The following is a 445816-nucleotide window of genomic DNA, read 5'->3' on the forward strand; positions in this document are numbered from 1 at the left end:
TGTTCAACTCTTCAGATCCTACATAAAACAAATGCACAAGGTGATGCAACGCACAAGGTCACACATGCACACAAGGTAGCACATTAGACTAAGTTCAATTATGGTGGCTGGAGGCCCTGGTGCGCCATTCTCTCTCTCTCTCTCTCTCTCTCTCTCTCTCTCTCTCTCTCTCAATTTCGCAAATTAAAAGAAAAAGACCAGTCTGTTGGGCTTGCCCCAAATTTTTTTTTAAAAATGATTGTATAATGAGACCTTTTTTAAGATTAAAAATGAAATATAAAGGAACATACTTTATCCAAAGAATACTCCAATACACATTTTTCTAATTTTTCCATGGTTTACTTTTTGAGTACATGCCTAGCAATGTCAAAAAGGCTTAAATGCACTGGGACTGGTGGAGCAGCCTGTAATCCCAGCTAAACTGCAGGCAGAAGGACCACAATTTCAAAGTCTGCCTGAGCTACAGAGTGAGTTCAAGACTAGTCGGGGCAATTTAGCAAGCTTCTGTTTCAAAAGAAAATGAAAAGGAGGGGGGGTATAATTTAGTAGTAGTGTCTTTTTTTTTTAAAGCATACAAAAGGCCCTAGATTCTATTCTGATTACTAGGAAAAAGAGGAAAGAAAGAGAGAGAGAGAGAAAGAAAGAAAGAAAGAAAAGAAGGAAGGAAGGAAGGAAGGAAGGAAGGAAGGAAGGAAGGAAGGAAGGAAGGAAGAAAGAAGGAAAGAAAGAGTAGGAAGGAAGGGAGGGGAAGGAAGGGGAAGGAAGGGAAGAAGGAAAGGAAGGGAGGAAGGAAGGAAGGAAGGAAGGAAGGAAGGAAGGAAGGAAGGAAGGAAGGAAGGAAGGAAGAAAGAAGGAAAGAAAGAGTAGGAAGGAAGGGAGGGGAAGGAAGGGGAAGGAAGGGAAGAAGGAAAGGAAGGGAGGAAGGAAGGAAGGAAGGAAGGAAGGAAGGAAGGAAGAAAGAAAGAAAGAAAGAAAGAAAGAAAGAAAGAAAGAAAGAAAGAAAGAAGGAAAGAAGGAAAGAAAGAGTAGGAAGGAAGGGAGGGGAAGGAAGGGGAAGGAAGGGAAGAAGGAAAGGAAGGGAGGAAGGAAGGAAGGAAGGAAGGAAGGAAGGAAGGAAGGAAGGAAGGAAGGAAGGAAAAAAGAAAGAAAGGCGGGCTAAATGTCCACCTATTCCAAAGTGAGGCCTGCCTTTGATTCAAGTTAACACAGCTCCAGGAAGTTTCACTTAAAATTGCATATTTGATTTTTCTGTTACTCTTAAGGAAGTATAGAGAATTTCTTATTACATTTTGGTTATCAGAATAAATAAGGGTATCCCCCATGCAGTGCCAAATGAAAGGCCTCTGTACACTCTGGCAAAAAAAGATATACATATATGTGTATGTGTACACATATGTAGATATGTATGTATTCGAACCTGAAAGATTTGTTTGCTATGCCCCACTTAGGGTGGTGGATAAGGTAATGTAAGACAGGAAGTGGAAATAATTGCTAAACAGCTTTCCTATGTGTGAATTTCTTTCATGTTTAGGAGATATATGATGGGAGCACCCTAAGGAGAAGTTGGAGGTCATGATAACATGTGCTGACATGATGTTTCTTTTGCTACCCAATTGGAGTAACTGGGCCAAATAATTTCAGAGAAGACCCAGAATCCAGTGTCCAACTTCTATGAAGAGGTCATGGTGGACCCAGAGACACAAAAAGAGACCCAGCAGACTTCTGGTCAAGATGGCATCCACGTAACCATGCCTTACCTTTCAGGGAAGGAAAGATGGACTCAGAACCTGAGAAGAGAATCAGCCATTGCACTTCAACAGGGCCCCAGCTGAGACCATAGAGTATTTGGGGAAAGGAGCAAGAGTGCTGCTTTCTTGGTGAACCTGTTACCAGCACAAGGGTGAAGGAGATAGACACAGAGAACACTCAACTCCTACCAAACCAGATATCCAGAGACACAGAGGCTCCCAAAACCTCATCACTGAGGTAGACCTAAAACTAACCCAACATAGCTCAGGTAAATTCATGGAAGAGGGGACAGAAGGATTGTTAGAGCTACATGTTGGGACATTATACACAGAGACATTGCCTCTTACCCATAACTGATGGCTACCCCAACAATGCACCATGCAAAATCCCCAACAAGGAAGGTCCCTGTGGAGAGGGGAGGACAGGCTAATGATGGTACCAACATGGCTATATACATACTGAGTATGTATATGTCTAATAAATAAAAGGAAAAAAAATGAGAGGGAGAGAGAGAGACTCCGCAAAGGCAGAACTAGAACCTTGTGTCAGTATCAAGCCAAGAGTCACCAGAAGGTTGCACTAAAGATCAGCGTGTTCTCCCCTGAAACGTTTGAGTTTTATGCTATTCTTTTGGATCTGTAGCCTTTAGAACTATAAAATAATAAATTTATATTTCTATTGTTTTTTAAGCTGTGTGGTGTGTAATATTTTGTTACAGTAGCCCCAGGAAACTAACACAAAACTCTTATTTTAGATGAGTCAACCCAAGTCTTTCTCTGGCAAAAAAAAAAAAAAAAAATCCCAGAGATATTCATTAACCCACAAAACTTTCAATGTAGTACTCCCAGGGTATGCTTAAATGTCTCAGCTCTGTTTGGGGAGGAATACCTCAGTTTCAGCCAATCCACAACTATTCATCTTCTGTGTAGACATCACTCCCTAAGTGCACCATGGTGCTAGGAGTTTTAGGGAAGCAAAAGAGATTTAAGATTTATTACTTGTTTGATGAAAGGCACATGGCAGAACAAGACAGGAACAAGACAAGACAATGTACAATCAAAGTGAGAACAAATGGGCTCTCAAAGGGGAAAACAAGGGGAAATTGTGGTTAGAAACATGCTCAGAGTCAGGTATGGTGGTGCACACCTTTAATACCAGCACTCGGGAGGCAGAGGTAGGAGGATCACCATGAGTTTGAGGCCACCCTGAGACTACATAGTGAATTCCAGGTCAGCCTGGACTAAGATGAAGTCCTACCTTGAAAAACCAGAAAAAAAGAAAGAAATATACTCAGAGTAGGAATGTGCGTTGTCATACATTGTGAGAAAGGAGCAGGGAGAGGATTAAGAGTGAAAATACTAACAGCAATATTCCACTATACATGGCCTAACCTAAGCAGCACCATTACTCTACTTGCTCTAATTAACCCTTATAGAATATCCCATCCAGCAGCAGTAGAGTTCGCATTCTTTCCCTACTCACATGGAGCATTTACCAAGACAGATTACATTCTTGGTCATGAATCACATTGTAATAAATTTAAATGAACATCAATAGCAATACAAAACATTTCTCAGGCCACAGTAGAATTTAGTTAGAAATCAATAATAGAAATGCAATTCAAAAATTCCAAACTAGGGCTGGAGAGATGGCTTAGCGGTCAAGCACTTGCCTGTGAAGCCTAAGGACCCCAGTTTGAGGCTCAATTCCTCAGGACCCACGTTAGCCAGATGCACAAGGGGGTGCATGTGTCTGGAGTTCATTTGCAGTGGCTGGAAGCCCTGGCACGCCCATTCTCTCTCTATCTGTCTCTCTCTCCCTCTCTCTCTGTCACTCTCAAATAAGTAAATAAAAATGAACAAAATATATTTTAAAAAATTCCAAACTATTCACAGGTTTAAAAAACATACTTCTAAATAATAAATCTCAAGAATTTTTAAATGTTTGGAAAAAAATAAAAGGGAAAGTACAACTTACTGAAAGATATGGAATGCAGCAGAAGCAGTGCTTAGGATGAAATCCATAGAACTAAATGTATATATTAGAAAAATGTCAAAACATTTCACCTGGGCTCTTTGCAAGGATATGGGGCGAATTTGCAACAAAGTAGCCGCTGCAGTTGACACCGTTCAGTCTTCAGCTCCACGATGCTTCCCTTGGCCAGAAATGCACTAAGTCATCCCCAAGTTTAAAGCATTCAGCAAACAATGGCAAGACAGGTCCATCAGAAAAGGGCACCTGATTTCCATGACAAATATGGTAATGCTATATTAGCAAGTGGATCCATCTTCTGTATTACTGTATGGACATATACAGCAACACAAGTTGGAACAGAATGGAACTTGTCACCTGTTGGCAGAGATACCCCAAAGGAATGGAGAGATCAATAATCATAGCAGCTGGTGTAATAGCAAATTGTTTCAAAATCTACCCATGATTGGTGCCAAGTAAAAGCACCATGTATTGAGGAAAATAATTATGACTTGCTGAAAAAAAATAAAATACCTTTGAAACCTAAAAAAAAAAAAAAAAAAAAAAAAAAAATTTCATCTGAAGAAACTATAGAAAGAAGAGCTGTTCCATTGCAAGCATATTATAAGAAAAGTTTAAAAATTCACTTTTCAGATCAATGACACCAAAACAAGAAAATACAAAAAAAAAAATCCCAAAAGCTTGTTCCTTGAAATCACATTAATATATTTTTCTAGCTAAATATATGAGTGACTTATCGCTGTGACAAAACACTTGATAAAAGCAACATAAGGAAGAGTTGTGTGGACTCACAATTCCAGGGTGCTATCTATTACGGTAGGAGTGTAAATTGGCTGGGCACACCGAATCCTCAGTGAGGAAGCAGAGGGTTGAATGAATAAGGAAGGCGCTCTATTTCCTTTTTCCTTTGTGTACAGTCCTGGACCCCTCTCAAGGAATTTCACTACCTACATTAAGGGTTAGTCTGTTCCTCTCTAGTATCTTGACAGACTGGCTCAAAGGGGAGCCTTACTAATACTGTAGGCTTCTTAGTCCAATCAAAGGAATTAAATAAATGATCAAGATTAACCATTACATTTAGCTAATCAGCATGCCTTTAATCACAACACTCAGGAGGGCTAAAATAGCCTGAGACTACATAGTAAATACCAGGTCAGCCTGAGCTAGAGCAAGACCCTACCTCGAAAAAGCAAAGAAAAAAACAGATAAACAAATTACCAATATCTGAAGTGAGTCATCAGTACTAATCCATGGATACTTAAAAGACAATAACAATAAGAAGCTACTAACAATTCAGTGTCTATGTACTTGGTAACTAAAGTGATTTAATCAATTCTTTGAATGACACAAACTGTTAAACCTAACACCAGTAAAAATAGTCAACCTTAATAATCTTATATCTACTAGAGAGATTAAATTTATGGTACCTTTTTGTGTTTTCCCAAAGCACAAAAAAAAAAAAAAATAGAAAGCACAAGGATCATATAATTTCACTAATAAGTTTATCAAATATTAAGGGAAATGCAATACCAATTCTCTATCATTGTTTCCAGGAAAGATAAATAGATTTCTTCTTAAGTAACTTCTATGACCTATGAGATCACAACTAACCTAATACTAAATCCAGATAAAAGTTTACATATAAGAAAAAAGAAGTTTGCATATAAGAAAAATAAACACATCATACCAAAATGTCTTAATGTAAGTACACAAATCTTCAACAGAATATGAGCAAATCAAATTTAGCAATGAATTAAAAGTTACAATATATACAAGAGCTGGAATATCTTCAAAGTGTAAAACACCTTCCAAACTCAAAAATCAATCAATAAATCTACTACATCCAAAGGAAACAGAAGAAAATCATATGGTGCAAATTAATGCATAAATAATGTTTTACAAACCTCAATATATTTGTTGATGATTAAAACAAAAACAAGCTCTTTTAGCTGGTCATGGTGGCACACACCTTTAATTCCAGCACTCTGGTGGCAAAGGTAGAAGGATCCCTGTAAGTTCAAGGCCACCCTGAGAATACATAGTGAATTCCAGGTCAGCCTGGGCTAGGGTGGAACCCTACCTCAAAAAGAAAGAAAAACACTCTTTAGCCAAACAGTAATAGAGTGAAGAGCATCTACAGAAGACCTCTTACTAGCTTTGTCTTTGGTGCTGAGGAACCGGATACAAACAAGGCAAGGGTTCTCTTTCTCACTGCTATATAGCCAGTGAATCTGTCAGGCAACAGAAATACCCGCTATAGACATTGGAAAAGAAGAAATAAAACAACTTTGTCTGTAGATGTCATGACTTTGTATGTACATAATTCTAAAGATTCTGCCAGAATGCTCTTGGAACTAATGAGCACAGCCAAGTCACTGAAAAGCAGACAGCCTGCAAGGAATAGACCTTGGAGAAATCCAGGACTAAAGATAACAACTGCCATGAAGCTGGCACCTCCAGAAGCCATGGCAAAGGTGGGCAACACGACTCTTCTCTCCATAAGCTAGCTACTGATGCCAGGGATATCCAGAATTGAGTTGTCATATCTCATGCCTGCTTTTCCTTGCAGCCTCCAGTGATATTGGTGGAGGCTTTGAGAGTGCTATACTACTTAGTACAATGTTCATTAGAACCAAAGACTGCTTTATACAGAACATGAATCAGTTTAATAACTTACTGGCCATCATGATTATCAAGAGGACATGGGAGAAGTATTAGCTGAGACAGAAAGAACATAAGCTAAGGAGGTGGCTCAGTGATTAAAAGCACTAGCTGTGCAATTCCGACTCCTGCCTGGAGTTTGGATCTCCAGAACCACCTAAAGCCTGATTTAAGTAGCTCATGGGTCTGTAATCCTAATGTTGACATTAAAAGGTGGTCAGAAGAATCCTGAAGTCCATAGGCTAGCTGGCATTCACAGGAGCAGAAAACAAGAGTCCCTGTCTCAGAAAGTTGAGAAAGGAAGACTGACAGACACTTTTGACCTCCAAACACACACTGTGACATACATATGCACCACCCAAGAAAAGAAAAAAGAAGGGTTGGAGAGATGACTTAATAGTTAAGGAACATGCCTGTGAAGCCTAAGGACCCAGGTTCAATTCTCCAGGTCTCACATAAAGCCAGATGCACGTGGTGGCTCATGCATCTGGAGTTCGTTTGCAGTGGCTAGAGGCCCTGGCATGCCCATTCTCACTTTCTCTATCTCTCTCTCTCCCTCTTAGTGTCTCTAATAAATAAATAAATAATAAAACATTTAAGAAAAAAGAAGAAAAAGAAAAGGAAGGAAGGAAACAGGACTGTTCTGGTGTTCAATTTCAATTATAGCATTGTGGAGATTGCCTATTTCTAATAATTAACATATTGTCATAATTTCACAGAGACACTTAGAAACTCATCAAAAAGTCCTCTGGCTTCTGATGTCACATCCCTGAGTATATGATTTGCTGAGTGCAGAGCTGCAGCCTTGGCAGAATGAACTGTAGCTCTGCAGGTACAGTGGATGAGTCCTGTTCTAATGACCATGATGGATTCATGCCGCTACCTTTATTTCTAAGATTTCTCCTTAGAAGCCCAAGTTAAAATATGCCACCCATTTTATTATGCTTTAAGAAGCAGTGTTTCAGAAAGTCATGTCTCAGTCTGTCAATTAAAAGACTGCAAATGACTACTTTGACACAGTTAAATAGAAACTTTTCAATGGAGCTCATTGTTGTTAAATGTTAAATGTAAGTGATTTCTTCATTTCCACTAACCACGCTCATAGAGGGAATTTTTGGCCTTACACATCATTTGTCTAAAGTAGAATCACACTATACTTCATCACATTCAAGAAGCTCACTGAGACAGCACCAAATCCAAGTGTCAGACTTGTGTTTCCGGAAGCTCCATAAACATAACTTCTTACACAGTGAAACACCATGTCGCCCCTCCAGGACCTAGACATGAACATGTAAATAGGCACTTACCCTCAATTTTGTTAAAATCATGGTAGAACATTGCCTGATTTCACTAATATTGACTTACTATTACAATCAAAACTGGACCATTACACATAATAGTTGCAGTACTTGGGAGGCAGGTGGAGGTAGGAGGATCACGACTTTGATGACAGCCCAGGAAATATAATGATTTTAAGTCTAGGTTGAGCTACATGAGACCCTGTCTCAAAAAAAAAAAAATTTTTTTTTCTTTTTTTTTTTTATTTATTTATTTGAGAGCGACAGACACAGAGAGAAAGACAGATACAAGGAGAGAGAATGGGGCACGCCAGGGCTTCCAGCCTCTGCAAACGAACTCCAGACACGTGCGCCCCCTTGTGCATCTGGCTAACGTGGGACCTGGGGAACCGAGCCTTGAACCGGGGTCCTTAGGCTTCACAGGCAAGCGCTTAACCGCTAAGCCATCTCTCCAGCTCTTTTTTTTCTTTTAAATCCACACCTGGGTATGTTGTTCAGTGGTAGAGTACTTGCCTAGAATAAATAACCAAAGCACCAAGTTTGGTCCTCAGTACTGGACAAAAACAAAAATGATTCATGAATACCACCAATTTCACAGAGACACTTAGAAAGTCTACATGATCATATTAAATTGGTTGATTTAATTATGATTATGTAGCAGGGTATGAAAGATGACATTTGCATCAATGTAAATGTGTAAGAGCCATTTTTTTCCCATTCTGTTTTGTTTGTAGTACTAGCGATGGAAATCAATGCTTTGTAATGATAGGTGTGGTGGTTTGATTCAGGTGTCCCCCATAAACTTAGGTGTTCTGAATGCTAGGTTCCCAGCTGATGGATATTTGGGAATTAATGCCTCCTGGAGGGAGTGTATTGTTGGGGGCGGGCTTATGGGCTTTATAGCCAGTTTCCCTGTGCCAGTGATTGGCACACCCTCCTGTTGCTGTAGTCCACCTTATGTTGGCCAGGGGGTGATGTCCACCCTCTGCTCATGCCATCGTTTTTCCCTGCCATCGAGGAGCTTCCCCTCGAGCCTGTAAGCCAAAATAAATCTCTTTTTCCCAGAAGCTGCTCTTGGTTGGGTGATTTCTACCAGCAATGCGAACCGGACTGCAACAGTAAAGTGGTACTGAGGAGTGGGGTTGCTGCTAGACACCTGACTATGTGGTTTCAGCCTTTTGGAGCTGATTTTCAAGAGGAATGTGGAAGGAGTTGAAACCTTGGCCTAAGAGATGCCTTGCAGTGCTAAGCTGCTCTTGGTTGGGTGATTTCTACCAGCAATGCGAACCGGACTGCAACAATAGGCAAACACTTCCACTGAGTCCTGTCTCCTAAGATCCATTCTCAATCAAGTGTTATGTATCTTAATGGAATAGTGTGTGTGTGTGTGTGTGTGTGTGTGTGTGTGTGTGTGAAAGAGAGAGAGAGAGAGAGAGAGAGAGAGAGAGAGAGAGGGAGAGGGAGAGAGAGAGAGAGAGAAAAGAAGAGAGAGCACGCATGTGTCTTTACCCAGTAGGACTTATCTATGTGAACTCAGTATAATATATAATGGCCAGGTGAAATTTGATGTAATCAGGTAGGAAGTACCTCCTGTCATGGAACCAGTGCCATGAAAAACTGCTGGCTGAAACTTCAGGAAGAATGGAATGTTTGCATGCCTGCTACAGACAAAACACTGAATACTTTCTAGTATTTAACATGGATGTTTGAAAACCTGTTTATTTCAAACAATATTTCCAGACAGCTGTTGGAAAGGAGAAAACACTGTTAAAATATGTGCACACATGTATCCACTCCAAATATAAATCCATTTAAATTCCTTATGGATAGCTATCCAAAATGGATTGTCTCCAAGCAGAATACGTGGTTACTTTTATTTTAATGTAATAACAACATCATAAATCTTGGCTGACAAGCAGCTGTTGGTCTTTTTTTAATCCATTAGATATTGTGTTTGAATTTTCCATAAGAAGTATTGAATACAGATTCTTAATGATGGGATTTTCCAGGTTATTTATCACCATTACTAATGAACATAAAGTCACTTCAAGAACAAATCCTTTTAGCATTCATCTCTTATTTATTACTGATGGTTTCTAGGCTGATAATGAAATATAAATATATGAATATCTAAGAACAATTTAATTTATTTGCCTGTTTCTTAGCTTTACTGTGAGTTCTTTAAAATGTAACTTAACATTAAATTCCTATAAAGATAACTTTGATCTGATGATGTTATTGAAACACTTTTGAAATAAGAGATTCTTCTTCCTGCACTACTCAATACTGACGCAGTGAAGACTTTTAAAATGCAGTTGCTAATAAAGGTCTGAGAATAAAGGCCTCTACGCCCGTATAGCACACATGGGATCCCATCCCGTGAATGACATCTCAAATTAAATAAATAAATAAACACATTTTAAAATAAATACAACTGCTAAAACACAAGAGGAAAAGTCATCATAGGCTTGACAGGTGCTCCTGTCAGAAATCCCTTTGTGGAAGAGCGGTCTGTTTATGGCAGAACAGCGGGAAAAGCAAGTGAAGACTTCTTCTGAAGTTGAATTCACTGGCTTTGTAGTGTAGTATTTCTAGTCTCCATGCAGGGACATTGGCCCTTCCTCTGCCAGCCTAAAGCTTTGCAGGCTGGCTGAAACAGAATCCACACACAGTGCAAAGTCTTTTGGCTATTTTAGTAATGTTGGCACACATATTTGAAATCAGAATATAATTGATATTTAAGTTATATGGCATTGGCTGTATAATTTATTATAAATAAATTTTAACCAGGTTTCAATTTTGTTTCAGTTTTCTTATGAAGGGTATCTTTAACATGTCCAATATGGAGTTGCCATTTAGATATAAAGCGAATGAGCTAAACAGCCCCTTTATTGATGTTGCTCTGAGAAATACAGAGGCATCTGCATCTTGTGAATTGGATAAACAAGGGCTTTTGTTGACGTTGTCAAGTGAGTTGAAGTACTCAAGCAGAGCTCATTAAGATGGGGGAACACTGATTTTCTAAAATGGATTGCGCATTAAGCCTTTTCCAATCTCATATTTGTACAGAAACGAGCACTTGTCAATAGAAAGGGACTATTTTATAATATTCCTCACATAATGTTCCTACTTGGAAGAGCTAATGACCTACATGCTGATCCAGGTCTGCCTCAGAAGGGCTCTGAGGATTTAGGCATCAAAAGTTTCTAACCCCATATTCCGTGCCTGGGAATGAGGGTGCAAATTAGATCAACCCTAAAAGTGCTCCTAAGTCTCCTGGATGGCGGGTAGGCACAAAGCAGACAGAGTGATCCTGGATTTTCTTCATGAGAACAAGCAGATGATATTTCCATGGACCTGCTATTTAGAACTAAATGCTCAGAGGTCAGTCAAGATGTCAAATAAAATTTAAAGAAAATTTCCGGGGGAGCAGAGGGGTGGCAGATAAGAGAAGGATTTTCTGTGCTGAGAATCATGCATTTTCTTGACAAGAATAAAATTTTTTTGCCTTTATTCACTGGTGAAGAATATATACACACATATATGTGTATACACACATACACACACACATTTGTAGAACTCAAAATAGAGTCAGCTAAAATGCTGATATGCCGAAATCTAGGCTTTTATTCAAGCCCCTGCACCAAAGCCCTTTAATGTAGTCATGCTGCTGGAAGCCCATGATGAACTAATTGGGATATAATGCCCTATGAAGAATTAAAATTTATCTCATGTTGGAAAAAAATTAGCCTAATAAATTTTTCTATTCTCTAGAGAAGTACAACCCTAATTGAACCTTCTCTTTTTGTGCAATGGGTAATTATGGAAACGTATAGTGGTGTCATAGAACACAGTCATCAAAGGTCATGTGGACTCATAGCCCACAGCTCCATGGTGAATGCAGCAATCTGACTGAGGAGGGCCTCAGTGGAGTGGGGCAGGGAGGAGGGAAATGATGATGCCAACATATGTTTCCATACAAAGCTTCTACTTAATAAAAATGTATGAAATAAAATAAAAAGGTCACGTGGACATGTTTGTCGTGTGGATTCTTGAAGGACTTCATGGATAAACAACCACCTAAGACTGCAACTCCATGTACACAGCCATCGACACACCCACAGAGTACCTGCCTCAAAGCAAAGCTCCATTTCAGACAATTAAAGAAAATCTTAGCCTTTATTACTGTGATTGCTTCTATTGTGATCACTTTTGACAGAAACTTTTACATATAGTTAGTTCTTTCTTCAGAATAGTCTATATAAAGTGATGCTTAAATAATTCTTTAATTTCATTTTGACCTCCTTTAGGTCTCTTTTTCAAGAAGGAACTGTTTTGAGTTTGTTTTTTTTTTTTTTTTGAAATGATATCTTCCAGTCTGGAGAGAAGGATCAGTGGTAACATCATTGCCCAAAGCCCATGCAAAATTCCTGGTATGGTAGCATACATCTATAATACTAGTGCTGGGAAGGCAGAGACAGGAGAATCCTTGGAGTTTGCTATATTGGCTGAATGGTAAACCTCAGGTTTAGTGAGAATCTCTATCTCAAAATAGAAGGAGTTAAGACATTGAGGAAGGCACCCAACATTGACTTCTGATCTTCATGTAGACCCACAGTAACACACACACCACAATGGCAATACCCAGAAAGTAATGATATCTCCCCATGACTAAAAATTGAACACATTCTATCATTTTCTCCTCAACTAAACTAGCTTGGATAAAAATATTAAGTCCAAAAATTCAGATGTTATTTATCGTGTTTTGATGTTTCCATAGGAAGAGATAAATTTTTACTTAAAAAATCAGCTCTGGGGCTGGAGAGGTGGTTAAGGCACTTCCCTGTGAAGCCTAAGGACCCAGGTTCGACTCTCCAGATCCCATATAAGCCAGAGGCACAAAGGTGAGGCAAGCTCAAGGTCACACATGCCCACTAGGTGGCACAGGCATCTGGAGTTCGATTGCAGTGGCTGAGGCCCTAGTGTGCTAATTTTCTCTAAATAAATAAATAAAAATTTTAAAAATATTCAGCTCTTGAAACTGAAGATTCTAGTTGTCAGAGTTGCAACAACCCTGAAAGTGAATTTACCTGAATCATGTACTTGTTGCTAGAATCTTGCTCAACCTTAACCCTCCCTTAAGCACCCATCCTTCACTATTGTAGCCAAATCAAAGGAAGTGAGAAGCAGGAACACAGGACAGGGCCAAATAAGAGGTAAAAATAGCATTGACAGCTTTAAGAACCACCAGTTTTCAAAGTGAGCCAGAGGACAGAGCAAAGCTAGACTTTCAAGCAGAAACAGCACATCATTCCAGTCAGCTTCATGCAGAACTGTGGAGCACAGGCAGCCATGACTGGTGACTTAATGTTGGTTATGTCTCAGATGAGCACAGGGCTATGGTAGGCCCATCTGGTCAATTATGCTTAATATATGTATGTAATAAATATTCTCCTATGTCCTTTAACATAGTAGAATGCTTTTCTAAAGATGACCTACATGTGTGTCCTGGGATCAAAATGTGTTCTAGCTAAAAATTATTTTATTATGTTTATGTTATGATGAGTGATTATTTTAAAAAATGATATTATCTGGCTCATTAGGTAACACATATCACAAATATAATAGGCTGTCTATATATTTATGTAGGTTACTTTAAAGATGAGAAGAATATGTTACTAGTGTAGTCTCTAAGGCAAGATTTCTCAACCTTGACATTTGGCACCAAAAGATTCATCATTGTGGGAGCTGTCCCTTTTGCAGGGTGTTCAATAGCATCCAGGATCTTCACCCACCAAACAACTTTGGCATCTCCACTCTCAGTTATAACACCAGAAATATCTCAAAATAAGAACAAATGTCCTCTAAGAAAAATAATTGCTGGTGGAGAACCAGTTTAATGATACAAACCATAGGTTTGGTAAGGAGCAACACTGGTATATTAGTTCAGCAAAATTTAAAGAATAAAATGCAGTAATTAATGTGGCCTTGGCAAAGCAACCTTACTTCCTTCTCATTGTGTGACTTTAAAGAATAATTTTTTTTCAAATTTCTCTTCTTCCTGCTATTACTATTGTAGATAGATTGCTTTTACTTGAATAAATCTGTTATGATTTCTAAAGTTCCCAACATTGTTAAGGAGAAAAGGGATGTCAATAGCAACTGAAAGTATTACACAAGAGATAATAATATTTAACAGTTTGAAATTTAAATTGTCTTTGGATTTGAGAGGGAAAAAATATGTAGGATATCCAGGCACACATGCCCAGAAATGCATGTGCAGTGTTCCAAAAGTCAACATTCTACAGCTATTTAGATTACTTCTGTCTGTGTCGGTGGTAAGCTCCCCTGGAACATAGCCTCTTTACTCTGGACAGCCTGAGATTCACCCACAGCTGAGAATAATAATTTGGCAGTTTTGGACTGAATCCCTCCTCTTGTTTGTGTCTGTGCTTCCTTGCATTTGAGAGAAGTAGAATTTAATTTCACATGGTGACAACATTTAGGAACCTAAAGGAAGCCAGGTTTACCACTTATTTTTGCTTGTTTTGTATTTTTTTTTTCAGTCAAGGGAGCTACTGGTTGTTCCTAGATACTAGCATTAGCAATTTTTCCAAAGAAATAAAATTAATTTTGCATATAAATGTTCCTGATAATAAATACATTGAAAATGTTGTGTGTATAACTAATATGAACAAGTTCAAACACCCTTCTCTTTTCAGCACAAAGCAGAAACAACAATATTCCTAGAAAGTGCTAGACCTGCCTTCCTCCAGGAAAGAGAAAGCTTGAGTCTATCTGCACATGGGCAGAAGTCCAGGGCTACTCCCTGCTTTGTTCAAAGATGACTTCTGGCTAGGCCTGGTGGCACACACCTTTAATCCCAGCACTCCGGAGGCAGAGGTAGAAGGATTGATGAGAGTTCAAGGCCACCTTGAGACTACAGAGTAAATTCCATGTCAGCCTGAGCTAGAACGAGACCCTGCCTCAAAAACAAAAAAATGACTTCTGCGTACTACATAAAGACGTGGTCTTGCCTTCTTTTCAGAATGATAGATCCCCTAACTTTATGGTTCTCTGTATGTGCTTTCTTGGTTGAGACTTGCTGGTTTGATGAAGATTCTGTGGTTAGATTACACTTACAAGCCACAGATCAAGAGCAAGAACTTTTCAGGTTCCACAAAGTCTGCTCTTGTGCAAACAAGAGTTGAAGATGAATTCCTCTATTTCAAGCCATGTACACAACATATGAAGAAATGCAATGCCTGCTCACAGTGTAATATGTAACTTTTCTCTCAAAGACAGACAGGTGGCTCATTTCAGACAGGAATTTTTAACCAAAAGCCAACAAAGGGAATTCAAGTACTTAGGCAAGAACAGGCTATCCACTAGGTGAAATGACAAGAACTTAAAATCTCTTGTGAAAAGCTATTTTTAATTCTAAATCTTCACATATGGAACTATCTATAGCCCATGTAAATATTGCATACTTTATAAAAGCATTTTCTTTTTATAAGTGTGTATTAATTGTACAAAATGCCAGGTTTCATTGTAACATTTTTATTAAGATTTTTATTATTATTTATTTTACACAAAGAGGGAGGGAGAGAGAAAGTGAGAATGGGCGAGCCAGGGCCTCTAGTCACTACAAATGAACTCTAGACACATGCACCATCATGTGTGGGACCTTGAGAATAGAACCAGGGTCACAAGCCTATGACTAATGAAGTTCATAAGCAATGGGGGGAGACTATAAATGTTTGGCTAAGTGGATATATTATGCCCACCAATTTTCCCACTAAATACTATGAGTGGAGGTAGTTTGTTTTGAAGCAGAGTCTCACTCTAGCCTAGGCTGACCTAGAACTCACTTTGTAGCTCAGGTTGGCCTTGAACTCAAAGCTACTATCCTTTTATGTCAGCAACCTGAATGCTGGCACTAAAGGTGTGTGCCACCTCACTTGGATGCTTATGTTTATGCCCATTTATTAGTGCTGCTCTCACCTTTGGCTAGAGAACCTTCTCTTTTCAGATTTCAGTGACCACTGGAGAGACTAAAAACTCATCATAGTGCTGAGAAAAGACAGTGCAATGTTAAGCACTAAGTGAGACATCCTGTCACATCCTCCAAGGTTCTGGTACCATTGTGGAAGAAGTGTCAGAAAGAATGTAACAGAGAGAGGAAGTGGGAGTGATTTGAAATACTGTCATCCAGATACAATGTGATGGTGGCATTCATGACCTCATAGTGGCCAATGCTACCTACTCAGTACCTGCATAATAAAAGGAAAAATGATGACATCAAAAAAGAAGATTGACCAATTGAAAAGAAGAAGGGATTCAGTGGATGGAGGACAGCAGAAGGAAAAAAGGGAAGGTGGTGGTAGGGTTATGTGATCATGATGTATTTTCTATAAGTATGGATCTTGTCAATAAAAATTAGAAAGTTATTTATAAAAGCATTATTCATAATTGCCCAAATGTAGAAAAATCAAGATGTCCCTTCAATGGGTGAAAACTAAATTATAGCCATTCAATGGGGTTTTTACTAAAAATAAGTGAGGGGCTGGAGAAATGGCTCAGTGGATTAAGAAGTTTGCTTACAAAGCCTTACAGCCTGATTTTGATTCCCCATATCCATGTAAAGCCAAATATACAAAGTGATACATGCATCTGGGGTTCATTTGCAGTGGCAAAAGGCCCTGGTGTGCCCAATCTCTCTTTCTCTTAAGTAAGTAAATATATCTACATATATATTATAAAACTTTAACATAAATTTTTATATCATTTATTGGGGAAAACTACAAAAATTATAAATATATATTTATATAAATATTTACATATATAACATATATAATACAAATATATTATATATAAGCTGTCAGGCCATGGAAATATGCAGAATTTTATACGAATATTATTAAATTTTAAAAAGGTCATTTAAAAAGACCTTACTGAATGACTCTAACTGTTACAGTATGGAAGATACAAAAGCATAAAGACAATAAAAAGACTAGTGTGGGGCCGGAGGGATATCTTAGAGGTACCTTACCAGTCCAGAATGGCTTTCAGGCCAGAGTAGAATATAGGAAAAAGAATGTGATAATCTAAGAATGTGATAATCTAGCTCCCATCCAAGAAAAAAAAATAGTCTAATGCTTATGCACCAACCCTATCCTTCTTTTTTTAAGGTTCCAGGGCTTTCTTGGTAGGTATGACAGGGGCCCTTTAGGCAGATTGAACCATCCCAACGCCTATCCCTTGTCTGTATTATTGAATGACTTCCAGTCAGTCAGGTCTCATGCAGTTTCCAGAGCCCAGTGAAAATGCCAACTGTTTGGAGTCAGCAGTCTTTGGAAGCATGTCATTATTCAAGCATCTCTGGGTTTGTCACATGGGATAGTACGCCTCTGACATTCACACCTGTCAACATGGAATTTGAACTAAATATACATGGAGGCAGATACAAATGCACCCAGCACAGTGAAATACTGATTTTCCACGCAGCTCAGGGAGGGACAGGAGAAGGTTTTCATTCAGAGCCTGAAGACTCTGCTAGCTGGAATTCTTTGTGTTTCCTCTTCCTCACAAAAGAATGAGCATATGCTCTCCCGCCCCCCCCCCCTCTTCGTGGGAACAGCTCTGTTTGATGTTACAGTGACGGAGTGCACAGGACACATTCCGGCCCCGTTTGGAATCATTCCCTCCCCCCTCTTTCTTGAGGCTTGCATTCTTTGACTCCTGCTACACTTCATACCTGCATTTCCCACTGCTTCCTTTCCAGCATTTTTGCCCATCCTCTCCTTCCTTGAATGAGTACACAGGCTACCCTCATTCTTTTCTCCTCTGGCCTCCCTTCACCCTGAGCAACTGACTATTCAATTAAGACTTTTAGTGACAACCAGATGAACCAGGAGCTCTTAAATACTTATCTCCAGTACAGATTGCTATTGTAGACTGGGTTCTGTCATATATTAGCACTTCAGTTGAATTTCCCATTAGCACCTCAGTTTTTCCCATGTTTGAAGGGATCTTCCCTCAAGCTGACCTCTGTCCTTAGCTCAGTAAAATGCACTATTAACACCTTAGGTGCTTATGCTAAAAATCCTAGACTTATATTTACTTTCAGTTTCCTTACTTTTGTCATTTTCATCCACAGAGTAGCACTTTGGGAGAGGGGACAGCTTTCATGGAGAAAAAGATTGTTAATTCTTTTTAATTAACTATATCTTGTTTTTGTTTTATTTCTTAATTTCATAATTAATTTTAATAGTAATCCTTTTACTAACGAAGTAATAAATGGTCATGTTAAAAACTAAACCATATAAATATGACTAATAAAAAAAGCTAAAACGTAAGTATATAAAGTGAAAAGTAAGATTTTTCTCCCAATTAAGTTCACCATATTCAGCTACCTACAGAAAATATTTTTTTGATTTTATTTATTTTATTGAGAATGAGAGAAAGAGGCAAATAGACAAAAAGAGAATGGGTGCACCAGGGCCTTCACTCACTGCAAACAAATTCTAGATGCATGCTCCACCTTGTGCATCTGGCTTGCATAGGTCCTGGGGAATCAAACCTGGGTCCTTTGGATTTGCAAGTAAACACCTCAACCACTAAGCCATCTCTCCAGCTCTACAGAAATTAATTTGAATAGCTCTGTGTCTCTCCTCCTAGAAGTTTACTATAAATTTTATCCAAATAAATTTTGAACGAGTATATTCTATCTATTACATCACTGTGCCTAAAGGCAGAGTTGTGGCAAAGGAGATTCTGTGGCTTTCTTTCAGGAGATTACAGACCAGAAGAAGAATAAGATAACAATCAAGAAAACATCAAAAATAAACAAACCACTATAGGTAAATGAAAGCCAAAAATAAAGAGACTGATGGAATTGAAAATATGCATTAAATATTCAAATTGTTTTTACCTACTATCATGGCCATCCTTCTGGCAATACATGTGTCTAACTCATTATCCTTAATTGCTGGGTAATATTCCTGTCATGGTTACAATGTAAATCAAGCAACAATGTAAATCAAGCAATCCTTTTGATTGACATCCCAATAGTCAAATGTTTTCTACTTCAAAGAATGCTAAAATAGCTTTGTTATGTCTTGTCATCATGCTTTGAGTTATTCAGCCATGGACTGACATATCCACTACAAATTCTATCCTCAAGTCTTCTAGTTTGCCTAGAGCAGAGTGTACCAACTACAATCATTTACTCTGTGGGTCATTCAATCTTTCCTTAGCATCTGAGTAATTCACAGTTTCATCTACCTGTGAGGTTCCCCATATTTCTTAAATATTGTTGTTCTATTTTTATTTTCTTTCTACTTTGTGGGTTTAGTTTACATTGTTTCAGGTCTTCCCTTCTGAATAAATAGCCAATTGTACTGGGCTTTGTAGCCCTGGGATTGTGATTCCAGCTACTTGGGAGACTATGACAAAAAGATTGCCAGTTCTAGACCTGCTTAGGCTAAAGTGTGAGCTCAAGGCCGGTGTCAGTAACCTAATGATACTCTTTCACAGAATAAATAATGAAAGAAAGGCTGAGCTGATAGCTCAGTGGATCAGCACTTGCAAGGCCTAGATTCATTTCCCATCCCCTGCCATATCAACTAAATCATCATATATTAATTTCTTAAATTTTATTTTATGTATTTCTGAACTATGCACTTGCTGATTTTTAAAAATACTATTGTAACAAATACTTTGTAGTTTGAATGCCTTAATTGTATGGCAAGTTGTGATTTCTGATAAGGCCAGTTCTTTTATTGTGATTTTTGTATTCTGTTAGCTTCAAGAGTTTCCTAATAGTTTATTATGCCAGTCAGCATACAAAATGATCTATTGGTATACATGTAGGTTATTTTCTGTTCAAATTTCTTATTACAAATTCCTAGATCATAATTTTTCTTCATTTAATGTGACTCTATGTGGCACTAGAAGAAAGGCAAAGACATTAATGTGTCTAGTATAGAGGACGAGCCCCCCACACTCAGTTCAGCATGTGCTTCCTCAGAATTAACACCATAGCTCTGCAGTGTTGTTAACAGGTTGCCAAACCCACAAATATCAGGTGTCTACTCTGTAAACAGTTTATACCACCTACTGATTTGATTGTCATTCAGATTTCTGACACTTAGGACCTTAAAGTTTAAACTGATTAATCTCCTGAATTTATTTTGCTAGTGGTAATTCTTGCCCATGCTGCCAAATATCCCATAAGTCTTTTTCTCCCTCCTTCTCCAACACTATTCCACTGAAGCCTTCTTTCTTTCCAATTAATTCTTCTAGTTTGATATCATTTTTTTCCTCTCTTCCATCATTAACAACATGATAATGAGCCCAATATTATACATGGGTCTTGCACAGGTAAATGACAGTGCTGTGAAGTCACTAATGCAACCACAACTTCGCATCTAGAAGACAGTATTCCAAAGCACTCCTCCCCATCCTTTGTCTCTTACATTCTTTCTACCACTTCTTCTGCTATGGTCCCTGAGCCTTGGAAGGCATGATAGAGATGTTTCATTTAATAATAAGTACCCAGCTATCATTTCTCAGTACTTTGATGAGTACTGAGTCACCCCAATAATCATTGTCATCTGAAGAAACAAGTTTTTAACCAAAAGTGATTAGCACTAACATATGGGCATAAACATAAATATTTAGAGGGAAATTTGGTCAGCACAATATATCCACTTAACCAGGGCTAAATGTATGTATTAATTCCCCTCTACGGCTTATGACTTTCCTAGTCATAGAATTTGACTAGGTTTTCAGTACCAGGCATGAATTTCCTCCCATAGAGTGAACCTAAGTGGGTTCCTCACATAACAGACATGCCACTATTGCACAAGTAGGCTGTGCAGTTTTGCAGCTTGCACCTGGTTAAGACTTTTGAAGACTCTTCTCCCCAAGCAGGCTGCATAGCACTTTCTGCATTATGACAGCTAGTCAGCATGAAGGGAGGGTCCAGCTTAGTTCTTGTTTGATTCCCCGTACCCTGCACCGGAGACATGTGGCGTCCCTAAAGTCTTCACACGGCAGTCTCAGAAGTTGGCTGAAGTGGTGATTACCTGCAGTCTCAGCAGTTGGGACCCAGAGGCAGGAGGATCCCATGTTTGTGGCCAACCTGAGCTATACAATAGGACCCTGTTTCAAACAAGCCTCAGAGACATAAGGTAGTCAGCTTGGGTAATCTGTTTCTAATATCAAGGACAAAATATGGCTTTTTCTTCAAAATCCTTGTGTGGGATTGACTCACTGAAGCAAGGTGCAGCTGACAATGTCTTCTCATGTAGTAGTAGATTCCAATATATATATATATATATATATATATATATATATATATATATATATATATTCATTCCAATTAATGTATATTAACATATATTCCAATTAATATATACATATTTTTATATATTCCAATTTTCTGGCAGACTTAGCCTTTGTGCTGACATTCCCCAGAGTGTATGCCTGCCATTGTCACACATCAGCAAAAGGCAATCCAGTACATTTTTCTAAGGACCATTCATTCTAGGATTTGATCAAATGCCTCAATTCTGTCCTTGAACTAGATGCAGACACTCAAGCTCAGTTATCTTCTCTGTGAGTGCTGCTTCTGTTTCGCCCTGTAGGACTCTGCTGTCTCTACCATCCTGAGCAATGAGGGGCTTCCACCAATCATGCTGGCTCTTTTTATCATACTGCATTGTTGCCTAGCTCTCTCTTCCCTAGACACTATTTAAGTGAAGACATGAAAGTCTTCTTTGCTCTCCTTATTGTCCATTGTCCTTGGAACATGGAAGGCACAAAAGAATCACTTGAGAAAGGAGAAAAGTGACCTGATGTCAACAGATATGCATTGTTTATAGAGAAGAAAGCAGTCTATGAGAAATTGAAAAATATTGTCTAGCAATGAAATTAAATGTTTGAATTTGTTTAGGTTAAGAGAGAGGTTTCTGTTGCTTCCTTTATAGAAGTGGATTGGGTCATGGTAGAGCAGGAAGCATAAGCAAGTGAAAAGCATAACTAAAACATTTAATAAAGGAGCTATTACAGGTGCTGGCAGTGTTGTAGGACTGGAGTCCTGGGAGGGATTAGATCTCTATAAAGATCAGGAGACTTCCTAGCTCCAGAACTCCAACTTCCAGTCCTGGTTCAAATTATCAAAGAGTTGAAAAGTGCAAACACAGAGAAGAATATGTTATGAGGACCTATTAACAACAGGGTGAAAATAGGAGAACAGAACAAAAACGCAGAAAAGAGAAATTCCTCCCCTCCCAGCACTGGAATTAGGGAAGAATTTCCTGCACTTGGAAACAGAAGTCTCTGGAGAAAGGTCTCTCACACAGGCTCAGGTCCATTTATATGAATCAGGCATCAAACTAGAATGAGCCTCATCAGCATGCGCAGGTGTGTAGGAAGAAGCCTGACTGGTTGGCAGACCCAGAAGGAACACTGGTTTAGGAAGGGTCCACCCTTCAGTGCTAAGACCATGAAATTGAAAAAGAAATAGGAAGCTCTTTCTGCTTATAGCCGTCTTGGATAAGATTGAATAAGATTGGGGTTCTAGTCTTGCCAGGGCAGGCAATGTGGTAGTCATGTTCCTGTGAGCCTGTTCCTAGCTGACAACTTATTGGAGAAAGATATATTGCCCCTCATCCACATCTGTAGGGTTTCTGAAAACTAACAGGATGGTGAAGAACCCTGTGGATAGCAAGAGTTCTGAGCCCTAGGGAGAAAAGGCTGGAAAAAAGACCAAGGAGAGTAATTACCCCAAACAAGGAGAGTACATGTGGGAGAAGGGACTTGAACAAGAGCATTGCCACAAGGTCAACAAAAGCCAGACAGGAGCTGGGCTTGGGGGTTGCACACCTTTAACCCCAGCACTTGGGAGGCACAGGTAGGAGGATTTCCGAGAGTTCAAGGCCAGCCTGAGACTGCATAGTGAATTCCAAGGTCACCCTGGGCTAGAGCAAGACTCTACCTGGAGGGGGGCGGGAAGCCAGGCGGGAGAGAGCCGGGGAATGAGTGTCCTCAGCTCCCTCAGTCAGCACTTCCTGTTGGCTGAGCCTTGAGGAGTCAAGAGTGCAAAGAGAGGGGAGGGGCAGTCACTCAGGGTGGGGGTGTAGGAAGACAAACAGAGGATATTTTCTTTCACCATAAGGACTTACTTAAAAATTCCATATTAGAACTCCATATTGAATGTCAGGGAAAGACATGGGAAGAGATTTCATCCAGCAATCAGAAAAGGTCTGAATAAAGAAGATAGGGGAGAAAAGGCCTAAATCTCTTTAAAAGATATATAAAATCTTCAGGAATTCACATGACTATAAACCATCATTTGAGATTCAGATAACCTTAAAATATTTCTGTGTTCCCTTTTTATTTTGTTTTTGTTTTCTTCAGGGTTTTTCTGAGTCTCACATTGGTTCTCCCAGTTTTGTTTTTTTTTTTTAATTTTGTTTTGTTTTGTTTTTGTTTTCAAAGGAAGGGTCTATTCACTATGGAGTCTCAGGGTGGCCTCAAACTCATGGTAATCCTCCTACCTCTGCCTCCCAAGTGCTGAGATTAAAGGCGTGCACCACCACACCCGGCTTGGTTCTTCCAGTTTTGAAGAATACACTCCTGAGTAAATGAACATTAAAATAAGCCCACTCATTCTATGAGGCCTGCCCAACAGGAAAGACTTGATGCCTGGAACAGAAAACCTAGTCAAAAGCCCATGGCTGTAAAGGCCATAGGTCCTACCAGAAAAGCTACTAGTGATATTTGGTTAATTAGATAAATTATACCCATCAAATCACCGTCTAAATATTTATGCTTATGCCCATGCATTAGTGCTACTCTCACATTTGATCAGAGAATCTTTGCCATTGGCAGTTACATCTGGGGAGACTCAAAACTCATCAAAGGGCTGAGAATAAATGACTGTTGAGTGCTCACTGCTAAATGAAATGTCTCTATCACACCCTCTAAGGCTCAGAGAACATTTCAGAAGAGGAGAGCATGAAGAATGTGAAAGCCAGAGGATGGAAAGGAGTACTTTGAAATTCTGTCTTCCAAACATGAAGTGGTATGGTCACTGATTTCATGACTTCACCGTGACTGTCATTGCTTGTATAAGTCCTGCACAACATTGGGCACATCACCCTTCCATTGTGGCTAGTGAAAAAGAGAGATAAAAAGACAATGAATAGAAGAGGGACTAGTTGGAAAGAACAAGTATGAAGGAAGGAGACAAAAGATGGTAATGTGATTGGATTGTGATCAAAATACATTCTGTACATGTATGAAAATTGTCAGTAATACAAAGTTGAAAAAATAAGTGCTGGGATCCGGGTGTGGTGGCACACACCTTTAATCCCAGCACTTGGGAGGCAGAATAGGAGGATTGTCGTGAGTTTGAGGCCATTCTGAGACTACAGAGTTAATTCCAGGTCAGCCTGGCCTTGAGCGAGATCCTTACCTTGAAAAAAAACAAAAGCAAAACAAAACAAAAAAAGGGGGGAGACTAGAGAGTTGGCTCAGTGGTTAAAGGTGCTGAGAGCCTGGGTTTGATTACCAGTACCTACATCAAGCCAGATGTACAAAGCAGTGCGTGCATCTGAGTTCATTTGCAGTAACAAGAGGCCCTGGGGCGCCCATTCTCCTCTCTTCTCTTCTCTTCTTTCTTTCTTTTCCTCTTTTCTCCTTGCAAATAAGTAAAATATGTTCAAAAGTTTTTAAAAATAAAAAAAGATCCATCCTAAATGTAGCAGGCTAGTTAACGTGTGTTTTCATAGTCATTTGATAAACACCTGTTATTTTCATTTTTGTGCAGATTTCTTTGTGTATTTCAGACCAAAACTTATTTTTCACCTGACAAGAACATTTTGACAAAGACCCCTAAATCCCAGGTACTGTGCTTCCAATGGTTTTTGGATAAAATGTGCCCATCCACCTCCCTTCAGCATGAGTAAGGCTTATTTTGACAGCAATATTACCTCCGCTGAGCACTTGCTGATGGTTGAGCTGACCTGGTTTATGGCTTCCTGTTTCAGGCTTCTAGAAAGCCAGTTTATTTCTTCCTTAAGATTCCAGTATTTCTTGGGCTTTACTTTAATCCGCATATAAATGTCATGTCACCTCCTGCATTCCTTTAGGGAAGGACACAGCGCGATTAGAGGAGCTCACTTTAAGACTTCATAAAGATGTCTCAGAAGACCCCATAGTGAATATCCAGTCAGGTGGTTGGATAACTGATCAAGTCAGTATTACCAGACACCAAAAATAGCTTCCTTGTGTCATGCTCAACTGCAGCAAACTAACAAATAGCCCACCATGCGTCAGTCTTCACAGCCCTGGCACTGTCACGTTCACTCTGTCATTTAATCTTCCCAGCAGCTCTTTGAACTGGATATTATAATCCCCAATTTACAGCTGGCAAATCTGAGACCCAGAGACATATGTGAGTTGCCTATAGCCCACTTAGAGGAGAAGCAAAGTCTTCGTGGCCCTGGAGTCAGGCTAGTGAGAAATTCCAGATTTGAACCTCTTGATCTTCCTTCCTTGTTTTGGTAAAAGTGTCATGCATATGTAAAGTAATAGCTTTATCTTTAGTTATTGGATGCACTGATAGCCAATAGTATAGGAATAAAAGTTAAGGAAACCAATTCTGTAAATCTTGCAACTAAAGCAGTCATGACTGGGTATGGAAAAATGGGACAAAAGTCTCCTAATTTTTAAGCAAAAGTCTCTTGTTCCCTTCTGTGGTTCATGTGACTTTATCACTAAAGGAAGGCAGACCACTACCCATGAGTGCAAGCTCTTTGGCTTGGTACCTTCTTCTCTACCACTTCCTGAACTTGGTTTGTTCTGTTTGTTTGTGTAAAAATAGCTCTGCAGTAAGCCGGTCTTTCAGCTGTGAAATATATGAGTGGAAAAGACTACACAGACATTATATGTATGGATATTACTATGCCCACTAAAATGTAAATTTATGGGAGGAAGAGATATTTGTTTCTTGTGCATCTGGAGTAGGTTTATCACAATACTAATGCATACCTTTTTAACTAAGTATGAAAGGCATTAATTTTCCTTTCTCCTCCTCGGAAAATCTTCCATTAATTTGAAACTGTATCCACTTCTTAAATGACTCTCAGTGAGTCCTAACTTTGGAAAATGGCTCTGTGTGGTAAACACAGTGTCTGACACTGGCAGAGATGTAGAAGGAGTTGCTTGATTTGCATAAGTCTTAGCCTCCATCTCAGTCACAGAGGAAGGAGAAGGTGCTGGGAGTGCAGAGCAGGCCCACGAGAGCTCAACAACCATGGCTGCTTCTTCCCCATCCATCTACCCCTCTCCAGCATAATGCCCAGAGCCAAGTCACCACACACAGAGATATTTGTTGAGTCAATAAAGAATGACAATCCAGGGCTGGAGAGATGGCTTAGTGGTTAAGTGCTTGCCTGTGAAGCCTAAGGACCCCGGTTCGAGGCTCGGTTCCCCAGGTCCCACGTTAGCCAGATGCACAGGGGGCGCACGCGTCTGGAGTTCGTTTGCAGAGGCTGGAAGCCCTGGCGCGCCCATTCTCTCTCTCTCCCTCTATCTGTCTTTCTCTCTGTGTCTGTTGCTCTCAAATAAATAAATAAAAAATTTAAAAAAAAAAGAATGACAATCCAGAATCATAGTAATTTAACTCAGTGTTCATCACTGAGCATATGCTTGATAAATGCTGATTAAGTTGCATCGAGAATAATAATGCTCAAAGAGAGAATCACAGAATGCATTCCAAAACCAAGGCGGCATCCTTGTTGAATTGCCAGCTGTTTGGGATTATCCATGTGGCTTCTCCTGCTAGAGTACTAAATGGAGATCTTACTGCATCAGCAAACTTCCACTCTGAAGAGCCACTCGTTTCCATGGGGCTAGCTTGCTGCTTCACAGGTAAGCTGTGTTTAATTTTAAAACAAATGCCTCCCAGGATATCATATATTGTTCCATACTGCTCATAAATATAATCACAAGGCCCCTTTCCAAAGTAGCGTGTCAGTATTTACCAATCATCCCTGTATTATTCTAGTCTTCTTGCTTTCTTCCTTCTTTTTCTGATTCTGAATGTTATATAAAGATTTAAGTGTCTGAAGGCAAGAATTTTGACAGTACTGAAATGCCTAGAGAAGTTCAAAAATAATGTACCAACAGGCAGCTCAGGAGGACAGACACTTGACTTTTGTGTTGACATATATAGCTCATTTCCCTGGCTCTTGAGCTCTTAGAATTGTTTGGGGTTAGCATGACACAGCTTCTATCTGTGTAATAGATACCATTGTGCTTGCTAACATGTAAGGAGGGAAGTTCCCATCAGAATTAGAATGGCTTGACTTTTTTCCAATAAACATGACACTTACATGTTTTGTATTAGAACAAACTAGCCTATGACTACACGTACATGTGTGTAGTATATACATACACACATATAAAGAAAATTCATACATGGCAAATGTAGGATGATTAAAGGTTGTTAAAAGTCCTAAATTCAACATATAAAATTAAATTCTAGCCCTCTGCTTAATATAATGAAGCTGCCTTAAGACAAAAATTTGGGCCAAGTGTCGTGGTTCCCGCCTTTAATCCCAGCAGTTGGAAGGCAAAGGTAGGAGGATTGCTGTGAGTTTGAGTCCATCCTGGGACTACATAGTGAATTCCAGGTCAGTCTGGACTAGAATGAGACCCTACCTAGAAAATTCAAAAAAATAAATAAACAAAATTAAAAATGAAACAAATGCATGACAAATCCATTTTAAATAGGTAAGAAATTTCATTTGCTTTGCCTGTAAGATGACTCTCGTTGGGAAAATAAATTTCAAAATATTCAACAAGAAACTAGACATTTGTGAATAAAGCAACAAAACGGAATCAGGACAGATGCAGCCTATCAGGAAGGGGGTGTGTTGCCACTAATACAGATAGTACCAGTTAAGTTCAGGAGACTACTGTTTGCCTGAGAACATGGCGTTAACTTGATCTAGCTGCACAGAATCAGTTGAGTGTTAATGAATTAATCACTATATAAATAATAGTAACATATGAAATACTCAGGAAGTCCCATGAAAGCATATTCTGTTCAACAATAAGGAATATTTTATAACAAGCATAAAGAAATATAGCTTAAATGCTAAAATTTTAGTCTATTTTGTTGGTTAAACAGCCTGTTTCTCTAATGAACAAGCCAATTTTCTCCACTTTAAGTAAGTTTTAAAAGTCTCTCAGCTAAACCATTATACAAGCCTTTTGGTATGTTCTTTTGTATTTGAAATATCTCTTGCTTGAAATTAAATTCAGTCCTAAAATAGCAACTATATCATCCCCTAACCACTTCCCATCAGTAATAGCAAGCTCCAGAGATTAGAAAAGCAGCCTGCTTGTGTGAGGAACAAGAAGGCTAGGGATGACTTAAACACAGGACCGGAGTGTTGGTCAAGGAGCAGCAGTCCATGCACATGTGTAAGTAGTAACGCCAGGCAAAGCTGATACCTGACAGAAGGGAAGCCATTGACCTACACAGACTAAATCTAAGCCGAGCACAGATTTTGCCTTTCAACTGCAATTCTTAACAGGGCTGCGAAACACTGAAATCATTAACATTGATTTAACTCTCCCCAAAGTACAAGTGGAGGCTGGAAAATACAGAGACCACAAATGAGTTCTCTTCAGTGCTGAGTTATAGCAAGCGAGTGATTCTTCAGAGAAGCCACAGCCTATGCATGAGACAAAAATTCATCAGTTGTCGTGATTGACAGCTCCATTTGGTTGAGTTTGAAGGGGCAGGCCACAGGAGCCGAGCCTGACTCACCCCGCGGTGAGCTCAGGTTTGGGGTAGTGCTGTATAACTGCCTTCGGGTACTGTGTAGAGCCACTTCTCAGCTTTAGACCCCCTTGGCAAATGTCTTATGTTAGCAACAAAGGTTGTCCTCTGAGCCTCAGTGAGATTATTGTTTAAATGCACTCCATTTCCTTGGTAAAGCGTCTCTTAAGAGGCTAAATTTAGCCCTGTCACTCAGAAGAACAGGTGGTATGTGAGCGGACCAAAAAGGTCCTGTCCCATCATGCTTTCCCTCAAGAGAGCCAATCACCCGGGCCCGGAGCTGAGGATGTGGGGCTGTCAGCAGATCTGCAGAATATAAGGGCCGGCCAGACCCTGGCTCGGGAGCAGTCGCATTCCCACCTCGCCTCGGGTGTAGGGATTGCATAGAAAAACAAAACTGCACAGTCTTGACTGTGCGGTTTTGTTTTTGGGTTTAGAGGCTCACCATTCATGTCGGAGATGGTTGGAAAAACCAACTCCACATAGGACGTCGTTTCAGAAGCAACCTTGGGCTTAGTCCCACCCTTTTTAGGCACTCTTGAGCAATCAGGTGAGTAGCTTTCATAGCAGAGCTGCCTTCTCATTGGTTTCTAGCTGTTGGTTTTTTCTGGAGCAATTGATGTGTTTGGCTAGGTGTTTGTGTGAGTACTTGTTGCTCTTTCTGAGCCGCAATTTGAATCTGCTTGCTATGTTCGGTTTTAAAACGTGCGGTATTTTGTTATTTTTTTCTTTTAAGATCTAATGGTTAAGCCTACCAGCCCAGTCACTAATTCAAATTGTTTAAATGCACTTGGTATTCTAAGACATGGGGTCTGAAGTGGTGATAGAAGTGTTTGCTTCCTCTATAAAGCCTGCTGGGAATGCTCAAGGTTATATTCCTCAGTGATAAGTGAGGAGGACCAAGAATAGCTCTGATAAAACGCGTGTGGTATCAGCTACACCCCATGACTTTTTAAGGGAATCAACTGCTGGGGTATCAGTGGCAGGACAGTCACAGAACACTTGCTGGCTGTCACTCAATGCCGGAGAGTGGAGAGTTTATTTTGGGACCATGACATTTTAGACGCATACCTTCAGCCCCAGGCCTCAGAAAGGCAAGTGCTAGAGAAAAGAAACCCACCTAGACAATGGAGAGGCTATTAGGCCAATGAAGGCCACTTAGTGACAAGATTCTAGAAACCTGAAATGGTTCTATGTACTTTTTTTCTAACATACTCCTCCAAATCTCATTCTGTATTTTTAATTTAGCTATAAATCCAATTATATGATATAGTTTAGCTGTTAAAGTTAAAAGAGTAAGAATTAAAAGATATGTTTGTTTGTTTGTTTTCTAAGTTCCCTTCTTAGAATTAGATTCCACACTGTAAATGCCTCTCATAGATGCATGCATAGTGGTGCATTGTATATCTAAGAAGACAGGTATTTTTTTGAGAAGATGCACTAGTTTTGTAACAGGAAAAATTAGACAGAAAATTGGTTCATCCTAAAGATAATATACTACATGAAAGAGTTGGCATAAATGTCTGGATAGTATCTCAATTCTCCAAATATGAACTTTGTCCCAGAAAATGATGGTTTCACTTTCCTTTTAAGTGAAAAGTTAGAGTAAGGTACTGCTCTATAGTACAATCCTTGCTCTACAAGTTTTCAGGGAACAAAGAATTTTATGAAAAGCAATAATGAGGCAATTGACAATTCAGAAATTGCCTTTTTGTTTCAGAACAGTGGAAGGATCATGTTGGATAATTAAGTATTTATGATTCAGAAAAATTTTCACATAATCTTTGAAACTGACCAGCAAAATACTTTTTCCCACCTAACAAAAGACCTCACTGCACATTTTTATTCATTTCGTTGTTAAATATCTTACACAATGAAGCATAGGTCTTTTCGCTTCATCTAAACATTCCCCACCAGCCTTTCATTATTCGGTTTGTACACTTGTCTATATTAAGCCCTCAATCTAGAGATGGAGGGGATATGATGGAAAGTGGAGTTGTGCAGGGAAAGTGGGGGAGGGGAGGGAATTATCACGGTTTTTTGTCTTTAAGTATAGACATTGTCAATAAAAAATTAAAAACAAACAAAAAAGGACTCAATCTAGCAGTTTTATTTCAAATTTATCATAAATTTTTGCATACTAAATTTTATTTTTATGAATATCTACTTGGGCAGTAACATTAATTGCATAGTTACAATATATTAAAATGTTAAGAAATTGAAAGCACCCCTTACAAAAAAAAGTACAAAAAGCTTGTGTATTTGATAAAGACTTTACAATATTTTCCTTTGAGTCAAGGAATTGCAAAGTTGAAATGTTCAGTTTTGGTGATGATTTCATGTCATTGGACAATGCCAGAATCAGCCACTTTATGAACTGGTCTCTGAAATCCATTAGAGGAAGAAAATACGTTGAGTAATCTTCCACATTGAGTTGATGCAGGGATTCACTATAAGCTTGTCCACATCTTGTCTTTTTACTTGCCCTTCACTGCACCCACATCATTCCAGTTTTCCCATCAACTTAACCTGATTTTCCAGCTAGTAACATGGAATTCCCCTGTTTGACCACAAGGGGGAAGTTCTTGTTCTATGTGGCCAACCCCACTCCAATTTCAACTTCAACTCCCCTCTTAAACTTCCTACTTACTATGAGACTTCAATTCAGCTCAGAAAACCATCTGTTCAAGCCACAAAAATGAAAGTTGTCCATTGCTCTGGGTCAATAGAGTAATCTATTTGGATAAATTTATATCTCTGTCATCTACTCAGTAACTCCAGAGTGGCCCTCATAAGTGACATCCTCACTGCTATTTCTTTTTCTTTCCAGAGTGCCTAAAAAGATGACCACTCAAGCGCCGACGTTCACGCAGCCGTTACAAAGTGTTGTGGTACTGGAGGGTAGTACCGCAACCTTTGAGGCTCACGTCAGTGGTAAGCTTGCTTTTGCCTCTTCTCCAGTAAGAAACCTTTGTGGTAGGTCTTGAAGCCAAGCATAAACCCAGATTTCACTTTGTACAACTGGCACAACACTATGGATAGGTTGTTCTGAGGGCATATCATTCAGAAGATACTGACAAAAAAAAGTTTTATTCATTTTTATAGTATCACAAAGCAAAAATAATTAGCATTAGATTAAAATTTGCTGTCAGAATCCAGCAACAAAGTAGGACCAAATTTGGTCATTCTAAATTTGGGTTCAGCTGCAGTGGCTGCTTAGCAGACAAGAGGCCAGGCACGATTTTCCATTGTACGGAGACCTATTCAATCCTCATGCATGAAGACAGAGGCCAAGCTGCTGGCCAGGTAGTATGTACCCCTGGTTTCAGTTGTTTGATGTGGAAAATAGCAATCTACTCAGCCTTCCACAGCGCAGAAGTGTTCAGTGATGAGCTAACTCCTAATTATTTTCTTCTTTTTTAAAACTTTCATCATGATTAAGTAATTCTAGTGAATTAAGGACTTTCCCTTCACATTGAAATGACAAGAACCACTGTCTGCCACTCTAGCCTTTGTACTAATGGCTAATGTTTTTCTTAGATTTCTTTTCTACCTAGTTTTATTCTTCAGAATTCAGATTTTGGATGGTTCCAGAAAATGCATGATTCCTGAAACCTATCATCTTGTGGGGGAAAATAAGGATTGTCTATGAACTATATTGTAAATAACTTCAAAATTATTGAATCAATTTTGTCTCCTACAGTGCCATGTCTGGTGATGTAAGATTACATTGATCAAGTACACATTATGCTTGATCCTTAATTCAATGCACTTCTATGCTGCATTCATTACCCTCTTTGTTTCCTTAATTGTGTAGCTCATAATAAAGGTAGAAAACAAAATTTCTCTTTCATTTCTTTTTTCTATGTTATATATCAGTCCTTCATTACTGATCAACACTTTATTTTGTACTTCAGAAATGTCATATAAACACTCATGTTCTACTGTATGGTGACCTATTAAATTCTTCTCTTACATAATCACCTCTGACTTCCAAGGAATTGACTGGTTTATCCCTAAATCCTTGGTAACTTCTAAACTGAACAGAATACATATGGCATCTGTGGGAATTTGTCACTTTGTGGGGTAGTAGAAACTGGCTGCTTTATAGCTTCTCCATCCTTCTTATTATATGCCTAGAAATTCACTACTGAAAATATTTTATACCTATTACTTAGTCTCCTAAGGTGTTCACTGTCGTGGGAAATCTGCTAGTGGAAAGACAACAGTGAATTTTGCCATTATCTTCACCCCCGTGCTCACGGAGACAGGTCCAGAGCATTTATCCCAGGTGCAAAGTCAACACTCCCTGAACTTTACCTCTACCTGTGGACTATGCCGAGTTTTAATAAATTCTCAAGCCTGTAATGTAGTTCTTCACTGTGCTGCTTATGGTGCGTGAAGAATTTGGATTTTTTTTTTCCCCTGCAACTCTAACTTTTAACTGTGTTTTGAAAGACTAGGTGTGGCTTAGCAACTTAAGAGTAATGGTGTCTCTATGTTAGGGCATTTTTACTGCAGGCACAATTGCAAGTGGGGTGTTTGGGAAGAGTTTCCTTGGAGCTGCAGGGGAATGAGACTAGCAGAATTCCTCGACCCCTTTGCTGCTGTACCTCTTGTTATCTTCAAAGAGGACACTGGTCACTTTCTATTTCAGTTTCTTTGGCTCTCTTCTTTGAGAAGCTCCGTCATGATTTTAATGATGTCTATTCCATTGCATCAAACAGAGGGAGTGCAAGAGATGGAAATTCTGTTCTTCTGTGTGCTACTAGCTGAAGGACTTGGAAAAAAAATTTAAGCCTCTTTTGGCTTCAGTATCCCCACCTTCATAAAATGTTGGACCTTCTTAATAGCCTGAAAGTTCACTTTTCTGTCATGGTGTCAGTATCACTAAACAGCATTGCTGTCTGGCTAGCTTTGACAGGTTGGGAAAGGCCTTGAAGGACAAGAGAGAGCAGAGGACTTTGTGCTACCCAATAATGCAGAGATGCACTGTGCTTGCTCACTCTCCAGGTTTCCCAGTTCCTGAGGTGAGCTGGTTTCGGGATGGCCAGGTGATTTCCACTTCCACTCTGCCCGGCGTGCAGATCTCCTTTAGCGATGGCCGCGCTAGACTGATGATCCCCGCCGTGACTAAAGCCAACAGTGGACGATACTCCCTGAGAGCCACCAATGGATCTGGACAAGCAACTAGTACTGCTGAGCTTCTCGTGACAGGTAGGTTGGCTCAGAGGTTATCACCCATCCTAGGGAGGAGTCTAGGTATAGCTAAGAGCACAGGCAGAGACCAGATGGCTCCTGATGTAAGGAAGGCCAGCTAGAGACTAAATTTCCAACACAGTTGTTTTGCCAAATGGTACTGAATTCTCTGAAAATGCAGCAACAAGTGGCTGGGAATCAGGTTCTCTATACACATATCAAACATTCAAACCTTCCAAAGCATGCAAAGGAAATACTAAAAGTCATTTTTCTCAGAAAGCAGAAAGGCTTAGAGCCTTGTTCACAAGCCTGAGAGAAAGAAGACATTCCAGAAATCACCAGAAAGGCTCACACTCATAAGTATCTGGGTAATTCTGATGAAGGTGGTCCACAAACAAGGCATCTACTTAAAAAATGCACAAGAGAAAAGTAAAAGCTCATATTTCAAATGTATGAAACTTTTTCACCAGAAAGGTTACCAGTGATCATCTCTGTTGCTTTGTTCCACTCTTAATACCAAGAACACAGATGACTGAACATTAGTCTTGTATGAGATGCATAATGTCACAGGTTTAGCCAATAAACCACACCTTCATGGGTGTCTAATCGTACCATCACAATTGACCTGAACAGAAAGCACATTAGGAAACAGTGGGGTTAACATGAACATGGACACAGAAAAGGAAAAGGTATGGGCTGACAGTATCTCCTGCTGTTTATTACTCAGAACCCATCAGAGTTAGTTCCATTCATCCTGCATGATTCTCTCAGAAATGATTACCTCAAAACTTCATCAAAAATTCCTATTTCTAGGATGGAGAGATGGCTTAGTGGTTAAGCACTTGCCTGTGAAGCCTAAGGACCCTGGTTTGAGGCTCTATTCCCCAGGACCCACATTAGCCAGATGCACAAGGGGGCACACACGTCTGGAGTTCGTTTGCAGTGGCTGGAAACCCTGGCGCGCCCATTCTCTCTATATATATATCTGCCTCTTTCTCTGTCTTTCTGTTGCTCTCAGATAAATAAAAAATAAACAAAAAACTTCCTCTTTCTGGGGCTGGAGAGATAGCTTAGTGGTTAAGCGCTTGCCTGTGAAGCCTAAGAATTCCAGTTCTAGGCTCCCTTTCCCAGGACCCATGTTAGCCAGATGCACAAGGGGGCACATGCATCTGGAGTTCGTTTGCAGTGGCTGGAGGCCCTGGCGTGCCCATTCTCTCTCTCTCTCACTCTCCCTCTCTCTCTGTGTCTGTAACTCTCAAATAAATTTTTAAAAAGATGAACAAAAAAAAATTTTTTTTTAATTCCCCTTTCTGGGATGGGGAAATAGCTTAGCAGTTAAAGCACTTGCCTGTGAGGCCCAAAGACCTGGGTTTGATTCCCCAGGACCCATGTAAGTCAGATGCACAAGGGGGTGCATTCATTTGCAGTGGCCAGAGGCCCTGGTGTGCCCATTCTCTCTCTTGCTTTCTCTGCCTTTTCCTCTCTCAAATAAATAAATAAGATTTTTTTTTTTAAATTCCTCTTTCTGTAGTATAATTAATATGAAATTATGTCATTTTAGATACAAAGTAATATTTTGGTCACGTGAATACTGGTCTAGTTAGAAAAAAATTCTTTTTAATTTTCAAAATTTATTTGTACATATGGATGTGTATGGGTGGGCATGCGGGGTCTCTTGCCACACTGCAAGACAGTGCCCACCCAGCTGAATGTGGATGGCTGCGGAATTGAATCTGAGCCATCAAGCTTTACAAGTAAGCACCTTTAAGTACTAAGCCATCTTGCCAGCCCCCATTAAATTTTTTTTTCTTTTCAAGTTATTTTTATTAACAACTTCCATGATTATAAAAAATATCCCATGGTAATGTCCTCCTTCCCCCTAAAATTTAATGATTCTATAAGTTAGGGATGCACCTATTCTATCAACCATTGAAATGTGTTAAAGATTTTTTAAATTTTTATTCATTTGAGAAAGGGGAGAGAGATAGAGGGAGAGAGAGAGATAATGGGCATGTCAGGGCTTCCGGCCACTGCAAACGAACTCCAGATGCATGTGCCACCTTGTGCCTCTAGCTTAAGTGGGTCCTGGGAAAATGAAACTGGGTCTTTTAGCTTTGCAGGCAAGCGCCTTAACCACGAAGCTACCTTTCCAGCACCCACTGAAATTGTTAAATGCAACTTACTGAAGTATTCCGTTACCTTAACATATTAATATAGTGCAAGATGTGAGGTTAGGAAGCGCCAGAAAGTTTGTCTAGAAATGTTACAAGATCTAGAAATTTTAGAAAAAATAAATAAGTAGATAGATCGATGAATAAATAATAAATAAATGATGACTGACGTGGCAGCGTGCAACTGCTAAGCTAAAGAAAATACATTACTGAAACAGCTTCTGGGACGGAAGAGCTGGGTTCGAGGGCAGTCAGGGGTGTTGGCTGGGCTGCTTTGGGCTGTGACTGGCTGAGCATAATCCTTCCTTGGCCCCTTGCAGCGGAGACAGCACCACCCAACTTCGCCCAACGACTGCAGAGCATGACTGTGAGACAAGGAAGCCAAGTGCGACTCCAAGTGAGAGTGACCGGAATCCCTACACCAGTGGTGAAGTTCTACCGGGACGGAGCCGAAATCCAGAGCTCCCTTGATTTCCAAATTTCTCAAGAAGGCGACCTCTACAGCTTACTGATTGCGGAAGCGTACCCGGAAGACTCTGGGACCTACTCCGTAAATGCCACCAACAGTGTCGGAAGAGCTACTTCGACTGCCGAATTACTGGTTCAAGGCGGGTGCCCAGGCTGGGAAGGGGGCGGGGTCCGGGCCGGGGTTGGGGGCGGGGGAGGCCTGCATCTCCGAGCACGGGGGATGTGGGGTCAGGGATCCAGACGTCTCCCCTGGCTGGCAGTCCCGGGGATGTTGGGAGCTGATATCCAAGCTGTCTTTTCCACCCCGTGAGCAGAAACCCCGCTGAGATGCTAGGCAGGAGCACAGTATTGAAGCGGGTTCTAACCCCAAGGTAATGTACTGCAACGTAATGCAGTTCATTTGTACATTACTGGCAAATAATGCGATTTTTAAATGACTCTCAGTACGTTCTTATCTAATAGTGACCATTTTCTATTTTTAGATCTAATTTATATTCAGACGAATCTTAAGACTCCCTGCCGTTTCCTCATTTGGACATGCAGAGAGTCACACTGATTTTGTGGCCACAAAAAACAGAACCTCCTAGGTTGGGTCACGGCTTCCCCTCCTGAAATATTCCATCTCCTTTTCCACAGGTGAAGAAGTAGTGCCTGCTAAAAAGACAAAGACTATTGTTTCGACTGCTCAGATTTCGGAAACAAGACAAACCCGGATTGAAAAGGTATTTTCCTACAGACCCATGTCCCAGCCTAGCATGCAGGTGGTCCCTTCCCTGGCCCCTCCCCCTCACCACGGCCTCTGCTCTCGTTCTTTCCAGAAGATAGAAGCCCACTTTGACGCCAGGTCAATCGCAACAGTTGAGATGGTCTTTGATGGTGCCACTGGGCAGCAGCTGCCACACAAAACACCTCCCAGAATACCTCCTAAGCCCAAATCAAGGTCTCCAACACCACCATCCATCACTGCCAAGGCACAGTTGGCACGCCAGCAGTCCCCATCGCCAATAAGACACTCTCCCTCTCCTGTGAGACATGTGCGGGCACCTACCCCATCTCCAGTCAGGTAAGGCTCTTTCAAAGGGTCATTTGTTTAGGGCTGGAGAGATGAGTTAGTGGTTAAGGCACTTGCCCGTGAGGGTGGGGTGGTGCATGTGTCTGCAGACCGCTTCCAGTGGCTGAGGTACTGGCATGCCCATTCATTGTCTCTCTCTCTCTCTCTCTCTCATAAATAAATAAATAAAATATTTTTAAAAGGTCATTTTTAGTTTCATGCAATCAAAAATATAGCGTGTCGTGTAAGATGTTCCTGAATCTAATCTTCACATCCTCACTGTTCATGGTTGAACTGAAGACTTTATATAAACTTTAGTTCTAGTTCTTATTTATAGTCCATTTACCAAATATATGCTCTCAGAGGCCCCCTTTGAATGAAAAAACCAGGGAAGTGAGTAGAGGGCAGAGATAATTGACCTTAAAGGCAGCTAACCAGATGATTTGTTCAGTTTGTTTTAGGGCAGAATAGTAAGGGTCACTACCATATACGGATCACTACTTCTAGGTCAAACATTTGATTGGCACGCTTCATACATTATCTCATTAAATATGCAGAATCCTGAAGAACTGTTAATTTCAGTACTCTTGGTAAGTGGATAGAGCTAGTGAGCACAAGGTCTTAGTGGTGTCCTTAAATAAAGACAATTGGTCTAGAGAGATGGCTTAGTGGTTAAGCCACTTGCCTGCAAAGCCTAAGGTTCCAAGTTCGATTCTCCCGGTCCCATGTAAGCCAGATGCACAAGGTGGCACATGCATCTGGAGTTCTTTGCAGTGGCTAGATGCCCTGGCTCGCCCATTCTTTCTCTCTTTCTGTCACTAATAAATGAGTAAAATAAAAATAAAATAAGATAATCAGAATCAGAATGATCTCAAGGTGTGTTGTAAGGACCCAATGAGATAATTAGTCATAGGTGCCCTTTGAAAATTGAAAATAATTACAGATGCTCTTATGCCAGGTAATAAGTGTTTTAAGTGCTTTTTATACATTTGTGTTATGTTGCCTAGAAAATAAAATGAACTTCAATCCTTAGTTAAGATGCAGGTAGTTAGGAGGTAAAAACGTTATCAAGGCTCAGAAATTATGACAGCAAGTGTCAATTATCCACAATAGTTAAGACATTGGGATTTGGTTAAACATGATGGGGCTTTGAATATAATGAATTTAAAAAAATTATCAAAGGGCTAGAGAGATGGTTTAGTGGTTAAGGTGCTTGCCTGCGAAGGCTGAGGTCCCATGTTTGACTCCCCATATCCCATGTAAGCCAAACACACAAGGTGGCACACATGTCTAGACTTCGATTATAGTGGCTGGAGGTCCTGCCATGCCAATTCTCCCTCTCATAAAAAAAAAAAAGGGCAGTCTGTTGGGCTTGCCTCATGAAAAAAAATCATCAAAGTTTGATCAAACAAAAACAAAAATGGAGGGGTTTTTTGGTTCTTTGAGGTAGGGTCTTGCACTAGCCACGGCTGACCTGGATTTTACTATGTAGTCTCAGGCTGGCCTTGAACTCACAGTGATCCTCCTACCTCCACCTTCCTCCAGAGTGCTGAGATTAAAGGTATGTGCCACCACGCCCAGCTAAAACACGTGTTTTGATCAACTCAAATGAAGTGAAAATCACATAGACAAAGTTTCCCTGCTAAGAAAAAGAATTTAGAGTGGAATAATGAATTAGCTGACCTAAAAAAATCTAAATTTATGGTGACATTGCTATAATCAATAGAATATGATGGGGCTTCGTGTAGGAAGGCTTGCCTAGCATGTGTGAGAACCTGGATTTGATGTCCAACACTGAAAAAGATAATAAGGAAACTCACAAGAGAGTACAGAAAAAAATTTATGTATACAAGGGATTTATTTATTTTATAATCAAGAAAAAGGATATTTTGCTTAGTAAATAATAATGACCTAGTCAGCTGTCTCTCTGGAATTAAACAAGTATAGCCTCCTACCTTATGCGAGTCACAAAATAAATGCTACTTTGATTAAAGTGTTCAGTTTTACAATATGAAAAATATCATAATAATAAAATCTGAAAAATATAAATTTGAGGAAACATTTAAGGGGGAGAACTTTGAAAATTGACACATTCACCAGAAAAATGAAGCATACGTATAGCAAAAGCAAAGTCTTCGCTAGTTGAAACAGTACATTTATGAGAAAATATTTAAGGTGCCCTTTCTTTATCACTATCAGAATAGTATCATAATAAAGATGGAATGGCTACAATGTGAAAATATCAGTCCAGAAATCGTCAGTGGCCTGCATAACCATATGTTCATGCTGGTGACACCCTGTGAGCCAGCAAAATGCAAGCAAACGTGGCGGGCACCTTAACGGCGCTTGTGGGGAAGAATGGGTAACACAGGGAGCACAGGACGAGAGTTCCAGACATTACTTTCAAAGGGGGGGGATGACATGCAACCTGAAAAGGGGGGAAAGGCACCAACAATTATTTAATTCAAGAGGTGATATGAATGTCCTGTAAGGATATGAAAATGAAAGTAAATATCTTCCAAACTTAGTTGTTTTGGCCACTTTAAAAAAATTGATGATTTTGGCAAAGACTGATGTGAAACATTAAACAAAAAGCTGGGTTTTCAAAACATGTCTAGCAATCAAACAAGAAAATTGTCCAATCTCAGGCTAACCCCACTTTTGCATACCCACCATGAAACCAGACCCAGTCCAACATGATCTCTAGGGGAGATAACAACCTCACTAGGTTTTAAATCCAAGCCTGGGAGCAATTTAGAATGACAGACTTTTCCTGATCCCCTAAAGCCCTTGGACCACCTTAGCATTCTGAAAGTTCATTAGTAACCATCCAATTCCTTAGCCCCCAAAGTTTGCTTTCAAATTATTAGAAAATACAAATGCCTATTTGTATAGAAAATAATGGTTATCCCTGATAGACTACTTCCTAAAACGTCCCATAGCTTAATCTTGATTCTTGGTGTAGATGAGGCAAACAGACTTCAATGGATGAGGTACAATGAATCTAGCTGTGACTAAGTGATTATTTTTTCATTGTAAGTGCAGAAATAAGCACTTACCTATAATGACTCAAATTACATTGATTTTCACAGTTATGGGCTTACCTGTGCCCTGCTGTTAATCACTCATGTCATGCTAATCATGTCTGGAACTCTTTTTGAATTGAGTCCACTTTACTAGTACAGCGAAGAACAAAGCGGAAGAGAGCCTTGGAGGCACTTGTCTCCGCCTTCAGTTGATACAGAGCCTCCATTACTCTAACCCAGTCTTCGTTACACTCCCAAGGCAATTGTTTTCAGAATGGAAGCATGTTTGTTAGACCTTCCTTTCATTTGATTACCATTTCATTTTTCAAATGTAAATTGATTTCACACACACAAAAAACCCTTTTGCAAGAAAATGATTAAACCTTTCTTCATGAAGCAGGTTAATGTTACAATGTTCTGTTAAGTTATTCTCTGTATTTTGTAGAAAATATCACTATTCCTTGAGCTTAATTAGGCTAATTCTTTCATTTATGATTATGGAAACGAGACAGTGCCAGAATCCATTTATAAGCATTTTCCTTTATGCAGAATTGGTAAAAGACAATCATAAAGTACTACTGCCACCTAGAGGGAAAGAAAAAAAAAACAAATTGATTAAATATTTAAGTTTGAAAGAAAAAAAAAAGTCTGAAAATAGTTGACCTTTCCCCAGAATTGCTACTGTAGATAACTGTTGTTTTTGAGTTACTAATGTCAAAATTTAGGGCTCACCCTTCTGCTTATGCTTTCGGTTCTGTGGACACACCCAAAAATTAAACAATGAAAACTGTTTTGGAAGAAGCTACTTCATCAATTAAATCAAAAAACCAAGAATCATTAAATTCCAATTTACCCAATTCCACAGAAATTCTAAGGTACTTATAGGAAGCCCTTAGTACAGTACAATGTGGATGAATAATGTAAATAAATATATAGTAATTAACAAGAGTTGCCTACAAACACTTTGATGAGAGCAGCAGTTTCAACCTTCTTACACAGCCAGTACCCCAAAAACATTCTGTTAAAAGCTCAGCAAGAAAACCTCCACCTGGCCTAGAAACTCACAAGATATAGGCCCGGTGGAGACTGTGGGAAGAGCAAGGAAAGAGGGGAAGGAGGGAGGGGAAGGGAGAGAAACTTGGCTTTACGTAGCATTAGGTGACACAAGGATTTTGATTACAGAAACTTTTCCTCATGGGATGCCTAGTAGCTTATTAGAAACACACACCGCCCCGCACCAGACTTGGGAACACAGAGAAACAGGATTGCTGGCTTGCAATGTCATTTCTGTAGCTGTACACTAAAGAAACTTTTTCTGCTACCCCTCTCTCACGCTCCTCCATTTATTTTTATGTTTTTCAGTGTGAGATGAAGCAGGACACAAAATCCTTTAGCTTACTTAGATTCAAGTCTGATTCACATAGAGGGTTATGGCAAATATGACTAATACTGAAATTTAAAGCAAATTACTTTCAAGTGTGGTTTCTTTTTTCCCTCCTCTGAGCAGATTCTGGAGACACACATTTTTAAAACTCTGCCTTAAAGCACTTGCCAATTTTCATCCCGGTATTCAAACCCAATGATGCCTGTGGAGCTCCTGGCCTCCGCGTTCTGACCTCTGCCCTTTGGTTTTTCAGGTCTGTGTCTCCAGCAGGGAGGATCTCGACCTCCCCCATCAGATCTGTTAAGTCACCCTTGCTCATACGCAAGACAACCACGATGGCCACGGGCCCTGAGGTGCCTCCGCCTTGGAAGCAAGAGGGCTACGCAGCCTCCTCAACTGAGACTGAGATGAGAGAGACGATGATGACCAGCTCCACTCAGATCAGGAAAGAGGAGCGATGGGAGGGAAGATACGATGTCCAGGAACAAGTGACAGTCAGTGGCGCTGCACGTGCCTCCACCAGCGTGTCAGCCGGCGCTTCTCTGGCAGCCGGGGCTGTTGCCACTGGGACTAAAGAGGTACGGTCTGAACTGTTCGGTTTTCTTCGACTTCACCTTCTAGTCTCGATGACCCAATCTTGGGCATGAAATTCAGTCGGTGTAGGTTGTAGGGGAAAATGCCTAAGACCACAGAAAAGTAAAGAAACCCCCAAGGCCAGGTTTGGTTACCACGCTTTGTAAAAGCAGCTTTCATTGGATCGAAGACTGTAAGCTGTGAGATTTGCATGAATATCGGTTGGAATGGTGCAGGCTCTGCATCCCTTGGATGCTTGGGTAAGAATATATTGAGGTTATGCAGCTGACTTGCCATTGTGTGTTTTAATGCTTTTATATTAATTTGGGAGGATTAGCACACAAAGTAATGGGTTTCGTCGTGACTTCTCATTCTCGCCCTCCCCCTACCGTCCTCGTTCATGCCCACCCCCATCCAACTAGAGTCCTTTCCTCCCCCAGCTCCTACCCTCTTCTTTCTTATGACATATATTCCATAACCCAATTTGCCACCTTGCCACCATTGTGCCTCTGTATTTCCTCCAGACATAGCATTTTTTAATTTTTTTTATTTTTTTATTTTTTTATTTTTTTTAATTTTTATTAACATTTTTCATGATTATAAAATATATCCCATGGTAATTCCCTCCCTCCCCACCCCCACACTTTCCCGTTTGAAATTCCATTCTCCATCATATTACCTCCCCATTACAATCATTGTAATTACATATATACAATATCAACCTATTAAGTATCCTCCTCCCTTCCTTTCTCCACCCTTTATGTCTCCTTTTCAACTTACTGGCCTCTGCTACTAAGTATTTTCATTCTCACGCAGAAGCCCAGTCATCTGTAGCTAGGATCCACATATGAGAGAGAACATGTGGCGCTTGGCTTTCTGGGCCTGGGTTACCTAACTTAGTATAATAATTTCCAGGTCCCAGACATAGCATTTTTTAAAGTATTGTACTCACTTCTACTCTAGGTGAAACAAGAGACAGACAAGAGCGCAGCTGTTGCGACTGTTGTTGCTGCTGTTGACATGGCGCGAGTGAGAGAACCAGTTATCAGTGCTGTAGAGCAGACTGCTCAGAGGACAACCACGACTGCTGTGCGCATACAACCTGCTCAAGAACAGGTACGCGCCCGGCCGCCAGGGGGCGCGCGTGGAGCCCGGCGTCCTGGTGCACATTCACGCGAGGCTGTCCTGGCCCTTCTGGGTTGCGCTCTCAAATCCCTTGGTGTACCCGATGTCAGCATGACTCAGGCTTTTAGAACTGTCTGAGAAAGGCTTGGTCTGAAATACCAACCATGTTTAAGTGGTAAATATCACAAAAGCATAGAGGTCAGAAGAAATGCCCAGGATGTGTCAGGCAAGCAAAAGTTGACTACTGTGTCCAAGCCATCAGAGGACTCCTGGTGGCAGGTAGAGGGAGCCATGAAAGGGAAAAATAAACAGAGCCAGGTCTCCCTTGCTCCATGAGTCAGGCGCAGAAACTGCTAATTCCATAGCACACAGTAGATTTCTCTGAGCTGCTTCCATAGATGGTTGCTTTTACTTTCCGCAAAACAAGTGTGACCCTGGGTTTACAAATCTAAGATCAGGCCCCGCCTCATTTAAACAGACATTGTGCTAGTTTAAAATCACTCTAGCTTTCTTCCTTATCTCTCTGTGACAGTTAAGTCCTAATCCTGATATGTTACTGTAAGTTTCCAGACAAAGTACATTCAAAGTGTTTCCTTCCTTTCCTTTATGAAAACCAGGTAAGAAAGGAGGCAGAGAAGACTGCTGTAACCAAGGTAGTTGTTGCTGCCGATAGAGCCAAAGAACAGGAATTGAAGTCAAGAACCAGAGAAGTCATGGCCACTAAACAAGAGCAGACGCGCATAAGCCATGAGCAGGTAAAAAGGGCTTTGGATGTGCAATCCTGGGCCACCAGCCTATGTCACACTGATGACATCCTCACATGTCTTCTGTGTGTGTTCCTGGGTACTAAACATCAAAGTCCCAGACAGTTGCTATGTGTTCACACGGGACCGAGAAACAAGGGTTGTCTTCGGACATTTTTAACGATCACCTCCACTGATTGTAGTTGATTATGTGACTGTGGGAGGGAAAAGATGAAAGTAAAACCAAAAGGGAGAAACAGGGTAGGAACAGAGAAGAGTGGAAGAGAACTAAACACACTCTACAGACAGCTTAGCCACTGCTTCCTGCCTCCTTAGGGACTACGTGTTCAGTGTGAGATGGACAGTGTGGCCTTAATAGAGAAAATGACCAGAAGAGAGAAAAAGGCCAGTTCTGTGATTGGAGGCATTTCAGGACAGATTAGAGCAGATTTATTGATAGAGCTGTTGTCCAGGGGAAACAATTGAATTGGGTGTCAAGTCTTTTTCACCCTGAGAGCTTGCATTTCAGTAATGAGATATCTGAAGATGAGAAATAGGAAAAAGGGAGAATAATCCTATAGTGTACATACATACACCTTAGATAGAAGACGAGTAAGGATTGGAAAGAAAAAAAGGCGAAACCACCCCATACCCTATACACACACCCCTTAGACATTGGATGGATGGGGTGGGAAAGAGGCAAAGCCAGACTGCCCCATACCCTGTACACACACCCCTTAGACATTGGATGGATTTGGGGTGGAAAAGAGGCAAAGAGAGACTGCCCCATATCCTGAACACACACCCCTTAGAATCAGGTGGAAACACAACATCCTTTGGTGAGTAAGACTTTCAAAATATTTTGCCTAGGAAACATACCAAAATTTTCTTCCCTTTATGTCTAACTTTTAGAAAAGTCTTTTTGTTTTGTTTTGTTTTTGTTTTTCAAGGTAGGGTCTCACTATAGCTCAGGCTGACCTGGAATTCTCTATGTCAGGGTGGCCTTGAACTCACCATGATCCCCCTACCTCTGCTATCCAAGTGCTGGGATTAAAGGTGTGCGCCACCACGCATGGCTGAAAAGTAATTCTTGATGCTCCAATCCATCACAATATGTAGGAAATTTTGCAAAACAAAATATAATAGAAATGCAGATTATGAATTCTATATCTGATTTCTTATATGAGTTAAAAGGGTCAGTCAGGGTTACATTTAGTCCTTCTATTCTAGTATTCTGTAGCTAAGGTTACTTCAGATGGCATAAATAACATATAATTAAGTTGCCATATATCCATTTTTAAAAATCACATATTTAAAAAAAAATCACAACCCTCAAATAAAACAACATTCCTGACTGAATTCAATTTTTTCTGTAAAAGGACTTAATTTATGGTTTAGGCAGAGAAAGGCATAATCATATTAATTAAGATAGGATTATTTATTTTTATTTGCTGACACCTCCTAAAAAGAAACTTTTCTTCTTGGATTTCCATTTGTTGTGTTTTAGCAACATTGGGATGCCTCACTAGAGATCAGGAAACAATATGATTTTGTATTATGTCATTGATTGCAGATAAGAAAAGAAACAGAAAAAGCATTTGTACCAAAGGTAGTAATTTCCACAACCAAAGCCAAAGAACAAGAAACAAGAATTACTGGAGAAATTACTACAAAACAAGAACAAAAGCAAATAACTCAAGAAACAGTAAGTCTGATTTTGTAAATATGCTGTGTTTTCTGACAAATATGTCATTCAGGCCAGCATCATATGTCTTATAACTGACACTTCAGAACAGAATGTCTGTTGCCACTTCCTTTTTGTTGTTTCTCTGTCTTTTGTTGAAACTTCCACAATGAGAGGTCCATTCTCACTGTTCTACTTGGTATTCACGTGAAAAATCTAGGGGCTGCTGTCTACTAGAACAGACTGAGGACACATTCATGGGCTTTCTAAAAAGCCCATAAGCAGAAAGCAGACTTCACCTCTGTCTGCTGCCCAGTGATATGGTCAAATTTTCATGCATAGCCCGAAAGATTGTAATATTCAACCTTTATACAGCAACAAGGTAATGCCTGTGTACATCTTCCTACATGTGTGTGTGCACATGTGCATGCGTGCATGCACACACACACACACACACACACACACACACACACACACACCTTAGTCACATACACTCCAACTAAACAGAATGGATAAATGAGGAAATTTGGGACACTGGAGAAAACCACCTTTCTTTGCAACACTGCCTTTAGTTCTTGGGTGATAAACACTGAAGTAGACATGTGGGCTCTTCTTGTGCCCTTTTGATGTAACCAGAGTCCACTTTTCTCCCCTATGTGCCATCAAACTTTAAGGAAGAGGAACATTTATTTCAATTGTTTCTATCACTAGTATTCACCTCTCCTGACCACAAGCTCTTAGCCCATCCTAGAGCTGCTTTAAAAAAAAAAAAAATGGCTGAGAATGCTGTTCTCGTAAAAGGTTAACCAGAGCCAACAGGAAAACCAGTGGGTTTTCCTCACATAGGAGAGTCCCTAGTTATGAACTCAGAAGAGTCTGAAAATAAGAGTCCTGATCAGGGTATGTGAACCCCTATTGCCATGGCCACACTGCATATACTGAAGTTCAGGCAGCTTCTATTTTTTAGCCATGTGTCAGCACCTGCTGGGTGGGCTCCCTAGCCTGCCAGCAGGTGCCAAAGATGGCACCTTTTCAGTCTGGCACAAAGTGCTGAGGGACAGACGGACACAAGAGCCCTTCCACAGAAAAATCAACAGTAGGTTGTGAGCACACATTTAAATGTCTAACATATGAATGTGACATTTCTCCCTCGTTACTAAGCTTTTCTGTATTCTGAATGCGGTAAGGCCATTTTGCCATTTCCTTGGTGACTTTTGAAACTCAAACCTTGGTTTTACTCTACAAAATCAGGTAAGACAGGAAACTGAGAAAAGTGCTGCATCCATGGTAGTAGTTGCCACCACCAAGGCCACAAAACTAGAAACAGTCGTGGGAGTGCAAGAAGAAATTGCAGTACAAGCACAGGATCAAATGCGTGTCACTCATGAACAGGTGATGGCTTCCAGCGGATGTGAAAGTCACTCTCCCATCACATCACTTGCACGCCGCTTCCACTGTCATCATGTCTGTGCACCATCACCCCTTCACCTCATCCTCATCCTCATCCTCCACAAGTCCTCTGCCATCCATCCGGCTTTCACTGTCACTGCTCATTTCTAATTTTCAGGCTTTCATTGGATTGTTACTAATAATATACAGTTCACTTGAATATCTTCCTATGGAAGTAGACTCCAGCATACAAGTCAAAATTAACACTATTTATGGCTCTACCAGAACTTCCCATAGATTACAATAAGAATGGTGTAACAAAGAAAAATAGCATTTGCTGGTCTTTCTAATCACATTTTTTTAAATTTTAGCTTTATTATTTTGATATTTTTGCCAGTGAAAGAGTATAGATGATCAAAGCAACTCATATGATATACTTACACTTAATTAAAATATCTGTGAATAAGAAGACAAAAATGTGCCTTCTCTTTTAGTTGATTTGACCTGTTGTGCTTATTAGAGGCTCATGAAATTTAATGACATTTTTCTCACCTTTTTTAAACTGTCTGACCAGAAAATGAAGGGAACTAGGAAAACAGTGGTGCCTAAAGTCATAGTTGCCACGCCCAAGGTCAAAGAACAAGATTTAGTGTCAAGAACTAGAGAAGGCATCACTACCAAGAGAGATCAAGTCCAAATAACTCAGGAAAAGGTGAATACAGATACATGAGATGTGAAGTGTTTACTTTTGATTTCCAAATGTATCATTAACTATTACATGGTATGAATTATTAATTTGCACTTTCCACTTTTCAATTTGTAACTAAACCAAAACAGTAAATATAAAACTGGCTACCATTAATTTTTTCCTGCAGATTTGAGTTTTACCCACCTGTAACACTTGTAACTCATCTTATTCACCATTATTCTTTGCATGAAGATTCACAATGTAGTTAATATTTAAAAAGTGATGTAGGGAAGCATCTAGAGATTTTCCTGCAGCTAACATTTCTAAGTTCTGTGATTTTTGGCAATTATATGCAAACACCGTCACGTGAGAATTAATGACTCTTGTGTATTTCACCCTGAATAACTTCCTCTTGCATCCCCACCAGAAGGGGGGAAAAGGGTCATAGCATGTGTGTCTATAGCCCCACCCAACTCAATCTTTGATTTTACTGTAATAATCAGATGAGGAAGGAAGCCCAGAAAACTGCCTTGTCTACAATAGCAGTTGGTACTGCTAAGGCCACAGAACAAGAAACAATTCTGAGATCTAGAGAAGAGATGGCTACTAGACAAGAACAAATCCAAGTTTCCCATGGAAAGGTGATGATTGTCATTCCAGTGTGAGACCCCTGTCATAATGTATTAATACCAAATTCTTTGTGAAATACCCTACTGTAATACATTAATACTGAATCTATTGTGAAATCCCCTATTTTAATATATTAATGCCAAACCTCAATATTCTTATGTAGGAGATACCATTAACAAGATTTATTTTGTCATCTAATTTAGCAATTAGAATCTTAAAAAGTCAAATTATTTGTCATTAATAATATTACTACCTCTTTATCTGCCCACTTATTCTTTTTACTGTTGTTTTCAACATTTTGTTGTTAACATCTAGAAATCCACTACAAGTTGATGACTGAAATTGCTTGCAGGCTAATTTTAAGAGACTCAAGGGGCATTAAAAATAATTGTATAAGAAAATGCTGAACCTCATTGGAAAAGAGGTGTGTTTTGAGGAGTCAAAAATTCATATTATGCTTTTAAGCAAGAATTTATTTTTAGTAAATTACCTATAACTTTCTTCATGTGAATCTTCAACTATTTTTCTTCTTGTAAATATGAGATGAGAAAGAAATTGGAAAAATTACAGTGCCTTCCATCATAGCTCCCATTAAAACTAAGGAAGACACAGTAGTGAGATCTAGAGAAAAAAGTAGTGAAGCAAAACATTACACATACGCCATTTGCAGCTATGAAAATTTCATGAATGAAACTACTTCCCATAACTGTAATTGGTTGTAAATAGGCTATTTCCCTGTTTATTCTCTGTTGAAAATTAGCAATGAAATTTCTTTAGTTTCATTAGCATCATGGCCCATGACCTGTTTGTATCTTCCTCAGTACTGCTTTCTATCACAATGTCTCCTCTCTCTGTGTCCCCTCCCTTCCTCCTTCTCTCTCTCTCTCTCTCTCTCTCTCTCTCTCTCCATATATATATATATATATATATATATATATGCATATTTTTTTATCTGAAATCATGAGATAGAAGGAGGAAGTAAGAGAGAGAGATAATAGGAGTACCAGGATCTTTTGCCACTGCAAAGTAATTCCAGCTACAGGTGCCACATTGTGTATCTGGTTTTATGTGGACACTAGAGAATTGAACCCAGCATGGGGTGCTTTGCAAGCAAGTGCCTTTAACTGTTGAGCCATCTCCCAAGCCCCCATATGTTTTACATGAAGTTTCAGACTTCCACTAAAGGCTAATATTTAATGGCATATCAGCCTTTCAAGAGTCTCATAGATAACAGAAATTTTACCATGAAATATACTTCATGAATTAAAAAAAAAAATTCTACTAGGAGGTAAGAAAAACTACTCACATGCAATACTCGTTCATAGTTGTCCACCAAGCTGTATATGTATGGATTTGACATACATTAATTCAAGAAAAATAAGCATGTGTTCTGAACATAAAATAAGATTTGGGGCATAAGTTTTAAATTAGAAATAAGATTTGTTATTTCAGCTGTGTGAATATTAGTCAACTGACAATTTATTTGAGCCTGGGGTTTTTTATTATAAAATAAATAAAACTAAGACTTTACCTGATTACTTTGTCATACACTGCTTGAAAGGTGCAAATGAGATATTTGTAAATACAATTTCTCTACAAGCAAAGTCATGAATGTGCTTGTTATTTTCTGTGCTGAAGATGGACATTTAAAAATATCTATAAAGTTAAAATCAGCTAGTAGCCTATGTGATTTTTTTATTAATTAAAAACCAAGTAAATGAAAGAAAATTACCTCACCTAAGGCTCAAACATATTTTTTTCTTCCAAAATGCAATCTGAAAGAAGATGTATTTTGCACGTGGAGTTTTATGCCTCCTAGAAGAAAATATGGGATGAAACCTATGATTGCTAGAGAACCAATTCTATTATTTATTAGGCAGAGAGAGGGGGGGAGAGAAAGAGAGAGAATGGGCATGCAAGGGCTTCTAGCCACTGCAAACGAATTCCAGATGAACGCACCACCTTGTGCATCTGGCTTACAAGGGACCTGAAGACTTGAACCTGGGCCCTTGGGCTCCACAGGCAAGCCCTTGAACTGCTAAGCAATCTCTATAGCCCCTGATTTTATCTTTTAAAAGGCTTCTTTATGCCTCACATTTGAATCAGAGAATAATTTTTAAAGATAAGCAGGTAGCATACTTGAAACACATTTCAGATGCATATATTTATAGCATAAGTAAAGAAAGCTGGATGTTAATAAAACAGTACAACCTTACTTTTAAAATGCACTGGATGACCATGACTGTTTGATTTTTGTAGTATGCTGTTTCCAACCATTGCATATAATTGTAATATACAAGCTGCCTCAGTTCCATTCTTGCCTTTAAGAGGGACTCCTTTGCAAAGGGTGCTCTCCTTCATGCTAATCAAATTCATAGAAATAAGAAAATATTTGTTTCTTTCATTGCCTTAACTCCCAGCAAAAACTGAAGATAAATTGAACTTCAGTGTGAAAGGTTGTTCTCCTACCCAAATATCATAACCCCTTCATTTTAATCACAATATTTTCATTCTTGTGTTTTAAGGGAGATATTTTTCTCATAGATTAAACAAATGTTAGCCATAGTGAATCATAAGTAAATTCATGTGCATACTCTGTGATTGGGAGCGTTCATGTTATCTCACATTTGCATGCAACCTTGTCACTCTGTGTCAATTGATTTTTCTGGTGTGATGATGATGGTATTTGAGTGTGCTTTTATCATAGCTGTCACTGTGTCAACACCAGACTAAATGATCCACAAGATAATAGAAACAATCAATGAAGACAACCCGTTACAAAGTTCTTATTTCCCCATTTCTAATTGACTGTCTGGCTAGATAAATTGCCTAAAAACCTCAAAATGTCTGTATGATTTTTCACATATATGGTGTTGTTCTATGTTGTGTCTGTGTGATCCAATATCTAGTATAATTAAGCAGGTATATGAAGTATGTCTAAATAGATTTTTTATAATATAACAAATAAAGAAATATTAATTCCTACAAGATTTCTCAACATTTTAACATTGCTATATAGCACAAATACCATGTACCTATCTGGCCCTTAGGCGTTTGTTCTAAATAATATTGAGAAGATGTCCCAGGAGTGTGTGCCAGGGAGGAGATGTTCCTGCCTGACTTTGACATTACTGTGTATTAATTTGGGAAACCTTATCTCCAGGTGGGCGTTGGGAAAAGGGCTGAAGCTGTAGCAACAGTTGTTGCTGCAGTGGACCAGGCCCGTGTGAGAGAGCCCAGAGAGCCTGTGCATCTGGAAGAATCATATGCTCAGAAGACCACTTTAGAGTATGGATATAAGGAACAGATTTCTGCCACAAAGGTACCTGAGCATCCCCAGCGCCCAGCCTCTGAACCCCCCAAAACAGTCCCGAAAGCAGTCAAGCCTGTCGTGATTCAGGCTCCTTCTGAGACTCATATCAAAACTACTGACCAAATGGGAATGCATATATCATCACAGGTGAGTCTGGACTGACATCACGTCACACTGTTTGGTGGGGAGGCACAGCCTTAGCTGCTCTAGTCCGCTGCACCACAGTCGTATCACTGAGTTTCATTTTAATGCAGATCAAGGAAACTACAGATCTCACATCTGAAAGATTAGTCCATGTGGATAAACGCCCCCGCACAGCAAGCCCTCACTTTACCGTTTCAAAAATTACTGTTCCTAAGACAGAACATGGATATGAGGTAAGAAGATTCTGAGCATGATAAAGAAATGGTTAACTCTAGTAGAATGAGTATCTTGCTCATGATGTGGTGCATCTTTTGTGTAGGCCAGTTTGGGGCCACTTTAGATATCTGTCTGCATTCATATTGGACTCAGATGCACCTAGATTTGTGTTCTGAAACAGACCCAACGGTATGAGCCTAGAATCACAGGTGGTTATCCTTCACTTGTGAGGAGACAAAATCCACACAGCCTTTGGTTTGACATCTCAGAGACAGTGCAACCCAATTGTTTTGATTCTCATGGTTCTGATTTTGTACATTACACAGGATAGTGTTGTATATGCTGGGACATTTCAGAGTGACTTAACTGTGAATATATTTTTATAAGAAAGAAAGACATCAAGAAGTCATATATTTATATAACCCACATAGCAACATGGAGGGCAGCTGTCATGTACTGGTCAAAATAGATTAGGGTCCTACTTCTGATCCTTATTAGCTCTGTCATCAGGGGAAGGTCACCATGCAAGTAAATGTCACATGAAATTGACAGTACGCAATGCAGGTCAATATTAATTACTATTGTTCTTATTCTCAGAACTCAGAAACTGAACCCAAACCTCCTATATCCTCAAACAACCATAAGGAATGTACAATAATTCTATTTGGCTAGTCTTAAATTACTATTGAAACCAAGTAGCCATAGACAGCAACAGAATGAGAACAGTAAAGGATCCCCAAAAGTACTTTTCTACATGTCTGCTTTCACATTTCACACAGATTTGTGGCTAAAACTCAAATATCTTCTTGAAAAGTAATTTTTAGAATTTATCAAGTATTTTAATAAATCCACCTTTGGATTTCCCATTATCATGGCTTCATTGGGAGACCCAAGTAAAGAAAATTCACAATTTTTATGATTAATTGGGGGAAATAAAAGGTTCTTCAAAAAGGATATTTTTTATAATTTCCTAACTAACAGGAATGAAAAAAAAAAAAGGTTTTATAATTGGCTTGGACTTTTCATTGTCTCTAAGTGCAATAATGAGACTATTAGAAAATGGACCATAGGAGGACAGTCTGAAGCCCCGAAGCCTGGCCTGGTGGTACAGGCCTGTTACAGCAGCACGTGGGGAGGAAGTAGAATGAGGGTCAGCACTGAACCGCCAGGGGCAAGTGTGTCTGAATGATGGCTTACACCTTCCATCTCTTCCATTAGGCATCGATAGCTGGTAGTGCTATCGCCACATTACAGAAAGAGCTGTCCACCACAACTTCAGCTCAGAAGATCACCAAATCGGTGAAAGCTCCCACTGTGAAGCCCAGTGAGGCCAGAGTAAGGGCAGAGCCCACCCCATCACCACAGTTCCCCTTCGCTGACACACCAGATACTTACAAAAGTCAAGCTGGCATTGAGGTGAAAAAGGAGGTAGGGGTGAGCATCGCCGACAGCACATTCCGTGAAGAGCGCTTTGAAGTCCTGCACAGGCGTGAAGCTAAGGTGGGTCAGTGGGCAATGCCGTTTCCTGCCCACTGTCATGACTGTGCGCTATGCAGCAGCCAGCTGACATGGCCTCCCTCCTTCACTGTGCTCAGCGTTTATCGAGCATGCCTGCAGAAGGGTGGTTGTGCGATTCAGAATTTTATATATATATATATGGTTCTTTGTTTGAGGTAGGGTCTCACTCTAGCCCAGCCTATTCTGGAATTCAATATGTAGTCTCCATGTAAACTCATGGATCCTCCTACCTATGCATCCTGAGTACTGGGATTAAAGGCATGCAATAACATGCTCGGCTAGAAATATTTTTTAACTTCACATATACAAAAGTCATGGAATTTCCATTCATCTGCGGAGCATATTGTAACATCCTTTGTAAAATTCACAGGTAACGGAAACAGCAAGAGTGCCTGCTCCAGCTGAGGTTCCCGTTACTCCTCCCACGTTAGTCTCGGTGAGTAAAGCTATCAGTGTTGATTTAAGAATCCCCTTAATATGCAAAGATCACTTTCTCAAGCTTCTAAAATAATGGCATTAGAGAGTTTACTAATGCTCACTTTTACATCTTGCTCTGTTTGGCAAGGAGAAGGGGGATTCTGTACAGCAACCTTTATTCCTGCATTTCACAGATCTAATGAGCTCCCGGGGTGTGTAGGGCATTGTTTCAGGAGTGGTGGAGAAATAAAAGCCAATCAAACCCTCATTGAAGCCTTGGCTTTACTATTAGAGAAAATGAACACAAAATTAAAAATAAAAGATAGAAGTAACATGTACCTCAGTGGATGGAGAACCTCCAAGAGGGACATTGTCTAGCTTGGGACAGCATAGGAAAGTTTGGTCACATCAGCAGTGATGGCTGTTGAGGCTTCCACCATCACTGGCACTTGAACAAGCAAGGATATGCATGGACTTACCTGGTTATATGGTATTAATGTAATTTCACCCCTGAGACTTAGAAGTTCCTGGCATTAATTTCAAATCATGACTGTTCCAATCTCCAGGAGAAATTTTTTACTAACAGTTCTTGGAATTCTGATTCAAAGGCATTTCATGACTATGAAAATGTGTTAAATCCAAACTCATATTTGTTAAAAGAATTGAGATGATTAATGAATATGCAAACAATCTATTTTCTTTTTATTTTCTCTTCAGGGCTTAAAAAATGTGACTGTCATAGAAGGTGAATCTGTCACCTTGGAGTGCCACATTTCTGGATACCCATCCCCCAAAGTGACATGGTACAGAGAAGACTACCAAATCGAAAGTTCCATTGATTTCCAGATAACCTTCCAGAGTGGAATTGCTCGTCTTATGATTCGTGAAGCCTTTGCAGAAGACAGTGGGCGATTCACCTGCAGTGCTGTGAACGAGGCTGGAACCGTCAGCACATCCTGCTACCTGGCTGTGCAAGGTTAGTGGCTGCCCTTCCTGGTCTTAATGTCTCTGTCACTGCTCTCAGCAGCAGGCATACCTTTCCACAGAATGATTTCTGCACACTTATAATGCTGACCTTTGTGGGAGATGGGTAGATTATGGGGTTACCTCTCAGTGCTAACTAGGGTCACTAATAGAGCATGGATGGCTCACTTCAAAGAGAAACTTTTGTCTTCCAGTGTCAGAAGAGTTTGAAAAGGAAACAACTGTGACCGAGAAATTTGCCACAGAAGAGAAACGGTAAAACATTCTTTTACCAATTAGTTGCTATTGCAGTACAGTTTGGATGTGTTTTTCCTTTAGTAGCAACTCATTGCAACTCGGTAGCTAATAAGAATGTAATCCTCTTTCCAGCTTTGTTGAGTCCAGAGATGTGGTAATGATGGATACCAGCATCACAGAGGAACAGGCAGGGCCTGGAGAACCTGCTGCACCTTTCTTCATTACAAAGCCAGTGGTCCAGAAGCTGGTGGAAGGTGGGAGCATTGTATTTGAATGCCAGGTTGGTGGCAACCCAAAGCCCCATGTATACTGGAAAAAATCTGGCGTTCCTCTCACCACTGGATACAGGTACTTTGATAACTGAATCATAGAGTTTTCTGTGACTTATGAAATAGGGATATAAAGCCTAGAGAGAAAGAACTTACTTTTCCCACCAACCTCCAAATGCAGGCTCTCTCATGCTGTAGCCATCATCACAACATAGGTATTCTCATATTTTTATTCAGTTCAGGGAGCTTGCTTTTATTTAATTTTTTGTGGCACTAGGGATTAAATATATAGTGCCTTGTGCATACCTGACAACTGGTCTACCATTTAATTGTATCCCTAACCTTTATATAGAGTTTTGGTATGAAATAAAGCTTTGTAATAAAACCAGACAGAAGATACAGCTCATAATTCTAATTTAATTCATTAATAGTGTTAGTATAATAGAAATTTTACACACACTTCTAGAAAGTATTTGAAAGAACATTCAATAAAAAATACCATAATTTAAGTTGCGAAACAATAAAAGATTTCATATGATGAAGAAAGCTAGTTATGCATGAAAACCTATGCTAGGTACTTTATTTTTGCAACTGAATGAATCAAGGCATCTTGATTATCTGAATATGTGAGTGTCATATTTTAGTAATAGGACATGTTGTATATGAGAGACTGAATAGTAGACCATTTAGAATTTATAGTTCTAATTATTAATTTGCCCTTCAAATGAAATAATGAGCAAAATAATGCACAGAGAAAATGCCTACTATTTAAATGAATTCATCATCTGTCAGCATAAGCACTGAAGCCAATCTTTCCATATGTTATATCCTATTCTATGATTTTATTTTAAAGAAACTCTGAATAATATTGGCTTTTTAAATTTTTTAAATTTTTTTCCTGTTTTTGTTAGTTTTTGAGCTAGGGTCTCACTGTGTGGCCCAGACTGGTCTTGAGCTCTTAGGCTCAAGCAAACTTCAGGTTATCATATAGTGGGAACTATTGGTACACACTATTGGGTCATTCTCAATATTCTTTTTAAAATATTTACTTGCACATCAAGGGCCTCTGTAATCAAATGCCAGACACTTGCAACTTGCACTAGTTTTCTGTGTCTGGCTTACATGGACTGTTTGGGAGCTGAAGTCTGTGTCAATAGGCTTTGCAAACAAGCACCTTAATGGCTGAGCCATCTTCCCAACCCCTGAATAACTTTTTTTTCAAGGTAGGGTCTCACTCTAGCTCACTCTGTAGTCTCAGGGTGGCTTTGAACTCATTGTGATCCTCCTACGTCTGCCTCACAAGTGCTGGGATTAAAGGCATGTGCCACCATGCCCAGTCTGAATAATCTTTTAAAATAAAAAAATTTAACCTATTTGGTCCTTGTTACTCATGCCATGCATTTTCATAGTTTTCAACACTTTTTTGGTAGTGCTTCATTACATGATCCTAATTATTTAATTATATACCACAGACCCATGTGCAAATAAATTTAGCTCTTTTATCCTCAAAAGGGTTATTTATGACTTTTTTTTTTCATTTCCATAAGATACAAAGTGAGTCATAACAAGCAAACCGGTGAATGTAAACTGGTGATTTCAATGACTTTTGCTGATGATGCTGGAGAATACACTATTGTCGTTCGTAACAAGCATGGAGAAACTTCTGCGTCTGCCTCCTTACTTGAAGAAGGTTAGTGCACTTCTGTAATTCTGTGCACACTCTGTGAGCTAAGGTGCACCAGAGTAGCTGCATCTTTGTAGAGAAATCCACAACAGCGACCTACTTGTGTAGTTTGGCCCCCTTCCTTTTGCCTCAGTTGCATAGAAAATGCCTCAGATCACATGGTTTCAAACGCCAGACGAGGGCTCATCCATGAAGGGCCAAGCAGTACTTTCCATTTGGTGAAGATGGTTTCCTGCTCTCTGAAGATGCATGTATTCTAAACCCAGTTGTTTTCCAGGCCCAGGCAGGTAGGATGAATGAGCCCAAGGAAGACAGCGGCAAAGTGGGGTCAATGCCTTGCCTTGAGGGGACAGTACCTCCCTCCTGAGCGAGCATGTGCCAAGCTTACTGTTGCTGGAGCTAACAATATTTTAAAGAAAAGGTTGAAATCAGGGTTTTCACTGATCATAACTTGAGGAAGAAAGATTGTAGTACTAGTAAATACCAAACAAAAGGTATCCATGGGTCACCATTAATCTCTGTTAGCTTTTTACATATGCAATTAACTATTGCATATTCTGTGTCACTTAATATAGTCTACATCCCTTACAGGAAGCTACCTTTTTATCTGTCTGCACCTTCATAGGTACCACACAGAAAACCCACAGAGACAAATGGTTTAATAAAAGCCACTCCACAAATTGAGGAAGCACTCTAGAGTAGATCCCAAAGACTGAGAGATACTGTAAAATTCTCTTCAAAATGGTTTTACTTGGGCTGGAGAGATGGTATAGTAGCTAAAGCACATGCCTATGAAGCCTAAGGACCTGGTTCAATTCTCCAGGCCCTGGCATGCCAATTCCCCCTCTGTCCCTCCCTTCCTCTCCATCTCTCTGTCTGTCTCTAAATAAATAAATAAAAATTTAAAAATTTAAAAAAAATAGCTTTACTTGTTACTGAAAGTTTCATTTGAGATAAAAATCGAATGGATATTTATGGAACAATTTGATAGTAGAAATTTAGAAAAATCTAGACTTTGATTATCAACTTACCCTAGTGAAGGGCTTGCCTGAATGAGCAGGAGTCGGAATGCTTGGCAATACCCCATCCAAAAAAAACTGTCTTATGTTCTTACCTCATAGCTGATTATGAGTCACTGATGAAGTCCCAGCAAGAAATGCTTTATCAGACACAAATGACTACGTTTGTTCAAGAACCCAAAATTGGAGAAACAGCACCTGGATTTGGATACTCTGACTATGAAAAAGAGTATGAAAAAGAACAGGCTTTAATTAGGAAGAAAATGGCTAAAGATACTATAGTGGTCAGAACATTTGTAGAAGACCAAGTGAGTATAACAAGCTACTCCATTTTTGTTGAATATTTTTACCTTCAACTATTTGTGGTCCAAGTCTGACAAATTCTACCTGCAATTAAAAGATTATAAATTGCATATATGTAAGCTAAAAAAGATGGCTCAACAGCTGAAAGCAAAGCTTGCTAGCTCAGGTTTGATTCCCCAGTACTCACATAAAGCCATACACACAAAGGGGGACATGCATCCGAAATTCACTGGCAGCAGCAACAGACCCATTCTCTCTTCAATCTCTCCTCCATTTTTTTTCAATAATAAATAAAAATATTTTTCAAAAAGAAATTCATATATAAAATGAAACTATGACTTTAGAAATATAGACCATATTATATTCAAGAAAAGACAAATACTTGCATAATCAAGCCCATAATGTTAATCTCTCTCTTTGTCTCTCTCTCTCTCTCTTTCTCTCACATTCTCACATACTCTCCCTCTGTATGATGAATATTCCAGGTAATACTCTTAAGATGTCATAGTATTCACTGGTAAAGTTAATTTCTATGCAGATTAAAACCAAACCTGAACCAAGAAACCTTCTAGACTCTCCTCCCACTTAAAAATGCCAATGAATCCATAACTCTGAAGCTAATAGATATCCTTAAACAATTTCTATCAGTGAGGATTTATCTCTTTAACCAACCATCATGTTTTTGCTGCACAGGAATTTCATATTTCTTCTTTTGAAGAGAGACTTATTAAAGAAATTGAATACCGAATCATAAAGACTACACTAGAAGAACTTCTTGAAGAAGATGGCGAGGAAAAAATGGCAGTCGACATTTCTGAATCTGAAGCTATTGAATCAGGATTCGATATAAGAATCAAGAATTATAGAATTCTAGAGGGGATGGGTGTCACTTTTCATTGCAAAATGTCTGGGTACCCATTACCCAAGGTAAGATATAAGCATTTATGGACATGTGTCCCCATGCCATAATAAAGACACAAAGAAGCTGGTCATAACTATTGTATCCTAATGCTGAACTTGCTTGGCGTTCTTTGTAGATTGCATGGTATAAAGATGGAAAGCGCATCAGACATGGAGAGAGATATCAAATGGACTTTCTGCAAGATGGCAGAGCTAGTCTGCGTATACCGGTTGTCCTTCCAGAAGATGAAGGGATTTATACAGCATTTGCCAGCAATATTAAAGGAAATGCAATTTGCTCAGGGAAGCTATATGTAGAACCTGCTGCACCTCTTGGCGCTCCAACTTACATACCCACACCAGAACCAATGAGCAGAATCAGGTAAGACTTTTGTACTAATTAGAGCTGTGTAGGATTTGAATCGTTTCAAAACACCAGACATCCCAGTGGTGAATTGCTACCCTAAGGGTACAAATACAAAAGCAATACAAAATAAGAAATGCATTGAGTGTTGAGACAGTCCAGAAGCATTCCACTGGCTGTACTGACAATTGCCAGAAGTTTTTATATCTTGTTCCTATGTTAGATGAACAAAGAATTTTCACCAGTGTAGCACACTATTTTTCTAATATTAAATCTTATATAAAATATCTCTTGTTTATTTAATATTTAAATTAAGGAAGTTGGGCTGGAGAGATGGCTTAATGGTTAAGCGCTTGCCTATGAGGCCTAAGGAGCCCAGTTCGAGGCTCAATTCCCCAAGACCCACGTTAGCCAGATGCATAAGGGGGCGCACGCATCTGGAGTTCATTTGCAGTGGCTGGAGGCCCTGGTGCACCCATTCTTTCTCTTTCTCTGACTCTTTCTCTCTCTGTCTGTTGCTCTCAACTAAATAAATAAAAATAAACAAAAAAACTTAAATTAAGGAAGTTATTCTTAATTCCTATAGCAACCTCACAATATACTCATTGTTATTCTTGTTTTAAAACTGGGAACACTGAGGCTCTGGGAATCTTTAGAAATTGCATGACAGTGATGGTACCAGTATTCTAAATGCAAGCCAGTCTGGATGTAAAATTTGGCTTTGCTTTGTTTTGTTGGCAAATTAAATTTCTTCATTTTTGTCTTAGGTAAAAATCAGCATATTTTAGCTGGGCATGGTGGAGCAGGCCTTTAATCCCAGCACTTGGGAGGCAGAGCTAGGAGGATTGCCATGAGTTCAAGGCTACCCTGAGATACATAGTAAATTTCAGGTCAGCCGGAGCTAGAGTGAAACCCTATCTTGAAAAAAAAAAAAATTCAGCATATTATAATTTGTTTCATAGATTTATTCATTGATTTATTAAACCAACCAATATTTATTTTAAAATTTTGTGGGGGCTGGAGAGATGGCTTAGCAGTTAAGCACTTGCCTGTGAAGCCTAAGGACCCTGGTTTGAGGATCAATTCCCCAGTACCCACCTAAGCCAGATGCACAAGGTGACATGTACATCTGGAGTTCATTTGCAGTGGCTGGAGACCCTGGTGCACCTGGAGACCCTGGTGCACCCATTCTCTGTCTCTATTTATCTGCCTGTTTCTCTCTCTGTATGTCTGTCACTCTCAAATAAATAAAAAAAAATTTTTTTTAAAGTTTGATAGTTGGACTAGAAAGGTAAAATGACTACTTTGAGGTGATTATGAAAAAACGTGTTAAAGACAGTTTCAAGAATTTGAGTCTTGGAACATCAATGTGTTGAGATAAGGATATAGAACTAAGGATTAAGAAAAGAATATGGGGGAAAAAAGAGTCTTGGGCAGGAGACATGGCTGAACAGTTAAGGCACTTGCCTGCAAAGCCTAACAACCTGAGTTCAATTCCCCAGTACCCATGGAAACCTAGATGTACAAAGTGGTGCATGTATCTGGAGTTTGTTGGCAGTGGTTTGAGGCCCTGGCATGCCCATTCTCTCCCCCACACACCCCAATCTCTTTCTCTCTTTCCTCTTACAAATTAATTAATTAATTAATTTAAGAAAAAAAAACAGTATGGGGCTGGGAAGAGGTCTCAGTAGTTGAAAACTGACCTGACTTCAATCCCCAAGCCTTTTACATAAGCCAGACACAAAAACTGATTCAAAGGTCTGGCATTCATTTGCAGCAGTAATAGATCCTGGCAAACACACACACACACACACACACACACACTGCGCCATATGCAAATAAATAAAAATTTAATAAATATTTTGAGAAAGAAAAAAGAGTAGCTTTAGGGCAATAATATTATATTCTACTTTGGATTTCAGTGAGTTGAGGTACTCAGCAAAATCTGCTGAAAATTCTACAATAGTATTAACAAATAAGACAAAGAAGAAAGAGGTTTCTTTTACTGTGTGTGTGTGGTTTTTTTTTTATGAGTTTCATGGAACTATTCCATTTTCACTTTGCTATTTAGGTCTGTGTCTCCACGTTCAGTGAGCAGGTCTCCTATACGTATGTCCCCTGCGAGGATGTCCCCTGCGAGGATGTCCCCTGCGAGGATGTCCCCTGCGAGGATGTCTCCTGGACGTAGGCTGGAGGAAACAGATGAGTCACAACTGGAGAGACTGTATAAGCCAGTCTTTGTGTTAAAACCTGCTTCTTTCAAATGTTTAGAAGGACAAACTGCCAGATTTGATTTAAAGGTTGTGGGTAGACCCATGCCAGAAACATTCTGGTTTCATAATGGTAAGAATTAAATCATTTGCTCAAAAATTATAAACACAAAACAAGTTTGTGTGTGTACATCCAATAATCTTTTTTAAAAAATATTTAAAACCATGTTTCCAAATTTACTTAATTTATGACAGGCCAGCAAATTGTCAATGACTATACACATAAAGTCGTCATAAAAGAAGATGGGACCCAGTCACTGATTATTGTCCCTGCGTCACCCAGTGATTCTGGAGAATGGACTGTGGTTGCCCAAAATCGAGCAGGAAAATCTACAATTTCAGTGATGCTAAGCGTGGAAGGTAAAATGAAACAAGAGGTTTACTAAAATAGAAATAAACTGTGTGGGTTATAAACGTATTGTATAACGGTATTTCAAACTTAATGGCTTTTCTCTTTCAGCTGTGGAACATCAGATAAAACCAGCATTTGTGGAAAAACTTAAAAATGTCAACATTAAGGAAGGTTCCCATCTTGAAATGAAAGTCAAGGCTACGGGTAACCCCAACCCTGACATTGTGTGGCTGAAGAACAGTGACATCATTGTGCCTCACAAATACCCAAGAATCAGGTAATTTAGGGTATAAGTGACAAACTAAGCTTTTTATACAAATCCCGTAGCCAATGAAGCAGTACTATTTCTGTATGAATGATTTTCTTTTTCATGGCTTTGCAGGATTGAAGGAACCAGAGGAGAAGCTGCCCTTCGAATCGATTCCACTGTCAGCCAGGACTCTGCCTGGTACACTGCCACAGCTATCAACAAGGCTGGCCGAGACACAACACGGTGCAAAGTCAACGTTGAAGTTGAGTTTGCAGAGCCTGAACCAGAGAGGAAATTGATCATCCCACGAGGGACTTACCGAGCCAAGGAGATCGCAGCTCCCGAGCTGGAGCCCCTCCATTTGCGATATGGACAGGAGCAATGGGAAGAGGGTGACCTTTATGACAAAGAGAAACAACAGAAACCCTTTTTCAAAAAGAAACTCACTTCCTTAAGACTTAAGCGCTTTGGACCTGCCCACTTTGAATGCAGACTGACACCAATCGGCGACCCCACCATGGTGGTCGAATGGCTCCATGATGGAAAGCCACTGGAAGCAGCCAACAGACTCCGTATGATTAATGAGTTTGGGTACTGCAGCCTTGATTATGCAGTTGCATATTCCAGAGACAGTGGTGTCATCACTTGCAGAGCCACCAACAAATACGGAACAGACCATACATCCGCTACCCTGATCGTAAAAGACGAGAAAAGTCTGGTGGAAGAATCTCAGCTGCCGGAGGGGCGGAAAGGCTTACAGAGAATTGAAGAATTAGAGAGGATGGCTCATGAAGGTGCCCTTACAGGCGTAACAGTAGATCAGAAAGAAAAGCAAAAGCCAGACATCGTCTTGTTCCCAGAGCCTGTGAGAGTCCTCGAAGGGGAGACAGCTCGATTCCGCTGCCGAGTGACAGGCTACCCTCAGCCCAAGGTCAACTGGTACCTCAACGGACAGCTCATCCGCAAAAGCAAAAGGTTCAGGGTTCGCTATGATGGTATTCATTATCTAGACATCGTAGACTGCAAATCATATGACACAGGAGAAGTCAGGGTCACTGCTGAAAACCCTGAGGGTGTGACTGAGCACAAAGTGAAACTGGAGATCCAACAAAGAGAAGATTTCAGATCTGTCCTTAGGCGAGCTCCCGAACCGAGGCCTGAGTTTCACGTACATGAAGCGGGAAAACTTCAGTTTGAAGTGCAAAAGGTAGACAAGCCGGTGGACACCAGTGAAACCAAAGAAATTGTGAAGCTGAAAAGGGCTGAAAGAATTACCCACGAGAAGGTATCTGAAGAGTCAGAAGAGCTGCGCAGCAAGTTCAAGCGCAGGACAGAGGAGGGCTACTACGAGGCCATCACTGCCGTGGAGCTCAAGTCTCGGAAGAAGGATGAGTCCTATGAAGAGCTCCTCAAGAAGACAAAAGATGAACTTCTCCACTGGACGAGAGAGCTAACGGAAGAGGAGAAGAAAGCCCTCGCGGAAGAAGGCAGAATCACAATTCCAACTTTTAAGCCTGACAGAATTGAACTCAGCCCTAGTATGGAGGCCCCCAAGATCTTTGAAAAAATCCAAAGCCAGACAGTCGGCCAAGGATCTGATGCTCACTTCAGGGTACGAGTCGTGGGGAAACCAGACCCTGAATGTGAATGGTACAAAAACGGCGTGAAAATTGAACGCTCCGACCGAATCTACTGGTACTGGCCAGAAGACAATGTTTGCGAACTCGTCATCAGAGATGTGACTGCCGAGGACTCTGCCAGCATCATGGTCAAAGCCATCAACATAGCTGGGGAAACCTCCAGTCATGCTTTCTTACTTGTCCAAGGTACTTGGAAGCTATTTCATTTAGCAGTGCTATCCCTGAATGCCCACAAATTCCCCCTTGCTGCATTTTTTTCAATTTTACTTTTGCCATTACCCAAATTGTGAATAAATAGTGTCCTCTCTCTCCCTCTCTCTCTCCCCCCCCCCCCTCTCTCTCTCTTTTCTCTTTGTAGCCAAGCAATTGATCACTTTCACACAGGAATTACAAGATGTTGTTGCTAAGGAAAAAGACACCATGGCAACCTTTGAATGTGAAACTTCAGAACCGTTTGTCAAAGTGAAATGGTATAAAGATGGTGTGGAAATTCACTCGGGAGATAAATACAGGATGCACTCTGACCGAAAGGTTCATTTCCTCTCTGTGCTGACCGTCGACACATCTGATGCTGACGACTATAGCTGTGTGCTCGTGGAAGATGAAAATATCAAAACCACAGCAAAACTTAGTGTTGAAGGTAAGAACTAATGACTGCACTTTTTACTGGCATCTTAAAATCACATGCACTCTGTGATAAAATTTCATAGAAATAGTAATTTTGGGAATGAGGTATAAGCCTCATAGTGAGAGCCATCAATTTATATTCTTAATTAAGAATCTTGGCAGTTCAGATTTTTAAGGCAACATTATCTTCATGCTCTACTGTAAAATACTTTTCATTTGAGATGCACCTCTGTGCATCAAAAAATAATTTTAAAAAATGAAATAACTTTTTAATTGAAAATGTCTATGTCCACAAATAAGTAACTACTGAAACTATTCCAAAAAGTATGGGGTTGATAGGAGATATGCAAGACATTGTCTCAGTTCAAAGTCTAGTTGCCTAACTGTCCTAAGAAAATAATGTATTATTGTATTTCAGGCGCAGTTGTTGAGTTTGTGAAAGAACTTCAGGACATAGAAGTTCCAGAGTCATACTCAGGAGAGTTAGAGTGTATCGTATCCCCAGAAAATATAGAAGGAAAATGGTATCACAAAGGCGTGGAACTTAAATCCAATGGTAAATACTCAATCACGTCCCGCCGTGGGCGTCAGAACCTCACTGTCAAGGATGTGACTAAGGAGGACCAGGGAGAATACAGCTTTGTGGTGGATGGGAAGAAGACAGCATGCCGACTTAAGATGAAACGTAAGTCATCCCACCCCTGTGAGCCACAGTGGGCTGATGGCAGCATGGTTTGCTGATTAAAAAAAAAAAAAAAAAAAAAAAAGATGACATTCTTTTCTCCCCACCTTTCACAGCCCGCCCCATTGCTATTCTACAAGGACTTAGTGATCAAAAAGTCTGCGAGGGTGACATTGTCCAGCTTGAAGTCAAGGTCTCCTTAGAAAATGTAGAAGGCATCTGGATGAAAGATGGCCAGGAAGTGCCTCACAGTGACAGGGTTCACATTGTGATAGACAAACAGTCCCACATGCTGCTTATTGAAGACATGACGAAAGAAGATGCTGGAAACTACTCCTTCACCATTCCTTCCCTTGGACTCTCTACCAGTGGACGTGTCTCTGTTTATAGTGAGTGGCTTTATGCTTCTTCTTGTTTTTATTATATTTTTTATGGGCCAAGTAAGAAATTCAGGGTCCCATACATACTAAGCAAGCCGTTTACCACTGAGCTACATCTTCAATCCTTATCTTGTGTTCAATTGAAGCAAGTGAGGCAAATAAGTTAGAGAACTTTAATGAGCATATGTTGTAAACAAAATGCACATTCATGTCATTCTTTTGAATGTGTCGCTTGTGCAGGTGTTGATGTGATAACACCTCTTAAAGATGTCAACGTGATTGAAGGCACCAAGGCTGTACTTGAATGCAAGGTCTCAGTCCCTGATGTGACATCTGTTAAATGGTACCTAAATGATGAACAAATTAAGCCTGATGATCGTGTACAAGCCATTGTCAAGGGCACTAAGCAGAGACTCGTGATTAACCGAACTCACGCTTCCGATGAAGGACCCTACAAGCTGATGGTTGGCAGAGTTGAAACCAGCTGTAACCTTTCTGTAGAAAGTAAGAGATGTTCCATTGCATTCATCATTATTTGAAGCCTTTTACTTCCGCACCATGATAATAAGTAATAAATCATTTTGTTTTTCCTAGAAATTAAAATTATCCGAGGTCTTCGTGACCTGACTTGCACAGAAACTCAAAATGTAGTCTTTGAGGTTGAACTGTCCCATTCAGGCATTGATGTCTTGTGGAATTTTAAGGACACAGAAATCAAACCCAGCTCTAAATATAAAATTGAAGCTCATGGGAAAATATATAAACTAACAGTTCTAAATATGATGAAAGATGATGAAGGAGAGTATACATTCTATGCTGGAGAGAATATGACATCTGGAAAACTTACTGTGGCAGGTTTGTACATTTATCGTTCAATTTCAGTCCCCATGTGGATAAGGAGTTTTAATTTCAGGAACTGCTGTCCAAATCATGAAAATTCCCATCCATTTTCCAGTGTCATGCCTTTGCTTACACTGGCCTGTGTCTATACCAAGCTAGTGTGAGTGTCCACTCAATCCTACCTCAGATGCCACCTCCTTCATTAGGACTTTCCTTAATCTCCTCACATTGATAAATTAATTTCTTCCTCCAACCTTAGGATGCTTTTAGGTGTGACTCTTGTTCCCAGTTTCCTTTGCCCAGAACATCCACTCCTTCAACATGGACGTGCTTCTGTCTCATCTCTGTGGACTCCATGTTGTAGATGATCCATAAATGTTTCCTGAATTGAGCTTAACTTTGATTCTCTAAAGATTGGTTTCTTTTTAACTATTCTTTTCTTAAAACATTTTAATAGCTTATTTATAATTGTTTATTTGAGAGAGAGAAAGAATTGGCTCACCAGGGCCTCTAGCCACTGCAAATGAACTCCAGATACATGTGCCACCTTGTGCATCTGGCTTATGCGGGTCCTGGAGAATTAAACCTGGGTCCTTTGGCTTTTCAGGCAAATGCCTTAACCACTAAGCAATCTCTCCATCCCTATTTTTAAGTATTCATGCTTCAAACATTTTTCTCTTATTTCTTTCAAGTGTTTTATAGACTTAGCGAATATTTAAAAAATATAACTCAATGCATCTATGTATCTCTTACAATATGAAATAGAAATAAAAACCCTTTCATTCAGAAAAAACCTTTTCATTCAGAAATCCTTAGCTTTAGAAGAATGAAAATTATATACCAATTGTCAACAAATAAATAAATGTGATTATGATTAATTTTTTGGGTCATTACAATTTTAATTATTAATAAATTAAATTCTTTTGATAGAAGAGCAAGTCATATGGCTAAAAAAATGTTCTATTTTGTATGAAAATTTCATGGTTTATATTTTATCATATGAAATTTCCTCAGACATGTGGCCGTAAAAGATTTATAAAACAAAACAGCAGGTTTTACATTCTGATAAGTTTGATGTAAATATCATGTTTTTTAAAGTTATTAGTTCCTATGTAAGTTTATTCAACATTTTAAAATTACCTTCCATAGGCCATAACCCAACACAAAAAATGAAATGGATGTGTATTTTTCTTGAACAGTTAAGAACTTAGAGAAATAGATACTTAAAGAACTAAATAGTAAAGCAATTGTTATTTCCTCCAGTAGTGATGAGGGTTCAGCCAATGTTAAAACTTTATAGGACCTATGACATTAATTAACATAGTGACTTCATATACAAGAATCATAGTTAATGTTTCTTCTAAAAATAGTAATACAATTTGAGTATAACAGTTCATGCCTATAATCCCAGCACTTCAAAGGCAGAAGCAGAAAGACCACAGTGAGTTTGAGGCAAGCCAATGTTACTGAGTGAGGCACTGTCTCAAACCAAACAAAAAGAGGCTGAAGAGATGGTTCAGTGGTTAACGCACTTTCCTGCAGTACCTAATGACCTGGGTTCAATTCCCCAGTACACACATAAGTCAGATGAACAAAGTGGTGCGTGCATCTGGAGTTTATTTACAATGGCTAGAGGCCTAGGGTGCACCCATTCTATTCTCTCTCACTTTCTCCCTCTTTCTCTCACTCTCTGCTTGCAAATAAATAAAAAATAAATAAATAAAAATAATAATTTTTTAAAAAATTATAAAAACAAAAAGCACATAAAGGACTTTGATGTTTTGCTTAGCATTTTTTTCTCAAATATCAAGCACAGTTTTATGAAATAATCCTTAAAGGACCAAGTAACATGCTTTGACTAGAAAGAATTAGATTTAAGTCCATCCATGTGGCATATTGTGCATTATGAGTCTCAGAATTCTGTATTAAACAGTTGTTTTTCTTTGTGTCCTTTCCAATGTTTTCCTTGATTATTAGTTATGTTTAAAGTAAGGGATTCCTGTGGTTCTCTCTGTGTCTCTCTAACTCTCTGGCTCTAGCTCTACCTCTCTCTCTCTCTCTCCATATATATATATATATATATATATATATATGTATGTATGTATGTATGTATGTATGTATGTATGTATGTATGTATATGTATATATATATGTATATATGTATATGAGTAAAATAATATTATTGCATGCTCAAAATCATGGATTTAAATTTCATATCTATCCAAAGACTTCTTTATTCTGTAAATATTTTTTAAGTACTCACATGTGTACTTCTCTTGTTACAAAGGAGGGGCCATCTCCAAGCCACTCACAGACCAGACAGTAGCTGAATCCCAGGAAGCTATATTTGAATGTGAAGTTGCCAACCCAGATTCCGAAGGTGAATGGTTGAAGGATGGCAAACACCTGAGTCTGAGTAACAACATCAGAAGTGAATCTGATGGCCACAAAAGGAGACTTGTCATTGCTGCTGCCAAGTTGGAGGACATAGGAGAATATACCTTTAAGGTGGCCACTTCCAAAACATCTGCCAAACTGAAAGTTGAAGGTCAGTGTTAGAATTACAGGCTTATACTTTCCAAATAATATTACTTTAGCTCTTACCATTTTGAAAGTCAAACGGTATGATCATTTTGAGTGATATAATTCTTCACTTCCTAAAGTTATTATTAATTTTCTAAACACTTTCCTGAGCCTTTTACCAAAATTCCTTATTTTTAAAACCATTTCTTAGGGTCTAACAAACGGCTACATCAGATTGATTCCCTATTCCTCTTTCACCCTTTTCTAGTCTATTAAGCTACTAGTACTTGGATATGTGAACTTTATCTCAGTCAGGTATAGAAAAATCATTAGGCAATGTCCATGTCCAACTGGATCTCAGGTTTCCCTAAATCTCTGCATGCCTTTTAAAGTGAGGCATTGCATAACGATAAAAGTTTTGTTAACCATTCTCTCACAAGATGAATGGGCTCTGAGCATGCTGAGGACTTCGTTTGCTTTCTGTTCATTGCTGATATTTGCTAAAGAATTCATTCATTTATCTTCAGCTGTCAAAATTAAGAAGACTTTGAAGAACCTCACGGTGACAGAGACCCAGGATGCCGTCTTCACTGTTGAGCTCACACACCCTGACGTCAAAGGTGTCCAGTGGATAAAAAATGGAGTTGTACTCACTTCCAATGACAAGTATGACATCTCAGTAAAAGGAACACTTTACTCCCTGAGAATTAAAAACTGTGCCATTGCAGATGAGTCTGTCTATGGCTTCAAGCTTGGAAGGCTGGGAGCCAGTGCCAGGCTGCATGTGGAGAGTAAGTTGACTTATAAACATTTTCCAAGTAGCTGACTACTGGTTACCACTAAGTACATCACATTATTGAATTTCTCCAACTTTCCTCATTAGCTGTCAAGATCATTAAAAAGCCAAAGGACGTGACTGCCTTGGAAAATGCCACTGTTGCCTTTGAAGTCAGTGTTTCCCATGACACAGTTCCAGTCAAATGGTTCCATAAGAATGTGGAGATTAAGCCAAGCGACAAGCACCGGCTGGTATCGGAGAGGAAGGTACACAAGCTCATGCTGCAGAACATCTCCCCCTCTGATGCAGGGGAGTACACAGCCGTGGTGGGACAGCTGGAGTGCAAAGCAAAGTTGTTTGTGGAGAGTGAGTATCTGGGAGCCCCTCGAACATTTCCCTAGATGGTTTCTATTCATTCGCTTCTTTGTTCGGCTTAGTTGATTTTAAAGATAAAATAGATTAACTGAAGTGCCTTCTGATTTTTTTCTTAAGCATTACATATTACAAAAACCATGAAGAGCATCGAGGTACCTGAGACAAAAACTGCCTCCTTTGAGTGTGAGGTGTCTCACTTCAATGTCCCTTCCATGTGGCTGAAGAATGGTGTGGAAATTGAGATGAGTGAAAAGTTCAAGATAGTTGTGCAGGGAAAACTTCACCAACTGATCATCATGAATACCAGCACTGAGGACTCGGCAGAATACACATTTGTCTGTGGCAATGACCAAGTCAGTGCCACCCTGACAGTGACACGTAAGTAAAAACATATGTACTTGAACACACATGCACATATTCAGTAAACTTATTCTATATCCTACACTTTGGCTTCACAACCATTTATTTATTCAACAAAGTCCTTCATAGTACAGACACATAGAGCATGTTCATTCTGGGTTTGCATTAGCTTCTCCACAGCTGATGGAAGCATTGAAAGGTCACCTAGGAAAATGGTAACCAGGAGCGAGTGTAAAGAAAAGAGCAAGGGCTGGAGAGATGGCTTAGCAGTGAAGCGCTTGCCTGTGAAGCCTAAGGACCCCAGTTCAAGGCTCAACTCCCCAGGACCCACGTTAGCCAGATGCACAAGGGGGCGCACGTGTCTGGAGTTTGTTTGCAGTGGCTGGAGGCCCTGGCAGTCCATTCTCTCTCCCTCTCTCTATCTGCCTCTTTCTCTCTCTGTCTGTTGCTCTCAAATAAATAAATAAAAATAACAAAAAAAAATTGAAAAAAGAGAAGAGCAAGAAGAGGGGGAGGAGGAAGAAAGGACACACAGGACATGTAAACAGCAGTGGGGAGGATATTGAGAGAGAGGAGGGAGAAAAAGGAGGGTTAGGGAGAAAAGAGAGGGATGGGAATCTACTACACAAACTCATTTAAAAATGCAAGAATGGATGACAGCCAGAGCCTCAGAGGCCCCCAACACCTCAGCACTGAAGCAGACCAAAAATGAATCCAACATGGCTCAGGGAAATTTTGCGGAAGAGGGGGTGGAAAGAATGTCAGAGTCACATGTTGGGTCATGATTTGCCGAGACATTTATCATACCAATAACTGGGGGCTAACTCCACAATGCACGACCCATTTTCATTAACAAGGAGGGTCTAATGGGAGGGGGTAGATCACAGATGAGCCTAAATAATGGTACCAAACTGCCTGTATTTACTGAAAAGAAAACTAATAAATTAAATTTAAAAAAAAAAGAATGGATGACAGCTACATGTCTGTATGCTAATTGAAAAATTAAATTAAACTAAAAAGAGAAAAATCTAGAATGATCCTTCAGGGTCTATCACTTGATCCTTCTGCTCCTGTCTGTTTGCCTTGTCTTATGCATGAATGGCCTCAAAGTTGACTTCTCTAAATAATAATCACATTAGTACACAGACTAAAAACCATTCCAAGCTTCCATTCTGCTCTTGCTCTAGCACATATCCCCTTTACCTGAAATCAACATGGGTGCTTTTTCTTTCGCCCCTTGCAGCAATCATGATTACATCCATGCTGAAGGATATCAACGCTGAAGAAAAAGACACCATTACTTTTGAGGTGACAGTGAACTACGAAGGCATCTCTTACAAATGGTTAAAGAACGGTGTGGAAATCAAATCAACTGACAGGTGTCAGATGAGGACAAAGAAGCTGACCCACTCCCTGAACATCAGGAATGTGCACTTCGGAGATGCTGCCGACTACACCTTCGTGGCAGGAAAGGCGACGTCAACAGCCACTCTTTATGTGGAAGGTATGGTTTCATAGAGGTTGTATCTTGGGGAAAATGTCAAATATGTCACATGAAATGTTAGCCTATCAAATGATGAGTGAATAAGTAAAGTGGGGTATGTCTAAATAAGTGGGATAGTAGAGATAAAAAGGAAGTGCTAACATATGTTACAATGTGAATAGACATTGGAAACAATGCCAAGTAAAAGAAGCCAGCCACAAAGGACCATTTATATAGAATATCCCTGATGTACAAGTCTGTTGAGACATAGATCAAGTGTTGCCTGTCTTGGGAGGGATGTTCAGAAGCATCTGGAATGTGATGGCTAAGTGATGCCTAAGTTCTTTTTTCGGGAAAATGTTCAAAAACTGGGGTGGTGGTTGCACAAATCAACATATCCTGAAAGTCATTGAAAGGTATATCCTGAGTAGGTGAATTGTATAGTATTTGGATTCATTAACAATAGACCTATTAAAACGTTTACATGCTGTTTTCCAGCTCGTCACATAGAATTTAGGAAACACATTAAAGATATTAAAGTTCTTGAAAAGAAGAGAGCCATGTTTGAATGTGAAGTTTCTGAACCTGACATTACTGTCCAGTGGATGAAAGATGGCCAAGAATTGCAGATAGAAGACAGGTCATTATTTTGTCTGGCTATATTCCATTAATTTCAATTTTCCCTTGAATCATGTCCATTAAGTTCCTATTTCCGTTTATCCATAGGATAAAGATTCAGAAGGAGAAATATGTCCACCGTCTTCTGATCCCATCCACACGAATGTCTGATGCTGGGCAGTACACAGTGGTGGCAGGAGGCAACATGTCAACTGCTAACCTCTTTGTAGAGGGCAGGGACGTTCGCATCCGAAGTATCAAAAAGGAAGTCCAGGTATTGTCCATATACCGAACTCTTGGAGAAATCACCATTAGTCCTTAATCTAATCATATATATACTTTTAACATCTCTAATATTTTTAAAGATTGAAAGTAGCTTATTCCTACTGTTTAGATTTCTATGATGACAACAATTTAGTGAAGTTTCTACACAGGGAAAAAGTATGTCCTTAACAGCTTTCTAAATACTTACAGCAGCTGTAGAAACTTTGCCATATCATAAATGGCTACTTAACAAGCATTACTAATCAGAAAAGAACTAAAATTTAAATTGTGTTGTTCACACATCAATTACAATTAAGAAAGTTTAGAACATGGTGGTATGTTCTCAGGTTCTCTCTATGGAGAGGCAAGTGTATAGACATTTAGTGTCTGAGTCTAAGAGAAATCCCAGTCTGAGCAATGCTGGATTCAGGATGCTGAGGAAACACATTTTCCATCTTATACATTTACTTAGCTTCTCCTGTGGGTATCAATTGTTACAAATGAAAAAAAAATGGAAGAAATATGGTCCAAGAAATACATCTTGAGTACACCTCCATCATACTGTCAGAGAGAACCGTGCTTTACAGACCTTTGGACCACAGTGAAGAAGTCTTCACTGTGGATTCAAAAACCCTGGCTGTGTCTTCCCTCCCTTATTTTCATTCCAAATCTTGGTTTCCTCACTTTTACACTGAGAATAGTAATCTCTATGTAGCTCACAATGTCACAGTTCATATGCTATGACACCAGATTGAATAGTTACTTTAAAGAGCTCTATAAATAATTGAAACTCTCCCAAGGTAAATGCCATCATCTCATTAATTATTAAGAAATAAGCATTGAAAGATGAAATAATTGTCTCATTGGGTTCAACCTTTCTCATTAATGCAAGTACAAGTATGATTCCTTACAAAAATGTGGGTATCATTTGCCATGGTTATCCAATAAAAATCAAAAAGTGCTATAATCAGCTAACTTATAATGTCATGATCTGTCTTTCCTGATCTGCACAGTAGTAGAAACGGGTTAACCACAATAAGCCAGATTAGTTTTAAGTTTTCTTTTTATGTTGTTCCATCAACAGGTTATTGAAAAACAACGTGCTGTTGTTGAATTTGAGGTCAATGAAGACGATGTTGATGCTCACTGGTATAAAGATGGCATTGAAATCAATTTCCAAGTTCAAGAACGACACCAATATGTGGTGGAGAGAAGAATCCACCGGATGTTTATCTCAGAGACCAGGCATAGTGATGCAGGCGAATATACCTTTGTAGCTGGGAGGAATAGGAGTTCTGTCACTCTCTATGTCAATGGTATGTTGTTGGAGACTTTAACATAGTTGTGGATCCATCTGAAATAACGGTCTTTTAAGCCACTGTCACTCTCACAGATCCTGACTAATTCCTAAGGAATCTGTTATATCATCTGGATGCAGACCCATTTAGCTTCATATTATCCCCATAGAAAAAGAAGGGCAGAGGCTAAAAGAATTACTGAGATGTCCTCATTTCCAGGAAGCACCCCTAATGGCCACATCTTCATTTAGTTGATTGACACTAGTAAACAAATATCCACTATATGTCAATTTTAATATACTCTGGATGGGTTTCCAGATAGAGCATTAAGCTGCTTTAGTCCCTGCACTAACTGCTTAAAATAGCACTACTATACAAGCAGTAGTGACATTTTCAGCCTCTGGTTTAGAGACCCTGACACAAAGCACTAATAGGAGCCTACTACCATTACAAAGAGGGTGCCATTCAACCCCTGTTTTCCTAAGTAGAAACCATAGTTCTGCATTTGAGGCTGGCTGGTCAAGATCTGAGGCTGAGCATAGACACAGAGTAGATGGACCACCTCCCCACCATACTATCTCTGAACAAAATGCTCTGAAGTCAGATAGAGGGACGCTAGGGGTCATCTCAGCATTCTTAATAATGACACCTTTGCTTGAAGTCCCCAGTCCATAAAAGATCCAGTGGTCATAGTACCTATTTTTTTCCCGTCTATGTTAGTTGGAAACATGCAGGTCAGGTCTTCTATAGTGGTGCTAGACATCAGCCTCACACAGGTCTTTTCTTCTGTCCTCTGGTTTTTGTTATCTACCTAATTCCCATCATCCAACACTAACAATATACTACAATTATCATAACCATAAAGATGAATTTGTTACATCTAATTAAATTTAATTTTAATATGAAATAAATAATATTCAGTTAGTCATTCAACACTTACTGATTACATTTTGCCTGTAGCAGTGTATAATGAAATGATGGTGACATGTACACAATTACTTCTAAAATCAGCAAACCTTAATACCTCAATAGGACAAGCTCCCACACCACATGGTTCACCCAAATGACTATTTTTTTTTTTTTTTGAGATAAAGTCTCATTCTAGCCTAGACTGACCTAGGACTCACTATGTATGTCCAAGATGGTTTTGAACTCATGACAATCCTCTTAATTCAGCCTCCTGATTGTCGGGATTAAAGGCATGAGCCACCATGCCAACCTCCAAATGACTTAAAAATATCTGGGCCATGAAGTTCATTATTGAAATCTTTAGGAGTCCATTGCTGTGCTCCAAACATGAACAAGTGATCATATTCTACTGAAGTACTTTACTCTCAGCACCTCCCACAAAACATACAGAAATCTCCCTGAAGCAATTCAAATAAATGGAGGGGAAAATTCCTTCTTAGGATAAAGAGTATCCTGAGGAGGATGAAGCTATCACAAGTCATATTTTGCTTCTAGGCATGTAGACAACATGTGACATAGAGTTTGTCATGCTGTTCTCTCTTTTCACTTTTTCTCGGGTTGTTTTCTTTCATTTATCTTCTAGCTCCTGAACCTCCCCAAGTCCTGCAGGAGCTCCAGCCTGTCACCGTGCAGTCTGGCAAGCCTGCCCGCTTCTGTGCCGTCATATCCGGCAGACCACAGCCCAAAATTTCCTGGTACAAAGAGGAGCAGCTGCTTTCCACTGGCTTCAAGTGCAAATTTCTTCACGATGGGCAAGAGTATACGCTTCTGCTCATTGAAGCCTTCCCAGAGGATGCAGCTGTCTATACCTGTGAGGCCAAGAATGACTATGGAGTAGCCACAACCTCAGCCTCACTTTCAGTGGAAGGTAGGAGAGCCCTATGGCTACTTGCCTGAGAATGAAGGACCCAGCTTTGGAGCACGTTCTGGGTGCTGAAGTTACAGTTTGGAACTCATGATTATAGATCACTACCCAGCTCAGGAAATGAATTAAGATAAAGCTGTATGCTTCTCGTTGGGAGGTCTGTATGGTCACTGCGTCACAACAAATCCTGTGGTCTCTTTCCTTAGTTCCAGAAGTTGTGTCTCCGGATCAGGAGATGCCAGTCTATCCTCCTGCTATCATCACCCCACTTCAGGACACTGTCACTTCTGAGGGGCAGCCAGCCCGTTTTCAGTGCAGAGTTTCTGGAACAGGTAGGTATACGAGCAAAAGGAATTGGCTGGATTATCCAGAGAATGACGTGAGGGAAGTTTCCTCGTCTTTCTCTCATTTCCCCTATGAGACATCATGAATTATTTGAAGTTTAGTGGGTATTCAGGCAAAGATTTAATGGGATTATTAAATTAATAATTAGACCAGTGTTTTCATTACTGCTTTATGCCCTTTCAAGTACTTATGGTGGTATATTTTGTGTTTTATAACAATAAAACTTTTTTCTACAAATCTCCAAAAAGCATGTTTCACAAATCTTTAAAAAATGTCATGTTCCTTCATGATAAGAGCTACGTTTTTTTATCCCTTAATTGGGAAATCACAATGACAAAAACTAAAATTTTATGTCAAAACATAGCCGTGTGTGTGTGTGTGTGTGTGTGTGTGTATACATATATATATACATGCATGCATACATACATACATACATACATACATATAATGTCCAGTTACATGTGAAGCATTGCTAAGTCTATGGACAATGCTATGTGAAAGGTATATTCCTTTGAAAGGCAATTTTTTTTCCTGGGCACAAGTACAGGCTTTTTAAATGAGATTTGAATTAAGAATCCATTGTGTGACCTACAGCTAACCTGTGATTCCCCTGTTCTTTTTCCCTCATGAATATAGTGAGAATATTATTGTTTTCAACCTTAGAATGTGTATTTTACTTTTCTTTACTGTCTAGATCCTGGTGCCTACAGAATGGCATCTCCTAGAAGGGTGGCTCTTTGCCCTACAATAGTACCTAGAATAGGTACATAGTAGATAGTCAATAGATAATTGTTGATGAAAAGCTGCTAGATGACCCATCATTTGAGATTATTACCAGGATTAAGTTAGATAAGTTACTATCTATATAATGACCACCATGTAGCAATCATTAGATCAAATTCAGCTCAAAGCATCTGCTCATGTTCCTAACTGTGATCATGCTTCTCAAATACCACCAGCCCTTCCCCTTACCTGACTTGGAGAAGAATGAAATATGATATATTTGATTGTGGACTTACCTCAGATAGTGACACGATAAGTCAAAAGAATAAATGATTAACTTGTACCAAGTGAAAATCACCTACTCCCCACCCCTTTTCTCAGCTCTTGCATATCAACACCTGGGGAAATTCTCAAAGCTTCGAAGTGATTGTTTCATTCTGCTTCTTCCTTTAGTCTATAACCCAATCTCCACCTTGCCAAGAGCTATTTTCCTAAACAAATCAGTACTTCAATAGGGCTTCTGACCTAATGATTTCCTCCTATGAGGATGGAACTAGTAATCTAGAAACCAAATGGACCTGTTTCATTTTAGAGTATACTTAACACATGATGTGCGTACCTCACCTATAGACGTGACTGACACATAACACGTGATGTGTGTACCTCACCTATAGACGGGACTGACACATAACACGTGATGTGTGTACCTCACCTATAGACGTGACTGACACATAACACGTGATGTGTGTACCTCACCTATAGACGTGACTGACACATAACACGTGATGTGTGTACCTCACCTATAGACGGGACTGACACATAACGCGTGATGTGTGTACCTCACCTATAGACGGGACTGACACATAACGCGTGATGTGTGTACCTCACCTATAGACGGGACTGACACATAACACGTGACGTGTGTACCTCACCTATAGACATGACTGACACATAACACGTGACGTGTGTACCTCACCTATAGACGAGACTGAGGCTGAGCTCCGGGAGTTCACTTTGCAGAGCTGTAGAGAACAGTACTGGGTTGACAGTAAAAAGTCCATGTACTCGCTGTCTTTGATACACAGTATTTGAGAAAGACTAAATATCAGTAAACAGGAAATGATTTGATAATATCCCACTAATGCAATAAATAATACTAATACCAAATCCACTGACTCTACACTAAATAATTCATTGGATCTTTAGAGGAAATGTTTCATATAAATAGAAGTGTGTCTCACCCAAAGTATTAATAGATATCTTAACTGTGTGTGGCTAATTATCTTTAATCTATAGAGCATATTATATATAGTTTACATATAAGATAAGTTGAAGATGTTAAAAAGTACAACTTTTCTACAAAACTTGGGATGCAAAGAGAATTTTTCTTTCCTTTCTTCATGACTGATGTCATTTTAATGTCTGGATGAGCCCTTTACATTTGGAAGATCATGTGGTAACATTTGTACCCTTGTGGAGGTTTCAGTATCTTCTTATAGTCATGTTTTCTGATACTGCTTGGTAACAGGAAAATAAATTTATTGATGGTCTCTGGTGCCACCTACTGGTTTAATAGAAATTTGGAAAAGTAGAATTGTTTATTTTTAGTTTATATATTCTTCAGGGGATGAGGCTTGCAGAGTGACACCTAGGTGAAATGATAACAATTATTCTAATGATGAATTTGTTTATTTGAACACCCATTCAATTTGAACTTAATCAACATTTATTTTGGCCCTGCTATAGTGACATTAAACTAGGTGCTGTAGGTGATCAGACTGGGTTCTTGTGCTTCAGGAGCAAAACACATAGGCGAGCAGATGCGAGTATGTCCTAGACCCCAGGACCAAAGTAGTCAAGGTCATGGAAGATCACATACTCAGCATTCTCTGCCTGGGAGATGGTTGGAGAAAAAGGATGAACGAATTATGGTAAAAATAGGACAACACACAGCATCTTTCCAGGCAGAGAGAAAAGCACAAGTCACAGAAGTTTTTGAAAACATTTCATAGACTGGAAATGGGTGGTTCTTGTATAGTTGGAAAGTGCTATCAAGAAAGGAAATGAAGGTGAAGGCTAGATGCCAGCATTGGCTGGTTTGTACCCAGACTCAGTAGCTGAGGACATTAAGACTGAGGGCCGCTGAGGGATGGTTAAGCCTCTAGGCATCATGATCAGGTTTGACTCCAGAAAGTGTCATGATGGGGAAACGAAAGAACAGACAGATGTGGAAGGTTGACCTGGAGGGTCAGGGAAGAGAAGGGATAGATGAGGGTGCTCAAGAGATAATGCAGGGATGGGGGGAATGTTCGGGTGAGAGGTGAGAAATAGATGGGGAGAAAATGCACAGGTGAGAGGTGAGAAGTAGAGGGGAGGAGAAATGCACAGGTGAGAGGTGAGGAGTAGAGGGGGAGAAATGCCCAGGTGAGAGGTGAGGAGTAGAGGGGGACAAATGCCCAGGTGAGAGGTGAGGAGTAGAGGGGGACAAATGCCCAGGTGAGAGGTGAGGAGTAGAGGGGGAGAAATGCACAGGTGAGAGGTGAGGTGTAGAGGGGGAGAAATGCACAGGTGAGAAGTGAGGTGTAGAGGGTAGTAATGCACAGGTGAGAGGTGAGGAGTAGAGGGGGACAAATGCACAGGTGAGAGGTGAGGAGTGGAGGGGGAGAAATGCACAGGTGAGAGGTGAGGAGTAGAGGGGAGAAATGCACAGGTGAGAGGTGAGGAGTAGAGGGGGGAGAAATGCACAGGTGAGAGGTGAGGAGTAGAGAGGGAGAAATGCACAGGTGAGAGGTGAGGAGTAGAGGGGGAGAAATGCACAGGTGAGAGGTGAGGAGTAGAGAGGGAGAAATGCACAGGTGAGAGGTGAGGAGTAGAGGGGGAGAAATGCACTGGTGAGAGGTGAGGAGGAGAGAGGGAGAAATGCACAGGTGAGAGGTGAAGAGTAGAGGGGGAGAAATGCACAGGTGAGAGGTGAGGAGTAGAGGGGGAGAAATGCACAGGTGAGAGGTGAGGAGTAGAGAGGGAGAAATGCACAGGTGAGCGGTGAGGAGTAGAGGGGGAGTAATGCACAGGTGAGAGGTGAGGAGTAGAGGCTGAGAAATGCACAGGTGAGAGGTGAGGAGTAGAGGGGGAGAAATGCACAGGTGAGAGGTGAGGAGTAGAGGGGGAGAAATGCACTGGTGAGAGGTGAGGAGTAGAGAGGGAGAAATGCACAGGTGAGAGGTGAGGAGTAGAGGGGGGGAGAAATGAACAGGTGAGAGGTGAGGAGTAGAGAGGGAGAAATGCACAGGTGAGAGGTGAGGAGTAGAGGGGAGAAATGCACAGGTGAGAGGTGAGGAGTAGAGGGGGAGAAATGCACAGGTGAGAGGTGAGGAGTGGAGGGGGAGAAATGCACAGGTGAGAGGTGAGGAGTAGAGGGGGGGAGAAATGAACAGGTGAGAGGTGAGGAGCAGAAGGGGAGAAATGCCCAGGTGAGAGGTGAGGAGTCGAGGGGGAGAAATGCACAGGTGAGAGGTGAGGAGTAGAGGGAAGGGGTTGAAGCCAAATACCAACCCAGATAGTGGGCTTCCATCCCGAAGAGCCTAGTGCATTACCAGAAGTGTTACATTTTAGTTCGTTTGTTGTTGGCAATTCATACCAGTGACATTCATATGTGTTCTGGGGGAAAAAATGGCAAAAAGAATAAGCACAGAATCTATAGAGATTGCCTTACCCTTCATTCTTCCATTTCCACTAGCAATTAAACACCCACACCCACCCACCCCACCCCCACACACACACGCACACACACTATTTACTTGTGGAGTGACTGTTAAATGCCCTGTGACATTTGTCAATTAAACAACATGGCTGTATATTTTGCATATTATTTCATACACAGCCAATCTCCTTTGATGTTAGAAATCTTTACTCTCATGACTGATATGCCACTTACTTAATAAATCTTTTTCATGTGTATTGTATGACTTACCTCACAGCAACTTTATGCCATATTAAGAACATGAATTTTTTAATATTTTATTTTTATTTATTTATTTGACAGAGAAAGAGGGAGAGAAGGCAGCAGGGAATGGGTGCACCAGGGCCTCCTGCCACTGCAAACAAACTCCAGATGTGTGCGTCCCCTTGTGCATTTGGCTAATGTGGGTGCCTGGGAACCAAACTGGGTCCTTTGGTTTTGCAGGCAAATACCCTAACTGCAAAGCCATCCCTCTAGCCCGAGCACATGAACTTTTATGTATCCTATATTACAAAGAGAAAAGGAGTCCAGGGAGATCAAGTAACATGCCCAAAGTCACATAGGTAGAAAATTATAATGGCAGGATTCCATTTTATAAATCACCTTGTTACCTAAGTAACACAGAGATTTGTTTCTTTAAAAAGAAGCTTTTATCTCTAAACCACTACTATCGCTGGGAGGGAGGTAACATTAATAGATCAGAACTGGTTCCAAAATGCTAAGTGATTGGGCTATTGGAAGATCTTGCTGATGGCATTAAGATAAGGGAATGGTGTAGTGACCTTGCTTCAAAAAACAGTATGGCTTTGATTCTGAAAATTATAATAATTAACTAAGTTTACAGGATTCATTACCTTAAAGTATGACAAACTTAGTAATACTCATTTTTGATTTATTAGGCGGGCTCAAATTTTTGTATGGAAATAATTTAATGTGTATAAGATACCCAAATTCTATCAATTTTTCTTGCCCCCCCCCTCATTCTGAAAGCCATTATCTATAAAACTATTCTTGCCATATTTGCTGTCCTTTGGCACCTGCTCATTAGTAACAAAACCATAGAGACTTTTCTCTTCAGCTTTGAAATGTCCATGTTAGACTTTGTTGAATGTTGATCTTCTTGGACCTCCTTTTATTTAACTTTTCTGCTAATTGGAAGCAGGACTCTCACATCCTTCATAACAACTGCTTTGCAAACTATCTTTTTCTTAAGGTCACTGAATATGTCAAAATCATTGTTGTATTTACCTTCTAGCTTCTCAGATAAAACACCCAACCAGAAGCAGCATGTGGGAGGAAAGGGTTTATTTTGGCTTACAGTTTCAAGGAGAAGCTTCATGATGGCAGGGGAAAGATGGTAGAACAGAGGCTGGACATCCCCTCCTTGTCAACATCTGTTGGACAAAAGTAGCAAGAGAGGGAGCCAACAAACACTGTCAAGCTAGGGGCTATCCAGGTCCACCCCCAGCAACACATCTCCTCCAGCAAGGATCCATCTCCCAAATTGTCATCAGCTGGGGATCAAGCATAACACATAAGCTTATGGGGGACACCCGATCCAACCCACCACACTCATGTTCCTACTTCTGTGACATGGCATCCAAATGCTGGCAATGACCATAACTAAATTTTATGCTTTAACACATTATCACCAGTTCAACAATAGAACAGGCTGGATTTTTCTCGTGTTTCCTTCCTTAAGATGAAAAGTTGTTACGTAGTAACAGATGTAGTGTGCTAAAAAGAAAAATATATTTTTCTTAGGATAAAAATGAAATATAGTCTTCCTAATCAATATTATGCTTGCAGGTAAATGAAAAATACCCATTCATTTTTAAGAATTCAATATCTTTCTTCTTTTGTGATACAGATCTCAAAGTGTCATGGTATAGCAGAGACAAGAAAATCAAGCCGTCTCGGTTCTTCAGAATGACTCAGTTTGAAGACACCTTCCAGCTGGAAATTGCTGAAGCTTACCCAGAGGACGAAGGAACTTACACGTTTGTTGCTAGCAATGCTGTAGGCCAAGTGTCAAGCACCGCCAGCTTGAGGCTGGAAGGTAGAGTAAAGCACATTGCAGAACCCTGCTTAAGTACAGCTTTAATTTCACCATGCCAGTAACCCTTACTAAAGATTTCATGTCCATCAGGGTTGGTCCTGCCATTCTTTTAATTCAACTAATGACTTCCATGTTACATGAAATGCTTTTGCTTTTCTCTCTATGAATCATGGCCTCTTGTCTTCTTATTTTGCTGTTTTTTGTTTTTTTTTTTTTTTTTTGCTTTGTTTTGTTTTTCATTATAAAGTTTCATGATCGCATGCACCAGACTGGGAAGAAATATGTTGAAGAAATAGCTTAATTTGCTTCCTGACTTAGCTAGGATAGGCATCATGTTTTTAAAAGAAAATTTGAGAGGGGTGTGTTCCGTGGTATTGACACGGTGATGATTTCACAGGAGCTCCAGTACACAACAGTTCACCACCACTCAAAGCACCTGTGAGGGTTGAGGGACCCACTGAGATGGCAAAGCATTGTGGTAACTTAGGGCTCTTAAAGTATCATCAGAAATACTCCCTCAGTCCTGGGAGATACTAAATCAAAACAATATCAAAAAATAGCCTGGGGTTGTGTCTCAGTGGTAAGGAACTTGCATAGCATCCCCTAGGCCCTACCTTTGATCTGTTTGATCTATAGTACCACACACACACACACACACACACACACACAAATTAAATTACATTAAAAATTAAATAAAAAGAAAAGAAAACAAGGATAACAAGATTTTTATGCAGTCAGCTACTTTTTTTCTGAATGATTATAGTCTAGATAAAGTGCACATAAATACAAAAAGAATTGGAGAAGCCTGTTCTTTTTCTTGGTTTAAAGCATTATAATCCAATGCTATTCTTAATAAATAATAAATTTAAAGTGGTTTACAAAACATAGAGGATTGTTTTACAAGCAGAGAATGAAACAAAGGATAGGTAAGCCCCACGCTTCAGCTCACTCTGTTCTCCAGTCCCTTTGAGTCTCAGCTTGGAAACTGGATGTGGATTTGTGTGACTTGGATTCAGTGTGACATAGAAGGCTTTAGGACTGGACTCGATGTTAGCACATCAGTGAAATTTGTGATAGATCTATAGACAACTCCAAATGAGTTTGGGCTTAAGCAGGGGAAAGCATTAAAAACTGGCATGCTTCTTTTCAGGATTTAGCAAATTTGAAGAAGTCACAACAAACTCCCAATGGCATGTCTCTTCGTCAGTTTCACTTAAGAAGGAGGCCTTTGGCCAAAAGCCCATCTTCATCCAGCCTCTGTCAAGCCTCAGGGTGCGCAGCGGGGAGACAGTCAGATTTCATGCCAGGGTTTCTGGTATTCCCAAGCCAGAAATCCAGTGGTTTCATAACCACCAGCCAATTCTACCAACAAAAGATGTAGTTTTCCACTTTGAGGAGTCCACAGGCATGGCTTTAATGCTTATAGTTGATGCTTACCCAGAGCATGCTGGGCAGTACTCTTGCAAAGCAGCGAATAGTGCCGGGGAAGCCACTTGTGCCGCTGTCCTCGCAGTGACTGTGAAAGGTAACGCCCATCTTGCTTCAAGGACTTTGAGTGCTGTCAACCTGCCAGCCCCCACTGCTACTAACGACAGTCCCTGCTGTGTGCTCCCTTGCATACTGTGGTCACTTCAGAATTTACTAATAGACTAACACACCCAATAAGTCTCCCCAGGCCCTCAAGGATGAACTGACTTATTTACTTGAAATCCCACAAAGGTATATGTTCTGTGCAGTAGAAAACCAGTCCTTTTTGTTGTTGTTAATAACAACAAACTTTGCTTGGCTTCTTTCTATTTTTCTAAACAACAGTGCACTGTTGCATCACTAAAGAGTTCTTTTTTTGCCAAATATTCTTTTAAAGTATTTGATGGAGAGAGAATAAAGGGTGTTTCAGTGATATTTACCATATTAAAGAGAAAAACGGGTGGGGTGGATAAAAAGAGATTATATCATTCTGCATAAGTGTAAGACACAGAAGCAAGGAAGCAAAACAGACACTGTGTGGCATCTACGTAAGCCTTCATTTACCCTTGTCTCTAGACCACTAGCAACAGCATTCTTTTGTGTGATTTCCAGTTTCTAAAATTGCATTCGGCATGATGCTTCCAGGAGGCAATGACATATCTTTCATGTTCATCTTCCATGCCCTTTTATGTTTCTAACATGGACAAGTGATAATGCTTAGCTTTCTTTTCTTCCTCCCTTCCTTCCTTCCTTCCTTCCTTCCTTCCTTCCTTCCTTCCTTCCTTTCTTTCTTTTGAGAGAGAGAGAAGGAGAGAGAGAGAGAGAGAGAGAGAGAGAGGGAGAGACTGGGCATGCCAGGATCTTCAGTCTGCTGCAAACAAACTCCAAATGCATGCGCCCCCTTGTGGCACATGTGTAATATTGCATGCTTGCGTCACTGTGCGTCTGTCTACAGAGGAACCCAGAGATTTGGACATGAATTCTGAAGGCTTCTCAGGAAAGTACCTTAACCACTAAACAATCTCTGCAGCCCAGGAGCTCATTTTTTGATTTGTAGCTGTGACTTGCTTCATCTCATCCTCATTGCTTATATGCAGCCTGAGGTAGATTTGTCTGCAGTCTTGCACACTGAATCAAAGAGTATGATAATTACAATATCTCTAGCATTTTATTCAAAAATGCCTTATGAAAGTAGACTATGTCATTGGCCAAATTGCGCATGAGAATTTAACTCTTCAGCCTAGATTTTGGAAATTTCACCTTTAAATAGAGGATCAGGAAGGTCAAGGTTTATTTCATATATGCAGTTCTAATACCCTTTGGTAAATGTACCTAGAAAGTATTTCTAAGGTGAAAAGATTGTAATGTACCACTTTTTCACTGGCTGTTTATCATTGCACTGACACTGTGCTGAATTTAAATTTAGTTGCATTTGGGGGCTGGAGAGATTGCTTACCGGTTAAGGCATTTGCCTGCAAAGCCAAAGGACCCAGGTTCGATTCCCCAGGACCCACATGAACCAGATGCACAAGGGGGGCATGCGACTGGAATTTGTTTGCAGTGGCTGGAGGCCCTGGCGCATCCATTCTCTTCTTCTCTCTTTCTCTCTTTCTTTCTCTCTCTCTCTCTCTCTGTGTCTGTCTCTTTCTCTCTATCTCAAATAAATAAATAAGTCAAATATATTAAAAGTTTTAGCTGCATTCTTAGTAAGAGCTCTTCATAATTATTATTAGTGATGAATGAACTTACCATGCAAGTTATTTTCCTTTCTTCATAGTCTTGGAAGTTCCTGTTGCTTCTAGGAAAGCCAGGAAAACAGAAAATGGAGTACTCAAAATGAAGGAGTATTTGGTCTAAAATTAGTAATCTGTAGATATTTTTCAATAAATGATACTGCTTTTACAGCCTTAAAGTCTCCAAGAGTTGATGCATTTTCTCTTGTCAAGATCATTATTTTGGGGATTATTGTGCTTGAATCTTGACTTTGTCTAGAAGAGCACAAACAAGCTTGTCTGGGAGAAGTTAGGCTTTTCCCTCTTGCTCATTGTCTTACCTCTTACACAGTATTAGGATGAGAAAGGTTTGACATGCTAGAAGTTTGTGTCCTGTGTCTGTAGGCAAACTGGGTCCCATGAGAAGAAGCTAGTGGGTGAAGTTTAAGCATCTCTGCCATTTATGGAAAGCTGAAGGCTCAAGGTCTTCTCTCATCTTGGCCATATGATTGATGGGTGTTACAGATGAATGAACAGCTAATGTGTGCCCAGCCACCTCTGCAATGTTGAAATCATAGACCTCCTTCTTCCCAACTCAGAGAATTGGGTTCTTTAATTCATCTACTGCATCCACAACACCCACCCACCAAAAATGGATTCTTTTCTTTCTGAATCTGATATTTTGTTCCATAGCTAAGTCTACTTCCATATCCTACAAGGGGAGTATCTTATTCTATGAGGTAGATGAAGTAACCCCACCATCCAGAGCATTGACCCTCAATTTCACTGCAAGGACTGCTAGCATAGTAATCACATGGGACGATTCATTATCTAGAGGTGCTGTCTCCAAATCATGTAATAATGTCTCTGACAGTTTCTGCACAATGTGTAATTGGGAGCTGACTGTGCTATGATGGTAGGGGAAATGTGGCTTTTTCAACTCTCCTCCAAAAACTAACCCTGTACTCTAATATAGCCCTTTAATGTCATATTTGCCAAGTGGATTGGCCTGGGCATTTTTGTCTCAGGTACTCCCATGCCCTTGGTTCCAATTGATTATGTTACTAAAGTGTTCTTGAACAAGAGAATTTAAATATAAATAAATAAATATATATTATATGTATATAATATATATTAATATATATATGGAGAGAGAGACCTTTCTTATCTTGTACTTAAGGAAGTTAAAAGATAAGATTTTCCTAAGTATTTGAAGAGTGAAGGATCTGACACAGTTGTTGAATAGTTTAACATAAAAGCCAGTATTTATATGACCCTGTTTATTTTGGTCTAATAAGTTTATAGAGGCTGCACAGTTTATCCACTAAGATCAAGTAGGAATGGAAGCCTTCTGTGATGTGCAAACCAATAACAGGTGTATTATATATTATTTTTGAGACTAATAAGCTCCCTTTCCATCTCATCCTAATGACATTTCATCTTCTCTACATTCAGCATGTGTTGTTCTTACAATGACACATACTTTGTGCCTTTTCCTAACTTTTTTCTTATCTAGCAAAAGAATCATAAGCAAGAATAGTATCAAAAGTTACTCTTGGTTCAGATGCTAAAAGCATTGTAACACTCCAGCACAAACTAAAACAACATGTGAAATAAAGGGAATTATTGACGAAAATATCAAATTTGTCATTCACATCATAGCAAAGACCACATAGAACTGAGAAGAAGGGAGTCACATCCACTGACAGTGCCACATGGATCAGCCTTGCCCAGGGAACTGCCCCAGAGACCACAATGTTTAAAAGCTTCACATGTACCTTGTACAATAAAAGCAATTTAAAGCTGAGGAGTCCATGTTTCACTGATGTGTAATTTAATGTTTGAAAGGTCATTTGAGCCAAAGGAACTCTTACTAGTGAAAATGTCACATTCTGCAAGAAAAACTTAAAAGTTGCAAGCAATGAAATGCATGTTCCTAATTAATGTGATTTCACTCTTAGCAAGTGTTCAGTCAATAATAGGACATTTTTTAAAAGAATAATTTTATCCTAGTTTTTGAGTTACTCTTCTGAATGCATGAAAAGGCATGGAGAGTTGGAGGCCTGAAAGTGGATATATAATAGAGAAGCTAAAATAAAAATGTTTGGAATCTGTCTGTTGACCCTGACATGTACTTTATCAGCTCATTGATATGTTTGGCATGGATGTCTTGTGAATTTAGAGGATGCAGTTTTCTGTTTATACAACAAAGAAAATTTTAATCACATAAATCATGAATTAATGCAAAAAGTATGTGCAATTAATCACTAAAATCTCTTGGTGTTTTTCCTTTTTAGCCCCTGAATCCATTTTACATGAGAGGATTGAAGTGGACATGAAAGGTATTGTTATAATGAATGTGAGATAAAAATGGAAATTCTAAAGGATTAATAGGATCCTTGACACCTCCTTTCCCTTAGTCTCATTGAGAAAAGTGACATAGATTTCAAATATATCTCTTAGAGTATATATTACTATGTCGCATGCCTGGTTTAGTATGCTGATGGTTACATGCATTTCACAGTAATTTGTTGTATGGTAATTTAAAATCTTGTATTGAAACTTTATCAGCCATATCCAATTTCATGTTTTCAGCCACGTTCAATAGTGTGTGTTATAAACAGTTATCATCTTAATGCATGAAATCATGAAGAAGTTTGTTTTCAAAATCACAGTGAATTAAGTTGAACAGTAGACAATAACCTGTCATTTTTCAGAATGCAATGTCATGAATGAATTATGATTGAGATGCTACTTTGTTTAGGATGTGTGAAAACATTACATTCCCATTCTTGGTTTACACTACATGCACATGTATCATTTTAACATGGATATGCCTCTTACACTGGCTTGCAGATAGCTGTTTCATGTGACCCTTATTGCCTGCTTTATTTTGCATAACATTGTGGACTTTATGGCTGTATTAGTTCGAATAAACGCCTTCTCATTTTATTTTACCTAATTATGATTATAGTTCTTGTATATATTTTTAAATAGTCAATTCCCAAAAACTAATATTTAAACTACAATCAAAAGGATCAGAAAGGGCGTTTATTCCACTCTCTGCAAGTCAGGTAAGATGTTCCTCTTAGGCATCGAAACATAGTTTTCCTGCTCTCAAAATAAATATGCACAGGAATATGTTATTTTTGAAATGCATTTTTGCTTGTTCAAGAAGAAATTTCAACAGTTTGAAGAAAAGACCAGACAACGAACGATTTTCGTGTCAGAATCTTTTAAACAGAGCATGGTGTTGCGTTTATTCGAACAAATATGGTGAGTGAATTTTTTATGGATTTGTGAGAATCTGTAGCATGCACTTTCTTTCATTTTCTATTTTGCAAATTTCATTTATTTTCAACTTTTCCAAGTACTATGGAAATAGTAAAATACTTTATAATTCCATCTTTTCAGAATTCTTCTCTGAGGGGGAAGGCGAACATTCAGAAGTTGATACACGAGATGCCTTCTCAGATTCTGAAGACGTTGACCCCAGCTCCCTGAATGCGAAGAGATACGCAAGTAGACTATCATCCACAAGCTCCTGGCCTGAATATGTCAAGCCTTCTTTTACCCACAAGCTTATGTTTAAATATGTTTCAGAGGGTGAACCTGTTGTTTTTACATGCAGATTAATTGCCTGTCCAACTCCAGAGATGACTTGGTTTCACAATAATAGGCCCATCCCAACAGGTCTACGTCGGGTTATAAAAACGGAGAGTGATATACATCACCACTCTTCTAGTTTAGAGATAAAAAGAGTCCAAGACAGAGACTCTGGAAGTTATAGGATTTTGGCGGTTAATAGTGAAGGGTCTGCTGAATCCAGAACATCCTTGCTTGTTATCCAGAGAGGGCAAGATGAGAAATATTTAGAATTCCTGAAAAGGGCAGAACAGACATATGAAAACATGGAGGCTCTAGTTGAAAGGAAGGAAGACAGGATAAAGGTTGACCTGAGGTTCACTGGCTCTCCCTTTAACAAAAAGCAAGATATGGAACAAAAGGGCATGATGAGAACAATACACTTTCCTTCAGTAAGTCCTGGGAGGAAAACAGATCATGTATATGGTGAAGAATACTCAGAAAGTAAAGCAGACATGAGAGGATGGCTGAATGTAGGTGAAAGTTTCCTGGATGAAGAGACCAAAATGAAGTTGCATCGCTTACGGGAAGCTAAAAAAATACTAATGGAGAAAAAGAAGTCATGTCTTTTAGAAATGACATCTGAAGTAAGCTCAAGGACTCTCAGGGGTGAATATGAAGATAAAAATGTTCTGTTCTCTAGAGCGGAAATGAAGAGGAAGTATGTGTATGAGCTGGGTGAAGAGAGGGACAGGATAGATCAGCCATCTGAGAGTCTCATTGAAAATCCATACATCCTTCCTCATCAAATTGATCAAAATATAGAATCTGGAGGACTTTCGAAAAGCTTTCAAGAAACTGTGGAGGACAAAGTTCTTCAGACTGAAATTAGACCAAGCCAAAAAACATTTCTAGAAGAAGATCTACTAGAAGACTATTTAGATGATAGTTATCTGGTAAGTGAAAGCACAGAAGCTGGCAGACAGTTTGAAGAAGGGTTCGACAGTACTGCCATCAGAGAGCCACCTCGATATAGCTCTGATCAGCAAACATATGAATGCAAGAATGAGGAGATGTTTGAAGCTCCTGACAAGATGTCTCAAGTTCTTACATCAAACACCAGTGAATCTTTGGATATAGTTGTCAATGTTAAAGAAAGTGAAGAAATATGTAGTGAGAGAATAGCACATGATGATTGGAAAGAATTGCAACATTCAGTGAAGGCTGAGGAATTAAAAACTGAACAGGAGGAGAAAACAAGATCTTCTGAAAATTATTTCCAAAGACATCCACAACGTTGTCCACCTTCATTTCTTCAGGATATTGAATCTCAAGAAGTTTACGAAGGTGACAGTTGTAAATTTGTATGTCATTTTCAAGGTTATCCTCAACCCATAGTGACATGGTATAACAACGACATTCCAATCCCACGTCATCGGGGATTTGTCACTCATACTTTGGAAAACTATTCAACATTAACATTTCCTTCTGTTCATCCACAAAATGAAGGTTCTGTAACCTGTGTACTGTTTAACCAATATGGAACAGTCAAGACAACTGGTACACTTACAGTGAGAGCAAAACCTGGGTACGACATGCAGCCTCATAAAGTCCCAGTGTTCCATGACTATGCGGATGAGGAGGAGGAGCTGGCGCTGGCATTTGACCAAGTCAAAACTTCACATCCACCATGTGGTCAAGAGGGGCAAGGCCATCTCCATAGGTTAAAAACACACCCACCAGGTCTTCCTTCTGCAGACTTGGAACAGCTTTCCTTCCCAGTAGAAATTCAGATAACCTCAGCCACTCCAACCCCAGAACAGGACAAAGAATTAAGAGAAATGTTTCAGCTGGAACCTCCAGCAGCCCCTCGAGATCAAACTACTCAGTCACCCAAACACAAATTTATATTCTCCTCAGACATTACTAATGAGCCACCAAAAATGTTACAAGAACTGCCAAAGCATGCCGTGTGTAAGGAAGGGGACTCTATAATACTTGAATGCTTAATATTTGGTGAGCCTCCACCAGCTGTAACATGGTTTCAGAATGGAGTGCTCTTAAAGCAGAACCAGAAGTTCCAGTTTGAAAACATCAGTCATTGCTACAGATTATACATCAATACTGTGAATTGTCAAGATTCTGGAGAATATCAGTGTGTGGCTGAAAACAATTCAGGAATAGTTGAGAGTATTTTAGATCTAAATGTACAGCCTGTCACTTACAATGAATACAGTCAGTTGGAAAATGCTGGTAGAATGTATGAACAATACCACGAGGAGCAGCAAGCCCAAATTCAGGAAACTGTACAGGCACATTTTTATGATGTTTCTGCTGGTCCTTTTGCTACCCAGTCAAATAGAAAAGAGTATTCTGCAAGGGAATATTTTCCAAACTTTGAGACCACTGAGCAGATAGACCAGAAAGACAAGGTACACCACACAGACGATAGAGAAAAACTACCCAGCTTTATGCAGGGTGCTTTTAGATCCACAAAACTCAACAGGCCTCTTGGGATTGAACTCATTCAAGGCCAAGATGAAAGTAAAGAGGAATACAGAGATGAAAAATCAGAGCTGCACCAAACAGAGGGCACTATTTATCCATTTGTTGGTGCTTTTAGTGAAGGTAATATTAGGAGAGAAGCAAGAAGCGATTTTGGAAAACATGGATCAGAGTGGGAAAATGTGCAAAGTGAGTATGCATTGGATATCCACTCCAAGAGAACATCTAACACAGTTCATAGTTCAAAAGACTCACCCACCATTGTATATGAAGAACCCCATAGGAAGGAGAGGTACTACCCAGGAAAAAAGGTAAAGCATAAAATCATTGCATTTGAGAAGCTACAACATGTAGAAAAAGGAGTTCTAGAAAAAAGGCCTACCAAGAAATCATTTATTAACCCTCCTCAAAGGAAACCTGATGACATAGAGCTTTCATCCAAGCAAAAAGAATTAAGATCAAGTAATCGAAATGCAAATATGCATCAGGCAGAGAAAATATCTTCAAGCATAGAACCAGATTCATCTAACATTGTAATGAATTTGAAGCTGCTTTCCTCTCAAACTGACGAAGAATTAGAAATGCAAGAGAGGGAGCAGCTGAAAGAACCAGGTCCTATAGAAAAATCTGCATTTTCAGGAAACATTGAGCCTGAAGCACCTATTACATTTGACCTAAAGCAGTTTCACTCACAAATAGAAAATGCAGATGTAAAATTCCAAGACTTAGATAGTAGTCAACCAGAGAAAACATTTTTTAAAACCCAACATCCTACTGTGGAAATGACTAATACTGAGCAGCTTGTATTTGATCTAAAACAAATGTATTCTCATATCAAAGTTCCTGTCAAGGAGTCCCAGAGGCAAGAAACTGGGCAGCAGCAAGAAGCACATTATGAAGAGAAAGTCCCTATTCCTGAAATATTAAAACATGGACAGGAACAAAGCATTGCCACTTTCAAAACTGACCATTCACTTCACTCTTTTTCCGAAACAATCCATAGTGAATCACAGGCTTTATTTCAATCCTCTTCTGCAGATGTTGGAGGAAATAGTATTTCTGAGAAAAACAGTTGTCTAGAAAATGGAGATAGAAGTTTCATCTCACATTTGAAAAAAGCGGCAAGTGAAGAAAAGCTTTCAGAGGTTCATGAAATGGGAGAAGAAAGCACTTTGGGTTCCCAGTTGGCATCTAATGATGGGGTTCTGGGACTTAATAGAACTATGGAAGGCCAAAGAGGTGACGCTCCGGAAGCCGACTTGCCACACAGGCAGCTCTCTCTGAGCCAGTGCCTGCCATTCTTGCTGACAGGAGAACAAAAGAATCCAAATGAACAAATAAGTGAGAAAAGTGATGCCTCAGGGGAAGAAACCTATTATGAAGAAGTTCAAGTTCAAAATGAAACTTCTTTTTCTGCTACAGACGGAGAAAAGATAGAAGCTTGTTTTTCTGAATGCCTTCCTAAATTGGAGGAAGCTCGTATGACTGAAGAGATGGAACCTGAGCCCTCTCTAGCACAGTATTTACTTGCTGCTGGAAAGCATGAGGTGCCTGAGTGTAAAGACCCCAGACCCAAGGTACCACTTGTCCAGAGCACATCAGTCACATCCATGGAGGTAGAAGAAGTAACTTTCAGCACTGTCTATGAATATTACAACCAAAGGCAGGAATCTCTAGGCCGACCGTATTCTCCTGAATCTGATATTTCAATTGACGTGGGAAGTACAAGCAGTGAAGAAATCTCGGAGTTGGATCAGTTCTATACCCCACCATCATCTGTTGAACATTTCGAATCTCCAAAATCTCCTGATTTACATTTTAATTCGTCAGGTGTAGCTAAGCAATCCTTAGCAAATTCAAGAGAGGAGACTCTTGAGAGATATTCCACACCTTTAGAAGAAGATGCAGAAAGATACTCAACCCCCCCAGGGGAGGCTCTGGAAAGATACTCCACACCCCCAGGGGAGACTTTAGAAAGATACTCCACACCCCCAGGGGAGACTTTAGAAAGATACTCCACACCCCCAGGGGAGGCTCTGGAAAGATACTCCACACCCCCAGGGGAGGCTCTAGAAAGATACTCAACACCCCCAGGAGAGGTTCTAGAAAGATATTCTACACCCCCAGGTGACAGACTAAAGAAAGATTCTGTTCATACTAGAGGACCAATAAATCCTGCTAAGAATGTAAAAACGAACCTGTCAGAAGTAGAAAGGCAGGACAGTACACCAAATGAGCATTTCCATACGCCTACAGAAGACAGAAGTTCAGCTTACGAGCTGTGGCGCTCAGATTCATTTGGCACACCCGATGAAGCCGTTGAGCCCAAAGACAATGAAATGCCACCATCTTTTATTGAACCTCTGAGCAAAAGGAAGATATTTGAAAATACAACATTAGGCTTCATTGTTGAAGTTGAGGGCCTTCCTATCCCTGGAGTAAAATGGTATCGGAATAAATCCTTGCTAGAGCCAGATGAACGAATCAAAATGGAAAGAGTGGGTAATGTGTGCTCTTTGGAGATTTCTAACATTCAGAAAGGAGAAGGGGGAGAGTACATGTGCCATGCTGTGAACATCATAGGGGAGGCGAAGAGCATTGCAAAGGTGGATGTAGCGCCCCAAGGGGAAAGAGCTGTTGCGCTCCCACCACCAGTTACCCATCAGCATGTCATGGAGTTTGAGTTGGAAAACACCACTTCATCAAGAACCCCTTCTCCTCAGGAAATTGTCCTGGAAGTTGAGTTAAGTGAGAAAGATGTTCAAGAATTTGAGAAGCAAGTGAAAATCGTCACCACTCCTGAATTTACTCCTGATCATAAGAGCATGATTGTGAGTCTAGATGTTCTTCCATTGAATTTCGTAGATCCAAGTGTGGATCCAAGGGGGAAAGAAGACAAAGATATAACAATTGATTTAGAAGTATTTGAAATGCCTCCTCGATTTATAGCACCCATTTGTGATTTTAGAATTCCAGAAAATTCAGATGCGATGTTCAAATGTTCAGTCATAGGTATCCCTACTCCCGAAGTCAAATGGTACAAAGAATATATGTGTATTGAGCCAGATAATGAGAAATACGCGATTAGTGAGGAGAAGGGAAGTCACATACTTAAAATCCGAAACATCTGTCCTTCTGATTGTGCAACATACAGATGCAGAGCTATAAATAGTGCAGGAGAGGCCATCTGCAGGGGGTTCCTCACCATGGGAGACCCAGAAATGTTTTCAATGATATCACAGAAGAATAAAGTGATATTAAGTAGTCTGAAGGAGGAACTAGTCTTAAGGAGCAAGTATGCAGACAGCTTTTTTGAATTTCAGGTGATGGAAGGTGCTCCCAGGTTTATCAAAGGTATTTCCAACTGTCTTGCACTTGTAGGGACTGCAGCATATTTCCAGTGTTTAGTCCGTGGCTCTCCAAGACCCACGGTTTCCTGGTACAAAGATGGGATGTTGGTCCAAGGACCAAGGTTCAGTGCTGAGGAGAGTGGCATAGGCTTTCACAACCTATTTATAACAAATTTAGTGAAAAGTGATGAAGGTGAATACAGGTGCGTAGCTACAAACAACTCGGGGGTAGCTGAGAGCTGTGCAGGCCTCACATTAACTTCAACAACGCTTTAGGGCCTCACTCACTGTCAGAGTGTGAGATGAGATTTTCCAGTGTATCATAATAAACTTCCAAACATGACCATTCTATTTGAATCATGGCCCTGAAGACCCCTGGGCATAGATAGTTTCTCTGTGTAGAAATCTTCTCTTTGTAATCTGTGTAAATACCCCGTTGTTTGAACTGTGCAATTATCACTTGTGTCCGTCATGCTGTGTACACCACGAAGCACAATTAAATCTCTCCTTGGCTATCCAACTGTGTGTCCTTGTCCATTGCCATATTCCTCCTCACAGCGCATTTTAGCCAAGCACATTCTCTTTTATCAGATAAAGCAGAAGTGTAAACGTAGAATGAGCAGTCAAAGACCTTGTTGGATGACCACGCACATAAAAACTGGTAAGAGAAGCATCCCTCTGATCCCATCAGAAATCATAAAGGGAATTGTAAGCTGTTTGCACCCACTCTAACTTGGGGCAAAACAAACAATAAAAAACAGTATTGTCCAAATGAAAGCTAACTTTATAAACTCATGTGCCTTGTAATCTTTATATATGTGTGTGTATATATATGTGTGTGTGTGTGTATGTATATATAGATATATATGTATGTATGTATGTATGTATGTATTTATTATTATATGTATATATATTGTTTTATTTTATTTATTTATTTGAGAAAGAGAGAAAGAGGCAGAGAGAGAGAATGGGTGCAACAGGGCCTCCAGCCACTGCACATATGAACTTCAGACACATGCACCACCCTGTACATCTGGTCTACATAGATACTGGGGAATTGAACCTGGGTCCTTAGGCTTTGTAGGTAAATACCTTAACCATTAAGTCAGCCCTCTAACCCTAATCTTAATATATTAATTTTTCCTTTAAAATATTTTTATTATTAATATTCCTCTTCTTAAGTGGTTTAATTCTCATTGGACTTGGAGGAACCAATGTGCTCTCATTCTAAACACATTTCTAGATGTTTGCAGAATATGTAGATAATGACCTTTCTGCATTTGGAAATACTTTGTTTCCTCAGTTTTTGAGATGGCATCAAGTGTAAAATGCAGCATTAACTTAACACTGGTCTTGAGTGGATTACCAGGTTATAGTCACATGTATATATTAAACTATATTCCAATTTCAGAGTCTCTGAAAGTAGACTAAACAATGTGACTTTTTAAGAATTGAGAAAACATAATATTTGTGTTTCAGGTTGTATACATATGACAAGATATGTTTTTATTTAATTCTTACTGAATTTTATCCTTAAAACCAACTGGAAGTTCATAGTCATTCAAACTCCACTAAGATGTTTATACTTGTAAAGTGAAATTTAATTATGGTTTTCAAAATTGTAATGATAATAAATTTACAAACTCCTCAACCTTATGACCATGAACCTGTCTTCGCATATAAGACTTAGTAAATATGAAAAATAATTCAGCCTTCTTATCTAAAAATGAGAGGTTGAACTGAAAGCCTCAAAATTTACAGTCAATAAGATATTTTGTCACCCAAGTGGTAGATACCCTAAATATAAGTTAGAGTAAATTAGTTTTGCAACAGTTGAAAGTAAGAAGATTGTGAGTCTAATGCCCCTACATTCCTAAATTATTTGCCATTACCTAGTAGCTATATTCATTACTTTCATTAAGCAATATTTAAGAGTCATCATTTTATTAACCATATTAATTTCAATTTATTAAACATAAAGCATTACTTTAAATATAATTTTTCGGGCTGGAAAGATGGCTTAGCAGTTAAGCGCTTGCCTGTGAAGCCTAAGGACCCCAGTTCGAGGCTCGGTTCCCCAGGTCCCACGTTAGCCAGATGCACAAGGGGGCGCATGCGCCTGGAGTTCGTTTGCAGAGGCTGGAAGCCCTGGCGCGCCCATTCTCTTTCTCCCTCTATCCGTCTTTCTCTCTGTGTCTGTCGCTCTCAAATAAATAAATAAATAATGTTTAAATATATATATATATATATATATATATATAATTTTTCAAAACATTCATATATCTGATTAAAATTAAAATATTTCCTTCATCTGTTTTTTTATTTACAAGTGAGAATTCCCTCAGTATCCAAATCAAAAGCAATTAGGAGAAAGTGTAGAAAGCAGGACAGGTAGTCAGCAGTCCCGTCTCCTTCCATTTTGGAATATTCATCTATGCTTCAATCAGTGATAATAATTGATATATAGTGCAATATGTCACATCTTTCTTAAGTCTCTGAGTTAAAACTACTTCAGTAGACAGGGACTTAAGGATTCTTTCTGTTTTTAACCACATAATATATTTTAAACTACTTAAAAATTCATGTCATAACATACACAGCAAGCAAACTTGTCACATGTCATAAGCATGGTAACAGCTCAAAACCTGGTTCTCATAAAGAAAAAGAAAGCAAAAGATAGGAAGCAAGCAAGGAAGGAATGACAGGATGGAGGAAAGGGAGGGAGGGAGGGAGAGAGAGAAAATGTACTATTTTGTCAGATTTTTAAGAAGAGCTAAAAAGCATTTTTTTATTCACATAAAGAGCTTTCATTTTGTTCATTAAAATGCATTAGTCTCAAAAGCATTGATCTTGAGTGTATACTGAATAACAGTGAATTGAAGCAAATAAGCCTTGCCAACATGTGGCTTAATTATTAGTTGTAGACAATTAAGTAGATTTTTCTTATTTTCTGACTCAGTAACACATAACTTAATAGCCTGAGATAGTAAATCTCCTTGATAATCGATAAAGAGTTTTTGTGTTGTACATAGTTAGATTTAGATGTAATTGTGAGCCCCAGCTACTGCTGCCGCCTCTGTGCTATTAACTAATGCCCCTCATGTTTCAGCACATTTGAAGCCAATTTACTCCCTTTTATGGTTGATATAGCATGTTACAAAATAGAGGGAAACCTTTGAAAATATTTTAACATATTAGCAAGTGGAGGTTATTTAACCATATTCCCTTTCTTTCCCTTTTTGGGAACTCAAGAGAAAGGAAAGTTAATATAACTAACAAATTAAATGCTAAGTGGCCACTTTTAGGGTTTTAATTGAATGAAGTCAATCAATGGTGTAATAGTTGCAGTAATAAACAAGTGTAGGTCAGCACATGCTACAGACAAATTTTACTAGCGAGTGTGTTTCTAGCTGGTAGGTGTAAGTCATGTTTCCCGATATTTAGACACTAGGATAGAAAGAAATCAAGGCATGAAACTATCTCATGCAAAGGAAGTGAAATAAATTAATAAAAATAATAATAAAACTATGTCCCACATGCCAAGCTTATTTAGTGGAAAATCTAATTCCTTAACATCAAATTACCTGTCTTTCATCCTTTTATCCATGATACTATTTAAAGGTACTATTGTTATTCATTTGTTTCCTGTTCAATACTGTTGTAAAAGTTCTCCTTATAAAATAAACTATAATCACAAATTTAATATTGGAGTCATTTCCTCTTATTTCTGATCCCTTTATTATCTTTAGTAATGCCTTGTTGTTTTCCCTACTAATGTCTTATCATCCCTGTCCTGTAGTTATACACACAGATTCTGAGACAATCCTCTTGCCTCAGCTTCCTGTAGCTGGGCTTGCTGACCTACACCACCATAGCTGGTTAGCCCCGTATTTTTAAATAGTGGTGTCAGTTTAGGAGTAGTAATTAAAACATTGATATTTTGTTTGCAAACAATCAGTCTTTTACAATGAACATCATTTTTAAACTCAAGAAAATCCTCCCTAACCACTCCAGATCTTTATAGGAACTGATTTTAAGTAATTTTTGATTTTTTTAATTAAATATTTATGCAATATAACAGTTCTTCCAACTTTAGAGCTAGAATTACTTCACAAAGAAGATGCACAAGAACATCTTTCACATTTGTAAATAACTGAAATGGATTGAAATTTACATTTGTACAGTAGTAAAAATTTTCTATATGCTAAGAAAACTTTAGAAATGTATTTTTGATGAATTCACCTCTATTTTGATTCCAGTAAAAAGTGGAAGGCTGTAACTGATATCTAACTTAACTGCTATTTTTTGTTAAACAAAATTTTATGGTAACAAAATAACTTTTCTCCATACAGAGATTGCTAGTTTTCTGTCTGCTGAGGAAGAACTTCAAACCTATAGTTCTGATCTTCACTTATGTAACGTAAATGAAACACTTGAACTTTTATCTGAACCTCCAGTTGATTCCACTCAGTTTGATTCCAGAAAGGAAGGCAGCGTCCCAGTTTTCATCCAAAAAATGTCAAATGCTGAAATAAGCATCGGGGATGTAGCTAAGCTATCTGTCACTGTCATTGGCATTCCCAAGCCTAAAATTCAGTGGTTCTTTAATGGAGTAATGTTAACCCCGTCTGCTGACTACAAGTTTGTTTTTGATGGTGATAACCACAGCTTGATCATTCTGTTCACCAAATTTGAGAATGAGGGAGAATATACGTGTATGGCAAGCAATGAATATGGAAGGGCAACATGCAGTGCCTATCTAGAAGTAAATCCCAAAGGAGAAGCGTGCAAAGAGGCAGAAGCAGAATCAGCAGTAGAGGAACCTCTGCAAAAGCCCGAAGGTGCCTGTCCCCCTTGCTTTCTCAAGAAGTTAAAGCCAGTGTGCTGTGCCCCGGGGCTCCCTGCTGTCTTTGAGTATCAGGTATGTGGAGATCCTGCCCCTACTGTTGCGTGGTTCACAGAAAACAAGCGACTTAGCACCAACGTGGATTACACCATCATTCATAATCCTGATGGCTCTGGGACATTTATCGTCAATGACCCTCAGAGGGATGACAGTGGCCTCTATGTCTGTAAAGCAGAGAACATATGGGGTGAGTCCACTTGCACCACACAGCTACTTGTGCTGGTGGAAGAAACAGATGTGACGGATGCCCCCAGCCAAGCAGAATTTGCACCAGGAATTCCTGATGATTTCTCAGAAACATCTCTAAAGGAAGCATTCGGCAGGAAGCAGGAATTGATGGCTTCTGTCAGAGATTCCATTTCAAAGTCTGTTTGCATCACAGAAGAAGAGCTGCAGCTTTCTTATGAACATGGTGTTAAAATGAGTGTGCTGGGTACAGGCGTTACTCTGGGGGGTCAGCAGCTGCCATCCACAGCCAGCCTAGAGCAGGAAGTGCCCACATCTGAGAGCAGCCGGGAGCTTCCTTCCACTGATGGTACTTTTCATGTGCAGCCTGTCCAGTCTCCGGAAACCCTCCCCAAAGAAGACACCCAACCATCTCAAGAGCCTGAGAAAATCTTCCCAAGTGCCTTATCTGTGGGACAAATGAGTTTAGTCACAGTCAAGCCCTTAACAACCTCATTAGCTGAACCTGAAGGGAGTTATCCACAATCTTCCATGTCCTCTGTGGCTGAGGAAGCACTTCTACGAAAAGAAAAGGCAGTCTCAGGGATAGGGGAAGAGCCGAGAGCAATTCTGCAAAAGCATGAGACCCAGAACATCCTTGAGAGTCATAGCGTAGCTGAGGGACAGGTGGAGAGTTTCAAGGGGCCTGATGCTGTGAGCTCTGAGGTGAACTATGAGCCTCGCTTCCCTTTAGAACCCACATGCACAGAAGGCAGACTCTTGATGGAAAGTACAGATCAACTAGAAAGTGCGGGCTGGGAGTCTGCAGTCAGGACTGAGGAAGACAAGTCCTTGAGGTTCCCATTAGCACTTGACGAAAAGCAGGTCCTGCACAAGGAACACTCAGAGGACATGGCTGTGCCCTTGTCCCAAAGCCCTGAGTGTGTAACAGAGCCCGAGGCCATAAAGGAAGCGCAGCAGGTGCAGGAAGGTGACATTCTTTCCAAGGAAAGTTTGCTTCCTGCTATTACAGAAGAGCAGCGACTCAACCTGAAAACTCAGATCCGTAGGGCTTTGCAAGCTGCAGTGGCCAGTGAACAGACGAGTCTTTTCTCTGAGTGGCTAAGAAATATTGAAAAGGTGGAGGTCAGGGCCATAAACTTCACCCTAGAGCCCAAATGCATCTTGTGCACCTACCTTATTACTTCAGTAGAGTCACTAACAGAATTAACCATCACCATTGAAGACATTGACCCTCAAATGGCTAACCTGAAAACTGAACTTAAAAATGCCTTCTGCTCTATTATATGCGAGGAAATATATATCTTTACAGCAGAGAACCCTAGAATTCAGAGAGAAAATGCATTAGGTCTGCCAGAAGGAATGGGTTCTTTTTCAGATCTACAGAAAGTTGATGCAATCACCGAACCTGAAGTCGATTCTAAGCATCTTGTTGCCACAGAAGAGGTTAGCTGTTTGAGGGTGGAAAGCCAGGTCAAAGGTGTGGATACCACAACTGCCACCAATGAAGTTTCTCTGGCTACCACCTCTGATGAAACACAGGAGGAGACTTTGAAAGCAGCAGAGGAAAAGGAAGAAGCCTCCAAAAGTGGCACCCAAGATGCTAGTACAGTAAAGACACAAGAGTTGAGGGGTGCCTTAATTGAGAAGGGTTGCCCTGTCATACTCACACACTTAGTGGACACCATTTCCGAGGAAGGTGATACTGTGTACCTCACATCATCCATAACAAATGCTATGGAGGTGAGCTGGTATTTTGAAGGTGAACTGGTGCCTTCAAATAAAAAGTTCAAGTGTTTACAAGATCAGAACACCTACACCCTAGTAATCGACACAGTAAGTGCAGAAGACCACCAAGGAGAATATGTCTGTGAGGCCTCGAACAACAGTGGAAAAACAATAACTTCAGCAAAACTCACTGTAGGAAAAAGAGGTTGGATTTTTCAGGATTAAATGGATCAAGCTCTAATACCCACTGAGCTGTAATGATTTAGGTCTCATCACTGAATGTTCACTTATCTACCACTTCCAGAATGCAAGCTATTTAGAATAAAAATAAAACCACGGACGTAATCATGGTTATTAACTTGCAGTTTCTATTGCTGCTTTTGGATAGTACATTTCTCCTACTACTGGGTAGGATATTATTATATCTGCAATACTATTTATTCTTTAAATAAGGCATATCTTAATGCTTTATAATAATAAATATGGTTTTAGTTATTTTACATAAAAATGTTTTAATATGCCAAAAAGCTACCAGAAAGCATGTAAGCACTCTGTAATAACATCTATAAATGCAAAATAACCATGATTAGTTGTCCATTTGCATTTATTCCTACTTATTATTTGCAATTATTTCACTTCTGCCTCACTGTAGTTTTGGTAAATCATGTGTTTTCACCTTATGTTCAACACTCCTAGGAAGCATGGTATATTTAAATGATATATCATGTTGTAATGCATGCACACCCATAGCACCACTTCTTTTGCCTTCAGTGATCTTTCTCATTTCCGGGTCACTTGTCTTAAGCTGCTGATCTCCGGCTCACCAGTTTCAACTGTGTGACTTCATTAACAGCAACAAAAGTTAGAATTAAAAGAACAATGTGGGATTCCTGATAAGGAAGAAAACTAATGAGTTCTGCTTTGCTTTACAGCTGCCCCTGTGATCAAGAGGAGAATTGAATCCCTAGAAGTAGCTCTGGGCCACCTAGCCAAATTCACCTGTGAGATCCAAGGCGCCCCCAATGTCCGGTTCCAGTGGTTCAGAGCTGGCAGAGAAATCTATGAGAGTGACAAGTGTTCTATTAGATCTTCAAACTATGTCTCCAGCCTGGAAATCCTGAGAACCCAGGTTGTTGACTGTGGCGAGTACACCTGCAAAGCTTCTAATGAGTACGGCAGCGTCAGCTGTACAGCCACTCTGACCGTGACAGGTAAATGCCATGCACTGACCTGGATGTTGTCACCTCAGTTCATGTTATTGCTGATGTTGCTCTTTGTACAGGTGCAGAAGGTGGAGACACTGATAGCCACGATGGTATCATGGTGGCTAGGGACAATGGACCTGATGTGGGACAACATCATCTTTTATAATCACATAAGAAAACGTTCCTTATTAGTTGAGAACAATGCTGAGTCAGCCAATGAGCTCTGCCCTTCATATGAAACATTTCAAGACACTTTGGTGCTACTGAAAAAAAAAAATGATATCTTAGTGTATTTAGTGACTGAAAAACAAGTTAACAGTTAAGGACAGAACTACAACCAAAAAAAAAAAGTAGCATAAAAGAGAAAAAATAAGCAATTCCTAACATAAGTAGAGGTCTAGAACACGATTATAAATAAAAATAAATATCTGGCTTTAGACTTTATTTCTACTTTAAAAATTTAAGAACATTTTGTTTTCAATTTCCTAAATGCTACATAGGGTCACTTTTAACTAGTTAGTACTAATCAACTTCCCTTATTAGCAGGAAAAAAAAAAAAAAAAAAGCTATTCTCTCCCTCCAACTTCCCTTCTTCCATCCATCCCTACCCTCCTTCTTCATTCCATTCCTTCTTCTCTTTCTTTTTAATTCCCAAAAGAAAATGTGAGACTGAATTATAGCTTGAGGATCAGTAGTGGTAGGCACTGAGGAGGTGGGAGGGACTGTCCCCGTAGGGAGGGGCTCTCTCCTTGGGTGTTTCTTAATGAGAATGTCAAGGGGAAGGCCAAATGCAGACATAAAATGACAGGGTTCTCTGAAGCTTCTTATTTTTAGCTACCTGATTATACCACAGATTTCTGAGATTTTAAGGAACTAGCCCATGTTGACCCAGTCAGGCTGGCTTTTATTCTATAGTCAAAATGTCTTCATGAGACCAGCATTGTGTCATTATTCTCAATGACACAGATACTTCTGTATACAAATTAGGCCAGCACAGTCATGGAACTGAATCAAGGCTTCTGATAGTAAGAGGACAAGGCAAGAGGAAGATTTTTTTTTTTAAATTGGCTAGAGAGGTTCCTACAGCATTGTTTCAAAATAGAATAGAAATGGGAAATCACAGGAAGTAAATATTTGTACAAGTTTGAAATTAATTCGAAGTTACGCAATTTAAGGATTTTTCTGGCATGTAATATGAGGGTCAGAAAGATGTTTTGTAAAGTTTTACAACACCTTCAATCTTATCACTTAACATCCCTTCTCTTCAGCACAGTCGAACACATTTTCTTATCTTCCCTACAAGGTCTTCTAATTTGCAGAATTAAAGTATTAACAGAGTTTCTTATCAAATAATTCTAACTGCTAATTCACTGCTATAATAGACAGTTTCAGTAAGGTCGCTTCATAAAGAAGTTTTATTCTCTACTTTGCGAGAGACAATTAAAGTGAAGTCGCCCTCATTCAGAAAGGACACTTGATTCTTTTCCTTTGACAAATCTTTTGGTCTTATTAATGTGTTATTGAACTTTATCTTAATGATGTCTCACATCCATCTAATGATATAACTCATCTTTTGTCTGTCTTGGACTATAAAATTATAGTAAAAACTTTTGTGGGGGCTACATATAATGCTAATTTTTTTCTTTTGCAGAGGCGTATCCACCTACCTTTCTCTCTAGACCCAAGCCCCTTACAACTTTTGTGGGAAAGGCAGCCAAATTCCTCTGCACAGTGTCAGGAACTCCTGTGATCGAGACTATTTGGCAGAAAGATGGGACTGCCCTGTCGCCGTCCCCTAACTGCAGGATTACAGATGCAGAGAACAAACACAGTTTAGAACTCTTAAACCTTACCATTCAAGACAGGGGTACTTACTCTTGTAAGGCTTCCAACAAATTTGGAGCAGACATCTGCCAAGCAGAGTTGATGGTCATTGACAAACCCCATTTCATTAAAGAATTAGAGCCTGTGCAATCAGCCATCAATAAGAAAATCCACCTGGAGTGCCAGGTAGATGAGGACAGGAAAGTCACAGTCACATGGAGCAAAGATGGGCAAAAACTGCCCCCTGGGAAAGATCACAAGATCTATTTTGAAGATAAAATAGCATCCCTTGAGATTCCTCTGGCCAAACTAAAAGATTCTGGAACCTATGTGTGCACAGCTTCCAACGAGGCTGGGAGCAGTTCCACGTCAGCCACCGTCTCCGTCCGAGGTAAGAGTCCCAGGCAACCATCAGCCCCTTCCCTCTGAAGGGAGGTCCTCGGCATACTGGTCATTAAGGTAATCCCGTTCAGCAAGCCTGGGGTCTGGGGAAGGCCTGCCACTGTTTTCATTTTTTATTTTTTCAGTCTTCTTTAGAATTCACATTGGTTCTTTTAAAGTGTGGTCTGCCATTAACAAATCTTGCTTAAAATGTCTTCCAAGAACTCCAGGTATAGGTAATTCTTAGACATCATCTTTCATAAAATTACTCTTTGCATATAGTCGGTGTGCTTATTGTTTTTGCTTTGTTTTTAATAAAGAGATGGGAAAGTGTTTTAGATTGCCGTAAAGCTATTAACTGCACCACTGCTTTTTTCAAACTTTCATGATGATACCTTCTGTGTGGTATGTATTTTGTTCTGTGTCTGCTTTTCTTCAGTGGAATGAATGTTTCAGATACCTTCTCCATTTTCTCTTTTATATACGTCGTGTAGAGCCACCATCCTTTGTGAAGAAGGTGGATCCTTCTTACTTACTGCTCCCAGGCGAATCAGCACGCCTCCATTGCAAGCTGAAAGGCTCACCTGTGATCCAGGTCACATGGTTTAAAAATAACAAAGAACTTAGTGAAAGTAACACAGTCCGAATGTCATTTGTCAATTCCGAGGCTATCCTTGACATTACGGATGTGAAAGTTGAAGACAGTGGGACTTACTCATGTGAAGCGGTGAATGACGTGGGCAGTGACAGCTGTGGTACTGAAGTAGTTATCAAAGGTTTGTTTCCTGAGTTTTAGATCCATGTTTTTCTGAGAAAAGTTTGCCTTTTTAATTGTCTGTAACCCATGACTGACCCGATGCTTTCATACTTTTATAGAACCTCCTTCTTTCATCAAAACTCTTGAGCCGGCAGACATAGTGAGAGGAACAAACGCCCTGCTTCAGTGTGAAATTGCGGGCACGGGACCCTTTGAAATTAGCTGGTTCAAAGATAAGAAGCAAATTCGAAGTAGTAAAAAATACAGGTTGAGTTCTCAGAAGTCAATTGTGTCTCTGGAAATCTTTTCTTTCAATAGTGCAGATGTTGGTGAATATGAGTGTGTTGTTGCTAATGAAGTCGGAAAGTGTGGCTGCAGTGCGACACACTTGCTAAAAGGTTAGTTGTGAGAGCTTACGTCCTCTAGGAAATTACTCACCTGCCTATCCTAAGCCATGGGGAAAAAAAAAAAAAAAATGATACTTTCTCCTCTTCATCTGTCCTTTAAATTTTGTTTCATCTTGATTTGACTCGGAACAAAGTCAGTGGTTTTCACCCAATCTTTATCCTGATACCAGTAGAAATATTTTTATCTTATTATAAAGGAAAGCATATAGTAAGCCATTTATCTTCTATGTTTCTATCTTTTGAAAGTAACTGTTAATTCTTTAATTTTTCTTCTTTCTAATAAATCAATGCTATTTAATAGTAGTACTGGACAAGATAAATATAACCTAGATGAAATTCTTAAATATGGGGTTGGAGTGTGCGGAAATTGATGTTACATATGTTATTTCTTTAACTAGAACCACCAACCTTTGTCAAGAAAGTAGATGATTTTACCACCTTAGCGGGCCAAACTGTTACCTTACAAGCTGCCATTAGAGGGTCAGAACCCATTTCTGTCACATGGATGAAAGGCCAAGAAGTCATTAAAGAAGATGGCAAGATCAAGATGAGCTTTTCCAATGGTGTAGCGGTCTTGACGATTGCTGACGTTCAGACAGGTTTCAGTGGCAAATACACGTGCCTGGCTGAAAATGAAGCCGGAAGCCAAACCTCTGTTGGAGAATTAGTAGTGAAAGGTTCGTGTAGGGACATGTTGATTTTGAAGTGCCCTTTTCACTTAAAGTGAAACTCTAACTTATGCTTGGGAATCCTAACTGTTTAATACCATTGTAGAACCTGCCAAAATCATTGAGCGAGCAGAGCTGATCCAGGTGACAGCAGGGGACCCAGCCACGCTGGAGTACACAGTCGCAGGCACCCCAGAACTCAAGCCCAAATGGTACAAAGATGGGAGACCCTTGGTTGCCAGTAAAAAGTACCGAATCAGTTTTAAAAACAATGTTGCCCAACTCAAATTTTATTCGGCTGAACTGCACGACAGTGGTCAGTACACATTTGAGATTTCCAACGAGGTGGGCAGCAGTTCCTGTGAGACTACATTTACTGTACTAGGTTAGTATTTTCAGAAAACTGCGCCACATGCTTTTACACAAATGGTCAGAAACTGAACCACTTAGCACTCTCCTGTGCTGATCTTGTTTCCCTTCTTATGCCACGAACAGATCGAGACATCGCTCCATTTTTTACCAAACCCTTACGCAACGTGGACAGTGTCGTTAGCGGTACCTGCAGGCTAGACTGCAAAATCGCTGGCTCCCTCCCCATGCGGGTGTCCTGGTTTAAGGATGGTAAAGAAATCGCTGCTTCCGACAGATACCAAATAGCATTTGTGGAAGGCACGGCCTCTTTGGAGATCAGCAGAGTAGACATGAGCGACTCAGGGAATTTCACTTGTCGAGCCACAAATTCTGTGGGAAGCAAAGACAGCAGCGGAGCCCTGATTGTGCAAGGTTGGCTTGGGGCTTTCCAGTCCATTCTCACCCTACACAGTGCTCAAATTAAATCTTCTTCCCTTACGTCCCACCTCTTCTTGAAATTCTGTCTTCTTCCTCTTCTTTAGAACCACCCAGTTTTGTAACTAAGCCAGGGTCCAGAGATGTTCTGCCTGGCTCAGCGGTATGCCTGAAGAGCACTTTCCAAGGGTCTACTCCTCTCACCATCAAATGGTTTAAGGGTGAAAAGGAGTTGGTTTCTGGTGGAAGCTGCTACATTACCAAAGAAGCTTTAGAAAGTTCCCTGGAACTCTATGCAGTAAAAACGTCCGATTCAGGCACATACAAGTGCAAAATCAGCAACGTGGCTGGAGACGTGGAGTGCAGTGCAAACTTATTTGTGAAAGGTTTGCGCTCTTTTCTTGACATCATTGTGCAACCTTTTTCTACAAGTTCTTTCCTCTTGATCACACTTCTTAATAACCTCCTTCCTTCCACAGAACCTGCCACATTTGTTGAAAAGTTAGAACCATCGCAGCTGTTAAAGAAGGGAGATGCCACCCAACTAGCCTGCAGAGTAACTGGTACCCCTCCAATTAAAATAACATGGTTCGTAAATGACCGAGAGATTAAGGAGAGTGACAAACACAAAATGTCTTTTGTGGAGTCCACCGCGGTTCTCAGACTTACAGATATTGCCATTGAGGACAGTGGTGAATACATGTGTGAAGCTCAAAATGAGGCTGGCAGCGACCACTGCACTAGCATTGTGATAGTCAAAGGTTGGTGCTCCAGTTGGCCCAATGTTACCACTGGTGTGGCCCACAGCACGGAACCTTGCCCATTAACACAAGCCATTCTTTTCTACTATAGAGTCACCTTACTTTACCAAGGAGTTTAAGCCCATTGAAGTGCTGAAGGAGTATGACGTCATGCTGCTGGCTGAGGTGGCAGGCACACCTCCCTTTGAGATCACTTGGTTCAAAGACAACACAGTCCTGCGAAGTGGTAGAAAATATAAAACCTTCATCCAGGATCAGCTGGTTAGCCTGCAGATCCTTAAGTTTGTATCTGCAGATGCTGGTGAATACCAGTGTCGGGTGACCAACGAGGTGGGCAGCAGTACCTGCAGTGCCAGGGTGACTTTAAGAGGTTAGTGTTGCTTCAGGTGACAGATGGGCTCTTCTGCAGGTGCATTTCCTTTGTAAAAACAATCCGCTTTTGCTATCGACCTGGTCTTGATTGTGAATCCATTCTTCTGGTAGAACCCCCATCGTTTGTGAGGAAGATTGAAAGCACTAGCTCTCTCCGCGGAGGCACGGCCGCCTTCCAGGCCACACTGAAGGGCTCCTTGCCAATCACGGTGACTTGGTTAAAAGACAACGACGAGCTCACTGAAGATGATAATATAAGAATGACTTTTGAGAGCAATGTGGCCAGTCTCTACCTGAGTGGCATTGAAGTGAAGCATGATGGGAAATACGTCTGCCAGGCCAAAAATGATGCGGGAATACAGAGGTGTTCCGCATTACTTTCAGTCAAAGGTTGGTTCACAGAGGCTGTCTTGGGTTGGAGGAAGAAATGCAAGTGTAGGCCTTTTGGCAAGTACCACACAGCCCACATCTATCCCTTTGTTATCTGCAGAACCTGCAACAATCACCGAAGAGGCTGTATCCATAGATGTCACGCAAGGAGACCCAGCCACTTTGCAAGTTAAATTTTCAGGGACTAAAGAGATTACAGCCAAATGGTTCAAAGATGGCAAAGAACTGACCCTGGGTTCAAAATACAAAATCAGTGTCTCTGACACAGTCTCAATACTGAAGATTATTTCTACAGAAAAGAAGGATAGTGGAGAATATACTTTTGAGGTCCAAAATGATGTTGGGAGAAGCAGCTGCAAAGCTAGCATTAATGTATTAGGTTGGTATTGCTTCTGTATACAGAGGCACTGGGCATTCCTTTGCTAAAATACAGGGTGGGATGGAGCTTAGCAGCAGAGCACTTGACTAGCATGCAGAAGGTCTGGGGTACAATCCCCAACACCATGATGGAAGTGGGGTGAGAGAGAAAGATAAAAAGAAACCACAAATTGGTATATTAACCTAACTCTTCTCTTGCTTTTTTTTTTTAATTGGCTAGATCTTATTATACCTCCTTCATTCACCAAAAAGCTGAAGAAAATGGACAGTATTAAGGGATCTTTTATTGACTTAGAGTGTATAGTGGCTGGATCACATCCCATAAGTATCCAGTGGTTCAAAGATGACCAAGAAATAACAGCTAGTGACAAGTACAAATTCTCTTTTCACGACAACACTGCCTTCTTAGAAATCAGCCAGCTGGAAGGTGCAGACAGCGGCACATACACCTGTTCTGCCACCAATACGGCAGGGCACAACCAGTGCAGTGGTCATCTGACAGTCAAAGGTGGGCCCTGTTTCTCTCCACCTTTCAAAACTCTTCTGCCCTCCATTTCTCAATTCCTTCCTTCGCTGCTCAATTCTACAATAATTCTTCCTCTCTCCTTTTCCATGTTCTTTCACCCCAGAGCCCCCTTACTTCGTGGAAAAGCCACAGTCCCAAGACGTCAATCCCAGTACAAGGGTTCAATTGAAGGCGCTTGTGGGCGGCACCGCGCCCATGACAATAAAGTGGTTTAAAGATAACAAAGAGTTGCACTCTGGGGCAGCTCGCTCAGTTTGGAAGGATGACACCTCCACCATTCTAGAGCTCTTTTCAGCCAAAGCCGCCGACTCTGGGACCTACATTTGCCAGCTAAGCAATGACGTTGGCACAGCAACCAGTAAAGCCACCCTCTTTGTAAAAGGTCTGGTCTCTACATTTCTTCTGTTTCTTGCTTGTCTAGATATTCTTTGGAGAGGGAAGAGGCTTATTTAGCTCATTGAACATTGTTTTGAAAAAGGTTCATGACACTCTTTTCCCTCCCATCTTTAGAACCTCCTCAATTCATTAAAAAGCCCAGTCCAGTATTAGTGCTAAGGAACGGACAGTCAACAACATTTGAATGCCAAGTCACGGGCACTCCTGAAATTCGAGTTTCTTGGTACCTGGATGGGAATGAAATAACAGACCTTAGAAAATATGGCATTTCCTTCGTGGAAGGTTTAGCGACTTTCCAGATTTCTAATGCCAGAATAGAAAATAGCGGGACTTATGTCTGTGAGGCTCGGAATGATGCCGGCACAGCGAGCTGCAGCATTGAACTAAAAGTGAAAGGTTCGTTATGGAATCTGCTTTCCATTTTAGCTGGGGCTGCCTGTTGGGTCTCAAGGCTTCTCTTGAGTAAACTGCTCTCTGTCTCCCTTTCAACTCTGTAGAGCCCCCCACATTTATCAGGGAGCTGGAGCCTGCAGAAGTAGTGAAAGACAGCGATGTAGAGCTGGAGTGTGAGGTGATGGGCACATCTCCATTTGAAGTCACTTGGTTGAAGAATAACAAGGAAATCCGAAGTGGCAAAAAATATACACTGACTGAGAAAATGTTGGTGTTCTACCTACATATCACCAAGTGTGACCCTTCAGACATTGGCGACTACCAGTGCATTATATCCAACGAAGCTGGCAGCTGCTCGTGCAGTGCCCGCGTTGCCCTGAAAGGTCAGTTACATGCTCGGCACAGCTACTGAATCAGAAGAGGAATAACCCTTTCATGATGTGCTGATGAGTAGCTGATAAGTCGTGCTTTTTCTTTAAATGGTGTCTTGTTTAATCACAGAGCCACCATCGTTCATCAAGAAGATAGAAAATGTCACCACCGTCTTGAAGAGTTCCGCCACCTTTCAGAGTACCGTGGCAGGCTCACCCCCAATTTCCATCACATGGCTAAAAGATGATCAGATTCTTGATGCAAATGATAATGTCCATATGTCATTTGTGGATAATGTGGCCACACTTCAAGTGCGAAGTGTGGATAATGGACACAGTGGGAGATACACATGCCAAGCCAAGAATGAGTCAGGAGTTGAGAGGTGCTATGCTTTCCTGTTAGTACAAGGTTGGTGAGCTACTCTCCACTAATGGTAGTCTGCAGACATAGTTTCATAAACACACCTGACATCCAATGGAATTACCAATGTAACCCATGCACATGTCTTTCCTACTGCAGAGCCTGCTCAAATCATAGAGAAAGCTAAGTCAGTTGATGTTACTGAGAAAGACCCAGTGACCTTGGAGTGCGTCGTAGCTGGAACACCAGAACTCAAAGTGAAATGGCTTAAAGATGGGAAGCAAATTGTACCCAGTAGATATTTCTCAATGAGCTTTGAAAATAATGTGGCCAGTTTCAGGATCCAATCAGTCATGAAACAAGACAGTGGGCAGTACACTTTCAAGGTAGAAAATGACTTTGGAAGCAGCAGCTGTGACGCCTACCTGAGAGTGCTAGGTGTGTATCTTTGTCCCAGTTGGCTTCTCTTACTTATAACTATGCCCTTTGCAAACAAACAGCAACAGATTAATGGGTGTGTTTTGGTGTTTGCATTGGACAGATCAAGATATTCCTCCAACATTCACAAAAAAGTTAACCAAAATGGATAAAGTTCTGGGCTCTTCGATTCACATGGAATGCAAGGTTTCTGGCTCACTTCCCATTAGTGCTCAGTGGTTTAAAGATGGGAAAGAAATATCTACAAGTGCAAAATACAGACTTGCATGTCATGAGAATACTGTATCATTGGAAGTTAACAATCTGGACTTAGAAGACACTGCAAATTACACTTGCAAGGTGTCAAATGTGGCAGGAGATGATGCTTGCAGTGGAATCTTAACTGTGAAAGGTTAGAATTTCTTTACCTCTTCTTGATTTTTCTTTGTGGGTATTTTAAAACTTTATCACTCTTACCTTGTCTCCTTTGAGTCCCAGAAATATTTAGTTACTACCTCTTTTCATGAGTTGTTTTCTTATGTTTCCATAAAATTATCAAAACCATTCAACCACAGGGAATCTAACTAAACACATCTCTCTTAACAATCTCTAGAGCCACCTGGCTTCCTAGTGAAACCTGAGCGACAACAAGCCATACCTGACTCCACAGTGGAATTTAAGGCCATACTTAAAGGAACACCACCATTTAAAATAAAGTGGTTTAAGGACGACGTGGAACTTGCCTCAGGACCTAAATGTTTCCTTGGCTTGGAAGGGTCAACCAGCTTCTTAAATCTCTACTCAGTAGATGCTTCCAAGGCTGGACAATACACTTGCCAAGTTACCAATGATGTTGGTAGCGACTCTTGCACTACAGTGTTGCTTGTGACAGGTGTGCAAGTTTGATCTTGTTCGTCTTATGTTTCTGTCTGCTCCATGCTCCTGGTCTTTCTGTACTGTGTGATGATTGCAGCTTTCTAACACAGTAGACTATATTTCCAAGACCTTGGTCATTGTTTTTCTCTTTCCTATATATTAACTACCTAACTTAACTTTTGTTAATGATTTCGGTTCCCTCATAATCTCCTCTTTCCTCACTCTCTAGAACCACCAAAGTTCGTAAAGAAATTAGAAGCCTCCAAAATAGTGAAAGCGGGTGACTCTACAAGGCTGGAATGCAAGATAGCTGGATCTCCAGAAATCAGAGTTGTGTGGTACAGAAATGAACAGGAGCTCACAGCCAGTGATAAATACCAAATGACTTTCATAGACTCAGTGGCTGTCATCCAGATGAACAGTCTTGGTACTGAGGACAGTGGAGACTTCATCTGTGAGGCTCAGAATCCTGCGGGCAGCACAAGTTGCAGTACCAAGGTTATAGTAAAAGGTAGAGAGTCTCATCCTCATATTCTCATAAACTGAAATGCACCTTCTTCCTCCCTGCTATGTAGCTCCTGATCTTCACTGTTACCTGACTTTCCATTTCATATCATAGGCTGTTTCTTTAGCACAGAGTGATATACACATTTAGATATGACTTCTTTTTAATTTGTTTACCTGTAGGCAGTCAACTTGAGATACTTTTATTATCCAACATAATTCTTGTTACCTCAACATACTGGCCAAGCATCAAATTTGTTGTTACAATACACGTACAAAAGGAAATGGGAACTTTTAAACTAGTATTTTGCCTTTAATCCACTTACAAATATAGTAGAATCACCATATCATATCATATCATATCATTGTAAGAAAGATTAGCTATTTATATAATGTATAAGCAGAAGCAGGGTTTTTGTTTTGTTTTGTTTTCAAGTAGTGTCTCACTCTCGACCAGGCAGACCTGGAATTCACTCTGTAGTTCCAGGCTGACCTCAAACTCACAATGATCCTCTTACCTCTGCCTCCCAAGTGCTGGTATTAAAGGTGTGCACCACCATGCCCAGCCAGTTTTAAAAATCACATCTTAGAAAGGACAATAGGGGCTGGGGAAATGGCTCAGCAGTTCAAGGTACTTACCTGTAAAGCCTGCCAGCCTGGTTTCAATTCCTAAGAACTCACATAAAGCCAGACCCAAAGTGATACATGTATCTAGTGTTCATTTGCAACAGAATGAGATCCTGGTGTACACACATGCACACAAACACACTTTTTAAAAAGTTTTTCCTCTTTCCCAAAAATCAGTTGCTATATTTAAAAATACAACTACAATATGGTACAAGTAGTGCCAGTATTTATGATCATTCCAGTATGTCACCTAACTCATGTTTATCAAGGCAATTGTAACATCACCATCTGCTGTAATAGACGACTCAGATCACAGATGTTGTGACTGCCAGGTTTCTCAGTGTCTCAGTTAGAAAGCATAAACAGACATTTTCTCTGCCCATCTGGCTGACTATCTTAGGAAGGCTAATAGGCAAGTGCTACATGTCACTTACTTACCTGTAATAATATCTTAAACCTTTCTTATAACTTAAAAACAAATAAACAAAAACATTTTTTGGACTATCAAATTAAATAGCCCAATTCATGAGGCATTCCTTTTTTTTTTTTTTTTTTTTTACAGAACCACCTGTATTTAGTAGCTTCCCTCCTGTAGTAGAAACTCTTAAGAACACTGAGGTTAGTCTTGAATGTGAACTTTCGGGAACACCGCCATTTGAGGTGGTGTGGTACAAAGACAAGCGGCAACTCCGAAGTAGCAAGAAGTACAAGGTTGCCTCTAAACACTTCCATGCAAGTATTCACATTCTCAACGTGGAGTCTTCGGACATCGGAGAATACCACTGCAAAGCTCAGAACGAAGTGGGGAGCGACACTTGCATCTGTATGATAAAACTAAAAGGTAAGCAGACTCGCTGCACGCAGCAGAAACGTCCAGAGCATGCTAAACGCCCCTGTTCTCTCTCTCGCTCTTTGACAACATGAACATCCTTCTTAACAATCTCTATCCTATTCCTGTTCAGAACCACCAAGATTTGTTTCCAAACTGGGCAGCCTCACGGTGGTAGCTGGTGAGCCCGCAGAATTACAAGCATCCATTGAGGGTGCCCAGCCCATTTCTGTCCAGTGGCTTAAAGAGAAAGAAGAAATGATTAGAGAGAGTGAGAACATCCGAATTACATTTGTGGACAATGTTGCAACCCTGCAGTTTGCAAAAGTGGAGCCAGCAAATGCTGGGAAGTACATCTGCCAGGTCAAGAATGAAGGCGGAGTGAGGGAGAATATGGCCACGCTGACTGTTTTAGGTTGGTACCACGGTTCTCTGACAAAAACCAAGTGCTGGGATGACTTTCAGGCAGAGTCTCTTTTTATTATTTTTCTTCTAGAACTGTATCGAGTCTCTCCTATGTGGAAGGTTTAGGGGAAAGATCCAATTGACCTTTCAAACTTCCTTTTCTAGTCCTGTGATTTTAACAAAAACTAGCCAGGTGTTTATTACATATATAGTGCTTTTTAGACAAATACAATCCTGGCTGTCTTTTGTTTGTGAATGAAACAGTTGGAAGCCCAGCAAGATCTACAAAGAAATCTTCTTTCCAAAGTATTAGTGGTTAAAGCTGACAAGAATTCCAAAGATGAACATTTAAAGCAAAGATTTACACTCCCATCATTGAGCATATTAAATTTCAACTCAGCAATTATTAGGATGACAACCTTCTAAATGTTTTCTGTGGCACCTTAACATAAAGCAATAACACCAAGTAGTTTATTATAACAGGTATCCTCTTGCCAAAGTGCAAATCAAAACATATTGTGTGGTGTTCATGACCTAAGTTGTTTTGGAGCTGACTAATGCACCAACAAGCTATTTTTTTAAACAATGGCTGCTATAATTTGACATTGAATGCAATTGTGGAATTCCATTTTAAAGTCTATAGAGCCGGGCGTGGTGGCGCACGCCTTTAATCCCAGCACTCGGGAGGCAGAGGTAGGAGGATCGCCGTGAGTTCAAGGCCACCCTGAGACTACAGAGTTAATTCCAGGTCAGCCTGGACCACAGTGAGACCCTACCTCGAAAAACCAAAAAAATAAATAAATAAAGTCTATAGAGAATGGGCTGGAGAAATGGCTTAGCAGTTAAGGCATTTGCCTGCTAAGCCAAAGGACCCAGGTTCAATTTCCCAGGACCCATGTAAGCCAGATGAGCAAGGGGCACATGCATCTGGACTTCAGTTCAGTGGCTAGAGGCCCTGGCATGTGCATTCTCTCTCTGTCTGTCTTCTCTCTCTCTCTCTCTCTCTCTCTCTCTCTCTCTCTCTCTCTGTCTCTCTCTCTGTCTCTCTCTCTTTCTGCTTGCAAATATGTAAATTAAATTTAAATAAAGAAAGTCTGTATAGAAATTCAACATGTCAATGGAAGAAATAATCTTAGTGCATTTGATAGAAGAGACATAGTAAAGGTCCCGGACTTTCATGGATGTATGTCACATTGTATTTCAGAGCCTGCAGTCATTGTTGAGAAGGCAGGACCCATGACCGTGACAGTAGGAGAAACGTGCACCCTGGAGTGTAAGGTGGCGGGCACTCCGGAACTCTCAGTTGAGTGGTACAAGGATGGAAAACTATTGACTAGCAGCCAAAAACACAAATTTAGCTTCTACAACAAAACCTCTTCCTTAAAGATTCTCTCTGTGGAAAGGCAAGATGCAGGCACGTACACATTCCAGGTTCAAAACAACGTTGGGAAAAGCAGCTGCACTGCCACGGTTGAAGTGTCAGGTTAGTTCTGGCATTCCTTCTGGTTGCTTACATTTACCTAAGCAACCCTTCTTCCAGGGCTCTTATATTCTTTCAAAGCACTAAGCCCTTTGCTTTTGCTCACACAGACCGAATGGTCCCTCCCTCTTTCACTCGAAGGCTGAAGGATGCCGGTGGGGTCCTGGGCACTTCTTGCATCTTAGAATGCAAAGTAGCTGGATCATCTCCCATCTCTGTGGCCTGGTTTCATGAAAAAACTAAGATCGTCAGTGGCGCAAAGTACCAAACCGCATTCTCAGATAACGTGTGCACGCTGCAGCTGAATTCTCTGGACTCATCCGATACGGGGCATTATACATGCGTGGCTGCCAATGTCGCTGGCTCTGACGAATGTCGCGCACTGCTGACTGTTCAAGGTCAGTGTTGCAGTCAATTTCATCAGGAGGCTCTTCCCAATTCCTCTTTGAGTATATAATCCAGGGTGGCACACATTCAAAAGTGCTCTTGCTTCTTATGCCACATGGTAACTACATTCAAAGCTGACAGGCTCTTTTCATTGTCTTCTGTATGTATAGAACCACCCTCTTTCGTGAAAGAGCCTGAACCTCTGGAAGTACTTCCGGGCAAAAACATAACATTCACAAGCGTGATTAGAGGAACCCCTCCATTCAAGGTCGGCTGGTTCAGAGGTGCCAGAGAACTGGTGAAAGGAGACAGGTGCAACATCTATTTTGAAGACACTGTGGCAGAACTGGAATTGTTTAATACTGACATATCCCAGAGTGGGGAATACACCTGTGTGGTTTCTAACGCTGCTGGTCAGACATCCTGCACTACACGTCTCTTTGTGAAAGGTTAGACAAGAGCATTCGCTGCTCTTTTTATTCGGCATACATGGGCATCTTGGTGGTTGTGCTGTGTGTCTAACTGGTATGTCTTGTCACTTACCAGAGCCAGCCACATTTGTGAAGAAACTAAGCGATCACTCTGTGGAACCAGGGAAGGCCATCATTCTGGAAGGCACCTACACTGGAACACTTCCAATTTCTGTCACCTGGAAAAAAGACGGCATTGGCATCATTCCATCTGAGAGATGCAGCGTAGTCACCACAGAGAAAACGTGCATTCTAGAAATTCTGAACAGCACAAAAAGTGATGCGGGACACTACACTTGTGAGATTGAAAACGAGGCAGGAAGGGATGCTTGTGAAGCTCTGGTATCTACATTAGGTGTGTTGTCCCCTTCTCTCGTAAATGTTTTGCATTCAGCTTGCCTGCAGCACAGAGAGCTTGAGCCCCTGAAGTTCTGTTTGCTGATTGTGAGCCTTTCTTACACAGAGCCACCTTACTTTGTTACGGAACTGGAGCATCTGGAGGCATCCGTCGGAGACTCGGTATCTTTGCAATGCCAAGTTGCTGGAACACCAGAAATAACAGTGTCTTGGTTCAAAGGAGACACCAAGTTAAGGTCAACTCCAGAATACAGGACCTACTTTACAAACAATGTGGCCACACTGGTCTTTAACAAAGTGAACATCAATGACAGTGGAGAGTACACATGTGTAGCAGAAAACAGCATTGGAACTGCTGCCTGTAAGACTGTCTTCAGAATCCAAGGTGATTTGATTATAGATATTAAGAAATTTCTTAAGCCGGGCATGGTGGCGCATGCCTTTAATCCCAGCACTCGGGAGGCAGAGGTAGGAGGATCGCCATGAGTTCGAGGCCACCCTGAGACTCCTTAGTGAATTCCAGGTCAGCCTGGGCTACAGTGAGACCCTACCTCGAAAAATCAAAAAAAAAAAATTTCTTTTTTTTTTCTTTGTTTTAACTCTTTCAGCTTTGTAGGAATTTTCTCGCATTAGTTACTAACGCCTTGAGTGTGACTTGTCTTCCTATAGAGCGTCAACTCCCACCTTCCTTTGCAAGACAATTAAAGGACATTGAACAGACTGTCGGGTTACCTGTCACACTCACTTGCCGGCTAAATGGCTCTGCGCCCATCCAAGTGTGCTGGTACAGAGATGGAGTACTCGTAAGAGATGATGAGAATCTACAGACATCATTTGTTGACAATGTGGCCACTTTAAAAATATTGCAAACTGACTTGAGTCACTCTGGTCAGTATTCTTGCTCAGCCTCCAATCCACTCGGGACAGCATCTTCTACTGCTAGACTGACTGCCAGAGGTTTGTTCTCATGTCAATCATTCTCTTTGTAAACCATGACTTCTCATTTCACTGTGAAGATGGAAATAGTTGATTGGGGGAAAATCAAAAAGATATACAGTGCTTTTTCTTCTCATCTTGCAGAACCTAAGAAATCTCCCTTCTTTGACATCAAGCCAGTATCAATAGATGTTATTGCTGGAGAAAGTGCAGATTTTGAGTGTCATGTTACTGGAGCTCAACCAATGCGAATCACTTGGTCAAAAGACAACAAGGAAATCCGTCCTGGAGGAAACTATACAATCACATGTGTGGGCAATACTCCCCATCTGAGAATTCTTAAAGTGGGCAAAGGAGATTCTGGTCAATACACTTGTCAAGCAACTAATGATGTTGGCAAAGACATGTGCTCTGCTCAACTCAGTGTAAAAGGTATCATTACAAAGGTTTTTTGTTGGTTTTTTTTAACCAAGATTTGCTCTTTACTGTGTTTGCATTAGTCTTTTAAAAGTATCATTTAACTTATTGTTTTGGTATTTTAGATTGTTTTGAGATCTTACTCCATAGCCAGCTTGACCTAAGACCCATGGCAATCTTCCTGTCTCAGCATCTTGAGTGTTGAGTGTATAGGTGTGAATTACCACATCGGCTGTTCTTAGGTTTTCAGTGTTTGAGATAAACTAACTGGATCATTTATAATGTATGCATTCATATTGTAGGCAATTGTAACCAAAGGTCTGTCTTATCTTTATATTGGTTCTTAAGTTTGAATATTGTTTTATTGAACTATGGTAAATGTAGTCTCAACCATTCAGTCTTTCTTTTCATCCTTTCTTATTCTATAATATTCTAATTTATCATTACTAATTTTTTGTCAAATACATAAATAACTATATTAGCTGGTATATTTTAGTTTGTATGTCCAGACTAGCCATATCAACTAAATCCTCTACTAAAATATAAAAGATTACTTAATAGGAAGTGCCTTTACTTTGCTATGGAATCCACAGCAAGTATATTCTTAATAATAAACCTCTTGAAACGCAAAGCTATGATCTTCAGCTACAATGTAAGTGATTTGTACTGACCTTTTCCTTTGGTTTAATAGAGCCTCCAAAGTTTGTTAAGAAATTAGATGCTTCAAAAGTCGCAAAACAGGGAGAATCCATCCAACTGGAGTGTAAAATAAGTGGCTCCCCAGAAATCAAAGTCTTGTGGTTCCGAAACGACAGTGAACTGCATGAGAGCTGGAAATACAACATGTCATTCATTAATTCTGTGGCCCTGCTCACCATCAATGAAGCCAGTGCTGAGGACACCGGGGACTACATCTGTGAAGCTCACAATGGTGTCGGCGATGCCAGCTGCAGCACAGCCCTGACAGTTAAAGGTTAGATACCTGACCGCATCCTCCTTTCTTTCTGATCTGGCTTCCTTCTATGTGCCATTATAATATCCAAATGAAAAGACTTCTTAAGATTATTTCCTTCAACTCTTCCAACTACTTTTGATGAATTGTCACATCCTATGTCATCATTTAGTTAACCCAGTTGCTCTTAATGACCCTCAATTCATAGGAAATCTTTCTAGATTTTAGAAACTAGAAACATAGACCCTAAGAATGTCTTCCTCTTGAGTAAGCCATTGTCTTCATTGTTCTCCCTCCTTTCTTCTGGTAGCACCTCCTGTTTTCACGCAGAAGCCTCCTCCAGTGGGAGCCCTGAAAGGCTCTGATGTGGTCCTCCAGTGCGAAATTTCAGGAACTCCTCCATTTGAGGTGGTGTGGGTTAAAGATCGAAAGCAAGTTCGAAGCAGCAAGAAATTTAAAATCACTTCCAAAAATGTTGATACGAGTCTCCACATTCTTAACCTTGAGGCATCTGATGTAGGGGAATATCACTGCAGAGCCACTAACGAGGTGGGGAGTGACACGTGTGTTTGCACTGTCAAGTTCAAAGGTTTGTATACCTCTGCACATAACTACATGCCTCATTCTTTGATCTCTTCTTGCTTGACTAATAATTTACATGGCTGTGATTCTTAATTTTTTTCCCTTTCACCATAATTTTCTTTCATTAGAACCTCCACGATTTGTGAAAAAGCTAAGTGACATGTCAACCCTCATTGGGGACACTGTTGAGTTACGAGCTGTGGTGGAAGGCTTCCAGCCGATTTCTGTAGTCTGGCTCAAAGATAAAGAAGTCATCAGAGAGAGTGAAAACATTAGGATTTCCTTCGTTGATAACATTGCAACTCTCCAAGTGATTAGTCCAGATGCATCAAATACTGGAAAATACATATGCCAAATCAAAAATGATGCTGGAATGAGAGAATGTGCAGCAGTCCTGACTGTTATAGGTCAGTAGCACAGTGCAACCCATGGAAAAAAAACTCACTTGATAGGACTATTATCCAACAACACATATCGGCCGTGTTCCATTCAAAATGTGACTTGATTCTCAATGGAGTATTTTTTTGTTCTTGTTTTAGAACCAGCCAGGATCGTAGAGAAGCCAGAACCAATGACTGTAACAACTGGAAACCCTTTTGCATTAGAGTGCACAGTGGCTGGAACACCAGAACTTTCAGCCAAGTGGTTCAAAGATGGACGAGAGCTATCTGCAGACAGCAAACATCACATTACATTTGTCAAAAATGTGGCTTCTCTTAAAATCCCCTCTGCAGAAATGAGTGACAAGGGGTTATACAGCTTTGAAGTGCAAAACAGTGTCGGCAAAAGCAACTGCACTGTCTCTGTCCACGTTTCTGGTGAGTGAAACGGGATCCTGAGGCAGGTACTGGCTTCTCTGCCAGAGCTGTGTGTGAAATAAAGTTCCTCTCTGAGTGGAAACTGTCCTTCTCTCTGCAGACCGCATCGTCCCTCCTTCCTTCATCCGTAAGCTTAAGGACACGAGCACTGTCATTGGGGCCTCTGTTGTCCTGGAGTGCCGCGTGTCTGGCTCGGCCCCCATTTCAGTTGGCTGGTTTCAGGACGGAAGTGAGATCGTTAGTGGCCCCAGGTGTCAGACCAGCTTTTCAGAAAATGTCTGTACTTTGAGTCTAAGCTCACTGGAGCCCTCTGACACCGGCACCTACACGTGCGTGGCTGCCAACGTGGCAGGCTCGGATGAAAGTTCTGCGGTTCTGACTGTCCAAGGTCAGTACACAAGAATGCCCAGATGCGTCTCCAGACCGTCCACCTGCCTGCCTTGCCTGCGGTGCTTTTTTCTTCATTGTTGATCTTGTTGACCCTTTCTTTAGCTCAAACCTTCTCACTTGGATTTTTTTCCCCCTTCTTCATCTTCCTTCCCCTGGGATCTTTAGAACCACCTTCATTTGAACAAACTCCTGATTCTGTGGAAGTGTTGCCTGGAATGAGCCTGACCTTCACCAGTGTCATTAGAGGAACCCCTCCCTTCAAGGTCAAGTGGTTTAAGGGCAGCAGGGAACTGGTGTCAGGAGAGGCATGCACTATCTCCCTGGAAGACTTCGTCACCGAGCTGGAGCTGTCTGAGGTGGAGCCCTTGCAGAGTGGAGATTACTCCTGCCTCGTGAGCAACGATGCCGGCAGCGCTTCCTGTACCACCCACCTCTTTGTGAAAGGTCTGCTCTGTTCTCCGGCCCCTGCATCTTCTTGAAATTCTTCTAAGGCTTCATTTGAATGTATAACTTTGCCCTCGTGTTTTCTGCTTCCAGAACCCGCCACTTTTGTGAAAAGATTGGCTGATTGCAGCGTGGAAACAGGAAGCCCCATCGTTCTTGAGACCACTTTCACGGGCACACCTCCCATCTCAGTGAGCTGGTTGAAGAATGAATATCCTCTCTCACAATCCCAGAACTGTAGCATTACCATGACAGAAAAATCAACCATCCTGGAAATTCTCGACAGCACAGTGGAGGATTATGCACAGTATAGTTGTCTGATAGAAAATGAGGCTGGGCAAGATATCTGCGAAGCGCTTGTGTCTGTCTTAGGTGTGTTGGCTGTTACCTCTTTGTATCATTGTCTTATCTTTGAAAATGCTCTTTTAGTTAACATTACTGATTGCTTCCCAACCTTTGTGCCTTAGAACCACCTTATTTTATTGAGCCTCTGGAACATGTGGAAGCAGCCATTGGAGAACCTGCAACTTTACAGTGTAAAGTGGATGGAACCCCTGAAATCAGGATTTCTTGGTATAAAGAACACACAAAGCTACGATCGGCTCCTGCATATAAAATGCAATTCAAAAATAATGTTGCCTCCTTAGTCATCAACAAAGTGGATCATAGTGACGTGGGAGAGTACACGTGCAAGGCAGAAAACAGTGTGGGGGCCATCGCGTCTTCAGCTGTGATTGTCATCAAAGGTGAGGATGGTTTTGCTTGACAAGTCTTGCCATGTTGACAGATTCATTTTCTTTAAAACCATCAAAAGTTTAAAGGAAAGAGTTATGTTGTAGATGTTTTCTCTCTTGTAAGTAAGGATTACCTATAACTTCTTTACAGAACGCAAACTTCCACCTTCCTTTGCAAGAAAGCTGAAAGATGTTCACGAGACCCTTGGCTTCCCTGTTGCGTTCGAATGCCGCATCAATGGCTCTGAACCTCTGCAAGTGTCCTGGTACAAGGATGGGGTGCTTTTGAAAGATGATTCTAATTTGCAAACATCTTTTGTCCATAATGTAGCAACTCTTCAGATTTTACAAACTGACCAGAGTCATGTTGGTCAGTACAATTGCTCAGCTTCTAATCCCCTTGGGACTGCTTCATCCAGTGCCAAACTCATTCTCTCAGGTGAGTTGAGTAGCCATTCCTTCTTCACAAAGCCACTTCATTGCCTCTGGCCTCCAAGGGACGTGTGCTATTTAGTTTCCGTTCAATGTCTGGAAGCATGGAAACCAAAATCACCATGTTGGTCTTCATTCTTTACAGAGCACGAAGTGCCTCCTTTCTTTGATCTAAAGCCCGTATCAGTAGATCTTGCCCTTGGTGAAAGTGGTTCTTTCAAATGTCATGTCACTGGAACAGCTCCAATCAAAATCACTTGGGCCAAAGATAACAGAGAGATTCGCCCTGGAGGCAATTACAAGATGACTTTGGTTGAAAATACTGCCACTCTGACTGTTCTCAAAGTCGCCAAAGGTGACGCTGGCCAGTATACCTGCTACGCGAGCAATGCTGCTGGGAAAGACTCTTGTTCTGCTCAGCTGGGTGTACAAGGTACTTGTCAGAGTGAAGCCTGGGTGTGCAGGGTACTTAACAGAATGAAGCCTGGGTGTGCGAGGTACTTGTCAGAGTGAAGCTTGACATTTTCTGAGTCTTAAAGTGGAAGGGGGGGTGTATGCCTAAAAACCATGTTTAAGACCATAGTCTAGTAACTACAGATGATCTATGAGGGCTAGAGGTATAAGTCACTGGTAAAGTATTTGCCTAGGATGCCCAAGGTCCTGAGTTGGACTTCTAAAACCATAAAACGTAAAGAGAGAGAGAAACAGACAGGGAAAGAAGGAAGGAATGAAGGAAGGAGAGGAGAGGAGAAGCAAGGTAAGAAAAGGAGAGTAGAGGAAGTGATCAAATTGATCTAGATCAAGACTACTGAATGAGGACACATCTTTTCATTTGTTTAATATATATATAATTGAAAAACATACACTGAATATCGATTTTGGATTTTTTTTTTTTGAGGTAGGGTCTCCAGCCCAGGCAGACCTGGATTCATTCTATAGTCTCAGGGTGACCTCGAACTCAGTGGTCCTCCTACCTCATCCTCCCAAGTGGTAGGATTAAAGGTGTACACCACCACCACCAGCCTGCAAATCTATTTTTAAAGTCTGAATTGAGACTAGGGAGACTGTGAACAAAAAAAAAAATCATAGTACATAAAATATCATAGTTTGAAAGAAGCTATTACAGGACAAAAAAAGAAAATATCTGCAACTGACTATTTTTCATATTGCCCAGTAAAAGCATGAATTTATCTCCTTTAAGGCATATCATAAGCCCAAACTGCCAAATTCTGTAAGAATAATCCAGAGTAATTATGAGATCAACATCTTTATTTTACTTGCCCTGATTAATTAATAGTGGGAACCAAGGAACAAGGGAATGAGTATCTCCCCATCTTATGATATGGAAAGAAATCATGCCTTTCACAAGTGCTGTTGACAGAAATCAAATACCTACCTCAATGGATTATTGTTTAATCAACTAGATAATTTTTAAGGTTTCTCATAGCAGTGTCTTATAAACACCTTGGAATTTAAATAGAAATAGTTTTAGCAGCCCACTTGCTCTGACATATAGCTAATTATTTTTGCCTCCCTTTCTTGAATATCTTCCTTCAGTTAATAAAGAAAGCATTTCTCTCACTTCAAAAGGAAATTACTAATGTTAAAAGAATGTCTACAGCATGTAAGAGATAATTGTACTTTAAGGATGTTAATATATTTGACTTATTCTTCTCTGGCTCTCCATGTGCAAAACTGAGATCTTTGCAGCAGTGGGAAATAGCCACACTGTCTTCCCAAAGTCATGTATAAGCCTTACTTCTGAACTTGGTCCTAGAACAGAGATTTCTTGGTGTAGATGCTTATTAAACAGCAAGCATTTTAATGTAAGGATTTTCCAATTACATTCTGATGAACTGTTCTTCCGCAAACCACGTCAAATAAATCTGTCTTCTCCAGCCAAAGGCCTCTCTGACAGATTTCTGTTCTTCATGGCATCTGGTACATGCATCTTTTCTGACACTTACACTCTACTTTCCTCTTGGCTCCATAGAACCACCCAGGTTCATTAAGAAGCTAGAACCTTCACGAATTGTGAAACAGGATGAATATACAAGGTATGAATGCAAAATAGGCGGATCTCCAGAAATCAAGGTTTTATGGTACAAAGATGAGATTGAAATTCAAGAGAGCAGTAAATTCCGCATGTCGTTCGTGGACTCGGTGGCGGTGCTGGAAATGCACGACCTCAGCGTGGAGGACAGCGGAGACTACACTTGCGAGGCCCGCAACGCCGCGGGCAGCGCGAGCAGCAGCGCCTCGCTGAAGGTTAAAGGTCAGCATCTGTCTGCCTCTGCCATTCCTCCCTCTGTTGCCTGCATTCTCGGCTCGCCTCTCCAGCAGTGTTTGCAAATGGTTCGAGGATGTAAAAAAAAAAAAAAAATCACTGGGAGAGGTGTTTTCTCCCTTGATCTGATGCAGTGGAAAACTCATTCTTATGCTTAGCTACATGCTTGCAAGATCCATCCTAATCTTCTTTTTTTCCAATTCTAGAACCACCCATTTTCCGCAAAAAGCCTCACCCTGTTGAAACGCTAAAAGGAGCGGATGTTCATCTTGAATGTGAGCTTCAAGGAACTCCTCCCTTTCAAGTTTCTTGGCATAAAGACAAGAGAGAACTTAGGAGTGGCAAGAAGTACAAGATAATGTCTGAGCACTTCCTTACCAGCATCCACGTCCTGAGTGTCGATGGGGCAGACGTTGGGGAATATCAGTGTAAAGCCACAAACGATGTCGGGAGTGACACTTGTGTCAGTTCCATCACACTGAAAGGTTAGATCCAGCTCGTTCTCTTCTGATGGGCATTCCTTTCTGATTTTAATACTGCACTGCCCTCTTTAGTTATTGCCTAGGGTTTCATCACTAACTGTCTATTCTACTTTTCCCTTCTACGTCCTTTTAGAAAAAGATTTCATCTTCTTCTAACTCGTGCCAAATAACCCTGTAGACAAGTTGGCAAGAGGTTTAAGTTGAATTCATAAATCTAGATGAGACAAAACTTTCAGCTTTTTTCCCCTATTTAACACAAACTCTAGGGCTCCGTTGGTCCCATTCCACTTATTTCAGAAATAGAAATCACATTACCACTACTTTGATTCCTCACCTTCATAATGCAGAGAGAATCCTACCAGCCCCACACATTATGAAAGTGCATCTCATTTTGTTTCCTTTTCCTCAGCGCCACCACGGTTTGTGAAGAAGCTCAGTGACATTTCCACCATCATCGGGGAAGAGGTCCAGCTGCAGGTGACCACTGAAGGCGCTGAGCCAATTTCAGTGGTGTGGTTCAAAGACAAGGGGGAAATTGTCAGAGAAGGTGACAACGTATGGATCTCTTATTCAGAAAACATTGCAACCCTCCAGTTCTCAAGAGCAGAACCAGCCAATGCTGGAAAATACACCTGCCAGATCAAAAATGATGCTGGCATGCAGGAATGTGCTGCCACCCTCTCCGTTTTGGGTTAGTACACACATTATGCTCTCATGAATGCAAGGTGCACATGAGGATCTGGGTTTGCTGCAGTTCCTTCAACATTTTTAAAAGCCTGACATAGTCTCCATTTATTCCAGAGCCTGCATCAATTGTGGAAAAGCCAGAATCGATTAAAGTGACCTCAGGAGACACCTGCACCTTGGAGTGTACAGTATCCGGCACACCTGAACTCAGCACTAAGTGGTTTAAGGATGGGAAAGAGCTGACTAGTGACAGTAAATACAAAATAAGCTTCTTCAACAAAGTATGTGGCCTCAAGATCATCAACGTGGCACCCAGTGACAGTGGGGTATACAGTTTTGAGGTGCAAAACCCTGTTGGCAAAGACAGCTGCATGGCCTCTGTTCAAGTTTCAGGTTGGTTGGTCAGGCTCTTCACTCACCAGTGGGAAAATGTGGCCCCTGATTTTCATGGGTGGCAGGGGGAGCTCCATCTTCTACTGTGTAACATGATTTTTACAAACTCCAATGCAGCAAAATTAGAGGCACCACCTGAACAATTAGAAGAACATAATACTCTGAAGTTACAACCCTTTCTTTTGGAATGGTCTCCAAGGACATTTTAGGAATAAAAATAATTACATAAGGTTAATATGCTTTCCTAAATAACTTACCACACAGAGTTCCAATTACAACAACACTAAAACCCTTAGCAAGTCAGCTAACACATTCTCATGGATTCTCCAGGCATTAGATGATGATACAATCCCTTAGATTATGATACCTGGAGACTATTGAAAGAGCCCAACAGATATAGGGATGTCCTAATAAAAGATAACAATTAGGGCTAGGGAGATTGCTCAGTGGTTAAAGGCACTTGCTTGCAAGTCCTGCTGGCTTGGATTTAATTCCCTAAGACCCACATAAAACCAGATAGTCAAAAAGATGGCAATTCTCTGAGTTCTAATTGATGTCTCTTTCTTTCTTTCTTTTTTTGTGCTTTGCCCCCCCCCATCATATTCAGATCGAATTATTCCTCCTTCATTCACAAGAAAACTGAAAGATACTAATGGCCTGTCAGGTTCCTCAGTTGTGATGGAGTGCAAAGTCTACGGATCACCCCCAATCTCTGTCTCCTGGTTCCATGGAGGGAATGAGATCAGCAGTGGAAGGAAATACCAGACCACACTGACAGACAACACATGTGCCTTAACTGTGAACATGTTAGAGGACTCTGACGCTGGTGACTACACCTGTATAGCTACCAATGCTGCCGGCTCAGATGAGTGTAGTGCTCCTTTGACTGTGAGAGGTCAGTTCATAGTACATTGAGAGAAGCCACACTTCACACATGATCTAGCATTTTTTTCATCACAGTTCACAAGTATTAATTTCTTCCTGGTGTGTGTCTTTCTGTTTAGAACCACCATCTTTTGTGCAGAAACCTGATCCCATGGAAGTCTTAACTGGGACCAATGTAACTTTCACAAGCATCGTAAAAGGAACACCTCCTTTCAGCGTTAGCTGGTTCAAGGATAGCAGCGAGCTAGTGCCAGGAGCTAGATGTAATGTGTCTCTGGAAGACTCGGTGGCTGAACTGGAGTTGTTTGATGTAGATACATCCCAAAGCGGAGAATATACTTGCATAGTTAGTAACGAAGCTGGCAGGGCTTCTTGTACAACACACCTCTTCATAAAAGGTTGGTCTGCTGCTCTGTGCTTAGGCTACTAATGTGAGTACAGACGTCACATTGCTGTTTCTCTGTGTATATGTGTTTGATTTTGTATTTGCGATTTGTTTACTCCAGCCCCAGCCAAATTTGTGAAAAGACTCAATGATTACAGCATCGAGAAAGGAAAAGCCCTGATCCTAGAGGGCACGTTCTCTGGAACCCCTCCCATTGCAGTCACATGGAAGAAAAATGGTATAAATGTCACTCCTTCTCAGAGGTGTAATATCACCACAACGGAAAAGTCCGCCATCCTAGAAATTGCAAGCTGCGTGGTAGAGGATGCAGGACAATACAACTGCTACATTGAAAATGCTTCTGGAAAAGACTCCTGCTCAGCACAGATCCTCATACTAGGTTTGTCACAATTGCACATTCATCTCTGTGCCCAGGCAATGACTTTGATGCATCTCATTCATGACTGATTCTTTCTTTTGGCTACAGAACCACCATATTTTGTCAAGCAGTTGGAGCCTGTGAGGGTGACAGTTGGTGATTCTGCCTCTTTACAATGCCAGCTTGCTGGAACTCCTGAAATTGGGGTATCCTGGTATAAGGGAGATACAAAATTGCGAGCCACGACTACCTACAAGATGCATTTTAGGAACAACGTTGCCACGCTGGTTTTCAACCAGGTTGATAGCAGCGACAGTGGAGAGTACATCTGCAGAGCTGAAAACAGTGTGGGGGAAGTCTCCTCGTCAACGATCCTCACAGTGCAAGGTGCGGGCAGTGCAGCCACAGCGGACACACCGATGCTTCTGTCAAAAAACAGAGAATATCTGCCAAGGGCTCTCTTTTGGGAAAAACCCAAATTCTTTGTTGTTTTTTTTTTTTTTTTTTTGCTTTTGTTCAAGTAATTATATCTATAGCTAACAACATATTTTATTCTTTTCTTTCCCTGTTTCTCTCTCTGTCTCCATCCCAATTTTCCTTTCTTCCTTCTTGTCTTTCTTTTTTTCTCTTTGAGGGCCTTTCTGTATAGCTTTGATTGTCTGAAATTCACTATGTGGACTAGGCTGGTCTTGAATCTATGAGTAAATCCTCTTGCTTCTAACTCCCAAGTTCTGAGGTTATAGGCATACACCACTTTCCCCAGCTCCACCTCTGCTGTATACTTTGCACATAGGTGACTAAATGTTTACTTGGAAAGATCATGTCACCATTTGCCTCTGCAATTAAATCTTGAGGAAAAATAAATGACTGTATTTTTAACTTTCCACCCTATGTGTGTCTCATTCAGATTGCTAAGAGGCAGTGGTAAAGAGTAGCCCATGACTGGCAAAGATCATTTTCCTAACACTATCATTTATGTGCTCATCCTGTCACTTTAAAAAATTATCTCTACACTTGTAATGGCACATGTGTGTTTATTCTTAATTCAGAATGTTCCGTACATGAGAAAATACACAGCCAAATCTGCCCAGTCAAACCCTGTTCTCTGGAGTTTGGTACATGTTTTGACTTCTCTCATTCTGTATAAGAATAAATACAATTGAATTTCTCCCCCCCACCAAAAGAGTATCCCAGAGCCTTGCCTTGAGGGAATCAGTGTCTCTATTGCTTTTCTCCATCCCCAAGTTAGTTCAAGAACTGAGAATACTTCCTGATATTTTCATAGATATCTATATTCCTTTATGAGAAAAAAATATTAGTAAATATAAAATTTCCAGAATTTTTCATTGCTTTAATCCTATTTCCACAGAGCAAAAACTTCCACCATCATTCTCTCGGCAATTAAGAGATGTACAAGAAACAGTTGGATTGCCAGTGGTTTTTGAATGTACCATAAATGGATCAGAGCCTATCTCCATCTCCTGGTATAAAGATGGAAAGCCATTGAAAGACAGCTCCAATGTGCAAACATCATTTTTAGATAATATAGCCACTCTGAATATTTTTAAAACAGACAGGAGTCTTGCCGGCCAGTATTCTTGCACTGCTACAAACCCGATAGGCTCTGCTTCTTCTAGTGCCAAGCTCCTCCTCACAGGTTTGTGGATTCTATGACCTGCAGCTCAGTAATGCTTGCATTGGTAATGGCCCGCATCTAGAGCCTGAAACCTTGTCTCTGTGCTTCTTCTCTCAGAGGGAAGGAACCCACCCTTCTTTGACATCCCTCTGGCCCCTGTGAATGCTGTGGTGGGAGAAAGTGCTGACTTTGAGTGCCATGTCACTGGTACCCAGCCCATCAAGGTCAGCTGGGCCAAGGACAACAGAGAGATACGAAGCGGTGGGAACTACCAGATTAGCTACCTGGAAAACAGCGCCCACCTGACCATCCTCAAAGTGGACAAGGGAGACTCTGGACAATACACCTGCCAGGCTGTGAATGAAGTGGGGAAGGACTCCTGCACTGCCCAGCTTAATATAAAAGGTAGAGTTTATTTTGCATAGACTCCAGCAAAAGGTAATAGCATTTTAGAGTGTGCCCTATCAGATATAATATTGTGTGTTTATTATAATAGATAAATTATAAGATACCATATTAAAACAAATGGCATGAAAATGTCTAAGAGGAAATAAGTTCCTCTAAAGAAAAAGGGACTTTACTTAATCTTTATTTTTCTGGTACTTTCTATGTCCTCCTTAACAAAGACCAAACTTTCCTTTTTAGAAATGTCTTTCTTTTTTTTTTTCCTTTTGTTTTTTACAAATGTTTGTAAATGGCTATAAATTATTTTCAGTGTTCATCCCCTAAATCAGAGACTAAGATGAGCTCACCATCTAGCCCCTAAGCCAAAGAACAGCTTAGAATAAGCTTGTGGAAGGAAGCAAAAAAAAAAAAAAAATCACTTAAGAATATCAACTGCCATGCTGTATTCCTCTGGTTACCCTTCATTTTTTAACTAAAAATAGGACTTCTTATTTTTAGCCTCATGTTAACAACACACTTTTAGATTTCATTCTAAAGGTCCTTTTGATTTCTTACAGAGCGGCTCATCCCACCAAGTTTCACTAAGAAACTCTCAGAGACGGTAGAAGAAACGGAAGGAAATTCATTCAAACTGGAAGGGCGTGTGGCAGGTTCCCAGCCTATCACTGTAGCATGGTACAAAAATAACGTAGAGATGCATCCAACTTCCAACTGTGAGATCACATTCAAGAACAATGCGCTACTGCTGCAAGTCAAGAAGGCGAGCTTGGCTGACGCGGGCCTGTACACCTGCAAGGTGTCAAATGACGCAGGCTCCGCCCTGTGCACCTCCTCAATTGTCATCAAAGGTGAGTTGTCTTCTCACCTGTACCTGCTGAGTCTTGTTTCACAAACATCCATGTGCATTTCTCTGACAAGCATTGTAACATACTTGACCCAGCAGATTACTATAGACAAAAATGTCCATTGCTTAGCTGGAATGCCATCACTCCATACATGTTTACTAAGAATATATTCATGATTTAATTATTTGCATCCTTAAAGTGGAGGTCACATAATAAATGGACTAAAATGTCATATTTAGAAGTCATATCCCAAAAGTCTTCCAAGGAGTTAGGAGCCAAAGCTTATTATGTAATGTGTGGATAAGTAACATATTCTTATGGAGTGATTTGCTTTGAAAAGTTTTTTGAACTGTCACAAAATAATATCCTAGCTTTGCTTGATATAGTTTACTCAGACATTTTCTAAGTATATTTCTAAAATATTATGTTGGATATATATTACTCAAATCTTTTGGGCCCACAAATGAATATTAATACCAGAAAAAAATAGTATGATTTGCTCAAAAGGTGGGTAAAATATTTTGCAGACCATTATAAAAGATATACTTAAATATAAAGTTATTGGACTGGAGAGATGGCTCAGCAATTTAAGGTGCTTGCTTGCAAAATTGTTGTTTGAAGCAGAGAAACAGGATATTGCTTAAAGCGAGCATCTTTATGTGATTCTCTAGCCATGACATTAAAGATTCATCACAATCATTTCACAAGATGACTTCCTGGAGAAGCGTGGTCAAATGAGATGATCTAGTTGGCCATCTCAGAGTGTTCAAATAGTGAAACAATATCACTAACAGGTTAATATCACTAATAGGTCAACATTACTGAGTTGTGCTAACTTGAAATTCAATTTTTATCACTCATTTGTTATAAATTAAATGCATTTAGTTTCCACATATTTAGTAAAATTAAAAATATATTCCTGGCCTAGAGAGATGGCTTAGTGTTTAAGGTATTTGATGTTAAAGCTTAAGGACCCAAGTTTTATTCCCCAGTACCCATGTAAAGCCAGATGCACAAGGTGGTGCACGCATCTAGAGTTCATTTGCAATGGTTAGAGGCTCTTACATGTCCATTCTCTCTTTCTCAATCTCTCTCTCTCTCTCTCTCTTTCTCTCTCTCTCAGAAAATAAACAAAAGATTAAACAATATATTCTTAGCAGTTGTTTATACTCCTGAAGGCTTAACCATTGAGTCAATAAACTAGCATTCTGAGGCTGTTTATCTGTAGAGGAATAACAGATATCAGAAGATGTAGCTTTCATAATGTTCTTCTCTCTGTGCATCCCAGAATGACTGAATAGAGCACTCATACAACACCGTCACACACAGGCTGTCTGTCATATCACCACATTTTTATCTATGGTTTGCAAGTGAATGCTGAACTTCAACTCTTAACTCCTTTGGGCTAGAAATTTCAAATGCAACAGTAGCTGCATTTAATTGATTAAAAATGAAACCAGATCAAATCACAGATTCAGATTTGACTCTTTCCCAGAGGGTAATAGTCCTTGCTGGAGCAGAATTCCCCAATACATCTTCAGCTTTTAGGGTTCAGCAAAACTGCAGCTGTCTGTATGCTTAAGAGACAGAGCTGTGCCACGTGGCATAGCAGTCCCTAGTCACCGCCCGAGTGCTGCTTGCAGTCTTCATCAGGACAGATGCTGGGGTGGTTTGTGGGCAGCATGGCAGCTGCTCTTTGCTTGCTGTTTAAACTTTTATCTTTTTAAAAACATCCAACAAGTGTTAATGACTTTGATCAAAGAGGAATAAACACCAGCTCCTAATTCCACCCACAGCCCTCTGCTGTGCCCCTTTGAAGGGAAAGCTGTTTGGCCATTGCTTCTTCCTTTGTGGAACATAAGCTCATTTTGTCTTTATGTTCTCTGTCTTCCTCACGAAAATGCATTTGCAATTCCAGAGCCTAAGAAACCACCCGTGTTTGATCAGCACCTCACCCCTGTAACAGCGAGCGAAGGAGATTTCGTGCAGCTCAGCTGCCACGTGCAGGGATCGGAGCCCATTCGGATCCAGTGGCTGAGGGCTGGCAGGGAGGTAAAGCCTTCGGACAGATGCAGCTTCAGCTTTGCCGGCGGGACAGCTGTGCTGGAACTCAAGGAGGTGGCTAAGGCCGACTCGGGAGATTATGTGTGCAAAGCTTCCAACATGGCCGGAAGTGACACCTCCAAATCCAAAGTGACTATTAAAGGTACAGACATTGCACTAGTTTCATGCAGACAATGCCAACAAGGGCTCTTTCTTACAATTTAAATAAGAATGGAGGGGCTGGAGAGATGGCTTCATGGTTAAGGTGCTTGCCTGCAAAGTCAAAGGTTCCATTTCTCAGGACCCATGTAAACCAGATGCACAAGATGGCACATGTGTCTGGAGTTCATTTGCAGCAGCTAGAGCTAGCACGCTCATCCCCCCCCCAACACACACACCCTCTCTCTCTCTCACACACACACACACACACAAATAAATAAAGAAAATATTAAAAAGCTGACTGTTGGGCTGGAGAGATGGCTTAGCGGTTAAGCCCTTGCCTGTGAAGCCTAAGGACCCCGGTTCGAGGCTCAACTCCCCAGGACCCACGTTAGCCAGACGCACAAGGTGGCACATGCGTCTGGAGTTCGTTTGCAGTGGCTGGAGGCCCTGGCGTGCCCATTCTCTCTCCCTCTCTCTCTCTGTCTCTCTCAAATAAATAAACAAAAATTACCAAAAAAAATTAAAAAAAAAAAAAAGCTGACTGTTAGTTTTGGACATTAAAAAAATAAATAAATAAGGGGCTGGAGAGATGGCTTAGAGGTTAAGCGCTTGCCTGTGAAGCCTAAGGACCCTGGTTCAAGGCTCGGTTCCCCAGGTCCCACGTTAGCCAGATGCACAAGGGGGCGCACACGTCTGGAGTTCGTTTGCAGAGGCTGGAAGCCCTGGCGTGCCCGTTCTCTCTCTCCCTCTACCTGTCTTTCTCTCTGTGTCTGTCGCTCTCAAATAAATAAATAAAAATTAAAATAAATAAATAAATAAGAATGGAATGAGACTTGTAAAAATATCAATCACTCATCACTTGTGATTTTTAGCCACCCTAAAATTGAAATATTAGGTGAATTAATGGAAATAATTGCAATACAAAGCATTTTTTTGCCTTTTTTTTTTTTTTTTTTTTTTTTGAGGTAGTGTCTCTCTCTAGCTCAGGCTGACCTGGAATTCACTGTGTAGTCTCAGGGTGGCCTCAAACTCATGGCGGTCCTCCTACCTCTGCCTCCCGAGTGCTGGGATTAAAGGCGTGCACCACCACGCCCGACTTAATACAAAGCATTTTTTACCCACAGTTCACCAGCCTACTTCTTGAGCCTCTTCCAGCATATCCACGAAGATATATTTATAGTGCAGCTCCAAAAATGCTACGAGCTAACATGATATAAAGTACCTTGATACCATAGTCGAGAGAAAATCTATAAAATAAAGCCAAATCTACAAATATATGATTTGAAACTAGTAATATGATTATAGTTCAACAAATAAGACCCCTCAGTGAAATCAGGCTATGGAACTGCTTTATCTTGTGTAACCCATGTCTACTGAGTCTTGAGGTACATGATATTTCTGACCCTGCCAAGATCTTAAAGCTTATTTTACATAGTGGAATATCTATTATAGTTTTATAATCATTATGTTAACAAAGCACATCAACATGTTTTTCAGAAAAACCAGCCGCGGCTCCAGCAGCAAAGAAAGCAGCAGTGGATGGAAAACTCTTTTTCGTATCGGAACCTCAGAGTATCAGGGTGGTGGAAAGTAAGTGCTACGGGAAAAGGACTTGTTCCGCCATCATGTACCTTGCACCACTGATTCCAAATCAGAAGCATCAATTTAGGAAGATATATATAATTGTTGCATATAATTGTTTTCATTATTCCTTAGAAACCACAGCCACTTTCATTGCAAAAGTTGGGGGTGACCCAATCCCAAACGTGAAATGGACAAAGGGGAAGTGGAGACAACTGAACCAGGGAGGCCGCATCTTCATCCACCAAAAGGGCGACGAGGCGAAACTGGAGATTAGAGACACCACGAAAACGGATTCTGGACTGTACCGATGCGTTGCCTTTAACAAGCATGGGGAAATTGAAAGCAACGTCAACCTTCAGGTGGACGAAAGGAAGAAACAGGAGAAGATTGAAGGTGATCTGCGAGCAATGCTGAAAAAGTAAGTTCAAGAGAAACCCATGAATGATAATGAGTGATTCTCAAAGGGATCTAGCACTCAAGATGCATGAACTGTCCACTCCAAGATTCAGATTATTAAAAAACATAAGACACTTTAGCAGAAATAGCAAGCTAGTTTGCAACATTAGTGGTACATTGAATGTGTTTATGACCAACCATGAGTAAGTCAAAGAATGTGTTACATGTACATCTTAACCCTTGTCACAAAAGAAAACAACCTGTAGAGAAATCCAAAGGGTGTATGTGTCTAATTATGAAATTTTTGGTTCTACATATAATTTATTATGCTACAGATGGTTTTCTAGGTCACTTATTTTAAACATTTTCCATAATTACCAATAAACTCAAGACAACATTTTTAGCATAATTACTGAATTAATCAGCACTGAATTTCCACACATCTTTTGTACAACATGGTATTTACTCCTCATAAAAGTTTTTAGTTGCTTCTTTGTGTTATAATCTTTATTTTGGCTCTTTGTTAAGTTTACAGGCATGTTTCTATTACTCTTTCCTTTCTTAAACTGTTTACAAAATTTCTATACTCTGTAACAACAGTCTGATCTTAATCCATTTCATCTCCAGACTGACACCTTTTATTGTTTTAGTCAACATGGCAAAATTAACATTCCTTGAGTGAAAAACATGTATCTTTTTGAGAGGCAAAAAAAGATTAATGAGACTTATAATCTCTGAATAATGATAGACAATTCAAAATGAACAGAAGACACATGATTTGTATTTATGTCTTATTTCATTTAGGACTCCAGCATTAAAGAAGGGTGGGGAGGAAGAGGAAATTGATATCATGGAGCTTCTGAAAAATGTTGACCCTAAAGAATATGAGAAATATGCTCGTATGTACGGAATCACTGACTTCCGGGGTCTCCTTCAAGCCTTCGAGCTGCTGAAGCAAAGCCAGGAAGAAGAGACACACAGATTGGTATGATTCATTGAGTGCAGCTTCATCCCAAAATGCCCCACTCCAAACACCCAATGTGTGCAGACCACCCGAGTTCCTTCTGTCACCAGAACCCTAGATTTATAAGAGATGATTTATTATACCAGCATCAAGAACCAAAGTGAAATATAGTCATGCATCTTCTAATTCAAATTTTGTTCAATGCATAATACTGTTTTTTTCTCCCTCAGGAAATCGAGGAAATAGAGAAGTCAGAAAGGGATGAAAAGGAATTTGAGGAACTTGTATCATTTATTCAACAAAGGCTGACACAGACAGAGGTGAAATGAACTATGTTAATATTAAAATGAGCAAACTATTATTGAGAATTATAAAGAAAGAGGCAACTAACACATTTTAATTCTTTATTCTTACAGCCTGTTACCCTGATCAAGGATATTGAAAATCAGACAGTTCTGAAAGATAATGATGCTGTCTTCGAAATTGACATTAAGATTAATTATCCAGAAATCAAGCTCTCATGGTACAAAGGAACTGAGAAACTAGAACCCAGTGATAAATTTGAAATAAGCATTGATGGTGACCGGCATATACTCAGAGTCAGAAACTGTCAACTTAAAGATCAGGGCAATTATAGACTGGTCTGTGGTCCACATATTGCTAGTGCTAAGCTAACTGTCATCGGTGAGTTGGAAAAATAATAAAAACCTTATAATGTGAAATGAACTTTGAGCACATCTGCATGTGATACTGATCATGTTATTGTATCACACAGAGCCTGCTTGGGAACGGCATCTTCAGGACGTCACTTTAAAAGAAGGCCAGACTTGCACCATGACATGTCAGTTTTCTGTGCCAAATGTTAAATCTGAATGGTTCAGAAATGGCAGAATACTTAAGCCCCAAGGTAGAGTGAAAACCGAAGTAGAACACAAAGTCCATAAACTGACCATTGCAGACGTCCGAGCAGAAGACCAGGGTCAGTACTCCTGCAAACACGAAGGCCTGGAAACGTCAGCAGAGCTCAGAATTGAAGGTGGGTAAGAGACTGTGGGTAGACTTACTGGATGCCACAAAGGGCAGTGGCAAATGTAAGGTCCATGTAACTCCACCCTCAAATGAGGCCCAGAGCATTCCTAATTTCTCCTTTTCCAACACACATGATGTGTGTTGTGAATACATTTTCATTCTCATGTAAAAATTCATACAAATCAGGACTGGAGAGACAGCTCATTGATTAAAGCATGTGCCTGCAAAACCTAAAAACCTGGGTTCAGTTCCCTAGTATCCATATAAAGCCACATATACAAAGTGGCAGTAGCTAGAAGCCCTGGCATGCCCATTCTCATTCTCTCTCTCTCTCTCTTTCTCTCTCTCTCTCTCTCTCTCTCATAATAAATAAAAATTAACAAAATTTAAAAAGGAACTGGTTGTAGGTCAGTGTTTGCCTGCCAGACTCTGGATCAATCCCAGTACCATAAAAATTAAACTATCTTTCCCAAGTGTGGTGGCACACACTTGTTTGCTATAATTCAAAACCTTGGGAGTCTGAAGCAAGATTTCAAGAACAAGGCCAGCCTGGGCTACATAATGAGCCCTTGTCTAAAAAAAAAAAAAAAAAAAAAACAGATAGATAGATAGAGAGAGATTTAAACATGCAATAAGGCATACTGGAAGAGAGTGCTATCTATATAACCTAACTTTAATTCCCTTCGTTTAAAACAGCTGAACCAATTCAGTTTACAAAGCGCATTCAGAACATTGTGGTGAGCGAGCATCAGTCGGCTACCTTTGAGTGTGAAGTGTCCTTTGATGATGCCATAGTAACGTGGTACAAAGGGCCCACGGAACTGACTGAGAGCCAGAAATACAACTTCAGAAATGATGGTCGCTGCCATTATATGACCATTCACAATGTGACCCCAGACGACGAAGGTAACTTCCTGGGCAGCTTCCCAATGACTATATAATTTATTACCCTCCTGGTTATTTCTGCCTTTGGTTATGCTTACACTATGCAGTTGCGTGTGGAATGCACTTTTCCTGTAGAAAAGACAAGCACAAGTAAGCACATGCATACGTTTAACAGAAGAGCTGCATCGGAAATCTAACAGTGGGCAATCTTCCCTTCAGGTGTCTACTCAGTGATTGCTCGGCTGGAGCCCAGAGGAGAGGCGAGGAGCACAGCAGAGCTGTATTTAACAACCAAAGGTGAGGAGACACCGGAGGATTCCTCTTCCACGTCACAATCCTGAACACAGGTGGCCCAACCAGACAATTCCGAGTACAATAATGCTTTGTCTTGTTTTCCTCTAACAGAAATAAAACTTGAGCTGAAGCCTCCTGGTAAGATTTTTCTCTTTTAATAATTGCTGATAGTAAGCTCAGCCTAATATTATCAATACAGAAACCAAAGTAAAATGAATATGATTATTTCTTTTCTGTAAACTATGACTCAGTAAAATATGGTTAAACTTCATAAGATTGGGCAATTAGAGATAGTCAGTTAAATTAATGTTTAATATTTGAGATAGATAATGACTCTTAGGATCATGCCAGATGGTGTGGACATAGGAAGAAGAGTTTTAACAAGACGTGTGCAGTGTGTCTGCATACAAAATGCAAGTGCCTTTGTGTCTGTGTGTTTGATGGTGCTGTCCCCATGCCTAAAAAGGAAGAAATACGTGTGTTCAGTTCACCTATGCTTATCATTACATGTCCCTTTCCAGATATTCCCGACTCCAGAGTTCCAATCCCAACCATGCCTATCAGAGCAGTTCCCCCAGAAGGTAAGACACATGCCTGAACTTTGAGCAGCAAGCTCACATGTCATGATCTTCATTGGACACTTAAAAGCCAAAAGTAAAAGGGTACTTAAAATTACAACCACATGTGGGTGCCTCTCATTCTGACTCAAGAGTTCTTACCACCATTCCCCAGAGGTTTCTTTCAAGAAACTCATGAGAATGCCTTACTTCACAGTGAACAGGATATGTGTCACTGATCACATTCATTTTCTTCAGAAATCCCTCCTGCGGTTGCTCTTCCTATCCCTCTTTTGTTACCATCACCTGAAGAAAAGAAACCACCAGCAAAACGTATTGAAGGTATTACATGTCTTCCAACTAAATGTTAAGATATACATAAGTGCATGTCTGGCTAGAAAAAAGTTGCATAATATGGCATGCTTGCCCTCTTATGGTCAAAAAGTTGAATAGCCTCCAAGATATTAATTATTGCCTGTATTGGCTAAATAAATGGTAAGACATTTGCTTAAAACTTTGAATATCAGGCTGGAGAGGTGGCTTGGTGGTTAAATCATCAGATTAAATTAAATACCATGCTTAGTATTAAAATATTATAATGGAACAACTTACACATTAAAAACAGATTTGTTGCATATTTTCCTAACTACTATGTATAACTAATAACAAATAAAAATGTAAAACTAGTAATAAAATACTGACGATGACAGAAGAACAAATTCCTTGAGCATCTTATGGAAATATGCTATACTAGTTTATAATCAAATTTCAAATTGTGGGGGAGTTCCTCAATAATAATTTTACCTGCTTCTTGGAATTCACTATTTGCTACAAAAATATGGTTTGGAATATCTTTGACTTACTTGACTCTGGGGTTTTGTATTGCTTTGTTAGTTAAGGCACAAGATAGCCAATAGAGGCCCCTTATATGGGTGTGGTGGTGTACTGAACTTCTAGCACGTGGGAGGCAGAGGCAAAAAGACTGCTGCAAGTTCAAGGCCAGCCTGGTCTACACATTAAATTCCAGGCTATTCAGGGTAAACAGGGACTTCTGAGATCTCAACACTAAAGAAGACTTATAGCATGCCTTCCATGGCTCAGAGAACACTGCCGATAAGGGGATGGAATGAATGTTAGAGTGACAGGGTGCGAAGATGACTCTGAGGCACTGCCCACCCCCACAGAGACTGACTGATGCATTCATGACTCCACAGTGACTGCTGAGACTCACAGTGAATGGGGGCCAGAGAGAGGGAACAAAAGAGTATAATCTAATGGGATATCACCACTATACAACATGTTCATACCATAAAGTTATCAATACAAAAAGGGGGCTGGGCATGGTGGCACATGCCTTTAATTCCACCACTTGGAATGGAGGCAGAAGTTGGAGAATCACTGTGAGTTCAAGGCCAGCTTGGGACTACATAGTAAATTCCAGATCATTCTGGGCTACAGTGAGACCCTACCTGGTGGGGGGGGGGGGAAGAGCTCCTATGAGTACCAGGTAATTACCATCTCAAATATTAAATAGTTGAGAAACTGCAATATTGTAACCTAAAGGCTATTCACCTCAGACAACAGCTTGCCTTAGCTAGTACTAAGTTCAGAATTGTTAGAATTCTCTCAACATGGTCATGAAAACAATCTATATGTTCAAGTTGCTCATAACCAAGCCACACCTACTATAATAATTTCATGTAACATAATAGTTTTGTATGTCAAAAGTCACACTAGTTTTCACTTAACTAGCCACAGTAGTTTCTTATGACACACTAGTTTCCTAATATGTATGGAATTGAGATTAAATACTTGAGCTATTTTTTTCAGTTAGTTTAAGAGGAAATTCAGTATTTTAAATACTGTTTGAGTAATGCGCTCTCAACAAGAAAAGAGAAGCATTTTTATAATTTCTATGAACATATATAACTCTACCTGGGATAGCAGGTAGGAACAAGAATCAAAAGTCATGAAACTGCATCACATTGATATCCCTGTTACCAGAAATACTAATTTCTGTTAATAGTTTGTTGTTTGAGTGGTAATGGCTATCAGCATCCATTGCAAAAGTTGCAAAAGTTGTGAAGTCAATCACATTTAAAACCAATGGGTGTTACTTGTTGGTGTACGCAAGTAGTCAGAGTCAAGTATGGTTAGGCACTAGGATGGAGACACAAAAGCAAAGGTGAAAAATCCCCCACTCATATATCTCAGACAGGCTACTGGTTTTCCTCACCTACTTCTGACACCCTTGCTGTCCACACCCCAGTGAGACGTAGATGAAGAGGCAGGCATCCCTTTCCTATTTAGGCTATCATGAAGATTTACTCCCCATCTTCTGAAACTTTAATAACACTTATCAAGCATAAAAGTCAAGGTGAATAGAACATCATAGCAAGTATTCTTTCTCTCTCAAAAACCCCTTTTACATTCCATTCAAGATCTTTCTGAAGCAAATAATTTGCAATAATGTTCATATTGTTGTGCTACCATCAGCATCTGAAAACAATAAAGTATTTTAATAAAACCCTAGTTTCCTGAAAACATTACAGTGACTTACATCTGACATCTATTTTTAGTGACCAAAAAGGCTGTGAAGAAAGACACCAAAAAGGTTGTTGCAAAGCCCAAGGAAGAGGCACCACCGCCCCAAGGTATTGTGACCCATGGTTTTCTCTTGGCCAAATCCTCAACAGTGAGGGAAAAAGGGAGGCTAAGAGTGTGGAATCACAGCATGGTAAAGCTCCCTTCTCTCTCTCTCACCCTATAACTCCTGACTTCCTGTGCCCATACCTGTCCTTGGAACCCAGTGGCACAGCCAGAGAATTCTCGCGCCCTCCCTCTCTCCCTCTCTCTCTCTCTCTCTGATAATTCAAGAGACTTTGCTCTCTAGTCCCATCTCTACTCATGATCCAATTCTTTCCAAGAAGAGGTCAAGGGTTGGTGCTATAAGAGGCTGCTCCAGTCCAACTTAGGGTCCTGCCTGCTTTTCTTGATCCAAAAGTCAATAATTGCAGGAAAACTACAGAAATAATTTGAAACTAGAACATTTTTGAAGTAAGATTTCAAATCACTATTTGTTAATACAGCCTGGAAGATTTAGCGGGGAATATTTGGGTAGCTACTGTGAACAAATAGTTTTAGCCCCAGTGACTAAGATTAAAAGTACAGCAACCTCTTAATAGAGCAGGACACTTATCACTCAGATTTTTCTGAGCAGTTGTTTTGGAGTGTCATGTATTAAGAAGAAGTTCCAAGGTCTGTGGAGGTGACTCAGTAGGTTAAGGTGCCTGCTTGCAAAGCCTGCTGGACCAGGTTCAATTCCCCAGCCACCTATATAAAGCTGGCTGAGGCATTTGCCTGCAGTGTCAAGACACCCTGTTGCACACATGTACATACACACTACACACATTCACACACACACCTTTAAAAAAAAAAAAGAGCTGGATATGGTGGTGCACTCCTTTAATCCCAGCACTCAGGAGGCAGAGGTAGGAGGATCACAGTAAATTTGAGGCCATCCTGAGAAGACATAGTGAATTCCAGGTTAGCCTTGGCTAGAGTGAGACCCTACCTCAAAAAAAAAGAAAAGAAAAGAAAACATAGCTATTTCATGAACTTTATAGTTAATGCTGAAAAATTAAGATTATAATATTTTTTAGCAATGGACATGCTATCTATTCCCTTCATATTTCTTATGAAATTTAAATTCCTTTACATCAACCTAAACGGGAATTGAGCTTCAGCCTTTGTGCCTGCTTGTTAACCAGGCATGGCACAGTATTTGTGTGTATGTGTGTGTGTGTGTGTGTGTGTGTGTGTGTGTGTGTGTGTGTGTGCGCGCGCACAGGTGCACTCATGCTATGGCATGTGTGTGGAGGTCAGAGGATGGCCTTGGGGTTATGGTACTCTCCTTCCACCTTCTTTGACACAGACTCTCCCTGTTGTTTGTCTCTGGGAAAGCTAGACTAGCTGGCCTACAAAATTCAGGATTCTCCCGACTCCACCTCTCATTGCCACTGGGTATTGTGATTACAAGCACATGTGCCACTTAAAGTCCAGCTTCATGTGGCTACTGAGGACCCAAACTCTGGTCCACAGGCTTATGGAGCAAGTGCCTCAAACCACTGAGAAATCCAGCACAGCATTTCTATGACCTAGATTTGGAAATTACAAGAGCATTGTGATGATCCTGGAGGGGTGATACATTATAGCACTCATGCAGCCTGCAAACGACCTGCAATAAGGCTCAAGATGGTAGCTAGTAAGCAGTACGTGACCTCCAGTGGAGGGGAACCAAGGAGGGTGGTGGGGGGACATTATGATTATGGTACATTATATATATGTATGAAGGGTGCCAATCAAAAGCTGTAAATGATAACAGCAATAGTCTAAAACTAAACATGCATTTTGTGTTTTTGAAGTCCCCGAGGTTGCCAAGAAGCCCTTACCTCCTACTACCATGATTCCTGCCAAAGGTAAATAGAAAATATTATTATTAAGTGGCTTATTGTTTGTTCCTGAACTTTGCATTTCTGCCATTTATTACTTTTTAGTATTAATCTTCCAAGTAATTGTAAGCTGGTAGAAGGTCTTCAGCCATGTTTAAAAGGTACATTATAAATGATAGCTATTTCACATTGCTCCTAGCCCAGGAAAGAGAACCGAGGAAGATACGCATGTACTTCCATGCAGGGGATGCAGGCAAGAACCCAGTGAAGGCTAGATAGTAAAGGAGAAGGCTATCTCATGTGTTGACATTGTAACCAACACAAATATTAAGGATCACATAAATAAGGCCAACCTCAAAGGTATTTTAAAACTCTGCTACATAAAAGTAATTAATTGATTTGGTTTCATGATTTATATTTTGTCTTTAGTCCAACTAGCTAGCAAGTCATAGTTAAAAGTCAAAAATGTGGTTTCAGGGCTACAGGGATGGCTTAGCAGTTAAGGCATTTGCCTGCAAAGCTAAAGAACCCAGGTTTGATTCCACAGAACCCATGTGAGCCAGATGCACAGGTGGCACACGCCTCTGGAGTTCGTTTGCAGCAGGTGGAGGCCCTGGCGTGCCCATTCTCTCCCTTCTCATTCTCTTTCTCTGTCTCTTTCTCTCTAGCAGATAAATAGATAAATAAATATATTTTTAAATGTGGCTTCAAAAACAAATGTGTTTGCAGAAATAAATGTAAATAAAAATTAACTTTAGAAAGATTAAAGTTAAGCTTTACAAATTATCAAATCTGAAACTGCTCTATGAGAAGTAACTAGGATTTTTGCAAACTGGAGCTTTCATATAATAATGAAAGATACATTCATTGAATGTATACTTTTGATACTGGATTTAAAAAAACCTCAAATCAAGAGCAATGTGCATCTTAATACCCTGTCATGTTGTCTACTTAGTAAAAATCTACACAGAACCAATACACAGAAAACCATAACAGATTATCAATAGGATACTAACAGCTGAGATCCTTTATTTTTTTTACTTTATATTTTTTTTTATTACGTAGATTTTCCTTTAATAAAGCTATCCGATAGATGTAATTGATCTCTCTCTTTCAGCTTCTGAAATTATTGATGTATCCTCTAAAGCTGAAGAAGTAAAAATAACAACAATAACAAGAAAGAAAGAGGTTCAGAAAGAAAAAGAAGCTGTGTATGAGAGAAAACAAGCAATCTATGAGGAAAAGAAGGTTTACATCGAGCCCTGGGATGAGCCCTATGATGAACTGGAAGTGGAGCCATACACAGAGCCATCTGAAGAGCCCTATTATGAAGAACCAGATGAAGAGTATGAAGACGTCCAGGTGGAAGCTAAGAGGGAAGTTCACGAGGAATGGGAAGAAGACTTTGAAGAAGGGCAAGAATACTATGAAAGGGAAGAAGGTTATGATGAAGGGGAGGAGGAGTGGGAAGAAACTTACCAAGAAAGAAAAGTAATACAAGTTCAGAAGGAGATTCATGAAGGTATGTCTAAACGGGGTGGTTTTTCTCTTCACCTTTCCTCATATCATTTCATTTTCCATGCTAATGCCCTGATTTGCAATGAATTTTTAAAAAGATGAAATGAGCATTTTGATTTTTTTAATTTTTTTGTTTATTTTTACTTATTTGAGAGCGACAGAGAGAGAAAGAGGCAGATAGAGAGAGAGAATGGGCACGCCAGGGCCTCCAGCCACTGCAAACTGAACTCCAGATGCGTGCACCCCCTTGTGCATCTGGCTAACGTGGGTCCTGGGGAATCGAGCCTCAAACGGGGTCCACAGGCTTCACAGGCAAGCGCTTAACCACTAAGCCATCTCTCCAGCCTGAGCATTTTGATTTTTTAATGGTAGAAGTATTTAAAAACTTGATTCTCAGGCACCATTTGCTTCACTTATTATAGATAGATATAGATATAGATATAGAGATAGAGATAGAGATAGAGATAGAGATAGAGATAGAGATAGAGATAGAGATAGAGATATTCAAATATTTACTGCCTCGATTCCACTCAATTGTGCTTTGAAACTCAGCTCTGAGTCATGTCAGGAATATGCTACCCAATAGGACAGTTCCTTTTATGATTATATATTATTCTTAATCTATGTCATTTGCCATGAACACAACCTATTACAATTGAGTTATTTAAATATCCCTACTTATCTTATATTTTTATTAAAGAATTACATGAGAGAAAAGTTCCAGCAAAAGTGCCTGAAAAGAAAGCACCACCTCCCAAAGGTATGTACCTAGAAATATTTAAGTAAATCTGAGCATCAACACTATGATCACAGCTTGTTTGGCAAAGACACATGGGTCATAAGTTCAATCCAATAGACACAACTTCTTCTCTATGCTTTATTGCATCTATGAAATATTCCTTGAGAATCTTTACCCAAGTTCATTTAATTAGAAAATAAGATGATCAAAATAACTTTATGGTAAATTTAAAATAAATATAATCATAATAAAAATAGCCATGCCGAGGAACTTAAAATTTCAGATCACCAAATGTGTCTCTCTAAATAAATTACATATTTATAAACATATATACATATGAGTGCATGAAGAACATGATAGACAATTTTAGTAGAAATTCTAAAAGTACTGCAATTTCTTTACAATACTTTCAGTTGTAAAGAAGCCAGTAGTTGAAAAAATTGAAAAGACTTCTCGAAGAGTGGAGGAAGAAAAAGTTCAAGTCACCAAAGGTATACAATCCCATAAAGTGTCCCTAGTACAATGTTCACAAGTAATCTGTTTACCAATAGAGACTCACAAGTTAGTTACTTACATAGTCATCTAAACTAAGATATTTTTGAAATTTTCTACCAAGAAATATCCTTTACCATACAAATATATTTGTACATATTTTTAAAGTACCTGAAGTTTCCAAGAAGATCATCCCACAAAAACCTTCCCGGACTCCAGTGCAGGAAGAAATTATTGAAGTGAAAGGTATACATTTTTATCTTTCAGCTACATGTTTTAAACATTATTATTTATGGATATGTGTACATATATTGCTAAACAATTCAAAATCACCACAAAAATTCACATTAAATATAGTATACATTTAATGGTGAGATAAATATATATATCAAGTAAATTGCTCTCTCTATTTTGTATTTTCCTTTTGCTTAGAAGTTTTTAATTTTTAATTTAAATATTTTGTGTTTAATGAGCAGTCTCCTAACTTTCCTGTGCAATGTATTTCATTGCATATAATATGCCTCATCATCTAATTTCAATAAATTGACCTCAATGGATTTGAAAAAGGACTAGATTATGTGTGAAGAAGTTGTGTCTATTTGGTTCAGACTTAGTAATATTTGATGAAACTGCATGAGTTAGCTGTTTGTCTGGACAGCTCAAAACATGATTTATTTCCTTGTCAAAGCTGAATCTGTTCTTAATCTATCATACTAACCCACTCAGTCTGTGTGTAAATATTTGTATATAGTGTCATATCTCTGTATATCATCTGATGTCTCATCCTAGAAAAGAAAATACTAATATGGAATACTCTCTTTAAAGTACCAGCTGTGCATACAAAGAAGATGGTTGTCTCTGAAGAAAAGATGTTCTTTGCTTCCCACACAGAGGAGGAGGTGTCTGTCACAGGTATAATGGCTTGGGGGTCAAGAGATAGACTCTTAGGTGGGTTTGCATCCTTCTCGTCTAATTTGTGATGGTCTGTGCATTTCCATTTCTTTGTAACTCTCTGTCATCATTCTTACTTCAAGTGCATCTCTGTTTGCTTTGTATGCTTTGTAAATTATTATTACCATCCACAGAATGGTGGAACAGTATTAAAATGCATGTTTTTTTTTAAAGTCCCTGAGGTTCAAAAGAAAACAGTTACTGAAGAAAAAGTTCACGTTGCTGTTTCCAAAAAGATTGAGCCACCACCTAAAGGTATTAGTAAATTCATTCTTTTAAAGTTTAAACTGTTTTCAAATCAATTCCACAGTGAATAGCTGGCCATGTGAACATTAAATAACAGTTATCCACACAGCCAACTAAGCTAGAGCCACTTTGTACAGAGGACACAGTAGGAAAAGGGAAGACAAGAGGCAGGTGAAAGACTTAAGTCTAATGACCTTAATATTTGGAGATAATGTTCCAGGAACCAGCTCACCAAAGCCTTTGGTTATATTTTCACATATCTTCCCATCCAGTGGTTTAATACCATCATTATTTAAAAAAGAAACTTCTGCAAATGTACAATGAAATAAATTATATTAAAAGCATGTTACTACTCAAAACTTATAACTTTCTATTTAACTGTTTTACTGCCCTTGGCGTTTCTGTGGTGATTTGTATCTGTCGTCTGTGTTCTATGAAGGTGCTCTGCTGCACATCTCTTTCCAGCTCCACACACTGATGTAACATCAGTAGCCAGTGGCATTGTTTACAGCACCTCAGAAATCACCAGACACATCAACTGCTATAGACCAAGACTCTACCCTCTTCCTCCCAGCCAGATGATTATATACTTATAAAAAGCATTTAATACCATTTTATGTGATTGTGCTCATACAGCTGACATGAAGTTCCTAAAAGAACACATTGCTTCAAAGTTATCCTAGTGTCTTCATCCAAAGCTAGTCTGAGGAGCAGGCCCTGGCACCTCTGAAGCAGGGACTCTCCCACCTGCTCCTAAGAAAGAACAGGCTCGCACAGTTAAGGTGACAAATGGTTTCCCATGTTCTAAGTAGCCATTCATGTACCATGTAGCATGGTTTCTAGTGCAAAAATTTTCTTGCAGTCAATTGGTATAAAGGGGACATCACTATTCTTCTAGCCTTACAAGAATGTACATCTTGCCACAATACACAGTTTCTCAATTATATTTCTTTTAAAGTCCCTGAACCACCTAGAAAGCCGGTTCCAGAAGAAGTGGTCCCTGTTCCCATTCCTAAAAAAGTGGAACCCCCAGAAGCCAAAGGTAGAATAATATTTTTGGAACAATCATGCTTAGCTTCTGTCTTTTCTGTGTCTTCTCTGTGTGGCCTGTGTACCAACACAATTTAAGTGTAAACCATCTGTAATAGACTTGATTCTCTGTATGTTGTCTTTGTTAATGTTTGTGGTAATGAGCGGTACAAGTGCCAGTACTAGTGGTACATTCCCAAACATCCTAATCGGGCCTTTGCTTGACGTACTACGTGTAACGTCTCCATCTTGTTGGTGTGCTTAGCATTCCTTTCATTCGCAAGTAGAAGATATAAAATTACTTTGTAGTTCTTAAACTCTTTCTGTGATTTACACTTTAAGATAATCTTAAGTGTCTTAGAAGGAGACTAGAATATTCACCATTGTTTCCACAACAATATCTTTAAAGTTCCTGAGGTTCCCAAGAAACCTGTGCCAGAGGAGAAAAAGCCAGTTCCTGTACCCAAGAAGAAAGAACCTGTTCCCCCCCCGAAAGGTACATGGAGCTGACGATGGGCAGCCGGGTCACTCCGAAGGCCAGTCCTGCACTCTGCTTGGTCTTTATCTGTACCGTGCTGTCTTTCAGCCTTGTCTGGTGCTGTTCGTGTTTGCATCGCGCCACCTGTCTTCTTGTGGTATATATGTTTATGACTCAGTAATACCAGAAAGTTGTTATTTTTAAAATGAAAAACATCAAACCAATACTTAGAGTTTAATATTGTCTTGCTATTAAGAGAGAAATGAAGGGGCTGGAGAGAGGGCTTAGTGATTAAGCACTTGCCTATGAAGCCTAAGGATCCTGGTTAGAGGCTCGATTCCCCAGAGCCCACATTAGCCAGATGCACAAGGTGGTGCACATGTCTGGAGTTCATTTGCGGTGGCTGGAGGCCCTGGTGTGCCCATTCTCTCTCTCTCTCTCCCTCTTTCTCACTCTGTCTGTCACTTTCAAATAAATAAAAAAATTAAAAAAAGAAAGAAATGAAGGAAGGAAGGAAGGAAGGAAGGAAGGAAGGAAGGAAGGAAGGAAGGAAGGAAGGAAGGAAAGAATGATTGATGTGTAATACAATTTCTGCAGACATGTTTCCAGGGGAGAAGTCTCTGTGGTTCTCTTGTATGTTCCTTCTTCATGTAAACACTATGATGAGTCATAAAGAGATAGGGGCAGGAAGACACCTGGAGAGGTTTGGCAGAAGTGAACTTCAAGTAGAGATGAACACTGTACAAGGAACTACCACAACTCTTAAGTCACTATGATGAGTCTTCAGAAGTGGGGGAGAGAGACTTATGATATTTATTTTCAACATACTTCCTAGAGCATTAATTGAATTCCATTATTTCCATAAACGATCCAATTCTCTAATTAGCTAGTGAGGATACCTTCCATATACAGGGATGTTTTTTATTCCTGCAATGTGCTTCTGTGCTGTATGACAAATTCCTTGCTGTGGCTTGTGTATTTCTTTGGGAGACAGAAATGAAAGGCACTGCTTTACTTAGGCGATAAGGGTACATGGAACAGTATGGCCAGTTACTGAGAGCTTCAGGAGGAAATCAAAATCATCCATCTAACGAAAAACCAGATTTACTAAAATCTCACATTTTGAATAGTGTTCACTTTTGCCTGACCTCCCAATGTTTCTGTTTCCTTCCTGTGCCAGGTCTGCTTCTCTCTAAAACTTAAATCTTTTAGAATTCTAGGGCTGTTTTTCATGTTTAATCCAACAACTAAAAAAATACCTTTTTTATTACCTAACTGTCAAACACAAAGGTTATATGAGTCAAACCAATAATAATAACACTTATTTGATCACTGTGAAGGAGATACAGAGGCAGCTCTCATTTATTCATAAAAATAAATACACATAGTAACATGAACATACATACATACATATATATATATATATATATATATATATATATATATATATATATATATATATAGTCTGAACACAGTACATGACACACACATGTAAACGCAGACCTACATAATTATACCAGGCTATTACAAGTGAAGTGTAGGAGTGCATGGGTTCACAGAACCTGCAAATACCTTATGTAAAATTGGTATAATAAGTCCCAGTAGCATATACTGTTAAACTTTCAGACTTTAAGCTGGGGCTGTAGCTCAGTATTAGAACACTTATCTAGAATGCATGAGGCCCTAGGTTTAATTTCCAGTACTAGAAAAAAATCATGTTCTAATTAAAATGTTAGCATCATCAAGGCTTATACCAGACAATTATAACCATATTGGTTATATATTCTAAATTACAGTGCTTCTTAAGGAAAAGCACCTATACACATACATACATTTTGTATGACACAAAACTCCCTGAGGCTCTAAAAAAAACTGGCATGTGAACATCATATTCAGAGATCTGCTCTAAAGTGCTTTCTAAGCTTTGAATATGCAATAAGCAAAAATCAGAATGCAGAATGAGGACAAGGGCCGTATATATAGATTCAAGTTTTCTACATCTTTTTAGTTTTAGTCTAAAAGAGTTTTAAACTCATTGTCTTTATCCCATTTTTTCAAAACAAAGTAGAAAGAGATTTTCCTAAATACTGTATTCCCACTCTACATGTTGGTGGAACCACTGATTTGTTTTCATCAAATCATACCAATATAGAAGGCATGAATTCTATTCATGCCTCTGTTAGGTAACTCAATTTAATGGTTTAAATGCTACAGAAATGTTACTTTTGACGTTTTATGTCATGACCTTTGGAACAATATAGGCAGTTCAATTTTCGGCAGTGTTTTGCTGATACGCAGCTTGCAACAGTATTAATAAACTCTAGAGACATTTGTGGACATGCCTGTGCCCATTCATAGAAATGAAATGATGCCTGAACTAACATGCTATTTTAAAACTTTAAGTCCCAGAGGTGCCAAAGAAACCTGTCCCTGAAGAAAAGATTCCTGCTCCTGTGGAGAAGAAAAAGGAAGCACCCCCACCTAAAGGTAGGGTGACCGGCTGAGTGGCGAGGCCCAGTTCTTATGTCTTAAGTAAAACACATGTTGTGTTTATCTGTGGTTTGTTTAATTCAAGAATAAGTGTCTTAAATGTGTCTGTCTGCCTGTCTACTTTCTTTCAAAGTAACTATGTATTCACTACTTTGGAAGACATAAAGTCAATTCTAAAAATGTCTTTTCAAGTTCCTGAGGTACAGAAGAGAATTGTCACAGAAGAAAAAATAACCGTCGTTACTCAGAGAGAGGAATCCCCCCCAGCGGCAGGTACTTGATCGCCCCTCCATTACACAGCTGCGTCTTCCCTCCCAGCTTCTCCTCGTTGGGCCTGTTTGCTCTATGTTTCTTAGCTGCTTTCCCTTTATGAGGCTTTTTAAATGAAAACACTATTCTTTAAGTGCCAGAAATACCAAAGAAGAGAGTTCCTGAAGAAAAAAGAGCAGTTCCTCGGAAAGAGGAAGAAGTGCCTCCACCAAAAGGTATTGTCAGCCCATCTTCCGAGAGCCACCTTTCCACAGCAAAGGGCGCGCAGGCCGTGTGATCGGAGGGCCTGGCGGGTGTGTATCTGTGTTCTGTGCTGGGCTTCAGGGAGATCACGCTGAAGCTCTGAATGTGTGTCTTGTTTCCAAAGTGCCAGCTCCGCCTAAGAAAGCTGTCCCCGAGGAGAAAGTTCCCATACCAGTTCCTGTCCCTAAGAAAGCTCCTCCTCCCCGAGGTAGGGCAGCTCTTCGCAGGAATCTTTCAACGCGTGCATTCCTGCTGTCTGTCTGTCCGTCTGCTCCTGTACTCAGCCTTTGTCTTGCGCTGAGAGACGTGTGTGGGCCTGTTCCTGGGGTAACATAACTTCTTTCCCCACTTTGCTTGTCAAATCTGTGTTCTGTGCACCTTTTCCCAAACTCCAGAGACGGAGGGAATTGTTAAAATTCTTGATTCTGAAACTTCAACCTTCATGCTTTTATTTTTTAAAGCTGAAGTGTCTAAGAAAACTGTTGTAGAAGAAAAAAGATTTGCTGCCGAAGAAAAACTATCCATGGCAGTTCCTCAGAGAGTGGAAGTCATGCGGCATGAAGGTATAGAATCTGAAGTGAGGGAGAAAGGAGTGTGGGTTCCCTCAAAGTCTTCTCTTCCCACCTCCCCCCAACACACAAATGTTTACCTTAGAACTTGTCCTTGTCAGTTTCCTGTATGTTGGTATTGAAGTGTGTCTACCTGTCATAGCTTTCTGGAACTGTCTTTTGTGTCTACCTTGACCTTGAGTCATTCTTAAAAAGAGAATAGGGTACTGAAAACCCAATCATTTTAAAAGTGGCCACACTGAGACACTATTCAAATCTTTATCTCTTGGGCTTTACTATCCCCTCATCTTAAAGCAGCCACTGACTTCTTGTGGTGAGAACGTTCTGTATCCTAAGCTGATAGAAGGACCTTTATCCATGTATAGTGAACACATGACCATGACTGGTATTTCAGCACACTGAATTTAAGTGACATGTCTTTTAACCTATCTGCAGAGGAAGAATGGAGTTATTCTGAAGAAGAGGAAAGAGTATCTGTTTCAGTTTATAGACGAGAGGAAAGAGAAGAGGAGGAAGAGGAAGCCGAAATCATAGAATATGAAGGTAAACAATGGAAAAGCTAGAAATTTGCATATTGGGTTAGTGAAACATAACAGGAAGTGATGCAAATTCGTTTCTCATTTACTGGATCATTACTGGCCTCCTCTCAAAATAAAAGACTCAAGAATACTACACAAGAGGAATCCCCAGTGAATTTCTTTCCCACCTCTTCTTCCTTAGCTATGTGACAGGGACTCTTCATATACTGAAAATGTCAGTCTGATCACAGATGCTACATGGAGAAAACATTCATGTAGCATCTGTGATCAGACTGACTCATTATCCAGATGTTCCAACACCTACAATGGTCATTCCCTATCGTTTCCTTATTATTGAAAACCCAAACTTTACTTCATTGTGATACATTTTCAGTGTCCTGCTAAAAATCCAACATTCTAACAGATGCTATATTTTTTTTTAATTTTCAGTAGAAGTAGTAATGTAGCACTGGTTTTACAAAAATAGTAACAATTTAATAATTTAACTATTTCCTAATGAAAAATAAGTAGAATTGCAGTATGTTTATGTACTCCCAAGAACATCTCTGTATGATATCTCCATTTGGAAGGAAAGTTAATGGACTTCAAGATGCACAGACCTGATGGAATGGCTAAGAATAGGTTAGGATGTGACAGGATTCCCAAGAGAAAACCTACCAGAACTGTTGTCTTCCTGAAGGAGGCCATAGCAGTAGGCATAGACCAGAATCTGGTAGATTTGAAAAGGATCCCGTCCTTTTTAGAAATGTTTGAGAGAACAAAACAACATGTATACAAGGAAAGTTCTGATCATATACATCTTGGATAATGTCAGTCTTTGACAGTATGCTTTATAAATTTCTTTCAATATTCCAAACTCTAAGCAAGGGAGAATAAGATACTGGATGATATTCTTGTTTTCTAAGCTGGGGATGGTGACCCATTAGATTAATTTTCATTTTAAAGAACATATGTGTTTTTAACCTGATCTCTCTGTGCTGTAATTAACTTTATATGCATAAGCTCAAAATCACGTGACATCTGCTTCATCTTCTACCACAGCTACCCTGCAAAAATAGAGTGGGTGGGGGCATGAACTATCTTGCAATTCACTTGTAAATGCTTGGGTATATTTCTGCCCTCTAACTTTCAAATCTGAAGTATTAGATTTGTTTAATATTTTAGTTATTTATTTATTTGAGAGAGAGAGTTAGAGAGAGAGAGAGAGAATGGGTGTTCCAGGGCCTCTAGCCACTGCAAATGAACTCCAGACACATGCACCACTTTGTGCATCTGGCTTATGTGGGTTCTGGGGAATCAAACCTGGGTCCTTAGGATTCACAGGCAAGCAAGCACCTTAACGGTTAAGCCATCTCTCCAGCTCTAGATTATTTTTGAAACTTATCCTCATCTATCCTTGCACTCCTATTTGTTTAGCCACTACAACTACTGCTTGTCATGCACATGTCTTGTTATTCTGGTGAATCTAAGATTATCTTTATAGTAAACACTGAATTAATAAAACATTTTCAGTACTCTTTAATATGACATATGCTTTGATGAAAATATTCCTTGAGTATTTTAAAGGAATGATTGGGGATTCGACAGATGTTACACTTTTGATATGCTAATTACTCTTTGAAGTGATAAATTACAGCTAAACTTAAACACAAAAATCTCTACAATTTGTCTTCTTTGAAATTGATGTCATTAAAGTGATGGAGGAGCCTGAGGAGTATGTGGTGGAAGAAAAACTGCACTTTATCTCTAAGAAAGTGGAAGTTGAACCAGCCAAAGGTACTCAATTTAAATTAATTTTATCCCTACATGGTCTTGTCCTATTATTGATGTTATAGCTAATTATCATCCACATTACAAAGCTTAACCATTAGCATGACTCATAAAAAAATTCCTTACACTTTGTATTGAAAAGACATCTGGACATTCTCTACAAGTGTATTTCATAATCTTTTCAAGTGCCTGAGAAACATGAGAAGAAAATTATACCAAAACCAAAAGTTCCTGCTAAACCTGAGGAGCCTCCACCCAAAGGTACAATTTCTCTCAAAGAAGTGCAATGCATTTGTCTTACTAAATATAATAATGACTCTCATCATCATAACTGAGTCTTATCAGACCATTTGTCTCAGCATGTTTGTTGGGTTCCATTATTAAGGTTTGTGTATGTTGTGTGATCTTTGCAAAAAGTGAGTTCTCAACATAAAAACAATGACACTTGGCGTTCTGAAAATCAATATTCTTAATCTTTCTGAAGTTCCCGAGCCTGAGAAACCTGTGCCAGAAAAGAAAGTTCCTGCTCCAGTTCCTAAAAAAGAAAAGGTGCTACCAGCCAAAGGTATACTGGGCTTAACTTCACTCTTGAGTAACGTACCACTCCCTTTCTTTACCTTAAACTAATATAATCTTCAAATTTCATGATTTGCAAGAAAATGTGTGTGCCAGTTTTGTGCTTTTCACACTGTGTGTATGACCATATTGCCTGGTGTTTTTTTAAGTGCCAGAAGAGCCAAGGAAACCAGTTCCAGAGAAAAAGGTCCCTCCAAAAGTGGTGGAGATAGAAGAACCTCCCCCAACCAAAGGTAAACAGAACTCTCTCAACATAAAAAGTAAAATAAGAACCTGAAAGTCTTGTCATTCTTTCTTCCTGTGGCTACATCCCTTGGGTCAAAATTCTTACTTGTAGATTTTTGGTGTCTGTTGGTGACAGTGTTGTCTTATGGTCTCGTCTTTGGGTAGGGTGTTATTTATTTGTTGTGATGTTTGGTTCCATGCACCATATACATTCTTCTACTCTAAAATCACAGAACTTTCTGATATATATATGTAGATTATATATATATATACTTTTGCTCAGATGATATAGCATCCTAATCTTATCTTTTAAGTGGCTGAGAAGCACATGAAAATTACCCAGGAGGAAAAGGTTCTTGTTGCTGTAACTAAAAAAGAAGAGCCTCCAAGAGCGAGAGGTACAGCAGCCTTCCCACATGCACAAGGCTGTCCTTGTCTTACTCCCTTTATAAGTACACTGACTTCAGCAGGGAGGGAGTGGAGGTCCTTGTCTTCCTTGTAAAAGTAAATATTGTCCTGTGTCTGAAACAAAGTAAATGTCGTGTCATTTATGTTTGGGCTACTTCTATATGATGGCCATTTTGGGTCTTGAAAGAGGGAAACAACTCTTTTAAGTGAAATCTGTCTTTAAAGTGCCTGAGGAACCTAAGAAAGTTGTTCCAGAAGAAAAATTCCCAAAACTCAAACCTAGAAGAGAGGAAGAACCACCAGCAAAAGGTATACAGACTCTTTAGAGAATCTACATATTGAAACTAACCTGTTAATAATAGTACAATTAGAATCACTGGAGAAAAGAATTTAAACACATCGCATAAAGTAAGTAAAGTCAGTGAACTAGTTCATATCACTTCAAACTGAACATTCTTATTCCAGAAAGTACATATTTTCCTAAAACAATGTGAATCTCCCTCCAAAAATATGTGTAGTCTACTTCAAAATATATTCATTGCCTAGTATGTCTGTCTGTTACATACAGTAAACTTATTGGACTAAATGTTTGTTTCATGTGGCTATCTTTGATGAAACTTTTTTTTTTTTTTTTTTTTTTTTTTTTTGGTTTTTAGAGGTAGGGTTTCACTCTGGCCAAGGCTGACCTGGAATTAACTACGTAGTTTCAGGGTGGCCTTGAACCCAGGGTGATCCTCCTACCTCTGCCTCCCAAGTGCTGGGATAAAAGGTGTGCACTACCATGCCCAACAGAAACTTTATATCTTCAGTTTTATACATAATACCAATAGAACTTGAGAAAATATTTTAGAATTAAGGTGAAGATACAAATTATGCAGTACCAATTTCTTTCTAAGGGCCCTTAATTTGATAGCCATTGTTTCTGTTTGTCTTTTAATTCTCCTGTAAACACTAATTGATCTTCTTAAAGTTGTTCAACATCTTGGAGTAATTAAACAGCTTAGAGAAAAGTATTTTTATGGATATGAGGTCATATTTATTTTCATGTCTGTTTGATTTTCTTGCCATTTAGGGAAAAAGTTTGTAGGAGCTACATGTCTGTCTTTGCTCTTGTATCTTAGTATAAAATTTCTCTTAACCTATATATTTCCAGATCTTTGCAATTGACTTTTAATACTTACTCTTTTAAAGTGACTGCACTCAGGAAAAGAGCTGTCAAAGAAGAAAAGGTATCCATTGAAGTTCCAAAGAGAGAACTGCATCCCACTAAAGGTACATTTGCTTTGACTGGTAACAAAGCATGAAGCTGTATGCCTTTTTGCCTGATAGATCCCAGTTTGCTCCTATTCATTTCTGGTTTATTGTTGACCAAGGTCAAGGACTTGAACATTTGGAAGCAAAACTATGAATATACATTTCAGGATACTTTGACCGGCAAAGGTCCTCCCATAACCCTACATGAGACAAAGGAATAAAATCACAACATGCTATCACTACCACCCCTAAATGGGCTTTAAATAAATTGCTGCCTGTTGTCAATATTATTCTAGAAGTAACTGTAACTGAAGAGAAAAAATGGTCTTACACCCGAGAGGAAGAGACTGTGTCAGAACAGAGGGAAGAGGAATATGAAGAATATGAAGAATATGACGTTTACAAAGAACTTGAGGAGTATGAGCCTGCAGGTGGTCCCGAGCAGTACGAAGAGAGTGTGGAGCGGGAGTACGGACACTACGAAGCGTATGCGGAGCACGAGGAATACATCACAGGTCGGAGCGCAACCCCAGATCCACATTCACTATGCAGAGTCCCTTATCATGGAATAAAAACCAGGGCACTGGGCTGGAGAGATGACTTAGTGGTTAAGGCATTTGCCTGCAAAGCTAAAAGATCCAGGTTTGAGCCTCAAGGACCCACATAAGCCAGATACACAAGAGGGCACATTCATCTGGAGTTTGTTTTCAGTGGCTGGAGGCCCTGGTGCACCCATTTTCTCCCCCCCCCCCCCGTCCTTCTCCCTCTTTCTCTCTCAAATAGATAAATAAAAATATTTTAAAAGAACAGGGCCCCTAATGAGACTTGAAAAGAACATTGTTTCACTTGGAAAATTAAAATATTTTTTCTCAAATATTTTCTAGAAAAAAAAAAACTCTCCATAAATATTAAGGTTGTTCTTAGACTATCCTCAGGGTTCCCATCATCCAAATTTCACATTGACTGTTTTTAGAGTAAATACAAAGTGCTGTGTTTTTAACCCAGTGAAAGCCACCTCTGTAAGCATATAGCTTTGACTCCAAAGACTTTGTTTTACTCAAATAATAAATTTCTATTTGAATTATGAAGTGAATTACCTCAGGTTTTCATGTTTCTTAAACTAACTCTGCAAGGTTCAGCATAGTTTTACAGATGGCATTAAATACCGATGTTCAAGACAGAGGCATTTTAACTACCATTTGCCCATCTGAAGAGAAATGAAAATATGTCAGAGTAGTAGTTGCCTAATTAAGTAAACAGTAAGAAGGAAAGGGTAAAAACAAAAAAGGAAGAAAGAGTAATGTACACTTGCTTACGACTTCCAGAGCCTAGTCTACTGGGACTTCTAACTATCATATCTAGTGATTGCGATTGCACTATAGATAAAAGATCCATTCTTTTAATTGTTTAATTCCATATAAGAAGTATTTTGGATTTATGCTCCACAAAAACCTAAGATTAAATACATTATATATGTTTTTAAAGAACCCAAGAAGCCTCTTCCAGTAAAACCTGCCCAAGAAGAACCAGTCTCCATAAAACCAAAGGCCCCACCAGCAAAAGGTAGAGTGAGAATAACTCTGTTTCGAGACCTTTTCCTACCTTCATGTCTGTCCACTATGAGTGTATGCTGAAGTGGCAGTATGTCAGTCATGTGCTTGGGAATATCATGTTATGTATTGAATTTCTTAAAGTTTTGTTCTTACTCTTGAGAAACCCAGTTCAGGGTTTTAAAATCTCTTACTATTGCTATTTTAAAGTGCCGAAGAAAACAGTCCCTGAAGAAAAAGTACTTGCTCCCATTCCTAAGAAACTTAAACCTCTACCACCCAAAGGTACATTAGAGCAATAAATACCCCAAAACAACTGCATTGCCTTTGTCTGTAACCATGTCTATCTCATCTGTTACCATGTCTATGTCGTCTGTAACCATGTCTATCTCATCTGTTACCATGTCTATGTCGTCTGTAACCATGTCTATCTCATCTGTAATCATGTCTATCTCGTCTGTAACTATGTCTTACTATCTCATCTGTAACCATGTCTATCTCGTCTGTAACCATGTCTATCTCATCTGTAACCATGTCTATCTCATCTGTAACCATGTCTTACTATCTTGGCTGTTAGTCTTTAGATTGTCTGGTCTCAATTCTTCCACTGTCTGATTGTAAATATTTAGTCATTATATTTGTGGGGCTGGTTTTAATGCTCTTTACTAATTAATATCATTAAAGCACCTGAAGAACCAAAGAAAGTTGTTGAAGAAAAAATACATATTTCAATTACCAAACGTGAAAAACAGCAGGTGACTGAACCAACTGCTAAAGGTATAACAATTTCTTTTATAATGTCTTTATAACTATTTGTTATAATGTCTCTTGAAATTGATATGGCTATGCTTTGCCTCATTTTTCTATTTTATGTCTTTTAAATTAATTGTTATGAAGATGTCAGATGTAAAAAGAAAACCATAACTGTAGGATAGAAAGATAATATTACTTTTTTTAAGAGTTATTTCAAGAAATAGTTACAGCCTCATACAGAGGCTGTCTTGCCATATGGCTATTACATGAGTGAACTAGGTTACTTCAGTTCAGAATCAGTTATCATATGGGATATCCCTCATATGCTTAAACTAATGTAATGATATACCACCAAAATTTTCACCAAAATATGATAAATACTTATTATTCTAAAACTATTTGAATATCTTGAAGCTAATTTAATATCCACTTTTTCTGCTTTTGTACTTAGCAATGAATTACCCTCCTTGCAATATCAGAAAGTATATTTATCCAGAAGTAAATACAGCTATTTTTAAAAATTTATTTGAGAGTGACAGACAGAGAGAAAGGGGCAGATAGACAGACAGTGAGAGAGAGAATGGATGCGCCAGGGCCTCCAGCCACTGCAAACAAACTTCAGATGCGTGCACCCCTCGTGCATCTGGCTAACGTGGGTCCTGGAGAATAGAGCCTCGAACCGGGGTCCTTAGGCTTCACAGGGAAGCGTTGAACCGCTAAGCCATCTCTCCAGCCCAATACAGCATTTTTTAAAGTAATGTTCCTTATAAACAGAAGCATTTGGACACAAATGTCATTGTATATATGGGCTCTTATATTGCACACTTTCTTGAGTACTTCTGAGATTCACATTTTTATGAGATTCATAATCCTTTCTGTGGAAACTAGGAACTTTCTTTCATATGGAAAACTGTATATTGCATTAGAGACTGCTAGAGTTATTGTCTTTGCTTAAAGTACAACAAAGTTAATACTGGCTAGGGGGCCTGTTGGCTATAAAATTCCTTTATACTTAATATTTCAAGTGCCCACGAAGCTCAAGAGAGTTGTCCCAGAAGCAAAAGTGCCTGTCCCTAAGAAAGAAGTTGCACCTCCTGTCAGAGGTACCTAATACTGTTTGCTTCAATGTTAGTGTTTATCGTTGCTGTTGAGCTCATGTTCGGTTCTGTTTGTGAAGTGCTTTTGTGACAAGTGGGTCCATGTTCCTAAAATGTCTTCATTTTACTGAGCAATTGGGAAACATCCCACTTAAAGATAATGTCTTTAAAGTGCCTACAAAACAAGAACCAGAAGAGGTTGCCTTTGAAGAGGAGGTGGAAACCCACGTAGAGGAATATATTGTAGAGGAAGAGGAGGAGTACATTCATGAAGAGGAGCACGTTCACGAAGAAGAGTACATTCACGAAGAGGAGTACATTCACGAAGAGGAGTACATTCACGAAGAGGAACACGTTCATGAAGAGGAGTACGTTCACGAAGAGGAGGAGCTACCAGCCAGAGAAGAAGAGCTACCCGTGACACCAGTCAAAGGTAGATGACATCTCCTGCAAGGGGAGATGAGGCAGCATCTTTGCAGGTTGGGTTTCTGACTTGGTCAAGTTCTGGGGGTCAGCAGACATTTTTAGATGCTGAAATATACCTGTGGGTGCTTTTCACATTTTAAACCTTTCCTACAACATTGTCAAAAAATCTTAATAATGTCTTTAAAGTGCCAGAAGTGCCCAAGAAACCTGTTCCAGAAGAAAAGAAACCAGTGCTTGTTCCCAAAAAGAAGGAAGCACCACCGGCAAAAGGTAACACCAGCCCTAGAAGGATGGGTGTACGAGGTTCAGTCTGTCCTTTAACAGTCACTCTCCCGACTACAAAGTACACCTTTAAAGCGTGTGTGGTTCTGGGTTGCTAAAAACATTTCATGTGCTGTAAGTGGACAGACTGTTACTCGGAACTTAACAATAAACAATGTCTTTTAAGTGCCCGAGATTCCTAAGAAGCCAGAAGAGAAGGTTCCTGTGCCTATTCCTAAAAAAGAGAAGGCTCCACCAGCGAAAGGTACACGTCTTTAGCATCTATTAGTGCAGTAGTGCAGTAACTCACCCATGGGGTGGCATTTGGTGAGCCCCAGCAACCCTTTCCCCACCACAAGTCATGGTACTCATGCCAACACAGAACCACCCATCTGGCCATGGAAGCAGGTTCTCATGTACTTATCATTGAGTTTTGTCATTGGTGTATGAGTGTGGATTTTAATGCATGTGTTCTTCTCTTTAGAGGAAAGTTCATAGTGAAAAATACATCCCCAACAGCCAAATGGTCAGAGCCATCACTGGCTAGGCCTTTCATGTTGTCTTCATCAGTCCTCTCTATTTGTGACTTTTATCTTAAGTCTTGTGCTTTGCTGGCACTTTGTTTTGTGGCGATTGTCATTTTCATTCTTAAAGTGAAGTTGCTAAAATATCTGTGATCATTCCGTTAAGACCCTATGTTGCTGGTGTTGGTGAAAAATATGACACTAATCCTATCTGATATCCTTAAAGTTCCCGAAGTTCCCAAGAAGCCTGTCCCGGAGGAGAAAGTACCAGTACCTATCGCTAAAAAGGTGGAAGCTCCACCAGCCAAAGGTACTTGCAATGTCACAAAGTTTATGGAGTATTTGCATGAAAAGGAAAATTAGGTGGTTCAATATTGTGCTCTTTGGGGATTCAACTCTTCACACTCAATTCTTTATAAATGAAATAATTTATCTTAAAAGTGCAATGTTTCTTAGAAATTCTTTGTTATGCTTTTATTCCTTTATTGTAATCTTTTCAAAAAATGGGAGAGCTCAATGTTTTCAGGTTTTTAATTTTTTTTCCCTAAATTATTTCCTTCAAGTGCCAGAGGTCCCCAAGAAGCCTGTGCCTGAGAAGAAAGTTCCAGTTCCTGCTCCTAAGAAGGCAGAGGCTCCACCGGCCAAAGGTATGCCACTTGGTCTTGCAAAGTACCCCACACTAGTGTATATTCACACACAAGCTTCCTCCTAGTGTGACATGTTTGTTGACGTGTCGTGTTAAAGATATGTTCCATATTTTGTGATTTGTTATCATATCTATGGCTATCAAACATGACAAAAGAGCATCTTCTTAAAGACAAACAATATCTTTAAAGTGCCAGAGGTTCCCAAGAAGGTCATCCCAGAAGAAAAGAAGCCAGCACCTGTTCTGAAAAAAATGGAAGCTCCACCACCCACAGGTGCATTTCTAACAGCACTAGGGAAAGAGGGGAAAGTAACGGGTGTTACACGGCTGAGCCTTACTAATTACAACTGTTGGATGCTGTGTATGTTAATGATAGCTGATGTTCCATGATCAGAGTATTTGCTTTTCATGTTGTCCCACTGTCATGAGTATTTTACACAAAATGACACATGTGCAATCGAATAAATATTTTTAAAGTGCCAAAGAAAAGGGAAGCAGTCCCAGTTCCTGTAGCTATACCTCAGGAAGAGGAGGTTCCATTTGAGGAAGAAATTGTTCCTGAAGAGGAAGTTCTGCCTGAGGAAGAGGAAGTTCTGCCTGAGGAAGAGGAAGTTCTGCCTGAGGAAGAGGAAGTTCTACCTGAGGAAGAAGTTCCTCCTGAAGAGGAAGAATTTGCCCCCGAGGAAGAAATCTTGCCTAAAGAAGAAGTTCTTCCAGAAATTAAACCCAAGGTGCCTGCACCCAAACCAGGTAGAGCCATGCTTCTGGAATCAAGGCCTTTTTGTGTTAAATTCTGCCTTCCCATCTTTTGTTCATCTTTGACTTTATGTATAATACTTTATTATCTGTGTTGTCCTCAAAATCTTTAGAAATTCTCCAAACACATTCTTTTGTGATTGTGTCTACTTTGTGTGTCTGTCCAGCATAAATGATCTGCCTGTCTTCAATTTTCATGTGATAAAATATTGTTTATGGTCTTCTTCACATGTGTCTTTTTGTTGTACATACAGCATGTCTATGTTGGTTTTAATGTCTTAAATTGAAATGTTTTTAAGTGCCTCAAGTGCCAAAGAAAACTGTACCTGAGAAGAAAGCCCCTGTTCCTGTTCCCAAAAAAGTGGAACCTCCGCCACCTCCCAAAGGTACACTGCCCCAAAGTGAATGCACGTCCTTCATGCATAGCTTTACCAGATAGACTATGATTCAATGGGCTTCAGGAAAAGAAAAATTGTATTAAATGGACAGCCACATATTTACTTCTAAAAATATGTGAGACACTGGTATCTATTTATTTTCACTGGATGCTTTACACCTCATATTTATTTTAAAAAAAGAGATAAAAGAAAGTTCTTTCACTGTCACAAAAGTTCTACCTGACTTCATAGAATTTCTTTAAGCCAGAGTTTTTCATATAGATACTCTGCAAAACTAGATTACCTATAGGAAAAGCTTTGCCCCCAAAATTATAAGAATAAATATTCTTAAATTTCATCCTTTACTCACTTATATTAAGTACCTTTGTAATATGAGGCTGGAAAGTAAAACATTAATGTATTTCTCAAAACTCTAATAATTTTCATCTTCTAATACATATGCATAAATAGTAGCCTGCAGGGCTTAACTTCTTAGCCTTGGTTTCATGCCTTGCTATATTACTGAGACAGCCCTATAAACAAACTGAACTTCCGTTTCCTGTCCCATAACATAGGGGTGCTAATCTGAGTCCTACTGGGCTCAAATAACATGGTGAGAATAAAATAAAACAAAGTAGCTGGGCGTGGAGGACACAACTTTAATCCCAGCACTCAGGCAGTAGAAGTAAGAGGATCACTGTGAGTTTGAGGCCACCCTGAGATTGCAGAGTGAATTCCAGGTCAACCTGGGCTAGAGTGAAACCCTACCTCAAAAGAATAACAACAACAAAAAAAAAAAAAAAGTACGAAAGTATTCCACTGTTGAGTGAAAAAATTCAGATTTAACATATTAAATTATATCATAGAATAAAATCGATTTTATATGTTTGCCTCAAAGTACATTAATATTCTCTACAAAAGGCCATGACATCAATATTTAAAATAAGTGTAATTCTTCTGCAAGGCCATATAACCATAGAATATTATACATATGATGATTTAATATATTCCTTGTGACATCTAAACCAATGAAATGATAGCTGCCCTCAGACAGTCCCAGACTCCACATCACACACTGTGTGGGACTCCAAGTGATATTACCTCCCTCTCCTTTGTGACAATTGCATGTTGCTATCTTTGTGTAGACTTCTTGTTTTCTTTCCTTCTTATCCTTCAAAATAAATTCTTATCATGAAATGATGTCTTTAAAGTGCCTGAAGTCAAGAAGAAAGTGCCAGAGAAGAAAGTGGTTGTTCCCAAGAAAGAGGAGGCTCCTCCTGCTACAGGTACCTCTTCTCGAATGTCCTTGCTGCTCCCAAGACATTAGACACGTCACCCATCAAGTCAAAGCACCTTGTTCAGAAATCCTTGGTGTAACTTGTGTTATTGCTGTGTCTATTGTCTTTGTGTTTGTGAAACTGAAATTTAAAATATCTTTAAAGTTCCTGTGGTACTTAAGAAACCTGAACCAGAAAAGAAGGTGCCTCCTCCCAGCCTTAAGAAAGCAGCGGCTCCTGCCGCCAAAGGTATGCCGTCATTTGCTGCATCAAAGTTGAACACATCCACCAGGACGTTCAGCCTACATGTTTGCAGTCTGTAGTCTGTCCTTGATGCTCATTTCTGGTAACTGTTGCTCCCACAGTGCTATGTCATTGTTACGTTTCGTGTTGTTTTTGCCTTGTTTCTCTATGTGTAGCTAGTAATAAATAAATAAATAAAAAGACTAAAGTCATGTATCTGTCAAGAGCCAGAAGTGACTAAGAAAATTGTCCTGAATTACGTGTGACTCTTCCTAGAAAGGAAGAGGCTCCAACTGTAAAAGACAGACTCTCTCTTGAATGGACCCACAGACCTCTTTATTCTTCTGTCAGCTAATTCTGTGCAATGTCAATGTTTCTCCTTGTTTGTATGTCGTGATATTTACTCTCTTGTGTTAAAAATGGGAGGTTTGGTCTTGACATATTCTTCTTCCGTGCTTCCATTTTTAACTACCTAAAACAATCAATATCTTTTAAGTTCCTGAGGTACCTAAGAAAGTGGAAGAAAGACGCATCACTTCCCCCAAAGAAGAGGCAGTTCCACCAGCTGAAGGTAGATGACTTGCCTGGACCCAGCATGTCAAGGTCATCCTTGTGTCACATTATCTCACATTCGGAGGAGATACGTACATTTCACCCTAGAAAAGTCATCATATTCAGACCCTCATAGGAAGTATCACCTCATAGAAACTGAGAAGGTTTACTAATACCATTTTGTTCTCATGTATGCACCCTTAAAAGCCTGTTTGTAATGAATTTCAACAAAAACAAATGTTGAGGGGCAACTATTTTAATATAACTCGATTGTTACTGATGGAATAAGTTTAGCTCCCCCTCCCAAAAACACCAGATAAACCTGAGTGACTGATGTAGAAAAATCTGACTTGTAACTGGTAGTTTGACCCCAAACATGTCCACCTTTATTTACAAAAATAAATAAATAAGAAGAATAAAAAATACAACTGAATTTTCTGGGATCCTTTTCCAGTTCCAAATGCTGGGAATGGCCCAACTAATTTAGAAAACTCACTAGATTATTATTATTTTTTTAAGGATTAGTGAATTTTCATGAGTGTTTAGAAAACTAAGCAGGTTACAAATTATATCATTTTAGTATAACATTCAAGAGAATTATAAAAACTAATATGCAAAATAATCTTTTTAAAGTGCTGGAGGAGCCGGAAGAGCCTGTTCCAGAAGAGATCCCCGAGGAACCACCCAGCATAGAGGAGGTGGAGGAGGTGGCGCCCCCTAAAGGTATAGCAGCTTTCATAAGTTGGACAATCAAAAGTCTTGCTCAAAGTCTTTCTTGAAATTTGTCTAAAACTAACATTCATTAGTGTGCGATCCTTCTATCATGTCAGTGAAAACTGAAGAACACACTACTGGTACTTGAGGCTGTGTGTTCTGTTTCCTTTTTCTACTGCCTCTGCAGGGCGACCACAAGTTCTTTCACCTAAATGACAATCCATAGTTTTGCTTTCATTTTTGACATGGAAGGACAGTGTATTTGTGTGTTGAAAGTATTCACTTCTTAGAATTATTTTGAACCATTTGCTCCTCTAGATGCTGAAATCTTTTTCGTAACCGATGTTATAATTCTTACCAAATCTCTGCAGTCAAATGCCGACCACTAAGCTATACATCCTTCACACTCCTACAGTCCTGATCTATAGACAGCACTGTCATTTAGGTTGCTGATATCTTTTTGAATGAATCAATGTTTGTGGTGTATTGTTTCCATTTTGGTATGTGGGTGTTCTGTTTATTGCCTGTTATTTTTCAAAATGTCTGTAATGTCTTTTAAGTGCCTGAGGTGGTTAAGAAAGCAGTACCTGAAGCACCTACTCCAGTTCCTAAAAAAGTGGAGGCCCCACCTGCTAAAGGTATAGCAATTCCTGATTAAGACCTTCCAGTTCCCTCTAATTTCCTTTTCTTAAAAACACTATATCTTCTTTCACTTCTTTTTTTTTGTTTTGTTTTGTTTTGTTTTGTTTTGTTTTGTTTTGTTTTGTTTTGTTTTGCTTTGTTTTGTTTTGTTGAGATAGGGTCTCACTCTAGCCCAGGCTGACCTGGAGTTCACTGTGGAGTCTCAGGGTGGCCTTGAACTCAAGACAATCCTCCTACCTCTGCCTCCAGAGTGCTGGGATTAAAGGCGTGCGCCACCACGCCCGGCTTCTTTCACTTCTTTGTTATAGTCATTGAAATAGTAAACTAACTAATGAATGACAAGTGAAAATGTAACCGATTCCATTTCTTTAGTGTTTCTGGAATGAGAATGAATGATTTGTGTGTGTTCACATGCATGTAAATGTGCACACAGTAAGGATTATTCTAGTCTTTTATTTTAAATAACTTAAAACTCTGATGTAACAGTGTATCTCTCTATATCAATGCACATAACAATGAATCCCTCTTTCCTCCATAATAATCCTAGATTTTATCTCATTATGTGGGTAGAATTTTATTACACTTTATATTATTCACTATATTTAATGTGTTATAGAGAAAAACATGTTCTAGTAGTTGTATAATGACAATTTTCAAGAGCATCGTGTTTCCTTTGTCATATTTAACCTAAGAATTTAAGGAAATTAAAAATATTCTATTTCTCATTGCTTTCTAATTCAAGCAAAGCTCCAGACTCCACCAGCAGCAATTATTATAGTATACTGTCCCTACCACAAAACACTCCTCTGCAAACAAAGTAGTGTCCAACAGATCATGAGGCCTATATCATAATCTAAAGACTCTGCAAAGTTGATCATTTCAAAACATTCTTCATCAAATTAAAAATAGTATAACTAGGTCCAATGTTGGCAAGCTTTACTGTTAAAAAAAAAAAAAAACATAACACAAGGGCTGGAGTGATAGCTTAGTGGTTAAGGCACTTGCCTGCGAAACCTAAGAACTCATGTTTGAATCTCCAGGTCCCACATAAGCCAGGCACACAGTAATGCCAGCACAGAATGTTGCACATCTGTACAAGGGGACATGTGCACCTGGAGCTCTTTTGCAGCAGCTGAAGGCCCTGGTTCACCCATTATCTCTGTCTTCTCTCTCTCTCTCTCTCTCTCTCTCTCTCTCTCTCTCTCTCTCTCTCCCCCCCCTTCTCTCTCAAATAAGTTTAAAAAATTGCACAAGGTCTTTACAGACATATTTTAGCTTCTATAGGTACTGTCAGCACAGATAGCTAATTTGGAAGCATACCCTCATTACCTGTAAAATGTTTTCCAACAGCACAGAATGTCTTCTTAGATGCTTGGATGATTGCAATGTCACTCTTGTTTCCAACATGTGTGTGTGTGTGTTGTGTGTGTATTGATGTTGTTTGTTGAGCATACTTGGCTAACTGGAGCACCTAATATCTTTAAAGTGTCAAAGAAAATTCCTGAGGAAAAAGTTCCTGTCCCTGTCCAGAAAAAAGAGGCCCCACCAGCCAAAGGTACATCTTCTCTTTTGAACTTAAACTTCCCCTTTTTTTATCTTTCTTCATTGAGACATGCATGTCTTATGTCCCTATGCTTCGATGGTCTTTCGATGTCCATTGTCTGTTAAAAAAAAAAAAAAGCTTACTCTTGACAGTCTTACATATCAAAACTGTATCTTTAAAGTGCCTGAAGTACCAAAGAAAGTCCCAGAAAAGAAAGTTCCAGAAAAGAAAATCCCAGAAAAGAAAGTTCCTGTGCCTAAAAAGGAAGTTGTTCCACCTGCTAAAGGTATTTTTGGAAAGTTCTTTGAGTTTCTTCTATTTTTGCATGCAAACCTTCTTTTAGTCATTTTTCTTGCATTTTGAATTTGCATCTTTGTTTCTGTTGCATTTAAAAACAATGTTTCTTAAAGTCAATGTTCTTTCAGGGAGAACTACTTTTGAAGAAAAAGTATCCGTTGCCTACCAACACGAGGAGATAGTGAAAGAAAGGATAGAGTTAGAACTAGTGGAGGCACAAGTGGAAGAAGCTCTTGAGGAAGAAGAGTTTCATGAAGTTCAGGAATATTTTGAAGAAGAAGAATTCCATGAGGTAGAGGAATTCACCAAGGTGGAAGAACGCAGGCTTCAAGAAGAGCACAGGGTTGAAGAAGTCCATAGGGTGATCGAGTTTTTAGAGGCAGAAGAAGTATATGAAAAGCCCAGAGCTCCACCTAAAGGTATAGGGAATTCTGTAGCTTCTGTAAACTGTTCTGTCTTGCTGTGATTATCTGTTGAAAACACATGCCATATTTGGTTTGCAACATGGGGCTCTTAAGCACTACCATACGGTGTCTGTTACAAAGGTTGCTATCGCATAGAAATTAACCTCTAGAGTAGAATTTTCACAGACAAGAGAATAATACGTGATGCCTATGTGGCTGCATAGGTCACAGTTTGAATCTGTGAATTCTTTTTACAGCCTAACCATGAAGGCTACATGACTATTACAGGAACCAAAATAATTAACCATTGTTATCCATTGGGTAATAAATACCTCAGATCACTGAGGAATGTATACTTTCAAACAAAATAACCATGGCTTGGCTCACATTTCAGTTACCTGTGTACAGCCTGTAAATTACTTATCAAGAGCTTCTGCCATTTTATGGTATCTTCATAAGAGAAAGAGAATGTAAATATGAACTGCCTGTGATGGCACCAGCGTTCTAGTTAATTCTGAGGATAAGTCTCCATGTGCATGAGTTCTCTGCAATACTAGTCCAGGTCTTACATAAATGAATGCATGTGCAATGACAGAATGTATGTTTATGTAGTAAGCACACCATATAGATAATAGCAGAATCAAAGCATTCTTGAAATTAGGATGGTATAAATTCAAAACACATAAAAATCTTTTTGAGTCCTTGTGCATTAGCTTTAAGTAGAACTGCATAATATTTTGTGAAGTTATTCTAAACAAAGGCACTAATATCTTTGAAGGGCCTGAGATATCTGAGAAAATCATCCCTCCAAAAAAGCCACCCTTTAAAGTTGTTCCTCGCAAAGAGCCACCAGCTAAAGGTATTTTATTAGTGAGATAGTACTTACCTAAAATTATGTACATTAGCTCTTTTGTTGTCTTACTTGATGTTTTCTTCAGTGTTTTGTGTTTGTAAAATGCCTAAAACTAATATCTTTAAAATGTCTGAAAGTCAAACGGAAGATCTACCAAAAAAAAAAAAGTCACTGTGTTATGCCTACACCATCCAAACCAAAACTACTTAGTAATCAAAGGGTGAATTCAGGTAGCTTTTTTTTTGGTGGTATTTGGTTATGTTTTTGCTATGTTTACCTATTGGCAAACCTTTGGCATCCTATGTTTTTAATTGATGATATTAAATACAAATAGATCAAAATGTGTGGTGAAGATCCCTCCTTTGTTAATTTTTGTCAACTTCTTAAATTCCAGAGCAGAATATTTTTAATCAAATGATCTAAACATCTTTTCAAAGTCCATGTAATATACAAAAAGAGAAAGTACCAACCACACATTAAAATAAATTGTCCTTGTCCAGTTCTTACCACTCTACCACAGGGAACAGCCCCACCTTTTTGTTGCCATATTTGCTATCACCATTCAGCTCATCTTAAATATTTGTCCTGTATGTGATCAAGCAATGTCTATGTTTTACACTGGGGCAATGTTGTGCTTTGTGTATATATCTCTCATGTTCTGCTTGCTAAAGTCTTTGTGAATGTTTGATCAAAGTAAAGGAAACTATTATTACTATCTTTAAAGTGCCTGATGTGGCCAAGAAAACAACGGTAGAAGAAAAAGTGCGAGTTCCTGAAGAACCCAGAGCTCGACCAACTAAAGGTATTTGCTGTTGCTGACTCACCACTGCTCTTCTCACACGGTCCTTCAGCAATCTGGATCTCCCAACTTCTCTGCCAAGTACAACTCACCTTGTTAGCACTTTCCCAGAAGCACTGGAAACAAACATGTCCCCAATAACACATGGAATGTTGCCATCCCCAAGGAGCATACAATGTAGACTTAAAATTCTGGCATCCTTCTTGCTAGAAAACCCCCCTTGTAGTTTTGATATTTTATTCCCAATTAGAATAATCTTGCAAATAAGGCAAATAAATTATCTTTAAAGTGCCTGAAGCACCCAAGAAAACTGTTCCAGAAGTAAAAGTCCGCGAAGCTGCCCCTGAAAAACCTGAAACTCCATCACTTCCAGGTACACGCGACAAACCCTAGCCTGAGATAGCTCTGGGTAGATGTTCATTGTGTAAAGCAAGTGAATGTGCAGTTAAATCTTTGCATTCTGTATTTTCATATTCTTAATATCTTCTATTTCTTATTAATATACTAATATCTTTAAAGTTCCTGAAGTGCCAAAGAAAAGTGTTGAAGAAGAAAAATTACCAATCATTCTTCCCGAGGAGACAGAGATATACAGTGAGTGCAGAAAGCTTGGTGGTTCTCCCTTATTTGTGTTCCTAAGTCCACTGTGTCTGTCTAGTATCTTGAAAAGGCCCACATACAAAAATAATGAACTCAAATTAAGTAATATGAATGATTTCGAGCCTCAGACAGGAATCATTTCTTTACCAACTTAAGAAATCAATAGTCCTGAGCCAGGCATGGAGGCCCACACCTTTAATGTCAGCTAGTACTAGGGAGGCTAAAGTAGAAGGATCACCATGAGGTCAAGGCAGCCTGGACCACAGAGTAAGTTCCAGGTCAGCTTCGTTTAGAATGAAACTCTGCCTCAAAAGAAAAAGTAAATTAATAGTTCCATACTCATATCATCCAATCTTAGAAAAGTCATTTGTTTTATTGTTGTTGTTTATTTTTTTTAATTTATTTATTTGAGAGTGACAGAGAGAGGGAGGGAGGGAGGCAGGCAGAGAGCGAGAGAGAGAACGGGAGCGCCAGGGCTTCCAGCCACTGCAAACGAACTCCAGATGCATGAGCCCCTTGTGCATCTGGCTAATGTGGGTTCTGGGGAATTGAGCCTTGAACCGGGGTCCTTAGGCTTCACAGGCAAGCGCTTAACTGCTAAGCAACCTCTCCAGCCCCAAGTCATTTGTTTAATTAAACTCTCCTAACCTGTTTTGTGTACAAACGTCTTTTGTTTTAAATCAGTTTATTTTCTGAGGCAACCAATTAACTTACTTTAGTCCAGGATAATGTGTTAGTTGGATTTTGTAAAGTCAAAATACTCCTGCCTTATTTTATTACTTTTCATAATAATAATTAACAGTTTGACAATTCTACTATGATCATAAATTTACAAAATACTAAGCCCCAAAATAATCATCAAGACTTTATTTTTCTACAAGATTATTAATAAATAATTTGAATATTAAGCTAATCTAAATAGTAAAGTATTCTGAAAAGAAAACTTCTCAATACTTAATATGGTAAAGATATAAAGTAAAGTCGATATATTTATCTTTTATTTTTTCAATCTAAAAAAATCTCCTGACTAAAACTCATTTTGTTATACTAACTTAAGGTTTAAGTACATTATCACTTCCACCTTTAATACTTTTGTTACATTCAAAGTCAGTTACTGTTATCAAACAATATTCCTTCCTAAAAGCCACAGAAATTCTCTATGCTTGCATTTACCTTGTTCCCCAAACATTTTATCATTTTTATAGCCCACAAGTACTCTATCGCTGAGACCTAGCCCACAGTATTCTTTTCTGCTTTTGATCCCTAATGACTTTCACATTCATATTAAACTCTAAAAACAGAAATTAAATTTGATTTTAAAATATAAATAAGTATATGCCTAGAAAAGAGAAGAAATTACGTACATTTTCAATGGATCGTATATAGAAAGATGACCTTCCTGTTCTTTATGCACAAATTCATTAAATTTTACAGTAATAGGATTATTTTACCAGTAACTTTCTGCAGTCATAAATGAAAAGAAGTTATATAGCACTTCTCTGGCATATTCATAAATTTTGAAGTAAATACCTTTAGCCAGTGAGCAGTCACCCTAGCCCTCAATTTTGTTACCATGATTCTAAAGAATTCTGACAGTCTCTTACCATAAACCTTGAGGTGAGGTGTGTCCCCCATTTCATTCCAGTCACTAATCTGTCTACGTGCTACTCTTCATTTGGGTGATAAATGTGTATCTGTCATAATTTTCTTATTACTCTTCTTCATCTACCTTGAAACACCTCTAATTATGTAAATACTAATATCTTTAAAGTTTATGAAGCCTCTGAAGAAACGGTCATAGAAGAAAAAACACTTGTGACTTATCCTCAGAAGGCGAAAACCAGAGTAGCAAGAGGTATATAACATCAGTGATTCAACCTGAATGAAATTTGTGCGGGGGCTCACTTTAGAAGCACAATATTTTTCTTAACAATTTATACATATTACTGTACTCATATCTTTTAAGTGCCGGGGCCACCTCAGAAAGTTGTTCCAGAAGAGAAAACATACATGATTATTCCTAAAAAGAGAGAAACACCAGTCCCTAAAGGTATATTTCAACTGCTTCAAACTCAAATGAATGTCTTTGGCTTTAAGATTCAAAAATTACATGTTGCATAATTGGTTTTACAATTTCTAAGTGTAAACTTACTAATATCTTTAAAGAGCCTGTTATAACCAGAGAAGTGTATGAAGAGGAGGAGTTCTATGAAGCCTATTCTGAAGTTCGGGAACATTCTCTTGTCGAAGGTACAAATCTCTAGATATAAAAGTCTAAAGATGAAACCCTTCCTTGTTCTGTCTGCAAAGTGTTTAGTATTTTACATGTGCTCTCACAACCTCTAATGCTAAGATACTAATATCTTGAAGACATCTCAAAAGATGTCAAGACAAGGAAGCTATCTCTGACTTCCCCAAATGAGCCAAGACCCATTTAAATAACCTATAAAGATAAGAAAAAAAATCTCCAACTGAAAATACCTATTAACATACCTAACTTTGCTATATGTCATATCTTTGCTTTGTCTTAATTAAAACAATACTAATATCTTTAAAGACCTTGAAATCTTCAAGGACATGGTTCCAGAGAAACGAACTCCTATTGCCAAAAGAAGAAAAGCTCCAACAGGTACAAGATAGAAGAAAGTGAATTTCCTTATCCTTGTATATAGTGGTGTCTAACATATGTGAAAATACTAATATCTTCAAAACCCTGAGGGCATTGCCAAGGGAATCACTTCAGAAAAATGGATTTTCCCAAACACTTAACCACACACACACACACACACACACACACATGTATGTGTATATATATATATATATATATATATATATATATCCACAAAAAAGTGAACTTACTAATATTGATAGCACCTAAGGAGACCAAACAAAAATAATAACCTCTGATAACCAGCTTTTGATACTGCCACAATAAAAACTCATGCTGGGATCTCCCAGTCTGAGTCATTCCTATATGTAAAAACAGCACCCACGGCTACTCCTGTTAGAATTGAGCAGCTGTCCCTCTAAGGGCATCATGCATGCCACCATTCTTTTTTCAATCATTTTTTAAAAGTGCCTGTTTTAGGGAGGCACTAGGGAGCTGAGGAATAATAAATTAAACAGATGAGACTGACTCCTGTCCTCAGGCACTCATAGCTTCTTCAACTCTTGACATGCATAGGTAGCAATAGACTTACTTTTAGGTCACATCATGGGGTTATTGTCTCTACTGATCCTTTTAACCTCCAAGTCTAATACTAATATCTTCAAAGCACCAGAAGCTGTGCAGGAAGATGCTCCTGAAATGAAAGCATTTGAAGATGGTTCTCAGGAGCCAGAAATGCCACCAGTCAAAGGTACATGTCGCCTTCAAAAAGCTGTGGAAGAAATAATCCATCCTCTGCTCTCACGACAATGTTTTTCTAATACTGTTCCTATGAATAAACATACTAATATCTTTAAGTCACCTAAAATTCAGTTAGTTCCCTCTAGAAGGAAAATATTTGTCGTTATTCCTACCAAAACAACAAAAAAAGCTCCCATCAGGAATATTCCTTCAGCACCCATAGCCCTGTCTCTATCTCCATGGAAGGTTCCATGACACTCCCACCCCCATGCAGATACCAAGTCCACCAGTGCTCAAGTTCCTTATGTAAAAGGAAATAGTGTCTGCATATGACCCTTGCAACTCGTCCAGATACTTCAGATCTTTAGGGTACTAAGAATATCTAGTAGAAAGTCAATACTGTGCAATTCTTATACTACATTGTTTAGAGATTTATGACAAGGAAATAATCTATATATGTGCCCAGTACAAAAGTAATTATCTATTCACAGTTGGCCAAATGGCAGGTGCAGATGGATGACTGCACTTTATAGTGAGGGTATGAGAGGAATCACAGGACTCGCAATACAGGAGGAAGGCGCGCCCCTCTTCTCAAGGACTGACAAACCCCTTTAGATTAATTTAGTGGCAGAATAAGAGAGCAAGAGGAGGGAAGAAACTTCTAGAAAGCTACATGCTACCTTATTAGGGTTACTATTATCACAATCAATAACTCTAACTCTCACATGTTAAATACTAATATCTTTCAAGCACCTGACGCTCCCCCTGAAGTTATTACAAAGAAAACTCCGCAAATAAGAGAAGCACCCACCGTTAAAGGTACAAGCCACCAAGCCCTCATTCTCCAGAATTACCTCCAGTAGGTTTGAAGATGTTTTACTGTTCCTAGTGATTTTCTTAACACTAAATATAAAAATACTAATTTCTTGAAGTGTCGGATGCCTACCAAGAAACTGTCTCTGAAAAGAAAGCTCTTGGTGTTCATCACAAAGTACCCGAAGTTCCTTCAGAAGGTATATCCTACTGGAAACTTAAAGCTGGTGGGGAGGTTCCTGTCTATGTGTGTTTCCTGTGTGTCTTGATGCCTTTAACTCCTACATGTAAAAATATTAATATCTCTAAAGTACCCGAGGCTCCTAGAGAAGCTGTGGCCAAAAAGAAGAAGCATCCTCCCCAAGTACCTGAAGTGGTACCTATCAAAGGTACCATCTCAACTGTCCCTCTTCATGGGCTGGGTGGCGGGAGACAGGAAGGTTGGAAAACTCATGATGTGTGAGCATAACTCCTGTCTGCATGGGCTGCTTTGACTCAATGTAAACTTACTAATATCTTCAAAGTGCCTGAGGCTCCTGAAGAAGTGACCCCCAAAAAGAAAGTAGTAGAAGCTGCTGCCCCAGAGCCACAAGTGCCCCACATCACAGGTACATGTCAATCTTGATGAGCTCAGGGAAAAAAAGCTTTTTTTCTCTCAGTAAATGTTTGTGTGTACTGTTCTCTGTATGCCCTAAGTGTAAAAAAATTACTAATATCTTTTAAGTGCCTGAGGCTCCCAAAAAAGTTGTCCCTGAAAAGAAAGTGCCCGTGGTGCCTCCTAAAAAGCCAGAAGTTCAACCAGTCACAGGTACTTGTCACTGACCTGAGGTTTCATGAGATATAACTCTTCTACTCCTGAAAATATTTCAGTCTCTTAGTCTTCATAACTCCTAACTCTAATTTCACTAATCTCTTCTAAGTGACTGAGGCTCCCAAAGAGGTTGTCCCTGAAAAGAAAGTGCCTGTGATGCCTCCTAAAAAGCCAGAAGTCCCACCAGCCACAGGTACTTGTCACTGACCTGAGGTTTCATGAGATATAACTCTTCTACTCCTGAAAATATTTCAGTCTCTTAGTCTTCATAACTCCTAACTCTAATTTCACTAATCTCTTCTAAGTGACTGAGGCTCCCAAAGAGGTTGTCCCTGAAAGGAAAGTGCCCATGGTGCCTCCTAAAAAGCCAGAAGTTCAACCAGTCACAGGTACTTGTCACTGACCTGAGGTTTCATGAGATATAACTCTTCTACTCCTGAAAATATTTCAGTCTCTTAGTCTTCATAAATTCTAACTCTAATTTCACTAATCTCTTCTAAGTGACTGAGGCTCCCAAAGAGGTTGTCCCTGAAAAGAAAGTGCCCGTGGTGCCTCCTAAAAAGCCAGAAGTCCCACCAGCCACAGGTACTTGTCACTGACCTGAGGTTTCATGAGATATAACTCTTCTACTCCTGAAAATATTTCAGTCTCTTAGTCTTCATAACTCCTAACTCTAATTTCACTAATCTCTTCTAAGTGACTGAGGCTCCCAAAGAGGTTGTCCCTGAAAAGAAAGTGCCTGTGATGCCTCCTAAAAAGCCAGAAGTCCCACCAGCCACAGGTACTTGTCACTGACCTGAGGTTTCATAAGATCTAATTCTGCTCATGAAAATATCTTCTTAAGGATAATTTCACTAATCTCTTTTAAAGTGCCCGAGGCGCCCAAAAAGGTCATCCCTGAGAAGAAAGTGTCTGCAGCACCTCCTAAAAAGCCAGAAGCGCCTCCTGTTAAAGGTAGTCACCACAATGTCACTGTGCTTGGTACCGTCCATCCATTTGTCTTTACTCTGTCTCATCATGACAATACTAATATCTTTAAAGTGCCCGAGGTGCCAAAGGCAGCTGTCCCAGAAAAGAAGGTGCCTGAAGTGATTCCCCCCAAACCAGAAAGTCCTCCCCCAGAAGGTAATGTCAAAACAAACCAGGGACACAAATAACTACTACTTAAAGTAAAATATTTATATAGAGAGCATACTTATATATGTAATAGAATTCTAATGAAAAAAATGTCAGCAGCTATCTAAAATAACTGTTGCATGATTGTATACTACAGAAATTATTTTCACCCTTTTTAAACACAAATTAAAAATTGTTTTTGAAGTGCCTGAAGTGCCACCTAAAGAAGTCACCCCTGAAAAGAAAGTCCCCGTGGTTCCTCCCAAAAAGCCAGAAGCCCCGCCTGCCAAAGGTATGTATCCTTGCATGTTGTAGTCACCTGTTCCAGAGGGCTGGGGAGAGTGTGTTAGCGTGTCTGTCCACCAGTCTCATAAGTTGTATTTGCTTGGGTAAATATATCGTCAGTGTTCCCCTTTATAGTTCTAACCCAACAAAAAAAAAAAAAAAAAAGCCCACTAATATCTTCCAAGTTCCTGAAGCTTCTGAGGAAATTGTACCTGAAAACAAAGTGTCTGTAGCTGTGCCCCCCTAAAAAAACACCACCTGCGAAACATGACATTTCCCCCTCCTGCTTTATCGAGAAACATGTTTTGAACTCTTCACAATTATTGTAACATGTGCCGTCATCGTTCATAAACTCTAAAATTACTAATATCTTCCAAGTACCTGAGGCTACCCAAGAAGTTGTTCAGGAACAGAAAATTCCCAAGGCACGGCCCAAAAAGCCAGAAGCCCCGCATGGCACAGGTATAGGTGTGACCGTCATTCCTCAGAGGAAATACCTCTTCCATCCTTGAAAACAAATATCGCTCCTTGCTCAGTAACCTAAGTGTAAAACCACTAATATCTTTCAAGTGCCTGAAATACCTCAAGAAATTGTCCCCGAAAAGAAAGAGCCAGTGGCGCCTCCTAAAAAGCCAGAAGCCCTGCCTGCCACAGGTACTTGTCACCCAGAACTTACTCTTCAAGGAAAAAAAAATAATAATTAAATCTCATCTATTCTTGAAAATAAATGCGGCCCAGTGTTCTTCACTAACCTAACTGTAAACCTACTAATATCTTTCAAGTGCCTGAAGTCCCTCAAGATACTGTCCCTGAAAAGAAAAGACCAGCTGGGCCTCCTAAAAAGCCAGAAGCCCCGCCCACAGGTACTTGTCATGCAGACCTTATTCTCCAGAAAAAAATCTCTCTTCCATTCTTGGAAGCAAAGGTAGTTTATTGTTTAGTAACAAAAAGGTAAAGTTACTAATATCTTTCAAGTGCCTGAAGTTCCTCAAGAAATTGCTCCTGAGAAGAAAAGACCAGCTTTTCCTCCTAAAAAGCCGGAAGTCCCGCCTCCTACAGGTACTTGTGACCCAGAATTTACCCTTCAGAAAAGTATCTTCTGCTGAGCACGCTGGTGCACAACTTCAGCCCCAGCGTTCAGTGGGCCAAGGTAGGAGTTTGAGGCTAGCCTAAGACTACATAGTGAATTCCAGGTCAGCCCAAGCTAGAGCAAGACCCTCCCTCCAAAAACCAAAATAAATAAATAAATGCGTCTTCTGAAAAGCACAGTCTTATTCTTCATTAACCTAAGTATAAAAAATACTAATATCTTTTAAGTGCCTGAAGTTCCCCAAGAAATTGTCCCTGAGAAGAAAAAACCAGCTGCGCTTCCTAAAAAGCCAGAAGTCCCGCCTGCCACAGGTACTTGTCACCCAGACCCTGTTCTTCAGAAAAAGTAAAATCTGCAAATAGAGGCCATTGTTTTTCACTAACCTAAGTATAAAAATACTAATATCTTTCAAGTGCCTGAAGTCCGTCAAGATACTGTCCCTGAAAAGAAAAGACCAGTGTCGCCTCCTAAAGAGCCAGAAGCCCCGCCCACAGGTACTTGTCACCCAGTATTCTTCAGGAAAATGATCTCTTCCATTCTTGGAAACAAAGGTAGTTTAATGCTTAGCAACAGAAGGGTAAACTTACTAATATCTTTCAAGTGCCTGAAGTTCCCCAAGAAATGGTCCCTGAGAAGAAAAAACCAGCTGCGCTTCCTAAAAAGCTGGAAGTCCCGCCTCCCACAGGTACTTGTCACCCAGACCATGTTCTTCAGAAAAAGTAAAACCCACAAGTATAGACCATTGTTCTTCACTAACCTAAGGATAAAAATACTAATATCTTTCAAGTGCCTGAAGTTCCTCAAGAAATTGTCCCTGAGAAAAGAAAACCAGCTGCGCTTCCTAAAAAGCTGGAAGTCTCGCCTCCCACAGGTACTTGTCACCCCGACCATGTTCTTCAGAAAAAGTAAAATCAACAAATACAGGCCATTATTCTTCATTAACCTAAGTATTAAAAAATACTAATATCTTTCAAGTGCCTGAAGTTCCTCAAGAAATTGTCCCTGAGAAGAGAAAACCAGCTGCGCTTCCTAAAAAGCCAGAAGTCCCGCCTGCCACAGGTACTTGTCACCCAGACCGTATTCTTCAGAAAAAGTAAAATCAACAAATACAGGCCATTATTCTTCATTAACCTAAGTATTAAAAAATACTAATATCTTTCAAGTGCCTGAAGTTGCTCAAGAAATGGTTCCTGAGAAGAGAAAACCAGCTGCGCTTCCTAAAAAGGCAGAAGCCCCGCCTCCCACAGGTACTTGTCACCCAGACCGTATTCTTCAGAAAAAGTAAAATCAACAAATACAGGCCATTATTCTTCATTAACCTAAGTATTAAAAAATACTAATATCTTTCAAGTGCCTGAAGTTGCTCAAGAGATGGTTCCTGAGAAGAGAAAACCAGCTGCGCTTCCTAAAAAGGCAGAAGCCCCGCCTCCCACAGGTACTTGTCACCCAGACCGTATTTTACTAGAAAAATAACTCTTTCATACTGGGAAAGTTTTAGTTCTTTGCTTCTCCCTAACTTACATGCAAATCTACTAATATCTTCCAAGTGCCTGAAGCTGCAGAAGTTATCCCAGAAAAGACAGTTCCCATGGCCCCGCCCCAAACACCAGAAGCCCCACCATTAGCAGGTAAATATTGACCCCTTCATTAGTCTTCAGCAAAAAAAAGGGCCTTCTGCTCTTAGAGACATTGTAGTCCACTTACCTCACTGACCTAATGAAAAACTACTCATATCTTTTTAAGTGCCAGAAATCTCCCCAGAAATTGTCCCTGAAAAGAAAACAGTGGTGCCTCCTAAAAAATCAGAACTGCCACCTGTCACAGGTACTTAACATTGACATGAGGCTTCCTAAAGCCCAAGTCTTCCACTCTTGAAAGTATTTTGGCCTCCCAGTCTTTATGAGACCTAAGGGTAATTTCACTCATCTCTTTAAGTGCCCGAGGCTCCCAAAGAGGTTGTCCCTGAAAAGAAATTGCCCGTGGTGCCTCCTAAAAAGCCAGAAGTCCCACCTGTCACAGGTACTTGTCACTGACCCTGGGTTTCACAAGACCTAACTCTTGTCCTAGAACAGTGTCTATCTTAGTTGCTCTCATATATCCTAAATGCCATTTTACACTAATCTCTTTGAAGTGCCTGAGGTGCCCAAAGAAGTTCCTGAAAAGAAAGTGTCTTTGGTGCCTCCTAAAAAACCAGAAGTCCCACCTGTGAAAGGTATTTATTCCTAACTTTGGGCCTCTTAAGACCTTGCTCTTTTGCCCTCGAAAATACTAATAATAACCTTCCTAAACCCTAAATGTAATTTCACTAATCTCTTTGAAGTACCAGAGGCTCCCAAAGAAATTGTCCCTGAGAAGAAAGTGTCTGTGGCTCCACCTAAAAAGCCAGAAGCTCCGCCCGTTAAAGGTACTTGTAACTGACTGTAGGCCTCACAAGGTTTAAGTCTTCTCTCGAGAAATTTGTCCTTGCAGCTGTCATAAGTCTTAAGGATAATCCACTAATCTCTTTTAAGTGCCTGAAGCTCCGAAAGCCGTCCCTGAGAAGAAAGTGTCTGCGGCACCTCCTAAAAAGCCAGAAGCGCCTCCTGTTAAAGGTAGTCACCACAATATCACTGTGCTTGGTACCGTCCGTCCATTTGTCTTTACTCTGTCTCATCATGACAATACTAATATCTTTAAAGTGCCCGAGGTGCCAAAGGCAGCTATCCCAGAAAAGAAGGTGCCTCAAACTGTTCCCCTCAAACCGGAAAGTCCTCCCCCCGAAGGTAATAAACTTTTGAAATTTGTATCTTGAAAAAAGATAAAATGTGTCTGTGCTATGAAAATCTTCTTGCAAATTATGTTACATGTGTTAGTGAATTCTATCACTGAAAAGTCCTGATGTCTTTAAAGTATACGAGGAAGCCGAGGAGGAGATTGTCCCAGAAGAGCCGCCAGAGGAGGTGGTGGAAGAGACAGTGCCTGCCCCACCTCCAAAAGGTACTTACTTGGCAAGCTGCTAGGGCCCTCTGCCCATCTTTCCCCCCGGGGCCTCTCCATGCTGGGCTGGATATCTTTCTCATACAAATCTTCACTGCTTCTAAACCATGGACTCTAATATCTTTAGTGACGGTGCCACCTAAGAAGCCCATTCCTGAAAAGAAAGCACCTCCTGCCATTGCCAAGAAAGCAGAACCACCACCAGTGAAAGGTATTTTCACTGCTACTGCCTTCCTTCTGGCAGACACAACTTTAAAATACTATATTTCACCACAGTACTTAATGATTGCCTTGTCAATGAAACAGAGCTTATGAATTACTAATATCTTTTAAAGTGCCTGAGGTGCCCAAGGAAGTTCCTGAAAAGAAAGTGCCTGTCGTGGTTCCCAAAAAGCCAGAAGCCCCACCAGCTAAAGGTACATGTAGTGTCCCCTATTGGAAGGAGGTGGCAATGGTCTCCAACTCTTAGACACTGTTTTATTCTGTGAAAATGTGATGATGCTCACTGGCAATTGTTGATAATGTTGAAATACTAATATCTTTAAAGTTCCTGAAGTTCCGAAAGAAGTTGTTCCAGAAAAGAAAGTATCTGTTCCCAAAAAGCCAGAAGTCCCACCAGCTAAAGGTACATGTCACTAATGAGAGTCTATAGAAAAGTATACTATCTTGTCCCCAAAGTCACCTATTTTCAAAGTCTTTGTTTCCTGATCTTATCATATTCCCAACAACAAAACAGCAATTCTGGGGCTTCAGAATTTCTAAAAACCAGTGCATTTATGTCTAAATATTACAAGAGTTTACTACCACTGTTTTGCAGTGAGGCCTTTTGGAGGCCTCATTTCCACCACCCAGGTGATGATCCAAGGATAAATCACTAACTTTTTGAATCTTGTCCTGGATCTGTCCCTGAGGTATTTGAGCATGTGACAAAAATGTCTTGTGCTTCTTAACCACCCAGAAGTAAGACTAACTAATATCTTTAAAGTGCCAGAAGCACCCAAGAAAGCTGTGATAGAAGAGAAACCAGCTGTTCCTGCTCCCCAGAAGGCAGAGTCTCCTCCCCCAGAAGGTATAGATGAAGCCATAACTAATCTTACCACCTCTGACTCTTTATTAGTTTTAGGCTTTATTTCTTTTCTTTCCTAATTCCTTGTCTCCTGGTCATTTTATGTTTGTTGTCTTCATTATTGTAAATTAGCTTTGATCTCAAATGTACCTTCAGGTACCAGTCAGCAATTTCTACGTCATGAGCTTTGTTAGGACAGAGTGGGTTTCATTAAACAAAGCTTCTCTAATACACACATAAATAATATAACAAAGCTGAGTGTAAATTAAACAAAAGCACTTCCAAGCATTCAAACCAACACATGATTAGGTCAGAACAAATATGGTAGATTTCACCACAATAAAAATTAGAGAAGACATTAACTAAAACCAGGGAAGAAATCAAGATCATTTATTGCTTGGGTGCTTCACACATTCTAGATTGTTGTCTCACATGCTGAAATAACATTAATATCTTTAAAGTCTATGAAGAACCCGAGGAAATCCCTGCTGCAGAGGAAGAGCCAGTCCCTGTTGCAGAAGAGGAGGAACCAGAAGCTCCACCTCCCCCAGGTACAGGCAGATCCACGACACAGGAAAACATCATTTGATTTTCATGTGTATTACGTATCTTCATGCAAAATATAAGCTCTCCATGTCCTTGCTTGAAATTTGCCCACTGACATGAACAAACATTACTTCTACCCATAAAACTTTCATCTTCAGGAACATAACATACACCCCACAGATATATATGTGGGCCTTTGAAAACTTCATCACTAAATGTTTCTTTGTAATAATCTGACTCTAAAAGAAATTCCTATTCTTCAAGTGCCTGAAGAGCCCAAGAAGATTGTCCCAGAGAAGAAAGTTCCTGTCATCAAAAAACCAGAAGCTCCACCTCCTAAAGGTACTTATGTTGAAGTACAGACATGTTTATGACTTCTTGGTGTGTTGTCTAAAATTCACATTGTGTCCTTATTGTGTGTTATACCAAAGTGTGTGTTTGTGGTCTGCTCTTTGTATTTTATGGTATTGAACAGACTTGTAAAATTAAAAATGTTATATCTTACAATTTTATATTATTAAATGCTACTAATATCTTTATAAAGTACCTGAGATGCCAAAGAAAGTTGTCCCAGTGAAGAAGGTCCCTACTAAGAAGCCAGAACCACCAGAAGCCAAAGGTATTCTCATCATCACTGGCATCATAATTTTTCAGAGCTTATATATTAAAGTGGAACCCAATCAGCTGTCCTCTTTATTATGGCAACTGAGGGAAAAAGATATATACTGATTTGTTTCCACTAATTTTACCGCTGCCCCATTAATTACAGATTTCTTACTAACATCTTAAAATGTTTAAAATCCTCTTTTTAAAACAAAAACTAATATCTTCAAAGTGCCGGAAGTACCCAAGCTTGTTCCCGTAAAGAAAGAACCTGTGCCTGTTACCAAGAAACCAGACATTCTGCCAGAAAAAGGTACCTACCAAGAAGAAATATGATTTTCTCACCACTGAGCATTTTAATAACGCTTTTTAGAGCAAGGAAACACTAAATATGATATTATACTGAACCCCATTCCATAGAGAATGGGAAAAATTAATAAGGGCAAAGATTAAAATGAAACAGAACAAGGGGGAAAGATAAGAATGAGAGTCTAGTGTGGGGACATATTAAATGCTTATAGGTAGTAGGAAGGGGCATCTCTCATTCCCACATTCATTTAAATGTTACCATTAACAGGACACTGAGAAAGCCCACGACCTGATCTTGTCTTCAAGCAACTTAAATGTAGTGAAAGAATAGAAAGATATGACCACTCTAGTACAAATAGAAGGTGATAACAGTTCAAACTGAGTACAAAGGGCTACAGAAATGCAAAGGAAGCAAAAGTTCATTTTATGCAGAGATATCATGGGAAACCATAAGGAGAAATAGGTTTTTTTGTTTTTTTTTTATATTTTTGTTCATTTTTATTTGAGAGTGACAGAGAGAGTGTGAAAGAGGTACATTGAGAGACAGACACAGAGAGAATGGGTGCGCCAGGGCCTCCAGCCACTGCAAATGAACTCCAGACGCATACGCTCCCTTGTGCATCTGGCTAATGTGGGTCCTGGGGAGCCAAGCCTCGAACCAGGGTCCTTAGGCTTCACAGGCAAGCGCTTAACCGCTAAGCCATCTCTCCAGCCCGAGAAATAGTTTTAAGTTTTCATGGTTTTTCATATATATATGTTGGGGAAAATGGTATCCTAGGCAGAAAGGTGAAATATTAAAAGTCACAGAGACAACGGGATCTAGGAAGTTCAAGGACTGTCAGATAACCTCACTGTCAACAGTGTAGATTTGTTAACTAGCAAGAAATAATGCCAGATGTAAAGATAAGGATCATGCTTTAAAGTTCTTTGAATGCCAGTATAAGGCTTGTCTTTGCTATGTAGGCAAGAGCAATAGAAAGCATCAGAGGTTTTGAAGTAAGGGCACACAATGATACCCTTACTGTATCTATAGAAAGATCTTGGCAGCAGCTTCAACTACTGAAAGTCAGTGTTAATAGAAAGAGGAACTGATTAACTGATTAAGATTTGTATAAAACCAGTGATGTAAGAAATGGAAAAGGGGAGTAGATTTAAAAGAGATGGGGATTGAGATGACACCTAACTATCACCAATGCAATAGGGAAATTGCGGACAAGATAATTGTAATGATTCAAGTTAAATGGCCAAGAGAAAGGTTCATTGTTAATATAAGAAAAGATAGTTCCCAACACTCGGGAGGCAGAGGTAGGAGAATTGCTGTGAGTTCAAGGCCACCCTGAGACTACATAGTTAATTCCAGGTCAGCCTGAGCCAGAGTGAGGCCCTACCTCTAAAAACCAAAAAAAAAAAAAGAAAGAAAGAAAGAAAGAAAGAAAGAAAGAAAGAAAGAAAGAAAGAAAGAAAAGATAGTAAATATATTCTTCATTTTTCAGTATGGAAGTTGGGAGTGTGCCAAGAGATGCTCTAAAAGAACTGATATTACAGGAGTGATTAATTACTCTAAAATATAAAGTGATTATTTTTCAAGTATGAAAATTAGTTCAGTAGGGAACACCTCCACATAAAAATGAACAAATGAAGAAGGCTGGAAGTATTTATTTATAGAGCTATAGCACAGAAAGGGTGTTAAAACTCAGAAGCCATTTTCCCCATGAAGTTTTCTAAGATGCAGCTCTTTCCCTTGTATTCTTTGCTTGTTCTTTGAAAAATCTTGCACATCATCTAAGCTCTTAATGATAAGCAAAATTAATATCGTTAAAGTGCCTGAAGTGCCCAAGAAAATCTTCCCAGAAAAGAAAGTGAGTGTTCCCAAGCCTGAAGAGCCAGAAGTCCCACCTGTCCAAGGTACATGCTGCTCTTTAAATCTTGAGATGACACCATCTTCCTCACTCTGCTTAGTTATACAGGGGTCTTCATATTTTTCTATTTTCTGTCTTGTGAATTGATGTTATTGGTATCTTGAGTTCATCTAAATAATGTGTTACTGAGTGTAAGTTGTTAGGACGCAATTTAGCAGTTGCATTATCTATTTGGACTACAGCCTAATGTGTGATACTATCTTTTTTTTAAGTTGAAGAAACTATCGAGGAAATAGTGTATGAAGAAAAAGTATCCATAACCATTGGTAGAAAAGAGGCCCCCCCTGTTGAAGGTATTCACATACACAAATTTTTAATCATCTTAAAAGCTTGTTAGACATACAAAAGCACACATAGGGTGACATTCCTGCTTGAAATTATTTACAAAAGCATTTCAGCATGTTTAATTGCTTTTTTCCCAATAACTATACTTTTGAATTGGAAATTTTATTTTATTTATTCTTGATGGTTTTTAATAATTTTGAAAAACTTAGTTTACTGAAAGAAAGTTTGGATACTTGCCTAGAATCTTCAAGTAATTGCCCAGGCGCTGATCTTAAGTCATCTTATTTGCCATCAATATATATGGAATAAAACAGTTGTTAAAATAAAGTTCTGGTGTATGGAAATGAAGACCTTGAGGTTAGAGATGTAGCTCAGTGGTAACAGTGTTTGCCTAGCATGCCCAAAACCCTGAGTTTGGTCCTCAGCTCCACAATTAAGGAAATGGAGATCTTCCTTTTTTCTATGTGTGGCTTGGCATGAACTGTTTATTTTTGTTCTGAGACTGCATTCTTTGCATCTATGTGAAATTTGTAAGTCTGCATGAAGAACTTTGATACACTCTTATATCCTTTGTCAATATTCATCAAAGAACGTGAAATTGAAAAGTTTATGGCACCAAAAGAGCCAGAACCTGAACCTGAACCTGAGGCAGAACCTGAACCCGAACCTGAGCCTCAGGCTGAAGAAATACCAGTACAAGGTATTCAGTTACCTGGACTTACATCTTCATCATTCATAGTCTTCATCTTGAACTGTGTATGGTTTGTTCCTGCTGTTCTGTGTGGTTCATGGGTCTCTTTGCCTCTGTGTGTAAGAAATCCTCTGCTTTAAATGTGAATCTTGTTCTGTGTTTTCCATGTATTTGTACTCTTTGTATCATGTAAATGTGGCTAATATGTTTTTTGTTGTACTCATCAGTGGCTGGACTATGTATCTCATCACCTCTCTACAGTGTGGATGTTTTGTGCTGTATTGGACACCAATTCATGTTTTATGTTGGGTACTGACAATACATATCAAAATGGGAAATGTTTGACTTCATACATATTTGAAATTCTACCAAATATACTGTATGTCCAATTACTAACATAAACATATACTAACATTTCTGAAATACTCTTTCAAGAACCTGAACCTGAAAAGAAGGTTATTGAGAAACCAAAACTCAAACCAAGACCCCCAGCTCCTGCTCCTTCTCCACCTAAGGAAGACGTGAAGGAGAAAATATTCCAACTTAAAGGTATAAAATGCCACTTTCAAAGCCTTATTAACCTACTTTGAACTTCCATTCAGCTTATTGAAACTGTGCCTTCAAGAAATGCTTTGCTTCTGCAGTGTGTCCTTTCAGATATGGTTGCACTGTGAGATGTATTTCTCTGCTTGGAAATACTTCTCCTGGCCCAGATGCCCTGTGCTGCCTTACAAAGCCCTGCTTGCTAACCTGAATGTCAGACATTTCAATGTCAGCAGCAACCTTGGCACCTGGATGCAGGGGCTACCTTTTGTTTGCAAGTGGGGAGCAAGATAGCTTATTTCAAAGCCTGATTGCAATATATATCTTGGTCTCCTGCATGTGGAATGTCAGAATCTTTGCAAGATATTTTTAACACTGCAGCAATAAATTTATGTAAAAGCCAAGTCTTTGTTCTTAAAGAATTACATGGTTTTTTAAATATATATATATATTTTACACATATTACTTGTAGTGTTCTGTAGCTGGCAAATGCCCAAGTAACATGAAAAATGACCATGTGAACAACTTGTCATTGTCCTTCCCCTACCTCATATTTTCAACTTAATAGAAACACAGCTGTGTTCCATGTGGTTCATGGGGTACTAAAAGTGGTCTTGAATATGTTTGATATGCAGTATTTCTTCCCATGATTAAACTTCCTTCATTCTCTCTGTGTTTTCTATTTCCTTTGGATGGGATGGAAGCAGTGTTACTTAATTTCTTGAATCTCATAAACATGTTATTGGGTATTATAGTTGATATTACAAATATGTATAAAGCAAAATAGGCTAAAAATCTTAGTAAGTTATTTTCAAAATTGTTCTCTTATTTATAATGAAATTTCTCAACCCAAATGATTCAAATATAATCTTAGATAAGGATGTTTCTTAGACTTACTTCCATATGTAAAAAGCCAAAATCTTCTAGAATAACATACTACTTCTAGTAATTACTACTCTTGTCTCCCAGAAACCTTCTGGGTTTTAGGTCATGGGTAGAAAAATCAAACCCTTCTTAAATGTCACCTATCTATTGTCTGATACTTTATGAGGACACATTTCTTTGATATAAAATGTCTTTTACCTGTTAAAAATAAAAATTGTATTCTTTTTTCATCCAGTCTTAATTTGCAGTCCAACCTTGGGAAACTGCAATGGGTTTTCCTGGTTTCAATGTTTCTTGATGTGCTCCTTGCTGGCTGTTCTGGCTGTTACCAATGCTTTCTGATTATAAGCACAGCTTGGTTTTGACTCTTAGAGTAAAAGAAATTAGTTAATTGCTTCAAATTAAATATACAAATAATAAAAGTACGCTTTAAAATTCTTTAAAGCTGTTTCAAGGAAGAAAGTTCCAGAAAAACCCGAAGTTCCGGAAAAAGTGGAGCTTACACCACTGAAAGGTATTTCACAGCTGGACAATGCGCTCACATGTATTAACTCCTCATGTGACCCCTTAATCTTGCCATTGTCACAGAATGTCATCCCCACCACCTCTCTCTCTTCTTTTTCTTATGTTTTTTGTTTGTTTGTGTATATATATATATACATATATATTTTCCAAGGTAGGGTCTCAATCTACCCTGGGCTGACCTAGAATTCACTATGTAGTGTCAGGGTGGCCTTGAACTCACAGCAATCAGCCTACCTCTGCTTCCCAAGTGCTGGGATTAAAGGCATGTGCCACCACGCCCGGCCTCTCTCTTCTTTAATGGTCAGAGAATTTGAATCTTCTCATTCATTTCTTGTACTTCTGTCACTATTATGGTGCTCATGCGTGTTGGTTGCTTGTTGTGTCTCCCATCAATTTCATACATTACATGGATAGACATCATTACTCTTTGTCTCATTCCCATATGTCTACCTGCATGTTTAAGCTAAAAATATCAACCTGTACTAGTAGTTAGATGAAAATGATATCAGAACTTGTAAGTGAAAATACTGAATAGGAGTGTAAGCTTTGGGGTTTTGCCTAGGCAGTAGTGGTAAGCACTGCAGATCATATCATGCCTTCATGCTATACTAGTAAGTAATTTATAGGGATTCATGATGGTTCACCTGTTACTTTCTTCTCATTGACACAAAATACTATTTTAGGTGTATAGATCTCACACTTAAAGGAACAAGTACTACTGCAAGTCATTTTCCAAATGTTATTTCTTCGTCCTTTTCCCAACTAAAATTAGAACATAAAGAAAAATAAATAAATCACAAAAAAACTAGAAAATATTTATTCAAAATACACTTACTTTCCTAGCAAGTTTAGTGGGTAGCAGTGTTCTGTTTCAAAAATCTTAACACCTCTAGTTATAGAAACTAAATATGTTCTAGATCACCCTAAATTCCTGACTCATCAAGTGGAGATTATAAAATAACTTTGTGCCAGACTTGGTGGCACACGCCTTTAATCTTAGCACTCGGGAGGCAGAGGTAGGAGGAACACCATGTGTTCAAGACCACCCTGAGACTACATAGTTAATTCCAGGTCAGACTGGGCCAGAGTACCTCAAAAAACCAAAAATAAAAAATAAAAAGTAAATAATTTTGTCACAAATATTAATGAGCAAATAGTAATATTAAAATAGCCTATAGTAATATGTGATTATTTTAAAAACAGTAGCCACCATAGTGTGTTCTGAATCTGAGTCTCAAGCATAAATAAGATCTTAATAGTAAAATAATAATATTTTTAAATCCATAAATATAATTTCATCATGTCTATTTTATAAGGAATGGAAATCTATATTTTGCCATTTCATCTTATACTAATTGCATTGGTTCAATCAATGAAAATAGTTATAAATTGAGAATATTTTTAATCCAAAAATAGTATTGAAAGTCAGAACAATTTATCATGATTATAATGTTCAACTCAAATTTTACTTAAATATTTGATGTTATGAAACAATAATTTGAAATGAAATATGTATTTGACTTTTATATGTTCCAACTTTTGAAAACTTAAACCAGCTTCTCTTTATCACATTAATAACAATGAGCTGCAAATGTCTTGTTTAAGTACCAAATGGGAAATCTCATAGAAATATCAAAGAAATTCATATTTTATGTGATTGAACAGATGCGTTACATGATACAAATAAGTAAGTTTTAAATTAATTTTAAATTGATATCATTAGGGAGGTAAAATAGTTCAGTTATTAGTTTTGTTTGATTTTTATTTTCCTATTTTAAAAATTTTTATTTATTTATTCATGAGACAGACAGAGGGAAGAAGAGAGGGGGGTAGGGAGGAAATGGGTGTGCCAGGGCCTCTTGCTACTAAAAACAAACTCCAGATGCTTGTGCCACCTTGTGTGCCTGGCTTATATGGGTCCTGGGGAATCAAACCTGGCTCCTTAGGTTTTGCAGTCACTAAGGCACTAAGTCATCTCTCCAGCCCCTAATTTCCAATTTAAATCTATGTGGGAGATACAAATATAGACCTGAGCAAAAAAATTGACAAATTGGAGCAAAGAGGCTGTCAAGAATCCTTTTAATTCGATAACAGACTCATAAAGTTAAAATAGAGCAATACATCTTACACTCATCAAAATAAATATATTTGCAGTCATTGTAATTGAATTTTATAAAATTGTATAGGTGTTTGCAAGGGAAGAACTTAGGCTGTATTATTTGCTTTTGAATTTATATATGACAGAAATTGTTGCTTGATACACTATAGTTTAGTTAATTTAGGAAGAGACATTCTCATGTTGAAATTCCATTTTTATATGAATTCACTTCAAAATTTGAAATCATATTCTTTTAAGCACCTTCAGCTGAAAAGAAAGTTCGCAAATTACTTCCTGAACCTAAGCCTCAGCCAAAGGAAGAAGTTGTTCTGAAAAGTGGTACAGTATTCTTCTACTGTCGTGTCAGTTTTAAATATCTTGAAAAGTTGACTTGAATGTTCACAAAATATTTGTCTGTTGGTTTTCTTTAAGCTAGATTTTGTACAAAATTTGAAAGTAGTTCCATTAGCAATTAAAGATACTATCATTTCTGAGTCTTAAAAAAGAAGACAGAAATTTGTGAGCATTCAAAGTAGCTTGAAAGTTAAAAGGTTAACAGATGTAACTAAATAATATTCTAACAACAATGACCATGAGTGTCATTTTTCATAACCAAATTATATAGCAAAATACACTAAGCTTATTAAATACACAAAACTTTTTAAGCCTTTTCAATTTTAGTCTAACACAGGTTCACTACAACTATTAACATTTTTAAAAACCTGAAAATCTCTTTCCTACTAAATATTAAAGAATTAGAAACAAGATAATCAAATGAAGAATCAAACTCTAACATTGTATTCAAATAAACTACTTATTTCTAGGCTACATTTCTTTAACTATCTATACTTAATAAAACTTTCTACTTTCAATTTAAGTACTCCTTAATAAATGTTAATGTTGAATTATTTAAATTAGTTGCTATTTGAATATTCATTTTTATTTGATCCATTTCTGCCATAAGATTATCTCTGGATATAGTGTCTGTAGAGAGATAACACAGCTCTCAGTAAGATATGAATAAGCCTGACCAATGTTGACTTGGAGAGGGAACAAGGAATAGATGCATCTTTTGTATAAGTGCTGATTTCCACTGCATGTTTTTCATTTTCCTTGCTTTGTTCATTACTCATGTTCACTATTCATCAAGCTTATCATCCTCATTCATTTGTCTTGGTTTACATATAAACCTTTTTGTCTTTTAAGTTCTGAGAAAGAGACCCGAAGAAGAAGAGCCTAAAGTAGAACCTAAAAAAGTAGAGAAAGTTAAAAAACCAGAAGGTAGGAATCACAGTGACAATTTGTAAAATTATTTTTAGAAAGACGATCATTTAACAAAAGGTTTATCTTGTAAGCATAAATGTAGTCAAACATCTTCATATTTCATCTTTTCATAATGTGTGTTTCCCATTGTCTGCTTTGTTTAAATATATATCAGTAATTTCCAAACCCATGCATATATTTGCCATACTTTCTTATTATTACTACTTTACCACATAAGTTCTTCTAGTGGAAATGAATAGAATAATTTAGTTACCCACAAAATAAATTCATGGGCAAGTGTCAGCAAATGTTTCATAAAATCTGTAAACTTCTTAAGTGGGTTGACTTTTATCATCTGCCTATTATCAAAGAGTATAATGATTAAGACTATTGTAGAACTGATTCAGAAAGGGTGGCTATGTGGAATGGAGAGCAGGTTGACTGAGTAAAAGAAAGAAAAATAAATTGAAGGATACTAAGGGAAAATAGAAGTCAGCAGATAAAATATAAAGGTTTTAGAAAAGCTAATAGCAGAATTTATGAAAATAACTTTTTAATTTTAGATTTCAGATAACTGGATTTCTAAGTGTTCAAATATTAATACTCAAAAATCATCTTATTTTCCTAAAGTACCAGAACCACCTCCAAAAGCTGTGGAAGAGGTCAAAGCACCTCCAGAGCCCACACCAAGGGAAAAGAAAATCCCTGAACCCACAAAAGGTATGAACCTTCTGCACATCCATAGTTGTCTCTAGGAATACCTGCATTTCACATTAGATTGTCATTATACTGGCTTCTCGACTGAGCACATGAACTTCATCTGGCCAACACATGTACTTTTATTTTCTCTGGCATTTTATTTCTGTGACATTTGCTAATAATCACTTACTTGTTCAATAAATGACCAGAGAAAAAAGTGTTAACAAGTAATGCACTGAGTCACCAAAGCCAATGAAATCGCCTTACTAAATTTCTGAATATAATTTTAGAGCAAGCACTTGACTGGAGAACTACATTTGTATAAATTCTAATGTCTTCCATTTATGTTCAGTCTACACAATTCTAGCTTTGACTTTATGAAAAGCTCTCAAGGTACTGTAATAACCTCCTCATTTCTGTGGATCATTTCAGTGCCTGAAATTAAGCCAGCAATACCTCTCCCTGGACCTGAACCAAAGCCAAAGCCTGAGCCAGGTGAGCAAACTTAGCCTACAGGTACACAGCATACTCCGTGCTCTGCAGTCATGTGTAGTGAATATGAAAAACTACAAGTCGATGTGTGTCAAGTCACGTCTAAACACTTAAGTGATTAATATAGTGCTCTATGTAAAATCAGTTCTTCAAAGACTGCACCCTTACATCAGAAAAGGCAAATGAGCCCAGATATGGCTTTAGGAAGTGACAAATTGTTGCACTAAAACAGCCATCATCTCTCCACAGAAGTGAAAACAGTGAAGGCACCTCCTGTAGAGCCAGCGCCAACCCCCATCGCAGCCCCGGTGACAGTGCCTGTGGTTGGAAAGAAAGCAGGTATGATCCAGTAACTGTCTTTTTGCTAGTTTGTTTGTTTGGGTGGCTTAATAAATGCCTTCATGCTGGATTGAGAGTCAAACCCCATTACCTTGAAACACAGGCATCACTTAATCTCTAGGGGTTAGAAGAAACACTTTCCTCTTCATCTGGTACACTGTATCCACCTACTCTCTCACACAGTTGGTGCATAGTGGGTTTTAATTGCATTGTACATACCTGCCATACGTTATTGCTTTCATATGCTTTGGGGATTGGGTAAAATATATGTATTTAATGCTGATAAAACAGCACAAGGAGACAAATTCTGTAAGGACACACACACACACAGGAATACTATGGAACAAATTGTACCTTTGTATCCTATAGGAATCATTTCTCATTGTTTTGAAAACCTGAATACTGAGCTGTGAAAGTGTTTAGAATGGATTAACAACACTGTGAATGTACTTAATGCACTTGATTGTATAATTAAAAATGGCCAAAATGGTCATTTATGTAAGGTATATTTTACCACAGAAGAAAGCATCCATGAGGATTTCTATCAGCAACAATTTTCTTAAATGTACTAACTTAATGATAAAATGTACTAACTTAATGATAAAAACTATGGGACTTATTTATTGCTGAGATGATATTTTCAAAACCAAAGCTTATTAAAGTGTTAATATGACTCATTACCCAATTCATCCATTACAAGTTATTCAGTCTTTTTAAAATTGTTGTGTAAAATTATCCCAAAACATCTGGGTTTTGATTGTGTTTAATGGCATGAACAATATACTAAGATTTTTTTAATTAAACTACAGTTTCACTTTCAATATTTATTCTACATTTTACCACTCCTATTTCTGAGCTGAGTATTATTCTTACTTTCATTATATAATTTCAGTATGGTACTGTTAGTTCAGAAAAGGGCTAAATTCCTTAGTCTTCGAATTTGCAATTCTGCTCAATTCAGGTACAAAAAAAGGAAGACTTTTGGTAATTTTTAGCCCATTTCCCTTTTTCCTGTACTGATTCCTTATTGAAAAACAAAACAAAGAAGCTGATTTTCACATAAACAACACATACAAAATCATGAAAATTAATTAAAGCAAACAACACCCCTTTTCACAGGTTGATAGTAAGTCTTATAGACATGGAAAGCAAATATACTTGCAAAAAGCTTTTCATTTGGTTTTTGTTTTTGATGCTCAGGATTGAGCCCAGGGCCCCTTGCATGTCAGCAGGCATTCCTCCTCTGAGCTACAGTATCCCTGACCCCCAAAAGATTTTTTTATTCTAAATTTGTTGGCAATTTGGACTGATCACATCAATCTCAGAATATGCCTTCCTAGAAAATACCAAAGCATTCTCCATAGATATCAAGCAAACACAAACAATTTCTCTTTATGCTAGCATTTATAGAAAAGAACAAGATTCATCCCACGTAGTCGACTAGTAAGCATGAAATGAGTCTGAAAACCGTAAATGCCATGTCTTCTTTGTATTTCAGAAGCCAAACCAAAGGATGAAGCTGCGAAGCCAAAAGGTCCCATCAAAGGTCGGGTTCTTTTCCCTCCCACCTATCACTCAGTGAATTCCCAAGCTTTACATTCATGAGGAAACATTTTCAAAATGTGTAACAATCTTTCCTGTTTCTAATAGATTCTACTGAAACTAGTATGTCTTCTGATACTTCAAATAATCCACTTCTAATATTATCCAAGTAGATGGGAATATAACCTAGACTGTAGCATAATAAAGCTTCACTTTCTTAGATGTATTTACACATCACAGATAAGACAATAAACATTTACCAGTGTATTTCATATTCAGGATTAGAACTTTAAAAAATTTAAGTGACCTTATTATTCATGGATATTTTATGGTATCTCATTTCCTATCCAACCTTGCCTGACCTTTAGGTTACTGTTCTTGTCTTTGAATTGCTTTATGGATGTTTTATCCAGAAGGCAACCAACCCCATGCTTGGTGACTCCTGTGGAGATGCCAAACTAACTTTTTGTTTTACTTTGAAATAGGTGTAGCCAAAAAGACACCTTCACCCATAGAAGCTGAAAGGAAGAAGCTGAGACCAGGAAGTGGTGGGGAGAAGCCTCCTGATGAGGCCCCCTTCACCTACCAGCTGAAAGCTGTGCCACTGAAGTTCGTGAAAGAAATCAAAGACATCGTTCTGACAGAAGCAGAGTCTGTGGGCTCTTCAGCCATCTTTGAATGTCTGGTCTCCCCATCCACTGCCATCACAACCTGGATGAAGGATGGCAGCAACATCCGTGAGAGCCCGAAGCACAGGTTCATCGCAGACGGCAAAGACAGAAAGCTGCACATCATCGATGTCCAACTTTCTGATGCTGGCGAATACACCTGTGTTCTGCGCTTGGGAAATAAAGAAAAGACCTCCACAGCTAAACTGATCGTAGAAGGTGAGTCCTTGCCGGTCTTCTGAATGTGACTTATATTAAACTTAACCTCAGAGGCATTTTTTTTTTCTTTTTTGTGGCTTTCAACAAAACCTCTGGCATCTAAATTTTATCTCTTTCAAATTTTTGATTATTCTGAACTACATGCTTGCATTCTCCACAGAACTTCCTGTGCGTTTTGTAAAAACGCTGGAGGAGGAAGTCACAGTGGTCAAAGGACAGCCACTGTACCTGAGCTGTGAGTTAAACAAAGAGCGTGACGTGGTCTGGAGGAAGGATGGGAAGATTGTGGTGGAGAAACCTGGGCGAGTCGTGCCTGGCGTCATTGGCTTGATGCGGGCCCTGACCATCAACGATGCGGATGACACTGATGCCGGGACGTACACAGTTACCGTGGAGAACGCCAACAACCTGGAGTGCTCATCCTGTGTAAAAGTAGTAGGTGAGGACTTGGGAAGCCAAGGCAGGAGGATTGCTTCAAAACCTGAGTTTGAGATCAGTCTGGGCAAAAAAGTGAGATCCCAGCTCAAAAAACAAACAAAGGCACACACACACACACACACACACACACACACACACACACACACACACACAATGGTAGGCCAGTACTTTGCTAGCAACTTTTGTTCTGCTTATTATTACATTAACAAAATGGAAGCGGTCTGGAGAGATGGTTCAGCACTTAGAAGCACTTGTTAACAAAGCCTGAAGGCGAATGCAAGATGCACAAAGTGGCATGTGCATCTGGAGTTTGTTTGCAGTGGCAGGAGGCCCTGGTGTGCCCATTCTTCCCCTTCTCATTCTTCTCTCTCTGCTTGTAAAATATATATTTTAAAAAAATAGAACATGCCAGGCGTGGTGGCACACACCTTTAATCCCAGCACATGGGAGGCAGAGGTAGGAGTATCAGCATGAGTTCAAGGCCACCCTGAGAATACAAAGTAAATTCCAGGTCAGCCTGAGGTAGAGTGAGACCCTATCCTGGAAAAAAATAAAAAATAAAAACCAAAACAAAAAAGGAGGAACTTTGTTTCCCATAACATAGCAGACAGTTAGCACCTTACCTGAGAGGGGGGATATTAATACATCACATACTGGTTTGTGAATTCTTTGATTTCTGATGTTTACTAAGAGGTGTATTTATTCTTTGTCATTTTATTCTTAAACAGAAATCATTAGAGAGTGGCTGGTGAAACCTATTCGAGATCAGCATGTGAAACCCAAGGGGACAGCTGTTTTCACTTGTGACATAGCAAAGGACACACCAAACATCAAGTGGTTCAAAGGATATGATGAGATCCCCTTGGAACCAAATGAGAAGACTGAGATACTGAAAGATGGAAAGCACCTCATTCTCAAGGTTAAGAATGCGATGCCAGAAGATATTGATGAATACGCAGTGGAAATTGAAGGGAAAAGATACCCCGCGAAGCTGACACTTGGAGGTATAAAAACTTACCTGTTACTTTGGATGTACACTAGGCAAAATAGCACACCAAAAATGTGAAAGCAAAACATTGCTAGATTGTCTAAAGCATCATGTTACCTGCTCTCTGACCAATGCAGAACGTGAAGTTGAACTGCTTAAGCCAATAGAAGATGTCACCATCTACGAGAAAGAAAGTGCCAGCTTTGATGCAGAAATCTCTGAGGAAGATATACCTGGAGAGTGGAAGCTGAAGGGAGAACTTCTCAGGCCCTCACCTGTGAGTAATTTTCCCACCTTAACTTGTTTGTCATGTCCAATCGCTACATTTTGTGTGCAAATTTAATATTCAGTTCCATTTCATAATGAAATGAGGGAGGTGGAAAGATGGATCAAAAGTTAAGGCACTTGCCTACAAAGCCTATTGACCTGGGTTCAATTCCCCAGTACCCATGTAAACCAGATGCACAAAGTGGCACAAACATCTAGAGTTCTTTTATAGCAACTAGAGGCCCTTATGTGCCCACACACATACAGACACCCCCCCACTTCTATCTCTACCTCTCAGCTTGCAAACAAATAAATAAAGTATTTTAAAAATAGTTTTTTTAAAATGAAGTTAGGTTTCTAAAGTCTCAAAGAATGTGATCTGATGCATTATTTGTAGACAACATGGACAAATGTGATAAAGATTTATAACAGACAAGGCTTTGTTTACACTTATCAGTCGTGTTGTTTAAAAGTCTGTGGAAATCTGTATCTGTAATAGTTCCCCTCCAGAGAGTTTACCTCATACAAATATTGATTACAATTACTACTTTTGTCAGACTTGTGAGATCAAAGCCGAAGGTGGAAAACGGTTCTTAACTTTGCACAAAGTCAAACTGGACCAAGCTGGTGAAGTCCTCTACCAGGCGTGTAACGCAGTCACAACTGCCATTCTGACAGTCAAAGGTATGGGGGTCTTAGAGTGAGCCCCACCCCATTTCCAATCCCGCTGCATTCTGCAAAACCTAACTCTTGGTCAATGTTGGGTTTTCAGAAATCGAACTCGACTTTGCTGTGCCCCTGAAGGACGTCACTGTTCCAGAAAAGCGGCAGGCTCGGTTTGAATGTGTCTTGACCAGAGAGGCAAATGTCATATGGTCTAAAGGACCTGATATAATCAAGGCATCTGACAAATTTGATATTATTGCTGATGGAAAGAAACACATTCTTGTTATCAATGATTCTCAGTTTGATGACGAAGGGGTCTATACTGCTGAGGTAGAGGGCAAGAAGACCTCGGCACAGTTATTTGTGACAGGTAAGAACGCATGAGGGTCAAGGAGATGGTTCAGTGGGTAAGAGCACTTGCTGCACACGCATGAGAACAGAAGCGTGATCTCTATCACCCACCCAAGAAACCAGGTATGGCCATGCATGCCTGTAACCCTAGTCCTGAAAGGGACTGAGTCAGGTAAATCACTGGGTCTCACTGTTCAGCCAATTTACTGGAGAGAGAGGGGAAGACAAAAAAAGCAAGTTCTAGGTTCAGTGAAAGACTCTGACTTAAGGAACCAAAGTGGAAGAGCAATAGAAGGAAACGACCCCATGTCCTCTAGACTCATGCATGCAGTATGTGCACACACGTCTGCTCATACCAGCACATACACGCCACACACCACGCCACACACACACATGAATAAAAAAGACCTGTTGAAGCCTGACGACATCCAGGATGTAGCTATGCACAATATTAGTCTGAAGACAGGATGCCAAGCTGTAAGTGACCATCATTATTTTACTTTTACTTGTCACAAGAAAAGTACACAACATCCCTCCCCTCCAACAACAACCAAAAAAAAAAAAAAAATCTAAACTTTTAAGATGAAGATGAAGATCAAGAAAAGAACAAATGCCTTGTGAAACAGTGATATTTAACCTAAGCAGATCAGAGTAGCATTTCTCTGTAGGTAAGGCATCTTTCTGAGTCTATCACCCGTGCTTGCATTGTAGGTATAAGACTGAAGTTTATATCACCTCTTGAAGATCAAACAGTAAAGGAAGGTCAAACAGCAACTTTTGTTTGCGAGCTTTCTCATGAGAAGATGCATGTAGTCTGGTTCAAAAACGATGTCAAGCTCCACACAACCAGAACAGTACTCATGTCTTCTGAAGGCAAGACTCATAAACTGGAAATGAGAGAGGTGACTCTGGATGACATATCTCAGATTAAAGCGCAAGTGAAGAACCTGAGTTCTACAGCGAATCTGAAGGTCTTAGGTGAGTGACAGGGCCATTTCTTCACATGGGAGCAGTGGGGGGAGAGCACCCCATTCTAGCCCTGATGGTCTATAACAGACATGGGTTTCCACATGTTTCTGATGACGTGCTGAACGTCTCTGACAGAGGCCGATCCCTACTTCACTGTGAAACTACATGACAAGACTGGAGTTGAGAAGGACGAGATCATCCTGAAGTGTGAAGTCAGCAAAGATGTGCCAGTGAAGTGGCTCAAAGACGGTGAAGAGATCGTACCTTCACCCAAACACTCCATCAAGACAGATGGCCTGCGCCGCATCTTAAAGATCAAGAAGGCAGACATGAAGGACAAAGGCGAATACGTGTGTGACTGTGGCACGGACACCACCAAGGCCAATGTGACCGTTGAGGGTGAGTTCACGCAGACCTGCAGGAACCACCCCTGAAGCTGCAACGCATTCACTCACTCACACTGACAGAATGTTCTATCTTTCAGCTCGACTTATAAAAGTGGAAAAACCTCTGTATGGAGTGGAAGTGTTTGTTGGCGAAACAGCCCGCTTTGAAATAGAACTTTCTGAACCAGATGTTCATGGCCAGTGGAAGCTAAAAGGAGAACCTTTGACTGCTTCTCCTGTAAGTCCAAACAACTGGTTAGATGGGGAGAACATTTGAGTTACTTAGGTCCCTTCCCCGTCACCTTCCCCCACCAATAAAAAGTGAAATTTGATAACTTGTAGGACTGTCCATTCATGTAAAAAAAAAAAAATGTCCTTCCTTTTGTCTTCTGCTCCTCATTCTAAACAGGACTGTGAAATCATAGAAGATGGAAAGAAGCATGTCCTGGTTCTTTATAACTGTCAGCTGGGCATGACTGGGGAGGTTTCCTTCCAGGCCGCCAATGCTAAATCTGCAGCGAATCTGAAAGTTAAAGGTACGCTGAGCCTTTTTGGTATTTTCTGTCTAAGATTTTCCCATGATCCTTTGACCCGGCGATGGAAGCCCACTCTGCCTGATCCACACGGTCTTCTCTTTCAGAACTGCCGCTCATCTTCATCACACCACTCAGTGATGTGAAGGTCTTTGAGAAGGATGAGGCCAAATTTGAATGTGAAGTATCCAGGGAGCCCAAAACATTCCGTTGGCTGAAAGGAACCCAGGAAATCACAGGGGATGACAGATTTGAGCTCATCAAGGATGGCACCAGGCACTCATTGGTGATCAAGTCAGCTGCTTTTGAGGATGAAGCAAAATACATGTTTGAGGCTGAAGATAAACGCACAAGTGGCAAACTGATCATTGAAGGTAATGCCTTCTTTTCCAAGAGGCCATTGATGAAGTTCATTTTTGGCATTTATCTATGTATATCTATATGAAAGCGCTGACAATACTGAAGGTTTTTTTTCTTTCTTTCTTTCTTTCTTGATAGGAATCCGGCTCAAATTCCTTACTCCTCTCAAAGATGTCACAGCCAAAGAGAGGGAAAATGCTGTGTTTACTGTGGAGCTTTCCCATGACAACATCCCAGTGAGCTGGTTCAAGAATGACCAGCGACTGCACACCAGCAAGCGGGTCTCCATGCAAGATGAAGGGAAGACGCACTCCATCACCTTCAAAGACCTGTCCATTGATGACACCTCCCAAATTAGAGTGGAAGCCATGGGCATAAGTTCAGAAGCCAAACTCACTGTGCTGGGTAGGCATTTCTTAAAATTTAACTTTATTACATTTAATTCAACTGGAATGTAGGAGTATGTATGATGTAAAATTTTCTGATTGTCACACTGCATGAAAGTAGTCCATCTACTTAGGAAACTAACATATGATACCAGGCTTGTTTTTGAAACACTCTTGAATAAAAAAATGTGGAGATGTTCAGGTAGTCATAATTCTATGTTAGACACCCCCACCAAAAAAATAGGCAAAGTTAGAATTAAAACGCTTGATTCATGTTTAAAATAAGAATACATAGTGTGCTGGGTGTGGTGGCCTTTAATCCCAGCACTTGGGAGGTAGAGGTAGGAAGATCACCATAAGTTCGAGGCCATCCTGAGACTACATAGTGAATTCCAGGTCAGCCTGGGCTAGAGTGAGACCCTACCTTGTAAAACCAAAAAAAAAAAAAAAAAAAAAGAATACATAGTGCAAGCCAGACATGTTGGCTCGCACCTATAATCCCACAACTCAGGAGTCTGAGGTAGGAGAATCACCATGAGCTTGAGGCCAACCTGAGCTACAGAGTGAGTTACAGCTCAACCCATGATAGGGTAAGACCCTGCCTCAAAACACAGAAACAAAAAGAATACATACTTTTTCTTTATCAAGGCTTTTTTCAGAGAAGTGCTTCTCAAGTTTCTATGATAAAAGAATTTATCTTAATAAGTCTATTTGTTTTTGACCACTTAATATCAAGAAATTTTAATATTAAGCTTGATATAGATATAGATAATAGATAGACATAGATATTTTTATAGATATACATAGGCACTACTAATGGGAAATTGTTGATAGATTAAGAAAAACAATGTGACTCTGAAATCTAAAGACATAGATATTTTTATAGATATAGATAGACACTACTAATGGGAAATGGTTGATAGATTAAGAAAAACAATGTGACTCTGAAATCTAAAGACCTAATCATATTTGCTAAGAAATTTGAAATATGGGTAAATACTGAAAGAACACATAAAAAGTAAGCTGCATGATGTCTTTTAAATTGCTGTTAATAAAATATGTCAAAGAGAGACTCAGTTAATTTAGACCTTGGTAAATACCATGTACTGATTCTCTTCCTAATATTTAGATAACTTTTGAAAATGTTAAATGATTCAGGATTTGGTACAACCTTAAAGCACTCTCAGAACTCTGTGAGCTACCACTTAAATTCTCCAAGAATTTTCAGCTCTCAAGTTGTCTAATAAAACTTCTTCACTTATGTTTTACTTGCAGAGGGAGACCCATACTTTACAGGAAAGCTTCAAGATTACACAGGTGTGGAGAAGGATGAAGTGATTCTTCAGTGCGAAATCAGCAAAGCAGACGCACCAGTGAAATGGTTTAAAGATGGAAAGGAAATAAAGCCATCTAAAAATGCTATCATTAAGGCAGATGGCAAGAAACGCATGCTGATCCTAAAGAAAGCCTTGAAATCAGATATTGGCCAGTATACCTGTGACTGTGGGACAGATCAGACCTCCGGAAAACTTGACATTGAGGGTAAGGAAATTTCCGTGAGTCTCACTCTTAGAAGCCACGAGTTTATTTCTATCAGAGGCTAATTGCACATGCTGACCCTTCACTTTTCCAGATCGGGAGATTAAGCTGGTGCGACCCCTGTACAGTGTGGAGGTAATGGAGACTGAGACGGCCCGCTTTGAAACCGAAATCTCTGAAGACGATATCCATGCCAACTGGAAACTCAAGGGAGAGGCCCTGCTCCAAACACCTGTAAGGCTATTTCTGAACTTGTCAACACCAAGAGGAACAGTGTGAAATGGAAAAGGACAGGCAAAAAGTCAGAGTGCATCCAGGGCATTTAAAACATGCTATCAGGTTCTGTGCAAGGCCTGAAGCCAAAGAGAGATTTGGGGGTCTATGAATGGGCTCATAAGTAGCCTTTATGTCAAGCCTTGTCCAGTACAATATGTTAGATACATTCTTCTGGGCTACTAGTTCAGAATTATATAGATCAAAGTCTTTCCTAGAAAAGTCTCACCACTTATTTGTAGCACCCTTTTACTTTATGATACTCTTTCCTTGGGGGGGGGGATCACCAAAAAAATACTCACTATAGAATATTTTTCTCTTTTTTGGTACAGGATTGTGAAATTAAAGAAGAAGGCAAGATACACGTTCTTACTTTGCACAACTGCCGCCTGGACCAGACTGGTGGGGTAGACTTCCAAGCCGCCAATGTTAAGTCTAGCGCCCACCTCCGAGTTAAGCGTAAGTAGTATATATTTTTGCTGAATATTATAAACACTTACTTTTGCATAAAATGAATTTGCAGAATATGAATAAATTAGTTGGAATTAGAAAACACTATTACAGTACACAAAAGCTAGCTTTCTTATATATTTTTTGATATTCTAATACAAAAATAGCTCTGATCCTAAAGTTTTAACATTTCTATTGACTTTGCCACTTGAACCAAAAAAAAATAAATCAAGCAAGCCAGATTCTCCTGCTCTTGAAATCCTTTCATCCAAAATAGATAAACATACACTAAGAATTGGGGGTTAAGAATTCTTACAAACAGCATCCTGCAAGAGGCTATTCAACTGTAGCCCCACATAGAAAACCTGTGCTGTGTGGACATTTTGGGCTCAAGTGGGGAGGCAGGGAGCATTAGGCTCCCATTTTTGGAAGGTGCAAAGTGGTTGATGGACACGGACAGGCTAAGGGAATAAGGACCCCTTGGCCTCTTCCAATCAGAGCCTTGGTTATTTTGGAGGTCACATACCTTATGTAGCAAGAGGAACTTGATGCCTGGCTGAGAGACAGATGCAGCACAGATTTCCTGCTGACCTTGTACATCCCAAAGAGAGGGCTCCTACAAATACCCACTCTCCAGCCACCAGCTCTCCCCTTCTCAGCACCACCGGGCTCCAAGCACAGGGGAGTTCCAACAGTGGCTCTTTCCTGCTTGAGGAAAACAATCATGGAAACGAAGAACTGAATCTGTTTATTCCTGGGGAATTACAAAATGAATAATACAAAGCCTCTTCTTTCCTCCCGCAAAGCACGAGTAATTGGTCTTCTGAGGCCTCTAAAGGATGTCACGGTGACTGCAGGGGAAACAGCCACCTTTGACTGCGAGCTCTCTTATGAGGATATCCCAGTGGAATGGTATCTCAAGGGGAAGAAGCTTGAGCCTGGCGATAAGGTAAAAAGCAAGCTACTGGCTGTCTTGCCTTACCCTTCTTTTCCTCCTTGCAGTCACTCACATTTCCCTTAGTCTTTGCTTGGCCTAATGCCCACTCCACTACTTTTCCCTTGCTCCATTCATTAGCCTAATGAATAAAGTTCTAATAAAACTGTGAGGCAAACTTTTACTTTAAATGTATTTTAGGATGGACCTGATGATGACTCTTACTGCAATAGAAATAAAATGTAAAATGTGACCAATTTGTAGATTTTCCAGAGCAAAATGCAGATGATGGGGGAGGCAAATCTCTCATCAGCTATCAATGCTCACCTATTTGACGAGCCAGAATACAGAGACATGGTTCAGAAGGCTTTGTCCCTGGATGGTCTTCAGAGACACACATTGAGTTTGAAAACTAACTCCCTCCATGCTGTCTAGGGTTCTGCATAAAGGGGATTAAGAGAAGAAGACTGGAATTCCATTTCAGGCAGTTGATCCAGTAGTTGAGATAACTTCTGAGTAGCTTTGCTCCATGCATGTATCTCCAAGGCTATTTTTAAACCTCAAGTGCTTTGGGCTGTGCAAATTCTGGAATGCAAGTGGCCTATTTAAAGTGCAGCTGGTGGTACTGACAAGAAAGATGGGAACTGCAGTCACTCACATGTATAAATGAATAAACTTTAATGCATTTTAGTCAATAACCTGCTTCTGGGCTAATTTTCAGTAACATACCTTAGGCCAAATATTTTACCATTTAGTAAACACTGGCCCCAAATATACTTTGCTTTAATTGATCCATGTATTCTTCCCCCTCTAAGATAGTCACTGGGATGATTTGTGTTAGAGGCTGGTGGTACATAATGACCTTCCACTTCTCCACATCATGAAATTAAACTTAGCGCAGCCCCTGTACAGTATGGTGGTGGTGGTTAACATTTTCTTGATAATTCACCATTAATTTTGAATTGTTGAAATAAGTTATACAAAAAAAAAGCACAGCACATTTAGTTGTCCTATGACATTTCTATCCCCCAGTATTTCAGAAAGAATAGTGTGTATAAAGACTTTGCTACAAGTCAGACTTGGAAAACACAAGCAAACATAATTAAAGGGAGATTCAGCTTAACAGGTAAACACAAAGTTGACTATTAGAAGAAAATGCTTCTGCACAAATGCTCAAACAAAAAAAGAAACCCAAAACTCTAGCATTCTACCAAAGTGGCTAAAGGTAATTCAATAACAGGCATTTGGTAGATATGGTCGGCTGTCATAGAGACGATAATGAGCAGTTGGTTTCCTTTTTTACCCAGTAGAAAAGGCAGCAGTGCATTCCGCTGGCAGCCTGAGAAGCATTCACATACCAGAAGACTTTCCTTGAAATGAAGATGTCTAAGTATTAGCTGGATGGCATCTTCACCTTCAAGCTTATGGTTTTAGAATATACATTTTTCTTCTTCAGTGTGGTATAGTTAAATTCAGATCTTTTGATCAAAGTAAGAGCTTTTTACTTAAAAATCAGACTCAGTTCTAATGGGGAAAAACACACGTCATTTTAAATTATACTGCAGAATCTTACTCACATTTCTTTTACTAAAAAAATAAATAATTAAAATTTTTAAAAAACCTATTGTCACGCAAAGCTTTCCAAGGGCTAGAAAGGATCAATTGACTAGACATCTAGAGAGTCCCTGTATGCCTCCCTTGGCATAGGAATTTTAATCCTTTACTGTAACCTCCCAAAATACTTCATCCTTTTATACTTGATCTTACATTATTGAAATGTCTCTTCTCAGAAACAATTTAAGTACCAACTGTGAAGTAACACATTCATTTTAGTGCATTTTACAGATTACGTTTAAATTAAGTCCATTAAACAAACATTCTTATCAACTTAATTTCAAGCCTTCTACCTGCATGTTTTGCTAAATCTTTACCCTTCACAACTTCAACCAATCAAAATAAAAATAGCTTATAGAAATAGGAAATAGAACCAGGCGTGGTGGCTCATGCCTTTAATCCCAGCACTCAGGAGGCAGAGGCGGGAGGATGGCTGTGAGTTTGAGGCCACCCTGAGAGTACAAAGTGAATTCCAGGTCAGCCCGGGCTAGCTAAATCAAAAAACACAAATAAATAAATAATAAAATAAATAAGAAATAGGAAAAGAATATTTTAGAAATGAGTTACATTCTTATCCTTTTTAACCATCATTCCAAGAAAGAATAGCTAAGTCTTAAATGGTACTTGGTAATTTTGTATTTATCTTAATAGGTAGCCTATGATAGTACCTAATGTGTTTGTCTGCCCATTATAAATTGACATTTTTTAAGGATAGCCATTAATATCATCCTTGTATAGCCTACCATAAAATCTTGCAAATTCCTTTAGTTGGTTGCTTTTTATAAGATATCTATTACTTTGCTTTTTTGTGTCTTTTAACATAATCAAGATATTGACCACATCATATACATCCTATTACTGAGAACTATGTGCTAAACAATATAAGTGGTGGCAGTGGATATTATAGAGTCCTCCAAATAACTCAGTTGATGTGTGGTAATAGATATGCTAGTTGTGTATAAGTTAGAAACTGAGATTTTTTTTAATATCCAAAGTTGCAATTCAAACAATATTGAAACATTAAAAAGCAATTTTTTCTATTCAAGCACTATGTTCTAAGAAAACTAGTAGCTGTGTTACTAGGCCATCTTAATTACCCTTGCCTAGCTGTGTATTATTTTTTAGCTGTTCTCATTTAAGTCATTATGCAGATAGCCATGGCCTGCAGTTAATTGTGGAAAATACCTCTCAGTGAAACTTTATTCTTGATTCTTTCCTTTACTACCCACAAAATAAATAATTCCACTAGAAAATAAAGCTTACATAATTCTTAACTACTTAGTGCAAAACCAATCTTGGTGACATAGCAGGGATTTTTAGGAGCTCTAGATCACAGAACTGATACACTCTTAATCTTCTTGTCATTGCTTCTGGGATGACCGGCTCCATAACAGTCCACTGGTGTCTGAGTTCCCTGGTACTGATGCTCATGCACAGGCAAGAGGCGAATCAACATCCAAAGAACCTGATGTTGAACAAAAATAAGAAATCAATTTACTTTTACCATGGGTGCAATTTATTTAATTACTAAAATAAGTGGGAATGAAACTAAGAATTGTGAAAATTATTTTAATCACAAGTCTCATCTGTTTGCAAAATAAATGGGAAGAAGAGTTCTAGCTCACAGATATATAGCAAGTTCCCTATGTTTAGGATGTGAGATTTACTCTCAGAAGAAAGAAAAAGAAAATTTACTTCCAGATTACAGTGTCTAATCTTTTTCTTCGTTCCTTTTTAACTTTTCTAAACTCTTTCTTCCTGTGTACACACCCAGTAGCAGAATGGAAATGCATACATAATTATAATTGCATATAATTTCAAGGTCACAGATATAAGGAAATGTTAACCTAGACAGGTTCAATATAAAAAGTCACCTCATAATTATATAAGGGTAGCTACAAAAACCTAAACTTTTCCTAAGAGTTGAGCTATTGAAGTCACTTTTAAATGCATGCATGGTATATTTATGATTATAAAACAACATAGGTAGCTCTATTTAAACTGTTTACCTAACTGAATTAAGAGAGCCTATATTCCAGATGGTCATGTCACATATTCTTAAATACGCTTTTCTAAAAACCAACTAGGTGGTCACACGTTCAGAAGGAAGAGTTCATACACTTACTCTGAGAGATGTGAAGTTAGAAGATGCTGGCGAAGTCCAACTAACAGCCAAGGATTTCAAAACGCAAGCCAACCTCTTTGTGAAAGGTAATTGCAATGCTCAAATGCCTACTTAAAAAAAATTTTTTTTTGAAGCAAACCCAACAAACTGGCCTTTTTTTATACGAGGGAATGAGAGTGAGAGCGAGAGCAAGAGCGAGAAAGAGAGAGAGAGAGAGAGAGAATTGGCACACCAGTACCTCCAGCCACTACAGTCAAACTCCAGACACGTGTGCCATGTGCCCCCGCGTGCACATGTTCAACCTTACATGCTTATGTCACTTTGTGTGTCTGGCTTATGTGGGACCTGGAGAGTCAAACATGGGTCCTTGGGCTTTGAAGGCAAGCACCTTAACTGCTAAGCCATCTCTCTAGCCCTCAAATGCCTACTTTTAATTATTTTTATTCAATGACTACTGTAGATTAAAATCAAATACTAAAAGCCTAGTTTTACTTTTGTCATAACAAAATACTTTATAGGTTTTTTTTAAAATCAAAATTGACTAGAATTTAGTACCCTTTCTGTCTCCTCTTTTATTGCATATTTCATTAGGTCAAAACCAACTGGAAGAAGTATATCAAACAAGGTGCCCATCATCTTATTAACCAGTTATTTCCTTGACATTTCACAGTTCTTAAAAACAACTATCCTTGAAATCAAAGCATTTGGGAGACAAAGACAGGATAGCCATAAATTTATGGCCAGCCTGGTCTACATGGTGAATTCTAGGCCATCTAGAGCTACAAATAAGGCAGCAAAACTGGTTTTTCCTCTGTATGTACAAATGTTGATAAAACATCATTATTAAAGGAAAAATCCAAATGGAAAATACCCCTACAAATGAGCAAACTTAGAACGGACACAGCTCCGCAGATGCCAGAGGGAAGTTGAGGACGTGATGAAACTCCCGGAGAAGGGAAGGAGCAACCTCTGGCTAATGCGTATGATTCTTTCAGAACCCCCAGTTGAGTTCACTAAGCCCCTTGAGGACCAGACAGTCGAGGAGGAAGCCACTGCAGTCCTGGAGTGTGAAGTGTCCAGAGAGAACGCTAAAGTGAAATGGTTCAAAAATGGGACAGAGATCCTCAAAAGCAAGAAGTATGACATTGTCGCTGATGGCAGGGTCAGAAAACTTATTATACATGGCTGTACCCCAGAGGATATCAAAACATACACTTGTGATGCAAAAGACTTTAAGACTTCCTGTAACCTGAATGTTGTTCGTAAGTATTCTTATCAGGGACTTTTCATTTATAACTCTTTATAACTATACCCCAAACAAAAAGCACCTTTTGCATGTCCTTCTTGGCCTAACTATATTTCTTGGTAAGTCCTAGTATCCAAGCTGACCTAACCTGATGCTTCATGTGTTTCTTTTAAAATGTCCTTAAGTCTCTGGCCTTAAAAACGATATCAGTCAACTTTCACTATGCTTCTCTTCTCTTACTGAGTGGTGAGCAGATATGCTCTGTGTCTACATGGAGTGAGCTTACTATATGAATATAAATGGAATCACTAGAAAAAAAAACAGAGAAGTAGGTAACCCTGATTCTATTGAATGAGCTTTTAGTCTTGTGGAACACCTAGAATATGAACATGAAATTTATCTGAGTAGGAGCATGCTTGAAGTCTGCTGTAATATGATGAAACCATTCACATAATTCAACCTGTGACAATAAGAATGGATAAGAAGCTGAAGTGAGGCTTGGGTTCTTTGAGGCCTGGATTCTTTAAATGAAGCATTACCTCTTCGCCCAGTGAAAGCTAACACCTTTTTCTCAATCTGCCACATGTCACAGTCTGGCTAGCTCATTAGTTTCACTCTTCATTTATCCAGTGAGAACATCTTGCAGTGCGTATTCTTGTGTTATACTTATCTAGTTGAGTCCCGTTTGTCAACACTTAAAACCTAGTGGCCTTAATCATGCTGCCTACCTCTTGTTCTGTCTCACTCTTTCTATTCCGTGGTAATTCTACTTTAGCTTCAGTCAGAGTAGCTTCTTGGGGCTCTTTCTTTCTGTCATCATCTTCTTCCACTCCAAGAAGACTCCATAGCTTCAGGCCTGTCAGTCAGCATCAGTTCCAGAATCTCACAGATCAAGAAGGGTCAACTTGGAAAGGACTCATGAGGAGCTCTGAAAGAAGGAAGGTCAAGGAGGCAGCTCCCCAGTCCTGCCCAGCAGCTGAGTAAAGTCTGGAGATCAAGGAAACAGCACATGTAAAAACCCTGTCAGCTTCCCAGGCAAAACTCACTGCTTCTCGTGCTAACAACAGATGCTATATCTGATTCACTGTGACGTCTTTGAAGCTGAGTTTAGGGGGGAAAAAGGTGGATATGTGTGCACTTGTGCTCTCAGCCATAGAGGGAGCTGGCTGTAGAGCTTCCGGCTGCAGCATCACCCGATTCTACTTCCGCAGCCCTGTTGAGTAGGATAGTGCTCCTTTGTTCCTGGCATTTCCTATGACAAGCTATCTTTGTTGGCTCTGACAGAGAACCAGGAAATGAAGGTTTTTCTTTCAGTTGTCATTCAAAAGAACTGAGATAGCCCTTCTCCTAAAACTATGATGGAGATGCAGTAAGACAATTTTAGAGATGTGTGACAAAGCGAAGCACCACACAATTCCAAGTGATTTCAGTCATCTGCAGGCTAGTAGATGGAAAGCGAGAAAAAGAAAACAGGGAGAAAAAAATGAAATGCAGATGACTCACTTTTTCTTTTTTTTTATATATACCATAGCAATAACAGACTAAATTTTCAGAAACCTCATTTTGAATTCTGATGACATTCTCTTCCAGCTCCCCATGTGGAATTCTTAAGGCCACTCACAGATCTTCAAGTTAAAGAAAAAGAAATGGCTCGGTTCGAATGTGAAATTTCCAAGGAAAATGCTAAGGTCTGTGACTATGTAGCTGTTTTCTTGTAGTGCCACATAACTTTGTATTTATTTTTTGCTCTAACCAAATGGTAGAAAAGAAAAACTTAGTTTAACTTTTTTTCTCTAATCACCACTTCTGGATTAAAAAGTTAGTATTGGGCTGGAGAGATGGCTTAGCGGTTAAGTGCTTGCCTGTGAAGCCTAAGGACCCTGGTTCGAGGCTCGGTTCCCCAGGTCCCACGTTAGCCAGGTGCACAAGAGGGCGCACGTGTCTGGAGATCATTTGCAGAGGCTGGAAGCCCTGGCGCGCCCATTGTCTCTCTCTCCCTCTATCTGTTTTTCTCTCTGTGTCTGTTGCTCTAAAATAAATAAATTTTTAAAAAAAATTTTTTAAAGTTAGTGTTAAAGATGGGCTTGACTTAGTTATTCTCTTTTGAGCATTATTCATTTACTATCATTTGAAAAAATACTGAAATAACAGCAACAAGATTTTAAGTATTTTGAGCTATGCAGAATTTCTGTCATTTTATAATTTTAAAAATGCTCAAATAGCAGCAATTTCATACACCTCAACTAAATACTTCGGGTTGGCATTAACTACCATTGCCAAGTTCCTTCCTTCACTTTTCAGTCCATTTCCACATCAGAGGGAGCCCTTTGTCTTAAATCCTTATAATCATGCTATTTTAATATGTAGGCGTAGCATCACAGAAGCTCTCTTAACTTTGTTCTTATTTTATTTATTTATATTTCTAACCATCACCTTGGTCTTTCTCTCTACTATTAATCTTGTTGATTGCTTTCAGAAAAACTTAGGGTCATAGCTCGTGTTAGGAAAGTCCACACAAAGGAACAACATGGAAACTGATCAGAAAATCTATTTATCCTAAATGCAGGTTCAATGGTTTAAAGATGGTGCTGAAATTAAAAAGGGCAAAAAATATGACATCATATCTAAGGGAGCCGTTCGCATTCTTGTCATCAACAAATGTTTACTGAATGACGAAGCAGAGTATTCCTGTGAAGTACGGACAGCAAGAACTTCTGGCATGCTGACCGTCTTAGGTATGAGCGGACTCTCTCTTAAGTGTGTTAGTTAGGAAAAAGAATTTCTAGTTTTACTGAATTTTTTTATTGTTCCTGCAGAAGAAGAAGCTGTCTTTACCAAAAATCTTGCCAATCTTGAAGTTAGTGAAGGAGACACTATAAAACTGGTATGTGAAGTGTCCAAGCCTGGAGCAGAAGTGATTTGGTACAAAGGCGATGAAGAGATCATTGAAACAGGAAGATTTGAAATTCTTGCTGATGGAAGGAAGAGAATCCTGATCATTCAGAATGCCCAGCTTGACGATATTGGTAGCTACAACTGTCGACTCCCAAGTTCTCGCACTGAGGGCAAAGTCAAAGTGCATGGTATGACAGTCCCACGAGCAGCATTTCATTTGTTAATCATCTGTACTTACTATATTTAAAGTTCAGGTGCAAGAGTTTTCAGTGTCTCCTAACTTTTTCTTTCCAGAACTTGCTGCTGAATTTATCTCAAAACCTCAAAATCTTGAAATACTTGAAGGGGAAAAGGCTGAATTTGTCTGCACAATATCCAAGGAAAGCTTTGAAGTCCAATGGAAGAGAGACGACCAAACTCTTGAACCTGGAGATAAATATGACATTATTGCTGATGGCAAAAAGAGGGTCTTAGTTGTGAAAGATGCCACATTACAAGATATGGGCACCTACGTGGTCATGGTTGGGGCTGCTAGAGCAGCAGCCCACCTGACAGTAATTGGTAAGTTTGTTCTTGTCTTTGGAGGTTACTTTGGGTTTATTTTCCACTTTGGTCCTTCTTCATACTATAAAGTCTTGTTGATTGCTTTCAGAAAAACTCAGAATCATAGTTCCTCTCAAGGACACCCGTGTCAAGGAACAACAAGAAATTGTCTTCAACTGTGAAGTCAATACAGAAGGTGCCAAGGCCAAATGGTTCCGAAATGAAGAAGCTATATTTGATAGTTCAAAATACATCATTCTCCAAAAAGATCTGGTCTACACCCTCAGAATTAGAGATGCACGATTAGATGACCAAGCCAACTATAATGTGTCTCTGACTAACCACAGAGGTGAAAACGTTAAAAGTGCAGCTAACCTTATAGTAGAAGGTAAGTGAGTATAATGTTAGAGAACGTTCCATTGATTTATATTATGAAACAACTAAAACGAACTTTGTTTCTCCATGACAACAGAGGAAGATCTTAGGATTATCGAACCTCTTAAAGATATTGAAACAATGGAGAAGAAATCTGTCACATTCTGGTGCAAGGTGAATCGCCTCAATGTAACACTGAAGTGGACCAAAAATGGAGAAGAAGTGGCTTTTGACAATCGAATATCATACCGAATTGATAAGTACAAGCACTCTCTGATCATTAAAGACTGCGGCTTCCCAGATGAAGGCGAATATATCGTCACTGCTGGGCAAGACAAGTCTGCTGCCGAGCTGCTTATCATAGAAGCCCCAACAGAATTTGTGGAGCACTTGGAGGACCAGACAGTCACTGAGTTTGATGATGCTGTGTTCTCCTGCCAGCTCTCAAGAGAGAAAGCCAACGTCAAGTGGTACAGAAATGGGAGAGAAATCAAGGAAGGCAAAAAGTACGCAGAAAGCTTTTGATTTTTTGTTTCCATTTTCTGTGCGTGGTTCTCACAATTTAACAGTCACTGTGTGAGCTGATTATTCAATCTCTTCCTTAGATACAAATTTGAAAAAGATGGAAGCACACACAGACTCATTATAAAAGACTGCAGGCTGGATGATGAGTGTGAATATGCTTGTGGGGTAGAAGACAGGAAGTCTCGAGCTAGGCTTTTTGTAGAAGGTATGTATTAATTAAAAGAATATTCTAATATCAGTAAACAATTTTTTTAAAAAAAATACAAACTTTTAACATTTATTTTGTATTTTTTTTTTTCAGAAATCCCTGTTGAGATCATCAGGCCTCCTCAAGATATTCTCGAAGCCCCTGGTGCCGATGTTGTCTTTTTGGCTGAGCTCAACAAAGACAAGGTGGAGGTCCAATGGCTGAGAAATAACATGATTGTTGTCCAAGGTGACAAGCACCAGATGATGAGTGAAGGAAAGATACACAGACTACAGATTTGTGATATTAAGCCCCGTGACCAGGGTGAATATAGATTTATTGCCAAAGATAAAGAGGCCAGAGCCAAGCTTGAACTGGCTGGTAAGTTCCTTCCTTTTATATTACAGTTTCATAATACTATATGTTAGACATAGATTTCAGACTTAAATAATCCTTATGAAGTCTGTCATTTCTACTAAGCCCTATCCACATGTTACCTATCCTAATTTCTCTTACTACAAAGAAATGGACAGCATTCATCTTTACATGTCAGAACCTTGGATAGATTCTGGCCACAGTAGCTGTTCATTAATTCCTAGAATTAACATGCCACCCTAAGGCTTCCCAGACCCAAACACAATCCCTCACTCTTCTACTGCCCAACCCCTATGGACCTCTTAGATATTTTCTCATCCTGACCCAAGATATGCATATAGGTTGTCATTATTAAAAAGCCACTAGTAGACAGGTGTAGTAGAGCATGCGTTTAATCCCACTACTCAGGAGGCAGAGACAAGGGGATCGCTAAAAGTTTAGGTCAGCCTGGGCTAGATAAAGTGAGACCCTACCTCAATTAAGGGGAAAAAAGGGGCTGGAGAGATGACTTAGTGGTTAAGTGCTTACCTGTGAAGCCTAAGGACCCCGGTTTGAGGCTCAATTCCCCAGGATCCATGTAAGCCAGATGCACAAAGGTGCACTTGCATTGAGTTTGTTTGCAGTGGCTGGAGGCCCTGGTGCACCCAGGACCATTTGTTAACAAAGGCATTGTAAAGAAGCTGTGCAGTAGTTTGACTCCAGTATATAAACCAAATGCAATCACATCTACTCTTTCTCATTAGCCGCACCTAAAATCAAGACAGCTGACCAAGACCTTGTAGTCGATGCTGGCCAGCCTCTGACAATGGTGGTACCTTATGATGCCTATCCCAAAGCTGAAGCCGAGTGGTTTAAAGAAAATGAACCTTTATCTTCAAAAACTGTTGATACGACAGCTGAGCAAACTTCATTCAGAATTTCAGAAGCCAAGAAAGGAGACAAGGGGAGGTATAAAATTGTGCTTCAGAACAAGCACGGAAAAGCAGAAGGTTTCATCAATTTACAAGTCATCGGTAAGGCCTTGCGTCACTCAGACTTAGTTGCCACAGCATAGGTTAAAGGCAAAACACACTAACAGTTCTCTTCTGTGTGGATTTCAGATGTTCCTGGGCCAGTCCGTAACTTAGAAGTGACAGAAACCTTTGATGGTGAAGTGAGCCTCGCTTGGGAAGAACCACTCACAGATGGTGGAAGCAAAATCATAGGTTATGTTGTTGAAAGGCGTGACATCAGGAGAAAGACGTGGGTTCTAGTCACAGACCGTGCAGACAGCTGTGAGTTCACTGTCACGGGATTACAAAAAGGAGGCGTGGAATACCTATTCCGTGTGAGTGCACGAAACAGAGTTGGCACTGGCGAACCAGTAGAAACTGATAATCCTGTGGAGGCAAGGAGTAAATATGGTAAGAAGTGTTTAAGTAAACTGCAAACTAGCTTATCTCTTGTGTGGATCCACAGTATAACCCACATCCATGTTTTCTTCTTCTGTGGTAAAATCCAGATGTTCCAGGCCCTCCGTTGAATGTAGCCATCACTGATGTGAATAGATTTGGTGTCTCGCTGACATGGGAGCCGCCAGAATATGATGGTGGTGCTGAGATCACAAACTATGTTATTGAGTTGAGGGACAAGACTTCTATCAGGTGGGACACTGCCATGACTGTAAGAGCCGGAGACCTGTCTGCAACCGTCACTGATGTGGTGGAAGGTCAGGAGTACAGTTTCCGTGTCAGAGCCCAAAACCGAATTGGAGTTGGGAAACCAAGTGCGGCCACTCCGTTTGTCAAAGTTTCTGATCCAATTGGTAAGCCCATCGAAAATGGAAATAAACAGTGCATGAAATAAAAAATTAGAATGTTCAATAAAAATAGTTCAAATCAAACCAAAGTTAATAAAAAGTCAGGACAACAGAAAAATTAGTGTAAAACTATAGACACCCAGGCTGTGCCTACTTTTATCCAGTGATTTTAGAAAGCCTGTTATGTTAATAAGGTTGATAGACTTGATTGCCTCATATTCTAATGAATTGTCAACGCATTAAATTGTATTCTCCAATTCTTTCTTCCATTCTAGAGAGACCAAGTCCTCCTGTGAACCTAAACTCCTCAGAACAGACCCAGTCATCAGTTCAGCTCACATGGGAGCCTCCCCTGAAAGATGGAGGCAGCCCCATATTGGGCTACATAATTGAGCGATGTGAAGAAGGAAAAGATAATTGGATTCGTTGCAATATGAAACTTGTACCTGAGTTGAAATACAAGGTAAGAAATTTGCATCTAAAAATATTCTGTATATGACCACGGACCTAAATATATATGTTTGTTAACATATATTGATTTATAATTTCAGGTTACTGGACTACATAAAGGAAATAAATATTTATATAGAGTCTCAGCAGAAAATGCAGCTGGTGTTTCAGATCCATCTGAAATTCTTGGTCCTCTAACTGCTGATGATGCATTTGGTAAAGAGATATTTTACATTTAGATTTGAAAATAGCACATAGCTACTTTGGGAAAGCAGGGATATAAATATAGTATTAGAAACTCATTAATTTTTCTCTTTGGCAGTTGAACCAACAATGGATTTAAGTGCATTTAAAGATGGTCTGGAGATTATTGTCCCAAATCCTATCAAGATCCTGGTTCCCAGTACAGGCTACCCCAGACCAAAAGCAACCTGGGCCTTTGGGGATAAGGTGCTAGAGGAGGGGGACCGTGTGAAGATGAAGACCTTATCTGCCTATGCTGAACTCGTCATTTCCCCAAGTGAACGTCCAGACAAGGGCATCTACACGTTGACATTAGAAAATCCTGTAAAGTCAATTTCAGGAGAAATTGATGTCAATGTGATCGGTAAGGAAGGAAACTCCTGTTATTTGAGATGATTTGGCAATATTAAATTTTGGCTTAAACCATATTGACCTCCACTGCCTTTTGTTTGTTTTAGCTCGACCTGGTGCACCCAAAGAACTTAAATTTACTGACATAACTAGGGATTCTGTACATTTGACTTGGGAACCACCAGATGATGATGGAGGAAGTCCATTAACTGGTTATGTTATTGAAAAGCGAGAAGTCAGCCGGAAAACATGGACTAAAGTGAGTTTTGAGTAGCGATGCAGCAATTTCAGAAAAGAGAGTGAAGGAATGGCAGAGGGATGTGGTGGCAGGCAAATGGATATGTATAACAATACTTTCCTTTTTCTTCATGAAAAAGAATCAGAAACGTTTTAAAATTTAAGAAGTGCATTAAGGCTAACACTTCCTCAGGTGGTTTAACTAAGTTTTAGTATAATTGTCTCAGAATTTGTTTTCAGCTATGATTGTTTAAAACTTACCTATTCACCTGGTACCTGATGAATACCCAATATGCCCCTCTAAAGCCATAAGCATTTTAAGAAAAGTAGTTATTACTTGGTTTATCAGTTTTTTTCTCGCTCTACTGGATTACTTTAGTGGAACTGCCATCCACTTATTTTATACTAGCTAATATATATATAGTATAGTATATATATAGTATGTTATAGATTAATAGCATTGGCATACACACACACACATACACACACACACATTTGCAAGGCCAGGGATAGAACTGAGAGTCTTGTATGTGCTAAGCAATTCCACCAATGGGCTACACTCCCAGCCACTTGTTACTCTGATATAAAATTAAATTTCTAATAAATAAGGTAACATCTTTTAGTGTATACAAAGTATAAAACACAATTTTCATTATATTGGGGACCAAATATTATTTGTGTATCTTACTTTGTAATTTTTTCTAATATAACTTTTTTTCCTAATACAAAATTGATATGAGAATAATACTAAACATTCCACAATCTTAGAGAAAGCTGAACACAGTGGAACATGCCTGTAATTCAGCACCAGTAGGCTGATACAGGATTGAGAGTACAAAGCCAGCCTGGCTACATTGCATGATACAATCTCAAAAAAATTCAATAAAATCAGTATTATATCTCTACTCATGGTTGAAAATAATCTCTTGCCTTGGAGAAATTGTTTGTGAGAGATAACCAATTGATTGCATTTCTTTATCCCAGGTCATGGACTCTGTGACTGATCTAGAATTCACAGTTCCTGATCTTGTTCAGGGAAAAGAATATTTATTCAAAGTCTGTGCTTGTAACAAGTGTGGCCCCGGAGAACCTGCATATGTTGACGAACCTGTAAATATGTCTGCTCCTGCAAGTAAGCACATGCTTGATGATTGATTTCTTAGTCGTGTGTTACTGCTTTTGATTTTACATCTGGAGTTGAAGTTATGGGGAGAGGTACTGGTTGGCAATATGGAGACAATAACAGGTGGCCTAAGATAAACTTGCTCTTTAAAATGTTGTAGCTGTGCCTGATCCACCAGAGAATCTTAAATGGAGAGATAGATCTGCCAAGAGTATCTTCCTGACATGGGATCCACCTAAAAATGATGGCGGCTCACGCATCAAAGGATATATAGTTGAAAAGTGTCCACGTGGTTCTGATAAATGGGTTGCCTGTGGAGAACCTGTTGCAGATACAAAGTAAGTGCTTTGTTTTGTGTTGTCTTCATTTGGGGGGCACATGAGTTGAATTTGTGTCTACTCATTATAATGAGTTTTCCTTGGGCTAAATTAAATGTTAATTTTCTTCACTGCAAATTCTCCTGATATGCCAATCTGATGGGAAACCATGTTGCTGAGCAGACCCCTGCTCATGGTTTTCATTAGTCACAGTACTGAAGCAATCTATTGTGAATCTCAGAAAGGCAGTGCCTACACAGTGGAACAGACTATTTACATGACAGAAACACATGCTGTTTTCTTTTCTGACAGGATGGAAGTGACAGGACTTGAGGAAGGCAAGTGGTATGCCTACCGTGTGAAGGCACTGAACAGACAAGGTGCTAGCAAGCCAAGCAAACCCACAGAAGAAATCCAGGCTGTGGACACACAGGGTATTTACTACTTTTCATCTTGTCAGTCTGGCCTCTAACTTTACATCTGCTTGAACTTGCTAACAACACAAGTCATCCTTTCCATTTCAGAGGCTCCAGAAATCTTCCTAGATGTGAAGCTCCTTGCTGGTCTCACTGTGAAAGCTGGAACAAAGATTGAACTTCCTGCCACTATAACTGGAAAACCTGAACCCAAAATAACTTGGACAAAGGCTGATAAACTCCTGAAGCCAGACAACAGAATCACCATTGAAAATGTTCCAAAAAAATCCACAGTGACGATCACAGACAGTAAGCGGAGCGACACTGGCACGTACATCATCGAGGCTGTGAACGTCTGCGGTCGGGCCACTGCTGTGGTAGAAGTGAATGTCTTAGGTAAGGGAGGCTCCTGCTTTTAAAAAGATCAAATTCATTGCTACTCCTTTCTTGAACAAAGCATAATTGAGGACTTTTCTTTTCTTTCTGTGTAATGCCATCCACAGATAAACCGGGACCACCAGCTGCTTTTGACATCACAGATGTAACCAATGAGTCGTGCCTTCTGACATGGAACCCACCCCGAGATGACGGTGGCTCTAAGGTTACAAACTACGTTGTGGAGAGAAGAGCAGCTGACAGCGAAGTATGGCAGAAGCTCTCATCAACTGTCAAGGACACAAACTTCAAGGCTACCAAGTTAACACCCAATAAAGAGTACGTCTTCAGAGTTGCTGCAGAAAACATGTATGGTGTTGGTGAGCCAGTTCAGGCTGCTCCAATAATAGCCAAATATCAGTTTGGTAAGTTTTTCAATCCGCTGACAAAAAAAAAGAAAGGGAAAAAAAAAGAATATTTGTGTTAAACTTTAAGTATTACACTCAGGGTATATGATTCTCTTATATCATTTTCCTGTCTATAGATCCACCTGGGCCTCCCACTCGCCTAGAACCTTCAGACATCACTAAAGATGCAGTGACTCTCACATGGTGTGAGCCAGATGATGATGGCGGCAGCCCCATCACTGGATACTGGGTTGAAAGATTAGATCCTGATACTGATAAATGGGTTAGATGCAATAAGATGCCAGTAAAGGACACAACATATAGGTAAGCCGAGAATCTCCATCAAGTATTAAAATAACATTGTACTCAATTGATTATAGTATTCCCTTTGATCATATGATTATACATAAAATTTTAATCCACTTTACTTTTTGCCTATAATCACATAATTTTAAAATGATAAAACTTCCCCCCCAAGGATACATCTCTCAATTCCTGGGAGTTTGAAGGTGTTTGTTCTTCCAGTGCATTATGGTAACTGATCATTATTATAGAAATAATTAGAATATGGTATATAATTAGATTGATTATCTGATTAAATCTAAAGAATGTAACAGTTAAAAAGTTATTTTTAATTAATATTGAAGTATGTTTTATTAAGCTTCCAAATTGCTTTTCACAATTTAAATACATTAACCTCTTCATGTACAACATAGTTTACTGCTCCATACCATGATGTTACGTGTGTTCTTTGTTCCTCATTCAGGGTAAAAGGACTCACTAATAAGAAAAAGTACAGATTCCGTGTGCTGGCTGAAAATCTGGCTGGACCCGGAAAGCCAAGTAGATCAACTGAACCAATCTTAATAAAGGATCCCATAGGTATCATTCATATGATTTCCTGTGGTTATTTTGAGGCTTATATTAGCTTCCTTTGGACAAAACAAATAATGATTTCATTGGCTTGCAGATCCTCCATGGCCCCCTGGAAAACCAACTGTAAAAGATATAGGCAAAACATCATTAGTACTGAACTGGACCAAGCCAGAACACGATGGAGGGGCTAAGATTGAATCTTACGTCATTGAAATGCTAAAGACTGGAACAGATGACTGGGTCAGAGTCGCTGAAGGGGTTCCGACCACTCAGCATTTACTCACGGGGCTCATGGAAGGGCAGGAGTACTCCTTCCGCGTGAGAGCCGTGAACAAGGCTGGAGAGAGTGACCCCAGTGAGCCCAGCGACCCCGTGCTCTGCCGGGAAAAACTATGTAAGTCACTCTTTATGTCCGGGACACAGATTTCTAACACCTAAAGGGGAACTACAATCTGAGAAACACCTCATTATTGTTATTTCCTTCTTGCCGTACTATTTCCTTGTGACTTCTAGAGAACATTCAGTGAAGACCAAATATGGGGGGGGGGGATTTTTTTAATTGATTTTTATCCTTTCTTTTTCAGACCCCCCATCACCACCTCGTTGGCTTGAAGTTATTAACATCACTAAAAATACAGCTGACTTAAAATGGACAGTTCCTGAGAAGGACGGAGGATCACCCATCACCAACTACATTGTGGAGAAGAGAGACGTGCGGCGAAAAGGCTGGCAAACGGTGGATACCACGGTCAAGGAGACCAAGTGCACAGTGACCCCCCTGACGGAGGGCTCTTTGTACGTGTTCCGAGTTGCTGCTGAAAATGCCATAGGACAGAGTGACTACACGGAGATTGGGGATTCCGTCCTGGCCAAAGACACCTTTAGTATGCCGTCCAACTTCATCTTTGCAACATTTCTAACAGGTCATTGCCTTTTTTCCATGGGTTTTCCTAATCGTTGATTGCTTTGTTTTTTCAGCCACCCCTGGACCACCCTATGCCCTGACAGTGGTGGATGTGACAAAGCGACATGTTGACCTGAAGTGGGAACCACCTAAAAATGATGGTGGAAGGCCAATCCAGAGGTAAAAGTTGAACTAATTCATAGAGAATCACACACTTGGTTGTAAATCCTTAACTTTGGGTTTTTTTTTTTTTCATTAATGCTAATGAAATGTTTCTGTTGTTACAACAGATATATTATTGAGAAGAAAGAAAAGTTGGGTACCCGGTGGGTAAAAGCTGGAAAGACCTCAGGTCCTGACTGTAACTTTAGAGTCACTGATGTCATTGAAGGAACAGAGGTCCAGTTTCAGGTTCGGGCAGAAAATGAAGCTGGGGTTGGTCACCCCAGTGAACCCACGGAAATCATACCCATTGAGGATCCAACAAGTAAGTCATGCTGAGTATACAAAGGGTACTATCTAGAACATCATGAGGCTGTGGATATGAATGTTTCGCTTTGTTCTCAGGTCCCCCCTCACCACCCCTTGACCTGCATGTGACTGATGCCGGGAGAAAGCACATTGACATCGCTTGGAAGCCTCCGGAAAAAAATGGTGGAAGTCCTATTATAGGATACCATGTTGAAATGTGTCCAGTAGGCACTGAAAAATGGATGCGTGTTAATTCTCGCCCAATAAAAGACTTGAAGTTCAAGGTGGAAGAGGGTATTGTTCCTGACAAAGAATACGTTCTGAGAGTGAGAGCGGTCAATGCTGTCGGCGTCAGTGAGCCGTCTGAAATCTCCGAAAATGTGGTGGCCAAAGACCCAGACTGTAAGGAAATAGTGTCTTTTCCTGTTAATAAAATGGGTTTCATTCCTGAGCATTACATGTTGATGCATTTTTTTCCTTCTTTTGTATTATGTCTTATAGGCAAGCCAACAATTGATCTGGAGGCTCATGACATTGTTGTTATTGAAGGTGAAAAGTTAAGCATCCCTGTTTCCTTCAGAGCTGTCCCAGTTCCAACAGTTAGCTGGCATAAGGATGGCAAAGAAGTAAAAGCAAGTGACAGGTTAACAATGAAGAACGACCACATCTCCGCACACCTGGAAGTTCCCAAGAGTGCTCATGCAGATGCTGGAGTTTACACCATCACCGTGGAGAATAAGCTTGGCTCTGCAACTGCCTCAATCAATGTCAAAGTCATAGGTATCCATTCTTTAATGAAACACCAGGTGTTTTTCACATGTAGTAGAAATTAGTAAGCTTTCCGGTGGTCTGTTTGAAATTGCTTCAAGAAGTGGCATTTGTAAAGTGCATGTCCCTACAGATTCCTTAGCTTCATGAGATAGTTAATCTCTGATAGACTAAGTTACTCTTGTTTTAATTATTTGCATATGAAACACTAATTTAAATAAAATATAAAACATACATTAAGAATGTGTCAATAGCTGACAATTTATTTCTGAATTATATAAACTGTTTTTCCATATTCTTTTTCCTTCAGGGGCAGTAAAAGTCCCTGTCCTTTATGACAATCCCTAATAGTTTTATGGAAAGTACACAATTTTTGTTTGGCTTAAAAGCTCTTGAGCTCATGCTGATGTTTAGCAGTTTAGGGCCAAAGATGCTAAGAGTTTTATAATCTAAGGGACACTATATCACAAGAAAATTTATCCTTCCTAAAATGTAGATTGATCCAGGTAGAGAAAATTTGTACTTGAAATGCTGTTTTTTTCAGGTTTAGAATAATAATAATTATCCATCTTGTTTGTAATAGGTCTACCTGGTCCATGCAAAGATATTAAAGCAAGTGATATAACCAAGAGTTCTTGTAAGTTAACCTGGGAGCCTCCAGAATATGATGGTGGGAGCCCAATTCTTCATTATGTCCTGGAACGCCGAGAAGCTGGCAGAAGGACATACATACCAGTTATGTCTGGTGAAAACAAGCTGTCTTGGACAGTAAAGGATCTTATACCAAATGGTGAATACTTCTTCCGTGTGAAAGCAGTCAATAAGATTGGTGGAGGCGAATACATTGAACTGAAAAATCCCGTCATTGCTCAAGATCCAAAGCGTAAGTTTTAGCATAGTGGTACAATGGCTAGAAATCAATGTTCTGGGGGTTTTGTCTGTTTTAGGAAGGTGGTTTCCTCAATGTAACAGGCTTTTTTTTCTTGCTTCTCAGAACCCCCAGATCCACCTGTAGATGTCGAGGTTCATAATCCTACAGCAAAGGCAATGACTATTACATGGAAGCCACCTTTGTATGATGGAGGGAGCAAGATCATGGGTTACATCATAGAAAAGATCGCTAAAGGTGAAGACAGATGGAAGAGATGCAATGAACACCTGGTGCCAGTGCTGACCTACACAGCCAAAGGACTTGAGGAGGGAAAGGAATACCAATTCCGTGTGCGAGCAGAGAATGCCGCTGGGATTGGCGAGCCTTCTCGGGCCACTCCTCCAACCAAGGCTGTTGATCCTATTGGTATGCTTTGTGGTTGTTTTGTTTGTTTGTTTTTAATTGATGTTTCCACTTTGCCATTGCAAAATAAATAAGGGCCATGTTTTGTTAGCTATTTTGTTCAGAATTAAAAACAAGTATTATTTTTTAATCATTACAGATGCCCCGAAAGTCATTCTGAAGACAAGCCTAGAAGTGAGACGAGGTGATGAGATAGCACTGGATGCAACCATCTCTGGATCACCCTACCCAACCATCACGTGGATAAAGGATGAAAATGTCATTGTACCAGAGGAGATCAAGAAGCGACCAGCACCCCTTGTGAGGAAGAAGAAGGGGGAAGTTCAAGAAGAAGAGCCATTTTTCCTGCCTCTAACAGAACGCTTGAGTATCAACAATAGTAAGCAAGGAGAATCTCAACTGCGCATCCGTGATTCTCTCCGACCTGACCATGGCCAGTACATGATCAAAGTTGAAAATGACCACGGTGTGGCAAAAGCTCCTTGCACTGTCAGTGTGCTAGGTGAGTATTTAACACTATCCTTTCCAATGGGGGAAAAAAAAAAAATCTGTGTTAAGAGTTTTAGTGAAGCTGGGCATGGTGGTGCACACCTTTAATGCTAGCACTTGGGAGGCAGAGGTAGGAGGATTGCCATGAGTTCAAGGCCACCCTGAGACTCCATAGTGAATTCTAGGTCAGCCTGGACTACAGTTAAGACCCTACCTAAAAAAAAAGTTTTAGTGAAACATAGAGCTTGTGGGGCAGTTAAAAGAAAAAATAGCTTTAGCAAATAATTTTTAGTCATATTTTATCTCCAGAACATTCATAAGATTCAGAAAAGGCATTGACATTACTTGTTAGCTAGTATATATAAAGATACACAAATGCAGGAAGAAACCAGAAGTCACATAGAAGGGCCACACAAACAATTGTATATGCCATAGCAACTGTTTCTACACAAAATTTTAATAATTATTCTCCTTTGAAATATTAGATATACCAGGACCACCCATCAACTTTGTATTTGAAGATATTAGAAAGACCTCTGTCCTCTGTAAATGGGAACCACCCCTTGATGATGGTGGCAGTGAAATCATAAACTACACTTTGGAAAAGAAAGACAAGACCAAACCTGACTCAGAATGGATAATTATCACATCAACGCTTAGACAGTGCAAATACCCTGTAACAAAACTGATCGAAGGAAAAGAGTACCTCTTCCGTGTGAGAGCTGAAAATAGGTTTGGACCTGGACCACCTTGTGTTTCAAAGCCACTTTTAGCTAAGGATCCATTTGGTAAGGTTCCTTTTGCATCAAAAGTTGACCTTCTTAATGTATGTTTTGGCATACACATTGTCACAATTTTATATAACTGAATTTTTAATGCCATTTTAGGGAATTAATTCCAATGTGTTATTTTTATCAGAACCACCTGATGCACCTGATAAACCCATTGTAGAAGATGTTACCAGCAACAGTATGCTAGTGAAATGGAATGAACCAAAAGATAATGGAAGTCCCATCTTGGGTTACTGGCTTGAAAAACGTGAGGTTAATAGTACACATTGGTCTCGTGTCAACAAAACCCTGCTCAGTTCTTTGAAAACCAAAGTAGATGGCTTGTTAGAGGGACTCACCTATGTCTTCCGAGTATGTGCTGAAAACGCAGCTGGACCCGGCAAGTTCAGCCCACCTTCAGATCCCAAAACAGCACATGATCCAATCTGTAAGTAATGCCTTAAGAAGTAAGTATTCAAGAGTAAGCTAGAAGACACTTCTTAAACCTTCATTGAACCTGACCATTGTGTCTGGATTCCTTCCAGCTCCACCTGGACCACCTATCCCAAGAGTTACTGACACAAGCTCTACAACGATTGAACTGGCATGGGAACCCCCAGCTTTCAATGGTGGTGGGGAAATCATTGGCTACTTTGTTGATAAGCAGTTGGTTGGCACAAATGAATGGTCACGTTGCACAGAGAAGATGATCAAGGTCCGTGAGTTCACTGTCAAAGAAATTCGAGAGGGTGCAGATTACAAACTTCGGGTGAGTGCTGTCAACGCAGCAGGCGAGGGACCGCCTGGAGAAACGGAGCCAGTTACTGTAGCTGAACCACAAGGTACTTAAAAGTTATCTGAAACAAAAATAAGCATATTTCCTAAGCTGGGGGTGTGTTTTTATCTTTCTTGAGCTAACAAATGATTGTTCCCATTCAACAGAGCCTCCAGCTGTGGAACTGGATGTTTCTGTCAAGGGTGGAATACAAATAATGGCTGGGAAGACTCTGAGAATCCCCGCCGTGGTGACTGGCCGTCCTGTGCCAACAAGAGTGTGGACCAGAGAGGAAGGGGAGCTGGATAAGGAATGTGTTCTAATAGAGGATGTCGGAACCAAGTCTGAACTAATTATCAAGAATGCACAGAGAAAAGATCATGGCAGATATGTGATCACAGCTACTAATAGCTGTGGTTCCAAATTTGCAGCCGTCCGGGTAGAAGTTTTTGGTAAGGAATGTTACATGGATTTTCACAGGATTCTCTCCATGTGATATGATTATATTACACTGATTTTGTTTGGTTTCATTTTACAGATGTCCCTGGTCCAGTCCTTGACCTAAAACCTGTTGTAACAAACAGAAAGATGTGTCTGCTTAACTGGTCAGATCCAGCAGATGATGGAGGGAGTGAAATCACAGGATTTATTATTGAAAGAAAAGATGCCAAGATGCACACCTGGAGACAACCCATTGAGACCGAGAGATCCAAGTGTGACATCACAGGTCTCATCGAGGGACAAGAGTATAAGTTCCGTGTGATTGCCAAGAACAAGTTTGGCTGTGGCCCTCCAGTGGAAATAGGTCCAATTCTTGCAGTTGATCCACTAGGTAAGAGAAGGTTTTCATAGTTAACTAAATAAGTATTATTTTGATTATAGATATATCATTTCTTTGCTGAGCTTTATGGCTTCAAACTCCAACAGTCTCAAGATCTGGCACTAGTTAGAGAGTAATAAAACTAAATCAAATAACCACTAAACTTGAAAGATACCATATTTACTAATATTCCATGTAATTTTTGACTCCAAGCATATTAATCATGCAAAGGTTTGTATACTTAAAATTTTTATCTACTGAGTCTTAGTAGCAATCTAGAAATAATTTAGGTATGTTAAATCTTTCCAGTATAATACACTGGAGTGTTTTTTAATTTAACAATCTAGCAGTTATAGTTCATACTTACTGCCTTTCTAAAAAAAAATATGGGACAGGTAATTGCCTAGGATAAATGACTTACTTTTACTCTACTCTCACATAGTCTCCACAATGAAAGAATAGGGAGGTCCAAATCCAGAGTCATCATTCAATAGAAAAATAAATAGATGAACTCTCCAAAAACTCACATGAAACACCAAAATTGCACAGTTGGTAATGCATATTTGCTTTCCATTTAAGAAAGTAAGGCTCTGGAAACAATTGATTCCTCAAGAAATGATGCCAGGCATGGTGGCACATGCCTTTAATTCCAGCACTTGGGAGGCAAAAGTAGGAGGATTGAGTTCAAGGCAACCCTGAGAGTACAGAGTGAATTCCAGGTCAGCCTGAGCTAGAGTGAGACCCTACCTTGAAAACAAACAAAAAAAAAAAAAAAGACCACCCTAAAAAAATAAATAAATAACAGAATAATGAATTATATCCTCCACCAGTTATAGTCCCCTCAAAAAGCCAACTGTGGGAGGGGGGGATTACCATGGGATATCTTTTATAATCATGGAAGTTGTTAATAAAAACTTGAAGAAAAAAAAAGCCAACTGTGGTCAGATTGTGCCAGAAGCATCAAGATGGACTGGAAGTCCCCAGTTCCTAGTGCAGCTAGCATGGGTCAGCTTTAACTTCACCATTTAAATCTTTTACTCCTCAGGACATAAAAACCTCAGAAATACTGCATAAATTCTCTTCCCACTTATTATTTAACCAGTACTTGAGGCACTGTGACTCAAATGTGCTCAGAAACCACACCTACTGTCTGCTTAAAAAGAAACATTTTGCTCTCTGCTGACATCCAAAACAATACTTCACACACCTACTTTCCTATTTGTTAGGATTAGAAGCTTTGCACATGACACAGGTGATATGAAATGCTAACTATAAAGCATAGGTGATCATTGACTTATTTTTAATAATAATCTTGATGAAAATTTATTAGGGAAAAATGCTGTCTATTAAAAAAAAAAGGCTAAGGGCTAGGGAAATGGCTCAACAGGTAAAAGCATGAAAGCCAGAGAGGGCCAGAGACTGCCTGAGTTAGATCCCCAGAACCTGTGTAAAAGGCTGGGCATGCGTGCTGAAAATCCTAGTCCTATGGGGGTGAAGACCAGAGACTCACTGGGGTTCCCTGGGTAGCCAGCCTGACTGAAAGGGAAAAAAAATCAGCAATTCCAGGTTTAGTAGAAGACTCCCTCTCAAAGACGCATATGGATGAGTGATGGAGGAGGACACCTGAAGTTCTGTTCTGGCCTCTGCATACGTGCATGGAGGACATGCACATCTGTGTACACTCATGTGCACACACTACATATATACACTGCATGCACACACACTTGCCAAAAGAAAAAGAAAGAATAGCTAGAAATGTAGGGATAGACATGTTTAGGAAGGATTTTTAAAATGGATGCTAGCTAAGGCCAAACTGAAGTCTATTTCTTTTTTTCAATCTCTTTTTAATATTTATTTATTTATTCATTTATTTATTTATTTATGAGAGAGAGAGATAAAGGGAATGGGCATGCTAGGGTCTCTAGCCACTGTAAATGAATTCCAGATGCATGCACTACCATGTGTATCTAGCTTACATGGGATCTGGGAAATCAAACCTGGGCCTGCAGGCTTATAGGAAAGTGCCTTAACCACTAATCAATCTCTCCAGCCCCAGAAAGAAAGCCCTATTTCTGACACAAATACAAGTGAATCATTATTGCTTATGTGAGTGCTCATCCCATGATCATTATTTTCCCTTTCTTTTGGCTATAGGTCCCCCAACATCTCCTGAAAGGCTCACTTACACAGAAAGAACAAAGTCCACCATCACTCTTGACTGGAAAGAGCCCCGCAGTGACGGTGGCAGTCCCATCCAGGGATACATCATTGAAAAACGTCGTCACGATAAACCTGACTTTGAAAGAGTTAACAAACGACTCTGCCCAACTACATCATTTCTGGTTGAAAATCTTGATGAACACCAAATGTATGAGTTCCGTGTCAAAGCTGTCAATGATGTTGGTGAAAGCGAGCCATCTTTGCCTCTGAACGTAGTCATACAAGATGATGAAGGTATGGATTCTACATAATAGTATAGATTAGGTACTGTCTTATTCCTATGAATTGTGAGAACATTCTTATGACTTTTTTTCCCTCTTTCCCTTCACTTTGCAGTCCCTCCAACTATTAAATTGCGTCTTGCTGTTAGAGGAGACACTATTAAAGTTAAGGCAGGTGAGCCTGTTAACATCCCTGCAGATGTGACAGGTCTTCCAATGCCTAAGATTGAGTGGTCCAAGAATGACACTGTGATTGAAAAACCTACTGATGCGCTCAACATAACCAAGGAAGAAGTATCCCGAAGTGAGGCGAAGACTGAGCTCAGCATCCCCAAAGCAGTCCGGGATGACAAAGGCACTTACACAATTACTGCTTCTAATCGCCTTGGCTCCGTGTTCCGAAATGTTCACGTGGAAGTATATGGTAAGTGACTTGCTTCCTATTTCAAAAAGAAAGCCTCCTCCATCTGCTTAAGGCTAGCTTCTCAATATCAGCTACTGTTTCTTTCCAGACCGTCCATCTCCACCAAGAAATCTTGCTGTTACTGACATTAAAGCCGAGTCTTGCTATCTGACATGGGATGCCCCTCTAGACAATGGTGGCAGTGAGATCACCCATTATGTCATTGACAAGCGTGATGCAAGTAGGAAGAAGTCAGAATGGGAAGAAGTCACCAACACTGCTGTAGAGAGAAGATATGGGGTAAACTCTTCTAAATAGTTTCTTATACACATTAAGACATTAAGAGGACATGACTCTGACCTGACACTATCTCAGTATACCTTTAGAGTTTCGTGATTAAGCTCAAAACCACATATAAGAAGCAGCTGTTTACTACTATGGCATTTATCACCATGCACATAAGGCCACTTACTAAATAACATTGATATAGAGGCCTCTTTTCCTTGAAAAATCCACTAGGAGGTACAAAAAAATACATATTTTTATTGTTAAAGGGTTTCTCCTTTTCTCTATATTTCCCATGCTTTGGGTCTACACAGTTATTTCTTTTTATGGTGATCCCTCCTCATATAAGCTGAATTTTAAAATAAGTAAGCATCAACCTAAACCTGTGTATTCTGATTTTTCTATTTATCTAATTTCTAGATCTGGAAACTTATTCCCAATGGTCAGTATGAGTTCCGAGTTAGGGCGGTGAACAAATATGGAATCAGTGATGAGTGCAAGTCCGATAAAGTCGTGATTCAAGATCCTTATCGCCTTCCTGGACCTCCTGGAAAACCAAAAGTCTTGGAGCGCTCCAAAGGGTCTATGCTCGTGAGCTGGACGCCTCCTTTGGACAATGGTGGCTCTCCAATTACTGGCTACTGGCTGGAGAAGAGAGAGGAGGGTGGTAGCTACTGGTCACGTGTTAGCAGAGCACCAATAACCAAAGTAGGATTGAAAGGTGTGGAATTCAATGTTCCCCGCCTGATTGAAGGTGTGAAATACCAGTTCAGAGCCATGGCAATAAATGCTGCAGGAATTGGCCCTCCCAGTGAGCCATCAGATCCAGCTGTGGCCGGAGATCCCATCTGTAAGTACACTCTCTTGCTGGGACTCATTTCTAAAGGACAAAGTTACTAAATAGAGAAAGAATTCTGCTTTTCAATTTCTCCTATTATGCTCACTTCAGCAGCACATATGTTAAATTTCTCATATTTTATGTGTCATTTTTATGAAAACCATTCAACTATAAAGTATATATATATATGTATATGTATATGTACATACATATACATGCAAATGCATATATGAAATCATACAGACTTTAAGCTCATTTTGAATCACAACAATAAAGACCTGAACTATAAACTCCTCTCTTTTTTCATGATTTAAATAAGTCTCTATTTCATTAGCTACTGTGGAAATCATTTTCCCCACTATACACTCAAACCTGCTTGCTGAACCTCAACAAAAAGTAAAATGCTAAATATTTAGAGTAAAGACATAAAGTTCTCAAGCATTCTTTAAAGTCAAATAAAGAAAATTTTTTTCTGTATCAAATATAAGCAGAACAGTTCAAAAATTAAAATATTATTATCTTAATAGTTAAAGATACAGGAAATGTAATTGGTTATATTCTTGGTAGAACAGAAGCAAGTATTTGTTTAAAAGAGCTAAAATGTTCTCAAGTGTTACATGGAGCAAATATATATAATAAGGCAGGCATGCATTCATTCAGCAAAATAGTATTGTACATGAACTATGTTCAAGAATCTAGAGGGCTGGAGGGATGGCTTAGCGGTTAAGGTGTTTGCCTGCAGAGCCAAAGGACCCAGGTTTGCTTCCCCATGACCCATGTTCACCAGAAGCACAAGGGGGTGCACACTTCCGGAGTTCATTTTCCTGGCCCACCCATTCTCTCTCTCTCTATCTCTCTCTCTCTGTCTGTCTGTCTCTCTCTCTCTCTCTCTCTCTCTCTCTCTCTCTCTCTCTCTGTCTCTGTCTCTGTCAAATAAGTAAATTAATTTTAAAAAAGAATCTTTATGGAGCACAAAGAGAAGTCATGATTAAAAACACAAATAGAGGAAGTTTCCTCCATTGTGAAGCATACTCAGAAATGTAAATGATTGTGATTAGTGTAGATAAAAAAACATTAAGATGAGTTTGTGTTCAAAGGGTTACCAGCTAGTAAAAAGACATATTTGTTCATTTTCATATAGCAATAAATTCAGTTTTCAATAAAAATATACTATAGAAACTCTTCAGATTATATATTTTTAAAAAAAATCTCTTCAGAGGGATCACAAAAGTAAAATACCTTTGCACCAATCATGTACCAGTACCATGCAGCTAGAGATAATGGGTAATCCTTCTGTTCCCAAGGATTTGTTTGCTTTCTCTGCATTAATGCTAAATGAAAGTAGACTAGTTTTCTTAAACCTTTTAACATTTCCATTTTAATTTTTAAAATATTTTGTTTTTATTTATTTATTGAAGAGAAAGGCAGAGAGGTAGAGAAAGAATGGGCTCACAAGGGCCTCCAACCATGAAAACAAACTCCAGACACATGCGCCACCATGCGCATATGACTTATATGAGCACTGGGGAATCAAACCTGGGTCCTTAGGTTTCATAGGCAAGTGCTCACAAGAAATGCATAATTTTGTATTGCAAACAATTTCTTACAGTGTACAAAACGAACATTCTATTGCCGTCAAAAATCTGATGTTTGTTTTTTTGTTTGTTTGTTTGTTTGTTTATTAGTCCCACCAGGGCCACCCTCTTGTCCAGAGGTTAAAGATAAAACAAAGTCAAGCATCTCACTAGCATGGAAACCTCCAGCCAAAGATGGCGGCAGTCCCATCAAAGGATACATTGTAGAAATGCAGGAAGAAGGCACAACTGATTGGAAAAGAGTCAATGAACCTGACAAACTTCTGACAACCTGTGAATGTGTGGTACCTAACCTGAAGGAACTCAGGAAGTACAGGTTCAGAGTGAAAGCTGTCAATGAAGCTGGTGAGTCAGAACCAAGTGACACGACTGGAGAGATCCCTGCCACTGAAATTCAAGGTACTGACTAGTCCTTGTCCAGTTTATCAGAGCTGTTTGTGAAATTAATCGACTGTCTCTTTGAGAAATGTCAGCTCAATGCTTTTATATTATTCGTGGTATTACAGAGGTACCAGAGGTTTTCATTGACATCGGAGCACAGGACTGTCTGGTTTGTCAAGCTGGCACACAGATTAGAATCCCTGCTGTCATCAAGGGACGCCCAACACCAAAATCATCCTGGGAATTTGATGGAAAGGCAAAGAAGGCAATGAAGGTAAGAAAACTAATTTTCCCGTGTCTTCCACTGACTCACAAGAAGAATATTTAAAGTATACCTTTTCATTTTCCCCCAAATAGGATGGCATTCATGATATACCTGAAGATGCACAGGTAAAAATATAATTGAATTAGTTCACAATGTGGTTGAGTTCCGCAGTGCTGATTTCTTCAGTGTATGACTACTGCTTTCTTTGTGCAGCTGGAGACGGCTGAGAACTCATCAGTCATCATTATTCCCAACTGCACGCGAGCTCATTCAGGCAAATATAGCATCACAGCCAAGAACAAAGCAGGACAGAAGACCGCAAATTGCAGAGTTAAAGTCATGGGTAAGAAAGACTCTGATAGTGCTATGAAGTTTTAAAAGAAATCATGTGTTATTAATTATGTACTTTATTGTATGAACAAATATTCCCTCGGGTTATCCTCCCAGATCCCCTCTCTTGGCCCCCATTCCTCTGAGGACCCCCACTCAGTGCAGTTATTGGTAGTCACTGCGGGGTCTTGAATGGAGAAGTCAGTCTCTGTGGGATGGAGTAATGCCTCAGAATCTCCTTCCCACCCTGTGGCTCTGAATATTGTTTATCATATGGTTTGGATCCAACAGATGTACCTGGCCCACCCAAAGATTTGAAGGTCAGTGACATCACAAGGGGTAGTTGCCGACTGTCGTGGAAGATGCCAGATGATGACGGAGGAGACAGGATCAAAGGCTACGTCATTGAGAAGAAGACTATTGATGGAAAAGCCTGGACTAAAGTCAATCCAAACTGTGGAAGCACCTCCTTTGTGGTGCCTGACCTCATCTCTGAGCAGCAGTATTTCTTCCGTGTACGAGCAGAAAACCGTTTTGGTATCGGCCCACCTGTAGAAACCATCCAGAGAACGACGGCCCGAGATCCAATATGTATGTGTTAACACCTAAGTTTCAAATATCTTTTTAAGACTGAGTGATATTATGGTAAAACATGCTTAACGCTTCCTGTCACTGCTTTTACAGATCCTCCCGATCCTCCTATTAAACTCAAGATTGGCCTTATAACAAAGAACACAGTACATCTGTCATGGAAACCACCAAAGAATGATGGGGGCTCCCCTGTCACCCACTATATTGTTGAGTGTCTTCAATGGGACCCTACTGGGAAAAAGAAAGAAGCCTGGAGACAGTGCAATAAGCGTGATGTGGAAGATCTGGAATTTACTGTTGAAGACCTCGTGGAGGGTGGAGAATATGAATTCAGAGTCAAAGCTGTCAATGAGGCAGGAATCAGCAAACCTTCAGCCACTGTTGGTCCTGTAATTGTCAAAGACCAGACGTGTAAGTAATACACTTGCCAGAGAATTTCCTCTCAATGACTGCCTTCCTACATATTTAATAATACTTCACAATAGAGAAACAGCACATCTGTATATCAGGGACCTCCCATGGGCTGAGTATAGTTATGGGCACATTAATCAACTTCTTATTTCTCCAATGTGGGCAGAATTATCAAAATTACTTGCATATTACCTTTTCTCTATTTAAAGGAGAAGAAATTTACAACTTCCTTCATCTAATTTTATCCAAAGTCAAGTATTTTATTCATCAGAAATTAGTCCATTTTTCTGCATATTCCTCATAAAGGGCAGAGAGTAGCAGTAATCTTAGCAACTGCTGAGACCAATATATCTTTACCAATGTATCTGTGTTGCTCTACTTGAGAAAATTCAGATAAGTTCTAGTGGTGACCTAGTTGCCTAATGGATAAGGCACTAGCCTCCAGCTAAGTTCTAATAGATAAGATACATATGCAAAGCTGATCGTAATGATTAGTCTATTGTTACTGCTGTTCATTTGTTCTGTTCTCTCGTCTATAGTCCCTACCCTCTTTGCACACTCATACATTATTTGTGGAAAACAGAAAATTGCTTTGTTTCTACTAGCAGTTATATTTTTATAAGAGAATTTATATCATAGCCTCAGAGTGAGCAGTATAAATGACTTCACAACTCTGCAAAACATTAAAGAAAATATCATGACAGAACTCCCAGGCCTAAGCTGCTAGGATTTTTACTTTTTCTCTCAGCCCTTTCATTAGAATTTTCACATGTATAATGAAGCCAGGTAAGAGAATGACAATAGCTGACAGATAGCCACATGTAGATCCAATAAAAGATGATAACTATATGTAACCCTCCTCTAAACTTGTGTAACAGTGTGAAAGACAGACCCATGCTTCATGCCAACATGGTCTATAAAGTCTGGCTACAGTAGATACAGTCAGCCTTTATAATCACTATGAATTCCACAATCTAGCTTTCAGTGCTTTTTGCTGCTAATGATGTTCTTGTTCTTGTTGTTGTAAATCTAGGCCCACCATCAATTGAGCTAAAAGAATTCATGGAGGTTGAAGAAGGAACTGATGTTAACATTGTGGCCAAAATTAAAGGTGTGCCCTTTCCAACACTCACGTGGTTTAAAGCACCTCCGAAGAAGCCGGATAACAAAGAACCTGTTCTCTATGACACCCATGTCAACAAACTGGTGGTGGACGACACTTGCACCTTAGTTATTCCTCAGTCTCGCCGGAGTGATACTGGCTTATATTCTATCACAGCTGTAAATAATCTGGGACAAGCATCAAAGGAGATGAGACTGAATGTCCTTGGTAAAGTTGCATGGTTTAGTTAAAACTACACACTTTTTAGCCATAAACAATGTTTTACTTTAAAATCATTTAACTAATCAAATATTCTTTCCTTAAACCATTTCAGGGCGCCCTGGCCCTCCAGAAGGACCCATAAAGTTTGAATCGATTTCAGGAGATCAAATGACAATATCTTGGCTTCCACCTAAAGATGATGGTGGTTCTAAGATTACAAACTATGTCATTGAGAAAAGAGAAGCTAACAGGAAGACATGGGTTCGCGTCTCTAGTGAACCTAAAGAGTGCATGTACACAATCCCCAAGTTGCTGGACGGCCATCAGTATGTGTTCCGAGTCATGGCTCAGAATAAATATGGCATCGGAGAGCCACTTGACAGTGAGCCTGAAACAGCACGAAACCTCTTCTGTAAGTAGCATAGATTTTTGCATACAAAACCATTCTTTTATGTTTTTAGAGTAATTTCTCATAAATTAATGAGTGTGTGTGTGTGTGTGTGTGTGTGTGTTCACAGCTGTCCCTGGAGCACCAGATAAACCAACAGTCAGCAGTGTGACCCGAAACTCCATGACTGTCAACTGGGAAGAGCCAGAATATGATGGAGGCTCTCCTGTGACTGGATACTGGCTAGAAATGAAAGATACCACTTCAAAGAGATGGAAGAGGGTTAACCGAGATCCTATCAAAGCCATGACTTTGGGTGTTTCTTATAAAGTGACAGGTCTTATTGAAGGTTCTGACTATCAGTTCCGGGTATATGCAATCAATGCTGCTGGTGTGGGCCCAGCAAGTCCCCCCTCAGATCCAGTAACTGCTAGAGACCCAGTTGGTGAGCCTTAAAATCAAGCCTTTTTGGTTTTTAATCTCAATTTCTAAAAGTGCTATAGAAAAGTCAATACTAATGAATGTCGGTTCCTTCTAGCTCCTCCTGGCCCTCCATTTCCCAAAGTGACAGACTGGACTAAGTCATCTGTGGACCTAGAATGGTCCCCTCCATTAAAAGATGGTGGATCCAAAATAACTGGATACATTGTTGAATTTAAGGAAGAAGGAAAAGAAGAGTGGGAAAAGGTAGCTAAAATATCGTTTCAAGGAAATGTCCTATGAATAAAGTAAATGTAGTCAGTATTCTCAATTGCATTATTTTTCTGCCTATGTTTTTAGGTTAAAAATCTAAAGAATAATATATTCACAACTGATCATTCTCATTTTTGTTAATGTCAAACTACTTGGGTCAAGGAGTAGGAAGAGAGAAAGAGGTCCTATACTGTGTACCAAAAGCATTAGATAGGAAGGATAAAGTCTAATCTTCAATAGAAGGATGGTGACAGTTTTTAATACTGTATTACAGAATAATGCAAAAGAGTTTTAAAGTTCTCAAAATGAAGAAATGATAAACATTTAAGGAAATAGAAATGTTTATCACCCTGATTTGATCACTGTACATTATATACAAACACTAAATTATTATACTGAATCCCCACAAAGATGTACAAACATAATCTATCAGTTAAAAATAAAAATGAACAGAGGTGAAGTCACATTATGAATTTATTGTATGGCTATGAACCCTGAGAAGGTGGAACAAATGAACTACACAGGGTTTTCAATCACTCACCAATAGCTTTTAAACATAAGTCCTAGCAAGTTAATCTATTTTCAGCGATGCCCATAAAATTGACAATTTTATTAAAATAACAAGTTACAAATAAATAGTCTAATTATAAAATGTTCTTGATTCCTTGCCCTCTCCCCCCACCCTCAGGGTAAAGATAAAGAAGTAAGAGGAACTAAACTCGTTGTGACTGGATTGAAAGAAGGAGCACTTTACAAATTTAGAGTGAGAGCAGTCAACATTGCTGGCATTGGGGAGCCCGGAGAAGCCACAGATATTATTGAAATGAAGGACAGAATCGGTAATGACCAGCACTGCTATTACTTCTCAAACATCTGTGTGACATACTGAAAAATGGAAATCACATTTGCAATTTTCATTTGTTTCCCAGTTTCACCTGACCTTCAGCTGGATGCCAGCGTTCGAGACAGAATAGTGGTCCATGCTGGAGGAGTGATCCGAATCATTGCCTATGTATCCGGGAAGCCACCTCCAACTGTCACCTGGAGCATGAATGAAAGGGCCTTACCTCAAGAAGCCACTATTGAGACCACAGCCATTAGCTCGTCCCTGGTCATCAAGAACTGCCAGAGGAGCCATCAAGGTGTCTATTCTCTTCTTGCTAAAAACGAAGGCGGAGAGAGAAAGAAGACAATTATCGTCGATGTGTTAGGTAAACTTTTTCCATTTGTCCATGAAGCTTTTTAAATCAGCATTGCAGTTGCACCTACATCAAAGTTATACTGTAATAAAACTGCTATAAATGTTTGAAAATTAAGAAAAAACTCTCCATGACTGCCCATTTTAGAAAAATCCCTCTTTGATTTTTCATCCAGTGCTCACTCTCTATTATTGTACTCTTACTACACATGAAGTTTTTATATGCTACAGTTCACATCACGTACCACCACACAAACACCTGTTATGTGATCATTATATGGTCTTCACGGAAATATCTGTCTTTTAAATGTTCATGAATGTTTAAAAATTTGCCAGTGATAAGTATTTTCATGTCATGACATTCAATCTTATTCACTAATTACTATAATGATGCAAAAAAGAACACCTCTAAGGGACTCTATTCAAAATGAACATATATTTGATTATGAATATTTTATTTCCAGTCCCAAAATATACAGGCGAACTCTACAGGCTTTTTTTTTTTAATCCCATGACTTACTCAGCAAAGGAAGAAACCCCACTTAGAGCTCATGGGTAGGCATAGCCAACCTACAAATAGGCACAGCTTAAATATAATAATGGTCAGTCTTCTGTAAACTTAAGTGATAAGGATGGCATGAAGAAAGATACTTTATACAGCATAAAAGCCTCTAGGTTAATTTCAAATTCCTAAACTCTTTCACTCATAAACAGCTAGTATTTTGATTAGAGAACTGGTGAACCTCCACATTAAAATTCCAACTCTTCAAAGTTATTCTGAGATGAGGAGCTTTCTGTTCTTGCTGATTCACTAGTCTTTCAGAAGAAAACATCTTCCCTATTTCTCCCTTGGAACAGGATACAAAAGTGATGAAGCCCCTCTCTGTCCCTCTCCTGTAGTTCACACCCATCTCACAGCTTTTGCTTTTTAAAGTAATGTTATACTCCCTTCACCTTCTACTAAAATCATGACAGGAAATGGCTATCATAAACCTACTTCTGTTAAAAATATGATCGAGCTGGGTTTGTGCTGTGTGCCTCTACTGTCGCCTATTTGGGAGGCTGAGGAATAAGAACTGTGAGTTCAAGGCCAGTGTATGTCAAATTACATACATATGGTTGAATATAGATAGCAGGGTAGAAAAACTAACTTCATTAATAGACACAAAATCTTATTTTTGTCAGTACCACATTTTATCTCCATTTTTAAGAAATAAGACAGCACATATTGAGCAGCGTACTTCACTGAAAACAAATGGCTCTTTGCTCTTATTTCAGACGTGCCAGGACCTGTTGGAACCCCTTTCCTGCCTGACAACCTAACGAACGACTCCTGCAAACTGACATGGTTCTCCCCAGAAGACGACGGAGGCTCTCCAATCACCAACTATGTCATCGAGAAGCGGGAAGCTGACCGCAGAGCATGGACCCCAGTGACATACACAGTCACCCGGCAGAATGCTACTGTCCAAGGTCTTATTCAGGGAAAATCCTACTTTTTCCGAATTGCAGCTGAAAATAGTATTGGCATGGGCCCATTTGTTGAAACACAAGAAGCTCTTGTCATCAGGGATCCAATAAGTAAGTGCAATTGAAAACACATTTATGCTTAATCACTTCTTAGCTCATTTACTCTAAGACTATGGTGTATGTGTGTGCCATGCATGTCATTCACTTAATCATTATTAAGAAACTATTTAGTGTCAGATTTCATTGTATTTGAGTAGTGATTGTGAGATTGTAGGAGTGTGTATTGTTCATCAGTTTCCTTCCCTGTACTGGTTTTAAAAAATATTTTCCATACAATGGCATAAGTACAAACTGAATTATTTTCCTAACCCTAAAACTACTAATATTGGAGACCTTTCCCAATTGAATGTAAATGAAGCTCTATTTCCTCATCTATTAATTGAGAAAATTAGAATATTTGAGGTTCTGTATATTACTAATAGTTCTATGATGAGATAACTTTTGTTATTTATTAAAACATAGTTTAATTTTAAAATATAATCCTCAGAAAGGAGTATTTATTAATTCTACTACATTTTTAATATGACACTTTTTCACTATACTTATATTTGCAGCTGTACCAGAGCGTCCTGAAGACCTAGAAGTCAAGGAAGTTACTAAAAATACTGTGTCTTTGACTTGGAACCCACCTAAGTATGATGGTGGGTCAGAAATTATTAATTATGTCCTAGAAAGCCGACTTATTGGCACTGAGAAGTTCCACAGAGTTACAAATGACAACTTGCTTAGCAGAAAATACACAGTTAAAGGCTTAAAAGAAGGTGACACCTATGAGTATCGTGTCAGTGCTGTCAATATTGTTGGACAAGGCAAGCCATCATTTTGCACCAAGCCAATCACTTGCAAGGATGAGCTGGGTATGTGTCTACTACTGATTGGCCTTTGAAAACTTGTGCATTTGTAGAGCTGCCATAAGACATCATTAGAAATGACTCATATTTATAATTCTAAATTGTAGCTCCCCCAGTGCTTGACCTCGACTTCAGAGATAAGCTTACAGTCCGAGTGGGTGAAGCATTTGCCCTCACTGGCCGTTACTCAGGCAAACCAAAGCCTAAGGTCAGCTGGTTCAAAGACGAAGCTGACGTGCTAGAAGATGATCGCACTCAAATCAAGACCACGCCAACAACACTTGCTCTGGAGAAGACCAAGTCCAAACGTTCTGACTCTGGCAAATACTGTGTAGTTGTGGAGAACAGTACAGGCTCCAGGAAAGGTTTCTGTCAAGTTAATGTTGTTGGTAAGTACTATTTATCAAGCATGATAAAGATCTTTTCTTTTAAGAGCAGAAGTGAAAATAATGTTTTATAATGCCATTTTTTGTTGTTGTTCTGTAGATCGTCCTGGACCACCAATAGGACCTGTCACTTTTGATGAGGTGACCAAAGATTACATGGTGATCTCATGGAAACCACCTCTGGATGATGGAGGAAGTGAAATTACCAACTATATTATTGAGAAAAAGGAGTTGGGGAAAGACATTTGGATGCCTGTGACATCTGCTAGTGCTAAAACAACTTGCAAAGTTCCAAAACTGCTTGAAGGGAAAGATTATATCTTCCGGATACATGCTGAAAATCTGTATGGAATCAGTGATCCTCTGGTGTCTGATTCGATGAAAGCCAAAGATCGTTTCAGTATGTGTTGTGTTTCTTTTTGGTGGCTTGGTGCTTGATGTAATTAATAGGAAGAGCTGAACTTCTAACACGTTGCTAATATTTGTTATAGGGGTTCCTGATGCACCTGAAATGCCAGTTGTTACAGAAGTCACGAAAGACTCAGCGTTAGTAACCTGGAACAAGCCAAATGATGGAGGAAAGCCCATCACAAATTACATCTTGGAGAAGAGGGAAACTATGTCTAAACGATGGGTTAGAGTTACCAGAGAGCCGATCCATCCATACACGAAGTTTAGGGTTCCTGATCTCCTGGAAGGATGTCAATATGAATTCCGGGTTTCTGCAGAAAACGAAATTGGCATTGGTGATCCAAGCCCACCATCCAAACCAATCTTTGCTAGAGATCCAATTGGTATAGTATTGATGCATTCCTTCAGTTTTCATATTATCCAACTTTTTACAGCTATATTTTAACTTCTTTTTTTTCTTTTATTATGTAGCTAAACCCAGTCCACCTGTTAATCCTGAGGCAATAGATACAACATGTAATTCAGTTGATCTAACTTGGCAGCCACCACGTCATGATGGTGGGAGCAAGATACTGGGTTATATTGTGGAGTACCAAAAAGTTGGAGATGAAGATTGGAGAAGAGCCAATCACACTCCTGAGTCATGTCCTGAAACGAAATATAAAGTGAGTGGTCTTCGGGATGGCCAAACCTATAAGTTCCGAGTGTTGGCAGTCAACGAAGCTGGCGAATCAGACCCAGCTCATGTTCCAGAGCCTGTCCTAGTGAAGGACCGACTCGGTGAGTAAAATGCTTCCATCTGTATTTGCAAGGAAAATAGGTGTTTGGATATACATGCTTCATGAGAGGGTGAATTAGTGAATCCAATATGAAGCTACATCTTTCTATTCTAGAACCCCCCGAGCTGATTCTTGATGCCAACATGGCAAGAGAACAACACATTAAAGTTGGTGATACCCTAAGACTTAGTGCCGTCATCAAAGGAGTGCCATTCCCAAAGGTAACCTGGAAAAAAGAAGACAGAGAGGCACCAACTAAAGCACAAATTGATGTGACTCCAGTTGGAAGCAAGCTTGAAATTCGTAATGCTGCCCATGAAGATGGTGGAACTTATTCCTTAACAGTGGAGAATCCAGCTGGTTCAAAAACTGTCTCAGTGAAAGTGCTTGTATTAGGTAGGAACTTTAACATGTAATGCCATTAAAAAATTAACTCTACCATTTGTATTAAATCATTTATGCAATTATTTTCTTACACTTCACAGATAAACCTGGGCCGCCAAGAGATCTAGAAGTCAGTGAAATTAGGAAAGACTCTTGCTACCTTACTTGGAAGGAACCACTGGATGATGGTGGCTCTGTTGTGACAAATTACGTGGTTGAAAGGAAAGATGTGGCCACTGCCCAGTGGTCACCTCTTTCAACCACATCAAAGAAAAAGAGTCATATGGCTAAACATCTTAATGAAGGCAATCAGTATCTCTTCCGAGTAGCTGCTGAGAACCAGTATGGACGTGGTCCTTTTGTTGAAACACCTAAACCCATCAAGGCACTGGACCCTCTCCGTGAGTTGCTTTCTCTGTATATGGGACAATTGCCTGTATTTGTAACTACTACTTATTTATTATAATTTTTTTTAACAGATCCCCCAGGGCCACCCAAGGACCTACATCATGTAGATGTCGACAAAACCGAAGTCTCCCTCGTTTGGAATAAGCCAGACCGTGATGGTGGCTCTCCAATCACTGGGTATTTGGTAGAATATCAAGAAGAAGGAGCCCAGGACTGGATTAAGTTCAAGACTGTGAAAAACTTAGAGTGTGTTGTTACTGGGCTACAACAAGGGAAGACCTATCGATTCCGTGTAAAGGCTGAAAACATTGTAGGTCTTGGTCTCCCGGATACAACTATCCCTATAGAATGTCAAGAAAAACTAGGTAATGTTTGGATTGGCATTACCATTTTATTTCTTCAACTTACTCATACTGCAAAGCCCAAATCTAATTCCTTGTTTGTTTGTTTGTTTTCCAGTACCTCCATCTGTGGAACTAGATGTGAAATTAATTGAAGGCCTTGTGGTAAAAGCTGGGACTACCGTCAGATTCCCTGCCATCATAAGAGGTGTTCCTGTCCCCACTGCAAAGTGGACAACCGACATGAATGAGATTAACACGGATGAGCACTACACAGTTGAGACAGATGGCTTCTCATCCGTACTTACCATCAAGAACTGCTTGAGGAAAGACACTGGGGAATATCAACTCACAGTTTCCAATGCAGCTGGCACCAAAACAGTAGCTGTACATCTTACTGTCCTTGATGTCCCGGGTCCACCAACAGGTCCTATTCATATTCTAGACATTACCCCTGAATACATGACTATCTCATGGCAGCCCCCGAAGGATGATGGAGGAAGCCCTGTGATAAATTATATTGTTGAGAAACAAGACACAAGGAAAGGAACGTGGGGCGTTGTCTCTGCAGGAAGCAGTAAGCTGAAGCTGAAAATCCCACATCTCCAAAAGGGCTGTGAATATGTGTTCCGAGTCAAGGCAGAGAACAAGATGGGTGTTGGTCCTCCCCTTGACTCCATACCTACTGTGGCTAAACACAAGTTCAACCCTCCATCGCCTCCTGGTAAACCGGTGGTCACTGACATTACTGAAAACGCTGCAACAGTGTCATGGACCTTGCCAAAATCTGATGGTGGCAGTCCAATAACTGGTTACTATGTGGAACGTCGAGAAATAACTGGCAAATGGGTGAGGGTCAACAAAACGCCTATTGCTGACCTGAAGTTCAGAGTGACTGGACTCTATGAAGGAAACACATATGAGTTTAGGGTTTTTGCTGAAAATCTTGCAGGACTAAGCAATCCATCCCCAAGCTCTGATCCAATAAAAGCTTGCCGGCCTCTCAAACCACCTGGGCCGCCCATCAATCCTAAACTGAAAGACAAGAGCAAAGAATGGGCTGACTTGGTGTGGACAAAGCCTCTCAGTGATGGTGGTAGCCCCATTCTGGGTTATGTAGTGGAGTGTCAGAAACCTGGCACAGCACAGTGGAACAGGATCAATAAAGATGAACTCATCAGGCAGTGTGCCTTTAGGGTACCCGGGCTAATTGAAGGAAATGAGTACAGATTCCGCATAAAGGCAGCCAATATAGTGGGTGAGGGAGAGCCAAGAGAATTAGCAGAATCTGTGATTGCCAAGGACATCCTTCAGCCTCCAGAAGTAGAACTCGATGTCACTTGTCGCGACGTCATTACCGTCAGGGTGGGACAAACCATCCGCATTCTTGCTCGAGTCAAAGGCAGACCTGAGCCAGACATCACTTGGTCAAAGGAAGGCAAAGTACTAGTCAAAGAAAAGCGTGTGGATCTAATTCATGATCTGCCTCGTGTTGAATTACAGATCAAAGAAGCTGTTAGAGCTGATCATGGCAAATATATCATCTCGGCTAAAAATAGCAGTGGCCATGCCCAAGGCTCAGCCATTGTCAATGTCCTTGACAAACCCGGGCCTTGCCAGAACCTGAAGGTTAGCAATGTCACTAAAGAGAACTGTACAATTTCTTGGGAAAACCCACTAGATAATGGTGGCTCAGAAATAACCAATTTCATTGTAGAATATCGTAAACCAAACCAGAAAGGCTGGTCAATTGTTGCTTCAGATGTCACCAAGAGATTGATCAAGGCCAACCTTTTATCCAACAATGAATATTATTTCCGGGTTTGTGCAGAGAATAAAGTCGGTGTTGGGCCAACCATTGAAACAAAAACTCCAATTCTGGCTATTAACCCTATCGACAGGCCAGGTGAGCCTGAAAACCTTCATATTGCAGACAAAGGAAAGACATTTGTCTACCTAAAGTGGCGACGGCCTGATTACGATGGTGGCAGTCCAAATCTATCCTATCACGTTGAGAGGAGGCTGAAGGGCTCTGCTGACTGGGAACGTGTACACAAAGGAAGCATTAAGGAAACCCACTATATGGTTGACAAGTGTGTTGAAAACCAGATTTATGAGTTCAGAGTGCAAACAAAGAATGAGGGTGGAGAAAGTGATTGGGTGAGGACAGAGGAAGTTGTTGTGAAGGAAGACTTACAAAAACCAGTACTTGATCTGAAATTAAGTGGGGTGCTGACTGTCAAAGCAGGAGACACCATTAGACTCGAGGCAGGTGTGAGAGGCAAACCATTCCCAGAAGTTGCATGGACCAAGGACAAAGACGCTACAGATTTAACAAGATCACCCAGGGCCAAGATCGATACCAGTGGTGAAACATCGAAATTCTCTCTGACTAAGGCAAAGCGAAGTGATGGCGGCAAATATGTAATTACAGCAACGAACACAGCTGGCAGTTTTGTGGCCTATGCTACTGTCAATGTCTTAGATAAGCCCGGGCCTGTGAGAAACCTGAAAATTACTGATGTGTCCAGTGACAGATGTACTATCCGCTGGGACCCACCAGAAGATGATGGTGGCTGTGAAATCCAAAATTATATCCTAGAAAAATGTGAGAGCAAGCGCATGGTTTGGTCTACCTACTCTGCTAACGTCTTGACGCCCAGTGCTACAGTCACTCGTCTCATAGAAGGGAATGAATACATTTTCAGGGTCCGTGCTGAAAACAAAATAGGCACAGGACCTCCAACAGAAAGTAAACCAGTCATAGCAAAAACCAAATATGACAGACCTGGTCGCCCCGATCCCCCAGAAGTCACTAAAGTAAGCAAAGAAGAGATGACCGTGGTTTGGACCCCACCTGAATATGATGGTGGAAAGTCCATCACGGGATACTTTCTGGAGAAGAAAGAAAAGCACGGTGTACGCTGGGTCCCCGTTAACAAGAGTGCCATCCCTGAGAGACGCCTGAGAGTACAGAATCTCCTCCCAGGACATGAATATCAGTTCCGTGTCAAGGCAGAAAATGAAGTCGGGGTTGGAGAACCAAGCTTACCATCAAGACCAGTGGTGGCAAAAGACCCTATAGGTAGGATGTTCGTGCTGCTTTCCATATTCCACCAGTCCTTTTAGATTTATTTATTTATTTAACAGAGAGAGAGAAACAGAATGAGTGTGCCAGGACCTTGAGGCAACTGAACTCCAGCTGCATGCATCTAGCTTTATGTGGGTACTGGAGAATCAAACCTGAGCCAACAGGTTTTGCAAACAAGCAGGTGCTTTTAACCACTAAGCCATCTACCCACCCATATTCCAGTAATTCTTTTTTTATTTTATTTTATAATTAATATTTTATTCCATCACCCTGGCTCCTACTACCCTGGAGGCCGTCCTCTGTGGGCTAACTATATTCTTAAATTATTTATTTTTTACTTATTTGAGAGAGAGAGAGGCAGATACAGTGGGGAAGTTATTGTATTCTTTTTCATTTTTATTTTTATTTATTTATTTATTTTTGTTTTTTGAGGGAGGACCTCACTGTAGCCCAGGCTGGCCTGAAATTCACTATGTAGTCTCAGGGTGGCCTTGAACTCATGGCAGTCCTCCTACCTCTGCCTCCCAAGTGCTGGGATGAAAAGCGTGCACCACCATGCCAAGTTATTATATTCTTAATCACAAGTGTAGACATATCAGACAATAAAGTTAATCCATAATATTAAAAACTTAATTTAGACAATATTTCTCCAAATAGGCCTTTTAAGAAGTCACAAAAAATGTACATTGGTATATTCTAATTTTCATGAAAGAAAAGTAGGCGGTCCCAATAAGTGAACAATTAAATGACTTACTTTTTTGAGGTAGGATCTTGCTATCACCCAGGCTGACTTGGAACTCACTATGGAGTCCCAGGCTGGCCCCAAACTCATGGCAATCTTCCTACCTCTCACTCCTGAGTGCTGGGATTAAAGGCATGTGCCACCATGCCTGGCTCAAATGACTTACTTTTGATTAAAGATTGACTATATAAAGTTATGTACTCAAATATCACTAGAGGCAATCATATGTATATTTATTTTATATCATTTATTTTCAGAACCACCTGGTCCACCAACCAATTTCAAAGTGGTTGATACAACCAAAAATTCTATAACTCTTGGATGGGGAAAACCAGTCTATGATGGTGGTGCACCAATAATTGGATATGTTGTGGAAGTGAGACCAAAAATAGCAGACGCATCACCTGATGAGGGCTGGAAGAGGTGCAATGCTGCAGCTCAACTTGTGCGCATGGAATTCACAGTCACCAGCTTGGATGAAAACCAGGAATATGAGTTCAGGGTGTGTGCCCAAAATCAAGTTGGCATCGGGCGCCCTGCAGAACTAAAGGAAGCTATCAAACCTAAGGAAATCCTAGGTAAGGTGCCCTTTCAGTACGGGATTCACTCACACTTTGGTCCTCATATAATGTGCCCGTGCTCTGAAAAGTCAATGAATGACCTCAATGTCATTTTCAGAACCTCCGGAGATCGATTTGGATGCCAGCATGAGAAAACTGGTCGTAGTGAGAGCAGGATGCCCTATTCGACTATTTGCAATAGTGAGAGGGCGACCAGCCCCCAAAGTCACTTGGCGAAAAGTGGGTATTGATAATGTGGTCAGAAAAGGACAAGTGGATCTGGTTGACACCATGGCCTTCCTTGTCATTCCCAATTCTACCCGGGATGATTCAGGAAAATACTCTCTAACCCTTGTGAACCCGGCAGGAGAAAAGGCTGTGTTCGTGAATGTCAGAGTGCTGGGTGAGTTGTCCAAAGGCTTTTCCCTCCCTTTCCAGGAACAAATCTGTTAGTGAGAATGCTGACGAGATGCATTCTAATTCTGTGGTTCTTTACAGATACTCCTGGACCTGTGTCTGACTTAAAAGTTTCAGATGTCACTAAAACATCATGCCATGTGTCCTGGGCCCCTCCTGAAAATGATGGAGGAAGCCAAGTGACACACTATATTGTGGAGAAACGTGAGGTAGAAAGAAAAACATGGTCAATAGTCACTCCAGAGGTGAAGAAAACAAGCTTCAATGTAACCAATCTCGTCCCTGGGAATGAGTATTTCTTCAGAGTAACTGCTGTCAATGAATACGGCCCTGGAGTCCCAACAGACATCCCCAAACCAGTACTTGCATCAGATCCTCTGAGTAAGCAACCTCCTTCCTTCCTCCTTTCCACTCCAGCCTGCTTGTTGAGTAAGGTCAACATGTCAATACGGTTTTGATCTACTGCTGGAAGGGATCTGGTCTGTAGAAACCATAATACTGCAACAAATGTCTAACCCACTCAGAAAAGACTTTTTCAGTTACCCCATCTTACACTTTTTCTTTTCAACATCCTGGACTATAGATTTCATGCACATTAATGCAAATGACAGATGCATCTCTGTACTGTAACAAAGAGGATTCTAGGGTTTCGTAATTTTCTGAATTGTGCTTTTCTTCTAGGTGAGCCAGATCCCCCAAGAAAGCTAGAGGTGACAGAAATGACAAAGAACAGTGCAGCATTAGCCTGGTTACCTCCCCTGCGTGATGGGGGTGCAAAAATTGATGGCTATATCATTAGTTACCGAGAAGAAGACCAGCCTGCAGACCGCTGGACAGAGTACTCGGTGGTAAAAGATCTCAGCTTGGTTGTCACTGGCTTGAAGGAAGGAAAGAAATATAAATTCAGAGTGGTGGCCAGAAATGCTGTTGGGGTCAGCTTGCCACGAGAAGCCGAAGGGGTCTATGAGGCCAAAGAACAGCTGTGTAAGTAGCTGGTACAGCATTTACACCGTGTAATTGCAAGGCATACTTGGGTTCTCCTTCATCAGGAATCTGGTTCCAGAAAGATTCAAACAGTAGAAAACTGGTTTTCAAATATTTCGGCCCAAACATAATAAATAAGCTTCCAAGAATGACACGGTACACACACACACACACACAAAGAGAGAGAGAGAGAGAGAGAGAGAGAGAGAGGGAGAGATAAAAGAAGTTTCTTTTTTTACGAAAGTTTTTTTTTTTTTTCATTAATTTGAGAAAGAGAGAAAAAGAATATGGATGCACCAGGGCCTCTTGCCACTACAAACAGACTCCAAACACATAATCCACTTTATGCCTCTGGCTTTATGTGGTACTGGGGAACCAAACCTGGGTTGTTGGGCCTTGCAAACAAGTGTGTTTAACCACTAAGCCATCTCTCCATCCATAAAAGAAGTTCTTGAAACAATACCTGTCCTTGTATATGGTATGTCTGATATTTTCTATTATCCTTAATTTCTTTGAAAATATCGGCTATACTGAAAACATTAATTTGAACCCACTCATGGGTGGCAACACAATCTGAAAAACACTCAGAAAGTTCCCCACCAGAGAAAACATAACACTCTGCCATCCATTTAACATGTTTTTCTGTTTCCTTCAGTGCCACCAAAGATCCTTATGCCAGAGCAAATTACTATTAAAGCTGGGAAGAAACTGCGGATTGAAGCTCATGTTTATGGAAAGCCACACCCCACCTGTAAATGGAAAAAAGGAGAAGATGATGTTGTTACGTCCAGCCACCTGGCAGTGCACAAAGCAGACAATTCTTCAGTTCTGATCATCAAAGATGTTACCAGGAAAGACAGCGGATATTACAGCCTCACGGCAGAGAACAGCTCTGGGACAGACACTCAGAAAATCAAAGTCACAGTCATGGGTAGGTTAAGCATGACGCAAATAGCCACTGCCACATGGTGGATCAGAAACTTTATTTTCCATATGAAATCCATGTTCTTCAATTTCTTTCCTCCTCGTTCATGCAGATGCTCCTGGGCCCCCTCAGCCCCCATTTGACATTGCTGATATAGACGCCGATGCCTGCACCCTGTCCTGGCACATTCCTCTGGAGGATGGAGGCAGTAACATCACCAACTACATAGTGGAGAAGTGTGATGTGAGCCGTGGAGATTGGGTCACAGCTCTAGCCTCAGTCACAAAAACTTCCTGCAGGGTTGGAAAGCTAATCCCCGGCCAGGAGTATATCTTCCGGGTCCGTGCTGAAAACCGATTTGGCATTTCAGAGCCTCTTACATCTCCAAAGATGCTTGCTAAGTTCCCATTTGGTATGTGCTTTTCATGGAGGAAAAATAAATGTGTTTTCTTTGTAGGCTGTTACTTTAAAGCAGAAATTGACATTTTCCTATCTTCATCTCCAGGTGTTCCTAGCGAGCCAAAGAATGCCCGAGTCACTAAAGTCAACAAAGATTGCATATTTGTCGCATGGGACAGACCAGACAGTGATGGAGGGAGTCCCATTACTGGTTACCTGATTGAACGCAAAGAAAGAAACAGTTTGCTCTGGGTGAAAGCCAATGATACTGTTGTCCGGTCAACTGAATATCCTTGTGCCGGCCTTGTGGAAGGTCTGGAATATTCATTCAGAATCTATGCCCTAAACAAAGCTGGATCCAGCCCACCCAGCAAACCAACAGAATATGTAACTGCAAGGACGCCAGTTGGTAAGTAATCTTTTTTTTTTTTTTTTTTACTATTGTACAGGCTTATTTAAATCTGAACACCTCTGAAGATTAGTGCCTCCATTCAGAAATGAGTCCTAACCCTTACCAGGAAAATATACTACATCTTTCTTGTAAGCGTATCAAGGGCTCAGAGGATATGCTGATTATCAGCAGGAGGGTTATCCTGTTGAGCTTGTCACTTAGCAGCAGGGGTGATGATGTGGAGTGTAAACATCTGCTAGTAACATAAACATTGAGAATATCTCTTTGGGTTTTAGATCCTCCTGGGAAACCTGAAGTTATCGATGTCACCAAGAATTCTGCATCCCTCATCTGGGCTCGTCCCAAGCACGATGGAGGCAGCAAAATTATTGGCTACTTCGTAGAAGCTTGCAAACTTCCTGGGGATAAGTGGGTTCGGTGCAATACCACACCTCACCAGATTCCCCAGGAAGAGTACACAGCAACTGGCTTAGAAGAGAATGCGCAGTATCAATTTAGGGCAATTGCAAAGACTGCTGTGAACATCAGCCAGCCTTCAGAACCTTCCGACCCAGTGACGATCCTGGCAGAAAGTGGTAAGATTCCGATGCATAGTGTACAGATTCCAGCATTCAAGATGTTAATTTCTAAATCGCTAAATCTATTCCAGTGGGGGAAAGGGGAAAATGCAATGATACATACTTTGCTTTGTATTCAACACTGACAATTTTAGTTCTGAAGAATTTTCCAAACTAAAAACCAGGACACAAAGCTTTAAGGACTGTGTTTTCAATAGACTACCTTACTAAAAAAAAAAAAAAAAAAAATAGAAAACACACTAAAGTGATAGTAGCAAAAATTTAGGGATATTAGGATTACTAGAATTTACATTTTTCTTGATGCTTTCAGTATTCTCATGTTTCTATATTAAATTTGTTTTTACTTTTTTTGTTGTTGTTGCTGTTGTTTTTTCGAGGTAGGTTTTCAGTCTAGTCCAGGCTGAACTGGAATTCACTAGGTACTCCCAGGGTGGCCTCACACTCACCACAATTCTCCTACCCCTGCTTCCCAGGTGTTGAGATTAAAGTCATGTGCCACAACACCTGGCTTTTTATTTTTATAATGAATAAACAGCTTTGAAAACTCCTATTCCTGGTGGTTACAAGAGGCTAAGGGTAAGGGAGTTAGGAAGAGAAAGATGTCATTGAAAGAGAACAAAGTTTCACTGTGACAAGAGGAATACATTTCAGTGATCTACTGCAAAACATGGTACCTAAAGTTAATAATGAACTGTATATCTCAAAAATGGTAACAGAAAGCCAGGCATGGTGGCTCACACTTTTAATCCCAGCACTTGGAAGGCAGAGGTAGGAGGATCACCATGAGTTCAAGAACACCCTGAGACTACCTAGTGAATTCCAGGTTAACCTAAACTAGAGTGAGGCCTACCTCGAAAAATAAAAAAATTAAAAAAGGGTGATAGAGTAGATTTTAAGTGTTCCCTCTCTCTCTTTCTCTCATTCTCTCTCTCTCTCACACACACACACACAAATGCAAAGTAAATGACAGGTATATGAATTTACTTAATCATTCCACAATGCATAAATATGCCAAAATATCACATTGTACCCTATAAGTATATACATTCACCTTAAAATAAATAAGATAGGGGGGCTGAGGTTTTGTTCAATGGTAGAGCATGTACCTAATTACAGCGTGAGTTCTAGGTCAGTCTGGACTCCAGTAAAACTCTGTGTCAAGACAAAGAATAAAAGAATCATAATCTCCAGTATCACAAAAGTAAATAAGTAAAAAACAAAAGTCTGATTATTGGAAGAGACAGACATATTGATTACTATTAATCAGAATTATATAATATAGTTTTGCCTACATTAAGATTTTTTTTAATCTATTCCTTTCCAGTTCCTCCCAGAATAGAGCTGAGTGTCGATATGAAATCCTTGCTTACTGTGAAAGCTGGGACTAATGTCTGCTTGGATGCTACTGTTTTTGGTAAACCAATGCCAACAGTTTCCTGGAAGAAAGATGGCACACCAGTAAAGCCAGCAGAGGGCATAAAGATGGCCATGAAGCGGAACCTGTGCACCTTGGAACTCTTCAGTGTGAACCGGAAGGACTCCGGAGACTATACCATTACTGCTGAAAATGCCAGTGGTTCCAAATCAGCCACTATTAAGCTTAAAGTATTAGGTAACTGAAGAATTTAGCTAGAATGCCATGTTTTACTTTGTTTTCTGGGATGCAACTAAATTTAAAAGCTGGAAATTTTGGTAACATACCTTCCATCCCAGCACTTAGGAGGTAGAGGCAAGAGAATCAGGAGTTTAAGATCATCCTCAGAAACATAGCAAGTTTGACACCAACCTTTGCTATAAGAAAACCTATTTCAAAACCAGCCTCACCATAACAGCAAAAAAAAAAAAAAAAAAAATTAGTTTACAAAGTAGTGTGAGAAAAATGCATATCCTAATGTATTTCCCAAGATCAGAATTAATATTATTACTAAACAATAGTGTTTTAGAGTTGAAAACACTACTAGCTATAACATAGTTCAGTTACCTAATTTTACACATGAAGAAACTAAGATTCTGGAAAAGTTAAGTAACTTCTAAGGTCACACAGAAATAAATGACAATCTAGAGATGATAGCCCAGATCTCCAGACCTCTTCTGTGTACTCATTACCCTTTTAGTGAAATACTTTGCTTTTCTTCTTTCCAGATAAGCCAGGTCCTCCAGCATCTGTTAAAATCAACAAAATGTATGCTGATCGTGCAATGCTTTCTTGGGAACCTCCTCTTGAAGATGGAGGCTCAGAAATCACCAACTACATTATTGACAAACGTGAAACAAGCAGGCCCAACTGGGCTCAGGTCTCTGCTACTGTGCCCATCACCAGCTGTACTGTGGAGAAACTTATAGAGGGCCACGAGTATCAGTTCCGTATCTGTGCTGAGAACAAATATGGAGTGGGTGACCCCATCCTTACCGAACCAGCAATTGCTAAAAACCCCTATGGTAAGAGCATGTTTCTGTGGCTTGCCTTTTACTTTCTTACCTATTATGTTTTCACTTGGGAAATGAATTAATTATTCAATCAATCTCCACAGACCCACCTGGACGTTGTGATCCTCCTGTTATTAGCAACATCACCAAAGATCACATGACAGTGAGCTGGAAAGCCCCAGCCGATGATGGCGGCTCACCTATCACTGGATATTTGGTTGAAAAACGGGAAACTCAGGCTGTTAACTGGACTAAGGTCAACAGAAAACCTGTCATAGAAAGAACATTAAAAGCAACAGGTCTTCAGGAAGGTACTGAATACGAGTTCCGAGTTACGGCTATAAATAAAGCTGGACCAGGCAAACCCAGTGATGCATCCAAGGCTGCTTATGCTCAAGATCCTCTGTGTAAGTTTTCATCAGAATTCCACACCCATGTCCAGTGTTAAGTAGCCAGTACCTACTTGTAATCAAAACTTTCTGTTATTAATCCTCAGATCCTCCCGGCCCACCAGCTTTCCCTAAAGTATATGATACAACCCGTAGCTCTGTGAGTCTATCTTGGGGCAAGCCAGCTTTTGATGGTGGTAGCCCTATCATTGGTTATCTGGTGGAAGCAAAACGAGCTGATTCTGATCACTGGGTAAGGTGCAATTTACCAGAGAAGCTACAGAAAACCCGCTTTGAAGTTACTGGCCTGATGGAAAATACAGAATATCAGTTCCGCGTGTATGCTGTTAATAAGGTTGGGTACAGTGACCCCAGCGATGTGCCAGATAAACACTGCCCCAAGGACATCTTAAGTAAGTACTACCAGGAGCAATATACAGGGCTCGTAATGTAGATGTATTTGCAAGCTTTAGAACTGGTCACTCCAAAAGTACCTTTTAGGAGAGATGTTCTGGCACTTAATATTTTATAAAAGATCAAATGGGATACAGGTGATCTGTGGTTTTAAAGAGCTATTCATGCATAACATGAAAAATTCATGCTTTCTATAAAATAAGGAATTAGGGAATTTCATTCTGAGAATAACATATAAAGGATGCTTTTCAAGAGCAATAGGTTTTACAAAGGAAATGTATTTGGGGAGTAATAAGGCGGCTCTTAAAAATCTATTGCATGGGGCTGGGAGATGGATCAGTACCTACAAGCCTGAGCAAGCATAAAGGCCTAACAAGGCCAGGGACAGTCTGAGTTCTATCTCCAGCACCCACATAAAAGGCCAGGCATAGCCATGCATACCTGTAACCCCAGTCCTGTGAGGGAGACAGGATAATCATCAGGACTGGCTGGCTAGCTAGTCTGATCAAATATTCAGCAGCTCTTGGTACACTCAGAGACTTCATCTCAAGAAAACAACAACGGAACAATGTAAGAGCAATAAAGGACGACAGATGTTCCCGTCTGGCATCCACACATGTGCACACTGTACACATGGGGCACACATACCTGCACACATATGCATACACTGCAACACACACCAAAAAATACATTTGATAATTAAATTTTTATTTAACTTTCTTCATCCTCAAAATATAGTTCCGCCTGAGGGAGAACTTGATGCTGAGTTAAGGAAAACACTCATCTTACGTGCTGGAGTTACAATGAGACTCTACGTGCCAGTGAGAGGACGGCCCCCTCCGAAGATTACTTGGTCCAAACCAAATGTCAACCTAAGAGAAAGGATCGGCCTGGACATTAAGTCAACTGACTTTGACACTTTCCTACGCTGTGAGAATGTGAACAAATATGATGCAGGAAAATATATCTTAACTCTGGAGAACAGCTGTGGCAAAAAGGAATACACCATTGTTGTGAAAGTGCTTGGTAAGTCTACTTGAAGAAAAGAATCACATATGTTTGAAATTATAGAGTATGTATTTGCTACATGTTCACTTATTTAACCTCTTATTATCCAGACACTCCTGGACCACCTGTCAATGTGACTGTTAAAGAAATATCCAAGGACTCTGCTTATATTACCTGGGATCCTCCCATTATCGATGGTGGAAGCCCCATCATAAACTACGTGGTAGAAAAGCGTGATGCAGAGAGGAAGTCCTGGTCTACAGTGACAACGGAGTGCTCAAAAACAAGCTTCAGAGTCTCTAATCTGGAGGAGGGAAAATCCTACTTCTTCCGAGTATTTGCTGAAAATGAGTATGGCATTGGTGATCCCGGTGAAACACGTGATGCTGTCAAAGCTTCCGGTGAGTAAATGAACTGTCACCCATCATGCGAGTGAGATCCCACTTTGGTTATTGTGTTGCTCAGACTTATCATTTCTCCTTGGCTTTAGAAACTCCTGGACCTGTTGTGGACCTGAAAGCACTGGCTGTAACTAAGTCATCATGTACCATTGGCTGGAAGAAGCCTCGTAGTGATGGTGGAAGTCGAATTACTGGATATGTAGTTGATTTCCTAACAGAGGAAAATAAGTGGCAACGTGTGATGAAATCATTAAGCCTACAGTACTCCACAAAAGAGTTGAATGAAGGGAAGGAATACACCTTCAGAGTGAGCGCTGAGAATGAAAATGGAGAAGGAACCCCAAGTGAAATCATTGTCCTGGCAAAGGATGATGTCGGTAAGCCTCTGCCTGGCCATCTTCATGTTCTCCTCATGATCATCTGACATTCATGCTGTCTATTAAAAAATTTATTTAAAACATGGTGATGAGTCAATTGTCTAGTCTTAAAAATGATGATTTATCTTACGCTTTTACAGTGGCTCCTGATCTTGACTTAAAGGATCTACCTGATTTGTGCTACGTGGCTAAAGAAAACAGCAACTTCCGTCTTAAGATCCCCATAAAGGGCAAGCCAGCACCATCAGTATCTTGGAAGAAAGGGGAAGACCCTCTGGCAACTGACACTAGAGTCAGCATTGAATCATCAGCAGTTAACACAACTCTGGTGGTGTATGATTGCCAAAAGTCTGATGCTGGAAAATACACAATCACGCTTAAGAATGTTGCTGGCACCAAGGAGGGAACTCTGTCTATCAAAGTTGTTGGCAAGCCTGGCATCCCCACCGGACCAATCAAGTTCGATGAAGTCACAGCAGAAGCCATGACCTTAAAGTGGGGTCCTCCAAAGGATGACGGAGGTTCTGAAATCACCAACTATGTCCTAGAGAAGAGAGATTCAGTAAACAACAAGTGGGTGACGTGTGCCTCAGCTGTCCAGAAAACCACATTTAGAGTAACCAGACTTCATGAGGGTGTGGAATACACATTCAGGGTCAGTGCTGAAAATAAATATGGCGTGGGAGAAGGCCTGAAATCAGAGCCAATCGTTGCTAAGCATCCATTTGGTAAGTGCTTAGAAGTCAGAAAACAAAACAAAATATGGCTTTCTGGAGGCTCCTTAGTATAAATCTTGCCTTCTGTCTTTTCCTAGATGTACCTGATGCTCCTCCACCTCCCAACATTGTGGATGTCCGACATGATTCAGTATCCCTGACTTGGACTGACCCAAGGAAAACTGGTGGCTCACCAATTACAGGTGTGGAGTTTGCTCTTGTCCTTCAGCTTTTATACCAATGTTTTTGTTTTTAATTTGGAACACTGTCTGCACATAGAGCAATCTAATTTTCCTTCCATAAACCCACTCATGGTTTATTTCATTGCAACCTTCTTAATGTAACTGTTCATAAGGAAAGTTACTTTTAGAGATAATATCTACTTTTTTTTTCAAAAGAAAGGCAATAGCTATGTGCACTACTAGAGAAAAAAAAAGTCACTCCTTTATGCCTAGATAATGAAAGTATAGATAACAAGAAAGGGTATCTGTTTAGTCTATCCATAATTGAATAAATTATGAATAATTTGAGTAAAAGCATTCTAGATTTTAAAAATCTGTCACATTTATAATTTCCAACTGAAATGATATATCCATGGATAATTTGTAGGGTATCACATCGAATTCAAGGAAAGAAACAGTCTTTTGTGGAAGAGAGCTAACAAGACTCCTATAAAGATGAAAGACTTCAAAGTGACAGGATTAACTGAAGGTCTTGAATATGAATTCCGAGTTATGGCAATCAATTTAGCAGGAGTGGGCAAGCCAAGCCTGCCATCAGAGCCAGTTGTGGCACTTGATCCAATCGGTAAGTCATCATATGAAGAAACATACCAGGGCATGGCTACATGAAGCAAACGCTGGCATCTTATTGACATGTTTTATTTGTATGTTTCAGATCCTCCTGGCAAACCTGAGGTCATCAGTGTGACAAGGAATTCAGTGACTCTCATATGGACTGAGCCCAAATACGATGGTGGTCATAAGCTAACTGGATATATAGTGGAGAAGCGGGATCTGCCATCTAAGTCGTGGATGAAAGCCAACCATGTTAATGTTCCAGACTGTGCCTTTACTGTAACTGACCTTGTTGAGGGTGGAAAATATGAATTTAGAATTAGAGCAAAGAATACAGCAGGTGCTATCAGCGCTCCATCAGAAAGTACAGGAACCATTATTTGCAAAGATGAATATGGTAAGTCAAGTTGATTTTTTTACTCAATTAAAAAGACAGCAAATTAAGATTCCTTCCTTTTCTGACTAAACTGCTTTTTTTCTCTTTGCAGAGGCACCAACCATTGTCCTTGATCCCACAATAAAAGATGGGCTAACAGTTAAAGCAGGGGATACCATTGTTTTAAGTGCCATTAGCATTCTTGGCAAACCCCTCCCAAAATCAAGTTGGTCCAAGGCAGGAAAAGATATTAGACCATCAGATATCGCTCAAATAACTTCAACCCCAACATCTTCTATGCTAACAGTCAAGTATTCCACTAGAAAAGATGCGGGTGAATACACCATCACTGCTGCCAATCCTTTTGGCACAAAGGAGGAACATGTGAAGGTAACAGTCCTCGATGTGCCTGGTCCCCCAGGTCCAATTGAAATCAGTAATATTTCTGCTGAAAAAGCAACACTTACGTGGACACCTCCCTTGGAAGATGGCGGGTCACCAATTAAGTCCTACGTTCTTGAGAAGAGAGAAACCAGCCGACTTTTATGGACAGTGGTTTCTGAAGATATTCAGTCTTGCAGGCATGTGGTAACCAAACTCATTCAAGGAAATGAATACCTCTTCCGTGTGTCAGCCGTAAACCAATATGGCAAAGGAGAGCCTGTCCAGTCTGAGCCTGTCAAAATGGTAGACAGATTTGGTATGTAAACATGTGGGGTAACTGGCATGAAAACATTTACATCAGGGTTGAGGAAGTCATGAATTTCTAACAAATTTGCTCCCTTTGTAGGTCCTCCTGGCCCTCCTGGAAAACCAGAGATCTCTAATGTGACTAAGAACACTGCCACTGTCAGTTGGAAAAGGCCAACTGATGACGGAGGCAGCGAGATCACAGGCTATCATATAGAAAGAAGAGAAAAGAAAGGCTTGCGATGGGTTAGAGCAACAAAGACGCCAGTTTCTGACCTCAGATGCAAAGTAACGGGGCTGCAGGAAGGAAATACCTATGAGTTCCGTGTCAGTGCAGAGAACAGAGCAGGGATTGGTCCGCCCAGTGATGCTTCAAATTTTGTGCTCATGAAAGATGTTGCATGTTAGTATTCATCTTTTTCAAACTCTGTTTATTTGGGAGTTCTATATTTTATAAAAATTATCCAGAAAACAAACTCTTAACACACACTTTTTATCTTTGTTTCTCCTTCAGACCCTCCAGGACCACCTTCAAATGCACATGTCACTGATACTACCAAGAAATCTGCGTCATTAGCGTGGGGCAAGCCTCATTATGACGGTGGACTTGAAATCACAGGCTATGTGGTAGAGCACCAAAAAGTAGGAGATGAGACTTGGATAAAAGATACAACAGGAACGGCCCTCAGAATCACTCAGTTTGTTGTCCCCGATCTTCAGACTAAAGAAAAATACAATTTTAGAATTAGTGCCATCAATGATGCAGGTGTCGGGGAGCCAGCAGTGATTCCAAACGTCGAAATTGTAGAACGAGAAATGGCTCCTGATTTTGAACTGGATGCTGAACTGAGAAGAACACTTGTGGTTAGGGCCGGACTCAGTATTAGAATTTTTGTGCCTATTAAAGGTCGTCCTGCACCCGAAGTGACATGGACCAAAGATGACATCAACCTGAAACACCGAGCCAACATTGAAAACACAGAGTCATTTACCCTTCTGATTATCCCAGAGTGTAACAGATATGACACGGGTAAATTTGTGATGACCATTGAAAACCCAGCAGGGAAGAAAAGTGGCTTCGTTAACGTCAGAGTCTTGGATACACCAGGCCCTGTCCTTAACCTGAGGCCTACAGATATCACAAAGGACAGTGTCACCCTCCACTGGGACCTTCCCCTGATAGATGGTGGCTCACGTATAACAAACTATATTGTGGAGAAACGTGAAGCAACAAGGAAATCTTATTCCACAGTTACTACTAAGTGCCATAAATGTACATACAAAGTGACTGGCTTGTCAGAAGGATGTGAATACTTCTTCAGAGTGATGGCAGAAAATGAATATGGAATTGGTGAACCAGCAGAAACCACAGAACCTGTCAGAGCCTCTGAAGCCCCATCACCCCCAGACAGCCTGAACATTATGGACATAACTAAGAGCACCGTCAGCCTGGCATGGCCCAAACCCAGACACGACGGTGGCAGTAAGATCACTGGCTATGTGATTGAAGCCCAAAGAAAAGGATCTGACCAGTGGACCCACATCACAACTGTGAAGGGGTTAGAATGCGTTGTGAGGAATCTCACGGAGGGAGAGGAGTATACCTTCCAAGTGATGGCAGTGAACAGCGCAGGGAGAAGTGCCCCTAGAGAAAGCAGGCCTGTCATTGTCAAGGAGCAGACCATGCTTCCAGAGTTGGATCTCCGTGGCATCTATCAGAAACTTGTCATTGCCAGAGCTGGTGACAATATCAAGGTTGAAATCCCAGTACTCGGTCGACCAAAGCCCACTGTTACATGGAAAAAGGGAGACCAGATTCTGAAACAGACACAGAGAGTTAATTTTGAGAATACAGCAACTTCGACCATCTTAAATATCAATGAGTGTGTCAGAAGTGATAGCGGGCCCTATCCACTAACAGCAAAGAACACTGTCGGAGAAGTTGGCGATGTCATCACCATTCAAGTCCATGATATCCCAGGACCACCTAAAGGACCAATTAAATTTGATGAAGTTTCATCTGACTTTGTAACCTTCTCTTGGGACCCACCTGAGAATGATGGAGGTGTACCAATAAGCAACTATGTGGTGGAAATGCGACAGACAGATAGTACTACATGGGTGGAGTTAGCAACAACTGTTATCCGTACTACCTATAAAGCCACTCGCCTGACTACTGGAATGGAGTATCAGTTCCGCGTAAAAGCTCAAAATCGATATGGAGTTGGACCTGGCATCACATCAACATCTATAGTTGCCAACTATCCATTTAAGGTCCCAGGGCCACCTGGTACACCTCAGGTAACTGCAGTTACCAAAGACTCCATGACAATCAGCTGGAATGAGCCACTTTCTGATGGTGGAAGCCCTATTTTAGGATATCACATTGAAAGGAAAGAACGCAATGGTATTCTCTGGCAGACTGTAAGCAAAGCATTAGTCCCAGGCAACATTTTCAAATCAACTGGACTAACAGATGGTATTGCTTATGAATTCCGAGTCATTGCAGAAAACATGGCAGGAAAGAGCAAGCCAAGCAAGCCGTCAGAACCAATGTTAGCTTTGGATCCCATTGACCCACCTGGGAAACCAGTCCCTCTAAATATTACTAGACACACAGTGACCCTGAAGTGGGCTAAGCCTGAATATACTGGTGGCTTTAAAATCACTAGTTACATAGTTGAAAAGAGAGACCTTCCCAATGGACGGTGGCTGAAAGCCAACTTCAGCAACATTTTGGAGAATGAATTTACAGTCAGTGGCCTAACGGAGGACGCTGCATATGAGTTCCGGGTGATTGCGAAAAATGCTGCTGGTGCCATTAGTCCACCATCTGAACCATCCGATGCCATTACATGCAGAGATGACATTGAAGCGCCAAGAATCATGGTGGATGTGAAGTTCAAGGATACAGTTATATTAAAAGCAGGTGAAGCATTCAAGCTAGAAGCAGATGTTTCAGGTCGCCCACCTCCAACAATGCAATGGACCAAAGATGGAAAAGAACTGGAAGGCACAGGAAAATTAGAAATAAAAATCGCAGACTTTTCCACTCTCCTGATAAACAAGGATTCATCCAGAAAAGACAGCGGTGCTTATATCCTAACAGCAACTAATCCTGGTGGCTTTGCCAAACACATTTTCAATGTCAAAGTTCTTGATAGACCAGGCCCACCTGAAGGACCTTTAGCAGTATCAGATGTGACATCAGAAAAGTGTGTTTTGTCATGGTTGCCGCCATTGGATGATGGAGGTGCCAAAATCGATCATTACATAATACAGAAGCGTGAAACCAGCAGATTGGCTTGGACAAATGTAGCTTCAGAAGTCCAAGTCACAAAACTAAAGGTCACAAAGCTCTTGAAAGGCAATGAATACATATTCCGTGTCATGGCTGTAAATAAGTATGGAGTTGGAGAGCCTCTAGAATCAGAGCCCATACTGGCGGTGGATCCATATGGGCCTCCTGACCCACCCAAAAACCCTGAAGTTACGACGATCACCAAAGATTCCATGGTTGTTTGCTGGGGGCATCCCGATTCTGATGGCGGTAGCGAAATCACAAATTATATTGTGGAGCGGCGTGATAAAGCTGGCCAACGCTGGGTGAAATGCAACAAAAAGACGCTTACTGACTTAAGATATAAAGTGTCTGGACTAACAGAAGGGCATGAGTATGAGTTCAGAATTATGGCCGAAAATGCCGCTGGAATTAGTGCACCAAGTGCTACCAGCCCATACTATAAAGCTTGCGACACCGTGTTTAAACCTGGCCCACCAGGTAACCCACGCGTTCTTGACACAAGCAGGTCATCTATCTCAATTGCATGGAATAAACCCATCTATGATGGTGGTTCAGAAATCACTGGGTATATGGTCGAGATTGCCTTACCAGAGGAAGATGAATGGCAGATTGTCACTCCACCAGCTGGACTCAAGGCAACTTCCTATACTATCACCGGCCTCATAGAGAATCAGGAATATAAAATCCGCATCTATGCCATGAATTCTGAAGGACTTGGGGAACCCGCCCTTGTTCCCGGAACTCCAAAGGCTGAAGACAGGATGATCCCTCCAGAGATTGAACTGGATGCTGACTTACGCAAAGTTGTTACTATCAGAGCCTGTTGCACCCTGAGACTTTTTGTTCCCATCAAAGGGAGACCTGCGCCTGAGGTGAAGTGGGCTCGGGAACATGGAGAATCTCTGGATAAAGCTAGCATTGAATCCACAAGCTCTTACACCCTGCTTATTGTCGGAAATGTGAACAGATTCGACAGTGGCAAATATATACTGACTGTAGAAAACAGCTCAGGCAGTAAATCTGCATTTGTCAATGTTAGAGTGCTTGATACACCAGGCCCGCCCCAGGATCTGAAGATAAAGGAGGTCACAAAGACATCTGTCACACTGACATGGGAGCCTCCTCTCCTTGACGGAGGCTCAAAAATAAAGAACTATATTGTTGAAAAGAGAGAATCCACACGCAAAGCTTATTCAACTGTTGCAACGAACTGCCATAAAACTTCCTGGAAAGTAGATCAGCTCCAAGAAGGTTGCAGCTACTACTTCAGGGTCCTTGCTGAAAATGAGTATGGCATTGGACTGCCTGCAGAGACTGCAGAGTCTGTGAAAGCATCAGAACGACCTCTCCCTCCAGGAAAAATAACACTGGTGGATGTCACAAGAAACAGTGTGTCTCTGTCTTGGGAGAAACCAGAACATGATGGAGGCAGCCGCATCCTAGGCTATATTGTAGAGATGCAGAGCAAAGGCAGTGACAAATGGGCCACGTGTGCCACCGTCAAGGTCACTGAAGCCACAATAACTGGGTTGATTCAGGGTGAAGAATACTCCTTCCGTGTTTCAGCTCAGAATGAAAAGGGCATTAGTGATCCCAGACAACTGAGTGTGCCAGTCATTGCCAAGGACCTTGTCATTCCACCAGCCTTCAAACTCCTCTTCAATACATTCACTGTACTGGCAGGAGAAGACCTTAAAATTGATGTTCCATTCATTGGTCGCCCTACACCAGCTGTAACCTGGCATAAAGATGATACGCCACTGAAACAGACAACTAGAGTCAATGCAGAGAGCACAGAAAATAATTCACTCTTGACAATAAAGGAAGCCTGCCGGGAAGATGTTGGACATTACATAGTTAAACTGACCAACTCGGCTGGTGAAGCTACTGAAACCTTGAATGTTATCGTCCTTGACAAGCCAGGGCCTCCAACTGGACCAGTTAAAATGGATGAAGTGACAGCAGATAGCATTACTCTTTCCTGGGAACCGCCAAAGTATGATGGAGGAAGTTCTATCAATAATTACATTGTAGAGAAAAGGGACACCTCTACCACCACCTGGCAAATTGTGTCGGCTACAGTTGCCAGGACGACAATAAAGGCTTGCAGACTGAAGACAGGATGTGAGTACCAATTCCGAATTGCTGCTGAAAACAGGTATGGGAAGAGTACCTACCTCAACTCCGAGCCTGTTGTTGCTCAGTATCCATTCAAAGTGCCAGGCCCACCTGGCACACCACTGGTCACACTTGCCTCCAAGGACAGCATGGAAGTGCAGTGGAATGAGCCAGTCAATGATGGTGGAAGCAGAGTCATTGGCTACCATCTAGAACGCAAGGAAAGGAACAGCATCCTCTGGGTCAAGTTGAATAAAACACCTATTCCTCAAACCAAGTTTAAGACCACTGGCCTAGAAGAAGGCATCGAATATGAATTTAGAGTCTCTGCAGAGAACATCGTGGGCATCGGCAAGCCAAGTAAGCCATCAGAATGTTATGTAGCCCGCGACCCATGTGATCCACCAGGAAGGCCAGAGGCAATCATTGTCACAAGGAATTCTGTGACTCTTCAGTGGAAGAAACCCACCTATGATGGAGGAAGCAAGATCACTGGTTATGTTGTTGAGAAGAAAGAACTACCTGATGGCCGCTGGATGAAAGCCAGTTTTACAAATATCATGGACACACAATTCGAAGTAACTGGCCTAGTTGAAGATCACAGATATGAGTTCCGGGTTATTGCTAGAAATGCTGCTGGAGTGTTCAGCGAGCCTTCAGAAAGCACAGGGGCAATAACAGCAAGAGATGAGGTAGATCCACCACGAATAAGCATGGACCCCAAATATAAAGACACCCTTGTGGTTCACGCTGGTGAGTCATTCAAGATTGAGGCAGATATATATGGCAAACCAATACCTACCACTCAGTGGGTAAAAAGTGACCAGGAGCTTTCAAGCACAGCACGGCTGGAAATAAAAAGCACGGACTTTGCCACTAGTCTTAGCGTAAAGGATGCCATACGTGTTGACAGTGGAAATTACATTCTGAAGGCTAACAATGTGGCAGGAGAGAGATCGGTTACTGTGAATGTCAAAGTTCTTGATAGACCAGGACCTCCTGAAGGACCTGTCGCTATATCAGGGGTGACAGCAGAAAAATGCACACTGGCTTGGAAACCCCCACTTCAGGATGGTGGAAGTGATATCACAAATTATATTGTGGAAAGGCGAGAAACCAGCCGTCTTGTCTGGACTCTGGTTGATGCCAACGTGCAAACTCTCAGCTGCAAGGTTACCAAGCTTCTTGAAGGCAATGAATATATCTTCCGTATCATGGCTGTGAACAAATATGGTGTTGGTGAGCCTCTTGAGTCCGAGCCACTAATAGCCAAGAATCCATTTGTAGTACCAGATGCACCAAAAGCTCCAGAAGTCACAACAGTGACCAAAGACTCCATGATTGTTGTGTGGGAAAGACCAGCCTCTGATGGTGGCAGTGAAATTCTTGGATATGTTCTGGAAAAGCGGGATAAAGAAGGCATTCGATGGACAAGATGTCACAAGCGTCTGATTGGAGAACTGCGCCTGAGAGTAACTGGGCTCCTAGAAAATCACAATTATGAGTTCAGAGTCTCAGCTGAGAATGCTGCTGGGCTTAGCGAACCAAGCCCTCCTTCAGCTTACCAAAAAGCTTGTGATCCTATTTATAAACCAGGACCTCCAAACAACCCCAAGGTCATGGATATCACAAGATCTTCAGTTTTCCTTTCTTGGAGCAAACCAATATATGATGGTGGCTGTGAAATCCAAGGATATATTGTTGAAAAGTGTGATGTGAGTGTTGGTGAATGGACAATGTGTACTCCACCAACTGGAATCAACAAGACAAATATAGAAGTGGAGAAACTGCTAGAAAAGCATGAGTACAACTTCCGCATCTGTGCCATCAATAAAGCTGGGGTTGGGGAACATGCCGACGTCCCTGGGCCTGTCATCGTTGAGGAAAAATTGGAAGCACCAGACATCGATCTTGACCTGGAGCTAAGGAAAGTTATCAATATAAGGGCAGGTGGATCCTTAAGATTATTTGTTCCTATAAAAGGTCGTCCTACTCCAGAAGTTAAATGGGGGAAGGTCGATGGGGATATCCGAGATGCAGCTATAATTGATGTCACTAGCAGCTTCACTTCTCTTGTCCTCGACAATGTCAATCGATATGATAGCGGTAAATATACTCTCACATTAGAAAACAGCAGTGGGACAAAGTCTGCTTTTGTCACTGTGAGAGTCCTGGACACACCAAGTCCACCTGTTAACCTGAAAGTCACAGAAATCACCAAAGACTCGGTATCAATTACGTGGGAACCTCCTTTATTAGATGGAGGGTCCAAAATCAAAAACTACATCGTTGAGAAACGTGAAGCCACAAGAAAATCATATGCTGCTGTTGTCACAAATTGTCACAAGAATTCTTGGAAGATTGATCAACTCCAAGAAGGCTGCAGTTACTACTTCAGAGTCACAGCTGAGAACGAGTATGGCATAGGCCTTCCAGCCCGCACTGCTGATCCAATTAAGGTGGCAGAGGTCCCACAACCTCCAGGAAAAATAACTGTGGATGATGTCACAAGAAACAGCGTCTCTCTGAGTTGGACAAAGCCTGAACACGATGGTGGCAGTAAGATCATTCAGTATATTGTGGAAATGCAAGCTAAAAACACTGATAAATGGTCAGAGTGTGCTCGGGTAAAATCCCTTGAGGCAGTGGTTACCAACCTCACTCAGGGAGAAGAATATCTTTTTAGAGTTGTTGCTGTAAATGAAAAAGGAAGAAGTGATCCTAGGTCCCTTGCAGTTCCAATCATTGCCAAAGATTTGGTCATTGAGCCAGATGTAAAGCCTGCATTCAGCAGTTACAGCATACAGGTAGGCCAAGATCTGAAGATAGAAGTGCCAGTTTCTGGACGTCCTAAACCCACCATCACCTGGGCTAAAGACGGAGCTCCACTGAAGCAGACCACAAGAGTCAATGTCACTGATTCGCTTGACTTGACCACACTCAGCATCAAAGAAACTCATAAGGATGATGGTGGACAATACACAATCACAGTTGCCAATGTGGTTGGTCAGAAAACAGCATCCATTGAAATTATAACTCTTGATAAACCTGATCCTCCGAAAGGACCTGTTAAATTTGATGAGGTCAGTGCTGAGAGTATTACATTATCCTGGAACCCTCCATTATATACTGGGGGCTGCCAAATTACCAACTACATTGTTCATAAGAGAGACACAACCACCACAGTATGGGATGTTGTTTCTGCTACTGTTGCTAGAACCACCCTCAAAGTAACCAAACTGAAAACTGGCACCGAATACCAATTCAGAATATTTGCTGAAAACAGATATGGACAGAGCTTTGCCTTAGAGTCTGAACCAGTTGTAGCTCAATATCCTTACAAAGAGCCAGGCCCTCCAGGCACACCATTTGCCACAGCCATTTCCAAAGACTCTATGGTCATACAGTGGCACGAGCCAATCAATAATGGTGGAAGTCCAATCATAGGTTATCACCTTGAGAGGAAGGAAAGAAACAGTATTCTGTGGACAAAAGTCAACAAAACTATTATCCATGACACCCAGTTTAAAGCACTCAATCTTGAAGAAGGCATTGAATATGAATTCAGAGTTTATGCTGAAAATATTGTTGGTGTTGGCAAAGCAAGCAAGAATTCTGAATGTTATGCAGCCCGAGACCCCTGTGATCCACCAGGAACCCCAGAAGCAATAATTGTTAAAAGAAATGAAATCACTCTGCAATGGACCAAACCTGTATATGATGGTGGAAGCATGATTACGGGCTACATCGTAGAGAAACGTGACTTGCCTGAGGGTCGCTGGATGAAAGCCAGCTTCACAAATGTCATTGAAACTCAGTTTACTGTGTCTGGTCTTACTGAAGATCAAAGATATGAATTTAGGGTCATTGCAAAGAATGCAGCTGGTGCCATAAGCAAACCCTCTGATAGTACTGGACCAATCACTGCTAAGGATGAGGTCGAACTCCCAAGAATTTCAATGGATCCAAAATTCAGGGACACAATAGTGGTAAATGCTGGAGAAACATTCAGGCTTGAGGCAGATGTGCACGGAAAGCCACTGCCCACCATTGAGTGGTTAAGAGGAGATAAGGAAATTGAAGAATCTGCTAGATGTGAGATAAAGAACACCGATTTCAAGGCTTTACTTATTGTAAAGGATGCCATTCGAATTGACGGTGGACAGTATATCTTACGAGCCTCCAATGTTGCTGGTTCTAAGTCATTCCCAGTAAATGTAAAGGTATTAGACAGACCAGGACCTCCTGAAGGACCAGTTCAGGTAACAGGAGTCACTTCTGAAAAGTGCACATTGGCATGGTCTCCACCACTTCAAGATGGGGGCAGTGACATTTCTCACTATGTTGTTGAAAAGAGAGAAACCAGTCGACTTGCATGGACTGTGGTTGCTTCAGAAGTTGTGACAAATTCTCTGAAAGTTACCAAACTCTTAGAAGGGAATGAGTATATTTTCCGAATAATGGCTGTCAACAAATATGGTGTTGGAGAGCCTTTAGAATCTGCTCCAGTGTTGATGAAAAACCCATTTGTACTTCCTGGACCCCCCAAAAGCTTGGAAGTCACCAACATTGCCAAGGACTCCATGACAGTCTGTTGGAACCGTCCAGATAGTGATGGTGGAAGTGAGATTATTGGCTACATTGTAGAGAAAAGAGATAGAAGTGGCATTCGGTGGATAAAATGTAACAAGCGTCGCATTACAGATTTGCGTCTCAGAGTAACAGGATTAACAGAAGATCATGAGTATGAATTCAGAGTCTCTGCAGAGAATGCTGCAGGGGTCGGAGAACCAAGTCCTGCTACAGTTTATTATAAGGCTTGTGATCCTGTGTTCAAACCTGGCCCACCCACCAATGCACACATTGTAGACACCACTAAAAATTCAATTACACTTGCCTGGGGTAAACCAATCTACGATGGTGGCAGTGAGATCCTAGGATACATCGTAGAAATCTGCAAAGCAGATGAAGAGGAATGGCAAATAGTTACTCCACAGACTGGTCTGAGAGTCACTCGATTTGAAATTTCCAAACTCATTGAACACCAAGAATATAAAATACGAGTGTGTGCTCTCAACAAAGTTGGTCTAGGTGAGGCCACATCAGTTCCTGGTACCATAAAACCAGAAGATAAACTTGAGGCCCCTGAACTTGACCTTGACTCTGAGTTAAGGAAAGGGATTGTTGTAAGAGCTGGTGGCTCTGCCAGAATTCACATTCCATTCAAAGGCCGCCCAACACCAGAGATCACTTGGTCTAAAGAGGAAGGTGAATTCACGGATAAGGTGCAAATTGAAAAGGGGATAAACTTTACACAACTATCAATAGATAACTGTGACAGAAATGATGCTGGGAAATACATTCTCAAGTTGGAAAACAGCAGTGGCTCAAAGTCTGCTTTTGTAACTGTGAAAGTTCTTGACACCCCAGGACCACCACAGAACTTGGCAGTAAAAGAAGTGAAAAAAGACTCTGTCCTTCTGGTATGGGAACCACCCATCATTGATGGTGGAGCGAAAGTCAAGAACTATGTCATTGACAAACGTGAGTCAACCAGAAAAGCATATGCCAATGTAAGTAGCAAATGCAACAAGACAAGCTTCAGAGTTGAGAATCTCACAGAAGGAGCCATTTACTACTTTAGAGTCATGGCTGAGAACGAATTTGGAGTTGGTGTTCCCGTGGAAACCACAGATGCCGTGAAAGCTTCTGAACCTCCTTCCCCTCCAGGAAAGGTGACACTCACGGATGTGTCCCAGACCAGTGCATCACTCATGTGGGAGAAGCCAGAACATGATGGTGGCAGCAGAATCCTGGGGTATGTTGTTGAAATGCAGCCCAAAGGAACGGATAAATGGAGTGTTGTGGCCGAATCCAAAGTCTGCAGTGCAGTTGTTACTGGTTTGAGTTCTGGACATGAATATCAGTTCCGTGTCAAGGCTTATAACGAGAAAGGAAAAAGTGATCCAAGAGTGCTTGGGGTTCCCGTCATAGCCAAGGACTTGACTATACAGCCTAGTTTTAAGTTACCATTCAATACGTATAGTGTCCAAGCTGGAGAAGATCTTAAAATAGAAATTCCAGTCATAGGCAGACCAAGACCAAAAATTTCTTGGGTCAAAGATGGTGAGCCTCTTAAACAGACAACCAGAGTGAATGTTGAAGAAACAGTTACTTCAACTATTTTACACATTAAAGAAAGCAGCAAAGAGGACTTTGGAAAATACACCATAACTGCAACAAATAGCGCAGGCACAGCAACAGAAAATCTCAGCATTATTGTTTTGGAGAAGCCTGGACCTCCAGTTGGACCAGTGAAGTTTGATGAAGTTAGTGCAGACTTTGTGGTCATATCTTGGGAACCTCCCGTCTATACCGGTGGCTGCCAAATAAGCAACTACATCGTAGAAAAACGAGATACAACCACCACCACTTGGCACATGGTATCGGCAACAGTTGCAAGAACAACCATTAAAATAACCAAACTGAAAACAGGCTCTGAGTACCAGTTTAGAATTTTTGCTGAAAACAGGTATGGAAAAAGTGCTTCCTTAGATTCTAAGCCAGTTGTGGTACAATATCCATTTAAAGAACCTGGACCACCTGGAACTCCTTTTGTAACATCAACCTCAAAAGATCAAATGCTTGTGCAATGGAACGAGCCTGTGAATGATGGGGGCAGCAAAGTGACTGGCTACCATCTTGAACAGAAGGAAAAGAACAGCATCCTCTGGGTCAAATTGAATAAGACTCCCATCCAGGACACCAAATTCAAAACGACAGGGCTTGATGAAGGCCTTGAATATGAGTTCAGAGTTTCTGCTGAAAATATTGTGGGCATTGGCAAGCCCAGCAAAGTATCAGAATGCTACGTGGCTCGCGATCCATGTGACCCCCCTGGGAGACCTGAAGCCATTGTTATCACAAGAAACAGTGTCACACTGAAATGGAAGAAACCTGCTTATGATGGTGGTAGCAAAATAACAGGTTATATCGTAGAAAAGAAAGATCTCCCTGATGGCCGATGGATGAAGGCAAGCTTTACCAACGTTGTAGAAACTGAATTTGCAGTGAGTGGACTTGTAGAAGACCAAAGATATGAGTTTAGAGTAATTGCAAGAAATGCCGCTGGCAACTTTAGTGAACCATCTGAAAGTAGTGGTGCCATTACTGCAAGGGATGAAATCGATGCACCGAATGCCTCACTGGATCCAAAATACAGAGATACCATCGTGGTCCATGCGGGAGAGACTTTCGTTCTTGAAGCTGATATCCGTGGCAAGCCTATACCTGATGTCATTTGGTCGAAGGATGGAAAAGAACTTGAAGAAACTGCTGCTAGGATGGAAATTAAATCTACTCTTCAGAAAACAACACTTGTTGTAAAGGATTGTATTCGGACTGATGGAGGACAATATATTTTGAAACTCAGCAACGTCGGTGGTACAAAGTCTATACCAATCACTGTAAAGGTACTTGACAGGCCAGGGCCTCCTGAAGGACCTCTCAGAGTTTCTGGAGTTACTGCAGAAAAGTGTTACCTGGCATGGAACCCACCTTTGCAAGATGGTGGTGCCAGTATTTCACATTACATCATTGAAAAGAGAGAAACAAGTCGACTCTCCTGGACCCAGGTTTCAACTGAGGTCCAGGCCCTTAACTACAAAGTCACTAAATTACTTCCTGGCAATGAGTACATTTTCCGTGTTATGGCTGTGAATAAATACGGAATTGGAGAGCCTCTGGAATCTGAGCCTGTAATTGCCTGTAATCCTTATAAGCGGCCAGGTCCTCCTTCAACTCCTGAAGCCTCAGCCATCACCAAAGACTCTATGGTGTTAACCTGGGCACGCCCAGCAGATGATGGAGGCGCTGAAATTGAGGGCTACATTCTTGAAAAACGAGATAAGGAAGGCATCAGATGGACCAAGTGCAATAAGAAAACACTAACAGATCTCCGGTTCCGAGTAACCGGCCTCACTGAAGGCCATTCCTATGAATTCAGAGTTGCTGCTGAAAATGCAGCCGGAGTAGGTGAACCAAGTGAGCCATCTGTTTTCTACCGTGCATGTGATGCCTTGTATCCACCAGGTCCACCAAGCAATCCAAAAGTGACAGATACATCCAGATCATCTGTCTCTCTGGCATGGAATAAGCCAATCTATGATGGTGGTGCAGCTGTCAAAGGTTACGTTATTGAGGTCAAGGAAGCTACTGCTGATGAATGGACTACCTGTACTCCACCATCAGGCCTACAAGGAAAGCAATTCACAGTGACCAACCTGAAAGAAAATACTGAATATAACTTCCGTATATGTGCTTTCAATACTGAAGGTGTAGGGGAACCTGCAACTATCCCTGGAGCAGTTATGGCTCAGGAGAGGATGGAACCACCAGAAATTGAACTCGATGCCGATCTCAGAAAAGTGGTCACTCTGCGGGCAAGTACCACTCTACGTCTGTTTGTCACGATCAAAGGTCGACCAGAACCTGAAGTTAAATGGGAAAAGGCTGAAGGCGTCCTCACAGAGAGGGCCCAGATTGAGGTGACTAGCTCATACACAATGCTGGTGATTGACAATGTGACCAGATTTGACAGTGGCAGGTATAATCTGATGCTAGAAAACAACAGTGGCTCCAAAACAGCATTTGTTAATGTCAGAGTTCTTGACTCACCAAGTGCCCCTGAGAACTTGACTGTAAGAGAAGTGAAGAAAGAGTCAGTAACCTTGTCCTGGGAGCCACCACTTATCGACGGTGGAGCTAAGATTAAAAATTACATTGTTGAAAAGCGAGAAACTACGAGAAAAGCCTATGCTACCGTTACAAGCAATTGTACTAAAAATGCTTTCAAAATCGAAAATCTACAAGAAGGGTGCTCTTACTACTTCCGAGTCTTGGCTTCTAATGAGTATGGGATTGGTTTGCCGGCTGAAACGGCTGAGCCGGTGAAGGTGTCTGAACCACCACTGCCTCCTGGAAGAGTTACTCTGGTTGATGTGACGCGTAACACGGCTACCATTAAGTGGGAGAAACCAGAAAGCGATGGTGGCAGCAAAATTACTGGTTACGTAGTTGAGATGCAGACAAAAGGCAGTGAAAAATGGAGCACTTGCACACAAGTGAAGACTCTAGAAGCAACCATATCTGGCCTAACTGCGGGAGAAGAGTATGTTTTCAGAGTATCTGCAGTTAATGAAAAAGGAAGGAGTGATCCAAGACAACTCGGAGTGCCAGTAATTGCTAAAGATGTTGAAATAAAGCCCTCCGTGGAGCTTCCTTTCAATACTTTCAACGTTAAGGCTAAAGAGCAACTCAAGATTGATGTGCCATTCAAAGGAAGGCCTCAAGCTACTGTAAGCTGGAAAAAAGATGGTCAAGTTTTCAGGGAGACAACGAGAGTCAATGTTTCTTCTTCAAAGACTGTAACAACACTAACAATTAAAGAAGCTTCAAGGGAAGATGTTGGGACTTATGAACTATGTGTCTCAAACAGTGCTGGATCCATCACAGTACCTATTACTGTCATTGTCCTTGACAGACCAGGACCTCCAGGTCCTATACATATTGATGAGGTTAGTTGTGACAATGTCACCATTTCTTGGAATCCTCCAGAATATGATGGTGGTTGCCAAATTAGCAACTACATTGTTGAAAAGAGAGAAACCACTTCTACAACATGGCATACAGTTTCACAAGCAGTTGCAAGAACATCTATTAAAATAGTCCGTTTGACAACAGGAAGTGAGTATCAGTTCCGTGTTTGTGCAGAAAACCGATATGGAAAGAGCTCCTACAGTGAATCTTCAGCTGTGGTTGCCGAGTATCCATTCAGCCCCCCAGGGCCCCCAGGTACTCCTAAAGTCGTGCATGCCACAAAATCTACCATGACTGTCAGCTGGCAAGTGCCGGTTAATGACGGGGGAAGTCAAGTAATTGGTTATCACCTCGAATATAAAGAAAGAAGCAGCATCCTTTGGTCCAAAGCAAACAAAGCCCTCATTGCAGATACACAGATGAAAGTCTCTGGCCTTGATGAAGGGCTGATGTATGAGTATCGTGTATATGCTGAGAACATTGCAGGAATTGGTAAATGCAGTAAATCTTGTGAACCAGTCCCTGCAAGAGATCCCTGTGACCCTCCTGGACAACCTGAAGTCACGAATATCACAAGAAAATCAGTGTCGCTTAAATGGTCTAAGCCACGTTACGATGGGGGAGCTAAGATCACAGGATATATTGTTGAGCGCAGAGAGCTGCCTGATGGCCGGTGGCTGAAGTGCAATTTTACGAATGTACAGGAAACATATTTCGAAGTCACTGAGCTCACAGAGGATCAGCGCTATGAATTCCGAGTTTTTGCGAGGAATGCTGCTGACTCAGTTAGTGAACCATCTGAATCCACTGGACCCATTACAGTTAAAGATGATATGGAGGCTCCAAGAATCATGATGGATGTAAAGTTCCGAGATGTTATCGTTGTCAAAGCTGGAGAAGTACTTAAGATTAATGCAGACATTGCAGGGCGACCTCTGCCTGTAGTTTCCTGGGCCAAAGATGGAGTAGAAATTGAAGAAAGAGCCAGAACAGAAATCGTCTCAACAGACTATAATACCATGTTGACCATTAAAGACTGTGTAAGACGAGACACTGGGCAGTATGTACTAACCTTGAAGAATGTTGCAGGAACTCGGTCTATGGCTGTCAACTGTAAAGTACTTGATAAGCCTGGCCCCCCTGCAGGACCACTAGAAATAAATGGCCTCACTGCTGAGAAATGCTCTCTTTCCTGGGGACGTCCCCAGGAAGACGGTGGTGCAGATATCGACTATTACATTGTAGAAAAACGTGAAACAAGTCGTTTGGCATGGACAATATGTGAAGCAGAGTTGAGGACCACATCTTGTAAAGTGACCAAGTTACTCAAAGGGAATGAGTACATCTTCAGAGTAACTGGTGTTAATAAATATGGTGTTGGTGAATCCTTAGAGAGCATGGCTGTGAAGGCTCTGGACCCATTCACAGTTCCTAGTCCACCCACGTCCCTGGAAATTACGTCTGTGACCAAAGAGTCCATGACACTTTGCTGGTCAAGACCTGAGACTGATGGAGGCAGCGACATCTCTGGATATGTAATTGAAAGACGTGAGAAAAACAGCCTGCGGTGGGTACGCGTGAATAAAAAGCCAGTTTATGATCTGAGAGTGAAATCCACAGGACTTCGGGAGGGATGTGAATATGAATACCGGGTTTATGCAGAAAATGCTGCTGGCCTAAGTCTTCCAAGTGAAACCTCTCCCTTAGTTCGAGCAGAAGATCCAGTGTTCTTGCCATCTCCTCCATCCAAACCTAAGATTGTAGACTCAGGCAAGACATCTATAACTATTAGCTGGGTTAAGCCTCTGTTTGATGGTGGGGCCCCAGTAACTGGATACACTGTAGAATACAAAATGTCTGAAGAAACTGACTGGAAAACGGCCATCCAGAGCTTAAGAGGCACAGAATACACAATCAGTGGGCTAACAACAGGAGCTGAGTATGTTTTCAGAGTAAGATCTATCAATAAGGTTGGTGCAAGTGACCCCAGTGAGAGCACTGACCCCCAGATAGTAAAAGAAAGAGAAGAAGAACCTGTATTTGAACTTGACAGTGAAATGAGGAAGACCTTGATTGTCAAGGCTGGTTCCTCATTTACTGTGACTGTGCCTTTCCGAGGAAGACCAGTGCCCAGCGTCTCCTGGAGTAAGCCGGACACTGACCTTCGCACCAGAGCATACATTGATTCCACAGATTCTCGTACATCACTTACTATTGAAAATGCCAACAGAAATGACTCTGGAAAATACACGCTCACCATTCAGAATGTTCTGAGTGCTGCTTCCCTGACCATTGTGGTCAAAGTTTTAGATTCCCCAGGTCCTCCAGCTAACATTACTGTACACGATGTCACTAAAGAGAGTGCAATGTTATCTTGGGCTGTTCCTGAAAATGATGGTGGAGCACCAGTGAAGAATTACCACATAGAAAAACGGGAGGCCAGCAAGAAAGCATGGGTCTCTGTCACTAACAACTGTAGCCGCCTCTCCTACAAAGTTACCAACCTACAAGAAGGAGCCATTTACTACTTCAGAGTCCGTGGAGAGAATGAGTTTGGCATTGGCCTGCCAGCAGAAACAAAGGACGGAGTCAAAATAACAGGTACATTTTAAAAATAAGGAAAAATCTGAAGATCTGTTTTGTTAAGATAATGTGAATCATTCTAATTGCTCACTTTTAATCTTAAGTGCTTTTGGTTCACACTCCAAATTCTTCATGCCATAATTAAAATTTAATAGTGAATAGTTTTGCACTAATTAAAAAGTAGAAATTGGGCTGGAGAGATGGCTTAGCAGTTAAGGCACTTGCCTACAAAGCCTAATGACCCTGGTTTGATTCTCCAGGTTCCATGTAAGCCAGATACGCATGGTGGTGCATGCGTCTGGAGTTCATTTGCTAGTGGCTAGTGGTCCTGGAACACCCATTCTGTCTGTCTGTCTGTCTGTCTATCTATCGATCTATCTATCTATCTCCCTCTCTGTGTCTCTAATAAATAAATAAATAAAGTAATAAATCTTAAAAAACTATTTTTTAAAAAGTTGAAATTGCTGGGCATAGTAGCACACTCCTTTAATCCCAGCAATCAGGAGTCTAAAGTAGAAGGATAACTTAGGAGTTTGAGGACATCCTGAGACTAATTCTAGGTCAGCCTTGGCTAGAGCAAGACTCTACCCCCAAAACAAACAGACAAACCAACAAACAAAAAAAATAACTAGCAATGTACATAGCTAGAAATCAACATGCATTGAAGTTAAAGACAACTGAAAAGGGCTGGAGAGATGGCTTAGCAGCTAAGGCGCTTGCCTGCAGGACCCACATAAGTCAGATGTACAAGGTGGTATATGCATCTGGAGTTCATTTGCAGTGACTGGAAGCCCTGGCACACCAATTCTCTCTCTCTCTCCCTCCCTCTCTCTCTCTCTCTCTCTCTCTCTCTCTCTCCCTCTCTCTCAAATAAATAAAAATAAAATTTTTAAAAGATAACTGAAAAAATGCACATATATACATGTATATATATATATATACATTTTTTACTCAAGTATATATATATATATATATATATATATATATATATATATATATATATATATATAAAACATATGTGTGTGGGTATATTCAGTTCATATAAATATATATATATATACACACACACACACACATGCACACATATATATACATATATATAATATGTGTATTTCAACAATATGAAGTGTCTTACAAGATTCTTTATCTCTCCATTTTATACCCATGGTAAGTTTCATCACTTAATCTTGTTATTTGGTACTTAATTTAAATTACTATGACATAGTTTGGGGCAGTTTTGGTTGACTCAGAAGCCAAATGGGTCAGATTTTTAAAAGATTCAAAATAATCATATAGATTTCATTTAAAATTTTCATTTTAACAATGCATAAAGGATTACACAAGACAAATGTTACTTGTTCTCTTTACTTCAATGCGCTATTTTCTTAGAAAAACCAAGCCCACCAGAGAAACTTGGAGTAACAAGTGTATCCAAAGATAGCATCTCCCTGAGCTGGCTGAAGCCAGAACACGACGGTGGAAGCAGAATTGTTCACTATGTTGTCGAAGCCCTGGAGAAAGGACAGAAAAACTGGGTTAAGTGTGCAGTGGTCAAGTCAACCCATCATGTCGTTTCTGGTTTGAGGGAGAATCATGAATACTTCTTCCGGGTTTCTGCTGAGAATCAAGCTGGTCTGAGTGACCCAAGAGAGCTCCTGCTTCCTGTTCTTATAAAGGAGCAGCTGGGTAGGTCTAATTTTTTGCAGAAGCAAAATTTGATCTTATTTGTGTGCATTAAATTCGTAGAAATTATTTTTCACATTCATTTTTTTATATTCTCATTCCTCAGAACCACCTGAAATTGACATGAAGAATTTCCCAAGCCACACTGTGTATGTTAGAGCTGGTTCTAACCTGAAAGTCGATATTCCAATTTCCGGAAAACCACTACCCAAAGTGACCTTATCAAGAGATGGTGTTCCCCTGAAGGCAACCATGAGATTCAATACGGAAGTGACTGCCGAGAACCTGACCATCAATCTTAAAGAAAGTGTCACTGCTGATGCAGGCAAATATGAGATCACTGCTGCTAACTCAAGCGGGACAACCAAAGTTTTCATTAACATCATCGTGCTAGACAGGCCTGGCCCTCCAACTGGCCCTGTGGCTATCAGTGATGTAACTGAAGAGAGTGTGACCCTCAAATGGGAGCCTCCCAAGTACGACGGTGGAAGCCAAGTTACCAATTACATCGTACTCAAGAGAGAAACGAGCACCGCAGCATGGTCGGAAGTGTCTGCGACTGTTGCAAGAACCATGATGAAAGTCATGAAACTAACCACAGGAGAGGAATACCAGTTCCGAATCAAGGCAGAAAATCGCTTTGGCATCAGTGACCACATAGATTCAGCTTGTGTAGTGGTCAAACTACCGTACAGTAAGTTGTCAATCTTTTCAAAGTTCCCGGGTTGGCATTTCTCTAAATATGCTAAGTGTCTGCATTAACCAATGGCATTGCTCTCTTTTGTAGCAACACCTGGACCACCGTCTACACCATGGGTCACCAACGTTACTCGAGAAAGCATCACTGTGGGCTGGCATGAGCCAGTGTCCAATGGAGGCAGTGCGGTCACAGGCTATCAGTTGGAAATGAAAGACAGAAATAGCATTTTATGGCAGAAAGCCAACAAAATGATTATCCGTACAACTCACTTCAAAGTCACCACAATCAGTGCTGGACTTATTTATGAATTCAGGGTGTATGCAGAAAATGCTGCCGGTGTCGGAAAACCCAGCCATCCTTCTGAACCAGTCTTGGCCATTGATGCTTGTGGTATGTTTCTGTCATGAGAAAACAGTTCTGACAACTTTAAAGTTGCAAATCTTATTTCTGAGAAGCAAAATGAGTTGACCCAAGGACCACTAATTTGCTGTCTCTTATTGCCACAGAACCCCCAAGAAATGTGCGAATCACTGATATTTCAAAGAATTCTGTGAACCTTTCATGGCAACCACCAGCTTTTGATGGAGGAAGCAAGATTACAGGCTACATTGTTGAAAAGCGTGACCTTCCCGATGGCAGATGGACCAAGGCCAGTTTCACCAATGTTATTGAGACTCAATTCACAGTCTCTGGCTTGACTCAGAACTCTCAGTATGAGTTCCGTGTCTTTGCTAGGAATGCAGTTGGTTCCACCAGCAACCCATCTGAGGTTGTAGGCCCCATTACATGCATCGACTCTTATGGTAAGTATCTTTCACTCTGAATCCCAATAGCCATTTAACCCAGTGTTTTCTTTAATAACTTTTTCCATGTGCTTTAATTAGAATATAGGAGAAATGTTGAATTAGTTGAGACACTTAGGAACATTCCTTAACCTCTCCACATTTCTTCGACTCAATTAAAAATGAGAAATTTTGATTGTAGGACATCTAAGGGTCTTTCCAACTTCAAACTTTTTGGATTCTCTGATTGTCTGATCTGGCACCTTCATTCTATGTTATCAGTGTGTACATGGCCACAGAATGCTGTCCTGAAGTTGAAGAAAGACTAAACAAAGACTGTAACAATGATGATGGTAGCAGCATCTAATATTGACAGTAATTCCCATGAACTCTCTCCCTTCATTCTAACAACCCTAAGATTAGTCCATTTTATAGAAAAGAAACTGAGGTATAGAGTGCTTATGCAACTTCCTCCAAGGGCAAGCTCATCAGTGATGGAGAGGCACTCTTTAGAGCCTTCTCTATCTACTCTATGTTACTGTTAGTCCAAATTATGTATACTTGATCATTCTGGAAGATAAGAAGCATTCAACTGAAATTTTCTTGGAAACTAAAATACCATGAGAGTTAAATACCCTGACACATTTTCTAATATTTGTCCATTTTCAAAAGGAAAATAAGTTACTAAGTAACTGGGCAAATCCCTCCTTCCTGTTGAGCAATGCATGGCCATGCTTTAGCAAGCAAGCTTCACACACCCTCTTTGGACAACTGTAAAGCATGTCAAACTTAGTTCTGTTGCTTAACAGTTCTAAGAGGCTTGGAAAAAAGCTGTCCAGTGAGCAGAGAATTAAGACTTCAAGGGCCAGACATAAATATCTCACATTTGGATAGAAAACAGTAAACAGACAGGAAAAGAAAATGCATAGGAAGTAGTCAGAAGTAAAGACAAGAGAAGACAATGTTTAATGCTGTTTCTTCAGTTAGTGTCTCAACATTTTCAACACTGATGAAAATACCCAGTAGAGCTGGGCGTGGTGGCGCACGCCTTTAATCCCAGCACTCAGGAGGCAGAGGTAGGAGGATCACCATGGGCTCAAGGCCACCCTGAGACTACATAGTGAATTCCAGGTCATCCTGAGCTAGAGTGAGACCCTGACTCAAAAAAAAAAAAAAAAAAACAACCTAGTAGACTTTAAGATCCACTGGGAGAGAACTGAAGTCTGTGGTCGTGTTACTGTATTACAAGCTTTGTTTTGTCATTTGTTCCCATCTGATACATGAGTGATTTTTAAAATGTAGAAGTTTAAAATAAGTGAACAAGTTAGAACTACAGAAATCTCCCTCCCTCCCTCCCTCCCTCCCTCCCTCCCTCCCTCCCTCCCTCTCTCTCTAGAGCCAAGGAACTTATTTTGAGGTTTCTTTAGATACTTTTCTCATCCTTATGATAATTTAACCATTTGTCACATTTTTCTTGCAGGTGGGCCTGTAATTGACTTGCCTCTAGAATACACAGAAGTTGTCAAATATAGAGCAGGGACATCTGTGAAGCTCAGGGCTGGCATTTCTGGGAAACCTGAGCCTACAATTGAATGGTATAAAGATGATAAAGAATTACAAACCAATGCACTGGTGTGTGTTGAAAACTCCACTGACCTCGCATCTATACTCATCAAAGATGCCAGCCGCCTTAACAGTGGAAGCTATGAATTAAAACTAAGGAATGCCATGGGCTCAGCCTCAGCCACCATCAGAGTGCAGATCCTTGGTAGGTGCTTAGCACAGGCCAATGACATCTGGTTTGCTTAAAGCTTAGTCACTTAAAGTCACTAGGCTTTTAAAAATCCTAACATTGTTTTTTCTCTTTCATTGACAGACAAACCAGGACCTCCAGGTGGACCAATTGAATTTAAAACTGTCACTGCTGAAAAGATAACACTTCTGTGGCGTCCTCCGGCTGATGATGGTGGTGCAAAAATCACTCACTACATCGTGGAAAAGCGTGAGACAAGCCGTGTAGTGTGGTCTATGGTGGCTGAAAATCTTGAAGAGTGCATCATTACAACCACAAAAATTATCAAAGGAAATGAATACATCTTCCGAGTCCGAGCTGTGAACAAATATGGAATCGGGGAACCACTGGAATCTGAGCCAGTGGTAGCCAAGAATTCATTTGGTGAGATTTGGCTTCTTTAGAAAACTAAAACACATGAAAATTACAATAACAAATATAAACTATTCTGAAAGCTTGTGAACACTGTCTTAAGATGATTTTTTTTTTTTTTTGTATCACATCTTGTCTCATTACTACCCTTTCACAGGATGGAAACTATAAGTAATGCAACTAATAGCTCAGACTGCATTTAAAACTCAAAAAGTAGAATTGGGAAGTAATGTTAAGCCCTTCAACTCATTTGTGCTTCTTTCTTAAATAGTTACACCAGGGCCACCAAGCATACCAGAGGTGACAAAGATGACCAAGAATTCAATGACCGTCATCTGGAACAGACCAGTCATAGATGGTGGTAGTGAAATAAGTGGCTATTTCCTTGAAAAACGAGACAAGAAGAGTCTAGCCTGGTTGAAAGTGCTAAAGGAGACTATCCGGGACACCAGACAGAAGGTGACAGGACTCACAGAAAACAGTGACTATCAATATAGAGTCTGTGCCGTAAACGCTGCTGGAACTGGTCCATTCTCTGAGCCATCTGACTTCTACAAAGCTGCTGACCCTATCGGTAAGTACTCATTGTCGACTAGGTCTTCTTTTGTATGACCAGTGTATACATGATTGTGTAATTACTGTTTTGTGAATGGCCATTTCAGATCCTCCAGGCCCACCTGCCAAGATAAGAATTGCAGATTCCACTAAGTCATCCATCACTCTTGGCTGGAGCAAACCTGTCTATGATGGGGGCAGTGCTGTTACTGGATATGTTGTCGAGATGAGACAAGGAGAGGACGAGGAATGGACTATTGTCTCTACCAGAGGAGAGGTCAGAACAACAGAATATGTGGTATCTAACCTGACACCTGGTGTCAACTACTACTTCCAGGTATCTGCAGTAAACTGTGCTGGCCAAGGAGAGCCTATAACAATGACCGAGCCTGTACAAGCTAAAGATATACTAGGTATGTACAACTGGCATGATTATGCTTTGTTGTTTTATTAGCATTTAATCAGAGTTTGTGAGGCAAAGACTCATTTTCCTGCTATCCAAAATCACGGTGAATATCCATTTTCTGTCTACAGAGGAGCCAGAGATTGACCTAGACGTGGCTCTCAGAACCGCCGTCATAGCTAAAGCTGGTGAAGATGTGCAAATACTGATCCCCTTTAAAGGCAGACCTGCACCTACTGTCAGCTGGAAAAAAGACGAGAAGAGTCTTAGCAGTGATGCCAGATACAGCATTCAAAACACTGATTCATCTTCATTACTCACTATTTCTCAAGTTACTCGCAATGACACAGGAAAATATGTTCTGACAATAGAAAATGGAGTTGGCCAGCCAAAGTCTTCAACTGTGACTGTTAAAGTGCTTGACACTCCAGCCGCCTGCCAGAAACTCCAGATGAAACACGTTTCTCGTGGCACAGTCACTCTGCTGTGGGATCCTCCTCTCATCGATGGAGGGTCTCCCATAATTAATTATGTCATCGAGAAGAGAGACGCCACAAAGAGAACATGGTCTGCTGTGTCACACAAATGTTCTGGCACATCCTTTAAGGTAACAGATTTATCAGAGAAGACTCCATATTTCTTCAGAGTTCTTGCAGAAAATGAAATCGGAACTGGGGAACCCTGTGAAACTACAGAGCCCGTGAAGGCTGCTGAGGTGCCTGCTCCCATTCGTGACCTCTCAATGAAAGATTCCACAAGGACATCTGTAATCCTGAGCTGGACCAAGCCTGACTTTGATGGCGGGAGCCTCATCACAGACTATGTTGTGGAAAGGAAAGGTAAAGGTGAACAAGCATGGTCCCATGCAGGCACAAGCAAGACATGCGAAATCGAGATTGGCCAACTCAAAGAGCATTCGGTTCTGGAATTCAGGGTATCTGCTAGAAATGAGAAAGGACTGAGTGACCCTGTCACTATCGGGCCACTTACAGTGAAAGAACTTGTCATTACACCTGAAGTTGACCTGTCAGAAATCCCTGGAGCACAAATCGCAGTGAGAATTGGACATAATGTACACCTAGAATTACCTTATAAAGGAAAACCCAAACCATCTGTCAGTTGGCTGAAAGATAACTTGCCTTTGAAAGAAAGTGAGTATGTTCGTTTCAGTAAAACTGAAAACAAGATTACCTTGAACATCAAGAATGTCAAAAAGGAGCATGGGGGAAAGTATGCTATTATTCTTGATAACGCAGTGTGCAGAAACTCATTCCCCATAACGATTATCACCCTTGGCCCACCATCAAAGCCCAAAGGACCCATTCGATTTGATGAAATCAAGGCTGACAGTGCCATCATGTCATGGGATATACCTGAAGATGATGGAGGAGGAGAAATTACTTGTTACAGCATCGAGAAGCGGGAAGCTTCACAGACCAATTGGAAGATGGTATGCTCAAGTGTCTCCAGGACAACTTTCAAAGTTCCTAATCTAGTCAAAGATGCCGAATACCAGTTTAGAGTTAGGGCAGAAAACAGATATGGAGTCAGCGAACCACTTGTCTCAAACACTATTGTGGCAAAACACCAGTTCAGGATCCCTGGTCCCCCTGGAAAGCCAGTTATATACAATGTGACTTCAGATGGCATGTCACTAACTTGGGATGCACCGGTTTATGATGGTGGCTCAGAAGTTACTGGATTCCATGTTGAAAAGAAAGAAAGAAACAGTATCCTCTGGCAGAGAGTTAACACATCACCAATATCTGGAAGAGAATATAGAGCTACTGGACTCATAGAAGGCCTGGATTACCAATTCCGTGTATATGCTGAAAATTCTGCTGGTCTAAGCTCACCTAGTGACCCAAGCAAGTTTACCTTGGCTGTTTCTCCAGTAGGTAAGTGACTGCTGTTCAAAATATATTTAAGCTGGGCGTGGTGGCGCACGCCTTTAATCCCAGCACTCGGGAGGCAGAGGTAGGAGGATCTCCGAGAGTTCGAGGCCACCCTGAGACTACATAGTGAATTCCAGGTCAGCCTGAGCCAGAGTGAGACTCTACCTCAAAAAAACAAAAAACAAAAAAAAACAAAACAAAACAAAATATATTTAATTAAGCAAGCAAACATGTTAGTAATGATAAATTAGAGGCTGGGGAGATGGCTCAGTTGGTGATGTGTTTGCACTGCAAGCATGAGGACCTGAATTTGGACAGCGCACCCTATAAAAGCCAGCGCAGCAGTGCATACTCATGATTCCAGTACTGAGGACGCAGAGACAAGGGATTCTTGGGGCTTGCAGGCTAGCTAGTCTAATCTAATTGGTAAATTCCAGTCTTAGTGAGAAATCCTATCTCAAAAATAAGGTAAAGAACAACAGAGAAAGATACCAAACATCAGCATCTGACCTCTGCATGCATATGCACATGTGTGCACCTGCTTGTGCACACACACACACACACACACACACATACACACAAACATACAAACATAAGACCACCACACACACATGCACACATGCAAATAATTTTAACTGAACAAACCAAACACTGTTTCTGTTCCATGAATCACATTCTTACTTACATACTTGTCACTATAGATCTGGTCATATAAAGCAAAAGGAGTTATTTTAAATTAGTCTAACAGAGTAATTTAAAATTCTTTGAAAGACTATGAAAGAAAATGTTGAAGTTCATGAGAAATGTTTGGAAGCTTTATTTATTTATAATTATCTTTGTTATTTGTTTTGTTATTTATTTATAATTAAAAGGTGGTAATGTACATAATAATGAATTTCACTTCTTTATAAATTTTCAGATCCACCTGGCACTCCTGACTACATCGATGTCACCCGGGAAACCATCACACTTAAGTGGAACCCACCATTACGTGATGGAGGCTGTAAGATTGTGGCCTACAGCATTGAGAAACGGCAAGGGAATGATCGCTGGGTTAGGTGCAACTTCACAGATGTCAGTGAATGTCAGTATACAGTTACAGGACTTAGTCCTGGGGACCGGTATGAGTTCAGAATAATTGCAAGAAATGCTGTTGGAACTATAAGCCCACCCTCACAGTCTTCTGGCTTTATTATGACAAGAGATGAAAATGGTAAGTATTTCCAACTGATTTTAAGAAAAAAATGCTTTTACTCTCTGGTCTATAAGGGGAGGACAGAAATCATTTCAAGATTACCTAAGGCTGTTACGTGGGTGAATTAGGTCCTTTCTATCCTCCACATAAAGAGAAAAAAAAATGTGATTGCACCCAGTTCACTTCCCATATCGATTAGTTTACTCCATTCCCATGAAAAGAGCAAAAAAGTGGGAATGACTTCCTTGCTTTGTGATTTCAGCCATTTATAATAAAAAAAATCAAAAGGTCCTAGGAATAGCTGCCTATTTATACTAGAGTTGTTCAAATACAACCTATACCCAAAAATATAATGATTATTTGTTTGCAATAAGCAGATGGCCTTTTACAGGCACTTATTTGAATATAAAACAATATTAGGAAGTAAATGGCCTATAGATATTTAGTTTCTCTTTACAAATGCCAGTATTAAATTAATAACATGACAAGAGTAGCAAATGAAACAATTTAGTATTAGAGAACTATTTTACTCCCATCATCTAAACTCTCAAATACAAGCCAACTTTCAAAGTAGCCTTTGGTAACATAGAACTGATCACCTTCTCAGGCTTTATGATATATGCTAATGCAAAATACGTTTATGCATGTCCTCGTTACAGCAAAATCACGCATGGAATTTCTATTCTTTTATAGTTCCACCAACAGTAGAGTTTGGCCCTGAATACTTCGATGGTCTTGTTATTAAGTCTGGAGACAGTCTTCGAATTAAAGCTTTGGTCCAAGGACGGCCAGTACCTCGAGTGACTTGGTTCAAAGATGGAGTTGAAATTGAGAAAAGGGTGAACATAGAAATAACTGATGTCATTGGCTCTACCAGCCTCTTCATTAGAGATGCTACTCGAGATCATCGCGGTGTATATACAGTGGAAGCCAAAAGTGTGTCTGGCTCCACAAAAGCAGAGATTACAGTAAAAGTACAAGGTACTTTTAAGATCACTTCTTCATAGTTTATGGGATGTGGGTTAAGGACATATTTAATTATACTTTAATGGACAAGGAAAATGAAACTAAACTTCTTCTTATACAGATACACCAGGAAAAGTAGTTGGACCGATAAGATTCACCAATATTAGTGGTGAGAAGATGACCTTGTGGTGGGATGCACCACTCAACGATGGCTGTGCCCCTATCACCCACTACGTCATTGAAAAACGGGAAACCAGCAGACTTGCTTGGGCATTAATCGAGGACAGATGTGAAGCCCTCAGTTACACTGCCATTAAACTAATAAAAGGCAATGAGTACCAGTTCCGTGTGTCTGCAGTTAACAAGTTTGGTGTTGGCAGGCCACTGGAGTCTGACCCTGTGGTGGCCCAAATACAATACAGTAAGTTTCCATTTTCATTCAATGGAACTCTGTCATAAGATTACCTTTCCAAGCAAATGTATCTAACTAATTTTTTTCTGACTTGACAGCTGTTCCAGATGCCCCTGGCATTCCAGAACCTAGCAATGTAACAGGCAACAGCATTACCCTAACATGGGCAAGACCAGAATCAGATGGTGGGAATGAGATTCAACAATATATCCTCGAAAGAAGAGAAAAGAAGAGTACGAGATGGGTAAAAGTGACCAGCAAACGCCCAATCTCTGAGACCAGGTTCAAAGTCACTGGTCTGGTACAAGACAATGAGTATGAGTTCCATGTCATGGCTGAAAATGCTGCCGGGGTAGGACCTGCAAGTGGGATCTCAAGACTCATTAAGTGTAGAGAGCCTGTGAACCCACCAAGTGCCCCCTCGGTGGTCAAAGTAACAGACACATCAAAAACGACCGTGAGCTTAGAATGGTCCAAACCAGTCTTTGATGGTGGCCTGGAAATCATTGGGTACATTATAGAAATGTGCAAAGCTGACTTAGGAGACTGGCATAAGGTGAATACAGAGGCATGTGTGAAAACAAGATACACAGTCACTGATCTCCAAGCGGGCGAAGAATACAAGTTCCGGGTCAGTGCTATCAATGGCGCTGGAAAAGGAGACAGCTGTGAAGTGACCGGCACAATAAAAGCAGTTGACCGATTGTCCGCTCCCGAGTTAGACATTGACGCAAACTTCAAACAGACTCACATTGTCAGAGCTGGGGCAAGTATTCGCCTCTTCATTGCCTTCCAGGGAAGACCTACTCCCACAGCTGTGTGGAGCAAGCCGGACTCTAATCTTAGCATTCGGGCCGATATCCATACAACAGACTCCTTCAGCACACTGACAGTGGAAAGCTGCAACAGAAATGATGCAGGGAAATACACTCTCACGGTGGAGAACAACAGTGGTAGTAAGTCAGTCACGTTCACTGTAAAGGTGCTAGACTCGCCAGGACCACCTGGTCCTATTACCTTCAAGGATGTGACCCGGGGATCTGCAACATTAATGTGGGATGCTCCTCTCCTTGATGGTGGTGCCCGAATCCATCACTATGTGGTAGAGAAACGAGAAGCCAGTCGCCGCAGCTGGCAGGTTGTCAGTGAAAAATGCACACGCCAGATCCTCAAGGTCAATGATCTGACAGAAGGTGTTCCGTACTACTTCCGTGTTTCCGCAGAAAATGAATATGGTATTGGTGAACCCTACGAAATGCCGGAACCAATTGTAGCCACAGAACAGCCTGCTCCACCTAGGAGACTTGATGTCGTTGACACTAGCAAATCCTCCGCGGTCTTAGCTTGGCTTAAACCTGAACATGACGGAGGCAGTCGGATCACTGACTACCTGCTTGAAATGAGACAGAAGGGGTCTGACTTCTGGGTTGAAGCTGGTCACACCAAACAGCTGACTTTCACAGTGGAGCGCCTTGTTGAGAACACTGAATATGAATTCCGGGTGAAGGCCAAGAATGATGCTGGCTACAGTGAACCCAGGGAAGCCTTCTCCTCTGTCATCATCAAAGAGCCTCAGATTGAGCCCACTGCTGACCTCACTGGAATTACCAATCAGCTCATAACCTGCAAAGCAGGAAGTCCATTTACCATTGATGTGCCAATAAGCGGCCGTCCAGCTCCAAAAGTAACATGGAAACTAGAAGAAATGAGGCTTAAGGAAACAGATAGAATGAGCATCACAACAACGAAAGACAGGACCACGCTGACTGTAAAGGACAGCATGAGAGGAGACTCTGGCAGATACTTCCTGACCCTGGAAAATACAGCTGGTGTCAAGACATTTACCATCACAGTTGTGGTCATTGGAAGGCCAGGCCCAGTGACTGGCCCCATTGAGGTCTCGTCAGTCTCAGCTGAATCATGTGTCCTGTCATGGGCTGAACCTAAGGACGATGGAGGCACTGAAATTACCAATTACATAGTTGAAAAGCGCGAGTCTGGAACAACAGTTTGGCAGCTTGTCAATTCCAGTGTCAAGCGCACTCAAATTAAAGTCACGCACCTCACCAAATACAAGGAATATTCTTTCCGGGTCAGTTCCGAGAACAGATTTGGTGTTAGCAAGCCCCTGGAATCAGCGCCAATCGTTGCTGAACATCCATTTGGTAAGAAAAAGAAAAACACTTGAAAGTCTATTTAGTAAGTATTTCTGCTGAGTTTTATGACATTGTATTTACATATACACCTTTGTTCATGTTTAGTCCCACCAAGTGCTCCTACTAGACCTGAAGTCTATTATGTGTCTGCTAATGCCATGTCTATTCGCTGGGAAGAACCCTACCATGATGGTGGCAGTAAAATCGTTGGCTACTGGGTGGAGAAGAAAGAACGTAACACCATTCTTTGGGTGAAAGAAAACAAAACACCGTGTCTGGAGTGCAACTACAAAGTGACTGGCTTAGTCGAAGGGCTGGAGTACCAATTCAGAACTTACGCACTCAACGCAGCTGGGGTTAGCAAGGCCAGTGAAGCTTCAAGACCTATAATGGCTCAAAATCCAGTCGGTATGTATAAAAATTTAAAGTTCTACTTGTGTGTTACACTTTTTGGTAACAGAGCTCAAAGTTGGACTTTTAACTTATTGCTCCATGTCTTCTAGACCCACCCGGTAGACCAGAAGTGACAGATGTCACAAGATCAACAGTATCACTGGTCTGGTCTGCCCCAGTGTATGATGGAGGCAGTAAAGTTGTGGGCTACATCATAGAGCGGAAGCCTGTCAGTGAGGTTGGAGATGGTCGCTGGCTGAAATGCAACTACACCATTGTGTCAGACAATTTCTTCACCGTGACGGCTCTCAGTGAAGGAGACACTTATGAATTCCGTGTGTTGGCCAAGAATGCCGCAGGCGTCATTAGCAAAGGTTCTGAATCTACAGGCCCTGTCACTTGCCGAGATGAATATGGTAAGAAATAAGCAATGTTCTCCTTTTAATTTACTATAATTTAAGTGAAAATAACCCATCAGATATTCATTCCTGTCTATTTTGCCTATTAACAGCCCCACCCAAAGCCGAACTAGATGCCAGATTACAGGGTGAACTGGTGACTATCAGAGCAGGCTCGGATCTTGTTCTTGATGCTGCTGTTGGTGGCAAGCCTGAGCCCAAAATCATCTGGACTAAAGGAGACAAGGAGCTAGATCTCTGTGAAAAAGTCTCTTTGCAGTACACTGGCAAGAGAGCAACTGCTGTGATCAAGTACTGTGACAGAAGTGACAGTGGAAAATACACACTAACAGTGAAGAATGCCAGCGGGACTAAGTCTGTGTCTGTCGTGGTCAAAGTACTCGGTGAGTAGATCAGATGCTCTTATTTCATCTTTCAGTGTGCGAGAAAGAACACTATTCATCGTGACCTGTCATTATCCTGTCTCAGATTCCCCTGGCCCATGTGGAAACCTCACTGTCAGTAGAATAACAGAGGAGAAGTGCACTTTGGCTTGGAGCCTTCCTCAGGAAGATGGAGGAGCAGAAATAACTCACTACATCGTGGAGAGACGTGAGACAAGCAGGCTCAACTGGGTGATTGTTGAAGCTGAATGTCTAACCATGTCCTATGTAGTCACCAGACTCATCAAGAACAATGAATACACATTCCGAGTGAGGGCAGTAAACAAATACGGTCCTGGCGTGCCCGTTGAATCTGAGCCAATTGTGGCCAGAAACTCATTCAGTGAGTATTCACATTTTAAAATAGCTTGGTAAATGAAACAGAATGGGATGGAGGGATGAAAACAGTCATGTTAACAGTGATTTCATACAATTCTGATCATGTTTACTTTCATCAAATGCCAACAGCTATTCCATCACAACCTGGCATCCCCGAAGCAATCGGAGCTGGCAAAGAACACATCATTATTCAATGGACAAAACCCGAATCTGATGGTGGCAATGAAATCAGCAACTACCTGGTAGACAAACGGGAAAAGAAGAGCTTGCGCTGGACACGCGTCAACAAAGACTACGTGGTATACGACACCAGGCTGAAGGTGACCAGCCTGATGGAGGGATGTGATTACCAGTTCCGGGTGACTGCAGTAAATGCCGCTGGGAACAGTGAACCCAGTGAGGCTTCCAACTTCATCTCATGCAGAGAACCATCATGTGAGTTCTAAGAAACAGGCCTTAACCTAACGTTCATACAAACCATAGCATAGATAACTGTCCAATGAGCTACTGTCAAGAACTTTCAAAATTTATAAAAAGTACATGTCTAGTAAAATGCATATTTGTTACTGTGATCTTAAATAAGTCAGACAGTACTTTATTACTTGAGCATAGCAGCTTGAGTCATGGTATTTCTGGACAGTAAATATCAAAATTTTACTTGTAAAAAAATTAATTATTCTACTACCAATATGAAAGATATATTTCACAAATCTTCCTGAGAATAGAGATATATATGTAGCACTGATAATAACTAGTGGAAATAAAACCAGCAAAGTCCCTTGTGTGCAGAGGCTAGCAGGGTCCCAGTGATTCTAATATTTCATTAACTTGCTTACAAAGTAATTGTTATGTGAACGTCAACAAAAATATGAGGCCCACATGTTGTGGTGCATGCCTTTAATTCCAGCACCTGGGAGACTGAGGTATGGGGTGTTGAGTGAGTTTGAGGCCAGCCCGGGCTACAGAGTGAATTCCAAGTCATCTGGGGCTAGACTGAAACCCTGTCTTAAAAATATATAAATAAGTGGATAATAGACAAATCCTTTTATAGAGCTTGTACCTAAGAGCTAAAGGAATAAGTCAATGGGACTGCAGAAGGCAAAAGGAGGAAATGATTCCTGCATTCATTAGAAACATAGAGATGGCAAGCGATGGTTACCCAATAAAAGATAAGCAAGTAAATAAAAGTCCCTGAAATTATGATACACATAGAGATCAGCTAAGGGAAAAGAACACACCACAGCTAGCCAAAGTAGTAGGGGGAAATAGCCATATTCCTAAAACAGTTGGAATCTTAAAACGATACCGATAATGTAGCAGAACTGCTATCCTGGGATCTCTACGGATCCAGTTACAAAAATGTTCTTGGTAAGTACAGACAATGACTAATAATGACTTTATAAATCTTGAAAACCAGAAATACAACTGTCAAAGTTTTCTTATTTGTGTAATATCTGTGTCTCACTTTTTAAACTTCACAGATACTCCTGGACCACCTTCTGCTCCAAGAGTTGTGGACACCACAAAGCGCAGTATTAGTTTGGCATGGACCAAGCCTATGTATGATGGTGGCGCTGACATCATAGGATATGTCCTTGAAATGCAAGAGAAGGACACTGATAATTGGTACCGAGTGCATACCAATGCCACAATAAGAAATACTGAGTTCACTGTGCCAGACCTTAAAATGGGCCAGAAATACTCCTTCAGAGTTGCTGCTGTCAACGTGAAGGGCATGAGTGAATACAGCGAAACAATTGCTGAAATTGAGCCCGTGGAAAGACTAGGTATTTAAAATAAAAACTTTTAAATGAATTGTTTCCTCATCCCACCTCTTACTAGTTAACTAAATTGTGATATTTACTGTCCAGAAATACCAGACCTTGAGCTTGCGGATGATCTAAAGAAGACAGTGACTATCAGGGCGGGAGCCTCACTACGCCTAATGGTGTCTGTATCTGGAAGACCATCTCCTGTCATCACATGGACCAAGAAGGGCATTGACCTTACAAACAGGGCAATTATTGACAACACTGAGAGCTACTCTCTACTCATTGTGGACAAAGTTAATCGGTATGATGCTGGGAAATACACAATTGAAGCTGAAAACCAATCTGGCAAGAAATCAGCCACAGTCGTTGTTAAAGTATATGGTAAGTGTTTTTCTTAATTGGCTGAGCAGTTCAGCTGGAGAGATGGTTTAGCAGTTGGGGTGCTTACCTGTGAAGCCTAAGAACACAAGTTCAAATCTCCATGTATCATGAAGCCAAACACAATGATGCAATCATGCAATGTCACGTATGTGCCACAAGGAGGCACACGTGTCTGGAGTTCAGTCACAGAGGCTCCCTCTCTCTCTCTTTCAAAAATAAAGTAATAAAAAATTTGGCTGAGCTGTAAGTAGGTTATCTAAAGAGGTATAACTGGACCTATAATTTATCACCTCTCTGGAGGCAACCTATATTGATTATACCTTCCTACAAAATACCTATCAACCAACTGGGCAAAAAGGAAGGATGAATCTTTTCTTCTATTTTTTAGATACTCCTGGTCCCTGTCCTTCAGTGAGTGTGAAGGAAGTATCAAGAGATTCTGTGACTATTACTTGGGAAATTCCCACAATTGATGGTGGCGCGCCAGTCAACAATTACATTATTGAGAAACGTGAAGCCGCCATGAGAGCATTCAAAACAGTAACCACCAAATGCAGCAAGACTCTCTACCGAATATCTGGCCTTGTAGAAGGAACCATGTACTATTTCAGAGTGCTTCCCGAAAACATCTACGGCATTGGAGAGCCTTGCGAAACATCGGATGCAGTTCTGGTCTCAGAAGTGCCTTTGGTGCCTACTAAACTAGAAGTGGTTGACGTCACCAAATCTACGGTCACCCTAGCCTGGGAAAAACCACTTTATGATGGTGGTAGCCGACTCACTGGATATGTTCTTGAGGCTTGTAAGGCTGGCACAGAGAGATGGATGAAAGTTGTCACTTTAAAACCCACGGTCTTAGAACACACTGTTATTTCCTTAAACGAAGGTGAACAGTACTTATTTAGAGTGAGAGCACAGAATGAGAAAGGCGTGTCTGAGCCAAGAGAGATCGTCACAGCAGTGACTGTACATGACCTCAGAGGTATGTACCAAAGACCCACGTAACAATAAAGTAAAATGATAACAGTAAGAATTTGTGTTACTTTCTCATTAGAAATAATGTTAAAAAATAAATGCCTGATTTCTTTCCCATAGTGTTGCCAACAATTGATCTTTCAACAATGCCTCAAAAGACCATCCATGTGCCAGCTGGAAGACCAATCGAGTTGGTGATACCCATTGCTGGTCGCCCACCTCCTACTGCTTCCTGGTTCTTTTCTGGTTCTAAACTGAGAGAATCAGAGCGTGTCACAGTTGAAACGCACACTAAAGTAGCTAAGTTAACCATCCGTGAAACGACTATAAAAGATACTGGAGAATATACACTTGAATTGAAGAATGTAACTGGAACTACCTCAGAGACTATTAAAGTTATCATTCTTGGTAAGGATATGTGACAAAGATACAATTAAGTTGTTGATACATAATCCCTCAATGGGCTTGAAGTAAAAATTAATGTCCTGGATTTCTTTTCTTCCATAGACAAGCCTGGTCCACCAACTGGACCCATCAAGATTGATGAGATCGATGCCACATCAGTTTCCGTTTCCTGGGAGCCACCGGAGCTGGACGGCGGTGCTCCGCTCAGTGGCTATGTGGTAGAGCAACGTGATGCTCATCGTCCAGGATGGCTGCCAGTTTCTGAATCTGTGACTAGACCAACCTTTAAGTTCACCAGACTCACTGAAGGGAATGAATATGTCTTCCGTGTGGCTGCAACAAACCGCTTCGGGATTGGTTCCTATTTGCAGTCTGAGGTCATTGAATGCCGTAGCAGCATCAGTAAGTCCTTTGGGCACTTCTACCATGGCCCCTTTGTCTGATTCTGCATTAGATTTCAATGTGCCCTGTTGGGAAAGAATATGACTAACTCCAGGCTGTTGCTAAGATTTCCAAGCATCCTTTCCTTGGATTCTTGAAAGATTTCTACATGGGTTAGACTTTTTTTTTTCACTTTCTTGAGGTAGGATCTTACTTTAGCCCAGGCTGACCTGGAATTCATGCTGTAGTCTCAGGGTGACCTGGAACTCACAGAGATCCTCCTACCTCAGCCTCCCAAGTGCTGGCATTAAAGATATGTGCCACCATGCCCAACCTTAGAATTTCTGAGCTTCAGTGAAAGAAGGAAAAGGTGGAAGGGAATTAGAAAGGTATATGGAAAGAAAGAAGGAAGGAAGAAAAGCAAGGAGGAAGAAAAAGAAGATAGAAAAATCTGATAGAAAAAGTACAGAGTAGTTAATATCTATAAAAAATGAAAGATGGCGCACGCCTTTAATCCCAGCACTCGGGAGGCAGAGGTAGGAGGATCGCCATGAGTTCAAGGCCACCCTGAGACTACAGAGTTAATTCCAGGTCAGCCTGGACCAGAGTGAGACCCTACCTCGAAAAACCAAAAAAAAAAAAAAAAAAAAAAATGAAAGAAAGTCTAACAAGGTGCACTGAAGTATAAAACAGTCACACCTGTCTCACATACCATTGAAAATACCAAGTGAGGGACAGGGAGATGGCTAGGATAAGAGGAAGCTACACAGAAAACTAAGTGTGGTTGCATATGCCTGTAACCCCAGCACCGGGTGGAGGACAGAGATAGGAGGACTTCTGGGTCTTGGTGGTCTAGCTGAAAACCCATGAGCCCCAGGTTCAGTGAGAGACCATGTCTCAAGGTAGAAAGAATGATAGAAGAGGATCTTCTCTGCCCTCCACATGCATATGCACATCTGCACACACACATGTGTACACCACATGCACACACACATACACCCCATAAACACTAAAAACTATAAAATACCAACTGAACGCCAAACTACACACATAAACATAAGCCTTTAATTCATTCATCTTGCTCTGTCCTATTTATTTGTCTTGCTTCAGGTATTCCTGGACCCCCAGAAACATTACAGGTATTTGACATCTCCCGTGATGGTATGACACTCACCTGGTATCCACCTGAAGATGATGGAGGGTCCCAAGTGACTGGATACATTGTGGAACGCAAAGAAGTGAGAGCAGATCGCTGGGTCCGTGTAAATAAAGTGCCAGTGACAATGACACGGTACCGCTCCACTGGCCTTATTGAAGGCTTAGAATATGAACACCGTGTCACGGCCATTAATGCAAGAGGGACTGGAAAACCAAGTCGTCCTTCCAAACCTGTTGTTGCCATGGACCCAATAGGTAAATATATTTAGTATAAGCCAAGTATATAAAGATATAATTTTTTATATGGTAAAACTCATCCTACTGAAGTATGCAGTTCTATGAGTTCAGGAAAATACTGTTTTAGAATCAACACCACAAGCTGTAGATTACAGAATATAAAAATATGAAAAACAAAAGCAATCTAATGCTAGCAGTCTATATTTCAGAAAAAAAAAAAACTTGTGAGATGATGCAAGCAGCTTTAATAAGTTTTTTTGTTTGTTTGTTTTGTTTTTTTTTCCTTTCCAGCTCCACCAGGAAAACCACAAAATCCAAGAGTTACAGACACAACAAGGACATCAGTCTCTCTGGCCTGGAGCGTCCCAGAAGATGAAGGAGGTTCTAAAGTCACAGGCTACCTGATTGAAATGCAAAAGGTAGATCAACATGAATGGACCAAATGTAACACCACCCCAACCAAGATTCGGGAGTACACTCTAACACATCTACCTCAAGGCGCAGAATACAGATTCCGTGTCCTAGCTTGTAATGCTGGCGGACCTGGGGAGCCCGCTGAGGTACCAGGAACGGTCAAAGTCACAGAAATGCTTGGTAAGACCCACATACTTTCTGCTATAACCCCCTTAGCACTATTCCCTACTCCTCTTCACAAAACAATCTAAGTTATAACCCTACCTCTTTTCCTCAGAATATCCTGACTACGAACTTGATGAGAGATACCAGGAGGGTGTCTTTGTAAGACAAGGTGGTGTCATCAGACTTACCATACCAATCAGAGGAAAACCATTCCCAATATGCAAATGGACCAAGGAAGGGCAGGATATTAGTAAGCGAGCCATGATTGCAACATCTGAAACACACACCGAGCTTGTGATCAAAGAAGCAGACAGAGATGATTCTGGAACTTATGACTTAGTTCTGGAAAACAAATGTGGCAAGAAGACAGTTTACATCAAGGTCAAGGTGATAGGCAGTCCCAACACTCCAGAAGGGCCACTTGAATATGATGACATACAAGCCCGCTCTGTAAGGGTCAGCTGGAGACCTCCTGCCGATGACGGTGGTGCCGACATCTTGGGCTACATCCTGGAGAGAAGGGAAGTACCTAAGGCAGCCTGGTATACTATTGATTCCAGAGTCCGAGGCACATCTCTGGTGGTGAAGGGCCTCAAAGAAAACGTGGAATACCACTTCCGTGTTTCAGCAGAAAACCAGTTTGGCATAAGCAAACCCTTGAAATCTGAGGAACCAGTAATACCAAAAACACCACTAAGTAAGTAATCTTTCAACCACAAATATATAAAATTGCTTCATGGGCTTACATTTTTAAATGAAAGCCGTCAGCTTATGAGATTTGAGGCTATACTCTGACCCATGTATTTTCCATCTGTATTTATAGATCCACCAGAACCTCCAAGCAATCCTCCAGAAGTACTTGATGTGACCAAGAGTTCTGTTAGCTTATCCTGGTCTCGACCCAAAGATGATGGTGGCTCCCGAGTAACAGGTTACTACATTGAACGCAAGGAGACATCAACTGACAAATGGGTCAGACACAACAAGACTCAGATAACCACCACAATGTACACTGTCACAGGGCTTGTTCCCGATGCAGAATATCAGTTCCGCATCATCGCACAGAATGATGTTGGCCTCAGTGAGACCAGCCCTGCTTCTGAGCCAGTTGTGTGCAAAGATCCATTTGGTAAGGAGTTTCCTAAGGAGATTAAAATCAAAGAAGCAAGCCATCTTTAGTCCTTTTGTCTTTTCCTACCAATCAATCTGATTTTTTTTTCAATTATCTTAAAATATTCCAGATAAACCAAGCCAACCAGGAGAACTTGAGATTCTTTCAATATCCAAAGACAGTGTCACTCTACAGTGGGAAAAGCCTGAATGTGATGGTGGCAAAGAAATCCTTGGATACTGGGTTGAATATAGACAGTCTGGAGACAGTGCTTGGAAGAAGAGCAATAAGGAGCGAATCAAGGACAGGCAGTTCACCATTGGGGGTTTGCTAGAAGCTACTGAATATGAATTCAGAGTTTTTGCTGAGAATGAGACCGGGCTTAGCAGACCTCGAAGAACAGCTATGTCTATAAAGACTAAACTAACATGTAAGTAGCCTTATTGATCTTGCATACTAAGCAGAACTCTGGGAAGCTTGTGGGAGATTGTAAAGAAATCACTCTCTTTTATATATGAATACACAATATAATTGATAAATTCTACAAAAATCCATTCCAAGCATACATGTCCGCCAGAGATAGGTGCAATGAATTCCTAGAACACTTTCTTCCTCTAATCCAGTGGGTTGGCTTAAAAAAAAAAAAATAGGGCTGGAGAGAGAGCTCAGCAGTTAAGGCACTTGCCTATGCAGCCTAAGGACCAATGTTCTACCCTCTAGATTCCAGGTTAGCCAGATGCACAAAGGTAAGGTAAGTGCAAGGTTGCACATGCCCATTAGGTGGTGCAAGCATCTGGAATTTTACTGCAGTGGCTGAGGTCCTGACATGCCAATTCTCTCTCTCTTTCTTTCTCTTACACTCTCAAAATAATGTGGTGGTGCATGCCTTTAGTCCCAGCACTTGAGAGGCAGAGTAGGAGGATCACAGTGAGTTCAAGGCCACCCTGAGACAATATAGTAAATTCCAGATCTGCCTGGGCTAAAGCAAGATCCTACCTCAAAAAACAAAAAAATAAAAAATAAAAAATAACTCCTAGCAAGATTTGGAGATTTAACAAATGTTCTTCACTTCAGTGAATCTAAGTCAAGGCAAAAATGCTATGGGTTTATAGAGATAACTTATGTTTCCTTCAAACCGTGTAGTACATTGTTAATGCCTTCCCATTCATAAAGAGAATTCACTCTTCATAATGATAGTATGATGATGTGCTCAATGAATTGCTGGTTTCCATCTGACTTTAGGAAAGTGACTTCAAGGAGTCTTAGAGGTAAATCACAGCATGTAATAAAACATTAGTTCATGGAATAAATGCATTCCTGACATACAAAGACAGAGGAGTTTAGAATTCAGTTTTCATAGTTTCTTTCATCGCTTTCAGCTGGAGAAGCCCCGGGAGTACGCAAAGAAATGGCAGATGTGACCACCAAATTGGGTGAAGCTGCCCAACTCTCATGCCAAATTGTGGGGAGGCCCCTTCCTGACATCAAATGGTACCGATTCGGCAAAGAGCTCATACAAAGCCGGAAGTACAAAATGTCTTCAGACGGGCGCACACACACTCTGACAGTAATGACAGAGGAACAAGAAGATGAGGGCGTTTATACATGCACAGCTACCAATGAAGTTGGAGAAGTAGAGACCAGCAGTAAGCTTCTCCTGCAGGCAGCACCACAGTTCCATCCGGGTTATCCACTGAAGGAGAAATATTATGGTGCTGTGGGTTCCACACTTCGACTTCATGTTATGTATATTGGTCGTCCAGTACCTTCTATGACCTGGTTCCATGGCCAGAAACTTTTGCAAAACTCTGAAAATATTACTATTGAAAACACCGAGCACTATACTCATCTTGTAATGAAGAATGTCCAACGTAAGACTCATGCTGGCAAATACAAGGTCCAGCTCAGCAATGCTTTAGGAACAGTCGATGCCACCCTTGATGTGGAAATACAAGGTATTTTGTGTTTCTTTCAGTCATTAAAAAAAATCTCAGTTAACATGGTGTGAAAACTACTACAATTGTCCTTTCTCCCAACAGATAAGCCAGACAAACCCACAGGACCAATTGTGATTGAAGCCCTACTGAAGAACTCTGTGGTGATTAGCTGGAAACCACCTGCCGATGATGGTGGCTCCTGGATCACAAATTATGTGGTGGAGAAATGTGAGGCCAAGGAAGGTGCTGAATGGCAATTGGTGTCTTCAGCCATCTCAGTGACAACCTGCAGAATTGTAAACCTCACAGAAAATGCAGGCTATTATTTCCGGGTTTCAGCTCAGAACACCTTCGGCATCAGTGAGCCACTAGAGGTCTCCTCCGTTGTGATCATTAAGAGCCCATTTGGTGAGTGCAACCTGATTTCTATCTTGTCTAGCTCTCGCCCCATATGCTAGAATTCGGTCTTTACATTAGTCTTTTAAACACAGGTTTTGAAATGAAAGACTCATGAGTACAATGCTTCTCCTGTCACTTTAATTGAATGTTTACATATCTCAAAGGGGAACATGAACATTCTATCCTCTCCTCTGTAACTACTTGTAATAGAACTTTGGAATTGTTCTGTTTTTTAACCTAAAAATAAGCTTTTTATAAAGCTACCCATTTTATCACATCACCTTTTTTTTTTTTTTTAACAGAAAAGCCAGGTGCTCCTGGCAAACCAACAATCACTGCAGTTACAAAAGATTCTTGTGTTGTGGCTTGGAAGCCACCTGCCAGTGATGGAGGTGCAAAGATCAGAAATTACTACCTTGAGAGGCGTGAAAAGAAGCAAAATAAATGGATTGCTGTGACAACGGAAGAAATTCGAGAAACCGTCTTTGCAGTGCAAAACCTTATTGAAGGTCTTGAATATGAGTTCCGTGTGAAATGTGAAAACCTAGGTGGGGAAAGTGAATGGAGTGAAATATCGGAACCTGTCACTCCCAAATCCGATGTCCCCATCCAGGCTCCACACTTCAAAGAGGAGCTGAGAAATCTCAATGTGAGATATCAGAGCAATGCCACGCTGGTCTGCAAAGTGACTGGGCATCCCAAACCTATTGTGAAATGGTATAGACAAGGCAAAGAAATCATTGCAGATGGGCTGAAGTATAGGATTCAAGAATTTAAGGGTGGCTATCACCAGCTCATCATTGCAAGTGCCACAGATGATGATGCCACTGTTTACCAAGTCAGGGCAACCAACCAAGGGGGCTCTGTGTCTGGCACTGCCTCCTTGGAAGTAGAAGGTAAGAACAAATCAGTGAACATTTGCTTGGTGTTAAGTCACCTGTCGCTGATGTGCAGGAGGAAATAGAGATCACTGAGTTTGACTAAACCTTATTCTTTGTTCTTCTGTCCTGATACAGTTCCAGCTAAAATACACTTGCCTAAAACTCTGGAAGGCATGGGAGCCGTTCATGCTCTCCGAGGGGAGGCAATCAGCATCAAGATCCCCTTCAGTGGCAAACCAGATCCCGTGATCACCTGGCAGAAAGGACAAGATCTTATTGACAATAATGGTCACTATCAAGTAATTGTCACAAGGTCTTTCACATCACTTGTCTTCCCTAATGGAGTAGAGAGAAAAGATGCTGGTTTCTATGTGGTCTGTGCTAAAAACAGATTTGGAATTGATCAAAAGACAGTTGAACTGGATGTGGCGGATGTTCCTGACCCACCCAGAGGAGTCAAAGTTAGTGATGTCTCACGAGATTCTGTAAACTTAACCTGGGCAGAACCAGCTTCTGATGGTGGCAGCAAAATCACAAACTACATCATTGAAAAATGTGCAACTACTGCAGAAAGATGGCTCCGGGTAGGACAAGCCCGTGAAACGCGTTATACTGTCATCAACTTATTTGGAAAAACAAGTTACCAGTTCCGGGTCATAGCTGAAAATAAATTTGGCCTGAGCAAGCCTTCGGAGCCCTCAGAACCAACTATAACCAAAGAAGATAAGGCAAGAGCTTTGAATTATGATGAAGAGGTGGATGAAACCAGGGAAGTCTCCACAACCAAAGCATCACATTCTAAAACCAAGGAACTCTATGAGAAGTATGTGATAGCTGAAGACCTTGGGCGTGGTGAATTTGGCATTGTGCACCGTTGTGTTGAAACATCCTCAAAGAAGACATTCATGGCCAAATTTGTTAAAGTCAAAGGGACTGATCAGGTTTTGGTCAAGAAAGAGATTTCCATTCTAAACATTGCTAGGCACAGAAACATCTTATACCTCCATGAATCATTTGAAAGCATGGAAGAATTAGTAATGATCTTTGAATTCATATCAGGACTCGACATATTTGAACGTATTAACACAAGTGCTTTTGAGCTTAATGAAAGAGAAATTGTAAGCTATGTTCGCCAAGTCTGCGAAGCCCTTGAGTTCTTACATAGCCACAATATTGGACACTTTGACATTAGACCAGAAAATATCATTTACCAAACAAGAAAGAGCTCCACTATTAAAATAATAGAATTTGGACAAGCGCGTCAGCTGAAGCCAGGGGACAACTTCCGGCTTCTGTTCACTGCCCCCGAGTACTATGCACCTGAAGTCCACCACCACGATGTTGTCAGCTCAGCCACAGACATGTGGTCACTCGGTACGCTGGTGTACGTGCTACTAAGCGGGATGAACCCATTCATGGCTGAAACTAACCAGCAGATGATTGAGAACATCATGAATGCAGAATATACTTTTGACGAAGAAGCATTCAAAGAAATCAGCCTTGAAGCCATGGATTTTGTTGAGCGGCTGTTAGTGAAGGAGAGAAAATCTCGCATGACAGCCTCAGAGGCACTCCAGCACCCATGGCTGAAGCAAAAGACAGAAAGAGTCAGTACCAAAGTCATCAGAACATTGAAGCACCGGCGTTACTACCACACCCTGATCAAGAAAGACCTCAATATGGTAGTGTCGGCAGCTCGGATCTCCTGTGGTGGTGCGATTAGATCCCAGAGGGGTGTGAGTGTCGCTAAAGTGAAAGTGGCGTCCGTTGAAATCGGCCCAGTCTCAGGGCAGATAATGCATGCAGTTGGTGAAGAAGGAGGATATGTCAAATATGTATGTAAAATTGAAAATTATGATCAGTCTACCCAGGTGACCTGGTACTTTGGTGTGAGACAGCTGGAGAACAGTGAGAAATATGAAATCACCTATGAAGATGGGGTGGCCACCATGTATGTCAAAGACATTACCAAATTTGACGATGGTACCTACAGATGCAAAGTGGTCAACGACTATGGGGAAGACAGCTCGTATGCAGAACTATTTGTTAAAGGTGTGAGAGAAGTTTATGACTATTACTGCCGTAGAACCAAGAAAGTTAAGCGCAGAACAGATACAATGAGGCTTCTGGAAAGACCACCAGAATTCACCCTTCCTCTCTATAACAAGACAGCTTATGTGGGTGAGAATGTCCGCTTTGGAGTAACTATAACTGTCCACCCAGAGCCACGTGTCACATGGTATAAATCAGGTCAGAAAATCAAGCCAGGTGATGATGATAAGAAGTACACATTTGAGTCTGACAAGGGTCTTTATCAGTTAACAATCAACAGTGTAACAACAGATGACGACGCTGAATATACTGTTGTGGCAAGGAACAAATATGGTGAGGACAGCTGTAAAGCAAAGCTGACTGTAACACTACACCCACCTCCAACAGAAACCACCCTCAGACCCATGTTCAAACGGCTCCTGGCAAATGCAGAATGCCATGAAGGCCAAAGTATCTGCTTTGAGATCAGAGTGTCTGGCATCCCTGCACCAACATTAAAATGGGAGAAAGATGGTCAGCCACTGCCCCTCGGGCCTCACATTGAAATTGTCCATGAAGGCCTGGATTATTATGCTCTGCACATCAGGGACACTTTGCCTGAGGACACGGGTTATTACCGAGTCACAGCCACAAACACGGCTGGATCCACCAGCTGCCAGGCTCACCTGCAAGTGGAACGCTTGCGATACGTCAAACAGGAATTCCTGAGTAAGGAGGAGCGAGAACGGCACGTGCAAAAGCAGATTGACAAGACACTAAGGATGGCTGAGATTCTTTCTGGAACTGAAACCGTGCCACTGACTTCAGTAGCCCAAGAGGCTCTGAGAGAAGCTGCTATCCTTTACAAACCTGCTGTCAGCACTAAGACCGTAAAGGGAGAATACCGGCTTCAGACAGAGGAAAAGAAGGAGGAGAGAAAACTCCGCATGCCTTATGAAATACCAGAGCCCCGCAAGTATAAGCAGGCCACTGTGGAAGAAGACCAACACATCAAGCAGTTCGTGCCTATGTCTGACATGAAGTGGTACAAGAAGATACGTGATCAGTATGAGATGCCCGGGAAACTTGACAGAGTTGTCCAGAAAAGACCCAAGCGTATCCGCCTTTCAAGATGGGAACAGTTCTACGTAATGCCTCTGCCCCGCATCACAGATCAATACAGACCTAGGTGGCGGATTCCCAAACTGTCCCAAGATGATCTTGAAATGGTGAGACCAGCCCGCCGGCGTACCCCTTCACCTGACTATGATTTTTACTACTACAGGCCCAGGAGACGCTCTCTGGGTGACATCTCAGATGAGGAATTACTCCTCCCCATTGATGACTACCTGGCAATGAAAAGGACAGAGGAAGAGAGGCTGCGTCTGGAAGAAGAACTTGAGTTGGGCTTCTCAGCCTCACCCCCGAGTCGAAGCCCTCCACGCTTTGAGCTTTCTAGCCTACGCTATTCTTCCCCACAAGCTCATGTCAAGGTGGAAGATGCAAGAAAAGAGCTTCGATACTCAAGCTATCACATCCCCACGAAGGAGGAAACAAGCACGACATATGCAGAGCTGCGGGAGCGGCATGCTCGGGCCTCCTACAGACAGCCGAAGCAGAGGCAGAGGATCATGGCTGAGAAGGAAGATGAGGAGTTACTCCGGCCAGTGACAACCACCCAGCGTCTCTCAGAATACAGAAGTGAGCTTGATCACATGTCAAAGGAAGAAAAGTCAAAAAAGAAATCCAGACGACAGAGGCAAGTGACAGAAATCACAGAAATTGAGGAGGAATATGAAATCTCCAGACGCGCGAAAAGAGAGTCTTCCTCATCCGTGTCTAGACTACTGAGGCGCCGCCGCTCCCTCTCCCCAACATACATTGAGTTAATGAGGCCTGTGTCTGAGCTGATCCGATCCCATCCACAACCAGCTGACGAATATGAAGATGATTTAGAGAGAAGATCCCCTACTCCAGAGAGAACTCGCCCGCGGTCTCCCAGCCCCGTGTCTAGTGAGCGCTCACTGTCAAGATTTGAGAGGTCTGCAAGATTTGATATCTTTTCCAGGTACGAGTCCATGAAGGCTGCCTTAAAGACTCAGAAAACATCAGAAAGGATGTATGAAGTTTTAAGTCAACAGCCTTTCACACTGGACCATGCCCCTCGAATCACATTGAGGATGCGCTCCCATAGGGTGCCATGTGGCCAAAATACACGCTTCATCTTAAATGTTCAGTCTAAGCCAACTGCAGAGGTCAAATGGTACCACAACGGTGTAGAACTCCAGGAGAGCAGCAAGATTCATTACACCAACACGAGTGGGGTCCTGACCTTGGAAATCCTCGATTGTCATAGTGAGGACAGTGGAACCTACCGTGCAGTGTGCACCAACTACAAAGGTGAAGCTTCGGACTACGCGACCTTGGATGTCACCGGAGGGGATTATACCACCTACGCGTCACGACGCAGGGATGAAGAGGTCCCAAGATCAGTTTTCCCTGAGCTGACAAAAACCGAGGCATATGCGGTGTCATCATTTAAGAGGACGTCTGAGATGGAAGCTTCTTCTGCCGTCAGGGAAGTGAAATCACAGGTGACAGAGACGAGGGAAAGCCTGTCATCCTACGAGCACTATGCATCCGCAGAAATGAAAAGTGCCTCAGTAGAAGAAAGGTCTCTGGAAGAAAAATCCACAGCCAGAAAAATCAAGACGACACTGGAAGCGAGAATTCTAACAAAGCCAAGGTCTGTAACTGTCCATGAAGGCGAATCCGCAAGGTTCTCTTGTGACACAGACGGTGAGCCAGTACCAACTGTGACCTGGTTGCGTGGAGGCCAAGGGATAAGTACTTCTGCCCGCCACCAAGTGACCACCACCAAGTATAAGTCCACCTTTGAGATCTCGTCAGTGCAGGCTTCTGATGAGGGCAGCTACAGTGTGGTGGTAGAAAACAGCGAAGGGAAGCAGGAAGCAGAATTTACCCTGACTGTTCAAAAGGCCCGGGGCACGGAAAAGGCTGTGACATCCCCACCCAGAGTCAAATCCCCAGAGCCTCGGGTAAAATCCCCAGAAGCAGTGAAGTCTCCAAAACGCGTGAAATCTCCAGAACCTGTAGCTTCTCATCCAAAAGCTGTGTCACCCACAGAGACGAAGCCCACATCCACAGAGAAAGTTCAGCAACTCCCAGTCTCGGCCCCACCAAAAATAACTCAGTCCCTAAAAGCAGAAGCTGCAAAAGATATTGCAAAGCTGACCTGTGCAGTTGAAAGCAGCGTGTTGTGTGCAAAAGAGGTCACATGGTATAAAGATGGCAAGAAAGTGAAGGAAAACGGACATTTTCAGTTCCATTATTCAGCAGATGGTACCTACGAGCTCAAAATCCATAACCTCACTGCATCGGATTGTGGAGAATATGTTTGTGAGATCTCTGGAGAAGGGGGAACATCCAAAACGAGCTTCCAGTTTACAGGACAAGCCTTCAAGACCATCCACGAGCAGGTGGCAAGCAAAGCGGAGACGAAGAAGGCAGCACAGAAAACTGCCGAGTCAACCGAAACCAAGAAAACGGAACCCAAAGCTCCTGAGCCAATTTCCTCTAAACCAGTAATTGTTACTGGGCTACAAGATACAGCAGTCACTTCAGACAGCACTGCTAAACTTGCAGTTAAAGCTGCTGGAGAACCACGGCCAACTGTCATCTGGACCAAGGATGGAAAGGTAACCAGTTCCCAAACGCCCCTTAACCCTTCTCTAAAAACATCTCCTATCATCCCAAAGAAAATTCAACATTAAGTCATGTTAAAAACGCAAATTGCTTGCATTCCACAGGCTATTGCCCAAGGAGGCAAATACAAGCTCTCTGAAGACAAGGGAGAATTTTTCCTAGAAATTCGTAAGACGGAAACGTCTGACAGCGGGCTTTACGCTTGTACAGTAACCAATTCAGCTGGCTCTGTGTCCTCTAGCTGCAAGTTAACAGTAAAAGGTAGGTGGAGTTTTGTTCTTTCCCAGAGTTTTTCTGAAAAAAAAAAATCATTAAGAAAACAGTTTTGAACACATGTTATACAATACACACATGAAAAAGATTTTTAAACTTCCTGTGGGCTGGGGAGATGGCTCAGCAGTTAAAGGTGTTTGCCCGCAGAGTCTGCCCACCCAGGTTCAATTCCCCAGTACTCACATAAAGCCATATGTACAGAAGTGGTTCAGGTGTTTGGAGTCAACTCTATAGCAAGAGGCCGTGGCACACCCATATTTTCTCTTTTTTTTTATTTTTTTAATTTATTTATTTATTTGAGAGCAACAGACACAGAGAGAAAGACAGACAGAGGGAGAGAGAGAATGGGCGTGCCAGCACTTCCAGCCACTGCAAACAAACTCCAGATGCGTGTGCCCCCTTGTGCATCTGGCTAACGTGGGACCTGGGGAACCGAGCCTCGAACCGGGGTCCTTAGGCTTCACAGGCAAGCGCTTAACCGCTAAGCCATCTCTCCAGCCCTATTTTCTCTCTTAAATAACTAAAGATAAATAAAAAATAAAAGCCTGCCAGGCATGGTGGTACACACCTTTAATCCCAGTATTTGGGAGGCAGAACCAGGAGGATTGCCATGAGTTCGAGGCCACCCTGAGACTAATTGTGAATTCCAGGTCAGCCTGAGCTAGAGTGAAACCCTACCTCAAAATAATAAAAAAATAAAAGCCTCTCCAATTCAGAATATCATTTGTCCACATATATAGGAACATATATTTGAAGTTAATGTTTTTGTATTAGCATAAAAGACATGCATAGTTATATGTGGCATTGTATAAAATTCCATAGACTCTTATATTCAGGTCTCAAGAATATTTAAAAATAAAGTCATGCTTGGGATGAAGAGATGGCTTAGTGGTTAAACACTTGCCTGTGAAGCCTAAGGACCCCAGTTCGAGGCTCGATTCCCCAGGACCCATGTTAGCCAGATGCACAAGGGGGCACACGCAACATTTGCAGTGGCTGAAAGCCCTGGTATGCCCATTCTCTCTCTCTCTATCTGCCTCTTTCTCTCTCTGTCTGTCGCTCTCAAATAAATAAATAAGAATAAACAAAAAATTAAAAAATTAAAATTAAAAAAAAAATAAAGTCGTGCTGAGCCTGGTGGTGCATGAGAGGTTGAGACAATTGGGTCAAAGATCAGCCTCAACTATAAGTAAAGTCAGCTACATATTTGAGGTTGGCCTGGGCTACATGAGACTTTTTTTGTCTTTGATTCTTTGTTATAAACATGTAGAATCTAGGATAATATAGATCTGTGGGGGGTCTCATTCCAATGAAATCTGCTTACAGAAGTTTCTATTTTAGCAGTGAAAGTCACAGAGGCACAGAAAGTATCCACCCAAAAGACCTCTGAAATTACATCTCAGAAGAAAGAAATGGTCCAAGAGGAAATTTCCCAAAAAGCCCTAACTTCTGAAGAAACCAAGATGTCACAGGTGAAATCCCATGAAAAAGTAGCCATCAAAGAGGAAGCATCAAAGATTGTTTCCGAGGAGGTCAAGAGATCTGCAGCAGCTTCCCTGGAAAAGTCTATGGTCCAGGAAGAAGTCACTAAAACCTTCCAGGCATCAGGAGAAGTCAGTACCCATGCTGAGATTAAGGCATCTTCTGCGCAGATAAGCATAACTGATGGTCAAAGAGTGACCCTGAAAGCCAACATTGTGGGGGCCACCGATGTAAAATGGATACTGAATGGCATCGAGCTTACCAACTCCGAAGAGTACAGATATGGTGTCTCTGGCAGTGACCAAACCCTCACCATCAAGCAGGCCAGTCACAGGGATGAAGGAATCCTCACCTGCATAGGCAAAACCAGTCAGGGCATCGTCAAGTGTCAATATGATTTGACCCTAAGCCAAGAGCTCTCCAATGCTCCAGCCTTCATCTCACAACCTAGATCTCAAAACGTTAATGAAGGACAAAACGTTCTCTTTTCTTGTGAAATCAGTGGGGAGCCATCCCCTGAAATTGAGTGGCTTAAAAACAACCTGCCAGTAAGTTAAATTATTGAATATATTATTGAAGAAAGTGTAAACTACCATGTCTCCCCCTGAAAACGTTTTTCTTTCCTTTCAGATTTCTATTTCTTCACATGTCAATGTGAGTCGCTCCAGAAATGTATACACTCTTGAAATCCGAAGTGCCTCAGTAAGTGACAGTGGGAAGTACACAGTGAAGGCCAAAAACTTCCATGGCCAGTGTTCAGCTACAGCCTCCTTAACAGTCCTTCGTACGTATTATCATTTGCCATTTTCCTTAAGACCTCATGGGGCAGGGGTGAGTGTTGCCTGTGTTTTGAGCACAGAAAATTCTTAGAAGTCTCCATGTGAAAGAGGGACACTCAGCCTGCATGAATTCATCCTTGTAGTTTCTTTACAGCTGATCAGGAACTTGGGTAAGTTAAATTTCAAGTCAAGCTACCAACTGCCCCATACATACAATGTCAATCATGTTCTCTATGGCTAATCATGTTTTTCCTAGTGACTCCTAGCACCTGCATGTGACGCTAGAAACATAAGGATTTATTTCTTAGAGCCATTGAGCTAGCTCTTGACACATGTATGTATATGTATGCATGCATTTGCTTATGCTTCAACAGCAAAGCGTTCTGATTACGTTTCTCTGTGTAAGTTTCCAATTTTGTCGGTGTCAGACGTCACCCATGCTCACTGTGTATCTGCTATGCTCCACAGCTCTAGTGGAAGAGCCATCCAAAGAGGTAGTATTGAGGACAAGTGGCGACACGAGCTTGCAAGGAAGCTTCTCGTCTCAGTCAGTCCAAATGTCCGCCTCCAAGCAGGAGGCCTCCTTCAGCAGTTTCAGCAGCAGCACCGCTAGCAGCATGACTGAAATGAAATTTGCAAGCATGTCTGCCAAAAGCATGTCCTCCATGCAACAGTCCTTTGTAGAAATGAGCTCCAGCAGTTTTGTGGGAAAATCTAGTATGACACAACTGGAAAGTTCAACTAGTAGGATGCTTAAAGCAGGCGGAAGAGGTGAGCCAATAAAATGATCAGTAGAGCTAGTAGACAAGCCACATAGTCTGGTGTGTCTTTAGTCCATACAATTCAGTAGAGAATAAGTCATTCCCTCCTCCCCGCCCCCCGGAATCCTAAAATGCTTTTGTTGTTGTTTCCTAAAGGAATTCCACCTAAAATCGAAGCGCTTCCCTCTGATATCAGTATAGATGAAGGCAAAGTTCTAACTGTAGCCTGTGCTTTTACGGGGGAGCCTACCCCAGAAATAACATGGTCCTGTGGTGGAAGAAAAATCCAAAACCAAGAACAACAAGGAAGATTCCACATTGAAAACACAGATGACTTGACAACCCTGATAATCACTGACGTACAGAAAGAAGATGGGGGACTTTATACCCTGAGCCTAGGGAATGAATTTGGGTCTGATTCTGCCACTGTGAATATTAACATTCGCTCTATGTAAGAGGGCCGGGGGCTCTTATCCTCTATACTCACCCTTAACGTTTTACAAATGATTCACATGGACTAATCTTTCTGATCTGTAAATATTTTTTTTAAAAAGGTAGTTTTGTATCCATCTAAATGAGTCAAAGTTCAAAAATATGCATTTCAATCTTTTCATAATTGTTGACCGAAGAATATTTGCTAATGACCATGTACATACTGTATATAGCCGGATTAACGGTTATAAAGTTTTGTACCATTTATTTTATGACATTTTACACTGTAACTTTTGAAACTAACCGTTGGTAGGAGAAAGTTTCTTACGGAACGAATACCCTGCCCAACACTTAAACAAATCTTTGTGCCTCAACATGCTGTTGATGTCTAAGTCTGCCTCAGTGGGTTGAGAAATTCCCCACTGAAGACACCCTATCCACCCAAACGCAGATGATGTAGCACATGCCCCAAGATGTGCACAGCACCTGTGTGTCAGAAATGTAAGGCATTGGTGATGTTTGCATTTACCCTCCTGTAAGCAACACTTTAACGCCTTACATTTTCACTGATGATGTCATACTTTAAATTGTCCTGACTTACTTATTACCAGAGCAAAGTATAACGGCCAATACTTTGTTCGCTCATTTCACACTGTCTCTGACATAAAGAGTGCCTGGATAGCTTGGAAAAGTACCATCTCCTGGCCATCCCCTCATGTAACCAAGCTACTCAAGTATTCCTATGCCAGAGCAGTGCCAACTCCTGGAGGTTCCGGGTGCAGCCAATGCTTTTGTGTGGTAGTTCTAAATTTAAACCATACCTGAAAATCTGGGCAATGAAGCAACGAGCCACAGCAAAAAATAAATAAATAAATAAAAGCACAACAACAAATGAAGCTGTCGTTAAAACAACAATGTTAACTGCCCAAAAAATATTAATTTGCTATAGTTCTTTTCATGCAGGTATAAGTACAATTGTTAGTTATAATTGTTGGACCTCCTTGAGATAGTAACAACAAAATAAAGCAAGCTATCTGCACCTCATAATGTGTGGTTGAGTGTTCTCTGTGTGATTCTGGAGTGGGAACTATCACATCCTCACAGCATAAGACAGACCATAGATTAGGTAAAACAATACACGTTTCAAACAGCCAGTGCTAATAAGTTCTTTAAAATCAAAACATAAATTGTTATATTAGATGAATTCAGCAATTGTGTTAAAACATCATATATATATTACATGTGTATATATATATATATATATATATTAGTTCAGAAGATATATATATACATATATATATGCATATATAAATTTATGAGTCAATTCAACTAAATCAACTACATAGACTATTAAAACTACAAAGGGAGCCGGGCATGGTGGCACACGCCTTTAATCCCAGCACTCGGGAGGCAGAGGTAGGAGGATCGCCGTGAGTTCAAGGCCACCCTGAGACTACAGAGTTAATTCCAGGTCAGCCTGGACCAGAGTGAGACCCTACCTCGCAAAACCAAAAAAATAAAAAAATTTAAAAAAAAAATAAAACTACAAAGGGCCTCAAAACAAAGATATATAGATTTTAGTGTAGTTCTACCATGTTTTTTAGAACTGAAAAGTACTTAGAACATTAGTATCTAGTGCCTTAGAAACCCGTATTGTCCACTTCAGTTAGCTAATAGTAACTCACTGTAAATAGATGAAGCTGATTAATTGCCTCCTTAACATAACTGCACTAAAATCAAAGTCAAAGCAAATGAAGCCAGTTTTGATTCTGCAAAGGAAGAGCTTGGTCCTTCATTAACTTATTCAGCAAGTTTTCTGTCCTAAATCAGAGTCCCTCAAAGCAGAGCTCTGAGCCTGGCCTCAGCCCAAAGTCTGGACGGTTGGCTGCCATGTGTGGACAGAGAATTGTCCAGCCCAACAGCTGTACCTGCTCTCCTGGTAAATACTCAGGAGGAGGTAATACAGATAGGGGTTCCACTGGTCTCAGTTAATTCCTTGGATTGCTCTCATGAAAAAGGAGGGAAATAAGGGCAGAAGAGGAAAGCTACATGAAAATGGAGTGTCACAGGAGCCCAGCCTAATTTCATGGGGAGCAACACAGAGCTACTTCCAGGAGTCAGGGATCCTTTTTGTACCCTTAACCAACCAGTCAGCAGCCACTGTCTTTGAGACTGGGAAGGCTACAATGGGTGGCAGAGAAGTGTGAACAGTGCCCATTAGGCAGGGCAGTTCTCCAAGTAATGGTCCAACTAAATAATCAACACTCAAGAAACTGTGCAAGTGGAGAGGTAAACAGGACCCACCATACTCTGGGAAAAGCCAGTGGCATCCATTGTACTTTTTTGTATGAAAGATTTTATATATGTATTTAAGTAGAAACTTGATATAGACACATCATTGTTGATACTGTCATTTCCCACCTCCCTGCCCCCATCCGCTGAGGGCCCTCCTCAGTGGGATTGCTGGTCTTTCCCCTGGGGTTGTGGGTTATGAGATGTGACAGCAGCACTGAGTCATTGTCTTACAATGTTAAATGCTTGTTCTTACCTCAAAATAAGCAGAAGGTCTGATGAGGTGGTTTTTCTAAAAAGATCCTGGGGAAGGGAAAGGGAGGGGCAGCAATCTCTTTGCAGAGGAAGAGCCATGTGCTGAGCCATGTGCTGCCTTTTATACCTCAATGGAAGCCCAAGCCTAGACAACAGGGCTCTGCTGCATGGATGAATTTGACAGAACTGCTCCAGAAGATCATAGACAGTCAGAAGCTCAGTCTAGAATGCAAGAACCCTGTCTCTGGATTTTTCAGTTGGGCTTTTTCTCCCCAGCTCCTGCAAAAGCAGTGCCTCCTGCCAAGGTGGGTGGTATTGCTGCTCCAGACTCTCCTTCAAGAAACAGTACTATTACATCACTTCCGGGTCAGATCAGTTCTTCTTCCCCAATATCCATCAACAGGGGTGACATGAAGTCACAACCCCATCCATACCAGTTTCCTAGAATCAACCCATCCACATAAACTATCAGCAGACTTTGCTATCATCCTACCTTTTTACAGAATCCTTCCATCTTATAACCCATAACCTGATTACATAATAAGCAAGTTGTGCATCTGCACTTAAGATGTGTGGGGTAACCTGACTGGTAATCTCAAATCTAGGGAGCCCTATACTAATGTGTGTGGCTTGAGGGTGGTTACTGGATATCTCCATTCCCTAATGTCCTCATCCATAAAACAGAAACAACACTCACAAGATTGTTGTAAGGATTACAAAAGTACAGGTAAAATGTTTACAGGGGTGCTTAACATGGTGCCCAATAAATATGTGCAATCACTATGGCTAGAGATCACAGAAGTTAGAAAGGACCTATCATAGGTCTCCCTGATGCTCACCAGTCACTTTGCTAGGGCAGATCCAAGACCACCACAAATCTGCTTTAGGTTCCAGCCAGGTGAGGGATACAGACACTCCTTACTTATCCCCCAACCTGCTGAGAAACTTGTTCCACATTCATAAGCAAGGCCAGCTGTCCACCACCCTCCCTCCCACTCTGACTTCCTTGCTTAGAACTCAACGAAGCTGGAGAAAAGGGACAGCAACCAAGCCACATGACCAGAAGCACGCAGGAGGCTGGTTTCCTAACACACAGAAGGCTCACTGAGCAGAGAAGGCCTCTTGCCCTAGGTGGAGATACCCACCAGAACGCAGGCTGAACGTACAGGATACTGAGATCAAGGGTCTATGACTACTGTACTCCAAATCACTAAATGAGCGGTAGACCTGCAACTAGAAGCAGGATATGTTTGCCAATGCAGTTTTGCCACCACTTCATATCACCAAAAACCAAACCTGGTGGCGAGAAAGTAAGAGGCTCTGATCCATTTTGAGGGTCACCATTTCAGGACAGTCAACAACAGAATCCCTTTGGGTCATTCCTTATAAAAAGGCTCTTCTTGCCTAGTGAGGTGGTGCACACCTTTAAGCCCAGCTGTGGAGGCAGAGGTAGGAGGATCACTATACATTCGAGGCCAGCCTGGGACTAGAGTGATTTCCAGGTCAGCCTGGGCTACAGTGAGACCCTGCCTTGAGAAACAAACAAATTAAAAAAAAAAAAAAAAAAGGCCTTACTTTTCTAGTGTAGTAAATTCATCATCTCCTCAGAAAGCTAAATCCAGAAATGCTAAACCCCTACCTAACTCTACCTGCCATGGAGCCAGGAAAATAGAACACAAGCCTCACACAGCAAGTCATGGGGATAGGTGGCAGTGAGTTTGCCAGAAACCACATTACTGAGTGCTAGAATAAAAGCAAAAGAAGAGGAACCTTTCACCCTTCATGTTATCCTGACAAAATAATCTGCCTGATTTTTGAAGGGCTGAGTTGAAGGGAACGGGCAGCTGGGAGTTCTTGGAACAGTTATCTTGGCAATGGAAGTTTCTTAAGTGGTTAATGCTGAGTAGACTTATTCCAGTTTCAGAGGAGGAAAAGTAAATTCTTGAAAGGATGTCTCTCAAAGGATTCTCAAGGTAAAAAAAAAAAAAAAAAAAAAAAAGTGTGACAAGTACTCTTGTGAGCACTGTATGTCTTGTTTCCCTTAATATCCAAGATGGCTGAGAGAAGTAATGAAGAGCACTGCCTTCAGCCGGGTGGCTGTCAGCTGCTTTCTGTCTCCCGTCTCAGGGAAGAATGGTGTGGCGGTGACAGTGGTCACTTTCTTTGCATCTGCTCCGGGTCAGGAAACCATTTCTATTACTCTGCCGAAGGGACACCAGGCAGAGCCAATTTCATTTTCTCACTTCTCACTGTGTGTAAGACACAACACCCGAGAAAGCAACACCAAGGTGGAATGACATGTGATTTGCGTGAATGCCACCCCCCCAACCAGGCTTCTCAGCAATCACCAGAACATCTTGGGAAAATGCAGAATCTCTTTCAGCAGCTCTGGAGTGGGGCCTGAGAACATGCATTTCAAACAAGCTGGCAAGGGAAAGAGGTACTACTGATTCTAAGACTATGGAAAGGAAAAGGCACTTTTAGTCTTGCTCAGTGATAGTCCCAGACTTTAAAGAGAGAGTGTATATGTATTTACCCTGCTATATGTATTTATGTATGCATGTACATTCATACATACACATGCAGGCACACCTACCCCTTCTTAAATACATCAGGAGTGGGAATTTTCATCCACTTCAATGGTTCTCAAGTTGAGCTACAAACTAGAATTCCAGTGAGGTAGCTGGGTCCTACCACAAAGGGCTCTGCCATAATTAGTCAGGACCAATCTAGAACTCAGAAAATTTAAGTGTACCCCCATTTGCATTTGAGGATCATTTTATTTGTCAAACCAAGTTAGAGAACAACTGATCTAAACATATAAAGTAACCTACCTTTATGCTTTTATTTAAAGATTAATTTTTACTTCTCTCAGTATCTTTCCTCATATCACAGCACTAACTTTAAGCTATCCAATAGTATTCCACATTTGTGTTCAGCAAACCAGGGTGATCTTTAGAGAAAGCAGAGGGTTACCATTTCTTAAACTTCCAAAACATCTTATATATTTCCTTAGTGTCAAGGCAAATTCATTAGACATTTTCCCCCACACTGTTCACATGGCTCAGTTTTATTGAATTGATAAAATTACTACAATATTTTAAACAAGCAGAATTTCCATAACAAAAATGTAAGCATACACACCTTTTATAATTTGGAAGAAAAATAAAAAATACTTACAAAATAGGTAAAACACATATGTTTAGATGATGTTTATCATTTCCCTGTGGGAACAGAAATCCTACGCTTGAAGGTATTTCACAATTAAAGTGCTTTAGCTACATCCATCTGAATCCATACTGGATATTAGATTACTGTTCATTTAGTGGCTAGTTCTTTCACCATTCTAGTATTTCCAAGTCACTTATCTTCTAAAGTTACAAATATTGTTATTTAAATACCCACAAACTCTTGTTCTAATAACTATTGTATATATTACTTCTAACTAACCCCAAAAATAAAAGTATTCAAAAATCAAAAGAAAAAACTCATGTGCGAAGTTTTTTTAAAATACTTATCCACACAAAAGATATGGGAATAATAAAATATAACTCAAACAGTTTACTGAAAAAAGGAAAAAAGTTTAAAAGCCAATTGTAGTGAAGATAGCCAGTTTATTTATTAAAAAGCAGTGAGTTTTTTAAGTGCACTTAAGAATTAGAAAGTTAAAAAATGTGTAAGAAATAAAGAAAGCAAAGACAAATACCAGCAACATAGCACTTAGAAAGTCACCAATAAATGCTGACTGAAAAAACTTTAAAAGAGGTAAACAAATGTATAATGTGTAAACAACATTCAGCCACTGTTTCTTATAGGCTCTTCAGAGCACACAGAAAGGGAAAGTTAAGGTAAAACACACAACTTTGAAAACCAGAAAGAGGAGAACTTGAGGGTGATCTGGCTTTGTGTGACACCTGTCACCCCACTGGTCACCAGGGCTGAAAACCAGAAGGAAAAGAAAACCCCAGTATGAAAGTCAGAAGGTAAAACAACACTAACTCGGAAAGTGAAGCCACTCATTTTCTCCAAGAGGACGCCTCTAGCAGATGTACTATTAACAAGTTATCCACAGCATTATCTACTTCCATCATACTCACTCAAAATAAAAACACCTCTAAGAATCAAATCCTCAGAAGTGGCAGATATAAACATTACAGTAGAAGCTGGACATCTCCCCACAAAAGACTGTCATGAAACAAACAACAACAACAACAAAAAAGATATTGCTATGCTAAAATACTCCACCAGGATTCAAGTAACATTCAAGGACATTCTGTGGCCAGCATGACTTGATTCACAAAAGCAAGACAGCCATGCTACATTCTGTGCGCTCAGTACCCCCAGAAGTCATGGGCTACGTCAATAAAAACGCACAGCCAGGAGAAACAAGGGCAGCTCTGCTGGGAGGCTCGCTGCGTACGCAAAGCCACAGAGGAGCTAACGCTCTCCTCAAGCGACGGCTAAGGAGATCTAAACACAAAAATTGACTTATGCAAAGCGGTGTCATGGTACTGAGTTGCATAAATGCCTACTTAAAAAAAAAAAAAAAAAAACTGTATTGGCACTTTTTTTCCCCCTGAGCATTGTGTCAAGGTTGCAAAGGTCTTCTATTCATAAAGGCACTGCTAGTGAGTGAGTAAGTGATATACACTACCTACATGGATACATACACAGGACTTGAAAAATAGTGATGCTGGCTACATTTGTTTCCATTTTAAATATATAGACTTATTTAATTTCATCCTTGTGCTATAAAGGAAACTTTAAGCAGGAAATTTAATGAGTTGTTCAACTTTATGTATTGTGGGTGGTTAAAAGAAAAATAAAATCCACCAAAATTACACAAAGTCTGACCACAATGATTGTCCTGTATTTTTGGTAACTGGGATGTTGGCCACTATTCCCTATATCTTTTGACCAAGCCCATGAAAACATCAATAGTTACATAGCAATGGCGTGCTCTGTTTCATCTACATGCTAATTTAGAAGCCCTAGAAATCAAGCTAAGCTGACCAGAGTTGCCACAGAAAGAGGAAAAAAAAATGGTTTGACATCCATGACTATAGCATTAAACCACAGGTATTTACTGGAATACATGTTTCTATAACCAACCACTGAAAAACAAGAAAGCAAAGAAAAAACAGTAACTCATCAAATGCGAGTTGTATCCTAAGGTCTCACCCATGGCAAAGGGCTCAGTCACCTGAGTACAGCTCTGAAGTCATAATGAAACACTGGGCAAGCACAAGTACCACAGGAAAAGACATGTTCCTATCTTTCCTTTTAACTCAAGTACCGTCTAATGCTGGTGGAAGACTTAAAAGATACTCATCATAGGCTCTCTTACCATATAAATTTGTCAAATGAAGGCTGTCAATCACATAGACTGGTATGTATTTGCTAATAAATATTAAAATACTTAAGCCTTCTATCACTGGACCATACTTTTTTTTTTAATGTGGTAAAGCACATGCCAGCCATATGGCTTTCAAAAACAAGAAAGTATAAACAGAGACTGATTGAGAGGGGGAGGGGATATGATGGAGAGTGGAGTTTCAAAAGGGAAAATTGGGGGAGGAAGGGAATTACCAGGGGATATTGTTTGTAAGTATGGAAGTAGTCAACAAAAAAAATTACTTAAGAAAAAAAAATTTAAAAAAACAAGAAAGTGCTGAGCTCTCTCAGGATGTTAAGTCCAAGTGCTGGAAGAAGGGAATGGTGCCAATGAACTGAAAAGCTTTCCTCTATACTATCCTTCAATTTTACACTACTCCATCTCACCCAGAGGGGTTCTGCTTATAACAGCAGGAGAGGCCGGGAGGAGGGGAGGAGAACAGAGTGAATACAGCTCCCGATGGCTATCAATCCCTTCATGAAAGTCTTCTTTTTGTTCCTAGCTGTCTCATGCAACTGAACTGAGAAATGCATACTACATTGAGACTGAAGTGAATAAAAGTCTTTGTCCAAACCTTAAAAACCCAAAAAATATTGACAAAATTCTTCCACTGGCCAGACTCACTCAATAATCCCATGAGTCAGTGTGGCTTCTGGGCATCTGGGCTACTCCTCCATCCTTGGACATCTGCTGTGGGGCTTGAATGAGGTAAAAACATTGAGCCTATACTAAGTGTTCAAAAATGTTCTACCAACCGACACCAACAGAAGATTGTGGGCCAGGGAATGGGAAGCCTACTACAGGGCAAATTCCACCCTATGGAAATATACGTATCATGGCCTTGGGAGAAGAGGAAGGATAAGGGTTCCAAAGATGTACATATCAAAGCAGACATGAAGTAAGCCCAATAAAGACAGTAATGGTCACATGCAGGAAAGGGATGAAGGCCCATGTCAAGCTAACTACAGGTGTATTTGTGTCTTAGCCACCACCTATTTCAGCTGTTCTACCAAAGACCTGCATGTACCTAACAACTAGCCCTTCCATCTAGAATAAAAGTATCCTCTCTTCTAATACTGGTTAATTAGAACTACGATAGGACTCCACTTTAGAGAAAATACAATTATCTTTACAGACTAATCAAACAATGCCCGCCCCAAAGTATGTAGCTCCTTATCCATAAGAAAAACAATGCAGCACCCTCTTGCTCCCCACTTCCAAAAAATCAGAATCATACTATGCACAAAAGATACTTAAAAACCAATGAAATAAAATAATGAAATGGAGGCTCTCAGTAGTAATATTTTACAACATTAACACATAAAAATATAATCTCAGCAGAGTGTTTAAAAATTAAATATGGTGTTTAAATAAAACGTTCTCAAAACATTCTGATTATAAAATGATTTAAAAATTTACCTATTGAATAAATGCATTTTGCTTCACAGTAAATTTCTCTGACATTTTCTGAAAAGTATACAAGCATCACAATGAAATTTAGAGAATCCCAATAAGAAAAGGCCAGCTCTCTGCTTGATATTCTTTTTAGGAAAAAGGTAAACTTTACCACACCCAAGGACTTGTCAAGTTGACTAATATGAAGGGGTAACCAAGGCTTCTGAAAGAGTCCAAATCAAAGGAAAATAGAAGCACACACATATATCATCATTCATACACACATACATACATACACACACACATACATACATACATACATACATACATACAAACAATGCCAGAAGCAGGGAAAGGCTCATAAAAAATACAATATGGGGACTGGAGAGATGGCTCAGCAGTAGAGATGCTTGCCTGCAAAATCTAAGGACCTGGGTTCAATTCTCCAGTACCCACATAAAGCCAGATACACAAGGTGGCACATGCATCAGGTGTTTGTTTACAGTGGCTAAAGGCCCTGGTGCGGCTATTCTTATTCTCTCTCTTCTCTCTCTCTGCCTCTTTCTCTCACACTGAAATAAATAAATAAATAAAAACACAATATGTTTAACCTCAAATAGGAGACACATAAACTACAAAATAAAGTTTTATGAAAAAGTAACGAAGTAAAAACACCTCAGAAGTTAAATACATAGAGGTGAAGAAAATTCAATAGTTAAGCTGGAGAATAACAACAAAAACACTAATGATACAACTTAAGGAATAATTATAGAGTTTTTTTAATTTCAATTCCAAGATCAATCCCAGAGGCTCAACATTTAATTCACAGGAATTTTAGAAAAATAGGATAAAGAAAATAGAAGGAAATTATCAAAATGACAACCCATGAGTGAGGACAGAGCTCAGTGGTGCTTGACTGGTATGTGCAAGGTTCTGAGTTTGATCCTCAGCACCTCATCCCTCCCCAAATGCCAGCACTTGAGAGGCAGAGGTAGGAGGATCACCATGAATTCAAGGCCACCCTGAGACTATATTGTGAATTCCAGGTCAGCCTGAGCTACAGTGAAACACTACCTCAAAAAACCAAAAAAAAAAAAAAAAGAAGAAGAAGAAAGAAAATAAAATTCTCAGAATAGTAGAAGACAAATCTACTAATCAAGAGTCTCCACCAGGTCAAGAATTCATCAAACACATGTATGTGCATGCACACGCAAACACACACGCACACAGCATTATGAAACACAGTGAAGTGTTCTTAACTGCTTCCAGAAACTAAAAGCAGATCCCACTGGAAGGAAGAGAACATAAATACAGCAACAAGACAATGAAGATTTGTCTTTAAAATTCTCAAACTACCAATCACTTCAGAGACATTTCAGACCTGCAAAGCCTCAGAGTCTCTATCTTGATGCATCACTCAGGATGTCATGTGGGTAAGCTTTGGCAAAAAGGGCAGAAAGTCAAGAAGGAAGTTATCACAGGAGATCTAACATGAGACTAAAATACAAGTAGGGGTCTCAGACCCCAGAGTCCTGGAATGCAAGTCTGAAAGCAGAAGAGGGGTGCAAAGGAAATGCTACCCCGAGAGAACAACACAAGAAACAGACTGACTCAGATACATCTGAAAATTTGAGCCTTTGGATTATTACTGTGATAGGTATACAAAACTCTACATGAGTTTCAAGAACAGCCCATGTAATGAAATATCTATAATATGAATATCTATGAAGGTACAGGGGAGGACTATTTGCGGAAAGGAGACCAAGGGAGATGGAGGGTAGGGGAAGCAGTAGGTGGGGACAAATAAAAACAAAATATAGTAACATATAAGTAAGAAAATGTCACAATCTCATGTCTTTGTTAATTTTTAAATAAAAATAAGGAAAAAAGCAAATAATTACTAACTGCAGTAAAAATGGGATTCTAGCAGAAATTGTAGTCAACCATGTGATTCATCCATATGCAATACTAACATATATTGATTCAATAGAAAGTTTTGTGTATATAACTCTATAATGAAAGAGGTACAGAGAGAAAAATAGAGAAGGTGGGGATATAAAAGTTATTCTTTGAAAATACTTAGTAGCAGAGGCCAGTAAGTTAAAAAGGAGACATAAAGGGTAGAGAAAGGAAGGGAGGAGGGTACTTAATAGGTTGATATTGTATATATGTAAGTACAATGATTGTAATGGGGAGGTAATATGATGGAGAATGGAATTTCAAATGGGAAAGTGTGGGGGTGGGGAGGGAGGGAATTACCATGGGATATATTTTATAATCATGGAAAATGTTAATAAAAATTTTTAAAAAAAGTTATTCTTGCCTACCATACAAGGAATTCAAGCCAGATGTGGTGGCACACACCTTTAATCCCAGCACTCTGGAGGCAGAGGTAGAAGAACCATTGAGTTTGAGGCCAGTCTGAGACTACACAGTGAACGCCAGGTCAGCCTGGGCAAGAATAAGACCCTGCCTTGAAAAAATAAAACAAAACAAAACAAAAATAAAGGAATTCAAAAAATGCTCTGAATTGATACATCAAAAAATAATAGTATAACAATTTAAAGTAGGAAAGTAAATAAGACAAACCACTAACACTTAAAAGTGCCGATCTCTGGGATGTTAAGTTACAGGGAAGGCAGCCAGCTCTCTATTTTTTTTTTTAATTTTTTTGAGAATTTTTAGGCATCTTTAATTTTCTAACTATGTACATAAACTACTTTAATTGAAAGAATACTAAATTTACAAAAAAAACATTAAGCTGGGCATGGTGGCACACGCCTTTAATCCCAGCACTCTGGAGGCAGAGGTAGGAGGATCACCATGAGTTCAAGGCCACCCTGAGACTACACAGTGAATTCCAGGTCAGCTTGGACTAAGGTGAGACCCTACCTTGAAAAACCAAAATAAATGAATAAGTAAATAAGCTTAGTACATTCAACATGACATCAAATACAGAACTGAGGAATCAAAAGTACCTGGAAAGGAAGCCCTATCTACTAGTACCTGCCACTAACCTGATCAGGAGGACGAAAGGGAGCTCCTGGAAGGAAGTACTGGAGCCCTATCTGGCTTCTTCTTAGCCTAGGGAATGCCCTCTATACCAAGTCCCAAGAACAAGACTCAGATGACAGGCTTAAAGGCACCTTACTTAATAAAAGAACTGAAAGAATCCAAATTAATGATTAATGATCTGCATACAGCAGTCTAGCCTTCACACATTATAAGGCTACACCTCCTGAGGCTTTGTGATGATATCTAAACATCTAAGTGTGATAGTGCTCCCCTAAAACTGCATTTCGGGTTCCAGTTGCCAAAACATCCATCTAATGGGAATAAAGATACTTTATCGCTTGCCTTCAAATTTAAGTTTAGCAACAGCTACCACTTCTGAACTTGGTCCAATTTAAGATAACACAATAATCCAACATAATGTAACAAAACTTAAATTTAGTTCCTTTACAAAACAATTCTCAAGATCCCTTTTGTCACAGAAGCACACTATCCCTGCACAACAGGGGCCAGCCATCTGAATGGAAATGCAAGCTGAGAAAAAGCAAGAAAGAAACAACCAGTAACCACAATCCTAGAAAAAGTCAGCAAGTTAAAATTCTTACAGAATTGTTATTGGCTCATCTTTCTCTAAAAATTAGAACAGTCGGGCACAACCTAAAGTACTCAGGGTTCCTCACAATATGAGATTCCCTTAAGCATTATAAGTTACTTCATACTACTAATTCACTAATCAAAACCTAGCTACCAACCAGGGGCAGTGCTACGCATCCCAGATCCATAGAAGGCTGAAGCAGAAGGATCTCCTAAGCCTAGGGGTTCATGGCCAGTCTGGGTAACACAGCAAGAACTCATTTCAAAAAAAAAAAAAAAAAAAATCAGAAACCTACATATCAATTAACATATACTCATATGCCCTCAAAAATGATTTCACAAATAAGTCTGATTCCTACAGTGCAAAGAGGTCCCAGGTCACAGTAAAAGCCATTCTACAGGATACAGCATACCTACTTAACCACCTGTGTCAAGGGGCTGGGCAAGGTACTCCAGTAACACAAGTAAAAATGGCTGTTTCTTATTTTCAAAATACTTACAGAAAATCATTCACAAACTCACACATGTGGGTAAAGTAATAGAAAATGGATTTACCTATTTTCTGAGTCAGCTTACTAACATATATCATTTATAAACCTATTACCAAGAAAGAAAGAAAGTCACCAAAAACAAAAAAACAAAACTATCAGTAGCACCTGGACCTTACTATATTATGCAAGTTCCTATGGTTTAAAAAAGGTAAAAACTCACCAGGGGTGGCGGCGCACGCCTTTAATCCCAGCACTTGGGAGGCAGAGGTAGGAGGATCGCCATGAGTTCAAGGCCACCATGAGACTACAGAGTTAATTCCAGGTCAGCCTGGACTAGAGTGAGACCCTACCACAAAAAAACAAAAAAAAAAAAAAAAAAAAAGGTAAAAACTGACTACCTATTCAATATGAAAACTTATTACATTTATCAGTTTTATGATATACATTAAATGCATAAGAAGAAATATGCACTTCATATGTGAATATAGATTTCATATCTTAAACATATAAGAAGGAAAAGGTTCCACTGAAAATAGTATTCCAAGGACCCATGTGCTATATAAATTCACAAATACTTTTAGTAGCAGCTTATCTAAATACCTACTAGCATAGGTAGATTTATATTCATTTTGAACTTAGGAAAGACAGCCTATAATCACACATGCATTTTAGTGAATGCCAAATATTTACCAAAACTTTGGCTATATCATTCTATATTCATGGGCAATAAAAGCCAAAAGTGTGCTTGGTTATATATTCACCTGCAAGCCTGAAGACAGAAATAAACTCAAATCAACAAAGACTGGAAGCACTTAATAAAGACCAGACAGAATATCAATGAATGCAAAAAAATATGATGTATTTATATGATGAATTTGAATGCAAAACCCACATATTTATTAAACATATGGCCAACTTAAAAACATAAAGCCAACTTGGTTTAAAGTGCTGCTCATCTAAACCTTTGGACAAAACAATCACCCTAAAGTGACTTAAAAACAAAAAAAAAAGGAAGAAAGAATACAGATTCTAAGACAAATTCTGACAATAAATATAGACCAGCACTACCAAAAAATGCAAATTGCTCTTTAATTAAATATACCATTCTCAAGTGAAATAGAACAGTCACCTTGAAAGAATGACTTTCTTATATAAATACTCATAAAGTTAAAAATGTCCAGATATTTAAAGAGCTGCAAACAATACCTTTTAAGAGCAGCTTAATGTCTATTTTAGAAAAAAGCCCACTAAAATCCTCTTCCATTGAAAGTCATTTATTTCTCTGATATAAGTGATCAAGATCACTACAACATTTGCCTCTTAGACAACAGTGTAAGTAACAATGTATACATATCTTAAATTTGGTAGGTCATAAAAGTTAAAATGCAATCATCTTTTGATGCAATAGGAAAATAAATAAATAAAAATTAAATATTTTAACTCCACATTTGGTATTGACAAATCAGTAGTGTGTCAACTTCACATATGAAGGACAGCAGAGTCTGACTGTTTTTTAAATGCTCAACATATCATGGTATTTGGGCTGAAGATATTTAAAATATTTAATGTCCCCTTTTTGCTTAAAGGAATACAATACAATCACCATCCAGCTTTCATCGTACCTCATTTTAGGCTAGAATAAAGTGACCTTTTGGTCCATGGCACACGTTACATATATCATACTCCGTCAAACTGCAACATGGTGAGATTTCATCTTTATAAGCTACAATACACACTGACCAAGCCATCAGTCCCTCATAGTTTTTTTTAGAAAAATATCTACATTTGTCCTTATGGATGTCAAAATGTTACACCATCATTTGTTTAAAAAAAAAAGATGCACATTCATACTGTGACGTTATTAGGAAAATACTCTTGCAAATAAACTATATAAAGATAAATACACTTCAAAAGTATGTGGGTTGTTTGTTTTACAATATTCTATAAAGTGCAGAGAAATTCTAAGTAAAGGGAAAAACTACTCCCTATAACAAGTGTAATTGCAGCAGCTTTTGCATAGCAATACTTAGAGGAAGTTGGACCCTTCAGTTTCCTCAAGAAGAGGATGGAAGAGGATCTTCCAATTCAGATTTTTTTTTGGCCCCAAGTCTGTTTTCTTCAGGAATGGTGGCCGATGTCAGGTCTCCATTAAGCGTATTTCTTGAACAGTGAAGAGGTCCTGGTATGAAAATAATTGAAAGGTTAAACATCTTACCAAAATGAACTCCAATCCTCTGAAAAAGAACATTTTAAATCTGCTCATGAACATAAAATGCCTTTAGTTTCCTGTTAATTTGGGCTTGTTTATGTTGTTGCTGTTTAAGAGAGAAAAGTGTCATTTTTTTTAGAAAACAACAATTTTGGAATTCATAAGATGACTTATGAGATTAACTAGAGATTTTTGTTTTGTTCATTGCTAGAACGAAGGTCGGCATATTATGGGCCATCATTACATATTTGCTGAACCAACCTTAACCTTCCTTGGAGCCACTGCTTTTCCAGCCTGATTGTCTATATGTGGATCTTCTTTTGTCTTGGCAAACAAGCTAAAATCCAAAAAAGGTTACCTATCTTTCCCAGATCTCACATCTGGTAACAGAACTAAGACTAATTCAAGTCTTCCTCTTTTCACTTCAAGACTTTCTGAACAAAGCTAACAATGAAAACTTTGTTTCATATAAAACACAATTCCCAGAATTGTCACTGCACTCTGTGGGGACACAGCTAACCATACTAGCACGGTCTCCCTGGTGCACAACAGTGGTACTTCCACATACACACAGCCTTGGGACTTACTGAGGCTCCTTCTTTGTGAAACAGTCTTACTCTAGAGACCTTTCTGGCCTTGAACTTACTACAAAGCCCAGGTTTGATCTCAAACTCAGAGCCAATCCTCTATCTCAGGCTCTCAAGTTCTTACATACCACCACACCTGCCTTATTTTATTTCTCTAGCTAAAAATGAAAAATTCAAAAACACAAACAGTTGTATCTCGTCATAGGAATACTTTGCTTTAGGTTAGAAAGACTGTTCAGTGGTTAAAGACACTTATTGCAAAGTCTGATGGCCCAGGTTTGATTCCCCAGCACCCATGTAAAGCCAGATGTACAAAATAGCACATACATCTGGAGTTTGTTTGCAGTGGCAGGAGGCCTTGGCATGCCCATACTCACTCTCCCTGTCTGCCTCTGTCTCTCTTAGTCTTTCAAATAAAATAAATAAAAATATATGTTTTAAAAAAGAATACTTTGGGCTTGAGGGATAGCTTATTGGTTAAGGTGCTTATCTGCAAAGCCAAAGGACCCAGGTTCAATTCCCCAGGACCCATGTAAGCCAGATGCAGAAGGTGGCGTATGCATCTGGAGTTAGTTTGCAATGACTGGAGGCCCTGGTGCACCCATTCTCATTCTCTCTCTTGTCTCTCAATAAAAATAAAGTATTATTAAAAAGAATACTTTGCTTTTTTATTAGAGAAAGAGGCAGATATAAAAAAAAGAAGACAGTGGGCTGAAGAGATGGCTTAGTGGTTAAGCGCTTGCCTGTGAAGCCTAAGGACTCCAGTTCGAGGCTCAATTCCCCAGGACCCAAGTTAGCCAGATGCACAAGGGGGCACACACATCTAGGATTCATCTGCAGTGGCTGGAAGCCCTGGCGTGCCCATTCTCTCTCTCTTTCTCTCTCTCTGCCTCTTTTTCTGTCTGTCGCTCTCAAATAAATAAATAAAAAATAAACCAAAAAAAAATAAAAAAAAGAAGACAAAGAAAAGGGAGTATTTCAACTAAGACTTACAATAGTAATACATATGATATGCTCTATAAGGAGGAGTTCTGTTTTTAGAAGTAAAATATTAACTTCAGCATAACAGAAAGAAATTCAAGGATGAAACTTCTGACCCTGCAAACAGATAAACTGAGAAATATTTATGCACTATGTGGTGCGTGACTAGGTTACATACAGTCCTAACCACTAAGTCAGTGAATGCAACTGACTTCCAAATATCTGAAAATGAGCCAGGTGTAGTGGTACATGCCTTTAATCCCAACACTGGGGAGACAGATTCAGTAAGATTACAAAAAGTTTAAGATAACTCTGGTTTACACTGTGGATTTCCAGGCCAGCCAGGACTGTACATTGAGACCTTACCTGAGAAAAAAAAAAAAAACAAAAGCAAGAAACTGGGGATGCCACTCAAGTTGGCAGAATGCTTGCCTAGTATTACAAAACCCTAGTGCTACATAAACTAGGCATGACTTTGCACCTCTAACTCAAGGGGTATATGCAGGAGAATCAAGAGTTCAAGGCCCTCTCTGGCTACATAGTGAGTTCTAGGCCAGGCTGAGCTACATGAAATTCTATCTCAAAAATAATAATAATAATAATAATATCTGAAAAGGCTAGCAGTCCTATATAGAACCACTTCCGTCTGCATGAACTCCATATCTTTCTCTAACTGAACCTGTTAAACTTTCTAATTAAGAGAAACAGGGCTGGAGGATAGCTAGCATTTAAGTTGCTTCCTGGCAAAGCCAAAGGACCCAGGTTCGATTCCCCAGTACCCAGTAGGATGTGTGTGTGTGTGTGTGTGTGTGTGTGTGTGTGTGTGTGTGTGTGTCTCCTGCAAATAAATTTTTTTAAATAAGTAAAACTAACTCTTGTAATGCTTTCATAATATATTCAAATACTAGAAATGTCACACCACTATTTCATCCCATTTCAGCCACACTATGATTTATTAGGACTTCTGTAAGCTGTCTAAAGAAATGGATCATCTTTAGCGTGTCATTTCCATAAGAAAAATCAAATCTGTGTTCCAAACAAATGACCTACAAATGAGCCCTTGCAACATAGTCTGGAAACTAGCTACATGATCCTTGGGAAGTCACAGAGACTTCAAGAGTAACCATCCAAAGACAGTGTGGTGGCGCACTCCTTTAATCCCAGCACTGGGAGGCAGAGGAAGGAGGATCACTGAGAGTTCAAGGCCACCCTGAGGCTCCATAGTGAATTCCAAGTCAGCCTGAGCTATAGTGAGACCCTACCTCGAAAAACCAAAAAAAAAAAGGTGTAACCATCCAGGTAGGGAGATGCAGTCACAGGACTGTGACTGTGCTCACTGGAAATCACAGTCTATGCTATCCAACTAGATGCTCTGACATACTGTGAACGTTTTCCTTTTCAGAGACAAAAATTTCAGAAAAAAAAAAAATCACAAAATCTTTTCTAAAATCTCAATATACTCCTTAATAGGGAAGAAAAAGGCAAACAAATGGATGTTACTATAACTCATTACCACTACCAGACAAATAATATTTTCATTGGCCATTTGATTTGCTTCTCTTTGGAATTAGAATTTGCTTTATTTTCCCTTAGAATTCTATCTACAACTTGTATTTTTCCTCTGAAATGTTTTGTTAATGTAAAAGTCGTAGGAGGAAAAGATCATCATATTCAATAAATATATCTCTCGGGTATGATATTTAGAAAGCAGTCCTCAGCACTGCTATCAGTGACAAGCTTAGAAGAGGACATGAAGCAGCTGTCTACTGTGGGGATTTACTCAGCTCTGAATTAAGGAAATAGAACAAGTACAAAGTACAGTGCTCCGATGACAGCATGCCTCACTTCCAGAAACTACACAAACCTGCTACAATTTTGCTAAATACCTCCTCTCCCTCCCCCCCCCAAAAAAAGGACAGAACCTGTCTAACTCACTATCTGGGTCCTCAGGAGGAGCATCGTGACAAGAGTCTGCGTCCGAGCAGGTTCTTCGGCGCCGCTGGGAGAGCCGGTGGAGCGTAGACCCTGGCTCCTTAGAGTGGCTGCTCCTGCGGGTGAAGTAGAAAGCGGCAGATCGTAAGGCCTCACGCAAAGGAAACGCCTTTTCTTCACTGCAGCTTTAGACTCCTGTCAGTGAAAGCAGAACTGTCATGACGCCTCCTCACCTCTCAGGTAAGCATCACTTACCTTAGAAACTCAGTAGGAGCAGTCGATCTAGTGAAGTCAAGTGGCAGCCAGGAGGGTACAGCTCTGAGCTGAGGAGGGCAAGGGAGCGCCCTGATGGAAGCTTCACAGAGGTGTCACACATCAGGTGACTTGCAAGCATCCGAACACTAAGCAATAGGTTTTCCAGATGCATATATCCAGAGTTAACTTATATCTGATCAAAACCAGCAGGCTGAAAGGGATTATGGGCAAGAAGTCTGAGGAAGATGGTAGACAGACAGAAGTAAAGGAAAACTGAGATGGCAAAATGGAGGCTAGAGAGACTAGAAGCAAATCAGTGTTTTCCAATGCACCTCAGCTGCTATTTCATGATGGTCAACATTACAACCTTGATATACCAGGAAAACAAGATGTTTCTGGTTTTATTATACCTTATTTTATGAGGTAAAAAGGATAAAATACATTTTAGAAACATTTCTATTACAACAATAAAGGTCTGTCACCAAATGACTTCGTTTCCATTTCTCTGGCAAGTTCAGTTGTTAAAACTTTTCATTCCCTGACTGGATTGGATTTAAATATATTACTGGCTTCCTCTGAGCATGTGACACTCCTACAAAGACTTTATAAGTAGCAGAGAAAAAACAAAATCAAAACACTAACAAGGGCTCAGATTGAAAAGTCAGAATAGAAAAATACTACGAAAGAAATGCTGGGCTGGGAATGTGGCTCCGTGAATAAAGCACCCCCCGGCAATCATGAGTACCAGAGTTTGGATGCCCAGAGTGAACATAAAGCTGGACACAGTAGCATCTGCAATCTCACCATGCCTACAGCAAGACGGAAGATGGAGACAGGACCAGCTAACCTAGCAAACTCAGTGGTGAGAAACCCTGCTTCAGACACCAGCACCCTGCACCCAAGGTTGTCGTCAGCCATCCACATGTGCACCAAGGCACATGCACACGCACTCACACTCACACATATGCACACAAACACACACAATGTAAATGCCAGTGAAAGTACAGTTTGTCATTTTCCAAACAACAAAAGAAGACAACCACACAACTTAAAAGAATATTACCTAACAAAATAAAGAAAAGTGTAGGGCTGGGGAGATGGCTCAGTGAGTAGACATGCTTGCTTGCAGGACCTGATGGCCTGGGTTCAATTCCCCAGTGCTCTCATAGAGCTGGACACTTAAGGTAGTGCATGCATCTGGAGTCTGTATGCACTTGAGAGGCCCTATTGCTCCCATTTCCTACCTTCCTCTCCTTTTCTTCCTTTCTTTCCTTTCTCTTTCTTTCTCTCTGTCTCTCTCTCTCTTTGATTGCAAACATATAAATAAAAATATTGTTAAAAAAGAATAGTTTAAAAAATTAGAATATGTAGAAATTTTTTTCTGTGTATTGATGTGAATATATAAAATATCACTGGCTTTTTCTCATTTCTGTATTATCTTTCTTTCAATAATGTAACAGCCCAACACGAACATATGATGCTATTAAATGTTGAGGTAAAATAACCTTCATTGTGGAGACATGTCATATCAATATAAACATCTCAACACCTAAAGCCATGCCACAGCTGGCAAGGCACTGATTTTCAGGTTAATTTATATACTCAGGTTTTCTGTCCTGATTCCCTTCTGGGGTCAGGCCCCAGGAGCAAGCTCTAAGAGACATAAAGTTATGATGAAGAACAATCCAGAACTAGGCCTTATCCATAAAGAGTTTACATCCCATAACACTTCTTCTAAGCCCAAAGAATCTCCCTATGTAGCCATGATACAGACAGAATTCAGTCAAAAGTAAATGTTATCTTACTTACCTCTCTGAACTGCACGAACCAGGGTGGCTGACTGAACGTTTCATCTAGAAATTTAAAAGAAAAACCACCATTATGTAATCCATACATATGATAGAATAATGTAGCTCTATTTTGATGTTGTGATAATTACGTGCAAATTTACTCAGAGAGGTAAATGCCGGCAAAGATATTTATCTTTTATAGACTCAAGTAATACCATTAACAAAATGACAAGCTTTCTCCCTAATAACCATTACCTGGGTATCTTAACACATACCAAAAATATGCTATGTTCTTTTCTCAATACTAAAAGCCAAATTTTATATGTATATATGAATAGAATATATTATGTGAAAGTATTAAAAAGCATAAATAAATACTCTAAAACTCAGTTTTTGTAAAAAGAAAGATCTAGCAAACTAGAAAATACTGTAATAAATGCCTTTCCCTTTTCCACACAGGGGCAAGAGTCTGGTGGCAGTCATTCTTTACTGCCACTCTTCAGGAGCCAGCACACAGGTGTGTCCAGGAAGCTTCCATGAAGGGATGCATGAGGAATTCCGTCTTTAAAGAATTCAGAATAAAGCCGGGCGTGGTGGCACACACCTTTAATCCCAGCACTTGGGAGGTTAGAGGTAGGAGGATCGCCCTGAGTTCAAGGCCACCCTGAGACTACATAGTGAATTTCAGGTCAGCCTGGGCTAGAGTGAGACCCTACCTCAAAAAAAAAAAAAGAATTCAGAATAACAGGCCTCAGTGTGGTTTCAAAAGCATAAAGGGGCTACGCAGGGGAGATGGCTCAGCAATTAAAGGCTTTTGCTTACAAACCCTGACAGCCTCGGTTTGATTCCCCAGTAGTGACATAAAGCCAGATAGAAGCACGAGGTGCCACATGCATCTGGAGTTCATTTACAGTAGCAAGAAGCCCCTGACATACCCATTCCCTCTCTCTCTCATATTCATTCTCTCCCTCCCCCTTCCTCTTTCTCCTTCTCCCTCTCCTTGCATTCTCTCTCTCTCTCTCTCTTCTTCCCTCCCTCCCTCTCCCTCTCCTGCAAATAAGCACTGGGGAGACAGAGATAAGAGGATCATTGTGAGTTCAAGGCCAGCCTGCCTGACACTATATATTGAATTCCAGGTCAGCCTGGACTAGAGCAAGACTGTACCTCAAAAAAATACATAAATATAAAACTAAAATAAAGGGGCTGTGGATATGTGCTCTGTGGTAGGGTGCTTGATTAGCATACACAACACTCTGAGTCCAATCTTCAAAATTATAAACATAAAACAAAAAATGCTTACAAAACAATGGCTGGGGAGATGGCTCCATGGGTAAAAGTGCTTACTGTACAAGCATGTGGGCTTCAGTTCAAATCACCAGCACTCACATAAAAGCAGGTGTGGCTGTGCACCTACTACCCCAGTGCTGGGGAGGCAGAGACAGGAGGATCCCCAAGGTCTGCTGGCCAGATAGTCCAGGTGAATGTGGTGAATCCAGGTCCAGTGAGAGCCTCATCTCACAAAAAATAAGGTGAGAAGAGATTGCAAGATACACTCAATGTCCATCTCTGCCCCCCACATGTGCACATATGTATACACAAACCCATGCACACATGTATACAAACATACATATACACACAAAAAAGCATGTGACAAAAAAGAAAGATTTTACTCTTGAAGATCATCTAGCTTCTATTGTGCCTCAAGAAAAAAATGATCATAATCCACAGTTGTTGTTTCTGTGTAAAGCAAATGACATAGCAGCAAAAATAAGCAGCCATGAGTCTAGTATTTCTAGATAAAGTACCTAGACTTCTAGTAGTTGTTCTACTGATAAAAGATTTCATCTTGGGCTAGAGGGATAGCTTAGCAGTTAAGGCACTTGCCTGCAAAGCCAAAGGACCCAGGTTCGATTCCCCAGGATCCATGAAGGCCAGATGCATAAGGTGGTGCATGCATCTGGAGTTCATTTGCAGTGGCTAAGGACCCTGGCACGCCCATTCTATCTGACTGTTTCTCTCTCTTGCTCTCTCTGTCTCTCAAATAAATAAATAAAAATTTTAAAAAAGAGTTCATCTTAAAAGAGACAATTGATATAGTTTCTTAGACACAAAAATACATGTATAACTTGTCTGAAGACAGTTCATAAGCAGTTCAAGGCAAAAATGAGGCAGCTTTAAGGTGTTATTTCATATCGACATAAGGTACAACTTTAAACAGAGATCGATATATGATAGATAGATAGATGGATGGCTAGATGGATGATAGATAGCCAATATATAACAATAGGAGTACGTATTCATCCCAAAAGATTGATTTATGGGGCTGAAGAGATGCCTTAGTGGTTAAGGCACTTGCCTAAAATGCCTAAAGGACCCAGGTTTGATTTCCCAGTACCTACATAAAGCCAGATGCACAAGGTGGCACATGTCTGGAGTTCATGTGTGGTGGCTGGAGGCATGGGTGCGCCCATTCTCCGCACCACCCCCCACCCCCCGCCGCCAACCTCTTTCTCTCTCTCAAATAAATAAAATATTTTTTAAAAGTTTTTTTAATTTTTTTATTAATTAGTTTTGTATTCAGCAAATACAGTCAGTTTGGTGCCATTATTAGGCTCATCTGTGACCTACCCCCTCCCCTTGGCCCCTCCTTGTTGAGGTATATGGGTCAAGCATTGTGGAGTTAGCCCACAGATGTATTTCTTTTTTCTACTACAGACATTATTTAAGAATTTGCAGCATACTTATAACTGACTTAAAAGTAATATTGCCAAAATGTGTCCTACTGAACCCCAATCTTGTGAGGGTATTCACAACTAGCAAGAAGGATTCAGCTGTTAAACAAATTCCAGAATCACTGCAGACCTCGCCCCTTGGACATCCATAATACACCTCAGCATAAAGAGACTGAGAAACTCCCTAGGCAGACTGGCCCTGTCCGACTGAGACAGAAATATCTAAACCAAATTTTCCCAAATTAATGTGGCCATAAAATTTATTTTGATGATATATAATATTAATATTTATATAAATATTTATATTGATATAAAATAGTCAACATTTATCTCAAAGGACATGGATCATTTACTGATGAGAAGACAATGCTCTAAATCAATTTAGGCAACAATCTTTACCACATTTCCATAATTAAATTTGCTAGGGTGGGTAAGAAAGCCCACGAGTAAAACGAGACCCTAGTCTTCTAATAGCCTTCAGGTAATTGCTAAAACCGTACTCTTCCTCCTATTACTAGGCTCCTACAAATACTTCAATGGAAAAAGCATTGTCATCACACCTCATCTCAGCTGAATTCCCCAGCACACCAGAGCAGGGTGCCTAGCTAGAGGAAGACAAAAACAATTCAACCCAATGACCACTTCCTCCTCACTACCCATTTCTATTATCGAAAAGAAAACCCAGATAGCACTCAAAGCAAAACAAGAAGTTCCAACCATTTGAACTGGAGAAGGTGACACGGGAGAAACCAAAGGATCCGGATGAGGCAGCTGGAACATCTCAGGTTTAAACTTGGCATTTGCTATCTTCACGCATTCCTCGAGTGTCGTGATGAATGTGTTACAGGTGGCACTAAGCAGGGAAGAGGCTTCATTCATGTTCTAAAAAATTAAGCATACACCCTTGAACAGATTTGGACACAGACATGGGATCATGCACATTTAATCAACTGAGGAAACCTCCAGACGTATTCCTAAACTATGTTTAAATATACTAGAAATACATTATAATATATTACTGGAGAAACAAACTAATACATGAACAAGAAAGAAAAACATATTCTTAAGTAAATAATTTCTGAAATTATATTCCAAGAAAAAGTTAATTTGCACTTAAGCCAAATATCCTATAAAACTATATAAAAACATATCTTACAAGAGGGTATTATGGGAGCACATGCCCACAATCCCAGTGCTTGGGGGGGCTAAGGCAAAAGGCTAGAATAGCAAGTTCTAGGCCAACCAGAGCTATATGACAAGACCTTGTCACCAAAATAAATAAATAAACAAGTAACATTCTCTATCTGAATTTTGAAGGTGGTCACAGCAGTCCAACCTGGAGAGAGCTACCTAGTGGTAGCACAATTCATGTCTAGTCTGTACCCATCCTCCCACTTCTCTCACTTTGTTCAGGGCAGTAAAGTGTCCTTATGGGATGAATGCACAGTGATCTAAGCCCCCAGGATTACTCAATCAGTTTCCTTCGAGCTACACAATGGGAAGACAACTGCAGAGTTTCTAGGACTTTGCTCTGATTACAAGCCATGAGAGGAGAAAAGGAGATGTAGGAGCAAACAAAGCACACATGTGACAGGAACGCAGAAAGGAGGTCACTGGAGGTAGAAGGTGATGTGCAGAGGCAGGGGGTGCGGAAGAAGGAGGGGAAGAAGAATCAACAAATGCAAATGTTGTTTGAAAATGTCACAAGGAAACCTAAAACTCTGTATGCTAATTTTAAAATTAAATTCTAAAAAGTGGCAGCAAGTGGAGTTCTCTCTCACCCTGGACACCCCACTATTTCTTGCCTTTCTATAAAGTTGGCAGAGACTCTGAAACCTGGAGCATGAGAAGAAAAACCCAGTACATCAAGAATGACAAAGCAAGACAGCACTCGTGACAAGGTCACAGAGCTGCTACAGGGAGCACTGGTGGTGAAAGTACCTTCAAGGTTTACCATGTCCAAAATGAGGACTTCCTTGCACAAAACTTCTCCTCAAAAAGAGAAGGGCAAAAAAAAAAAAAAAAAAGCCGGGCATGGTGGCGCACGCCTTTAATCCCAACACTCGGGAGGCAGAGGTAGGAGGACTGCCATGAGTTCTAGGCCACCCTGAGACTCCATAGTGAATTCCAGGTCAGCCTGGGCTAGAGTGAGACCCTACCTCAAAAAAAACAACAAAAAAGAGAGAGAGAGAGAGAGAGAGAGAGAGAGAGAGAAGGGCACGGGAGACTTTGGAAGAAAGATTCCTTCTACCACATAAAGCAAAAGAGAGCCAGAAAGAATGCAGGGCCTCTCGCTCAGAAAGCAGAGGGTCACTGTTCCTCCTTCAGCAGAAACAGGGACCTACTTCACTGCAGATCTAAGACCCTTACTTTTTAACCCGGTATGGCTATCATGAGACTATTTAAAGTTATAAGCTATCATCTCTTAGTAACTGAAGCTAAGACCTTATTGCCAAAAGAAAAAGAAGTTGTCCACTATACTCAAGCAACTGGTCTGGAAATCAAAGCCTGGAATGCTATGCCACCCCAATCTTGAAGTCTCCAGAGTGGCTTAAAAGATAGGCCTTGATTCTCTGGACAAATGTGCTGCTTCATGCTTGACTCCATCCACAAAGACATAACCTAGAAAGCACTAGAGAGTTCCAGACCCCCTATAGCAAGAAGACCATAGAACGGCTAGAAATAACTCTCTATGGAAATGCTTCCCTACCATCCTCTTGGGTGACTAAAGACACCCCAGCACTGTACGTAGTACAAGCAAAAGGTAAGAGACTCTCTCTGAAATACCTCAACGCTGGGAGTTGAATGATTTTCATCGTGATGAACAAATTCTTGGATTGTGTGAACCTGCTGCATGAGGAGGTCACAATAGAGGCGAAGTTCAGACATTTTGGTTTTCAAAGACTCACTGGTTTCACTTATTTCTGAAAGAAATGTATAAAAATATACAATTATATCATTTTCATATTCTTTGGCAATATAGCAAAACGTAATCATTTTAAAAGTAAGAAAAAAACAGTACAAACACCTATAGCATGAAAATGTGAGACTTTAGGACAGAATCACAAAGGCCCTAAGAAATACTCTTTGGCTAGCTCTCGTTCGATAACTAGACAAACAAGACTTTCAGTCTTATGTCTACCATGCAATAGGTGGATTTCCAGAGGCAAGGTGATGACTACTGGGTGTTTTACACACACTTATGGGGTATTACTGTCCTCTCCCACGTAAAAACTGACTTTATTTCTATTTTTGTCAACTGCTTTTGCCCTCATACATATTTTTTAATAGTTCTGGTACCTAGTTTCCTTTTTATATATAAATTGCCAATTTGTAAAAAGTTCTCACTAGAGATAATAATCTGGCATCTACCTAGAAACTACAAATCGTCTTCCAGACATTAGCTCCCTTCCAGTTTTCTTCATTCTGTAACTCAGCATATAGTAGTTTTTAACATCTAGGTAAGTATAGCTTTTGTATATAAACATTTATTTTCTTTGTTCTTTCACAGTTTCATTTTCTACATTTCTACTTTCAGAATTTTAAATTCAGAGCTTACTATTTCCTCCTTAGTAACTTGAGACAAACTACATACCCAGCCATCATCTCTGCCACCCATGACAGTAGCTTTTAAACTGGGAATAAAAGCTGCTGAGGAAGGAAGAAAAAAATGGAGGCACGGTAGATTCTAGTGCCTGTTCATGTGGCTGAGGAAATCCAAGGCCGAGTGCACTGTTTTTGGTGGAGAATGCACCAAGGCAGCTCCAGCTACACATCTGACCTGGCTTAATCACTTCTTACCCAAATGTGTGCGCTCCTTTTCTAAAATAGCATGGTAAATGACACAGTCCATACTTCCACCTGAACAGTTCAGTGCCCTAAGAACATTCAGATCTGTGCAACCATTAGTACCGCCCACTGCCAGCACGGCTTGACCTCCCAGCAGAAGCTCTGTGCTCACTCAGCACTAACCCTTCCCCCAGGCGGCCCTAGCAGTACTGTCTCCCTGTGTTCTCTCTGTTCTCTGCTTTACTTGGCTTGCATCAGGGTCTCACTGTATAGCCCAAGGTGGCTTCACTCTTGCAATCCTACCTCAGCCTCCCAAGACCTAGACAGGCACGCATGTGCCACCACACTCCATTTTTTCCTATCTGTAAACTGTCACTATCTTTGATGTTTCACACCTGTAATCAATACTATTTCTCTTTTTTGTGACAGGTTTAGTTCACTTACCTCATGTCTTTAGGGTCACCCGTACCATGTGTAGCATGTGCAGATTTTCCTTCCTTTGTAAGGATGAAGGTATGTCACTGCATATGCTCATCACATTCGTTCATCTAGTCATATCTATGAACATTCAGACTATTTCTGCTTTTATCTACTGTGGGTACCTATTGCTTCTTATCCAACCTTCAGCCATACTTTACCAGTGATCCTCTTTAATATATTAGAATGTTGTTATAAAATCTTTTCTTGCTTTTAGAGGTAGGGTCTCACTCTAGCTCAGGCTGACCTGGAATTCACTACGTAGTCTCAGGGTGGCCTCAAACTCAAGGCAGTCCTTCTACCTCTGCCTCCCAAGTGCTGGAATTAAAGGTGTGTGCCATCATACCTGGCTAAATTCTTTCATTTTTTAATATCCATAACTTAGTATCTTTCATTAACTAATCCAATATTGATTTTAAACATAAAAGTACTATGTAATCAGTGAGAACTTTAGAGAGTAGAAAACTTACATTTATAAAAGAAAGTAATCAGAGCTGAGGATATGCTCAGTTGGTAGGATATAGAATGACTGCCTAGAATAAATGAGTTTGATCCCCAACACCATGCAAACCAGGTGTGGTAGTACATACTTGTAATTCCAGCACTCAGAAGGTAGAAGGTCAGACAGAGTGAGTTCAAGGCCAGAATGGGCTAGAGACCCTGACTTGAAATAAATAATGAGTAAGTAGCCGGGCGTCATGCCGCACACTTAATCCCAGCACTTGGGAGGCAGAGGTAGGATGATCAGCTTGAGACTACAGAGTGAGTTCCAGGTCAACCTGGGCTAGAGCAAGACCCCACCTTGAAACACAAACACACATACTCACACATAAATAATATATAAGTAATCAAACAACTGCCATCTTGATACCAAATATAAGCAGTATAATTGCTATCATAGTCTATCTATATACAGTTGACCTAATACTATAAATCATTTGATTTACTTCTTTGGTTTCACCTAATCTTTTGAACTGTCAATACATGTTCATGATAAAGTCAAAAGGTATCAAAGAATACACTGAAAAGTAATCCTCTCCATAAATTCCCCTTCGGACCGAACTTCACTAATCTTCATATTCCTTTCCTAAGCCAGTCAACAAGTAGTAGCCCTTTGGAATATTTGGTGTTGACATGTGTGCACAGGTGTGCATGTGCATGTGACCGCCAGAAGAGGACATCACGAGTACTGCCATATGCCTGTTTTCCTTAAGATGGAGTCTCTCTGAGCTTGGACCTGCTGTTTTCTGTCAGAATTGCTGATCAGTAAGATCTAGCAATTCTCCTTTCTCTACTCCCCTCAAGACTGGGATTTTAGGTATATGTGATATCACCCAGCTTTTTACATGCTGGAGACTAAACTCAGGCCTTCTAGGGCCCTTGTGCCTGCACAAGTGCTTTTACTCACTCAGCCATTTTCCCAAATCCTTAAAAAATTTTGAGTCCTATTACTTCAGTGACATCTTCTCACACCATTAAGTTTCCTTGTAAACATCTTACTATTTACCTTGTAAAATACTAATTTGATGCCAGCCTGAGACTACATAGTGAATTTCAGGTTGGCCTGGAGTAGAGTGAAACCTTACTTCTAAAAACCAAAAAAAATGTCAGAGTTACATGTTGGGTCATGATTTTCAGAGACATTTATCATACTAATAACTGGGGGCTAACTCCACAATGCACGACCCATTTTCAATAACAAGGAGGGTCTAATGGGAGGGGGTAGATCACAGATGAGCCTAAATAACGGTACCAAACTGCCTGTATTTACTGAAAAGAAAACTAATAAATTAAATTTAAAAAAAAAATAACAAAAAAAAAAACTACTTTAATAACTCTACAATGTTGAGAAAGTTTTTATTGGAAAGATCTATATATGTAAGTCTTCTGCATTACTGATTATTTCCTTCTAATAGATTATTCAAAATGGACAGGGTAATTTATGTTTAATAAAGAATTCTTGAAGCTGGGGAGATTCCTCAGTGGTTAAAGGCACTTGCTTACAAAGCCTGCCAATCTGTTCAATTACCCAGCACCCATGTAAAGCAAGAAACACAAAGTGGTACATGTGTCTGCAGTGCATTTGCAACAGCCAGAGGCCTTGGCATACCCATTCTCTCTCTCTCTCTCTCTCTCTCTGTAATAAATAAAATAAAAGTATTTTTACAAAGTCAAAAAGAATTACCTTTCTCTTTTTTAGTCCTAGTATCAGACAAACATGCTTTGGAGCTCCCCAGAGCGACCAGCCACCTCTGTCTTTCAGCTGCATTTACTGCCTTCATGTAGAAATGCTGCTCTCCTGGGATGATTAATTCCATTCTTGTGTTGTCTGCCGAATGGACTATGATGAGAAACAAAGAAGAAATGCAGATGTAAATGACTTGGGGGAGTCATAGCACACTTGCCTAGAATTCAGTGCTTCATATACCTCAAACAAGAAACCTAGACTCACAACACAAGCAGCACCCTTCTCAAGGGGCCATCCTCGAAAGCACTCTCCTCATAGAGACCCAAGGTGACAATGATGCTAAAACAGTGCCAGCATAGTACCCTGAAAGTGTCTCACTTAAATCATACTAGAATTTGTCAACAACTGGGAGTGGTCCCTTTCAAAGCTGCTCTTGGTCAGGTGTTTTCTGACAGCAACATGAAGCTGACTACAGCATTTACTAAAGTCATGAACCACAAAACCACAGAGACCTCTATAGACTAAGATCTTTGTATTGTCTGTATCTTGAACAAGAAGTCAGCTAAATCAGTTAAGCCAAACCTCCACTTCCCACATCTCATTCCTGATTATACAACCACATTCTTCATTCCTGCCCATGCCCCAGGGAATACCCTGGGCCTGACCATGCCCTGATGCCTGCCTTCAGTAACAATCTTCCCATTTTACCTTGAGTTTGGGGCCACCTTGAGACTACAGAATGAATTCCAGGTCAACATGAGTTAGAGTGAGACTCTACCTTGAGAAACCACACACACAAAAACAAATTTTTTGGTGGGGGGAGGGAGGGAATTACCATGGGATTTTTTTTATAATCATGGAAAATGCTAATAAAAATTAAAAAAATAAAAATTAAATTAAAAAAAAATTTTTTTAAGCCAGCCATGGTGGCACATGCCTTTAATCCCAGCACTTGGAAGGCAGAGATAGGAGGATTGCTTTGAGTTCGGGGCCACCCTGAGACTACAGAGTGAATTCCAGGTCAGCCTGAGCTAGAGTGAGACCCTGCCTCAAAAAAAAAACAAAAAACTTGCTAGTTCAGTTTAGCAAGAAGCCCCTAGACCTTATACCTGGGAATTTTCCATTCATCAATCCTCCCACCTGCTCCTTAGCTATAACCATCCACTTTACTTTGCTGTATTGGAGAACAGAAAATTGAGTTCAATCTCTCCACAACTGCAAAACGCCATATGTAGCCAGGCATGGTAGCACACGCCTTTAATCACAGCATTTGGGAGGCAGAGGTAAAAGAATCACTGTAAGTTCAAGACCAGCCTAAGACTACATAGTGAATTCCAGGTCAGCCTCAGCTAGAAAAAGACCCTACCTCAAAAAAAAAAAATCTGCCACCATAGTCCTAAAGTGTGCCATATACTTGAACAAAATGTCAAGGATAATTTTTTCAGGGCTGGAGATGATGTTTCTGCCAACAGTCCAAGAATGAGGAAGAAGGAGAAGACTGGGAGTTCACAGCCAGCCTAAGCTAGACAGAAAGGCTCGGTTTTAAAAATATAGGGAAGGGGGAAGGGACTGAGGAAGAATGCCTATCAACAATAAGTCTGAAGGAAAGAACCAGACCGCTACCTAAAAGTTAGCACCCCAAGCAGAAAGTCTGTGGTCTCCTCGGCTAAATCATATGTACAATTACCAGCAAATCCCTCCAAAGTAGCAATCCAACCCTGGAAAATATAAATTGATGCATTAGAGCTGCACTGGTTTAGTCTTGATAAGCAAGAGCAAAGGGCAGCAGATGACTCTAGCGTGTCTGAAAGCCAGGGGCAAGCCAGGAAGAAAGATTCCAGCTGGAGACATGAGAAAGGCCTGGGGGAACTGAACATTCAGTCCTCTAGTGCTCTGGTGTGCTTTCAACTCTCTTTGAAGAATTTCAATCTTTTATTATCATTCTGGATTTCATTCTGCCTACCTTCACCCCACGTACCTCAATCACACATAGGAAGGAATCAATCGTCCATACTAAATACCACACCTGACCACTAAAAAAGAAAAGACATGATATCACAAAACCCCTACATGTTTAGAAGTGCTTCTTGCTTCACTTGGAACATGCTATAGAATACTTACCACCAACCCTCAAAGTCTTCTAACTTACCTTTAATTTCACAGACAGCCATCTTTATACTTCCTTTGCTTCCTTTGCACACATCATCCTGAGAGTCATAATAGGACAGGATCCCATTATCTAACACAAACCAGCGAGGCTGCCAACCTGCAAAGACCAAAAATAAGAAAAAAAAATTAGTAAGAATTACCTTTCCCACACAGAATGCTGTGATTGCAACCTTATCACACTAGATCTTGGCTCTCGAGTGACATTTCAGACAACAGAATTTTGAATAACCAACATTTGCCCCAAATGTTCTAGCAACACTCTCCGTGTTGTTGGTAGAGACTTCTAGTATAAATAATCATTTTCACTCTAGCTCACAACCTTCTCATTAATAAGACCAACCACAATGATAGCTTTACACAGCATACACATAACTGCTCCTTTTCCTAAATGGAAACAGTAAGGTTATGAAGTGGACTTAGTATCCCTGAACCAAAATGCTTGAAACCAGAAACATTTCAGATGTTAGATTCTGGATTTGTATATACGTAATGAGATATCATTTATGTTTCATGAACACCTAGCCTGAAGGTAATTTTATACAGTGGTTTTGGTTCTGACTATGACCCGTGACCCATCACGTGAAATCAGCTGTGGAGTTTTCCACTTGTGGTGCCCTGTCAGCAATCAACAGTCTTTAAATTGGGAACATTTCAGATTAGGGATGTTCTTCCTGTAATGGAAAAACCTGACAAAAAACAAGAGGTTTTTAGTCCTAGTTCTTGATCATTCTTATCAGCTAACCAGTAGCAGATCTTTTCATTTCAATCTCTGAAATTCCCAGTATCCAAAACAAGCAGGTTAAACAAGCTGACCAACTGTCAGGTGCACCGTAGCTCTCTACATGGTGACCTCCTCCACCCTGATGAACAATGCTGCCACAGCAAACTCCCTTAAGCACAGAGAGCAAAAGTCTTTTACATGGGTCTTACAAAGTGTGGTAAATCCCCCAAGACTTCCTTCCACCTCTGCTACCACACAGTTAAGGCTGAAATGTAACAAACCTCAATCATTGATATTTCCTCAGCAAATGGAGTACACACCTACCACAGGCTTGCCTCTAAGGCAAAGCTGGTGACAGAAAGGGCTGGAGAGATGGCTCAGTGGTTAAGGTGCTTGCCTACAAAGCCTAACGACCCAGGTTCAATTCCCCCATACCCATGTAGAGTCAGATGCACAAAGTGGAGCATGTGTCTGGAATTTGTTTGCAGTGACTGGAGGCCTTGGCGCAACCACATTCATTCATTCATTCTCTCTCATTCATTCTCTCTTTCTGCTTACAAATAATATTTTTTTTTAAATGCTGGTGACCACAGATGATGGCCTTGCTTAATTCCCAACTCTTCCTCCTTGTGCAAGGCAAATTCAGTGTGCCCTGGAACCTGGAATCTTCCCAAGTATGGTACTAACTTGTAACACCCAGTGATCACAGTGACCATGCTGGGGCAGCACAATGTCCTGTTCTTTCTATAAGTATTAAGTCACAATGCAGCGCAAAGCGGCCTAAACTAAAACATACCTTTTAAATCATGACTGTTCAAATCCTGCACTGTACTGTGGCCACAGGCTACTATACAATTCATCCATCTTTTTCCAGGGTCAGAGTACTAGGTACTAAGTACTAAGGCAGATCAATCATAAGCCTTGATGCAGACCCAGGATTTAGGCTTACCTGCAACATTTCTGAAATGACATATTAATTCATCATAAAAAGGTTAAAGTTTACTCTGTATGCTTTGTTTAAGAAAGCAGGGGAGGGGCTGGAGAGATGGATTAGTGCTTGCCTGAGAAGCCTAAATTCAATTCCAGTGACTGAGACCCTGTCGTACCAATTGTCTCTCGTGTATGCTCTCACTCTCGCTCTTGCTCTCACTCTAAGAAAAGAAAGAAAAGACAGAAAGCAATGGATGCCATGAATCTATTCAGAGAGACAAAAATGATGTCAAAAATAAATTAAGTATATGTCAAGATCCAAAAGAATCCATTTTTATAAACACGGGATTCCCCAATGAGGGTTGGCAAATTGGAAGTGAGTTCTCTTGAGAAGTGGACTTGTATCTTGTTTCTCACTGCATTGCCACCAGCCAGAATGATGACCAGCACGTGGCAGGTGCTTTAAAAAAAAAAAGAAAAGAAAAAGAAAAGTCTTCTCAAGTGAGGACGACAGCTCAGTAAGAGTGCTGGCCGTGCAAGCAGGAGTACCTCTGAGGGCCTGGTTTGCAGGTTGATTCCCTAGCACCCATGGAAACAGCTGTGCATGGCCATGCGGGCCTGTAACCCTAGTGTCACAAAGAACCACCACGGCTTACTGGTCAGCTAGTTTGACCAAAAACAGCAGTTCTAGGTTCAGTGTGAGAGTCCATCTCAAGGAAACACACAGTGAGCAAAAAGAGGAGGCCACTCTTCTATTCTAGCCTCCATTAACACACTTGTACCCACATACACACACACAAATGTTATTTCTCAGGTGCCTGAAAAAGTGAATGAATTAATGCATATATTATCTTTCCAAATACTAATTCATCTTGGCAAACAAATTACAGTGTGGTGAAAAAAGTATTCCTCCTGCTCAAGTCCAGTGAAGCCTGTAATGCAGAATCTCTCCTCCCCACAAGGCTGTATTAGAATGATAAATAACTCTTTAAAATGAGTAGTGATGAGCCGGGCGTGGTGGCGCACGCCTTTAATCCCAGCACTCAGGAGGCAGAGGTAGGAGGATCTCCAAGAGTTCGAGGCCACCCTGAGACTACATAGCGAATTCCAGGTCAGCCTGAGCCAGAGCAGAGTGAGACCCTACCTCGAAAACACACACAAAAAAAAAAAAAAAAGACTAGTGAACAGAATGATTCATTTAGAATCTGTAGAATTAGAAAGGTGACAACAGTTAATATATTCGAGTCAGGTCTGTTAATTGTCTCTGCACACCTTTTGAAGAAATATTTAATGTAACAATCTCTAATTGATACACACGCACATACATACATATACATATACACATATATACATACATGTGTGTATATATATATATATGTATATATATATATATACACACACACATACATATATATATATGACAGAGGACTACCTGTGAAAAAGATTCATAGGTTATTCCTTTTTTTAAATCCTATTTTTAAAAACTCTGGATATTAAGCCAGGCATGGTGGCACACGGCTTTAATCCCAGCACTTGGGAGGATTACTGTGAGTTCAAGGCCACCCTGAGACTCCATAGTGAATTCCAGGTCAGCCTGCGCTAGAGTGAGACGCTACCTCGAAAAAAAAAATCTGGATGTTGTGGTACACCTTTAATCCCAAAACTCAGGAGGCTGAGAGGAGGACCGCTGTGAGTTCAAGACCACCATGAGCTACAGTGAGACTCTGCTTCAAAATACAAAGAAAAAGAGAGAGAGAGAGAGATTTTTTTACTCTCAAACTACCAAATGTTACTGAAACTCTTACATCCTAAGAAAGAAAAACAGTATCTGAAATAACAGTGTCACTGGAAGGTTTCTTAAAGATATCTTCAGTACAAACAGCTGTTCATTTTTCCGACCAAAGATGTACTAAAATTAATAATGACCATGCTATGTGTCCAATTTTAAATTTTTTTAATATATTTTTATTTTATTTACTTATTTATTTGAGAGAGAGAGAGAGAAAGAGGCAGACATAGAGAGAGAGTGGGCACACCAGGGCCCCCAGCCACTGCAAACAAACTCCAGATGCATACACCACCTTGTACATTTGGCTTATGTGGGTACTGGGAACTGAACTCAGGTCCTTAGGCTTTGCAGGCAAGTGCCTTGGCTGATAAGCCATGTCTCTAGCCCAGTTTAAAAAAATTTTTTTAATGGAACTGTCATGACACTGGAAGGTTTCTTAAGGACATCTTCAGTACAAACAGCTGTTCATCCTTCTGACCAAAAACGTACTAAAACTAATAATGAACATGTTATACAGCCAATTTAAAATTTTTTAAATGGTATCCTTGCCAATAAAAGACTTCATTTCAGCAAACTCTACAATGCTTCCTAGAAGTGGACCAAAATATTTTGCATAGATTAAAACCTAAAGAGCTTGTGGTAAAGCTCAACCAGTTGGAACTCATTTTTCTCTTCAGATGAGGAAACCTCCAGCAAGACCACATCTCCACCTAAGAGAAATTTCACCTTATGACTCATCTCAGTAATTGTCCACTGCTCTGGGCCATGCATAAAGTGTCCTTTGGGGTGACGTCCCCAGGCAGAGTACTTACAAATGTACTTATTGAGTTACCAATTGCATCTCTAAGCTTAGACACTATTGGATTTACAGGTAACACAGTACCTCACTAGAAATCTGAAATCTGGAGTCACAATTGCCCACATGAAAATGCTTAGTTAAAAAATTATGCTTATTGTTTAAAGTGTTTTCAGTTAAAATGTGTCAGTCATTTGGCTTTGTAGTTTGAGCATAAGACATTAGTGTATCATGAATATTAAAGCATTTGCTCAGCACTGACACCTTAAAGTGGATTCATGAAGATTTGCACAGGATCACTGGACACAGTTGAGAGTATCATACAGTTACTAAAGGACTCAGTACTTCTGGCAACAAATCAAGAGTTGCCTAATATGCTGAACTACGAATCTGTTTACTGTTCAAATTTATTTTAACCTCATCCTTCTTTCTCTACTTTGGTGAGATCATAGCAAGTAGGCGTTGGAAGGCACCTCCAAGATAAAATAGTTGAGCATCCTGGCCTTAGAAGACTGAGAGCCTGAAACAGATAAGACACTTGCCATTAGTGCTGGTTATAGCAAAGACTGCCCAAGTGAAGATTTAATAAAAGCCGGGATGTCCATGTCATGGTCAGAGGCCCTGCCCTGCTGCTGGTCTCTCATTTCCACACAGTTTCCTTCAAACCGGTCTCATGACTGAAACTCATCTGCCTGCTTCCTTTCTGTTTACTGCACTTTTTTTTTTCACAATTACCTGAATTCCCAAACCTTATTGGAAACCAATCCCTTAGACTTATGTCAAACCTTGCTTGCTAAGCGCAAACCACCTCAACAAGTGGGCTTTCAAAACAGTGCTAAGGAAATGTAAAGGATTACAGAAAGCATCTCTTAAAATGAAATCCTTATTTTTTTTAAGGGTACATTCCAATACACCCCCCTACACACCCCCTACACACACACACACACACACACACACACACACACACTCCCAACAGCGAGCAAGAGGTTTGGTGGCCCGCCCATCCTCGGGAAGGTGCACAGTCTCGAACTCTCTCCCCGCCAAGAAGCCAGAATGGGCTTCGCCAAGGCCACGAGGAAGGGAGCCTTTGGCCGGTGTGCCCAGCGGGGGTCACGAGGAGGGTCGCCGCGGGCCCGGACCACAGGCCCGGGGCGCCCCAGACCTCTCCACCATCCCTGCCCCGCCCCACAAGCCTTCGGCGCCCCGATACCTGTGAGATAGTTGGTCCACTTGTACAGAACCCCCTCCATGCTTCAGAGCCCGGCGCCGCGCATCCTCGTGGCCCGGCGCCGGCCGCCGCAGGGTAGGCGCGGAGCCTGGCAGCCGCGGGCCCGGGCGGCCCTCAGAGGCCCGGCCGGCGGGCGGCGCGTGGAGCTCGGCCGCGAGACGCGGGCTCGGACATCCCCGGGCGAGCCTGGCCGCGGCGACCCGATCCACCGCCGCCGCCGCCGCCGCCGCCGCCGCGTCCTCCCGCGCGCGCACTTCCGCGCCCCGGCGCTCCCCTCCTCCCGGGCCCGCCTTCCTGCCCTCCCCCGGCACCTCCCCCCGCCGCCGGGCTCCCCGTTTGTTTTCATTGACCCCGACGTCGCTTTCACTTCCTGGATGAAAGGGGCCGGCTCGGCCCGGGAAACCCCTCCCCGGCGGCGGGGCTGCGGGAGGGGAGCCGTGCGGAGCGGCGCGCAGCGCCCGAGGCTGCGCAGCGCGCCCACGGCCTGCGCGCGCTCCTCGGGGGTCCGCGTCCTGTCCCCGCCGGCCTCACCGAGGCCTCGGGGCCCTCCAAGAGCTGTCCCCACGGCACCCGCTAGCTCCTGCGCTGATTTAAATTAATTAAAAAATAAAAAGACTAGTTCTCTGCCCCTCCTAGCCTACATTCTAGGTATCTGAGAAACGATTGCTTTGGAAGAGTCAGGAATGAAGATGCACGCTTGTGATGCCAAGCACTCGAGAGACGGAGGCAGGAGGAGTGCCACAAGTTTGAAAACAGCTTGGTCAGCATAGCCAAGTCCCGGGGATATAGGGGGAGGAAAAAAAAATACCTTGTCTAGAAAGAAAACAAAAATGATCTTCCAGGAAAGCCACGGGTAGCTGGTAGGTTTCTCCAACAAGGAGTTGTCTTCCCACCCAATAACCTTGGAGAGTCAAAGATTTGTTTAAACTATAAAGCGTCGAGCTCACTATGCTTTTGCGTTTTTTTCAAAACATAGTGGTTTCTCCTCGAGTTTTTGTTTTTTTTTTTTTTTAATCCTGCTGTCAAGAGACAGCCCCTTACGTATTCGGCAGTAATGTTCAGACTTAGGAATTTTGCAACTGCTAAGCCATCAAGGCTCATGAGGGCTTTTCCTGAAGGCTTTCTGGCTTAGGTAGTTTGAGGATTTCATTTGGGAGATGATTTGAGTTAATGGATACGTACTTCAATTAAAGAACTAAGTGTGGCGGGCTCTCACTTGTGAAATTCAAGGTAGTCCCATGTTTGAAAGATTTTCATACTAAACATTGAGGCGGGTGTAACGGTCACACTTGGCCAATCTGTGCTGCCTATCAATTGAAGTTGGAACAAAATGTCCAATACTCAGATTTCCTGCCTAATGGGGATAATTTCCGATCGCACAGCCATGTCGAGGGCTGCCCTTCTCTCCTTCAAGTCCAGGGGCCCCCGAGAGGTGAGGAACTCAAGCCAGCAAGTCCGAAGTGGCTGGAGTGGGCTTTACAAGTGAGCCCGCACCCCTGTGATGCCTGCAGGTGGCCGCCCGATTTGAGAGTGAATGACACAGCCTGGAGCCCTTACATGCAGGACCCCGATGCTCAAAAAGCCCTGCAGACATCCTAGAAGCTTCTAGAAGAGCCACGGCAAACCTTGTTTTCACCCTTGCCCGGAACTACTACTGCCCACCTCCCTGGGTCGCCAGGTCCCCAGGCGGGCCTTGGATGTCTTCTACGACAGAAATGACAGCCATATATTCTCGGACTAGAGCATCCCACCTCCTGTCGTTTCGTGCGCTAATTTTATTGTAGGAAACGCCAGCCTCGCTACCCAGCCAGGAATAAAGGGGCGAGGGTAAAGGGGGGGGGGGGCCTCGCCCGGAGCCCCGAACCTCACACGCCCCAGCGCACATTCGCCGGGAGCCCGGGGAGGCGGAGCTAGCGCGGGGCCCGCCCCGGGCCTTTGTGACGTGCGACGAAGCCTGCCACGCGTCGCAACTCGGCCGCTGGGCAGCTGCATCGCCGGGTCCTGCGGCGCCGCTCCCAGAGCCATGCGCTGCTTAGCCCGACTAGTCGTTTACTTCTACCTGTGGAGCTTTTGTACTGCTCGGGGAGAAAAGACCGAGGAGGGGACAGAGGACGTGAAAATAGAAGTTTTGCATCGTCCCGAAAACTGCTCGAAGACAAGCAGGAAGGGAGACATGCTAAATGCCCATTACGATGGCTACCTGGCTAAAGACGGCACGAAATTCTACTGCAGGTAGGAGATGCTGCCAAGTGCTTCCCGCGGCCCGGTGATGCGCGAAGTCTTGTCTCCCCATCACTGCCGTCAGCCGGAATTGTTTGTGTTGTCGTTTTAAGGGTTCTGTCAAAAGACAAGTTGAACCATTTAGTCACGGGGCGGGGGGCGGGAATCAGGTTAAATGGCAATAGGTCCCTTAAAAAATATGTTCTTTTAAATTATTGAAAATGTTAGCCTAAGAAATTGGCAAACTTCATACCAGGACAGATATCCCTGGAACCCTTAGAACTAAATCGAAAGACTTCCTGTAATGAGATTCACTCTTAACCTGGGCCCAGGGTGGGAGTCTTTGCAGACAAATGACATGTGGTAGCTAAAGCTATTTTATTCTGGTCTCCAGGCTGAGGGGGCGGGGGTCACTTTCTAACGAGCAGTTCCCTCTGGTGATTTTTTCCACCCTGCCCTCCTGCCTGCTCTCTCTTCTCTCTTCCCTGCCTACTCAGACTTAATTGATGGTTTACTACTCCCTGGCTGAATGTTCTTTCCTTATCTGTGCTATTACTCTACAAAGATGGGCCTGGAGAAACGAAGTTAACCTCTTCCCATTTAGAAGCATATAGAAGAACTCATAAGAAAAGATGCTATTTTAAATTGCTGTTACAATGACAGTTAGGGCTTAACTTTCTCCATATTTTTAGAACAGACCCAAAGCAGTTAAATGTGTACCATGCAGCTAGTTAGAAGCAGAGTACCCATTAAATAAACTTAACTGGTAACATGGTTTTTTTAAGATAGTAGAAAAGATGAAAACTTGGAGATGTCTCAGCGATTAACGCACTTGCTTGCAGAGCCTAATGACCTGGGTTTAATTCCCCAGAACCTACATAAAGCCAGTGAGCAAAGTAGCACATGCATCTGGAGTTAATTTGCAGCAGCTGGAGGCCCTGGTGCACCCACTCTCCTTCCTTCCTTTCTCTCCTTCTCCCTCCCCCCTCTCTCTACTTGCAAATAAATAAAATAAAAATATCAAAATCAAAAACAAGATGAGATGACCTTAATGACTACTTTGGTCAAATGATACTTCTGCCAATTACAGTGAGTTGGAGCCAAATACAAAGGAAGTTGAGAAGGCAACTAATATGGGAGACTCCAATTTTAAATTATAACTAACTACCAGCTTTATTTTATTTTAATATTTGGCTTCTTGAGATCAGCTTACTTAAGTATTTTTTTATTATAGCCGGACACAAAATGAAGGTCACCCCAAATGGTTTGTTCTTGGTGTTGGACAAGTCATAAAGGGGCTGGACATTGCTATGATGGACATGTGTCCTGGAGAAAAGAGAAAAGTGATTATACCTCCTTCATTTGCATATGGAAAAGAAGGCTATGGTAAGGTGCTTAATAGTTTATTTAATAATTTATTTATTTAATAGTTTATTTAATAGTATATTTAAAAATAAATCATAGGACTATATATCGGTATGTATTTAAAATTGAAACTAGACCCTTGCTACGGGGATGTGGAAGTTTGAATACTCTGAATTATTAGTTCATATTCAATTAGAGGTGTCTGTAGTAAACACAAGAATGATGCATCTCACAGGTAACTTCACCAGCACCTTCATTTTACTCATAGGGAAGCTGAGGCCCAAATAAGTATGCGTATCTGACTGTCCTTAACTGCTGGCCTGACCTGCATTTAAAACAGCTTGCACTCAATTATTTTTAAAATTATAGATCATAAGTTGTGGAGATGAAGCTAATTGGTAAAAAGCTAATGTCTGCACAGGCTAAGCCTAGGGACCTGGAAAACTTCTCCAAAGATTTCCTGATAACATAAACAACTCATGATCTGACCTGATGCAAACTTGTAATATGTCTTCTGCTCAGGCTCCCCATAGCTTTGACTGCCCGAAACTGAATAAAGCTGAGAGTACAGTCAGTTCAGGAAACACTAGAGTGCATTCCCCAACCCTCCACCAAATCATATTTTGCATGGTGTGTGTTCATTTCATGTGCACATCTGACTGTTCTTAACCGCTGGCCTGATCTGTACTACAACAGCTTGCACTCAATTACTTTAAAAGTTACAGACCATAAGTAACTAGTTAACAAATCTTGGTTACATAAGCTTCTTTCTTGTTGGTTTGTTTTTTGTTTTGGTTTTTCGTTTTGTTTTGTTTTGTTTTTTGCCCGGCTCCACATAAACTTCTTTAAAGTAAGCTGCTAGTGGGGCATGATGGCACATGCCTTTAATCCCAGCACTTGGGAGGCAGAGGTGGGAGGACCACCATGAGTTCAAGGCTACCCTGAGACTGACTACATAATGAATTCGAGGTCAGCCTGTGCTAGAGTGAGACCCTACCTCAGGAAAAAAAAAAGGCAGGAAGGAAGGAAGGCAAAAAATAAAGTAAGTAAGCTGTTATGAAGACCTAACATTAGCTATAACTTCATTTTAGGTGATGCTTGAAGAAGTCTTTCCTCTGCAAAATACCCTTGCCTCCTGCCAGAGAACATTTCTGCATGTCTTTAAATGCATGTGACTTTTTATTGCTTTAACTAATGATTATGTGGTATGTATATCCTTTGCATTAACTCCTACTTCTTTGACTTAATACTCTAAATATAAGTAATTCTATAGCAATTGTATATTTTCTTTTTTTTAATTTAATTTTTATTAACATTTTCCATGATTATAAAAAAATATCCCATGGTAATACCCTCCCTCCCCCCCACACACTTTCCCCTTTGAAATTCCATTCTCCATCATATATTTTCTTTTTGCATGCTTGAATTTTTTTTGTAAATCAAAGAACTAGTTAGCACTATTCTCTATGTTTTTAGTAGACTTGTTCTGGAATCTCCTGTGTATCTTTCATATTAGTTACATGATACCTGGATAGATTTTTCTCTGCCCTGGCTTTAGAAATTACAATCTGCTTCTCCTTTAGGCTTTACCTTGCATTTTTTTTTCTCTTTGAATTATTAACAACTTAGCAAGTATGCCTCTTTTTCATTAGAGAAATTGTTGTTTCTTTCAAAGGATAAGCTTATCCATTTTCAAAATAAGATGAACGAATCATTCACTCAGCAGTTATCTGTAATAAATAGATCAGGTAATCTGTAAGGCCATGGATATATACTTATGACACAAGCCACACACTGCCTCTTAGCCAGTCTATGAAATGTTTATCTGAAATAGCCCATCTCTTAAAATTATCTGTGATTCCTGCATCCCGGGTGATACACAAAATCTTGTCTCCCCATCACCACCATTGCCAAAGGTTAAATTTACTAAAGGGAATATTCAACTTACTCGTTATTATGGTGATTAGAAATTTCTTTACAAAATTATTTCCAGATTCTTGTCATGAAATTTTTAATCTCTATGAAGAATTTTAAAACAGATATATTAATATTTATGTTTTATTTATTCTTTCAAGTAACTATACGAAATCATTTTCTCAGTGATTGTCTACACTTTGGAATTTTTCTGCATGCACATTTCTTCTCTGTACTGAACATGATAGGGGTACTAATAAAAACATCTGTGGTGGGGACAAGGGAGCTAGAGAGATTGCTCAGTGGTTAAAGGCACTTGCTTTTACAGCCTGAAAACTCAGGTTCAAATCTCCAGTACCCATGTGAAGCCAGATGCACAAAGTGGCATATTCATCTGGAGTTCATTTGCAGTGGCAAAAGGCTGTAATGTGTGAGGATTTTCTCTCTCTCTCTCTCTCTCTCTCTCTCTCTCTCTCCCTCTCTCTCTCTCTCTCTCTCTCTCTCTCTCTCTCTCTCTCTCTCTCCCCCTCCCCCTCCCTCCCTCCCTCCCTCTCTCTCTCCCTCCCCCCTCTCTCCCTCCCTCCCTTTCTCTTTCTCCCCTCATTCTCTGCCTGCAAATAAATAATAAAAATATCTTTTCAAACAATGTGGGGACTGGGGAGATGGCTCAGTGAGCAAGAGCACATGCTGCACATGCAGGAGACCTGAGCTTGATCCTCAGCACCGTCTGAGAAGCTGAGTGTGGCTATATGTCTGTCATCCCAACACTGAGGGAGGTAGAGGCAGGCAGATGATTGAGGCTCTCTGGTCAGTCATATAACTGTACAATGGAAAGCTCCAGGTTCACAAGGAAATAGGGCAGAAGCGTGTAGAGGAGGATACCCAACAATAAATATCCTCTGTGTCTACACACATATGCATGGGTCATGCATATCTGCACATTCACATTGCATATACACACCACACGTTCTACACACACACAAAGTGCAAAACTTCTGTGTTTATTTTAGCCAGGAAACAGTGGTCCTATAGTTCCTTTGAAATGACTTGTTTTAAAAATATATGGGAAAAAAGTTCCTAAAAAGTAGTTATTAAAAAGGGGTTTAGCCAGGCATGGTGGCACATGCCTTTAATCCCAGCTCTTGGGAGGCAGAGATAGGATCGTTGTGAGTTCAAGGCCAGCCTGAGACTGCATAGTGAATTCCAGGTCAGCCTGGGCTACAATGAGACCCTACCTCAGGAAAGAAAAAGGGGGGTGGGGAGATGGGTCAGTGGGTAAAGGACTTTGTCACGCAAACCTGAGGCTCTGAATTGGGATTCCTAGCACCCAAGTAAAGGTGAATTTGGTGGCACATACCTGCAGACCAAGCACTGGGGAGGTAGAGGAAGAGCCATTGGGTTCTAGCTGAATGGGTAAGCTCTATGTTTAATAAGACCCTGCCTCAAAAAAATCAGAGAGAACAACTAAAGAAGATCTCCCGCTGGCCTCCACACAGCTGTGTGCACGCTTGTGTGAACATCCATGTGCATATATGCTCCCACCTGCATATAAACATGCATAGGGACACACACACATACACCCTCACTTCCCACCTTGTTTTGGGTCAGGGTTTCTCACTGCTCATTGCACTTGCCAGGCCAACTGACCTATGAGTTTCCAAGAGATTCTCCGGTCTCCTCCCTTCTTACATTAGGCACACTGAGATTGTAGATGCTCATGCCACAGTGTCCAGCCTTATGTGGGTGCTGAGTATCTGAACTTGAGTTCTCACGAGTTTGCATGGCAAGTGCTTTATCCACTAGGCTATTTCCTAAGCTTGGGGGGGAAAAATTTGAAAAGCCAAAACATTTACATAGTTAAAAGGATTTACATTACATTTAAAAGCAACTCCTATAAGTAATATGATCCTAATAGTAATATAGCTATTCAATTAATATCTGAAACCTATCTTCAAGTAAGTTAAACAATTAAAATGTATATCTTTTTAGCAGAAGGCAAGATTCCACCTGATGCAACATTGATTTTTGAGATTGAACTTTATGCGGTGACCAAAGGACCACGGAGCATGGAAACATTTAAGCAGGTGGACACAAACAATGACAGGCAGCTCTCTAAAGCCGAGGTAATTCAAATTTCCTATGTGTAGCCTAATTTTTTCATTATCATTTAAATGCAGTTGTATAGCCAATATTTTTTTAGTTTCAGCTATCATGTGCTCTCTTGACTTTTAATTTTTACTAAAAACTCTAAACTCTGAGAAGAAAATAGGCTTTTCCAATGTAAACCTTGAGTCTTTTTTACTTTTTCTCCCTATGCTCCTATCTCATTAAAATCCTAAACCAACAGTAAGCCTGTAACGGCAGCTACTCAAAGCTGAAGCAGGAAGAGGACAAGTTCAAAGACAACCTGGGAAACTTAGTGATCTAAGGCTGAGGATACAACTCAGTGTTAGGAACACTTGGTCCCCAGCTTTTCAGGGGACTCAGTGCTTGCCTACCACTCATGAAGCCCTGGGTTCAACCCTCAGCATTGTCACTTCCAGTTCCTAGACTACAGGACCCGATCTCTTTTGCCAGCAGCTCTGTAAGAACAAGGCAAATAATTCTCACCTCAAAGGACTGAGGGCTTACATGAGATTATGAAAAGAGCTAGTAAGAATTTTTTTTTTTTTTTTGAGAGCGAGAGACACAGAGAGAAAGACAGATAGAGGGAGAGAGAGAGAATGGGCGCGCCAGGGCTTCCAGCCTTTGCAAACGAACTCCAGATGTGTGCGCCCCCTTGTGCATCTGGCTAACGTGGGACCTGGGGAACTGAGCCTCGAACCGGGGTCCTTAGGCTTCACAGGCAAGCGCTTAACCGCTAAGCCATCTCTCCAGCCCTAGTAAGAATTTTAATAGGAAGTTGGTAAATAGGGGCTGAGAATTTGGCTTCATCTCTCATGAGAATTTTGTAGTGACAGTAAGCACTTTGTTCATGCTTTCTTGTGGTATCATTTACTATCTTGTTGCTAGGACAAAATACCCAACAAGAAGCAGTTCATGAATTATTTTAGTTTACAGTTCCAGAAGGTAGAGTCCATCATGGTGGGGAAAACATGACATGAGCAGGAAGCCAGCATCACATAGTAACATCAGCGAGAGGAAGTCAGAGAGAAATAGTAACAGCGTGGTGGGGGCCTCAGACTGTAACACCTCAAGGCCTGCCTCCAGTGACACACTTCATCCAGCAAGGCTTCATCTCCTAAAGGTTACACAACCTTCCTAAATAGCTGGGGCCCAAATGTTCAAAACACATTAGCATATGGGGAACATCTTCCATTCAAACCATCACACTTTTTAGCACCTAGAAGCCATTATAAACAATATATGAACTTTAATCTCCATGACATTTTGTAAGGTAGACACTACTGTCACCATTTGTTCCTCGTAGGTGAGGAAAATGATGTTAGATTAAGCAACTAGCCAATAAATCACATAGCTGCAAGTGGTAAATCCAGGATTGCCACCTGGGCTGGCTGGCCCCATGCTGTTGACCTTAGACACTCCCTGCCTCTCAGGTAGTTTCCATTATAAATGTTTCAGGGCTAATCCTTGTTTTATTAAAGCCTTCTGTCTTACCTTGTTCCACAGTCTGCACTCCTTAATATGAGCAACCTCTCTCACTTGTAATTGGTTTAAAGGCAGTTAAAAATGCTTAAGCACCACCTAAGTAGGTAATGACAGAGCAGGAAGGCTGTTGATTTCAAATGACAAGGATAAGTTTTTTTCCATTGTATTTTCTCTTTTGATTGGTCTTTTGGTTTCTTTATTCGCCTGTTATTTTATTGCTGTCACTATATAAGACAGTCTAGCCTGGAAAACCTGTGGCTATCCTTCTAGTTTAGCCTCTCAAATTCTGGGATTAAAAGGCATAAATTACCATGCGTGGCTAATGAGTCTTTTTCTGTTTCTGTAGTTTGTACTGGAGATTGCGCCTGTGACCTTGCACGTGCTAGGCAAGCATCCCACCGCTGAGCCAGCTACACACATCTGAGTCCTCCTATTTCTTTTTTTTCTTCTTGCCACCCAGCTCCTTTTCCTCCTCCAAGAACTTAGAAAGGACTTGTCCTTGAGCTGTCAGGGACAGGTCAGGAGGGAGGGAGGAGTATCTGCTATGTCTTAAGGGCAGTGGAAGGGCAGCTGACTCTACCCAGGGCTACCTGTCTGCTGACTCCTTCGCACCCTCTTCAGGGGGAGTAGCAGCTGCAGGTGGGTTTTCATAGCCCACTGATGCACAGCCTGTGCACACGTCCTGCAGTCCTGGCACAGGTGCTTTCTGCAGCCAGAACACTCCTAGGCATTCAGAAATTCTTTACTTCTCTTCTGGAAAAGAAAATTAGAGAAAATCCAAAACGTGATCTTCTTAGCTCCAGCTTTCCCAAGTTTCCTATTGGGTATCAGCTGTGTTATCAGCAGAGGGATAAAAGCAATGTTTACCCACTTGCCTAACAATCACTGTCTTTTATTGACACCCATAAACATTAATCCTCACATCAGTCCTACAGCATGGATACTTCCTTCTTAGCTGGGATTTAGAAAGGTACTTACTTGCCCAAGACCACACAGTCAGAACCTGGATTCAAAACACGAGCTAACAGAAGCTCCTTTAATCATCAGAAAGAGTTAGTGAATTATTTCTTCCATCTTAACCATGTGGAGGTGGGATACAGTATTAAATTGCCAAGTGAGAATAGTGTACAGACCATTACTAGCAACACTAAAGCCATGTTCTTACCACTGCTTTGTTGTACTCTGCTACAGTAAACTGGAAAGGAGTATTTATTGAGCATCAACTATATTATAAAAGGACAATTTCACATTAGAAACTGGAATATCAGGGCTGAAGAGATGACTTAGCCCTTAAGGTTTTAAAAAAAAAAAAAAGCCAAGAGGCCCAGGTTCAATTCCCTAGGACCCATGTGAGCCATATGCCCAAGGTGGCACATGTGTCTGGGGTTCATCTACAGTGACTAGAGGCCGTGATGTGCCCATTCTCTCTCTCTCTGTCTCAAATAAATGAAAATTAAAATATTTTAAAATATTTTTAAAAAGAGACTGGAATGTCTGAGGATATTTAAAATTCCTTATACCTACATAGGATTGTTAGTTTCTTTGGAAAAAAAAAAATTCATGTAAGTTCAAAGTCACATCTGAGAATCTACATTAAGGTGCAATGACTGTTCTAAAAGTCTATCAATATTGGTTGAACTTGGGTACGTATTACTAAAATTTAGGGGGGTGCTCAAGTTCAGCTTTCAAAACTACTCTTGCCTATAAAATGCCTTAAGTCTGGGGTTCAGTGTGCTTTTCTTTTTGTACTTGTTGTATACATAAGTATCTTCCTTTTTGAAAAAAAAAGTATTTTTATTTATTTGAGGAAAGGGGAAGAGAGAGAAAAGTAGAGTGACTATGGGTATGCCAAGGCCTCTTACTGCTACAAACAAGCTTCAGATGCATGCATCACTTTGCATATCTGCCTTTATGTGGGTACTGGGAAACTAAACCTGTACTGGTAGGCTTTGCAAACAAGCACCTTTAACTGATGAGTCATCTCTCCCAGCCCCAGATCAGCAGTTTCAAATGGAAATATAATTGAGTCATATATACAACTTTAAATGATTTAATATATACATTTTAAAAAGTAAAAAGAAGGCTGGAGAGATGGCTTAGTGGTTAAGCTGCTTGTCTGCGAAGCCTAAGGACCCAGGTTCAATTCTCCAGGTCCCATGTAAGCCAGATGCACAAGGTGGCACATGAGTCTAGAGTTTGTTTGCAGTGGCTAGAGTCCCTAGTATGCCCATTCTCTCCCCCACCCCTCTTTCTCTTCCTCTCTCTGTCTCAAATAAATAAATAAATAATAAAATCTTTTTTAAAAAGGTAAAAAGAAAGTTGAGCATTAGGGTACAAACCTGTAGTCCCAAACATATTAGGGAGGCTTGGGCAGAAGAATCTTTTGAGCCTACAAAATCAAGACCAGTCTGAACAACATATTGACAGATTCTATCTAAAGACAAAAAAAAAGTTATAGGTTAGATTTTAGTGATTAATCTTAACTCAGTATATCATAAATAGTACCATTTCAGCATGGAATATATATATGAAAATTATCACTGAGATACTTTTTTGTTATTGTCTCCAAAATTTGTTATAATTTTGTATTTACAGTAAACATCAGCTAGTGTGTGTGTGTGTGTGTGTGTGTGTGTGTGTGTGTATTCACTTGCATGTGTAGGTCACAGGACAACCTCAGATGTCCTTCCTCAGGTACTGTCCACCTTGTTTTGAAACAGGATCTCTCTCATTAGCCTACTTGGTGAGACTGGCTGGCCAGCAATCAAGGGATTCCCCATCTCTGCCTCCCGAGCACTAGGATTACAGGCATGTCACCATACCTGGCTTATTGTGAATGTAGCTTCTGGGGATTAAACTCCAGTCCTCGTGTTTGTTTACATGACAAGCATTTTACCGACTGAGCTATCGCCTCAGATCCCACATATCTCAAGTGCTCAGAAATCGTGTGTCTAATGTCACATTCATCAGTGCTCTAGTATGCTTGCACAGAGGAATTTTCTGTACTGACTAGTGAAACAAGCAATGCTTTAATGACTGGAGAGATGTCTTGCCTACAAAGCCTAATGACCCAGGTTCAATTCCCCAGTACCCACATAAAGCTAGATGCACAAAGTAGCTTATGCATCTGGATTTCATTTGCAACTGGTAGAGGCCTTGGCACACCTATTCTCTCTGTCACTCTCCTCTTTATCTTTTTTTGCTTGCAAATAAATATATAAAAATGTTTTTAAGAAAAATGCTTCAAAACACCTAAAGGCCATGGTTGAAGGCTATCGATTGACTATGCATTAAATTATAGAAATTCTAATATGGATTTTTTTCTTGTTTTCTGAGGTAGAATCTCACCCTCACCCAAACTAGCCAGGAATTCACTTAGTAGTTGCAGGCTGGCCTTGAACTCACAGCGTTCTTCCCACCTCTGTCTCTCTCAAGTGCTGGGATTAAAGTTGTGTGCATGACTATACTCCACTTTCTAATATGGATTTTATTCAGTAATGGAAATCCTTAAGAATGATTTTCTGGTCGGGCATGGTGGTGTACACCTTTAATCCCAGCACTCAGGAGGCAGAGAGGTAGGAGGATCACCGTGAGTTTGCAGCCACCCTGAGACTATAGAGTGAATTCCAGGTCAGCCTGAGCTAAAATGAGACCATACCTCAGTAAAAAAAAAAAAAAAAAAAAAAAGATTTTCTTTTGTGATAATGTGTCCAGTATAGATTATTGGAAAGCATTTGGTTTCTGAAAAACTCAGTCTGTCTCCCGGCAACCATCTATAACATCAGAAAAAATTAAACACCCATTTGTTTCCAGAAGCTGTTTCAAAAAAAATTTTTAAGTACAAAAACTCAAATAACTTTTAAAATGCTTATAATGTAATGTACATAGTCTTGGCTATGAGTTTCATTGTTGCAAGCATTTCTCAAAGTTACTAGACATTTGATATGCCTTTTTACTAAAGATATATTATTTTGGCCTACTAGATAGAGCATTACTTGCAAAAGGATTTTGAAAAAGATGAAAACCCACGTGACAAATCCTATCAGAATGCAGTTTTAGAAGATATTTTTAAGAAGAATGATCATGATGGCGATGGCTTCATCTCTCCCAAGGAATACAATGTACACCAGCATGATGAACTATAGCAGTTTCATCTCTAGCCACTTTATTTCTGTATGTTTTCACAACTTACTGTACTTGATGTAGAAAAAAAAGTTATCCTACAATGTATTTTCTATTTTTCCCCATGAGAAGATAATTTGTTTTGCTCATTATATGTAATTTTCATATAATAAATATGAAACTATTTTGCAAATTTAACTATCAGGAAAGGTGTGATTACATTTTTCCTCTTGCTTTATTCTCTGAACACAGGGTGTAGCTGTATCCAGTAAGTGATAACCCTTCTTCAGGATCTAGGAGAATATGCATGTTAAAAGCCACAAGTAAAGCCAGGCATGGTGGTACATGCCTTTAATCCCAGCACTTGAGAGGCAGAGGGCAGAGGTAGGAGGATCACAGTGAGTTCAAGACCAGCCTGAAACTATATAGTGAATTCCAGGTCAGCCTGGCCTAGAGCAAGACCCTACGTCAAAAAAGAAAAGAAAAGAAAAGCCATACCTGGTGGTGTTGCTAGTATGTTCCTTCAGTATGGACCTGGCACCTCTTTTGTGAAGCAGCTGCTGAGGAGACCTCAGCACTGATCATAGCCAATGAGAAACCCAAGGAAGAAATCAAGACTGAGAACAACGATCATATTAATTTGAAGGTTGAGGGGCAGGATGGTTCTGTGATGCAGTTTAAGATTAAGAGGCATACACCACTTAGTAAACTAATGAACGCCTATTGTGAGCGACAGGGTTTGTCAGTGAGGCAGATCAGATTCCGATTTGATGGGCAGCCAATCAATGAAACAGACACACCTGCACAGTTGGAAGTGGAAGATGAAAATACAACTGATGTGTTCCAGCAACAGACAGGAGGTGTCTGCTGAAAAGGGACCCTCCTACTTTACTCCAGGATTCTGTTATAGAGCAAGAATACAGATTCAATCATAAAACTGCAATTGAGTTCCACCACATCCTGACTACTACAGTATAGTTTTCTCTATTCTTTTTTTTTTTTAATTTTTATTTATTTATTTGAGAACGACAGACACAGAGAGAAAGACAGATAGAGGGAGAGAGAGAATGGGTGGGCCAGGGCTTCCAGCCTATGCAAACAAACTCCAGACGCGTGCGCCCCCTTGTGCATCTGGCTAACGTGGGACCTGGGGAACCGAGCCTCGAACCGGGGTCCGTAGGCTTCACAGGCAAGCGCTTAACCGCTAAACCATCTCTCCAGCCCGTTTTCTCTATTGTTTCATCATCCCCTTCCCCATTCCTTTATTGTACATGAACTAACTGGTACATGTGCACAAGCACATTGCACTTTTCTTTTTAAACTAAATGGCCAATGTTTTGGTTAGCATCAAATGGAGATAAGAGGGAAAGTACTGGCTCTGTGAAAATATCCTCTTTCTGTATTAGTGGCATGCTTCTTCAGCTCTTTAGATTCCAGGAAGTTATTTCGTTCTCATTGTTTTAACAACAACAAAAAAAAAAAAACAACATAAAAAATCCCTACATACCTTGTTTGATTGGAGAATTTTAATGTTTTTTATTTATCATTGTAAAACCAAGGACAATTTTATAACTTTTTTGTACATAGCTGTTACATGTAGGTCCAAGAAATTTAGAAGAAGAGAAATGAGTAATGAAGAGAATTACACTCACGATTACCCAGAGTTAGGGACACTACAGAGGTAGCAGGTCTGGAGTTAGAGCATCCCCATGTGGTAGATCAGAAATGAGAGGAAAATCATACAAGTAAGCAAAGTGAGACGCTACCCCAAACCACAAAGCCAAGGCAAGCATTAAAACCATCCAGACCAAGAAACTGCACTGTGCTCTCCCACCCCCAGCCAGCCAGGCTAGGGACCAGACCCACATGTGTCCAAGCGGAGATGAGAGGGAGCCCAGAGAGGATGGCACAGGGGTGGGGGTTGCACCAAAAGAGAGGGAGGGGCTAGAAGGCTACAGCCTTTATAGCATTGGATTCAAGTACGCAAGGGAAAGACCCGATTGTCTAGTAGTTTGGAAAGATGAACCCAAGGGTCAGTCCACCCAGGTACTGCCCTAGACTGTGGGCAGCAGGGGTTTCTGTAGATCAAATCTCTGTCCTTCCTGAGCTCCATATCTGACAAGAGTTCTGTTCTTGTGCCTAGGTGAGGTGGCATGTAGGGTAGCATCTCCTGGTTCTCTTTGGGCCTCACTCCCTTAAAAAAGTGCCTTAAGGGCTGGAGAGATGGCTGAGCAGTTAAGCGCTTGCCTGTGAAGCCTAAGGACCCCGGTTCGAGGCTTGGTTCCCCAGGTCCCACGTTAGCCAGATGCACAAGGGGGCGCACGCGTCTGGAGTTCGTTTGCAGAGGCTGGAAGCCCTGGCGCGCCCATTCTCTCTCTCTCCCTCTCTCTGTCTTTCTCTCTGTGTCTGTCGCTCTCAAATAAATAAATAAAAAATTAATTAAAAAAATGTTTAAAAAAAAAAAAAAAGTGCCTTAAAATAGCTACCTTTCACCTATCCATCACCCCCCCCCCAAAAAAATAGGGCTGAAGTCTTTAAGCAGGAAAATATTTATAAAATTCCATCCCACAATGGTACACCCAGAAGCCATAGATTGTTGTAGTGGTTTGATTCAGGTGTCCCCCATAAACTTAGATGTTCTGAATGCTAGGTTCCCAGATGATGGAGATTTGAGAATTAATGCCTTCTGGAAGCAGTGTATTGTTGGGGGCAGTCTTATGGGTGTTATAGCCAGTTTTCCCTTGCCAGTGTTTGGCACACTGTCCTGTTGCTATGGTCCACCTTATGTGGGTCAGGTGAGATGTCCATCCTCTGCTCATGCCATCATTTTCCCCCACCACTGTGGAGCTTTCTCTCGAGTCTGTAAGCCAAAATAAATCCTCGTTTTCCCACAAGCTACTCTTGGTTGGGTGATTTCTACCAGCAATGCGAACCTGACTACAACAATTGTTAAGTAGAAAATTTTCAGTGCCAGGGGTGGGATAACTTCCAGTGAGTTGTTGACCAGGGAGGTCACTGATGCCCGCCCCCCACAAAAAAAAATTACAGGCCATTGCCAAGGTTCTTGATTTCCCACCAGGAATAGATGGTAAGACCCTATTGCTGAAGGCTCCACATACTTGGGCTGCAGACCACTGAGAAATCCTGCTGGAGCTGAGTTAACAAAAAGCTGGAAAAAAAAGCTATGCTACATGAAGTTCCATGGGGGAGAGAGAGAAACCACCAATGGAGATAAACAGCAGTGGACACTGCCAGCCTTAACTTTGGTCAGCCAGGCCAAATGAGCTAACAGGTACAATAGTGGCATGTCCATATGGGGGAAACCAGCCACTCTCTAATTGGACTGGAGGCCTATTCCATGGGAAGGAATACATCCCTGATACTGAAAAACTATGACAGGAAAAGTCATGAGCCCTAGGGGTATAACATCTGCTGGTGTCTGGCTAAATGCTATGCTCACCAAACTGCCCAGTAAGCACCTCTATTAATGTTCATACTTACATGTTAATGCTACTCTCACTTTTGGTTAGAAAAGCTTCTGTTTTCAGATGACAGCGACCTTGGGATGACTCATAAGACACCATAGTGCCGAGAAGTGACAGAGGAGTACTCAGCACTGAGACATCTCTATCATTCCTTCCAAGATTCAAGGTCCATTGTGGAAGAGGTGGCAGAAAGAATTTAAGAGCCAAAGGAAAGGTAGGACTCCTTACAATGTGTTCTTCCAGACACAAAATGGCCTAGATATCCATGACCTCACAGTGCCTGACACTACCTACACAAGACCATCAAAATAAAAGAGAGACTGATTGAGAGGGGGAAAAGATATGATGGAGAGTGGAGTTGCAAAGGGAAAGTGGGAGGGGGAATTACCATGGTTTATTGTCTATAATTATGGAAGTTGTCAATTAAAAAAAAAACTGTCCCACAAAGAATTTCAACACAGCCTGTATTTTTATGGTATAAGCTTTTGGCCTTGGATACTTCACCAGATCAAAGTCTTCACTTCCTATCAGGCACTAATTCATCAGTCCTTTGTAAATGCACTGCTCCTCTGTCTTTTTCCTTCTTGTTGCCTTTTATTTTTCTTTATTTTACAAGGTATGTTCTTGTTCTAGCCCAGGTTGACCTGGAATTCACTATGTAGTCTCTAGGTGGCCTTGAACTCACAGCAATCCTCCTACCTTTGCCTCCCGAGTGCTGGCATTAAAGGTGTATACCACCATTCCCGGCTTGTTTTTATTTTTTGAGGAAGGCAGTGTCTCACTGTAGTTCAAGCTGGCCTGGAACTCAGCAATCCTCCTACCTCAGCCTCCCAAGTCCTGGAACTAAAGGCATGTACCACTTCTCCCAGCTCTCTCCTCACATCAGTGTTCTTAATATTGATGATGAATGATCCTTACAAATGAATGCTTTCAATTACTGAAAACTGTGATAATTTTATTTTTGCTATAAATGAGAAATTACAATGTTCCCCCTTGTTGAGAATAGTAGGGAAGTGATGGGGTAGAAGACCATGGTGCACAAAGAAGTGGGCACATTTTGTGAAACATGTAAAGTTTTGGAAGCTACTGCATATGTAGGAATGCAGGGACAGGACAGGCAGGATGGTTCTGGCCAAAATAAGTTAATTCAGGACAAAACATTTTTCTATTTTCTGAAACTTGCCCTTCCCAAACAGCTGTTTCTTTTTTAATCTTCTTAGATATTGTACACACAGACACAACACACACACACACAGACACACACACACACACTTCACAACCTTTTTTAGTTTTTTTAAGAGAGTCTTTTTTCCCCCCTTGGTTTTTCTAGGTAGGGTCTCGCTCTAGCCCTTGCTGAACTGAAATTCACTATGTAGTCTTAGGTTGACCTTGAACTCAATCCTCCTACCTCTGCCTCCTGAGTGCTAGAATTAAAGGGGTGTGCCACCATGCCCAGCAAGACAGGGTCTTACTATGTAACCAAGCTAGTCTCAAACTCTCAATCCTTCTGCCTCAGCCTCCTGAATGCTAGGAGTACAAAGTATGTACCACCATGTCTGGCATACTGTCAGAAATTCTACTTAAAAGTGTGGGAATAACACACAAAAAATTACCACATCAATAAATCCCACATATGCAGACAGAATTTAGCAACATTGCTATTTTTTTTTCTTTCCCTGTATTTTTTCACTTCCCTGCTCAATTTCTAATACTTTGTTACTTGGGAATCATCAGTTCTTATCACTATACTTCCCTCAAAAACATGCTTGGTGGGGAAGTAATATGATGGAGAATGTAATTTCAAAGGGGAAAGTGTGGGGGTGGGGAGGGAGGGAATTACCATGGGATATTTTTTATAATCATGGAAAATGTTAATAAAATTTAAAAATTAAAAAAAAAACATGCTTGGTTGGAGTAAACTAGGTGAACAATTTATATTTCTATATTTTAGTTTGAAAACTACTCCTGTTCTCAATATTTAAGTCATCAGAGCCTTTTGCATTAGCATAGTCATACTTCACTCAAATATACTCTCTCTAAAACAAAAATAAATAAATATAGAATTTATCCTAGATTCTAAACTTTACTCATTATTTTCACACAAAGTACTTGTATATCTTTTATTTTTTTATTTTTTTTAGTTTTTCAAGGTAGGGTTTCACTCTAGCTCAGGATGACCTAGAATTCACTATGTAGTCTCAAGTGATCCCCCTTCCTCTGCCTCCTAAGTGCTGGGATTAAATGTATGCACCACCACACTCAGCCTTTTTTTCTTTTTTTTTTTTTTTTGGGGGGGGGTTGTTCTTTTTTTCTCAGGCAGAGTCTCACTAGGTAGCCCAAACTGACTTCAAGGTCAGCCTCAGTCTCATGAGTACTGAGACTATAGGTGTATACCAATTTACCTATCTTACACAAAATACTTTAAAACTTATACTTAAATAAAAATATATAAGACCTGGAAGATAGCTCAGTTGGTAAAATGCTTGTCTTACAAGCATGAGGGCCTGAGTTCAATCCCCAGAAACCACATTAAAAAAATATGGGTGTGCCAGGTGTGGTGGCACACGCCTTTAATCCCAGCACTCCAGAGGCAGAGGTAGGAGGATTGCCATAAGTTCGAGGCCACCCTGAGACTACATAGTCCAGGTCAGCCTGGACTAGAGTGAGACCATACCTCGAAAAAAAAGAAAAAAAGGGTACCATCCCAGCACGGGAAAGATGGGGACAAGCTGCTCCTTGGAGTTCACTAACCAGCTAGTCTAGCCTACGGGTCAAGTTCCAGGTCAGTGAGAGACCCTGTCTCAAAGTGGGCATTGCAATAGCTGAGGTTGTCTTCTGGACTTACCATACATGTACATACATGCATGCACATCTACACACCCAAACACAGGCACACACCAATAAAACGTATGCATTTTCTTAGATGAATAGTAGCATGTATCCTAAAACTGCTCCATACCTGGTTCTTTGGGGATTTTGTTTTGTTTTGTTTATTTTTTCTGGTCTTTTCTTTTGTTTTTTTGAGGAGCAGCATCAGGCTGGCCTCAAACTCACTAGTTAACTGAGGTTGACTCTGAACTTCTAATTCTCATTCATCTCCCTCCGAAGTGCTAGGATTTCTGGTGCATACCACCACACTCACTTTATGAGTTGCTGGGAATTGAACTCAGGGCTTCATGCATGACAGGCAAACACTACCGACTGAACTCTATGCCCAGCCCCATTTAACGTTTTACATACTAGCACGTATCTATTACTCATTCTACATGCAGATAGTATCTACACGATTGCTCTATGCTATCATGTATCAATCTAGCAGTTACTGTTTTTTCATTTTTATTTATTTATTTATTTTGGTTTTTTGAGGTAGGGTCTCACTTTAGCCCAGGCTGGCCTGGAATTCACTATGGGGTCTCGGGGTGGCCTTGAACTCACGGCAATCCTCCTACCTCTGCCTCCCAAGTGCTGGGATTAAAGGCATGTGCCACCACACCTGGCATTAATTTTTATTTTTAAATGCATCTTTAAAAATATATATATATTTATTTTTATTTATTTATTTGAGAGAGAGAGAAGGATAGAGAAAGAGTCAGATAGCAAATGGGCACTCAGGGCCTCCAGCCACTGCAAAGGAACTCCCGGCACATGCACTGTATTGTACATCTGGCTTACATGGGTCCTGGGAGTCAAACCTGGATCCTTTGGCTTTGGAGGCAAATGCCTTAAAGGCTAAGCCATCTCTCCAGCCCTGGTTTGTTTGTTTTTTTTTTTTAAATATTTTTAAAAATATTTGCAGTAGATAGAGAAAGAGAGAGAATGGGTTCCCCAGGGCCTCCAGCCACTGCAAATGAATTCCAGATGTATGTGCCACACTGTGCATCTGGCTTTACCTGAGGACTGGGGAATTGATCGAAGGTCCTTAGGCTTTGCAGGCAAGCACCTTAGCTGCTGAGCCATCTCTTCAGCCCATTACTGTTTTTTGAGTTCTAGAATACTGTTAGTGAATTTTAAGTTGTTGAATTTTAAAATATTTTTACAATTAAAAGCAGATAGCAACTTAATAATTTTATGTTAAGTTCAAATGTCTTACCAAGCAGATGAAAACAGTCTTTTAGCTCCACATGATGTGCCATGATGTGTCACACCAATTCCAAAGGCTGCACTGGAAGTGTCACTTGAGCCCAGGAGCTTGAGGACTGCCTTGGTAACATAGCAATACCCTGCTTAAAAAAAAATTAAAAGATTTTTTTTTCAGAACTAAATATTAAATGATTAAATGTAATAAACAGTTTCTCTTCTCTCCTTGCAAATAAATAAATAATTTTTAAATACTTTAAAATTTTATTTATTTATTTGAGAGAGAGAGAATGGGTACACCAGGGCTTCCAGGCACTGCAAATGAATTCCAGATGCATGCACCCCTTATGCATCTGGCTTACATTGGTCCTGGAGAGTCGAACCAGGATCCTTTGGCTTTGCAGGCAAAGGCCTTGACCACTAAGCCATCTCTCCAGCCCAAATAATATTTTTTAAAAGGGGAGCTGAGGAGATGGCTTAGCAGTTAAGACACTTTCCTGTGACTCTGATTTGATTCCCCAGTACCCATGTAAGGCCAGATGCTCAAAGTGGCACATACATCTGGAATTCATTTGCAGTGGCTGGAGGCCCTGATGCATCCCTTCTTTCTCTCCTCTGTCCTTGAAAGTAAATAAAAATATTCTTAAAATGTAATAAGCATTTTCAAAGAAGGAATAGACATGTTCTATCTGCCTTCACTTTAGAATGCCAGCAGGTTTTATGAAGAATTACTAAATATATGTATATTATAGAATGGCAGCCCATTAGTACTGTCAGTTGCCTATTAATCATGTACACAAACCCCATGCTGAGCTCAGGGTTTTTAATCTGATACTGTAATTAAACATTTAGCATTATATTAAATTACTAACACAATTTTCTCCTTTTACCAAAGCCAAGACACTAAAGTGTCTTGTGTGCACTTGTCACCCTTAACTATTGAACTAAAAATTGATTAAATACAAAATTGAGGGCTAGAAACATGGGTTGGCAGTTAAGGTGCTTGCCTGCGAAGCCTAAGGACCCAGGCTCAATTTTCCAGGTCCCATGTAAGCCAGATGCACGTGTGTCTGGAGTTCGTTTGCGTGGCTAGAAGCCCTGGTCTGCCCATTTTTTTTCTCTCTCTCTCATATCTCAAATAAAAATAAAAATTAACTTTAAAAAATTGATATTGGGAAATATCTGAACAAGATGAAAAGTTCAGTAAAGTGAAAGTTAAACCCAAATGATTGTGTAGTAAGTGGTAAATCTGTGAAGAAATGTTATTCTCAATTTTATATTTAAATTCTTTCATAGAAACAATGTTATTAACCTTCAAGAATATGTATGAGGAGGACAACAGTGTTATTACCTGTACCATATGGGTGGGAAAATGGCATCAACACAGGTTTCTGCTTTTCTTTTCTTTTTTTAAATTTTTTTGTTGTTGTTGTTTATTTAATTTGAGAGCAACAGACAGAGAAAGAGGCAGACAGACAGAGAATGGGCACGCCAGGGCCTCCAGCCACTGCAAACAAACTCCAGATGCATGCGCCCCTTGTGCATCTGGCTAACGTGGGTCCTGGGGAGTTGAGCCTTGAACAGGGGTCCTTAGGCTTCACAGGCAAGCGCTTAACCACTAAGCCATCTCTCCAGCCCAGGTTTCTGCTTTTCAATTCATGAAAGCACACCTAAGTAATTACGGGCAGGTTTATGGCACAATTGTACATAAAACACCAACAAGGTATAACCATTTCTTCTTTTTATTTCATTCTCTTGTGCCAAATATCAAAACAAGGGACTGCATGAAGTCTCACATACTTCATTCCATCAACAGAACACTGGAAGCACCCATACACCGTCTCCCTCTTTAAATTCCCCATTCCACAGAGTATGCAGGGCCCTTTTGGAATGTTATGATTAAGTAAATTGACTCGGATGTGAGTCCCCTCCTTGAGGGAAATATCCGCCATGCTCAGAGGTTTATCATAGAAGTCAGAAAAAAGATCATCCAGGTAAAGCTGGGAACGAGAAATGGCATCCATGACTCGTCTATCTAAGAAGACAAAGACAGAAATATGTTAGAAGTCAAAATAAAAACCTATATACAGCCTCAAATGCACTTACAAATAGATCACTCCATCATGCAATAATTTGGTTTTTAAACTTATTTTATTTATTTATTCATTTGGTTTTTTTGAGGTAGGGTCTCACTCTGGTCCAGGCTGACCTAGAATGCACTGGAAGGCACTCAGAGTGGCCTTGAACTCACAGCAAACCTCCTACTCTGCCTCCCCTGCCTCCCAAATGGTGGGATTAAAGGTATGCACCACCACGCCCAGGTTAAATTTAATTTTTTTAACAGATGGGATTAGTAAGTAAACAACATCATGCATGAATATAGGGGGGAAATCATTTAAAATACTCCTCAGTGGACATACTTCTTTCAAATAGGATATTTCTTAGTCGGTAGAGCAGTGCAAATGTTGTTGTTTCTTCCCTTTCAAATCCTCCTTTTGACACTGAAGTGATACAAAGGTCTACAAAACAAAGTGGAGAGGATATTAGAACAACTCCTGTATTATTGAGTGTATAGGGCAGTGAATTCTAGCACATGCTATTCATTGTGCTTTGAAAATCTAAGTTTTACACAGTTTTGGGAAAAAGAATACTTTCACATGGTACACAATTCAGAATATAAAAAGCAGGTACAGGGGGCTGAAGAGATGACTTAGCAGTGAAGGTGCTTGCCTGGGAAGCCTAAGGTCCCAGGTTCAATTCCCCAGTACCCACATAAAGACAGATGTACAAGGTGGCTAGAGACCCTGGTATGCCCATTTTCTCTTCCCCCCTTCCTCTCCCCTCCTCTCTCTCAAATAAATAAATAAATATTTTTTAAAAGCAGATACAGTGAACTGACAAGCCTCTATCCTTCCCTGTACCCAGCCAGTCTTCTACCCCACAAGCATTGTTAAATGTTTTGTGTATGTTTCCAAAACTACTTCTATACTATAAAAATTCCTTTAAAATATAACTTAGAAATGATTATATGTCAAAACCTATATACTTCTCTCTTAAAAAAAAAAAAAACTATTTGCAAGCAGAGAGATACAGAGAACAGAGAGAGAGTATGTATGTGCACACCAGGGCCTCTAGCTGCTATAAACGAACTCCAGATATATTTACCACTTTGTGTATTTGGTTTTACATGGGTATTGGGAAATCAACCCTGGTCTTTAGGCATTGCAGGCAAGCACCTTAACAGCTGAACCATCTCTCCAGTCCTACTTCATTCTTAATAGCTTCACAGCATTCTACTGAATAGATGGGATGTACCACTACTTATCAAATTCCCTTAAGGTGGTTACCAATATTTTGCTATTAGAAATTGAATGTTCTTATACCTATATCATGTCACAATTGCATCAGTATACCTGTAGTATGACATCCTGGAGGAATAAGGCCAAAGTGTATGGATGGTTTAGATCTGATGGATGTCAGTTTATACTCTTCTCAATAATTTAACTACAAAACTGTATACCTAAAGGGTTCCAAGTAAAATTTGCTTAAAATGTAGTTTTATTTCTAGATTCCTAATCCCTCCTCATATAATCTCAGAGATTAAAAAAAAAAACAGGCCTAAAAATGTTGCCAAATTACCATAAGTAGGAGACTTTCCTGACTGGTCCTTTTGGGTTGTATCTAGACTTGTGCTGGCTGGCAGCCAACTAATAGTAAAGACCTGTGGAGTGTAGAATGCCACAGCAAGCTACACTGAGCTGCTATACAAGATGACAACTGTACAGGGATACTTATACTTATGAAGTGTCTTTTTTATTTTAAATATATTTGTTTATTTTAGAGAGAAAGACTGACAAACAGACAGCCCTAGGGCCTCCTGGTGCTGCAGATAAACTCCAGTGTCATGTGCTACTTTGTGCATCTGGCTTCACATGAGTACTGGGGAATCAAACACATACCAGCAGGCTCTACAAGCAAGTAACTTTAACTACTAAGCCATCTCCCCAGCCCCTAAAGTGTTTGTTTTTTTAATATTTTATTTTTATTATTTGAGAGAGAGGGAGGGAGGGAGGAAGGGAGGGAAGAAAGGAGAGGGGAAGGGAAGAAGGGATGAAAGGAGGGGAGAAAGAGGGGAAGAAAAACAGGGAGTATAGGGAGGGAGGGAAAATATGAGGGATGGAGAGAGGAAGGGAGGAAAGAAAAAGAATAGGCATGCTAGGGCCTCTAGTCACTGCGAACAAACTCTCAATATATGTGCCACCGTGTGCATCTGGCTTATATGGGTTCTGGGGAGTTGAACTTAGGTCCTTAGGCCTCACAGCCAAGTGCTTAACCACTAAACCATCTCTCCAACCCCGTTTTTTTTTTTTGTTGTTGTTGTTGTTTGTTTGTTTGTCTTTTGGGTTTTGTTTGTTTGTTGTTTTTTTTTGTTTGTTTTTCAAGGTAGGGTCTCACTCTGGTCCAGGCTGACCTGGAATTAACTCTGTAGTCTCAGGGTGGCCTCGAACTCATGGCGATCCTCCTACCTCTGCCTCCTGAGTGCCGGGATTAAAGGCGTGCGCCACCACGCCGGCTGTTTGTTTGTTTTTAAAGAGGATATGCATCTAGAAATTTACATCTAACACAGGTAAAACTGGGTGCCCTGCTTTGGGCACCAGACACTTCAGGTATCTTCCTATTCCTCTTTGTCACCACCAAAAATACCCATGAGGGTCACTTCTCATCCTTCCCATGTACACAAGGAATATGTTCTCAGGTGACCTCATTTTATCACTCATCTATAAGTTTAAATGGGACAGCCTTCAACAAGAAGCAAGAAGAGGTATTGGGTAAGCAGGAGGAAGAGCTTTCCCCAGCCTTTCCTTCAGTCTAAAACACTGACAGCACTGAAAGCATCAACCTTCTGTAACTATGAGAGGAGTGGGAGGAAGGGAGGGAGAGATGGTCATTCCTTTTACATTCTCTTTTTAAAAAAACAATCACCTGTGTTTCAAGTACGTTATTCACTCACCAAAGGCACCATCCAAGTAAATGAAGAGTTCAGAAACACTGAAAGCTATGGTTGTATGTGCTGGAAAAACAATAGCTTTTTCCCTTCCCTTGGGATTCTGTTCATCCATAAAATGAAACTGTATTTAAAAAAAAAGATAAAATAGCATTATTAAAAAGCCTAGAGAGTTGGCATAGCTTTTTTTTTTTTTTTGAAACAAACCATCTTCTTCCAACAATTCCACCCAAACCAAACTAAAGTTCTCCAAGGAAGCTGTCACACTTCTTTCAAATTTTAAAACCAAGATCCAAGTGGTACGAGGGACTGCATTAGAGCAGACCTTGCACTTCTCACACTGATACTGAAGCCAGTGACCAGTGTCCCCATGCTTGTGATGCTGTCTGCGGCAGAAACCTTTTCTTTCAGCTTTGCCTATCCACTGAGATCTCTGCCAGCAGCTTTCGGGAAAACCAGCAATTGATTTTGCAAAGCAAGTGCCATCAAGTAAATACTTCCATTTGTGTCCCCTCAATGATCAGTGTTCATCAGAATGGTAGACAGCTGAACATAGACTGTGAACAGAATCTTTACTTGCAAAGACTTCAGAATTCTGTAAGCGGTATCTTTATGAGAAGGAACTCAGTATGGTTTAAGTGTCTGAGTCACCTTATACAGGCTATATATAATATGCTAAATTACAACTAAAGACTTAGTTGACATGATCATTTAGGCCAATTTTTCTAACAATTGGTTTAATTTTTCCATTTTTAAAAAATAATTTTAAAAACTTATGATTTTATTGAGCGAATATTTACACATGTTTATGAGGTCCAGCGTACTGTTTTGAAGTGTGTACATGTTGGTGGAGACCAACTCAAGGTAATCAGCCTATCTGTCACCTTGGACTTTTACTATTCCTTTATGGTAAATACATTCTTTTCTTTTAATCATTGTCAGAAATAGGCATTGTTAAATCTACTCACCCTGGGTTCCACAGAATACCAGCACTCATTCCTCCTGTCAGACGATAACACTGAATGCATTGAGTGAGATCTCTGCCCACCAACACCGCCACACACACACATACTGCCCCAGCCTCTGGTAACCAATGTTTTACTCTCAACTCAGTGAACTCTAATTTTTTTTTATTTAAGCTACCATTCAAAGTAATGGTTTTCATTATGACATTTCCATTCATCTATAGGTCAGTGTATTTTGTTCTTATTTCTCTCTTTCCTCTACTACCTTTCCCTCCTTTTTTCCTCTTGCTGTTTTCCTTCCTGTCCCCAAGTAATCCCCCTTTTGCTTTCATGCCATATGTCTTCCCCCCCCCCCCACCAAGAGCTCTTCCTTCCCTCTAGTGGTCCTCCTTCTAGTTTCTTTTTTTTTTTTTTTTTTTTTTGGTTTTTTGAGGTAGAGGTCTCACTAGCCCAGGCTATCTGGAATTCACTATGTAGTCTCAGGGTGGCCTCGAACTCACGGTGATCCTCCTACCTCTGCCTCCCAAGTGCTGGGATTAAAGGTGTGCGCCACCACGCCCGGCTCCTTCTAGTTTCTATACACACACACACACACACACTTAAATATACATTCCATATCTGAAAGAAAACATGCTTTATCTTTCTGAGTCTGGCTATTTCACTTAGTGCAATGAATTTTAGTGCCATCCACTTTCCTGGAAATGTTATAATTTCATTTCTCTTTACAGCTGAATAAAATTCCATCTAACAGTTGAATTTAACCCTACCAATTTTAGTATATGTGCTGCTGAGGCAAGCAAGATCCTACCAAATCATTACCAAGTGTCACTGAATGATAAGGATAAACAATATCATAGTCGAATTTAAAATTAAACTCATGTAGTTTTCCAGGTTTTTTGTTTTTTTTTTTTTGAGGCAAGTCCAACAGACTGGCCTTTTTTGATGCAAGAGAATGAGAGTGAGAATGAAAGTAAGAGAGAGAGAGAGAGAGGGAGAACTGGCATGCCAAGGCCTCAGCAACTGCAATTAAACTCCAGACGTATATGGCCCCTTGTGCACATGTATGACCTTGCACACTGGCATCATTGTTTGTCTGGCTTACGAGGTACCTGGAGAGTCAAACATGAGTCCTTAGGCTTCACAAGCAAGCCTGTACTTTTCTTATTTAAAAAGACATCATTGAATGAAGCATGTTTCATCACTGATGATACAAAATTAGAAAAAAAATTGTTTTTTTAATATAAAAATATATATTGAATTTTAAAAACTTCAAATATGAAATATATTATTTAAGATTAAAGACAGGGGCTGGAAAGATAGCTTAGCAATTAAAGCGCTTGCCTCAGAAGCCTATACATGCAGGTTCGATTCCCCAGTACCCATGCCATACAAAGCCAGATGCACAAGGAGACACATGCATTTGGAGTTTGTTTGTAGTGGCTGGATCCCCTGGCGTGCCATTCTCTCTCTCTCTCTAATAAGTAAATAAAATAAAATAGAGTATTTAAGGCCAGGTGCGGTGACTCAAGATTTTAATACCAGAACTTGGGAGGCAGAGGTAGGAGGATCACTGTGAGTTCAAGGCCACCCTGAGACTACATAGTGATTTCCAGGTCAGCCTGGGCTACCTCGAAAAACAAAACAAAGAAAATAATAATAGAGTATTTAAAAACTAAAAGCAAAGAATGCAACTTAAATATTCATTGTGTGTGTGTGTGTGTGTGTGTGTGTGTGTGTGTGTGTGTCTGTAGTATGTGGGGTGTATGTAGTGCATGCATACACATGTGTAGAGGCATGGGCCCCACACAGAAGCTAGAGGAGGATGCAGGGTATCCTCCTCTATTGCTCTTCTATCTTATTTCCTTCAGACAGAGTCAGTCTATTTCTGAAGCTTGAGCTTTCCCTTTTGCAGTTAGACTGGCTAACCAGAAAGCCTCAATAATCTGTCTCCACCTTCTTCAGTGTTGGGATTACAGATTTATGCAGTCACACCCAGCTTTTTATATTGAGGGTCAAGCTCAGTTCCTCATGTGCGTGCCACAAGTACTCTTACTCACTGAGCCATCCTCTCCCCAGCCCCCACTTAAATAGTAATCAAATTGAAAGGGGGCCTGTATGCACATTATTTCACAAGGAATGATGTTTAATTTGCATTGTATTTTAAAACCTAGGATGGGGCTGGAGAAATGGCTTAGAGGTTAAGCGCTTGCCTGTGAAGCCTGAAGACCCAGGTTTCGAGGCTTGATTTCCCAGGACCCACATAAGCCAGATGCACAAGGGGGCGTATGTGTCTGGAGTTCATTTGCAGTGGCTGGAGGCCTTGGTGTGACCATTCTCTCTATCTATCTATCTGCCCATTTCTCTGTCTGCTGCTCTCAAATAAACAAATAAAACAAAAAAAAAATTTTTAAACCCTAGGATGTCTTGGATTTTTTTTTTTTTCCATATTCCCAAACACAGCCATTTCTATATACAATTCTATACAACTGTAACTCTTCCATCTTTGCACAAACCTCATTAGAACCTTCGAATGCTTGGCAAATCCCCACAGCAAACATGACTAAGCAAGTGTGATGAGCATATTTTACCCGCATGGCTTCCCCTCGGATTCCAGCGTGCACGGACAGCGAGCACTGGCGTGTGGTACGGATGCTCTCCATGACCAAACATAGCACTGCCTTTCTGCTGCTCCTTGACTGACGGATCAAGCTGTGGTCAAAGTTAATTTTTCTAAAATTCAAAGTATACATTTGTGAGATTCTCTAATATCTAATGACATAGAAGCACGGGCAATGTTTGAATAATCTGCCTCTCTATTCTGCCTTCTGGTTTTGCATGTATATGAAGATGGGTGGATTTTTGCTGTTTACTTTGTTTTGTTGCACTGGGGATTGAACCAGGCTTATACATGCTAAGCAAGTGCTTTGTCACCCAGCTCCTTTTTCTTTTAACCCAGGCTGAACTGGAACTCACTATGTACTGTCAGGGTGACCTTGAACTCAGGAGATCCTCCTACCTGCCTATCAAGAGCTGGAATTAAAGGTGTGCACCACCACACCCAGTTTGCCTCCTTCTTTCCTCCTTCCTTCCTTTCTTTTTTTTAAGCTTGGGGAAAGGTCTTACTAATTTTTCCAGGCTCTCTTAAACTCACTATGTAGCCTACACAAGCATTAAACTTGTGATCGTCCTGCCTTAGCTTCCCAAGTATATAAAATTACAGGCCAGTGCAACCATAACTGGCTACTGTTTTCTAAAACATGCTTCCATCGAATGTTTTCTCCTGTTGGCTCAGAGCCTTTTGGAGAAGACTCTTAGAATAGATGTAGACAAGACTTATATTATTTCAATTAAAAATGGTAGCAAACAAGCCAGGCGTGTTGGCACATGCCTTTAATCCCAACACTCGGGAGGCAGAGGTAGGAGGATTGCTGTGAGTTCGAGGTCACCCTGAGACTCCATAGTGAATTCTAGGTCAGCCAGGGTTACAGTGAGACCCTACCTCAAAAAAAAAAAAAAACAACCCAACAACATGGCAACAAATGTGCAAAATTGTAATGGGTTTATAAAGCAACTGAAAAAAATTTTAATTATTTTTTAAATTATTTATTTGAAAGGGAGAGAGTGGCATATACAGGAAGAGAGAGATGGACACACCAGTGCCTCCAGCCACTGCTAATGAACCCCAGATGCATGGGCCCCATTGTACATCTGGCTTACATGGATCCTAGGGAATTGAGCCTGGGTCCTTTGGCTTTGCAGGCAAGCATCTTAACCACTAAGCAATCTCTCCAGCCCTGAAATTTTTCTTTAAGTCAAATTACTTTTTTTTATTTTGGATTTTGAGGTAGGGTCTCACTCTAGCCCAGGCTGACCTGGAATTCACTATAGAGTCTCAGGGTGGCCTCGAACTCACTCATGGCAATCCTCCTACCACTGCCTCCTGAGTGCTAGGATTAAAGGCATGCCACGCCCAGCTCAAATTACTTTTGAGTAACTACCTTTACCCAACTTCTCCAGATACTACAAGTTTGAAGGGTATCAGATAAATCAAAACAATAAATTATCCTAATAAAATATAATTCAAATATATTAAAGATTCTTCACAATGACATTTATATAGCCAAGTAACTTAATGAAAACACTGGAGTGTATTAGGGTTCTTCTACTGACCGTGTAGTAATTTCCTTGAGTAATGTTGATACTTCCACTTCATGCTTGGTTACTACTCCAAAGGAAGCTTTGACTGCGACGGAATCGGATCCAGTAACATTAATCCCCACATCATTTACAATATGGTTGCCTCGCCTCCCATAAAGTGAAACATCTGACTCATCTTCATAATTCAGCAACTGATAAGATGAAATACCTTAGGAGGAGGAACAGAGTATCTGTTAAATGCCTCAAACTCATCTTACATAGATTTTATATGGAATCATGTTAAATTACAAATGAAAACTCATTTATCCAAAAGTTAGTGAGAAAGACAGCATTTCAAACCAGGTTTAAAAGAGCATTTCAGTCAATTTTGCATGAAAAAGTCACAAATGGCAGAATAATTAACATGAACTCCAATCCTCTGGTCAGTCAACAGAATATCTGATTGGGTGAAAGAAAAACAAGTGTTTATAAGTAATAACTTGTCATATTGGCTATTTTATAATCTAGCTTTAAAAATACACTTTGGGTTACGAACATCTAACTCATCTTTATAATTCAGCCGTTGATAAGATAAAATGCCTATGAGAAGAAAGGTAGTTATTACAATTTTAACAAAAATACAAATTGCTTTTATATTTGTATTTTTGTGTTTATGTGAAATAAGATCATATACTATACTACGTAACACATGAAAAACATGTCATTTTCTAAACTGAATTGGTTAAAACAACTTATAAAATAATTAACAATTTTTATTCAATCAATAAAAGCTTTGATACCATAAAACCACATATTGTTCATCTTAATAATAGTACTATTAATATAGTAAAAGTTGATTTTATTTGTAAAATGTGTTACTAAAGAAAGACATATATAACCATCCTATTTTTAGGTTTGTGATAATACAACCCCACAAGTCATTCCCAACCATTTAAACTTACCAGTTGAAATTTCTCTGTCTCCTAGGAGAATATCTTTCAGTGTGAAAGGTGTTGAGGTAAATTTGTGTCTAGGAAACAAAAAGCATCGCTTCTTTTTTACCACCAAACTTAGAGGTTGGTACTTGTCAGCTTCACTGAGACTTGGTACAGGAACTAATCTCCCTCCATCTCCAACTTGCTTGACAAAGCTCTTTGTAGCAGCAGCAAACATATTAGTACAAAAGTCATCAACTCCAACCCTCAGGTAACAAATCCATTTTCAAAGAAAAAAAAAAAGCATAAAACTACCCCTGGCTTGTTCTCAAATATAAACACGCATGTTAAAAATACAAAGCATGGTCACCAAGCGGTTCAGCAGTGTACAATTCACAACCCTGCCTCCCTCATGGACTCGGGTAATGAATAATAAATCAACAGTGTAAAATGATATACTACAAGCAAGTCTAACTTGGAAGGGCCAGAAAGATACAAAAACAAATTCAGACACAAGGACCATAGTTGAGCGTGTTTTGCCAGCAGCAATGGGTCAATCGAAATGGAGGGACATAACCCTAAGGGAAACTGAATCGTGCACACACTAGCTCAGGCCTGGATCCTGTCACACAGCACAATGACCAGTACAGAGGAGATCCTTCACAAATCCACCAGTGAACTTTAGCAACAGAAAAGTACTGTTTTGAATCCTTTCAATATACAGATCATTGTGTGAGTACTTCATTCATTTTTGTTTTTGTATGCTTATGAAACCATGTGCTCAATGTCAAATATAAATTCACAGAATGTAGGAGAACAATTATATAGAGATCTTTATAAAATACTTAAATAAAGACATATACTAAAGGCCACCATGCAGTATTGCCTACTCAGAAGCATAACTGCTCAGACCACATCACTGAACCTGGAGCCCTGAAAAGCTTTCTTTTTGTTTCCAACAGTTACCCCACTTATTCAACCTGTTGAAAGTATTACATAAGGATTTTACTTATTTCCAGGAAAATTTGTAGCTAAAATTCAATTAAAAATATTTTATTTTTTTTTTTATGTGAGATAAAGAAAGAGAAAGAATGGGCAGGTAGGGCCTCTAGCCACTGCAAACAAACTCCAGAAGCATGTGCCGCCACGTGCATCTGGCTTACATGGGTTCTGGGGTAATCGAACCTGAGTCTTTAGACTTCACAAGCAAGTGCCTCAAAAGTTAAGCTATCTCTCCAGTCCTAAAACTCATTTTTGAAACAAATCTGTCCTGAGCTACTGTATTGCCATAAGTAATTACTATATTTTGAAAGTAATTATGTGATCCTTAAAATAACAGACTCATTAAAATGTAAATGTAACATTATTGGGTAGTAATCTACACATGTATATGTGGAAGTAAAGGAATAGAGAACAGGCTTATTTCAAGCCTTGAACAGAAATAAATTTGATTAGATTGGGGGCATTTTTCACTTGCTTTCAAGAACCTACAGCTTACATGCAACCCCAAACAGATTTTTTTTTCCATAATGAAACTCATTACTGACCTAAAAATTTCACTTAAAAACTAACTTTTAATGTCTTCGGGAGAATAATATTTTATAATGTTCTTGAGTACCAAAAAGTAAAGGGAGCCATTTCTTCATGGCTAGCAAATCTGAGATAAGTTGCATTGCTGTGGGGACCCATACACACACCGGAAGGTGGAGCATCCTAGACAAACGTCATCACCACCCACAACAGTTCCGCAGGAAGTCGAGTGGGAACTGGTCTAGAAGGGCACTTCCTTTGCTGGGGAAGGAGGTCTGCAGAAGCCCCAAAGGCAGGGCTGTAGCCGCTGCACAGCATCCCCTCCCCCTCACTCCCCCCTCAAAGCCTGCATGCTTGTTTGCTGCCAAAATCCGGGAGGTTCCTTAGCAATTTTGCATTGGCCTTTCTTAAAGTGACCCGTCCTCAATTTTTCTTCACACACCTCAAACAAGCCAGGGTTCAGGCTTTACAAAGCCTGAGCACACACCAACCAGCTTTCTCTAGGAAGACACCGCCTCCCTCCAAAGACAAAGACCCCAGCAGGCTCTGGGGCCTAACTGCCGCAGGCAAAAGGCCACAGGCCTGGAAAGCACCACTGCCCTAGAAGAGAACCCGGTGCAGCCCGGAAGGACAAGAGCTGACGGAGAGGACGGGGCGGGGCTGGATCCGGGAAGAGTCGGAGAAGGCCGGGGCGGGGCCTGTAGGGCAGCGAGGCGGGCCGGGCGCTGAGAAGCACCGGGAGCCGCCGCGGGGCGCAGTCTACATCTGAAAAGAGCCGGGAGAGGCCGGGGGCGGGGCCCGGAAGGGAGCGCGCGGGGCCCGACGCTTTGAGAAGCACCGGGAGCCGCAGCGGGGCGCGGGCTGGATCTGAGAAGAGCCTGGAGAATGTCGGGGGCGGGGCCTGGACGGGAGTGGGCGGGGCCGGGCGCTTTGAGAAGCATCCGGAGCCGCAGCGGGGCGCGGGCTGGATCTGAGAAGAGCCTGGAGAATGTCGGGGGCGGGGCCTGGACGGGGGTGGGCGGGGCCGGGCGCTTTGAGAAGCATCCGGAGCCGCAGCGGGGCGCGGGCTGGATCTGAGAAGAGCCTGGAGAATGTCGGGGGCGGGGCCTGGACGGGGGTGGGCGGGGCCGGGCGCTTTGAGAAGCATCCGGAGCCGCAGCGGGGCGCGGGCTGGATCTGAGAAGAGCCTGGAGAATGTCGGGGGCGGGGCCTGGACGGGGGTGGGCGGGGCCGGGCGCTTTGAGAAGCATCCGGAGCCGCAGCGGGGCGCGGGCTGGATCTGAGAAGAGCCTGGAGAATGTCGGGGGCGGGGCCTGGACGGGAGTGGGCGGGGCTGGGCGCTTTGAGAAGCATCCAGAGCGGCAGCGGGGCGCGGGCTGGATCTGAGAAGAGCCTGGAGAATGTCGGGGGCGGGGCCTGGACGGGAGTGGGCGGGGCCGGGCGCTTTGAGAAGCACCGGGAGCTGCAGCGGGGCACGGGCTGCACTCGAGAAGAGCCGGGAGAAGGCCGGAGCGGGGCCTGGAGGTCAGCGGGGCGGGGCCGGGCGCTGAGAAGCATCGGGAGCAGCAGTGGGCGCGGGTAGGAGCCGGGAAGAGCCCCGGAAAGGCGGCGGGGCTAAGCCGGAGCCCGGCAGGAGTCGGGGCGCGAGGGGGTGTGGCCAGAGCTCCCGCGCCGAGGCCCCGCCCGTCCTCCTCTCCAGGGAAGCGGACCACTAGCGGACCGGGGAGTCGAGACGGCCGTGCTGGAGAGCTTCCCTCCGGGCCCGGCCAGCACGGGAATCGAGGACACAGCTCCGCGCCGCTTTTTCCCCGCACCGCCCAGGCGTCCCTTCCCGCCATGTCCCAGAACAGGCATCGCGCCGAGGCCCCGCCGCTGGAGCGCGAGGACAGCGGGACGTTCAGGTCAGCGCGCGGGCTGTCGAGGCCGCCGGGCCGGGAGTGGTGGGCAGCAGGGCGGGGGCGGGGAGCTGGCTGTCCGCGGCATGCTGGGTAAAGCCCCTTCCTGCCTCCCGCCCGCCCCCAAGCCCTGCGCGCTGGGCCCCGCTCTCCCCGAGCGCGGGCTGCGGTCGGCCGCGCCCCGCCCCCTCGGGTGGCCCCGGCGCGGCGCGTAGGTTGGGCTGGCACGGCTCGTGGTGCCACTCACGGAGTAGTCTAAGGATGCAGCGCCGGTACCCACTGCGTTCCCGTGAGAATCCCTGCCTCCTACTTGCCTTCAAGTTCTCTCTTTCTCAAGACCTCCCTCTCATCATCCTGCTTGCCCCTGGCTAGGGGCTGCTGCCCCGGGTGACAGGTGAGCCCCCGGCCTAGCTAGCTCGGCCTTGGCCGCTAGAGAGCTGTGACATCTCACCATTAGTGATCATCAAAACTGTCCAGGGTCTGCTTTTGCTTCCCTTTCCACCTTGACGTGCAGACCACGCCTTTTTTTTTTTTTTTTTTTTTTTGCAGTTTGGGGAAGATGATAACAGCTAAGCCCGGGAAAACACCAATTCAAGTATTACACGAATACGGCATGAAGACCAAGAACATTCCGGTGTATGAATGTGAAAGATCCGATGTGCAAGTACACGTGCCCACTTTCACCTTCAGAGTAACCGTTGGGGACATAACTTGCACAGGTCTGTATGCATAGTTAACCCTGTTGTTTTTTTTATGATTAGGAAAAACGCCCCTTTTACCGAAGTCCAAGTAAGTGGAACAGGTTCTGAAACCAAGAGCCCTCCAGTATCAATTTCATCAGATTCTTTCCTCATTTTGCCTGCCCTAGACAAGGGAGCTCCAACTAAATGCTATCCAGGGGTCCCTGCAAGTCTTCTCTCAGATTCCTTGAGAGCCTGCTAAAGTTTCTAGGGGAAATGCTCTTGGGGCGTTTGTAGCTGAGTGCTGTCCAATTTCAAAGTTATAGAGCTTACAGCAGATGGTAGTAGGTATGACCCCAGAACATTTTGAGCGTTTCCTCTGTCTAGAACACATTTGGAACTGTTGAGTCTATGAACACTCAATTTTATGTCCAGGAAAAATAAGGAAGGCAGGGTTACACACTGTGTAGCTTCCAAGCTATGTGGCTGAGTAGCTTCTCGTTCTAGATACTGCACAGGTATTTTGTTTAAGATTGTAGCTCTTTTTCTTTTTTCCCTAGGCAGGGTCTCACTCTAGCCCAGGTTGACCAGGAACTTACTCTAGTCTCAAGCTTGCCTTGAACTCACAATGATCCTCCTTCCTCAGCCTCCCAAGTGCTGGGACTAAAGGCATGAGCCACTATGCCTGGCTGTATCTCCTTTTTATACCTGAAAATGCAAGTTAAAAAACCAAATAATTGTTTCAAAGTCCAGATTGGTGCCTTATTTCAGTTTGGGCCTGAGAAAATAGTAATCAAATTTTCCCACTTGTAAATGTTGACATTCCTTTTGTGTAAATGCTTAATTGCAAGCATGAAATTATTGAATGCTTAATTTTATTTGGAAGAATGCCAAGATAAGACCTACTGGAAAGATGAAAGTTCCACCAGTTCGTAATCTGCATGCATCATGTGTTGTTAACTCTCGAAATCGAGTCCTATATTGAAGCCACTTCAAGAAAGTTTTGAAGTAATTTTTTTTTCTACATTCAGGAGGTAGATTATGTAGGTGCATACTGGAAGGCTCCTGATAGTGAGTCATAGGGTCAGTATTGCATGCCTACTTTAGCAGGTGTGGTGGTTTGATTCAGGTATCCCCCATAAACTTAGGTGTTCTGAATGCTAGCTTCCCAGCTGACAGAGATTTGGGAACTAACATCTCCTGGAGGCAGTGTATTGTTGGGGGCAGGTTTATAGGTATTATAGCCAGTTTCCCCTTGCCAGTGTTTGGCACACTCTCCTGTTGCTATTGTCCACCTTATGTTGGCCAGGGGGTGATGTACACCCTCTGCTCATGTCATCGTTTCCCCCTGCCATTGTGGAGCTTCCCCTCGAGCCTGTAAGCCAAAATAAACCTTTTTTTTCCTCCACAAGCTGCTCTTGGTCGGGTGATTTCTGCCAGCAATGCAAACTAGTTTTTAAATATTCTATGGGAAGCCAAAGGGGGAAAAAGTACCAATTTTTTCGTTTAATGTTTTTTGGATTGGAGAATAAGTCTCAAACATTCTGCCTGGACTTCTTTGCACACTACCCTCTACCTGCCTTCACAGCTTCAAGTATCATATAAAGGCTAATGATCCTGAGTTGCCTTTCTTCAGCCCAGGCCATGTTGCAGAGCAGCATGTCCAGCTGTATGCTTGCTGGGCATCTTCCTAGAGATGATGGCCAGGCACCTCGGACTCGTTCATTGTCCCATTCTGAACCATCTTCTTGCCCAAACCCATTTGCATTCCCTTTGTCTGCAAAGCCACCACAACCACCTAGTTGCTAAGGAGAAATTTGATGGTTGTCTTCTTTATTCCTGCCCTTGGGTTCGTTCTGTCAGAAACCCCTAGCTACTGAATAACTGTTAAGTCTGCTTCTTTTTTCTTTCCATTGCATTTCTAATCCACTGTTCTTGTGCTTAGATTAAAGCTCCTGCTTCATGTATCTCTTTCAACTTGTAATCGTGTGATGTCCAGTCTGTGCATGATAGCCAGGGTTCTTTGTTTTTGTTGTTTTAAGACAGGTTCTTATTGACTTTGAATTTGCCATCCTCCTGCCTCAGCCTCCTGAGTGCTAGAATTACAGGTATAAGCCACCATACCTAGCTCAGAGTGCTTTTTCTAGCATTCAGATGTCTTCCTCTTATAATCCACTTAGTGACTTCCCCACCACCCACCACCCTCTTGTTAAATGCAAACCTTTCGCATGACTTGCAACCTTGCTTCTTAAAAATGTAGTCAAGGGCTAGAGAGATGGCTTAGCAGTAAAGGCCTGTGAAGCCTAAGGACCTAGGTTCCGTTCCCCAGTACCCATATAAGTCAGATGTACAAGGTGGTGCATGTATCTGGAGTTTATTTGCAGTGGCTAGAGGCCTTAGTACATCCATTCTTCTCTTTCTGTCTGCCCCTCTCTCTCTCTCTCTCTCTCTCTCTCTCTCTCTCTCAAATAAATAAAAATATTTTAAAGAAAAAAAATTTTAATGTCAAAAAGCATGGAAGTAGGACGACAGATCAGTGGGGGTGGGAATGGAATAAGAGAGAGTATTTGGCATAAATATAATCAACAGACATAGTATATATGTATGAAAATGTCACAATGAAATCCATATTATGGATAACTGATACATGTCAATTTAGAAACCTAAAAATACCTAGTAAACAAGATTCATCAATACCATATGACATTGGTTAGAAATGCAGACTATCGGGCCCATCCCAGATGTGTGAGATCAGGGTGCATGCTGTATTCAAATTTCCCTGGCAGTTCCTAAACACAGTAAGGCTTGAAAAACACAAATTATAACACACTTCTTCAGCCTCTTCCTTTCTTCCACTAAGCTCTTATGCTTTAGCCATACCTGGGCACCTGGGACCTTGGCAGCTCTGTGCTTTGTGTTGCCCTTAAACTTTTGCAAGAATGTTTTCTGCCTGCAGTGTTTTTCCTAATCCCAGCTTTCTCCACTTTACTGCTTTTGCTACTCTTTCAGGTGTCATTTATTAGTTGCTTCCTCTATGGAAACTTACTGAATTCCTGTAAATGACGCCAAGCTACTGCCCTTTTTCCTTCCTCTCTCCTGTCTTTCCTTCCTGTTTTGATTTTGACACAGGATCTCACTTTGTAGACCAGGCTGGCATCGAACTCGTGATTCTCCTGCCTCAGCCTCCTTAACGGGTGGGATTACAGGCAGCCATGACCACACCTGCCAAGCTATCGATTTTGTGTGCTTCCTTACAGCTTGCACCGAAGTGGTTGTAATGTGACTTCTATATTTTAGATATATGTTAACAGACAAAATCCCACACTAGGTGGTCAGCCCTGAAGAGCAAGGACTATGTTTAACTGTATGCTATATCCTAAATGTCTATGCTAGTGGATGAACAAGACTGGCTTGTATATCCTCTGTTACTTGAGAGTCACACTTAAAATTTATTCATGAGCTTGAGGGTTTGAACTCAGGAAGAAAGATTGAATTTACGATTTACCTATGTGAGTTCTAAACTTTCCATATCCCTGTTATATACTCAGATTGGGGATACAGATTGTAGGAAAGATTTAGTTATTTTTATTGGGTGCTTTCTTTTTTTGTTCCCCCCTCCCCCCGAAGCAGGGTCTCAGGCTGACCTGGAATTAACTCTGTAGTCTCAGACTGGCCTCAAACTCACAGCGATCCTCCTTCCTCTGTCTCCTGAGTGCTGGGATTAAAGACACGTACCACCACACCTGGCCCCTTCCTACCTGCCTTCTTTCTTTCCTCTTCCCTTTCTTCTTTTCTTTTTAGGCAGGGTCTCACTTTAGCCCAGGCTGGCTTTGAACGCATGGTGATTCCTACCTCAGCTTCTCCAATGCTGGGACTAGAGTCATGCACCATTATGCCTGGCTTGTATGGAAGATTTATGACATATGCTATCACCTTCTGTACACAAATCCTTTTACACACCATTCAACATGTAAGTCATTACTCCTTAGCCTGGCATAGAGGTTTGATCCAGAATAGAAGTGATCCAATAATCCAGAAGTGTATAGATTGTTCCCATGTTACTCTGCTGCTAAAAGGGGCTTCTTTAAAGAAAGCTTCTTGATAAAGAAATTGCCTCTGTCCAGTAATGAGGGAAGAGTAAAATGTTAAATGGAGTTTCTTCAGGAGGTGTGATATGGTCTAATTTATTACCATTTTGTATATAAAAATACTGTTATGACAAAATTTATACTAAAATTCATGGTTTCCACTTTTTTAATGGGAGACATCTTGATGAAAATTTAGTAATCCTAATTCTTCTGGCCTTCCTTCAAAGTTATCCATAAAGGGACTTGGTTCTAATTTTATTTCATCATCATTACAAACTACTATAAACGATACTGATTTCCGAGATGCAGAACACTCTGAGAGTCCCAGTGAATGTTCCTTGGAGTAAAGTGTACCTCAGTTTGAAAGAGAACTGCATCCTCTTGAGATAACCATTTTCCTGATTCCTCATCTATGAGCAGGGTATACAAAATGGTACATACATGTTTGTATCCAACTCACAGGGCAGCCCATTCCCAGAAACAATTAATCAGCATGTGTGTATAGATTGTTTCTGTTGTCAGTAGAAGAGCTAATGGGGACCATCACCCAATCAAAAAGCAGCTTATTTTCACATTGATGTTCCCAACACAAGGCCAAATCAAGACACCAAGAAGAATCAAGATCTCTAAAGCCACAGAGACCTTCATATTCACTGAGGCTGACTTCTAACTCCCACTTTGTGAATGTTTTATTAGTATAATTGCATATAGTAAGATAATTTTATAGCAAGTATATCAATATAAATCTCAGTGGCTTTGTCTTGCATTGTGAGAACATCTATGAAGCTCATACAATTTCATGGGAGTTTCATGACTCTTCAAAGTATTCATAGGGATTTTACCAGATTTTTTTTCCTTTTTTAAAATTACACACATACTAGGTATGGATATATCAGTGTTGGTACAGTCCTTTTCCTCATCCCTGCCCCAGTCTTCTGGATGCCCTCCTCAGTGCGGTTGATGGTATTGCCCATAGGGTTGTGAGTTATACATTGTGGGAACAGCAGTCAATTGTTGATGGCAGGAGGCAATGCCTTTGGGTATTGTCCCAACCCATGGCTCTTATAATAATTATGTCATCTCTTCTGCAAAATTTCTTGAGCCCTGTTGGGTTTGTACCAGATTATCTTTTTTTAAATGTTTAGGTAATCTCCGCATTCCCCAAACCTTACTTTTTATGGACTCATTAGTGTTGAACCAATGCTTTTTCATGTTTCAATTCTCTGTATATGCTTTATTTTCAGGTGTTTTAAACAAACAAGCCCTTCACAAAAACTCTTCTTTCAACCTTATTTCAGGTGAAGGTACAAGTAAGAAGCTGGCAAAACACAGAGCTGCAGAGGCTGCCATAAACATTTTGAAAGCCAATGCAAGTATTTGGTGAGCTAAATTTCTTTGTATTCTGCAGCTCAAAATTATCTTGACAGAGGTAAGATTAAAAATATGAACATGCTTAACAAAAGCAACAGAAGTCATTTGCTAGTATCTTGGATTTAAAATCCCATGTCTTCGCTGTCATCCATTAATGACAGTTTCATCTAATTAAATCCAGTAGTTATCTGTTAAATAAAGGCTGTCATGAACTAAGCTTTACTATTCATGATGGAGTGCAGCAATAGAAAACCAGGGTTCTTGTACATTTTGATATTCTGAATTAATACTGATTATTTTTAACTTTTAAAAATATTTATTTGTTAAGAGAGAGAGAAAAAGAAAGTGGGTATTCCAGGGCCTCCAGCCACTGCAGACAAACTCCAGATACATATACATTTGTCACCTTGTACATCTGGCTTATGTGGGTCCTGGGGAATCAAGCCTTGGTCTTTTGCTTTGCAGGAAAGAACCGTAACCACTAAGCAATCACTCATCCCCAAGACTGATTTTTTTTTTTTAAGGTAGCATCTCACTCTAGTCTAAGCTGACCTGGAATTTGCTATGTAGTCTCAGGATACAGTGATTCTCCTACCTCTGTCTTCTGAGCTCCTGAGTACTGGGAATAAAAGCATGTGCTACCACGTCCAGCAAGATTGACGGTTTTTATACTAAAGAAAAAAAAGTATGGGCAGCAAGGCTCCAGAGGAGGAGAACACAAGGTATAAGATGAAAAGAGGTCTGCAAAAATACTTATTTCATTTTTGAGGTAGGGTCTTGCTCTAGCCCAGGCTGTCCTCAGACTCAGTGATCCTCCTGCCTCTGCCTCTTGAGTGTTGGGATTAAAGCTGTGCACTGCCACACCCAGTTTTTTTTTTTTTTTTCTTTTGAGATGTAGTCTTACTTTGAAATTTGTAGCTCAGGCTGGCTTCACGTTCACCACGAAGCCCAGGATGGACTCTTAATTCACTTTTTTTGTCTCATCCTCCCCCATGCTAGTATTTTAGGCATGCATCACTACTCTTGGCTGAAAGTATTCTTAGAAATTCTCATTTGGAACAATGAAGCAACGATTATCTTTTACTATAGAATGTGTGCAAACACAAGAGAATGTTGTGGGATAGTAATTGCTGACAAGTGTTTCCACATCATAATGTTTGCTACTCAGGGTGCTTTAGGAAGAGTACTGGCCCTACAGCATCTTGTGTACCATAAGGGGGTGGGTTTTGCTTTCCACTGAACACACTGTGGAGCATGACATGCCTTCAAATTCTTCTTTTACACATACTCAAAAATGACTGGTTTAATCTATTCTTAGCTGACTAGGGAGACCAGTGGAACTTGGAGTAGATTTTTTTTTTTTTTGTAAATTTTCTCTATCCAGAGGAAGACCTATGGATTAAGAATATATTTAATTCTTTCTAGGTCATTCTAAATATTTTGGGTAATTTGAAACTAACCCATGACATAGCTACCCTCAAGATAAGCACTTGCTCCACACTGGCCTGAGATCTTATAAGATAAGATGATGCATGCTCTCTGGGACCATGCATTATAAGTGGCCTACTCTGGCTTTCAAGTATGCCAAATGGCCTGGCAGATTTTCAGTTTTCTTTTGTGTACCCCCCACTGGTGTTGGCAATGCTGTTTTGTCATCCCAAGATGTTGATTACATATGTAGAAATTAGTATATGAAGTGTCCTCTTTGCTCATGGGCACTTCACTTTGTCACCAAAAGAAAGGCTAACAAAATTTACTATATATTTGTGCTTCTTGACAGATAAGATGAGAATTACTAAGCTGTAATCAGACCTAAAGTGGCCTGATTTAATACAGAGACTTTCTCACTTCTCCATCACAATTATTTGGGTAGCTTCGGCATGCAGCATTGTAAGTGAATACTCATATATCTCATCAGCCTATGTTAAGCTTGGCAGTAGGGAAAGAAGCTTACGGAAATGGCAATAGCTAAACCTCACTACCTCACTTGTCATAGAATTAGTGACCCTTCAGTTGCTTAGGTGGTAATAAACTTGGAGTGCAGTTTATTTGGTATTGGCATTGATCTCCAAACTAATAATTTCAAACTACCTTAACGAGATTCTTCTGTTCTGCCCTGATCACAATCTGCACATATTACAACCATGTTCATGTAGGCCATCATGTAGGCAAGATACATATTAAACTTACACTGAGGCTGATGGGGCAGATTCTCTAGCAGAGATGGTGGGTGGAAATAACACTCATGCTCTGTGTTACCCACATTGCTAACCTAAGTTTCCTGGCTTTTTAACTTTATTGTTGTTGTTTTTTTTTTTTTTTTGTTTTTCGAGGTAGGGTCTCACTCTAGCCCAGGCTGACCTGGAATTCACTATGGAGTCTCAGGGTGGCCTTGAACTCACAGCGATCCTCCTACCTCTGCCTCCCGAGTGCTGGGATTAAAGGCATGCGCCACCACGCCCGGCTTGGCTTTTTAACTTTAATGATAGTAAGCTTTAAATATATTTTAGTAAGTATCTTATGTATGAAACACAATCAAGTTCAGGTTACTAAGTAATACTTGGGCCCCAGTATCAAGTACTACACCATATGAATGGAGAGAATTTAGTTAGGTGAGGAATGGGCAAGTTGCATGTAAGAGTGAATCATTTATGGTTAAATGACTTTTTTAAGAGTCCAGCCAAACATATATGTAATGTGGGTGTTTTTGTTGTCATTCTTGTTTTGTGTGTTTGTTTTTGTTGAGATACAGTCCCATGTATCAGGCTGACCTCAAATTTACTAAGTTCAAAACTGCCCTTGAACTCTCAGTCCTCCTGCCTCCAACTCCCAAGTGCTATGATTATAAGCATTTGGCAACACACCTAGACCAAATAGTACAGTGATTCAAAGGAGTGAGATACTGTGACCTGTGGGAGGAAAAGAATAGGCTTTTTAGAGGAAGTGACATGGGTAGATTAGATTCTCAAAAAAGAATTTAAAGAGGAGCATTCCACATACAAGGAATGGAAGAGGTTAGGCATAGAGGTTAAATAGAAAATGCTTGTCATTTAGTAACTGGAAAAATTATTTTATTTAATAACACTTAAAAAAAATGTTTAGCTTTGCAGTTCCTGATCCCTTAATGCCAGACCCATCCAAACAACCAAAGAACCAGCTTAATCCTATTGGTTCATTACAGGTAAGTTAGTTTTTCCATGCTTACTATCTTGAATACTGATAAAAGGAATAACAAATCAGTACTGTCATGGGAGCTAAGAGAAGCAGTTACTATTTTTACAATAAGGTGGTGAAATGGTTTTTCCCAAGTTAGATCATTAGACTTTAAAGAACTAGTTTGAGATTTTCCTATTTACTTGTTTTAGATTTTCTCCATATTCATTATTTGTATTATGAAGTTGTCATTTCAAATCAGTAAGACCTCAGTGTACATGGGTAGAGTGTTTCACACTTGAACTTAGCCCAAAGGCCAAGAAATGACTGGGTAGAGTGTTTTATTTTTTAAGGCTGTTTCTTGCCACTTGTGACAAATGTCTTTCTACTTCTGCTGAGACAGACCACCTTACAAAGAGCCACCTCACCTAACCTAACACACCAACCCTAACTCCCAAGAAGACAGGTATCCCGTTTAGTTGGTTATTCTACCCCTCACCAAAAAAAGGAAGGAAAAGAACCCACAAATACTGTTTTGAACAGGATGTCTGTAAACATACCCTTGCAAATTGTCCATGTGCTCTGTTGGACCACTCCCCTCCTCATTATCCAGACCTTTGGTCTCATTCTTGCTATGTTAGTTTTCTTTCCTTTTTTAAAAAAAATATATTTTATTTTTATTTACTTATTTGAGAGAGACAGAGTCATACAGAGAGAGAGAATGGGTATGCCAGGGCATCCATCCACTGCAAATGAACTCCAGACACATGCACCATCTTGTGCACCTGGCTTACATGGGTCCTGGGGAATTGAACCTAGGTCCTTTGGCTTTTCAGGCAAAAGCCTTAACCAATAAGCCATATCACCACCCCTCTGTGAGTTTTTCTATGGTTTTTTCTTGCATTCTCTATGTGAACTCTTCTATGGCTATTTGCTGTCTCTGCTTCTTACCTGCTCTCTATATATGTATGTGTTTTTTTTGGGGGGGGCAGTATGTGTATTTGTATGTATGTATGTGTGTGTGCGTGCATGTGGAGACCAGAGGTTGATGTCAGTTGTCTTCCTCAGTCACTTTCCAGCTTATTTTTAGAGACAAGAGTCTTTGGCTAACTCTGAAGTCACTCATTTGACTAGCTTTCTAGCAAGCCCCAAGAATTCTCCTGTCTCCTTTTCCCAAGTGCTGGTATTATAGGTACATGCTGCCACACTCCAACTTTTGCCTGGCTTTTTTACATGGATGCTGGAGACCCAAATTCAAGTCCTCATGCTTGCATAGCAAGCTCACTTCACTGACTGAGCCACGTTCTCAGGGACCTTTCCTGCTTTTGATGACCTGCAATAATGGGATAGCTGTGGGTCTGAAAGTCAAAAGGGAGAACTGAACCCATCTCTTGCCTTGTTCCAAAAGAAGATGCTAGTAGGCTCTCTTTCTTACTGAACCCATACAATGCCATTTTACTAGCTCAGAGCTGCTTTAATTTTGGTATTGTGTATAGAGATACAAAATTTGGGAATATGTGTGGGAAATAACAGGGTGTTCCCCCATTCTTCTTCCATTACAGAATACCACTATTCTTTTCAAGCACTTACTAGAAGTGGGACCAAGAAGGAGTATCATGTACGTGATTGAGCCATTTAGCATAGCTAAAATTACTTCATTTTGCAGGAACTGGCTATTCATCATGGTTGGAGACTTCCTGAATATACCCTTTCCCAGGAGGGAGGACCTGCTCATAAGAGAGAATATACCACAATTTGCAGATTAGAGTCATTTATGGAAACTGGTATCTATTTCTTACAATTAAAAACATTTGTAATATTTCCAGTTGATGACCATAGAAATTTCTGTCTCATATCTGAGGGAGAAATAGTTCTATCTTTTTTTCCTACTGTCTCTTATTTTCTAAGGTTGAATTTAAATGTAATTGTTTGCCTTAAGAATATATATATTCTTAATTTGATTCTTTTTTTCTTTTGAGGCAGAGTCTCAAATTAGCCAAGGCTGACCTGGAATTGACTATGTAGTCTCAGGATAGCCTCGAACTCACAGTGATCCTCCTACCACTGCCTCCTGAGTGCTGGGATTAAAGGCGTGCGCCACCACAGCTAGCAATTGATATTTTTAAATCAGAAGTCATATAAAAGTAAATTTAGGCTCTGTGCCTTACACAATTTTCATGTATTTAATAGTAACTTTAAAAAATAATTTATTTTGAAGAAAAAGCTATAATAAATTTCTTGGGATTTCAATATATATTTTAGAAAATAGGACTAGGACTAGAAAATGGGGTGATCAATAAGAAACTAAGTTGTAAAAAGCAGATGCATTGATGGCCTAGGGTAGGGTGCTCAGTGGTGGAGTATTGGCCTACCATGCCTGAGGCCCTAGTTTTAGTTCCTAGCACCACAAAAAATAAATTGCAATGAGATAACAATGAAATAGAAATTATTTTGTTGTATTATAGCAACTTCTATTTTTTTAATAATCATGGAAAATGATAATAAAAATTTTAAAAATAACAATAAAAAATATTTAAATGGCAACTTCTATTTTGTAAAGGACAAACGACGAGAAAAAAAGTACTGGTGAGAATCCTGGTAACTTCTCTGGAGTATTTTTGTCATTTTTCAAGTGGATTAAAATGAGATTTTATGGGCTAGGGTTACAATGTAGTGATTGAGAGCTTGCCTAGCATATGAGTAGCTCTGGGCTGCATCCTCTAGTGCACAGAAGAGGGGGCACTTAACCTTAGCTGGAAATTAAATTCAGGTAACAGGTAAATGTTTACCTGTAAGTGATAGTATGGGCCTGTGTAGAAACTGCTGGGACAGTAGCAGGACCTGTGGCTTCTATTCTCCATGCAGTCATGGATTTCAAAGGCCAAGCAAATTCCTTAGTCTCCCTGGGATTCTGTATGTATCTATTTTATTTTATTTATTTAGCAGGGCTGAGGATTGACCCAAAGGCCTTTCACCTGCTAGGCAAGTACTCTGCTAATTAGCTATAGCCCCAGACCCAGTTTTAAAATTTATAAAATTAGGGCTGGATAGATGGGTTAGCTATTAAATCATTTGCTTGTGAACCCTAAGGACCCAGGTTCAATTCCCCAGAACCCACTTAAGTCAGATGCAAATGGTGGTGCATTCATTGGAGTTCATTTGCAATGGCTAGAGGCCCTGGTGTGCCCATTCATATTCTCCCCCCCCCCCCTCTCTCTCTCTCTCTCTCTCTCTCTCTCTCTCTCTCTTTAATAATAATAATAAATAAAAGTTAAAAAAGCTGGGCATGGTGGTGCACACCTTTAATCCCAGCATTGGGGTGGCAGAGGTAGGAGGATTGCAATGAATTTGGGCCACCCTGAGAATATAGAGTGAATTCCAGGTCACCCTGGGTTAGAGTGAGGTCCTACCTCAAACAACAACAAATTTATAAAATAAAAGCACACTATTTATAGTATCTTTCAAAATTCAGCATCTTCTGTATCCTTATTCATGTTAAGAAAAATTTCACATAGTTACCAATTTACAAAAGATTATAAATAAATGATCATTGAGATATAGGGGTTGTAATTCAAGTATATTTTGATAAATCTAAATAATTGGGCAGAATTAAGCCAAATATGATTCATAAACTAGGTATAATGAAGGATAAATACTAAAAATATTAATAGAGTATATAGCTAGTAACAAAAATAGTATTTTCAGAAGTATAAGAATTAGTGATTGAGGACTGATATAGATCATCAGTGTTAGAGCACTTATGTCATGTATGTAGGGACTGCTCTTCCCCAAGTACTACAAAGAAATTTTTTAAAAAGAATAGCATATATTTTGACATATACATATGTATACATCACAGTAAACAAAAATGTTAGGTCAGTAAGTTAATAGTGGATTAATATGTAAAAATCCTGAGGTATTCTCTAATTAAACACAATGCAGTGCTTATTTGATCATTCTCTTTGGACACAGTCTAAATCTGCTATTCATTTTTCTTTATTTAGGAAAAGGAGCATCAAAAAAACAAGCCAAGAGAAATGCTGCTGAGAAATTTCTTGCTAAATTTAGCAATCTTTCTCCAGAGAACCACATTTCTCTAGTAAGTAATAGTTGTACCGCTTATGTGATTAGGTATCACTTGCTTTGGAAACTTTCTTTGATTTCTGGTATAGATACTTCAGAGTTTAAAATTCTCTTCATTCTTGAGTTATACTGTACCCTAATTTTAGCTGTCTCTTATTATGTGAGCCAGTGTTGTCAAAGTGTTCAGGTAAGAGTTGAGAGACAGTAAGTTCAGGCTAATAGGATGGGATCCAAAAATGATAGCTTAGCCAAATATGTAGCTCAGTGGTAGAGTTTATTACCATGTCCAAGGTTCTTGTTTAAATCCAAAGTACCAAAATAAATAAACAAAACCAATAAGCCATCAGTACCATTTTGCACATTTCTAATGCTTTGTTCATTCTATACAGCAGTCATTTAGTGAGCTTGAATTATGCAGGGTTTGTGCCAGGTACTGAGGGATAGTGCATAACCAATTTATGCCTCTAGGAGTTTATAGCCTGTTGTATTCGTTACTTTCTTATTGCTATGACCAAGTACTTGACAAGAAGCAACTTAAGGAAGATTTTCATTTTTCTTAGGTTGATATTACAATCCATTATGCTGGGTACAGTTGTATGAATAAGATGTCCCCCATAAACTCAATGTATTTTGAATGCTTTCTCTCCAGCTGGTGGCACTTTGGGAGGTAGAGCCTTACTGGAGGGGAGGTGTGTTGCTAGTGGTAGTCCTAGGGGTATTACAGCTTAGCTTCCCTTCTGCCAGAATTCAGCTCATTCTCTTGCTGCTTTTTGCCAGCCACTGTGGCAAAAAGGGATGTCCAACCTCTGAGCTCTGCCATACTTTCCTGCCATGATGAAATTTCCCCTCGAGACTGTAAGCTAAAATAAATCCTTTCCTCCCTCCAGCCGCTCTTGCTTGGTTGTTTTGTCTCAGTAATGTGATGGTAACTACAGTGGCAGGTAAAGTCACGAAAGCAGGAGCTTGAGGCAGCACTTCATATTCAGTCCACACTGAGGATGCAGAGAGATGAATGCTGCTGCTCACCTCGCTTTTCCCTCTTTGTTCAGTACAGTTTGGCTGGGTCCTCTTATCCCAAATAATTAGAAAATCCCTTAGCCACTGCAAATGAACTCCAGACATATGTGTTCCCTTGTACATCTGGCTAATGTGGGTCCTGGAGAATCGAACCTTTGGCTTTGCAGGCAAGCACCTTAATGGCTAAGCCATCCCTCCAGCCCCAAAGATGGAAGCTTTTATTTGGGAAAAACATGCCAGGACTGACTTTCAGGAGTGAGCAGTCAGCTTTGAGATTACAGATACTGTGCGCTATATAGAGCTCTTCAGTTGGGGGAAAGTGAGGAAGGGAAGGAACTCTTTGTTCTTTACATTAGCCTTTCACATAGCTAGGGTGTGAGACCAGAACAGTGACTAGGTGACCTGAGAGAGAAGTGGGCAGAAAACCTAGACCTGGGGCAATGTTAGGTAAGGAAGGGACAATGGCTGGGCAGTTCCTTGAGGACTGTGGATGGCCCATTTCCTTATCAATGTCACCCTCCTGCTGTAACTCCATTTTGTCCTGATCTAACATTCTAGACTTTTGATAAGAGATGAAGGTTAAGTTTTTCATGCTTACCATAAAGGTGATGAGCTCTCATGGGGGTGGGGGTCTGGATAATGTGGTCAATGGGTATCTCTTCAGGGAAGGTGATGAGGAGGCAGTTTCATGGTGGCTACAGGTGGCAGAGTGGTTGAGATCAATAGCACTAGTGTAGCATGTTGTTATGACTTGGTCCAGAGTGAAGCAGAGACTTCTCTCATACCATCCCTGTATTGAGCTGACTTCAGGGAAGCTGCTGTCAGATGCCTGTTATAGAGAAGATGAGGGAGATGGGCTCTGTGCACCCTGTGAAAAGACAGAAGGGAGAATAAAGGAGCTTGTTATTCTTGTCAACAGCTATGACATGAAAACGCCAGGTGTAAAGGGAGGATGAGCATTCAGAGGTGAGAGGTAGGGGCAAGAGGAGGCAGAGGGGCATAGATGGGGCAAGAGTAGGAACACAAGAGAGTTTAAGTTTGAGAGTGTCCATTGGAGTGGTAGTGTACTTGTCCCTGGATGAGATAGGGTGAGGGCTAAGGAAGGAGGTGGGGGGGGGCAAGGAATAGCTCTGATTCTGGCTAAGGCAAGTGGGAGGAGCTGGGGTCAGGGTAGGTGAAGTTAATCAGGGACAGGCAGAGGCAGAAGACTTGAGTTAATGTTAGAGTATAATATTGTAAGTCAGCATCAGACAGGGGAACTTATTAGTCTGACTCATTGTTTATATATAGTTATATTTTTCTTACTGGGTGATTAAGACCACATAGGCTGCCAGAATTAACTGTATATTTTGGGAGGTCAATAATGGCACTGTAGGAGAGATTTTTAGGGACCTGTGAGGAGTTCTATGACTCTCAGCATTGTCATCTGCTAAGATATGTCAAGACCATGCTGACCAAGTGGCCCTCCCTCTTTTGGGAAGCCTGAAGGACTGATTTTCCTCAGATGTGACTCTCCTGTTACAGATACACTGACTTGGAATTCATTTGTGGGTCTCCACATCCTCTGTGATCAAGAAGACAGGTAACTTACCAGAGGCTAGAAGTTCAAGTGTCCCATCATCTCCTGTGGCCTTTTGACCTGGGAGCAGGAACTAAATTATTAGTTATCCTTTTAACTCCAATGTTTCCAATTGATTTTGGCTTCTACATATGGTTATTACTTACTCAGAGAGACTGTACATATCTGATTAGCAAAACAGATTAGTTAAAAGGGTGCAGAACATATCTGGTTAGCAAAGCAGATCTGGTTAGAGAATGATACAGTAATTTTAATCATTCTGATTAATATTTTCATTGTCAGGTGACAGTGTAAGCTATATCTGGTACAGAGAGCATACACATTTTATCTTTTAAGTATCTGTCAGTTATAAGTATAGGCAGAATATTTTAATAGCCCTGAAAACAATATTTTAGCAATTATTTTACCAATACCTTTAAGCTAGTTGATTTAATCTAGAAATTGTATGCCAGGGAAAAGACAAGATAGTATAAAAACTTAGCATCTGTGTTTGAAAACAATTTTGGCTAGTCTGTTTATCAATTTAAATACCAATTACCCCCCAAACTGGAACAGAACTTTAAGATTATCTTTCCAGGACAGGAAACATGCTTTAAGTATCTGTATCTCTATAAGCAATGAACTTAAGATACCAGAAATGAGACAATTAAGTGAAACCTTGATTGAGACTGATTGCACATAGCTCAAAAATAAAATAAAACTTGGCCATTGTTGAGTTAAGCAAACCTGATTTTAACATACATTGGAGACAATATGACAGACACAAAGCAATTGTCTAAAATAAGTACATTTACCATTGAATAATTTTAAGTCTTAAATAAAGAAATTAGCCAGGCGTGGTGGCTCACGCCTTTAATCCCAGCACTCGGGAGGCAGAAGTAGGAGGATTGCCATGAGTTCAAGGCCACCCTGAGATGACAGAGTTAATTCCAGGTCAGTCTGGACCAGAATGAGACCCTATCTCAAAAAACCAAAAAAAAAAAAAAAAAAAAAAGGAAAAAAGAAAGAAAGAAATATTTATGACTGTTACATGAAGCTTAAACAAACTATATTAACATTGTTTGCATACAGTGGATCTTTTTAAGACATAGGGAGCTTTTTCAGTTTTTCTAAGAACAAAATCACATTAAGTCACTTTTTATAAGACTTAGATTATAACCTCAGTGATAATCATCTAGCAAAACCAGCCTGAACAAGACAAGAACCATCTTAAAATTAGAGTTTTAGCCAGGCATGGTGATGCATGCTTATTGGTAGCTAAACCTCATGGACTTTGTACAAACCAGATTACAATATTCTGATATCTGGAAAAGTCTGAGATTAACAAAAAGTAACTGTTCACGTATTTAAGGCACATGAGGTTACAGAGAGTAAACTACAGACCAAAGATCTGCTGACAGAATTTAAAATAAACAAGAAATCTATATTATGTAGTAACATTTTTGGTTTAAATGTGAAGACTTTTTTTTTTTTTAGAAGATTTAGCACTTTTAAAGGCTAAGTAAGATACCCATCCAATCTGTAAGTCAGTTTTTTAAATTACTTTAACTATATTTAACATACCCAAAGAATAGAGGAACTGGATTAAACTGCCATGATCTAATAAAAAAGGCAACAAGTCTCATGGAAAAGAGAGGGAATGAGCATGCCAGGCCACTTGCCACTGCAAACAATTTCCAAAACAATTTTCAAATGTATGTTCCAGTGTGTGCATCTGCTTTGTAAATAAGCACCTTTAACTGATGAGCCAAAAAGAAAATCATGAAGTATATAGTTGAAGTGTGTGGCAGATAAATACTGTTTTAATGTTTCAAATGTGGTCTATTTACCTTGTAAAATAGGGGGGAAAAGAATAAATGGTTTCTCTGTGAGATTTTTATTTTGGAGGCAGGTTTTAGGCATAATAACCTTAGGAGAGAATTAAATATTAATGTATCAATTTTAACCTTAAGATTTAGTTAAAAGGTTGACAAATAGAGGAATCTAGTTAACTTGGTTGGATACTCTCAATTCAGTCTTTTATTATGACCATTATTATGACCAGATTGACATCAATGACTTTACAACCTGAATACCATAGCACCCTGCTATCAACCAGGGCCATACTTTGTTAGTCTGATGCAAGCCCTAGGCTAATAGTCATTTCATATCTCAAGAAATCTGTAATCTGATTAAGTACTTTGTCTTTAACCTTCTGTTTAAGCTTACTCATGTCTCCATCTACATAGTTTACTCATACCTTCATCTATATCCTTTACCTTACAATCCATGTACCTTTTTTAGTTAGTTATCTCATAACTACCAACAAATACTTTTATTGTCCTTACCATAACACTTTTAATATGACCATTTTTTTTCTCAAAAGGCCTTTTGAAATAACTTTTTAAAGACAGAGATCAGATTTGGCTTATGCCATTTACCCAGAATAAACCTGTAGATTTTGAAACTTTGTTTCTTATAACTTTCCTGAAACATGTTGTTTTAAATATATATATATATATATATATATATATATCAAAGAACAAAAAATATATATGAAAGTAGCCAGGCATGGTGGTGCATGCCTTTAATCCCAGCACTCGGGAGGCAGAGGTAGGAGGATCACTGAGAGTTTGAGGCCACTCTGAGATTATGTAGTGAATTTCAGGTCATCCTTGGTTAGAGTGAGACCCTACCTTGAAAAACAAACAAACAAACAAAATACACACACACTCATATATGTATGTATATGAAAGCAGATTTGAATATTATTAGAAATTTTAGAATTTTTTTTTTACAAATTCCATATCAAATACTTTTAAATTTAAGCATAAATCTTGAGGCTGTTATCTGTTAGTAATTCCATGAAGTATAGAAAAATGAACATAAAACAGTTACAAATTTCTTTTTTAAATTTTTTTAGTTATAAATTTCTTATAAAGAGTCCCCATCTATTTATAACAACTTGGCCTTTTCTTACCATCACGCTGGGGCCAGGAGCCTGAGATTTTCTGTGCTTGCAGCCTCCTGCCTCTGCAAGGAAGGTAAGGTAAGAAAGAGCCATTTTTTCTTTCTCCTAAACTTAAGGCTGCTATCTGTTAGGAGTTCCATAGAAGCATAGAAAAATAAACATAAAACAGTTACAGATTTCTTATAAGAAGACCCCACAGAGATTTGGCATTCATTCATCATCATGCTGGGGCCAGGATCCTGAGATTCCCTGTGCTTGCAGTCCCCTGGCTCTGCAAGGCACAGAAGCTAAGAAAGAGCCTATTTTTTTTTTCTTTTCTGAATTCCAGGGAGAGTTTTAGACTTGGGCTATAGGCTGCTTTTCCATCTTGCCATTTTATAACTCTTTAAGAATAGGAGAATCTTGCATTTTTTTTTTCTGTGATCTCAATTACTTTTAGTGTTCCTTCTGGGGGACACTCAACAGTAAAAATTGGCTATGCCATCTAGTGCAGTGGGCTTGATGGAGAACATCCCCACAATGAAATGGCACTGCTCAGAACAGAAACCATTCTGCTGCCTTAGGACTGTGAGCCACATACATACTCATACACACACATGCATTTCAAGTGCACTTTTCATATAGACTGTAGACAACCATTTCCCTTTCACACATTCATTCATTCATTTATTCAGAAGCTATGCATTCCTACTTTAATTTTTTTTTATATAACTCCAGAGATTAAAATCAAACCTTGTTACCAGGCAGGGTGTCAGGAGAGGCTGAGGGAGCTGGAGGAGCTGTTGGGGCGAGTTGGCTATAAGGACCTGGTGAGAAAAGCAGGTAGAGCAGAGACAAGGCTGAGCATGCAGAGTGAAAATTGGGTATTTCGGACCATTTGCCTGTACATTGGCAGATGTTTGTTTTAAATCAGTGAAAATTTGGAAATCAAAAATACCATGCTCAGGCCATTTGGACCCATTCTCTAGCTTATCGATATGGCCATGCAGAGTTGCAGAGAAAGATAAGATGTTGTTCAAGAGTCATAGAGGCTTTAATTTCTTAAGGAGATAGGGAAAGAGCAAAACATGGGGAGAGAAAAATAAACCAGAGCTTAAGCTGGGTTTACACAAAACATCAATATGACCCCCTGGCCCATTGGGGTGAACAAGGCCTGTACCTCCCCCATGGGCAGAGGCCGTACAGGTTACAGCTGTCCGCTTTTTACCCTGTTAGTGGGCAAGGAGGGAGACTGTGCTCCCGATGGCAAAAGCAGCTGGCTATAGAAGATGAAAGCGGCTGCCAGTGGAAGATGAGAGCTCAGGATGAAGGGAGGGGGGTGTCCTGAGATGGTGCAACCAAACCAAAAGGCACCTCTTAGGGTACAGTAGACCAGAGAGGAGATCTGAGGTGTCCAGAGTACGTCTTTCTGGAGACCCGGGGTTGGGCCTACTGGCTGAGGGTTGTTGTCTAGTATGCCGGCACAGCTTCCACAAGGAGGGGTGAACCCCGAGAGCAGGCAACCCGAGAGAGAGGGACACTTACCCAGAAGGAGGGAGGAGACAGAGAAAAGAACAGTGGGGCTGAATCTTGGTGGGTGTGAACCTGTTTCAGGTAGAGATGGACCAAGGCCTTCAGAGGGTCGAATGGCAGCTCAATAGTCTGGTCAGGGGAAAGGAGGTCTGGCTACCCAAGAGGGCAATCAGAAGCCTTCCTATCCAAGTCAGGGCACCACATGTAAGGTTCAGGAGTGACCAAGACCATGGAGACCACTCTGAGGCAAAGATGGAAATTTTTATTTGTGGGGGGTGGGACATGAGCTTCCAGGACTGACTCTCAGGAGCAGAGCTGTCTACTTTGAGATTACAGATAGTGCTATATAGAGCTCTTCAGTTGGGGTAAGGTGAGGAAGGGAAGGCAGCCCTTTGTTCTTTACATTAGCCATTTCACATAGATAGGGTGTGAGGCCAGAACAGTTACTAAGTGACCTGAGAGATAAGGGGGCAGGAGTCCTAGACCTAGGGCATTGTTAGGCAAGGAAGAGATAATGTCTGGGCAGTTCTTTGAGGAATGCGGATGACCTGCTTCCTTATCTCTGTCTCCCTCCTGCTGTAACTCCATTTTGTCCTGACCTAACAGTAGTGACCTGTGACCTCCATTAAGTGTGCCTAGAGGCAAGGGCCACAGAGGAGAATGGTTAACCCAGTCTATTGTATCCCTTTACAAAAGCTTTCCTCCTCATGTATTTGTGCATCTTGCATATATTTTATTTATTGTTGTGCCATGTGAATAAAGTAAAAGAAACTAGTTTTGAAGTGCTGGAGATTGAACTTGGGGCCTGTGCAGGCTAAGGTGCATTTAACATGACTTAATTCTCTATCATGGTCATCACTGCCAAACTTGTTAATAAAACCTAGACATTGCTCAGCCTACTTCTGGTGTAGTTGTGTTTTTCACTGACAGTACATGAAAGCAGTTTGAGGATCACAAGTTTACATTGGAATGTATGTGTTCTCAAAGAGATGAAAAAGGGAAAGGTAAGGGGAGAACAAAAGAAAATGGAAGAGGGAAAAGAAACAGGAAAAAAAAAAGAACTTTTTGCTTTTCTGCCATTCATTTTGAACAGCTTTTGTTTCTCAAACCCAGCTTTCATATTTCACCTTTTCTGTTCTTGTTGTTTTTTTATACTTTATAGCTGTCAGTTATACTGTTTATTTAATACAAAAAACTATAAAGTGAGGAAAATTATTTCATATTTTAGTTTATAATATACTAGGTGGATTCAGTTATTGATTCACCCATGGTGTTCTCAAATATTTACTATTTTTAATGTTGTCATCAAGAATTTCACAAAAGAGAAGAAACCCTTGTCCTTTAAAAGTTTTTGAGCTTTGTTACTGGTTCCCCTGTTGTCATGTAGGCTCCTGTGAGCCTCCAAAGATGGCTCTTGGGTAAAAAGGCAAGAGAGAAAATTATACATTAGATATCTCCACAATTCAAACTATAAAGTTGCTATATGAAAGTTTTTTAAGAATACGAATATTGTATCTAGTGCTTTTTATCAATACCATGTTAAATATATTTAACAGCTAGTATCACCTAGCTTAAATTGGGATGGTCACTAGATGGTACCCATTTAAACATACCTTATGAAGTATTAAATGTGAATGCATGGGCTGGAGAGATGGCTTAGTGGTTAAGCACCTGCCTGTGAAGCCTAAGGACCCTGGTTAAAGGCTTGACTCCCCAAGATCCACGTTAGCCAGATGCACAAGGGGGCACATGCATCTGGAGTTCATTTGCAGTGGCTGGAAGCCCTGGCACACCCATTCTCTCTCTCTCCCTATCTGCTTCTTTCTCTGTCACTCTCAAAAATAAATAAATAAAAATGAACAACAAAACAAAAAACTTTCTAAAAATCTGAATGTTTAGAATGTGCTTTTAATTATACCGGTGCTAATATTGGAACACAAGTTTAGTTAAGCATCTGAATTTTCCTCATTCCTGTTTTTCAGACAAATGTAGTGGGACATTCTTTAGGATGCACCTGGCATTCCTTGAGGACTTCTCCCGGTGAAAAGATCAACTTACTGAAAAGAAGTCTCCTTAGTATTCCAAACACAGATCACATTCAGCTACTCAGTGAGATTGCCAAGGAACAGGGTTTTAACATAACATACTTGGACATAGGTATGATTATTTTTTTCTTTTGTTCATCCAAAGACATGTTATTTATGTTCCTTTTTTTTTTTTTTTTTTTTTTGAGAAAGGGTTTTATGTATTCTAGGCTGGCCTCAGATTCACTTCAGCTGAGGATGACCTTGAACTCCTGATCCTCCTGCCTCTACATCTTGAGTACTGAGATTACAGGTGTGTATCTCTGTGCCCAGTCCGGCATGTTTCTTTTTTAAAGTGTGTTTGAGAAACAGAAACTTCTACTATAATTTATTTCATTTATCAGGTAGTCTAACTGTATCTAGTCACTAGAGAAGTAATATGTACATTATTGCCGTGCCTTATTCTTATATAGTAATAATAACTACAATAGTTTGAATAATTGTCAACAGGAGTTAAGATGTGTGCCAAGCACCGGGCTAAGGACAGGACATGGCATGTCACAACTTACTAACTCCTCAGAGTAACTTTGTGGAATGAGTCCTGCTATCCTTATTTGTAAGTGAAGAAAGTAAAGCACAGAAAGTATGGAAACTTGACCAAGATCACATAGTCAGCGGTAGCATCAAATTCACAGAATCTAGCACACTAGATTAGCCCTTCTGGACAGTCTGGCAAATAAAGGACACCTTCGTTTTTAGCATGGTCACCAAGTTGTGGGGATGCTGCTTCCCTTCACTAGACATCTGAATTTCTTTAAAACGTTTTCAGATAATTGTGAAACACTGTTTGAGAACTACCATTGTCAGTACTGAATGTTTATTCTGGGTGGCAAATAGAAACAAGTAAACTTACAGCTTTATCCCATCCTAGCTATCATTGTCTATATTTTCCTAGCCCTTAGTCATTTATATAAACATTAAGGAGAGCAATGGATTGTGTGTGTTTTGAGACAGGGTCTCATGTGACACTCCAAGTGACCATGTAACTGTGTAGCTAAGAAAAGAAGAACTTTGAACTCCTGATGCTCCTGCCTCCACATCCTAAGTGCTGGGATTACAGGTGTGCACCATCACTCCTGGCCTTAGTATGGATTTTTAAAATTCAGTTTATAAACCTAGGTTGTGTGTGTGTATGTATGCACATGCTTGCTTGCTTGCTGATATGTAATGTCTTGATATTGGTATCATGTGTGAAAAATGTGATATCCCTATTCAAACCTCAGTGAGAGGAAAAACCCCAGGGAAATCCAGGTGGCACCTTGGAACGGGTCATTTTATAAATTAGGCGTCCAATTAGGATGAGCCTCATTGATCATGGCTACTTGAAGTAAGTCATCGTTCATATTGAAACCACGCCTTCCTTTTCCTTCACCTTACCATCTTCAGCTAGTGACTCATCAGTTGATGAGAATGTTTGTTTCCTGGGTCTAAGTGTTATTTATAGAACACTAAAACCTAAGACCATAAAGGGGGGTCTTTCCCCACAGCAAGTGACTTCCTTGTGGAAATTCAGCCTCTGCAGTCCTCTAGCAATTTTTTTTTACCAGTTAAGAATTTTGTTCTGGTTCAGGAAGTTCATCAGCCACCTCTGACCTAGACATCTGCATTTCTTCAAAGTTTCTTCAGATAATTATGAAGCACTGTTTGAGAACTGTTGTCATAGGAGAGGAGTGTTTGTTTGGTTTCCCTTCCTCCTCCTCTTTTTTTTTTTTAGATGGACTCTCAGGAGCCCATGCTAGCCTAGAACCTGAAACCCTCTTAGCACCACCTCCCAGCAACTGCAGTTACAGGTGTGCACCACTGTCTCACTCGTGGTTTTATTTTGTGTTTACACAAGCATGATAGAGATGAGTGAGTAGAGTAGTGTGCCATGGATGCTTAAAAACAGCAAACACACACCTGCCTTGTACACACCTGAGAACTAATCCTCGTGTTTGCTTGTGTCATTACAGAAGAACTGAGTGCCAACGGCCAGTACCAGTGTCTTGCAGAACTGTCCACCAGTCCCATCACGGTCTGCCACGGCTCGGGAATCTCCTGTGGCAATGCGCAGAGTGACGCAGCTCACAATGCTCTGCAGTACTTAAAGATCATAGCAGAGAGAAAGTAAACTTGGGGGCCTTAGAAATCTTCCTTCTCACCGCCCCCCCCCCCCAGTAAAACCTTCTCTGTATTGTTTGTGTTGTTTCCAGATCTCTGCAGATTCCATCAACACTCTAGACTTAATTGTCTCCTAGTAGTTGTTCTCAAGCTCTTTTAATGGCTTTAACTTTGTATTGGTATATCGTATTTATAAACTGAACCACGAGGCAGAATGTAATACCATCTTTCAGGACCAGGCACATAGGAGAAAGAAACTGCATGTGTAACTATGATGATGAAGAAATAAAACTACAGTTAGCAACAGTCTTACTGGTGCTTAAACTCTTTTCTGTGCACGACTTTTGAAGGGAATTAAAGGAAGCCCTTTAGAACTAGAGTGCTGAGGCTTGTGTTGAATGTTGTTACATTTCAGGGAACATGATTGTTCTGTTGTGTATTTGAAACCATGTAATAAAGAGCTGTTGTTATAATGAAGTTCTGCCCTTTCTCTTGTACAGTGGCTGCCTTGACTGTCTTCCCTGATCTCCTTGTGTGTTCCCATGTGTAACATTCTACTGTGGGTCGTGGGTTGTTTGTTCTCTACATAAGTAGTTTATTTCCAAAAGTCAAAAGTAAAAGAAGCTATGGCCTAAGGAATATCCTAAACACAAATGAGGTGCATTGTCTCTCTCTTCTCTAAACATATGCAACACTATTTTTCTTTGACATAACCATTTGTAGATGAATTGGCAGTTGAAAAAGCATTAAAATTACAAAAACAAAAAAAAGCAAACCCTTGCTAGTTCACTCAATTCAGTTCTAAGAACATCTCAAATGGTCAATTAAGAGGAAAGGTTAGAAAAGAAATCTAATCTTTTAAATTCCTCAAATCTCTCATCTATCAGTACCAGCGAGTGCCAGCTTTGTGGGTAAGATGTAACTCTTGGCCCTGCATTCAGAGAAAGCAGGCTATCAATAATGAAGGTAAGTGTTGATTAAAGTGTGAACCCTAGGAATACATATCAAACTTTCTCTGTCAGAGAAAAATATAGCTGATTACAATCATTTCATCATAATGAAATTGCAATGAAAGAGATATAGTACATATAACATATTTAAAACTCTAAGAAGGGCTGGAGAGATGGCTTAGCAGTTAAGGTATTTGCCTGCAAAGCCAAAGGACCTAGGTTTGATTCCCCAGGACACACATAAGACAGATCCATAGGGTGGTGGATGCATCTGGAGTTTATTTGTAGTGGCTAGAAGCCCTGGCACACCCATTCTATCTGCCTCTCAAATAAAAATATGTATTTTTAAAATCTAAACATTTAACATAGGTCCACATTATGAGCTACTTGTGTCAGATAAGCCATGGAAGTTTAGGTACTTTTCTGAGATTAAGGAATCCTGAGGACTGGAAAGAAATTTTAGACCCTCTAACAGGTTTAAGATAGGATGCCTTGGGTTTGTGTGCATGCTGTGGAATGTCTCCCTCTAGAGGTAACATTAGACTTCTGCACAGTGAAATGCCAACTTTGAAAAGGAATAAATTGGCGGAAAATTCATAACACAATGAAAGAAGTGGCTTGAGCATGGGGAAGAAGAGTTTGCTTGTAGACTGTTCAGATGTATTGATAAGATGGCAAGCTGTGAGGGTCAGGTGCCCAGAGCCAAGCTCTTCCTGCTGCCTTTTTTTTTTTTAAATTTATTTATTTGAGAGTGACAGACACAGAGAGAAAGACAGATAGAGGGAGAAAGAGAGAATGGGGGTGCCAGGGCTTCCAGCCCCTGCAAACGAACTCCAGACGCGTGCGCCCCCTTGTGCATCTGGCTAACATGGGACCTGGGGAACCGAGCCTCAAACCCGGGTCCTTAGGCTTCACAGGCAAGCGCTTAACCGCTAAGCCATCTCTCCAGCCCTTTCTGCTGCCTTTTTCCCCTTGCTTCTAGAACTGAGAAATTGGGCACTGTGAAGACACTGTTCTGGGTATCACTCTGGTCAGGCTGGCTGGATTTTAGGACCATCAGATATTCCTTTGATGCCAATTTGTCCACTCTTCTTTTAAATCTAATTGCTTATACCTGCTAACACATGCTAAGCCTCCAGGGAAAGGTAAGTAGATTAGATGAAAGTACAATAGCACACTACACACTGATAATACCAACACAGTAACTCACGGAGCACTAAGGTGCCCAGCATTTTACCAGCCTTTTAGGGATGCAATATTTGCCCACCTCATGGTATTTATTTTTTTGCAACCAAGAGAATGGGCATACCCAGGCCTAAAAGAACTCCAGACATACCACTTTGTACATCTGGGTACTGGGGAATCAAACCCAGGTCCCCAGGTTCTGTAAGCAAGTGCCTTTAGTGGCTGAGCCATCTCTCCAGTCTGCCACCTCTCATTATTTAATGGAGATCCCGTCCCTTACTTTCAGGGAGTGTGTGATAAGACATGGGATTCACCCCCTTTGATAGAAGAGGATTGAGGGGTTTTGCTTCTGAGACTGCTGCTGTCATTCAGACCTCAACTGCCCAATTACTTCATAGTTGCCTTGACTGAAGTGAATCACCTCATGCAGTCATCCCTTCTAGGGCAGCCTGAATTCAAAGAGTACTCACTGACCTCTATTGGGTTGATCAGAAACCACCACCCCCTCCTTCAGTTTCCCACAGGATCAAATTACAGCCGGAATTCTCTTCAGTGGAGCTTCCTTTACTTCCACAGGTGGAGGTCCCTAATCTGTCCTCGAGTTGGCTTCCCAGTCATAGGAGTCATTGGAGCACAACCTATGATGCTTGGAGAAGTGATACAAGGCTCTCCTAGGAAGTGCTAAGAAGTTCAGTGCTGCTTCTTTATGGGCCAGGAATGAAGGTGGGGAATGCCAGTACAGGCTTGGGTCACTGATAGCAATGCTCCTGATGGGGCCACAACACAGAAGAAGAAATCTGATTATTGTCAGAAGCTAAGTAGCCAAGTGTAAAGTCCAGCATGCCAGCTAGAATGATGTGGAGAGAGCCGATAGAATATGGAGGCTTGCTGAAAAAAACGGTGAAACCATCAGCTCTAAGTTGAGTGAGAGACTATGTCTCAAAGAAACAGGCAGATGAGGGAAACCAAGAAAGGCCCAGCATTCTCTGGTCCCAACACATGTGTACACAGGGCATGCACATCTACACACATGCATCCACTACACAAACATCACACCACACATCCTCTAAATACATACACATCCAAAATAAACAAGTAGATAAATAAACTACACCTCAAGACCCAAAGAAGTTAACAATGATGAGAACACGTATTGTGAGGTGGAAGCGTGAACCCCGGCCTGAAGGTCTGGGGTTTTAGAACTGAGGAGCAGCTCCTACGAAACTGAAGAGTAAGACTTATTTTGATTCACTAAAGTTCAGGTGAATCTCAAAAGTAAGTTTGTGGAAATGATTGAGAAGGTATTCCACCAAAGATTTTACTGACTTGATAATGCATTCAATTACAGAGAGCAGATTGTGATGGCTTTGCCCACGTATAAAGCTGATGTCAACACTAAGGAAGTTTAGACTTCTTAGCCAACAGCATAAGCTAAGACTTGGGTTACTTGTGGTTAGCCATTTTCTAAATTTCTTTATTCCTTAGATTAAGTTTTATCCAAAGGCCCATCTACAGACAACAGTGTAACAAAGATCTGACTGATAGCTGTTCAGCCAATCTGAATGTTAGAGAGGTCAAAGTAGATGGAATGGACTCTGCTTTTAAAAAAAATTTTATGAGAGAAGGGGAGAGAATTGGTGTGCCAAGGCCTCTAGCCTCTATAATCAAACTCCAGACACATGCACCATCTTGTGCATGTGTGTCACCCTGTGTGCAAGCATCACCTTGTGTGTCTGGCTTACATGGGTTCTGAGGAGTCAAACTTGGGTCCTTAGGATTCACAGGCAAGCACCTTAACCACTAAGCCATCTCTGTAGCCCTGGAATATGTTTTATGCTTGTCTGTTGGGCTGTAGCAACAGTGGGGTAGTGAAGAAGAGCTGAACGATCTCCTTTTTCTTCTCATGCTAACCTGAGTGGGTAACACATACATTCCTGTATCATTTCATGCTTGTAAATATAGCCAATGTTTGTAAAATATTTACATATGTCATGAGAAAAGAAAGCCAAAAGACACAGACTGCTTTCAAATGCATGCACTACCTCTAAGGAAAGGCTAAGACTTAAGATGGCTCATCTTTTTTTTTTTTTTTTAACACTCAGTCACCCAGACGAGTCTCAGACTGTCACGCCCGCCTCACCAGCAAGGAGGACGCCACAATCAGGATTCTTCTGAACACACTTTATTGAGGACTGCCAAGCTGCTAGATGCGAAGACCCAGAACCACGAAAGGCAACTGTTTATATAGGGTTTTAGGCTGCCTACCCACAAATGATTGGTCAACTGAGGATATGTGGCCACCAGTGATTGGTTACTTTCTGGATGCCTCATTAGCATCGGCCCACGACGGGTTGGAGCATGCGCACTGTGCTTGATTTACATCAGCTGTGACCAAGAAGAGGCCAGAAACCGGCGCCAACTTGTAATGGCGTCTGCACGGCTCCTAACATCAGACTCACTTGATCCTCCTGCCTCAGCCTCCTGAGTGCTGGGGTTATAGGTTTGAGTCACCATAGCCAGCTTGTAAATTTTTTAATAGGATGAAAATTAAGTCTTAGGTTAAGAATAAGATTTATTGTGACTGAAGAGATGACTCAGCAGTTAAAGGTGCTTGCTTTCAAGGCCTAGTGGCCTGGGTTCGGTTACCCAGTACCCACACAAAGCCAGATAGATACACAGAGTGTTGTATTTTTCTGGAACTCATCTGCAGTGGCAGGAAGCCCTTGCATGCCCATTTCTATTTATGTCTGTCTCTGTTTCTGTCTCTCTCTGCTTATAAATAAATAATAAATTAAAAAATTAAAAATTATGTATTCAGTTGGTGAAAGTGTTTTGCATAGTTGCATTAAGCCCTGAATTCAGTCCCCAGCACTAAAAGAAAAAGAGAAAAATGTGTAGTAACAACATACCTGGAATTCCATCCCAGCACTCAGGAGGTAGAGGCAGAAGAATCAGAAGTTTAAGGTCTTCTTTAGCTATTTAGCAAATTGGAGGCCAATTTGGGTGATGAGAATCCATCTCAAATGGTTCTGCTACAAGTGTTTGTGCCCCTATTTCTGATCCTGCACTTTCATGCCAGTGCCGTCTCCTCTGTGGCCAGATGGGTATGTCAATGCGTAGTATTTACTGGAAATTTAGAAATAGATAGATCTGTGTCGGATGGCTTAGATTATTTTTTTAAAATATTTTTTGTTCATTTTTATTTATTTATTTGAGAATGACAGATACAGGGAGAAAGACAGATAGAGGAAGAGAGAGAATGGGCGTGCCAGGGCTTCCAGCCACTGCAAACGAACTCCAGATGCGTGCGCCCCCTTGTGCATCTGGCTAAGGTGGGATCTGGGAAACCGAGCCTCAAACCGGGGTCCTTAGGCTTCACAGGCAAGCGCTTAACCGCTAAGCCATCTCTCCAGCCCGGCTTAGATTATTGATTTTGTCTTATATTTCTAATAAAAACATGAGGGTTTTTTAAAAAAAATTATTATTGGTTTGTTTGTTTGCTAGCAAGCACCTTTAGCCACTGAGCCATTTCCCCAGCCCAAGAAAGGTGAGAAGGCAAGTTTTTTGAAACAAAGTTCCAGGCATGGCTGGCCAAGATGCCTAAGGCCTTGTTTGCCACTGCCCTTAGAGACTGGGGTACTGTGGTGGGGGAGCCAGTCAGGTAGGGGAGAGTAGCTTTCTGGTGAGGTTGGCTGGGGACAGACCTGTGGTGCTGCCTGAAAAGTCACACCTTGCTATTCGAGCTGGAGCTGGACTCCTCACTAATTCTAGCTAAAACATCTTATTTTGCAAATCTTATAAAAGCTTATGACAGCTTGAACACCTTGCTAGGGCCCTAGAAAGAATGAACCCCAAAGCATATTGAAGTTTCATTCTGAATGGGGGGGGGGGAGAATGGGAGATCACATTATAGGTCACGGAGGCCAGTGCTGGATGCATGACCGTGAACAGGATACAAAGCCGAGGGCCGAGTGGACCCAGGGCATCTCGGAGCAGTGCAGCAGGTGTGTCCCTGGGCACTGACGATGGGTGGCACTTACTTTGGTGATCAATCAAGCAGGGCAGACAGGGGTGCAATTTAGTCTGTCTACTGTGAAATTATGGAGTTGACCCCCCTCCCCCCGCTGTAATGCCACTTTAGTGCCAGCAGGCCTACAGAGAGAGCTGGCAATGGTTTGGAAGCACAGTTTTCTCTGGCATGGGACACTGAGAGGACCAGGGAGATGGTACTGCCATTAATCCAAATCACGCATGAAATCATGGGATTCTTCATACGTACTTAGGTCTAAAATCAGATGCATCATGGGAAGGAGCATGTATAGAAGAGAAAAGGGGGCTGGAGAGATGGCTTAGCGGTTAAGCGCTTGCCTGTGAAGCCTAAGGACCCCGGTTCGAGGCTCGATTCCCCAGGACCCACATTAGCCAGATGCACAAGGGGGTTCACGCGTCTGGAGTTCATTTGCAGTGGCTGGAGGCGTCCATTCTCTCTCTCTCTCTCTGCCACTTTCTCTCTGTCACACTCAAATAAATAAGAATAAACAACAAAAAAGTTTTTTTTTAAAAAAAAAAAACAAGAGAAAAGGTTGTATGACTGAAGTCTGGTAGTCAAAATAGAGAACCACCCAAACTACACCTCTTGTAACCAACACCTCCTCAGGAACTCCTCAGCAAGGAGCCCTGGGCAATAGCCCAGGACCATGAGTCCCTTCCCACTCACGTTTCTCTAGTTTCTTACTTCCTCACTTTTCCTCGTGTCTTTTCCCACTCTCTGGAGAAGAAACCAAGGGCCTGGAAACACACAGAAACCTCTGCCAACAATCCCATTGACCACACACTGAATGCAATGCTCCCTGGTATATATTTAGTCCATAGCATCTCTATAACATTATCATTAACATTAACATTTTCTTAATTTTATGAGTGAGAAATATGAAATTTAGAAAAATTGACATATCCATAATTAATGCCTGTTGAGTCTCTGGATACCTGGGCTAAGCTAATTCAAAGCCCAGTTCAGTTCAATTGACCATGTTGCCTAAGCAGCCAAACTCGTTCATCCCATGTTCAAACAGTAAGGCCTCAACTCAGCAAAACAGAAAATGAACATGTACCAAATAGTGTATTCTACCCATCTGGTAATAAATTAAATGACGAGTAAGACACCATGCTATACCAGGGCAAAGAGCATCAGTGGAGATGTGATCTTTACTTATGAGAGAGACTAGATTGCTAAGTAAGACATAGAATGAAACCAGGTTTAGAATGAGATAAAAATAACTTGCATGCTACCAGAAAAAGCTGACATGCTAACATGCATCATTATGAAGACTAGAACATTTAATCAAGAGTAAGTACTTGGGGCTCGGGGTGTAACTCAGTGGTAGAATACTCCTAACGTCTGCAAGGCCTCAGGTTCCATGCCCAGCAAACCACTCCCACCTTTAAAAAAAAAAAAATCAAGTTGAAGTATGTCACCCTGGACAATCTTGGAAGTAGCCTTCATTACATACATACAGAGAGCATGCCATCCCCACTTATTAAATAATTGATCATACCAGCTTCTGATTCTTCATATAGAAAATGATACATATTGATTTATAATTTTCTGAATGCTGTTGTCATGCCTGCAAAGTAATTCTAAAAGGCATCTCTATGATTTTTGCAGTCCAGTTCACATTGCTGGTAGAAATCACCCAACCAAGAGCAGCTTCTGGGAAAAAGAGGTTCATTTTGGCTCACAGGCTCGAGGGGAAGCTCCACGATGGCAGGAGAAAACAATGGCATGAGCAGAGGGTGGACATCACCACCTGGCCAACAAAAGGTGGACAATAGCAACAGGAGAGTGTGCCAAACACTGGCAAGGGGAAACTGGCTGTGACACCCATAAGCCGGCCCCAACAATACACTCCCTCCAGGAGGCATTAATTCCCAAATATCCATCAGCTGGGAAGCTAGCATTCAGAATATCTAAGTTGATGGGGGACACCTGAATCAAACCACCACAATGCTCTAAGGGGATCTGTGCAGCAGTGTTTTAGAGGTATTTAGAAGGAGAGCCTATGAGTTAAAATACTAAAGAACAGCATCAAACCTTTGCTACACCTTTAATTTGTGTGATACTAAAATAAAATTTCACAGTACTGTTATTTTTAGGCAAGCCCAATAGACTGGCCTTTTCTTTTTTTATGCAAGAGGGAGACAGAGAGAGAACTGGCACATTAGGACATCTAGTCACTACAATCAAACTCCAGACATGTGCACCCCCTTGTGTGCATGCGCAGCCTTGCACGCTTGCAGCACTGTGCATCTGGCTTATGTGGAGCCTGGAGACTTCAACGTGAGTCCTTAGGCTTTGCAGACAAGTGCCTTAACTGCTAAGCCATCTCTCCAGCCCCACCCTACTAATTTTTTAAATTAAAAAAAATCTCTTATTTATTTATGTGACAGAGATAGAAAGAGAGAGAGAATAGGTGCACCAGGGCCTCCAGCCACTGCAAATGAACTCCAGACACGTGTGCCCTCTTGTGCACCTGGCTAACATGGGTTCTGGGGAATCGAACCTGAGTCCTTTTGGCTTGGCAGGCAAACACCTTAACTGCTCAGCCATCCCTGCAGCCCCCACACTACTATTTTCTTTTGTGGGTAGCAGCACTCTAAAACCAAGCTATGCTACAACCTGAGCCCTACAATAAAATTTCATACTGTTAATAACAGTATTTCCCAGGATTTAGTTACAGTGTCAAGTATTTCACATGGATTTTGGTTGTTGTTGTTTCTATGATTGAACAAACTCCAGATGCATGTGCAACCCGTGGATCTGGCTTTATGTGGGTACGAGGGAGTCAAATCTGGTCTTTTAGCTTTGCTGGCAAACGCCTTAACCACTAAGCCATTTCTCCGCCCCACATGGATTATTGAAGTCAATACCTCAGTCCTCTAGTGCTCTAGTTACCCCACTTACAGCTGTAGAATGAAGGTTCAGGAAAACGTATGCTGAGAGGCCATGCTTCTTGGAGGTACAGGGTGTTCCAACCCAAAAGTCCAGTGTTCTCTCCAGGATCCTATAATAATTATAAAATAATCTGAGTCACCTGCTAGCATCATTAATTCCAATCTTCTTCACATCATAAGGCCTTGGCAAACCTGTTTCCTTACCTGTGAAATGAGGATAATTTCTTCTACCTTTGTCCCAGATTGTTAAGACAATGAAATGAGCATGCAAGATGTTCAAAAACCTTGATGATGCACAAATGTAAGACATTCACCTACAAAGTCATGAGACTCATTCTAATATCAATTCCTTCTATAACATTGGAACTATTTAATTTTAGGACCCATAAATATACCTGCTTTTTGTTTTTACTGTTTTTTTAGAAATTAATTTGCAAGCAGAGAGAGAGAGAGAGGCAGGTGGAAAGAGAGACAGAGACAGAGAGAGAATTGGTGTGTCAGGGCCTCCAGCCACTGCAAACGAACTCCAGATGCATGCACCAATGTGCATCTGGCTTTATGTGGGCACTGGGGAATTAGGCTTTGCATGCAAGCATCTTAGCCACTAATCCATCTCTCCAGCACCCAGTGCAACTGCTTTTTACATGTATCACATAATGTTAACTCAACTTCTATGGCAATAAAAGGTAATTAGGTAAATATAAACTGAATATTATTTCATTTGAAATGAGTATTTTATAAATTAATTACTCTTGTCTTTATTTTTGAAGGAAGCTTGAGATAGATGAAGGGAAATTTCCTTTTCACACAAGTGAGAAACTATTTCTTCCACCCATATTCATTAGTTTGACAGTGCAATTTGAAGCAATTAATATATCTGTATATAAGGAATCATTGTCATTGGGCTGAAGAGGTTGCTTAGTGGTTAAGGCACTTGCTTGGAAAGCCAGAGGACCCAGGTTTGATTCCCCAGGACCCACAAAGTGACACATGCATAGGGAATTTGTTCGCAGTGGCTGAAGGCCCTGGCACACCCATTCTCTCTCTCCCTCCCTCTCTCTCTTAAATAAATAAAAATTTTTTAAAAAATCATCATGCTGGACATGGTGGCGCATGCCTTTAATCCCAGCACTCGGGAGGCAGAGGTAGGAGGATCACTGTGAGTTCGAGGCCACCCTGAGACTACATAGTGAATTCCAGGTCAGCCTGGGCTAGAGTGAGCCCCTACCTCAAAAAACCAAAAAAAAAAAAAAAAAAGAAATAAAATAAAAATCATCATCATTGAAGGGCTGGGATTTGCCCCTTTTTATAGTGTTATAAAATCTGAAGGAAAAAAAACAAACCTAGAAAGCACACTACCACAAAGGCTATAGTTTAATACCAATTTTTACCACACCAAGTGGGCATTTGTTTGTTTCACAGTGGTTATTTTCTTCTGAAAAAAAAAAATCCCAAGAAAACTGAAATTTAAGTTGCTAATTTTTTAGCCATCTCTGCACCATCTTGCCATTTGTAATTGTGTTCATTTACTTGTTCAACAAAAGATGTAAATGACCATGACCGCATCTCGGATAGTAACACAAAAGTTGTAGAAATTGTTCAGATAAAACATAGATCTTAGAAATTAGAGAGGACAACCAGAAGATTAGGAATTAGTAGACTTCATTCAAACAAAATGGAGTTCCAGGGCTAGAGAGATGGCTCAGCAGTTAAGCGCACTTGCAAAGCTTGAAGGCTTGGTTTCATTTTTCCCCAGCATCCACACTAAGCCAGATGCACAGAGGCACATGTGTCTGGAGTTTGTTTGCAGCAGCAGGAGGTCCTGTTGTGTCCATTCTCATATTCTCTTTCTTCAAATAAATAAATATGTATATGTAAAAATAAATTTTCACTTAATTAGTGGAAGTCAGGAGAAGGAATTAAATTGATTATAAATATGTGTTTGTTAGGTAAAGAAAGAAGCCCTAAGAAGTAATTAATTAGTCAGTTATCTAATTTGCAATGTCGGAGCTCTAACCTAGACTCTCCTGCATACTAGACAAGGGCTCTACCACTGAGCCTCATCCCTACAGCCCTTAACACCTATTTTAAAAATGAGACAAAGCACACAAACCAAGACCAGTTATTGATCAATTTAAAAAATCAAAAAAGTGCTGAAGAGATGGCTTAGTGGTTAAGGTGCTTGCCTGCAAAGATTAAGGATCCATGTTCAACTTCCCAAAACCCACATAAGCCAGATTTACAAGGTCACACATGCACACAAGGTGACACATGCATCTGGAGTTCAATCGCAGTGGCTAGAGGCCATGGCATACAAATTCTCTCTCTCCCTGCCTCCCTCCACCTGCCTCATAAAAGTAAAATAAATAAAAAAGATCTAGCAATATGTATCTACAGAAGGCACATTTAAAATCATGGAATAAAAAACATAAGAAGCACAAATATAACAGAAGACATGTGTGGTGGTTTGATTCAGGTGTCCCCCATAAACTTAGGTCTTCTGAATGCTAGGTTCCCAGCTGATGGAGATTTGGGAATTAATGCCTCCTGGAGGGAGTGTATTGTTGGGGGTGGGCTTATGGGTATTATAGCCAGTTTCCCCATGCCAGTGTTTGGCACACTCTCCTGTTGCTGTGGTCCACCTTATGTTGGCCAGGGGGTGATGTCCACCCTCTGCTCATGCCATCGTTTTTCCCTGCCATCGTGGAGCTTTCCCTCTATCCTGTAAGCCAAAATAAACCTCTTTTTCCCAGAAGCAGCTCTTGGTTGGGTGATTTCTACCAGCAATGTGAACCGGACTGCAACAATATGCCACCAGTTTTTATGAACCATAACAATTAAGACAAGTAGTTTTAAAATATGACAAAATTTAGTTCAAGGTGAAAGCTTCTGAAAGGACAAAGCGGAGCCTAACAGAAGTGAAGCAGTAATTGATAGAGAAGACACAATGATTTAAAGTTCATGGCTGTAATACAAAGCAACAACTACGAGGCCATGGAAATAGACCATTCTTTCTAAAGATTTCACAATGACTCCCAAAGCCTCACTAGCAGTAAAAGGCAATTAATAATTAATAATATCAATAATCACACTGAGTTCAAACGAATAGAAATACATAGAATTTTAGAGTCAATAAGGATTATATCCTCTTTCTAATTATATGTGGAACATTCATTAAAAAGTTTTCTATGTGGGTTGGAGAGATGGCTTAGTGGTTAAGGTGTTTTCCTGCAAAGCCAAAGGATCCCAGTTCGATTCTCCAGGACCCATGTTAGCCAGATGCACAAGGGGGTGCATGTGTCTGGAGTTCGTTTGCAGTGGCTGGGGGCCCTGGTGCACCCATAATCTCAATCTCTCTCTCTCTCTCTCTCTACCTCTCTCTCTCTCTCTTTCAAATAAATAAATAAAAATTTTAAAAAATTTTCTATGACATAGAATGCAAAGAAAACTTTAGTAAATTCCAAAGAATCAGGATGAGGTAAACTGAGGTCTGGCTACTGTGAAAGAGAACTAGGGATGAATAGCAATTTGAGGGCTGGAAACAAAAATAAATAAATAAAACACTTGTGTAAACAATATAATTATAAGAAAACTCTCAACATATTTTAGCTGACTGACATGCAAGCAGTATGTGTAGAAATCTGTACAGCACAAGCAGCTCCTAAAGGGAAAAGTAGAACTCTGAACTGATTTCATGCAAAACACAAGAGAAATGAAGAGTCACAAAAGGCTTATGAAGACAGCAAAGAAAACAAAACACAAGCAGAAGGACCAACAAAGAAAAACAATGTTTGAGATTTTTAAACATAATTCTGCTAAGAAACATCTGGCAGAATTTATAAAAAAAAAAAAACAAAAAATCAACTAACTCAGGGAGAAAAGACGTAAAGAAAGAATGCAGCAAAAAAAAAAAAAGGGAGGGGAAATAATTACAAGCACAGCTGACTTTAAGGTATACACCAGTATTGTAAACAATCAAATAGCAATCACTTTCAAAGCCCCAATAAAATTGACAGATATTCAAAACACAAAGCCTCCAAAACCCAAGGAATCTAAATCGACGAATAACGGATGAAGAAACTGAATTGGGAATGAAAACCTCCAAAGGAGGGGAGTGAAAAACAAAGCTTGAACATCTTTAGGAAGGAGGTCAAACTTTCAAAGTGCCCATCATTTGAATTGCTCCAGAAAAATAGAAGAAATGGAAGCCACTCAACCTACAGTTGAGACCCAGACCAGATTCTTATCTGGACACATAAGAGAAAGGGTAATTATGGGTAATCTCTTAAGAACTCAGTGACTGAAGATGTTTGGCAAAGCTCAGTGATATTGCTGTGATGGTTAAGTTCTGTCATCAACTTGATCAAATTAGGAATCAAATAAGAGCCTCTCGAACAGGCCTGTGAGGGTATTGCCAGAAAGGATTAACTGAGGGAGGAATTTCTTCCTCTAGAGTAGATGGCCCTTCCAGTGGTGAACTGTATATAAAGAAGCTGGAGAGAGCAAGTGCCTTGGCCTGGCTGCTTCTGCTACTTGCTGGTGCATGCTTCTGACCTGGTTGCTCTTGTTTTTCTACCCTTCATGGACTCTGGAATTAAGTTTCATGAGACTTCCAACATGGACTGGAGACCAGTGGCTCTCCATGCCTTCAATCCCACTTTTTACTTTTTTTTTTTTTTTTTTAAGATTCTAGATGTTCTTGCTTAGTTTTTTAATATTATAAGTTTCCACAAGATATTAAAGTCCTGCTGATCTTTGATAAGTCCAGTTATTGGGCCATTTATAAAGGTGTCTTTTTATGTTGCATGGTGGGAACTAGAGTTCTTAGGAAGTAGCTGCATCTGCACTGAACATCCTACAAGGCCGACTGACTTAATTAGAACTTCAGTGATTATGGGGAGTTGGAATGTTGCAGGTTCAGAACCAAATTATCTAGTGAAATCTCAGTCTTTTTAATGACTACTTATTGCCCACTTCTGTGTGTGACCTAGCATTCTGTGACTACCAGGTGAATCCTTTGTAGTGTATGAACAGACCCCTTAGGTCCCCTCAATTAGCACTGGACCAACATTTTCCCAAGGGTGAAAATGCGACAAAGTAGCATGTCTGGACGCGGAAGGAAAAGGCTGCTGCTGCAGTTGGCATCAGCTCCAGGTGGTACTCTCGGCTACGCCTTCTCAGAGTGAGGTTGAGAGGTGCATGTGAAGGAAATCTGGGCTGTGTCTCATGGCTTGCTTTTATTTTTATTTTTTGAAAAATGAGGCATTTGGTGAGTGAGGAATTATTGCTGATGACTCTGTTTAATCACAAGCCGTTGTCAGGGCATCATGCCAAGGGGAAACCTTGTTCACCCAACTTCCCTTGAAGGCTCACATCTTGTCATAATCATTACATGGATTACTTGGTCCTGCTGGGTTCCAGCTTGTGAGATTCTTTCGGATCAAAGTTGCTCTCTTGGGCAGACTTTTGCTAAATAGACTTTAATCTTTATTCATAAAGTCTGTCATCCTGGTCCAAGAGAGTGAATTGCCAACCTACAACTTTATTTTGTTTTACGCAAGCATAAAACTTAAATAATTTGTTTTGAAGGAATTAGAGATTCACAGGAAGTTGCAAAGGTAGGGTGGCAGTGTCCTGTCCCTTTGACTCCATGTCCCTCAATGGTGACCTCTTAGATAAATATAAACAAACATTATGACCAATTTTTCTGTGTATGGTTCAATAGCATTAAGTAAAGGTACAGTATTATGCAACCAGTTTCCACAACCCACTAAAATTTAGAGAATTTGTTATAATTTTTATAAAAAAGTAATCACCTTTATGTTGTCTCCCATAAACTTAAGTGTTCTGAATGCTAGGTTCCCAGCTGATGGAAATTTGGGAATTAAAGCCTCCTAGAGGAAGTCTATTTTGGGGGGCAGCTTATGGGTGTTATAGCCAGCTTCCTCTTGCCAGTGTTTGGCACACACACTCTCCTGCTGCTGTTGTCCATCTGATGTTGGCCAGGAGGTGATGTTCACACTCTGCTCATGCCACTGATGTTTCCCTGCCATCATGGAGCTTCCCATAAAGTCTGTGCACTAAAATAAACTCTTTTCTACATAAGCTGGTCTTGGTCTGGTGTTTTCTGCCAGCAGTGCGAAGCTGATTGCAACACCACTGTAAGTTAGTTAGGATGACTGTCAGTAGTTCAAGGACACAGATATTTTAAATTTGGTTAATGATAGGTGGTAAAAAGTGCATGTGACTGCTCAAGTTGCAAAAGTGTTTTTGGTACATGCCTTTTAAATATATATATATTTACTTATTTATATAAACCTTATATATAAAAAGTTTTAATATATATTATATATAAGTTTATATATAATATATATAATTATAGATAATATATATACATACATAATATATATATTATATATAAGTTTATATATATTATATATAATTATATATATATATGTTTATATATAAAAAGCTCTTAAGTTTTATATATATAGAACTTAAGAAATAATTTATATAAATATATAAATTATTTTATGTTTTATTAAGTTTTATGCTGTGTAAAACAAAATAAAGTTTTAGGTTGGCAATTCAATCTCTTGGACCAGGATGACAGACTTTTTGAATAAAGATTAAAGTCTATTTAGCAAAAATCTGCCCAAGAGAACAACTTTGATCCGAAAGAATCTCACAAATAAATATATATACAACTTCCATAATTATTGGCAATAAACCACGATAATTTCTTCCCCAACCACACTCCCCTTCTCAACTCTACTCTCCATCATATCCCCTCCCCCTCTCAATCAGTCTCTCTTTTATTTTGATGTCATCATCTTTTCCTCCTAGTATGATGGTCTTGTGTAGATAGTGCCAAGCACTGTGAGGCCATGGATATCCAGGCTATTTTGTGTCTGGAAGATTGCATTGTAAGCAGTCCCACCTTTCCTTTGGTCCTTATGTTCTTTCTGCCACCTCTTCTGCAATGGACCCAGAGCCTTGGAAGGTGTGATAGAGATGTCTCAGTGCTAAACACTCCTCTGTCACTTCTTGGCACTATGCTGTTTTTTGAGTCATCCCAGAGGTTACCACCATCTGAAAAGAGAATTTTCTCTATCCAAAAGTGAGAATAGCATTAACATGTGGGTATGAACATTAAAAGAAGTGCTTACCAGGAAGTTTGGTGAGCATATTATATGCATTTAGCCAGACACAGGCAGGTGTTATACCCCTAAGTCTCACGACTTTGCCCATCATAGATTTTTGGTACCAGACATGTATTCCCTCCCATGGAGAATGGTTGGTTTCCCCCATGACAGACATGCCACTGTTGTATCCATTGCCTCATTTGGCCTGGTTAGCCAAACTTAAGGCTTGCAGTATCCGCTGTTGTTCATTTCCACTGATGGCTTCTCTCTCTCCCATAGGGCTGCATGCAGTATAGCTTTTTCCGGTTTACAGTCAGCTGGTCTACAGGGAGGACATTTCAGTTCAACTTCAGCAAGAGATCTCAGTGACCTTGCAGGCCAAGCATATGGAATCTTCAGCAATAGGGTCTTACCATCTATTCCTATTGGGAAAGCAAGAGCTTTGGCAATGGCCTATAATGTTTTGGGGGTATCCAGGACCTCCTTGGCCAACAACTCACTGGAAGGTATCCCACCCCTGGCACTGAAATTTTTCTAGTAACAATTTATGACTTGTAGGTACACCATTGTCCACAAAAGTAGGTGTCCATGCAGCTTATTACATTTTGATTAACCCTCCCCTCATCCTTCCTTTACTCAATTTTTCCCCTGACCTCACTTAGTCCATTCCATCCCCAGTAATCCATTCACCTACTTACATATATACAATACCATTCCCTTAGATCTCCCCTTCCCTTATGATCCCTTTCTAGCTTACTGGCCTCTGATACAAATTTTTATTCCAACTCACATATAGGTCTAAACATTTGGAGCTAGGATCCACATGTGAGAGAGAACATGCTGTGCTTGGCTTTCTGGGCCTGGGTTACCTCACTTAGTATAATGCTTTCCAGGTCCATACATTTCCTTGCAAATTTTATAATTTCAGTTTTCTTTATAGCTGCATAGAACTCCATTGTATAAATGTACCACATCAAGCTGGAGAGATGGCTTAGTGGTTAAGTGCTTGCCTGTGAAGCCCAAGGACACCGGTTCGAGGCTCAATTCCCCAGGACCCACGTTAGCCAGATGCACAAGGGGGCTCAGGCATCTGGAGTTCATTTGTAGTGGCTGGAAGCCCTGGTGCACCCATTCTCTCTCTCACTCTCTGCCTTTCTCTCTCTCTCTCTCTCTGTCGCTCTCAAATAAATAAAAATAAACAAACAGAATAATTTAAATGTACCACATATTCATTATCCACTCATCAGTTGAGGGACATCTATGGTGGTTCCATTTCCTAGCTATTATAAATAGAGCAGCAGTAAACAAGGATCCACAAGTATCTCTAAGGTAGTGAGAAAAGTCATTAGGATGTATGCCTAGGAGTTCTATAGCTGGGTCATGGAGTAAATCTAGTTTTAGCTGCCTTAGGAACCTCCACTCTGATTTCCACAATGGCTATACCAGTTTATGGTCCCACCAGCAGTGTAGAAGGGTCCCTCTTTTTCTACATCCCCATGAGCATTTATTGTCATTTGTTTTCTTGATGATAGCTGTTCTGACATGAGTGAGATAGAATCTCAAAGTAGTTTTAATCTGCATTTCTCTGATCTATAGGGATGTAAAGCATTTTTAAGATATTTATAAGTCATCTGTCTTTCTTTTTTGAGAACTCTCGATTTAGTTCCATAGCCCATTTTTTTAAGTGGGTTGTTTGATTTCTTATTATTTAGTGTTTTGAGTTCTTTATATATCCCATATATTAATCCTCTGTTGGATGTGTAGTTAGCAAAGATTTTCTCCCATTCTGTAGATTGCTTCTTTGCTCTATTCACAGTGTCCTTTGCTGCCCAAAAGCTTTATAATTTCATGAGATCCTAGGGATTGATGAGGGGTTTGATTTGCTGAGCAATTGGGGTTACATTCAGAAATTTGTTGCCTATGCTAATATGTTGAAGGGTTTCCCCTGCTTTTTCCTCTATCAGTTTCAGAGTTTCAGGTCTGATACTAAGATCTTTGATTCATTCGGACTTGATTCTTGTGCATGGAGAGAGATAAAGATCTATTTTCATCCAGTTTTCCCCGCACCATTTGTTGAAGAGGCTGTCTTTTCTCTAATGAATATTTTTGGAAGTTTTGTCAACATTCAGATGTCTGTAGCTTCCTGGACTTACATCTGGATCCTCTATTCTGTTCCATTGATCTACATGTCTGGGTTTTGTGCCAATACCATGCTGTTTTTGTTCCTATGGCTCTGTAATATAGGTTAAAAATCAGGCTTGGTGATACCACTGGCCTTATTTTTGTTGGTCAAAATTGCTTTGGATATTCAAGATTTTTTGTACTTCCAAATGAATTTTAGGATAGTTTTTTCTATTTCTGTGAGGAATGCCATTGGAACTTTGATGGGGATTTCATTAAATGTGTAGATGGCTTTTGGTAAGATTGACATCTTCGCAATATTGATTCTTCCAATCCAAGAATATGAGATGTCTTTCTATTTCCTAGTGTCTTCTATAATTTTTCTCTTTGTTTTTGTATCACAGTAATGCTGGCCTCATAGAAGGAGTTTGGTAGTATTCCTTCCTTTTCTATTTTATGGACAAATTTGAGAAGCAGTGGTATTAGTTCTTCCATGAATGTCTGGTAAAGCTCACAAGGAATCCATCTGGGCTCAGACTTTTTCTTAGTTGGGCGATTTTTATAACTGCTTGGATCTCTGTAATTGTTATAGATCTCTTTAAATGGTTTGTTTCAGCTTGATTTAATTTTGGTAGGTCATATAAATCTAGGAAATATTCCATTTCTTTCAGATTTTCAAACTTAATGGAGTATATTTTAATTTTCTGAATTTCTTTGGAATCTGTTGTAATGGTGCCTTTTTCATCTCTAATTATATTGATTTGTGTCTCTTCTCTCTTTCTTTTAGTTAGATTTGCTAAGGGTTTATCAATCCTGTTTATCCTTTCAAAGAACCAACTCTTTGTTTCGTTGATTCTTTGGATTTTTTTTTTTTGTTTGTTTGTTTCTATTTCACTAACTTCTGCCCTAATCTTTATTTTTCTTCCCATGTACTGGTTTTTGGTTGCCATATTCTTCTTTTTCCATGGCCTTAAGGTGAAGAATCAAGTTGTTTACTTGCAACCTTTCTAATTTATTTTTATTTATTTATTAGAGAGAGAGAGAGAGAGAGAGAGACAGAATGCTTCTTTTCAGGTATTTGATTACAGCAACAAGGAAAGTAACTAATAGGCCCAGCTTTAAAAGGCACTTTTATAGCCTGTTGGTGGGAATGTAAATTAGTTCAGTCCGTATGGGAAGCAAATGAATACTCTTCAAAGAAACAAAAATTGAACTGCATTAGGATCCAGTTATCTCACTCTTGAACATATAACCAAGGGAAATGAAGCTGGCATACAAAAGAGATACTTGCATACTTATGTTTATTCCTGCACTATTCACAGGGACCAAGATACGGCTTCAGCCCCAGGTGCCCATCAAAAGATGAATGGATATAGAAAATATGGTGTATATACACACAATGGAGAATTATCCATCCATATGGAAAAATTAAATACTGTCATTTGCAGGAGTATGGATGGAACTGGAAGGCATCATATTAAGTGAAATAAATGAGACACAGAAAGACAAGTATTAGGCTAGGGATATAGCTCAGAGGGAGAGTGATTGCCTGGTGTATGCACGGCTCTGGGTTTAAGCCCCAGCACTATGAGAGAAAGATATAGAAAGAAACACACACAGAAAGAGTATTGTATGTTCACATATTCTCTCTTATATATGAAAACAACAGAAATAGTCAAGCTGAGAATAAAATAGTGATTATGAGGAACTGGGAAGGGTGTTGGGGATAGAACAAAGGGAGAAAGAACGATGGATGGATATGACTCCTACATGAAGTATGAATGTAGAGAAATATCATGGTGAATCCCATTAATTTGTACAATTAACATGCATTGTTAAACAATGAGAGCGAACAGACCCTCACACCTCCTCTGGCAGGACTGCTCAGTCTCCGTCTAATCTCTACCTTTCCACGCTCTCCATGGACCCTGCGCATGCACTTGCAAGCCAAGCTCAAGCCACAACACCATGAGCAGTGGCACCCACTTCCTGGCCAGGGCAGCTGTGCCAACTGCTTCTCCCAACAGCACAGGACTGGAGGGAGCTAGCCGTTCCTAGCCATGAGGGGTGAGCACAGGTTTTGCTAATCAGCTCTCCTCCACTGCTCTCCTGGCAAAGGATGTATTTAGTCATATCAAATGCGAGAAGAGGGCTGGAGGGACGGTTCAGGTGTTCGCCTGCAAAGCCAAAGGACCCAGGTTTGATTCTCCAGGACCCACATAAACTGGGGGCACAAGCACCTGCAGTTTGTTTGCAGTGGCTGGAGGCCCTGGCATGCCCATTCTTTCTCTTTCTCTCAAATAAATAAAATATATTTTTGAAATGTAATAAGGATTGGGGAGGAGAAATGGGTTATTATGAAGGGTTTGGGGCTGGTTGTTTTATCAGATTTAATCATTGTGTTAAGTGAAAATCTTGTATACTGTACATATCCATTTCTATAATACTGAGACAATGGTACTAAACCAGAAATAAAAAGCAGAGGTCTAATGAGCCCATGCTGGCTACCTTCAATAAATATATCAGTAGAAAGGTTTCATTAAAAACAAAAAAGGGAGCCAGGCGTGGTGGTGCACACTTTTAATCCTAGCACTCAGGAGGCAGAGGTAGGATGATTGTCATGAGTTTGAAGCCACCCTGAGACCCCATAGTGAATTCCAGGTCAGCTGGGCTACAGTGAAACCCTACTTTGAAAAACACCCCCCCCCAAAAAAAAAGGACAGGGGCCTGGAGAATTGGCTTAGTGGTTAAGGCACTTGCCTGTGAAGCCTAAGGACCCTGATTTGATTCCCCAGGAGACACATAAGCCAGATGCACAAGGTGGCTTATGCATTTGGAGTTTGTCTGCAGCAGCAGGAAGCCCTGGTGCATCCATTCTCTCTCTCCTTCTTTCTCTCTGTCATGTAAAGAAATAAAATAAAAATAACCAAAAAAGTTCAGGAACAATTGCTATATCTAGAATGACTCTGGGACAATAGTCATGACTTAGGACTTTCTTGAATTGATCTGCATAGATGGTCATGCTGTAACAACTGGAGTGAAGGCCAGAGTCCCAAGAGAAAATGTCATGGCTAACATAATTTCACAGTGTTGTGGAATGCTGCACCTGCTGTCCCTGAACCAGCGTGGGTTTCCTGGGCCCTAGACGTGATGTATACAAGGATAGCACCCATTCTTTAATCCTAGGAGAGCACTCTTGTTATTTTCCACTTAAAAAAAAAATCTTTGTGTGCATGTTTGAGTGCGTGTGCATCTTCTCCTGACTATGGCGTTGAAGAACTGCAGTCAACTGGTAGGAAGAAAGGAAATAATGCATACACCGTAGATGAGGTTGAGTCAACCTCTATATCCTTAATTTGAATTGGAAATGTTAGCACAAATTGGTATGTTATTATTTAAAGAGATATTACCAGCTTTCAAAGCTGTCCAAGTCCTAAGAGCAGTGCATGTCAGTCGCATTAAATAAACTAGGTTTGGGTCTTTTGCTCCATTTTCTATGCCAGGAAATATGATTCTTCAGGGAAATGATAAGTCCAGGTTTAGAATAGGAAATGTAAAGAATGAGTCATGGGGGGGAGGGAGGGAAGTACCATGGGATATTTGTGTATAATCATGGAAAATGCTAATAAAAATAAAAATAAAAATAATTGTGAAAAGATAAAATAAAAAAAAAAAAAAGAATGAGTCACACAGGAAAGCAAGGCTCTATGGGATGAGGAGAAACAGAGGCTCAGAAGCCAGTGTAAGGTGCCTTTGGCCAGGAGAAGACAGCTTGAGCATGAGTAAAATAATACATGCCATGAATTAAAACACATCTTGATGATTAAAATACATATAAAGAATTGCTCTTGTGGCTGGAGAGATTGCCCAGTGGTTAAGGCACTTGCCTATAAAGCCTCACAGGCCAGGTTTGACTCCCCAGTACCCACATAAAGCCAGATGCACAAAATGGTGCATGCAGCTTGAGTTTGTTTGCAGCAGCTGGAGGCCCTGCTGTGCCTATTCTCTTTCCCTCTCTTTTTCTGCTTATAAATAAATAATTACATTTATCTACAAAAAAGAATTGTGAGGTGGGTACGGTGGCACACACCTTTATTCCCAGCACTTGGGAGTCAGAGGTAGGTAGTCTGCGAGTTTGAGGCCCTGAGACTCCATAGTGAATTCCAGGTCAGCTTGGGATAGAGTGAAAAACAAAAACAAAAAAAAAATTTTTCTCTTATTTAGGAATTATTTAGGAATGAAATGGCTAACTAGGGGCAACTTGTCTTTGAATACCTATTCTACTAGTGAATGAAAAACAAATGGTAAGTCAAACTATCGCCATTCTGCAACCATGATGAGTTGGCAGATGCAGACTGAGATCGTGGGTGGAGCCACGGCCTTTTCCTCCTGCAGCTGCCTGCACAGCTCTGTTCCTTTGGCTCTGTGACACTGCACTGTGTCTTCTTCCTCGGCATCATCGTGGCATGTGTGACTGTACCTTACATGGTCAAAAGAACTTTGCAGCTGTTACAGTTGCCTTCCGACCAGAAGCAGATTATGGGAGGGAAGGGTTCATTGCAGATTTCCGGTTTCCAGGAGAAGCTTCCTCATGGCAGAAGAAACTGTCTTTCTTCATCATATCCACAGCAGAAAGAGAGAGAGAGAGAGAGAGAGAGAGAGAGAGAGAGAGAGAGAGAGAGAATGCGCAAGGGAGAAGAGAAGAGAAAGAACAAACAGAAAGCAGAGCTGCTGTGAACACACCCTAGGGATGGACTTGAAACCTGTCCCCGTGACACACCTCCTCCAGCAGTGCTCCACCTCCAAAATTACCGTCAGCTGGGGACCAAACATTCAGATGACATGAATTTGTGGGGAACATCTGATTAAACCACCACAGCAGGTATTATAACGACTCTTGCAATAGGGAGATTGTCCTTGATTATAAGAGAAAATCATAAGGACATACTTTTTTTTTTTTTTTTTTTTTTTTATATATAGGGCCTCACTGTAGCCCAGGCTGAACTGGAACTTATTCTGTAGTCCCAATGCTGAGACTCACAGCGACCCTCCTTCCTCCACTTCCTGAGAGCTGGGGTTAAAGATGTGTGTCACCACACCTGGCTACATATTTTATTTTTTAATTTTTCATTGACAAGTGTTTTTTTAATTAAAAAATGTACTTTTTATTTTTATTTGTTTATTTGAGAGAGAAAGACAGAATGGGCATGTCAGGATCTCCAGCCACTGCAAACAAACTCCAGACTCATGTACCACCTTGTGCATCTGGCTTATATGGGTACTGAGGAATTGAACAGGGGTCCTTTGGCTTTGCAAATAAGTGCCTTAACTGCTAAGCCATCTTTCCAGCTTGGCAAGTGTTTTTATAAAGAGAAAGTTCCAATTATAGAAGGAGAGAAGGCAATGTGCGTACAGAAACAGAGATTAGAGTGACAGGGACACCAGCTGAGGAACGCAGGCTGCCACCAAAGCTGAAAGAAGCCAAAGACAGGCTTTCCTCTGGCACTGCCAGGATAAATCATCCTTGTCAACACCATAGTTTGGGCCAGGAAGACTCAATTTGGACTTCTAGCTCTCATAATTATAACAGAGTATTTTTTTTTTCTTTTTAAGCCATTAAGTTTGGAGTATTTTGCCACAATACCAATAGACAACCAATAAAATCATAGATTTGGGTTTGGAGCATATATGTAACTTATAAAAACAAAGTGAAGATTATTTCAAAATGACTAATGTCTTTCATGAGTTAGCAGCTTTATAAATTTCCCTATTGTCTAGAAAAGTTCCTGAGAGTCCCCCAGATCTACTGAGAAGGCAGTGCAATTAATGTGAGATAGAGCTATGCAAATAAGCCTAGCTTCAAATTCTGGCCCCTGTTACATTTGTTGTGGTTAAAGTGACAGGGTGATAACGTCCACACAGATTTGTCTCAGATGCCGATTAAAAGGAAAGCATCTAGTGCTAGGGCTTTAACTGATGGCAGAGCACTTACCTAGCAAGAGAGTTTGACCCCCTCCCGACCACCTCTCAAAGCAAAACAAAATGAAGCAGCAACCTAAGGGATTCTAATCCTGTAGTAGTCCGCTTGGTGTTGCTGTATCAGAATACCTAAGGCTGAGCAATTTGTTTGTGTAGTGGTGGGGATAGAGACCAAGGACTTCTGCCTGTCAGGCAAGTGTTTTCCACTGAGCTACACCCACAGCCCCAAGACCAAGTAATTCAAAACAACTTATTTCTCACAGTTCTGGAGGCTGGGCAGCCAAGAACACTAGCACCTGGTTTGGAACGTGGCAGCTGGGCAAGCGAGCCTGTAGGAGCTGGGGGGGGGGAGGGGTGTGTGGCAAGCGAGGGCCAGTTTGCTTTAACAACTCACTGTTCTAATCAGCTCATCACTCTGCCTTCCTGAGTGGATCACTTTAAAAATTATTTGCAACTTCTATACTTACAGACAATAAACTATGCTATTTTCCTCCCCTCCCCCACTTTCCCCTTCTCAACTCCTCTCTCCATTAGTCTCTCTTTTAGTTTGATGTCATTGTCTTTTTCTCCTATTATGAGGGTCTTGTGAAGGTATTGCTAGGCACTGTGAGGTTGTGGATATTGAGGCCAATTTCTGTCTGGACAGTTGCATTGTTAGGACTTGTACCCTTCCATTGGCTCTTACATTCTTTCCACCACCTCTACTGCTATTGACCCTGAGCCTTGGAGGGTGTGATAGAGATGTTTCAATGCTGGACACTCCTCAGTCCCTTCTTCTCATCACTATGTTGCCTTTTGGGTAATCCCAAGGTCACTGCCATCTGAAAAGAGAAGCTTCTCTAACCAAAGGTGAGAGCAGCATTAATATATGAATATGAACCTTAAGTGGAGTGCATTCAGGGAAGTCTGGTGAGAATAATATATGCATTTAGCTAGACAAGAGCAGGCTTTATACCTCTAAGGCTCATGACCTCCCCTGCCATAGACTTTTGACTAGGTTTTCAGTACCAGGCCTGTATTCCCTCCAATAGAGTGGGTCTCCAGTGCAATTAGAGAACAGTTGGTTTCCCCCAGAGCAGACATGCCACTATTGCACCCGTTTGGTCATTTGGCCTGTCTGGCCAAACTTGAGACTTCCAGTGATCACTGTTTTCACTGCTGATGACTTCTGTATCCCATAGGGCTGCATGCAGTACAGCTTTTTCCAGCTTCAGTCAGCTGGTCTACAGGGAGAAGGTTTTCACCTCAGCACCAGCTTGATTTCTCAGTGACCTTGCCACACAGGCATGTGAAGTCTTCAGCAGTAGACTTTCCATCTGTTTCTCATGGGAAACTAAGGGCCTTGGCAGTCACCTGTAATGTTTTGGAGACAACAGGAAACTTCCTGGCCAACAACTCACTGGAAGGTATCCCATCACTGGCATTGAGAATTTTCTAGTAACAATCTATGGCTTCTAGATGTGCCATTATCCAAAAAAGTGGGCTTTCATGTACCTTATTCAGAATATCTTAATTATGATTGACCCTCCTCTGATTCTTCTCTTAATCTCTTCCCCTGGCCTCACTTAGGCCATTCCACTCCTTGTGATCTGTTCTACTTACATATATACAATACCATCCCTGTAAGTACTTCTCTCTCCTCCCTCCTTTACAGCCTTTTTCTAGCTTACTGGCCTCTGCTACTGATTTTTGGTTCCAGCTCACACACATCTAAACATGTGTAGCTAGGATCCACATATGAGAGAGAACATGCTATGTTTGGCTTTCTGGACCTGGGTTACCTAACTTAGTATAATCCTTCCCAGGTCCATCCATTTCCCTAAAAATTTCATAGTTTCTTTTTTTTTTTTTTTTTTTTTTTACTGCTGAATCTCCATCGTGTAAATGTATCACATCTTTATTATCCATTCATCTGTTGAGGTACATCTAGGCTGGCTCCATTTCCTAGCTATTGTGAATAGAGCAGCAATGAACAAGGTTGTGAAAGTATCTCTAAGGTAGTGAGATGAGCCTAGGAGTGCTATAGCTGGATCATATGGTAAATCTATTTTTAATTGTCTCAAGAACCTCCAATACTGATTTGCAAAATGGCTATACCAGATTACATTCCCACCAACAGTAGAAGGGTTCCCCCTTTTCTGCATCCTTGCCAACATCATCATTTGTTTTCTTGATGATAGCTATTCTGACAGGAGTGAGATGGAATCTAAAAGTCATTTTAATTTGCACTTTCTTTATGACTAACTAAGTATGTACAACACTTTTTTAGATGTTTATATGCCATCTGTATTTCTTCCTTTGAGAACTCTCTATTTAGTTCCATAGCCCATTTTTTAATTGGGTTGTTTGATTTCTTATTATTTAGTTTTTTGAGTTCTTTGTATATTCTGGATATTAATCCTCTGTCAGATGTATAGCTGGCAAAGATTTTCTCCCATTCTGTAGGCTGTCTCTTTGCTCTATTCGCAGTATCCTTTGCTGTACAAAAGCTTTGTTAATTCATGATATCCCAGTGATTGATTAGTGGTTTTATTTCCTGAGCAATTGGGGTTACATTCAGAAAATCATTGCCTATGCCAATATATTGAAGGGCTTACCCTACCTTTCCCTGTAGAAGTTTCGGAGTTTCAGGTCTGATATTAAGGTCCCTGATCCATTTGGACTTGATTCTTGTGCATGAAGACAGACAAGGATCTATTTTCATTCCTCTACATATAGATATCCAGTTGAGATATGTTTCATCTATTCCCAGTTTCTGTAGGACTTTTACCATGAAGGGATGTTGGATTTTTTCAAATGCCTTTTCTGCATCTATTGAGATGATCATGTGATTTTTGTCCTTCAGTCCATTTATATAGTGTATATGTTTATCGATTTGCATATACTGAACCATCCCTGCATCGCTGGGATAAAACCTACTTGGTCAGGGTGAATGTTTCTGATATATTCTTGTATTCTGTTTGCCAATATTTTGTTCACAATTTTTGCATCTATGTTCATGAGGGAGAATGGTCTGTAATTCTCTTTTTTTGTTCTGTCATTGTCTGGTTTTGGTATCAGGGTAATGCTGGCTTCATAGAAGGAATTTGGGTGAATTCCTTCCTTTTCTGTTTTATGGAAGTTTGAGAAGTGGTGTAAGTTCTTCCATGAAGATCTGGTAAAATTCACCAGTGAATCCATCTGGGCCTGCAACTTTTTAGTTGGGAGACTTTTTTTTTTTTTTTTTTTTTGAGAGCGACAGACATAGAGAGAAAGACAGATAGAGGGAGAGAGAGAGAATGGGCGCGCCAGGGCTTCCAGCCTCTGCAAACGAACTCCAGACGCGTGCGCCCCCTTGTGCATCTGTCTAACGTGGGACCTGGGGAACTGAGCCTCGAACCGGGGTCCTTAGGCTTTACAGGCAAGCGCTTAACCGCTAAGCCATCTCTCCAGCCCCTCTTCTCTCTTTTTGCTGATGATGTTTGCTAAGGGTTTATCAATCTGTTTATCCTTTCAAAGAACCAACTCTTTATTTCATTCACTTTTTTGATTTTTTGTTTCTCTTTCATTAATTTCTTCCCTAATCTTTATTATTTCTTCCTGTCTACTGATTTTTGGTTTGCCTTGTTCTTTTTCCAAGGCCTTAAGGTGAAACATTGAATTTTTTACTTGTAAACTCTCTAATTTCTTAATATAGACACTTAGAGCTATAAATTTCCATTTTAGGACTGCCTTCATTGTGTCCTAAAGGTTTTAGTATGTTGTGTTCTCATCATCACTTGACTCTATGAATTTATTGATTTCCTTTATTATTTCTTCAAAGACCCATTCATCATTCAATAGTGTGCTGTTTAGTCTCCATGGATTTCTGTATGTTCTGTAGTTTTTCTTGTTGCTAATTTATACTTTAATCCCATTTTGGTAGGCTAGAGTGCAAGGGATTATTTCAATTTTACTGTATTTGTTAAGATTTGCTCTGTATTCTAATATGTGGTCTATTTTGGAGTATGTCCCATGTGCTACTGAGAACAATGTATATTCTGTAGCATTTGGATGGAATGTTCTGTAGATATCTGTTAGATCCATTTGTTCCATGACATCATTTTACTCAGATGTCTTTCTATTTATTTTTTGCTGGGATGACCTGTCAATTGATGAGAGTGGGGAATTGAAGTCACCCACTATAATTGTGTTTGGTGTTATCTGTGATCTAAGCCTCATAGTGTTTGTTTGAAATTGGGATCCCCCATGTTAGGTGCATATACATTTTGGATTATAATGTCCTCCTGTTGGAGTGTTCCTTTAATCAGTATAAAGTGACCTTCTTTATCTTCCCTTACTAATGATGGTTTGAAATCTATCCTGCCAGATATTAGTATAGCAACCCCTGCTTGTTTCCTAAGCCCATTTGCTTGAAATACCATTTTATTTCCTTTCACCCTAAAATAGTGTCTATCTTTGATTGAAAGATGAGCCTCCTGGAGCCAACAAACAACAGGATCCTGCCTTTTAGTCCAGTCTGAAAGCTTGTATCTTGGTTGGGACATTGAAGCCATTGACATTAAGAGTTATTGTTGAAAGTTATGTGTTTATTCTCACCATTATTCTTGTTTTGTAGTGCTTCCTGTTTCCTTTTACTCTTTTGTTTCAACTGTTATTTGAGTATAGTTTATTTTTTCTGTTTCCTCATGTGTTTGCTTTGCTTTCTCTTTAGCAGGAAGGATCCTTCAAGTATTTTCTGTAGGTCTGGTTTAGTTGTAATAAATTCCTTTAGCCTGTTTTTGTTGTGGGATGTATTTATTTCTCCTTCAATTTAGATAGGTAGCTTTGCAGGATAAAGTAATCTTGGTTGACAGTTGTTATCTTTCAGAACTTATAATACATCATTCCAAACCCTTCTGGCTTTTAAAGTTTGTGTTGAGTAATCTGCTGTGATCCTGATGGGCTTGCTTATAGGTGATTTGATTTTTTCTCTCAGTATATTTCAATATATTTTCTTTGGTTTGCATGCTTAGTAGTTTAATTATAACATGGCAAGGAGAGGTTCTTTCCAGGTTTTGTCTGTTTGGTGTTCTAAAAGCTTCCTGTATCTGCATTGATATTCTGACATTCCTTTCTCAATTTGGGGAAATTTTTCTCCTATGATTTTGTTGAAAATGCCTACTATGCCTCTGGATTGAAATTCTTCTCCTTTTACTATACCCTGAATTCTTGTGTTTGACCTTTTCATAGTGTCCCAAATATATGAAATTATTTGTACCTTTTGTACCATTTGTACCTTCCTATTAGCTTGTATTTCTCTTTGTTGGAGTGTATTAGATCTGCCACTTGGTCTTCTAGTTTAGATATTCTGTTTCTCCTTCATCTGTTCTACTGGTGAGACATTCCACAAAGTTTTTTATTTGATTGACTGTGTTTTGCTGTGCTAGTATTTCTGTCTGTTTTTTCTTAAGTATTTTTATTTCCTTACTCATGTCTTGCAATGACTTCCTTATTTCAGTAAGCTGGTTTCCTGTGTTCTCTTAGAATTCCTTTAGGAGGTTTTTTCCCCCTTTAATCCCTTTATTTTCTATAATGTAGTGACTTTTTCATCCTGAGTTGATTTGATGCTTGGGTTTCCTAATTATCTGTGGTGCTTTTAGACATGGAAATCCAACTTTATAAACCTTCAGAGTAGGAGTTTAAGGTGCCAAGTGTAGTTCTTGTATTCCATTCCAAATTAGAAGTAATTTTAGGTGTCGAGTTTGCCTGCTATTCAAGTATTCTAGTGGGCTGGGTTAAGCAATTTACTAGCAAATTCTAAAACTCAACTGAGCAATAAAATCCAGCACAGAGTATGCAAGTGCAGGGATTAAAACAGATAACCTTATAAAGCCAACATCCCTAAGGGTGTTGCTCTACACCTTTAATCCTGTCATCTGGGAAGGTGAGATTTCTGTTCTGAAGTGGGTTCCAGGTATACCTGGATCTGAATCAGACCCTACCCCCAATGACAGAATAAAAAGACAAAGTCCTTGTGAATCTGAAAGCATCAAAGGCAACAACAGTCAACCCCCAAATATAGCTTAATTGAGGATGGCAAAGCCAACCAAGAATATGTAACCCATAACCCGCCCTGACGTGGAAAGAGAGATTAGCATGTCCAGTACAGGCTTATGTACCTGCTTTTTTGTTAGTCAGCCTTGTTATCTTTTGGGGTGGCTTCAAATCTCGCCAATACTGAGTACTTCAGTCCCTCCATGTTGTGCTGTTAATATGGTGTTCTGATAAGCTGTGCTGGATGCCCTGCCACCAGGAGTTGAATGCATTCTTCAGAGGGTCGTGGTGCTGTCAGTTGGGGAAGGGAGAGTTCAGGAAGCCTGGAGTTGTACTGGAACTGCTCAGCTGGTCCCGCCTACGTCCCCTTCATTCACCACTAAGCAATCTCTCCAGCCCAAGTAAATAATATTTTTTACAATACTTAAATGTTCTACTAAATATCACTACCCATATTGGGAAAAATTGTAAGGACAATGGTTTTGAACTCCCAGGACTGATACTATGAACCTAAGTATTATTGACTGATTATCATTGTAATCAAGCCTTAACAAACACTATATATAGACACCTATTTAACCATGCCTGTTCCCATTAACACTTAGAAGTAAATGTATAAAACTGAAATACTGGGCCAGACCTAGGCCTGTGACAAAGGTGGTGATATTAAAAGAATCCTGGAGAACCTGAATAAACAGTGTCATCTGTCCAGCATTGTAGGACTTCCTTTGTCACTTCCCTTTATTCTATAGTTAAGGAAGAATGTTTTCAGAACACTTTGGAGAACTGGTTTACAGAGAGCTCTCAAATGTAGCATTTTGATAAGAAGGAGTGTTAGTGACATAAACATAAAGGTACTTTACTCTACTTGGGGATAAAGCATAGAGGAATAGTAATTGAGAGGATTGAAAATACAATTTAAAGAAAATGTGAAGCCTAAAATAATATATTTATTTGTGAGGAAAGAGAGAGTGAGCGAGCGAGAAAGACACAGAAGGGAGGGAGAGAGAACGGACACACCAGGGCCTCTTGACACTGTAAATGAACTCCAGACGCTTGCTCCACTTTCTGTTTTTGGCTATTTGGATACTGGGGAACTGAACCTGGACCAGCAGGGTTTGCAAGAAAGTACCTTTAAGGGTTAAATCATCTTCACAGTTATATATAAATAACCAAAAAAAAAAAAAAAAACCCTGTGATAACAGAAAATACTGAAACATGCAGGGGAAAACTAAGTCTTTGTGGGGAGAATTTGTGGGAAGAATGGTTGAATGTGACATGGCTTGAATTTTTATTTATTTATTTATTTATTTACTTATTTATTTATTTATTTATTTGAGAGTGACAGATGGAGGCAGATAGAGAGAGAGAGAGGGAGGTGCGCCAAGGGCCTCCAGCCACTGCAAACTAACTCCAGATGCATGTGCCCCCTTGTGCATCTGGATGACGTGGGTCCTGGGGAATTGAGCCTTGAACCGGGATTCTTAGGTTTCACAGGCAAGCGCTTGACTGCTAAGCCATTTCTCCAGCCCTGAACTGTTTTTTGAGAGAAAAATTCTCATTCTCCCTTCAAAGTCCTACTTGGCCTGAAGGGTGGTCTGAAGTATTGAGCAGTTAATGTTTGGGAATTTTATGCTTCATAACCTTTGAAAATGAGGGACAACTGGCAATTGCTAGGAAAGAACACAACTGTTTATATCTTAGAAAACTATTCCATGGTAACTGACTTGCTAGAGACTTGAGAGCACCCAGGAAGGGATTTTCTTTTTAATTTAAACTCTCCTCCCCCCTTAAACCCATTGTTTGAAGGAGAGAATAGTTCTGTTAGCTGAACCTCCACATGCTTCCCCAGGGAACTGGGTTACAGACTCAAGTTGCCATATCCAGGTGTTTATGTGAGTCCTGGGGATTGAATTTAGGCCTCAGGCTTGCACAGGAAGTGCTCTTAACCACTGATCCATCTCTTCAACCTCACTTTAAAGAAATTTTATTTATTTATTTTAGATACAAAGAGAGAGAGAGAGAGACAGAATGGGCGCACCAGGGCCTCTAGCCACTGCAAATGAATTCCAGATGCATGTGCCACAATGTGCACCTGCCTAACGTGGGACCTGGAGAATCGAACCTGGGTCCTTAGGCTTCACAGGCAAGTGCCTTAACCACGAAGCCATCTCTCCAGCCCTCCAACCTCACTTCTTGTTCAGTGCAAGGCCCCCACCCAAGGATTAGTGTTACCCAGTTAGGGTGGGTCTTATCACACGAATTAATCTAATCTAGAAACTTTCCAGGAACACATAGACAATGAAGATTAAGTCACAGTAACCATGATGCAAACTAAGCAAATAAATTTTTCCTGCTGTGCCTTTTTGCTATTTTATCTTCAATTTTTTCCTGTTACTTCTTTGCATATAGCAAGGTGGGGAGGAGGCATTTGTCATTTCAAGTTCTTTTGCATAGTAACTTTTCCCCTCTCCTTTTCTTTCTTTTCTTCCAACCTTCTGAACTAAGAAATTCTGGTCCAGAAATGACATAAGGAAGACATTTGTGTGTGTGTGCTGTAGACACACCCATCAAAACTTCCACGCACTGTAATCTTATGAAATTGTCTCTAGGAAATGATATGACAAGGTTCTCGTGTTTCTGTGATTAGACAGTGTCAGGATGAGGTTGGATGACACCCCTAACACCTCATAAATGCACAGTGGGCCAGGCTGTTGAAAGGGCTCAGGGCATATTGCTGTATTCCAGAAAGATGGGAATAGTTTGAAAGAGCTGGGTTAGTGAAGGGTTAATAGCTTTCCCTGAAAACCACCGGGGGAAGTGAAGAGTTTATAACTATCCCTAAGGCTAGAAGGCCATAAAAAAAAACAACACAGGAATTCAGCCCAGTTCTCCTGATTGATGTGTTCCCCTTAGCTCATAAGACCTTGAAGGACAAGAAACCATCTGAGTAACTAGCCCCCCCCCCCCCAAACAGTCCTGGCTGAAGAAGCCTATTCTGAACAAGGACACAAATAGCTACAGTTTTCTTATCAACTGCACATGGTACAGTCTGTTTCTTAGGATCCTCCTTATAAGTGTAAACCCCAGCCTGGCCCAGTGCTTCAGCCTTCGTCCCATGGGAAGGCTGCTGCCCCTCCCTGTTCTACTCAGTAAACTGCCTGTCTGTAGAGAGCAAGTTCGGTGTTCTCTCTCGCCTTTCTCTTACACTTTTCTTACAGTTAGCTGTGCATGTTACTCAAGACAGTGATGCAGAAGGATGGCAAGTACCAGCCTGAGCCTCATATTGAGACCTGTTTAAAAATCCAAACCAATGGAAGAAAAGATGAGGAGGAAAGGGGAACAAGAGGAGCAGATGGAAAATGATTTGTAGGTAATAGCAATTTAAAGGGTTACTGGGTTGCCTTGTTTTACACTGAAAATATTTCTCCTACCATTTCTTTTTTAAGGAATTAGTGTTTTGGAGGTTAAGACTGATAAATGCCTACTTTTAATGTGTGTATAGACTAAAAGCAGAATAGATTTTCACTGGCTGGAAATGGTTTTACCACATCAGCAAATATCCCCCATGAAAGCCCACTTTTCAAA

General features: G+C 40.5%; 6 protein-coding genes and 1 pseudogene across 15 annotated transcripts; 5 read left to right on the forward strand and 2 right to left on the reverse strand.

Annotated features, from left to right (window-relative positions):
* The first annotated feature begins 3869 nt into the window (after nt 1-3869).
* On the forward strand, nt 3870-4150 carry LOC101607552 (annotated as a pseudogene).
* Nucleotides 4151-31409: 27259 nt separating this feature from the next.
* Nucleotides 31410-314022, forward strand: Ttn (titin). Of its 5 annotated transcripts, XM_045148517.1 has the most exons (315): nt 31410-31500; nt 33580-33783; nt 36257-36544; nt 37041-37126; nt 37223-37467; nt 42119-42443; nt 43402-43554; nt 44181-44318; nt 45880-46011; nt 47242-47382; nt 47954-48091; nt 48571-48708; nt 51861-52157; nt 52265-52387; nt 53589-53870; nt 54259-54324; nt 55023-55281; nt 55484-55544; nt 55659-55874; nt 57343-57485; nt 58601-58806; nt 59495-59728; nt 59839-60083; nt 62137-62408; nt 62531-62695; nt 62796-62964; nt 63070-64763; nt 64936-65217; nt 65623-65889; nt 66003-66275; nt 66507-66770; nt 66861-67121; nt 69393-69653; nt 70156-70419; nt 70512-70772; nt 70899-71159; nt 72385-72645; nt 73123-73264; nt 73351-73516; nt 74591-74822; nt 76357-76641; nt 76845-76970; nt 83316-83504; nt 88981-89025; nt 97957-97973; nt 100478-103148; nt 103876-104154; nt 105800-106363; nt 106848-107129; nt 107230-107508; nt 107916-108194; nt 108292-108570; nt 108681-108968; nt 109079-109357; nt 109451-109732; nt 109824-110102; nt 110216-110494; nt 110595-110873; nt 111093-111380; nt 111502-111780; nt 111909-112190; nt 112292-112570; nt 112689-112967; nt 113079-113357; nt 113461-113748; nt 113950-114228; nt 114442-114723; nt 115906-116184; nt 116306-116587; nt 117782-118060; nt 118168-118455; nt 118615-118893; nt 118991-119269; nt 119378-119656; nt 119941-120228; nt 120352-120639; nt 121316-121597; nt 121887-122165; nt 122287-122565; nt 122698-122976; nt 123077-123364; nt 123532-123810; nt 123904-124182; nt 124278-124556; nt 124696-124983; nt 125122-125409; nt 126970-127251; nt 127470-127748; nt 128155-128436; nt 128547-128825; nt 129433-129720; nt 129830-130108; nt 130217-130495; nt 130583-130861; nt 131844-132131; nt 132228-132515; nt 133073-133363; nt 135279-135566; nt 137063-137155; nt 137282-137567; nt 138350-138530; nt 138740-138829; nt 138926-139193; nt 139285-139545; nt 140235-140444; nt 140643-140720; nt 140829-140855; nt 141239-141298; nt 141533-141616; nt 143854-143928; nt 145699-145752; nt 146843-147247; nt 147944-148003; nt 148396-148473; nt 148643-148720; nt 149300-149386; nt 149600-149680; nt 150630-150713; nt 151110-151196; nt 153582-153665; nt 153861-153941; nt 154073-154153; nt 154306-154389; nt 154643-154758; nt 155188-155293; nt 156985-157065; nt 157246-157320; nt 157544-157624; nt 157785-157868; nt 158175-158258; nt 158494-158577; nt 159460-159540; nt 159819-160037; nt 161008-161085; nt 161283-161357; nt 161757-161849; nt 162851-162928; nt 163080-163204; nt 163313-163355; nt 163535-163618; nt 163797-163874; nt 164360-164443; nt 164697-164780; nt 164970-165053; nt 165257-165529; nt 167124-167198; nt 167929-168003; nt 168618-168707; nt 169259-169336; nt 170827-170895; nt 171065-171169; nt 171309-171599; nt 172363-172443; nt 173162-173239; nt 178364-178387; nt 178937-179002; nt 179311-179394; nt 179851-179934; nt 183236-183319; nt 183621-183704; nt 183979-184062; nt 184190-184276; nt 184404-184487; nt 184612-184692; nt 184824-184901; nt 185262-185345; nt 185804-185893; nt 186153-186230; nt 190131-190244; nt 191569-191637; nt 194005-194085; nt 194953-195027; nt 195640-195729; nt 196141-196203; nt 196450-196539; nt 198038-198085; nt 198567-198968; nt 199129-199407; nt 200135-200410; nt 200532-200671; nt 201219-201345; nt 201434-201697; nt 202390-202656; nt 202783-203046; nt 203132-203271; nt 203443-203569; nt 203674-203940; nt 204065-204331; nt 205588-205854; nt 205946-206085; nt 206457-206583; nt 207381-207523; nt 211210-211333; nt 212243-212509; nt 214084-214181; nt 215060-215228; nt 215310-215576; nt 215683-215949; nt 216041-216319; nt 216404-216812; nt 216912-217036; nt 217133-217399; nt 218137-218406; nt 218494-218796; nt 218895-219197; nt 219467-219654; nt 219743-219857; nt 219964-220248; nt 220343-220494; nt 221457-221604; nt 221756-221933; nt 222225-222346; nt 222437-222724; nt 222832-223128; nt 223248-223434; nt 223877-223992; nt 224081-224380; nt 224571-224870; nt 224965-225070; nt 225181-225377; nt 225458-225763; nt 225863-226141; nt 226713-227012; nt 227124-227426; nt 227563-227925; nt 228398-228700; nt 228831-229130; nt 229228-229524; nt 229625-229909; nt 229996-230289; nt 232432-232731; nt 232834-233142; nt 233231-233421; nt 233827-234256; nt 235930-236238; nt 236346-236494; nt 236578-236610; nt 236699-236828; nt 237107-237406; nt 237500-237817; nt 238851-239147; nt 239254-239553; nt 239660-239974; nt 240068-240216; nt 240911-241061; nt 241152-241433; nt 242699-243001; nt 243505-243807; nt 243909-244190; nt 244288-244587; nt 244679-244981; nt 245070-245378; nt 245492-245773; nt 245863-246162; nt 246241-246534; nt 246629-249595; nt 250601-250921; nt 251022-251306; nt 251402-251701; nt 252002-252304; nt 252960-253235; nt 253342-253641; nt 253735-254037; nt 254316-254615; nt 255943-256230; nt 256761-257057; nt 257150-257452; nt 257542-257847; nt 258587-258874; nt 258967-259257; nt 259347-259634; nt 259775-260362; nt 260449-260553; nt 260960-261157; nt 261248-261544; nt 261636-262223; nt 262314-262616; nt 262728-279833; nt 281205-281501; nt 281605-282192; nt 282286-282588; nt 282705-283001; nt 284461-284748; nt 284857-285156; nt 285416-285718; nt 285807-286112; nt 286234-288000; nt 288917-289210; nt 289886-290173; nt 290280-290579; nt 290669-292735; nt 292832-293134; nt 293230-293535; nt 293631-293921; nt 294007-294303; nt 294429-294734; nt 295781-296086; nt 296171-296452; nt 296841-297434; nt 297548-297835; nt 297935-298234; nt 299324-299626; nt 299900-300202; nt 300300-300884; nt 301011-301316; nt 301429-301728; nt 302678-303253; nt 303338-303643; nt 303937-304530; nt 304651-310265; nt 310377-310533; nt 311887-312575; nt 312658-312811; nt 313275-313577; nt 313724-314022. In XM_045148517.1, the coding sequence occupies exons 1-315, from the start codon at nt 31410-31412 to the stop codon at nt 314020-314022; spliced, it is 102951 nt and encodes a 34316-aa protein (XP_045004452.1). The 5 variants fall into 5 exon arrangements, with proteins under 5 accessions (XP_045004452.1, XP_045004453.1, XP_045004454.1 ...); XM_045148518.1 differs by lacking the exons at nt 97957-97973; nt 100478-103148; XM_045148519.1 differs by lacking the exons at nt 47242-47382; nt 105800-106363; nt 106848-107129; ... (119 more) ...; nt 190131-190244; nt 191569-191637 and adding an exon at nt 84655-85029.
* Nucleotides 314023-328691: 14669 nt separating this feature from the next.
* Plekha3 (pleckstrin homology domain containing A3) lies at nt 328692-352106 on the reverse strand. Its single transcript, XM_045147607.1, has 8 exons — nt 351989-352106; nt 346523-346639; nt 344371-344526; nt 340707-340843; nt 338637-338801; nt 335207-335250; nt 333146-333258; nt 328692-329612 (listed from the first exon to the last, which is right to left on the reverse strand). Exons 1-8 carry the CDS (start codon nt 352026-352028, stop codon nt 329488-329490), a joined length of 897 nt encoding a protein of 298 aa, XP_045003542.1. The 5' UTR covers nt 352029-352106; the 3' UTR covers nt 328692-329487.
* A 1864-nt stretch (nt 352107-353970) lies between these two features.
* On the forward strand, nt 353971-365434 carry Fkbp7 (FKBP prolyl isomerase 7). 2 transcript variants are annotated; one of them, XM_045147675.1, is made up of 4 exons: nt 353971-354238; nt 355461-355612; nt 359498-359628; nt 365098-365434. In XM_045147675.1, the coding sequence occupies exons 1-4, from the start codon at nt 354030-354032 to the stop codon at nt 365257-365259; spliced, it is 654 nt and encodes a 217-aa protein (XP_045003610.1). In that variant the 5' UTR covers nt 353971-354029; the 3' UTR covers nt 365260-365434. The 2 variants fall into 2 exon arrangements, with proteins under 2 accessions (XP_045003610.1, XP_012804617.2); XM_012949163.2 differs by having other exon boundaries at nt 353973-354238; nt 359495-359628.
* Nucleotides 365435-365543: 109 nt separating this feature from the next.
* Nucleotides 365544-366195, forward strand: LOC101607448 (small ubiquitin-related modifier 2-like). Its single transcript, XM_045148370.1, has 2 exons — nt 365544-365559; nt 365764-366195. The coding sequence occupies exons 1-2, from the start codon at nt 365544-365546 to the stop codon at nt 366105-366107; spliced, it is 360 nt and encodes a 119-aa protein (XP_045004305.1). The 3' UTR covers nt 366108-366195.
* An 8339-nt stretch (nt 366196-374534) lies between these two features.
* Nucleotides 374535-384078, reverse strand: Pjvk (pejvakin). 2 transcript variants are annotated; one of them, XM_004660292.2, is made up of 6 exons: nt 383868-384078; nt 382939-383134; nt 381357-381498; nt 377810-377927; nt 375219-375317; nt 374535-374833 (listed from the first exon to the last, which is right to left on the reverse strand). In XM_004660292.2, the coding sequence occupies exons 1-6, from the start codon at nt 384076-384078 to the stop codon at nt 374541-374543; spliced, it is 1059 nt and encodes a 352-aa protein (XP_004660349.1). In that variant the 3' UTR covers nt 374535-374540. The 2 variants fall into 2 exon arrangements, with proteins under 2 accessions (XP_004660349.1, XP_045003802.1); XM_045147867.1 differs by lacking the exon at nt 383868-384078 and having other exon boundaries at nt 381357-381477; nt 382939-383068.
* A 2849-nt stretch (nt 384079-386927) lies between these two features.
* Prkra (protein activator of interferon induced protein kinase EIF2AK2) lies at nt 386928-412359 on the forward strand. Of its 4 annotated transcripts, none has more exons than XM_004660293.2 (8): nt 386928-387271; nt 387815-387984; nt 393332-393413; nt 396507-396585; nt 398224-398341; nt 400562-400656; nt 409681-409855; nt 411735-412359. In XM_004660293.2, exons 1-8 carry the CDS (start codon nt 387207-387209, stop codon nt 411890-411892), a joined length of 942 nt encoding a protein of 313 aa, XP_004660350.1. In that variant the 5' UTR covers nt 386928-387206; the 3' UTR covers nt 411893-412359. The 4 variants fall into 4 exon arrangements, with proteins under 4 accessions (XP_004660350.1, XP_045004430.1, XP_045004431.1 ...); XM_045148495.1 differs by lacking the exon at nt 386928-387271 and adding an exon at nt 387526-387659; XM_045148496.1 differs by lacking the exon at nt 386928-387271 and adding an exon at nt 395185-395294 and having other exon boundaries at nt 387927-387984.
* Nucleotides 412360-445816: the final 33457 nt, after the last annotated feature.

The sequence above is a fragment of the Jaculus jaculus genome, chromosome 4 (genome assembly GCF_020740685.1).
Source record: "Jaculus jaculus isolate mJacJac1 chromosome 4, mJacJac1.mat.Y.cur, whole genome shotgun sequence".
Classification (NCBI taxonomy): Eukaryota; Metazoa; Chordata; class Mammalia; order Rodentia; family Dipodidae; genus Jaculus; species Jaculus jaculus.

Excerpts from the sequence above, each read along its gene's own strand:
- Ttn (XM_045148517.1), top strand. The coding sequence starts at position 31,410 with ATGACCACTCAAGCGCCGACGTTCACGCAGCCGTTACAAAGTGTTGTG. Across the intron at positions 237,407-237,499 it reads GACGGCCCGAGATCCAATAT|ATCCTCCCGATCCTCCTATT; the intron begins GTATGTGTTAAC and ends CTGCTTTTACAG. Across the intron at positions 251,702-252,001 it reads ACTTGCATCAGATCCTCTGA|GTGAGCCAGATCCCCCAAGA; the intron begins GTAAGCAACCTC and ends CTTTTCTTCTAG.
- Plekha3 (XM_045147607.1), bottom strand. The coding sequence starts at position 352,028 with ATGGAGGGGGTTCTGTACAAGTGGACCAACTATCTCACAG. Across the intron at positions 340,844-344,370 it reads TAGGACTAAAAAAGAGAAAG|AAATAAGTGAAACCAGTGAG; the intron begins GTAATTCTTTTT and ends CATTTCTTTCAG. Across the intron at positions 335,251-338,636 it reads CACCTTCTCCAGTTCAAATG|ATGAAACGTTCAGTCAGCCA; the intron begins GTTGGAACTTCT and ends TTAAATTTCTAG.
- Fkbp7 (XM_012949163.2), top strand. The coding sequence starts at position 354,030 with ATGCGCTGCTTAGCCCGACTAGTCGTTTACTTCTACCTGTGGAGCTTT. Across the intron at positions 354,239-355,460 it reads GGCACGAAATTCTACTGCAG|CCGGACACAAAATGAAGGTC; the intron begins GTAGGAGATGCT and ends TTTTTATTATAG. Across the intron at positions 355,613-359,494 it reads ATATGGAAAAGAAGGCTATG|CAGAAGGCAAGATTCCACCT; the intron begins GTAAGGTGCTTA and ends ATATCTTTTTAG.
- Pjvk (XM_004660292.2), bottom strand. The coding sequence starts at position 384,078 with ATGTTTGCTGCTGCTACAAAGAGCTTTGTCAAGCAAGTTGGAGATGGA. Across the intron at positions 381,499-382,938 it reads CTCAAGGAAATTACTACACG|AAAAATTAACTTTGACCACA; the intron begins GTCAGTAGAAGA and ends TTTGAATTTTAG. Across the intron at positions 377,928-381,356 it reads TCCGAGGGGAAGCCATGCGG|TTTCATTTTATGGATGAACA; the intron begins GTAAAATATGCT and ends TTTTAAATACAG.
- Prkra (XM_004660293.2), top strand. The coding sequence starts at position 387,207 with ATGTCCCAGAACAGGCATCGCGCCGAGGCCCCGCCGCTGGAGCGCGAG. Across the intron at positions 396,586-398,223 it reads ATCCTATTGGTTCATTACAG|GAACTGGCTATTCATCATGG; the intron begins GTAAGTTAGTTT and ends TTCATTTTGCAG. Across the intron at positions 398,342-400,561 it reads AGAGTCATTTATGGAAACTG|GAAAAGGAGCATCAAAAAAA; the intron begins GTATCTATTTCT and ends TTCTTTATTTAG.